This window comes from Apteryx mantelli, chromosome 1, assembly GCF_036417845.1.
Source record: "Apteryx mantelli isolate bAptMan1 chromosome 1, bAptMan1.hap1, whole genome shotgun sequence".
Taxonomy (NCBI): Eukaryota; Metazoa; Chordata; class Aves; order Apterygiformes; family Apterygidae; genus Apteryx; species Apteryx mantelli.
Genome location: NC_089978.1, coordinates 150,966,498 through 151,444,461, shown reverse-complemented (window position 1 = coordinate 151,444,461; position 477,964 = coordinate 150,966,498). Strand labels below are relative to the sequence as shown.

The following is a 477,964-nucleotide window of genomic DNA, read 5'->3' as shown; positions in this document are numbered from 1 at the left end:
CCAGCTGTCCTGACCTTGGCACTTCTGCCCCAGCCTATGGGGCTAAGCGGCTCTGGGCTCCCTGGGTGGGGAGCAGGGGATATGGTGTGGCTCTGTCACATTGGCGCATTGTTGATACTAGGTTTGCTCCTCTGAATGGCATGATTATATAGAAGGGGCTAAACCAGAGGCAGCTAAACCAGGTTCAGCAGTAGGCTGTGAGTTGATCATGAGGTCTGGAGGGATGTAGTATCCATCAGCTGCGCATCTGTGGAGAAAGAACATGGAGGAGTTATGAATATAATCTCTTCTTTGTAGGAGTACTTTAAGTATCCAGGCTTCTGGAATAAACCCTTGGCCTGAAGGAGTCTTGAACATAGTGGACCTGGAGTGATACTTTTACATCTCTTTTGAGCCTACCAAGGTCTACCAAGTAAATACAAAAGAAAACAGCAAGAAGCAAATATCTTGAAATCTAACTCTTTCATCCTCCAAAAACTTTAGCACTCCAGAAACATGTTCAGCAAAGCTCATAATGAGGGAAAAAGAGTTAAGAAAGGCACATGTATTAGCAAATGGGAGGTGAACTCAACACTAGAACGTATTTTACACTTGGTGCCCAGCATAAGACAAAAATAATCAAAAAGTGATCTAAGAAATGGAAAGTCTGAACAATGAGAAGGCAATCATATTACATCTTCAGGCCACAATGTAAAACAAAATCCTTAAAAACTGATCCAACATTGCCACCTATGGGTTGCTTAGTTCTGAAGCACAGAAACTCCTGGGAAGCTGCAGGACATTTGTAGTAGTAGCCATAGAAGTGCTAGTAGCCATCGTGGTAGTAGTAGCTCGCCATGTCCAGCCTGGACAGGCGATAAGCAGTTGGGCAGAGTCACAATTGCATAATTCTATTCACTAGACATAAAATTTAAGTAATTTCTCTTTGTGTATTCATTAATCTTATTAGATATTCTGATTATAGTACATATATGAATTCTACAGCTTAATTCTTATGACTGAAGGATAAGAATAAACAGTGAAATAAAATAATGATAAAATTAAAAAAAATCCTCCACCAGCATGCATGTACCATATGTATATATTAGACCAATGTGCACATGTTCATACCTACAAGAAAGCCAAAGTAACAGAATAATGATGCTTGTGAACACTCCAAATTCAAGAAATGGGCAGCACTGAATTAGCCTGTGCTCCTTTGGTACATGTGCCCTGCATATGGCAAAGGTGCTTCATAGAGTTCCTGTAGAGGATACCATGTACAACAGCCTGCTTCTGCCCAGGAGGCTATCTTCCCTCCATGGGGTGTGCAGAGTGGGAGGACACAGCCATCTTTAAGCTATTAATAAATATGTATAATGCACTGATTTCACTGGATCTGTGCTGGCTTTTTTCAGCTGAGGCTCTGGAATCCCTCATAAAAAGTCCATATTGCTTGGCAAGTCTTTTATTGAGCAGGTTTTTCTTCTAGAAAGAACAAAGGAGGCAGATGGAAAGTTTGCAGAGCGCGTTGCCTGGATACAGGATGACGAGTGGTCAGCTACAGCAGAAGAGCTGCTGGTGCAAGAAAAGGTGAGGTGGAAAGGCAGCTGGTACAGTCCCTGCCAGTGAGTACTATGGAAACAGCCTGAAAAAAATCTTCCAGTATTACACATAACTATTCTTGGAAAAATTAGGTTGACATTTCTCCTTTTCTCCCCTGTGGGTGCTCAGATACCCGCTGTGTCGTCCAAGGAGGGCTGGAATGGAGGTTGGTCTCATGCTTCTCCTTGAACTCCTCCAGGTCTCTATCCCCAGCTCATTTGTCTGGACGCTGTCTCCCTTTCTGGGCCAATTGTACCTGTGACCCTCCTGGCTAGAGGGAACCAGAGAGCTGAGAGGTTGAAGTAGCATTGGTTACATCAGCATTATCTTCCACTGCTTTGGGGAGCACCATTTTTGCCTCTCATACAGAAGAACATACTTTATAGGCTACATGTCACATAGTTCTTCTGTTCCTTTATCTGCCTTCTCGTCTCCATTTAAAGAGACTTTGCTTCTTGAGATGATGGTGAAGTGACAATGATTGGAAGACAGTATCATCTGATCCACCCCCTGATGACCAGCTTTTATCTCCTGCTTCGTGGACAATAAAGTCTTTTATAATTTATGAATGAAACAGCAAAACACATGGGCAAATTATTATTACTCTTGCTATTGTTATTATTAGACTATATTGTCTCTCATTGTGCTGTACTCTGACTTATAAAGTAACACAAAGCTGATGTGTAAAATAATTATTTCATTAATAGAATAATGTGCATGGGAAGGTACTGAGGATATATAATTATGGTCATAGGACAGATAAGCTATTCCTGCCAGGTACTGCAAATGGTTTCTGGCATGTAACAGGTTACATGCAGCTCATAATGTAATCAAGAACCAACCTCAAAAAAATGTATTTTTTATGCCTTGAAAATTAGCAGAAAGAATTCTTCTTCTGTGGGCCTTTTAAGAGCTTATTTGTTGCGCCTCTCCCAGGTGTAAAAAATATTTTTGAAGCAAATGGAGAATTGTTTGGGATGTTCGCTGTGGATTTGAGAAGTAATAAATGGGAATGGACTTATTTTTTGTATACATTTGGAGGCAGATGGAGGTGGGAAAGGAGGGTCTGATATGCAGAAAGAGGTGAATTATACTTCCAACACTATTTTAATTCAAATTTAATACTGGATTTCTTAATGTTCAGAAGTTCAAAGTTTTCTTTGAACTCATCATTGCTTATCAAGCATAGTCACTGTAGATTTTGCTAATTGAAATTATTACTGTTTTAACTATCCATTGCAATCTACTGTGAAAAACATGTATTCTATGTATTCCTTCTGGAATGTAAATATGTGAGGCAAAATAAGAATGAACCTTCTGAAATATTTGAGGTCCTCAGAATTATTTGATAGATATTCCTTTTTATATGTTGTCTGGTTTGCTTCACAGTCATGAAGTTTGTATGCTTGAGCTTCTCTGTGGGACTTAAAATATTTCCTGCCCAATTTCAGAACAAAGAAATTAGACTGACGTAGGCTATGTCTAAACAAAGATGCAAAGCCTGGTTATAATACCATAGGCCTATGAGAAGCAAGTGGGACCATGCTGTTGCTTCAACCTCTCTTTTAGAGTTTTACTTCTGCTGCATCCTGCAGATCGTGATATGTAAGCCTCTGTGGCCATAAATCCCCAGCCTTGTCAGACTGAATGCAGATCATAAAAGAGAAAGGGAGGGTAGGATGCATTTTAATGTTTTTAAGCTTTGCTGAGGACATCTGGCCTGCGGTGATTTGCTTAAAAGAGGATTAATTGTAATGCAAACTCAGGAAGAATGGGGATTCTTTAGTGACAAGTGTCAAGTATACAGGAAATGTATTGTTTACATGAGCCAGTGGAATCAAAACAGAATTATAAAACCTTTCCAAGAGCTCCCTGATGTTTCAAAATGCTTCAGAGAAATCCATTATATTCTGAAAATTTTCCCAGCAGGATTTCTTCGTGTAATAGAGTTTTGTCCGCAATGTCTTCCATTTTAATAAAGGACTTCTTTGCAATCCAAAGTTATATCAAATGAAGTGAGGCTAAACTGTGCTTACCTTAAGCACATATGTTTTTTGCACAAAAGCAGTTTTGTCAGCAAATAGGTGGTTATGCGTTAAGTGAGAGCATTTGCGCCATGTAATTAAAGCTCCATGTTCTGTAAGATTTGGTAGAGATATAAATCAGTATGTCTCTATAACTGTATTCCTGTGGATGAACATCTGTAACAGTGCCTTACTGAGGGAAGACTTATTAACCCAGGGTGCGTTTATATGGTGAGCTGGAGGCTGGTATAGTGATGTCCATGCTGGCAGAGGTCCCAGCCAATAAGTTCATATACCACTAAATAGCGACTGAAAAGATTTCCTGCATGGATCTGAATGCAGTCCAGGCATTTTTTTGTGAAGCACTGTGCTCAAACTAATAAGACTGCCCTTGGAGAGTCTTTTTGGCTGTGGTCCAACAGATACGTGTGGGCACAGATTTAGGAGCTGAACCACATCCATGAAACAAATTGTTTTTTTGAGGGTGACATTGCAACAATCAAATTCTCTAGCACCAACAGCACTCGTTAGTTTTGGGACTGACATGTTAAGACAAATACTGATTTCTGCATTAGGTTGATTCTGAATTAGATTTCTGAATAATGCTGATGTAGGCTATTAATATCTTTGCATGAAATCAATATTGGATACTGATAAATAAGTGGTGTCAATTCTCAAAATGTTTGGCTCTTTCTTCTGAGGAAGTGCATTTGTAGAGCATCAGATAAGAAGGCTGCAGTATATGTTTTAAAATCAGTCTTTATTTTTTTCCTCATCCCATTTAGAAATTTTCTGAGAATATGAGGTGAAATGTCAAGGTTGTTAGAAAAGTGGTTGTTTGGTCAGGGATGCCATGGAGTTAATCCTGTCTGGCAGCAGGAGTTGATGGAGGTTATCTCTCAGGATCTCTTCCAGCTGTATTTTCTAGAAGTCTATATAAAGGAGATTCAAGACAGCTGTCTTTTTTTTTTTTTTTTTTTCCCTACAACTAAGCATTTGCGTGACCTAGAGCTATGCGAAAACAGAATGTTCTGCTCTGTAAAACAAAACCTCCCAAAATGGCAGGAGAGAGGGTTTTTTTCTGCTTTATTCAAAAAGAAAAATATTGTTCTATTCCCCAAATACAGGATAATAGTAATAATAATTTCTAAAAAAGAAACCTTAGAAACAAACCTTCAAACCTACCATATTGGCCTGAAAGAAACAAAACACTCATACAGCACCAAAATGTTCCACCTTGTTAGTAATCCTTGTAGGATTCCTTGTTGTTTTAGGTTTAGGCTTGCTGCCAAACAAAACAACAATTTAGGAAGAAAAACTTAAAAAGAATAATCAAAGTTTTCAATTGCTTGAGATTTTTTTCAGCAAAATAACTGCATGAACTTAGTACAAATTTGTGAATCCTAAAAGCCAATAAAAATGTGTACTGTCAGCAAAATATTTAAACCGAATCTACTGTGACCTTTCCAAGACACTTCGCTTTTCCCTGTCTCCTTTTAAATGTGTACAGAAAGAGTACCTCTGTATGTCCCAGCTAAGAAGAGGGAAGTATATAAGAATATGTGTGTGGTGAAAGCATTTCATGCTTTGACTGCTGCTCTGGCACCTGGCAGCCCTGTGTTTTTTGGGGGCAGCGGGGCAGTCCCTCGCTGTGGACGGGACTTGGTCCTGGGCAGAGTCGGGACCGTGCCTGCTCCCGCCTAGGGCAAGTCTTTACAACAGTGGTGTGTGGCTGCCCAGCCCTGGTCTCCTGGCACTTCCCCGGAGTGCTTCATCTGGCTCCGAAATCCCAGCTTCTGCTGCCCCATGGAAGCTCCAGGAACATTCACTGACAGCAGAGGATACATCGTCTGTATTTAAGGAATTGATTGTTTTTAATGGCATACAAAGATATTTCATTAGAAATTGATTAGCTGGGCTTTAAGGCTCCAAACGGGAAGCAGACGATACGGATGCTGAGTAAGCGGCAGCAATGGTTCTGCTTGGGCAGCGGAGGCCTGTGGCCCCTGTTTCTCGCAGCTCTGCACAATGCATTTCCCCAGCCTCCCAGCAGCCCCCCCGCCCCATGTAAGCCCTCCTTCCTGCTGCCCAGTTTTCAGAGATTTTTGTCTCTGAGGTGTGAGTGGCACTACCAAAGGACGGTAATCAATGATTACTTCTCACATCTGTTTCTCATCACCGTATCTGTTTCAGGGGTGGAAAACCAGATCATTCCCAAGAGCAGTACAGGCTGGTCAACAGAAATAATAACCTCTTCCCTCAAAGCAAACATCTCCCTCACCCTTTGTTTTGATTGTATATAAAATTGGGTTCAGTAAAATGATCTGTCTCTCACATTTTAAGGCCCATTTTATATCGTGTCTCTTTAAAGCCTTCCTTTTCCCTTCTGCTTCCTCAATCAGCTAATTACAATTAAAAGTAATGGACAGGGTCACTCACAGCAGTGGATAATAGCAGCTGATTCATTATAGGATGGGAAGTAAAGAAGTAGCTCATTCAACTGAAAAAGGAACAAGCTTCTGAAGAGTCAGACTGTAATTGTCCATGCTAGAATTTGGCCAGGATGGTGCATTTAGCACCCAGAATCTTAGAAGAAGAGCCAGGGGAGCCTTCATGACCATGTGAGTAGCAAGGAATTTGATTTTATGTCTCATCCAAAAGAAGTTTTTTTTAAAAAAAAAAAAAAAGGAAAAAGAAAGCAAGATTTGGAGACTTGCCAGAGCATGACTAAATCAGTTGCATTCACTGCACGTTTTCTCACTTTCTTGCAAGCACCTGCTTCAAAATCTTTTTCATTATCACAATTTTTCTGCTGACCAGACTGGAGAGTTATTATCACCATGTTTATGGGTGGACTACTTAAATGTGGCTTGTAAACCCTGAGCAGAGATTTAATTAGATAGTTAAATAACACAGCCTTTATGCAGATGACTAGTATTTATTACCTAGGTTGCGGCTGGGCTGGCAGGCTGGGTCCTGACAAGGTTCTTGGGTGCAAAGGGATTTTCTGGATCTGGCCCCCTGTGGAAGAGGATCTGAGTGGGCATTAGGGTGCACTGCATTTTGTGGTGTTTGGGAGTGGCTGTGGGACCTGTGTGTCCTCCTGGTCCCTGGAGGAGCTTGGGCTGGCCTGAGCCATCCTGGCTGGGTTGAGGCTCCTGTGCACCCTGAGGAGCCCTAAAGCCCTGCGCTGTGCAAACACCTCACACAAGGGCAGCTCCTACCCAAGATGTCAGGAGCCTTGGTGAAACAGGAGGGACAACAGATGAACTGAAAAGGATAGTGAAGGAAGAGGAAAAGAAACAGTAAGCAGCTCTATTGCCAAGAGCAGCTGTAGCAATGCACCTAAGTTCCCACTGTAGCATTTGCAAAAGCAACCTGCCTCAGGCATCCCTGCATTTGGTCCCAATCATGGGTACCAGATTGCTTCACTTTCTGTGGGTTTCCCCTAAGCTGCTTAACATTCACCTGGCAATATTTCTGAAGCATGGAAAAGCATTGCTGTTTGCTGGGGAGGGCTGATAGAGGATCTTGCCACCCCCCCACTTGTAATCGCATAGGGTCCCCTTCCGTAGCCATGGCTTCTTTCCTGTATCCCATAGAAAGCATTACATTATGATAGTAATACATGTAATAATATGATAACTCTTGTCAGTCAGCTCTCTACCACCTTTAATAATTGCAATTAATGGTTTCAGACCCCCCAGGAGGGAGCGGGGGAGAGATTTCCCCTGTGCTGTATGAGAGGATGCAGCTGATGCTTCACCTCCTTCACCCAGCATGTAGCCAAATGGCACTTGAGCCAAAACACCATTTGGAGACCTGGCCTTTCTTCTCCTTTGCTTTCTGAGACTGGGCCAACAGGAAAAGCAATACCGCTTCCCTCAAGCCAGCTCCGATGGGTGCCCTCCTGGCACCTCCCTGGTTTCCTCCCCGGCTGCAGGGGGGAGCAGAGATGCGAGCATCCCTGGGTGCTTGGCGCTCCTGGGGCAGGGAGCTCCCCCGGGGCTGGGGGCCAAGAGGCTTCGTGCTGCTGCACGGACATGAGCAAACGAGTCTGACCCAGGTTGGTGATACACTAGTTTGTGTGTTTATTCTACAGAAATGCACATTAACAACCGTTTTAGCCATGCTGTTAAAAAGCAAGTCAAAGTCTTATGGGTTATCTAGAATTATAACTGTTTTGTAGCTTCCATGTGACTGAATGACTGATCCAGGAAATATCTTTTTTTTTTATTATTATACTCAGACAATATCTTGAAGGATGAGAACTTGGGCTGACACAGTATCACAGAGGATTGGTACTGAACTTATTTTCTTTCACATTTTATAGTTTTTTTGAATTAACTAATTAATGGACTAAATAGCCCAGTCCAGCTGTGTGCTCTAACAGAGAGCACATGTCTCTTGTGGGACATGAATTACTCTTATGCTCAGATTTAAGCAGATCAAATACTAGCTTTGGTTAAAAATGTCAGCTGTTCTCCAGAGAAAATTCCTCTACACACACAGAAAAAATATCTATATTATATATATATTTTTTAATTCCAACATGAGAGATGAGAACATCTTGATTCGGTGATTTATGTTTAGGCAAATGCCCCTCCTCTTTTTTTGTCTGAAAAAATGTGACCAGTTCTTCTATGTGCTTTACCAAAATACATAATATGAAAGCAACTAAGCAGTCTGCAAGCATTCCTGTCTTTACTTATAATAGCAAGGTATTTTCAAAAGCTATATAATGGGTTTATTTCTCCTATTTCCAAATTTTCAATATTGATAAAATTAATGTCACACTACTACATCTTTTCCTGTGTACTTTGATATCTGTCATGTCAAACAGCATGAAATCCACTGCTTGCGTGCCATATATGGGATAGGACTTCACACATTTGTGAAGAAGAGGAACGTGATTTCTTTAATACTTCATAAAATAAAATATCTCTCACTCCTGTGAAATCAACAAAATATTTCTCTGAATAAATGATATGTTTGCAATCTTAAATGTATGAATACTCTGGAGTTTGCCCCAGGATGGAATGTGTTTATATTCTTCACACATGCAAAGATTTACCATGTTTACCATGGGAAATGACATTTTTTACCCTTGGTCACCTTAATGGAGATAAGGGTCTCTGTTTGATGTACAAGTAGTCTCAGAAGAAAAATTGTGTGTTTTACAATCACCAAAGCATTGCAACTATCAGACCTTGAAAAGGGATTTTAAATTTTGATTTACCAACTCCTGAAAAAAGCTAAATAAATAGACTTGTATGCGTTCATAAAGCATGCTATTGGGATCAGAAATAGTTAATCAGCGTTCCTCTTTAACTGATCTGACCCTGGCCTCAGGTGTAAATCAGGAGCAAGTCCATCAGCACCCCTACTTGAACTCAAAAGGAATAAAAATAGTACTTAAAAAAAAAAAAAAGTTGTTGATTTTTAGTGTGATTTAAGTTAAAAATCCCATAGGTTCTTTGGAAACTGGTGAGTCTTGCAGTCTCCTAAGTGTTTACCTGTGTTTTTTCCTATAATAATGGTACTGATAGGAGGAGTTGCTAGAAACTTTATGAAATTTGACATTTTTACTAAAATTTTTCATCAATACTTCCATGGGCAACAAATCTAAATAAAATATTTAAAATGTTTTCTTTCTCTTTCTCTCTCTGTCACTTACCAAAAAATTAGTGAGCCTCTGATCAATAAACAAAAATAAAAAGTAAGGGTAAATGGGCCTGCCTGATGCTCTGGCAATGAGGCATGTGGTAACTCTAATGCCCAAATGGGGTGTTCGTAAGCTCCATTTGCTTGGTTTGCCTTTGAACGTACTCTGGAGAAAGTCACATGAATAATACTTTAAAACCTGCCTTGCTTGCCCTCATGCAACAGAGAAAAATGGTCATTTCATCTTTTGGGACTTAGACTTAATGACTTGTTTGGAAATGGTAGTAAACAATAAATTCTAATAATGTCATATTGGTGTGATACACATTTGTGTAAAGTTTCATTTTAAAATTTCACAGTAGTTTGTGAAGTTAGGTTGATCACCAAAAGATCACAAAGATCACTGTGATTTTTATTATTATTAATGACTATCTTCATTATGGCTATTTCTTTGCCAGAAATTCCTGTCTTTCTATGTCATGGGCCATGAAAGTTAAAAGGTACTAGTAGCTGCTTTTACTGCTAAAGAAAATTATGCATGTTATACTTTCAATTGCCACAGAGTGGCAATGTTTCAGAAAATTTTATTCAAGTCTGCTGACAATACAGCTGAACTCCATCAGCTGGCTGACTGCGGAGGGTTGCCCAGCTCTGTCTCTGTCCCCTGCATAATTCAGTGTGGCAGAGACAGGCAGCTGTGCCAAGTAGTAGGAGGAATCTACTAAAATGTTGGAGCAGAGAACAGCAGTGGTGGTGGTGGGGAGACGTTAATTACGTTATTAAAAATTCTCCTTCTCATTTTTTTTTTTTTTTCAATCAGGAACCAGCATTGCCATTCTCTGAGCTGTTCATGTTCTTCCAATTTAGGATTTAGTGGATCCCATTTGTTCCTGTGTCCTACTCAATAGATTTATTTAATGCAGGGAAGATTAGAGCTGTGGTTTCTAAAATCGAGCAACTGGCAAGATTGCATACTTGCCTGTTACTCTTGCATTTACATCCAAATATTCTGTAATGCAAAAATATCATACAAAGATACTGAATCACAGTAGGCTGTTTAGCATCTTCCAACATCATGTCTATGCTTACAAAAAAGTAATAGTCTTGCTTCACACAGATAGTTGTCTTAGCTTCTCAATGAATGCCTGTGAAGGAATATATATATCATTTCTTAAGTTGGCAGGGTCTGCCAAACACCAAAGATAGGATACAGCCAAAGATTTCCTCCACTTCCGGATCTCCTTACGGGATTATTCTGTATTTAAATGTTAAGGTGAAAAATAAGCTTAATGAGCTGGATTTTGGCTCAGCCTTGGGATTAAGTTTTGACATTGTACCCTGTAACTGATGAATGTCAGTTGTATACCAGCTCCTTGATTGCAGGTATAAATGAACTGGAATTCAGGTTTACAGAAGATACAATATTTAGGAAAATATTAGCACCAATTAGCATGCACTGCAGCCCCACATAATGAAGTCTGGTTGTGGAAGGTAGTGGTACTTGAGAGCATGAATAAAATCAAAAGTAGCCTTGTCCTTTTCCCTGCATCTGGTCTCTTTTTTCTTAGCTTGCTTTCCTCTTTTATCTAATCTTGCGGTATAACCCTCAGGCCTTGCAAACATTCCTCCTCTGTTCCAATCATCTCCGTCAGGTGAAGATATTCATTACATACTGGCTAGGACCCCAGGATGAATAAGTGATTTGTCAGGTATAAAATGGAGTCCTAAAGGGAGACTAATAAAGCATGAAGATGCTGAGGATATCTGCATTTACAGCAGTAGTCACTTATGCATTTTGTCCGCTGCAGGATGGATGCGGAGTAGCACAGGCAAAGAAAGCAGAGGACAAGGCGTAGCATTAGCAAGTGCTGCTGTGAAGCTGCTGCAGTACTTTTGCCTACAAAAGAAGTAAAAACAAAGCAAATTACAGCTAGGTAACTTTCTTTGTAGCAGGCCAACTGGGCTTCAGTTCAGGAGTATTTCTTTTTCAGCCATATTCCCCCACTTCTTTATCTGATACCATAACAAACAAAGGAACAGATGATTAGAGGACTTTAAATGTGCTTTCAGTAGTGTGGAAGACTTATGCTCAATGCCTAGCTTTATTTTCACCCGTATACAAGGTCCAGTGGGGCAACAGCTTTGTGAAGATTTATACCATCAGTGTCAACTTTCTTAACACTTGGTGAGAGGACTGGGCATCCAAGCATTTGTATGGGTGTTTTTTTTTTTTTTTTTTTTGTCATTTGTGTCAATTAGTCCAGTGTGTTTTCTTGTCCCAGCCCTCTAATTTCACAGAGGCACATCTCTGAATGTCCCTCTTGGCCTGGGGACTAACCTGAGTAATGAGACTTAATAGAGATATCCCACCAACTCGATGATATTCTTTCAAATGTCACCAAGTTTGGGCAGGCGTACTTCAGCTGCTGTTAGTTTCCAATGACATCCATATTCCTAAGGGGATGTTAAATTCATTGAAGGGTTTTCCTTACTCGCTGTAGAATATTAAGCAATAGAGATATCTTTGATACCAATTTAATTAATTCTGCAGCAAGGCGTTAATTTATTCAGAACGCTACTGCTGATGTCCTGGATATTACACATATACTTACCATACAACTCATAGCTAGTCTGATTTAATGTGCTGCATTTGTATTGATTTTTACTTTTGCAAGATACAGTCAAACAATAATGCATGGATTTGGAAAAGCTTTACAGTTCATAAACATCGGCACATTCATATTTGACTTTGTCAGCAAAGGAAAATTAGATCAAACAAGGTGCAATGATGTATTTGTTGCTTTGGGAGCCTATATTTCAGAACTTGACATTGATAAACTGTTATAATTAATTCTCTGGCTTTAATGAGGTTGGGATACACTATCAGTAAAAGTGAGATTTGATATCTATATATTATATTGACCATCTTCATATATTAATTAGACATGCCTTGATGTAGCTTATATATGACCAAGTAGCTTTTACCAAATATGTAGCTTTATATATGACCAAGAGGAAAGGAACATAGAGTAAATTTTGTGTATCTGCCTAAGCAACAACACTGAGACTGTTCATGCATGTTTACCCAGAGCAATACTTACCCAAAGTCAGCGAGAATGTTTTTCAGTGATAAAGCGGGAGGAATTGGGAAAGTGAACTTCTTGGCTCTGTTCCTGGATTTGTCATTGAGTCAGGCAAGTCATTAAACACAGTTTGACTCCAGCTTACCTATCTGTTTAATGGAGATAGTAATATTTTCCTGTTATAGAGAGATATTGTAAGGCTTAATTAATTAATATTGTGGGGCTCTTTGCCATACTCAAATGACAGTCAAAATATTGCTTGGCACAGGTTAAAGTGTATGAAAACAAAGTGTAATCTGATATTGCTTTGATTGTATGCGTTTTTACTAACAATTAAAATTAATTTGATTGCGCTGATGCTAACATTCAACTACTTCAGTGGTACTGGAGAGCTTGTACTAAAAATGAGTGCTGTGATAGTTTACAGACTTGCCTGTAAAACACTAATAATAGATAGTTCCCAATACAGTACTCAGTTGACAGTTTTATTCTGCTTTATAAGTGCAGAGAAAGTGCCAGAAAATGAAAAATTACAGGATGTTTTGACATTAACAGACACTAATAAGTGGTACTCATTGGTACTGCAGAATCGAGTGATTAAGTAGGTCAGCTTACTTAGGGGAAAAGTAGGAAAAAAATAGGGTAAAACCAAAGTGCAGATGGGTAGAAAGCACCAAATCCACAAAAGACAGCAATATTTAGTTGTACAGTGTTGCCCAGATAATGCATTCATAACCACAGAAGAGAAAGACAGTTAACCACAAGCAGGCAGTTCTGGCAAAGGAATCATCTAAGGTATGTATTTTGGAGTCCTGTAGTGTTGCATATGGGGAGAAGGGGGAAAAAAAACTAAAGTATTCATTCAGCTGAGCTCCTGCACGCTGCCAGGTGCCACGTCAGGCTGTTGCAAGGCTGTGTCTAATCTGAAATCTGTAGCACTGAACGTTGTGGCACCAGTCAAGGGGGTTGCTTGCTCTTCAGGCTACCCACCAGTGTCTCACTTGACCATGCTTTTGGATGAGGACTCTGTAATAGTAAGCACCAACTTAAACATCCATCTGGGTGTATTCAGCATGAATCCTAGCAGTAAGTCTTCTATTAATTTCTCCTTCCATTACAATTTCACTTTTTCTTTTTTTTTTTAAGGATATTTTTTCAACATTATTAATTCAATTACAGTCAAAAAAAAAAAAAAATCTCGTTTTTCTTCAGTGTCCACTCTGCTTGCAAGACTTTCAGAAGAAAACAGGAATTTTCCAGCTAAGCTAAGCCTTTTCAGCTACACAGTTCAGCATTTTCTCCCATCATTGCAACAATAAGATGGTGCCACCATGGTAATAAGCCTGTGCTTTTTGATTTCTGTCCTGCTGACGACTTGAATCAATATTGCTCCTTAAAAAATGATATGATACCTTGATTCAAGTTGGAAGGATCAGTGCCATGAGGATGATAGACAGGAATCTGGCTGATGTCTCTGAGTCTTAGAATTCCCTACAAATTATCCCCCAAATCTGCATTTTCTGTCTTTTCACCTGTGTATTGTCTATCTTTAGTTTCATCCTCTTTTCCACAGGAATTTCAGTCGACCTCATTATAGTTCTTCTGGCATATTCAGATTTTTGTAATGAAGTGTGTTGCCATATATAACAGGATCCCATTTCTCATCTCTGTCAAATGTAATTACTTGGATGGCAATGCATTCAAATCCACCTTCGTATTAGAACACTACTTGTTTTACTCAGTGATGGGGGCAGAGACTGAAGATCTCTGAATATGCCTTCTTTTGCAAGGACTTTCATGATCAAACATTTGCAACAAGGCTTACATCAATTTGTGCGTCACTATCCTGAATTACAGCATGTTTCTCTGTCTTTCTACTAACCATTTCTGTGTTCCACTAAAATCATGAAGTCCTTCTAATTTCAAGCTGTCCAAAGTTGTCAACAAGTTCGCCACATTAGAAGCAGGCCTGAATGAAATTCCTGTGAGCAAATGTCTGGGGAGCCTTTGAGAGGGGCCATGTGTGACTGTCCTCGCTGCTTTCACAGGTTGGAAGCAGATGCGAACCTCAGAACTGAAGTGCTCTTAGCACATACGTGAATTATTTTCAGCCTGACTTTGAATGCCATGGGATGAATTCTGAAGTCCTTTGCTCTGAATAAAAGGTATCTCTATCTATAAACTACTCCACTGACTCGAGGAAATGTTTGTTATAGGAGCGTGATGATGAAATAGAGTAAGCCATAGTCAGTATGTTGTCACACCACTTCTCCCAGCTTTTCATACTGGGAATTCTGTATTTTCACTCTCTCTGATGATTAGAGGAGGCTAGTTGTATCAAATTTCATGAGTTTCACCCTTCATTAGTTGCTTACACTTAGGTTCTTAGAATAACTGTAGAGAGATGCCTTTATTTCAGTGTTTTCTAGCCCCATGCAAAATTTGGGTTGTGTCAGCTAGGAATGTACTTGAGGGACTGTTTCCATGCACAATCTGCACAAAGGCCTGCATTTAATTATTGCAGATCAAACTATTATGCTTACAAACACATTACGTCTGTCAAAGTCCTCTTAAGGTCATTTTGATGTTTTCTATGCTATTGATCCACCTCCTGCTTTGTGCAGATTTCCTAAGCTGACGAAAATGTCAGAGCTGTCTTTTCCAACAGCATCGGACCACTCCAGCCATTTCTTAGCTGCCTGCGATTTTACAAGGCATTCAGGATGTACACGAACAGTTCTGTAGATGCCTGTTTGATGTGTAATGTGCAGCCTCCAGGGTCTCCAGATTTTTAGCCCAAGCTGATGCCAAGGTTCTACTGTATGATATGGAAATACTGAGGTAATTTCATGCTTTGTAAAGCTCTATGAATATTTTTAATTATGACAAAAATGCCATGGAAATGAAGATTGTTCTGGGTTTTATTGTTGCAGTTCGTTTTGTATGACTAATTTCATAGCAATTTAGTTCATTTGGCACTTTGAGTTTTGCGGGTTGTCTGGAAGCATAAGAAAGTGAACCCTGTATTTGTCATGGATTTGATAACCTTGGCAAAACTGATACAGGGACTCTTCTGCAGAGCACTGGCAGTTGTGGAATGTTTTTCTGCCACTGACTTCTCTAGGTTCTGAAATGCCTCTGAAGCACAAGCTTTTCCCACACTACTTCAGTGTACTTCAACCCTACCCTGAAGGACCCTGTGGGCTGAGGCAGAGGACGTATGTTAGCCTCTATGTCAGCATCATCCTTGGTTTCTATTCAGAGCCTGTGGGAGACTTTTTAAAATCCTCTTGGCCTTGTATCAGAATCATAATATCAGCTAGTTTCCTTTAGGACATAGAAACCCCATAAGCAATTAAAAAATTAGCTCCTTGGGTTGATAGCTACACTTGGTTTGGGTAATCTGTGTTCACACATCTATGACCCTAGCTTGAGCTTAGGACTTCAAGTGGGCATCACTTCTGGTGCATCACCACTGAGCCTGGGTTAGGACTTGGGCAGGAATGTGCTTCATGGGGAAAGGGCAAATGCTTGACTTGTCCCTCAGCTGGTACCACCCAACCAAGGCCAATGTCACTGTTAGGAGCTCTCACCCCCCTGCTCTCTTCCAGCATTCAGTCAAAGAAACACAAGTTTTGGCCATGGTGAAGCAATGAACAGCCCAGACTGAGCTGGCACCTGTGGTCTCATCCCCATGGCATCGCTTGATCACCCGTGGGGTAATCGAAGATGTTTGGCAACCATCTGGCAGGGACGGGTGGAGAGCAAACATCGGTACACCAGGCACTGTCAGCCTGAGCTGCGAGGAGGTCGCGGACGTGTGCTGGATTCTCTCTCCTGTCCCTTCTGTGACTTCGGCTGCTCTGTCTGAGAAAGAGGAGTTGGCACTGATTTCAGATGGAAGCAGCAGCTAAGGGCTCTGCTCCTCCTAATTCACTCAGGCCATGTATACCTGACTGACTTGCGTGGGCCTGCTTGCTTTCTTCTGATTTAAAGGGTCGTGGAAGATATCAGGGTAGGGACACCATACCGTAGTCTTAGAAAGAGATGGTTATGAAAATATGCTATATATGCTGTGTAGGAGTATTCCTAGAGGTGCAAGTTATATTAGAAAAATTTGCTGACTCATCATATCAATTTCCATTAAATTACTTTCCAAAAAAGAAAATAAATGAGGCATCCTATGTCTGCTGAAGTCAATAATGCAAGTTCCATTAGTCTGAGAGTGTGTTAAGTTCATAACTGATGTATGTGGCATATTAAAGTCCTAATTTATGTAAACTGGATAGACCACATGCATTTCCTGAGATGATCAAGACAAAAGAAAACATTTTTTTTAAGACCTCCTAAGTAGGTGTGTAGTGGGTCTGAAATTAGAAGGGAAGCTCTGTAGAGATGATCTGACACTTTTATGTTTGAAAAAGCTTGTTTCCCTTCCTGCTGTTGAACATTTTCCCAAATAGCCTGAAATGAGCCCACATATCATGTACAAAAAGGCAAAAATGAAAAAAAAAAAAAAATCCTGCATGATGTCCTTTGTGCTTAACATTCTTTCTGACCCCTGAGATTTAAAAATGTTAAAGATAGAATTTAAATAAAAAAACATCGTTGCCTTTCCTGGTAAATCTACAAATTTTCCTCCTGTTTCCATATAGTATATCAACTCCTCTTTCCTGTGTTCTGCTAACCTGCTTTCCTCGCTGATTTTCTGCAGCTGGAGTTAGACTACCTGACTGTGCCAATAATATACTTGCTGAATCTTGTCTTTTCTCTCTTTGTTGAATGGATTCACCCCCTAGGAAGTAAATTGTGAATGAAATTAGATTTTTATGAATATATTTGTGATTTCAAATGATTTGACCCATCCATACATAGCTGCAGGCCCATTTTCTGTACCAGGCTGCTCTGGAAATTGTTCTGAGTTCCTGGTAATTGGCATGATTAATCAAACCGTGTGACCGATTGCTTTAGTTGCATGTTGTTGCTTATGTTGCCTGATTGATTGGCTGGGATTTTCATGAAGCAGAGGGAAGATGCTGAGAGATCTTTCTTTCTGCAGAGTACCTCGCCACAAAGTGAGGAACAGCAAGCCAGGAAGCCGGCCAGTGCTGCCTGCTGTGTCTCATCAGGCTCGCGGCTGGGCCAGGTCAGGGCTACTTAACCCCACCTGCGTGGGAGCCCATGTGGGAGGCCAGCAGCACATCTGCTGTGGGGATGCAGATGGGAAGCTGATACTGTACCATGGCACTGCAATCTTATGCCCAAAACAGTTCCTTTGTCTTGACGTGGATTTCACACTACAGTCTGTCCATGAGCAAGTTCAGCAGAGTAGAAATAGCAAATTTACCTGCAGATCTCATGAGGGCTTTCATGTTTGGGGCAAAACTTTGATTTTTGAGGTGCCTCTGTTGGAGACCTTCTGACACTAGAGCATGTGATCTATATGCTTCCCACATGTGCAGGATGAGGGGGATAGCTATTTTTGTGCCATTGCAAAATGTTTTGGTACTTAGTGGCATGCAGAAGCTAATGTTATTATCTTTGGGTAGGAAAGGAACATTACGAATACAAAAAGGCTGCTTACTGAGGCTGGTTGGGAGTGAATAGGCACTGATTTAAGGCATGCACATATATTGGTATATGCCAACCCCATACTATGAAAGCAGAGGAAAAAAAAACTTAGCATAGGTGCCAGGGAGGAAAGGAAGTATATTATCTGTGCAGGATTGCAGCTCCTATTGTAAATTTCTGGAGAGAGGAATGTTTCCCGTAAGAACGACTCAGATGTCTGTGAATCAACAGAGCCTCTGAGTGTCAGGGGAAGTCAGTGTATTCTAAAGGTGAAAGGGGCTAAAGCCTGGGGCTGACAGGAGTGAGCCAGAACCCAGCCTTTCTTTTGAGCATTTTTCCTTTCATTTTTTTTAGCATGAGGGGGCCTGGATGGTTCTGGAATGTAATGTACAGGTGAATTACTGAGGATTGCCCCCAGAAAGATGTGCTCATCTTAAGCATAATAGATCAAATGATCTTTCTTCTTATGTGGCTGGGGAAGGGACTAAAGACAGCCAGAAATTCCCAATCTCCTTCTTTCTGCAGTGTGAGTGTGCCTTTGTCCTGCTCAGATCATAGACAAAAATGTATGCACTATATGCGGAAGGAAATATATAGGCTACAACACAAATTAGGCACAACCACTAATTGTAGCAATGTAGCAGTGTGTGGGGGGGGTTATGCTTTTTTTTTTTATTATTATTTTTTTTATCAGCCCTATGTACTGAGACTTGATGGAGAACTATGAGAGAAAAAGCCAGTTCCTGAGAACAGTGATGGCAGAACAAAGATTTAATCGCTCACAAGAATGATAACCATATGAGTGTTTTTCATTATATAAAACCGCATTCACAGAAGTTGCTTTGTTTCTGGGGCATTCTGTATCATCCAGATGCTCCAGGACTGATAAATAAAAGTTGTATAAACATTTAAAATATTTAACAACCTCACTGGCCTTTATGTATGTGTTTACTCCTTGCATTCTGCAAAAACAGGTCCTCTGCATACGCTGTTTCCGTGAACACTGGACAGCATTAAAGGAAAGAAAGAAAGAAATATCAGGAAAAAATCTTTCATAGACTTATTTATGAAGGAAGAGATTCGACACCAAGGACAGATTTCTGACTTATTTATTTATTTTTTTAAAGTGAAATGACCTTTTGTGTTATAGTTCAGTGCTTCTCTAGAGTTGAAAGATTAATAAGCATCTGCAAGTTGGTTAGGTTGACACTTGAAGAGTGTCAATCATTCTTGTTATGAAAAGACAGATCTTAAAAAACAAAACTGTCAACTTGTTTGTTAGGGGGACTGTGGGACATACTTTGAAAAGTTGAAGGGCCTGTATTTATCAAAAAGAAGGCTAAAATAAATTTACACTTGAACTCGTAAATGGCACCCTGTGTGCATTATTCTAGTAACCTTTGTGCTTGTTTATTTTAGTGTTTTATCTATTGCTGTCATTGAAGTGAAAAGACTTTAGGTGGGAATCTATTTTTAAGGAGGATACACACTTTTTTTCATAAAAAGATTTGTCATTGAAAAATAGCTTTGCTTCAAAAACTTCATAGACTAGGATTTCTTCTACTTACAGGTTTTGTTGCAAACCTCATTTCATGCCTTATTTATCCAGACTTGCTGAGACCTGTAAAGCTTCATATGAATCTGGACTTATACTAAAGCTAAGAATAAATGGTAATTCACAGCTTTTAACTTTAAGCCAGCCAAACTTGATGGATCTGAGTTTTACTTTGGGGCAAGGGGGAAATTTATTGCAAATCTGAAATTAAGCCCACATAAACTATGAGCAGGATACTTTGTATAAGTGCATGAAAACCAAAAGCACCTTAATTCTCTTTTCCTCTAATAATCCAAGGTGATTTAGGACATTAGGTTCAAGGTTCAGTTAGGATGTTACATTTGCTAAATCATTGATTACAAGCAACTGCAATTTAGTTTTAATCCATCAGGTCATTAAAGGTAGAGCTCAAGGATTGTCACTAGCATGACCTTCAGGTAGTTAGTGAGCGCTATCTGAGAAGCTCTTGGCAAAGCATGTTTGATGTGGGGTCCCGCTTGTTGGTAGCGCTCTTAAAATGCGAGAGGATTGTCTTTTAATGATTTTGTCTTTAGTGACCTGCGTCCTATAATACCTCGAAACATCTTTATCATGTTCATGCATACCACACATCAAAAAATAACTCATATCCCCAGACTTTACGCTGAATCCAGTGAGTGCAGACAGGACTCTAGGAATTTCATGACGCACCTCACTGTCAGGTCCCTCTGCTCCAAATTCTCTGCTTCATTGTAATTCTGTCAGGTGGCTTTAAAGAGAAATCAAAGTCCCTTAAACCAGCACTACTGCAGCCCAGAGTACATTATAGCCTCAGGGAATGAGAATGGCTTCTGAGTAGTTGCACTTTATTTGCTTATAGCAAACTCCTAGGGAAATGAGAAACACTCATAATGCAACACACTCTAGCCTGCCTTTTGCTGTCCCCATCATGGCATATATCACCTTTGAAATCCTGGGATGGATGGCAGGGATTTGCAAGTCTTGTGTGACTGAGTTGAGGGAACTTGCCGGTGGAGTCAAGGACTCCCTGTTCAGTTAGTTGCTTTGCAGAAGCTATACAAATACAGCGGTCAGGGTATTGGCTTTGTCCTTGCTATATGGCCTTCTTAGGAACTGAAAAGGCATTTCAGCTAGTATTGTGCCAAGAAGAGATTTTTCTGATTTCTGGAAGGTAAAGAGGGAAAAAAAAATTAGGTCAAATGGCTAAAGTCACAGTACTTGACTTAATAAAACAAAAAAGCAATGTTTGACTCCAAATTAAGTTTCCAAATTGAGCATTTTTTGCTGATTTGTTTGTTTTGATTTTCTCACATGTTGGCATTTTTCACTCAAATCAGCAAAAAATAGATTAATTTTCAAAATATTCTGCTGTTGCTGAGTCTTTCCTTCCTTCCCTTTAAAAAAATTTCTTTGCACAAATAACTTTTTCCCACTTCTGAGTGCACCTATCTCTCTAGGCCTCTTGCTATTTATTTCTGGAATGATGTAAGGTTACTGAGCCCTGAGGAAGTCTTTTGTATTGTCAGCATGCTTTTGGCTGGTGGATAGGGGCATGAAGGACTTCTGGAGCTTTTGGAATAACCTTGTATGCAGATCAGTATCTTTCACTTACTGACCACTTACAAACACTCGCAAATTGCCCTTTTCTTATTCCATGAGAAAATGGAAGATATCTCGCACTCTTATTATTTTTAAAGCTCTATTGTTCTATTAACAAAATAGCCTTGTCATTTTTATTGTTTAGATGCTTAAAAAAAAGCTCATCCTTCTTTTCATAGTTCCTTTTCTATGTGTGATTACTTTTCACACTTTCCATTCCAAAAGAAGAATTTCTTTTGCTCCTGCCTCAGATCCTACATTCTCGCATTTCTAAAAAATGCTTTGTGTGACTTCCCAGGTTTCATCCATCAGAAAAGTCTGGAGCCAGCCTCGCGAGCATGCCAATCTTTGCTTGTCAGCTTTGCTCACATGTTATATACTTCCTTTCTCTAGTGTGTGTGAGTTTTCCTTGGCGGGGACTATGTGCTGCCTGTGTCTAACACAAACCTGATCTTAGTCACTAGAAAACACTTCAAGTTTTTTTTTTTTTATTGTTATTTTATGAAGGATTCAGTTCCATCAGCAGCACAACCAGAGTCTTTGAAAGAATTGGCACTTTTTTTTAAAGGTTGGGTTCCTCTGTGCCACCATAATTTAAAAAAGGTGTAATGTTTGCATTCTGTTAGCAGCCATGCCACTGCAACAGCCAGACCTGGGTGTTTTTAGTATCTCAGCCCTTTACCTAAAGTTTCATTCTAGAAACATTTCTCACTTCTTTCAGCTAGCATTCACTTTAACTCTTTGATTCAGACAGTGCTGTTCTGAGACTCAAATACTACTAGAATTTTATATTAAAGTCTTTCAGTTTAAGTTTCTTCATCTTTAAGACTGTTCTGCCATTTTCATTTTAACATCTGAATGTTTTCCATGGGTGAAGGAAATGTGGTGGGTGTTCTACACTGGAGAACACGGTACAATCTTTACCTCAAATATCAGTGGTTATTATAATTTAATTTATTTAGTAAACAAAAAATTCTTAGCCTAAAATTCAATCCACGGTGCTCAATTACTGATGAGAAGTCTTACCTTCCTAAAGATATTCCCTGCTCTGTCTTTCAGGTAGCCACTCTTCTCATCCAGAATCTGTGTGGTGAAGGGAAACTTAGTGATGGTTAACTCCTTGCAAAACAATTTTGGATAATGCCCCAAACACCAACAGAGTGATAGGTACCCAAGAGGGGCCTGTGTCCTTCACTGGTAGCATTGAGTAGGTCTCTTCTGTCCCTAGCTTCTTATAAATGAAGATGTGAATAGTGCTTTCCTTCTGAAGCTGTGAATTTGGGCTTTGTGCCAGTATCTACCCAGGACCTGAATTTCTCCTTCATTTCTGGATTAATCCCCATCAAGTGTGGTAAATCAGTGCTCAAGGGTCCATTTCAGTGGAAAATAAACAGATCCTCTCTGGCTTTGGCCACTTGAAATTGAGCTTTTATTGACTCAAGACCCAAATTACACGAAAATCTAAAATATGTCACATATAAGACAGGCAGAGCTATAAACCCACATTCATTATCATCTAATTTAGTACCACTGCTAGAAAACAAATTTGTAACTGATCAGTTTTAAGGGCATTCCTACAAGAATGTAATAACTCGCATCTTGCTGAACTGACTCAGAAAATTAGAAGATGAACCCTGAAAATGCTTTCATTTAGCCAGTACTTTTGCTTTTCAAGTAAAAGTGATATGGTGGATCATTACCAGAAATAATGGAGCCACACCTATATCCAAAGCTGGTCTGAAGTTTAATGCTCTTGACACAGCTTTGTTACATCTGTGACCCTATTTTGCTCACACTCATATTGGTTATAGCTCTGATAGCTGCACTGAAGATGCACCCTGATTTATATCGGTGGGATTGAGAGAGTAATTGGAGTGATAAACTGGATGCTGATGTAGGCTCCTAGTTTAGGAAAGACATTTTTCATGATATAGTTTTGTTTTTTTTCCTTCCTCAAGAGATCAGATTAAGGTGGACTCCTACAAAGAGAAAAATCTCTTGCCCATCCTTGCCTTTTAAGAGGATCTTGATCAACAAATTGCAGGATAGAGGGGGACCCAGCCTCAGCTTTCTTCATGTGCCCCATAATCCCTGGGAACCCACTGACCTTTTGCTTCTCAACCCCTTGCGGGCTTAGACCTATTCCTTGACCTTCTGAAGACTTATCCACACGGTTTATTTTACCTCCTGCGAACAGCCCTAAGGAAGTGGGAGCTGTTTTCAAGACATTTACTGTCCGCTGCGGGAGCCGGGGGTGCCGGTACCGAGACATGGGCTGTCGGCGCTGAACAACCTCCCCGCGCAGCGACAGCTGGGTCGGTTTTTGTCAGCGGAGACGTGTCGCCCTGGTTAATGGGCACGGGGGCAGGAAAGATGAGATTTATGGCGGGGAGGGATGCGTTTTGCCTTGCTTTGCCGCCCGGAGAGAGGAGCTGCCGGTGGAGGAGGGCGGGACGCGCCGGGGCAGAGGAGGGGAGCGAGGGGCGGCGGCTCCCAGCCCCTGCGGGCGCTCCGCCGGGGAGGGACGGAGGGAGGCGGCCGGGGCCCCGCCGCCCCCCTCCCCGGCCGCCGAGACCCCGCTCCCGGCGCGGGCGAGCGGCTCTGCCTCCCCCTCCGCCCGGAGCCGCGCGATCGCCAAAACTCCTGGGAGCGGAGACACCCCCTGCCGCCGCCGCTGCCACCGCCCCCTCCCCTGCCTCCTCCTCCTCTTCCCCCTCCTCCCCGCCGCAAATCCCAAATAAAAGAGGCGGGGGGCGGCAGGTTGTGCCGCGCGGCGGGGAGGTCGGCGCCGCCGCCGCCGGCCGTCTGAGCCTGCCGTGCTTCGCCATTGCCGGGCACGGCTCGGAGCCGAGCGAGAGGCGGCACCGAGGAGAGGCGGGGGGCAGCGAGGAGAACCCCCCTTTCCCCCCCCCAGGCCGCCGCCGCCGCCCAGCCCGCGGCGCCCCCCGCCCCGCCGCCGCCGCCCCCGAGGCCGCCGCCGTCCCCCCCGATGCCCGGCCACCGGCGGCGGGGGGCCGCGGGGGCCCGCTCCTGCCTCCTCTGGCTCTTTGTGCTGCTGAAGGTAAGGGCCGGCGCCGCCCCGCGGGGGGGGCAGGGGATGGGGAAGGGCCCCCGGAGGGCGCCGGCCGCCCCGCGCCCGCCTTTGTGCGCTCCCTGCCGCGGAGGGGGGCGCGGGCGGCGGCGGGGGCTGGGGCTGCGGCAGGGTCGACCCCCCCTCCCCCCCCCGGGCCGCCGGCTTTCCGCGCTTTGTTGCTGCCGGCGGCTGCTTTTCCTGCCCTTCTGTGCCCAGCGCGGAGCTGCGCGGGGACCAGCGGATGCGCGGACGGACGGACGGGCGAGGGGTCCGCTGCGCCCGGCGGCGTTGCGCGGCGCTGCCCCCCGCCGCAGCCCCCTGCGGCCCCCCCCGGCGCCTGCCCCGCTGTAACTCCCCCAAACCCCCGCCGTTGAATGTCTCTTCTCTCTCGTGCGTTGTTCCCCCGAGAGAACCGTGATGAAAATGCAGCTAACAAAGAAGGGGGCGGCGGGGGGGGGGGGGAAATCATGTCTGTTTTGCCACTGCGGAATTGAACATTACTTTCTGATTAGTGCCGTGCTGTGTTCGGGCTCAGCCTATCTTCTTTGACAGGTTAATTTTTCAAAGTTCTGCTTAATGCCTCAAGCTTGGATTCACACGGCATTTTTTATCTTTATGCTTTTGATCCTTTAATGGTTCCTCGGGCATGTTTAATATGCCTCATGTAACTTTTCTAAAAGAAAATGTATATACCATCTGGGCCAATACCACTGACTATAAAGATCATTCATTGTCGTAAAGTATAGTATTCTGCACTGTTAAAACTTCGTTGTATATTTGTCAGTCACTGTTAAAGAGAGCGCCACAACTAAGGACCTGACCCTTCAGAGTCTGATAAACGTAAATGTTCTATGGCAATCAGCAAGACTCCCTGTGCGAATAGGAGTTTGCAGGATCATGTCCTAGAACGGCAGCGATGTCACTTCTAAAATTGACATTGCATTGACAGAACTATTTAAAGGGAAGCTTTCATAGCATCTGTTCACATATAGTAGTCAACTGTCAGCTGTCTCATTTTCATAACTGCTGAAACATACATTTATGCAAGATAAAATGTTAATATACGGACAAAATTTTCTTCTGTGGAATTTGATGAGTTGGATTTTTGGTTTTTTTTTGTTTGCTTTTTGCATTTAAAAAGGTAAGACTGTGGACATTATGGCTCAGCAGAAAGCTGAAAGATCTGCAGTTGATTTCAGTTCTAACTTAGTCTGATATAGTAAGTGCACATACAGTTTTAAGTAGATGTTTTAATCCCACAGTCATAGAATTAATATTATTTCTGAATCCAGGTTTCTTTCAAAAATCATGATTTTTTTTTCATCAGCATTACTGTGACAAAGATTATTGTGGCAAAACAAGAAAGGAAATAGGTAGTTTTAATCTGTAAAATACTATACTTGCAAAATACATCTCAAGAAATCTGGTACAGGTTTGAAGGCAGCCAAGGCCTTAGGTTTTCATTCTATTAGAAAGTAACCACCACTTCTGAGCCAGATAAAACTCAAACATATACTTTGGTCCATCACTCAAGAAAACCCAGGCCTGAAATAACAAAGCAAGCTGAAGAAAAACAGTGATGAGTATTAGAATTTTGTAATGGAGGAGAAGGTAAAGCTGTAGCTCAAGTCTGAGATGCATTTGTAATGCCACATGTGACTGGGATTATGATTTCAGTTGGATAGCAAGTCTGCTGTCATCAGTTATCTTGTACGTGATCATTAGACACTGCAATAAGAGGAGAACTGAGATTTCAGAGGAAGCTTGAAGTAAACATGCAGTTACAGGAAAGAAGTTGGGGAAGCAAGAGCAGTGCTTGTTTCAGGTTGCTAGAATAAATCCATTTTCATGAGCCTAAAATTCACAGAGTTTTCTTTAATGCCTACACAGTAGTTTGCAATGAAAATTAGTTGTAAACAAGGCATTTCCCTAATTCTGTGCTGTTCAGATATGCCAACTTGCTGAAGACAGACTACTACTGCTTCTTTAGAAATACCGAAGTTTTCCAGCCTCATGTTATTAAACTGATGTTTCACCTGGAAGTTAATCTCATTGAGAAAACTGCTGCATTGAATAGATGATTCTGAAGAAGGGCAAAACTAGTGTCTGCATGCTTGCTGTTTCAGCACGAGCAGCCCAGATGTCTCTTGCTAAGCTGTAACTGCTCGATGTGGCCTTGATGCCCATCTGACAATTTGTAAAGCCATCAGCAGACTTCGCACAGTGATAAAACTGTTTAATGTGTGTTCTTCTCTTCCCTTCCAGTTGTTGTATTTTGTGGTATAGAGCTATAGTTCCAGCTTCTGGCATTGTAGTTGCTGATATGGTCAGTAGCAAAGGGAGATCAAACAATGTTGCCCAGTGTGTCATATCCCATAGGCAACAATATCAGGCATAGTGATATTTTAGTTCCCTCATTCACAGTGAGATGTGAATGCTGTTCTGTGTGCCAGGGCAGTACTTATTTGGAAATACAGCAATGTGAACTTGAGCCTTTATCTTTCTTCGGTGGTTTTCTTATGTGATGGCTTGTTTAGAAACCAGCAGAAGAAAAGCATTGTGTGTGAGCTCAGAGATTAGTGTGGATTCACTGTACTTGGGAGAGGAGTGGGGTTGTGTCTTGCTTCAGAGAAAAGCTTCCAACCATTCTGCTGTAGAAGTCTCCTACTGACTTAATATATTGCCTTTTGCAATGGTTCTGCTTTCTCCACTGTTTCAGTCTCTGGATGGCTGGAAGGCACAGTCCTTAGCAGCTTGCTTTGTAATTGTCTCATTTTGGTGTGACAAAGGCATGGATAAGAGTGGCTGATCACATCTGAAAGGAAAAACCGTACTTCAGCTAAATGAATGCAGGAAAAGACTAATGCGGTCACTGGTGCTGTATGGTCATTGCGCAGCAGCAAGGTTCTCTAACGACACAGGCTGTGACTGCTCTTAACTAAAAGCAGACATGCTCCCTAGTCCAAGGGACCGACATTATCTTTACCATCTTTTCCAGCTGCAATCCAGAAATCTTCCTTTAGTCGTGTCTACACTCAGCTTCAACCAGTTAAGTTCTGCCCTGGATTATATGGCTGATCTGTCAGATGTCACATGCTGGCAATAGCATATGCACCTGGGTGATTTTACTTTTCCCTGCTGTATTATTTCTGTAGGACAAGGTAGAATTAAGTGAGTGACAGAAGCATCTTAAAAATGCCAAACCATTGGCATGGGACAGAATAATGCTGGGACAGACTTATTTTACAATCTGCTACACCTTCAGAAAGATCTGACCAACAGTCCCAATGGGAAAACAATGAGAAAACTAGTTGTCTCAGCAGATCCATATATGCACTGAATAGAAGGGATGACACTCTTCAGGAAGATTGTCTACAAATACCGACCTCCCCTCCCTTTTTTCCCCCAAAAGAGGAGATTGAGGTCTTTGTATAACAGTCCTTTGTATGTTCATCAGGCTCTGATTATAAATCAGAAATACCCTCTGATTTTTTACTACCAAGGACGACTATTGTGTCTAATATTAGGGTAGATGTTGTCCACTATTACATGGATATCAGTTTATGGAGTTTGGATGCCATAGTCAAGTCTAATTTCAAGGAGATCTAGGTACTGCAAGATTTTACTCAATGCAACCTTATCCAAGAAAGGAAGTGTGTTCTATATGTGTAATTTTCAAGAATATCTGCATCTAACATTAATAATCTGGAGCAAAAGCCGTACTGTCAGGGCACTGACTATTTCTCTAGAAGAACCCTTTCTAACAGAAAGGCTGATTTCATGGCTGGGAGTCCCAGTGCTTCACCACTGTTTCTTCCTGGCCAGAAAAGAAATGGATACTGAACAGAGTTTTGTGACAGAGTCCTTTTAGCATCTCTTATACTTCTGAGAGAACCCCACTGAAGCTCTTACTGAGAAAAGAAGTCCATTTCTTCATCGTGACTTTGTCTTACCAGTGTCAAAGTAAATAACTATCTCATATCTGTTCAGTTTGGTCAGCAAAGCTAATGTACAACTTCCTCACAATGGGATGGACTCAGGAGCTACTGAGACAAGACAGTCTGGATTTTGCTGTCTACCACCAGTCTGAGATTACCCCAATTCAATGGAAAGGAAAAGCATCCTTTCAGCAAAAGCATGCACGTTCCTTTTTTTTTTTTTTTAATTTCTTTATCTGGATAGTCAGCATTAGCACATAACTTCCACAAGTCATGTTCTCTCTCATTTCATTATTTATGTAGATCATTTCTAGACCAGGGTGACTTTAGAGGGTGGAGCTAATGAAGAGGGTGCTTGGTTGCCAGCTTGTGTTGGCTGAGGTACTTGGGAAGCCCTCTGCCAGTGGAACGAGTCTGCCATTGCTCTTTGGTAACTTCCTGATTTCATTGTGCTGGCAGTGGTCTGTCAAGAAAAGATTTTTCATCCCAGCAGGAGTTATGAGCCCCAGACTCTAACTGCAAGAGGTCATTGAGACAATTTCTAGGTTGTATCACCTCAGTCAGAAGCCACATTGCAGGGTGATCTCTCATTCGGGTTAAGACAGTAATCACGATGAATAAAGACTTACTTGTGGTGATCCTATGGCCATTCTATAAAGGGCTCACTGACTGAACTTGTGAAGCCCAATTGATCTCTGTATTTCTGATGTCATCATATTGAACAATCTAGTCAGACCGTGAAAGGATCTTGCAGAGCTTCAGAAAGAGTGTTAAACTGAAAATAACATCCTGTCTAAATACATCTTGAGACTCATTTTACTAAATGGTCTGAGTTCTGAAGAAGGGAGTCCTTACCACTTAGAAATATGGGTCAGGACCATAAATGTTTAAAAAATAAAGCTTTGAAAACTGGCCCTTTTGCTGAAAAATTTAAAAGGCTCATAGTTAATGTTGTTTTTAAATTTTTTTATAGTTTTTTTTTTCCACTGGAGAAGCATATAATATCTTTATCATCCTAAATGCTCTTATCCTATAGTGGATTAGTGATAACACTTTGATTACTCAGGTTTTAAATATTCTAGTCTCGCAATAAAATGTAATTGGTTGCAATGTAAAGAAAAAAACAAACTGTGATAAATGTTAAAATGTATTAAAATGAAACTCTTTATTCAGAGTTTAGTACATGGGAGTCTACTGCTTTTGGATAACAAACTCTTCAGTAAATATTGAAAGACTGAGGAAGAATTGGGCAGTCATCTGGGAAAGCAAGCTCGTGGCACATGAGCACATGCATGGTGGTAAAAAGGAATTGTGGTGCCTTTCCATTCCTGTCCGTTCTTCTGTTTTCAAACATGGGTTAGTTATCTGCTGGAGGAGTTTTTCAGGAGAAAATTTCCAGTACAGGGGGACTCTGGTTGCAAGAGCGTGGAATGGGATTCAAGAGATTTAGATTACAATCTCATCTGAGATTTACCTGAAGTCAGTGAATTGCCACCAGTCTAGGCAAACTTCTGAGCTTTGTCTTTTACTGGATCACAGCTCTTCATACTCCGGAAGAGCTTTGGCACTGCAGAACAAAAAATTAGGAGCATTAAGTGAGGCTAATTATTAATCTTGCACAAGTAGGTGCAATTCTGGATGCTGCATGCCTTCCTTTGAAGTGTTCAGCAATGTCACTGTTGGAGACAGGACTTGGCTGGACATTTTGCCTTTGCCATTGGAGGCTCCTAAATTCTGAAAAACATGATGATTTAGGGAAAAAACAAAATGAAGAGAATGTTTTGTTAAGTATGTTCTGCACACAAAAGCTCTTCTAATTTTTCTATTAGGCTTCCATCAATATATATTTGAAAAGAAAAAAATCATTTTGAAAGAAATACAGCAATTCATATAGTTGCCACATAAGCAATGTATAGAAGATGAATAGGGAATGGGATATACTTGAAAGAGAAAGGTTGCCTTGTTTTTCATAGCACTGTGTTTGATCTTGAATTAATACAGCCAGAGAAGGGAACAAATCATAAAGAAGTGTGCTATCTTTATGGTAAGCTGAGTGCGATGTGCAGTGTTTCATTTCTGGAACTCTTTCATTCTTATGCTGGGAAATTACAGTGGCTTTTAAATGAAGGAGTTCCAGAAATAAAATGATAAGCATCACGTTTGGCTCGCCATAAAGGTAGCACATTGTACCACGGCAAATATAGTATGTGCTGTGCTCAAATTACTATGGTTATGCCTGCATTTTCTATTCAGTTAGATGCATGTATTTAGAGTAGAAATATTTTACAGTAAGCATGAGTGATGGGAAAGTTAGTGACACAGCCAATAATAACAGGAAAGAGAGTAAGTAGGAGATGTGTTTTTTAAGGGAATTAATACACTCAGCTTTCAGCATGATGATCTTGAGGTGGCGACATGGAGATGAGAAAAAAAATAAGCAGGATGGGTGCTGTGACAGGGGAGAAAATGTAATGTATGGAGATGGAAAGGTCAGGGTGGGACATTTAAACAGGGATTGAGCACTTGAGAGCAACTGAATGGAGTTTCAGTAGCAGAAAGGGTAGAAGTTTAGGCTTGGGGCAAGAGATGGGGAAAAGGGAGGTGGGGATGTGTGGTGGGGGGGCTTCACCTGTGCTACAGCACAGTGTGGGAGAGCAAAAGAAAGCAAGGCACAGAGCTAGGTGGCGAGTTGTTGCAGTAATGAAGGGCACAAGGGAAGGGAAGGCAACAGCTCTGTGCTAGTTTAGGCAGAAGTCAACAGCTCTATACTATTTTATGTCAGCCAGAGATCTAACACACAATGTAGCTGTTTGGTAGATGTCAAGCTCTTGGAGGAAATAAATAAATAAATCCCATTTTAAGTACTTCAGGGAAAAAACAGATGACATTGCCTATTGATCTAACAGCTATGATTTTGAAGTGATTGGGCCTCAGTGCTTTTTAGGATTTTGAGACATGGGTCCTCTAGTAGTATCAGGAGGATTTGAACTGCTATAGCTGTTCTGTGCACTGTAAAACTGCAGGTCCCTGATTTAGTTATGTTGACTTCTGACGACATAATATGAAGGACAAGCCTTCGGAATAGAAGAGGTAGGTCCTGGTCACTAAGTTGCCAGTCATATCAAGGACCTCCCTGAATATCAAGAGTTTTCAGTCATTTCCTTCTGGGTAAGACACATCTCCGGCATCAACCCAGAAGTGGCTGCTCTTCAAGGCTGAGTGGAGGTCCCAGGGCACACAACAGACTGTCCTAATTATCTTCTTACCTGTATGTAACCTGCTGTTTGGCACCTGCATGTTACCCACACAGCAGCTATTCAGGATCATTTCCTCTTTGTTCATATGGAAGTCATCTTAGTATGGAAAATCTTTATTGCTTGTTGACCTATCAAACCAGGAGGAAGAGTCCAATTTCCCATTCCATTTGCAAACAGTGAAGAAATTTTAAACTCAAGTAAGAAAAAATAAACTGAAAGTAAAAGCCCTTTTAAAATGTGTTGGGGAAGGATAGTAGAGAGAATTGTTGGGAAAAAAATCCACAGAAAGAATGCTAATTAGTATTTTCCCAAAGTACTGAAAAGGCAGATTTAAGAAAAATGAACATTTGCTAACAGCAATGAAATTAACTTATTTATTATTCGCCTAGGACTCCTCTGCCTAGCTTTGTTCTGTATGCAAAATATCTACAAACTCTGCCTGAAGTCTGGAAGATAGACACATCAAAATAAGGATGCTCTACATAACCTAGAAATGATTATCACGTATACCGTTTGCTGGTATTCTCCAAGGGGTGGTATACTTTCCAAACAGAAATAAGTCACAATTCCTTCCCCCAGGAGCTGAGAAGAGATTTTTGTTGTTGTAGGTTTCTTTTGTTTTTATTCAGTATTGATTTCTACAAATGTTGCTCATCAAAGCTTCTGGACATTTACATCAGTTTAAAACATTAAAAAATAATTAATAATCAATGTGACTTCAATACCTTCAAAGAGAACCCATTAACCTACAAAAAATGCTCTAGCTCACAATAGCTTCATGAAAGTAACTGGAAGCAGGGCAAAAGATGAAAGAGAGAAGCATCACTCGGAGACTTTTTTTTATGAGAACTTTTATTCAAAAGAGAGAACATAGCTAATATTTTATTGCAGCCTGCTTACTGTAAATCAGGAGGTTTGTCTTTTAATAATTTTTTTTCTCTAACTTGGCTGCCTCTGCCTAATCATCCACTGATATTATCTTGAGTCATCAGTGTCTGCTTCTGAGGAGAAGATTATGATGTCACAAAATCAATATCAGAGGATCCTATATTGTAATCCCTTTCCATGGAAGTCCATTAAATCAATGCTTCTCCTTCTCTGAGTAATGGCTGTAGACTCAAGCTCTCTAACTTTGCTGTATGAAGGAATAAGAGCAGATGGGGTAGGATTTTACATAATTAATTAGTAGTTATTAAATACAACAAGGAAAATTATGACATTTTCTGAAAGATAAATAGATACACAGTGAATACTTCAGTGTATTTCAAAATGATAATTGGTATAAAATTCCTTCCTAGTGGGTTAATAACTAATGTGTTAAACTTTTTTTTTTTTTTTTTTTTTTTTTTTTTTTTGGAAACTAAGTCAAGATTCCATAGGCTCATAAACCACGTGAGGGTTCCTCAGCAGCACTGTTGGAAAGTATGAAAACTACAGAATGGTGACAACTAATGTCATGGACCATATAGTGTTACCAACGTTTAAGAGAAATGGAGACACTCCATGAATAAGAAGAGTAACATGATTTTGCATAGGGTTTACATGCAACATTGACCTCTGTTAGCTGGGGCCAGAACTGTCGGGTTATCTTTAATATTTACAATGCTGAAAGCTATCAGAGAGTCTACTGTGCTTCTGGGAAAAGATCCAAAGTCCAAATGAAGTCAATAGAAGTCTTTTTGTTGCCTTAAATGGGCTTGGGATCAAGCCGTAGTAGGAAGATCTGCAATTTCTGCTGGGTGATATTGTGAAGTTTAAAGTACAGCACAGCGCTAACCATAAAGTCCAAGTGACCGTGGACTTGTTACAATGTCAATAGTGCTAACTGGATGCCATGGGATGATTTTGATTTTTAGAATCTGAAAATCAGATAGCTAAAATAGACCTCCAGATCAGATAAATCTTCAGCAGTCATGTTTTTTAGGGAGTAGCTGTATTGACAAGAATTTTTGTATTGTAACAAGGCTGCTGGAGCCAGTAAAAGAGGAGCACACTTGAATACTTCCATTCTTAAAGAGGAAACTTAAGTTATGTAACTAGCACTGGGCAAAAATAGTGTGTTTTTGTTTTTTTTTTTTTTCCTCCAGGCTGACACATCAGTCTCTCTCTTCTTTATGGCCTCACTGGAAGAACTATAATAGTTGCAGGTGACATAATTCATACTCAATTTAAATATGTTTGTGAACATTATGAGGTTAAGAGAGAAAATGGAAAAGAAACAGAGGCATTTGGGAAAATGCCAGAGTATACTGTCAGGGCTTCATTTGTCCCAGTTGGGTACACATTTACTTCTGCATCCGTTTTCCTTATATATGTTGAATAAAGACTTGGCCTTTTTGTGGACTGGCCTTTAGTAATGATACCTTGCAGTGGTTGTGTAGGATTAAGTGTTAAATGTCACTATGTACCATGGGTGAAAGTGACCTGCTGATCAAGATACTTTTATTTTTATCAGAATGATTGTTTCTTTGGTTTTCTGGAGGTAGGGAATTATTACCCTTATGAGTACTGGTTATGTGATTAGCTAATGGATAAGCTAATGGATACCTGAATTAGCATCAATTGTAACTGGACTGATCAATCTTGCTATTGAAATGTCTAGAATAAGGTGATCCGGTTTTCTAAGCTACCGTTTTAACATCTCTGCATTCGTATTATTTGGCAGCCTGTGCTGTTCTGTATGGTGTATGGGTCTCACCTGGTGCTTAGCAGGGAAGGGCTTAATTTCCTCATGCTCAGCCCCAGTGCTACAGCTTTCTGTGCTGAGAGTCTCTTGGTGACGTAGCACAACTAGGCTTGCAGCAAGCTGCCTTGTCTAGCGCAAGGAAAGTCAAGGGCTGCCCTGTGGGACTGGCTGTAGATGCAGGGGATAAGGCTGCAAGTCAAAAGTAGGCTATGATTCTCTTCAAAAATGGTAAGGTGCAAGTCACAATTATTTTAGGCTTTCATACTGATTTTCAACACATTACAAGCTGGATATGGTCTGGTTAATACCATTGGACAGCTCCGTTTTTTGCTGCCCACCTCTTGATCCATCATTGGTACCTTCTTGTTTCTAGCTGACTTCTAGGCTGGCAGTAGTGCTGCTGTTGCTATTTCCACTATGCATAGGAGAGGGCATGCATGCACACTGCCTAACCGCTGCACATGGGCAAAGCAGGGGGCAAAGGAGGTCGTGGGCCAGGAGAGAAAACGGGCAAGTCAAAGTTGCCCCCAGGTGGTCAGCAAAATGCCAAATGCTGTCGTATAGAGAGGGAACTCCGTGAACAGGGGAACATGATGCTCTTTAGAGTCATAGAATAATTTTGGCTGGAAGGGGCCTGTGGAGATCCTCTGATCTGAGCCTTCGTTCAAAGCAGCGCCAGGTAGGTCAGGTTGTTCAAGGCTGCGTATGACTGAGTTCTGAATCTCTCTGATGTGGAGATTTGACAGCCAATTTGACAGGCAACCTTTTAGGACCCCGAATGAAAGGAAAGACAGTCAGCTGAAACCCATTTAAAAATAATGCTTCAAAAGAGCATGACACTGGCTTGTTAATCTGTGTTTTGTTTTTTTTTAATTTGTTTAAAAGATTAATTTCAAGCTATCTCTGTTTCTAGAGTTTAAACCTCTGGGTTAGTCTCAAACTTTTTGCTGAAGTTTGCTGCTTTTCTTTCACCTGTGCCTTGGATCTTGAGCTTTAAATGTGTCATCAAGGCTGAAATTCTTAGAGCTGGCATCATTAGAAAGTGCCTTAATTATCATTTAAATTTTCTGCAGAGTCAGGCTGGTATCTGCCATCACTACACATTCATTTCACAGGTTCACATTTCTCAAGAGGCTTTTTGATTGAGACTTTTTTTTCCTGACTTACACTTCTGGGAGGAAAATCACCTCTTTGTACGTTTTACAGGTTTGGAACTTAGGCACACAGGAAACCATTAAAGCTTTGCTGCAGGAGTACTTTTGAGTGATGTGAATTAAAGGCTATTAGGGCAGCGGTGGCCTCCCTGTCCTGACTGGTTAAGTGCTGAACTAAACAAATCGGTCATCACTGCATCCAGTTAAAGAAACTTGTAAAAATCAAGATGGAAAAATACATATCTCAAGGGAGTAAGTGGAATCCTTTCTGGAAATTTCCCTTATGCTTTTTGTATTGCTAACTGGACCACTACTCCTAAAATCAATAGAACATTAAAGGTACTCAGTACAGTTAATGAGCTCCAAAGAAACTGTTACTTTGGATGGTGATTACAGCTTCTGCTGTCTGACTCTGCATCATACTAGCATTTTATTACTCATGATTTATAATGTTGAAGGGGAGGATGAGTTTGGTGGTTCATTAGTGTTTTCAGATTTTTTCCTTGAAATTATGTTAGCTCATACTTTCAAATGTTTAACTGTCTAAGATAAAATACAGATTTCCTTATTCTGTATTCATAAGGCTACAGGAGTTTTCTGTTAATGTATTAATATAATCAACGGTTAAATGAAAGGTGTTTTAAAGAAGAAAAAACAAACAAACAAAAAAACAAACAAACCACCCACTAAGATAATAAAGTCCCTGAGATGGTTGCAGTTCTGTGGTCCTTACTTGCTCCATTTGGTCTCTTCAGTGAGTCCTGATTTCTAAACAATATCATCACAAAAATATCAAAAGGCTTCTGATTACAGCTTTAAAAATGCAGATCTTCAAGTGAATCAGACAAGAGTGAATCTTCCAGTTCTCAAAAAAAAATTTCATAATGGTCATCTCTTAGATAAACAAAATTATGCTTTTTCCCTGAAGGCCCTGCAATGCCAGATTTGATTTCTTTTGGGAAGAAAGAGAGAGTATTCTGTGGAACGTACTTACCACTTGTGAAGTGGAAGGTGTCAGCAGAAAGTGTGAAGATGTCCTGGAGAACAGAACTTGCACAGAATGAGTTTTATAGTTTACAGAAAGAGGAAAAACCTCTGCACTTCTTATTTAGCATAAAAGAAGTGGATAGAAGGGATTTCAAGATGTTGTGCATGGCCCAGACTGGATCAGCTGTGCTGAAAATGTGGGTTCAGAAAGTTACATTCTTTAATCCCAACTCTCTTCCAGACTAGATTTAGCCACCCTGATCTCTCCGGCCTCTGCTGCACTGGGCAGGTGTAGTGGAAGGAAGGGACCCTAAGGGCTGCTTCATGTGCTGCCCAGCAGAGCCGACTGGGCGTGCAGGGAAGGGGGTGCCCGACCGAAGTGGCTCCTCTGTAGGGCCCCTCACATGCCACTCAACCTAATGGCATGATTGCAGTGGGTATTCATAAGTCAGGAGGTTTATAGATTATTAAAGCAGTGACAGTGAGACAGGTGAATGTCGTGTGGGTACAGGACTTCCACATGTATTCTGTTTTTCCAAAGTGCTATATTTTTGTGTGTCTTTTTACATGTTAAAATAACAAAAGTCTGGGGGTACTGGGTTATGCTTGGGATTGATACTCTGTGGTTTTGCCCAAAAAAGCTATCCCCTCTTTCTGTGGTACTATGTGATTAGTAAGTGCCGGATGCCTGCTGTGAATTTTTGCCATGATACCAAAAAGCCTTTTGCATTAGGAGATTAGCCCCAATCTGAATGAGGGGAAGCAAATGGATTGCAGAGATGTGCCCGCATCCTGCATCCGGGAATGTGTGTGCTGCATTAAGAATGCTAATAGAGGGGAAGGAGCGTGTCCCTCTGCCCTGTGCTAAATCCATCTCTGGGCTGTCAGAAATGGTTGTAGATTGTGAACTCTGGGTTTCTCCTCTATTGAAATAGTCTATTCTCATTTATCTCTTTTCCTCTTTGCATTCTGGCATACTCCTTCTCTGCAAGTATTTATTCAAATTCTTTACTTGGAGTGTTGGACTAAAGGCCATATTCATTTTTCTTCCTCTCTCTCTCTCTTCTTTTTTTCCTCTAGTCTCTCCATTTCTGAAGATGTCAGATTAGATAACTGATGATTTCTTCTGATGCCAGGAGGCCTTCACAATATGCATATTAAGGCTTAGTGTTTTTTTTTCTGGATCTCTGTGCTTCCATTTTGTATGCAGAGCCATCCTCTTACCACGAACTCCTATGCCCAGAGCTGAGGATTATGTTCTTATCCAGCATATGTACGTAGCCTGAAATGCTAAATCTCTGCTACTAGAGGAATAGAAAGACATTATGGCTAAAGGAGCTATGTCAAAGTAACCAGACAGATCAAACTATAAATTGTTTGTGGTGAGAGGCAAGATAAAGGTACTCCCTGAATGTTTGCATCCCCTGAGCAGCACTAACTCATAAATTTAAATATTGCTATTCTGAGTGTGAGGGATGAAGTAAAAAAGGTTTTAATTCAAGAAAACAATTTTGCAGCAGTGACAGAGGAGCCTCTGTGGATGACATTTTTTAAGGTTTGGAGAGGTTAGGAGTGGTCAAAAGACTTCAGGAGTCTGCAGCATGGGGACTGTGGAAATTGAGGGTGCCCTGAGCAGTTCTCCCACCCCTTCAGCCAGCCTGGTCTCACCAGGAGGCCAGAGTGGTTCCTGCAGCGCTCAACCTGCTGCATACCCATCCTGTCCTCTCCCCATTGCAGCAGCCATGGTCAAGCAGGAGAAGGAGAGAGGGCAGAAAACTCACCAGGCTTGGTAGCTTTCCCCACAGTATGCCAGGACCCGATGCTGGCTGTTAGTGCATAGGGCCACAGCGCGAGGTGGCTTTGTGGCAGAGCATAGGGGGCCACAGGGACCTGTCCTGGTGCTGGGAGGGTCCAGCCACACTTCCACCCTGGCTGTGCCTGCCTGTGCGGCACCGTGGGGTGCTCCCCGGGTGCGTGGTCCACCAGTTACAATGGTCCTGCTGGTGATGGTCCAGCATCCCCGAAGCTCTCTGCTGGAGGAGGATGCTGAGTCTTCCTGTTTTCAGAGAAAGCCAGCTTTGTCAGCTGGAAGACAAGAAGAACAAGAAGACAGCACCATACTTTCAGCTGATCCTCTCTCTTGGAGGTAGTTTGTGTCCTGAATGGCACAGAGAGGTGGTAAACAGGATGTCCTCCTCAGCACTGCCCTGTGTTAATGCATCCTCCTCTGGTAGACAGCAGGTGCCAGCCACAGGCAGATCACTGTGGTAGCTCCATTCAGAAGTTTTCTCCAGGCTTATGTTTCCATTCATATTATCACATCATCAGGATGGAGAGCTGACTGGTACCTAAACTGCTGGTGGGGAGCTTACCCATGGACAAGCTGCAGTCTAAGCTGGTTTTCAGTTTGTGAGACTAGGGCTCTGTGCTTGAGGAGAGGAGGGGTGAGGGCCCCTTGGGAAATGTTTTGTTGGAAATTTAAGAGAAGCTCCTAGGAAAATGGGAAGACAAAGAATCTTCTCCTTTTTCTTTTCTTTCATGAATTAAATACTAGACTTTTTACAGCCATAGGCAGAGTATGTGGATGCTATATTTATTATTGCCATGCAAACAGTATTGTAGAGTTTTGGCCTTCTGAAGGTTTGAGAGGCAAAATAATCTTCTGGATTGATAAATAAAAATTATTTTGTAGTTCTTGCTAAGAGAAAATCCTAAAAATCTTCCCATCAAATATTTCATTTCTCCAAAAAGAACATTTTAATTCTAAGCTTTCAGCCCTCTTTAAATAAAAGTAAAAGGGAGAGAGGGACAGTTAGTCAAGGAAAACTCAGCAACTTTAACAAATATTTGGAGGTATTTGCAAATAGTTGCAGTTGCCCAAGTTCTATACTTTTCAAAGAACAAAATACTGGCCTATTTCTCGTATTTATCTTTTCTAGCATTTGTCCCTTCTCTATTCTGTTCTAGGCTTCTTTTTTTCTCCAGTCCACTTCTTACCGTCCCTTTTACTTGTTATCTTCTCCTGTGCTGTTCAGCGTTAATTCTGTTCCACCTGCACTTAACCCTGTTCAAATCTGTTTAGGCTCAAACTCACCTTTCTAACACATTCTCCTCAACTAACTGTGTAACCTCATTGCAGAAGTATTTTGCTTTTCACTGTAAGTATCTGAAGTTGTATTTCTCCAATAAACATTTTGGATTGCGTTGTATAACCCTCAGAGAAAAGGCTACTTTGCACCATTTGCAGCCATTTAGTGTAATTCAATAGTTAAATTCCAGTGGAATTCTAAATAGTCACAAAAAGACTGTGATTGCATGAAAAGACTATTCTAGTGAAAATAGCTGCTATTCAAACAGACATCATATTTTGCAGAAAAAAAAAATGGGCCTATTGCTGAGCTTAGTTGCCTATGCTGTGAATTCAAATGAACTTCATCTAAAGCAATGGCGTTACACTGATTTTACCAAATGTAACTAAAATCAACATTAAATCCCAGTGACTTTCAGCCCAACTGGTTATCACTATGCCAGAGCTGTTTCTCTTAAAATTATTGTACTATAATCTTAAAAAAATGTGGGTTCCAAAATCCTTTTGAAGAGCTTTAGATTGATTTCTTTTGTTTTTGTTTTTTTGTCCTCCTTCATCTTTTCTTGGAAAGCATTTAACGCAAGTTTGTTTGGGTCCTTTTGTCTGTCTGAATTGCATATATCCCTTCCATTAATCATACTCCAAGCTTTCTGATAGATAAATTGGTCCTCCTCTACCCCAGGACAAGTTGATGGCCCATAAAATAGATTTCCCAGGATTGTTGCTATGGTTAGAAGATTTGCATCAAGGCCCCCAGTACATTCTAAACCCATAATAACTGACAATAGTCGTGCTTTCACACAACATACTGGGATTTAATCTGTCACATTATTAGCGAATAGCAATACTTTCTGTGGAAGATATATGCCCTTGCTTTTGACTATCATTGGTTTTAGTTCTTATCGTTTTGCTAGAAATCTGGTCACTCCCCAGATTTATTTGCTTTAAAAACTAAAAAGACAAAAACATATTTTCTGTGGGATATTGTCAAATCATTTCATTGGAGGTCTTCAATCTGGGGATGGAGAGTTGGTGGTTGGGTACAGGCTACCATATAAAAGGAACCAAGCCACAACTGTAGTTGGGGTTGGTGCGAGGCTCCTCTGAAAGAGGTGTCCTGCTAATGGCAAAACAGCTGGCCTCACTCGTGGAGTCACCAAGGACTGAATAGCTGAATTTGTGGCTCCGGCACAGTGTTGTCTGGCTGGTTGGTTGGCTGTGGGTCAAGGAGCAGGAGAGACCTTCTGAGCTGCATGGGCAACAGAGGAACACAAAGCTGGAGACAAATGCACAAGCCTCAGTTAAAGCTACCACGAGTCATGAGGCTTTGCAGATATTTCCACTGTTGCCTTTCAGAAACTTTGTCCAGGCACATTTACATGACTTTACAAATCTTCCTGAGTTTCTGAGTATCTGATAGCTAGAAGAGGTTGAGTGTCTTCAGATTGGACACTGCCTGTAGGAGCTGCTGTGCTGTGGTGCTTTACTGGGGTGTCTGTACATGGGCAGTAGGTCTGACTTCGCTGAGTGAGTGGTGAGATTACTGTGCATGTGCAGGATGACTTTACAGCATTAGGGAAAGTGCTGGCTTCATGCTTTTGAGTGTGTCAGGAAGCACTGCAGATGCACTCTACAGTATCTGCACGTGTGTTTCTGTACAAGGCCAGCAGTGTGATTTCCTTACTCCTGTGCTCTGACATGACTGCAGGTGGTGGCCCAGCAAGTAACTAGCTTGCTTCCTCTGAAATCGATGCCAGTATCTCCACTATATTTCTACCTATAAAAGCAGGGGGACTAGGCCACAAATTATTAGGGCCTCTTCTCCCCAGTGCTTACTTACAAGTATAGACCTGTGCTGAGCAAAGCACGTAAGGTTGTACCTAACTTGGAATATGTGGCTTCAACACAGTGATCCCCAGCCCCAGGTCTCTAGCCATGTTTAGCTACCTGGCTGACCAGGGGCTGGACAATTTACTTTCTTGATTGATCACATTGACTTTAGATGGTTTTGCAGGCCTCGACCAATTAAGTACTTGGGTAGAGACTGCAAGATCAGGCTACAGGCATACCTTATTTTATTGCATTTCACTTTTTTGCGCTTCGCAGATATTGTGGGTTTTTTTGTTTTGTTTTTTTTTTTTACAAATTGAAGGTTTGTGGCAACCCTGTGTCAAACAAGTCTATCAGCGCCATTTTTCCAGGAGCATGTGCTCACTTCATGTCTCTGATACATTTTGTACATTGTTTTTTTTAGACATAATGCTATTGCACACTTAATAGGCTACAGTATAGTGTAAACATAACTTTTATATGCACTGGGAAATCAAAAAATTCATGTGACTCTCTTTATTGCGATATTTGCTTTATGGCAGTGGTCTGGAACCAAACCCGCAATATCTCTGAGGTATGCCTGTACATAGTGAGGAAAGACAGTATAGAGTATAATCTCTGTGATAACATTACCTTGTGTTTGGTGGCAGCACTTGATACATTGGTGTTGCATCTTAGGTTCACCTGTCTCATGTTGTTTCATCCTAACAGTATGCTGATACCAAAAGGGAGAAGTTTCACTCCCTTTGGTTCCACTCTTTCCCAGTGCAAACTCACCCAGCCCCTCTCTTGCACCACCTCTGGTACTCATTGTACCCTTTTTTTGGAGAGGGCTGTGCTCACCAGTTCACTAGGGTAGTTTTGTGCAGGGTTGGCAGGTTGAATCTTCTCACTGAGTGGTTCAGCAAGCACCAGAGGAGGTAGGAGTGGGCAGCTGGGAGGAGAAGGGGGGGGAACAAGAAGCAGGTTCTCCTTCCTCCAGCAACAGCAGGCTGTTGGGTAAGTACAAACCATCTTACTTCACTTTTAGAAATGAGAGCAGACTTAAGTGGGAATCCATTTGCAGCTGGTAGTTCACTAGGGTGGAAATTTTCTTGAGTTTCTCTTTGTGAAAGGATAGGAACCATTCTTGGAGTCTTTATTAAATTCTGACTTCATTATTCAAAGTCTGGTTGCTTACATTTTGTTTGTTTTTTTCAGCTATGCACAAAATCCCTTGCCAGTAGACCTGAAGCGAGCTAGGGTCACTGCAGGCTCTAAGCAGGCCCCAGGTTGTTCTGTCCCAGATGACTGCTGTGAGTCTTGTGTACATCATTATCAGAGTTTTTTTTTTTTTTTTTAATCTTGGTTTCCTTTTTTTTTTTTTTTCCCCCCTCCTCTCTTTCCTCCCTCCAAAAGAGCAAGAGGTGGGGTGGAAACATCCTTTTTTAATGTAAATTGAAGTTTCAGACAGGTTTTGACTTTCAAATATTTCAACGCATCTTACATAGTTGTTTTATAGTAAGTTTTAGGAACACTATTGGGAAAAATGGGTTCTGTGTCTGTGTAAGGTATTAGAGTTGAGTCCTGAAATTTGTAAAGGGATTGTATGCTGGGACTTCTGCCTTTCACATTCTGTAATAGATTTCTTATATGGGCTTTGTGAATGGGTAGTGAGGACAACCAGTAAAGGATGGTTGAAATTTTGCTGAAGACCAATTTTACCTGTGGGAGTTCTTTCACTTTCCAATCATTTCTAGATATGATTTATCCTTAAGTAAGATTGATATAGATGTACATAGATTGTCAATTGAAAAAGAGTCTGGAGATGAAATATGTTCAAAATATCTGCCATTATTAAGTAAATAAAACGAATTCAGTAACAAGCATTTGTTTGGTCAGCAAACTGATTCTTGTTAAAGTATGCTCTTGCATTTAAACGGCCTGTGCACCCAGAATATGACAGCTGAAGAATGAAAATCTATTGGACACTGAAATAGGTTGATAAAAATGCTACTTTAAAACCTTGCTTGGCTACAGTTTGGTAAACTATAGTTCTGCACTGAAAGTGGTTATTTCTAGGTTTGTACTTCAACAAAGACAGAAGGGAAATTCTGCTGAAGTGGGAGCATCTCTGCAGATTAACATGGGACAATGGGTCCCTACGTCTCGGTCTTAAAGATGCTGAGAGGGGTACAGAGTATTAGTGCTGGTGTTTGTGTACTTGCCCATGTCTTTCTCTTCTCCATATGAAAATGAAAATTAATGACACAGTATGTTAGATTTTAATGGTTCAGTACCTGTGTTTCATTGAAGCTGATAAACCAGAAATCTTATCTTCTTGTAATTAATATAGCAATGAAGATACTGAATTTTATTTTCTAGCTATTTTTTGTTATAAATTAACATGTCCTTTAGAGACAGCTTATTGGTAATTGCTCAGAATCGTTCTCAGATTAATATACCAATTTTATGGATAGGTAAGTGAGCACATAAGAAGAATGTGTTCGCTGAGAGTTTGGGATCTGGTTGCTCTTTGTGCCTTTAAAAATATGCCCTGGGCAAGTTGGGTAACCTGCCAGTGTTACATATAATGCACTTGCAGAAAGGGGAAGAGAATCCAGGAAAGAGATCACAGAAAAGAGTAAATTACTGAATCCAGACCGAATTTCAGTCACAAGTAATGCATTAACATTGACATTATACCATCAGCATTGCCCTTCTGCAATAAAACTAAATAAAGTTCATATTTTTAATTTTATTCAGTTGTATAATTGAGCATTTTTGAGTGATGGCTTCATCTATTGCAAGCAAAGGGAAGTGATTTACAATGTGTGTCAGTAGAATGTTGTTATGAGGAAAGATTAACATTCATAATTTCAGACTCAACAGTATTTATAATTCTGAATTGTCTGTTTTAATGCAAATGTTCTGTCTTAAATACTGTGCTCTGTCTTAATTAGATAAAATAATTCTTCCTTGCTTGGGTAGTTCAGTAAATTAGTCACTGGCCTAACATCCACAGGATCATGCTTGTGCATTGTTTAATCTTCATTGACTGTTAAAAGTGAGAGAAAAAGGAAAGAAATGTATTTTACAGATGCATCATGAGAGGCATATTTTCAGACTGAAATTTCTCTGTCTGGATTCACGTCTGATTGCTCGTTTTGGGAGGAGGCTCCTGTAGGTACCAGTGGGCTTGGGTCAGACTTCCCCAGTTTGAGGTGATGGCCAATGGGCCTCTCAGACTAGCTGAAACTGAGCAGCTGCTGCACTGCACTTTTCTGGAGTTTCTGCCAGGTAGAAATAGTGTCAGTAGCGAATCAACCCAGGAAGCGTTGGCCTGACCCAACACGCCAGTGACAAAATGAACGGCAAGCACTGAAGCAAGGAGACGAGATGGGGAAGCCGCCCCTTGCGCTGGTGGCAATTCCTCCTCTGCCCTTTGGCCAGGTGGGTCTGCAGCGCAATCGGGATATGTGATTGCATCTCGGGTACCTATTCCTAAGCTTTTTTTAAACTAATCGGGTCAGCTACCACTAGCCGTGGAGCTGCCGTGATGCAGGCTTCAGTCGCTGAGTACATATCCAAGGTGCAGCTGGCGTAGAAACCTGTGTTTCCATGGCTACTTAGCTCGCAGGCGTGGGGCCAAACTCCCCTGCACATGTGTAATCCTGTTAAACCCAGTGGGGCTGCTTCCATGAAGACGGAGCAGCAGAACTGGTCTGTGCAGCGTAACCGCATTAAAATTGTTTGCCAGTGAAGTGCAGCTGCATTTGGTACAGGAAAGCCTGGGAGCGACGGACAGCCGGCACGTTCTGGCATCGGGTCCTCTCGTCACGGGTGGCGGAGCTGTTGTCTCATACCTCTCCATTGCAGTTGAGGCCCCTGTCTGTGGCTGAGACTTGTTTTGCTTCGCATTAGTCATCTAACAGATATAGGTATAGCCTGGACCCAAGGTGTAGGTTTCACTGTACCCTCAGTGGAGGGGAATAGGCTATTCATCCCCTACTTAATGCAGGTGTTCAGGTGTGATAACTTACCCTCTGGACCCGATCATTGCTGTCCAGACTATGGGCATCCACCTTGCTTAGCCTAGCTGTCCGAATTTTGGGTAGTTATAGCTGGGGGTGAGACGAGTCCAGCGCCAAAAGTAAAAGCTGCCTGGCAGCAGCCCCTTGCAGCATTGGGGTCCGGCCAGCCCTTGGCATCCCCGAGTTGCTGCCTGTATGGTCTGGTTTCCTTTTGGTGCTGGCTTTTTTGACTCACATGACAGCACAAGCAGAGGGAATTTGGGGCCACAGATAACAAGTAAAACACAGGGCTGGAAGTTCCCTGGCACCCTTGAATAGCGAGATTCAAATGAAATTTAAAACTTCCTCTAAATTAAGTGAAATTATGGACTACAGGTTTTCTGACAATGCATGACAAGATCCTTGGGTGGTTCTGTGCTTAAAAAACCGTCATGGCATTTTGGTAAATGACAGCAACTTTAAACCTTATTAATACCACAATTGCTCCTAGGTGGTTGGTCTGTGGTGCTGACTGGATGGATGTCTGGAAATACTGTAATAATAATTTTCCATTATTCAAGAAAAGAACTTTAAGCTCCTGGGGAGAAGTGTTGTTAGCATTTTCTCAAAGCCAGTTGACTTTTGTTATCATTATTGCATTTGCCTCCTTTAATATATGGGGAAAAATAGGATTGTAATGTATACAAGTCTACAGGGTTGCCAAAATCTGGCATAGGATGTGCACCAAGTTCAGAGCTGATGTTAGAAGCTTTATCTGTAATATTTATTAAACATCACAGTGAAACTTGCCTATCGTGGCCTCTGGGTCCACTATAATCTTGAAATTCCTATTAGACTTGTTGAATGTTTTAACTGAAGTTCATATCTCTTAAATGCACCTTTCAAACTGCATGTGATTTTATACTGCAAAAGGCAGAAGAATTTCAGTATCTCTTGGTCATGAAAGCTTTGGGTAATTTCAGCTGTTTTGAATGAAGTCATTTGGGCTAAGGTTTTCAAAGCTCTGAAGGAGATTTAGAGGAACATCAATGGGAGGTGAATATTAAAGCATCAACCCTATTTTCAAAACTCAGAATTGAATCCTGCAGCCCTTTGTAGAGTCAGGATTTCACCCTGAAGTCTTAGTGTAGATGCCTGAAACCTAGTCAGTCCTTCTACATATTCTGAGCTGAGCCAAAAAGCCTGCATGAAATAAAAACATACGTACTAGTGACCTTCCATTTCAACTTTCTGGAAACAGAAAAAGAGTCTGGCCAACGTTTTAGGTGTATTTCCATTTTGGTGAGCGCTTCCTTTCCAAATAGATGGAGAAATGCTGAAAGAGCATAAGCAAAGCAGTTCTCTGGCTAGCAGTAGAAACTGTCTAGAACTGCATAAAACTGCATGTCCAATTTATTGGTCCAAAAAGTCTGAATAGGCATGCAGACTTTGATTTGCTTTGTTAAAAGGATTATCCATTTTAGATCATTAGCTTTAAATTGCATACATCCAAAATCAAGGCTTTCTTATGCACGAAAAACAAGGCTGACAACCTGTGACTAGGATATGTTGTAACATACCTGTTCAAACTGTGTTTGAACATTGGAGTCTCAGTATCACAAGACAAATACAATGTGGCTTGGAATACAATAATAAGGTAATTTACCACATGAGCCTCCAGCTTTTGGATCTCAACAAAATGTAGAGGTTTCTCAACTTATTTGTATTGATGTAGTGTCTGTAGAATTCTGCTTGTTGTATTAGATCCCATACAACTAGCTAAGAAAATTTCAGTTATTGTGGCAAGTGATTGATTAAATTTTTCTGAGATCTTTTAATTAGTGTTATCCAATCCATGAAACACACTCTAGGAAGTGCCACAGAAATGTCTTGCTAAGCTGAAGTAGAAACAATAGCATCAGTTCCTTCAGTGCTTAATCTGCTTATTAAAAATTACTCTAACTTGTATAAAAATACATTTGTAAAAACATCCTCCTGGCTCCTAATGATCAAATATTAACACGAGAAGTAAAATCGCCTTTTAAAGGGCTTCCTTTTTCATTCACATTTTTACTTTGGTGCTTCTTAACTACATTGTTTCACTACATATTTCTTGCTTTGTTCTATTTAATAATTTTAATTTAATCTTTTACTTTTCATAATTCTCATGATCTAACATGGTGTTGCGATGGTTCCTTTGTACAGAAGAAGAAAGGGTTTTTTTTCATTATTCATGTGTTTATTTTGTGTTCTTTAAATGTAACAAGCATGCCAAAAATATTTGTGTTCAGATCAGGCTGCGTGAAACTTTTCCTATTCTCTGGTTTTGTTAGTGTTGCTATTGTTTTACAAAATACAGTTTTGAGGCTTAAACAAATTCGTACTCACCCTTTGAAAGGCTGAAGTTAGTCTTTGAAGTGCAGTGTGATGTGGGTTTGACAGATCTTTGAAACAAGCAAGGTTGGAGATCCAGCTTTCAAAAATCCTACTTGATACAATACATTTCTTGTGGCTCTGTTTCAAGGAAGTAGGTCAGAACACTGGATAAAATACGTGTGTAAGGTTGGTTTCTTTATTTTGGGGAATGGGACAGATTTGTTTTCTGCTATCTCTTTTGCAATAGGCAATTTTATTTTCTAGAATATTGGCTCCGGCTTCTTTCCTATCCCTTTTCAGATCAAAATGTTGCTTTTCCTACAAGTTGTGTTTACTATATGTATTTATATTATTCATAACATTTGTGAGAGAGATACATGCAGTAGTACGGGTAGAAAAATAAATACTCGAGCATTGCCTGATAACTAAACAAATGTCTAGACCCATAAGCTGTGAAATTTTGTAAAGTAATGCCTGAATTGTATGGTAATATGATTTTAAACAAATATTTCTTGAATAAACTGAGTGGCTAAGAAAGATTTTTCTCTCCAAAACTGAATAATAGCAGCAGTAAATGAATAATAGTTAATACCCATGTGAATATTTCTATTTCAGCTGCCAATCTTGCACTGCTTTATAGAAAAGGATAAGTAGCATTTATTTCTAGGTTTATAGGAGGGAGTTCGGTGTACCATATACCTACCTTGCAGATGGTTATAACTTCTAGGGCTGTCACTCAGTTCAGCTTGATAGTAATTTAGCCTGTGGGAATCCTTCTCATTTTTGTTGCTCTTCCCTTTGTTAACATCAGAAATAAAGAACTGTGTAACTGACACCAAAGAGTCATTTATATGGAAAAGGTAGAATTTCCCTCCTGTCTTGTGCTTCCACCCTGGACCATAATTATACTTCCATGCAGACATAGCTTGAGTTAGTTACCAGACTAGTGAAAGCTGGACATTTCCTTAGGATTTGCAGGTGAATCACTTCCAACATCAGCCCAACCTTGGCTTCCACTGAGACTGCTGCTTATGTTGCAAACCCCCCAATATCTTAGCGATGAGCCTAATGCCCGCAGTTCATAGACAGGCCTACCTACTACCATAAGAAGGCAAAATTACTGGTCTCTAATGACCTTGGAGCTGGATTAAGTAGTGACCTATAAGTAAAAGGCTGTATATCTGGTTTCCAGACCCCTGAAGCCATTTATTTCTATTATTCTAACTTTTTTGGCATCAATTAATTTTTATGCGATGAGTTAAGATAATTTTCCAAATTCAGTGAAATCAATTCATAAAAGAATATGCAAAGGAAATAAAATATGCTAATCCCCTGGAATTACTTTTTCATGGTTCAAATGAAAGCAGCCACCTTTTTTTTTTTTTTTTTCTCTTCCTGCTCTTCTGCTTTTTATTTTACTTTTATGACTGCAATTTGAAATCTTAGGCCCTAATTTTTACTTAGAGTAGGAAGAGCTTACGTGTTTCTTTGGCAAGTTCAGAGGCCTTAGTGTGACTGTATCTTCACCTTGTCAGAGTGGTGTTAAGAGACCGGTGACAGATGTTCTGGTTGTACCAGAATGAAATTTTAAATATGGTGCAAGTGAATGTGGCATGAATATTATAGCTGTTTATGCCCCCTCTTTTTTTTATTTTTTAGTAAGGTTCCTTTCTTGCTTGCTTTGCAGAAATCAGTAGTTTTATAATTAGTAAGACAAGTTAGTGTCTGAATGCCCTGATTTACTCCTGAGATAGCTGGTGAGGTTTGTAAATAAAAGTGGAGCCAGGGAGCAGTAAAACTAGCTGACTTGAGAAAATTCGGAAGAATGAAGGATGCACATCACACCAAAAGCTGTTTAACGTATGGGGCCCTGTAGGAACTCAGGATAGATAATCAGATTTTAATTACTTTTAAGACAGTTGTTGTATTTGGAACGTTATGTTGCCTTGTGGACTACCAAAAATGTTTGATTTCAGCTGCAGGACAGAAGCATCTGTGATTCCTATTTACAAAAATATCCCATCACAGTGAGAGGCCATAGTGTGAGTGCCAAATCCTTTGCATCTTCCTTTACAAACACACTTGTGTTTACATATTGAGTGAGTGAGAGTAAACATTTCAGTACCTCAGAATTCTTCTGGTTACTTGCTGTTTAATGCTCTTATCAGACAAACTGTAAATAGTGTAATTAATTATTCTCTACTTAATGGCAAGTTGCATCTAAGTTCCATCCCGCAGACAGTCTGTTATTTACCTGATTGTGAGGGGAAATTATTTCAGGGCTATCTGGAGAATACCTGGAAGATAAAATTGGGTTTTGCATTCAGTTATTTGTACATCTTTTCATACCTAGTAGCTAGACTTGGCTGGAGTCCACGCAAAGAAGGAATTAGGAGACATCAGCTCTTATAATTGCAGCTGGCTCATTTTCACTTGCCTGGAGGAATCAGCATATGGCAAATTCTTTCTTCCTAACTAAACTTAGGGCATAAGAAAGCTGTCAGATTCCTAGCTCTGGAGACAAAATCTCTGTGCCTATCCATGCCGATTCCACATGCTGGAGGTCTGTCCCGGAGGGCACTTTCTTGGGATGAATCAAGTACTTGGTGTCCTTTGCAAGGTCTTCTGCTTACTCCTGCTATTACTATCGGGAAATGAGTGCTCTTATATAACTAAGGTTCAGGGGCTGCGTCATGTTATTGCATGGGTCATTCCACAGCAAATTTGATTTTGGTATCTACCAGTAGCAGCAATGCAACCTGTCTTTTCAGTTCCCAGGTCTTGGCTCCTCTCTGCTTTCTGAAGTTCTAGAAGAAATATTTTAGGAATAAAATTGTAAGTGACAGAAGTGTAGCCAGTGAGAAAATTCCTCCAAAAAGTGAGACAAGAGAGAAATTAAGATGTTGGAAAAAGAGGAAAGAAAAGGAAGAGAGGGACTAATTAACCTTTTGTTTTCTCATTTTCATGGCATTGCCTTGAAATTTCATGTCTGGAATTTCAAAACAAAGTTCTAATGCATGAATACATATAAAAGTGGTTGTTTCTTTCCCCCCCCCCCACTAGGACTTTAATGTTTGAAAAATGATCATGATTTTGACTTCATTTCTCCTAAAGCACTGTAAATTAGAAGCGATTATATACAGACCATAGAAACCTTAATTAGACTCCTCATTAAGACTGTAACCTTTATCAGTGTTCTAGGATGACCCAAGCTTTCACTAAATAAATCTTTGTATAAAAGCTTTTCAAGTGAAGTTGGTGGGAGCTTTACTGTTGACTTCACTAGAACTAAGATTTTTACACTAGCTTTTTAATATTCCATCAGCCTAATTCAACGGTTGTGTGACATAATGATTTTTCTTATCTTCCTCCAGCTATTCTGTCTGTTTCGTAATTACCTACTGCATCTCCAGGCACTGGAAACAAGATCGCACCTCTAATAAATATTGGGAGGTTTGGGGTTTTTCTGAACAGACTACAGAAAGATGTGTAACATGTTAATAGTACTCTGTGATCTCAAAATGCTCTTTTTTAGAAACTGAGTTCACAATTTCCTAAACAGGCTCCACTTAGATCAGTTGGCCTGATCTACTAATCTTGCAAAGAGTGAGTGAGATTGTCTCTATACTGAAGTTTTCATTTTGGTTTTAGTTCGTGCAGGAAGGAAGTTCACTGACCATCTTACTGATGTCAGATATACATTTCCTGCCATCCAAACACAATCATCTTCAAATATTGGATGACAGAAAGACTCATTGACGTCTCATCTTTGTTTCCTTTGCATCCTCTTAACACCTCATTACAGAGGAGCACAACTTCAGTATTTTACCCACCTGCGTCACTCAGATAATCCAATTGTGGGATTTCCTTTCCTCTTTCCACTTAATTTTTTGGAGGTGAGCAACCTATTGCAGGGAAGTTGGGTAGCTCTGGTCTTCTATTAGACCTAGTAAAGAGTCTGTTAGTCTCTTTACCAGACAACAGGGCGGCTTGTCTCTTTCAAAGCTGATAGAAATAGGAATGGTTTGGAGCTAAAAATGCTTTGGGAGATTCCCACCAGCAGCTGGCATGTGGGAAGGCAGTGCGGGGAGTGGGGGGCAGAGGGGAGGATTGCGCCTGGAGCTCTGCTCTTGTAAGAATGCCTGGTAGATAATATAAAATAGGCTAAGGCCATCCAGATGGGAACTGCATGCTACCTGATACCTTTGTCAACAGCTTTCCCATTTCCCTGGCTGTGATATTTCCTTGATATTTCAGCTATACAACAGAAGGTTAAACCCTAATGGAGATGGTCTCCAAGACTGAAAGAAGGATGGTGTGTATCCTTCTGATCTGCCTGATCATCCATCTCTGCAGCTCAAGTACTGGCTATGCAGAGAAGGCTCTACTAGCACCAACTGGTATGGTAAACCCAGCTTCTGCACTCCACCTTTACCAGTTTTCCTGCTATTTCTCCACATGGAAACTGGGTATTCACATATCTGTATAGAAACTATGGAGTTTTCTCTGACTTCCTGTATGGAGAAATTTTTTCCTGGCTGATTATCTCGGGATTATTGCAAATACTACACATGTGCAAAAAAACCCAAAACTGAATGCTGCTCAAAAGGGAAGAGGTTAATGAAGTAGAAGAAACGTTTTAAAGAATAGAAATCAGCTAAAGAAGAGTAACTTAATTCAGTAACCAATTGCGCAAAGCCAGTTTTAGCCATGAAGAGGTTTGTCAGTTCAGCTTAGAATAAAATTGGGTGAAAGAAACCCCAGCAGTCAAATGGTTTAGGCTTCCAGGGTAAGGAGAGAACTGAGAGACTGAAAGAAAGCAGCACATCTACACACTCCTGGATAGCAGGAAGTAGTCAGAATAGCATTTCTTATTTATCTGCATGCCAGGGCATGATCCTGACTATGGTTTTCAAGGTTTGTGGGAAACAGGTCCTCAGAACTCATTGAAATTAAATTCAAGCTGGCTGTCTAATTTCCTCCCCTGCAAATCTCATTTTATATGAAGCATACAACCACAAAGGGCCAAAAGCAACATCCCTCAGGTAACAGCACTGCATTCAGCATGCTGCATTCTGGGCTCAGAAGTTCACCCGAAGAGTAATTGTGGTTTAAATTGGTAGTACCAACAGGGATCTGACAACAGGCTTTATTATTATTTAAGGCTGTCATTTTAATAGCAATTTCCATAAAACAAAATTTTGTGAGGGGGAAAGTAATGTTTTACATAGGAAAGGGAAACCACTGAATGAAAAGGCTCACTTCCAGTCAACCCTTTCAACTGTAAAAGGACGTCTTAGAAGCTTCAAAGTTCTCTGTTACTGTATATGAATTGGCATAAATCTCTCATCCCAGAAATGAAAATACCAAATGCCACAAGCCACAGAATACTTCCAGTGCATTTCTGATTCCACTGTGACAAAGAAGGACTGGAAATCTCAGGGAGATGAGGGCAGTCTCCTGAGACCCTACTCTGATTTCCCGTAGAAGTTGGAACAGCACAGGTGTAAAATGGCTTCAAAGGAAATGTTTTGTGCAGTAACTCAAAAACTGGTGACTGAAGTATCTCTAAACTGTAGTCCTGTGATGTAGATCAGAATTTACCCAAAGTTCAGAACCAAATTTTATGACTTGTCTTTTTCTATGGACCATCTCATATACACCTTGGCATTCTCTTTCACACTTCAGGGACTGAATACTGCTTTTCTCTTTACACTGCAGTTGGGAATTCTGTTGAGTTAAACGTATTTGTCCTATTTCAGTCTGCTAAATGGCCTTCATCTTCTTATGAAGGTCAGGAAGAGGCTTGTTAATAAAATTGCATTTTTCAAAATATGCTTTTTTATTAGCATTAAATCTTGGAGCAGCTGCTAAGAGGAGACAATCATAAACATTACTGGGCACTTTTAATTATGGTTAAGGACAGTTCCAGGTTATATTATCCTGTCCTTCTCTATATTCAGCACAAGCCTTTCTGGAATAAAACTATAACACTGAGCCCTGTCAATATAGTCTTATCTGAACTTATATGCCAATTGAAGCCAAATCCTGTTTGCTTTCAAAGCCAGGTAGACCTATCAAACTCAATAGAAATATCAAGTAAGTTAAGTGAAGGGAATGTGACACTCACTTTTTCTGGCTTGAAGTGAACAATGCAAAAGACTATAATTTACAGTTTATAAATATTCATGAGGAAAAGCTTAGCTTCTGTGATACTAAAACTTTTTTTTGTTGAATTTTTGCACCAAACTCTGGGGGATTCAGGTAAAGTAAGATTAAAAAACAAAACAAAACAAAAAAACAGCTAAAATGGTGTTATCCGAGATTTATCTATGAGGCAGTATGGGTTATGTTCATGTTCCTTGGGTTTAAAATCTGGTTTGATTTGTGTTTGGACTGCCGAAATGGCAAGCTTGGACTTCAGTTCTACTGACCCAGTTCTCTCATCTGAAAAGCTCCTGCTCCTGTGGAGTGAGAAATATGTGGCAGCGCCAGCCTGTGCTCAGCTCCTTACATGGTTCAAGTCGGCTAGTAATTTTTGTATGCCTTCATTTTCAAGTCGCTTTTGATGTGAATTTTTTTCTGCTTCTCCACCATGTACGTTTATCATGAGACTGAACTAACTTCTCAACACCACCAGTACTTACCTACCACTTCGCAGGCTGTGATTTCTCAAGCACAAAAAACAAACAAAGCTTGGTAGAGTTTTGAAAGTGTGAGCCAGCAGCTAAAAATTAGCAGTTATGCGCCTACCCTGGGCTATGTGAAAGATGAGGAGAGTTAGCTCCTCAGTGGTGGCTCAAATGGATTGCAGGAGGGTGCTCGTGGCCCTGCACCAGCCGTGGGGGCAAGTGCACCATCTGCGGTGGCACCTCATGTCCCATAAGACCCGCCAGCAAGCAAGCGGCTGGACTTTGGCTCTTGGTGCTTCCCACATAGCCAAAATGAGTCCCAGCTCCAGACAGGCCAATGCGCAGCGATTCAGACAGAAAGCTTCAAGCAGCAGGAATTTTAATACGTTAAACATTGCTGGCTGTCTCCCATGCCCTCGAGGATCAGCGTTGTGACTTTAAAGATGCCCTATTAATTCTTGTCCCTACTGACAAAAGCTAACGAGGGGGTTTCTTAGGGGAAAGGATGCAAGAAGGATGGGTCAAAAATGATGCTGAATCATCATGTTGGCCCTATTGCAAAACTCACTGAAGTCAATGGGATCTGTGTACAGCCTTCAGTGTGTGTTCAGTCAGGAAGTGTAAGCATATTTGTGTGCAAGCAGAAGCACAAAAAGATGTGAATAGTCTGCTTGTGTCAGCTTTGCTCTTCCTGAAGATATGTGCATGGGTTTTGCTTTGCCTTTTTTTTTTTTCCTCTTTTCTTTGAGCAAGGATATATGCCCTAGGGATGTTTAAAAAGAAAAAGAAAAAAGTTTTCTTTTCTGGAATTTTTTGTTATGGTTCATCCTTTTGCTTGTTAGAAAAACCAGTGAAATGTGAAAATTTTCAGCACTCTCATTTCATTTATCTGTGAGCATCCGGACTGCATGCTGAGGTCATTGCTATCTCAGGTGTATTACCTCACCTCAGCCCGTTGCTATGGAGATAGCTCCACGCATGTTCAGCACCTTATCTGGGCTGTACATGCATCTTGGAAATTAAGGCTGGATACAAGGGAGCAAACTTTTATTTTAAAAGACACTGATTCCAATTTAAATATTTACAGATATTTCAGATTCTGTACTGGCATCTCAGTCCACCAATACTTGGTGATTTTATGAAAGCACATTTCCTATTTACTTGCTTGATTTTTGTCCCTTCCATCTGTGTGAAAGTGATTTCTGAAGAAAAGGAATGGACAGAATATATCAAAAGTGTAGAGAAAAGAAAGAAACTTTTCTTCTCACCTGTGTCTTTCAGTCTCCTAGGTGTTCTTATGGGTAACTCACAGCTATATACCTATATAAGCACTCTGTCTAATGCACTACTATATGTAATAATAGATCAAGCCATAGATAGTGTCATGCTCTGCCTTATTTATTTTTTTTTTTAATTGACTTATTCTCTTAATACTGCATTGGTAATTATCAAATGGCTCTGGCATAGTTCAGATTCATTCAAATTGCATTGCGTCTTTCATTTAAGGTTTTCCAAGACTTTTATACAAGTTAAGACTGAATTAAACTGCTCTTATCTCTCTGAGGGAGTGTACAAGAATTATCACAATGTTCTCTTTCTTCCAGCTGTAGGCTGTAATTGCAGACCCTGTGGTCTAAAACAAATACCATTGGCTTGAAGAAGAATGGAGCATTTTATCTGCATCTGTGCTGTGCTTCAGTCGTAGATAGCAAAGGTGACAGACTAGAGCATCCAGTGATCCTTGGCTGCCAAATGTCTCCTGGACAGTTATTTGCAGCTGAATTCAAATTAAAGGCAGCTATGAGGGCTGATCTTAAATATCTTGAAGACTGAAGAAAGTCTCACCTCCCTTTCACAAACTTCAAGACTGGGAAAGCCCAAAGGTGGTAAAAAACAGATTTTTTTTTTTCTTTTTTTCCCTGCTCCTTACTTTTTCCATGAGGTAGTACTCCTCCAATCTGGGGATTTAGTGTGGTGGTAAATGTTTTTACTAGAGAAGGACAGGCAAACCATGTCCATAGGAAGGAAACTAAGGGCTTGGCAGAAGCACTTCTGCTGTGGGAGATGTGTGATACTTGTCCGTTACTTACATGCTGTCTCGGTTCTTCTGTTCCCACCCTGTTGCCTGTTGCCACTAAAGTTTTATGCTCTTTATTTTTTCCCTAGAATGGGTTTCAGGAAACCTCAAGCAATGCAGTGAGCAAGACTTACATTTTTAATCTACCTGGTTTTGGATGCACAGTGTGGTAGAAGTGAGAGCAGTCCCCCTGTCATTACCTGCTCTTTTGATTGTGCTGTAAGCTTATAAACTTCTGTTTGGTACGGTGCTCCAGAGGCTTTCTAGCAGCCAACTAATAATTTCTATAATCCTATCTCCCAGACTCAAGAATGTGAGCTATATTCTGCTTCCACACTTTCCTCAGAACATAATTATTTCCAGTGAGGCTGGGCAGGTGTAATAGAGAGGCGAATTTCATCCACACAGCTCAACAGACCTTGCGAGATTTGCTTCTGAAGCCTGCATATTGGTGATTGATTATCGGTGGATTTAATAAGTGCAACGAATAGTTTCCTAGTACACCTGCCTGGCCATTCATATAAATAATTGGTCCATTCATATAAGTAATTGGTCCATCCAGATTGGCGGGCTGGCTCAAGCCATGAGCCTGAGATGTTATAAAACCCCATGTAAGGTCGGACTCTTTGATACCATAGCGGGTATAATGGGAGAGTTCTCAGGATTTCTTTCTAACCCTTGCTAGTGATAGACTTATGCTTTGAAGCTGTAGGTTTGATTACCTCCCCCCTCCCCCCCCATTCATGTACCTAACGCACACATGCTTTTTGCCTGATTCTTTTAGGTGTAATTGGATAGGAGGGGGGCGTTAAGGATGAAGGGCTAGCAATAACACGGCTTATCTTTGCTTCCTAACATCGGAATCCCAATCTTGCTGTTATTCAAGCATATATTTTATGTTTGCATTTAAAGAACATTATTTTTTTGTCAAGCATTAAAATCCCTTAGAGAAGGAAATGCTGGGTTTTTTTTATTGTTTTCTCTTTAATTTATCTCTTTTAAGATGTGCAGAAACAGAACTCGTGGTGAGATCCTCACCTGATAGCAACTGACAGTGCTCCATTGGCTTTGAAGAATCTGTGCCAAGTTACACTCAATACGATCAGGTTATCAGGCTCAGTTTGGAAAGAATACCACAAACAAATGATCAGGGAGTGAGTGAGATGTTGGAGTTTGTGATGAGACATAGTGTTGCACCTAATATTTGGCAATGGAATTTGGCTTGGTATTTGGTGTTCTTGCTGAGCATGACATCTGGTATGATGAAAGCTTATACCCACTTTAGAAAGTTTAAGAAATATGTTATCAGATTAATTCTGGGATGCAGAGTTTTGACTGTGATCATAGATGGAAGGCATTGGGACCATGGTTATTGTGGTTATCGTGCTATATGTGACGCCGAAGGTCAATCATCAGCCCCTTCTCCTGCCCCCCCCCCCCAAAAAAAAAGAGAGAGAAAGAGAAGTCCCTACTCCCAAAATGCTGTTTGTAAAGCTCTTATCTGCAAACATTTGCTATAGACTAAAGTGTCTATTACCAGCACTGTGCATTGATAAGAATTTCTTCTATCAGGAGGCATACTGTTCCTGTAGCGTGTCTCTCACTGCACATATCTTGCAATGAACGAAAATGACAGGCAGCGATGGAGGAGAGAAGCACAGGGACGGAATGGCAGGGGTCTTAGCTATTCAGCTTTTGTTTGGTGACAAAATCCTGCTTGGGAGAAGTCCTCAGGAGTTTGGTCCTAGACCTTGTGGGGACCAGGATGTGATGACTTCTTCCACTGACTTTTGTGTTTGGTAGAATTACATATTCATATATAAATATAGGTGTTTTTTTGTTGAGGATAGGAGTGGGGGGAAGGGGTATGCCCACTATTGCAAGTATTACTGGTGTTACTAGCAGCAGTGATAGAGACATGGAGCACAAGCAAAAGATGCAATCATCTTTCAACACCTTTGCCCATACAGTTACTTCATAGAACTTTAAGTGATTATATTAAATACCCATTGGAGACTGTCAGGCTAAGCTCCTGCTGATGTTATTGCCAGTGGAACTATATTGTCTTAGGAAATAGTGCAAGTCTCCTTTTCTGTGAAAAGTTCTTGCATACACATACACTACTTGCAGAGATCATAGAAAAAAAGTCACATTCGGAACAGACTGGAATGAGAAAGGTACTGAGTTTGCCAGCAGGGATTCGTGAAGCCAATGTATTACTGATTTTTACTGACAAAGACCTTAAAAAGTGACTACTGACCTTGGGAAAATTCACTTTGGATCCCCAAATAGAGCTGAATTCAAAGCTAGTGACTTAGAAGGATTAGGTACTCAACACATTATAATGGTGTGGATGGACATCTGTTATTCTGGTTATGCTGCTTTATAGCTCACTATGTGCTGGCCACTTTCCAGTCATACTAATCTTTCCCCACACAAACTTGTACCTGAAAAAGCTACGTGTAAGAGACAAAATAGCAGAATGAATATGCTGCTCAAATGTCAAATGTCTTGGAAATGGATCCATCTGATTCAATTTTTATTTCTATGCTTAAAATGTGTCTTATTTACTTATAGAACTATACTGTATTTTTCTTCATTTTTGGCACAGAAAGGAAAATCAAGATCTAAACAAGAGTTTAAGGAAGGAAAAAAAAGCCAACCCTCCCTTCTTTTCCAACACTGTAAATTCCAATTACAGAAGTGTAGGCAGGTCAAGTGCTAGGCCATTTTTTTCCTTCAGCTGTCAGTTTTGCAGTTCTTTGTTTATGCTTATGAGAGATGAAGAATGCATCCATTTTTAAAGATCTTGGTATAAAATACTGGTGTATCAGTTCTGATCCTGTGTTCTTTGCACATCAGAATTTTCAGTGAAGGCATGAGGACAAAGAAGAATTCAAGATCAGGCCCATAGCCAGAAATATGTGAAAACTTAAAAGCCAAGCAGAATAATTGGATCTTTGCTAACAAACTGACAGTAACTGTCATAGATAATCAGATTAACATGGCAGAAAGCCCTGAAAACAGTGACAAAGTAATATTCATTTCTTACCCACAGGAAGCCTAGAATTTAACAAGCCAAAGAACAGGGTAGCTGTGCATAATGTCATTATCAAAGCCAACGAGATGTTCGCTGTCACACCTCTATCTGTTTTTTATACGTTTTGAAGAAATTGAGCATCTAAAAGTGCTTTCCAGAAGAACCTAATTATTTATCCGCAGCACCCATGCACCCAAGGTATATGCTTCGTGTAATTCTGGTTTCCACCCTTTAAGTCCACTTCTGTTGGCTCAGTCACTCCTCTCATTTTGCAAAGGAGCTTGTGCGCTCTGGTCACAACCAAAGCTAGACCATAATGAAAGGTGATATCTGAACCTGTTCTCGGAGTTACAAATTCCAAAATAATATTTGAAAAAGCAGCAAGTGTTTGTTCATTATTTTTAGCAGGGCAGAATGTGTAGGAAAGGTGTTCTCCCAGAGCTGCTGCCTGCTGATAAGATATATATGCAAAAGACACGCACGACTCATTTGATTGGGCCTTGCACAGTCAAAATTAAGATATGCCAGGAAAGAAGAAAAGGATGAAAAGGTGGCAAAAAGACAAATGTAAGCCTATTTTCAAATCTTTCCCCTTTAGATATTATATATAGTGATAACCAAATCCTAATTTTCAAAATATGTATTTGGGGGCTATTAATGTGTGAAGAGGCTTCTTTTTAAGCCTGGGCTCTGTTGGAACCTGCGTTCAATTTCTTCAAACTGCCGTTGTTGTCTTAGGCAAATCACTTTAATCTTGCCCTGCCTCAAATCTCTATGGTGTAGCACAGATTAAGTTTACTGCAGATATCAAAATTATCAGTGGTACAAACCCTCCAGGAAAAGTTTCCTTTGATCTTGCAGTAAGACAAGCCATACTGAAGCTAATGAGACTGAACAAGCAGGATAAGTGCTGCTGTGGGTATAAAAAGCTACCAGAGAGGTTGGAAGGAGACTCATTTTTTTTGTGTGCATGTAGATTGCATTTTTGCGGGGAGGGAAGATGGAATTCCAAGTGGATCCAGCTTTGGGTCTTTATGAAATTTCAGTACATTTTTGTCAGGCTGCTTACATATGCATCATTCTTCCTCTGCGTTCCTTGAGAGTATATAAGCCATCCTCCTCCAGTGACCCAGCAACGAGTAATTACCTCTCCTACACACTGTTTAATCATGATGGTATTTTACATGGCACAGCTGTGTTGCACTTGCTGCTGCTGAAATTAAATATGCCTTATGGCTTTCACCTTAAAAAAGGGCTGATCCTGCAAGGTGCAGCATGCCCTCCCCACTGAGAAGTGCCGGCTGGCATGCTGAAAGATGCTTCCTATTTCAGCTGTGTGTTATTGGGCCAGATCCAAAAATTCATGGTTGAAGCCTGTGGCCTGTGCCAGGCAGGAGGTCAGAGAAGGGGATCAGAATGCCTCTAAGATGATAAATCTGCACAGTCCAAGCGCGGAGATGTTCAGCATTGTACAGACTGAATCAGGACTCCCTTTTAGCAAAGCATTTATTTTGCTAACTCTCTATTGTTGATCTGTCTCCATGATTTTGATAGAGGTTTGTTAAGTACTGCTTCTCTTCCTTTTGCCATGCTTTATTTGTATTTTGTGTGAGCGCTGTAGGAAAGACACTAAGCGTATGACCATATACATTCATGCAGGTTTAGCAAACTGTTCAAACACAATCCCTGAGACAAGCGACCTTGTGATATAATTTTTTGTTTTCTCGTATGCAGTTACCTTAATTCATTGGGAGATCCTTTGCTAGTCATCAATAGAATCACAGAACCATGGAATAACCAAGGCTGGAAGGGACCTCTGCAGGTCATTTGGTCCAACCGTCCACTCAAAGCAGGAAATAATGACCTTTTGTAGAAGTAATGAGCTTTTGGTTAAACAACAGAAATGGGACTATGAAGATCTACATTAACTTTTCTACTCTGCCTTAGACTTCTTTGAATAGTCTTGGTCATAATGTTTATAGTAAAACGTTTAAAGATACTTTGTTGTCTAGGTCCTTTTGAAAGCAACTGAGCTAGAAAATGGTCTTTATTTGTATGTGTACTGCTTTCTTCATCTAACTCTTCCTTTTGCCACCCTTAGTCTTACTAGTTTTTTTGATAAGCAGATTCCTTTAGGGAAAGGACTACTTTTTGCTCTGTACAACATCTAGTGCAATGGAATCCTGATCTTGGTTATACTATAATAACAATATTTGTCAAAGAAGATGACACCACCACCTGTGAACAGGTGTTTCACAGGGATGCTAGATACTAATTTTCTACAACAGGACTGTAGTACAGGATGTCCAATCTCAAACAGGAAATGTTCTTTCTTGAAGCAATGGACTTTGATAAATGAGTTAAAACCATCTTTTGCAAAAGAAAGAAAATGAATATTAACCATTGGAGTTACTACTGACCCTGGAGTGCATCTTGTAGAAAGAAGTGTATGTATTTTGTTTGCTTCAATAATAGTCATATTTGCCTCAATCCTAGATTTTTGTATACTACAAAAGTGGTCTGCTCTTAGCTGCTAGTTTGCTACCTGTCAGTAATTCATTACTGTGTCATGGTTGTGTTATGTACAAAAGCATTGTACATGTATATACCATATTAGATACTATCCATGTTGAATACTTAAGTGAAAAATATGCAGCAAGGCAACTACAGACATATTGTCAGGGTGAGTTATAGCTACCTTTAAACTTGTGTAGTTTCAAACAAACTCTTTTAATAAGCAAGCTCCTGTAATTGCAGTTTTTGTCAGCTACTGATCTTGTTCCTTTGCAAATCAGAGATCCTCTAGGAATCGCTCTTTGGACCACAGGTCTTTTGTTCTAGGCTTGTCTTTTCTGCTGGAGAGTAGAGAGAGTAGAGTTTGTGTATGATGGTCCCAAACTACAGTCAAGAAGTCATAGGATTGGTGCTGATTGATGCCCTATGTACTGTGAAGTACATTCCAAACTCAGCAGAAATGGAGATATCTGGGAGAGGTGGGGTCGCCCTCATATCCAGAAGTTCAGCTGGACCACTTCTTATGTTTATATGTCTTATATATTAACATAAAGGTTTACAGAATAGATTGTTAATGCCAAAGGGTTTGAGGATGACCTTTTAAGCAACCCTAGTCATCAGTGCAGGATGAAGACCTACAATCAAGGACTATGAATTATTTTGGCTATTTTAACTAGTGTGGATTGTTGGTATAATATGCCAAGAGTTGTATGTGGGCTTTCATTTTGGTATAGTTTTATTTCTGCTCTCTGAAAATTACTTCTCTTTGGACTAGTGTGTAGCACACAGGTCACTATGTGAACTAGCTAGGGTTAGACCTTTTAAGGCCATGCCTACAGCAGGAAAAAAATATATTTTTAACTTCCTAATTAAAAAAACCCACACATGATAAATTCCTAGGGAGAATAGGATAAGCTGGAATATCATCTCACGGTGGATGTCAAAGATGAATGATGAGGGAAGGTTTATGATCTCACACACAGGTAAATCCTTGCCTAAATTACATTCAAACTAGGGGCATTATACTTGCTGACAAATTCATATGGAATCTACTCCTGAGGTTCACATTTTCAGTTTTGGGGAGATTTTAACATGCATGCAGTTTGAGGACTTAAACGGATGAACTCGTAATGGGTGCTGTTCAAACACAAATACTGAGAGGGGTTCTGCCTTGGAGATCTGCCTGGGCAAAGATAAAGCCAGGCTGCCTCATCAGCAGGATTCCAGCTGTGTGTGGCTGAAGACGGAGTGATGCAGTGATATGAGCTGACAGGATTGAGCAGATATGCAGCATAGCTAAACTACTGGATGCAGTGGGAGAGTAGTATATGCTCCCAACACAAACATCTATTTCCAGAAAATCTTATTGGCAGCAGGGGAGGCTACCAAAATATAAAAAAATGCAGAAGTAAGGAATACAAAGAGCCAGTATGTGAGTGTGATTTTTTTTATTATTATTATTATTTTTAATTTTAGATTCAAAGTCTTAGCACAATGCTTCATCTGCCTGCTTACATACACAGCTGTGTGCGTGTGCCTCAAATTTGGCATCATCTCTTGGTACACTCCTATGTATAGTTCTAATGAAGGAGCAAAAGGCTAGCTCAATTCCAATGAGACTTTCAGTGAAAAAGTTTGATGGGTGCAAAATGGAATTCCCAGTTGTCGAGGAGGGGAATGCTGGAAGAGTGGGTATCCTAAGGACCTGAGCATTCAGCTGGGATATACAAACCTTAGGTCCCTTGCTTGTTTCAGGAGGCTGCCGCCTTCCAAGCAAATGCCCTAAATTATTGATGGTTTCAGGATGGCACTCTCTTAGTCTTTCAGGTTGGAGCTGCCACAATCCATATACATAATATGCCTTGCATCAAAGCAAGAGGGACTGATTTTGTAGCCAGGCCTTGTAGTGAAGGCACTCGACTGGGATATTGTGAACAGAGGAACCTGAACCCTAATTTCCCACCACTCATCCCTATTCTTTTGACTATAAGCTCAGTTTCTCTTACGCCCAGTCAGTACTTACATACACAAAAAATGATTCCAGCAGATGAAACAGAGAGAACTATACCAAAATACCACGTTTATCTGCAGTTAAAGCTAGGCAGAGCAGGAACCTGTCAAGCAGGAATGTCTTACCTCTCCATCTCCTTCCTTTTCTTTTATTCTGACTTTCTCTTCTCTCCCTGCTCCCCTTTTCTGCCCTTCCTCTCACCCTGCGTTTGTGTCTTCCATGGAAGACGTTGCAAGTTCTGCTTAATTTCAGTGAGGAACAGGGAAAAAATTATAATCCCAATTCCTTTCTTTGACATGAAAAAACCATTTCCTATCACTTCTATTCATATTCAGGTTAGACAGGCAAAAAATAAACAACCTCCATTTTTAGAAGGCAAAATAGATTGTAATTGGTACTCCCACAAGATGCAGTAGTCTTTAAATGCTGCCATCAGTACTGAGAAGGGTGAGAAATTCTTTCCCAAAATTTGTGGGGGAAAGAATCTAAAGAAATAATTCTTGGTGTGATTCTTATGAAAATATTCACCAATTTCACTAAGTGGAGAAAAAACATCATAGGAAAAAAGAAAGCACAGGAGAAAGAAAAACCTTTTAGAAAGGAAGACATTATTATGCCTTTTAGCAGTGTCAGTACTGCCATAATTAAGCTAGTTTAGGGCCTGGTGTTTAGTATGGAGGCAGTGTTTTCTTCATACCCCATCTGATTCTTTATTGATGACTTATTAATGCTTCCACTCACTTTGCAGAGGCAGAAGCAGCCGCACAAAGCCTCAACCAGCAGAGCCTGGGTGAAAAACATGAAACAGGTACTGGGGAACCGTGGACAGAATTGAAGAAATAGTGAATTATTAAATCAGCAAACTTCTAATGCCTTATTTGAAATTGGCTGGCAAGGTTTTGAGAGTTCAGGGATGAAAAATCTGATGGATCATGTTTCTGCAAAGCAGGGGCTTTGGTCACCGTGCTGGCTTTGGATTTGCTCTGCTTCTTCATTCCCACCCTTGTGCTGTAGCCAGGGCTGACCCAGCTGCTTGCCAGGCTTTGCTGTGAACTGGGTCATTTTGCTGGTCTGGGTTACATTTCCCTTTCCTCCCATGGCTTTTCCCTCTCTATGTATCAGGCTGTATTTTCCCAGCTTTTCCTTGGGACAGAGCCGTGCTAGAAAAGCAGCCTTTATTTGCCCTCTTACCAGACTCCCTACCTGTTTTTTCCTGCCCGCAGTCCCACCCTGTGTTGTGCCAGGACCCTCATTTGTGCAGCTGCGCAGAGAACTGAGTGGGAGAAGACTCTGAAGTTAGAAATAACTTTTCTGAGTGATGATGCAATGTGATGTGCGAGTGTTGTGCCTACAGGTTGTGGCCAGGTTTCATCTTCTTATCTGGATGTTTATCACTATTACTGCTGTGGTGCTAATCTATGCTGCAAGAGAAAAGGTCTCCTTATATCCAGTCTCTGCCCTCCCCCAGCTGCCTGACTAATATATTCCTAGAGCTGCCACCCAACTCAAACTACAGAAGCCTTATTCTAAGCTGGTGGAGCCCTTTGCTTGAACTTTACTTTGCAGAAGAATATTAGGGGTGTTTCCAGGTGTGTCTGACTTTACTTTAGGTTTCCCTTACACTGAAACCTCAGGTACATCCAGTAACTGATTATGCAGAGAAGCAACTCATCATTTTTCCCACTACTATGTGACTTAAAGTTTCTCCTCACTGTGGGGAAAGTTTGGTTGCACGAGGGGGTGCCACATGGGGAGGGGAAAGATTAAGAGGGGCCCTTTGGATCTGAGGACTGCAAAAGCAGGAGAAAGGATTGGCAGAGGGCAGCAGAGTCATGGCAGGGTCTTTCTCCATCACATCTTCATCTTAAGGTCTGGGGCCCTACAGATGGTCTCTCCATCCTTGCAGCATTCTCCACCCTGCAAAAAAAAAACCCACCTCTGACAGCTCCATCTCACCAGCTTACAGAGGAAGGAGCTAGAGACCAGGAAGGAAAGGGGGAAGAATAACATGGGACAGAATCAAAGGCTGTTTGTTTGTTGTACTAACAGTGCTGAAAGACGTGGGATGCCTTCCTCCAAAACCCTGCTGCTCTTTACTCATAGCAGCAATGTTCAAGACCCAGTGACAGATGCTTGTCTCTTCAGCAAAGTAGAAACTGCTCCTCTAGGCAGCCTCCTGCCTCTCCTACCAGGGCTGGCTACCTGTTTTTGAAGCTGATGCCAGAGATTTCTGCACAGTGGATTCTGAGGAGCTTCTGTCTGGAGTAGGTAGACACAAAAGAGTAACAGAGAGAGCCCCTGAAACTGCGGGAGGCAACAAGATCGTGTCTCTCTCCAGGCAACCATGGATGACTAAAGTCCACAGCCCCTTCCTGTCTTGCAGCATGTTCTTAGAAATCCCTCTCCTTCCTCCTGCCTCGCAGTATTGTGGCACAGAGGTTGTGAGAACTACCAATGTTGTCTGTTTTACTGGGGCATAAAATGCAGCAGCCTAGAACACAAGACAATCAGGGCTCCTATAGAAACATCAAAATTAGTTTGCAGATGTGTCAGTTCATGCATTTTTTTAACAGGTGTCAGAAAGGGTGACTGCTGTTTCAAAAGGAGTTTAATTGGAATTCCAGTTTGTCTTTTTTTTAATTGTGCAAAAATGCAGCGAGAAGGAAAACTGTGAGTGGGAGATTAAATAGGACAGTCTGTCTGTAATAAAATGGAGTTTCCTTAATTAAATCTGTTCAGAAGTTGCTAAAATTTTGTCATTCACTCTTATCTCACCTTTTAGTTTATGGAAAAAGGGAAGAAAGTATGTATGTTCATGTAAAATTTATTAATATCATCTTCTGTACATTTATGACAGGTGGATCCTATAGTCGAATTCCTGGAAGAGAAATGATTGAATCATAAGGCATTAAATTAGAACTTTTGCAAGGTTAATTCAAGAATTCTTTGAACACTTAACATATGCATATATATATATATATATATATAAAATCTGAATCCCATTACTAACTTGGGAAATATGCTTGATATTTAACGGCACAAAGCAAGACCAAAAATCAAAGAACATGAACCTAATCCTCTTCTATTATAGCAATATATTCCCTACTGCTTGCGAGGGGAATCCATAGATTTGATTCACCAATTCATCAAGCCCACATGGACTTTAAGGAGACAAATCTGTGATAGTATCCAAATAAATATAGCTAGCCATGGGAATGATGCCTACAATCCACAGTGTGTCTTATTACTTTATCCTTAATGAACAAAGATGTTCTACTTAGTGATATTACAACTTCCTGCCGAAATATGTCTCTACACAGCTTTTAGATGAACCTTCTGATTCAGATGCTTTCCTTCAAAATTTGCTTTCTGCAAAATATTGTCTTGCACTGACTAAAAAAATCATTATTTTGCAGGCCACTTTTTCAGAAACCTGAGATATTTGCTTGAAAGTAAATACAAAATGAGTGCAATTACATTTAAGGAAATTTTATTCTTATTTATCTAAATACCTTCTGGGAAAAATTGTAGGATATTTGTCCCTTTATAATTTACCCACTAGTTTGGCGGGCCATCATCTCAATTTTATTTTTCTGTTGTGACATTAACTACAGCAAGATATTCATTAATGACTCATTTGTAGTATGGGAGTATCCATCATGCAGGGTCCTGTGCAAATACGTTCTGAAAACAGTCCTTTTCTTAGGAAGTATAAATAGAGAAGATAAGCATAGAGAAGTACAAAGAAACACATCTCCTTGCAGATATCAATGAGCTAGTTTTAAACCTTTGCTTCTAATCCCGTTTTTCTAGCACCTAGTTTGTATAGCATGTATTTGCTCTCCTCAGCTTCTCACAGAGGGTGTTTGTCAGACAGAATATAAATACATCTGCTAAAATCTGCCAAGATTTCACTCTGAGCACCTGGTTGGCTATGAGAAGTTCCATGCGTTTTGATCTCTGCTCCAAAGATCAGTCACCTGCTCAGGGCACTCTGGTACCTCACAGGAGCTGCTTCTGAAATGCATAACGTTTTGCCACGATTTGGGTCAAAGCCCAAATTACACCACAGATGGGACTGGCCCTTTGGGTTCCCCATCTGATAAGTGCAGTGTTCCAAATGCTAACCATCGCTGATAAATAAGGTGGCACTTCTTTGAATTATTTAGGGGCAAACCCTGAAATCCATCCACAATTCTTTCATGCACAGTTTGACTTTGATGCGATCCTTGCCTGAGTCGGGTTACCAGGTTTTGCTCTTGGGCAGTGGGAGTCTTGCAGATCACTCCTCATGGTTTTATCTGGGCTGTTGTGTACACTCTTCTGTAGAAAGGAACCCCTGAATGCAGGTGAAATTTCCATAGCTCTCACCTGATAAACAGCATGTAATGAGTTGGGTTAATGATACTGCTTTCTTGGGAGCAAATTGGAGGCTTTTGCTGCTGCAGTTGGTAATTAGGGATTTCAGCTGTTCTGTATGGAATGAAGTTGAGCTGACAAAAAGGTAATTACACTACAGTACATTTAAAAAGCAGGTACTGTGTGTATAATTACTGGAGACTTCGTGTGTGCGCTTGTGTATGTGTGTGTGTTTTCTTAACTTTATAGTCATCCCCTAACAACAGAACCAGGGACGGCTGGTGCAGGATGCTTGCCAAGAAAAGCAAATTAGAATGGTTATTACAAACTGATGTTTTCCTGTGTTCAAAGCCAAACTTAACATAATGCTAGCTCACTCCTGAGAGAGAGGCAGAGGGAGTGAGGAGCAGAAAGAGAATGGGAGAGCTGAATTTCTGAAAGAAATTAAAGTAGTTTGCCTGTCTCTGCTCCATTATGTTCTGCAACTGTTTTAGCCATTAGTAATAATACAGCAAAACAGTAATACATGAAGAAATCTCAGAAGGTCTTCAATATTTATTTACAGGCGCAGTGGTGTGCTGTGCAGTGGCAGTCTCTATGGAGCAAGGCTAAGCACCAGTAGTCATTATGTTAGTGCTTCATACTGCAAATTCAAATTGTGCAGGCTTGGGTGTCCCCTGCCTGGCATCTATGTCACCTCTTCACGCTGTGCCTCTGCTGCAGGCTTGTTCTGTGGAGGGGACTGGGAAACACCAGCATTTTAGTGATGGATTTTGTTAGTTACAGGAAGCATTCTTGTCTCTATTGTGGCCTTTTGTTTTTGATATTTAACCTATTCCAGTTTTAAGTTTTTGCTGGATCTTGCTTTATCATTTGGTATGTGCTATATGATTTCATCATCTCTGTCACGTCCCTGGCTTCTGCCTAACAGCAACCAGCTTCCCGGCCCTTCCCAGTCTTTCTTTACCTGGACATCCCTGCTCCCGCGGCTGAGAGGGGAAATTCCCACTTCCCTGCTCCTTGTTTCCATCCCTTTCTCTTTAAAGGATCATTAAAGGAGCAGGATCATGACAGGAGCTCCTTGCACCTCTCAGGTTACTTACACATAGAGCATTCTCGCCCGTGCAGAGCGGCTGGCACAGCTAAGAGAAAAGGCCATCTGTGTCAGCAAAGACAGTCATTTTGTGTGAAGATTAATTTGAAAGTTCCCCTTGATGGGATTCCTTTGCCGTGGCCCACAGCAATGCAGCGGCAGCCTGACGGTCACCTCCTGGCTCCTGAGACCTCAGGGCAGTGCAGGAAGAGCTAGCGCATCTGACTGCCAGCCAGGCCGGCATGCCGCTTCTCTCCCACTCAGCAGCCAGCATATAGCCTACCTCTTAGCATCAAAATTCCTGGAACAATCAAGTTAGAGACTGGTGTGATAGAGAAATTCATGGCATTTATAAGCAGGGCTTTATATTCATTTTCATGCAGAAGCAGAGCAGGGCCACGTGACCTATGAGATCATGCAAAAAGGTGAGGAGCTCTGGGCCAGGTTTCTTTGCCAAGTGAGATCTTGGACCTGAAGCCACCTCCATGAAGTTTTATATTAGAAAGTTATAAGTTCAGCAAGCTAAACACTGTTGAAGGAGACCAGCCACTGGTAGCAGAGTGTGCCAAGACATTATTCCAGTATTATTGGCTGGACCCCAGACACTGAAAGGCTTGGGGACAGCACCATCTCCCCAGCCAGGAGATCAGGTGCCTTAACTCTGAGCAGCAAGTGGGAATGGAGAAACGCACCCTGCACTGCCACAGACTCTCAGTGCACACACAGAAATGATCACTGAGTGACTTCATCTCGATTAAAGAGAAAAGTGGCGATAATGCCCTGAGATCGTAATGGGTGCTTCATCCGTACCTGGACAGCGCAGATCAGCCTTACAAGACAGCACACAGCAGAACACTTTAGCTTGCAGTGCATAGGAAATGAAATTGTGGTTACCTTTTTCTGTAGATGAGTTGAGGGCATTAGACCTTGGGGATTCCAATTTGTATTGTTCATCCTCTTTTATCTTATAGGTAGTTTTTTAGACGTAAAGGTGAAATAGAGGTGTCTTCAAAGACACCTCACCTGACCAAATGTGAAGAAATTCCAAGAGGAATTAAACTTCTCAAGTGTGTGTTTAGGATGAAATTTTCATTTCAAATATGAGCACAGAATGGAGATGTCAACATTCCACTTTTGTATCTGAAAAGCTATTAAAGATTTTTTCCCATGTATGCAGAGAGGACAAATACTAGTATGAGTTTCTGTATGGCCTTTTAAGGGAATTTCTTTCCATGTACAGTACACACTTACTGATAAAATAATGGATTAATGAAATGCTTACTTGGCAATATTCATCAACATTCCCAAAGAAGTTAAAAGGCAGCATTGAAATTTTATAGCATCAAAGAAAATAATAGTGAGTGGGCATACTGCAACCTAAAAATATGAAAAATGTTTTTATGATTTAAATACAAAGGTAAAATAAAATCCTTTTGCATTTAGCCCAGTACACCATGAAGAGGTGAATATAATAAGCTGTTGTTGATACATAAACCTCTCTCAGGGAGAGTAATTTCCAACTAAGGAAAAATGCTGCTCTATCACTAGCAAAAACAAGAGGAACAGTGAATGTAAATGAGGTCATCTTTTTACTGAAGGTCCCAGTTGTCAGATCCTGTAGTCGTAGCTGAGACTCGGACTGAGAATATTTTGCCTGGGCAAGGACCACAGACCTGCTTTCCGAGAAGGTGGGGAAGTCTGCTCATGCTTTATGTCCTAAATTAGTAGGCTAGCTCCTCCTGCCATTATAAAATGATTTTTAAACTAATTTCTAAGGTTTGGGGGCAGGCAGGTTTGCACCACCACTTGAAAAGCCTCAGTTTCTGTCATCATCTTCTCTCTAACCCCCTTAGTAACAAAAAAAGAAACTGGAGGTTTTTATAACTGGCACTAATAACCTACTCTCAGTTATATTTCCTTGGTTACAAAGCAGTTACATAGTAACATGGCTTTTTTGACATAGAAAGTCCTTTGTGTACTAGTCTGCATTGTCTCTAATGTTGAATCCAATTTGCATGTGCTCAGATACAAAATTGTCCAAAAGCGAGACAACTGAAAATTGGATTCTTAGTGGAGCAAAATGCTTGCACCAGGATAACTAAGATTATATCAGCAGTTATCACTGTATATTTTACATCTCAGAAATGGAGGCACCAGTAATGGTAAAACAGGAATGCAGTTCTGCATTACACAGTGTAGGGTTCATGAAGATGCAGTTTTCTCTATCAGGCACAATTATCTGAAAACCATCCAAAATCTTAAGTGCACTATAACACGATGCTTCCTATGGCATCCTGACAGTCCTGTTGTTGTCTGCTCAGAGTAGCATTGTTGAGAGGATAGGGAACTCTTTAATTAGACAGGAGGAAACAAGGCGGTGCTGAAGAAATTCCTCGAAATCAATAGGTTCTGGGAAAAATATTGCCATGAGATCTGTCATTTCAGGGTCTCTGCAGACTCGGGTAGCTGCCACTGCATTGATTATTCTCTAGTTATGTTCTCAACTGTTTCCTGTTCATGAAGGATTACAAAGCATTTTTTTTCTCTTTTTAGCAAAAGCCTAGCTTCTAATGCATGTATATAACTGTAGCTGTCAGTGTGATATGTCCAGAGCCATAATGCCTTGCCAGAGTCCTTCAGCAGATTCAGTTTCAAAGTATTTAGGGAAATAGAGGCACAGAATTCAAAACAGTTGTCGTAATGAACACTAACCAAGATCCCCTTGGTTTTATGCTTTGCCTTCTTGTTTGCTACCACAATGTAACCGGAGCCTCTGAGCCCCTAGTGTTTTAGCTCCTGCTTGAAGCCTCTTTGTAAAAGTACAGCTAATTGCACGGTATTCAGGGACCTGGAGAAACCTGCCCAGATCTGGCCATTACAGCAGAGGCGCGAGGGATGGGGCTCCCTTTGGGCCATTTCCCCCTGCTGGTGACAACTCAGTGTGGGAAGGATGGTGGCCTTGCCAATGAGCGGTGTGAAGGGCAGTGGCTGCCGTGACGCATGGCAAAGTTGCCCTGTGCCTAGGAACGGGGCATCTCCAGGCTCTGCCTCCACATTAAGTGGATGGGCCTGGGGAAAAGCTAAAACTGAAACATCTGCTTGATCATGCTTGCATCAGTGTGCCAGCCCCTTCCTTGCACTGAGACCGCTGAAGTAGCAGGGCTCGGTGCAGCTTTGCAGATCCTGACCTTGTGGAAAGTGTGAGGAGATGCTTCGGGCTGCCCCAGGCTCACATCATGCACTGGCCACATCTGTGATGTTCCTGTTGCTACTTGTGCCTGAATGCAAAGGTTTCACTTTCCCGTAAGCAAGTGCTGATTTTCTCCAGTGAAGCTGATTCCAGTAACTTTCCCATGGCTTGTTCTATGTGGACACTCGCGCAGTCTGAGGAAGTCACGAGACGATCAAATTAGCTTTTCCTGCTCCTTATTATAGAAGTACCTCCAGCCAAGCAGCCTCAAATCTCTCCTGTGAGTAAGACAGCATTTATTTTTAACATTTGTATAAAGGAATAAGGATTCCTTACCAAAGGCAGTGTAGAAAGAGGCAACTTCCACTCCCCAGTAAGAGTTGGTGTGTGGTTTAATCAAACTGGTCCTTGCTAATTCTGAATTTCTCCAGGGAGGGATTTTCACCCTTCAGCAAGGTGTAATAAGAGAACATTGCACAAAAGAAACTTTCTTTTCTTAGTATCTGTAGCTCTACCTGTGCTTCTTTCTGCTCTCTGTGGGTGATTTTAGGTTCATTTCTATCAGATGTCCCCTTTAAGGTTATATGGTTCCTTTGCTATAAACAAATGCAATTTTGCCAATAATTTTACTTCTGGACTAACAAAACCCAGCTTCTGTTGGATCCTATAATGACATCCAGCTGCCTGGTCTTATGACTCTTCAGGCTGTTTCCCAGCTGTGGTTTTTATATCTCTTCAAAATAGCTGCTACAGATTTGGAAAAGACTCAGAAAAAAGGTATGAGAATGATACAAGGCTTGGAGAACATGCCTTGCACTGGGAGATTAAAGAAGCTCAGTCTACTTAGTTTATCCATGGGAAGGCGAGGAGTCAGTTTGATTACAGTCTAGAAGTAACCAACATGGGAAAGAGATTTCTGATACATACATAGTATTTTGATCTCCATAGTTTTTGTTCTGTTAGATCAGAGGATTTGATACTGAATTTAATATGAAAAAAGAATTTACAGTATAGGTAATTAATCTTTACAGCAACTTACTCAGGGAAGTGGTGGATTCTTCATTATTTGTAAGTCTTTAATTCAATAATACCTATCTCTTTTATGCACTCTTTTTCTTTAATAAATTATAAGGCAAAGAAAGGCTAATGCAGGTGATACCAAGACTGGGAATCTGTGTTAAAGATGTTGTAGGCTTGACATAGAGAAACTGGTTGATGTTCTTTAAGCTGAGTTACATGAAAAGTCAGAATAGATGATCATAATGATGCCTTTTGTGTTAAAACAAGGAATCTGAAAATATCTTGGGATGATCAGCTACTAAAATGGGCTGTTATGAATAAAGGGATGCTACTAAGCAAAGAAATGTGTGGTCAACATGAACAGTAGGAGAGGAACAACCAAATCAAGGATTTTCCTCAGGAGATTTATCTCAGTCTGGCTTCCTTTAGTCTTAGCAAATCTTGTCAATTTGAATTGCTGGTAGTATTGAACTGATAATGGACAATTATGTTTTATTGGCTCAGTTAACATATGATAGTTCTGCAGAACTGAAACTCAAAGGCTGATGCTGGATATCCTGACAGTGAGTGGTAGGTTAGCCTGGTGATTCTGCAGAGATTGATTAAGCAATGAGTCTTGACAAGGCTTGCAACATTGCTGCTAAATAATCGGACCTCTGGGAACTTTTAAGATTACCAGCACAAGCCTTTGATTCCGTTGGGTGTATTTATCATATGGGATCCTCACCGTAGAGTGGCTATTAATACACGGTTGTTTGTGTTAGAAATATTTTGCTATTACTGATCAGGTTCCTTGAAAGATTCATGCGGTCTGTTTGACTTGCTATGAGAAAAACCAGTAAAGCCACACTGCTGCCTTTAAGCGTGTGCTCATTGTACTGTATTATTGCTCCTTGTCTGCTTCCAGATACACATAAAGGTACCTGGGCTGCAAATCTCCTCAGTTTTACACTGGTAAGGGTAGGACAGAAAATCTGGATCCCCCAGGAGAGCTCTTAGGGATCAGTAGCCTGGCACTGGTAAATCATCTCCCTATAAACTGGTTAGCAGGTGGGAGAAGCTCTCCTGCAAACAAACTCAATGAATGGATATGCCCAATCAGAGGCAGCTGGTTTTCCTTGCTCTGCCAGAGACAAGAGGTTTCTAGGACTTCATCATGCAAGTCGTTTTTACAAATTCACTCTGTTTCTTGCATGGCAGAAAAATAAGAAAACAGTCTTCTCTAAGGACATCAGGAGGCTGAGGCTTTCCAGCAACACACTGCAGCCTCTACTCATGAGAGTGGGACAGAAATGGCGCCATGCTATATGAGCTGGTGCTCATATATTTGTCACCCACGTGGCAGCTTTACCACTCATGGCATCCCTGCCTGTCTCTGCCTGTGTATCATCTGGTCTATCTTATGATTGTCTGAAGGAAGATCAAGCCCAACAGCATTCCTGAAAAGTTCATGTACTGCTAGGATACAGTTTCTCTGCTTATTTTTAAACCTTTCTAGAAGATAAGAAAATAGTTGATTTAAAACTGCCAGCCCTCATATAGGAAGTGGGGTTGATTCCACATGGCGTGAGGAAAGTTCCTGGCAGGGATTTATTAGCTGAAGCACAGGATCGAGTTCACAGTGGCTTTGTGGCTCTTGGATCAAGCTAGCAACACCCAGGCAGACCTGGACAAATCAGTTTCCCATCTGTCTGCAAAAGCTCTGTGGGGGTACCCTGAGGGACTCGAGCTCTTTCAATTAAAAAATAATAATAATTGTGATTAGCAATTAGCCCTTTATTTTAGTAGGCTTCAGCTTCAGTTAAAGGCACTAAAGGCATGCTTGCGTGCGGTACCTGGGAGATACCTGAGATAGCTGTGAATAAACTGCTTCTCGGCAGCACTAATCAGGCTCAGCAAAGTGCTGCTCTGACCTGGCTGTACGGCTTTGTTCCCCAAGGCCATTTGGTCAGAGCAAGTGTAGGCAGGCATTACATGGCCCTGCTTTGCACTGTATTGTGTAGATAGTCCCTGGATTACAGGGCAGGAGGTAAAAAGCCCTATATAAGTACTCCTCATTCATACAAATAATGCTATTGTCATCACTGAAATAATTTGTGTGGAGTAAGACTAGACTTTTTTTCCTAATTTAGGTTTTTTGTTTAGCTCCTGTAGGACAGTTTCTGGAGTATACGTTGAGGGGAGTGAACAGGACAGCAGACAGAGGTCTGAATTTTCTAAAAGCTTGAATGTATTCTGAGCCTGACATATGTCAACTTTGCATACTTGGTCTGCCTGGACCCTCCCTGAGTGGATCAGGCACTACATGAAGGCTCAAACCTTTTGCTTGTGTAAACACAGCTTTTTGCACATGAAAGGGTAAATCTAGGAGTCAACATTGAAAATATTGCTCGTGTTATACACAGACTTTTTAGAGAAAATGTCCACAGGCAAGAAACTGAGAAGAGAACTGAGAAGAATGATTGTAGAATATGGACTCTATTGGAGCAAGACGACTAGCTTAAATCTTACCCAAAAGATTGGAATTTAGCAACTTTTCAGTCACCGCTGCTTTGACTGAGTTCAAGGTGGTTTTACTAGGAGGAGGTAAGGGGATGTTAAAGGTGGATTATGTACACCTGAAAGCATAATAGACCACTAGTTCAGTAGCTTCAGTTTTTATAGTACCTTCTTTATGAGAGCAGTCTTTCCTAAGCCAGTTAAGTGTATCTACTGAATAATGATGCAGTGAGCAACTATTGCTTTCTTGCTCTAGCATCTGTCAGATTAAATAACTTCTGCATCAGTCATTCTGCATAGTGCAAAATGTCGTTTTAATAGAGCAGTGACATGGGATCAATAGTGCCTGCTTTGAAAATTAACTATATTTTTCTTGTACTGCTTGCTGGATCTTGAGGAGATGACAAAGAAAGCAGAGAATATTCAGAAGAATAAAAAATATGAATCACAATGTATTTCAGCAGTAGTATCGAAGCATTCAGTGTTAAGGTTTTGCTGTCCTGAGACAGTATCCTAGTCCTCTGGACTGTCTTAAGCCTCTCTAAATGAAGCATTTAAATGTTTGTTAGACAAAAACACGCACACGCACGCATAGACACACTCACACAGAGGTTTCCATGAAGCCACGTAGTGATGTGAAACTGTCTCAAGTAACTGTCCAACAAAGGTAATCAAAAGTATAGACCTTGGTCATGGCGGAGCCTAATTGTATTCTGTATTTTTAAGGACACTGTGGAGTTGTCTTCTAAGGAGATGATGTTCAATAAAGTTGGTATCTTATATAAACATAAGGTGTGGGACATTGTCCAAATGTACTCAGACTTTCAGAGAATTAAGCTCAAAAAGTCCTATGTGAATCCAAATTTAGATAGTGATATGAATTTTGCAATGCGTGCCCTCTTGTTTTCCTTGGTCACTCCAACCCATGTCATCAACGTTTTGGCCTTTCAGCTAATATTATATTAGGTCGTAAGGGCTGTGCTGGGACCATTTATTTAAATTATATAGAAAACTGAGAAATAATTGTTGCTGGTCAACAGAACAGGCATTATTCTGACATAGCATCACATGCTGAATCTAATTTCAATTAGGAGGCACTCAAAAATCGTATTTATGCATCTCAGTGAAATAGGTCCAGTGAGTTCACAAATCAACTGGTTGTTACACAAACAGTAAAAAGATTTTTAGATATCTACCCCATTGCCACCATCACCGCAGAAATAGTGAGTACTTATGGTCTCCCATCTTTTCATAATTTGATTCCACAACTCTGTATCTCACCTACCTTAAGCTAGAACTAACAATAAGATTAATTTCTGGGCTGAATGACTTAATGAGGAAAATGTGGGGGAGGATAACTTAGAAACTGTACAGAGGTTATAGAAATATGGTGCTTAAAAAAACATATACTTCCCCTAAATTGCTCTAAATTTGTAGCTCTGAAGGTTAAAGAGAACTGAAAGAAGACCTGAAGCTCAGGGGAAGGGAGATGCAAGAAGCAGACAAGTGGCACAGGTACAGAGAAAAGAACTTGCAGGAGAAAGGAGTGAATTACTATTATTAAAGCAAAGCATGTCTTATTTTTCCTTAATTTTGTACTTTACACAAGGTATGCTGCAGATTTTTTTATTGATCTGACAATATATCCTTAAAACCCTTTAAATTTCAGTAGTCTTTATCTTTTTGTTGCTGACAATGAGCATTGTTCAGTTTCAGATACGACAGTGTGTGTGTGCGTTTCAACCTATGATACTATTTCAAAATGATGCTTCTTCCTGTCATGTCGTTCTCATCAGAGCCCCTAGCCTCCATTTGCAGCAGCAGCAAATCATGAAAAAAAGGCATTAGCGGTTTATGCCTACAAACACAATAGTAAAGTCTAGAGCAATGTTACCATTTGTTTGTGAAAATTACTAAATACTTCTGGTTGTAGCAACAACTATACGTAGAATTTCAGGAAGGCAAATCATTAACAGCTATATACATCTGATCATCTGAGAAGTGGTACTAATTACTGGAAAGTTAAGAGAGAACTTGTGCTCAAATTTAGTCCGTTTAAAATACCCTACTGTTCTGAGGCCATACTTTGCATTTCCTTTGTGAGTATTATTTAGAAGGAATAAGATATTCCTGTTCAAACCAATGCCATGAAAGTGAAAAAAATTTCCCAATACTTATCAGCCTCACTATTACATCTTGTTACTAATCTCCACTACTGACACCCCTCACAAAGACTCTGTGAGTACTTATTAGCAATGGTTAATGACCTTTGCTGCCACTTATATATAAATATGTATATTTACAGTAATCTATCCATGATGCATGTTAGGAAACTGAGTTGTGTCACTAAGGTACTTATGAACTTAACAGGTGTAGGACCTCAGTTTTGTTTCTGAGGACATTTGCATGTCCTCAGTTGATTTCTGGTTTCATCTCCCTACGTGAGCACACCAAAAGTCAGACTAGGTAAGTTAATACATTTCCCGTTTGAAGAAGTAGGACTCCCTTTCAATCCTGTATGTCACTTTACAAAGGCATTGCATTGTTTTGGTGTCAGGTTTGTTGCTTCAGTTTGGCTAAGGGACTGAAAATATGGATATTCCTCTGAAATCAATTGAGAGTCCGAGATCTTGAAGTGCTGATTCTGAGTAAAAACACTTTCGGGTATGCCTTTCTTTCACTGAAGATGTCTATCATTCTGGCACTGTATTTATGTAGGCTTTGCATTCAAAATAGGACTGAACTGCAATTGAGCACAGTATCAGAACTTTTTTGAACTTTGTATTTGTTGTGAGAGCCTTAGCGGAAGGTTTGTTTTGGTTGTTTGGATTTTCTGTGTGGATTTTCTCTCCTCTGCAGAGGAATGAAAGTAGAATTAATGGCTGAAAAATACCTGAGCAAACAGAGAGAAGGGAATACACACAGCCTTCAAACTAAGCCCTTCCCTCAATCAGAAACCCAATTCTAATTCCAGAAAAGGATGTCTGAAAAGCTTCTTATGTTATTTCTGTGCTCATCATTGCTCTCAACATGTCAGTGGAATGAAAGCCTCTATAGAAATGTAAGATCATTATATCACTCTTGTTTTCCTCTGTACAGAGTGAAAAAGGGGTCATGGGGAATGATGCTAAAGAAAATGACTGGAGAAAGGTGACTAAAGCATAGATATGTGACTTCTAATGAACATTTTGACAGATCAGATTGGAAACAAGATATCAAATATTTCTTTGCTCTGACTGAAATCACTGCTGCTTGCAGCATCACAATTAGGAACATAGAAATGGCAGACTAGTGGACCACGTGGCCTTGTTTTCCTTGATCTTGTTTAGCAATGCAGTAATAAAACATATTTAAAACAAAAATCAAGAGTAGGGCAGATGCTGTTTTTTTTTTTTCTTTTTTTCCCCCCAATTTTCAGTGGTTTTATATGGCTTTGACTTCACTGAGATCCCTGGAGTCACATCTGTGTCTTGCTAACATCAGCTCCGAGTGCGGCTGGGTGAGCTGACAGCAGGGGCTGCCAGTGCGAGACGTTGCCCCCTTGTCAGCAGCTCACTGGAGCTGTGACCTTGGACTAGCTCCTCACTCTCCCTATGCCAGTTTTCCCAGTTGTAAAAACGAGAGCAGAGTAATGCAGAATTACCTTACAAGGCTATTGGGGGTCCTAATGAATATTCACAGAACACTTTGAGACCCTTGAATGAAAGAAGCTATAAAAATGCAAGATGTTATTATTTATTTATTAAGGTCCTCTGGGTTTGGGCCAACAGCATGAATTGTTGACATTTAATTATTGAAACAGTATGCCTATCAGACCCCTTATGGTAGGAAGAGATAAATAATGCAGAAGACTTCAGAAAACCTGGTCAATGCCCTCTCGAGATCTGAAGCAAATATACCAGACACGTAGCTCAAGCCTAAAAAGACCTGAATAATTAAACCAAGGAATGAGATCAGTTGTTCTGAATGCTCTTTATAGCTCTTGCACAATGTTCTACAAGTTATTTATTATTAGTTCATTGCTTACAAGAAACCTTTTCTAAACAAATACCCTTGACTTGCCTATAATGGCCTCCTTATTGTGTGAGTGTATTAAGGACTGGTGAAAATGTATGAGCATTTTAAGTGATTTGAGCACTTACAATGTTTCTTCTCAATATCTTGAAGCTTTAAGGGTTTTTAAAAAATCTTATCGTAGAACCAATTAATATTTTTAAATATGCAATCAATCATCTTGATATGAAAAGAAAAAAGGATTTAGATGCTCAGAATGCTTTTGAAGAAGCTGCTTAAAAAGAAGAAAAAGTCCATGCAGTCACATTAATTATACAGTGTACTTTAGATAATGTTTTTCATCCAAGCATCTCAAAGTTTTTACAGCTGTTGAGGCTTAATGTCAGTGCAAGGCAGAGTACATAATTTACAGTGCTGATGGATAAACTGAGTCAATGATGTGTTAAAAGATAGCTTGTGGCAAGGTCTTGGGTGCCCAGCCAGGAACACAACAAAGAAATTCTGTTCCTCCTCTGCAGGGCACACCTCTTCCTCTCCAAACTGTAGCTAGGTAGTAACAGTGACGTTATCATTCACAAGAGGGCTACTAGAGGGGGGGACCTACTTCAGGAAACCAGCAAATACGACACCTTTTGCGCCGTGTTCTCATTTGCTCACTCAGTTTAACATCTAAATTTTGGTGGTAGAAAAGTTAATAAATAGGTGTTAATTGGCTGATTTAGTCGGTCACTATTTATCTGATTCCGTGCTGCAGTCCAAATAAATTTTGGACTAGAACTTCTCAATTTCCTTGATAATGCGGTGATGCGTGGGCATGGTGCTCAATGAAGCCACTGACTCTATAGAACACAATAGGGTTTTAGCACCGATTTGAACAGAGATGAGGTTTTGCCAGCTGTCTGTCAAGACATTAATCCAGGAATTTGGTCACTGGAAGAGATTAAAGAAAGAGATTAAATTGTTATATTCTACCTGTCTTTTCAAGCAGAAATAGTATTTCTCTTCATTTTCCAGGTCTGTGTCAATTATATTGCAGCTGACCATACCGAAGGAACAATGCTCCCCGCAGAATCGTGCAAAGTGCAATTCCCCATCCACTGATTAACCAGCATCGTCTCCATAGCACCTCACCTCCTTCAGGCTGTCTCTTGTTAAAGTACTGCCTGTGTCTGACCCTGCCTCACTTATCAGATATGACAAGCTCACAGCCTTAGGTGGTGTGACTCAGACGTGGTTGGGGAGAGGCAGAATAGCATTTCAGGCCAGTTTCTATGATGGCTGTAGAAGAGGATTAGTAAATTCTGCAGATGCAAACGATTCCTTCGAGCAATGTAGCTACTGGTAGTGAGCTAGCAAATACTGACAAAAACTAAAAATTCAAGCCCCAACCATATCTGACTGGCTAGAGCAAACAGTGCTGCTGGATGCTGCTGCTCATCTGAATGTGGGCTGAAAGGGTGAAAAACCATTTTCTCCTTCACTTATCCACTTTTCTTTCTTTTGTTCCCTCTCCTTAAAGTGCCCAGATTCTTACCTCATGTATTCCGGGTGAGATTTGGTACATTTATATTTGATGGTACTTCCAGTGTATTTGTAATGTTTTGAAAACGGGACTGAATGGTAATATTTCATCTGACACCACCAAAAGAAACTGTGGATGATTGTCCTCAAGCAGTTATTCTGAATTTACCCTGGAATAAGTGAAATTGATTTCCTTCACTTCATATTCTACTATACAAAAAGCTGCAAATGGATGAACAGATTTTTAAGTGCTTACTGATGTGTTTGGCTCAACTGTTGCAATTAAGCTTTCAAAACATTTGTTGTGATATTTAAATTATAGGCATTTCGCACACTGCAAGTGTATGGCATTTTGGAAGACTCCAGCTATAGCATTGTTAAGCATGGCTTCCATTTGATTACATCGCCAATAAGCACTATGGTTAGTCTGAACTCCAGGAATTAAGTTGTCTGTAGAAGGGTAGTAGAATATTGAAAACAGAAGCTATATCCAAAAATATACCCTGTGCTTAAAAATCCAGTGCCTTCTGGGATCCTTGACAAAATGGAAAAATGTTCACATGATCAACACCTTTCTCTAGAGATTCTGGTTAATTGCCTTAAAAGTTAAAGGGAATCCGAGGGGGGGGGGGGGAAAGTTGTTTAGAGCTTAAAAGAATGGACTGGAAGATCTGGAGTCCATCTGTGGTTCAGGCATTGACATCCTTAGTGATGTTAAATAAATCAGTTTCTCTTCCTTTGCCTTGATTTATTCATTGGGAAGGAGGAATAAGAATTTCTGTACTTGTCTAGTTAGATGGTAGGCAGTTTGGGACAGGGAGTATGAAACTGTACAGTGCCTAATAAATCCTGTAGCTTTCATAACAATGCGAATTCAACACAAGTTTTAGGACTGTGGTATGGGTTATGGCAGAAGTGGAAAGAGAAGGATTGGGATATTAAAAATACTGCAGGTTTTAGGGTCTTGTATTAATTTCTGCCTGTCATTAACTTTCCTTGTCTTACTAATATTTTCTGTAGAACATGAAGTTGTATCTGATATTGATTGCTGTGTAGTTTGAAGTACATATAAGTGTCAGCTTGCATTAAGCTGTAGTTAGACCTCTTCCCCCCCCCCCCCCCCCAGTGCTTTAATGCTGTAAGTAGGTCATTGCAGAACTGGAAGCTGTATTTTTTTCGTTCTCCCCCATGTGGCTGTTGGAATATATTTAATTGCAAAGCAGAGCATCAAAGCTGAAGTAGCCAAGCTCACCTCCAAAAGATAATTAGTGAATCTCTGTTTTTGTACTGCGTGCTGGAGGGTGAGCTACAATTAGAGATGGATAAATACTCTGGCATTTGGAGTCCTCACATTCTTTAAAACAATTCCTGTTTGAAACATCAAAGGATCAGTGTTTTATTGGGCCGAACCAATACTCAGATTCCCAGTTCAATTGCAGTGATGAGTATAGAGTCAGGTAACAGGGACACTGAGCGGGCTTGACAGCTGTATTTTGGGAACTTAGGAAAAAAATAAAAGCAAAATAACAAAATGAAACTGGGAACAGGGAGAGAACTGAGGTTTTAGTCGTAGCTATGGCAGGTGAACTACAAAGGGCTGACTTCCAGGACTCGCATAGTAAGTTGTTACCCAGCCAGTGATGGTTGGCATGCTTTTGAGTGCTTTGGTGTCAGTGCCATTACCTTGAATATATGTTGACAGCTATTTGAAAACACACAGTTTCTGAATGGTTTCAACATACAGGCTATCTAAGCATTCAGAATATGAGACTGGAGAATGGATTGGAGTAGGGATTGTTTATAAAATTTAGACAAACTACTAGATTAAAGCACAGGATAAGAAATAAGGATATCTAGATTCTCTTCCTGACTCTGCTATGAACTTCCTAAATGAACTCTCTGTATGACCTTGGGCAGGAATTTCGCCTCCAAAATAAGGATTATGGTATTATCTAAAAGGATATTGTAAACCATTCTTCTCTAGGGACTGTGAGATAAACTGATGAGCAGTGTCTCAAATATCTTTACTCACAAACTAAATAGAGGTTCCCTCATTGCCATTTTGAGCATTATAGCAATACTTTTTTTTAAGCAGTATAAGCTCCCCAGTCTTAATCATGTAGGTTGTATTTAAAACTGGATGGTTCAATGGTGAAAGTTCCATCCAGAATCCTCTCGTGGCCGTAAATACACATATTATCCTTCATCACTGGAAAGGACTAAATCTGCAGGGACTACCTGTCACACTTAAATAACACTAATTACTTTTCAGTGGCAGCTACAGCCAGAAGATTTTAATCCAGATGGCTTCCTTTCAGTTTAGAAAAAAGTATACAAAGTCCTAAAATTCAGAAAGCTAACTCTCCTCTATAGAAAATATGATGGGACATCCTGTGATTATTAAATGAGAAATTACTGCAGGCTTTTCTGGAGATACCTGGGAAATTCTGAATGGGCCTTTACTTGTCTCAGGATGGGATTTTCAGAGGAGCTGAGGACCCATAGCTCAGCAAACCAAGGGGAGCTGCAGCCACCTGAGACCTCTGCAGCCCGGGTCCTCATTGGCACTCTGCATCTTACTGCATGGACCAGAGCAGAGAGGTTGGCAATGCACTTCAGACACCAGATTTAAAACAGTGGGTCAAGTTCAGAGCTGAGGTAAGTCTCCTCTGAAGTTGTGCCAAGTTTGAATTTGGCCCACCTATTTTAACTTTTTGTAGCAATTACATTATGGGTCTTTTTATGGCTCTTTATCCAGCTGTGGAATGAATGTACATGCTGGCACTGCACTGCTGGCTCTTGGCTGCTGCCCATTACTTACTGTCTAAAATAGTGCAGTAGAGCTAATTTCATATGTAATTTTTTTCCTGAACTACCTCCAAAGGAAGGCCATCTTTTCTGGTCTCAGTGGAATCCAGATTGACAAATGCAGAGAAGATGTTAGCTCACAGTAAAAGTCACTCCTGCTCCTGTGGAAGATGTTAAGGATAGAAATGTTTGAACTCGTCTCTCCTTCTGTCACCAGCCCATTCTGATCACTCTGCTTTTATTTGGACGTAGGCTTTTAAGGCCTCCAGTTCCTGAGTGTTCTGTACCATTTTTCTGTAGGTTTCTAATCTGTGCTGAGCCCTTGCAGATTTTTTTTGCCATTTATATGAGTTCTGTTCCTGGATCTGCCACTAGCCCTGCGGGTTACATGTCCCTTTTTGCACCTTAGTTTGTGGAACAGGATAATGCTACTTTCTTCCTTTGTAAAACCCTTGGAAAGTTACAGATGAAAAGAAAGCTTGACATCATCTTTCTTTTTTTTTTTTTCTGTATGGGAAGTGGCTTTTCTGTGGCAGAAGTAATAACATTCACTCTTCATTAATTTAAATTACAAATTGAAAATCGGTAGCTTCTCTGCAGAGCCAGTGACAACACCACAGCCCTGAAGTGCAGCGTGCCAAGTCAGACCCTTGGCTGACACAGCTCAGCATATTCCACTGAAAGCAATGAAGCTGTGATTTACAGCAGATAAGCATCTACAATATTTCTAAAAGCTCTCTCCGCAATCTGTCACTTCTATTGTAGGCTCAGCAGCAGGATGAGATAATAGTAAAGATAAGGAGTTATAGAAAGACTCCTTTTCTTCTAACACAGGAAGAAGAACTTAATCAGAAAAACAGGGCACGGATTTGTCCATCTGTTCACCAAGGAACACTTAGTCCAAACCTTGTCCAACACCTGTCTTGTTTGGCCTCTTACAGTTTGCCAAAGCTACAGGGCCAAACTTGCAAGTGAGCATTTCAGACACTGGTCAGTGAGAAGAGGGCATGTGACTAAAATCAGATCCTGGAGTCGCTGGCGGCCACAGCGCAGCCGTAACTAACTGCAGGGTTAGGGTGGCTCCAGCCTACATTTTCCACCTGTGGTGTTCAAATCTGGCCACCCCTGGGTCTGGCGCCAAAGCGAGACCCGCTTGGCCATGCCCCTGGGTCCCACTCTGTACAGGCATGCTGGCAGCTGCGGCGAGGACAGGATCTGGCTGTGCTGGCTCTGCGTTAGCTAGGAAAATCCTGCAACTCTTTGCTCTTTGCCCAGTTGGAGTGATGCAAACTGAGCAGATGGCATTAAATATTTTGGCCCATGCTATTTTTATTATTCATTCCATTGTGGAGCTTTTGCATAAAATCTGTTCTGTTTGGCAGTTGCTGTAGTTTTTAAAAGGACTTGCATGCACTTACAAAAACAAAATATTAAAGAAATGGCTTTTCTATGTCCCTTGTGCCTCTTGGAGTTGAGGTGTACCTGTTACTTTTAGCAGGAATTTTCAAGCTATTTTTTGTGTTTATTTTTAAATTTACTATGTATATTTTTATGACAAAATAAGTTCAACAATTGGTAGCTTCTCAGTTTTCACCAACTACCTTTAATTAAATAGCCTTAGAATCCCTCAAGTTTTTGTATTTTTAAAGAGCTTTCTTTGAATGAAAATATTCATCAAGAAAATGTCACAAACAAATGATATATTTTGATGCTGTGTTTCTTTTTTTCTTTTTTTTTCTTGCTGAGTGACCATGGAAAGCTAATGAATTTTTGGCTATATTGGCTGAAATTTGTAAGATAAAGCTGACAAGAAAGTGGCATTCCCTTTTCAGTTGGCTTCAAACAGACACTTTGTGACTGTAATCTAACACCTCATCTAGCTAATTTCCATCAAGATATTTTATTTCTTTAATTCAAGCTGCAAAAATACCAGTTTTTCTGTGTGCCTGTTCCTTCGGATATCTCTTGCTCAGGTGACAGATCTCAATTTTATATAATTAGAGATGAAATAAAAAGCTGTGGATTTCAGATCTTTCTCTTTAGGGAACTATCTCCTGGGCTATGAAGAAAGAACTGAAGATGATGTATTGCCTGTAAAGGCTAATTAGACCACTTTAAAGAAATTATATAATGAAATAGAATTTTGAGTTAGTGTACAAAAATGCATTAGCTATTTCCTTGGACCTGCTTTGTTTTGTCTTTATATCCTTTAAAGCATAGAGACATCTTTTTCACAGCATTTTCTGAATTATTATTATGTGGAAACTGATATTATAGTGCTGTCCTGTTGTTATCTTCTTTCTGAAGTCCCATAGCTAGGACTGAGCCAAGCAGTTCGAAAAAATAAGGAATTTCCTCTTTAATCCTCCAAATAAACCTTTGTCCAATTGTAAACGTGAACTTTTTCAATCCATTGATTTTTTTCTGAATACATTGTTTTCCGTGTCTGGTATCCATTCAAGACAGGAAGGGGAAGAAATATAACAGGAAATCTGGATAAAGATCCATAATTGCAGAAAAAGTATCTCAGTATAGCAGCTGAAGGTTCATTTTTCACCACCTTAAATTCAAGATGGCATAAATTTGAACATGGATTTTGATTCTTAGCTTACTTCAGATGTGCAGAAATGTGTTTGAATAGACAGAATCTTTAAGTACATATGTATGACCTCACTTAAGTGAAATTTATGCATTTCTTTTCCTGAGTTGGGAGAGAGATTGGCTATAAGTCTTTTTTCTGATCTTGACACAAAAAAATTAGATGTTTTTACTATTACATCAACTTGAGGCTATGTATTTAAGAAAACCATGTGGATGTTAGAACTGTTAACAGATTCACAGAATCACAGAATGGTTGAGGTGGGAAGGGACCTCTGGAGATCATCTAGTCCAACCCCCCCTGCTCAAGCAGGGTCACCTAGAGCACATCGCACAGGATCGTGTCCAGGCGGCTTTTGAATATCTCCAGAGAAGGAGACTCCACAACCTCTCGGGGCAACCTGTTCCAGTGCTCTGTCACCCTCACAGTGAAGAAGTTTTTCCTCATGTTCAGATGGAACTGTCTGTGTTTCAGTTTGTGCCCGTTGCTTCGCGTCCTGTCACTGGGCACCACTGAAAAGAGTCTGGCTCCATCCTCTTGACACCCTGCCTTCAGATACTTGTACACATTGATAAGATCTCCTCTCAGCCTTCTCTTCTCCAGGCTGAACAGGCCCAGCTCTCTCAGCCTTTCCCCATAAGAGAGATGCTCCAGTCCCTTAATCATCTTTGTAGCCCTTCGCTGGACTTGCTCCAGTAGTGCCACATCCCTCTTGTACTGGGGAGCCCAGAACTGGACACAGTACTCCAGATGGGGCCTCACCAGGTCTGAGGAGAGGGGGAGAATCACCTCCCTCGACCTGCTGGCAACACTCTTCCTGATGCACCCCAGGATGCCATTGGCCTTCTTGGCCACAAGGGCACATTGCTGCCTCATGCTTAACTTGGTGTCCACCAGCACTCCCAGGTCCTTCTCCGCAGAGCTGCTTTCCAGCAGGTCAACCCCCAACCTGTACTGGTGCATGGGGTTATTTCTCCCTAGGTGCAGGACCCTGCACTTGCCTTTGTTGAACTTCATGAGGTTCCTCTCCACCCACCTCTCCAGCCTGTCCAGGTCTCTCTGAATGGCAGCACAGCCCTCTGGCATATCGGCCACTCCTCCCAGTTTTGTATCATCGGCAAACTTGCTGAGGGTGCACTCTGTCCCTTCATCCAGGTCACTGATGAACAAGCTGAACAGGATTGGCCCCAGCATTGTCCCCTGGGGGACACTGCTAGCTACAGACCTCCAACCAGACTTTGCACCACTGAGTACAACCCTCTGAGCTCTGCCATTCAGCCAGTTCTCAGTCCACCTCACTGTCTGCTTATCTAGCCCACGCTTCTTGAGTTTGCCTATGAGGATGTTATGGTAGACAGTGTCAAAGACCTTGCTGAAGTCAAGGTAGACAACATCCACTGCTCTCTCCTCATCTACTGAGCCAGTCATTCCATCATAGAAGGCCATCAGGTTGGTTAGGCATGATTTCCCCTAGCAAATTCTAAAGAAGGCAGCTCCATTTCCGAGCTTAGCTTACAGAACAGTCCTGCCTTAATGTATCTCCTAGGAAAACAGCAGGACCTTTAAGTATCACCTTTGACACTTCCAGGTGTCTGAGACACACAGAGCTACATGTGCCAAAACTGAATGGAAAATTCTGCCTGGTTTGCATATGCGGTCAGACATTCCCACCAAAATGAACTTAGTCTATTGAGGTAATGTATACAATGTAGACACATGGACAAGGATTTGAAATAGCAGTTTTATGATTGTTTAGGGAAAATTCCTTCGAAGTTTCCTACCTTTGGAGCATAAAACTCTTCAGTTCTGTCTTCATGCTGTAAACTTCTTTTTGCTGTTTATTGACTCAGTGTCTTGATAGGAAGATGGGTTGGTGAGAGGAAATGTTTTCCAATTATATACTATGGAAATGCATATAAAACGGAAACCCACATCCCTCCCTTCTCCTGTGGAAGGACTGGTAAGTGGCCAGAGGGTCTGCTGTTTAATTTTTGGAGATTTATCAATTTCTCCTTATTAACTTTACACCTTTGAGACTTACTATTGTAATTTACTGACTCCCTATGAGAGTGGAACAGGATTTTGAGGAGTCAGTTAACGTTGATCTCTAATTGACCAGTGGGGCACTACAGACCTTTGAGACTGAGTCGCTTTATTTGGCACCGAGTGCTTGGCTTTCCTATCATGCAAATTCAATTTTAATTGCTGTATTTGTCTTCTCCAATAAAAAGAGAAATATTGGACTACATTCACTGCAACCTGGTGCTATCTGTCCTCCGTAATGGTTTCAGAAACACTGTATCTATCCAAGCGAAGGTGAAATTGGTAGTGAAGTGCTCCTTTTAATCCTCTGAGGAGTATGACAAGAATGCAGTAGTCCCTGGAAGAAGTGATTTATGCTAACTTCAATACAATCACTTTGTTTAGATATTCCTGTTTAGTAACTGTCCAGAGGATAAAATGCTGTAGGCCCTGCAATCAGATTCATTTCAGTTATGGCTTTAATCTGTATAATACACCAGTGTTGAAATCACTTCATACTGTATACCTTTTATGGATGCCCTCATGGTCATATAGGGCCTGACTGGGTTGGGTCTGTACTCTGGGGATTTATGTTCCCTTCTGAATACAGATTTCACTGCAAGTATTAGTAGCCATTTTCCTCTATAAGTACTTAATAACAATCTAATTCAATAAAGCCCTGGATGATAAAGCTTCTTATTTAGTTAAACAAGAGGTATGGGATCTAGAATCACATTGCCTTTTTTTGAGGTTGTAACATTGGGAAGTTTAGTAATTGGTCAGGAAAACAAAGGTTCAGAAAGGCTAAGTGCAGTCACGAATGGTTAGCAAAACCTGACCTAGATCATCAGTTTTCAATGTTCTGGGGTCAGAACTTACATTTTTAGCTAGAAGTACCCTCTTCTGTTAGCTTTTGGGGGTTCTGGACTTGCATTTATTTTGAACTAGCAATTTGAATACTCTTTGTGGGTTTTTTTGGATACACACACACACACACACACACACACACACGTATATATATATGATGTTCTTGACAGATTTGCTAGGTCACGTTATGTACTCTGTTTTATGCTTTTCATTTTCTTTTGTGGTACATGTTGTTTTGTGCAGTGTCACATAGGATAATTTGGAGATGACAGTAAACATCATGCCTGATGTAGTATCTTGTACCTGATCTGAGGGCAATGCAGCTTGCACCCTTCAAGGAGATCCCTCAAGATCTGTGCCTCAACCTCAGAAGTGACAGTGGCAGAAAATGCTGCCTGTCAGGATTTAATCCCTTTGTGCAATAAAACTCAACAGTACAGTGAAACATACTTGTGGCAAACTCTGTTAGGAATGAAAGTCCATTCCCAGTGAAAGTAGAATGAATTTGATCAGTTTAGTGCAAAACAGAAAATGCTCTTCCAGTTACAGAAGCACTTCCTCCCATCCCTCCCACAAAGGGACTCTCCCCTTGCAGGAATGAATGTTGCTGTCCCAATTGACCACTACCTTTCAGCTTGTGTAATGATCGTGTGTGAGCCAAAGGCACGTGATTGTGGCTTTTCTGTTGTAGCAGCGTACACCTGTTTTCCACTCATTCTGCATGGTACAGTGCCTCAGTGAGATGGAAAATAAAGAAATAGGCACAAGGAACAGCAAAAGACTGAGACTTTTGTTGATCTTATGAGGCCTCACGTTATGTCTCAAGAATTACTCAGAAACTGTGGGTCTTTGCAGAACTGTAGAAGGACTGTTGCATCTTTAATGTGCAGGGCATTAAGGAACCGCAGGGCTCAAACATCATATTTTTATTACCATGATGTCTACAGCCCTTGGTCAGGAGTCATTTTGAAATATGTATACATGACTACATCCACAGGTAAGGTAAAGTTCTCAGGGTTTCTGAAATAACAGACTATACATACACTGCAGTCACCTATGAACAGTTAATTCAGGTCCTGCAAACAGCATTTAGCATGCTAAAAACCACCTGGGAAGCGGTGGAGACAGTCGGGCACTTAGCACTGTCTTAAGCCAGTGATTTTAAAACTATTTGGGGCATATCTGCCCAGGGAGAGTGAGGGGAGCAGCCAAAATCTGAGCCAATTTCCACAGGACTTGTTGGGTGCCACGTGTCCCCTCGAGGCCAACATGTGCCCAGGCTTTCCTGGGAGGGGAAGCTTGGGACCGCGCAGTGCCCAAGGGAAGCTGCGGGCCTCTTCACAGGGAGCTGGGACCTCAGGGGCTCCTGCTCCAGCCTCAGGTCCTGAGGTCTGATCACCTGCTGTGGTAGTGCTTCATGCGCTGGTCCGAGCCTGTAGTTTGATTGTAAAAACTACATCATTGTAGTTTTTATTAAAGGGCGCTCACCTTACTATGAATTGAGCCCAGCTGCAATACAGCCTTGTACATGCAGTAACATGAATGAATGAATATTGACTGAGACTGAGGCAAAATAATTATGTGAGGCTGACAGATAATTTTCCATCCAGGAGCGGGACCATATGCAATTAACTTGCTGAAGGAATTACATGGATGATTATCTTATATTTTGGGTAATGAAGAAATGCCAACTCACTAAAGGGATGTCTTCTGAGTAAACAGTTATGTTCAGTTCAAACCTCATTTATATAGTGAATGATGTTCAAACTGCATTTGGACTATAATAGATATAGCTTAGGTCACCAGCTAATTTAAAATACATATAAATAATACAACTCCCTTGCAGAAGTCATTAGTGGAAAAGGATTGAATTTGAAGCCTCTGGTCCTGAAAATGTGAGCATTAAGTTCAGAAACAGTAGCAGACCCATTCAGCAAACTACTGTCCAGTTTCATACCACCTGGTGCTTGCAAGACCAAAGGAATAAGTTATTGTTTTCACCACATAAGATTTTTCCAACCTCCTTTCCCGAGCTTCTTAACCCAGAACTGTCTTTTTCTTTCCTCCTCTGAAATACAGTAGGGTCCCAAAGTAATTTCTTTCTCCCGGAAAGTCAGTAACTCTTGAGAATGGGGGCCATTTCAATTTTGATTCCATCAAGTGTATCACAAGAACAGTGCATTTTCCAAATGGTACCCTACTACAAATAGAGATAAATCCTTTCAGGAACCCTTTTAGCCTATCAGTGTGGCCATGTCTTGACAGTCCATGACTGACTGACTTCTTGTGCACAGCAGTTAGTCTCAGGTGATAGCAAATGCTCTGCCGTGGCTTTGCTTTTGGCTTTTCATTGAGTAACCATTCTTAGCAAGTGAATGACTAATAGGGGGAGGGCTGTACTGTTTTGCTGCAAGATGCAAACAGAAGCACTAGCATTTCCTGATGTTTTTGCCAGAAGCTCTGCTGTGAATCATCTGTAATTTTTAGAGTTGTCAGAACATTATTGTATTGCAAAAGAAACAGAATGCATCCATGCAGAGCATTTACAGCACAGCAAACCAGACTAGGACAGAAACATTTTAAAAGGCCAAATGTTTAATTCAGTCTTTGATTTGAAGTACAACAAAGGCTTAAATGCACTAAGGCATTACTCCATTTGGTTTCAGCTTCAGTGTATTTTTTGGATTGTTAAAGACAGAGAACAGATTTTATTCCACTTAAGTCAGAATTCGCAGACTTAAATTCATAGGAATCCTAGCAAGTTACAGAAAAAACTTGCAGTGATTATGGATAATTTAGAGTTGATAGTTAGATTCTAGCCACAGAATCTGCTCTAGGTTTTGAGCATTCAGAAGTTTGAAGTTGCTTAGATTCAGGATTTAAGTATCTCATGTCAAAAGAGGAGCCATTCACAAGAGCTAGAGAGAAATATGGGTTTCAGTCTTGTATTGGAAAAAGTGACATTCTCACCCATCTTTATTACCTGCTAACTTCTTAGGTTAGGAAGCTTTAATTAGTATGAACTGCATTGAGCTGCCAAAATGTGAGATACGGTGTGTGATATTTGTAGTCTCATATCATCAGCTAAGGGAGGAACAGTCACATCAAAAGCCCATTCAGGCAATTCTTTCAGAGAGTCAGTTTTGCTATAAATGAGTCTTCAGCAAGCTCCCAAAATAAAGTAGCTCCTCTGGCTCCTTAACTGCAAGTCTTACGGTCAGAGTTGCCCTGCTCCTGGGAGGGCTCCTTGCTGCATTGCCACCTGCCAGGAAATTCCCCGGCTCAAATACACGGCCTCTTTCATACCACGTTCTTGAGGCAGGCTGTTTCAGTCTTTTGGGAAATTGGGTGTTCCTCAGTCAAAAACTTGATCCAGACGAAGCCAAGACCTCTCACTCCCTCTCTATTACGCATAAAGTTCTTGTCTTAAAGTGGCTCTGCATCATTACTGGCTTCCAAAGAAGTAGCCTGTCCCGTATTATTCTGGAAGTCTTAGGTCACATCAAATGAGGAAGATCAAGAAAGAAATGCAAATTGCATAAGATCTAATATCTGCAAGAAAAAGGTGGAGGAGTAAGAGGACAATATTAAATTAACAAAACATCGCATGTGAATTATGCACAGATCTTAAAGGGAAACAATTTATTTACAGTTTAATTTTCTTAAGTACTACTGACATCCAGTTAGGAGCTGAAACTCCTGGGGTTCAAGTGAAGCCCAGACAGCTGCTCTCTCCTTCCTTCCTCCCATTTTGATGTTGGGAAGCATACTCCCCTCCTCATCCTCTCTTTGCTTTGGAACAGTAGTGCAGTTACTAGCAGTTTCTCTTTTCCTTCCATCTTCTTTCAGTGCTCTCACCTCTGTGGGTGCTGCAACCAAAGTTGCCCTCCCCATTTTGGCCACTTTGCACCATGTCAGTCATTCTGGAAATGGAGCAAGAAAGAGCTGACTACTGAAGGGGTGACTTGATCCAGTATTCTTGCTTCCGCTGAGACTGAGCAAAAGACATTTAGTGACTCTAGTTCCAGCTTTATTATTTGCCCTTTAGGGGACCTTTAACTGTTTATTTTGCTTATGATATTTTATAGGCAGACATGAGCCTACCTGTGCTCTAAGCTAGCAGGAAGCTACGCTAGCATGTGCTAATATACTTGGCCTCTCATCAGCGTGTATGACCTTAACATCTTATTTATCTTGACTACGTGGCATCTGTCTGGCTCACATTTTCTGTAAAATGCCATGTAAACAAACACTTGGTGTATCTTGATTATCACTCTGCCTCTAGAACCTGCTTAACAAGTAATTGCCACAGGAGTATAGTGAAAACTAAAGGCTTTTCAGGAACCCAGTACTAGTAGTTAATTAAGCTGAGTAAAAATTCCTTGCAGTTAAGGATATAGGTAAGATGAAGAGATTATATACGGCTTTTTCTCCTGCTTCATAATTAAGATCCAGACCCCAGAGAATCCATACCTTTGGGATGCCCCAGCAAAGTTCCTCCTCTTCCTTACACCCTGCTGTAGACCATGGGTCTAGTATGGAAAAGTTAGTATACAAGATGCTATACATTGTTTTAGAGGTAGTTTTCTTACTAAATGGACACTGTACATTTTGGCAAGAGAACTGTATTGTTGTTACTTTGTGCAGTAGTCACATAATGGGAGAGTTGTGGTAGGCAGGGAAGGTCTCTCTCTGCCTGAATCTCTTTAAATTAGCATCAGCTCTTGAGGAAGATTGACCCCTGAAGAAATAAGTTTTGCTATTTTGGCTAAGTTCTCTACAGAGTAATTTGCCTGCCTGCTGCTCTGTCACTCCTGTTCAAACAGTGGTGTAGGTGATGTAAAATTAATAAGCTGCATGAGTCATATACACATGATATTGTATTTATAGCATTCTTGTGAGGTCTCATTAACATGCATTAGAAAAGCGCTTTGAAATTCTCCAGTGAAAGATACCATATCATAGAAATACAGAGTATTTTCCAATCTAGACGTGGGCTTTAATCAGCTCTTCAATTTAAATTGTCTAGATCTGAACTTCAGTTTTGCATCCCCTCCCTGAGGGTGCCAAACAAGAGTACAGGACTGAAGTGCTCCCAAACTTCTGGAAATTTTGAATAAAGATCCAAGAACTCTGCGGCTTGAGCACTTCTCACATTACATTTGTACCATAAACCATGCAAATTTTCTCTGGTCTTCTCCATTCAGCTGCAATATCAACAGTAGAGCCACATAATTAACCAAGAAATTGTCTTTCACTACTGTTCATCAGCATAATAGCTGGGAATTAAGACTCACAGAGCCAAACAAAACACACACTTTTGCTACTAAATTTGTGGTGGGAGGAAGCATAGTGGGAGAGAGATCATGAGTGCAAATTGCCTTTTCTCCTTCGCTCTCAGTACTGGGCAGGCTTGCTGCCTTCTGAAAGGGAGGGAGACAGAAGCAGGGAGTTAAAGGCATCAAATTGGGATTAGTTACCGCGACACTCACACATAGAAGAATATGTGATTATTTCAGGCTGACTTTTCTTTGTCTCTTGTCAATAGCACAGGGTTTCTGTGCACAGAGTAAACGGTGACTGAGCAGAGGGATTTTCTGTACTGCCATTGCTGCCATTAGAAAATACTCAGTTTCACAAACTGAAGGCTTTTCAAACAAAATTGTTTGTGAGCTTGTAGTATTACTTCAGGCCAGGGGCTTGCATGTTAAGGTTGACATCCTTCTGCAGGGAACAGACCAGATGATACAAAACCCTTATCCTCTGGAGAGCAAAGCAATGAGGATTAAAATAGGTTCATTATCCCAAACGCCTACTCGTGCTCAGCCTGCTGCTACAGGGCTTGAGGAGGATTCAGGATGGCCCTGCTGTCCTCCCCACATCCCAACCGCTGAGAAAGTCCATCCATGTGATGGACATGCCTACTGAGCGATTTACATCTCACTGAGCTGTGCCGGATGTGCGGCAGCCTTTTGGCTTGTTTACACCACAAGCGCAGAGACACAAGAGCTGGCTATGTGCAAGTCAGCTGGCCTCAGGACGCAGGACCCTTTCCCAGTTTTGCTGCTTCAATTAGAGGTGTAGGTCCCAACCTGCAGTGGTGCCTCTGTATAGCATTACCCTAAACTGCAAGGACCTGCTTTCTCAGGTCAATACTACTTGGGAGTTGGTGCCTGTGACTCAGACTGAGGAGCAGCGAGAGCTCCCACGAGGGCTGGAGTCCCATTAGGCTGGCTGCTGGCTGCGCTGGTTCAGGCTCCTGGCTTGGGGCTCATCAGCTTGGTCTCCAAAGGAGCAGCAGCAATCCCCATCAGTTGGGATTAAGAAAAAAAAAAGACATCATAGAAAAAAAGAGAGAGACAGCAAAATACAACGCAGACAAATCAGTCAGAGATACCAAACACTTGTTTCTGATCTGCTAATTTTTTTTTTAAGTTATAAAAATGAGGAATGTGGGAGCAAACCACATGCAAGTTAAGATGAAATTTGTTGCATATTTATATAATTTCTAAATATATACATAAAGCAAATGAACAGAAACTGTTGAGATTTCATTAAAACCTCTATATAAAGGAGACATTCTGGCTTATTTAGGGCAAGACAATGTCATGTACAGGGAGCAATAAGGAAAGAAGCAGAAATAGGTCCTTTTGTCTTCTGTTACTAACAGAACAGAGGGCATGTAACAATATGAAAAGTCTAGAATCAAATAATGGTTGCAAATGTCTTTGGGAAGAAAGGACAAAAGAAAAGTCTATGTGGGATAACCAGTGAAGGGATTCAATAAGTAAGCTGACATCATCAAAACACACAGGAAACATATTTTAAATATTAAATGCTCAAGTCTACTCTCAATTGTCAAGGATAACAGGAGCTGAGACAAACCAAAGACGTGAGTAATAAAATATTTATAAATGAGGCTGTAAGAATATGTGCAAGACATTTACCTTGAAAACTTATAAACAAATTTCTGTAGTGAAAGAAATAGTTTGAAACTGGAGCCAGCAGAGTGGGAAATAGCTTGAATGACTTGAGCTATACATCTGCCTGTCTGTCCCACTGCAGCCAGCCTAACTAGGGAAAAGCAAAGCCAAGATAACCAGAGCTTCATCTCTGCCCATCCTGAGAGCTGTGTGAATGGATCCCCAGAATTTGGTCATCTAGCATGTAGTAACAGTTCTGACTAGCGTTGGCTCCAAGGGGGTTGTTATTCAGAGCAAATAACAGTGTGTCAAGTCCCTTATGTTTCCCAGTTTCTGACATGACACGCAGTCGCTAAAAGACTCTTTGCTCTTATGAACCATGCCCAGCTCCCACAGCAGAACAACCCCTCAGTCTGTTAATTGAGACGCAGAGAGAAATGTGTTTAACTTCTCAAATTACTGAGTCAATGTCTTCCTCCTTCCCCAGCTTCCTTGCTTCCTGCTTCTGCTAGAGTTTACTGTAGCAGGAAAGAAGTCAAACATCACATTTACTGCAGATAATTACTTCCTGGATGGTATCATTTTTCTTTTGGATATGCTGCCTAACAGTTAAAATCTCAAAGAAAAAAAAATAAAAAAAAGATCTGAGATGTATTTAATTAAATCCCTCTTTAACAAATTCTGTCTTACCAGGACAAATTCCTTTTTATCATTTTTTTGTGTATGTAGAATCAATTAGTTATCACAGTTGTAACTTCTTCTGCCCTTTGAGAAGTTTTGTTTGAATTATAATCATTATTCTATCTACAGTCTTGATCTTTCTCCCCAGATCCTCATTCTGAGCTGCTTTGGCAAAAGCATGCTGTAATTTTTTGGAATAACTAACATAAAAAGACTTAAAATGGATTGAAACAAAAAAAACACTATGTAAGATATGTGTATCAAATATGTTCTTGATGATTTTTTTTTAAAAAACGTAAGTTTTAATAAAGTAGTGTGTGAATTTTTCAGCTTTAAGTAAAATATTTGAGTTCTCTTAACAGATATAAATGACCTGTTAGCTTCAATGAGTTAGCTTAGTTCTGCAGTAAGTATGAATTAGCTCCCAGTATTAAAGTCATACAGGCCAGATTTTTAGGTCTGTGAAGATACAGTTCTGTGCCAGTGGGATTTTCAAAAGAAAAAATTTATCTCCTTCTCTGGGTCTGTAAAAACTTTAAAAATCTCATACAAAGTGCTTTTCACCTAGTACAATAAACTCTGCCTAGACATGAGGCTAAATCAGATGTAATGTGAGGATTAGCCATAGCGAGGGAAGGCATATTTCCAAGAGTACATGTCGAGATCACAGTTTCCCTGGAGTGAAACAAGGAAGGATGATCTTGCTGTTATGGTCCCAAGAGAAACAGAGTGGATTCATATTCGACTTTGCCTTCCTCAGTTTCATATCTACGTTATTAAAATAAAGTTGAAAATAATACTTTCTACATGTAGGAGATGTTGTTGAGGGTGAAAGGGTGATAAAAAAACCATGGAAACCCTTGGTAAGCAGTAACGTAATAAAGTCTTGCACCAAATCAACTCTCTTGAGGGGGAAAGGGTTAGATTTACCTGCTACCTTAACAAACTAATTGCACAAACAAATCTAGAAATCCTCAGGCAGTGTGAGCCCAACCCTTTCTCACTTCACATGATTGCTTATACCTGGGTTGAACAAAGCCTGGCTGGTTTAGAAACTCCTTTCCAGACTTCATACAAGCAGTAGAAAACTTGGCCTATCGTAAATATATTGGTTCTCTACCTTTTGTCAGTGATTATGAACAGAGAAAAAAATGGGAGATTAGAGTAACAGAAGAATAAAATGTTGGGTGAACTATATTAACAGCCTGATATCAAAATAGTTCCATTTATCCATACAACTTTTTCAATAAAAGAAGCTGAAAAGCACTTTTTCCCTTCCATACCTTCCTGTGGCCAAAGGTGCTTGCATAAAAAAGATAACAAGGTATTTCAGCTTCCGGCTCTGCCAATGCACAGCCTCCCCTGGCTGCTCCTCCTGGATGAACAGGTCAGCTTTTTAGGAAGCCTGACGGGGACTGGAGCCTTTCAGCCAAGGACCTGAATATAGTCAAAAAAGAGGCTTACATTTCAAGGTAACTCCTGCAGACAGTGCAAAGGAGCCTTGCCTGTTTTAGCATTACAGATCACTTTATTATCTGTATTGCAGAAGATCACTTTCATTCCCTATTCATTGTCCAGGACTGTCTTAGTGCTAGACATCATGTGAATGCAAAAGGAGATATAACTGCTGCATGGAAACAGTCCTGCCCTTCTCTTCCCCCAGTGGTTGTTTCCAACCCTTCTTGACCTAAGGTTCTGATTTTTGAAAGTGTTGCCTCAAAATAGTTGAGTGAGTTAGTACTTGCTCCCCCTGAGAAGATTAAAACTTATGGCTATGGAGGCTATTGCTGTTAAAACTGACTTTGGAGGATTTGGTTGAGGAAACGTTTACAGATACTCACTGAGTAGAAATGATGACTCGTGTTATCTACAGGTCATATGTAAAAGGTAATATAGACAACCCTTCACTAGGTTTTTTGGGTTTGGGTTTTTTTTTTAATAACTTTTCATAAAAGTTCAAATCTGGATTTAGGTGAAAACTGTAAAAAAGTTGGCTTTGTTTCCTTCTGTGCAATCCTTCAACTAAAGCTAGCTAACTGTGCTGTAGCAGCTGATGGTGAGAATTGTGTGCATTTGATTTCAGGCTACATTCATGCCAGACTGCATAACCTTTTTCTTGACCTGCAGGTGAATGATAGCTACTGGCTTTTCTAGGACAGGTTACTATGTAAGGCATGGTCTTTACTTTCCAGTTTTAGTCTTAGCATGCATAGATTCAGGCTGCTTTTTGCTGGCAGAGACATGGTTTTTGTTACTTGGAGTTATTTATAATGTGATTGTAGCAGGAGATTCCAACAAAGAAAGGGGCCTCATTGTTCTAGGAAGTATATATATCTTTTAAGTATTATTTAATTTTATATGGAAGAAGGAATTGCTCTGTTAGCACTTAAAACTTACAGGTAACACAGTGGCTCAGCTGAATGGGCTCCAGTACACTCCCTGCATCAGGCTCAACACTGAGTCTGGTTTTATTTCTCAGAACGGCAAAAGGTAAAAAGTGGTTTGATTATTAAGTGAAAGAGAAGAATGACCCAGAATGTCATTTTAGATCTCAAAAATCTCTTCCTGCACAAACTTATTGTCAGGTTAGGGAACAAGCAATGGGCAGAGAGTTTGGGCCGATAGTACCCTGTATCTCACAGGAGTGCGAAGAGGCCAACTGTACTGAAAATTATGAGGACCTCTCATGTGTCAGTATGAGGGACAGAGACCTCATCTTAGAGAATGAAATTATGTTGTTTGTTCATAAAGATCATTGTGAACTGCAAAGCTGTCCAGGGCTATAAAGCTGTAGCTCTTTCATTTTTTTTTTTTTTTTGCTTCTGTGTGCCTAGGCAAGAATGGGTGCGGAGTGATTTTTGATTTCACACTTGTTAATTGCTCCGTGTTTCAGGAGCATGTGTCAGTTGTGTTTCACAGCGGGAGCCCTAATCATGACTGACTCCTTGTCACCGCTGTGCACTTTCAAATCTATTCTAGGTTAGTTGAAAAAGTCACACATTATGACAGTAAGAAGCACTCAGAAAGAAGCCTGTCTTTATGACAGAGGTGAAGAAGCATTGCACCAAGGCTGTGTGTATTGAGAGAATAATAGACCACACAAATCTGTATTCATCTGCACATTACTTCGTACATAATGGGACTTTCATCTGGCTCAAGTAATATAGGGCAAATCATTTCACAAGGATGATATGTCCTTGTACTGTTTCTCCAGTGAATTCAATACAAATAGGTCTTCCATTAACATCAGTCATACATGTCTTTTTTTCCCCCTTTTTCGTAGATACAAACAGGAAAAACTGTCCAACATTTCTTCAGCCTCTATTTTTGCTGTGGCCAATAATAAGACATTCCTGCTCTTCAAGAGTGTTTGGCTCTCGTCTTTCCTATTTATGCAGACTTTTTGCACTTGTGTGTACCTTTATAAGGACATTGAACAGTGTTTTTCTCTTGTTGTCTTCTCTGTATGCAAAGTGCGAGAACTGAATCAAGAGCTTACAGGGTTACCAAGAGGAGAAAGAATAGCTCCAAACAGATGATATTTTATTCATACACATGTGAATATTTAAGGCAACTATGAGTGTGCACTCTCTCACACACATACTGGATGTATTTGCAACTGCAGGAAAAACAGAGCACAGGCAATTCAGTTACCATAGATTAATAAATTGTTGTGTATCAGCTGAGCTATAGTATCTGATTGTGTTTATGGCCCAAACTTTGGGGGTAACTTAAGCCAGCCAGTTTTACCTGGTGTTTAAAATAAACTAAGAGCATGCACCCAGTCTGTTATTGCTGATGATTTATTAAAATATGGAGAAGCTGCTGCTTGCAAATGACATTCTATGCTGTGAGATGGAGGGAATTTAGGGTACTGTTGGGGTTATGAGCTTCTCTGAAGTCAGAGGGTCTGACGGAAAACACAAGGAGACTACTGAGCCATAAGTTTCTTCTGCGTGCCTCAGCACTCTTGGTGTAACTTCAGAAACATGCCTGGTGCTGCAATACTTAATATAACCTATTGTCGTTAAGCCAGAAAACAAAACCACCTACTCGGTTCTCTGCTACTTGAAATTTCTACAGGGCGACAGGAGACAGCTTGGTCAGAAGCCTATTTCTGTCCATTGACTGTCCTGGCACCTAAGTTAGGCTGCTAAAATTACAGCGGGAATAAACCTGAGCTGGGGGACAAGAAACAAAAATGTAGTCCGATTAAAAGGAAACATTTCATTGCTGCATAGGCATAGTGGAGCAGAAGTGGGGGAAAAACTGAGAGAAAGATATCAGTAAGGATCTGGTGGGGAAAAAGTTAAGAATTAAAAATTTTAAAAGCCATTAAATAAATAAGAGAAACTATTCATTTGGCTTGGTTACCGAGCAGCTCCCATTGCCACTGGGACTGAGCACTGCCAGCATCTTTCTGATGGGTAGGGTATGTGTGTACGTGTACACAGAGGACCAGGCTTTGCACGTGGAGAGACCTAAAGGTGCACACTTCACTATTTTTCCAAAAATATCTTGATGCCTAAGTCTGAATTTTTTACAGATCTTGTAGGTACTTATCTGCATCAGAAGGCACCCAGATACGCTTACAAAGCTGATATTAGTGACTTTTCATGGCCATGTATGTAGAAGAACAAGAACCTGAATTTTGGTATTCCGAAGTACAGGCAGATATGCTCACAGGAGGGTCATGAAAAAATGTCCTGGTTCAAAGTAAGAGTCGGGGAGGAGCTGAGGCAATATATTTATGGCTTGAATGTTGAGTCTAGAAATTCATCACATAAGAGAGATCTGTATATTTGCATTACGGTTATTGAGAAATGACCATACTGAGAGTGACAAATGGCAGCCAGCCAACAAGACTAATACATTTTTTCACCTGGATTAGTGTAATGCAAAATGACCAGTGATTATGTATAGAAGCACCACCTGCTGTGAATTAAAGAAATGTCAAAAAATTCCATGTAATCATCTCCATCCATGCCTTTCACTGCAGATAAGCAAATGTCACACAAATAGCACATAAAATATAAGAAGCAAAGAGCGACACAGAGCAACACATCCAGTAGATAACTAGAAAAGAAAATCATTATTGCTTTTAAATTATGCATATTTTTCTATGTTACTATAATATTTTATATTGTATTGTGCAGTAATCTGAAAGCTTTTTACATTGTCAGTGAGTTAATGCCTATGAAATAAAGATCAGTAGGTATTTACTGTGAGGGACTTCTGGGAAAGGTTATGTGACTTGTTTAAGGTCATGCTGTTTGTAAAATCATCCTAGTCAGAAGAGACATATATAAATAAATATATAAATATTTTCTATATATAATATAGAAAGCATTAGCATCCTGAGTTAAAATCAGCCAGCAGTTTTTAAAATTTATATATTTTGTTTTATAAGACGTTCTATTTTAGTGAACAGATTTCCCATTGAACATTTCCACACGTCCTTTCTCAGTTGCCTTTCATCTCTGATTGTATTAAGCCTTATCTTGCCTGGCTAGCCATTGTCATGTCTAGAGAAAAGCTCAGTCAGGTATTAAAAGAGAAATGTATAAAAGAAAGGAAATGACCAAAGTTTAATTCTCTAAATTCCACCTTCAAAGGATTTGTATCTGCCAAACCATGCAGAAATTAATCCATATGCTCTCCGCACTGTTACTGCATAGCTACCTCAGCCTAAGGTATCACACCAGTGAATATGTTTATAAATGTTTGCCTGCATCCCTTTTGGTCACTGGGTAAATTCCAAGTGTAAAAAACATCTGACAATAACAAGGAATAATAATTTGCATGAAGAGAATACAGAACGTGCAGAATAGGGTTCTTAGCATCACTAATGAGCCAGTCCTTATACTACCTTGTGGATGACTTTTTAGCAACCTCACTTCATAAAAGACAAAACAAAATTAGAAGAAAGTTTCAGGGGTTTATCACTCTTTGACAGTGCAGGAAGAGAGACCTTGATCCCCTGATTGATTCTTGCACACGGGGCCCTCCTTTGTCACATAGGCAAAGGATTTATGAACATGCTTGCATCTTTTGCTGAATACAAACTTTTGTACACTTAAAGTTATTTGCCTTGCTCAATCAGGGCCATCATGTCTTTTTCTGCTGTTGCAAAAGAAAACAGCTAAACAAAATTAAAACCTTTTAGCATCAATTGAGACACAAAAGATTAACAGCCATAATACATAAAAATGGCAATACAAATATAAATTGCAGCTGCAATTACACCATATGCAGGATGCGTCTGGTCTCATCTGGCTTTTGATATCTACAAGGAAGGTTTCCAGATAGAGAAAAGCAGCGGCAGAAGGCAGTTTGTTTAATCGTAAGTGGATAAATCAACTTCTAGAGAGCCATCTCTCCCTACAGAGGGAGGCTAGAGCGCTAGATTAAACTGGACGCCCAATTTTTAGGTTGATAAAATTGAGCCTGATGAATCCTACAACAAATACAGAAGTCTCAGCATAAAAGTTCTGACAAACATATCATTAAGGTCTCCTCACTTTGAAGATAACAGGAAACTCAGTGCTTGAATTATACAGATAGGCGTGTGGAATATTTAAACAAGTTCATGTGATAGCACATAACTGGATCTCGATATATTAAGGATTAAATTGGTGGTTGTATATTAGAAGTAGAAGGAATTATTATTTTCCTGACCTAGCACATGACTGCAGATTTTTTCTTTGCAAGTTGAAACCCTTTACCTCAATTGCATTTGCTATTAACTTGTTAGGAAAGGACACTGTAGCAGAATTAAATCTTTCCTGAAAGCTGTTTGATGCTCAGTAACCTGCATTGTCACCACTCTGATACGTAACCCCAGTCATTCTCCCCCACAGTCCCTTCCTCTGAGTAGGTGGAACAGCATGTGCTACGTCAGAGAGAGCTTTACCCGGTGGCCTCCCATGCAGCCAGGAGTCCCTACTCTGTGGCCACAGCTGTTTGGATTAGCTCCTCAGTCAGTGCCTTCAAGTTAGCCTGTGGCAGCTGTGCTAGATCCCTGATGCATGAAGGCCAAATAAACCCTGTTGGAGTTATTTCTGTGGGGGAAGGTAGTGTGTGTTTATGCAGCATGGGCAGGTTTGGTGTTTTCCTGGCTACTAAGCAGCATGCTACCAGCAGTGGTGGAATGCAGAGCTCTTCAGTGGATAAGAATTTATCAAATGAGTACAAATGGCTGAGCTGAGCCTAAAGCTGCACTAGAAATGAATTTAAAATGAGGGTGTAGCAGCAACTGGAACGTGCTGTGTAGATTTACAATTGATCCTGTGTGATACAGAGAATTTTGGAGCTCATCTCTTGTTAGTAATCAGGGAAATGGCACTGGGTGCTTGTCTTGCTTTGAGCACAGATTGGGGAAAAGCAAAAGAAAACTGTACAGCAAATGCTTCAGCAAAATACAATATTTAACCACAGGAACTATGTATAAATAACGTGAAAAATCTGAGCAGGTTCTCTCAGATTAACTCTTGCCAATTTAGAGAACATATGAGTACAACAGTGCAATCAAAGGGCAGACTATCAGGTTCCACTTGGATTTGAAAACAAAATAAACCCATGTTTGAACCTGAATAAACTGTCTTTTAAGGGAGGGAGCTCACACCACAATTATGGCTATGGGCAGAAAGATAGTAAGTATTAGAGTGCAAAATAGGAAGACAGGTGATCTGGGTTTAGGTTTTTCTTCCTGACTATGCCATTGCTTTTGTGACCTTTGAAAACATTATCTTGCTGGGTTTTTAGATGAGGACAAAATTTACCCAATATCTGCTTCAGAATTCCTTGTGTCCCTTCTGATGACATAGGAAGAGAATGAGCGCATGCTTCCCACTGCGAATGAGGAAGAGTGGAGTTCAGCTGCATAACTGTGGCTGGATAATTGACATTGCTTAATGTATTTAACCTAAACCAGGAGCTGCTGTTCCCAGCCTACACGGCAGTGTAAACAGTTTTATAGATTTATCATGCCGTATCAATGCTATACAAGGTTAATAAGAGAGCCTGCAGTGTCAGTGAAGTTAGCTCTCCTATATTAGAATAAAGTGCAGTGCCAGAAGAATTGATTTAAAACAGAAAATGTTTCTATTTCTGTAAATGCCTTGTTATTTCAAATTTCCAAATCTCTCTGGAAGTCTCAGAACATATTTGAAACGGTGAAGTTTTAAAAAATCTTTAAGAGCAGCTTAGTTCCTAATTCCCATTAAAGTCACTTGACATTAAGGAACAAGGAGTTAGACTCTTGGAGCAGCCTGTGGGGAGCCTACCTGTAAGTTTATTCATCTGAGTCTAGTCTTTCATTATAGACTAACATGGGGTGGAGGTGGGGGGTGGGACAGGAAGTCTTGTTCTTTTCCACTATTTCCAACTGAGTTGCTTTGTGTTTTCAAATGAATTATATAACCACTTTGGTCTCCAGTTTTTCGGAAAAAAGAAGGCTATAACTGCCTCCCAGATGTGCTCTTTGTAGGTGTTGAAAATAACAAAGCATTACATTCTGTCTTTAAGTAGTAGTTCACTTGTGCACACACAAAGGAGATGTATGTGTATATATATGTGTGTGTGTATATATATATATACACACATATATATGCCCAATTAGTTCAAAATGAAAACATTTCACTTTTATAGTATCCATAAGAGTGCACTTGCTCTCTACCCCTCCCTCATGCTCTCTGCCAGAGAATAAGATAAAATGCAGCTGGCATCAGTTGATGGAGCACTTCGTGGTCAGAGTTTTCTCATGGTGTAACATCAGTCTTCAAATTCTGTTGAACATCAGGAATTTTCTGTGTGACTTTCTAATCTCACATTTCAACATCAGTAGCTGTTCTGAAGCTTATATTCCAGACTGTGGTCATTTGAATGGGTGAATCCACTGTTTTTCAATCTGAAGGACTGAACAGCAGAGATTAATATGTCCTTCATCACCTAAAAAACACATCTCCTCCAATATTCCTTTTCATCTCCTGTAGGGCACTTTGAAATGTAGGACACCCCTGAAAGACCATTTGATGACATGGAAAGAAAGATTTCTTTCTAGTAGTCCAAGCTTTTCAAAATCCGCCTATAAATTAATTTCTCACTCACTCTGTATTCTCCTTCAGCAATTTCCCAAGGTAACCTATTCCTTGAATTCTGTGAATGAGAGGAACTGAAGTAGTTGGATATGTGTGGGCCTATAATGGTGTACTGTGAAAGGACTTAATCTCAAATGATAGGGAATATGTACATCCTTAGGGTAATGTATATGTGGATCATGCCTCTCAATAAACTCCAGTTCCTAGGAACTGGAGAGATTACTTCTCTCTTCTCCTTTCTGCATTGAGGTGCCTACTCCTTCTTTTCAGAACTTAACAGAAAAGCCACCTAACATGACTTCTTCATCTTCTGATCTGGCCTAAGCAAAACTCTGATCATTTTACATTTCGGCGAGTGGAAATTTGCTTTAACTGATCCCCCAAAAGACTGAGGGAAAAAGTGTTGACTGGAGAACTGCACGACAGAGGTCAGTTGGACAGAGTCAAGGGAATTGATGAGGCGATATGTTTCCTTTGCCCTTTCTTATTTTCTATTATTCACATACAGGCTCAAGAGGGAAGAGGCATTTTAATTAAAGCTCATGGTTCATCTGGCATACTTACATGTTTGGATCTGTTCACAAGGGAAGGCTAAACTTTAATTGCAGAAGCTCCATAAATGTCTGAATGGATGTACGAGTGTGTTATTGGTTGGGTAAGGGGACCAAATTCATTTTTTCTTTCAGGATAATTGCCCTTTTTGACTAAATTTTAGTTTTAGAGAGAAGCTAAAAGTCTAGAGTAGAGAGAGACCAAACTATAATATCTGCCTGAATGTGAATTCCTGTCAAATTTCAGGTCTATGTGTGTAGTCAGGACCTAGACTAGGGAGAGGTGCCATCTGTGAAGTTCTAGCCTAGTTTTAAACTTTGTCGACATCAGGGGTCCCTGGATCACTGGGCTTAGGTTTTGCCCTCTCCAGTTTGCAGTAGAAAGATGGGATAGAAATAAATATTTAACTACAACTTATTAAATATTTGATATTTTTACAAAGTGTTACATAAAACAGTATTAGCCTTAATGAATGCAAACATTGCTTTTTCACATACTTAGCATTTTGGCATTTACTTAATGCTATAGCAATAGCAGTTGATAGTGTCAAGAAAGATTTCCTTACAGTGGTTCTAAAGTAGATTATTAATTTCAGAATGGTAGCAAAACAGGATGGACTGTATGTATAATATTGACATTTGCTTTAAAAAGGCCCTTGTATTCTTCACTGGTGTACTCAGAAGGGAAAAGCATACTTTTCCTTTAAAGCTGTCTCCTAGAACAAAGGAATGGTGAAGCTCATTTATAAAATATGACTAGTAGATTGTTATTACTGGCTTTTTAAGGCTGAGGATAGAAGCAGTGCTGAGGACACTATTCATAGAGCAGAATGCCAGAAATGCTTTGTTAACCTGAATCAGATATCATAAATTATTGAGAACTGCTACTTTTGCTGTCTTTTCACTCCTTAAAATATTCTTTTTTGCATGAAAAATCTTGACAATAAGGGTTTCCATTTTTCCCGTGGAGTATTTAGTCTAAAGAGTGTGTATGAAGGGGAGTTCTCTGCACAGCCTGTGGAAAACAGTAGATAAGAACAAAAGTCCCAGGGTTAAATTGCCTTATTTTTACTAACTCTTATCCTAACATTTCCATTAACATTCTTGAAGACCATTTCAAACAATCTTTTCCTCTTACAGTTGACACTCCTCAAATCTGTGTCTGCCCCAGAATTCACTGGACCTTAACAAAGCTTAGCATTCTTGCCCAAATTCTGTAAGGGTGACTTTGCCTTTTTCTTTAAAACTATGGCATCTAGTAATGACAGCTAACAATTTCAAAGAAGCCTCAATGTGGTGTAATTTCCACATTTCCTATCTGTGCTCAGAGAGGATCCTTCCCAGGTCATGGCTGGGGGAACTGCTTGCATCTTTGTGTGAAACCATATTGATTCCAGTCATATGCAGCATTCTTACTGAGAGCCTTTGAAACAAGAATAAGGAGACTGGATGTGGAGCATAGACAGTGTAAGGTTTGATATCACACAATTTTGCAGAAAATACAAATTTTGTCCTGCTTTACCCTGTGAAGAGCGTAGACAGGGAGATGTGAAAGTGAAAAAGGTATGGTATTAGGCTGAGCCAGTTAAATGGTACAGTTAGATATTACAGTGCTGACAGAAGCAAGGTGGGAACCTGAAAGGTCATCTAAAGTAAAGACAGTCATCTAAAAAGTCATCTAAAGTATTATTTCATACTTCAAAATACAAGTAAATTGTTTGAAATCGGAGCCTGTTCTGGACAACGACTCCACATTGCAACAGAAGAGAGTTTCAGGGAGCCCTCTTTTTTTTCTAGCCATAAAAGATCAGAACATGACTGGGATCCTCCCAGACCAGGGTATTCTCTAGCCTGCAGAGACAGTCAAATTTTACCAAATAAAGTACATGACTAGACCAGTTTATAAACAGATCAGATTTTAGCTTTTGACTCTCTCTTGGTTCCCTTCCCAGTAACTGAAATGAAACAATAACTTGGTTAGTGCATAGTGGAAGTATTGGTATAAAAGACTTCAATTTCTCAATAAAATGAATGTTTGCCAATTCCATTGTAAGTGCTATTCAGTATCATTTGTCATCATCACAGGGAAATGGCATTTATGCACCATACATTAGGAAGCTGGTGCAAAAATAATATAACGTGACTTTTACATATGTTTTGCAATGCTATTTATTTTATGAAATTTCTTATGCGCTGCCTGAGGAGGTACCCCTGCAAGACTATAGCAGAGGACAGAAATCCTGAAATTCCAATCCTGATTCCAGTCCTACCCTTGTTATGAGGGTTGGACTCAACATACCTAGCTTCAGATGACTGAAGAAATTTTGCCGAGCTAGGAGCACAGACTCTTTGGCTGTTCATTGCACTTTCAAAAGTAATTCAGATCCAAGATGAATCCACAGGTAGCTCTGTCTGAAAAGGTCATCTTGGCTCTCAGTCTCGTTTAAGTACCTAAAATTAGGAAAGATGAATCTAGGCTAGAATGAGTCATCATGTGACTTAGAAGAAAATTAGCCTCATTGGCCATTGGGACAAAATATATCTGGATATAGCAGAGTCGCTCACAAAAATAGCCAGTAATTTAGCCAGCAGGTCTGCATATAGTGCGAGTGTTATCTTGTAATACTTGCATTGATGTTATTTTTGACGAGCATTATACAGTGGATGATCTTAATGGTACCTTTGGCCTAAGAAGTTGATGCTTGTAGCTTCAAAATTGACTACTGATTTGAGATTTCAGATGCCTGCTTTGGAAACTATGTGATACTTGGGAACAACTCTATGTGAGCGGACAGGAGTTAGATTTGTTCAGAGCTTTAGTTCCACTTGTCTGGTGGAAGGTAACATGATGCAGTTACCGGTACCTGAAGTCCAGTTTTTCAGAGCTGATGAGCATCCACTGCTGCTCCTGAAGTCAATAGAACATTTAGCTACTTGCACTTTCGATAATCAGGTTGAGGCCCTATATGTTGCAGAGTGAGCTATTCAAAAACTCAACTACAGAAAATTAGTAGCTGTTTTGAAACTGATCTCTTCCTCATGTGTAAAACCCATACTATTACAAGGAAACAAACTGAGGATATAGACTTCTGAAAAAGAGAACTCTGAGCTCTGCATTTCTTTCCTATTACCGTTTGATTATTGTTTTTTTGACATCACATATTTTCTTGCCTCCCCCTCCTTTTTATTTTAATTGGGACCTTGTTATTGGCTGGAAATTCCACTGGCATGACTCATCCCTGCACTGAAAATGACTGAACAGGCATCACATTGTGGGATTTACTCCCCCTGCTTTTTTTTCTAAGTGCTTTAGTGTGGCACGAGCTTGTAATAATAAACTAGGAAGGAAGTTGGAGCCAATCATTTGGTTCTGAATGCACAAACTCTGCCAAATTTCCCCACAGGCATGAAACAGCCGCTCAGGCTGTGACACCAGCAAATTAAATCCTGGAGGTAGCTGACCAGAAGTAATGAAATGTGTATTTACCGTACTGATGCTGTCAGTCCTAAGACACACTGGCTTTACAATCTAGTTAAGTGGGGCATGTTTGTCACTTCCAGTGGTGCTTAGAAAAAATACTGGGTTTGTCCTAGCCTTCTTCCCAAAATCTCAAGCCCAGTGCTGGCTGATAAGCATCACCTCATATAGTGTGAAAAAGAGGATGCATGGAACGGTCTGTTCTTTAAAACACTGCCAAGGTGAAATACATATCCCCAAGGGAGATAAATGATCTAGTCCTATGACATGATGAATAAAAGGCTTGACAATCAATCCTTTTGTCACTTCATTTTACAAGCCAAACCTTTGTGCTAAAATGGAAAGATAGAAATTATTTCAAGAGACAACAGATGCCTCACAAAAACCATGTGTCCTATGCATGCAGCAGCTTAAAAGCCTAGGCATACAGGTGTGTGGGAGAGGACCATGTAATCATATCAGAATAGATATCATTCAAAGGAGATGTGCATTGTGCAGGTGGGTGCAGGTGTGGGATGGATGAGCCACACAACTAATAATGAGATGCCACTCAAGAAATGCATGTGCATCATACATGCAGTGGTTTAAAAGCATCTGGGCACTGGCACATGAAGGAGGGAGGCTACCATTTTACATACTTAGGTGATAACTTAGAGTTATTTTCCCCCATCAGGTCTCATCCTAGGTAACAACAGCAGATGTATGTGATGTTTCTATGTATTTAGCTAGTACCAACATATTATGCTAATTGTCTGAGAACTGTTGCAGCAGATTAGCAGATCATCTGCTGACTAGTACTTACTATGAACTCCAGAAAACATTGTGAGGGGGGAAAATAAGAGTATACAGTCTTTGATGTGCTGAATACAATACCCATGGAAGAATCAAAGAATAAAATCACACCCTATATGAGCAGTCTGAAAGCACCTAATTATATCCTAGGAATGTCTGTAACTCTGCAATTATATGCTTAATTTCCAGCTGTACTTGATTAACATCACAAATGATTTATAATACCACCAAACACACGGAACTTGCTTTGAACTGTGTTTGTTGGCACGTATAAATTTGTTGGGCTCTTTTGTGTGCTTCTTCGTAGCAAGGTAGGCAAATGGGGTTAGTATCACACAGTTCAGCAGCAGAGCTGAGAGAAGACTAGAATAGTTTTAGAGATAACACAGTTAACTTTGTTCTAGTGAAACATTTAAATGCAAGTCTATGGAAGGTCGAAACCCACTGATGTCTGTGGGATTACACATGTACTTCAAGGTTATTATGTTGTAACAACCTTGCTGAATCAGGGCTGTCTTTCCTTGCTTGGTCCTGGAAGAAAACCTTGCTTTCTGTGACTGAGTAGCACGCATGCCTCTGAAAGCAAGTCTGTGGATGCACCCTTACCTCTGTTTTCCCATGTCAGGAGAGCTGAAGTAGAAATAGTTCCAAATTTTGTTAGTGAGAGGAGAATGGGGAGGAAGAAGGATAACAGGACTCAATTTTTTTTGAGCAGCTCTAAATATAATACTCCGTTAAAGGTTTGAATCTTTTGGCCTGTCATACTGTGTGGATCCAAATGCTGCATCAGGATTTAAGGCAAAATACAAACACTTGAAATGTGGTATTTTGATCTACTCAAAGGGTAAGCATGTTGAATTTAATTGGTATTAAGGTAAACACATGTAAGCTTTTGCATAACTGTGATCTTATATTGTAAACCTTTTTGAGCAATTGCTGTGCCATCTGTGAAATATTACCAAAACCTTCACAATAAAATATTCATCCATTGATAAATATTCATCCATTGATAACTCTGGCTGGTATCATTTTAGCAACTCTAAGTCATTTTTTTAGAGACTAATCAAAGCGTGCCTCAAATCAACAGCCGAAGCTGAATTCCCTCTATTTTTGATCTTAGGTTTGAGGTATTTAGATTTGGGGGTCCTACTTGGTCTGGACTTACTATGCACTAGCTACCTTGTTCTCATGTTGAGTCAGAACAGTGGTTTTGCTTTGGTCCCTTCTTCTGAAGCCTAGTATTTCAGTATCTCTGGTGGCAGACATCACTGCATCAATTAAACTTAGGGAATATTTTCAAACTTTTATAACTATGAGTGACTCCTGAAGTGGGTTATAGGGCTAAATATTAGGTGTCCTGAGTGGACAGTCCAGGAGTCTTGCTTTATGGTGTCACTTATGAGTTCTGCACTCTGCATCATCTAGCCAGCTCTTGATGTTTTATCATCAGTATTAAAATGTTTACATGTTTTTACCATAGAATCTCAGTTTCTGGAGTCATTTCATTTTAAGGTAATTTCAGGTTTCATTAAATAACAAAATCAGTCTCTGATTCTAATGACAGCTGTGGAAATTTAGAGAATATGACCCTACATACACTGTGAAATCTCAAAGCCCAATAATAAAGGTGTGAACATATGTAAAGGCAAATGATTGTTGTTTAAAACCTCCCAGTTTTAAACCTGACTTTGTTTTTGAATGCCAGGAGTTGGCAATAATGTATGTGTGAATCCCAAATAGGAAACCCTGCTTCTGGAGCATTATTTTGCATTATTTTTATGGTAGAATCCCCACTAGACAAAGCTGCAGGAAGACAGGAGGTAGCCAAGCTGCTAGAATTAATCTCTGAAGGAAGTGTCCAGCTCTTTGGTATGGGAACAACTTGACTGGATGAATATACCACAAACTAGCCATGGCTGCACACCCTGCCTTCCAGTAGGGCTCTCAGCCTGTGAAGTATGAAGGAGAAAGAGGGTACTGTGGAGTTGGGAATAGAAAATATTGTATATCATGGTTTTCCCTGGGGGTAAAAAAATTTCTAAGCATCAGTGTGGCCTCATAAACAGAAAAGGCAGTGGTTGATGTAAGCTTGAACTTTTCCTTCTCATTAATTACCATGAATCTGTTTTGAAATTCCTGTAGAGAACAAGTGCTTCTTGCTGACAGCTGGTTTGCAATTAATAAAAAGGAAAGTGTTTTCAGCTGGCAATGACTTATCATGCTTATGATATATGAAAACAAGGTTAAATTGCTTCATTTTCTCTCTACTAATAATAAAAGAAATATTGAAAATGCAATGATGTAGCTTAGGAAATGTAAAGTGCCAACCAAAGCCTTGGACATAGTGCCTAATCCTAAGAGCTGCTGATCACCTGACACTTGCTGGAACAGGCATATTTGGAAATGCTTAGTCAGTGCCAAAAATTATTCTTCAGCTGCAGCCTCTTAGAAAGTACTGGGTTCAAGAATATATGATCCTGTGTCTGCAAGGCAATGGAGGCTTGATTTAGTTAGCTTTCTTTTTTTGTATTTAATGACTTACTATTACACTTTGTGGTTTTACTGGAAATCCTTTTGCCACTGATACTGTTTTTTCACCTCGTTCTTCTGCTCTTCTCCACCCCTCGTCAGGAAACCATGGTGGAGGCTTTGTTCCTTGGTTTATAAAAGATGGTGTGGCCAGAGCATCAGAAGGCACATAGTAGGAACCAGGCAGAGGGAATGGCCTAATAGTCAGATGCCCATGGACTTCAGCTGACTGTGATTTTTATTCTAAAGAAATTGCTAGGATTTGATGTTAGCTCCCTTGTGGAATATGAGATGTAACTTTATCGCAAAGGTAACATGAGCATCCTATGAGTATCAAAGGAAATGGGCAAAAAGTAAATAATGGATTTTACTTCAGTAAAATCTTTTTATTCTTGCTTTGTAGAATGCAGAACCTTTTCAAGTTACTGTCCGAGAAGACAATTGTATCATTGTCTCCCTGGAAGCATCTGATGTGGTGAGCTCATCCTCTGTATATGTTGTGAAGATAGCTGGAGAATCCAAGAACTACTTTTTCCAGTTCGAAGAATTCAATAGCACTTTACCTGCCCCTGTGGTTTTTAATGCCAAATACCATGGCCTATATTACATAGTAACTCTGTTGGTAGTGAACTCAAATATGGTTTCCAAGTCAGCAAGATCAATCACTGTGTTAACCAGTAAGTAACACCTTATTCTTTTTTTCTTCTGTTTCTTCTCTTTGTGTGTGGAATTTTTTTTCTCAGAAGTTCTCCTAGTGGAGAAGTTTTGTTTTTTGTCTTTTTTTTTTTAATAGGTCCTCCTTGTGTGTAGATTGAATTCCTGTGCGAGAACAGTAGGGAAGATGTACTAAGAAGGTTTATAAGTGTAAATTTGCAAGGTCTGGGCAAGAGGAAGGGGGCAAGTAGGTTTCCTTTGGGTGACTCTTCCTAAATGCAAACTGGAGAGGTTTATTGCACTGGAATAGGAGGGATGGATGAACCTCTTCTCCAGATGTTCATCCTAAACACTGTGAACCAGAGGTTCCCAAAATCTAGTAAAAGGCTCAAAAAGTATTGATTGACATTTCAGTGTAAGCATTCTTGTTACGTGTTGAGGTACATTCTGTTTTAGATGTCATAACAATGTTCTTTGTTTGCTAATACGTTGAAGTAATATGGAAAGCAGACAGTAGTCACCAAGACCATGTGTTTCTGGCAGTACAGCTGAAGATTTTTGTGACGGAGTAGTCTGTCTCTTACTACCTCCAGGTGCTTTGATCCTGGGGGAGAGGTGTGATTTCGCTTACTCTGTCATCATGAGAAGCACCACAGATTCCTGTTGGATTTCTAGTTCTGCTGTTGTTCCAGCACTGCTTATGCATGCCAAACTGAAAACAATTTATAGAGAATAAAATGATTTTTTCATCTGAAAGACAGATTCAAAAGAAACAAGACAAACAAAAAATAATTCAAGAGGGGTAAAATCAATTCCCAGATCTTGTTCTGTTATAAACCTAGGCTTAATCTAATTCACAATCAGGTTTCTGTGGTGAATCATTGCCATATACACACATGCACACCCTTTTTCAACAGGACGTTGATTAATAACTCCTCTAACCAAATGTAAAGGTCCTGGAGGGAACTTTTTGATAATGGGTATATTTTTTGGTCAAATGGCACCTTGGAGTCTATGGACAGTTGTATTTGTCTTGCAGATAGGAAATGGCTATGATTTTGTGTACTTAAATTATTCTATGAACAAATATCATCCACTGTAATAAGAGTCTTAAGGAATATTACAATAGGCTTATTCGTTACCGAGTGAAGTGCTTGCAACTTAGGAGATACCAGATTTTTGCATCATCCATGCAAATCTTCCCTTGTGTGTTCAGGCTGTGCACCAACAAGGACAACCAAGATGAGTGCCAGTGAAAAAATATCATGTGACTGAGTAATGGCAGTCTGTCATTAGACGTATGTATAAGAACGTATATGTGCAGTGGGCAACTTAAGACTTCATAGGCAGCCTAAATTTCCTTTTCTTTGACTACTTTAACCCCACAGCTGATGTAATAATTCTAATCTAATTTCCTATTTTATGGAGGGGGGGAAGGGGGTTGTTTAAAGAAAATAGTGGAAGCATCAGCTGTCACATACAACTGAATGAATGCCTCATCATGCATTTTCAGCAGCTTTTGAATCCTGTCCTGGTGATTGTGCAGCAGGGCTCTTTATAATTTGATTTCCAGAACTCACTAGGGTCACTGCAGCAGTGGAAGGTATGATCCAGGATGACAGATGGACCACAGAGCTCCTGTTCAGGCAATCACTGAAGGAAGAAAGGAACCAGTGTCACCCAGCCCATCAAAGCCAGCCCCAGACGTCCCATTTCCAGCTCTGGGGGGTTTCCTTAAGGTGTTCCCAAAAGAGTGTGAAGCTGTGGCTCCAAGGAGCATAGCCCATAATGCTCTCACTCCTCCAAGTAAGACTTAACTGTGTCCAAAACCAGGCTGTGCACTGCATTTCAGATAGGAAATGAGCCTGCTTCTTTTCACCACCTGTCTCATGTGAGTGCTCTGGCAGCTTTTCAGGGTTTGCTGCTGTGGCCTCTGCTGCTTACCCAGACCTTGGAAAGATCTTAGCAGTTGGCCAGTGCTGCTTGAAGAACTCATATAAGAAAAAAGAAATAGTGAATTTCATACCTTATGCCTCAACAGAAAGACAATCGGTTTTATGGAAAAGAAAAAGCGTTTCTGTATGTAGCATTGAAGGTATGCTGTCCTAAGTATTAAAGATATGCAGTAAATTCTGAGCTTCTTAAGGTAAAAGGCCCAATAATCCTTCCTAATATTTTCTTTTAGGCAAAGTAATGAGTGCTAGCTCTCCTGTAGCAAGCTTGGCTACTAACATAGTTCATTTTTGAGTAGAAGGGTGTAGGAATGAAAGTAAATTTGGAATAAAAAGACAGTGTAGCAGGCTGGGCTTTTTAATGATATTTCAATATGATGCTTTTGAGAAGAATCCTTCAAACTGATGTATTGACCCCTGGTTTCTACTGCAAAACTGCATCAGATGATATTTGGTTTCCATGTTTTTTCTTTTTTTCTATTATTGCTGTGGTCCACTTGCCTGTTCCACATGATTTTTCTGACTATTAAATAACTTGAATGTTGGCAGATAATACAGTATTTAGGGTAGATTCGTATTTTTCTTCATGCCATGTGCTCTTTCTGCCTGTTAAACATCATTAGTTTATTTTGACCATGCAAAAACATATAACTGTCTCATTTCTTCTGTCTCTATCTTACTCATGGAAAAAATGACACATTGCAACTAACATCCAGGACTAAATTAATTCCTGTTATAATTTCATTGGTATCAGGAGAGCTTTACCAGTTATAGATTGGCCCCATTCATTAGGCTGCCACAAGATAAATCAAGCAAAATAGCCAGTGATGCCAATGTGGTTTTTCCCAAAGCTATACTTTACATTTTACAGTACTTTTCTGGGATCTCCTGACATCTGCAAGGGAGCCAGGGCAGGGAGATGGAGTCTTTCAGCTTGGGCATATGTTAGAGATCTCAGGGTCAGGAATAACAGCGTGTATCCAAATTATGCACATCAAAATGAGAGCAAGGTGCCTCAAAGAGATTGTCTACTCAGAAATTCAGTAAGAGTCATGGAAGAAATCTGCTTTCCAATGGTATATTTTGTTGAAGTTTCCTTTTCCTTTTCACATCTCTGTGTTGTGCGTGTGTGTCTCTTCACAAGTTAAAACTACATCCCGCTCAAGCCAGAGGAGACTTTTGTCTTGTCTCTCAAAGGCTTCTGTCTAGGAAAAAAATGATTGCTCAAGATAAAGATGAGTTAAAAGCTCTCAGAATGTGTGTGTATAAATATACATATTTCATGTATACATGTGTATGGGTATTTATATATACATGCACACACACACATGTATGTATGCATACTATAATTTGAGGTTTTAATTGCTAACTTGGGCCTTCTATGCAAGACTGAACACTTTATTTCCAAAGAAAAAAAGTAATTTCAACCTCAGCTTGCAACAGTGGATAATACTGCAATGACAAAAGTTATGGTGATTCCAGAGCATCTGAAGTTAGGAAAAAGATAATAGTGTGCAGGTGTCAGTTACTGTGAAAATGTCATCTTTTCTCTGTTTGGGGCTTTCTCACTGTTAATCAAAATTGCATAAACTATAGAGTTCCCTTGTCTGGGTTCTGTAGTCCAGATCATTGTAATGCAAAGTATGACCTATTTATTGCAATATTTCTTCTCAGTGCCTAAGGGGTTTGTCAGCTTGAGCACAGCCCACATGCTCACATCGCCTCCTGAGCTGGGATTTTATAAGCATGAGAAGAAGAGGGCGCATTCAACTCTTAAAGAAGAAACCTGTAAAATAGCATTTGATCACAAAATAGCACTCTTTTTTCTGATTCTATAGCAAAGCTATGTTCAGCAAATTGGACTTGGTACTTCACTGAAGGAGAAAACATTAAACTGAGACCTTGACCACCTATCGTTAAAGATCTCTATGATGGTTTTCGCAAGAATAGGTGTGTTAATCTTGCCATCCTGGCCAGACAGATTCCTGTGTGCACAGTCGTGTTGTGCATATCAAAATGACCTTCCTTCTAATTTTCAATCTGGACAAGGTTAGATGTAGTTCTGATAACACTGAGTTATTTCAAGGCTGCTTTCTTCTGCTCTCAAAGTTTTAGCTTTTCAATGGGAATGAAGTGACTCCAGAATTTATATCATGAATTCAGGGTTTTGCAATATTTGAAAGAAAGTTTCAGCTTAGTTTTAATAGGTTTTAAAGTAGTTTATGAGAGCAATAAAGCGCATGGCTCTAAAATCAGTGACTGAAATTCTCACCCTCAATCCTACTCTTTCCCAGCTTGAAGGCTTGTTTTATTCATTTCCAGGGTGACTCATACCTGCATTGTCTTTTTCTTTTTTTCTTTTTTTTTTAATTCACTCAATATTTCTTCTTGTTGGGGAGGAAAAAATGTTTGTACATTTGAAGGAGCGGGGAAAGCAGTACATTGCAAAGCTATTGTGTGCTGTAGGAAAAATATATTTCTGCTGGGAATTGGAGAACTCAGGATATGTGAGGGGAAATAAGAAGAGCTCTTACTTTTATTTTAGCTTCTGATTAGGAGTTCTGAGTGGTAAATGTCTCATTGTTTCAAAGGCCAGTGACTCCTTACCTAAATCACCATAAAATACATTCCCTTTAGGGAGAATTCTGCCTCTGTGTCTTCTACAGAAAATATTCTCCCTTAGAGACCAACAGGCCTGCCACCTGGGACTGTGATCTTTTCAGCTCTTAGACCTACTTAATGCTTGGCTGTCATAGTGCCAGACGCTGCAGGAAGTGATTCAGCAGGTCAAATCCATTCCTCCAAGTCGTTAATGGATCAAAGTTGCTGAAGTAGGAGCTTCAGAGTTGTTTCCGATGAAATGTAAACTTAAGCCCTTTGTGTTTTTCTTTCTTAAAGGATGATGTGGCACATCTTTAAAAAGGCTGGCTATTCATGGGAGCCCTAATTTTGAAACATATCTCAGAAGAACATCTTAGGTCCCTTCGTGCAATCTTCTGCTCTCCTCAGCAAACAAATCATGTAATCCCTTTTTTTAAGGGGGAAAACCCTGTCATAATCAAACAAACAAAAAACCCTCCACAGCAGATGGGTATTTTCCTGACATTATTTCCATTAGAAGGCTAATCTAAAGTCTTAGCCTAAATCTGTTCAAAACCAATAGACACATCTTTGTTCTTGTGCCAATATTATTTTTTAGTTGCTGTGGTCTTGTCATCTCAGACGGACATCTAGAAACTGCAGTATCCAAGACCATTGCTCCGTGGTACCTCCTCTTATATTCTCCTTTCATAAGCACATGGTATCCTCCATTACCTATCGTAAACTTGAACATTATGTTTCTACAATATTAAAAAGCAGCTGTTTCACCTCAAAATTGGCTGCTTTTTAGCAAGAGATAAAATGATCCCTAAAGTTCATAGCATAATGGAAGTTTGATCCTGGCTGTGATTTACTCCCAGTAACAGAATACAGATAAGTAAATAGTCTCATCCTGGGGAAAATGCTATGTAGTTCACAACTTCTTCATGTGAGTAATGGGATTACCCATTGGAGTTAGGTCCCTCCACTAACTGGGCTTTCTTTTACAAAAGTCAGAATATGAAGGTAAGTCATGGTTAACCTGGGTTTGGGTGTGAGAAGCCTGACGGCTGATCTCAGTCCCATTTTATCCAGCCATGTGTAATACTACATCTATCCTACCACAGTAATCAATAATTAATTCAGTTTGTAGAGTGACCATATTTATGAATATTAAAAAGGAATTGATCTGGACTAGAATATGGTAGTTTTTTTCAAAGTACTTTCTCTTTTCTTGGATTGCAACAGCCACCTAAAACATTAATGCGTCTGGCACAGATTGAATGCTTTTATGGAGGATTAAGCATCCAGAATTTGCCAGGGCGTTTGAGGAGGAGGTTAGCAACATTCGTTATGCTATCTTGATGTTTGTATAATGCAAATTATGTACTAAATACAAAACACCAAAGAGTCCAGGAGAAATGCAGAAGTTAAATTTCCTGTAAACAGTTATAATGGGAAAGCAGTTGCTAAGGAAGCAACAGACTGAGACAAAAAAAAAAAGAAAAAAAGGCAAGTTTAGGTCTTGATTCTGCAAGCCTGTCTATGTGAGTTTAATATAGTATAAGAGTCTAAAAATGAAGACATGAAAAAGTGCCTTAAACATGTTATTAGAGGGACATTGAAATCCTGTAAGTCCCTTTTGTAGCGTGTCTTTAAACATCAATGTAGTGCTGAGGGTTTATACAGCTTTAAGTTTTTAGGTGTTATATTATGTCTCTTTTGGGCTATTTCTTGAGAAATACTGAAATCTGTAAAAACCTGGATCCTAAATGCTGCAAACTGAAAAATGAAAATGACCAGTTATTAATGCTCTGAATTGTAAATACAGATAGTGAAGAGTGACATTTTACATATTCTTTAAGCTTTAATAACCCTAGAAACAGTTAGTCAGTGAAAAACAGAACATGATTTTTATCTGCTGAGTGTTCTTTTAATTTCACAGTGGTGCAAATAGCTTTTGATGTGAAGATTTGGTGCCGAAGGAAGTAAGATAATGGAAGAATCTTTAAATTGCATTATGTCACTCATGTTACTCTGCTAACATCAGCCATGATCAAGGAGAGGATAGTAAGCAGAAAATAACAGCAAGAAAGTCTATGGCGATTACTGCTTAATTCAATTATTGGTTAATTAAATCAAAACATCAGGAGCAAAAATAATTTGGATTAAAAATGAATGTAACTTCCATCCCTTATTTGATTTGTTGTAGGAAGGAATAAATGGAGTAATTTAATCACTGACATAAGAAAGTTTCAGTAATTCTTACAGTAATAAGGAAAGCCCAGATCTGAATGAGACAGCAGAAGAAAGCCCAAGGCACACCTGCTAACATGAAAGATGACTACATCTAAGAGTTGTGCTATTTAGAGAAAGCTATTGACATTTTAAGTACTATCATGTGCTGTGTGAGCTATGATATGCACCCTCTGGTCATGTGGATAGCCAGATCAACTATTTATTTCAGAATAAGTGATGGGAAAAGACTCAAAGCGTAGGCTTTGTTTTCTGTGACCCACTTTATTGCCATTCATTTCTAGGCTGTCACAAATTGTCAGCAAAATTTTCACAGATTCTGTCACTACGATGCTTCTTAGTATTTGTCGGGTTCAGAGTTTCTATTTGTGGATGGTTAACATACAAATATACAGATATTTGCCTGTGACTAAGCCAAACTTCTTTGCCATGAGAAACAGAGTAAGAATTCCCACAACATCAGACCATCTTGGAAGATTTCCCAGATTCCCGACTGCTGACAAGGTTAGAAATGACACAGTAGGTTCTTCTTAAGACTTGGGCGACATTCTTTTAGTATCAGTGGCTTTTGTCCATAGCTGATTTTTCTTGTCCGCTTCTCATTACATACGGAAACTTATTACTGTGGTGAAACTACTGTGCTGGTAACTGGGAATTAATTTCCACTTCCACTGCCAACTTGCTTTTCCATCTTTGGTTAGCCTATTGCAGCTTCTCTGGGATGATCCCATTTATGAAATCGATATTGCATTGCCTTTCATCTACCTTTTCTCTTGCCCATTGTGACTGTATGCTCTTTGGAGGAAAAAATGTTTTACTAGTTTTTCTCCAGGGCCTACTGCAACAGGGCTTTGAACTCAAATAGATCCTCTAAGTGTATAGTAAGACTGTGCTGATGAACAGCCCATATTTTTCAATCCATTCCCTACAGTGTGCAAGAACTAAATCAACAAGATTATTCTTATGACAATGTAAATGTAATTACTGAGAGTGTTGTGTATTAACTACCTCTATTAATATACGTTAGTATGACAAATTCCAGCTAAAACTATAATCCTGTTTTGAATATCTGCTTGGTCCTCTTACCTAATATAAAGGTGGTCTGGTATCACTTCCTTCCTTCCTGAGGAAAGCATCAAACAAAAGCCTAATTCTTCTGATTTTTTTTTCATGGATAAAGAAGACTAAATAAAGCCACGACTCTGTTACTGTGAGCAATGGTCTAGGTTCTCAAGCGCTGTGCAATGACATGGCTTTCCTTAGTCAACGGAGCTATACGAGATGTGGGCTAGGTGCCACATCGAAGGATACGGGCTGTTATTCTTACTTCTTATAGCCTGTCTGAATCAAGGCTTAGGGCACTAGCTTGGAAGTCCCACACTTACCACCCTTCTGTGCACAGGCTTCCCTGTGTCCTTTACTAAATCATTTTACCTTTGTGTGTCTCAGTTCTCCATCTGTAAGGTAATGATGACGGTGCTGTCATATTTTGTAGAAGTTTGGTGTGGATAAGTACCTTGGAGACAGTGGCCCTCTCTGATGTGATAGGAAGGGGAAAGTGTAATCACCCATGAAATACAGAAATGAGTGTGTATAAAAATGGAAAATCTTCATTCAAGTAGTTTCCTTTGGCCATTACGCTGATGGACTTCTCAGCTAATTTTAGAAGTTCAGACATATGATAAAGTTATGAGCAATTTCAAGTGTTTTGTTATTTTTGTCTGGGGCCACTTTCACTTGATTGGCAAGTATTAAAGGTGAAAAATCTTGCTGGTGTGATTAGTGTGAATACTTAAATAATAACTGCTATTTCAACCTTGTTTTTTATGGCTATTCTTTAAGTAAGGGATTTTTTTCTGTTAAAGTGTAAGCATCAATAACATGAATTGTTTTGAAGGGGCACACATAAATCTTGGCTTCCTCAAAATACTAAGTAGCTTTGCCCCAGACCTCTGTGAAGCCCAGAATATCGCCTGGTAGATTTAAGAGTGCCTGTGCCTTACCTAGGAAAATCATTTGTTTTGTTTCTTCAATGTTATAAATGTGTGAAGAACTCTGTCTAATAATCTGTTCCTTTCTTCCTTTTTTTCCTTTTATTTGTATATCCTTTAGAACCCCTTCCTGTGAGCAGTGTTTCTATTTATGATTATAAACCATCTCCAGAAACAGGAGTGTTGTTTGAAATTCAGTATCCAGAGAAGTACAATGTTTTTACCAGGGTAAATATAAGCTATTGGGAAGGAAAAGACTACCGAACAATGCTATACAAAGGTAGGAAGAAACTATTCCACTAATACTCAATGCTAACTCTACTGGAAACATTTTAAACAATGGTATTAGGTGTGCCTTTGGTGTGTATTGGTTATGATGATTTATATTTCTGGTAATGTGCCTGTTTATATAATAACTTTTACATCATGGAATAAAGGATGGGTCTTCATAGTTGAGCTGAGGGTTCACTTAGGATTTTATACCTGCTTCCTGTCCCAGGTCTAGTAATACGTCCTTTCTTTTGGATTTTAGAAGAGGACTGGGAGGTACGGAATGTTTTTCATCAGTTCTGAAGTCAGCCTGAGAAAGGATTCCCAATTTCTGTTGCTCCCAAATAAGCATGACCACTAAAATCATCAAAACTTTCCACTTTTTTTTTTTTTCTGCTGCTGCTTTATAATCCAAAGAACAGAAGAAGGGGAGGGGAAAATAAAAGCCAAAACTCAGCAGGAAGGACAGCGATACATTTTGGCTTTCTAGCTATGCTTGTTGAATTCCCTGGATAACATTCTTTCTCAACTGAAATTCTTAATAAAGTTCCCACTCACTTCCCTCAGGCCAAGATTTCCTTTTATTAAACTGTTCAGCAATTTCTCAGCTACAAAAGATGGAAGAGCCCTGGAATGCCCCAGATCTGGGAACCACTTCAATATGCCTATTTCCTGGTGCAGGTGTTTGAAGGTGGTACTTCTGTATCATCATATAGTGATACAGTACTAATAGTACTGTACTGCGTAGTACTGTATCATTCAGAATTGCCTCAGAGCTAATAAATCCTGCTGCGTGTTATCAATTTCATTTTTCCTGATACAACCCAAGCAATCAGTCTAACAATATAACCAGAGCAAACTCTGCCTTCTTTTTTATCTGTTTAAATCTGAACTCCCCTTTGCGTTCTGCTATAGCTTAAGTGTAGCATTTATCTCAAAGCTGTAAATGGGACTGCACTATGGAAGCATCTTAAGTGGTGCGAAAGGCACCTGCACGCTCCGCAGGCCCTAACACCCAGCTGGTTTGATATTCCACACGGGCAATAAAATGCTTTTGTGAGCAACCCAGTAGATGCTGGGTTGAACATCATGCACTGAACTGAGGTTCCTAATTTGAAAGTCCAGTCATTGTAAGCTCTATTTAGAGTCAGCAGAGGGAGATAGACACCTTCTGAAGGAGGGCTAAAAATTTTGGTGTCCCTTTCCTTCAGTACGAAGGGGGATTAGAATAATGCTTTCAACGCTGTAAAGTGCCTAAAGTTAGGAAGGGTGATTCTGGATTTTAGCACTAAACACAGCCTCTTTCCAGAGAACAAAAGTGATACTAGCAGCAATTTTTGCCTGCTAAAGCTAATATATGGTGTCAGGGTTTGTAACGCTGCTGCTGATGATAAATGAAAAAAAATCAGCCTGAATTAAGAGATTCACTAGTCAGTGAGCAAACTCTTCCCCATAGCCAAATAGCCCTAAGTAACTTCCCTTCAGCCCATGCATGCACTGATGTTAGAGATGAGCTCAGTACTGGGCCCAGTTGTCTTGTGGATTGCCCTTTCAGCATCTATCCTGAACGTAACACATCAGTCGGAGAATGACCAAGGAGGCTTTTGCATGCAACAGTTAAAGGTCTACAGAACCTGTCAGATGCTCTTTGATATGTTTGGTGTCACGTGGCAGCCAGATGCAGTTCCTTTCCTGTGAAAAATAGTTCACATTTCTTTTGCTGGGCTTTTTTTGCAGCAAAGTGCCTTTACAAGGCAGGAAAAATGTTGGCAAACTGAATTGTTAGAATTCCATTTCTCAGACAAGGTTGAGCAGTGTTTAAGCATCAAAAACACTGTCAGGTCAGCATGTTCAGTTTGCATTATAAGAAAGTGGACATCTGATGTGTTTTTCTCTTTTTTCCTTTCCTTTTTTCCCCCTCTTTTTAAACCTCCTGCAGACTTCTTTAAAGGTAAAACAGTTTTCAATCACTGGCTGCCGGGTATATGCTACAGTAACATCACATTTCAGTTGGTATCAGAAGCAACCTTCAACAAAAGCACACTGGTGGAATACAGCGGGGTCAGGCATGAGCCCAAACAGCACAGAACAGGTGAAGAAAATGTTTATGTACCATTTGCTCCAAGTCTGTACATCTGTCTGCACTCCTTTCTGCCATGGGAGGGGATTGACCCTGCAGAGAGAGGAAGGTCTGCATGGGGGCAGCCTGAGACCTGCTCCTGGCTAGGAGCGTGGGAGGACGATGCTTGCGCTAGTACTGGGTAGGCAGGGCATACATTTGTGTGTGCAATCCTGTGCAAAGGGCAATTTGCATGAGTGTTTCTGTTATAAAGCCTGCTTCCCAGAAAATAAATCCTGCTTCACAGGAGACATCCTAGGCTTTATTAGGCTCCCTGCCTCCCCCCCCCACACACACACACTGGATTAGCCACTGAGCTACTATTGATCTGTTTGTTCTGTCTCCTCTTGCAGTGAATCATAGCTAAACTGCTGGAGAAGCCCTTCCTCATTGTGCAATCCTTTATCATAGAGAAGAAGAATGTCTTAGTTACCTCACTTGGTGGTCAGTTTATGCCCTGAAGCATGAACTTTTAATTTTCAAGACAGCAATGTTGCAAAGACTGAAAATTGCATTTGTTCAGGGTCCAGAACTAATTTAATTTGGTCCTGGGATGGTGCCCAAAACATTCCTGTTAATCTGTTGAACCGCAGACAATTTCCAGGGTCCAACGTGAAATGAACCAGTGCTAAAATCAAAAGGCCAAATCTTCAGATGAATACACTGATATTGGGTCATTGCCTTGGAGGGAGCAAAGCCAACTGATGCCAGCTGAGTTCTTTTATGATCCTAAATATAGCTGTTGAGAGACTGAATCGTAAGGATGTAACCAATAGGATGACCTTCTTCCTTCTTGCTGCCCTCCCATCCCTCACTCTTCCCATCAACTGCAACAAGAACGTAGTGTCTGTTTTTCTATAAATGGCTGTGGCTGGGACAGGAGGGGGACGGGGCAGGTGAACAAATTAGTGTGATGGAAGCTAAGGTGCCAGATTAAAATGTACCAGTCAAAGCTGTTTGCACCAGCTCCTTATATGTATCAGGGGTAAGAGCATACAGGCAAGCAATTACAGTGAGGCAGACAAAATGCTGTGTATTCACATCCTAGCATGAGTCAAAGTAACTTCCTCGTGTACCAGAATCTTATCTTCTGGAGACCCCAAATTTGAGATCAAGCTTTCACAAATACTAAAATTTAAACTAATTATGAGTACTTGTGAAAAGGTGCCTGCTAAAAGCACGTGAAAAGCCATACAGAAATCTGGAGTGCATGCCTTTGAGCATGAGTTATGCCATATGTTACTTTTGTATATGTTTTTCAGCTCATTTCTACGGAAATATTTTTCCGTGATCAAAAGATTCTAGAGATTCTAGAAGGCACAATAAAATAAATGAAGTTCCAGTTTTACAAATTCACACTTAGGTAACCTTGCTGCTGTATTAGCAAAGAAATATGATTTATTCATACACTTCACATCTACGTTACATCGTGTTATTCTTCAGTCCTGATTCTTCTGTGAATTGACATTAATCTTGATCCTACTAGAATCGCTTGTGCTATAAATATATGTAAGACAAAGGAGAGTCTTAATAAGAACAAGTTATTTCAAAATAACGCTAGATACTTTGTTTTGCTGCAAACAATATGTGTTGTTTTTCTGGGGAACTGACACATCACAAAGTACATTGATCATACCTATTAAGACTAACCCTTGCTTCTCTTTTAGTTCCTTACCCACCTCGAAACATTTCTGTCCAGATTGTACCAATCAACAGAAACAACTGGGAAGAGCACAGCGGAAATTTTCCAGAAGAATCATTCATGGGACCACAGGATATAATAGGGAAGGAGAAATTTAGCCATTTTTCTGATGAGCCACCTGAAATGCCAACAGCAAACACATCTTACGCCTGGCCAGATTACCGCTATAACAGCACCGAGGATGAAGTCACATCACAGCCATATTGGTGGTCTAACGAAGCTGAATCGTCAGAGGGCCAAGAGGAGTTTGTCAGTGCTGTTCCCAGGGATTATCAGAGCAATGAAGGGAATTCATCGGCAAAGCTTACGCCAGAGCCCCCCTCTTTCCTTCCTGTACAAATGGTGCTCACTTGGTTACCACCAAAGCCACCAACTGCGTTCGATGGTTTCCATATCAATATTGAAAGGGAAGGTAAAGACCCTTTTCATGCCCCTTTTTAGAACTCCACTGGTGGATTTGTCTCCTCTTCAAATTATTAATTACCTTGTACTGTGCTTCAGAGGGCTTTGTTAGATCTCCTGCATTTCCTAAGAAATTTTGTGCATTGGATAGTGTTTATTTCTGGCTGGGCTTCATAAAAACAAGGGGTGAGGGGTAAATTATTGCATGTGATTCTCCTTTGTTAAACGAGATTTATATTAGTATACGTATTGCTGCACTGTTTTCACTGCAGTTATTGTAAATCCGTTCCAGTATCGGAGAAAGGAGAAACTAGCTAATAGAAATTTGAGATGAAGAAGGTATATAATATGCAGCTTCATCTGCTGCTGAAAAAGATTCTCGGGAGACCTAGATGAAAAGGGGACTGTAGAAAAGACTTTCTATATTCAGATTAACAGTTGTCTCAGAGGGCAGCTACAGAACATATCCCTTAGACTACAGAACGGTTGTGGTGGAGAATGGAGAGACTTTTCAAGGTACAGAGCTATAACAAAATAACCATGTCGCTTAGAGATTTTCTGTTTTAAAATCTTTTCTCTCCAAATGAATTTTACTTCCTGACAAGCAGTTTCTCACACTTAGGGCAAATATGTTTTTGCAGAATAGTAAAACAATAGATAGAAAACTGGAAGCTCCTTTTCCTCCATGCTGTGCTGTTTTTCACTTGTGCAGTCATGGCAATCCCTTTTATCATTCCTGTTACTAAATGAAATTTTGGCCAGGGTTTATTGTTCCTTTACAGCTATCCTGCAACCTTGGTCGTTAATTACTCTTGTGTTGATGGCAAGGAATAAAACTACCTGCATAAATCCAGTCTGTTTGGATACCTTCTAACCCCAGAGCAGAAACAGTATTAGCGTTTCTGATATAAATCTTTTTCTCGGTAGTTGGGGCCTTTGAAATTTCAATTAATCCACACTGCTTCTTTCTCCTGATTTAGAGGACTCCACAGAATTTCTGACAGTAAGCGAGGACACTCACAAATTTGTTGCTGAACTGAAAGAACCGGGGAAATACAAGTTATCTGTAACAACATTTAGCTCCTCTGGCTCTTGTGAAGTTCGGGGAAGTCAATCAGCAAAAACACTTAGTTTTTACATCAGTAAGTATCTCAGCAAATCTGTTTCACCCAGACCAGTGTAACTTTAAAGTACGGAGGTTTCGATGAGTAAAACACTGTGGCATCTGTGGCGTCTGCTGCAGTATCGGCAGAGTCTGGTTTTCGAGAATTTCCCTGTGCCAGAGAAGGAAATATAGTGGAAATATGTAAGTGCAGCTGCCTGGATGGGCCTCGATCATGCCATCTTGACAGAGCTAAGAACTGAAAGCAGGTGAGGCTTCCGATAGAGCTGTTGCCACAGCTCAGAAGTGGCTCAGTGAAATGGGACCCCTTTTTGCATCTTTCAAAGAAAGGATCAGAGAATTAAAGTGGTGGTTGTAGAGAATCTTGAAAATATTTAACTTTCTTATTCCTAGAAACTGTGTGTATTGGGGCAGGAACAAAGTGTGAGGCAGTCAAAGGGCATCTCAGGCTTAGAGTATGGGAACTGCAGAAGCATTCAAATCAGATGGCCTCTGAGAGAACGTATGGCAAATTTTGGTAGATGAACCAGTCCAGCCTGCTAACACTCAGAGGAGAAAAATGAATTTGTTATTTACCTGTAGAATCCTAGGGTTTCTTAACTGAAGGTTTAGTAAAAGACAGAATAATAATACAGTACTATGTAAACTAAGACCATAACTGACAATTAGATCAGCAAATGAGGCAGGTGTAGGTGAATTCAGACTATTATCCTTCTGAGGACTGTGTTCACCTGTGCAGAAAAAAGAGAATGAGATGCCTGAGTAAGTATATCAGGCAACACACACAGAGAATATCTTTTTGTACGAAAGGTAATAAATACATCCTACAGAATGCGCATACGAAGCAAGCAGCACTTGCATCACTGTACAACTTTACATCTGGGAGGATAGTGTTTCCCCCAGATCATGAATGCTGCAGCAAGATATGATAGCTAAGTCTGGTGGAAATACCTATACTTAAGCTAGTCTTATAAGGAAATGTATTTAAGTATATTACTAATAAAAAATATGTCTTTAGTAGCTCATAACACTTAAAAATATTTACTGTTTGGGCTTAAATTCCTCATAATGGCTAACTGCACTTAACTGAATTCCCCTATCTCTTCTTTATTTTTAACAACTTCACAGCTGAAAGAAGTCTTTGGAAAATAAAGAGAGAAGTGTAGGATTTATGGATTCCTAGGTCAAGGATGAACTTGAATCTTATTGGGTGTAAAGTATTAAGATGTTACAGGAATATAATGAATATTTTCATGTTACCTGTAATATATGAGGGGGGATCATTTGTTTTGATTTTTTTTTTTTTCAGTGAAGTCTACACTAGTTTTGCAGGCTTTTAGAACTGCATGTAGGCAGTTATCCTATTTATCCTGATAAATTCAAGATCCTGATTATTTTAGGTGGATTTAATAAGTATTTCTGAAAATATACCAAATGTGAGATGTGAACAAGTACAGTTCAGGTGAAATGACTTTTCCATTCCTCTTAGTCTGCTCAGGTAGGCTTTGTGTGGGGACCACAGTTTTGATCTGAGACATGAAGGTAGGGTAGCTAAGTTCTCTTGATGACAATGTTGAAAGAATTTAAGAATAATAAGAACTATACATACATCCAGTGGCTTCAGAGACCACCTGTTGATTACATTCCTCTTTTTACCAGAGTAGGCTCTACTGTCCTGAATAAATTTTGCTCACAGCTTCACCGTTATTTTATCTTTTTAGCTTTCAGTCAGTGAATCATCCTGTCAAATTACTGGCTTGTATTATTGAACATTTTTGTTGCACCCAAATGCTATCTGGATTGTCAGACATTATAGGCTGATCTTACACCAAACTCATGTTTTGGTGGTTGTTTTATTTTCGTAATAAACTAAAAGAACCAATAGAATTTTATGCAGCAAAGAAAGGTCAAGGAGACAGCTGTCAAGAGCATTACTTAAAACTGGTAAGAAAAGTTGGTAATTTTCATGAAATCTGAAATTTTGACCAAGTTTGAAGTTATTTTCCAAATTGTTATTTTATCTCTATTTAACCTTTTGTTCTCTACAAAGAGCTTCAGAAAGTCTGATGGAGAATGAGATTCTTCAGTGTGGCAACATCTGTGAATCAATTTTCACACTTCAGTGCCATAGTACACTTGGAGGGTATTTTAGTGTGTAGAGAAGGGAAATGTTTTGTGTGCTTATCCTCTAATAATTGTTAAGAATCTGTACATTAATGGATATCACTGGTTTTAAAATGCTTCTGTGGAGCAAACCTGATATTTCTAGGAGGTTTCTGGTAAGCAGTAGAGAATACTGCATTCTGAATTTTTGGAACAGTAACATTTCTCTTGTCATCTCCCGCTTTGCTGCAAGTGAAATAGCACTGGCTACAGGCTGTATCCCTGGGGTTGCTCTTTGCTGCCTGCAGGCTAAGCCACTGGGCAGCTGTCAGTCTGACCTCTTTCACTCGTAGTGAAAATCTCATGAAAGAAGGGTGTTTTAGCACAAGTGCCCTAAATGCAGGAGTCACGTGGCTTACTGATGCGTGCTTTTGTGGCGTGTCGCAGGCCCCACGGGTGAATGGATAGAAGAGCTGACAGAAAAGCCCCAGCACGTGACCGTGACGGTGTTGAGCTCCACGACTGCCCTCACATCCTGGACAGCCTCACAAGAGAGCAGTGGCAATGGCACCATCATCTCCGTCATCTCCCTAACCTGTCAGAAGCAAAAGGAGAGCCAAAGGCTTGAAAAACATTATTGCACTGAGGTAGGGGGAAGAACCAAAGCTTCTTCAAATACCAGGAAAAATATTCTTGTTGCTAATCATCCTGCTGCTTGTTATCTTAGTGCCCAAGGGCCCTGTCATGCTAAGGACTGGAAAAGCACAGTGGTTGGCCCTGTCTTTTACAATCTACAGAGATAAGGCTGGTACAGGGTGGAGGGGAGAGTGCAGCATGCAAGAATGGGTCAGTGTGCAGTAAACCGTACCAGTGCTAGCATTGCATTTCTGCTGGACTGAGTGTGGCCGATCCTTTGTTCAAGCTTGTGAGTTATGTTGCACCCTTAAAGGCATTTCTGTGGCAGTAAGCAAAATAGTGCCACATCATGTTATAACACTAAGGCACGTGCTCTAATCCATTGTATTAAGAAAAGTGTTCTCATGCACGGTTATCATTGAACTTGCTTAAATTTATTCTTAGATTTCCTACATATGAGTACAGAAACTGACTCTAAACTTTCTGAAAGTTTCGGGATGATCAGAAGTCAGCTTTTCTTTTCATCTGTAATGTCAGCACTAGGAAGGTGAAAACACTAATCATCCAAACTACCTGTGATCTGAATGGACAGCAGTACTTTAGGGCTGCCGTTTGGGTCATGTCTCTGATGATAAAGAATCCTGAACCTCAAAACATGCCAATTTTCAGTTACTTGAAACCAGTAGTGTATGTGACCCCATGTCAGATCCTATGGCTATGGTGGCTCAGTGGGATGTGGCTTCAATTAGAAAAAGGTTTTAGCCCACATCTCCGCTTCCTTGTTTGAATGCTTGCAATTCTGTTTTTCTGGGCAGTGCCACAGCTTGTCTGGCTCCCTAAATGTGTGGAACTGAGGAGTTTGAAATGCCTGCAATGATGCCCTTAGCACACCCATGGGAATGGGAGAAGAGAGCTATCACTCCCTGTAAATCTTCACCTCCTTTAACTTGGGATTAGCCCTTCAAGTTGAACTAGAAATGAATTATTAATGGGAGTTTGCATACTTTAAAAGCCTCCTTTAACATAAATCTTTGTTTTGGGTTATATTTCAAGAGTGGTCATGAACTTGCACATTTGGAGGTCTTTACATGAAGAATTGAGAAGTGTCTCTTCAGAACCATTTTGTAATTTCCTTGAGTTCTTTTCCTTCCATTTATTAAAAAAAATGCAGTCATTTAATCAGGAAGTAAACCAATACAGTAGACAATTATAAACCAGACGTAGCAGGTATATAAATATATGATTAAAGGAAGTATTATGGGAATCATCTATAAATTCAAATACAAGTAATTACCTAAAGCCTATCCATGAATAATCAAGATATCTGTAAAAGTAAATGCGTGTTTATTGCAATAAGTAGAAAGGTCTAAATACACTTATTTGTTTCTTTTTTTCATTACAGATATTCTTACCATCACTAATCAGATTTTACCAGATTATTATACCTGAAATTGTTAATGGCTCCCTGACAAGCTGAAAAGAGGAAAATTCAGTGCAAAGTTCAATCTATTTATGCCATTGTTCATGAATCAAAAGTGATTAATCTTTCCAAAGTAGCTGTTAAATTGTATTCCTCACCTGACCAGACATCTGCCTCCAGCTCTGAGCAACACCTGGCACTTCAGAGCAAAAGTTTTAATGCTGATGTTTCAAACTGAAAAAAATGCCACAAAGTCCCTTAGTCAGTATTTGCCATGCTGGGCAGGAAAAGTGAAAGCAAGTAATTCCTCTCTGATTCCAGCATGCAGTTGTTTAACACTTGCATTCAGAAGACAGGATACCCGTAACCCTGCCTTTAGCTCACACAGCTGCTTGTGAATCAGATGGCCAGTGAGAAAACTCAGGCCTTTTTTGAAAACGCTCTGTCTAAACACTCCAGCCTGAATTTCAGCCTGAATATCACCTGAATATAAATAACATAGCCTGAATATTTCAATGAACTTTGATACTAAGAAAAAATTTGGTGCTCTGCTGTCACTGAGATGTAATGTATGACATTTAAGTGGCTCCTCACCACTTTCACAGTTTTGTCATTTTGGGCCTAATGGATGGAGGTGTAGACACTGAGATTAGTATGTTCAGAATGATGAGTTTTGTAACTGAAGTAATTTGAGTATAATCTCAATCGTCTTTTAATTCGCAAAGTAAATGCTTTATAACTGATGTGTTCCCCTCCTACTAGGTGAATTCAAGCAGCAGCCTCATTGAAAATCTTGTTCCTGGTGCCCAGTACCAGGTTGTGGTTTACTTACGGAAAGGACCATTGGTTGGACCGCCTTCCGATCCTGTTACTTTTTCCATTGGTAACCCCCGCATCTACTGTTTGAACTTTTTTTTTTTTTTAATAGCATATACATTATGGCTTAGAAGCCATTAAAGAGTGCAGACAGAGCTGTCATGTTGGTTATTTCAGATGTAACGAATGTTTACAGAGACTATTTTCTTCCACTGTCTAGCTGACTACTGAGGGCTTCCTTCAGTGGAAGATGGGCATTTCCTGTTTAGACATTAGGTGTTTAAAATAACTAAGGAGGAATTATGGCCAGGGTTCATGCACATAGTGGCCCTGTGGAAAGGCCCATCTCCATCTTTGGACACTTAAATATGTGTTGGTCTCTAGCTTGCTCATGGCCTATATCACTTAGGGTGGGAGTCACTGCACTTACGTGTAGCCAGCCTGACTTGCAGGTAGTCTGTGGTCAATGGCACCTCCAATAGGCCATTCATTGCCCTTTCTCATGAAATGTATGGGAGTGTGTTAGGACATTGGTTGCAAATGTACTTTTTGACGGATGTAATGTGGCCCAGCCTGAAGGCCTCTGTGCTAAGAGTCAGGAGAGCTGTCTTGTCTTCCGTGGTACCACATGACCATGACCAGCTCTCTTTGGTTGTGTGTACCTACTTTTTCTTGAATTTAAAAATGGATCTCAATATTCTCTGCTTTGAGGTCTGGAGATGAAAAGAATGCTGTAAGAGTAGTAAACTGCACAACAGTTCTGTGAATTTATCGGTGGTGTCTAATGATGAATGAAGCTGAAAAAAAAGAAAAATTACACTTTAAAAAGAATACAGTTCTCCCTATGTTTACCCTAAGGCTCCCTTTCACTGGGTAGATATGAACGCTTTAGAGAAAGGTCAGAAAATACATGTAAATGGGGACTGATTTATGAAGGGAAAGGCAGTCATCTGTGCTCACATGGGCTGAAGTAATCTGGGTGTTGTTCTTGGCTCTAACCCTACATGCAGTAGTTGGAGTTCTGCAGTCCTTGCAAATGTTAGCTAAGTACGTATTTAAGTAGCCTCACTGAAGTCAAGAAGAATAATTGCTTTCCAGACAAGTAAGGGTTGCAGAATTTGACCCTTCAGTGACATTTTTCAAATCACTTGACTTCTCACTTTCTCAGTTTCCTCATCTGTGAGGCAAATACAGCAATACACAACAGCATCCTTAGAGTCCCCAGGGAAGACAAGGTAGACATAAAAAGTGTTTGTTCTTGTGGCATTTATCTTCCGAAGTTTCATGACTTTTGATGCTTTTGGTTTGAGCACATGACTTGAAATAGCTCCTAAACAGCCTAATTTTTGAAGTAGAACGGAACACTCCATTTATGAAAAAATCAATCCCTTCACTTTATCTCAAGCGAAGCAGCCAACACCAAGTGGTCTTCAGTCATTTCTGAAATATTAGACCTTAAACTAGAGAACAAATACTGAAAAATTGTTATACCGTTGCTTGTGACAAGGAGGTAGGACAGGAATTAAACAGTTGGGAACAAACCCCAAATAGGTTGAACTTGGTTAAAAAAAGGTATAGCATAGCCATTTGGTTAAAAAAAAAAGTAATTGATTAAAATATATATATATTAACCACTGTTTCTGGTCTATAGTGCCCACTGGAATAAAGGATTTGACGCTTTACCCTTTGGGACCTACTGCTGTGGTTTTGAGCTGGAACAGACCTTTTCTTGGGGTGTTCAGGAAATATGTTGTAGAAATGTTTTACTTCAACCCATTGACGATGACCTCTGAGTGGACAACCTACTACGAAATAGCAGCAACCATCTCCTTAACTGCCTCAGTGGTAAAGTGACCATTACTGACTATTGCTTTTCCATGTGTGTATAGCTCTGACACTCTGTGATGTTTCTTTGTCCAGCTTTTCCCTCATGCATATGTATATACACATTTAAACCCTGAACATTTTTCCAAGCAAAGTAAAGAAAATGACTAGGATGCTACAGACATTTTCTCTTCTCAGGTAAGGGAAGGGCAGCTGAACCATGGTAAAGCTCATGGATGTAACAGCTCTTAAGCAGAGCTATAAGACAGGAGACGGGCCTCTTTTTTGTTGACAAATTGGCATGTTCAGCAAGTCCAGAGGCAGCTTCAGATTGGAGGTGCATTGTCAAGGCTTTAACCAACTCCAGCATCTCCTCAGGGGAGTAGTCTAAAGCCTTATCTGCATAATTGGTATTGATAGTATGGATTTGGGGCCTGCAGGCTAGTCTTGGAGCAAACCATCTGGAATGCTTAACTGTAGAGATGTTCTTGCTAAAATAGCCTTTGTGCTTCTGAAGTTGCAGAGACTTATGCCAGGATTTCACCTAGGCTGAAATCGCTCTCTGAAAGAAAACACGCAAATGCACACCAAAACATCTTTGCAGCACTGGGCATTCAGCAGAAATAAAGTGAATTTTTACCCTTCCTTTCCACGTCTTTCTAGAGAAGGTGAATAGATTTCATTCAGACTTTGCCCTTGCACAAAACCACGAGCAATTTAGCTGAAAGTAGTTGTTCAGAAAGTTATGAGTATGCAAAAAGGATAGTAATAACTTTTGCTGCTTGTGAAAGCTGTAGTGATTTATGGTAATTCATTTGCATAATACCATTTGTGTAGTCATTTTAGCTACAGAGGCTTAACTATAATTGGTACAAGACTATAAATTTAGCACATAAATCTCCAAGGAAATTAAAAACAAAAATAACTTACCAAATGAGTAATTAATATCTTATAATCATGACTCAGCACAATTAGATTAATACCTGACTGATCCAAGTCATCTTAGAAATAATACCGTGTTCAGGAGTTAATGATGTCGTTCATTAGAAAATGAGATCATTATTGTTGCAAATCCTGCCCATGGAAACCAAGGGAAGTTGGAACTCCTTTGTCTGAATTTCAGTCTCAAATGCAACAGTGCTATATTGCAGCTAAAGTGAATATTTCTTAAAGAATAATTTTATAGATTAAGTCTAAATTAGAAATGGATTTCTTTTTTTCCTGTTTCTCTATTATGGCATTTAGTAAACAAGTATGTTCTGGTGAACCTTTCTTTGGGTTCCCTAGTAGTACTCCAAATAGATTGTGTCAAAATGCCACTGGGTCCCACAGATTTCCCTATAATCAGTACATCATTTGGCCTCTCTGAGTGATATATTCTGGAGCAACAGTATCAAGAGGTGGGGAACTCAAAAATCAAGCTACCTGACTTTGACCAGAAATTATTTCCTGAAGGGTTATCAGTTGGCCAGGAGTCTTGGGTCTGAATTGCCCTTTCACTCTGTTTAGTTGTTTAGTTCATTTTGTGCTTTGCAGCGTATTTTAAAATAGTCAAAGCAACCCTGGTATTGTCAAAAAAACCCTTAGGGGCATGCCAGAAGAACTCTAGGCAGCTTCCTGGTTTCAGTGTTAATTAGATACCACTTTTTTAAAAACCATAAAGAGAATATTCTACAAACTCTGTATTTGGGTTGCCTTGTAGAATCTGAAAAAAGGGCCACTGCAGTCAGCAAAGCTCTTTGAAAATGGCATTTTCTAATTTCTTAGAAATTTTCATTATTTCCAATTTGCTTTTAATTTGAATTATAAAAATATCATTAGGATTTTCATTTAAACATGAAATTAAATATTTGAAGTGTTTTGTGCTGCCATTGAAAGTATTTGATTTTTAACTTGAATATTACAAATGACATTGCAATATAAAATACATTGTATTTTATACTTCATTTATATCATTTATATTTATATATATAATTTATATCTCATTTATAACTCATATTTCATTCATGTATCATTCATAATAAATGATAACACAATATGATATACACTTTGAAAATGGAAAAAAAAAGAAGTTTTTTGAAATGATGGTATCTGAGTGAGAAAAAAATTTTCTAGTGTATCCTTTAAACACATTTAATTAAAAAAGAAAAGCCCACATACTTCTGTTAAATATGTTGCTTCCATCAAATCTGATTTTTTTGACAGAAAAATGTTTTGTGGGATTTGTTCTGCCTGCCCTGGAAATCAGTGAAAGGTTCCAATGTATAGGGAACTGGACCATGTGTATGCGGATAAGCAGCAGAGCTGTCACAACCATGTTTGGTCTCTCTGCACAGATTTTTGAATAAATTCAAGCCCCAGATTTCACGGGTTCACTGGACTTGATAGCAAATTACATGAGTGATGCTTAAAAGGGCCATAGGATCATAATTTCCTGAAAATACAGTGTTCATGGGCGTCTGGCTTGAGTTAGGCAAGACATAGGTGCAGGCTGATGCAGCTTTGCTAGTGTGTTTTCTAGCTGTCTTTTCAGGCAGAGAGAAGCATGAAGAGTGACCTCTCTTTGCAACATCCGCCTGCACACTTTACTCCTGTTTCTCTCTTAGTCATGTAGAGCTTACGATTCCCCAAAATTCAAGATGGGGCGAGTGCACCACTGGAGTACGGAGGGGGAGCTCAGTAAAGCTGTGCCCACCTGTGGGCACGAGGTGTATAAATACTGTCATATTTTATCCGTCATGCCTTGCGGTGGTGAGTTTTCTCCTGAGCCGCTCTTTGTCTTTGTCACTTTATAGAGAATAGCCAACCTGTTGCCTGCTTGGTATTACAATTTCCGGGTTACCATGGTGACTTGGGGGGATCCCGAGCTGAGCTGCTGTGACAGCTCCACCATCAGCTTCATCACAGGTAAGCGGCAGTGCCATAGCTGGTCCGTGGAGATGCTCCTGGGAGCAGAAGTGCTGAGAGAGCCTGGCTTCACCTGCAGATATTTGCAAGTTAGGGTATTTAACAGCTAAACTTTTGGGTTTTTTAAGGAAAGCTTTGAGGACCGCTTTAGTTCCTTATATATCATTTTCCAATGCAAAGTGTAGTGTTTTTTACTCTGTTTTCTTCCATCAGCTGTACACATGCCTCCAGAGACAGTCAGTGATCCTGCTCGCCTTTACAGCATTGTATGTTTTACCCATTGAGGAAGAAATGAGTAATTTAATAGTATGAATTATTAAGTTTGCTAATATTATGAAAAATTTTTCTGTATATTTGCAATGTTTCCAAGTGCTTTTTCCCACCTCTTTCCCCCTCACAGTAGTGAGCTTGTAATCCATAGGTCAGACGGTGACTTCTGTGGTATCTTAGTTAACATACAGTAAAATTAAATATTCTTATAATATGTTGTGTAGCATGTTACTCTTGTGCTCCAACCTTGTATTATCTGCTGAATATTCTTGTTTGTGCACAGTCAGGAAATAAGGGTGCTCCTTTGATCAAAACATTGCACCTGCCCTGGGTAAACTAGACTTGAGAAACTGTGATGCTGGCAAGTCATTCATAATCCAGATTCTCAGCTACAGTAAACTGATAGATCCGCATTGATTATTGTCTTCCAGTGGAAAAAGCTTTGTGTTTAACGCACTCCATTGTCCCTCATCAGATACTTTGAGTTCAAGTCTTCAATACGTCAAATAGATATGGACTAGATATGGACAGATACAGACTAGAATACAATAGCTCCTGTTAGCTCCTTGCAGTGTATTTCTAGGATCGAGGCTGTATAATTTGAAGTTCCCTACTGAATCGTTTTGCTTTTATGCACCACCGTTTAGTTCACCTTGCAGAAGTATGGCTGATTGAAAGCAGTAAATAATTCATATGCACCATGAGAGGAAATAGAGTGTGAAGCATTCTTATTTTCCAGCTGTAGAAATCACATTATGAGGAAAATCAGCCTATCTAGGCCCCAGTCGCTCCCTCCAGAACAAATACTAGCCTAGCCCCAGATTTTCTGTTTGGCAAAAGCCTAAGAGGATGTAATTGAGGGAGGAGCTGAAGAAGACCCATTTGCAATGATGATTAATATAGTGCCTGTGCTTGATTGAGCCGTGAGAGCAGAATTATCACTGAGTTAAATCCTAGCTCCACTAAAGTTGGTAGAAACCCTCCCATCCTGAGATATCTGATCCCAAGCTGGACTGTCCAAGAATTCTGGCACTTGTCCAGCACCTAAGAAATTCACAGCGCCCCCCTGGAGCCCCATGAATATCTCCAATGACATTTCTTATCCTTTGGCTTCAGTAATCTTTTCTGTATCACTATAATGAAGTCATTTTCTGACTAGTTGGTTGCTGCGTGAGGGGAGAAATGTGTCTTTTCACAGCTGGTCTGGGCACCAGGTTGAGCATTTTACCATGGAAATGTTCCAGTTGGGCCTGCACATTTTAATATTGTGTCTTCAAAAAGCTGCAGCAGAACTCAGTGAGGTTAAGCTTATTATAAAATATAAACTTTCATTAAGATCAGTCTGGATCTCTGTACAGGGAAGGTAAAGACTATTACAGCTATTAGATGAAAAATTGAGCAACTCCTTATCTAGTACATGTAGACAAAATCAGAAATGGATGAACATCTTAGATAAGGTCATCCATTTGTGACTGGCAAAACCTATCTTCAGAGAAGGTATTTGGTCTTAGAGTGAAAATATCCAAAAAAGGAGTCTCCCACCTTCCCAGGTGAGATGTACCACTGCTTAGTTATTCCTATTATTAAGGGTTTATCCTTCATTTCTGATCTAAATTTTTCTGGCTTTAATATCCAGTCCATGATTCTCATTACACTTTTCTCTTATTGACTGAAGAACCTCAAATGTGTTTTTTTTTTCTACACAGAATTTAGTTTCAATCTTTTCTGTTGATAAATTGCATCCATTGAACTCTTCAAGTCCTCTCATAGTCAGGCATTTTTCTGTTATGTTTTTCCCTCCTTTCCCTCTCTAATTTTTATTGTCTTTTCCAAAGTATGTGAACACTGAAATTGTAGTACCAGCCTGCTGCATACTCACTACAGAGGCAAGATCAGCACCTTATTCAATGCTCTCCTGTTTGCGCATCTAGATGATTACATTTGCTATAGCATCGCACTGGATATCTATGTTGATTTGCTTCAAAATCTAAATCCTTCTTAGAGTAGTTACTTTCCAGAATACACCATTCAGGAAGGCTTGCTTGCCTTCCTTTTTTCCCTAAATATTCAACTTCGCACATGGAACTTTGAAATACATTGTGTTTGAGCAGGCCCAGCTTAGCAGCAATTCAAATCACAGCACTATCCAAATCCTCTGCTCCTCTGCCAGTTGCCGTGCTATTTGCATGGTTTATCGGCAGTGGTTTTCCTTTCAGTTTATTGATGAAAGCGTGGAACAGCAGTGAGCCAGATCACAACATTTTAAGGGAACAGTCCTAACAAACAAATCTGATTTGATCAAATTACAAGTGCTTATCACTAGAGTCATCACTTCTTATTGGTGTTAAATACATTCCTGTCTTCTGATTACCTTATTAATTGAACCCTTTTCAGTTTTGTCTTGAGACTGTTGGGCTCGCTGGCTATCGTTACAGAGGCCATGCCACAACTGAAATATTGGCATATTGTTAATACTTCTCCCCTCTTGAACTCTTTCTGGTGAATAAAGACTTCTTAGAAGCTCCCCTCGGGAGCACGAAGTTGTCTTAGATGTTTCTTGCAGGAAAGGGGCATGCCAGTTTTCCATATCTGCAAGTTTAAAATCTTTGTCCCCAGCTGGTCTGCTTTTCACTGTGTAAGTTTAGCAGGAGACTGCAAAGGTCTTTATCACCCTCAGCCTCATTCTTTCCAAAGAGGTAACAGATGTTTTTATGGAGCACTCTGCCCCTTTCTGCCTTGTTCTGAATAACACTACCTACCCTGCACAGCCTGAGTATGTGGCCAAGATTAATAATAATAATAATAATTAAAAAAAACACACAGGAAACCCTCTAGATTTTGACACAATAAATAAAAGGTTTTGTGGTCTTTTTGACAGTACCATCTGTCAATTTTTCTGCATATAACTGGAAAGCTAACCTTTGTACATAGAACATAAGCATGTTTTTAAACCAAAGTAGAAGGATTATCTGGGAGCTTGGGACAGCACCTCGCAGCGAGCTCAGGGCAAACAAACCATTTCCCTAATGCAGGATCCCATTGCTCATCTAGAGACTATAGCTAGGTTGGGGCCTTAGTGAACTAAACTAGAGCACCTGGAATGAAAAGGCTATCAGAAGAGACTAGATGATAGATAACTCTCTCCCACAACATCTGTTCAGATGTCTCCAGGTGGCTGGGTGGGATTTCCCATAAGTAAATACTTCATGAGAAACAGCCAGGCTCCTGAAGCAACTGTTGCCCACTGCCGTAGTGACATACGGAGAGTGCCAAACCACCAGTGTTGCTGTGGTGACTAATGAGTTTTTAATGGCACCTGCTGTAAACAGCTGGATTTAAAACAATTGTAAGCAAGGGCTTTTTAGACCACCAACATTTTTTTTCACAATGAGAGTGCTTTTAGTTTTGGAAAAACAAAAAGTGTAGGAAAGGTAGACCATCAGTGCTGATGAGTATCATCACATCTGTCCTTACTGTGGAGCTGTTGTCTGTCTTTCCAGTGGATGCTTTCAGATGTCACTTCAGACCAGGTCAGCAAAGGGATTTAAGTTCCTACAGCCTCTTTGTGCACCTGGGCTTCCAATGGGATATGATGTTAGGGAAGTCAGGCACAGAAATCCCTTCCTAGGTTTGGGTCTTGTCTCTTCTTTACATATCATGGTTGTTCATTGCCACATATCTAAAGTTAACACCTGTGTGAACATTAACAGGGGAAGTATGTCATCAATATCTAGGTATATGAGGAAATTAGTAAGAGTATATAAGATTCATGTGACATTAGATTGTAATGAATACACAGTCCTTGCCTGGAGATGGGCTGGGAACTCCAAAAACTAAGAGAAACATTTATTTAAAGGTTTTGTGCTAATAAGCTTGCTTCTGTTCAACAGCATAGAAAGACATTTTAAAGATGAATTTGAGAGAAGAATCTTACAGATGTTTCTGAATGGCTCTAAATAGTCCGTGGCATCATATTTGTTGCCTTCCTCAATGATCACTTCAGTGAATCTCTGTTCTCTAACAAATGTCTAACTGCAAGATCAGAGTCCTAAAAGTCTTTCTGAAGGCAGCAGTGACACCTTGTGGTCCCTTCAGGCAGTCCCACATGCCGAGGCAGCCCTGTGTCTCTTTGCCTGCGCTGAGGACGTGTGTGGAGGGAAGCAGCCCTCCCTGAGCAGCGGTGTCTGAACTGCCTTCACACAAACACAGATGACTCAACCGGGTTAATGTAGATGAGGATCAATCTGTAGAGTTTTTCAGAAGAAGCTGCCAAGCATGTGGATTCATTTTTTCCCATTTTATCCAGGCTGTCCCACTGATGTCATCTTGAGGGGCATCATCATCTTAAGCCAGGCCTTTGCCAGTTGCTGAAATTCACTTTTGGGGCTCCATTCTATTTTGAGTTAAATCCAGATGGGGGACCTGCACCTCCCCAGTTAGGCGATCAGGGCGAGCTAATCAGTTATACTCCCTCTGCAATTAAGAGAGAAAGAGAGAGAGGGGCACCTCCAGGAGGTAGTTCTCTTACTTGTCTTAAGTACCTGTTTAGGAGGAAATGAGTTGCTCTGGAGATTCATTTCTTTCTTCTTTGACTGTATTGGGGAGCCAAGGGCTTGCCGGCCTGACACTGCAGCGAGGCAGCGGTGGGCTCGCAGGGCTGCTGCGGGGAAGTCTGAGCTGGGCAGTGCAGGGGACTGTGCCGGGGGGAAAGTGGCTGGGTGTGAGGAGGACCCTACTGTATTCCTGTAGACTAGATGCTTGATGCTTAGATGGCTATCATCAGCTAACTGCTAACTTCTGTGATGGTGGACCTTTCACTCTGGGAATAAAAGTGGCTGAAAGTTTTCATACAAAAAGATTTCTTTGGAAAAATGAAGGTCTGGGGCTTTTCCTCATAACAAGATGCCAGCTCAGTGAAGAGAAGGTATTTTTCCTATGGAAGAGCTATTCAAATTATTGAGTGTACAATTTATATTTATTTCTCACTGAATGGCACTTCTTTTCAGGGCTTTAACACAGTGAAGCAATATCTGAGGCTTCTAACTTGATTTTGGGTTCCATTTATAAATGTTGAATCAAAAAATGATTTGTGTCAGACAGTAACTTCATGCTTTTTTTTTTAACTGAAAGATTGCAAACAAAATATATTTCTGTTCCAAATGTCTTCCAGGGAAAATGCCTTTTTTATCTATTTCAACTAGTACTCAGGAGTCAGTATAAATGCAGGTGCTTTTCTTATTAATACCTTTCTGGTATTTTTGCGATTCTCTCTTCCCAATGGTATCCTTTGGCAGAAGTTTATTATTGTGCTTGGTAATACATTGTGTTAGATCCTTCTGTAATACGTTTGTCTTATTCCCTCAGCACCAGTGGCACCTGAGATTACCTCCGTCGAGTATTACAACCACCTTCTGTACGTCAGCTGGACCTATGGAGGAGATGGTACTGACCTTTCTCATTCCAGGATGCTGCATTGGATGGTCATTGCGGAAGGAAAGAAAAAAATCAAAAAGAGTGTAAGCATTATTGGGGAAGGTGTAGCTCTTTCCTGTGTATTTTTGTGTTCAATTGAAAATTTTTTTATTACAAAGTTTTGGCAAGCTGACTGAGATTGGTAGAAGCCTCATCAGCTGAAGTATGTGCTTCTGAGGACTCACTCTCAAAATAGTCAGTGAACAAAATGACTGTATTTGTGATCTGACACAAGTGGTGATAATTTAAGTGAAAATTTAAAAATAGCCTCATGGTATTAAAACTATTAATTGCAGACAGTAAAACATAAGAGTATTTTTTAGTAAACTGATATTGTCCCTTCAGTTTCTAGTTAATGATAACCTAGGCTAGACATACTGGCCGAGTTTCTTAGTTCATTCAGTGCAGGTAGTGTAACTTCCCTTTTTCTGACTTTATCAGGCAGACATCCTTATCTATGATGTTTGATTTCCATTTTCTATTTGAATACAAGTTCCACTAACTGATGGGATGAGGATTTCATCCAGAGCATATGCACTTGCTCAGAAAACTTGGCAGACGTACAGAAGCATTCTCGGCACATTCTCTTAAACTCCCTGGCCCAATTTAAAAATCGCTTATAAACAGAAATCCGTGTTTTGTCCCATTATGCATTAACTATTGATTCTGCAAGGTACTGAGATACACATCTAACTTGAAGAAAAACAGCAGCCCCTGGACATACAGCATCGAGTATGAAGCAGCAGTGGAGCACTGCAGCACAGGAACTCCTAATACCTGCAGTGTAGCTTCATAAAGTCTGAGGCCATGGAATTTTATTTTTCTACACCATTATTGATATTTCAGTCATTGATGTGCTGAAAGCGTTTGGTCTTTTTCAAGGGAAAGGTTTCATTTCTACAGCTGAAGGCTAAGTATATGCTGAATTAGAACTGGATTTTCAGTGTAAGCCCAAATTCATCAGCAATTTTTATTTGGATTTATATGGAGGCCTCTAGCTTTTATAGGATTCTTAGTGGCTGCAAGAGCGCATCCATCTGGAGCTTGTGCAGTGTGAGAGTCGAATTATATGATTAGCAGAACTGATCAAAAACATGAGATTTCCAAACAGCAGAAGTTTCCAATATTTGGATCTTTGTTTCAAATGTGGAAGAAAACTCAATGTTTTATTTTTTTTTCTCATAAGTAAACTATTTTAAGAATTGAAGTGTAAAAAAAAAAAAAAAAAAAAGAAAGTGTGATTTCGCTCCTTTCCCTCCCTTCCAAAAATCATGTTTCCTTCAAGATTATTATTTTTCCAGGAAAAAATCTGATTTTTGTCAAAACAATGATTTTCAGTAAAACTTATTTTAATATTAAATTTTTTAAATAAATAAAAGATTAAAATCAGAGGATAACTAAAAAAAAAAATCCAAAACTTCAAAACTGTCTTTAGGAATATTTATCTTCTTATTATTTTAATGGCAATAGAACCAGCAAGTATTATTTAGGAAACTCCTGTAACAACCTATTTTTAGCTAATTTCTGTGCTACAACTCATATGTGTAAATACTGGTGCATGTTTCCAGGCTAAAGGGTGTATCTGTTCTCCTAAGCTCTGTTGGTTAGGCACTGTCAGAAAAGGTTTCCTTTAAAAATTAGAGTGTACTAATATGTCTTTATCAGATTTATTATGTTATGTTTGCTTTCCTTGTGAGATTATTTGAAAGAACAGGTAACACAATCAAGTAATGATGACTTATTATTCCTGCTATTTGTATACTTCCCATTAGCAGAGAGACTCTGAAAAAGTTGGTCCATTTTGTTTTAAACAAGTGACCAAAATAATATGAATAGCCCTGTTAGTCTTAATACAGAACTGTCACTCCCTCTCAGGACTGAAAAATTCAGTCTGAAAATTAAGTGACTATAAATACCACCATAAGATTTTCTGCATGCTCTCTTTATATTTAGTCTAAAAGTGCTCTGAAAACAGTCTGCTGTGGTATCTGAGCTCTGCTTCCTTTTTCTGGATAAGTGAGGATCTTAGTCAACAGCAAAGTAATGGGCAGAAGTTTTTGACAAATCTTTTGAATTTCAGCACAGTTTCAGATCGTGTCTGGTTTCAAATGTGTAAATGACTCAAGTCAGTTCTTTCTATGGCTTATTTTATAATCCAGTCTGTGTCAATTGGCCCTGAGATCTGTGTCAAGCCAATAGATCTGCAGATAGATGTTAGACTTGCCCAGCCAGATCTAATTTGCAAGCTCTTAGGATATATATGTGTTCTGGCTTGCCTGTATGTAACTTGTATGTTCTTCTTAGAGATATCTGACTGGATTTAAAGTCTCCTAGAGTTGCAGTGGAGTCAAGTCTATGGTTTGGTTAAACTTAGTTTGATATTTTGTAGAACTTGAAAAATCCAGATGCAAGAGTATTCTCAGTGATGTTGTAAGGAAGTTTTTCTTTCCTCTTTACATTTTCACTGGTTGTACGGAAAATGCGGTCTGAGATTGTCTTCTCTCTGCATTGTGATATTTTATTGAGCATTATGATTTTCTTCTGTTGATGTCAGTGGGAACCGGTTTGTATAGCAAGTTCAGAGTATGCAGAAAATATCTGCTGTGATGCATAGAATTTTGTCTGTACTGCATTAAGTGATCAGATTAATTTTACAAGAAAGATATCTGCTTTGGGTAATATTTAATGCTTAGTGTCTACAATTATTGCAGGTAACACGCAGTGTGATGACTGCAGTGTTGAGCTTGCCTCCGGGGGACATTTACAACCTTTCAGTGACTGCTTGTACTGAAAGAGGCAGCAATACTTCCTTGCCCCAACTTGTGAAATTGGGTAAGAATACGCTTGCATGTTTGTTAAACTCACTTCAGTGTAAAAGTAGCTCTGTCAGCAGGTTTAGCATCTTCCTCATTTCAGAGTTATGTACCTGTGACTGCATTTTTTGGAAGTTATAATTTTCACCTCATCTTTCTGTGAAGATAATCTCATTCACCTATGTGAAACTACGAAGAGTGGCAGAATCTGCCTGTAAGTGGAAACAGGAGAGTGGAAATGCCTCCCTGGGAGAACAATCCTGCTCCATAATTATTTCTCTAAGAAGGTTTCAGGAACTGGGATTCGGACTTCGCAGCTGAACTTTTCAATACAAAGCAGACCCCTTCTTGGGTTTGATAAGCCTATTTCTGGATTTCAACTCTGTCTTCGGTCTGATTTCCTGTCTCCTCTTCTCTCCCTCTGGACAACTCCGTGGTCCTCCATCACTGAAAATGTATCCTTAAGTAAAAATCAGTGACAGTATTCTTTATAAAAAGCAGTCAAATTCATGGCTGTGGAACCCAGCATCGTTCTTACAGAAATATGTATACTGTATTCAAAGAAACAAAAAAGACTGAAGAATTTGATCCTTTAGGTGAGAAGGACTTTCAGATATAACTTTCTCCCCAGCATCTCCCTTTACCTCTAAAGAAGACGGCACAGCACACCACTGTATCTCCACAGCTTTTACATTACTTTTACATGCACATAGAATCCTTGAGCCCTAGGTACCCGAAGCTGTGAAATTATGAAGTGTGCTTAACTGCTTTCACAGGCATTAACTCCACTGTGAAGACAGGTCAGGAAGAGTTAGTAACTTCAAACTAGATTATGTTCTCTACCCACATAAACCTTTCCTGAGTGACAGTGAAAGGAGTAAACTTAAAGAACTCCGCAATTTCTGATTGAATTAGAGGTCTTGAAGCAATTATCTATTCTTCTTTCCTCATAGTTCCCTTTTACTCAAACCTCTTGAACAGTGTTGGGGCAAGCAGTGCAGTCACAAGAATCTGTGGTTCTTTGAAGTATTTTCACCGAAGGAAAGGACGGAAATTTGAAGGATGTAGAAAAATTCCATGGATCTTTTTCTTCCCTGTGCAAGTCCTGTCCACTGCTTGCCCCATGTGTGCATACAGTTAAGTGTGTGTGTTTGTTCCCAGGACCGAGTGGGTGGATGTGTGTGGGTAAATATATCCCCCAACCACCATTATGAAAATGTTTTAGGGGGAGTACTTGGAACATCAGTTAGCTTTATCTTTCAGGCAGGTCCATGAGTATCGTGTATTATTCATGTTGCACACTGAGCAACCTAGTTATATCTTCCAGTTCTTTGTTATGGACAGGAAAAACAGCAAGTGGTGAGTACAGGCAGACTCTTATTGAACTGTTATGGTTATTTTGCTCTTGTTTTTTTATTGACCCCCCCCAAAAAAGTGGAATGGATTCAGTTTTGATAAATCACTTCTAGACGGTGCTTTTGTTTTTTTATTTCCTTTATGCTGTTTGCATTTTGAATAGACAAAAGTAGGGATATTTTACCAGAGGTTTTCCTTCTCTGCGTTTCTGAGGGAGCAGTGAGAGTTGTAATTAGAAGTAGTGGGAACTGATTCTAAGTGATAGACGACTCAGCACTTGGCAGTCACTTAAGGGCTCCTGCCAAATGTTCTTTCCTCCATGATGTTTGCTTCATCCTGGCAAATTTCCACTTACAGACAAATCAAGCCATTTGCTGCAGGCAAAAGGAGGATGTGCTTGGAATGATGCCCAAATATAAAACTCATATTTTAATTGAGACCATTTTTTATCTTGAGTCAGGAATGGAATGTGTTTCTGAATCTAGGAGCAGATATACTGGGGAGAATTAAGGGGAAGGGAAGCCTTCCCATGTAATTCTGGGCAACATGTACCCTGCAGTCCATGTGACAAGGAAGAAGCCATGTAACTGTGCCTCAGTCCCTACCCCTCTCTCCTTAACTTGCTCCCTGTTGCCAGTATAATCTTGGCAGCCTCCAACCCTAAAACACTGGTCTGATTGTCTGAGGATCAGATGCTTCTGCAAAATGTCTATAACCTCTTGAGCAAGTCATTTATGCATTTATGCCAGGTTTTTGGTGGCAAATCTTACACACCACATCCAAGCTCCTCTGACAGTATCTCAAGAAATTATTTGTGAAGGAAGAAAAGAAGAGCAAAATGTTGTTGTATGTGTTACTAAAAACTTCCAGACAGCAAAACATTTAACATGCTTAGAGACTGGGAATGAGATTTTGTGTTCACCTACGCAGTGATGACAGGAGAATAACTCTGTGCTGATCAAGGAAGTTCAGTGAGCTGCTACTTCTTACATTGTCTGATGCTTTTCTTAGTGCCTCAGTCTCCTGGAATAAGCTCATTGCTTCAGAATGCCAAATTTCATTAAATATCAATAGATTACTAAATCTGCAAACTCTGGAGAACAGCTTGGAAATGCACATCCCAAACTTCGCACCCTCTAAAGGCAAACAAAAGGAGCCCAGGATGCCTGAGGCTTTGAAGGCTTGAGATTGAGATTGAGGGATTGAGTATCCCTGATGTGAAGCCATCAGGATCAAAATCAGGAGCCAGCCTTGGTCTTTAAATGATCTTAGAAAAAAGTATATCTTAACATCACTCAAAAAAATGTCTAAGCTGTTCTCTTTCTATGCTCCTTAGGTTTTCCTTTCCTGTTCCCCTATGCTTTCGGTATTCCGCTTTAATTTGAGCAGACATTGCAGTGATAAGTGACCGCCACTAGAGGTCAGATGTTGCCTCTCAATGACAGTTAGCAAGGCCACCGCTGTAAATGAAGATGAAGGATGGGCCTGCAAAGAGAGAACCAAGGCTATCTTTCCACGCATTGTGGGGGCTTTGGGTTGCAGATTCAGATCCTTGTTTCATGGCTTGGTCTCACTCCTCAATGGAAATGAACGGGGGTGTCTTGCCTGAGGGTATCTCTCACCGTCATTCCTAGGAGGGCCCCCAGGATTGCGCTCTCCCAAGCCTTTCCCAGTGCCAGGTACAGAGCTGAGTGGAAAAGGCTAGAGCTGGCACTGTTTGATCATTTGAAAGCTCATGTTTACAAATCTGAGGTGGGCCAGACTAGCAGATTTCTACTTCCATATCCCTAGCCCCTTAGGCTTTCCAGGACTTAGGATTTGAAGCAGAATTTTCCCCTTTTGTCATTTTATTTTCTTCCCTCTACTTGTTCCTTATCCACCCATTTCTAAAGCAGCCTTTGTTTTTCAGTTGCTTTATTCCTCCCCCCTGCCCACTCTGCCCAGAGCTGCAAGATATGTGAAGTAATACTTCAAGAACTGAAAAATGAGTGCTTGGAGGCCTTGGAGAATCAGTGTATGGCTGAGCAAATACTCACTTTCAATAGGCACTGTTCACACCATGCTCCCATACCACCCAACAGTCTGCTGTTTTCAATCTCTTGCCCAGGGGATGGCAATAACCTTCCTATGAAAGAATTCACCTCCCCATGGAGGAACCCCAGTCCTTTGAATACGTTAGCTGATTGACAACTGATCCAGCACAACAGCAACAAAAGTAAAGTACTAAATTAGAGAACTCGGAGGTCTGGACCTTAGGATTCAGTGAGGATGAGATCTCCTTATGCAGCTAACTAAAATGGGTGCAGATCTAATGGCCGTGAAATGATAACCTGCAAAGTACCAGACTGGAAGATTTTTTTTTTAACTGCTAATTGACTAAACATTTTCTCTGATAAAATCAAATGAACCTAGTCAGTGTTCACTTGTGGGAAGCTGCTTCTTGATTGCCTTCTGGGGCAGGACTTGTGAAGCAGAACTTTCTTGCCCAGAATGTGTTGCTATGTGGACTGTCTTCTTCTCCTGGAAGAGTTTCTGCAAACATCTTTCTATTAATAGAATATGCTGATCATCCCCAAGCAAAGACTCTACTGAAAAGGGAAGTGAGGTAATTATCCAACTGTCCAAACAGAGAACAGTTTAAATAGAGAAGAAAAACCAAGACACGTCACGGTCTTCCTGTTTTACATTGGTAACTTATCATCATGTGAACCAAAGTTTTACATCGGCAGACTTTATCTGAAGGAAATGAAAGACAGAAGGCATCATGCATTACCTTTATTTTTGTTTGATGCTTTCCCTTCTTGGTTGTCCAGAGACTTAAAGATAAACTTAACAAAACGAGATTTTCTTTTCACCAGAACCAGCCCCTCCAAAATCACTGTTTGCTGTCAACAAGACTCAGACTTCAGTGACTCTGCTGTGGGTGGAGGAAGGAGTGGCTGATTTCTTTGAAGTCTACTGCCAGCAGACTGGATCTGGTCAAGAAACAAAAGTCCAGGTATGTAGGTGCCTCTTCTTTGGCTTCTGTTCTTCATTTCTGAAAAGACCTGGACCTTGCATCTTTCTCTTTTGTTCTCTGTTGCTTAGCATTTGTATATAAAGCCTGATTCAATTAGATGGTCAGTACACGTTTGGTCATTAAACCAAAGTTAGCCATGCAGTTAGGAATTAAACCTATAAGACCTAAGCTACTAAAGCATTTGAAATGCTGAAGTATTGAGATCCTTCAAAATATTTAGATTGGCTTCTGTCTTGTAGACCAACATTAAAAAAAAAGAAGAAGAAGGAAAAAAAACAAGCAAACCCAAGTAAGAGATTGTAACCGGTTGGACAGAAGCTATATGCATCTAACACATGCAACAGAGCGTCAATTAATAGCTCTAATATACTCTGCAAAACCTAAAAGGCCACAAAACTAAGGGCATTTCAATGAGCAGGAAAGGAAAAGTGGCCAGATAGCTTGACAAGGAATGGAAAAAATAGAGATATTTTGGCACTATGGAGCTGGGATCTTTTATGCAGAATCTAATTGTCTCTGATTTACTTTTCATCTGTTCTTGACGGTTGTTAACTGCAGTTGGGTAGGATCCTTACTGTTATTCAAGGAGTACCTTTATGTTGCAAATGTGGCTGCTCCTCAGACATTTGGTGCCTCTTATGGTATTTCCTTCCACACTCACCTACTGAGCTTTGCTAATGAGCCTCCTTTTTCTCTGTCCATTTAGATACCTGTGCTCTGAGGCCACATGAATATCTGAGTGTTCAGACTGATAATGCTAGCTCTGTGAGATGTAGGAGCTGTAGTAATTTTGAATCCATGAGACTCAATGCTGTGCAACATCTGAGGCTTATTTTGAGGTTTAGCTGATGGTCTAGTGATTACATGATTACGTGCCATGAAACATCATTCTCTTATAGGGTTACTCATACATAATGAGAAATCATTTCAGGAAAAAATAGAAAATAACCCACTCATCTTATCCCAAAGGAGACATACATACTCTTTAACCCAGTGTAAGACTAGCCTGTGAATTATTTAATATTTTGTTTAAATTGAAAAATGCACTGACTAAAGAAAAAATCATTTTAATCTTTTGAATAGTTCAAATTCCACATCTGGATTCCTGCTTTTTCACAGTGAATAACGAAAGACCACAAAATTGTTATCCACTTAGCAGAGATTCAGAATAATGATGCGATTAGGCAAGGAAGGTACACAGGATTTGCAGCTGCAGTATGGGGCAGATAAGTTTTAAGAACATCAGGAAAAGACTGCTCCATTTTAGCAGGAACTTCAGGGGGTTTCCCATTTGTTGAAGTGAACATCTAGCACTGGGAAATACATAGAGATTATCAGCTTACTTCTCACTACATTCAGCACACTCTCTTCTGTCTTCATGAAAAAAGGGGAAGGGCTCAGTAATCCTCTTTGAAGCATTAGGAAGGGATGCTTTTCCACTAGACTGGTGAAAATTCTTCTTCCAAGATTTTCCATGCTAATTAAATTAACATTTTCATCCCTTTCCTCCATTTTTAAATCAGCAAAAGAAAAAGCAACAGCTTTCCAGGTTCAAATGTCCTGGGCTTTGGATGAATAATTTAAATTTCTCAGAGGAGAAAATGGAAAAAAATCCAACCAACTCCAGTTGCCAAACTTTGGCCTCCTTTCAGCTGAGGGAATCAAATTCTCTTCCATTATACTCAAGTACATATGATTTTTGTCTGTGTAACTGACCTCAGAATTGCACTGCAACAGGAACCCTTGTAAGTCTAGAAGTTGCTCATGACTGAAAACAGGCCATTGCAAAAATCCTGAGCTCTGGGCTTGCTACAGGATCTCGCACTCCACAGCTGGAGTGAGTTTGTTCATAAAACCTCTCCTTGTTCTCCTTCTGAACCACTAGCTCAGTGTCCCTGCTTTCACATCTGCAACCCACCTTTGATTCTACTGGAGAGTATAGAAAAACTTTTGCAGACCTTACGGACTTATGTCCTTAACTCAGTGCAATTTTTTTTGTAGTTGTATTCTTTTGCCATATCAGCATTTATAAAATTTCTTTGTACCTGCCTGGCTACCTGCCTCTTTTTGGGGGGGTACCTTCTGGAGGTTTCCAAGAGTTGACTTCTTTCACCAGATCTAACTTTATCTGGACAAATGCATGGGTGGAGAGAGAAGCACTGATTTGTGGTGTTACATTTATGGGAGACAAACTCCTGTGTATTTTTCCCTTGTCTGTAGGAACCTGTCACTGTCTCGTCACACGTAGTGACAATCTCCAGCCTAACCCCTGCCACTTCCTACAACTGCAGCGTGACCGCCTTCAGCCACAATAGTCCCAGTGTCCCCACTTTCATTGCCATCTCCACCATGGGTAAGCAGCACTTCCTTGTTTGCTTCTTCCTTCTCCAGTTGCAACATCTGTGTCTCCCTGATTTCTAAAACTGCTCTCGGTTACGCTGGCAGCACAGGTTGCATGTCAGTGAAGGGCTGCCAGCTGTGGATGGGATGGGGAAGCAACTTGAAAAACAGTTTTAGAAAAGTCCCTGTTGGGGGACTGACTTGGAAAAATATAATCTAGTGGTTCAATGCTCAATTGGACTTTAGAAGTCAGAGTTCTAATTTGTGGTTTCAAAACTGAATATCAGGGTACCGTCTGATGACAGTTATAGAGAAAAATTTTTCCTCAGCCAAGCCCAAACAAAATAAGGGGAAAGTTGCATTTACAAGCTGCTAAGGAGAAAACTTGCTTTCTGCTTTCAGCAAGGAAGTGGGGACAGGGTGGGAAAGAAGAAGGGCAACTGAGGGATCTTGCACAGTCACAACCTGAAGGAAGAGCTCCCAATGGAGGTTCCTCCAGCATGTCATGAAGTCTGGCTCTGTGCTGACACTGAAGAAAGAATATCACCGTTGTGCTACCCAGAACACTGAACTTTTCTTTAGAATCTCCCCTTCAAAATAATCAGTCGTCTCTGCTTAGTTAGAGTCATGTAGCTTTAGTCACTGGTCCGACGTTACATATACCTGACGTCCGAGTTCAGTGCCCAGTACTTAGCTTAAAATTCTCCTTGATTTTTAGATTGAAAAATGCTTCTGTAAACTACTGTGGATGTAAAATTATTCCAAGAAAGTTAAGCAGGGAGGGTTCGTTCTTATAAAATGAGCAAAATAGGGTATCTGGTCTCAGGATAGTACAATTAATAAGCATGATAATGTGGAACAAAAATAAATCACAGTTTTGTTATTGAGAACTGATTCCAGCTCTTATTTAAAACAGAATATTTTGTTAAAATTTATTTACCCATGCCATTCAATCATTTTCAGCCCATATATCAGAACAGAATCTCTGACACTTTATTTCACTTTGGGGTTAGAGAAGGTATACATTATTGCTGAAGAACAATTTAGCAGGAGTTGAAATGTGTTTTGGAGACATAGATGATGATGAATATCTGTATTTTATATTTCATTCTCCCTCTTCTCTTGTTTTACAAATGTCAGTCCAAAGGAAAAAAATCAGAACATGCCAGAGCTTAAAAAAATGCCACAGTGAAGTCATTTCCCCAGGAAAATTTTATAAGGGCAGTAACTGGTCAAAAACTCCCTTTAGCTCTAGTGGTAGATTTTTATCTCTGTAACACTCCAGGGTGAATGAGAGCAGTTCAAAAAAATAACAGTATCAATATTCAGGAAAATAATACCTGTCAGCTCTTCTGAATTGAATAACCAAGAGCCATTGTTTGTATGTACAGTCACTGAGATGAATCCCAACGTAGTGGTAATCTCTGTGTTAGCCATCCTAAGTATCCTTCTGATTGGACTGCTGCTGGTGACTCTTGTTGTGCTCAGAAGAAAACATCTGCAAATGGCCAGGTAAGTCCAGATTTATGCTCATTCCAAAATGTTCAGGCAATAATAAACATGTCACAATGATGGTTGCAACTGAGGATGCCTGTGTACATGGGTGATGCTCAAGATGTTTGTGAAAAGGATACCTTAAAAAAAGTTGTCTTGCTGCCATTTGGGGCTCCCTCTATCTACTTTAATTCTTGGCTTGAGTTATAAGCCTCAGCTTTGGCTCCTTTTGAATTTTGCTGGATTGGGTCAATAAGAAGTGCACTCACTTATTATAAAGTGAACCTCAGGTCAGGAACCTAAAGGACAATTGGGGTCTTAGGCAGCAGGTTTTGAGCAGGATATCAAGATGCTTTTGCAAATCTGTCATAATGGCTTGGAACAGGAGATTTTTCCAAACATCAGATAAGATCATTAGTTCATCAGGTCCCAGATGCTGCATTTCGGAGGCTGTGGAAGGCCCTGAGCCTTACATATCCTCCAAATCTCCATATGTGGTTCAGCTACTGAGTAAAAACATCTTGAAGTCTTCATTCTTTTATAATCTATGAATATATTTTAACTTTCCCCACCATGTCAGGGGAAAAAAAAATGATTTCATTTCAAAAATTTATGTTAAGAATCTTCTACTTGGCTACCTAGCAGACACTGCATTTTGTGTGTTGTGTCTTGGCTGTGTATTCAATGCAACAGATTACCACATCACAGATTTTTCAGGCCATCTATTTCAGTGAACATTATGCTGTTTGCTCCTTTTACACACAACTGGTTCTGGGAAACTGGGAAACCCAACTAAATTGGTTCTCTTTCCTATCTAAGTACTGTGCATGCAGCCCAAAGCTTTTTCTTTCTCACTTCCTCACTGCTTCTGCTACAGAAGATAAAGACCTCAGGAGGAAACTAAAAAAATAAATTCACTGAGGAGCTGCAAGCAATTGTTTATTTAAATCGAGGAAGCAAAACAGTCAAGTCAGTTTATCATGTATGGCTGAAAATAATGGACTTCTCATAAACTGATTGGAACAAAACTCAGGAAATTCAGCTTTTACATAATTGCTTTGTGAACTTTGAATTTCCATGCTGCTGTTGTAAAATGGAGACAATTATATATGTTCTCCTTACAGGAGTTGGAACAGTTAATATTTAGTATAGAAAGGTGAATATTTAGTATATGTACCAAGACAGGCAACTGGTGCTATAAAAATCACAAATCTGGATGAGAAAGTGAGAACTATTTAATGTCTTTAGTAGCACCTTTTCCTTGTTTCCTTCTTTTTACAGATTATTAGGAAACTTGATCTCAGGTGGTGTTGAGTGTTTACTGGTTTTGGAGGGCTATGTTAAGGATGAAATTATTTCAGTTACGTTTATCGCACATTATCTCGTAGACCTACTCACAAATGTGAGTGATCAGCAGTTCTGAGAAAGGTCTCCAAGAGATCTCTGTTAAATCAACATCACTGCAAGCACTGTGAATCCAAAAATGCTAACTTTGTACCCCATGGTCTTCCTGAAACAGGGAGTGCGGGGCTGGAACCTTTGTCAATTTTGCATCATTAGAGAGAGATGGAAAGCTTCCTTATAATTGGTGAGTGTTTTGAAACAAAGCTTTTAATTGTTTCCCCATCTCTGCTTTTTAGCAAGTATGATCTTTAAATTTTAAGTGCTTAATTTTTATGTGATCACTGTCACTGTTTAAGATAAAGCTACTTTACCTGTTATTTTAGTATTTTATTTCTTTGAATGGTGACTCAAGACTATATATTCTGTCTCCTGCTATTTTTAGAAGGGAATGATGTATAACATATGTCAACCAAGTTTGTTTTTGGAGGATTTTTCTTCCTTTTTCTTAGGCACATATTTCCTAAAATAACACAAGGATAGAAACTTGATCTATAAATCCATTAGCAGGTCCGTAGAGATATATTTACATCTAGGAGTAAGCTTGCCTATAGATGACCAATTAGCAACTGTCTTTCCTCAGTGCCTTTAGTTCATTTTTCCTTGTATTGAAAGACCAGGGCAAGCCAACTCAAACATTTACTGTAACTTCACATTCAGTGCTGCTGAAATGACTGGAAGAACAACATATTCTTGCTAGTCTGGAAAACCACCTACAAGAGTTGCAGGCACTAACTATGGACTCCAAGCCATCACTAACACCATCAGTTTAAGAGAAGTATTTGAACTAAGAAAGTCTGTGGGATTAGCTTTTACAGAAGAAAAAGGGCCTTAAGCACTCCTTGACTGGCTGCCAGCGTGGTCATTCTCATTCATGTTCTTGTTAAATGAATGGAGGCTAATGACTGACCTGGTGTTTAGTCTTCCGTGAGGCAGCTGTTAGCAATCAATGCAAAAAGACCAACATCTTTCAAGGCAAGTCTAAACACAGATATTTAAAAACATACTGTGGCCATCTGAAACACTGCTCAAGTGTGTAGGAAGAAGGAAATATGAGCCTTGCTTTTACACCCGTGGTCAGCTATGTTGACAGCCAAGAAGTTGGTGCACTTGGAACTGCTTCCCTGACCTCGTGGGACACAGCCTGCCAACAAGGACAGGATTAAATGGATTGATACTGCACCAAAACAAGCCTTTTGCTAATAAGCATGCAAACTGAACTAACAAGCCTGGCAAATCCTGTCAATACCTCACAGTGCTGCTAATTAACTGGATATTAAACAAGCTTCACTTGCTTGGTCTAGCTTTAATAGTGGCCAGCTGTATGCAGTAGAAACTAATCTCTTTTTCAGCTTCTCCTACTTGGACTGTGTTAATAGCAATGAAGGCAGAAGATCAAACGCTCTTGTTAGTTAAAGATCCAAGCTTGAATCAAATGATTAAACTAGTAACAGATGTTATTAAAACCAGAAAAGACTTTTTTATGGGAAGGGGAATTAATTAATAGTTTTGGATTTGTAAGTGAAGATTCTTTTTGCTTAATTTAGTGTATGTATATGTATATATATACATGTATATACATACATATATAAATACATATAATGTTATAAAAAAGTATTTGAAAAATATTCCTGTTGAATATCTCCATAGATTTCAGTAACTCAAACCAGTGTGGCTAGATTTATGGTCCTGACTTTTCTGAGTTAGTAAAGACATCCCCTTTTCTGTGCCTCCATTGCCTTCTGAGGGAAAAGCCCAGGCTTACCTCAAGACCAGATGCACTGTCCATTCAGACAGCAGAGGGGGAAGTGTGGCCCCAAAGACAGGCAGAAGGATTAAGAAACCTGTTTTGCTTGGGGCCATTCCAGGGACATAATAAGAGTGGCACAGGATAATAAGAGCAGGCGAAAGAGTTTGTAATTCCAGGTAGACAATGGAATTTTATTTTTTGAGTGCATATTTTTCAGTTACTGAGTAAAATCAATTGTTTTAGATGCTGGGAGTTCCTAAATGTGCACTGTGAACTCCAAACATACTAGCCTGTGATTTGGTATAGCATGGATACTTCTCTTGATGCAATGATGAAAGAAAACATGGGCTTAAATAATTCCTTCTGCCTGTGTAGGCAAGATGAAGTAAAAGCTCTGGAAAACCTCACTTGGGATATCCTGAATGAAAGGGTATTATCTTGGCAATACAATCACTTCTTTCTTCTAAGCCTAATGGAAACCCCTCTGTGGCACCAGAGCTCTGCTTACGCAAGGCCAGATTTCATCTTCAGTCCAGTCCCGCAGAAACTCTCAGTGATTAAACCCTAAGGCCCTGTTCCTGCAATCACTTTGGCAGATGCTTAGCTAGGAAGCTGAACTGCTGTGCTGGCCGCACTGATGCTGTCCTCAGAGCACAGAAGAGTTGCCCATGTCGCTCATAACCTTACTGGTTTTGTTGCTCATTTTTAGAGGGAGATGCTGGCCTGCTCTCCAACAGAGGTGCTGGCAGAGCAGGACTGTTTGGAAGCGCGCCCTTTGCAGGGCCACATGTAGGGCTTTTGCTGCTGCCTGACCCACCAAAGCTGTACCGATGTTGAGGGAAGGTGCACCTTGCAAATTGCCCCATTTTCTGTTCAGCAACAAAGTGCATTGAAGTATTACCTGCAGTTTCCACTGGGTGGGCAGAAGTTTTCCACCACTGGTTGGAGATTAAGAGACAACTACAGCAGAGGTGACTTGCTTTCCAGGGAAAACACAGTGTCTAATAACTTCTTATTAAGCAAGGCTACTAAAAAAGGAAATTTCACCTCCTGATTCCTCTTTAGAGCAGTTCTGTGAAGGTCAGTATTACTTTTAAGGCATTAAATTTTCTGACGGGATGGGAGGAAGGAGTCTGTATTTAGCCAAAAATCCTACTACTGGGGCAGTTTCTATTTAAATTTCATGACTTTTTCATGTTTGCAAAGTCCTTGTAGCCCACTCAACCAATACAGGTAGAACAGGCCTCAGTATGTTTCCTTGATTAAGGCATAGCCGAATCTGGTAAACAGTCTGCAAATACAGAATCTTACAACTATTTTTTTACTCAAATAAACTTCATTTAGCAACAATGAAACCTGCTGTGAATAATTATTCATAGAAAACAAGGAAAGAAGTTCAAATACTGTTTTAGTGAAAACCTAGGAGAGAATTTAAAGCACTTAAAGACGGAACTCTCTGCAAAAGCTCTGTGGCCTTTTTCAGAAATCTGATACAATAGGAATTAAGAGATATTGGCATGATACTAATCTAACTCTGATACAGATGTTCCTGCTGACATCCACAGGATTACTTTCAGGAACAAGCGTGGTAGATTATAATAGTTATATGTGGTGAAAATAAAATGTATCTGTCCTGAAATAGCTCAAAACATCAGGAAAATAGGTTTTGTACCACTTTAGTAGTGAACACAGGCCTGTGGATGAAATTTTCAATACATTTCAGTCTCTGAAAATCTGCCATTGTGTAAATTAACATTGCTTTAAAATAGTAGGCCTGAATCAATACCATAAAACACATTTATTCTGATCATATAGAATTTTATTGTGGATGGCTGAAAATGCTACACAGGGTGTCAGCTTGAGGAGTAAAAATTCTGTGGCTGCTAATAATATTCTTATAAAGAAAGTAAGAGGAAGGCTATATGGGTTTAGCTTGTTTTTGAAATAGAATTTGCTGATCTCCTGACTTCTGTTTGTCTTACTAACTCTGCTCACTTTTTCATCTTTATGTATGTTATTTATTAATGCTCACAGGCGTAGAAGTGTCTTTGCTTTCCTAACTCTGCTACCCTCATGCCTTTGGACTGATTATCTTTTGGCATTTTATATTAATCCTTGGTAAGTGATTTACTTGTTTTTTTCCATATGCAATGTCTAAACAATGTTAATTTCTATTACATGAAAAATGTGTGGTACCTTTGTTTTCAAATGGGTCAAAGCTCTTTAAGTTATAATTTACTTGTTCTAGAACATGAATTGGAGAGGATGTGGGTATCAAAGTATTTGCTACCCTGCTTCATCTATTGTGTGTCTGTTTATGCTCCAACCCATTTTGGTATTAAAAAGCTGATTTTATGATGGTCATCTTATTCATTTCATTGCTCTCTCTTTGTAATTTTTGCCACTTCATTACAAACCCTGGCTTCTTCTGCCCCAGTTATTCACCTGTTCATTGCTTGGCGTGCTGCTGCTGCTTTTCTCATACTAAAATTGCTTGATATTGCCCCACCTGTTTGGTGTGTGATGTCTTTAAAGGTGCAGTTAGTCTCCTGATATCAGTGAAGTTTTGCTTTTGGAAACATCAATTTCCTGAGAATCCGTATAGACTAGCATTCCCCAAGTGCAAAAATTGGGTCATTATGTGTGTGTGTGTTTAATAGTTTCATCTATAAATAGTTTATAAAGGCTTAGTAAATAACTGATTGGTGTTTTGAAAATAGGTAGCCAATGAAGTCCCAGGGTCTATTTAGAACCAGAACTGTTTCATGAACCCTTTACAAATGCAGTTATAATTGACCATGATCCGAAAATGCTTCATTTGTATAAAAGAAACTTTTATAGAGTTATGGAATTTATAGAAACTGTTCCTGATGATCTGGAGTCCAATAGATAGTAATGTACAGAAATGTTTTTGGTACCAAAATGAAGATTTACTTTTGACCAAACCCCCTCCCTGGTATTATCATACAGCAATGATGCCCTGGTAGGTAGTCACAGAAATCTTCTGTGTAGGGATTCTTGAGACTGGTTTTCCTTGGGTCACATTGGCTCTGTAGAAGAAGCCATCTAAATTTGGAGTTGGCCCAGACGTAAGAGTGATTTTTTTTTTTATATATATAACTAAAGAAAGGGTATATTTCTTTTCTCCTGAAAGTCAAAGCATGTTCTCCGCACAAACCCAAGTGAAGACCAGAAACAAGTCTTGCAAATATCTCCAAGCCTAATGTTATATTGACTTGTAACTTGCCTGAAATTAACCCAACATAGCTACCCACCCGTGTTGCACAGTGATGGAGGATTAGGCAAACAGTTTATTGTTGTGCAGATCAAACTCATCTCATTTAACTCTGACTGTCAAGAATTCCAAGATGGCCATTTTCAATGGCACTGCTGCAGAAAGAGTCATCCCCCTCTTTTGCCTCTTAATATGCATTAACTCACCTTTGGAGACGTGCATCTACCTTCGGAGGCTGCCTCTACAATCAAGCTACCTAGTTTAGACTAGACAAGTTTCAAGCAGCTGAAGCTGAATGACATGAGATGAATCCTTCTCTTTGTATTTGAATCTGTAGGATAAATGGAAGAATAGGTGAAACACCAGCTAGTATCTTTTGTGCACAAGTTGGTTTAAAACATTTATGAACATTCAGGAAACAATTGCAATGCTAAGAAACAAAGGCCTCTTGAGACTCTCAAAGCACAAGAAATTGTTTCTGAGAAATGGATGTCAATCATTTGTTTTATTTCCTCTTGAAGTGTTCCTTGGAGAAGAGTTGTTAGAAACGTTCCCATGATAAGCAGCACTTAAATATTTTTTTTCTTTTGAAATGAATTCCAATATGCCCAGCATTAAAAGATTTACCACAGTCACAGGAGATAAAAGAGAATTGCATTGAATAATCTAGATGAATTAATTTTAAGGTTTCTTTGGAAAAACTGCTTTGAAGATGTAGAATAAATATTACCAGGGTATGCATATAGTACACATGAATGTGTGACTGTAGCTGTATAGATAGCATTATAGGCTAAAGAGGTGTATAATACTATAATGCTTTGCAAAGTAAATCTCCGCATTAGTGTAAAATTGGTATTGCTATAGCTCTTGCTCACTCTGCAGGCAAATATCTGGATCTAAACTGAAAGGTACCTTGACCAGATAACGAAATTACCCCAGGTTGCAGCTGCTCTGATAACTGAATATTTTGGAAAATTTCATTTTGGAAATTTTGGAAATGAATCAGTTGTTTCTCTTCTAAGCTTGAAAGGGTACAAAAATAAAATACTCCACTTTTTAATATTTATATCTTTACTCTCTCTTTTCACTGCTTTGAAATTAAAAGTCTTTCAATTTACAAATTGAAGCTGTAACCCAAAGTATCTAGAAATCATTCAACTATCGTCATGAAATTAAAAATAGCATCAGTATAATGTGATTAATGAACAGATGTTATTTAGTACTCAGAAAAAAGAAGTATGACACCACTAGGTTTCCTTCTGGGGAAGCAAGAATCTATTTGTGTTCTGTCATTGCTCTGTCACTGTCTGGCTGTGCACTTGTCATTGGTGCTCTGTCATCCCCTTAAGAGGGGGGATCAGTATTTTCAAACCTATAGCCAAAGTATCCCAGGGTGCTTGTTTTGTGCATTTAATCTGAGTGATCAGTTAACGTTTTTGTGACAACGACTAAGTGAACACACATGCTCGCTCACTCACTCACTCACTCACTCACACATACTCCCCCCTCCAAAAAAACACATGAAGGTAGTTAGTGTAGTGCAGTTCTTATGTCCATTTCTTAAGGTTTATACTGTTTAATTCATTCATAATCTTGCTCACAACTGTCTCTAGTGAATTATATCACTTATAAATCATGTGGAGACAGTGCATTACATGACTAGCATAATTATCTCTACCTGTCAGAAGTCAATTAAAATTTCCTAAGGTTTAAGCCTTAGTCCTTGAAATCAGTAGGATATTCGCCATTGTCTTCATTGGTCATCACGTAAGCAGGCTATGCAATGGGTGAGAAATATTGTTTGGGCCCTTTCTTTTTTCCACTACTCTTACTTGAATTTGCAAGTGGTTTTTTTACTCCCTTTACCCAACAGACGTACACTCGTTCCCAGTAATGCTTCAGCACTGGCGTCTACTTTTCCAGCCTACAGGAGCTGGAGCGGGGCTGCCTGCAGCCCTACAGCCTCCTGTCTGGCTTGGCCAGGGTTGGGCCCCTGGGACTGAACCCAGGCCCACATGCAGCCACTGGCGCCGGTGGGTCAGGATTTGCAGAGGACCCATTTGCTTGTGTGTACAGGTTTTCCCTTTTACAAGCAGGCAGTTCTTAGAGTCACAGAATGGAAAACTCATCCCATTAACGTCAATGGAAATTTCACTATTAGCTTAAAAATATCCACGATATTATCACCAACCTTATCCTGAGTAATATGGTGACCATAAAACATACGTTCTTAAATCAGTACTAACTTTAAACCAAGAGCATACAACAGCTTAACGAATGAAAAACTTTTTTTTTTTTTTTTACAGGAGTAAAAATGGGTTAAAGAAGAGAAAGCTGACCAAGTATGTGACTTCTTGAATATTTAAAGAAATTTAAAAAAAAAGTCACCTTAGACTGAATATGCATGATGGAGTGCATTGGCATAGTGATACTGCAGTTACAGATATAGAAAACTTCTTAGTAAACACATCCTGAGAGATGTCAGAAAGCCAAAAACAAACAATAATTGCACAAAAGTAACTCTCCTGAGCAGATAAGCTGTGGTAAAACAGCTCCTGACTGATATAAAATTAGTCATGAGGGAAAAGATCAATTATCCAAGTTAGTGATGCCAGCGGAGCTTTTCCTTAGTTAAAAATGACAAATGGTGAAAAACTGGAATGCGTTTATTTCCCTCTTGACATGGGGCTCTCATTACGGTTGTTCCTAGAACATTAGATTATTAATGCTAAGGGGTAAAGAGGAGTAATTAAGTGGTGATAAGACAAGTTCCTTTGGGCATATTGCCTCAAAGTAAATGAAAAGATTGCTGTGTACATGCTTCAGTAGCTTGTAAATTAGAACATGATAATTAGGTGAGGGAAGCTGTTTACCTGTGGGTCATTATTCAGAGCGTTAGCCTAATTATTCCTCCTTTATGTTCAGAGGCTGTGCCTGTACTAAGAGATAGACCCTTACCTGGCGCACAAGTGTGTAAAGCAATGGGAGTCACTAAAGCAAGGCCAGTTTATACCTGCTGAAGATCTGCATAGCTTTGTATAGTTATATTTCACTATTTTTAGTGTCCATTTCTCCAGGAGAATTCAGCCTCTAATGAGAAATGCCTATAGTTCTCAAAGCCAGTGGAGAAAACAGTTACTACAGCAGCATCCAAAACTATTTTAATTTTTTTCACAGACCTTCTCCAAAATCAGGCCCTAAATATGAAATCTATTAAGGGTCTGAATGAGCAAAGCTCAGATGAGTTTTAAAAGTGTCTCTTTACCAGATGGTTTCTGTATGTAAAAGCAACCTTTTACATGGTGTTGAGGCAACTTAAATGAGCTGTCACTGCTCTGCTATAAGAAGCATGCTGACAGCACAGTAATTCAAGTGGGTCTGCACCAAGGTGCAGAATCACCCTCTCATTGTGGTGCCACTTGTGCCTTGGGGATATATTCCCTTTAGAGACCTTCAGAGGTGGTTGAGGGGCCAGGAAGTCTAGGTAAGATGCGTGGGCCTCTCCCCTCGCCTCAGGTCAGTGGTTTCCCTCCAGCAGGACAACTCCTACCTGCTAACCCAGGTCAAACCCTTAACATCGTCCTCACTAAGAGCTTCAGAGCTCAGCTCACTGCAGGGATCAGCTCCTCTCCCTGAGCTGTGCTTGCTTGTGATGTTACGGTATGGTGCAGGTAACCAGCAATATGTTCAGTGCCATTTGTTAGCACAGATTCAGGAGATTTTTTTCCTCCCTTTTTTTACTTTCTAGCATTAATAATTGCAAATATGTATTCATGACTTGATAGTGTTCTGTGGGGCCATAGAAATGAAACCTATTTAAAAAGTTTTTTTTCCTAAATGTTTGTGTGTTTGTTTGTTTGTTTGTTTGTTTTTTAAAGCCCTGTCCAGTTGGATGATTTTGATGGCTACATCAAGGATATGGCCAAAGATTCAGATTATAAATTTTCTCTGCAATTTGAGGTAAATCCGTGGGGACTCCTTCCTCTCCTACCTGCCATGCCTAAATCAGTTTTTTCCAGATGTTAGGTTTTTGTGGTGTGTTCCTATGCTCTGTTGTGCTTAATATGTGTTGTTGCTAGGTTGATGAGCTTCACTTGAAGTTCTGCAGAGCTTAAACACAGTCCTTGGTATTATTAAAGACCATATTTAGTAAGCTGATTTCTATGGCTCATCACATTTAGATCTAGATAATTGTCAGACATGTATTCTTTAGTTTAGGGTCTGTTGGCAGCCTAAGTTGAATTCAGGATTTTTATAATTTCTTTAATTTGGGTGGCAGCACTGGAATGAGAAGGTGACATCAAAAAATCTCTTCAAGAGCACATTATTGAGGTACATTGCCTGAATTACCCAGCATTTAAAGTCAGTTTAGTCATATAAAACTAAAAAGCTCCAGTCCTAGGGCTGCTGAAGTGAGACCAATGCTCCCAATGACTTAAAAGAGGAGGAGGAGGACTGTCAGGATGTTACCCACTGTAGTGTGTGGCTGACATGTGCCCTTCCTCTCAGTGAAAAGTGCTTTGATGCATCATATATTAGATGTGACTACTTACAGTAATAACTAGAAACATCTTTAAAGCATTCCCCAGTATCAAGATCGAAAGCCACTTGAGGAACTGAAGAAAGCTCTTAAAGTGGTGTGAATGACCACCACAGAAATAACTTATCAACCCCCAAGTGTCAAGTCTGACACTATTTTAGCTAATTAAGTGCCACTGGAGAGGAGCATCCCTTAGTCATGACCTTGACTGGCAGCAGTGCACTGATAGCATCAGCAGAAGAGACTACATCATTGGTCTGAAGTTGTTTTGAGCCAAACTCATGGGCAGCAGATAAGGAAGCTCAGTGTATCTCTACTGTCAGTTTATAAAGAGCTTTATGAACATTTTCAGCTTGGTACATGCCGCAGGCACTCATTTCACAAAGAATTATTTTTTGAGTGTTAGTGAATTTGACCTTGACATTTTTCCTTCTGTTACCCCAGGAGCTAAAACTGATTGGGCTTGACATACCCCACTTTGCTGCTGACCTTCCCATGAATCGCTGTAAAAATCGCTACACAAATATCCTACCATGTGAGTACAACACATGCAGGCTCCTGCTGAAGTGCCTCTAGAGGGAAAGAAGAGTTTTAATAAGAGAACTGTGAAATCAGCACAGACTTTTTGACCGATAAAAGCCTGTTCTAAAACCTGCTCCTAAAGAGAATCAGGTGATAGAGGTTTTGTGTTAGCCTAAGACTGGTGATTGGAGTTGAGAAACGCAAGGTCATTTCTACTACTGAGCAGTGTTATTTTTTTCTTACAATTTTAATGAAATCTAAGGGAGCCCAAAAGGACAGCAGTTGGAGGGTGCATTTTGCACATTAATTGAGTTGCAACCCTGTAATGCTTACTGAAGCAAGCATTGCTCTCTCTTGGCGAATATGAGCATTCTTTATTTTTTAATAGATTTTTCAGTTTTTAGAGGATTACTTTTAATTTTGCTTAGTTTGAGAGGAGTGCCATGTTTGAAAGCCAAGTCATATATGTACATTTTTTTCCTTTTACAGATGATTTTAGCCGTGTCCGGTTAGTTTCAATGAATGAAGAAGAGGGTTCTGACTACATTAATGCCAACTATATTCCCGTGAGTAAAGAGACTCCAAACAATGTAAAGGATAATGCCCTGTGCAGCAGTTAGAGCATGTCAGCAGCAAATGGTGCAAAACTTCCTGGTGGCTCAGTCACGTTTTCCACTTCAGCTTCCAGTACTCCGCCTGCAGGGAACTGTGCTTTTCACTAGCCTCTGCAGTCCCCCACGCTTGTTCTCATCACTGCCGCGAAGGTCTGCCCCTGTTTCCCCCTCCACCCTGGCCGCAGCTCCGTGCATGCCGTGTTCGCCCTGTGGAGGGAAAGCAGGACACGAAGGCATCTGCTTAGAAAAAGCCCCTATACTTGGGGGGATGTTCTCAGGGGAGCATTTCTGCCTCCCTTCTGTGACCAGGAGACAGCGTTGGCCCTGGCCTGGCTGGAGGGAGATGAGTCAGGATTACGCAAAAGGGAGGCACCTTTGGATGAATCAGTGAAGCCGCTTTGCCACTGTGGAGTCTCCCAACCAGGTGCTGCTGAACATGTTGCCTGTATTTGGTTTCTGTGTAGCAAGGGGATGAACAGAGACAGTAAAGCTGCAAGTGTCTGAGCTCATACTGAATCAGGAAATAAAAATGTACAAATACCCAAAAGCACCACTGGCAAATGAGAAAACTTCTATGAAGTGTTTATAGCATCCAGACTTATATGCAGTGATCTCCTTTTTGGATTGCTCAGTTTAGATTTTATATTTTACATCTATTCAGTTTTGCTTGTAGCATAATACTAGCCATAGGAATTGCCTTCCCAACAGGGACAGACAGAACATCCTAATGTTTGGCTTTTCTGATAATTGCTTCTTCACTAAATACCTCCTTCCAGACGCTGTTATTAGTGGTGATCTGAATAGCTGTGATATTAGAGATTTGCCACTTAGGTTGGCCCTAGCCCGTGCAGACAAACAAAGAGCTTTCCATATAGTACAAACACTGAGGTTGAACTGACTCTTAGAAATGTCTGGAGGAAGTAATTTGTGGAAGGGGCTCCCAAATCTTCAGTATTTCAACAAACCGCATACTATGGTGGCACAGAAATAGCCCAATTATTTACATGGACTCATGCTGTGCCTTAACTGTACCTTTTGTTCTTACTAGGAATATCAAATAACTTTCCAAATGAAGTTTTGCTGATACAGTCTCATCAAATATGATTATAGTAGGTGTTAAAACTGCCCTTCTGTGGATATTTTATTATTTACAGTGGTCTTTTGAGGGGGGGAGGGAGGAGAGAAGAAGGACTCTACATCTAAAAGCACATTGATAGTGACAGGAGCAGGAATGCATGGATATAAAGCATCTGAGCTTCAATAAAACATAGCAATGATAATCTGTTAAGGGTGTTGACTCAGCATAATCTGTATTGTTTTAAGCAGAATTCTAATTAGCTTCTTACCAGTTTAAGTCCTTATAAAGTAAACACATGCAAATACTCCTGTTTATTGCTACCTTCCATTTACATCAGTTCTTGAAAATCACCACAGGCACTGCCTGGGATGAGCAAGCTAAGGGTGTATAATTGTTTTTACTTCTATAATGAAACAAACCTTTAAATTATGAGATCTGAAAGAAGTTGGAACTTTGATATAAGATTCTTATTACCTGTTTGTCTGATGTTGCCTTTCCAGCTCTCACAGCAAAGAATTTGTAAAATATCAGCTTCACCGTCTGTTTTTCATTCTGAATTGATTATACTTTGGAAGCATCAAAAACTGGCAAAAGTTGTAATCTCAAAATAAATTTAAAAAATCATGAAGTAGTTTCTTTAAAATGCACAAATTGAGCTTGGGAAGCTAAAAAAAAATACATATACCAGAGAAAAATACATGTTCTGAAGCATTAAGCCTGTTGGTAAATAGCATCTCTCTCTGTTTCTTAGGGTTACAATTCACCCCAGGAATACATTGCAACACAAGGACCATTGCCAGAAACTAGGAATGATTTTTGGAAGATGGTTCTTCAACAAAAATCTCAAATTATTGTTATGCTCACTCAGTGTAATGAGAAAAGAAGGGTATGTAGCAAAATATTAAGCATAGTATAAAAGAAATTATTCTGAAAACATATATATTTTCTGGTGGGTTTCTTTGCATCGTTTTCTAATGATGAAGCAGCATCATAGCAAGACCTGGAATTCCACTTATGGAAGGCATTTCAGGATTGGGTGACTTTTTTCTGGTTATAACTGGACCTGTAAGTATGGGTTAAGGGTAATTAATGAGCCTCTAAAGGTCTGCTGCAAAGGTTTGAGGGTGGAGAGTACACAGCAAACCATAAAAATTAAATCTTGATGTGATTTCCTTCACTTCTGGTTTGTTTAGGGCTGAAGCTAAAACACGGGTCTGAAATGGTGAAAGCCGTAGGTAGTTCTTGTATAGTAGACATGAATATTTTGTCAGGGGCAGGGTGGGTTGATGTACTTTTTCCTATCTCAGCAGTCATCTCAGAGTGCCTAGAATGTAGATTTTTATATATTTCTAGATTTTAAGTTTAAAACAATATCTTATGCTTTACAGGTTCCTTGACATTATAATAGGACCATTTGGAAATACATTTTTGTGGGTTTTTTTTCCGTATATTCTTGTTTCCTGTATTTTGTAAAACGAATACTTTTAGACCTACTCTATTAGGAAAAGTAACAATCTAGAAATAATATATGTATTTCCATTCTTTGCTGTAGTAATGTTCCCCTTCAAAAAAACAATATATAACCATGTCCATAGTTGCACAAGCAAGAATGATGAGGCTGAAAAAGTCATTGCAGTAAATGTTACCACTTACTAAAGTGTCCAGTAAATAATGCTGTAAGCATTTCTAAAATTGAGATTTGGTATACTTTTGATTGTGATTCCTTGTTTTATATATATATGTGTATATATATATATATATTTTTTTTCCCCCTTTCAGGTGAAATGTGACCATTATTGGCCTTTTACAGAAGATCCTATTGCATATGGGGACATCACAGTGGAGATGCTGTCTGAGGAGGAGCACACAGACTGGGTTTATAGGAACTTCCGAATCAGCTATGTAAGTGAAATGTATTGCATTGCTCTACTAAAGCAGTGGGACCAGTTTTGGTCCAGACTTTTCTTTAACTTTTATCCATCTCTGGCATTCAGTGGAAAACACCTAAGGGAAAGATTTTGGCCCTGCTCTTGTTCCACACAGGCAAACATCAAAATTGTTTGACACGTTTGCCCATAAGATTGTCATCTCTATGAGCTTCTCAGTAACAGGCAAGAAGAGGTTAATGGTACCCTGGCTAAGCACATGGTGGTTGAAACACCGGCACTCCTGGGGTTCTGGACATTTCTGTGGTGCAGATAATTAGTGACAATGAACATGTCAACTTTTTCTTTTTTTTTTTTAATCTAGGCATTGGTGATTGTCCCCGTGTTATAAACCGTTCAAAACTTGAAAATATCAATACAGAAATTGAAAATATTTTTCAAAAGGGCAATTGTGCAATATCCGTAGCATAGGCTTGGTGTATGTCTCAGACAGGACATTGAGTAAAACAGTTGTCCACACAGCTAGTTCTGCATGCCCTATTGCTACTGCAATAGAACATTTTTCTGCTTTCACTTATTAAAGAAGAGGAAATGGGAGAGGCGCACAGTCCATCACAACCTGCTAAGCTTCCTGTGCAGCTTCTTCTGTAAAGCATGTGAAAACACAGTAGGAACTGGCAGGCCAGTTTAGAGAACTTGCATACAGGACCAAATAAAATGACACATAGTCATATGTGAAAGCAAGTCTTTGACCTCATCTCTGCATTCTGTTATCCTCTGATATCAGCAAGTTCACTCTTAAGACATTTCAAGCTCAACCAAACTTATAAAATACTGAAATTCATGTAAGCGAATGAGATGTCCAAATTGAAGCTGTTCAGATTTTCAGGCATTTCTTTTCAGCTTTATTTCCTGCATCAGCTAGTTGTAGGCTTCAGCACTTGTAGCAAAGGGGAGAAATATGGAGGAAACATGACAAAAGCAATGCCCTGACACTTTGACATTGGCCCAGGTTCTCAGTCCTACTCCCACAGGCCAAAGTGTGCCCAGGGTGTACGAATGCAGAAAACGTGATGAAATCAACTCAGAGGTTGAGCTGCTGGTATCTGTTAAAAACAATGTCCAAATGCAGTTTGCAGTTCAGATAAACTGCCCATTGCCAAAGTCAGGGAGACAACTTTAGGGTCTTTTATACTGGTCTCACTTTTTATACCCTTAGTTATAATTGACTTAGCATCTGCTGTTGTCAGTGACCAGAGACAGGTTACTGGAATAGAGGGATTTAGCCTCACCCCGAATGGCAAAATTAAAAGCAATGATTGTTTGCCATAAGCTGTGGTGATGAGGCATCCCTGCCACACCCCAAGTTTTGAGTTCTTGTAAGTCTTAAAGCCAAAATGAGTTTTGTTGAGGATCTTATTTCAGCTACAGCCAGCAGAGGTCTTAGCATGATAAATGCTTTTGTCAATAATGGGTATTTTTTGAGAAAGTTCCTTCTCCCTCTGGAAATGGTGGTGTTGGGAGACAATTTTTTTCTTCCCTTTTGCTTTTTTCTTTTTCATTGAAACTTGAAAAGGAAAATTCTCATGAGACCAGTCTTGCTTGTTTGCCAACAGTGTTGCTCTTTGTCAGTGGCAAATGGAAAAAGAAAAAGAGAGGGAATGGAATAGAAAGAGGAAGAAAGCCCAAACCTGAAAATTACAGCAGTTTTTAATCAAACGCCATGTAAGATCTGTGCCACTTTTTGACCAGTTTTACTTCCTTAGGCTGTATTTGGAAAAAGATCTCAGTTGGACTGCGTGTGACTGCACTGTCCAAACTCCTGTGAACATGCTGCCATTCTGCTTTTCCCATTAGGCTGATGAGGTGCAAGATGTGATGCATTTTAACTACACTGCCTGGCCTGACCATGGTGTGCCCACAACCAACGCTGCTGAAAGCATCCTGCAGTTTGTACAGGTGGTCAGACAGAAGTCAGCAAAGAGTAAAGGCCCCATAATTATACACTGCAGGTAAATGCTTCAAGGAAATGGTGAATTAAAGGGCATAACTTGTCAAAGACCTTGTAAAACCATTGGAAGAAGAGATTCTGGGATTCACCTGTTAGCTAGAGATTATCCTCTTTGCTTTTAAGGGAAAAGGACTAATGCCTTTGACTAGAGTGGGGCTGGGATTTCAGCCTGCATCCATAGATGCATCCGTAAGCATTTCTTTATCCAGTAGTGTCAGCTCTTTGGCTGGTGTAAGTCCATCAGCAGGCTGGACTGATTTACACCAGCTAAAAGTCTGCCCTTGCTTTCTTTACCACTCCTTTGCAGCCTGGAGAGTACAACCCAGATAGCAGCCTGCTGCAGCATGTTGTTTTCCTGCAGAAGCATCTGCAGAGAGCATCCTCCGCTCGCTTGACACTTAGCACATTCAGATGGGACATATTAACAGTGCTACCCTGTGCGAGCAGTAATCCCAGTATCCCATGATAACGATTACATGCATGTTTTTTTTTTTCTTTTCTTGAAGGAAGCTTGTTTTATATACAGACAGATTTGTCTCTTGTGCGTCATATGGCCTTTTATTAGCACACTTGCCTACTCGGCCGCTCTGGGGGCAGCTGCGGTGTTGGTGATGACAACATACCAGCTTGTTTCCTGATGCAGCTCTCTCAATTGACTTCAAATCTCTTTGTGGTTCTGACTGCTAGAGCTACTCAGAATAGATTTTTCAGAGATACGTAAATAGCAGGGTTGCAATGGATGAATATGTGTATATTAGGATGACACACGCCCACTGGAGGTCTAGGCTTGAGGAGATTAACGTCAGCCTATCCCACATCACCCATCTCAGAGGCAATAAACAGTTATGTTGCTGCACAGCACATCAGCACCCTCCAGTGATGTCTTTCCTGTTGCTGATGTGATGGTTGGCACTTTCTGTCTCTTGCAGCCACTTTGCACGCTTTCGGGAGCTATTTCTCAGAAAACAGTTTTTTATAGCAATATAATTTCTGGTTCCAGATATGACATTAAGTGTTCTACTAGGAAGCAAAGCAAAAGCAGCATTTGTAAAAGCAGCAAGTCATGCAGCCCTCCCCTTTAACTTATTGGAGGAATTCTTAAGGAATGTAGTTTTGGGTCTGAGTCCTAATATCAAGAAAAGTGCTAGTAAGTCAGAGAAGGGATTTATATGCAGGTCTGTGAAATCAAATCCTTTATATAACTCTGCTGGCCTTAATTGCTATGGGAAGGAACAGGAGCAAGCATGAGAGAGCTGGAAAACAAATGTAGTATCTTCTTTTTAATTGGGATACTCCTACCTGCAAAGAAATATGTTTTCAGATGGTATTTTTAGAGTTTATTGTACATCTTAGACCAAGCTACAGCATCATGGGGCAGGGACTGATGGCCCTGGGCTGGGCTGAAATGGGGACTTGGGCTGGGCAGGGTGGGGGAGGCCAGTGGTTGTAGGGACAGGCAGGGCTTCGGATGCCTGCAGGGCCGCCAGTGTTGAGCTGAGCTGCTGCAACTTTGTCACAAATTCTTTCATGGCTTTCCTGAAAAAAGCAAGAAGGCAGCAGAAGCAACTGCCACTAAGACGCACACTTCTACCCACAGGTAAATACTGTGTTGGCATTTCGTATAAGGGCAGCATTTTAGAGATTCAAAAACACATCTAAAAACACATCCAAAATGAAATCGTAGAATTCAACATTACTTGTGAAATCACAAGGTAAAGAATTATTTGCATACTAGAAACTCTAAATCAAACCAGTGTGGTTTTTTTCTAATCACTAAGCTTCCCTTTGCAGGGATGAAGATTTGTCAGCTGAGTTCTTGCTGCCTATTTCTATCTGGTACTCCCAGGGCAGAAGTACTAGAGCATAGCCTCTTCTGGCTGCCAAACCCCAAGAGGCCATCTGCTGAGGATGAGCTCCACTAGTGCCATGTCCTTGCCAAGCCATTAATTCCCCTTGTAGAGAGCTATGGAGCTAAATCCTTGCAGGTTCAGTCACAAACACCTGGGTACAATAATCGCTGCAGAGCGTGTCTTTTTGCAGTTACAGCTACAGCTCTTGTAGTTTGTGATTTCTCCCCACTTTGAAGGGAAGAGGGAAGTATGAGGGTGCATGGGAGCTGGCAGTGAACCTGGGATGAGCAGACTCCTAAAGGTGAATGAGCGGGTGCATACACACTCTGCATGTGAGTGCACGTACGAGATGAAGAGGAATATAGGAAGGTGAAATAATTGCAGAGCCATCCATTCCATTCATTTTGTCTAAGCAAAAAATGAAGGCTTGCACAGCATTATATCCTCAATTAAACAGCCCCTTGTCTGCCCTTAAGTTAGATACATCAGACTATCTATCTCAGCTGCCAGACACCTGCTCTTTGCAGCACCACCAATCTTCCTCTGCGTCCCCACCGGGAAAGCCTGAAATGATGGTCATGTCTGTGTGTGTTGCAGTGCTGGAGTGGGACGAACAGGCACCTTCATAGCCCTGGATCGACTCTTACAGCACATTCGTGATCACGAGTTTGTAGATGTATTAGGTCTGGTGTCTGACATGCGGTCCTACAGGATGTCCATGGTACAGACAGAGGTAAGGTGCCCCTTTCAGCTCGTTTCAACATTAAGAACATACCATATCTATTTCATGCTTCTCTGTAGCATGTTCACGTCCAACAGCATGTTGTTCCCATTGACCACCTGACAAAATAGCTATGAATAGATACAATTAAATTTTCTTCTTCATTGTAATAGTGTCACATTATTAGTCTGCTGCATAAGTAATCATATGTCAGAGCCTGACAGTGTATCTACAAACTCATTGATGTCTTTCAGTGGGGATGAGTTGTTGTCACCTTATAGGAAATGAAAGTGTAAAAATACATTAGAGGAGATTAGCAGTTGCAGTTTTCAGACCATTTTGAAAAGAATTGTACTTGCTGAAGGAATTAATGACTCATGGACCGATATCAGGGTTAGACAGCCATTCACACTTGTTCAAGAGGTGATCATCTGGCCTAGCACATGAACTAAGTTACATGATGGCAGTATAAATATCCAAAGCAAAACAAAAAAATAATGGTGTTTGAGTCTGCCAGACACCCTCCTTCCACCTCTCCCTAGCCACACATCTATGGGATATGTTTTTTTCTTTTTTTAAGGAAAATATCAGGAGAATATTCATATCATCAGAATATTTGTATAGAAAAAAATGCACAAACTCTTTTTTCCAAAGCAGAAACTTTTATGCATCTGAAGCATTCCCAGTGCCTCTGCTAACGACTGAATGGTTTCACGCCCATTATACTGGTAGCTGGTTAGACACAGAAGTAGTAATCACCATACAGCTGCAAGTGCCACCATCACTGTCTGCCGGCTGGGTCTGGCAGATAATCTGTTGCCAAGGATTACTTAATCCAGACCAAAGTAGCACGCATGGGACAGGAGAAGGAAAATCTGCAGCAACACTTATTAGCGCCTGTGAATGAAAAAGGCCTTTCTCAGACGCCATCACTCTACCACTTTTCTTCCCAGTTTACTAACTTAATCCAAAGGCAGATCCTTATGTGAACATAAGAGAAACAAATACCCATGGCCTGGGTTATTTCAGCTACAACTGCATTACCACTCTAGAGGTGCTGAGGTTCATTTTTAAGATGTGCACACTCCTTGCCCGCCTGGGACTGGTGTCAGGGGCCAGTGTTTGGTGGTCTCTGGTCCAGCTGCCCGGGACATGGTCATCCTACAGCTGCAGCAAGGCCACTGTAGCTCTCCCACCCCTGCCCTTGGCCAGCTGGGGTCTCCCCACTGCCGTGGCAGCATTTCATCACATCAGCCTCTTTTCTCTGCCAAATAAATATGCAAACCCACAAATGCAGACTCATTCCTCTTTTTCTCCCCTGCACAGCCATGCCACAGGGGTCATTAGGTGGCAGTGACACTCAGGCGCAGAAGCCGCCAGCACTTGGGGCTTCCATTACAATATGAATGATGATAACAACTATTGTTTCTAAATGCAAGCAAGGTTACTAGCAAGTCAACTTATAAATATGGATACAGCACTTTTCTCGCTGCATAGTTGTGATTTAAGAGTATATCTAGTTATGAATTTAAATTTGCCACTAACAGGAGAAGCTATGAATAGAGAGACTGTTTTGTTGGTTAGTCATAATTATTGGTAATACTCTTCATGCTAATCTCAAGTAGTCTAGCTTCAACTTCCAGTCAGATGGTATCAATTCAGCCTACACTGCAACTGCAGTGTTGATTCATCACTCATCATCATTCAGGTTATTAATAACTTATTACAATGCCAGGCTAGTTCAGGTGAATTTAATGGTTCCACAGCTCTCTGTAATAATTAAGTGCTATTACTTTGGGAGTAGACATTTCACTATGTGTTGCAGGGGGCTGAGGAGAGAAGTACAGAGAAATTATGCAGACCGTTACTATGAACTAGCAAACTGTTTCACTGTTTGGATTTTTGTCATGCTTTCTGAGGTGCAAAAACCCCTTTTGTGTGGTCCTTTCTTCCAGGAACAATACATTTTTATTCACCATTGTGTGCAATTGATGTGGCAAAAGAAGAAGCAGCAATTCTGTATCAGCGATGTCATATATGAGAACGTCAGCAAGTCCTAGTTCAGAATGACAGGCGGTAAGTCAAGCAAACCTGTCCTTGCATAGTCCTTACAGTTTATCAGCTTGGCTGCTTTGTAGCAAGGTAGCAAACAATGTAACTGATGTTTGTTCCTCATGCTCCAGGAGCTCTGCTTGGGGTTTGGAGCTTTTTCTGTACCTCATTCCCCTCTGAGGTCATTTTCACGGGGGGGGGGGGGGGGGGGGGGGAGAGAGAGAGAGAGAGAGAGAGAGCGCGCACAAGCGAGCGGGATTGAGATTTTGTGTGTGTGTGTGTGTATATATAAATATATATATAAATATATATATAAATCCCTTTAGCTTCTTGCATTAAATAATCCATCATACATCCTGTGGTAACTTTATTAGCTCACTAATTGTTCAGAGAAAAAAAGAATCCTGAAAGAAGCCATCAACAATTCCTATCAATTGTTCTAATGCACTTTGCAGAGTTTAAAGGGATCGGGAAGAGGGCTTGATATGTTCAGTCATTGTCAAGTTGCCTGCCAACTGCCAAGTTAGCAAGGCCAACAGAGATTTCTAGGAGGGGCTCCCAACACTGCTTTCATGTCAAGAGAGCCTGCTGAAGAGCCAGATAGCAACCAAAAAGCTCTGACATAAAACACTAGGGAATAAATATATATATATATATATATAATTTTTTAGGCTAAAACCAGGGAACAGGCTAGGTCTCAAATTGGTATTAGTGTTAGCAATTAAAAAAAAAAAAAAAAAGTGCTTAACTGCTGAGCTTCAGTGACTGACACGTGCACATGCAACTAGCCTGGCCCAGTCCCCAACTGCAAAGTCAAACACACTGCTCTAAACCACCAGGAAAGCGGGTTGCAGTCTCCTGTCTAGCTCATGTAAGCAAACACTTTTCCTTACCCAGCGAGGATAAACTGTGCGTGCACAAGCAGCCAGTTACTGCTGCTTGAGCGATAAGCTTTAGTTCGTTAGGTGGCAGTAACAAGCCACAAGCCTAACATTGACTGTGGGGTGAAGCAGGCACCAGCACACTTCTAAGGCCAACTGGCTTCTCAGATAGCTTGTAGAGAGCCAGGCTCTGGGTACGTGCAGCTGCCCCTGCGCTGTTAATATGGTGTTATGCACCTTTGCTAGCCTCTGTGGACTTCATTTCCCTGCCCAGAAAATGACCCACAACTTTGCACATGCCTCAGTTTTCCCGACGTCTAGGTAGTTTACTGTCTAACCCGAATCCCAGAGCCTGATTGCACTGATGGGCTGTAGTCCCATCCTGTGTGCATGTCTGGTAAAAATAAATGCTAAAGACTTTGTTTATTTCCTTATTTATCATCTCCATGCTGTTTGTTCTGTTCCAGGTGAGACCATGAAGCACACCCATCTTCCCTTGCTTCTGAAATTTTTTTCTTTTGATGGTTTGAACTGCCACTTGTTCTGCCATGAGAGACCACTGCTTTGCAGTACGCGGACAATGAAAGAAAGAAACTTTAACTTTTAGAAGCACTGGGGAGACAAAGCCTTAAAGAGCCTGCGGTGTCTTTTGAACTGTTTAATTTCTGAACATTTTTTTTAACTACTGGACCAAATTCGACTAAATAACATGAAGGAAAAGACACTATACTACATGCATAAAATAGATTGCTCCAGAGTGTGTTTTTTTTTTTTTTTTTTTTTGTCTGGTACTTTTGGTTGATCTTTTTTTCTGTGCAGGTTGGGCTTAAGGTTAAAGCAAGTGCAATATTTTTTTAATGGCTGAATGAAGAGCTTTGAAGAGCTTTCTTCCTGTGTCACCAGTCTGTGCTAAAGAAGTCCATAGGAGAGCAGGCATTGTTAGTATCTAATAATACCTCATTAGTGAATAGCGAGGCATGAATATACATGAAGAAATCTGGAGATTGTGAAGAGAAAATGGGGGGGAGGGTGCTAGATACACTGATTTTTACTGTTTCCTGCAGCACTGACATTCTGTACTTGGGGGAGTGGGGGAAAATGCAGGACCCCAGGAACTGATTAATGGTCAGAAATCCAAACCATGAAGCCTAAAGCTAGAGTGGGCAGCCTATGTTGAGAAATGCGGTTGTTTTGGTTCTGGACTGTGCTACTACTATTTAAGCAGTGGGATGGTTCTTTTCTCCAGCTTTTTCAGTAATGCCATTGATCAGGTTAATTTTTTTTAGATAAAGCTAATCAAAGTGCAGATGAGTCTGAAGCTGAAATATCTTTGACTCCATTACTATAGCATTTAACTGTCTGAGCAGTCTATGGTGCCTATACCCCTCAATGGTTATTATTTTTAATATGTATTAACCCTGTGTAAAAAAATGTGAAGCTGATTCAGGTTGGGGAAACAAAAATATGTGCTTTAACGGTTGCAACTATTTCTGCAAGCCAGGAATTCTTGATGTTCTGGAGACCAGGTTTTTGGCATGTGAAGGGAGGGTTATCGCTTTATTGCTACAAGGCTGCCAAAGCGTCGGTCTGGATTCCTGCAGGGACTTTGGGGTCAGGGCAGGGGGCTCTTTCCTTTTTTGCTGTCGGTTTCCGTTCTAGTCAGAATAACTAGCTATATATATATTTTTTGGTCTTTGTATAATTCTGGTACATCATTGTGTATTGTGACCTGGATGCTATCAGAATGGATGTTGATGGCATTTTGTAACCTGTTGCTTTGTGTCACCTCCTTGGAAGTTAGCGGCAATGGTACTCAATGTAAACAAAGCAAACTTGAACTGAAAGTAAACACACTGGATTGCTTACCTGTGAAGCTGTCACTGTCAGCCCAGCAGCAATGCCCCCCCGCGCATGCTCTCCGTCCACTCCCGGGGCCTGCTGTCAGCTGGCCAGCTGCCAGGGCAGAGCTCAGCAGCTCAGCTACTTCCATGGAGCCCGATCACCTCCTTCAGATGGTGTTCAATATCTTTTTTTCAAAAAATTATTCCACCATCAGGTGCATATTTAATAGCTACTTCATCACAGAATCAGTTACAATGAAAAAAACCTCCTTTAAACTGTTCCCTGTATGCTATGCAAAACTGCGTAGGTTCAGCCTAGCCTTGCCCCCCTGCCCCCTGCCAAAAAAACCCAAAACAGGTCCTTGTGACGGTATTAAAAAACCAAGACTCTACCTCTTCTTAAGCAGGTATGATATGAATTTTCCCCCCAACTCCTGCTCAGTGCATACCACCGGCCAAGCTCTCATCTCCTGGCTTCACCCACTCCTCACACTTTCCATAAATCTAATATTACTTCCACTTTGCCTAGACTTAAAGCATAGCTACCATTCCTCTAAATAAGATTCATAGAGCTGATACAAATGGGCAGATAGCCCTGTCTTTAGTGGGTAGATTACTAACAAGAAAGGCCTCAATAGCACATGGTTTGCCGCTATTTCACCTGTGTGCCCAGGCTGGAGTGCTTGCCATTGCAGTAGAAATGAGAAAGGTTTGCCTGGTCTAATTTGAACAGAAGCCAGAAGTGCATAAGTACAGTTGACCGTTCAGCCCTTGTGTTTGTCCTTTTTTTGTTTGTATTTCAGAGTGTTGTTATATGTTTACTGAGAAAAGGTGTCCACCCCCTCTAGAGAACTTCTAGCAGAAAAAAACAAAATTTCTTGATTTCTCGTCCACTGCCTCCTCCAACTGCTGTCCATTGCCCATTGCTAGCATAGAACAGAGTAACCAGGTTACTTGTAAAACATTCATACGCACGCAAAACATCACAGTGTGAGCTGGCTGTAACAAATCATTGCCTGGTCGTGACATGCTACTAGATTACTGCAAAGATGCTAAAATGGTACTGTTGCAAATGATACTGCCTTGATAGCCTGAACATACTAGGCAGCTTTTGAATACAGGACAAAAAATTATTCAACTAGTAGGTTAACAGCAGGTTTTTCCTTTAATAGTTACTTCATCACAAAATTAGTAATAATGAAAAAATTCAAAAAAATTCTTTTCCTCCCGCATATGTGAAACTGCATAACTGTGTGTTGAGGTGGCAATGGAAATCTTTCCTAGAGGGCTTTAAAGATGTATCTAAAGCAATAAAAGATTCTGGGAGACACGGTGCTTCAGCAGTATCATGCAGACCCTTTTAGCATGAACTGGCATGTCATACCTTCAGTTTTACTTTGTTACATATATTGAAAGCCAATCCAAAAAACCCTGCACTTTGGATTCATGCTGCATGTTGATATGCTTTCTAGGATCCATCAAAGCAGACCTCTCAAGTCATCGCAAATCTGTAAAGCTGCCTCAGCTTTCAGTTTCTGTAATGAATTGTTTGAAGGATGAGTTTCATTCCTACTGCTGTGCTGATACCACAGGCGCTCTATATTGAGGTGCTGCGCTTACAGCACCTACAGAGCCAGCTGTGTGTAAAAGCAGCTCTGCGCACTGAGGGACCATTTATCTAAACTAGAGAAGGTTTTTCTCATTATTGCCTGACACTGTGCGTGTTTACAGAGGAGGAACAAACAGGTAAACTTAAGGACACGTCTTAGAAGAGTGAAGTTGTCAGATCTGTATGTAAAAGTGTTGTCTCTTCTAACGTGCCCTGTGCAGTGACCCCGGCACAACTGGCATTTCAGACCTATTTTCTTGCATCCCCCCACAAGGATTAAGAACAGTTTGAAAAGAAGTAATTGTGCTTTATTTCATTTTTACAGCTTTTTCTGTGCTCCCTTTTTCAGTGCAAAGTCACCCCTTGTCAAATATTCAGCACACAATCCTGTGCATCAGAATGGCCCTTCCCTCCCCATTAAGTTCGTCAACCACATACTCACACCACCCTCTGCCCGCATCTAACTGTTTAAAGGGCTCGTATGAAAACACAGGTTTCACACAGCCAGGCAAAACCTGTTGCTTTTGGCCACTTCTTGTGAGAAGATAACATTGTTAGCGCTGTTGAAATGGATGGGATCAGCGGGTTTTGAGCTTTCATGGTGACAGACATCAGTGGCAAGTGGGAAGGGTCTAGGAAGTCTCTCTGTTTTCTTTGATCTCCTCCTTTCTTAATTTACAAATGTTATCAAGAAGTAGAAGCACAAACATTAATATCCCACTACTAGTTTTGATCAGAATACTAGTGTAGTAGAAGGCCAAAGTTGCAACCTTTACCCAAACATGTAACTACAGAGAAGCTGAAGACAGACACTGAAGAGCCAAAGGCACGCAGGCAAGCAGGCATGCATTAGCTGCAATGCAACATAATAGCAATAAAGATTCAACCTGTTTGTGCAGTAACAATGCACACTTACAAATTTCCTCATGGATGCATCCCACATAGATAACTCCACTGTTTCGACAGTGGTGGGAGGCCGAGCACAGAAACGTGGTGTCTCAGATACTGTCTTGATGCTTCAGGCTCAATCCTCAGACCAGTCTGCTTGTTTCTTGTTTTTAACATTACACCAACTTCACAGATGAGGAAAATATCCTGGAAAAATGAGGCTGCTATAAAATGGTAAGTTGGCCAGAAGCATGGGTCTCTGTTAACAGTCACATTCCCCTTATTCTTGAGAAGCAGCCCAGAAAAATTAGTGGAGACACTTGCTTGAACATAGGTGCAGGTATACAGACTGCCTCTTGCTTCTGCACATCCTGAAAACTGCAAAGTCAAAATGCCTTCACTCTCAACAACAACAACAACAACAACAACGAGAAAAAAAGAAATGCTTAATCCACATCATATTAGTTTTTATTGGGTTTCTATTTGTTCCCTTAGCTAAATTAGTGAAGTACTAAAGTTACTGTCCAGCAAAGCATTTCTAAGGACAGTGTAATAGTTTCACAAACACCGATGAATATGCTTAAGAGTCACTGGCAGCTCAACACATTTCAGAATATCACATCTTTTCAGATGCTTCCAAATCAACCATTGATGCCTGCACACAAGAATACTGTGCTGCTCTGCACTTATTTTCTGGGCCCAAAGTAGCACCTATTGTGTTTTATATAACACAATAAAGCAATAATGATTTTGGAGCAATAAAAGTACATTAAAAAAATCTCACAAATCACAGTTTGTCTGAGCCAAGCACTGTTTAACATTTGACTTGATAGATGGTATCTAACCTTTTCCATGCATCAATACTGGAAATGTAGGCTAGACATGTTTTTTATGAACTAAGCATGACGTTTCATAGTGGTTTTCTTTCCCCCTAATGTCCCTAGGGAAGCAGCAGACTAAAGGAGTGGAAAGAAGTGACACGCTAATGTTAAAATATATGTGCTTAGAAAGCCCAAAACTGCTGAGTGAACATATGCTGCTAAGACTTGCCTCCACCCCCAGCTAAAAATGCAGACTCAATGACAGCAAAATAGTAAAGTAGTTATTATGTTATCAAACACCACCTTTTTTCCCACATTTGAAAAGGCACTTTTATTGACATTTCAATAACTGTTTTGCTTCTTTTTCAAAGACACTCCTCATGTATTGCATTTTCCTAAAATATTAGTGTAAAAAAACCCCAAAAACCTCTCTCTGCTCAAATCCTAAAGAAAATATTTTGAATGAAATATTGCATTTGACCATTGTTGTTTTCATCTAAGACACTGAAAAACAAAAACATTTTATTTTCACTTAGTTAACCCAAAATTAAATTTCCTTTTGATTTCTGGTAATTGCCAGCAAGCTGAAAACTCAAAGACTTTTCAGGTGGAGGGAAGAAGCTCTCCAGTGTGCCTTAAATCACCAAGGTAATTTGTACACAAAAGGGAAAATGAGTGCCTTAATAACACTTAGATTTCACAGACTGTTACACAGAAATCATGCTGTCTAATTTAGCACAGTTAAAGGGTAAAGTGCAACTTCTGGCTACACTGCAATAATAAGTCATTACTAGTTAAAAAAAAAAACCCACAAAAAACAACAAAAATAGACCGGTTATTCTGCTTATCATTAAAGTACATGGAAGGGATGGCCTATTTCCCTCCCAGGTATCTCCAAAGATGCCTCTGACCATGCTGACCCCATTCAAACTTGTCTGGTTCTTCCCACACCAGTTAACAGTAATAGAGGAGCGCAGCTTCAAAACAAGTTGTGAAGCTGCCTCTTCCCTCTCAGGGACAAAATATGGTGCTTCTGGCAAGAGCAGCAAACAGAAAGAGTCTCAGAGCCAATTCCTCCTTCTGGGCAAAAGCAAATGTATGTTGAATGCCAGGATAAACCTGCAGAGAATATGAAAATAGGGTTTATTTTGACCATTATCAAGGGAACAGAGGTGCAAGTAACCACCACAACGCCTTTTCCGGTATCAGACACACTTTCCACCTGAAAATGTGGATTAAAAATTTTTAAATGTTAGTCTCAAAGACCTTTTAAGAGGTTTACTCCTCCTGTATTTACAAGTAAAGTAGCATCTGTGTAGAAACAGCTTCAGATCTTGCTTTATTTTGTTAGTCATTCATCACCAAGCATAGGGCACCTTGCTGTACAGCGAACACTTTTGGGGCTAAGTACAGACACTTATTAAAGAGGATGAGGAAGAGAAAATTTTAAATTTGAATCACAGAATAGTTCAAGTCTTTGGAGGACTGGACTTGACCTTTGATGATAGGACACCCGGGGAGATTGACAATTTTATCCCATAAAGCTATGTATATAGGTTGACCAGATGCAGTTATCATAAAGATGTTCTGGTTAAAATGTTTCATATAGGGAGAAGGCAATCAAGAATAATTGTTTCTTCAACTGGGTAAGACAAAAATCCATTTCTTGGTCATTGCTATGGTGCTTGCAGACTTCAGTTTGGGGGTTCTTCGCTTCCTGATCCAATTCTGGAAAGACTACATTTAAATGACAGATGTAGTACCTATGTACTTTTAACAGGCATAAAGAAGATATATTAAATGTAAAAATATACATATGTATATATATATATATAGACACATAACCAACACACAGCAGTATTTGTAAGGACATTTACAATGAATGGCACTAAACACCTTTATTAAGATTGGAATTTTTCTTTTATGAAAAATGAATATGATTTTTTTTCCCTTGTACGCAGAGGAAGAGCAAACTAATGGCAAAAATCAAGAACACTTTCTTATTTCAATACCATCTTTGTAGTCACAAAGATACAACAATTTAACAGACATGAAATACTGTTTATTGCAGACTTTAAGCTGATTCATGTGAAAAAGGCACTATGAAACTTAATCAAACTAGATGATTAAATGTCTAAATTAAGTGATATTATATATTATATATAATACATATATTATATATAAAATCACAAGACCGTGTGAAACAACAAACATTTTTGTGACAAAAAAAATCACTGTATCTTCAAAGATAATATCTGCTGGAAGGGATGTTCCTTTTCTCCCCCTTTTGCTTCCAGGAATCCACTTTTTCAAAACATTAAGTCTGTAAGGAACAATAATAACTTTTTACATACAGAAAAATTGACATGTGGGATCAACACAGGAAGAAGTCTAGATTATACACTGTTCTTTTGACAGGTTAAGTTACAAACAAAAAATGCAAGTCTATAGATTAAAAAAAAAAAAAGTACTGCAAATTCTTTCATGGCTACCTACAGCATATCTGATCACCTCTTTCAGCTGACTTGTGTTACTATTTTCTATTTATTCCTTGCTGTGTAATATTATGGTTCATCATGAGTGAAGCATTGATAAAATAAAAGTATAGAGTATTATTTTGCCATAAACAGCATCATTAGTAATAAAATATGTCAAGAGCGGTGCAAGAAAGATTCAGTCTACACTGGGGCTGCTGTTCATTCCCTAAACTTTTCCTCTTTGATTGCTGGCACCGACGACTTAACTAAACATCCTGTAGATGAACGCAAGATAACAAAGCCTGAGCCAAAAAGACAGAATTGCAAACTACAGCAGGAGATGGAATTCAAAATCTTATCATTACTGAAGAGTTCAAATGCTTTTTATTGCTGGCTCAGCTTCACTAGGATGAATCCAAAACAAAGACATGTTTCAGTTTATCTATCATGGAATGGTTACTTCCATAAAGCCAAGACTTTTCTTTAGGTGTAAGCGATTCAAGTGCCAATATTTTCAGCTGTCAGAAACTTTCACTGCATTTCTCATCTACTCATTTTGAATCATGAGAAGTCAACAACACCTGTTTCTGTGAAAACTAACTGTAAATTTTCTTTATAGTGATTAGTCATGTTTACAAGGTAATAAGACTCCTTCACTGCTTCCTAAAGCAAAGCATGATGGTATAATGTTAGGAACAATGGACCTAAAGAAAAGAGGAAAGACATTTAGTGGCTGCTTGCTTCATCAAAGGACTCCACTCCTGAATCTGTGGCAGCTGCACTGATTTTTTCTTGTCGTCTTCGCATAATTTCTTGCAGTTCTGAACTACCACTGTTAGCCTATAAATGAATAAAACAGAACAGGAGTTATCTTGTGGTTGTGACACAAGATGAAGATTCTCTAACAACATTTTATTAAAAGAGATGCTTGAACAAGTTTAATCACTTTGAGGCACCACAACTGAAAATGCATTAACAACAACATGTTAAATAACATTTGGAATAGGAAAGGTTTACACTATTTTTGACCACTGACCAGAAAAGAGTCTGCAGACTATTAAAAATGTCATCTTGGCTTTTAACACTACTGAGGATCTTTACTTCTTGCACACGTCCCTAGAAATGCTGGATTTTTATGGAGTGAAATGTTGCCTCAGTAAATACAGGGTTAAAATCCACCAAGTTTGTTAGGATTCCACCCTTGAATACTTTAAAATCAGGGCAATTGTAGTTAGAAGTTGAAGCACATAAAGCCTTGGTGGTTTCAGATTTACAGAGACACAAATTTAATGTCTGCTTGAGGGTCTGCAGAGCCAAGGCCTAGGTAAGGATTCAGACACCTAACATTGGTATTCTGCATTACAGAAGATGTCGTCATGCATTGGCTGCCCAGACACAGGGATTTCAAACTTAGAACACAGCAATATGAATTGAATCATTTTAGCACTGACCCAATGGTGTTGCCTGAGAAACAGTATTGTAACAATAAAGTTTTATTTTACATTTTAGGATGAAAAGCTATAGTAAAGGTCTGCTGAGCTAGCTGCAAACAGAGTGCTCTGGCAGCCTAAACGAAGGCCAGGACACATACCCACCCACTAGAGCAGATCTTGCCAAAGCATGCATGCCTTTGAATGAGACAAGAAGATTATAAACCAAGATCCATAGCCACTGTCTTGTTATTTGGCTGGGACATAACTTTACAAGCTTCAAAACTATCTACTTTAGTATCCTTTGAATAAAGCAGCAGCAACTATTTTTGAAATTTGCAAAACAAACTTCAGGTCAGTTATAGAGAGAATGCCTCAAATGATTCTTAATTCTTAAAATTTATCTCATTACATAAAATTTAATTTAGATTTATCCTATTATATCCATTACAACACATTATCTGATGCCACTGCCTGGCAGACACATTGGAGATTTACAGGGAAAGAAGATAGGATGATTGTCCTAAGTAAATTACTACTGCTCTCTCTCCTCCTCCCCGAGTGGAAAGGCTAAGCGAGGTTGATTATGAATACGACTGAGCAGGATATGAGTGACTCACTGAAGGCAAGAGAGTGCTTTTATTTGTCTTAATTCATCTTGTCCTTGCCCATTTGGTTTCAGATACAGAGCAAGAGCAGCAGTCACCCGATTACTGAAGTCATACATAAGAAACATTACTAGATACCCAACAACTTGCTTTATCAGAGGTCATGTAGAAATATTTTCCTGCAAAGGACTGAGCAGCTGAGGCTGAAACAATTTACCTTTCTGCTAATATCAATAACAACATGACTGATGAGTTTGAAGTGCAGGTCAACTAAACCAACTGCAATACATCATGCAGCACAGCACAACAGACACATCCTACTCAGAGACGGTGCAGGGTAGCCAAGTAGCCTAGGGCTGTTCTTGGGAATAACATTTTTGGAACAGACTGCTAGACTTTGGACTTATTTATTTACCAAACTTTATCTCTTTCCAGATGATGAGGTATCAGTAACCCATAGCTGCAGGTGCAGGAGGAAGCCAGCGCTGACACAATCGCACAGTTGATACCTAGAGTCACACAAGAGCTCTAAATATAGCCATGGCCCATTATGGCCACTTCTGCACCTGTGTCCTTACATTCACTTAGATGTCAAAGAGAATAAGCTATCCTTCCAGGCAATTGGATGCATATATGAGATAAGAACCATTCTCAGCCTTAGACGGATGTATGCTCATGCTTCCCACTGATGGAGCAGGAAGATGAGAGGAACGTGGACCTGAAGTGCTCCATCCTGGAGATGAAGAAGTTATTCAGAATATTGCATCTCTACACTTGCACCTCTGTAGTACTTTCCAACACCAGAGCTTGAAATGACCAGCAAAAGTTGAGGACATGGGTACACAAAACTCACAATCATGGAGATTTTTATTAATTTCACTTTGCAATGAGGAAAAAAAAAATCTATATAGGCCAAGTTGCTCTAATGCACTGCACTCAGCATACAAGGTGAACTTCAACTCTCAGAAAATCTCAGAAAACAGTTCCATGGGGGGATACTCTGATTGGTACCAAGTATGTGCATCTTGCCTCCTCCTGAGACACTGCTGCGCACCACCACCATTTCCTCTGACAGAAGAAGCGGTGTTTGGCCCCAGCTATGCCCAGCTCTTTGCTCTCTTTGACACTATTTTCCTCAGTTATCTTTTTGCTTGGCCAGGCCCAGAGAGCTGCAAATCCCAAACACCTTCCTGTATTTACAGTGTGTTACTAGGTTGTGTTTATACAGTGGCCATTAGGAGTTTTGCTTCCTCTGATGTTTTATATTCTGGTTTGATTCAAGGTTGAATGGAGTTGCCATTAAAATAAAGCAAAACAATTGAAATTACTGTAACGTACTCATTTTTTCCTTAAAAAGGTAAAATTACTGAATTCCAGCTGTCTGAGGTAGGAAAAAAAAAAAAGCAGCTGCATAAAAGACGATGAAGATCTGGTTTGTCAGTATTTGGGAATACAGTGCCAAATCAGAGATAGGTAGGGCCTTCACTGGCTTGCAAAAGTGAAATGAGTCAAGAAATACTGTGGAAAATCCTGAATAGAAACAGCAAATAAAGACCAGGCAAGGAGTTCTGTAATATTAGATAGCAAAGGGGTTTATTCTATCTCTGACCATTGTTGCTATTTTACTTTAACGCCTGAGTCATTTACTGAAATATGGCACCACAAGTATTACATAAAGGATGCCAGGACTACAGAACTTCATGAAACTTTGTCACCTATTAATCATATACAACAACTACTGTGGGCAAATCCCAAAACTTTTTTATATATAAAAGTATTCAATTATGTTCGATTGTACAATAGGCCTGACGCTGATACAACAAGTACGAGTGTGTATAAAAGCTTCTGTTGGAAATGTTTCTAGTCTGAGCAGTAAAAATGCCTCCTTATTTGGAACAAGCAAGCTCATGTTTGCTAGGTAACATGTAAATAAATCACTGTTATCAGTGAACTGTACTCACTCTTTTAGATACTCTTGAATAAGGACACTCATTCTAAAACCCTGTGACTCGAAATACTACGTACACAGAAAGGAAGGTGCTTCTTCATGTTCATGGTAACGCAGCAGACTGGGGGCTAATGCAATCGGGAACTGTTCACATTTTAAATTTAATCAGTTAAAACTCAGATAATCGAAGCAGAAAAAAATATTCCAGTTACCATTTCACTAACAAAATCCAGTGACCTTCTTGTTAAACTCTCAGTACCTGTTTATTAACACTGGCAGAGCATTTATTACACAAGTTTTGACTGCTCAGTTTCCTGCAGAGTGGAGACCTACCTGAGGCAAGCACAGAGGGGAAAAAGGACAGACTTCTGCAAATCTGGTGCATTTCTGGTTTTCAAACCAACTTTCACCATGAAGATCAAGAGTGCTTTCTTAGATATGTAAGCAGGGACCCACATATATGCACAGAACAACCACAGAGTTAATTTAACACCCTATGAGACACTGGGTCCTTTGGCAGGACAGAGAACTCTTAAAAGGAAATGTTCTTCTCAGTGCAGTGTTAAAATTTTCATTTCCTTGACCTCCTTCACTAAGTCAGCATTCCAGAGGTATAAAGATCACAGTTCTTTTAATCACATCCTGAAACACTCTGGTAAAAAAAATATTCTATTTAAGAAAGAGAAAAAAATTAAATACTTTAAAGTTCTAAACCATAGAACACATACTACTTAATAATGATATGGAAGTAAACGTGTGTTTAAGCTATTTTAATGCTCTTTTTCTTTTTCACACTTGCATCTCAGTAGGCAGAGGTCTTTTTTTAATGGAACTTAAATGAGAGCATTGACATTTTAGAAAATTTGAAGAACGCACATTTATCTTCACTAGAAAATGATGAATTGCACTGGACCATTCTATAATGGCATATAGTCCTAAGAATAAAACATTTCTCCCCTCCTTTCACTTCCTCCTTTCAATGGGGCTTGAAGAAAGGAATAATACAAGTTTTAAGTAGGGATAGAAAGAAATGCTCTCTGATCCACACTGATCAGAAATATTGTAAAATACACGTCATTCTAAGCTCCTCTTTAAAAATATGCCTGGCAGTAGAAGCTTAAAAACATTTAAGCAAGATAGTCCCAGCTTTGTGGGGGGAGAGAGAGATTTTTATATTTTTTCAAGGTTTTTTTTAAAGCAGAATGTGAAGACTATAGCTTCTTGTTTGGGCTAGTCTCATCTGTAGACAATACCTAGGTTCGTTTCTGCACTTGCTGCATCAAGTTAAAAAAAAAAAGTCAGTTTAACTGCAATTTTCCTCATTTAAAATTGGTAAATATTTTCCCTACAACAACTCTGCATACAAGTTTAAGGTGTTTAAAGAGCAATAATATTGTAGTTAAAGTAAACTGCTTCAGACCAGTGAATATGGGAACACACTACTTTTAGCCATGGCTAAAAGATCCCAGATCCCAGCCACGTCATCGTGTCACAGCAGGAAGCATGTCTCCACGCAGGCCAATAAAAGTGCCTCAGCTTTAAACCCAAAACACCACAAAATTCAACAGCTCGCTCACTCCACCATTTTCAGAGGCCTAAGAAATCTGACCTCCTCTACACAAATAGAGCAAAACTATTGTGGTAGCATTGCTACCAAAAGCACCAGGACTACTTCTCCATCCAAGCACCAGGCAGGGCACAAAGCAAGAGAAAGGGCATTTCGCTCTCTCCTGTAGTTTCTCCCCAAAGGCCCTTTTTGGCTTCCTGCAACCTCACGAGCCTGATTACGGGACACAACGTTGTAAGCTTAAGTACTTAAGTACTACCAGACCCTTTTGCTAAAGCTTTATGGAACTCCCTTAGAAGCAGGAGCAGACCACACCGTGTTTTAGGATTGCTGCTTTAACGGCTTAATACCAAATACTGGGGGTATAGACATGATGGGCACCGAGAGAAAAACTGTTCCACGGAAAGGCCTATTCATTTCTATGGGTTCAAAAGCAGTGATTCAAACAAAACTTATTTCACAGCTACCAGCAAGCAGGCATTAAATTAGCAAGAAGGGTTATACCTACCTCTAGGGCAGATTTCTGTACCGTAATTTGGCTGTAGACTCGAGACCCTTCCGGGCAGACAGTCCTCAGTTCCTCCTTATTGAGGGAGAAAAGCTGTGCTCCCGTCAGCACGCCGAGGCTGTTAACGGTCCTAGGGAGCCACAACAATGATAGAAGAGACCAGGAGTAAGTAAAAATGCACCGGCCAAGTGAGAGAACATTGTTATCCCACATTGCCTCAGGTAGGGCCACTAAATCAAGACAAAACTTCATGCAACAGGACTCTTGAAGGCAATTCAGTATGCATCATAACCAGTACCTTTTAATGGAGGCTTTTATATAAAATTTAAAGAATATATATATATATATATATATATATATATATATATATATAGAGAGAGAGAGAGAGAGAGAGAGAGAGAGATAATGGAATTATATATATAATTGTTTGATTTCAAAAAGTGGACAGACAGCATCCAAATACAGGAGACTCATTTTAGTAAGTTTTCTTACATCTGCTCTCAAACTTACACAGGGTTGAATCCTTTGGACTGCAACCACGCTTTGACGTCCTCAGGCGACGAGTCATAAGTGATATTAACTACGGGGATGTTTGGTCGTGGCACGTGGAACTTCCTCTGGGCAGCGCTCCGGCCGATGGTGAGCCGGTGAATGAGTTCGTCCTGCACCTCCTCCATCTGGGATTTCCTGCCTGCAGAGAGAGGGGGGACACATGCACCACAGCAGTTATTCTCAAGGGGGCTTCAAAACAAAGAAAAGCCAGGTTGTTTCTTTTACCCTGCTGTAAACCTTAATCTATGTTTTTTTCTTCTTCTTCTTCTTCTTCTTTTTTTTTTTTTAAGATTCATTCACTAAGTCTGATTGAAATTTTTATGTTATTTTTATTTTCCTTTTTCCTCAGGAAATACTCCCTCTCCTCCCATTACAAAACAATAATTAATTTCACAAAAGCAGGCAGGATCCAAAAGGGTGTAAATATCTTTTCAGGCACAGAAAAGAGATTAATTTAGCACAGTTAAACTCTGCCCACAATAACTCTGGTATTACTATAAAAATACTTTGACACAGAACTTTAAGTGACCTCAAAAAGTCTCAGGATTTCCTTAGGATGGTATTTTTAGTCAGCTTTATTTAATATTCTCACTTGATACACAAGCAGTAACTACACCAATTTCTCTGATGGACTCTGATGTCAAAAGTCATTTCTTTTCTCCAGTTACACAGATGACAACAAAGGAAAATGACAACCTCACAAGAAAAAAAACATAAGATGGCAAAAATGTTTAATTCTCTAGTTTCCTTTTATACTCTCCCAAAATCTCTACAAGGACCTACATCTCTAGCCACTTAGACCAAAATAAATAAATAAAAAACAAGCTTTGCATAGGCTTTTTTTTTTTTTTTTTGTAAATCACCACCAGAAAAAAAGAAAAATACTTGTTTTAGCTATTTTCTCTTTTACAAAATAGTCCCAGGTTGAAAAGTATCTCTAATAAAATGTTTTTGAGGCATTCAGACTATTGGTATTTTTTTCCTCAGAGTCTGAATCAGATATCAAAACAACACGTGCTCAGTGATATGTGAAGGTCTGAGGATGGAATATACACGAGTAAAGCCTTTAGGCAGTTATCAAAGCATGAACCAGTTAATTTCCCAAACAGGAAGAGAGCAAGAAAATTGCTATCTCCCTTCTATTTACACAGATTTGAAAAGACTTATGTTTTAGCTAGACCATGACTATATCAGGAGATAAACATTTAGCTGCTAGATACGAGATTCTTACTCTTTTTAGACATGCTATCGTAAATATGTAAAATGCATGCTCAGCTTGAAGCAGTTTCTCTGTTTCATACTCTCAGCAGGGTTCAGGTGGGTCTTTGGGCAGCTATTTGGTGATAACTGTGAGGTACCTAAAGACCATTAACTCTTCAGCGACGGCTCGCGGTGAAGGTGCGTGGGCCCCCACACGGGCCCTGGGATGCCAGCGGCAACTGAGGGACGCAGCCAACCTGCTGCAACCTGCTAGTCTGCAGCAACCCTGCACACCCTGACCTGAATCTTGGTTGGTCCCCAAATTTTCTATCCCTACCAGATGGAAAGAAGGCAGTCTTGGGTTTAGGTGAACACATCTGCTACAGCACGCGATGTCCATTTTAAATGGAACTAAAATGATCATTTCTTTGGGGGAAAAAAGAAGTTCATTCTTGCTTTCTACAACTTTTTAAACTGTTTGGGTTTCTGCTTTCATTTAAGTAACAAACCACCTAAAACAGGACAAAGGTAGAAGCCAGCCCTACTGTTTCTTACAAGAAACAGCAGTGATGCATGTTCCTCCTGGGAAGCTTTCTCCATTTATAATTTCCAGCCAAATAATTTGTTAGTTGAGGAAACAAAAATGATCCCGGTGCAAAAGGGTCCCAGCCCACCTGAATTCAGAGCTTAGGAGAGAGCTTGTCTAACACCAGGCAATGTGAAAACAGCCTCAACTGGCTGCATTTTGCACCCCGAAGTGTGCTTATTCCAGAAGGCATGCAGGGGGAAGAAAGCCTTTCTGCAGAAAGGAATATGCTCGGTCCCATTTCGTACCTCAAATGGAACTGGGATGTTTTGATAAGACGGAGGTGCTGGGGATGGGAAAAGCTGCCAACTCTTGAACTGCAAAAAGCTCATTATTTTATATTGATAGCTATTGCTTTAATAGCTATAGCAAATGCTGGCCTATGAGTTTAAGCCAGTTGTAAGGTAAGCAATTACACTACTTAAAGAACATTTAGGGCAAAAATTATTGATTTATAGAGTAAGTTCTTTTAAGCCAACTCTTGCCTTTCAATTGATACAGAGTAGGAGCCTCAGCAGTCAGGTTTCATAATGCTTTTTACAAACTGCCGTAAGCAATGTTTCCCATGACCTCCACACTGCTGGGTACAGATTGTCATGTTTTGCCAGTCAGAGGGCTATGCAGTGCGTCCTTGTGTCCTCCTCAGGCGAGGACATGGGAGTTTGCTCAATGGCCTGTCACCTGCTGTTGCTTTGATCAAGTTAAGGAGATCTGATTATAAAATAATTCTCCTAAGAGACTATTTTTACAGTATGGTTCCTATGCATCAGCTAGACCTGTAAATCTTGTTATGGCCTTGAATACATATTTCAAAATGGTGTAAATGCCCTCAAAAGAAGGATAACCATTGATGAAAGTGTAAAAATTTATTTTAAAAGTGATTTAGACGGTAATGCAATAGTGAGCCCAGGAGGAAAATGTACATTAGCCTACCAGCATGGGCATTTGCCACATTGGATATCACTGATTAAAGATCCTAAACAGTCATGAAGGGAGAGGATGAACTTCTGTTTTGGAACTGGGACAAGTACTTGTAGGAGCCTTTTGCCCTCACTCACCACAATGATTAGAGAGGGTCAGAACACTTTATACACAGAAACTGCATAATTTAGACTCAGGCTGAAAGCCAAATGTTTCATAAACATTTATCTGAAACATATGATTTTAAAGATTAAGCAAAACACACAGGAACAGGACAAATATTTTTTCTTGTGTCTTGGACAAACTTACGATCCACAGGAAGTTGCTTGTGCCTCTGGCTGTCGCGCGCCACGCTGCCACCACCGCTGTCGCTCGACGTGCTGCTCTGGCGGCTGATGGTTGCTGGCGCTTTGGGCACAGGAACGGGTATCGGCGCTGGTGTGCTGGGAGGGAGTGGGACAGCCACGGGGACAGGAGCGGGTGTTGGAGGCGGCGAAGGAGTTACGGGAACCGGGTCAGGTTGTTTTGCAACATGGTCTATCCTTTGTTTCTGAAAACGCGCAGAGAGACTTGGTTCGACAGAGCTTGGACAAGAAGTCAGAGGAATTCAGGTTTTTGCAGAAAACACTCGGACGCTTGGCACCAACTCATCTCATTTATTCCAGAAAGACACCTTTCTTGCCAGATAGAGTTTTAAAATTTGCCAAAACTTGACCTCTCAGAATTTACCATAATCACATTACCTGCAACTCATTTCTTTCTTCCGGACAATGATTTCTATAAATGAAAGCATTTTTAAATTCAGAACTTCTGTTAGTTGGCACTTTTGAACAGCTTCCAGAATTTTTGAATTGTTGGAGTTTATCAGTATAAAAACATATGTTTTAGAGATGTTAAATAAAAAATAGTGAAAAACAAACATATCCAGCCACACCTAAGCCTGACTAATGCTTTAACTTATGAACATCACTGAGATTGGGGTTACTCATTATTTCTTGAGCTGCAGACATTGTGTAAGAAGTTCCTGCTCCTCCTACCAATTCAGTTGTGACATTTCAGCTACTTGTGTGACCATTATAAGCCACAGCAATGTAACAATCCGAAAAACAAAACAAAACACAAAACTCCACAATACTTGGGATAGTTTTTTCCCCCCTCTTTATGAAATCTGTTAAAAAATGTGGAAATTATCTTGCTATTAATAACTAACTGTGGCAGAAGTCACATATCAGGTGACTCAAGAGTAATTTTTAGGAATGTTTTCTTCTCCCCTTATTTGCCTTTACAGTGGTGCAAAATACAGCAAAAGGCACACATTTTCCCAAAAGGATCCCAGTGACGGACAAGCCCAGAAGTTCATAAACAATCTATACCACCCTTTTCTTTCAAACAGTTCAAAGTCTACATCTCACTATTTTAACAGTGCTCCCTCCCTGCAGTTTTGGACTAACGTAGCTCAAAAGTTTAATATTAAAGTTTGTTTGCTCAGTAGTGATACCTCATTTCTTGCTTATGAGAAGTTTGCTTACTTTTGGTAAGAAAATAGATGAGTTCATTCCCTAGACTCATTCCTCCTTCCTGAAATACACTTCCCTATTTCCTTGGAGGTATAAGGTTTATGACAGATTAAGTAGGAAAATATTTGTAGGAGCCATATGTTAGAATCTGAGCAGCACATCACTGCCCTGACAACAATCAAGTTTCATTAAACGCCAGCAACTGCCCTGACACAGAAATCTCCAAACTGCCAAGTCTAACTGGTAGGAGGAGAAGGAACACAAGGCATTTTGCAGTTAATGTAAACTGGGAACATGACAGCCACGCTGCACTGAGTTACACCAATGGAAAATTTATCTGATCAGCTTTTGTGGCCAGGCAATTAAGCCTAAGACAAACATCCTTTGTTTCCATGAAATAATTTTTTTATTTAAATTGTAGTGATTGGCTATTCAAGCATATATATAGTCCTACAATATTTTTCCTTGTTAAACCTCTATTTCTTCTCTTTTGTTCCTAGAGTTGAGTTGTTTAAGCACATTAATCTCAATTATTTTGTGTTCAGCTTCTGCAATACATTGTGGAGAGATATAAAAAAGTCATATGATTTACTACTACTTTGATGACAAGACAATAATTGCTTTTTAAAGTGTCAAATGCCAAAAAAGTGATATGCAGAATATAAAAGAGAAGAGACAGAATAATGTATACTCAAGAAATCTGTTCTTTGGTGGAAACCCGAGTGCCCTAGTAGGTATATAGTAATTATACCATAATTTATAATGTATAGATGTACTATGGTATATCCAAAATCAGGCTAGTGAATTTAGGTCCTTCACAGGTATTAAAATGTCATACTGATACTCGGAAATAACTTTATCTTGTTCACAGATTCAAAAATTCTGGACCATTATCCCCACAATGTACTTTCATGTGTGCCCCTGGCCCTGACTTTCTCAAACAACATGCAAGGAAAAAGCACTGCTCTTTTTATGGTAGAGATGATCCATTACAAAGCAAGGCATCCACTGCATATCACCGCAATCACAATTCAGAAAAAGAGTCAGCTAAACACTACATGTAGCTCTCAATTGATGCTACTAATGCAATTGCTGAACTGTTGTACTGCAACCACAAGCCTCATCGAAATGACCTGCTGTAAGCCGCAGTGAAAAGAAAAAAGGAAGCCTCACTCAAATTCTACATTTACAGATGAAACCAAATTGAAACATGCTTCAAATTTTGTAGAATTTTTTTGCACAAAAGCCAATTAGACATTAGAAGCAATTTAACTTTTTTTTTTTTTTTTTTTTAATTCCAGATCTTTTGAGGACATCCACACCTTTTTCCGGGCGCTTCTACTGATTTCCGCAAACAAAGCAAACATGCACTTTGGCATTTTGTAACTGCATAGCCCAAAAGACTCATTTTTGAGGTTCAATATCAGAAGAGCAATTTTTTTTTTTACCTCTGAAAGCTCTCCCAGCAATTGCTGTGAGGAAAACAAAGTAAACACATCAAATAGTATTGTTAAAAAGTTAAAAATAACCGCCCCGCATATCACTCCTGAAATTTCATACGCATTAGCAATTTAAAAAAAAAAGAACATCAGTACTAGTAATTACCTCTTCTTACTCACTAAGCAACTCACATAATGAGTTATTTCCATTTTCTTCTTTTGAATAATGGGCGAAACACTGGTTACCCCAACATACATAAGTGATATCATATAAGCAATGAGCTCTTTTCAAAGCACCTATCCAAACAGACTGAAAACTTAGAAATAAGTGTAAAAAACAAAAAAAAAAAGAAAAAAAACGCACCTGAGAAAGGATATAAATCATAAGATAAATGTAGGCAACACTTGAAACTGTACAATATTAAGAAACAAATCACAGCAAGTATTTTTTTAAAAAGCACTTATTTAAGCTAAAAAATGTTGGCTAACTTACAAAATGATGTAATGGGGGCACTGCTGACAGACATGTAGCCAGTGTTTTGCTGACTGCTACCAGAATGATGAACACTCCTTGTTTATTTCCTCCCCCTCTTATTTATTTATTTTTTTTAATAATGGGCCAAATTGTAACTCATGGAAATCAGAAGAAATCCATTAAATCATTTGGAACAGTGATGATATACACTTATTAAAAATCTGGATATACCAGAAAAGCTTTCTATTATTAGTATTATTGAATTTTTTTTTTTTTGACAGAAACATCTCTGTATTCCACATAAAAAAATGTAGGTTTTGATTATCTTTTTCAATATGCTTCATGTTATATCTTGTCAAAAATCAAGATATTGCATGATTTGAGCTACTTTTATGGAAGTAAGATCATGAGTCTCAACAAAAGTGATGAGTATCAACCTCAACTCTTGATCATCACAGAAAAATTGAAAACAATACATTTTCAAATATAACAGAAACAAGATATATATGCTTTCAAACTATGGAAAATACAGACTTAACATTAAAGAGTCATCAGATATTAACCATAACTAGAATTAGTGCTAGGAAATGCTCTCATTAAGTTAACACAGACACAGACCTTCCTATTTATTCTCTTGCTGAATATTTTAATGTCACATTCTTGTTTGCATAGCGACAGAATTCACCAAGAGGGCTGAAGCACATTCAGCCTTGGTTTTGTCAACAGCGTTGTGCTTTGGGTGTTTTCTTGAGACTCATGCCAGGCTCTCCCATTTGGAACATGAGCCTCCTACCTTTGGCTATTTTTTAAGAGATAAGAGTGAACCAATTGTTCATCTATAACCAAAAGGGACAAGGAAGCACCCAAGACTGGGAGAGAAAATTTCAAGGGAGGTCTCTCACCAGAATTTCCTTTGGTGGGCTCGATTATTACCCACAGCCAGCCAGCTGCCTATTAAAATCCCATCGCAAGGCACCTAACTCATACTTTGCAGAGTGTTAAGGAATGTATCTTTTAATCAGATTTACAAATTCCAATCCCACAGCACCAGGCACACAAAAGTTGTGTGTGATGATGATTAGTGTCATCAAACCTAACCCTTTTGATATATACGGGTCTTTCTACCCCACAGGCAGCCAGTTGCTTCTGAAATGAAAAAAGCGATATCACAACAGCAGGCTAGAAAGCAAGAAGCACCTTAGAATAGAAGAAACAGACAAGAAATTTAAACAGAATTTAATTATTCAAATTGGTATTAGACAGCATTTGTCCCCATTTCTTATAAAATACATTTTTTAGTGGGTGAACTGGGAACATTTAATTCCTATCATTAATCAAGTCCTTTTCACAGACACTCAATGGCCCTTCTGTATAATAAATGCCATCCCATAATTTGGGACTGGATCAATGTTGAATTGGACAGAAAAATCACTATTTTTTAAATCAGAAAGTTTTGGTTCAATGGCAACTTTAAAAAGCATTTAATATGAAAGGAGGTAAAACAGATACTGGCTCATGGTCAAGAATTATGACATCTCTTTGGCCACTACAAACTGAGCACCTGGCAACTATATCTCTTCATTACCAGACACTTTGTGATCAGCAGGAAAGACACCAGCTGGCAAAAGATGAGTATGACACTAAGAACTAAGTTTGGGCACAAATGCTCTGCTTGAGGGGAAACCACTTCCCACAGAGGGATATTTTAAGAGAATAGCTAAACAAAGAGACTTGACAGAAAGGTTTTGATGGTAAGATTGCCAAGGAAGGCAAAGGATGCTTGTTCAAAATGAGGTAGAGAATTTTTTCTTGGCGCTTGCCTATCATAAAAAAAGACTCTATAGAAAACATATGTTCTGTTGCAACAACTTTAGAAGTGAGTAATAAGAATTTGAAATGCTATAATGAAGGAAAAAGATTTAAAAATATTTAAGCAATTAGATGAATTAAGATAGACCTATGAAGGAATACTAGTGATTTCCACACAAACATCCACAGTTATACTGTTGATGACTGACAGCTGCTCAGCACTGAGCAATGCCATGCCAAAACCCCACAGTCACTGCGGGGGCACAAGTCTCAGACTTCGGGAGAGACCTCGGGCATTGACACGGACCACGCTCACCCTGACACCAAAGGCAGCACAGACTGACTTTCCACCTGAGACTACATCATGCCCCTTACATGTATTGTCACACTGCTGTGGACAGTCACATTTTTCATGCTTTTTTAAAATAAGACTAATGGACTGCATTTGGCTTCACTCTCCATGCCTCAGTATTCCATACATATCATGGATAAAATACCTGCCTCACCTCACAAAGGGTGTCATGAGACTAATTATCATGTCCATAAAGATACACATCTCTATCCTAACTATATTTCTCAGTTTTCCTTTTAAAAGAGTAGAAAAAGTTAATAAAATGCACAGTGAACAGGAAATATATTTATGAATTATTCTCTAGGTCCACCAGAAATATTGTACATAAGAAGATGTTAAAGTGCTTGGGAAACTGTTTATATTCATATATAATGGGTGGTGAAGTTCCACTGTTATTTCATGATAAAAGGCAGACCAAAAAGGCCAACACCACAGGAAACTTTGATAACCAGTAATTAACATTAGTTGAAGATATAAGCAAGCATCAAAATGCTCTACTATATGTACAGAAGTACTAAACGAGTAAGAATATTGTTTTACTGGAACTAATTCAAGAGTCTCTTTCCTGACCAGCAGAAAGGCAATGTTACAGCCTTGGACTCACAAAAACGATGAAATAACTACCATATTGCTTGTAATATTCCTGCAAGTATCATCTCAGACAACTCAATGCTTTGAAGCAACTGTTAGGACCTGGATCCTGAATGGGATTGAGAGGGGGGAAAAAAAAAAAAAAAAAATCAAAATTTAATCCAGTCTGCGGACTCAGAGGTCACTAGCAAAAGGCACAGAGCCAGACTAAAATGAACTTTGCTTTTCTGAGAATAATCGTGATAACTAGACATCCATCTATCAGAGCAAGGTTGTCAGTCTGTAGAATAATTGAATGAAAAAATAATGTTTCAATGCAATCCTTAATCCTCCATAGCCTGAAAACACATTTTTGTCACCTATGCTTTGAAGGCCAGTAGTCTGTAAAGAAATACATTAACTTTGTATATAAATATAAATCTGCAGCATAAAGAGGACCAGGGTGCTCACCACAACTGACATACTACTTTGAAAGGCCTCAAATGCTTCACAGCTATAACAAAAGCCAATTTAAGAGACTGGCAGAAACCCATGCAGCGGAGAACCTGCTCGTGCTCAGTGTTTCCCAAAGGCGCTGATGGGAATTAGCTTCCCTTTCCTACTCTACCCACAAGTTCTCCTGTTTGACCTTGAGCAAGGCAGTGATCACTTCAGTGTCTCAAGTCTCACCGAAATAGCAGCACTAATAACACTGTGATCAAAATAAAGACCGTTAGGCAAACAGGGCCCAAACGAACGACATGTCTATCGCAGAGAAAGAGACAGAAGAGCACACTCAGGAGTCCTAAATTTATGACAAGTCACCATAAAGTTAAGAACAGCATTACTGACGCATGTCTTGGTAAGACTCCCTTTATCCTGCGCAATTCATTATGTTCCTAAATAGTTTCACAGTATTTCAAGCTCATATTTAAATAAGTTAAAACTACAAAGGAAATAAACAATGGACTGCAGGGAACAACCTGCCAGAGGGGAAAAAAACAGATTATCTTAAATGCCATTCTCTGCCCCTAATTTTCATAGGTCTGTGGAGAACGCTTTGTGAAAATGAGGATTTTATTATTTCCTATGTCATGTAATTATTTTGTACAGAAGACTTCAAAACCTGCAGTACATTACAAAAAACCTCTACTCAAAGCTATACGCACTTAGTCTGCTCAATATTTCTTGGCAAATTTCAAACACACAAAATTACATGCACTTAAAGAAAAAAAGAAGTCAGATCTTTAAACGAGGATTTGAAAAGCACTCTAGATACATGTTTCATTTCACGCACAGATAAAAACCAGAATCAATTTAGAAAGAGAGCAAATGGTATTTGGCAAACATTTAGGGACAGGAAAAACTCAGAAACAGCCTGATTCAAAGCCCACCAAGCTCAAGAGACGTCTACCAAAGTACTGGGCCAGAAATACCCTAAGACCTGTTTCTTGAGAGATTTTCCATATCCCTGGAAAGGTTGGAAATACTGCAAAGGCTCTATCTTTCATGTTAGCTATACATACAGCATCTGGCACAGTGACACTTTCAATTGGGACTTTTAGATGACTCTGCAATAGAGACAGTTAACAACAACATTATGGTATTTCTAGTTTTTCAGTCATCAGCTGATGACACAGCTGATGACACAAGGAATGAATATTAGGTTAAATTAAATGAAATTAAATTTCAAGTTTCAACACAAGTTTGGCTTGCATTTGGGCTGAAAGGCTGATGCGGAGGAAGGCCTGAAACTTCTGCTTAATCCAAATGTGTTTGCCTTGTGTGTTTACGAGCCTCCAGCCCACTCAAACTTAGTGCAAAAACGCGCACTACAACTGTATCATGCAAATCCTTACTCAGGTTGATAGTCACACTGAGGTAAGGTTTTTTGTCTGTTCTTTCTTGTTTGTTTGCTTTTAGTACTTTACCCTATAATTCTATGTATACAAGAAATAACAAAAATAATTAATTCTATACCACAACATGAAAATTAGGCCAGAAGCCTAGATTGCAGTTGATGCACAGGGACAGTAATTGAAAAATACCTACTTTGTGAACTTAATAGCAAAGGCACATATTTTATTATAACTCCAAAATTTTAGTAATTAAATAAATTCAAGTCTAAGATAGAGACACACACAAAGGCAGAAACAGAAAAGAAAAGCTAATGTTCACTCTCCTAGAAGAAACAAAGATGACCCTACCTTAAATAATTCAAACTCCTTCTTTGGCATCAACAGCTATCAATCCACATAGGATATTTGCAATTGAAATAAATGCATAAACTTCCATTAGGATGGAAATTACCACCTCTCAGCAAACAAGCAGAAAAAAAACCTTAAAGGAAAAGATTTTGCTACGTTTCTGTCAACTTTATTCTCACGTTAGACTCTATGCAATACAGAAATCAACCTCAGCCTTTAAAAAAAAAAATAAAAATCTTTGATACATCAGTGGAACATGCAGGTTTTTTTAAGCTTTGCTGTGGAACGCTTTCCTTCTTCAAAACACATGCACATGCGCTTCAAAAGAAAGTTTTGCTCCTAAGGAGCGGACGTACCTGGATGGTGCGGGTATATGCAGGTTCTGACCATCCTGGACCACCTTCTTGATTTCTCAGTGGGTCCAAAATGTTGTTTGGCACGAAGCCTGCACTGCCGCTTTTATTCTGAACCTTCCACCACTGCTTCCTGTCATCCAGAATCTGAAATAGTTTGGCAAGTTAATTGTGTATTTTTTTCCTACTTTTCTCCTGTCAGCACTTACACTGTACATAATAAAAACAAAACTGTTATTTTGCCAGGTTTCATGTTTGTTGACAGATCTTACATAGATGCCTCTAAAGAACCACTGTAGGCTTCCTGGATTATCCCCATAACTAATTGTACACTGTAGTGCTGCACTTTTCAAAACATGGCTCTGAAGAAAGGATTTGAAAGAAAAGCATGTAATGACCTCATGTGAACTCAGACAAGTCAGCTCACGTGTGAAGGACAACAGTGGATACAAGAACAGAAACACTTGTGCAAAGATGATGGATGGCATCTCGACTATCTACTGCCGACAATCAGAAAACCTAACTACAAATATGGAGAAATGCATCATTCTAGGAAGGCACAAATTTGGAGACGAAGCGCTTCTGAGTGAATGAGGGGTTGGTACAGGTTGGCTAGCAGAAATCTGATTTCTGACTACCTGCAGTGCAATCTTACATAAAACATTTTCTCTCTTTGCTGCTCCCTCCCTCCCACACTTCTCCAACTCTCAAGTTACCAACCCTTCCAGGAAAGGACAGCCTTTCATTATGCCCTGCACACACACAGGCAGTACACAGAGCTAGTTATTTAAATACTATCAAATTATGCTTTGAAAAGCAACACTGGAGAAGACGGAAGAACACCACACAAATATATTTATAATGTGGACCTCTACAGCAACAAGTCGTAAATCAGCACAGAATCTCTCTTTATCTTGCCTATAACTCGACACAAATTAATTGAGCTTTCCATATTAATGGAGATAAACTGGAACAACACATTGAAGTCATCATTTGGGACAGCCACACTGCCTACAGGGAAGATATCCTCAGCTTTGAGAGGCACTAGAAATTGTTTTCTCTTTGCAAAAAAATTACCTCCACAATCTCATCCTTCATGACAGAAAGCTCACTGTTGTTTCTTGCCATAAACTCATACTTGCATTTGGCATATTTCTTGGGCTGTGCTCTACTGTGTGCTTCATAGTTTCTGTAAAGCAAAAATCAGACTATTTTTCAGTGAGGCATTCAAGCAAATAAAAAACAAAGACAAAATGCCCTCTTTTAACAATCTGCAAAACACTTAAACAAAAAAGCCACCATAACATCATGTTGCTATAAAACTGGCCTATTCACAATACACTGATTAAGTTTCAAAGAAAAGAAAAAAAGATAAAAAAGCAGTTGAGTTACATTTACCTCAAAAACTGAGTGATCTTTATTGGCTCACTGCTTGCAATATGTATAACAACAACTTGGATTAGCAGATGCCATTGCATAAAGATAAATACATACACTAGATTTAGTGTGTTTTCCGATACGAAACTACGTTAGCTTGACATAAAAGCAAATGAATACACTGAGATTGGATTTTTTTTTTTTTTACAAACCATTTTGTACAAACTATCTTGTGCTTTGAATTAAATTATATTTCTAGGCTCCATCATAAAATAAATTTCAGATCACATAATAAATGAATAACTTTTTGGTATTGATTCTAATGGACTTAAACTGCTAATTAAAAAAAAAAAAAAATTGTCTGGTATAGGTCAGCTCTCCTAATTGACCATAAGATACCATAAACACTAACAACCCCGAACTGTTACATCAGCTAAAAATGAAAAATAACTTCAAGGTAGTTAAGAACAGGGTTCATTGTAGAATAAAGTATATCACAGAAAACTACTGAGGTATACTGTTTCTTTGAGGAAAAATCTGTTCAGATTTGATCAAACCCACACTGTCTTTGGGTGAAAAGCTATTATTTTCTTTGATGTACTACTATTTCAAGGTCAGAAGCCCCCCTCCCCCCTCAAAAAGCATCTAAAAGAAAGAGGTCCATTATTCACCTATTGCAAGTGACAACCTAAATCCATATCATATAGTAAAGTTTAAAAAAAAAAAAAAAGGATAATGAAAAGATTAAACAAGCAACGGCATGAAAAGCTGCATACAACATCACAGCACAGAGGTACAAATGCATCCGACTGCTGATGTTCACAGGGTGACTGTGGCTCCCCGGCACGCCCGGCTTTCCAGTGGTTACCTAGCTATTACGTGGCTGTGGAGAACTGTCTCACTTAACTTGGAGAGCAGAACAAAGGAACAGTCATATTCAGATTGAAAATGTATCATTTTGAAAGAAAGATGAAACACTAAAAGCATTTAAAGAGAGAATGAAAAATATGGGTTGAACTGCTGCCTGCAGAATAGCTGTTGTGAGGTTGAAAGGTGAGTAATCTCAATTTTTCAGCCACCCACTCAAAATTTATACAATTTTGAAGTGCTTTCTCACCATTTTAGGCATATGACTACTAATGTACCTCTGAAGCTACTTTTACTGTTAAGCTGCCTTTCCAAACTCTGTGCTGGGAAACAGACTGACTACATCTTCCTGCCTTGCCTACAGCTAACCATCCTGTTCCCTCCAAGAACTATAACTCAGGCAGAATTTACAAAGAAATGCTTACGCTTCAGTTTTACCTAACTCTGTTGCAATCAACAGTAACATCCCTAGAACATAGGCAGGCCGGTGACTGCATGTTGTGAAGGGACCATAATTCTTCAAGTCTAGCTTAATGAGCCAAACAGTTTTCTTGTGGCAGAAATATTCTCAATGCTTCCATCCATTCATCCTCCACTGTGTTTCCTTATTGCCTATCGGATATATTGTAATTGCAACTCTTTGCTCTCCTGTGCACGTCAAATGGGAGCCTAGTGGATTATAGGGCCTTCCAGGGTCCTCCTCCACAAATGACGGCACAAAAATAAACCACACAGCATATTTTGACACAGCACGACTTGCTGAAGAATTGCATTCAGACTATGTTGCTTGGCATCAGAGGGAGCCTTGAACACAGGAGCCCCAGGTGGACCCTAATAATACACTGGAAGTTTAAGATCCTGATAGTTCAAGCTGCCCAAGGAAAGCACCTCTTACTCTAGGTCCTGACATGTTAGAACTTGGCTCATTGAAGTTGCCAGTGATTAAATAAAAAGTCAAAAAACAGCTGAAATGGCTGAAATGGTCAGTTTGTATTCCTCCCTCCCCCACCACCTGTTTCTTCACAGTTGCTTTAACACTTATCTTTAAATTGAAGTTACTTATGGTGATACATATTAATAGCTTCCCCCACACACAATGAGCGCATATTATATGTCTCAAGAGCCAATTAGCAAATGAGAATGTTTGTGTAGCATCGAACAGGCTGGGAAATAATGATACGCTGCAGATGTTTGCATCAGCACTAGCCATCTCGACTCCCTCCTGCAGTCAATGGTGAGAAATCAGCACCGCTATAGCACCTCTCGTTTCACGTCGTTCAAAAGACTAACTTCACCTTACATGAACTGCTTCTTAGAAACACCCATTCTCTTTACCCACTACAAAGGAGGCTTCAATGACTAATTCAGATGCAGCCGGATACACTGATACCATCTGCAGCTCAGTGCAGCGAGTCTCATTCTCGAAACCTGAAATGGAGGCAAGAGCACTTGCATGGAATACTCTTACTCTGAGAGGACAAAACAGGCCTTATCATGTTACAGATAAAAGAGAAAGGAAGTTCTAGTAGAGATCATCCAGATTGCAAGCTGAGTGGTACTGAGAGAAGAACCCAAAGAGTAAACAAGTTTGAGAAAAAGATTAGATATCACTACTACTGCTGTTGTTGTTATTAAGAATAAAACCAAACTTCAGGAAAAGAGTCAAGTCTTTGTCCTGCACAACATGGAGGAGCTTGTTTGCATGCAGATTAGCAGAAGAATCTTTTGGCACATAGCTCAAACCTAGGAGATGTGCAAAGGTTTTCATCAATAGTGTCACAGCAGTGCTTTATTGTTTGTTTTTGTTTTTTTAAGCCAACGATCTTATCCCCAAAACTTAGCTTAAACATCTTCCATGACACTTATACTAAACGTACAGTTCATACGGTGTATAAGGAATACCGTTTGCATGGGGGAGTAATGCCAGCCCTGCTTTACTGATTTACTCCCACAGCTTGCCCTGATACAAATTCTCCATACACACAAGGCTGAGACTGCAAGGATCAGTGCATTCAATCTTCCTAAGCTATTTGGATTTAGGCTAAAATGGAGGGGATGAAAAAGGATGTGCAAAAAGACTCTGGTTGCTAAGCAAACATTTCAGAGCATTTTGTGTAACTAAACATTTGGAAAAGAGCAGAAGGAATGATTAGTTACTACTCTGAAAGTGAATGTTTACGCACCAGTCCAGAAAGCAAAAAGCAGAACACCAAGGAGCAGTAAGTGAGCAGCTACACAAATCAAACAATTGTTCAAAACAATGACAGATGAATCTCAGTAGATTTGTAATTCTTTGTAGTTCCATAAAGAGCAAAGCATACCTTTTAAAAACTATGAAAAAGTAGAAATATAATTTAAATGCAAACAAGAGGATCCAGTGTTCTGATTCAGGTTGATAGGTGATTCCACTACATCATTTTTGACAAAAGCATCAATTTACAGGGCACATAAACAGGGTACTACCTAGAGAATATACTAAAAGAGTCTTAAAGATGTGCTTTAGAGAAGCAAAAGCAAGATACCCACTGCTAACCAGAATTGCTTCCTTACAGAAATAACGACACAACCAGAGGTAATTACAGACACCACCACCCCAACAGCAGCAAGTCGGGACAGTTATCCACAGCACTACATACGACGTTGACTCCGTGTTACCTATCTACATGCCGGCTAACAGTTTGCTTAAAGGCAGCAACAGCGGCCCCTTGGTCCAGCAGAGGCCCTCTTTTGTAAACGGTGTTACTGAATGCATACCCATCAGCCGGAGGGTAGTCGGGAACACCGGGAGGCTGCAAGACAAAAACACAAAGCCACAAAGTGGATTAGTGTCACCTGCGCGCCGAGGACAGCACTGGCTTAGCGCACCTAATCCAGAAGCCCCAGGGTCCCTGCCAGCATCTGCATGTCCCTGTTCTCAGGTGCTCGCGGTTCTGCCATGAAAAGTTAATAACCTCTGCATTTCAAACACACAAACAGCGAGATCAAAAGGAAGAGAATAAAAGGATTTCTACCCTAAGTCATCCCGCTGCATTAATATTGCAGGGCATGTTCTTTAGAAAAACAGTTCTCTGGGGCAAGATCCATGTCAGCTTTTAGATATCCCTACAGCAACAGAACTTGCAAACAACGATTGAAGGGCTTTAAAATAAACTGAATAGAGAAACTGCTTTGAGCTTTTGTTCTAAACACACGCTTTAAGGCAGAAAACTCTAGCAAGCTAAAGCTAAGTCTCGGTAAGAAATAAAGCCTCCACAATAAAATTGTGGCTCATTTCTGTCACCTTCCTATTGAATATGACTGAAGTCAGTGAAAAAATACAAAAAGGAAAGTGATTCTCAGTGTAATTAAGGATTTTAATTAAAGAAAATCATCACAGTTTATGACAGGCGCCTATATAAGCATATCTGACCCTTTGCAAAACTCTTTTTAAGAAGCAGCTCTTCACAAAAGCCCAACCTGAAATCCAGCAATGATACTCTGCTTCTAGTAAGAATTATTTTAAAATCCATTGCCCCAAATAAATTATTTTAATAATTAATCTCCACTTAATTTCTGAAGATATAAGTTGCTCATTCTAGACCTCTTTTTCTCATAACATCATCCCGTTGCACAAGTTAGAACAACTGAGCTTCATCGGAAATTCTCAAATCTCGCAGTCTGGTTTCTGATTTTTCTTGCTGTGTGGCTACAGAAAAGTTACCCACCTCATTTATGTCTCAGAGTATCAGACCTGGTGCCCAGCGGCATTTATTTGTGGTGCTGAGGCTTTGTGAAGTGAAAAGCACAAAGAAACCCATATATGCAGAATATTCTTAAAAAATACATTAGGAAAACCTCTTTGAAAAAATCTCAAGTGTCAGCTAGTTTACACATTACACCAAAAGATACCCAGGGAGCAGGAATTTGTTTTATTTCACACAGAAATTATTTGCGCAGCCTCAGCCTCACAGGACTGCAATCACTGGTTCCCCGTTGTTTCGCTGCCATTTGAAGTCACCATCACAGAGGTGACTGTACCCTGAGCACCCTGTGGAGCAAACTGCGCGTGCAACTGCATCATCAGGTTCAGGAATGGCAAGAAAAAAAAAAACAAAAAAAAAAACTCAGGAACCAGAATATCTGATGCATTTTACTAGGTGCCAGATCAATCTCCAGAAATAAGGGCCGGGCACCATAACTACTGGAGCAGCACGCATGGTGTTATCCCACCCGGCACTGCTCCCTGCAAGGGGCGTCCCGCAGGAAGGGGGTCCAGGACACCCCACACCCAGCGCTAAGGCAAAAGGAGGGAGGCTCACGAAGGCGCCTCAGTCCAACATCACACCAAGGCATGAGGCAAATTAGAGACAAGAAGCGAACACTTAAACTCTCATTTTCCCTTTGCTTTTCACTGAACAAGCTGTTACAACAGACTTACGAACGAATAATTAAGGCGGCCACTCTGGCGTAGCTCGCTATAGGGCAGTCCAGTCGCTGCAGGCAAATAGCATTTGGCACTCACATTGCTCTTTCCAGCTGAGCACTTAAAGCACTTTGCAGCTATTAAGCAGCTTGGCGCTTTTTGCCCTGGAGTTGCTGCTGAGGAGGGAGCTCACGTGGAAGGCCAAGGTGCCAGGGTTAAGCGACTTGGCCAAGACCACATGGGAATCAGTGACAGAGTCAAGAACCACAGCCTGAAATCTCACCTTTGATTTTTTTATTTTATTTATTTTTATTTATTTTTTAAAGACCAATCAAAAGAGTCTAGGCTGTCACAAACAATTACCAATCCAAAGAGCATTACTATATAGACACCAAACCCTCTCCCCTATCTTTTTCCCCACCACCAAGATTTTGTTTTAACTTATTACACATAAAAACATTACATGAAATATTTACAATCATCAGAACACAAAACCTAACGCTCTAGTTTTTTTTAATGCTATTTTGTATATTTCACACAGCACTCAAAGTGGATAAAGGGGTTTTTTTGATTTCAAAGAAGCACGACTGAGGAAATCAAGAAACCTGCATAGGAAATGTAGGGCAGTAGTGAGACTCTGAGACGATGTTTGATGTGTTTTTTTGGGGAAATGAGTGGGGAAGGGGGTGACAGCAATGGCAACAGCCAGATTTTACATTATTGTGCCCATTAACTTTACTAAATGCTTTTTTGCTCAAAATAAATCATAGACAATAACTTTTTCTTCAGTTCATTAGTTCTTGTATATTTTATCAGGCTTAAAGCCAAACAGTGTTTTAAGCAATCAAATGTGAACCACGTTAGCCTCCTTTGCTTGGGAGAAGTTTTACCCAGCTTTTTCATCTCTATAGCCGAGTAGGATTTTTTTTCTTTTTAACCAAATTAAGATTTTCGTCAAAACAGAGTTTTATTGTGACAAGTTTTCCATGGGCAGTTTTGATAAACTTTCTGGGGGAAGCTTTGTTATCTCCATTGCAGAGAATTGCCCTGCAAGAGCAAGCCAGCCCACAGTAGCCAGTAATACAGTATATTATGAATTCAGGTCAATCTGCCTACAACTGAACATTGGTCTCTTATATTTGAGACAAATACCCTAACCACAAAAATGCTCTGATTTTTTTATTTTTTTATTTTTTAATAATGAAAGTTGCATGAGACAGAAATGGCTTTTCCTCCCTAGCTTTAGACATCTCTGGGCCACATCCCTGTATATACACACACGATCTCCTAACACACCTATGAAATGGCAGGCTCCTCTCTAGGGTTATGTGCTACCGAATGGCAAAGGGCAGTCACTCCTACACAGAGAAATGCTCACTGCAGTAACTCAACATTAGAAAGCTGAACCCTGCTCAGAGCCAAAAATGGCAACTATGAGGAATATTTTTCAAAAGCACAAATGGCAATCAGGTTGTCCTTCTGAAACCCTTCCTTTGAATCTTCTTCTACACATGCATTTCTGTCACTAAAATGTTTGTCAAGCTCACCATTATACCATTAAGACAAAATCCAGTATCATACTATTAAGATGTACTCTGAATGCAGTACTGGTGTAGATTGCTTGAGGAAGACATGAAAGTCTATGGACTGAACCTAGAAAATTTTTTCATGCATAGTTACCAAATACTCTTAGTAACTCAAGTACAGCTGTTAGAGACTTGGACTAGTTAAGCCTTCATTTAAACTAAAGCTAGTACAGGAAAAATAAATACATGAATAACGTTTATATCCTCCCCAACAACAAAAAACACCCCAAACATTTATGTATTTAAAAAAGTAATAGCTTTTCTTGTGGGGGGAGGGGGGGAAAGCATCAAGATCTGCTTTTATTCTTTAATTTTCACATAAACTGAAGTACATTTTCTGACCAGCTCTGAGAAGAGAGAGGACAGAATCTTCATAGTCAGCCCTCTAGCTCCTCAGTGGAGTTGGTCAGAAAATGTACTTCAGTTTGTGCAAAGGCTTTAAGCTAGTGGAGCATGTTTCCATTCTCCAAACAGAAGGAGAAGGGGATGGAAAAATGCTCCTTTGCAACAGTTCTAATTGGCAGCTGTTTTTCAAAAGCAAGCCTAAATTACTTGACATGGCATCACTCTGATAGCATCTGTGAGTATTTTACTGAAATACAGTGGAAGTCTCAAGAAATTATGAAAAGAACATTAAATTCCACATTTCTGAACAAGCAGCTTAAATCCAGCATTCCCCTGAAAGTGTTTTTTTGCATGTGTATGTGCACAGATGCACATTTGAGAACAAGAAAGATGCAGACACACTTTGGTCCAAATTCTGCCTAAAGTATATGGAAACAAAAACCAATGGGATCTGAAAGTGCAGGAGAGGAATCAAACTGAATCTTAGGAGCTTGAATTCTCCTCCCGGCTGAGGTAGGAAAACCCACTGAGGTTTTATGAAGGAAGGAGTTTCATTTAACTAATTAAGAAAACGAATAATTTAAAAAACACTATATTGCTTAACCTACCTCAGTTGACAATCTTCTCATTTCTTGTTTCCGCTGCTGCTCTGCAACGTTTGCCACAGACTCAGCCAAATGATTGAGTTCTTGTTCCTTTGGAGCTCCTACGAAGTTCAGCAAAGGAGGCTCCCAACCATTTCGGAAACGAGGGACATAGGGTGGAATAAAGTGGTCTTTGGGCCAGTCCGCTCTGCATGAAAAGTAAATTAGAGATCTGTATCAAGAGGCATACAAATATTTTTAATAGTTTTCCTAAGAATTGAAATGCTTTATAATTTTTAGGAATAAAGAGAGGAGACTGGAATTACAGTACAAAAATAATTATGCTAGACTGCAGAAAATTGGCAGAAAGCATTATTCATTGACCACAATTATGCTCTTTGCTGTGCTTAGCAGAAAAACTGCTCCTGCCCTAAGGACCAGTTAGAGTTAAGACGCAACAAATTTCTGTCTCATAGCAAAGGATGAGTAATAGAAAAATCAATCACAAAAAACCCTGTGATTTATTTTAATTGCTAGATGGGAAGAAGTATTGTAATGCTGTATTTATGTTAAAGCATAGACAAAAGACTTCAAAGAAACAGTCTGCTTTAAAAGATTTGAAAGTAGACATGAAGCATGGATTGCTAGGGGACCTAGCAATACCTACATAAAAAAAATTAGAGGATAAATAGCTTTTCCTACAAAACAAAACTCCACACACTCTACAAAACAAGAATTATCATCACATTTGCTGCTTTATAGACCAGATTTTTTTAAACTGTACTACTTCTTAGAGCTCCTTTAGCATTCCTTATTCTCATACACAATACCTAAATTAATGCTTTCATGCTCTGCCTTTGCAATATACATAACACACTATCCTGCAGCATAAATTACTGTCTCTTCACAGTAGTAGCAGAAGGGGGAATGTACCTTACAGTCTTTTAATGTTCTCATTATTGACACTGTTGAAAATGAATCAAGTGACAAGTGCTGTCAGTTAAACGAGTTACAGGACCAGTTAGCATTTATTAGCCCATCAGCAAGCCAATGCTAGATCTGTTGAGTTTTATCATTCACTTCTTGCTAAACTGCACCACAGTATACCTCTGTACACTGAGGCCAAACAGACCGTCATTTCTAATGCCCGTAGCTCATCCATTTATATGTCAAGTGCTTTTTTCTTCCTAGCCCAACAGGAGCTACTTCTCTTTGGACTAAGCTGTTTTTTTCAGAAGGTACTAAGGGAATGATGATGGTAATGCCCAAGACGAGGAGCCCATTATTTCATTCAGTGATCATATACCCTGCAAAGGGTACACAGGGCTCCAGCACTGCAAGGGAATTTCCATAGCCAGACTCACCACAAGCTGCAGCAAAGCCAGTGGAGCTCTGGGCAGGTGAAGGTAAGCAGATGATGCTTTGCCTGGATAAACACTTTGGCAATCACAAGGAGCTGCAACTGATGTTTCCAGCTCATTTCACAATGGCAAGCTAAACAACGGCCCAAAGAAGGACAAGCTTGGAGATTTCCTGAAACAAAGTGAGATCAAGAAGGAGGAGGACCTATACCTTGCTCTCCCTACTCTGAGGACCTTCATCACTTCACATTTTAGGGTTTTTCGTTCAGCCTCTTCCACCAGTAAAGCACTCAACTACTTTTTCACTGTATTTTTTTCTTCTAGAAATCCAATTGAAAGATGTTTATTTCCTGATTTGGACTCTAAGAACAAGGATGAGTACACTCAAATACATGACGCACTTCCAACCCAAGCCATTACATGTTTAACTATTATCACATGTCCTAATCTACCACAGATGTCAGAGTTAAGGCACACTGTTAATTAAGAATGTTCTACTTACCTAAGTAATTTCAGACTATATACTCGGCTCAAAACCATTATGTACAAAGTAGCTAGTTTTTAGCTAAGCCAAACCATAATAGTGAAACCATTAGATGCAATGTGCAGGGTAAGTACGTGTAACGTGATTCAGCCAACAACCACTGTTCAGAAGTTATAAACATTTTCCTTATAGCTTATTGTGATGCTTTTGAAGGAGAAAAGATATTGTAAATTTCTAGCTTTTAATAATCATTGGCAGTTAAAAATTAAAATCAGCTTGTATCTTCTTTTTCAATATTTCATCACTTCTTATTGCACTTTCTTAAAATAGATTTTTCATCAAGTCCAAATGGTTGGTTGCCAAAACAACGGTGAAAAACAACTGGAAACATGTAAAGGACAGTTCAGAAAAATAATGCAAGAGGTTATGTAATCAAGTCTCACCTCCTTGATACCATGGACAGAAAGAAAATTACTGTCTGAAATTTCCCACTCCATGCAACCCCTAAAACCAAAACTCTCCAAAATCCCACTGAATCAAAGGGTTCCTTTCCAAAAACTTCAAAGAAGAATTCCAAGGAGCACACCAAACTAATATGAAGTTTGCTGATAGTAGATAATCTGGTTAAGACCACACTAATAAACTTGAGTTGAGATCATCTCTAAAATATGCGAAGACTTTTTCTCACCTAGCTTTAGTCCATGTGTCACCCAACGACATCCACAACTGCCCTTCTTCACTGGTGACGGTAAATCGCAGGAAGTCTATAGTATCCTTCGTTAGGAGGGGGCTGAGTACTGTACTAGCAAGCTCTGGACCTCCTGTTGTCTGCACCACCTAAGTCCCGATATTAAAATAATAGAAAGATCATCCATATCATCAGTCATAAAGTTCATCTGAATATAAAGCATCTATAGTGATGCTAGGAAACATTTATTACCAAAATGGGGGGAAGGCAACCTCTGAGAAGCTAACAGTGTGTCCTAATGTCCTAAGGATGAACTAAAACCATTCACTGCAGAACTGCTGTTCTAGTCACCTACGATCTTACATTTAGACCCACTTTTGACAACGCTATTCAACTTACTCTACTGATCATAAAACACTTACTTTCATTAAATAAACAAATGGCTATGCTTCCAATGCTCCTTATGCACTATGTAAACTAAGCAATTATTTCCATTTTTTATTGTTAATTAGAAATGATAATGACAAACCTTAACACACACAAAGCTAAGGATGATTTAAATAAATATATTTAATAGATGGGAATACATGCAGAAAAGGATATATTTATTTTCTAAAAAGTTCATCATCCTCTGATACACACATTTCTCCTTAGTTATTGTCCAGGGACACATCATTTCAAACTTGTTATCCTTGCAAAGGTTATAGAGCATATAAATACAAGAGTTCTGAAGGAAAACATTGAAAAGAGTTATAAAACCTTACCATATGTAGTGGTGTAAAGAGAAAATGAACCAATTCAGCTGCACTAGGATTCTGGATATGCAACTTCAATTTGGCCTGAGGGAACGTGAAAACATATTTTAAGAAGTAGTTAACTTTTATAACAATAAATACTTAACATAAGAATGGCCATGCCAGGTCAGACCACATGTCTGTCTAAGCTGAATGGTTTGTCTCTGACATTAGTTCAGACCAAGTACGAAGGAAAGAGTGTAAGAGAACAGAGCAAGCATACAGCGATCTTTCCCCAACTACTGTATCCTCTGGTAGTTTGTAGCTCAGGGGCTGTTTGAACTAGAAGTAGTATTTTGTATTAATAGCCACCAGTGGATTCTTCTGCTCCATAAATTCATCCACTTACTTTGAATCTGTATAAATTTTGCATCTTGTTGTGCAAAACAAGGAGTTCCACAACTTAATTATATGTTTTGTAAATAAGTATCTCCTTTGGAAGATTGTCACCTTTTAGTTTTATGAGTACTTTATAGTTCTTGGGTTAAAAGAAAACTGAGCAATCATACCCTACTCACTTTTTCCAGTGTTGCTCATAATTATTTAGAGCTTTATTACAGTCTCCCTTTTTGTAGAATTTTTCAAGTTAAAGAGAAGTCTATCCAGTCATTCCTCGGAGCATTCTTGTCCTTCTCTGTACCTTCTTCAGTTCTGCTACATTCCCATACAGAGCAAAATGAAACTGGTGTACATAATGGCACAGTGATGTTCCTTATTTGTTCATTTTTTCCTTTCTTTCCTAATGGTTCTTAACATTTGTTTGGTTGATCACTATTGAGCACAGATGATGTTCTCACAAAAATCTGTATTACAACACCAACATTTTGTTCCTGTCTAGCAGAAGTTAGCTTGAAGTCTATTGTTCTAAATGTAACATTAGATCCATTTTCCCACCTGTACATGACACTACTATATCCATCAATACTGAATTTCATCTGTCACTTTACTGTTTGCTATCATGAAGTATTTCTATATTTCTCAGATATACAGAGCTGTCTGGAAATTCTATCCTGTGGGATTTTTTTTTTTCTTTTAATAGACCAACTATCTAGGTACAGACCTCAGGGGTACCGGCCCATAGTCCCTCAGATCTCCCTGGAAGCATTTAAAGATAACTGGCATTTCCTTAACCACTTCCCTTCCTCTGGAATCAAGGCAGTTTTGAGAGAGGTCGCACACCCCAATGTATACTTCGGTGATTTAATCCACAAGCTTTTGGAAGAAATGGATGAAGTTCCCAAGGCTTCTGTCGATCTGTTTCTTGTCATTTTGATTAGTTGTTCTCTAACCCTCCATTACTTGAAACAGATATTCTTTCATGCCACCATTGTTTACATGGAACATACTGCCCACTGCCAAGCTCCTCCAAGAAAATATATGCACAAAAAATTCATATACTTTCTCTGCTACAGCTTCTCTGAGGTTTCCTTTTATTCACTGATCACTCACTAGCCTGACAGACTCCAGAAGCATGAAGCACACCAGAATGTGTTTTAAGAAATATTATTAGCTTTCATTGCATTTTGCAGACTGTTCCTTGCACTCCTTTCAGCCTTAGTCTATTTTTACATTTAGCTTTCCAGGGTGTGTCTTCAAATGAAGAAATAAGAAGGATGTACTTTTACTTCTAATAACTTCCTATACATTGTTCTTCAGTCATACCAACTTTCTTTTGGTCTTTCTAAGTTTTTTTTGACAGATGGCAGGCATTTTCTGTGAGTCTCCAGTATGGTGTTTTTAAATAGTTTCCATTCAACTGGCAAGGATCTTATTCTTTCAGCTGCCTCTTTTATTTTTAAACTAGATTCTTCATTTTACTTAGTTATTTATATTATTTAGTTTATTTAAAATAAAGCACCAGGAAGTGAAATTTCAGGATTTTGTGACTCCTGCAATGATGCTGAAGCAAAGCACTGTTACAGTGCACCTCTTCAAGAATAACATTAGAAAACAGGTCCTGAATTCTACTTAGCACCAAAACAAGAAATGCTTCTTCTCTTTAAGGTCCACAAAGCAGATAACAGCAGCATGTTTAAAACCAGGGCAGGGGGAACAGGGGGAAAAAAAAAAAAAAAAAAAAAACCCACACCTCAGCTTGATATTTGCTGGATAAATGTCAACTGTCCTATTACTGTTGTGCCTCTTGTATTGCAACTTATTTGGTCTCTGTAAACATTTAGTACAATACACTTGCACAGTGCACAGGAGATAAAGACTCAAAGGTACACAGGTTAGTCTTAGGTGAAAAACTAAATTAAATGCAGAATGCAGTAAGAAGTAATAATGAAGACATTTTAAGATTGCAAGCACTATTACCAAGATAACCAATTTCCCTGTTGGCCTAGCTCCCACAGCAACTGGAAGGGCCAGTCAGTATCCGGCAGGAAGTGCACTGAAGATGTCCCTCTGCTTGTTGAGGGCACATAACATGGCAGCAATGCGGACAGAGCCTTCTGGGGCCAGAGAGGTCCTGATTAATGAGAGCAACAAGCACCGAGAACCTGATGGGTGCAGCTGAATGAAACTAATTTAAGGCCACAGCTTGTGAAGCTGGCAAACATGCAAGAGAGCTGCCTGTGGTCCCAACAGACTTTCCTAGAAGTCTTTTTATATTTTAAACTCACATTTTGCAAGTAGAAAGATTTTAAAGAACAAGGATGCTGAAAGAGGGAGAAATATGATCCCCTAGTCACTAGCACCGTGCAGAGCCTTTAAGGAGCAGTCCCCCAAGAGCTGACCCGAAGGCCACCCTAGGCCAGAGGTCATCACTGCTGCTCTTGGTTCAGCTCCAAACAGACAGGAAAAAGGGAAAGGCCAAGACCAGTCACCTATCAGCTCAGCCATCTTCCTATTCGCTGGCCAAGGACCAAATGAGATTATATGTCCAAGTCCATCCACATTATTAAGAAGATATTTGTGGGTCTGCTTCTTTTTAAAGGGCAGCAGAGACCAAGACAACACAGGCCCTGGCTCCCAGTTCCCCGAAGGGTGTGAACACCTCTGCGCAGTTGGTAGCAGCAGGCCCACCAGATTTCTCTACACAGACAAGGCACCAGGAAAATTAGACAGAAGACATAGTTTGATAACTGCATTCCCAAAGACCAGATGAACTTCTGAAGTTCCCTCAGGGGAGTCAAAAACAAGACATTCCCACCACCTGGAGTATCAGGAATCTCCAAAGAAACCCAACTTAAAAATAACTACAAAGCAAATCTGTTGCATTATTCGTTCTCATTCTTCCTCCTCCTCTTCATCTTTCACTTTAGTTCCTCACTTCATACCAATGGGATGGACAGGGCTCTTAAAACACAGGAAAACTAAGGCAGCAAAACTGACACACAAATGAATTTGTAGCAGCAGGGAAAACAAAGATTATCTTATACCAACATCATTTACCCCAGGAAAAAATGTTGTAGCATGCCTCACAAAACCATATAGGTTAGCAGTTACTTACCACAAGATTGAAGCCATGCTTGAATTTTTGGAAGCAGTCAACAAACTCATCTGTAGGTGGTGGCTTTGCACGGAGAGTAAGAACTCCCTCTGGTGAACAAAATGAGAAAAATCATACATACATATGTAAAATTTAATTTCTATAAATATTGCAGATATATTAAACACAAAAATATTTATATTTTAGTTTTATATTTACTTCATTAAATATAAATTATGGATTTATGATTATTCTTTATATTTTATATAAACAAAATTAAATATTTAAGTATTTTGTATTTATATTAATTGTTGCAACTACTTAATACATTTACTGACTTACAGAATTTTGTAAATATAGAGCCATTACAACGAGCCATATTCTGGAGTCACATTTCTAATCAGTCACTCCCCACTGATTTCAGACAAATGTTTTTCATCAAGTTCTCTCTAAGAATATACTGCCTTGGATGTTTTTTGCTCAAAGTGAAACAAAATCGCTACCTCAATAAAAAAACACCACCACACAAAAAAAATCACATTTACTAGCTACTTCAATGATTCTTAAAGAAACAGAATCTAGTGCAGTAAGAACTCCTACCGCCAGGTCCTTTCTTTTTACTTTTCTTAGTTTTCTTTCTCTTTGAAAGTTCCGCAAATGCTTCAGCAGCTTTTTGAAGTTTTGTAACAAAATACTCAATGTCATCCAAAATATGGTTCAGAATTTGCTATGAGAGAAAAGAAAAGTAGCAGTTTCTTTACTGAAACTGTAGCAGAAATACTCTAGGAATCAAAACGACTCTCAGACACCAGCAGCTTCTGTACAAAGTTAGTGCTAGAATATTGCATATTTAGATTCATTATGTGAACAAAACATTATGTAACTTTACACATTTGTAACATTTTAAAGCTTAGATTTTTCAAAACTCAGGACCACTAAGTTTTTAAAAGCACTGAGATTACTAAATTCAGATTTCAGTTACATTCATTTGCACACTACACATTCTCTACATATTACATTCATTCTACACATACACGCTACACATTACATTCATTCTCTCAAAGCACACGAAAAAAATCTGTTCTAGTAAATTGTCTGTGTAGGACAGCATTTTCCTAAATGGTACAACTTGATAATCTCTTTTAGTAGAAAGTATTAAGGTATTTGTTGAAATTCAGAATGTGATTTTGCAGGAGAAGTGCTCTTTGAAGAATTGTTTTCAAAGAGTAAGTGGAGGAGAAAAGGTGGCACCCTTAGGGAAAACACACACACATATCACTTCAGCAGGTTTCAGCATGCTTCCCTCAAGACCCTTTGATGTTGGTTATGGCAACATCAGAGTAGAAAAGGAGAAAGTTACAACTGATGACCAGGGCAGTATTCGACAGCGCGTACATCATGGGACCTGCTCAATATTGTTGTTCACAGGTCAGAGAAGGTTATGTTATGCATGTGCATGGCTACATTGGTCTTCGGAAATGACCATGTATTTATACTCCAGGTAAGTCTGACTAACTTGATGGAATTTAAGTTTATACGTGCATAGCTTGATGAATTTGGTCTTCACAAAATTACTATTTATATTTCTAGTTCTTCACAACAGAAAACTTGACTAATGTCAATATTTTGTACTTATCTTAAAAACAAAACAAAACACACACCACACACTTTCTATTCATTTTTAGGTCTACCACACAAAACACAGTCTGCCTGGAAAGCTTTGATCTGGAACTGAATTTCATATGTGGAAAAGTCTTCCCATGAGGTAAAACTGCAATGTTTCACAGACATTAAGCAATAGCACTCGTAGCTGCTCACTTACAACATCTCTGTCAATCCTGGCTGCTATCATTTCTGCTGTTTCTTCATGGTCGTGGTACTGTCTTTGTTTTTCAACTGTGGAAAAAGGGGAGAAGGGAAAAAGACATCCATATAGGAAGAAATAGAAACCATGACTTTCTACACCGCTTATGCTTGAAACCATACTATCATACCACAGATGAAACTGTTTGCACCATTGCCTCTGAAAGGACCCTGCACAACCTGAAGAACTTGCACAGTAGTGCCTGATCCTGCCAAGCCTTACAAGTATGCTTAGGTATATGCATAAGTCAACTTATCTGCATAAATGAAGTTAACCACATGCATAAATGTGATACCAGGATCTCTATCAAAAGATTACAGCAGAAAGTGGCTGATTCTAAACACAAAGTAAGGAGAAATTATCCCATTTTGCAAAATATGCTAAAAGCAACTCCAGCAGAAGTAGGCAAGACAGAAACGCGTAGCTCTGACTTTAGACGGTGTTCAAAGAGGACAGTTTATAATTAAAAGGTAATAAGCAAAAAGAGTTGTAGGAATTGGTGCAGATTGACCAACTCTGGCACATCAACATAAGAGGTAACAATGTAATAAAACAGGTATTTCCAAATAACAATGGACAGAGTCAGTATCTTTTTATTTGAAAACACAAACGGTTAACGTCTTGAGAAATTGAGTTTTGCATTTTTAAGTCACCCTAAATGCTACTGTTGTTAATAGGAGCAATTTTTGTAAATATATCGTAGGAAAGATCCACATGAATGGAATAAAAGGAACTGTAGGAACTCAGGTCACCAACAGACCACTGATAAATAAAATCTTTCTAAAGCGAGCAAAAATCAAACAAAAGAAAAAAAAACAGCCTTTACTCAAGGTAGATGTAAAGCTGTAGGTTAGCAGATGAAAACATTCTGAATGTTACTGGTTTCTCTGAATATTTTTAATTGTTTTTTCTGCATAGTTTTGGACCTTGCTGAGTCATATTATAGCTTAATAAACCAAAAACAATTAAAACTTCATGATTAATGACATCTAATTCTAAAATTTTAGTATCTGTTATATAAAAAGAGGAAAGAAAAGGCCTCACCTGAACCAAGATTACTCCTTTAATACAGTCTGTTATACTGAAAGGAGCTTTATTGTTTCTAAAGAACATTAATCTATTTTTTCAAAAAGAAAAGAAAAGAAATGAAAAAGGTTTCCATTACAGATTAAAAAAAAATCAAAATGCTACCACATTCCTTGGTCGAGACTTTAAAAAACCAATGACCTAGTTTAGCCACACAGACCACTAAGAAGATAAATTAAAAAAATAAATAGTGCTGATCTCTAGTCAGCTTTTAATCCAGGTGATTATATTTTTTAGTTGTCTGAAATATCTGGCCTGCATTTGCCTAATTACTAAACACAGCATCATCAAATTCCTGGAGTTATGCTCAGTACAGAATTCTATGCACATTAGTATGTTTATGTAAAAGCCTGAGTTGAAATCCATAGCCCACCCCCCTATCCACCTAAACACAACTAAATGAAGCTCTGAAAAGAAATTCAGAAAACTGATAGCATGAGTAAATGACAAGACAGATTATGACAGAGAGGTCTTATTCCAGAGATCTGTTTCTCTAAGGCAATGGGGGCCCGGGGTACTTAAAACTAGACTGGGAGAATAATCCTGTCTCCTCTCAACAAGGATAGAGGGGCGACCGAGTAAAACCATTTCTGTATCTGGATTCAGTTACTGTAGTCTTTTTGAAAGTGTTTTTCCAAATCATTTTTATTATTATCTGGCATCACAGAAACCTACTTCCCAGAACAACCGTTTACCAGCGTGCGGCGCAAGAGCTGGCTCTCAGAAATACTCACACTCCCCCTGCTCGGCCGCCCATGCGGACCACGCCGCCACCCGGCTTCGCACGTCCACCTGGGTGACGGTCCCTGGTGGGACAGGGGCAGGTGCCCGTGGGGGTGGAGGGATGGTGCTGTCAGCTTTGGATATCATCCTAAGGGAAGAGAAGAAAGCCCAGAAGTGACACTTGAAGCAAAAACGCTCTATTTTCTAGTGCTTAATCAGAGAAGACAAGAAGGCTTTACAGGGACCTTTTCTACTAACCCATGCTATTGAGCATCCTATGGACTTTCACAGCCAGCAATACTTGAGTCCGTGGCATGTAAATATATTTGGCATAATGGGAAATCCACTTTGAGGAGGGAACAGCAAAATACACATCAATAAACCAAAACCTCCACCACTTAGCCAACTGGAAATCCCCAAGTAGTGCAACACGATGTCTAGAGAACTGGTAGACAGGTAAATTCAGTGACTCAAATTTAGTAGGTGCTGTTTTTAACCACCACATGCAGTTTAATGGCTGGACTTCTGTACTGTCTGGAAGTCTTCATTAGAAGTTACCATTTCACCATCACAAACTGATTATCTATTTCCTAAGACTGACAGATCGTCAACCAACTTTTTCTTAAAACTCAGCCAACACAAATGACTAAATTTACAGGCTGATTCTCCCTTTTAAATCAGCAGTCTGTTCATCCCATCTTGATGCAAATGTATGACTGTTCCCACCTGCTATTTTCCAGTATTTTTGCCCTATCTAGTTTTAAATACCATAATCAAAGAGGTCTTTGGAGTCATTCTGCAGCTTGATATCAACAGAGGGGGAAAAAAACCCTACAACTACCCCCCACCACACATCCACACACCCATCCCTTCCCCATGTCCCTATTTAACAGCAAGATCTTCAGCTTAAATTCTTCCCTTTACAACCCCATCTCAATTCATGGCATTCCACAACAACAAAAATACCAGATGCTATTTTGTCTTCGGACACTGAACAAGAAAATATCTCCTTCGGTTCCTTCCTCCAGTCTCCTGGGCAGCCTTCTTGGTATTTCCACATTTCCTACAACTTGTCAATAACCTTGCAGTAACTTGGTAATTCAATGTCAGGCTTATTGCCACATCTCCAAACCAGTTATGCCGGACTCATCTGGAAGGGAGTCCTTCCCTGTGACCTGATGCCCGCACATACACAATACTACAGTGAGTAACCAGCACTAAGTGGTCATGTACTATTGAGCTCTTGGCCTCAGAGTCCTCTGGGATGGATAGCTCAGATTAGTTCTCCCCAGATGTACCGACCTACATTCTTCCCCCAATTAAACTTCATTAGTTTCCTCGCACATCCGATGTGCTTGAGTACTTCTGGATTACCCCTTTGTGCTTATGCTTGATTTTTTTACAGCTCCACAAACAGTAAAGCGTACCTATTTAATTTCAAACTCATAGGTAAACTTAAGCTTGTGGTTGTTTATAGGAGTGTCTATCAGTATAAGAAAACTTAATGAGCTGTGCAGCGGAATTTAACAGGTAACTAGAAACATTTTTAAAACAATGATATTTTTACTTAATGATTTTTGTACAACAGAGGATTTTCCATATAGACCACAAAACTAAGCATTACAGAGATACTTTCAAGACACAGCTGCATACTAACCTTTCAACAAATTACCATTAACATTCAGTATCTAAAATACTTGTGCCCTTGTCTCTATGCCTCTCATTTCTTGAGGTTTTAAATTTTTTTGTTGGAGTTTTAAATTTTTATTTACCCATATGCAGAACTGAGACATACAACACTATTCTCTGGCAACTGGTATGTGTCAATTGCTCCAGTCACTAAGGAGGAATTAGAAAAGTTAAGAGTGGAAGTTATAAACTGAGAAAGCATGAGATAATTAAGTCAAGGCTGCTATAGCTGTTTTTGGAAGTATGTTGCTAATTACCAAAAAGAGCAAAAAACAGCAGACAGACTTGGAAAGCTTCTGACCACTGTAACAATATTTGGCAATCTTGCATACTGACAGGAAGTTAAGTTTTTACCTCAGTGTTTCAAGCCTTTTCTTCTGTTTTCCACTTTTGCTGTCACTGATTGCACTTTCAATATCTTCATGAATAAAGCTAGCCTAAAGAGAGAGAGGCAGATACTATCAGTTATCAGCTAAGCTAACCAGATATGTGAAATAAATATCTCTTCAGGCACCTTTTTTAAAGTATCCTTAGATTCCAGAATCTCTTACCAAACCCACGTATCTAAACCTCTGGGATACATTATTTTATGCTGAACAGAACACAGAGGCACACAATGCTACTGTCTGGGAGTTGGTAATTTTGTCACTGTTCCAATCTAAAATGCCATCCTCAGATGAGTATGTCATCTGCATAGAAAGTTTGCCTGAAGAGTTGTAATTATCTCAAGTCAAAAACTATTGCATAAGCTGTTTTTCCCATCCACATACACCATTTTTGTTTTTGTCAAGCATGTCAGTGAAAGGCATAACTGAAACTACTACAGATAGTAGCAGTATTACAGATAAGCAAAATAAAGGATACTTTCTTCTACTACGAGTTAAGAAATAAAGATGAACCCTAATTTATCTTTGATTTTGTGGAAGACTAATTTTTCAAAGAGTTTCCTAATCTGTAGGTTCCTGCCTCTCAGTAACTGCAGTCTACCTCCTCCAGTGATCCACAAGTAAGATTCTGATACATGTCTAACATTATTTTAATAGAACTTGCATTAAACAGGTCACAGCTTCTTGTGGGATTGAGAATGCTCTGTTACATGTCTTCAGCTGTCAGAGTAATTTCCTACGCAAGTTGTCAAAGCCCAAATCTGTCAGTGTCCAGGCTCACTCTACAAGGCCCACCTCTATCCAGGTCTCCTCATGGTGGAGGAGGAATACGTAACTTGTTGGGAGGACTATACAACTTCTGCTGGGACCAGAAGACTTTGTTGATTTTAGGATCTAAAGGGATTAAGGAACTTCTCAGGCTATAATGTATTATACCCCAGAATGTGGACCAGGAATATATTAGGTTTATAGAATTAATAAATAGATAAACTTCAGGGTATTTGAGGAATTTAAAAACAGAAGACCATGAATCATGCTCTTAATATTTATTGTTTAACAAAGTTTTAATTAGAAAATATTGATTTGTCAAAATATTATTGATTTTGACTAAATTTTTGTTGCAAAGGCTCCTGAGGTTCAATATAATTTCTGATCAAAAGCTGGAAGAAGTTAAGAAAGAAAGACCTAACATCTCAAGAACAGCTAAGCCCAATGAGTAGGCACAAAGCCTAGGGTATGGTCACAGGCTCAAAAAACAGCCCAGAAGAAATGGGGGATCCTGGACTTCAAGCTAGAGAGTTAGAATTATGTGCTCCATATTTTTATTTGTATACAGAGGAATAATTTCAAAAGAGGAGAGCCTGAAAACAGACAACCTTGGGAGACTGGTTCCAATCTGCCTTCAACCAGGATCCCTGCATTATTTAACATGCAGCAACCTGAATTCCCCCAGATCCCAATTTCCAGTGCAACAGCAAATTCAGTGCAGCTAGTCTCACAGTTAACCAGTCATCTTCACATCACTATCACTGAACCAATTTCAAAACAGTCATACAACATCATTAGCAATTTGTTGTTTTAAGTTAATAACTACAAAGAAGGAATTTAAAAACCCCATGAAATTATTGATCAGAATTTCAAGAAGTACCAATTATACAGTGTCATTAACAGAAATTAAGATTTGCAATCACAGAAATAGAGAAGTATTGCAAAACACATTCAAAAATTGTGTTTACTCTAGAAGTTTGAAGGAAATATTTTAATCGGAGACAAATAATCCCTTTCCTTGTCTCGCCCTTCTTACAAATAGTATTTTCCTTTCAATTTTCTCTCCTGCAGGTCAGAGATACAGTGAGGTGGGCCTGAAGAGGAGGTTTAATAGCTCAGGCACACAAAGAACAGATAAAAGGGAAGGACTAGATAAGAGCTCAAGACTCAGGTGAGTGTTTTCCAGGTACTAAAATAAATTTCAGGTAATTCGAACTATTTTACAGCACTTTCTTCAGAAGTGTGAGTGCATAGCATATACATATTCCAGAGCTTTACTCATTTGCAAACCCAAATGAACCGCTAAAGAGCCCAAGAATCAATATTTACAGTAATGACATATTTGCACATGCACTAAGGATTCAGCTTAGTTAGATGACTCCTATCTTACAAGACATACTACACTACATTTACTAATATACTATAAGTGTTGGTATCATAAATACATTAAACAAAGCATATTTATCAGCACAAAAGAATAGAATTATCTTCTATGAATCAGTTTATTTGATTTTATCCATTTTACTTGCCAATTCATAAAATTTCCCCAATTCAAATAAGTCATAGCAGATCTCCATTACTATCTTACCTTAATCTCATCACACTGGAAAAGATGCAAATCTGGCTTGTTTTGGGTTGGTTCTTTACATACTAATGCAAGAATAGAATTGTAATTGCATGCATTCATCACAGCTTGGCAATGCTGAATTGTGCTTAAAGGAAAATTCTCCAGTTCATTCTGCAGGAAGAGAGAGAGGAAAAAAACCCTTAATATTCAGTATCCTGATCTCAGAAAAGCTGCATCAGTTAAAAACGGGAAAGTGATAATAAGCTAATTAAAATACCAAATCTCACATACATCATTTTTCTGCCTGTTCCCTTTTTCTCTCTCTCTGGAAATGAGACTGCCACTCACAGATCTTACCTTTGATTCCAAGTCCACCAAGCTGACAGCTTTGTCATCCACTTGAAGAATCATATCTTGAGTCCACACTTTGCCTTTAGCATCCAGCAATTTCAGCTTCCTTATTCCATCGTCTACTGTAATCATTGCCTCTTTTCGGTCCAAAACAAAGGTGGTCAAGTGCTAGTGAATGAGGGACACAAAAAATAAGTTTAATTTTTCCTTATCACTAGGCAGTATCAGCATTCAAATTGCCAGGAAACAGAATACAAATAATTCAATAATACAAATGAATAAAAGCACCTTTGTATATGACAAATATGTATATGACAGATCCTACCTGTCCCTATCCAACCCTATCAGTAAGCCATGGGGGAGGTTGTTTAGTCCATAATGTCATTTCAAGTCAACTGAGTTTTGTAACTCACTGTTTGTCATCCTCTATCATTTTCTCACTACAGTAAGTAGTTAGGCTTCTAGGCATATTCTGTCATGTTTCAGGTATCACAACTAGAATTAAATCCTGAATATTAATTATCTTTCTTGAGGAGTGAAAACCTGTCTCATTTGGCAAGCTGAATGCAGGAAGCAGCAACAGAAGCTTCCCAGCAACACCCTGCCAATGTACCTCCACCTCCGCCTGACCTGGAGCATAGCCATCTCTGTAGAGCCGCCAGCTGGCACGCTGATGGCAACCACGATAGGTTTGCATTTGACTGGGATACCTTATGGACAGGCCAGTTACTTGTTTCACACAGAGCACAGCAGAAATGTAGCATATTACCTACTTTTGCTCACTATCAACCTGGAATGGTCTCCAGAGGCAATTAATGGTCTAGAAGTTAAAGACCACCTCACAGGCATCACTTGAACTAGTCTCCCTACCATTATGATTTTGATCATTTCTCCTTCAAACATGTCAACCATGCAAGACAACCCATAAACTACTTCACTTTTATCCAGGCAAAAAATCCAGCTTCACATTTTTATTTAAGACCTAGATACACTTTTCCAAGCTGAAACAATTTTAATATATGCCTGCACACCTATCTTCTAAATAACTTGAAATAGAAAGAATTGAGTGTGCTTTCTTCTATTAGAGGATAACAGCACACTTCAGTAATGATGGACAAGAGAGTAGACACAAGCTGCATATGATCAAAGTATATAAAATAGTAAAGAGAAGCAAACTATACTGACTGTTCACACAGGAATGCTTACACTTCAAATACAAGTACTAATTTTTATGCTAGCAGAGTACCAAAACCATTATGTAGAAATGAAAGATAGGTAAAGACACAGACAATCAAAAGCAACACAAGTAATTCATTTGCAAGCTGATCATAGGACATAAGCAGCTTAAGTTAAGACTCTTCTGCACATGATTTAACAATTTATATCTAAATTTAAAACTCAGCAAAAAGGACCTGTGAATCTATGGCACTTGCAAGAGTCAGCTTAACCCATGATAGTGGTACTTAGTTTGACAGCAGCAAGAGAAAGCCTATCTCAAAGTAAGAATGCCTCAGCATTGCATTCAAAAGTGCATAACAGACTACATTCAGGCACCCAGGCTTACTTTGCTGGATAGTTTAAATATACCTACTTCTAGATAGAATGTGACAGCAATATACAGTAATTCTGCAAAGCAGCTTAAGACAGAAAATCATATATTTTGCATTTCACATGGGGGAAGAATCTGTGCAGGCAGGATACATTTAACTGCTACCTAGTAGACTCTAACTGAGGTTTTAGGGGGTTAACACTCAGCTCTTTCTAAGCATTCTGGCATCTCTGATGATTATAACTGGCCAAAATATTCATTTTAAATATCATCCAGTGTGTCTCACCAACAGCACAGAGCTTTTCAGCTCTATCTCAGCCTTAGAACAAGACTGCTTCAAAGACTGGGCAGCATAACATGCTGAACTGTGATCCCATTGAGAAGTTCTGTCTGTTTGCCAAACTACGCACATCTCTGCTTATTTTCTACTACACGAAAATTTCAGCTCATTATGGCATAGCTATAGAATTTGATACATTTCAGTGTAATCTGTTCTGAAGTGACCTCAGGCTGGCAGGATGTTTTGGAAGAATATGCCTTCAAGCCTATGCAGCCTCAAAAATCACATTGGCAAAAAATCAGTGCATATAACTGAAAGGTCTAATCGGTATATTGCTCCTCCTCTCACCTCCACATGGTAGTGCGATGTTTCAGATACGCTGCTGGCACTGTCCCGTGCATAATTCTTTCTTTGTTCTAAAGAGGGGGCGAGAAAAGAAAGAATAATTATTCATCAAACTTTCTATCATGTTGCATTTTGGGTATTTCTCCAAGACACTTAAGACCAGTTGTATATATATGAAAGCAGAAGATGAGCGGTTGTTAATTTCTGTATTCCAAAAGAAAAACCTTCACCCCCACCACAGTCCTGCACAAGGATAATACTTACAGCAACAACAATAGAAGAGAGCCAGTAGGTGCAAACAACAGCTAGTATCTCTTCAGTAAGTCAGGACACAGGAGGGGAGCAGCACACCGATTGAAAATACTTCATTGTGAAGCCTGATTATTAAAATCACTGGCTTGCCACTTTGGCAGGAGTATGAAAACTAGTATCAGGCTTATTGTGTTTGTATGAATGCACTTTAAAATCAAAAGTATTCAGTTATACATACAATTCTCCTGTTAAACGTCAAAAACAACAAAACCACATACAAAACAAACCTGATGCATCCTTTATTTCCTCCTAATGTATTCAATTTAATGAATTACTGATATATAAATATGCAGGGAAAGAACGAAGGGGAAAGAAACCAAAAGCTGCAGTAGAGAAATACATGCTCAATATCTCTAAACGGAAATACTTTTCAGCTGAACAATACACAATGCTGCAAAATCAGAAACATCATTTGCCTTTTACTTTATACAATAGATTAATATCAAACCAGGAGGAAGGGAGGAAAGGGAAAATGCAAGCTGAGAACACAAAACCTCTACACCATAAAATAATGATTTTAGATGGATACTGAAGTAAGATTTTCAACTTCAGTTGAGACATATTTGAATGTGACATTTGGAGCCCCTCCCCTCCTCCCCATAATCACTGAAGTGCCCAATCTGAAAACACCAGGAATTTTGCCTTAGTAAGGAAGCAACTAGGAGATTTGGCTGAGAAAAGTCCAAGGGAATTCTGCAGTAGGTAAATTTTTCTCTTCTCAATTTCATGAAATATCTTCATTTCTGATTTTCAAGTAAAACGGGCTTTTTGATTTTATTTGGAAGGAAAGTATTGATATACATACAATATACATTAATTTCATCATACCCAGTTGGACTGCTCGGAAGAAAGCTACTTTTTGCAGGATTAAAAAATGCTAAATACTACCAAACACATGTTCTGTGATCTACAGAGGTCTCCAGTGAGGACACTAAAATCAACAGAAGTGTCCGCTGATCTCTGATAAAGGAAAAACAGAGGATCTTTTGTAATCAGAGTTCCTTTATACAAGAATTATACAGGTGCAGTAGCACCTCAATGCTTCACAAGCACAGGCTCCTGGCAAAGAAAGGAAGGCCCTCACTTAGAGATGTCACTTGTAGAAGTATTTGACACCTCTTAGAATCACACCCCACATTTCCTTACTTCTTGGTGCACTTCATAAAAGACGATACAGTTCCTGAAATCCCTTCATGGCTTGAAGCCCACCACCAAGATGACAAGCGCCGCTCACAGAAGAGAGCCGTCCTGCTACCTTGCAGCAGCTACTCAGCTTGCTCTAGCGAGATATGTCTGCAGTACCCTCAGCCAATAGGAAAACACCATGAATTATCAGAATTTTGAACTAGGTACATGAACATATTAAAACAGATGCCTTAATTTTATTATCCATTATTTAGAAATCCCAGGGAAGAGGATCTGCATTATTTCCAGCTGTAACTAATATTTCTGCTTTTGCAGCATATTACTTACAATATTTTATTTGGTTTGTTTTTTTAAAAAACAATAGACACACACACATGCACACCCCCAACAAAATAGTCAATGAAGTAGTACTATTTGACTTGCTACCTTTCTTTTTTTGTTTGGATGATGATCTGAAGAAATAAACTCCATCTGTTCCTAACAAAACAAGGGAATTAAAAAGCAATATCTAGTTTAACCAAATACAATTATTTGCATCTCCAAGGGGACCAGTTAACGGACTTCTGGTATGGACTGTAAATGAACTATTAAATGCTGTCCAATAAGAAAGAAAACATGCTTTAAAAAAAGAAAGCCACATTTCCATTAACTGAATACATGACATATTGAGTTTTGATTATCTTTTTTGTATTTTTAAGTGAACAAGAGTAGTGTTTTTATGACACCAAAGTAAACCAGGATAAGATATTTTACATCCATTGTAAGGCTTATAAATCCCACAAATAATAACAGTTGGAGCTGTTTTTTAATAAAACAAGAAATACTGGCATATTTAGAGGCTACCAAAGAATTAAAAAGCAGAAAGTAACTTTTGCAAGAGATTCCATGCTCATATTCACAGAAATTCTGTCCCAGGTTAGGACAGAATATCCAAAAACATTTGTTGCACTGATTTACACGTCCTCTTCCACAGAACAGCACAGCACTCACAACAGACAAGACAACAGTTTTCAACAGACTATGTCTTGGAGGGAATGACAGTGTTTATATAAGAAATAGAGCTTTATGAATAATAATAAAAGTTGTGGTTGCCTAGACTTGACAGTCAAGGAGACTCCCTCAAGTTCTGCATCCTTAACAACAGAAAAGTAACAAGAACTTCATAAAAGCTGACAATGAGCAAAAATCCACAAGTGTCTATATTTATCAGCAAACAAGTATGATCACCACTCCAACAGCTGATGGTCCATATTGACTTTGGTGGCAATTCCCATTTACCTTTTTTTTTTTTTTTGGACAGATTTATGCAGGTGGAATATTTATTAGAACATGTCAGAAATCTGAGTTACCATTTGTTATCCTACAGGCTCTTCTACTAAAAACACTGTGTAATATATGTCACTCCTGGAGAATCCTATTTCTTGGAGTCCAAGAAAGTGATGCAACCTAAACTCTACAGTGAGGCATGGAAGCTAAAATGGGGAGAGTTCAAAGGCTTGTGGCAGCACTCCTTATCCCACTGGGTATTCTATCACTAAATAGAGATTAGAATTCTGAGATTTTACATGGATTTGTATAGTATTTGTTCTGATTATTACCATTAACAGAAAACATTGGTTGTGCTAAAAGTTTTCCATCCTTGGGGAAAAAAGTATTTTACAGAGAATCTCTAGCACGCCAGTTTCAGGGGTCAGATGCATCCCCAGTGTAAAGAAATGTGGTGGTGGGGAAAACAAGGAATGGAAAGGAAGAATATGGTACTGTTGGTAACAAAAAAGGAGGGAGGTGGAGAGGGCAGACCTCACACACTTAATTACTGCTCAGTGCTGCAATTTTCATGTGGTTTTGGACATGCGCCAGAAAGTACCTATAGCAGCTGTGAATGTTACCAACACCACTATAAAGGAGGGGAAGGCAGATACGGGTAACCTCTCTGTCTTGAAATTATTCACCCTTCAAAATTACCACATCTAGTAAATATATACAAGGATCATGGCAGAAGACACTAAAGTTAAATTCTGAATCACAATCTACAGGAAATGTGACCCAGAGAAATTTGTGCAGAATAAAATGTCAAGTAAACTCACAAGGCAGGGGACTATGGTTAAAAGAAGCACAGCATTTCACTCATTGCTACTCAACTTTCCAAATGAACACAAACATTGACTGACAGAAATTACTACCTCTTTCTGATGTGAACTGATGCTACTACTATGCACGTCTTTGTGAACTTATTCAACTTACCAGTCCTCAGGAATGGACCATGTTTCCAATTTCAAAAGGCTGTGAAAAGGTATTGATTTTATACCAATTTTGGAAGCAGCCAAACATCAGAGAAAACAGAAAACAAACAAAAAAAAGTTTTAACCAAACACTTCTAGACAAGCAAAAATTACATGAGATCACAAATGGAAGGACTCAGCATTTTATCCTTGCCTCACTCCATTAAAAATTTGGTGCTCTTCCAATTATTTCTGTGGGGGAGCATTTCTTGCATTGGAAAGGCAAATTTGGAAATGTAACTATTCCACAGTTTCACAAAAAACATCAGGCTTGCATAAGGTCCCTTGAATTAGAGCTATGACCAGAACCCAACATAGCTAAAGGTACAGAGTCCTGTCTTGTCCATTTTGCCATGGGAAGAGGCTGTGGCTATAAGGCATATTAGAAAGCTGCTTAATAAACTCTACCATAGCATGATCTGTGCCACTGCCCAGTAGGAAGACCACACAGAAGAGCACCATAGCAAGACAAATTTAATTCTTTAGCTCAGGTAGAAAAAATTGTTACCAATAGCAAAAGATCTCAGGTTGGGTCTTCACAGATGACCTGAAGCACAGGTGGTGCTGGTTTGGGCTATGCTACCTTTATGTATAAATAAATTTTCAGTTCCAAGAGCCTAAAATAGAAATGAGGAATCCCAATGCCTGAACTTCCCCAATGTCTTACAAGTAACTGTATAGGCAAGTAACTGTATAGGCCAGATGTAATAAATATATCAGCACTCTGGTTATAATAGCATAAAGGATAATGGTGGATCCCACCTTCCCCTTTCAGCTAAATTGGAAACTCTCTGTACAATGACAAAAGGACTGAAAATCTGAAATCTGATGACAACCCATGCAGAGATGGATTAAAAGGCTTGCTTACAAGCTTTTTTTTTTTTTTTTTTTTTTTTTTTTTTTTTTAAGAGTCCTAGAGTAATGGTATAAATTATAACCACACATCACTAAGCAGAAAAGCAAAATATTTTGTTTACTACTGAATATTTATGGTTTGCTTTGGAGGGATGGCTGATACCCCTTTAAGAACATACTGCAGCAGGCAGAGAAGCTGAACCTGAGATTGAGAGCAAAGTGCAGATGTTACCAGCACATCCAGGGAGAAAGGTCAAAACTTGATTTAAAAGCAAATCTCATTATCAGAGGAGCAAACACTATCACTTACAGAGCATCTTGCCATCAATCTTTTCCCTGATAGCTATGTGGAATCAGCTAGCAGAGAAGGTGTCATGTTTGGGAGTCTATTGCCAGTTTAATTCATTTGTGTATCAAATAATACAAAAATGTTATATGGATGGCTTCTTTCAATGAACTTGTTTATCTAGTCTATGATCTGCTTGTGATTTCTTGGAATTTATTACACTACAGTTCTTGCTCTGAATGAAGTATTTGAGCAACACAAAAATGCACATGCAATTTCACTGTTAGCACCTCATCACAACCAAGAGAGTTTAAAAACACAATTCATAAAACACCTGGTCTTCTCTGATGTGGTCTGGGGACAACTTTGGTAACACCTTTCAATTCTGTGCCTAATAATAATCTAAAAATTTAGCACACACCACCAGCTCGCTATGCCAAGAGATTCGAGCTGCTCCAGCATGTGTCACTCCCTGGCAAAGGCCCAGCGCAGCCCCGGTTCCCAGCACCAGCCGGTGCCACGTGTCTCCCTGGAAGCAGTGCCGCAGAAGACAGATGGAGAAGCTAGCACTAGAACAACAGGTGAGAGTATGAGCCAAAACCCATTTCAGACACAAAGATGAGGAATTAAATAGTGAAATAAACCCCACAAGAATATGGACAGGGCATCTCTCCCTTCAAGTTCAGGGAGAGATTTATCATGCAAGTTGAAAACATTTCATTTCAGGCAGGAAAGGAGTGAAAACAAAGAGATGGTTTGAGACAGGAAAAAAGGCAGTTGCAAGCAAGTTTTTGCGGCTCAGATAACCGCATCAGAGACAGTGACGGCTCCAGTCTAGTTTTTAATAAAAAACTGTCCATAACACCAAAAAAACTCCCACCTCCTTTCCCAATGGCACTGTGGTCAACCTTCTATCCGAAGACCAAAGGACCGAACACTCATGAATCATCATGAACTGGGACTCAACAGTTAAACTTCATGACATGACATATATTTTTTAAAAAATCTTCACTATGCTTGGAAAAAAATACATTCAAGATTGATTTGGTGACTTAGGAACCCAAATCCCATTTCCACTTGTTGATGTGGGTGGATAGGTGCTTTAATTCAATTGACGTTCAAAAGTCTTCCAGAAAAGGAGGCCTGTCATGGACAAAGTTTGCTGCTATCATTACACAGAGAGTCTTGACACAATTTATCAAAGCCAACAGCATAGTCATTTTACTTTTACTGTAAAATTTTATATAGGTATAAATAAAAAATATATAATCCAATACATAATCAGTGTATAATCAAATACACAAGTTTGCTATTACTAATATAAAATATTTATTGTTTTTAATGCGTTTTAAAAATTCCAATATCATTCAATGCTTCCCACTCCTCTTCTGACAGCACAAACAAAAATTCCAAAACATCACAAAAGAAGAAACATTGCAGACAGATGCAGCAGAATGGTAACAAGGCTGCTGAAAATAAAATATAACTGCCTTGCCTTTGAGAAAGGTTTCAAGTTTTTGTTGTTGTTGTTGTTGGTTTTTTTTTTTTTTTTTTTTAACTTTTCTCCAGTTCATACATTTGGTGACACTGATGGCCTACTTCTTTATGCATACAAACCACAGCAGAAGCAGGAAAATGTGAAAACTCCACTCAAAAAGCTGTGCCAATATATCCTTACTCCAAGCTCCAGCATAATTGAGTCTTCTACTTCATTCAGTTCTTGGCAATTGCAATTACAGTTTTGTGACGTATCTACTAGCACTGGAAGTGAACCAAGATCAACAACTTATTTCACAGGAGCCACCATACAGTAGTTACATGGCAAGTAGTTTCAGTTAGTACCTGAATTCAATTAAGCAGTTCAGAAGTAAAAGGCTGTTTACCATCACATACTTCAAATTTAGCCACTTGTCCCCACCTTCTACTGACAGATGAATATTCCATAGCATGTTTGATATGAAAATGCTCTGATGTACCATTTTAGAAGTCTCTAAAGAACACGGTTAAGGCATTTTTACTGATACTACCACACTGTTCAAAACATATGCTTTTGAAGAATTATTATTAGCATGATACAAAATGAAAAAAGTTAGAAAAGTGAAATGTATGTCATTCTCATGAACAAGTAATCTGCTAAAAAGACTTTTTAGCAAGATGCTTCTTGCTGGTTTCTGTTACCACCTACTATTTCTGTCAACACATGTAATCAGCTTGTCAAGTGAACCTGTACAGGATGCAGAAATTGCTGTTAAAAACTATCACTTCAGAATTTTGCTCAGTTACGGTTTCTGCCTTTAATACTATGTTAAGTGACTTCTATTTTTTTTAGCATACTGCTAAAACAAGGTAAGTCTAAACTTAGAATGGCTCATTTTCAACATCAGTTTTAAAAGACAAATGTTTGGAATAGTTTTTACTTCTGTCTTTGCAGAAATTTCTAAAAGTGAACCTTTACACTACTCTAGCATGGTGACTTCAGCCACCAAACCACATCAGCCTTCTCATACCACTCCACTTCTGAGAGGATACAAAGCCAGGAGACCTCCAATCTGCTTCATAGACTTTCAGCCTCATGGACCTCAAAGAAGTTCAAAAGCCAATAATACACACAAACAATACAGCAAAGTTCTCATATGCTAACAGGGGAGATGACCAATACCACCAAACCCAGAGCCTATATGGTATCCCTGCAAGAGCAAACTGTTGCAAAACAGCAAAACCTCTTGCTATGACTGCCCTAGCCCAATGAGATCACAAAAACAGCTATTACAGTAGAACCACTCAAAATAGGAGAGGACACTAGTTATTCCTAACAGTGTTGCAATTACTAGCCACTGCTATTTGTCAGTTTTCTGGTTTATTAACCTGCAGAAGAGAGGGTAGATGCCAAAAGGGTGAGCAGGCTGGACTGAGGCATGAGGGCTTCTGCAGAGAACAGATGTTTTTACTGCAAACCTCATTCTTCCATTCCTATCAGTTTCATTGACTTTCAAAAGAGCTTTTGCAACATGCACAGATTTACACCACAGAACATCTCTCTGTCTTATCTCTGCTTAAATTTCCATTTACCAGCATGGCAGTCTGCAATGTGTATTCACAGTGGAGGTGGATGACCAGGGAACAGTGCAATTTGGCTGTCAAGGAACATAACTACATTGTGCCCCCACTGTGATATGGCCATAAGCTAGAGAATACAGTATATAGCCAAGACAAACAGTAGCATCTATAGTTGGCTAGTACAACAAAGTTTAGGCATTTTAAAGTAATATTACATCTGACAGAGACAGAAAAAGCCTGTTCAAAATGGTAGGCCAAACAGGGCTCCAAATAAGTTACGTCAAATCTAACTTCCTTGAAAACCACATGCCAAGCATCAATAATATTGCTGTAAATTCCTTTTCTGCTAACAGAGGATCAAGCTGAGAGTCAGGCAGGGGGAGACACAGGTCATGACCAGGGTTTCTCCTTCTATTCATTAAGCTGTTACTATTAATAGAATCAATCTATTATTATTAATAGCAGATAACTATTCACACAACACATTCACTTATTTACTCACACATCCACTCAGTTACCAGCCTGGAGCAACAGTTGGTAGGACAACACAAGACAAATTAAGGTGAAAATGGTCTCCCATAGCATTTACTAAACTTGATTTGGAAACAGAATTTAAATTCAAGAAGGTTCTTCTGAAGGGAAAACTATTCCCATGGGGAACTAAAGAACACAACTAGGTGCCTGTCACCAGGTTGCACGGCAATGAACCAACAGACACAGAGAGGGCGGTCTTCTCAGTTACATTTAAACCTCTAAATCATTAGCTGAGCAAAACAAAAGAAAGAGGGTTCCTTCCTTCAGTTACATCAATATTGCGTGGATAATATTACAACATTGCAAAGGAACTAGTGTTCTTTAATGATTCATGTAGAACATGTTTACACTTCTTGTCCTATACTGTTAACGATGGAAGAATTTTTAGATTTAGGAGAAAACTAAAAATTCCTGCATCATTAACAGTATAGGATTGTATTTTAGTAATAAGGAGCACTGCAAACAACATAATGAATTACACCTCTAAACAGTTTCCAAAGTGATTTTTTTCCAAAACTATACAGTTTCCCAAACTTCTTCTGTAGAAGCTGGAATGCTCTGATTTTACACCTACAGAGAAATAGTAAAGAATTCAGAGTGGTTGGTAGGGGCTTCATATCTTTAAGGTCAAACAGCAAAATTGATCTCAGAACATCCATACACTAACATTAACACGTTATCCATATGATTAATAGGATTGGGTCCTTAAACACATCTTAACTCGGTGTTCAATACTTTACTTAACATGTAAGAAACAAAGGTGTATCCTCAAAGGGGCTTACCCTCACCGTTAATGCTGGCCAGAATGGCCCATGCTCCCACATCAGCATGGGTGGGCATTTAGATCCACACACAATCCAGAAATACCCAGCAGTCACAATGGCGAACGACTGCCCTTGACATCAAAACTCACTCATTGCTTGCTTGACACTTTTTACTCATAGTAAATGTCAAACAGGGGAAAAATACATTGGCTTGCTTTAAAAAATTTTTTACATATGCGATTTTTTTTTCCTGTTCTGACATACGTTGACCGTATATAAGCATAATAGAGAATGTGGGACATATGTGAGAATACCAGTAGATAGCACTGAGACATGAGGAGAGCGCTCAAATCAAGTGCTTCACTTGCAGTGAAACTGAGGTTTCCTCCCTCTCCAGGTCTAGCAGCAAATATAGAAGCTTGCACTCAATACAGCACAAACACATAATTTCATACTTTCAGAAAGTGCAGTAATGATCTACAGTTGGCAATTAACAGCTGTAAAATCCATTTCCTTTTTCTGGAAGGCACATATTTAGTCACAACCAACTATCAGAGTATTGAAATGTAATATTACTTTAGAAATCAGGCAGTATACAGCTTATTCTGCCTTATTTTAATATTTATAAACTGAAAACAGTTCTTGGAAAAGATTTTCTTCTACACTGTTTACAGAAGGAAGAACCCAGGACACAGAAAGTTGAAATGACTTAAAGTTGTTGAACATCAGCACAGAACTACACCACAGGCCCGTGTCCTACTCACTAACCCATAATATGAGGGAGACTAAATATTGACCCTTTGGAACAAATTTCTTTACTGAATCTGTAGACCTTAAGTCCAATAAATAGTAATAACATCTTTTTTCTTCCTCTTAAGCCCTCTGTATTAAGCAGTAATTTTCTAAGCAATAAATAAGTGCAAAATTAAATTTGTGACACTAATACAAGATATTATTGTCACTTTGGATATCTGTTGCAAGGAACATTTAAACAATGTCACGAAACCCGCAGCAGAGCTAAGGACAGATCCCCTGACTGCCTTGTTCCCTAACCTAGCTGTCCCTTAGTGACTCTTGGCTATGGGATCACTCTCAGTTTTCTGATAAATACTTCATACATTGCTGCCTTAAAAATTAGCAGGTGGGAACTCTGTACTTAGTACATGGTCAAAACGTTTTCTAGGTCAGTTATAGCTTTAGTACAAATAAAATCATTTTGTTCTTTATTTGCACATATAAATATATATACATACACACACAAACACACATTTTTAGATTTGTATGTGACATATTTGTACATAAAGTATTTCCACCATGACTTCATAACCAATACTTAAACAACAATTTTAACATAAAAGTTTAGAGACTTTATGTCACCTTACCGTAAAGAGCTTTTGCATTTGTTCTTGAACTCTGCTCCCTCTCTGCCTGAGCAAATGTTGGTGAGCCATAGCCACTGTAAGAAAACATTTCTGGTTAACTTGTCAATAGATGTATTTGCTACACAGATGCAGGCATTGAAAAAAACTTGCCATTATGTAGGCCTACATACACCTACAATATTACTAACAGAGATAATAATACTGAATATTTGTTCCACATCATGAATATAATGAAGCATGTTTCGCTTAGGCTGGAGGCCCTTCTGAGCGACTCTTTTGTTACATTAATAGAGCGCCATGCACAACGGGGGTGTGGTACACAAATAAATGCTACCATAATATCAATAATCAAAATCATTATCAAGTAATAACAATAAAGACTACGCCAAAGACTCCAGTTATGGTAGGATTTTGTCTTTTTCCTACATACACAGGCTTTATTTGCCTTAAAAGTTTAAATTGCTTTTCATAAAAGACCTAAAAGGAGTACCATTGCCTACAACTAAACAAAAAGGCAATCCAACTTCCTTCTAGCACAACAACAAGAACGAGCCCCATCTTTGACAGAAAAAAATGCATTCTCTCAGTGCTAACCTTAAATATCTGAGGCATAAGACGACCTCTGTGAGTAATGTAGTAAGTATGCTATCGCTACAGCAGTATATTTTTTGTATGCCAGGTAATTCCATTCAGCAACATAGCTCAACACATTAATACAAAAATCAGTCAGATGATAGCTGACAGTTTGGTTACGTAGTTTGGAAACCGCACATTCTTTTACAGCAACTGCCTTCGTATTAGTCCAGTGATCTCTACTAATTATAGCTCGATCTGAAATGAAACCATAAAGAAGAAAATACAGAACTGTTTTGTCCTTAAAAGGAAAATTCAAGGCATAGCCTTACTTGATCTGAGGAAAATAACTTCCATATCCACCAGGAGGGGTGTTTGATATATGTCCATTCATTCTTATTGTCACTTACTGAAGGAAATGATCTGGGAAAAGAAACAGCAGCATATGAAATGAAATCTCTTAAGACAGAGGTTTAACACAGATGTAATACAAATCTAATCAGAAAATTATGGTTCATATGGGAAAGGAATTGCATCGACAAGCCCAATTGTTATTTGCATCATGGTAATGCCTTGAAGTCCTGTTATGGAACTGCCCCCAATTGCGATTTGATAGTTATTGCTTCAAATAATTTATAATTTAGTGAATTAAGTCATTATTATTGATGGAATGATCTTTAGGAACAGCTTTTCAAATGAAAGGCTGACTAGACAAAGAACATCTACTGCCCAAGTGAACAAGATGTTCCAAATGCCAACTTTAATAAACAAGCACGCTTGATTTTAATCCTCAATCAATTTAACTGAGACAAAACTTTTGAAAAGAATTTTTGACACCTTTCTTCTATAAAACATACCAGCTGAATTGCTAGAAAAACGTATTGTAACTAAACACAACTATTAGCACAAAGGGAAACTTGTTCAGCTACCGTGGGACAACAACCTATGTTGAAACAGTTAAAAGAGAGCATTGCCCCCTTAATATGTTAAAATTGATCCTGGAAAATGACTTTCATAAGCCTATAAACAATAACAAATCACCATCCAAAATTACCACAGATAAACAGTCTTTCATATATACACATACGAATAATAATAATTTGAATAATTATCTATATTTTAGAGAGTCATGAAATAGAAAAGAGATTTAGCTCTGCAAAACAGCCAAAAGTACATTAGATATTTTATACCTAACAAAAGGTCCATTTCCAAAGTAAGCACAACCTGCCTTGTTGTACTAAAGCCATCTTACCATCAGCTTATTCTCTGAATCACTAAGTTGATCTCCTGTCTTAACTGTTCTCTTCCTCTTGCTTTACAAAGAAGCAGCAGCTGATTGACCTACAGTACATATTACTTTTTTTTGATCTACGTACATTCTGCTGGTTTCCTCTTTTACACAAAAACACAATCACAATCAAATGCTGTTCTCATCTCTAAAGTTTCTGGTCATTTCAAGAGATTTATGAGCTGGCTTTGGTCTTCTGCACTGAGTATGGAGTTAGTTTTATACCTTTCTCAGGAACTTCTGACATCTCCTATCTGAGAAGAGGTAAGAAAAGCTAACTAAAACTGAGCTGTATTGATTATATGCCAAATGTAATCATGTGGAAAAGTGGTATTTCCTTTAGTAAGCCCATATTTTGTAATTTAATTTAGACTCTCCCCCCCTAACCTCCTTTTAAAACTCTGATTGCTCCTTGCAGAAAATCTTTACTGACATACCTGTACTTCACTTCCATTTCTCCTGCACATTCCCAAGAACATATCACATATCCAACTTTGGAGTGTGTTTGATTGCTCTAAGCCGCTTTTTATATAGCACAGTTCTCAGCAGTTGTCTACAATAAATCACAATCTGTGTTGAGTGCTGCTCAATTCACTAGCATTTACAACCTTTGGGAAGCATCCTGAAATCTTCCTGTGACTTGAATGAACAAACGCGTTTGTTTTCTCAGCAGAACTTGCCAGGTTACTGTGCACTCCCTGTTCCATTTCAGCAAACACACGGATCAGAACCACACTGGCTGCTATTCGCTAGGTCATGCTGCTATTAAGCTCTTCAACATTTCATATTGGCTATTAATTCTTATAATCTGCAAACACTGCTTGGTTTTGCTATACTACTTAACCATTTGCCTGGTAATTAGCTTCCTAAGAGAGATCAGATTCAAAAACTTATCCAAATTATGCCTACTGCTTTTCAGTATCTCCCATTTTGTATACTTTCCACATATACTTTTATTAAAATAGCATCTATTTAATAATTCCATTGGTCAGAGTCTTTTATCATCTACATATAAATATGACTATGGAAAAAAAAAACACATAACAAATTCCTCAATTATCAGCTTTAAAGCTAGAGCTGGAAAAAAAAATCTCATTTTCCAGATTTTTAGACTCAAAATGACTTTACTCCTCTGACATTAGTTTTTATTCTTAATCTGATGTACACTTGGTTTGTTATTTGTACTCTACTTAATTTTATGAAAATGGTGAAATAGATATTTTAAGGGGAAGCAATGTAACATATTAGAACTGAAAGCTTAAGTCTGACATTAGCATAACAGATTGTGAGTTTTAATGCAATAACATTGAATTTATACAGCAGATTTTCACATATGGGGAAGAAAAAATGTCTTTGCTAAATAGTTGTCGACTGTACGGCGTCACACCATTTAGAGTTTATACCAAAAACTTTAAAATCCCATTTAGAATCAAGTGACAGGAAAAATTTGAAGTCAGAAATTTTGGGTTTTTTTAATCTTTCAGAAAAGACAAAAAAGCTTGTTTTCAACTTGTTCTTGTCTGAACAATCACAAAAAAGTTTTGAGTTTTAGCTGTTTTGCAAACCAACCACCACATTCTATTTGACAATTTTGAGGAAAGCCAACAATATTTACTCTCCTTTATGAACTTTCCATTATTAAAAAAAAAAAAAAAATCACATCCTTTTGAAATCCCAAGACGACTATTTTGAAATCACCATTACAAGAGCCTACGGAATGCTCCTCACTTCTTGCTTTGAGAAAGCTGCTGAATGTGAATAAAAACAAACCCCTTACAGTCATTATTTATAGCTAATACTTATAAACACATCAAAAAGCTATTCCTAATTCCCCCCAGAAATGATCGGGCAATTTCAACTCTTTCAGCCTAAGTGTTTCTGAAAAACAGTTTTAGGAAACACTTCAAAATTTTTACCAGGTGTGTAATGGACAGAATGGAAAAACCTAAAGGGATAACAGAATGTGTAGTGCTTAGATTATTATTCATTTGTACAGTTTTCGTTGCTGTATTTTTCATCTCAAATGCTCTTTCATCTCTTACAACTTGTCCCATAGCAAAAGTCACCTCGTGCACACTGCTAAACCATTGTGATTCAAGAGTCTATTAATAAACTCCACTTCCTCTTTAATCTTCCCTTTCACCTTAGCACAGCAGTTCACAATAAAATAAGCTAGTGTTATAGACTAAGATAAACATCCTTCAAAAATTAACTGTATGATCCCTCTTTAAGTTGACCTAAAATATCAACAGTTTACTTGTGAACATATCCAAGAATGGTCATGTCTTCCTCGGAATCTTAAAACAAAGTACAGCCTACACTGAATGATAAATATTTAAAAATAAGAAAACTAGATAAGGATTATAGTTAAAATAGGAAATGCCTAAAAAAAAAAAAAAAAAAGTAAATACTAAATCCTCTCCCAGCATTTCTGCACCCCCAAAGTATCAGAGACTGGGGGCGAATCCACCCATGACTTCCCTGTTGCCATCAGCTTTATTTCTGATGAGGCTCTAATATATTGGTAGGAAGCAGCAATATAAATGGCAAAGGAACAGCTTTGCAAGAGATTTCGCGTTTCTGAGAAAGACGTACTGTGTTTTTTTACTCGTTGACAGTTACAGATGGTATAATCCCAAATATGGAGAGCATTAGACTGGTATACAATACAATTATGCAAAATACAAAAAAATTCATTAGAAATATGCCCAAATGCTAAAATGCTGGTAGTCTTTTCCACCTTATAGCACAGTGGCCTAATGAAAGCAATACAATGTGTGCAAGAACAAGCTGAGAATTAGACAACTCAAATGCACTTCTATTCAACTTGCTAGATGGCTATTTGACTACAAATTTGAAGATAAAGTCCCTCAATTAAAAAAAAAATCCTTTTTATAGACAGGCAGAATTCTCTCATTAGAGAAAAATGAGAGATTCCAGAAATTTCCATTCTTTTCCACTGATCCTGAATCAATCAGTCCCAGCCGACAACAGAACACAATACCATACAGGGAAAAAAAGAAAACAAAAAAAGATACAGCTTAATGGTGTGAGCATTTCAGAAGTAATGCTGGGGGAGGGAGGGAGAAGGGGAAGGGTTAAGGAGGGGAGGCTATAGGGGAAGGAAAAGGAAAGCCAAGAATGGCTGGAACAATAAATACCTACCAATTAAGAAAATGGTATTAGTAGCAAGTCATTTTTATCACATGCCCCCAAAAATACAAGAATTCTTCCTCAGCCAGATAGCAGGCACAGACTGTAATTCCAGCCTAAATAAAAACAAGTGGACTATTACAAGGTAACGCTTATCCCTAGCAGATCTGACTTTGTATCAATTGCAGAAAAGGATACTCTTTCTCCACCCCTTCCCTTCTAAAAACATATTTATGGAACAACAACAAAATGTATCCATGTTGCACTGTAACTCACTATGGATTCAATAAAACAGTGTCTAGTATTGCTATTCCTCAGTATTTAGAAAAAAAATAAACTTGCTGTGTTACTTTTTTTTCACTTGTTTCTTCTCATACCTCTCACTGGATTTACCCATATGCACCTCCCCTCAAACCCATTTAACTCCCTCGTGCTGAGTTTTTGCTTAGTTAGTACTTTTAACCCCCTTACTTCTCCACACAGTTCATTTCTTTAGTTATTCCTTAAGATATTGTATTTTTCTCCATCTTCTTGTGTCTATGTTGTTGTTCTGACCAACATGCTCATATTTGTACCTTCACTCCAACCACAGGTTTTACAAATGGGAAATCCTGATGGAAATGTGTCCCACAGAGTCAAGTGAATGTTGCCTCTGCCCTCTTCTTCACAACCTGCTTCAGTCCACAACCAAGAGCAAACATTGTTTCTGCAATCAAGTAAGTATACACCAAATTACTTAAAATTGCAGCTCTCCCATCAGCACCGACCGGTGCCGGTTCCCATATGGCCCGACGCGGACCAGATCACACATTCCCATTCCCCAAAACGGGAACGCGGTGCTCACTTGCTACTCTCAGCAGTTCAGCTCGAACCCCTTGCTTTATTTTAAACACATCGTAAGCATCACACACAGAAGTGTGGGAGAAGCAGAAAGGCTATCCTACTTGCAAAGAGGAAAATTTGTAGACTAAGAGGGAGCCCATCTTCCACCTGCCTCCAGACAACCTTTTAATTGGGACAGTCACTGCAGAGCCATAGTGTTTTAAGTCTTCTAGTAAACTGCTTCTGGTACTAGTAACCAAGTAGTTTTTAAGTTTTTAGGCACCGTTGTTCAACATCATGCCTGAAATTAAACATCAAGATGCACATGCATGCATTTAAATAAGCATCATTTCCAAAAAAGATCACCAGCAATAATCCACTACACTGAGGAAGACTCATCCTCTGCACATTGATATCCTTTGGTATTTCTCTCAAAATATGATATTTTCCATTTTATTAAGGGGTTTAGAGTGTCCAAAGCTTGGTCAATAAGTAAATAAATAATAATAAAAAAAGGATGGCAAAATCACATACAGAATTGAAAGTCAGACCCTGTAAGTCATGCAGTTTTAAGACAAAACACTAGGATTTCTTTTTTTTCACCACTCTGGCTTTGGTCCCCTTAGGTCTCCTTTGCCTCTTTCAAGCCACTCTTTATTAATGATGAGGGGTCTGAAGCTTTCTGAGAAAAGAGGAGGTGCTCTGGTATACCTACCTGTCTCCAGGTTTTAGACGTCAAGCAAATATGTCAAGTACAATAGTCACAGCAAAAACATTTTGAAAGTGCTGTTAACTTTCAGGTCTCATCTGAATTTAGACCAGTTGTGCAGTAGGGCCATTAGTGCCACTTACACCTCATCTTAGTTTATATAAACAAACATGGGGGGAGGAAGGGGAGAATACATACAGAATTTCTCTCCTCATAGAAAGCTGAATTCAAAGTCAAAACATTATTTGCCTGTCTCTATAAGGGGCCAGAGGGGAAGGAGCATTTCAAGGAACTGGAATGATCATGACGGATGAAACAGGTAGGGCCAGAGGGGAGACAACAGCATCGTAGGATAGGGGACACAGGACTGCCAGGGAGGAGGTATTTTCAAGACTTTTAACCTACACCTCCACAAAACAGAGCAGCAGATAAGCTCAATCAACACTGTTTTCTCAATTTGAAAAAGTGTTTTGATTTTCATTGACAGTTTCTGAAATGCAATACTTCTCCTCAGCCCTTCAGTAGAAGGAGAAGGCTAAACGCAACAGAAGTATCCATTTCAGTAGAAGGAACAGAACAAATCTATCAGGAGAATTTTCTGACATAATTATCAATCATAGGAGGAGACTGGATATGCTAAAGCAAGACCATCCTTCAGTGAAAGAATTGTTAGCTGAGAGAGTCTTCCGTTTGAAAAATTAACAAGATAAAGTGTCCCTTAAATTTTCTTTTTGCTAGTATCATATTTTCCAGTGATTCATTCTTAAGGAAATATTCCAACAATTGAATTAAGGTAGGAGCCTTTTATTTTGAGAAAGGGGTGAAATAGGAAGCCAGAAAGGAAGAACTGAATGAATGAACTTCAGATAGATCCTCTTCTTAAGTTTAGTTCTTTTTATTGCCACAGTAATAGAGAACCTGTTGAAAACAGGGTCCCATTCAGGCATAGTAACTATTCCCCATTCATTTCACCCAGGTCTGGGGCCATGATTTATAATTAATTGTATTGAAAGCAAATAAAACAGCTTTACAACTACAAAACCTTCAAAGACTTAAAATCCCCACTGTTACAAAGGAACATTAATAAATATGTCAGCATTAAAACCACCACTCACTGCTGTTTTTTAATTAGAGAAATAACTGACTCCTCTAAAGCAAGATGAGTATTAACACTGAGATCAGGATAACTCTGCAGACCCAGCAGAAAGTATTGCATAGGTGTAAGACCAGTATTCTGCATCAAAAAAAAAGGGGAAAAAAAAAACAGACTAAAGAGGAAGGTGACTATGGAACATGGAAGAGTTGGTAGGAGGAGGAAGAAGAAAGGGATTATACCATACCATAAAAATCAGTGTGTCTGCTAAGTCCAACTCAACTATTTAAAGAGGACCAAAGAAGAAACAACTCCAGGGAAACAGGTCACAGTTTTTAAAGAGCCACTGGCACACTGCATCAGAGCTTACTTTGGTATCTCATCTAGAGCACCCCAGGGTCCTCTGCACACCTCCATGGACTCATAGAAATACAATGGAAAAAATAGTTGCCACAGGAAAACCCTCAACTCCATTACTAGCTTCTCCCTTCCAGTGCTCAAGGAAGAGCTATAAAATAGTTCCATGAGAGAAAGCTAAGAGCTACAATTCTTTACTTCATTATACAGTTTAATCTATATAATATATAAATTACATCTACTTAAATCTAATATCTATTAGCATCCAGAGCAGTGGTTCTCAATTTGTACTTAGCTTTGGAGGTTCGTTCTGTTCTTTTGGTTGTTTTGTTTTAACCTGATTTGGAACCACTGACTAGTGAATACAACTGACCTAGCACAGACACCATTGTTTTATTTCTCTTTTCACCCCCTCTAATTTTTTCATTCTTTCCTTCTATTCCTTGCTATGTCATACTTGAAACTAGATTATCAGATTTCAAAAGAGGGCACTCCAGACATTTATTTGAAAATCAGCTTGCAGTGTACAAGTGACAAATGATTGATTTGACTTTAGAAATGAGAACTCATAGAAGATATTAACACCAGTGTGCATGTTTAGATGGGTCAAGAGAAAATTCAGCAAGAAAGCATGCAAAGAATACCTCTTTCCAGACGCCTTATGAGCATGGGCTCCCAGTACCCAGAACACACCACTTGTCAAAAAGATTAAGAAATTCAGACATACTTTCTTCTTTTATGTTGAAAGCTGACAGTGAGTATAGCTGGTGAAGTATTTCTGAGCAGTTTCTTTCACTGAAGTGCTTGTAAAACATTAAGGAATGATAAAAACTAAACAATTTCAAAATGAAGACACTGTAAAGGTAGCAGAAGTATATAAACATTAACAAGACAATGTCTTTAGGTGTTACTTATTGTTACTTCAGATACAATTTTCCTCTTAGTCTGGCCAAAAATGAATGGCCTCCCAACAGAGTTAAAATACTGCTTGCTGCTGCAAGCTGACAAAATGAAATGGGCTTAACCACCTATCCATATCTTACTTGCAAACTTAACGGCTGTGTCACAACATACAGACATTATGAAAATTGGCTTGGTTGAGTCCATTAAAAAAGCTGAACTGAAACTGTCTAATGACATACTCCAACAAGACCATTAAAGTTAACATGGAGGAGAAGGAACAAATGTATATTCTCCAACTCCTGTCTATTTTAGCTTTATATGATTGCGGTTAGATCTAGTTCTTGCCTTCACAGGTTTATTACCTACAACAATTTCAACAAAACTGAATTAGCTTTTGTCCTCTAGGCTGTGTAGCCAACCACTGACACAGAGACACTGCAGTTATCGTGGTCTCAGGCATGGCAGTAGATGACTCCCATCACAAGATTTTCTCATTGGTCCCTATGTAGACTCTCATTCCAGCCAAAACAAACAAAAAAAAAACCCAAACAACCACACACACACACAAAAAAAAAACAGGTGATATAATAAACCAGAAGGACAAAAACTAGTTTCCACTGAAACCATCATCTAGTTATTTAGAAGAACCAATTTCTAGGCTAGTAATAGGTTACAATCTTGTATTAAATATGGCAACACAGATAAAAAAAGTTGAGTAGGAGCCACATCTACTGGTTTCCCAGCTATCTTAAACCTTCAAGCTCAAATCAGTACTCATCATCCACAGGTATCCTTTGATGATATGGATCCAGCATTATTTAGGAAATCTTGATCTCTTCTACCAAAGTGCTCTGACTGCCAAGTCACGTAAGTCTGAAAAGCCTCAAAGCTTACTAAGAAAGGGGTGGGTACTCCATATATTATTGTAAGATTTACAGTCTCTATAAAGTGCAAAAAAGCTTTTTCGACTCAGTTCAGTTAAACAGAAAATGCTATGTTTAACTAGAGTGAATGAATAGGAAAGATCCAAGTTATTGGTCAGACCACACCAAATTATCAATGCTGAGCCAACAAGGCAAGTTTGCAGCGAGACTCAACAGTAATGTTATCTTTTCTTTTAAAACTTAATAAATGAGCACATGCTATACCAAAAACACTGTTTAACTCTTAAAACTTCCCAATTAAGACAGGCCCTCTGTTTTACCTAGCTCAAATAACAGGCAAATAAGGCAGTAAACAAAGCTTCCCAAGGCCGATATGCATAAATTCATGACTTTAAGTAAGAAGATTTAAAACAACCACCCTCACCACAATTTTTGGGGATTAAACAAGTTTAACACTAGAAGAGTTAGTATACTGTTCAAATTTTCAGAAGTAATTTAAAATATTCCTTTAATATTTTTCAATATACTTGCAATGTCATGTATAAATGACTACTTAATTAACACAAGCTACCTGGAAAGTATTTCAATTCATTCCAAATATAATTAGCAAGTCTCCTGGAAGGGACCAGATTTTTTTCTGGTCACATACACACAAAACACACAAGAAGTAATATTTGCCCACAAAGCTATGTGGTTACGTAGCTGTACTGTACAGCAACAATGCTGCCAAGACCTGTGACTCCAGCCTCTGTGCCCTACCCTACAGCACAACGCATTCACCATTTAGCTTTGAAGATGGTTCATAAACTTTAACAACTGAACACGGTATGTAACCTTTAAAACTTACCCTATGTTACAGGAATCCCATTTCATTCAAACCCAGGGACACAAGAAAAAAAAAAAAAAACTTTGTTTTTAATCCACCAGGAAAAACACTGCTTCTGTAAAGTTTGCATCTAAGTCGCCATCAATTGATAATCATCTCTTGTATTTTTCATTAATAATATGAGACCATGATAAAGGGGCTACTGCCCATATAGTAAGGTAACAACAGAAACAAAACTATAAGGACTCTGAAAACAAGGCAGAAGACAGAAAAGGCAGAAGAAAACAAAATTAATTTTTAAAGAGAGATGGAGAATAAGTTACACTGGAAGCTATTTTAAGACCTAAGGCCAGCAGTCAGAGACTTTTAGGAACCCTCTTCAGTTTTCCCATATGGAAAGCAGAGAGAGAATCTACACTGTCCTCACTCAGGGGTGCTAACCGAATCAACAGAGGTACTCATTTGTATTACTGTCAAAATATACAAATGACTGTTGAGCAAAACTTGCACTGGAAAAAAATATATTTTCCAAGGGAACATCACTTGGTCTTTTTTCCCTTCTAACTGAAATATCCCCTAGACGCCTATCAGGTAACCTAAAATCATTTCCCACCCCACAGCAGAGTGGAGATGTAAAGACAGGAGAAGAACAGTGCAACTTGTTCACCTGCACAGTACAGTGAAGTCAAACGGCCAGTTCCCCTGTGGCATACAGCCTTTCCCTGCTGCTTTTCATTCTAAACCAGGAATCTAAAACAACAAACTTCAAGGACAACTTCACCTCACCTAGGGTTAAAAACAGGCATATGACTACATGCAGTAAGATGCCTGACCTTGATCACAGCCTACGCAGTTCTCAGTAGTTTCAGAAATGCAGTAACTCACCTGCATCCAAATATCAGCTTGGGATGCTTATTTGGGTCACCTAAAATCTTGAACATCAATTTTCATTTGCATTCAATGAGTATACAAAAAGCACTATCGTAAAAGCTAAGCGTAACTGATTAGTCTATACTGGGACTACAATTATTCAGTACAAAGTGACTCAAGTGTAAAAGTACTGAACTGAATCACTGCTGAATCCTGAATGAAGTCACACCCCACTACTGAATTAACAGTATACTCCTGTAGCTCAGCATTTGTATCCCGGAAGAAGATAGACTGAGCAATAATAGATTCCACAATTTGAGGAGAGAAAAAAATAATTTAAACCTTTGGCATTTCATGTCTCTGATTTTCCTAATTTCACATATGTGTCTCTCTGTACAGAAATAATTTTCTTCTCCACAAATCCAGACTAAGCTCTTCCTGTATGTGCATTATAGAAATGAAAGCATATATTCAATCGATGTCACATTTTTGAGTTTTTTTCCTTTAATCACCCGATCAAACATGGAATGTTGTGAAATTTTTCCAAATCAATTCCAAATCAATTAGCAAATTCACATTTCCAAAACCAGTCTCTGATCTGAATGGCCAGAGTTACAGGACTGATTTTTAGATGCATATCCTTTTTTATTCCATTGCCCTTATAATCACACACTAGGTTTCCAAGAAACATTCAGTGATTAAAGATGACAAAATTAGAAACCGTTTTAAAAGACAAATCATGATCAGTGTAAAGTGTGTTTGGCTCCAATTCTAATTCCTCAATTCTGCTTCTAATTGTGGACTTTGAATTTTCATGCCTCATGAGAAAGTTTTGCCCAGGAATCCATCATTGCTGGTTATCATGGCAAATTTAACAAGGTATCATTAGAAAGGGATTGTGAGTACAAGTAGAATTTACAGGGAAAGGCTGCAACCAGATTTTTTATTCCAATTTGCTGATTCACTGAATTGAAAACATTTTGCTGAGGCATTTCAATGTCAAAAAACATTTTACTGAAGTCAGAGAGGTTCCAGTGGAAACCTCAGTCTGGGACTGGGGCTCAACCTACCCTGCTCTGAAAAAATTGTAGAAGAGCTTTATTTTTCAGACAGTTCCCAAAGTTTGTGAAGGAAGCTAACTTTCAAAATCTTCCAGAAGATGGAATTACTGTTCTCCATTCAGATCTTTTATTAGAAACAAGTGTGTGTGAAATAAGTGTGTGGGAAGGCAGAGAGGAGAAAGAGAAGGAGCTAAAAAAAGCCATATGTGGTAATGCTTTTTGATCTTTACCTACTTGGAGGGGCAGGGGAGAGCGGTGCGGGGGGGGGGGGGGGCGGAAATCAGAGTAGAAATCAGAGTAGAGCATTTGCTTTCATGCTTTCATTTCCTAGAACTGTTCTAGCACTGATTCTAGTGATCTTAACATGACATAAGAAATACCCATCTGAAATCTTTTTTTTTTTTAAATATACAGTCAATCTCCTAAAAAAAGCTAAAAAAGAGAATTAAATAAACTCTTTACATTTCAAGACAAGTCACTACTGTATTTTGTTAAGATGACAACCATTGGGGATTCTCTAGGTTGGCTGTTTGGGGATCTCCCCCACCCCAGAAAAGCATACTTTGACCATCCTCTGTCTCTCACTGTACTCCTAGCGCATGTTATTGAACAGATCTGTCAAACTCTGTAGACTATTTTAATAGTGATGATATTACTGCAAAGTTAGTTACAACATCCTTCAGAATAAGAAGGATTAGCTGTTTTAATAGCCCTTAAAGCAATGAATGTTATCTTAAGAACTATTTTCTCTAAGGTCCTTATCCTCTTGTCACACCCACATGGGTAGAAAACATACAGAGCTCTACGGAAGATACCAGATAGAGGGCATCCACAGAAAGTTTCTTTTTTCTTTTTTCTTTCTTTTTTTTTTTTTTGTTAAAGGACAAAGGCCTATACAAATAGAACACAGGGCACACAGTGACCAAGAAAACCTATTTATTACAAAACTTCACCAGCTCCTCACTAATGCTTAAATCTTGTTTATAGAGTTCTGAGGTGCCTTACTGTTATGTATTTTCTATTTGATGAGATTGAGAAGGATAATTTTTCCTTTTCCAGAAGGCACATTAGATAAACTTTAAACTCTTACCCAGTTTCAAAGGAAGAAAATATTTCTCCTACACAAAGCCTCCATTCAGGGTTCCTGTTTTCACTACAGTAAGAAAAATAGCTGTGCCCTGGATAATTTGTTCATGTATGCCAATAAAAGCACACTGGATTTTAGCCAGTGTTCGCCTCACAGCACTTCTACTAAGCACCTAAAGAGTTCTGAAATTCAATGAAAAGCAGAACTTTATTTTTCCTCTATTTTTAATCCTTGTTATAAGGACCATTCTTAATGCTTATTACTTGTTTTCATTACATATGCCTCTATACTGCTGTGAGAAGCAACTAAAAGAAAAATATGAGACTGAAAATAAAGCAAAACCTTCAAAAAAGCTCTTTTATGGTAACAGTTTTCAGATATCTTTATACAATGCTTAAAATATGTTAAGCATGTACCCTTTGGAACTCCACTCTAATTAAAAATGACAAAAGATACTAACATATATTCATGTTCTAGAGACAAGGAATAGAGGTACAAAGAATTAAGAATCAAGTTGACAAAAGTATTTTGGTACTTACACTTTCATGCAGGACTTTGATCTAGGTGATTGCTTCGACCTAGGGCAGGTCTGTGGCAGAGCCAGAGACTTAACACAAAGCATTAAAGAACCCAGAGAAAATTCTTTGAAAGTTAATCAGACTCTAGTGGGGATCTAACATGCATATGTGCTTTCTCCCACAGCCAAAACTTTTCTAAACAGTTTCACAATCAGAGAAAATGGGGCTGAAAGGGAAATAAATCACCAAGGCAGTAGCAACTGTGCCTATATACTTCTCGAAAGGTATTTGCCCAACCTGCTATTTGGGACCGTCAGTGAGAGACGCTGAAAACCAACCCTTGGGAATCCCAGCCCAATAAATAATATAAATCTTTGTTGTAGTTTAAACTTATTGCCCCTTCCAGTAATAAGCCCAAGAAACAGATTAAGTTATTAATAAAGAAAAGGTAACAGCAACATGCATTCAATCAGTGCTAAAATGGGCTTATAAAATACCCTGTTTCTCAGTCTTGTTTGATAAAGAACAGTTGACTTATTAATAGAGCAAAACTGCAAACTCCTCCCTCTTTTATAACTTATCACTCATATCAGCACTGCAATAGGCCTACAAGGATGATGTCTCATGTGCACCATCTCATATATTTTTCCAACTAAGCAATCCAAAGTAAGCAGACGTCGACCTTCTATTTTCCCACAGGAGCAGGCAAGGCAAGTTTCAGGGGGAAAAAAATATTACAGTTACTTCATCTATATATTATCTTTCATTATCTCAATGTTTTTCTAAACTGTATCCCCTTGCTTTGTCAACTTTGTATAACCTCTTCTCTTTCCTCATATTGCTTAATTCAGCCTTATGCTTTTTTCCTCCTTTCCCTTTCATATGCAGCAGACTTTTTGAAACAAAGTTTTCCAAGAAAAGAATAACCCAACTGCCGCCCCCACAATACTTCCCCATGATGTCCAAGGTCTTTCAGGGAGTGACTCAGCTTGCTGTCAGCATCGTAACTGTCCTCCACCTCCTTTCTGACTGGGTTGGGTGACCACGGAGCTAGCTAACATTAGCAGTTATAAATACTGTATTTCCCAACAGATGTAGCAAGCGAGCGAGAGAGGCAGTTTTTTCATTTGTTTATTTTGTGAATGGATGCGGTAGTTGATGTTTCCAAGCTATTTCCTTTAGGCTTTCTGACAGCTCCCAGACCTGACAGGCAGGCTGGCATTCAACAGGCAGGTTTAGATGAAACAGCAGAAGCAATTTCCTACCCTAATTGTCTAGGTTCTCTTTCTGCCCAAGATTACCTTTTTACAAGGATGCGAAAATGGGAGCTATAACTTCTCTTGGTCCAGCAGAGCTTGAAGTCTAGCACAAAGGAGTGAGCTGAAAATCGGAGACTGAAGTTACACAGCACTAAACTTTTTGCGCAGGGATACTGCTGCCCCAGTAAACTGCCTTAATGTGGCCCAATGTCCTATCTCTGTTCACCTATGAGCAGTTTTGAGAGTCCCCAATTTACCCATGCTTGGGTGATATTTTAAAACTTTTCTCCACAAACAAAACACATAGCTATTAAGAGACTCCCTACCCCAAACTGCTATTTTGCAAAAGGCTGCAAAACAGGGGCCTGTGCTTACTCTCTCAGCTAGTTTCTTACACTCTAACAAAGAGATCTAAAAGATATTTTAAAATTTCTGTTCTATCCAAACTTGCCTTACTGCAACACTAACTCAAATTCATATCCATACATTATTTCACTGATGCTAATCCAACTCTGTTGCAAAGAGAGGACCCCACAAAATGGAAAAACACCCGGAGTCCCATCAGCAGTACAGCCCAATGAGGATTTTGCATTGGAGGTACCATGCCTCCTGGTGTTACAGCCTACAGCTGGATATCGCCTGTCAGATGGTAACACAGCAACAACACTTGGTTTCTAATTCATATCCTCCGGCGGCACTCAAGTCTGGTCTATAAGACCAAGTTTTGTCCTGTTATCACAAGCAGGACAGAGACATGCAGCCTATTACTTGAATAAAATGACTGCCCCCAGCAACCCAAAGTTCCCAGCCAAACAACTGCTGCCAGCCAAACACTACCCCGCAGGTCCTTGTCCTTGCCCATATGCACCGCTGCTGCTGAGACAGTCCCTGACGGGGAGAAAGGGCGGCCAGCGCTGAGGCAGTGCAGTTGCCCGCGGCCGGCGGCACAAGGGGGGGCAGCAGCCCCAGCCCAGGAGAAAGCCTGGCACAAGCCACCCTCACTGGGGCACAGGTGGCCTGGCCCATGACGGAAAGACCCGTTTGGCTTTACGCCTGCCCTGGCCTGAACAGTAAGGAGGACTGACATTACGGTGACCCTTCGGTTACAGCTTGAGCTGATTTTTCAGCAGAAACTCCCCCATATTGCATTCACCACACCATTAAGGACTCTTGAGCTATTTCTACTGGCCTCAAGGTACCTTTTGTTTGCTGGTTTGCAAATACCAAATATCACTGATAGTTATCAGTGATAGCCCAATGCCTAGTCTGTAATAACCCCTCCCTAAACAGAGATGACTCACTGCTCAGTTTTATACCTTTTTTCCTCTGCTGCCATGGTGACCTCCTTCACGATGGCCACAAGACCCCTGGACCCAAGTGGCACCAGTCATCTCTTACCTCAGTACAGGTCTCTGGACAAGGTGTCCACCTTGTCCAGCAACACTCCTGCCAGCTCTGCCCATTCGATCAGCACCAAGAGCTCTTTGAAGTGCTCCAGGAGGCACCAAGCCTTTTGCGTGCCCCCTGAACAACAGCCTTAGTGCACCAAATACCTCCCCTCTCATCACCACCTGTCTATGCAGACCCAGGGGGACAACGTAGCAGCCGACACCCTTCACTGCATAAGAGGCCAGTGGGAGAGAAGCAATTAATTGGGATGTTGCACTGGACAGGATGAATGGAGAGGTTACACAATCATTTGCTGCCCATGACTAACAAGGTCAACAGTCACTGCCAAAGGCGTTGGCACAATTAATATCTGACCAAGCTAATTATCTTCATACCCTTTACTGAAGGGAAAGCAACATGGCTGGAGTCCAGAACACTGAAGGTGACATTTAGGCAAAATGCATATCCAATGGTTTCGTTTCCTTTGCTGTTATTCAGATTTGTGACTCAGTTCTTCCAAGTGTATTTAAATCTCCGCTGTTGCCAGTCTCAGGTGACATTAACAGGAGCTGTAACATACCCATTTCCTCTAGAAGAAGTTTAGCAAATAAAAAAGGAATCAAATTGCGATGCTAATCAGATCAGGGAGGCCAAGGATTACAGAAATCAGAAAGGGAGATGTCCATTGAATTCACCCCTTTTCCTGCTGCAAGATTGTTCTCCTGGGCATGAGCCTTGGCTGCTCTCCAATTTTACTGCTAGAGCAGCACATCTTGAAAATCCTACACCCCAAAAAATGTGCAGATGAGACATGAGAGAGTCTTCTGCCTCTGCTAGCAGAAACATACTGCTGAGAGCACAACTATGCTCCCCTTCCGTTTCTAATCATATTTCCCTGTAACTCTTGCACGGTTTTGCTGTCACTAATTATTTCCTCTTGTACCCTTCCAAAACTGCAATACTTGATTCCTGTAGAGGAAGGCGTAGAGATTCACACTTGATTCTGCAAGGCCTTTGGAGAGGCATTCTGTTTGGATACTTACATCTGACTGAAGAAGAGGGTACACCAGAGTTCAGTTAATAGCCTTGAGACATGCTAAAACCAGCAAACATTTGTAGACAATACTGAATACCTGCTCTCTAGGGACGGGGAAAAAATTACACTGTTATAAGATCAAATAGAGGCATTTGCAACCAATAGTCTCAAAACCCCTTGTTGCTTCTGAAAGATTGAGCCCTACCTCTCCATCCCCTTCTCCCAGTGAAAAAATAACTTACAGCTCAGACTAGAAAAAATCCCTGGTGTATTTGTGCACACTTCTGTAAGGAATCTATTGCAAAGTTATACATTGAGGGTAGAGAGGGGAACTGTTAGCCTACAAACAGGGAAAACCCAACAGATGCCCAAGAGCTTTGCCATCCTAATTTCTCCTAATATCTTTTCCTGCTGCCAGAATTGATTGGTGAGCACCAAGGGCTCGCGTTCAGTCCACCCTTGCCAGGCTTTAGCACTGCTTAGCTGACAGATGTTTCTCCATGCGCACAGGGCTTTCCCTTCCCTGGCACCAAGCACTTTCACTTCATCCAGAAGTGGAGGCGGCCGTTTGCCAGCCTTTGCCACTGGCTCCCTTCGTACCTGCACCGCCAATGGCTCAGCCCCGCACTCCCTTTCTTAGTCCTGGTGTAACCCGGAAGCTCAAGCGATACTAAACATAGGCTTTCCTTTAATCATTAGCAGAAATTGCAGCGCAGCCCCTCACACACACGATCAGGCGGCTCTGGCCCATGACCAGGAGGCCAAAGTGCTCCTGTAATACCAAGCCAGCAGCAGCGATGGCTCGCCGTAGACATTTCAGGTGCACATTGCAGAGCCTTTTCATTCTCTGCAGTGATATCTAATACAATAAACTGTGGCAGATTACATGTCCTTTGAATGGTTAAGAAACAAGCTTTTAATCATTGTAAATTGCCCCTCGTGTATATGACAGAAAGACTGCTCTAGTGAGGGCTTTTTAGTGAGGAGATTATATGCTTTCAGACTTGCTCTTGAAATGGAAATATGTAAAATGTAATGTCATGCAATCTGCATTTCCCTAATATTAGGCTGTTCTTATTCAGTGTTCCTCTCCTTGTCATGTTTTAGTGCACTCCAAGGGAGGATAATATACATGATGCATAAAACTAGCCACAAGCCATATAAAAGCCAATGCCAAACTGACCACAAATAGTTTTCCAGAGATTATTTCCAAAACTGTTCAAGCACAGGCAAGGAATGGAAGAAATCTCTCGCTCTTGACTCACACTACTGGCCTGAACACAGGGTCACTCACAGTCAAAAAATGGTATTTAGACTCCCCTCTCTGCAGGGGCAGAGGGCTACAAAGAGCGGAGGAAACAACCACAGTTCAAGATTTGTACATTTTCACTGATCTGTGAAACAGAAAAGACCATACAGGACTTGAGGACTGTGGGATGTTTTGAAGGCAAAAGAATAACAAAACAAGTTATAGGCAGCATAATGGATTTCAGAGTATTTCTGAATTAGCTAGAGAGAACTTTACCTCTACACTATACTATATTTTGCCTACTATCCACATCCTATAGAGTTCAATTCAGCTGTGCTGTTCCCCCCAACCCTACAGCCAAGGCCAGTGAAAAAAACTAGCTTACACTTTTTTTTTTTCATTCTTTTTCTAAATCCTCATCTCTGGCTTGTTGCATAAACAAAACCGATACCTGGAAGGCTATTGCTAGTATAAGAAATATTATGATCTTACAGTTCAATATTCAAAAACAAATTATAAAAGCAAAAGAAATCCACAAGGATTACCAAAATTCTTGAAAGACCTGTCAGAAGACAGTGATAAAGTTTCAGAAGAACCTACAAGCAGGATGCAATGGGTAAGGTCATGACATTATATTGGGTTTGGGACTGCCTGGAAGCTGAAATAATTTTTTAGCCCAAATAATCATTATAAATCAACTATTCGATAGGCTTAAAGATGGTATGAAGCAGAAGTAAAAGAATACCGTAAAAGAAAAAGTGCCCCATAGGATGCAAACGAGCCTCTCCCCAAATGAAAGCTACAGTTATCCATGTTTTTTTCCCTTCCAGAAAGTTTTAGGGGAAGGGAGGAAGCAACCATAGATCAATCAATTGGCCAGCTTTCAACAGTCATTTTTTATACTGATTTTGGAAAAGAATCTAGTTTCATGAGAATCAAGACACTTGCATATACCAAGATAATTCTCAGGAAAAAAAAACCAAACAACCATGGCATGAGTATTAATTGTGCGTGCAGTAGCGTAATTAGCTGGCCATTTTTGTAATTTTTAGTAGGCCCTTCCAAACACCTAAGAAAAAGATTTATTTCACCATAATATGCTTCTGGTATTAAATCACATACTGTGCAACTTGGGTGTTACTGTTCATAGACATTCTGCTCAGAACCCCCAAAATATTAGTCTGGCCTGATCCGAAACCTGAATCAGGAAACATGATTGGCACTCTTTGAATATTGCAAACTAACAGAAAAGTTCTAGAAAGGAAATTTACTCTTCCCAAATTTGAAGTCTTCATCAACTCATTGAAAAATTGCACACTCCCATGCCCCCCTCCCTTCTTTTGGATATGAAGGAATAAATACCTCAGTTGCCAGTATCAAGTTGGTCAAAGACAAAAATCAGATGCCTAAACTTCATAATTTTGATAAATTTTGAGAAGAAAAAAGGGAAACAATGAGCTGGAGAAGCTGTTCCTATTTTAAATTCTAACTTGGAACTCAAGCTTGTCTGTTCTGCAGTTATGTTTGTGATTTTTTTTTTAACTATACACAGCGCATACTGTGTTGTATACACTAAAAGGCGTGCATATCATTTTTTCAAATTATTTTTAATAAACCACCACACATAACCATGGTCTCTGGAAATGAATTGGTTAGAAGTTAGCTGTTAAAAAAAGTACAACTTGAGACTGCCTGGGTTCAATGAGGGTTCCTCAGAGGTAAAGCTTAATTATTTACAAATTTTTCCATGAGAGTAGATTCCAAGGTCATTTATCACCAAGTGTGAATATAAACCACTGGTTTTTGTTTTTACAGTGCAATCACCAGCACTTAATAAATAGCTGTAAGGTGAGTAGGGGGAGATGTCCACCCTTAAACAAAATGGAGAGATGGAGTTTATGAGTCAGAAGCACAACAGAGGATAAATGTATTTGCTTAAAAAAAGGGAGAAGGGTTCCAAAATAAGAAGGATTGACATAAATTGTTGGCCTCTATACTGAATCTCAGAAAAGGAAGAGTTATCCAGAACATGCCAACAGATCTTTGAGCGAATCACCAGTATGAAACCTCCCCCATCAAGCAGGGGCTGAAGCTCAAGCCCATGCTGAGGAAGTAAGAGCCACCCTATTACCCTCCTGTATCCATGGGGTATGTCACACACTGGCATTGGAAAGGCTGCTCATCACCTGTGGATCACATCCTTCAGAGGTGCAGCCCAACACCATCCACATGGTCCTCTCCGCTGCAGGACCCCTTCACGAAGTGCCATGCTGGACCCATTTTGTGGGTGCGGGAGCTGGAAGACGACGGTAGGCAGGAGTAGCGGGACCAAAGCGCATCAGCTCCTGGGGCTGAGCAGCCGCAGGTGGGGAGGAACAGGAAAAGCACACACCTCCTGAGCCAAGCAAGTACAAAGGTTTCAAAAACAATACGCCTGGGAACAGAGGCAGAAATATCAGCTGGCCTCAGCTTTTCACATGGTGAAACAACCCACAAATCCAGCAGGGATTTCTGCAGCTGCTTCCACCAGACCGAACCCTTGCAGCACAGAACTACCTACTCGCCACAATCCCCCCATGACCAGAGAATTCAAACTGATATGAAGTTCTTCCTCTAAGGCTTAGACTAGATGTCATTGCAGGTGCCTGTGTATTTGCATCTTTATTCCAGTGACCATCACGGTCCTAAAGACATCATCTCCCACTACATGTAGAAACAGACTATTTCTCATTCTACTGTGGTCAGTCAAAAACAAAAGGTTCAAGCAGGAGAAAAAAAGGAGGATTTTCAAGAGAATAATGATAGTAAGCATTAAGGCATAGTTCAGGGCAGCATTTGAGCTCCATATGGCATGGCTTGCCTGGATGGCCTGCATCACTGGAGGCAGTTTCCTCGCAAACTCCCCGGGGTCGTGGCTCAGATCACTTGCAAAGAGGATCCAGAAAAAGTCCATGTGGCTTGTGATTTGGGAGGAGCTCTCAATCTGAGAAGCATGTAACTTAATACAAGTGAAAAAAGCCCAATTTTCAGTACCTGCCTTCTGAAAACAAAGGTATTTTCAGGTAGCTAAGACCATATATCCCAGAACTAAGGCATAAAACATAATATAGACACTTGGTTGGTTTGACTTCCAGTCTGTATTTGTACTAGTTCAGATTTGAATTTATGGTTCAAGTTCCCAAAGCACATGATTCTTCTTCTATCTCAAGGGGGAAAAAAAAAAGTCATGTTATGCACTAGTAGTTAGCGTACACTGGACCACAAAACACCATTTGTAGGACAAAAATTTTGGTAGAATACACATCATTCTAGGCAAACAATGGTGCATTTATGCTATGTGACAACAGCAGTAGCAAAAATGAACTCTTGGTCACATGAAGAATGAAAGCAACATAACCAGTCAACTGCAAAATGAATATATACAAACATATCACTGTGATTAATGTAGATAAGTTTTATTTTAGTGAACAAATGGAATCTCTGTGTTGCCACTGAATTGCTTTTAAGTAGGCATAAAGGAGTACCAGTAAGTTAAAGTATTAGAGGTGACTAGAATGTTACAAGTTAACTTTTTTTATACCTTGATTTTCTTCCCAGGTATTACTTGCGTAGCCTTAGTGGTAAATATTTTGCTGATAGCTTGTGTCAGAGGGAGGGTCGCAGCATGCTGTTCAATGTTTTAAAGACAGTTGAGAATAAGAATTTTTAATAAAATTCATTCCAAATATATACGGGCCTTTATTTCTAATGCCTTAAAAATTTACAGTGATTTATCAACGCCCTTTGAATACCAACACATGTAAGTATCACAAATACATTGAGCTGCAAAAAGAGGTGCATGCTTAACTCCTGTCTACCTCCTAGTCTGCAAACCACCTATGTTTATTGATTCTGTGCTATGTTCAACAGTTCTTTGGCCTGTAGCATCTGCTCTTTAACTTTCTTATTTTATAGGCTTAATATAAATCATAAAATAATTTAGGCTGGGAGGGACCTCTGGAGGTCATCTAGTCCAATCTGCTGCTCAAAACCAGGCTAACTTTGAAGTTATATCAGGATATGATCTCTGAGTTGTATGATATAAGCACAACAACTCCTTAAGCCAGATGATACTCAGCAAGTGACCTACAAAGAGTTCCTGACCACCAATAATAAACAAATTCTCCCATCTTTGTTCCATCCTTACGTCCCATTATATCTGAATGAGGTATCTGTCAAGAGCACTGCTGCCAACCTGGGAATCAAATGCTGTTCAATGCCATTTTGGTAAACCTATGGTTGGGAGGGACAGACTGAGAAGAGAAAGGTGGAGCAGGGACAGAAAAATGCAGAAGCACAGAACAAGAAGGCAGACGGCATGGCGTGGGATGGACCAGGAGCAGAAATCAGGAGTGTCTCTCTGGAGGACAGCAGCATGGATAACACATGGAAAGGTTCCCGCAAACCAGTCTAGTAGGGCTTGCAGGGTCCCTGGTGACCCAGAGATCCCAGTTCAGAAAGACATCTGTATTTGGAACAGCCTTGCTGCAGCTGTCTATACAGTCCCCTTTACTGAAGCCACAGGGGGAATGCAATTGAATTACAACGAGCTCTGTTCTCCAGTGTAGGCCGGAGAATGAACATTTAATATCTAGCACAGACAACCTGTCAGGCTGTAAACTGATATCGATATTCAGGATTAGCACAATTCATACTTTTTTTTTTTAAACATAAAAATTATAGCACCGTAGTGTGCCCAAATATGTTTGGCTTTGCATCTTTGGATCTAGCATATACACCGGGGCCACAAAAAGAAGCTGTGCCAAGTGCAACAGGCTGTACACTGTTTAATGTTTTGACCACCCTACACTACAGTTTGCCATGACTCCCACAGACAAGAACAAGCTGTGTTAAGCTAATATGCTTGAAAACAGTCACTCAGGACAGTGTTGAAAGTACGCTGCACTAGAAGTTATGTCCGAAAGATAGGAACAAGTTTTGCTGTTCACACTTTGCCCATACTGAGAAATTAAATAACCGCTTCTCTTCCACCAACAGTAAGAGTGGAAGCAATGTTCTGAGCAAATTCCAGGTACTTGAACAAATTACAGTACTTAAAATGACATGCTGCTTAAAACCCCTGGTGGTTTTAGTAGTTGCTGGCAAATTGAAAACCTGCTTTCTTCCACCCTTCTTCTCTGCAGTACAGCTGAATGACCTCAGTGGTGGGAGAAGGTCACTGTAGATCTGAGAAGAGCCATTTTCACTATTTGATTTCAATAACTAAATTCACACTTTGGAGACAAAGACAACTTTATTAAAAATGTTTAATTCCTGCAACTTAAAAGAAAATGCAGAAGTTGCAACAAGCATCTGAGCCTCCAAAGACAATCCCCTCCCTGCAAGTCAAGCAAACACCAGCATGAACAATCTCAAAAACACACACAAAAAAAAGGGGGGGGGGATCTCAACCCTTACATACCCCTCAGGCTGCTGTTATACATTGCAAACTAACATAAATCACTCTTTTGCAGGTTACACTTAAGGGCTGGTTTGTTTGGGGTTTTTTGCCCTTTCTCAGCCTCTTAGGATCTCCTCTGCCTTCCATGAGCAAGCACAAACTCAGTGGTCCAGAAGTGGCTTCAGACAGCTTCTTAATGCTCTAGAAAAGTGATTTCTAAACTTTCAGATAATCAAGCCTCAGCATTTTTCCCACAGACAGACATCCTTAACTGTATATTGATTGCTTTCCACTAAAAGAAAATAATCTCAAATTAATTTTAAGCAGAAAAGCTACTGTGTGCCACATGCGTCCTAATATGGTTTGGCTTTGACTTTCTGGTCTCAAGGTATGTACTAAAGTCATGACAAGAAGCTGTGCCAAGAGTCGCAGAGCATACACCAAATAATGTAAATGAAAAGTTGTCCTGGAGACCACAAGCCCAACTCCTCAGCACTGCAAGCTGCAGCAGGGGAACCTCTGCTCACGTAAATGCCATCAGCTCACACCAAGCTGAGCTCACCTCATTATCCTTGAACCTATTTCTCCCTCTCTATGCCCCCATAATGGCCAGCTGGTAGCAGTTTTTCTTTTCACCAATTAGCACTGAATTCCCAACCTCTTACAACACCCAGACAAAATATTACTATAATATAATTAATTCCGTGTAGCTCCTCTTTCGCTCATAACTCACTGCCCATTTACAGCAGGGTTGCACCTTCTTGCACGCTTGCTAACGCACTACCAGCAGACTTGTTCTGGCCACAGACAAAAAATGATTAAAAATAGTCATTAAATTTTTCAGGTACAAAGGAGAAATTGTAAAGCTAGAAATAAATGAAGCATCTGAAAACCCTACACTGGTCTTGCGATAAAATCTAGCTTCTTTCATTTCTGTGGGGCTGACTGGTATTTCACCAACAGTTCCAGGGTGGTGTACAGACAGGTTCAACTAATAGAAAGTTGTCTTTGAACCTATTTGATAAATATTGAAGTAATGGGAAAAATAAGGGAAATAAGTTGTAAAAGCAGTCTTGAAGTACTTTCCTGAATGTCCTTTCTCCTCAAATAGGTTTGCATTTCTCTTGTTCTTTAGGAGTACTATCTCCAAAAAAAAAAAAAAAAAGCTTTAAGAGTAAAGGCAGCAGTTCTGGTCTGATAAATAACAACATAAAAATGGCACCTTTGCACTCAGCAGATCTGCCTCCAGTGTGCAGTCAAGAGTGATCGCTGCTGACTAGTGAGATAATTAAGGCTCTACCACTTTCATGCTTGTTTGAAATATATCAGTGCTATTGTAGCGAAGCAAACTGAATTCTAATGTATCTTTTCTATATAGCTTAGTTCTTCATTAATTTCAGTTACATATCTGGACAGTTCCTGCTGCACCACTCAATAACAGGCAATGGGATAAAGAGACAGTGTCAGAACATGCTTTGGTCTGCAGAAACTTTATGATGTGAAAACACTCAGGAAAGGAGACTGGTCTACAGGATTGGCAAATGTTTAATCCAGAGCCAAAAAGGAAACTCCAGCCTCATAAAGCTACTTTTAAACAGTCACTTTCCAGACTTGAAGGCTGCAGGTTTTTCTCATAAGATGTTACAGAGGCAAGCAATCTTAAAGGGGGAAAAAGTAGAGCAACAAATCAGTAAGCAACTATGTTGGTATAAAAGATTTGCCAAGCAGTTTTCACTGCCAAAGTTTTATGTTATATGGGTATCTTGCATATGTATCATACAGAATAAAAATACAGAATAAAAATACACTATACACATAGTATGTATAAATACCAACTCATTTCAGTGAAGAATAAAGGCCAGGGGAAAAAAAAAAAACAGTATTCTGGTAGTATTGTAAGGTATAACACTAAAATATATTTTACAGGACTGGTTAGCAAATGACTGAAAAAGAACAGGCCATGCAAGTTCTCAGCATTTAAAATTGGCAAGCTACAATTGTTAGGAGCCATCAGAAACATTTGGAAAAGAAACATATGCCTGAAAATGAGGGTTTAAAATATTTTGGAATAGATTTTGACAATATTTAGAATAAATAATTAATAACAGTGCACGTTCTTTGGAGCCTAGAAGTCAGACAGATAAGAAAGCCTCTAAAATAAGAAGCATATAGGAAAACAGGAAGCCCTGCTTCCTGGGACTTCCAGGACGCACACCCAGATACATCATTGGTATTTTCATACTACTAGAAATGTATGACTCTAATTTGAAACTCCTGAAAACCAACTACTTCTTTTTAATTAAGCATCACATACACCATATTTCTTTCTGGAATTGCCTGCATCTTTCTTGCCACCTCAGTAAAAAGTCAGTGTTGCTATTCTGTGCCACTCAGCGACTTTCTCAGAAAGCACACCCAAAAATTATGATATCAAGGCCGAAACTTCTTATGAAGAAGTCAAGCAATATTCTACTCTTTAAGCTGAGCAGCTTTCCCCCTCCCTATTTTTTTTAAATAAAAACTTAATGAAGTAGCAGTAAAAACTTTAATAAACTCCACTGTTCATCTTAATGAAGAGACATGGAGACTGAATCAGTAAGCAATCTCTCTTCCAAAAAACATTGCTAAGAGCACTCAGTAATGATGTACATTCTTATGATACGACAGAGCCATTTCATTTCATGCCACCAAGCAACATACCAAAGATTTAGGGCAAAGAAGAGAAACAGAGCCACTAAAAGTTTCATGTTGTTACTTGTACTCAGAGCTTGCCATTCCTTCTGTATTTCAGATTTAAGAGGATGGCTGACATCAAATCAACAAAGTATTTTACTTATACTGAAAGTGTCTTAAAATGTTGCCAAAGAAGATCAGAAGAATTTGCTCTTCTTTGTTGAAACTTTAGGTCAAATATTTTAAATAAACTTTTTGACACACAATAAAATAAGTTAAATTAACTTCTCTCAAATTTGTGGCTTTTTACAACTTATGCAGCCAAGCCTTTTAGTTATGTCAAGCTCCTACAAGAATTAAATATTGTTCTAGTTAACCTGGCATAAAAGGCTGGATCGTTATCTGGTGAACATCAGCACAGCTATCCCGTATGCAATTAACTTGGTAGCCATTGTATCTTTATGTTCAGAAGAGTTGTCTCTAGCTCAGGTTTGAACCCTGCCTGTTCTAGTCTGTGAGCCAAGGTAATTTTGGGGAGATCACCACTCCCAAGGGAAGGAGGAAATACTTCTAACACAGGCTGACCCTCTTGCATTTATTTATTACTATTACTACTTCCTCCTCTCTGCTTTTATAAAAAGGTAGCTGTTTGAGCTGCTCAGAGATTTGGGATATGACGATGAGTCCCAGAAAAGGTATTAACAGGCAGGTGATGCAACTGCAGGCCTGTGATGTATCTTGATGCAATTGAAGGCCTTGGATGAATCATTTTGGTTTGGGAGAAATTCTATTTTTAAACATCTCTGTTAATATATAGGGGTACCACCTATGTAACATACATATGGTCACATCAGTATATATTCCAAACATCTGCATATAAGGAATGGTTATAGCAGCTTATTTTCACAGTATTCAGATTATGACATTTATTTCAAAATAAATGGATATTTCAGTGAGAAATTACAATGGAAGCAAAGTGTATCACCATTCCACTATTTCAACATAAGAGAGAATCGACTACCTCTCTCTCCCACCTGACAACTTCAGGGTGGATTTAGGATTACCTGTCCCTGTGCTCTGAGGGCTCACACCAACCAGAGCTTTGCTAGTCAGGGCTGCTACATCCCACCTTTCTGAAACATTCTGCACATGTTGTAAACAACATGTTTCCTGCACATGTTGTAAATCATGAAGTGTAGCTCATCCTTGACCACAGGAGGTAGATGATTTTGCTATATACTTTACTTTCACATGAAACCTCATAAGCATGTGTTCTCAGTCAGCAGGCAAGCATTAGCTAGTTATGGGAAAAATGTATGGTTTTACTCCTGATAATCTAGCGGTCCATTTTCATTTCACACAGAATTACTGAGAAGTATTTTTTGCCGGTTCTTACAACTCAAGCGGAAAACAGAGAGGTAAACTTTCAATGCGTATCAGTAAGTGTTCCTGTAAATTCATTGTTTGTTTCCTTGTCTAAGGTTGACGAGTTTAACCTGATAAGTAAAGGTATTTCCCTATCTCCAGTCTCCTGTACAATTAACTTTTGTAGCTGTATGTTGCCTTAGTTTTGATCATGTCTGTATGGTACAATGAAGAAATATATTGACTATCTCTTCCAGAGCAGACAGATCTGTACTGGGCACGCACTTATTAAAAGGCAAGTGCATTACTTGCACCACTGCAAAAAAGCTTACGCAAAAAGCATGGATCACAAAACTAAGAACAAAACACCTTATAAACATAACACACAGCTGACCTATCATGTTAGGAAACATTAAGGACTTCACTTCTGTTTCCATACCACACCTTACATCTTGGCCATCATCTTCCTCATCACCTCCCAAAGCAGCTCCCTTTACCCTCACCTTTTTCTCCCTTTATTGAAGCACATTAGTCACAGAAAAGAAGGTAAGAAGGAAGGTGTTTACAAACGTAGCAAGAATCCACCTACATTTCATATTTCCAGCCAACAGTCAATTTTTGCTTTCTGAAGTAGCAGCAAGTAAAGCCTTGTAGAGCATGGTGTTGTTTAACAGACTTGGGAACACCCTAGCTCTTCACTACTCAATCCAGTTATTCAGCAAGAATTTGGGTACTTTCCTACCCTTCCCTAGGGAAGTAAAGAAAAAGAAGTTGCTGAGAAACAGGTTTCTTCCTGAAAGTTCCTCCAAACCATCCTCACGTGGCAGCACTACACTGAGCGGTCGCTCAAATGCCTCCGCGAGAGCTGCCCGGGCGCTGCGGCAAGGGGAGAGGGAGGATGCACCCATGCATCACACGAGAGCTGCTGCTGACAGGCTTGAAAGCTAAAGCTCCCCTGGTCCCCCTGGAAAAGACATGCGCCTGGCTGTTTAAAAGTGTATTTCAATCATTCAAGGGCATTTTCAGTCATGAAATAGGCAAACTTTTCCGCTAAAAGCATACATTTTGGCAAAACAAGTGGGTCGGAGAAGTGAACACTGTATGTGCACAGGTTTCCCATTGCTTCTAAGGGTTTGGGAAGGGCTCTGGTTCCCTATGCGGGGCTTCTTCATTGCACACATCCACAGGTTTGCTGCTATGTTCTCATTTTGCACTTCCATTTAAAAAGATAAAAATGATACAAAAATATTAGCAGGTCTCCTAATATATAAGCAGTATGATACTTCTGGAATTATTCAAGCACTTGTTAATACAAACAGAATTAAAATACATTTAAGCCTAGCTGCAAACATGGATTTTAGTAGATACTGACAAGTCAGGTGGCAGAATAAATAATAATATTTTTATCAGAACAGGTGTCTGGCATTTATATGACACGATGGCTACTAAAGTATTCACATCTGTGCATTAAAGCTGTCACCAACTTGTAACAGTTTTCCCTCTCTCCTCATCTGGGGAAAACAAAACCAAAATACCCACACTCAGTTCTCAGATTTAGCTCCTGGATTGATCATAGAAGGGAATAACCTGATTTTTTTTCTTCCAACTCCAAATGCATAAATGATTAACAACATACTGCACTTTGATACAGTGCTGAAAGGAGGTTTGTCATTTTAAAGAGAAGACAGATCCTTCTGTTTCTTTTTATAAGCAAGAAAAAAAAGGATGGGGGAAAAAAAAGGAAGTTCTCTGAGGAGAAAGGGTGCTTTTAATTTTGTTTCTCCATGATTCTTGAATTACGATTTAAATTTGCATACCCTGTTTTCCGTAAGAGAACAGGTGACTAGAAAACCAGTAGGCCAATACATGAAAAACACATTTAAAACAAAAAATCCTTAAGGTTTAAGCCTTATTGATAAAATGCTCTGCTTGACTACATACTCCTAAAGAGACTGTTCCAACCGCAATTTCTTTGATTCCCTTCACTTTATCTTTAGCTCTGCACTTTTGTTTATAGGGTTTCTGCTAGTCTTGCCTTTAAATTATGAGTAGACTTCACATGTTGAAGGACAAAGATGAGGTTTGCATGCATTAAAGGAAGAAGCCCTCCTTGGCCCCAACCAGAAGTGACAGAGTTGAGCCGAGTGGAAAAGCCAGAGCACCGCAGCAGTGCCCAAGGGGAGCGCAAGGCTGACTGCAGCTCTGCAGGGACCCTGTTTTGCTCCCTAGTGGAGAGAGGCTTTTCATGTTACTATTTATCACGGACTCATGACACAGCCATAAACAGCAGCGCAATGCTTTTTAAACAAAGGTAATTCCCAGCAAAGACATTTTTTCCCAAGTGTCTTGTTTCCACCCACGGTAGTAACTCCAGATCTCAAAGAAAACCAGTTAAAGGACAGCTAATTTCCTAAAAGCAACAATTCTCATGGTTTGCAATTTAAGGCGTCCAAAAATGCAGGGTTTTCTTGTTGTTTACGATTTTACATCCCTTATTCATACCTCCTCTATTTTACTATAAGCCAACTATGCTGACTAAGTCAGGACATGACCACAGCCCATAATGAAGGATTTGTCACTAAGCTTGATTAATTGGTCGGTATAATCTCCAAACGTCTCTCTTACCAGTGATTTTATCTTTTTATATTAATCAGCATTAAGATTCCAGCCAGTTCTATGCACTTTCGATACTTTAAATGTTGTGAGTCTCTAACTACATAGATTTAGATGCATGCAAGCCACCTAAAAATCAGGGAGGAGGAAGTTGGTGATGGTTAAGCTGAAACTGCTGATATCTTTGAAAGGGCAGAATCTAAGAACTAAATAGGAGCATATGGATGGCTTAAATGTACTATAAATATTCAGTTTTAGACTACTTCTAAACCAATGAATCTCTACAAAATCCATGAAGTATACCATAAAATAATCAGTGTGCATTATACCATGTTACTTTTTTTTTTTTTTTTTTAAATTCAGAAAGCACAGTACAGTGGGATGGCTTGGAATAAATGTAAATAAATGCCTAGCACAGCCCTTAAAGAAAGCAAGGGTTTAACTAGTAGTGACAAAAGCTACAGGTAACTGCAAGACAGAATAAGATGCTAAAATGGTATGTGATTTGTCCTTTTGCCACTATCTAACCACCGACACTCATTCTGGTGAATCCTAGCGCTTTGTGCATTTCAATTCTGTTCTATACTTTAGGAACGCAGTCATAATCCTTATAAACAAAACTGCTTTGAAGCAAAAATGCCTACAATGAGGAAGCAAAATATGGACTGGCATCCCTACTGTACACCCGCTCCAAAGAGACAAAAAGTATCTTCAGGAGCAGACTAGACTCTTCCAGACTTACAGCTGCTATTATCCAAAGCCTTTTCTTCCTAAGTGTTTTGTGATAAAAAACAAAAACAAACCACCATCCAGATCAGTCATTAAATCTAGGTTTTTTTGCTTGCCTCTTTTGACCACTTATTCTAAGGAATTCAAACTTCATGAGTTTGAAGCAAGCATTCAAGACACACCTATATAAATCTCACAACAGAACACACAGCATGGTAACAAGAAAAATTCAGCTTTCAGAAACTGCAAATAGCAGAAAAGCTAAAAATGGGGATTTTTTTTCACATGCTCAGCTGCCTATCTACTATTCAGCCATGTGAAAAATCTCCCCTTAGGTCATCTCCACAAATTTGCTCCACAAATTCATGTTAAAAGGCACTCATACACACGGGAGCTGCAACGAGGAATCCGTTAACATGGGTCAATATGCACAGCACACTGCTGTACAGATTTAGGGCACTTTAGAAATATACACTAAAATTTGCAAAAATTCTCTCAAAAAGATCAAGTAGGGTTGTTTGCAATTTAATAACATTTACTGATATGTTAAAATATTCAAATTAATTTAAATTATTTAACACAAATATTGTAAGATAAAGCACTACAGCACCAAAATTAAACATATTGAGCTGTGCAAAACAGAACTGGAAGTACTGATACCAGGGTAAGTTGACTAAGCACAGTTATCCCCTCTAATTTTGGAGAATATTCATGCCAATATACAAGTATTGAGGGAAAAAAAAAAAGTAAGCTACAGCACGTTTTAACTTGAAGCAAAAACCGTAAATTGTATCTTTAAAACATTTATTAGTATCAACTTCACTTCTTAAAGAAAAAACTCAAATTTTAGTATCACTGAGGTTTTAATTCAGAATTCAAACTTTAAAAGCTTTCTCCAAATGCCAAAATAGGTCTCCTAAAGATGCATCATCCTACAGTATTTTTTTAATATCAAATGAACTATTAAAAACAACAAGTCACATAAAGCAGACTGAAACAAATGTGGATTTTTTTTTATTTCTCTCCCTTGTAGTTTGAACCAGGTTTTCAGTATAAACAGTTTAAGCAAAAAAAAAAATCCTTATGTTGAATCACAGCATTCATTGCTGGGGCTGGCTGAACACTGGAGGAAAACATGATGTAGCTGCTCCTGCAAGCACGAGGACTTCAGACCAAGCGGTCTGCATCTAACACCATCAGTGTTCACAAAGTTATTTCTCAACAATTTGGTCAAGAATTGACCACGCAGAATACGTGGACAAGGTCTAACAACACAGAATATGTGGTCAATCCACTCCTTAACTAGTTCTGAAGGACACTAATATCGAACAGCACACTGACATCTGAAGGCTAAAAGGACTGCATCTCACAAATAACTGAAAAGCCAAAATGCACTATCTTTTATTTGGAGGTGGGGCAGGGGGAAGCCTAGTGCAATTACTTTAAAAGGGCCAATGCCGTAACAGCTGAGTAATAATTCAGTTCTGCGTGGCTCCACTAATTCCTCACAGGCTAATTCCAGATTGCAAGTGGTTTCTGCTCCGTTTGCCACCTTTCTGCCCTAGCACAAGCGGAGTGGGTGCTTGGGAGCATCCCTCAGTCGTACATCCAGACACCCCCCCCCCACACACACACCCTTCACTAGTCCCTAGCCTGACACCAAACCACGGCACATTACCGTGTGCATCAAGAGGGGGGGCAAGGCAGGGGACAGCCCAGGCAGGTCCCTGCATGGAGACCTGTGAGTCACCACTGTGTGACCGCAACCACAGAGCAGAAAGGGAGTCTCAAAAACAGAATCTATTTCTGCAGCTAGTAAGACCAAACTGCCCAATCATATAGTTTTCTAATGCAACCCACTATTTCCCAAAGTCCAAATATGATTTTCTCTGATCCTCTAACAACCTTTTTATTTATTTATTCATTTTAAAACCCTCTTGCAGTGGCTGTCTTCTTCAGACATTCAGTTGTGTGTGAAGAAAGCCAGCATTTCCTCCTCTGCAAATAGCAAGGCAATAGTACCTGAAACAGTCCTCAAAGCTCAGTTCAACAGGCAATCTTAAAAAAATTATAATTATGAGAAAGTTGGAAAATTATGTGAACTGAAAATGCCCGAGGCAAACACGAGAAGATTGTGAATAGGTGAACGCAGCTGTAACCCTCTCTCTCTACAGTGCAGCAGATCAGAGTACAAAGTGTTTTGCACGTTCTGGAAAGAGATTCTATTCCTGGACTGTAGTAAAATTTAGACTGAACAAGGTGTCATAAGCTACCTTGGACTTAGGCCTTTTGCATTCCTCAAGTATGCACTGATAAGTCAAAGTTTTCCAATTAGAAGAAAAAAAAACATACTGGAGAAACACAGATAACAGGTAATTTAAGAGCATACATACCTGGATTCAATGCAATTTATTTCCTGCTCTGGGACCAGAAACCCCGTCTTTGTCCCTAGGGGATGGGCAGCTGTTTTCTTCCTACTTTTAAGTCCTTGATCTTCTTCCTAAATGACGTAGTTAAGAGCGGGGAACAGGCAGCTTGCCAGGCAGAAACAATCAGCTGAGGCCAGAGCTGCTGCCGCCGCCGGCCGGCCTGACTTGCTGCTCGTGCCTGTGCCCTCTGACAAGAGGGTCTCGCTCACAAGGCATGCGCTATGCCGTTTCTGCCAGTCCTATCAGCCCTTACTCATGCATCCGTGTGAGATTTAGCCAGCCTTTCAGCCAATAAACTCTTTGTGTTGCCAGTGTTGCACCATTTAAATCAGAGCACTGGAGAAAAGTTTTTTTCTCAGCTCAAATTGAAAATGCAGATAGCAGCTGACAAAGGGCTTTTTCCGAGTACTGCCAAAGGGATGGGTAAAAGGCAGCAGGAGAAAGTTGACAGGACCCTTAATTAAAATGCCAAGAGATTCTTGACTTCCAAGTCATCTTTGTCACTGTCACAGACACAGTGAAATGAAAATGAACAAGCAGCTCTCCAGGCATTATCCAGATGGGTCACAGCTATTTATCAATATCCACAGAAGAAGAAAAAAAGAAGATGAAAGATGCTTGAGGGTCTTCGGCTGAGACACTGGACTGGACACCATCTTAAGCACACTACTAGTGTCCCACCTGCTTCTCCTTCACTCTCTATTCTGGGGAGGGGATGGGTATTTTTTTTTCCCTTTCCTTCTTCTACAGCCAACATAAAGCTGGTCCAGACCCTCACGCTTCACTTCCCAACTCCTTATTTCCATTTTTCATTCTGCAGTGAGTGGTGTAACCTCCACAGAAACTTAATGGGAGGGAAGCAAGTGTTGTGGACACAGAGCCACTGCAAGGACTTTGCGGGCACTGTACAAGGGCCAGAGCCCGAACCAGGTCCCACACTCATCCACACCAGCAGCAGGGGACACTATGCTCCTTTTTGAAGGGCACATCTTCCTCGCCTCCCTCCCTCCCCAGTTGCAGGACATGGCTATGGCTACATGTAACCCCTTAAAAAGCACTCCTCTTCCCTTCTCCCAAACTCAGCGGGTGCCTTCAGTATCTACTGACAGACAAAGTCCTAAGTAAAGGTTACACCTGAAACCAATGACTGCACTAAGTCAATGGGAGAACAACACTTGAATGATCTGTTTGGCTAACAGAAAAGCACAAAGAGAAAAGGCTCCGCATGTCCACTTCCCACTCAGTACCACAGACATTTAACTTGCTCCGAGCTCAAACAGAAGTTGCTCCTACAGTAGCCGAGGACAGAGCAAAACAAAAGTGCAGAAATAACTTCAAGACTTCTCCTAGATCAGCATTAATACTGCTCTGTACCAGCTTAGAGATGTCTGAGTGCAGAATCACTTCTACAGATGATCTTTACAACACTAATCTTGGTTCCTATTTAAAAGTTCATTTTACATAAGGAAAACAATGACTCAAGAAAGATGTGTCTCCTTCTCCCTTTCAACCGGATTCACTGTGATTCACTAATTCATATCTCAGTGTTTCATTTTTCCAGCCTGCACAAACTGGAATGGTCCCTGCTTGTTCTCAATACAGGCATGGCATGGAGCTTGTCCTTCACTGGTTATGGCATTTCTGGGTGCAATTTAGTACAGAAACATTATTTTAGTACAGCACGCAGAACAAGTAATTCTTCATTATTCAAAATAAAATTCAGTTTAATACATATACCAGTAAAAAACAATTTTCTCAGATCAGATTTAAGTCAATTTCTTTCATTCATACAAAACTCAAAAAAGTTATCCACCATAGCATATACTTGAGAGACTACACATTGCTTCTAATATCTTTCAGCATATAACAAGGCTTAGAGGCGATGTGTTTCATTACTTTTGGGACAAAATCCAAATGCTTAGACAGGATATCCTCAGGATTAAGGTTGTGGACTCACAGCTAAGATCAGCCTGAGCTGGACAGTATTTTGTCAACAAACAGAAGCGTGTAGACCTTGTAGTTTAGTGTCAGAAAGGTAACTCCAAACAAAGCCTGAGATTGCTGATTATTACATTTTCAGCATCTCAGAGTAATCAGAGTCTGAAGTTTTAAAAAGTATTGGTCATACCTTAAGTCACCCTGAAAGTCTTCTTTCACAACACACTTTACTGCTAATTAGCTTGAAGTGGTTAAAGGGCCAACAGTCTAATATTCATCAACGTTGTTTGCCACATAATAATTTTTTCTTACATACTTTGACAAATGACGATCAAAATACTCTGTTAAAACCTTCAAATAGCAAATAATACATTCTTTCAAAGCTCCACCTTAGGTAAAAATATTTTAACCACCGAGCAGGCATGACTGACACTTACAATGTTGCTTTACCTCTCCCCTAGATGACAAATAACTTTGCATATCAGCAAAGAGGTGCCATTTTCTCTGTGAGTTTAGGTATTTTATGAAGTTCCTCACTGAGTTTTTCCAGGGCGTTAACCAAGATTTCCTTCATTTAATAAGTAAAGGTTTACCTTGTTTCTGTGCAACACCTATCCACTTACATTATAATTTTACAATGGTGAATACTGCTGTAATAGGAGAGAGGAAGCGTGGCTACGCCCAGTATCAGCGTTAGTTTATTTGAAGCAGTCAGGAACTTAGTATTAAAAAATTAGATCACAGAGTATTTTGACGGAAAGAGCTTAACTTTACAAGGCAAATATCTAGACAATAAATGCAGTCTTTTCAAAAGTTGTATGACCAAGGTCAATTTTCTTATGCTGTGATAGCATGAGCAATAAATACTTAAAATGCCTATGTGCATACTAACTTACAGCCATTTTTAAGCATGCAACTCAAGAATAAAGACCAAAAAGATGATAACCGAGATTTTCAAAGCAGAAGAGAGAACATACAAAATTCCTAGTGAAAGTAATAGGAATTTCAGGGTTATATTTTCCAGTCTGCTTTGAAGAAAGTGGGGGGAGGGGGAAGCAATGCATATATTTTGGAGCACTGTAAGATAATGAAAACTGAGCACATAAAAATCACTGATGTGTATCATACCAAAATGCATAGCATTTCAACTGCACCTATTAAATCCCTACCAAACTTCTGTTAAACCTCAAACCCATTTTCCACAGAGATTTTTGCAAGTGTCAGGAGCATTATGTAATTTGATATCATACATACAGCTTTCTAGGTACAACACAAAGTTGATCTCACATTTTCTGTCAATGACACACAGTCAGGCTCTGCTATTTCAACAGCAAATGTAGCACATAACACCTGAGTACAGAGCAATTTAGAGTAAGAAGTGACGGGTTGTGCATACACTAGAAGCAACAGAAAGTCAGACAGGACGCACATGCCTTAAGTTTATTTTTTCCAGGCCACACAGGTTTCAGGCACAAAAGCCAAAGGACTAAAGGGCTGATTAAAAAGAGCTGTAACCACTGACCTCACCTGAGTATTACTGAGGCAAAGCCTCACAGATCACACAGCAATGGTTCAAATAAAAGGTGAAATGTCACAATAGCAATAGACCTTACAAACGCTTCCCACTTACTTACAATAACCCAAAGGATCAAACACGAGCTTCAAAAATAGTCTTTAAGAAAAAGTTATAAACAGCGCCTGAAAGGTTTTGCTGATTTCGCTTGTTCACTAATCAGAGTTTCTCTGCCAGCAAAGGAGGGAATCGAACCTAGCAGACGATCACACGTGCATGGATACATGGAGCACCTAAAAAGAAAAAACTAATAAGAGAGTGGGGACAGGGAAAGAGGACTGTGCCTTAAAGTACAGCCTCTTAAGTAATTGTACTTTCCATATTAATAATAAATAAAACATTTTCAGATAAATATGTTTTTTAAAGTGATGGGGAAAAGACATCTTTATGAGTGAGGATGAGCAAAGTGTCATTCAAAATGCCTTTACTGGTAACACTGGAAAATTTTCCTAATTTTTCAATTAATATTATCCAGGAAACAATGAACTACTTCAAAATGAAATACTGCTTTTCACCTAAAAGATAATAATAAATAAATAAAAAGAGTTCTGGTTTGGATTTCCTTTGGCTTCCTCTTCTCCCAACAAAAGTAAGAATGAGAAACAATTTAACACCTATAGAAGAAATATTCTAAGTTTCTTAAAAGGGATACAAAAAAGATTAGTGAGAACTGTAATAAAAATGCTTTCCTGCAGGAAAGTCAACAATTAATTTAAATGAGAGAATCGATGGACAAGAAATAAGAAAGAACAAGCTCATCCACACAATACACAATTAACCATAATGACTCAAGTATTTGATTCATTTACTTTAGTATTTTGCATTTGTTAGCAGCCAATACTTCATACTTGGCCACATCATAAAGCAGACGATCTTTGTGACCTTTACTAAGAGTTTCAGAAAGAAAAAAATCCTTTCCTAACCCTGCAGGGGGAATCAGTATGAAAACTGAAGCAGGAATGATACCCAAAACTGAACTGATACCCTTTCTCATCATAAACTGAAACCTAATCACATTGTTACAGACAAATGCTATAGAACTGTATGACTGTATCAATGCTGTGCCAGTATCCTGAACTTTATCCTTTCTTTTCTTAGAAAGAATTCACATTTCCTCATTTTCTCTTAGGAACGTACCTATGATGCAAAGTTTTCTGGATTTCGACTCATTATGTGAGCCAGCTGCAACATCCCTCAACCAGCTGCACATCCCTCCAAAGAGAGCTAACAGATTCCTGAAGCTTCTCAAAAACATGTTGTAATCCTGCTCAGCACAATTTGATAGGAATATACAGTTAACATGCAAGTTGTTAGGTAGATCAGACCCCAGTTCACCACCAACAAAGTCTACAACAGCATTCTCCTCTTTGCCCTAAATGCTATTCAGCTATAGAAGACAAAATATAGACAGCACTGTTACGCAGTGCAAATGTTGCATAACTTGTGTAAGACCCATACTGTAATATCAAGGGCTTTTGCTAAAAATGACAGAGAGAGGACACGAACAGGGATGAAATCGGATGGATATCAGGAGCTTGGTACTAAACAAGACACCTTGCCACACGTCCAGCTTCAAAACAGAGCAGCACTGGCCACAAAACTCAGTTTTGCAGGTTTGCCTTGGCCTATCTGTAGAGCAACTGGGGAGTGAAATTTAAATTACACCAGCAGGAAAGTGGCTATTCTTTTAAATCAGAGTATGACTCAGTCACCCATGCCCTGTCCTACTGAACAGCCCATGTGTTTGGATGAGCAACCGCAATGAGAACAGCGGCAGGAAACAGCCCAACACCAGCGATGACAAGTGCGTGCGCTCTTAATGTTTCCTCTCCTACAAAGGAAACACCAGATACTTCCTCAGGCAGCTACTTAGTGACTTAACATGTATTGCCCATGCAATAAAAGAAAAGAGAGGGTGGGATACAGGAAACAGTCACGTGCCTTTCTTCTCTTTAAAACACATACACCATCACAAGAGCATACAGCTAGCTGTTGAGGATTTCAAAGCAGCAACATGCAGTGGCTTCTCTGCAACTCCAAAACACTCATTCCACCAAAAAAGTAGAACACTCTGTCTTAATATCATACTGCCTAGTGCAATTTCACATAGTACAATTTAATCACCATATGGTTTGACTATGAAAACGATGAAAGTATATTGGCTAAATGCAAGTTTGATAATTAAGTATGCAAAATGAAGGACAAATGAATGTTATCTTTAGCTCACCTTTACCTTACCTTACTGCTTGTAATACTATATTTGATATTACATAACAGAACGCTACTTGGTTACACAGCACACTTGCACATCTTTGGGGAATACAAGATATGAATAAATATCAAAGACTTTTACCTCTAAACAAATCTTCCTAGATCCAGAAGAGAATACTAAAAAATGCTACATGGCTTATGATGGTCTGCATTTCACCTTACTCATTGAAAGGATTTCAAAAAAAGTAAATTGACCTAAACAACTCATTTATAGCCCATACTGCATTAAGAAGAAATCCTGTAGGTTAAGACTAGGGCCTAAACATTATGATAGTCTTATTTTGTCTGTATGTCAGCAGATTTTCCATATACAATTTCAAAATAAACACAACATGGAAGAAATTTCCACCTCCGAAGGACAGAAAAGAGTATTTCAGATTCTGCTGTAACAGCTACAACATACACTAAGGAGCCATTATAACACCTCCATCAGATTACCTATTAAGATTGTACTACATGAAAATTGGGTTACTAGTAATTTCAAAATGTCTCGCTGTCTATTACATCTTTACTGGATCAACCATTACATTCAACCCTTCACCAGGCATTGCAGCGATTCACAGAGATTACAGAGCTCTTCAGTCAGCACTGCCTGTACCTTATGGGTTCACAGCTCTGTATTTCCAGGAACAAGCTATGACTGCAGGCCAGATAAAGAACATTTTTACAGTCATTTATTAAAATGCAATCCATAATCCCTGTCTTTCATACCTCATGCAACCAAAGGGTTTTTAACAGAAGGAGGTTTCTGAGCACGTACTACCTGGAGTTTAGATGCAGGATAACCTTTGACTAAGAGCTGGAGGCAAGGAAGAGACAGCAGTTAGAACTTTCTTCTTCAGCTAATTTAGATTTAACATTGTCGCTTTTTTCTAATCCAGCTGAAGGAAACAAAAAATTCAACCAGCTACTAAAATGTTACTGACAACAACTAATGAAAACATGAAGCAGGAGAAACTTAAAGTTTTATACAGTACTAATGATGCTCATGCTCAGAGATCTGGAAACTAAACATTCAGCCACCGATTTTGACAGAAATACATTTTATGTCCAGTTTTCAGCAAGAAACTAAGAATGAAGATACAGAATACTAGTCAGCATCTCTGCTTAAAGCATATCGCAGTGATGAAAAACTGGATTTTAAAAACAGTTCTTAAAAGTTAAGGAAAAGAACCTGTTTTTAAAGAATTAGTAGCATCCTCCTCCTCAGCAGTACAGTCTAGACAAGATATTGAGAATTTCATTGATAATCCTCTTACAGTTAGGCAGATAGGCTCTCTCTTCAAATCAATGTTGGGACGACACATCCGCTCGGTGAGCTTGGCGTACTCTGCCTATTCGTGCCCATCACGGAGAAGGATGTTGGAGCTGCGTGGGCTGGTCACACACTCACACACAGAATTTCTTCCCACAGACATTGTACCACACAAACACAAGTTTCTTCACAGAGGCATGGCACCATAAGCCGTCTGGGCTTTGGGAAGCCAGTGCCTTCACCATGGTGCGAGAGTGCTCTCCACATTCATCTCCACTTTGTAAGTGGGAAAGGTAAGAAAAGTTTTCCTGCCTCCTCTCCTGCCAAATCCCCCAGTTCAGGCCAAACCTGTGAATTTTGAAAAGTTTCAAACAGAAACCAGCCCTTCCCAGAGGCCTGGGCATGCACAGCAAGCAAGCCACACCAGAACACTGCTGTCCTCCTTTGCCAGCTACAGCAGTTTGCTCAAGAAGGTTTTTCTTACCTACTCCTGTTTACTAGCTGCAGAGGGACACACCACCTATGGGTCTGCACAACAAGGTTTTTCACTTGCTGGCTGTGCACAACTTTCACCCCTTCATAGGTTAAATGGTGATGAACCGAATACTTAACTCGGTGCCTGCAGCTAATTTACAGATTCTGCGTGTTTATAATCCAAAGCCCCAAGTGGGTGTTCATATGAGTACCAAATCTTAATAACTGTATTTTAATTTTATTAAGCATTTCAAAAAGAGATAACAAGATACTGTCAGCTCTAAAGCAATTCCATTCCTCCACTAAGTTCCCTGACTAAACACATGCAGGGAAAACAATGTGCTTTCAGGGAAAAAAAGAGCATGTATTGACTCCTTCTGCCAGCCATGTTTTCTTGACACAAACCAACATCAATCAATCTCTTCACTCAAAGTGCAATTTTCACCGTCTCCATGTAGAACACATTAATGAGCCTCCATTAAAAAAAAAAAAGTATTTTATCAGGTACAGAGCAATAACAGACTCCAGGATACACAATGCTGCTTTTTAAATATTAAAAGAAAAAGCTAAGACATTTGTGTCTTGCTGTAAGACAAAAGAAGCTTCTTTTCAAAGATACTGTAGTGGCTTCAGCTGACATAAGACAAGTTTATAAAGCCAGAGGTTTTTTGTTTTTTTTTTTTTCCCCCCGTTCTTTATGCTTCTGCCAACACTGAATTTAGTGTTAATTAAACAGCTGATCTGGCACATACAGTAGCAACGCAGCAGTGCTGTAGCTGCACTGGTGACTGGCAACGTCCAGAGACCACAGGGGAGAAAAGGAAAACGAGACGCCTCCGCCACAGCCTCCCACACGGCCGAAGGAGCGAGAACAGCCCCTGCCTCCGTGCGGGGGCTCCTGTAATCAAGGGGCTGCCGTGGCCATGCCAGTTACTGAGACAGCATCTCTCCAGCTGCCTCCGTGCCAAGCACCCACCAAGGCTGGAGACCGTGGCTGAGCCCTGAACCCAGAAATAAAGCGTGGCCCTCCTTTGATAAAATAAGAGAGTTTTGCAGTGGCAGAAGAGGTCTGAAGCATCATTCTGCTCCTCCAAGTTGCCTTTTCTAAAGGAAATTATATTTGAAAATGACCACACAGATGTATGGTATTTTGGTCAATAAGCTTCTATTAGCAGCAGACATTTATCATATAAATATGTACAAACCAAAGCACAAGCCCACTGCTCCCACTAACACCTTGGTGGCTAACAAATTGGGGAAGAGGCAGGCACTAGAAGTTACTTGAAGACAAGACCAAGGGACAGCAGGCCAAGAATCAGCCGGGTTTCCTATGCCCCCTGTAACCTCCAGAGACCATTACTAGGAACTCCAAGCTTTTACATAAAATTATGAGAACAATTAATGCCATCAGGTGATGAAGGTTCATTGAATGGTCAGGATTAAAACAAAACACCAAAAAAAACCCCAACCCAAAACAATCCCCAACACACAAGCAGCAAGCACTGGTTTCTAGAAAGCCTACTTCCATTCCTCTCCCAACTTGTTTATACAGCCTACATCTGAACACCTATCTGTATGTCAATTTAAAAATCCTGGGCTAACTGCTCACAGTCACATAGCTTGCCTCTCATCATGTTAAGCCATAGGGAACTCCCAGGGTATCCCAGAGCCCATCCAAGCTCACTTTCTTTTGATTTTTTACTTTCTTGGCAAACAGCACCCAGATAATCCTCTGGTGTGAGGTCCTCTGACAACGTGAGACTTGCGCTTTAAAGAGCCCACTGACAGATGGATTCAATTTAAAGAACGACTACAAACAGCTGCTGCTAATCACACACTTGTAAATCCAGCTCATTCATCACAAAATATTTCAAAAGAACCAACTGAAACAGAACAAATGAATTTGAAGAAGTATGGTAGGTGTAATGTTAGCCTTGGAGAATGTGCCAGTAAGTAAGAAATAGAAAAATACAAATAGCAGTATAAATACTGCCACTTTTGTAAATGCTGGCTCTTCTCTATTAACTGCAGCTCCAGATTCTCAAAAATCCAGGATGGGTGCTTGAATAGGGTGTTAGAAGATATAATTAAATATCTCCTTAGTGAAGGTGATTTTAACTAAGTGAGCCACTAAAGGGAGCTGACAACTGTTTTGATCATGCTGGTGAAAACTTCAAGATGACATGCTTCACAAAACTGCTGGGAGGAGAGGAGGGTATTTCTCCAACTGCTCCAACTCAGTAAGAAGTCCTGTCAATTCTGCAAGGGTGCCACGTGCTCTGCCACGACCCACTCCACTTCCAAACGCTGCAAGTGGCCCTAGTGCTATTAGCAAATTTCCATCTTCCTCTTTGATCCTTCACTATTGCTGCAGTCAAGAGCAATACAACCTTAGAAGTGTTTAGCCTCACATATGCAACCACTAGGAATTATTATTCCCATTTAGGAGATGGAGAGCTGGCACAGAACTGAGTAACTCAGGCTTTTTTTTTTTTTTTTTTTTTTAAACGGGAATTGTGTAGCAAAAACAGACATTTCAGTTTCACTGTATTTGTCATGGTTGGTGCATCATCTCCGAGAGACACAATTTTTCCTAGAATACTTCCTACAAGTTGTATGTATGATGCAACTTCACAGGCATTAGGAACAAGGGTAATACACAGGGAAGAAAGTGCTCCAAGAGCTGCCTCAGGTGGTAATTCATTCCTATTAGTTTCACTGGGTTTTCTAGCGGCAGGGGGGGGAGTACAGATCAGAAAAGTAGGATTTATGTTTTGCTGAAAAGCATAACATTTCACTAGTGTCTTGCTTGCTAGTCTTTGCTTCTCACCCTAGGAGAAATATTAGAAATTGAAAATGAATAAAATTTCCAAGACTTTCTTGAAGGCAATTCCACTATGTAGAAGTGGTGTTTATAATGTCACCTTCAGACAACTGTACCCTCAAACTATACTTGTACCAGTAAGACTTTGCTAATACTTTAAAGCACATCTCAAAAATGCAAAATATTCATATATATTTAAGCTTATTTTTGCATCAGTATGCAGTCGCTACACCAGATTTTCATATCTCAACATGAAAAAAAAATAGTCTTATCTATTTTCAGCTGTAGTATGCTTGTATTTTATTGTAATATTTATAGATAAATGGAGGTTAGGAAGGAACAATACTAACCCACTGACAGGTTTTTTTTGGTCTCTCAATATGTGTGTGTATATATATATATATATATATATATATATATATATAAAAAAGTATTATTTGCAATACTATTTGTACGGGTGGGTGGGGGAATCCCATTCAACTAGGACTTCCCTTTTCCCTTTTACAGGGTGCCTTTGTCAGTATATTTCCCTATCTACTACCCTTGCTCAGGTCCAGGTAGCGCACCAAAGCTCGGGGCCACAAGCTTGCGCCAGCACGGCAGCAGCTCCCGCTCCAACGCGATGGGAAAAAAAAGGCTCCCGCGCTGTGATCACCCGGTCTCCGGCTGGCTGGTATCAAAGTCGTGCGACCAAGCGCTCACCAGATTAAGATTGTGTCGAGAACCAACTCTAAGACAGCGGTTCTGCTGTTTAGCCCCTTTTTGGGGAACAGGTGACCGCTGCCAGAATGCACGCTCTGCGGCAGGGGCGAAAAGCCTTGTGATCAGCGCTATTGTTTTATACGTAAGAAATAAGGCCGGCGCGCGCACCCGGGCTCGCACACCCTCTGCCAAGGCTATTCATCACCACAGCAACCTCTCCAAACAGAGGTGGAGGCCAACGCAAACAGTCCCCGTCTTCCGAGGAGAGCAGATGAAGGGCGCTCCCCGCCCGCACCCGGCAGGGGGTTTGTTGGCTTGTTTCTATGTAATCGGATCTCATGTGCTAATTTAATTTTCATCAGCCCAGCACGCACGCCCAGAGCAGAGAATGGCCACGCTTCTGCATTCAGTGAAAAAATTCTCCTATGCCTCGAGTTAAAAGGACACTAGAAGTGACTAATTTAGAAATCTTTCTAGCTAAGGGCTGGGCAAATGCTGTATTTCATTACATATACATACCATCGCTTGCCCCACCTTCCCTGGATCCTTCCCTATATACTAGGAATGCAATCTGCGTTTTATTTGCAATCTGCAAAACAAACACCTCACCTACAAACAAGAAACAAGCCTGTTCAGCGACTGCAGACAGCAGACCATTTCCTGTGCAGAGGTCTGTCCCATTCCTTCCCTCCTCTTTCCCTCCCACCACTCCTTTTCTTCACCTCCTCTTTCAATCCACAAGAGCTTAATGATTTTGGATAGGCTAAGAAAACCTTGCTGAGACAGTAAAATAACTGTGAATTCAGTGTAAATCAAAAGAATGGTGTCTCTTCGCTCCCCGAATCTGGACAGAACAGACTAAAATTATTCCCTGAGTCACTTGAGAGAAGAGATTATGATCATTTCTAAACCTCCGTAACTACAAGCCAGAAGGAAAACCACCGTCCACAGTGATGAGCTGTTGGCACTCTGCTAGCAACGTTGCTCTCACTTGCGGCACTGCTCCGCAGCCCACAGGGCCGGGCACGCGGGCACCAGCACCCACACCGCATGTAATGACAGTACGCCCGACACCCAGGCCTCGGTGCTGTCCCAAAGGCAAATCCCCCAGGCAAGCAGCTAGGTCTCAGATATCTTGGTGGGAGAATGCCCTCTCTATCTTTTGGGTTTAAAAGATAGAGCAATCGAGCATTTTGAAACACCAAATTAGAAAACAATGGCTTTCAGGAATTTTATTTTTTAAACACAAAACGAAGGTGATAGGAGCAGATAACAGTAATTTTGTCAGAGGTTAAATCCATTCACTCCCATCAAGAAAAAAAAAGTTAGATTTCACTCCAATGAAACCACCAGAAATACTCATCTAGCTCTAGTAACTCCATGGATCTAAGAAAAATTTATGCAAACAAGAGCATGTCTTGGTTTTGTTTTCTGTTTGTTTAAATCCACAGTTTAAGCTAATCTTAAGTTTCAAAATATTCACTGATAGCTGATCATTAGCCACTTGCAGGCTTATGATGGTTTGCAATTTCATGGGGTGACATAGGGAAAGAAGTTCATTTACCTGATTCTAAAATATTTGCACCAGCCGATCACTTCAATATAACACTGCCCTGATACCAAGGGATGCCTGTAATTAAGGAAAAGCACTATGTAACTACAAAACCCAGCAAACAATTTTGTATGTGAGAACTCAGGTTACAGATAGAGTTTAAAACTGCAATTTCAGAAGAATACACTGCATTTGCTAGTAGCGAACAGGAACACAGCAGGATTTAAAGCAAAGTGCAAAACGCTGTCTCACTCCAGCTGCAGGGCAATCTCTAGGTACAGTGCACTTGAAGGTCATGCCCATGGTATTACTACAGCTCTTTCAGAAACAGAAAAACTGCATTTGAACCCACGCACATTCGTAAGTGGGGCAATAAGGATGGGACAATGGGGGAGACAAACCTATCAAAACAGACATATTCATCACACAAGGCGATTTAAGTCACGGCACAATTACTACTTGACATGATAAACAAGATTTGGCTGACTCAATCTTTATTTGTACAATGAATTTTTGGTGCACCTTCCTGATGCTCTTGGTTTTCGAAAGAAGCCTCTGCATACAATCAGAGATATTTCCCCACTCGCTAAAGGTAAGCGAAGGTTTTTTTCCTGCTCCCCCCATGCTGGCATTCAAAGTTGTGAGACAGCCTGCGACCACAAGTATGACAGGCAGCAAGTAGTCTTGAACCTGGGACCTTCCTGACCAAGGCACAGACATATTTCCATTGAGCTGTAAGAGAATAAGTTTTATCTACACAAGATGAGGAGGCTTTTGTAAAAGTCTGCGGTCTCTAATTTCTACTAACTGAAAATACTGGTGAGAAAACACTCATCTACCCAAGAGATAACAGTTTTGAATAAAAACACATTGCTTAATTACCACCTTGCTTTCTCTATTTCTATCCACCCAGAAAAATTAATTGCATCAATTCTAACAACTTTTTCCTCAAAAGCTGCCAGAGTTAGCACTGAAGCTGTTACATTATTCAAGCTCTGGAGTTCAGGATTCCCAGGTGGTGTAAAGTGACTGCATACACCTTCAAGCGATCCCCAAGAGAGCAGCTGCTGTGCTTGAACTGAAGCAGGAAGAACAGTGGTAAATGAATAATGTGAACTTAAGGGCAGGTATCTTGCAACTTGCAAAAATACAATGGATACTTTGCCATAGTGCAAAATCGGGTATTCCAAACTTTCCATTATTTAAAACATACCGGTTTTAGCCAGTCTATTAAACTATTGAACCTTGAAATACGTCATCAAGTTCCTTGTATGGTCTTTGCTTCCTCCAGCATAAAGCTAGAATTACACTGAAAATTACACTGGCTCAAAAAATTATCAACCTGTGCTGCCAATCAGGCTAGCAGGTACAGCTCCGTGCTGTACCGACCTCCAAGCTTTTGTCTAAATGTGCTAACGAACACTGTTAACAATGGGTTAAAAATCCGAGGAACTCGGACAAGAGCCCTGGGCTTATCTTTCTCTTTTCATACCCACCCTTACATGGTGCTCCTTATATCATCTCAAGAAGACAACTTTAAGTGGTTTTGCTTAAAGTCCCAATTGTGAAATCCAATATTTGTAGAAAGATCCAGTATCTGATGCTAAGTTGTATCGTACTGATGTTTTAGGGGGACTCCATCCACCTCCACAGGGTCTACTTCACCCCAACTAAGCTGCACAGAGGTGTCTGAATGATTAGCTACAGCTAAGGGCACATACTTCTGTATTTAATAGTGCGTGTGTGTTTTGCAGACCAGGCTGCATCTCATCAATAATAATTCCTTAGTGCAACACTACTGGGTCAACAGTGGTCAGCCCTGCATGGTAGCGTCTTAAGCAAAGCAGGGTGTTACGAGGTGCAAGGCAGCGCTCCACACATTTGCTCGCACAGAATCGCAGCATCTCAGCTGCAGGAAGAAGCAGATTGCTATTGTTTTGTCAGGAAAAAAAAAAATCACAGATGAGAGAAACTGACTGCTGACTGGAAATCACCTCCCCCGCCCCCCCCCCCCAAAAAAAGTGCTAGCCATTATCTTTTGCAGAGGGGATGTAACTATTATTGAACTGAAGACAGACATCAGAGGTCAAAACATGCATACTCTTTTCCTTACAAAGCATCTTCAAAAGGCAGCTGGGCATGAAGTTTGTCTGTGCACACCTACATGGAGATAAAAAAGATTAAAAAAAAAAAAAAAGAGAGACACACACAGCTACCTAAAAGGCTTTGGAGAGTTTCATTCTCTGTTCAGCTGGAGAGAGGGTGTACAAGTGCACGCACACACACAGTGTCATTTTTAATCATCCCCATGCTGCCAAAGGCCAGTCACTGCTGCTGTTATCAGAGCCCCACAGCTTGTATTTTCAGACTACGCAGCGTTAAGGCACAGGGTATGAAACCTCCTCTGATTAAAAAAAAAGCTCTCTGATACTGTCTAGTGCAACATACCTGCTGCTCCAGATTGAAAGTCTGGCCTCACCAGGAAGTTACTCATTTGTGGGAGGGAGGGGAAAGAAAAATCTATAAACATACAAACAAATAGGAAGGATTTCCTAAGATCAGCTGGCAACCTGGACCAGCCCCCTTCTCTCTAAGCTCATCAGTCACCCTTCTGGAAAAACAAGAAAGGCAATCAAATCTTTGCACCCTGAAACTCGCAGTTTGCTAGAAGTCGTCAGTTATTAAAGGCCGAGCGAGGGAGAAAGGGAGTGGCAGCGTTCACATGCCACTCACCAGTGACCACTTATGCAGATGCCATGTGCCTGGGATGGGAGCCGCAGCCTAGGTAGATACCGTCCCTTCCACTGCTTGATCCGACTCAAGTGGCTGACATCTCCTCTCCAGAGGCGCTTTGAAGGGGGTTGCCCAAAAGGAAATTTTTCACTGGAAAAAACAGAAAAGAAGCAGGTTCAGCTTTGCAATTCCACTGAACGCTGCCAGTTAGACTTGCAAAGGACTGACATTTAAAATCCGATTTCCCCTTACTGTAAGGGGGAAGGATATTTCTGGTTAGAGATCATCTGCCGCTTCCAGACGTGAACTTCCTAAAAATACCAATAGCATCAAAAAGAATTCATTTGTACAGCTGACAGGAGCCTCACAGTCTGGATACCTGCACAATACCCATCCTAAACCCTGCTTGCAAAGACAGCTTTGGCTGGATCTCCCCTCAAGGGTGCAGTGGTAAGGTTATAAAGCGGTGGAGCTGACGCGCTCAGCAGAGGTGAGAAGGCAGCAAACCTGACGGGAACAAGCTCCTTATGGCCAAGCCTGCCCAAGGCAGATTTAGTGGAAATATGCAGAGAGACCATAATCCCTTCAACCGGAATGAACAGCTGTTGCTCACCAAGCTGCCTGCCAACACATGTTTCCTCCAGCAGTTTTGGGCTATACATAGAGGACTGCATTGTGGGGAAAAAAACGCATTTTGTGATCGCGCGGGCAGTGTGGTGGGCACCACCACAGAGGTATGCGGGGCAGAGCAGGCGTCCGTGAGCCGTGACCCCATGCAGGGCCACAAGCAGCCACCCAACCCCAACAGGAGACGGCACTACACATGATCATCGTGGGAGAAACCAGGGGTGGCTGAAGACACTCTCCACACACCAGCGGGACTGGAGCTTATGGGGAGTATGGGGAGGGAGAACATGGGAAAGGGAGACTAATATGAAAAACAAGCCAAGAGGCAGAGGAAGGAGAGAGCAAATTTTGAAAGGGACAATTACAGGATTCTCCCACTTTCTCCACAAACACTTGCTACCCCTCAACTTTGAATCTGACATGAAAGATTTCAGACAAGCTTAGTCCATCAAATTTTACTAAACCTGTCCTAATTACGATTGTATGCTCTTATTATTTACACTCTTTGGGAGATCATCTTGATATTATCCCAATTCTGTGACTTCTATAAAGGTTCCATCCACCACCACCCCTTACAGAGCCAACCCTGCAGTGATGTCTTCCATTTAAAGATAAGTCCAATTAAAAATAATTTAAAAGTACAGATCAATTTGATATAACAGAGAGCAGAGAACTGGGAAGAAGCAGTAACAGGTCAATACAGTAAAAGGGCAAGCAGCAATAGACCAATTCAGTCTATCTGAATTGATCTGATAGTTGCATTTTCATATATGAAGTGGTATATCAAGCTACTATGTATAGTGAACCTTATCAAGTTGCTTACTAACATGACCAGATTACAGAGGCAGTTTATCTGGTGACCAACTAATTTTGTCAAAAACTTGAAATTCCAATATATCAAGAGAAAGTAGGCAATTAATGGTTTATTCACTAGGAAACCTTAGCTGAGGAAATTCCAACACATACTGAGGCAGCATGGACTACCTCCCATTGAAATATCATTTCCTAGCCACTAGCGTGTGTTCACTGCCCTTGGGCAAGACACTTCACCTCTCCATGCCTGTTTTCTCCCTTGAAAAACACGGATAATGGTATCAACCTTCTTAATAAAATACTATGAGTGCAAATGGTGAAAAACACCGGTGAGAGCCAGGTACTGTTACTAGCACATTCAGTGCCTGCCAGTAGAGTGGGTCAGTAAAAGAGGGTTGCTGTTGATTTCAGAAGAACCAAGACCAAACCAAAAAAGCAACATACCAAAAAAGCCTCCAGAGAAATCATGGGGAGACCTTTGTGTGTATGTGTCTCTCAAACAAAAAAGCAAGAGGGCAGACTCAGCCACCTGAGGGTATGGCAGAGAAGAAAAAGGGATACAGTAGAAAGTTACCTCTAAACCAAACAGGCTAATCTATGAAGCTCTGAGACAGGGGAATAGGCTCAGCTATAATACTTATGTATGCACCCACACACGTGCGCATGCATGTATTAAAAAGACAAAAAAAAAAGACTACACCTCTTTTCCAATAGTAATTTGTGGTCTCTGTAGCTTCTTATGCAGCATTTAATTTTATTGAGCAATGTGGAGGAGTTAAAGAATTCTGCTAAGAAAAGAAAGCACCAAATACTAGCGTATTCATTGTTTTAAATCTCCTTAGCTCCAATATTTGTGACAGATGTTGAGATTCTGCTTTGAAAGCCAACGAAAAACAGAAGAAAAACCTCACAGATTTAACTGCTGAGTCTCAGAGCTCCTCCTTGCTAATGCGATTTCACTGTTTGCAGCCCTGGACATGAACACAGTTAATGAATAATGACTGTGCAAACAAAATATCAGATAGTGATGGGAAGTGGAGGGAAGGGTGAAATAATTGTGTGGGTGGCTCAGATTGGATTTGGCATCAATTAGAAAAATTGATGCCTTCTTAATTATAGGAAAAAGGCTTTGCTAGAAAGATAAGAAACATGGTGATCAGTATTTTACTCTTTGCATTTAAATGTATGGAAGTGAAAAGCTGAAGAGTTGTTTTTACTATAGTTTTTTCTCACAAATTACTTCCTAATCTGTGTGTAAACCTTCACCTCACTTCAAAGTTGTTACAGCAGAGATTTATTCAGATAGCATAAATGTCTGCTTTTATGGCCCTCTGGGAATATTACAAGTAGAACTGCCTCCTACAAGGTACAAGATAACTTTCATTTCCCTTCTGGTTAAGAGCTCAAGTCAATAGGCGTTAAGGCTACTCAGGGAATCAGTCCAATAACCTATCAACATCATTCAAGATCCCCTCTAATTGGTCCCACTGAATATGTTATCAAAAGAGGGCACTAGAGATTTCTCCCTGTTTGATTAAAGTTGCACAGCACACGTTTCATTCCCTGCTCTTATTCATAATTCCAGAAGCTCACGCCAAATTCTCACGTGCGAGAAATGGCTAATACACCCACATGAAATGTATTGCCCTCACTACTCCTTTAGCTAGAAAGCCAAAGTAGCTTAATAATATCCCTAAAAATTTTAAAACAAAAATGAAAAGAACATCTTGCCACAAAGCTCACATGCCATTCTCGAGCTACCAGATAAAGAAATATTCCTTATAATCATGGACGTTTTACTGCTACTCTCTACTTCTATAGCTCTTCTTCAGTAATATCAACAAGCATACAAGCCATATTTACATGATCATTTCTACAATGAGATATAACCACTTCTGAATAAGTACTATTTTATAAATATTGCTTACTATCCTACAATTTACACACACCATTTATCTTGGTCAGTATTTTCACCAGCAGATCTCAAATAGTGTTTAGAACATTTAATTAGATTACCCATCTAAATTTGCAGATGTGACTTACAAAGGGAAAGCACAAGTATACAAGACAGAATTTATCCAGGAAATAGAAACTGTGATACTTAATCTTGCAAAATGACCAAGAGATAATTTAAAGTAAGGTATCTACAAAGAACAGTATCTGTGCCAAAAGACTGTTTGTATGGGTTTTGTAAAGAGGGGACAGAATGTTCTTTTCCAAAGAACTACAAAACAAACTTCCTGAACCAATGCAAGTTTTATTTTTGCTTGTATTTAATCCAAGTAAGTGCAGCCTAGCCAGACTTGCTTCATAAGAGAGGAAAAAAAAATCCAATTAATGTGCCATTGCCTTGTCTTGAAAAAGCACACACACACACCAATAGTGAGTAAAAGAACTGGCTACCTGAACAGATCTAGAACCACTGCTGCTCTGTGAAATTAGTAATAGTCTGGGAGGTTTTTTATTTTTAAACCATTATTTTTTAATCATTTATCCATAACATTCTGAACAGTGGTAATCAACTCCTTTCTTCTCTATGCCAGCCCACTGACGCACCCTAGGAGATTTGCAAAGTGAGAACATGGAGGTAAGAAACGCAGCATGCTCACAAGGTAAGGAAGCACAAGAAAGAACTTGAAGTCAGACATTGATTTACCTCACATAATATTTGCTCCTAACCATTTACATATGTCCTCTAGCAAACAAAATTAACTTCAGCTCAGCTTTTACTTCTTTTTACCTCACAGAAGCTGATGAGTATGTCCATAGGGAAAAGTGTCTTTAAAAGGCAAAGAGGAAAGCATTACTGCTAAGGTCAAAAAAGACAACAGAGAGTTTAGTCTGATGTTTTTGTCAAGCCTGTTTAGCAATAGTAATGGATAAAAAAAAATTTCTGATATACACTCTCTCTCCACTAAGTGAAAATGCCAAGCCTCAGACAAATTAAAAAGAACAAAACAAAACAAAAAACAAAAAAACACAACACCCTGATGTCTAATTCTACAATAGTTCTGTTTATATGTGGCATTTGTGAAGGTTTCTTGACTAATAGAGAAATCTGCATTTTGCAGAATATTCAATGGATAGCTACTTCCAAAAACACTACAAATACCATTGTTCCCACTGATACAACACAAGCATATTTACCATACACATACAAATATCCATCTCTTTTCAGAGTCTCATGAGCTAAGATGCTTGATCATTTTGCTAGGAATGGGCAGAATGCCAGAAGAGCTGGAACCTCCACAAAAATCATATATTAGAAAAAGACACTTGCTAAAATATTCAGCAAAAGTATCATTTCAAAGTGCTGCACTACAATCCCACTGTAGAAAAGTCATCCTAAGTAGACCAATAAAACACCTCCCAGAACAAGGAAGGAGATATGGTGGGGAAGCTTTCAAAAGAAGAGTAAAAAGCCTGATGAAAGGGCAATAGAGGAACTTTAATAATTCAAGCCCCTACCACAAAAATATTTCATGTTACTTATACTGGTAACAAAGTTTCTTAAATCTGAGTCAAATTTCTAAAAATTATCCATCCTGAGTGCTGCAGAAGTTCAAAATTGCTATCCTTTCTAATTATTTTTATTTCTACTGCCCTTTGAATTCTTTTATCTTCCTTGGTCTGCCTGCACTTTCATGCCAGACTTAGTTTACGAATAGCTCACTGTTAGATGATTTTAGAGCCTGTTTACTTGTCAGTATTTCCTTATTTATTTTCTCCTTTTTGCCAGCTTCAGCTTCTTGCAGGGTGAACAATGAAGTCTGTTTTATTTTCAGATTCCTCCTGCCACAATGTTTGCATTGCAAGCTCTGCAAGGAGCAGGTTTATTCATCTGAAAGCAAATTTTGCCATTTTTTATTTTGTTTCATTTGAAAACAAGAAATAAATTATGGTAGGCTTAGGTTTAATATAAGTTGTTTTCAATAATCAAACTAGGTCTACTTCTGAAGTTCAGTGTGCAAAAACCGTCAAATATTTTCATATACAAACTCTTAAGTCTCCCTAACAGCAAGGCAAACCTTGGTAATATTCCTAAACTTATCCCTTCTAAATTTAAATAAAGGTAAACTAATATTAAGAGTCTTAGGCAGTTAAGTCTCAGCCCTTCTGAAATGAGTGGGCACTTGGTCTTATATTTCAATGGAGCCAGGATTTCTTGTCAGTACTTCAAAAGACAAATCTCTCTTTTCACATACATGTATACAGCAAACAAACAAAACTCACAGCAGCATATTTTTCAGGAAGATTAGATTATTTTCTTCAAATACCATTGCAGACTTTAAAAGGAGGCACACGCAGAGTATCGCAACGGGGAACATACACATGAATGTTCGTATCTGGAGCATAAATTCCCTCCCCACTCCTGGTAGGATTGTGAAATGCTCTTAAAAGGTCCTGTCGACTCTCAGACCTTCAACAAGGACTGATGCGGCTTAAAAGATGCGTGGGAAGCATCACACGGGGGATTGGAAAAGGCGTCTTACGTTACAACTGCCCCTTGTTTTTTGGAAGAGAGCAGGGGGCACAAGAAAGGAAAGTGTCTTTCCAGGTGATCTGAACGTGTTCAGCGCACAGCTGCTCAAGCCTTGATTCCCAGATTTACTGTGTTTGATGCGACTGGGAGAGCATTTTAAATACTGATCCATGGCAGAGAGATTTTCCTTATGGCAAAAGCGCCTCTCAGATCCCTGTTTCACCATGCAGAGAGTTTGCATTTCATCTGCACCATCCCAACACATTTCATCATCTTTTATCCTACTATTGGCTTACAATGGGATACTGTTCACCACAGGCTTAAGAGCAGCAGACAGGTAGCTGTGCTAATTCTTCAAGCTGACCTTTTTGCTTAATTTTCAGTTCAGCAAAGAAAAAAAAAACAGATTATTATCCTTAGAAGCAGAGAAACCACATGGATGTGCAAGACTGACAAAACAAATCATCCATCCTTTTCATATCTCACCAGTAGAGCCTAGGAAGAGCAAGACCTACCAAAATAACTGAAGGCCTCAGTAGCAAGGAAAGTGAACTTTCCAGGCTGCCTCCTGTCAAGTCTTTCCTTTCCCAGCCCTCTCGTAAATGAGAGCCAAACCAATCCAGGCAACTGCCCCACTGTACCCTGAAGAGTGATGTTCCTTTAGATTATTTTAGAAAGGCAAAGTGTGCTATACAAGTGACCAACATTCATACTTAAACTTAACAAATAAGGCAATTCACTTAGAAAATCTGCTAATCTTGCCTTGTATAAATGGATTATATTGTGCTTGCTTTGTGAGCCCTCTAGGGACTTGGAGGAAGGAAGCCCGAAAGACGAAAAGGGAATCCCTTCAGAAAGAGAGGGATGGGGAAGCAGCATGAAGGAGCACTGGGTAACTAGACACTTAAGAAAACTCTCAGCCAAAAGGTGAATTATTGAACATTTATTTCAAAAGACTACATAAATTCAGAACTATCTAATTACTGGCCCTTCCTGAACCTGAGCCTTCCTAATTTTGCCACCACACTGTGAAACTGCATCATCAGGAAGGTCTTGAATCTTTTCTGTATATCAAGCAAAGCGCAAACAAAGTTCAAGCAGCCTTTTGAAATTACCTCTTTGAATGAAAGCACACAGGCTTCCACACTGATATATCCACAGAGTTCCACCCTATGGCCATGACACTAATAAGAGTTATTTTAAGCATGTATTGTAATAAATCAGTTTTAGTGCCGGTTATTTAATCTTGGTAGCTGAGAAGCAGAGGGTTTTTCTCCATCATGACATAATCAAAAGTTGGTTCCAAGCTATACTGAGACTTGGATACGGAAAACATTTATCTCAAGCACAGTTATAGCACATCATATCAATGACCTTTGAAACATCTAAAACTTTTTATCAAGCTCCTATCAGTCTTTTCACACACAAGCACATCAATTCACATTGCTTATACTTAATAATAGAAGCAGATACTCTTCCTCAGTATGTGCTAACCTTTCTCTGAGAATCACAACCAGGTACAGTATCCAGGTGTTGGGATGTCAAGATTTTTGATTCATCTCCCTATTTTCTCAAACACTATTTCTTACCAAAGTCTGTAAACTTATCCCTCATTAGAATCATTATGTTAGGGCTAATCTAGTCCACTGGGGTCACAGCATTGCTGCTTACAAGTGATGTTTTCCAGTCCTTTCTGATATTGCCCATCAATGTAATAAAGCTTCTGCTCTCAGTCAAAGCAACCTGCTAAGCAGCTCAACAGCTAACGATTCTTTTTAATCCATCATTAGTACTGACCACAGTTTTTGAACTCATTATCATCTTCCATATGACTTCCACTTTATGAATTAATGGCTTATCAGAATTTGATGTTCTTCATTGTATCCTGTTGCAAGTTAAATCACCCTAAAATCAATAAAACTAGGAAAAGCAAGATATGTAACAGCTTTTATTAGACAGTAATGCTGTTGGGGGTAGGGGAAAAATAAAAAAAGCACAAAGCAGCTTTCAAGCCAGCTATCAGGTCTAACAAAAAAAAGCAGCAAATTCTTTCATCAAACCTGAAGGAAGAACTGGGCATCTAAAAGTCTGCCTACCATGCAACAAGGACAGGGTGGAAAGTTTCTTGGGGACCACTCTACTGCTTCAGAAGAAAATGTAATGTTTCCAATAGAATATAACTACTAATCCCTATTAAAAAAAAAAAAAGAACACAGCAAACATTGTTATTGTATTTATCACTACCACTTCACTTCCTCTATTGCTAGTTCTCATCGCACTAATACACATCAGCAGGAGCAATGCAATCCAGAGCAGGACTCTGGCCGTACTAGAGCTCTCAGTACTTTGGAGGGCAGGAGCTTCAGGAGTCCCTGGGCTAGATATTCTCCTCAGAGCCTACAAAGGAGAAATAAATAGGACAATTCCTTTGTTGCAAGACAAGGTCCCTAGCTCTGTTTCCTGTATGTAATAGCTGGTACCAAATGATGTCCAGGAACCTGTAAGAAGCCTTATAAGGGACAATTATAAAGTAATATTGCTTTAATAAATTTCTCTCCAATGGCTCTCCAGCCTGAGCTAAAAATCAGCTAGGAATCAGGTCCCACTTCCAGAAACAAACAAGAACCCAACCACTATTTACCTCTGTAAAGGTTTTCTTGCTAGTGTTTCTTTTATTGAAGCCTACTGAAGGTCCTGGTTTCAGTAATGCCTTGAAGTAATGCCCTTCTACAAGCTAACATACTGTACAAAGAGGAAATCCTTATGTTTAAACATTTAAAGTGTCACCTTCCAACTTTTCTAAGCATCTCCCTTCCTCTGTTTTACAATTCAGGAACAAAAGGGTTTGTCCTTGATCTTATCCCTGTGGTTTTTTTTACTTCCTTGTATCATTTAATCTGTGTTATTATTTGTCCCCCTACTAAGGGGCTGGTCCTGCAACATAGCATGTAAGTACAGAGGACTAACTAATATTCAAGAGCAGGGTTTACACTGAAAAAACAAACACCCGCCATCCCCCCATCCCCCCCCCCCAACACACACTCCACATCTAAAAACCTTACTTATATGGACACTTTTCCCTGGCTCTAATAAGCCATTTGCATATCCCTTCTATTTCCACATTGTTTTTGCCTGGAGATTACAACTAAAACACAATAACCTAAAGCAACACTGCTAGATATAGTCATAGCCACATAGAATAAGGGCACAATCAGAAGTGGTGTGTACCCCATCCAGAAACTAAAAACTTGAACGTTAGGCAATAGCTAGCTAACCCATAAAGTTCCCTTACAATGTCTAAAAGTTTGTCTTGCCAATATCAACAAGGTATTTTAATTTTGTTTATTTTTGTTCAGTGCATAAAGTCATGTATTATCCTTACCAATGCTTAATGCACTCAAACATAAAATCCCTCTGAACAAACAATTCTTAATCCAATGTTTCACCATTTTAAATCTTACTGCCTGAATTCTACTGGGGAAAAATAGATAAATAAAAAGCAGAAAACCAATTTTAAACCTTTTAAAATAATGTTCATTACCTTGTTACTTTATGAATTCAGAGCTACTTTTTTGACCTGTAATTGTGGCCATAAAATCTTGCTCACACTGCTGGATCAAAAAACAAACAAACAAACAGGCAACCAAAACCTCCACCCAAATTGGTAAATAAACTCAAGAAAAATGCAGTTAAAAATTGTGTTCACTGCAAGTCAGAAAAGGTTATACCAAAACTTTACGTGGAGCAATAAACTCAGGGCCAAAATACAAAACTAGAAAAAGGAAGTTGTAATGGAAGGGCTGATGATATGGGGTACCACAAAATGCATCTCATGCACATATACTACCAGAATCCAAACAAAAGCAGTAAGTTTTTGCTGTGTTCAGAGCAGATTTAGTTCAAACCCATGAAGCTCCTAGGTGCAACTTTTTAATTTCTTCTTCTCTTCCTCACAGTCCTGCTTCCCTTTCACAGAACAGAAGTTTTGCCTTATACCATGGATAGGATAATTCTACGATAATATACCTAGAGTAGAGGATAATATACCTGGAATACTATATATAGGATAATATACCTGGAGTAGGACAATTCTGCATCCTCATGATCTGCAGAGGACAGTAAATGTGTCCCAAACTGAAGCTGCCCGATTGGCAGTAAGGTAAGAAGATTTTCCGTTTGTAGAAGGGAAAAACAGCTCAGCTGAACTGGGTGAAGCTGTGATCATGCCAGCAAGGGCCGAACTTTAAATTCTTACTAAATCTGCAAGTTTACCTCTAAAAACAGGGGAAAAAAATGCACATGTGGGAATTTTAATTAAATGTTAACAACGTGTATCATTGCAATCTATTAAACAGCCTAACAAACCACTGCATAATTTATTCATAGAATTGTGCTCAGCAACCTATTCAGAAGCCTTTCCAGAGGCAGAGAGCGAACGGTTGCTTAGCAAACTTCTGAACCTCTGTTAAGACAAAGCACATTAAAGCAGAAAAAGGGGAAAATTTCTCCTCAGAAGTTTCATTTCTTTGGGACATTTAAAAAAATAAAATAAAAAACAAGAGAGAGGAAAGAGACACCTTTTTTAAGCCTAGTGAGCAAAGTAATATTTACCAGTCTAACTGGAAATTGACCTTTATCAGTTCTTTGCAGGAGAGCCGATGAGGTGAGAAACTCGAGAAGTCTCTCCAGTATGTCAGGTAAGGTACTGCATTATTTACATAGCCCAAGAAGTGTTGATTGTCTGTAACTTAAAAACAATTTGTGCACTGTTATTAGAGTTTAATAATAAATCCTCAGTGTGACCACAGTATCCCTCCACTTGCCAGGAAGAAATAAAGACTGCTAAAATAAAAGAAGAGATGTTGGAGGAAGAGAGGCTCAGGGAAAGGATGAAAAAAGGATGGATTGAGAGGAAGCAGTTTCATTTTACAGGAGGCTCAAAACACTGTTGTCAGTATAGTGTCATACCACAAAAAAACTGAAACATGAACCAGCTACTTCAGGTTACACATCCGGGACACAGAACGATGAAATACATAAGTTATGTCAGTGGAGTACACCCAGCACACACCATGTAAAATCTTCTTGTAAGCTCCCATGCGCTGTTTTAATCAGGGGTTGAATGAAGAAATAAATGATGACCTGTAAAACCAGGGTGTTCAGAAGAAGGACCAAAGCTAATGCTGTCTTTCACAGCTCTGGAGCGTTAAAATCTAATTTAATGCAAAAGAATGTACTGGGGTTGTCTATTTGTGCATGAATTTTATTCTGAGACATCAGTATGGACGAACACCAATATGTCCTTCAGAAGCAGCAATAGAGAGACACCTTGTTATTGTTAGAAAGGCCAATATTGGCTTGACAAAGACAGCTTTGTTCCACAGTGTCTGGCCCCAAGACAAACAGAGTACCAGAACCTCTTAGCACAAGAGTAACTAATATTAGCTCCAAGTAAAAAAAATATATATATATATATGTGTGTGTATATATATATGTATATATGTAAATCCATCAGATGTAAATCAAAACCATTTTCCTCAGAAACAAGCAGCAGACCTTAAGATGCAAAACTAACATCTGTTTTATTAAAATACAGAGTTCCTCAGAAGATTAAGTATGCAGAAGATTAAGTATAAGATTCTGCATGGTCTCCAACCTAAGGGTTCCTAGTGGAGGATTAAAATCAACTAAAGAGTACATCAAAAAAACATTTAAACAGCTACCCTATTTTCTTGTTCTTTACCTCTTATTTTTGTCCTCTCCTAGCATATGGAAAGACACATTATGGCAATTTTGTTTTTAATATTAGTATTACTATTAAAATTGCAAATACCACCATTTGATCAAAACAATTGATTCTTCTTGTGCTAAGATAGGCTATCAGATGAGCATTCAACCTACTGGTACTTGAAGAAAATAAACAGTATTCAATGAATTACTGAAAGTCTAGCTCCAGTCTAAAAATGATTAAGTTCAAATGCATTTACAGAAACATGAATGCAAAATCTATTTAAATTCTAAGAGGAAAAAAGTAATGGTCTGCTAGAAAAAGATCTAATGATCCTTCCTAGCTTTAAACTCCACAGTACTATGATTTCTGCCCCCCCCAAGGGATTAAATTTAATTAAGATTAACTTGATTTACTGGTCCTCTAGGAATTGGACAAACATAACTAATATATTAGGCTGAAAATTTGATCTTTGATTAAAGGGACTGGGCAACTCTATGGGGACCTTCAAATCTTTAAAAAAGTTAATCATCATGGTAAGTGTTGTGGATTTGGACTCTCGGCTCTTTAACGTGAACATGCTAACCTTTTTTCCCACCTAAAAGAAAGCAAAAATGTGGCAGTCTCCAAGTTTCTGCAAAGAATTAGCAGAATAATAGCTAAATGTACAGTGAAAAGACTCTTTGTCTTGAAAGCCATAAATGCATCTTTCTGCATAAAAGATGATTGTGTTAACTGGAGCACTGCTTATTCTATTAAACTAAATATTGCCTCAGGACCTCAACCAACCATGAGATGGCAAGGCTACATGCCAATTTATTAAGTTATTTCAGAAAAATGGCACTCAGGCCAGGATTTCCAAGTTCTAAATCTTTCTTCTTAAGAAGCGAATGTAGATGCAGGCTGACTTCAAGTGCAGTGCCAGAATGAAGATAAAGCACTCTGTCTGTATACATATCTTCTTCTGTTCAAGATTAAGGTAGCTATTCCTCTGCTACATTCCCTCTACAATGTAAAACACCTCAATATTTGTCTGTGACATCTTTAAGTTTTATCATGCATGGCATTCATAAAACAACCCGGCAAATATTTGCTTAGTAGAAATGCTGGGCAAGTGACTTCACAAATCCCAGTGATTTACTGTTGGGAAAGCAGTGAGATTAATATACTCCACAGCCTGCAGAGCAAATATTAGAACAAATTCTCTTAGGAAAATGAGGCAAGAAGAAGCTATATTAACAGAAATAGGGATTTAAGTCACTTGGCCCATTTTTTAACCACTCTGTTTACAACAATACTGGCAATGGTGGGATGGCTGCTGAAGAGGAGACCAAGAAAAAAAAAAAGAAGAAAAAAAAATTGACCACAGTGTTGTCAAAATGCAGCTGGAAATTTTAATATGTACCTTCTCTCTGTTTCTACAATGAATATCAGTAGCGTGATGAAGCTTCCCCCAAAGTCTACAGATTTAAATGAAACCCCCAGAAATGATGCCTGCTTTCAGAATCCAGGGTGCAAAATCAAATACGATGGGCACAGCTAACATGCATCTTGCATTTTTTAACCTATCTGCAAAAATACTGCAACAAGAAAATGAGAATATTATGTTTAATCACCTGTCTTCCTGAGGGGAGTAAAAATGTTTTGCATACAAGACTTACTCAGAGACATAACAATTCACAGCATTAAAAACACGGCACATTTTTTTAGTCTCATGCTTTTCTAGGTACTTACATTTTGTTTGCCCTACAAGCACACAGTGCTGATACAAAAAGCCTGTCAACCCTATAAATCCCATTTAAAAGTTCCGGTGAAAGACAATTATATGTTACTCAGGTTATATGTGGATTCTTCCTGACAGTGTGAAAGATAACAGTTCTACGGCCTGGCAAGAAAATAAGAGTTTTCAGCATGTATCAATGCTTAGATAGCTCCTAAAACATAGAGAACTTTAGCTTGGCCTATTGTTTTAACCCTTTGTGATTGCATAGTATTTTCAGTATTATTTTCAGTACAAATCTCCTTGCAAAAACAGGGATCAAAAAAAAAAAATCACATCCTTCTGTCACAACCTGCCCAGCCCACTGGAGAATGTGGCCGAGCCGTTTGCAGCCGAGCAGCTCCCAGCACATCCAGTGGATTAGAGAAGCACATGCATGAGCTCTCCACTTAGTTTGCAGGCAAAAAGCAATGAAAGGTTAATATTAAAGTGTCTGTATTTTTTGTATTTTCCTCCCCTTTGTAAGCTGTTACAAAACCCATGTTTTACTCCATTATGTTCCGAGTTAAGCAAGACCGCAGAACAAGGAGGGGGTTGGGTAAATGTTTCCAGCTAATTTGCATGAGGGAAGGAAAACATCTATCATCTTACATAGTTATTCTTAATCAGTGTCCTGGGGGTATAAACTATACCTGTTCTACCTAACTAAAGGGTTATTTGCATTCAAGTCAGGGCTGAGATGCAAAGCACCAACAACAGATTTCTAATTATAACCATGTAAAACATTACCCCACTCCCAAACATCAAAGAACATTAAAAAAACAAAACAAAAAAACCTATGTACATGCACAGTTTCTCCATCCTCCCCACCTCCAGGAAAGGCAGAAAAGTGACTAGTAGTATTGTTTTTTTTGGAATACTTTGTTTGCCTCCCTCTTCAGAGACACTTACAGAGAAAACAAATTACCTATGCCTTCCAAGCTGGTACCAACGTGGGTTTGCAACCATGCCTTGAAATAAAGCCTCAGGTCACCATCCTAAATTTCTTTGTATCCCTAAGCTTCCGTAAGTTCAAGCTGTTTACTAGAACAGGTCCGCCCCCTGCCCCCCCCAGCCAAAAAAAAAAAAGCCTGTAGGGGGGAAACTCTCCAAGGGCAAAGAAGAACTTGCAGTGCTAATTGAGAACTAAATTGCCCTCTGTGTTTCAGGCTCAAGAAGGGAGGAAAAAAATCACCTTAAGACAGCATGGCAAATGGAAGCTATGGAATTTTCTTCTCCATGAATTCTCTTACTTATCACAAAGTCATGGAAACACCCACCATGTGCAGAGCCCCAGATAGCCTTAGAAGATGTTTGTTCTCAAGAAAGTACTGTCTGCTATCTACTGCTTATTCCATGGGTCCCGCAGCCATCACTCAATGCTGCAAATAAACTGATGATGAGTAGTAGGCAAGAGGAAGCTACCAGCTGGAACTGAATATTTACAGATGTCCCAACTTACCTAGCAAAAATAATTATACCCTGCAAAAACTGAACATAGCAAGTTAGCAGGAACTGACTACAGTAAGAAAGACTCCTACAAAGAATTTTTGGTTTTGTCACTTAGTCTGTGTGCATCTCACTGGGATTTGCATGCCAGTGCACCTCCAAGCAGCAACCAAGATGTTGTCCCTCCCAGCTCCTCTTCAGGATCACTCAGATGCACTCCAGAGTGTCTGACCCACTGCTGTCTGCAAATTGCTTACAGATGGTGCTAAACCCCTCAGCTACATTGTAAAAAACAATGATTCAATACAGCTGCAAACTCGGAGAGGCACCAAGCCCATAATCTGTGAATTGGCCTCTGCTCTGCTCTGTTGAGTGCTTGGGGGCACCAACATGGTTGGCCCACTGCCCTATCACAAAATGAATGTTAAAACATCACCCCAAATACGAGAACATCTTACACAGAACAAGAAAGTGAGTAGCCATCACATTCTTGCATATGGAAGAAGCCTGCAACTGAAAAATGAAGCCTCATATAGATTAAAGTGTTGAAGGGAAAAAAAAAAAAGTATGAAAATGGAAGAGGAGGGAATTATTCATACTAGATAATGTAAAAGTACTTACAAAGTGGCTCCTAACAGTTCACCCCCATCAAGATTTCCTCCTTTCCTTTAAGTATATGTATTGTCCCTTTTACTCCTGTTATTTCTATAGGAAAGGGGTGGTGAGAAGGAATTGCTGTAACTACTTCGTACTCCAGGACACTAGCTGACAAGGGCGCCCTTACCTGCCAGGCGCTCCAGAAGGACACGACGCCTCAGCACGGCATCAGACTTCAGCTGGGAGTCAGGGGGATTTTGTTTGTTTTTAAAGCACGGGGAAGAGGAAGTGCCTTTCTTTCCTGCAACCAGCTCATTCTGAGTTATTAACATGTTAAGCAGAAATTTGCTGTGGCTCCGTTTCCCTGCTCCCAGGCTGTCCGTGGTTCTGCCTGGCTCTGCTCCTGCAAGTGCAGCTGGTGCAGAAAGAAACAGGAGCAACCAAGAACTGCCTAGCTCTTCTACTGCAAAAAAGGAAGAGCCAAGCAAGACCCTACTGCTAAAAGCTACGGTCAGCAGGGCACAAAAAGGATTAAAAAAAGAGAAGGAGCTCCCATGTGCTGGATTTCTTGACTGCCCTGTTCCCATAGAGACTTTCAGAGGCAGGAATGCAGAGGTGCAAAATGTCCACATCCAACACCTGCTTCCCAGCTGCTGGGTGTCCCCCCTCCATGCTCCACTTTCAGGACGTCACCTTCCAGAAGCTGCCATGCAGAAGGAGGGAGACATGCATGGCCCAGGTCCTCAGCCGCATTCCTCCTCCGAGCCTGGAAAACGTTGGAGAGGGATCCCTCAGCAAGGATATCTGCAAAGGCAGACACACAAGGGCTGCAACAAAGGCGGGCACAGCAAGGAAATACTTTTTCTTAATACACCAAAGACATTGTTTTACCGGAGTTGAGAGACTTGCCTCTTACATTTCAAGAGAACTAGAAAATTAAATGAAATAGGCACACCTAACTCAAGTCCCAAATGGGAGATATACTGCCCAGTTACCATGGCAACTTTCCTTTCAAAGACCAGGACAAATCAGATTTCTGATGTTCTGTACTACTAAAATTGTGAAAACAAAATGGACAAGATAATTATGAATACACCATTACTCCAAGTGCCTGAAAAACAAAGTAAAATAAATAAAATTATTCCATTTAAGATCAGATAAATACTGGTTTTCCAGGAGTCAAGTGAAAACCCTATGCATGACAGATATTCAAAAGTGAGACCCCAAAGAGTTGGGAAAAAAATACCATGGAGAACAGGATGGTCCCCATGAGCTAAGAGTTACACACATAGCACATATCCATCAGATGAAAGCACATCTTCTTAAAATGCTATTTAGTGTAAGAGTTGTAAAATGTCTTTCTTCATAAGCATTTCTGCAGAAGTCCAGCTTGGTTATTTATATTGTATCTTTTAGAAATTGCTCCTACATTTTCCAACTGATTCACCATTTCCTATTATTTACTGTTCAGATCTGATGCAGAGGGATTCTAATTACTGTTCAGAAGCTTCTTTTTACTAATGGATGAAATTTTATACTATTTCTTTAAATATGGTTGCAACTCTTAAGTGTAGCACTGGTAAAAAAAGATGGCAAAGTTCACCCATCTTTGGGATAAATGGAAAAAAAACCCAAAAACTTATCTCCAGTTATCATCACAGAGCAAAAAAGTTGATGTTCCTGTAAATTATGACTCAGAGTTTTCTGATTTTGTTTTAAATTTATTTTAAAAGGAATCTTAACAGTCTTTTTTTTCTTCAGGAAGTTTAAGGGTTGCAAAACTTCCTTTTCCTCCCAATATTATCATCTGTCAAGAGAGGAAAGAGCCTCCAAGCTGATGCATTACAGGTTAGCAGAACTGTAAGTCTACTTTAAAAAGGCTTATAGTTAGACAGATTTTCACAATTCTTGAGTTTGTTACAGAGAAATAAGTGGGATATTGAGAGGCAGTGCGGAAGTCTCAAGTAAATCCATCAGTAACATCTAATTTGTCCTAACAGTTACCATCACCTTGAAAGTCACCTTTGGATTCTCTACTAGCCATGAGTTTCAAACAAGATCACTGTATTATTGCTGCATTGAGTTTAGGGAAAAAGAAAAAGTTTAAAACAAGATTGAGCTTATAACTGTATCACTTACGCTCCACTTATTAACTGACCAAGCAAATATTTTGGAGTGTATGGTCTCCCTAGGTTGTAGAGGTGCTATCCAGCATGGGCTATATGACAACATCATGACCAAGACTTGTCTACAACTTGGCAGGTGGAGAGGGGGTAGTTTAAAATAAATCATATTTTGTTGGGTCAGTTTTCCAGTTTCAGAAACACCAGTTGTTCATTTTAACACACCAGCAGTCTCAAATGGTGAAGGTACTGGTCAACCGAAGTACTTCCATTACAGAGGTGCTTTGGGCTTGCCATTAGGCATGTGCGTGAAGAAAGAGATGGGGGCAAGCGATCTCTGTTCAAAGAATATATTTAGACATAATAGAGTGGCAGAATAACCAACAAAGAAAAATATCTGGTTTTGCATGCTAGAACCTGGCAAGAGCAGCAGCGGCACTGTTACGTTAAGGGTCGGTTACCGTCCAAGTGGGCCATGGACTCCTTTTGTTTCTTTCTGTTCTTCTGTCTCAGAGCCCTTTTAGATGGGAAAAGTCACTATGTGACAGCAGCGCTGACATGTCTAAGTGCTTTACCAATGTACAGGGGGACACAGCCCTCATTCCCAAGGTATGCATTTTCAAGAATCATTCTGTGTATGCATTCAGTGTATGCACAGACTATTGAGAGCCATTACAGAGGCTCAGCTTTCAGAAAGAGCTTTGCATCTGCGCTCTTAAGTCTGAATTTCTCAAATGCTCCATTTTCTTCCCCCAACATGAGTATTCCCAACTTAAGATCCCCTTGAAAACACGGCTTAACATCTTCCATGGAATAATCTTCAGCTGAAGCACTGTATCCTTCCTTTTATTAATCTTTTCTATTCAAACCTAGTATTTTCCTGAATTGTCCAAAATGCCGCTACCTTCTTTTAGCAACTTGTTGACAAAGCACCAAACACCTCTGAGATGCAATGCAGCTTTATTCCCTAATTGTGCAAGCTCTCAAGACTAGAATCACTACTTCCGTTACGCTTGGGACCAACATTTGGAATCCTAGTGCTTTAGATGAAGCAGCATATCCATTTCCAACACTAATAAGTTCATATGAGTAGTGACAGTTTCCAGTCATGCAGAAACATAGGCAGACTCAGATATAATTCTCCAAACAGTAACTGATTTTAGAGAGAGCATCACAGTCAAATTGCCAAAATACAGATCTGTTTTTAAATTACTCCATTAAAATCCAGGGTAGATCAAAGAACCTGATAGTAAAAGGACTATTAGAGGAAAAAAAAGTATTTTTAACATGTTAGCTAAAGAGTTACAACCTCCAAGAAGATAAAGCAACTTTAGCTTTAAACAAAGGGGCTTATCTTCGTGAGAAAAGACAACTTATTATTAATTCAAGACAAAATCATGTTACTGGAGGCAAGCCAGTTTATTGTTTTCACAAGACTTAGCAGATTGAACTCAAGATGACAGAAGAATCCCAGGGCTTTTCAGAAGAGGAACAAGAGCTACAAGCTCCGGTTTCCCCAGCAGCAGGAGCAGTGGCAGCACTGGCTTCCCCACTCCAGAACAGCTACTGCGGTCATAGCCCCACCTGATATCTCTGCTGGGAATTTATTTTCCTAGGGTCACTGGGAGAGTCATTTAGTTTTTCACTGTATGATAGCTAACATTATTGGTCTTCAGCCAGCGCAGAAGATCCAGACACTGAAAATAAACCAAAACAAGGAGGGTTTCTTTTGCTCCAATCATATGCTATGAAAAACACGTTTCATAATTAGTGATGAACCTTCCATTTAACTATTGGCTTTCATTGGGGAAAAAGTCTAGAAAGAGAAAGAATTAAGGGAAACTGCATTAGAGGGCCCCATGACAGGGGATCCTGGAAGGTCTCCCAGCTCACAGGTAAAATACTTAAGTGATTCTCAATACATTACTACTAGCCCATTTTGCTCATTTCCCATGCAACAGTTCCCATTTTCGATCTTCACATCACGCACCACAGCTAATACACCGCCACTGACACTGACAGTATAAAATCACAACAGCTGATTCTTCAGCCTAGCAAGCAACTGGAATTTTGTGACTGACTAACGGCTAAGAGCTTAGCTCAATTTTACAGCAAAAATTGCTTAATTCTGTTTGGGACAATACTGAATAATAGCATTGAAGATGACCTGCCATATATCATTCATTAGCTTCAGAAACGCTGAATAACCAGCTTTACATGCAAGTGATCTCAGCTATTTATAAATGAACAGCCCCAAAATGAAGCGGTTAGTCCTCGTGTTTGTTTCACCAGGCTATACTAAGTGTCCAAAAATGTGTTACCCCTCAATAAGCGCACAAATCAATTTCTGAATTCCCACCTCTCATCTGAAACCTACAGCTGAGCACAGTAAAACCATTATCAACCTACATGAACCAGCAACAGAGTACAGCACTTCCAACCTTTCTGTACTCTGAAATCTGAAGGAGATGGCAAGCATTTTAAGAATTCTTTGTAATATGTACCCTGAGGACTGCAAAGAAACACTAAGGAATATTAAAGACAGACATGGGAGACTACACAGTAGTTTTAGATACTCCCTTTTTTTTTTCATGCTCATCTCAGACAAACAGAGATTATTTTTTCTTGGTTTGTTTTTTTTAATGTCTGGAGTTCAACATTGCCCAGCACAGAGTTTGTGAAATCAGAATGCTTGTTTAAAATAGCATGCACTTCAAACAGAAGTCACTACTCCCACAAAGATGAGGACAAAAAAAAAAAAAAAAAAAAACCAGTGACAAATAACTTTAAGTTGTTTCCATATGATCTAAAATTCTATTAATAAAGCAAAAATCAGAATTTTCTTGGGTTTTGCTTTTTTAAGCACAAGATTTTGAAATTTAATCTCACAAGTGTTTAAAATTAAACAATAGACAAAGACAAGTTGTCCCATTATCATCAGTGGAACAAATGAGTATTTAAAGGATCAAGATTTTAATCCCGAATTAACCCTGTCCCCCTTCATTGAGTAAAACTGCTTTAAAAACACCACCACTGAGCTTTGTCAGTGATCACTTCCAACCAGACCGAAGAGTACATCCAACTGGCCAAGGCAGGTCTTAGGCAATTATTGGCAAGCCAGATTTGAAACCAAAGATTTCTGTTCCCTGTACCCAAAAAATGAGGGGGAGAAGATGCTCCCCTAAGCAGCAGACATCTGAATACTACTGTACAGCAGAACCTATGCTCTGTCAGATTCACATTACATGAATTGTATCATTGCCTGGAACATATTAACTGCCAAAGACATATGTATATAACCACATATGTTATTCCTAGGAAAGACGCTAGCTCTAGATGAAAATAAACAGCTGTTGTAAAACTGGAAAGAAATTGAAAAACCTGTCTATGCAGAATTTATATACTTACTTTCTTAGAGACATAGAAGAGAAAATGCAGGAAAGGGCAAAAGCCTTGCAATTTATTTATTTATTTATTTGCCAGAGCAATGATTCAGCATGTCTGTAAAAGCTCTAGGGGGAAATGTGTTCATACAGAAGAGCACAGATTTACACTGAGAATATTAGTCAAATATGGTTTCTAATTGGCGAGTGCAACATCACCATCCCAAAGCCTATGAGAACAGCTTCTGTACCACAAGCGACCCCAAGCTCCAAATCTGCATCATTATTATGGTCATTTGATTCCTGAAGGCACATGCTTATCATAGGGGAAGAACAGAGAAATATACAGAAAGCTCCATAATTTGGAAATAATTATGGCAATGACACTGCCTCAGAACATCTCCTCTTTGCTGGAAGCAAGATTCCCATGCAGGAGAGCCATACAGTGAGCATATAAAGAGCAGGGTCATCTGTCAAACTACTAGGGTATAGAGAAAAATGCATAAAGAAGTCCTTGCACTAAAACTCTGTGAAGGAGGTTTTAAAACCAAGCAGGATTTGCCTCATTTGTGTGCACGTGGGCACATTTGCACACAGTCCTTGTGGATTCAATTTACTAAACTGCATGAAGTAAAAAAAATTAAATAAATAAATAAATCAGCGACTCTTGCTGTGAACAAGATATGACCACAGAGCAAAAACCACTATCGCTGTTATTACTGGGAGTACTAGCAGAGCACACGTCTGGATATCTGAGTGGCTGTACTACACCATCTCCCGGTCTAGGAGGTGTAAAAGGTCTTGACCCTCTCACATGTGCTAAGGTTGTAGGTATCCAGGAACCTCAAACACTTCCATGGATTTTTCTCACGGAAAGATATGTAGCCCTTAACTCTTAGAGATTGCTTTCCAACCAAGTATCTCAAAGTCCGCCATGTGAGCCAAAAATGTGAGCCACTATATACTTCTCTTATGCAGAGTGTGATCTGAGTTTATACAGCAAAGCATAATGAGAGAGAACAGATCCCAGGACTTCTCTTATCATCTGCTTTTACCCTATGCAGTCTCGGGGAAAGGTCTACATACAGAAGAGGAAATCTGTGCCACGTGTCCGTTGTGTTGAATAAAGTATAAATACAAAAAACAATATTTAGAGGGTAGGACCACCATCTGACATTCCCACAATTCAAACGCAGAACCACTAAAAATTCACTAGTATATTTGGTATAAAAATGCTAATTTTTGCTAGAGGCAGACAGTTTAAACTATTATGTCTACTGTGGACAGAGAGGAAGGATGAGAAAAAAAGGGTGCCTCTGAACCATGCTTATCTTGTTTTATATTTTTTCTATCAGAAATTGAAGGGCAGAAACTCTCGTCCTTCATATATCCTGGAGGCCGAACTAGATGATGTAATGATCTCTTGTGGCTTTAGGAACATTTTACAGATCATCTGACTTAAAAATAGACACTGTGTTTAAAACACAAAACTCTCACGAAACCGTGTGCCTAGCACAGCAATCCTCCAGCCACTAAGATCTGGAGGAGTTATCACAATACAAATGTTTATAATAAGCCAAAGGAAAGCCCTAGGTAGATATTGTGAAACCGAAATCTTCTCCCACTGAGTCCACATGCCTGAAAAAGGAAATAATATATACTGTCCTTTATATGGTCTGCATTAGCCAGATGCAGGACTCCAGGAAAGGATGGAGACAGAAGATATGCCTGCGGTGTGGACACCACATCCAAGCTGGGTGCTGGAGGCAATCGAGCCACGGCAGCAAGGACCACTGTCCTCAGGCAGCGTATGCCGAGACCGCACCACTGTGCCCGAGTGTTTGCAGCACTGGGATTGTACAATTAAAATCAGCTTGGGCATGCCTGCACTGTCCTGACATCTCTGCTGCAGGCACTCCTCTGAATAACTTAATTCCAAGCCCGCTACCTTTTAATAATTGCCAGAGGTCATACCGTCACATTTCAGACAGGGACCTGAATTCATTAAGTCACCCAATATATGCATTACCTTTTTGCTCCATTTCCAAGCATAAGGCCAGAGGAGGAAGCATAATAAAAAAAGTCATCATCTCGTGCATACAGCTGCTTCTCGTCAGCTACACGGTTGCTTAACTTGTCACAAGCACAGACAACACAAGGCAACCCAGCAAACCTCACCAGTTTGTATGAATGACCTGGAAGTCCAAGGGAAATCACTTAATTTTGAAAGTGAGTGAGTACACAAACAACAGGAATCAGATCACTTTGCTCATACATTTTGACAATGGCAATTTCATTTTATTTTATGATAATTCCTAAAGCACCAAATACAGTGTAGAATCTCTTATAGAAATAATTACAGTCCAGCAATGCAAGATCTCACTGAAGCACTCCATTAATTCTTTGACAGTTAGGGAAAGAGCCAAATACTTTGTGCAAATGAAGGATTAGCAAGGTTTTGACACACACATTTCCTTGCACTTAAAATGTGCAAGGAGAGAATCTTATTAAAACAGCATTTCATATTATACTTTAAAATGATGGCCCCATAGGCAGATCTTCTGTACTTCAAAAGATAGCTATTGTACTTCTATCTGTTACAGTCTATGATAACAGGAAAAAAAATTCCTATCAAATTGCTGTACTGCTGTATGCAGGGAGCATAGAATAGTCGCTCTCTTCTACAGACTTCAAAAAAAATTTTTTTTTTAAACTTTTATTCCAAATAAGATGCCACCAGTTTCACACAATAAAAAGAAAACAGCTTCATCGCAACAGCATAAATTCTTCCACTTTGCTACTGAAAATATTTTGAGTAGTTAAAGCAATATGCAAGTTCTGTTTCAAAATTCTCTGAATCTACCACCCAGCTGCTGGGACAACTCCCTGTGGGCCTAAGGGTTACACTGCCTGCCTTTGTATGTTTAAGCTGCTCCTGTTTCTATGTAAAAGGACTTCACAGTTGTATACTTTAAGGTTGTTTTCAAAATAGGATTTCCTAAAAAAAAAAAAAAAGAAAAGAAAAAAAAAAGGCTGCTGCCTTTTCTTCTTGCTGTTTAATGATGTTCAAAGTTGCCTGAAAATCTGCTTACACATAATCATAAAGTGCTGAATCAATTCCCTGGCTTGCATCATTTCTGTTTTTGAGGTCCTTTTAGCACAGCCACTATGACATCATGCTGCCCATGATCCAGATTCATACCATCTCTCTGACATATTAAATGATTAATTATTCATTTGAGTCTTTCAACAACACATCATTAGAACTGATCCAAAAGCTACTAGGATACATCCCTAGCAACTTAAATAAGCATTGTATGTTGTATTAGATATTAAGATAGGATTAGTAATTGATCACTTGTTATAGGCAGTTTGATGGCTCAACTTAGCAAGCAAGAACTGACTAAGAAAACACCAGAAATATCTAACAACAATATTAAAATCATGATCTCATAATGAGCAATTAAGAATGCAGGAAGAACTCACAGAAAGTGTTCTGTTCTTCCAAATGTTTCCATCTTATCTGCAATGTTTAGAGGAAAAAGAACAGACAAGTTTTCTTCAAAGCACAATTATTATCAAGTCCTATCCAACATTCCAACAGCATAATATTCTTCTTATAATGTGACCAAGTAACCCCCTCAGATCCTCAGGATATCATTGTAAAATAATTGCTCCGCCTCAGTGTTGCTCTGTTATTATTTCATTTTTTCTTGCCCTTATTACTTCAGGCAGAAATGACTTGGAGATATAATCATCAATTCACCAAAACAGAATTCCCCTGTATTTATATTCTTTTTGGTTAAAGTCTTACAATTACATCATACACTAGAGCTAAATCTAATGATTTAGAGAGTACCTGGCAAAAACTGATTGGCCCACCAGTACTTCAATTTAATTTCTCCCTCCCTCATTTTACTAGCTAAAGGAAAAATGAATCTACCTTCAAGCCTTTTGGAATCAATCTTCTTTTCTCCTTCTCACAATTTATAAGTCGGAGGCTTAAAACGTGTTCATATCCTCTTTTAACAAGCTGGTTATGTGAGATAAGCACAAGAACATTAATAAAAATAGCTCAGCCTTAAGTCATGGATGTTCTACAAAAGTAGACCTAAAAAAACCCTAAGGGCTAATTGTGATTTATATATCTCTTTCCCTATACAACCAATCATCAATCACCTCCAAAAGATAACCGAAAATCCTTCTTTTACATACAAACACTATGAATGCAACTGCTGCTGGCTCATTTCTAATCAGTGTAGACACTACGTAGCAGCGACCTCCCCCAGTTTGCTCTGTGACTTGTAAATACTGTCCTACTCTAGAAGAGGTTTTATTCTTTCCCAGTTGTGGAGTTTAACCATTCTTAAGAGTCCTTCACGAAGATCTCGCAGCTGCAAGCACAGCTTCCCTCACCTCGGCTCTCCCACACGTTGGACCTTGCGGGCTACGCCGCTGGTTTTACCATTGCCCTCAATGTCCCCATTGTTCAACTCGCTCCCCTGCGACTGCAGCACTAGACGCAGCGTGAACAGATGAGGTCAGGCCACGGGGAAAGCTTGCGAAACATCATGGAAAAAAAAAAAAAAGTACATTCTGGAATGCAAGCGTGCTTGAAAAAGGAAATATGCAGAGTGGCACCCCGTAGGCAAACTTCAGGGTGGTCTACCTCGGTAAGTGCTCTGAACGTCTCGTTTCCTGTGCGAGACAATGGCGACGAAAGGACTCTCACCATCCCAACAATCATGAAAACCAGCCTGTATCTAGAACAAGGGTAATACAACCATTAGCACTGAAACTTTTATTACTGCAATTACAATGAAGCAGCTGGTGGTAATAATAATAATACTTAGCATTTATATGGGGCTTTACATCTTCAAAAGGCTGTATAAACATTTGCTAATTAAGCTTCGCAGAACTCCTGAGAGGCAGATAGTTTTATAAATAGGAAAAACTGAGGCAAAGAGACAAAACAGCTGTCTCTGAAATCAAGATCTTGAGATTATTAAAAGGGGAATGGACATTTCTTTGGACAGTAAGAGCTTTCAGAGTTATAAAAGCACAGCTTAAAATACTCAGAGAATCTGATGGGACATAAACTCTCATTCTCTGTGCATCAGCCTCCTCCAAAAAAGTAAACACACACTTTCCCCGGGAGACACAGTTCACCTCTGCCAGCTGCTCTAAGCTACCAGCCGCTGTGGAACACAGCGCACTGGACTAGGCAGATGAGCACTGCTGCCTCATCTGCCAAATCCTCAACTTGGAAGTCCAACCACCTCCAAAAGAGCCAAACCGTAGCTAACCTGCACTAGACTGCAACATCAGTCAGTCACCACCAAGACTGGGCCTCCAAAGCAGCTTGCTTCCAGGGCTATATTCTGCACTCTCAGTTTTTAAGAAACATATGAACACATCGTTTTCTTGAATGTCAACACTTAGCTTTAATATAAAAAGTGAGAAAAAAAATGCAAATTTTAAATAGAAATAAAAACTACAAATGCCACTGCTTAAAGACACTTATGAATATGTCTTACAATCATGTTCAGTAAAAGCCATTGATTGAACAGATTTGTGTGCATCAGACACTTCTTTCACATACAAAAAAAAACAAACAGACACACTAACACCTCCTGTTCAGGTCTTGAGCTCTATAACAGCGTGAAGTCAGCTTAAATTATTACCTAGATAAAATACATAGTGTTAAATCTTGAGAGAAGATATTACCGTCTAAAGTCATATTCCTACAAAGACTTGAATACCCATTTAATTTCACATACAGACTGTCCCACTGAAGTCAATGGAACTACATTTCAGAAGACACTGGAATAAAGGCTGAGGACACAAATGGACAAGTGAAGGAAGTCAGCCTGTGAGAAGGGAAAAGCTTTCCTGGAAGAACTGGTGGGAAGTGAATTTCACAAGGGTGGGAAGCGGAGCTCTCCTGAGTACCAAAGAGCAAAGTAAAACAAAAAGGGCTGGGAAAACTTAGGAAATAAATAAAAAAAAACAGGGAGAAATAGGAGATTAAAGTGGGAACATAGTTATAGCAAGACTCGAGAGCAGGATGGACCAGAAAATGGAAAACAGTGGACAACCATGGCTTGAGCTAGCAAAGAAAGGAAAACACTGTAAGAATGAACCTAGGGCCCACGTAGAGAAGGGAAAGAACAGAGCCCAAAGCTGAAGGCAAGGCTCAAAATGTGTCTGTGCTCTAGCACTGAAGCAGCAATGAGAGCACATACTGGGGAACACGAAAAAGAAAGCCATGACTGAGAGAGAAGTTACATTTGTTCCTCAGCAGTGGTATGACACTCGTCACGCAGTGACTATTTACATAAAGGACACTAAGGTAACAAAGTACAGATCCTTCACTCTGTCCTGTCCCCTGTAAGTGAGAAGGTACTAAGAGGCTAATTACCAGTTAACACTGATTTATTTAGCCATAAAGAAGTTTGTAGATGAAGTAGGAACAGACTTCAGTCTCCTACCTCCCAGCCCTCGGTCCTAACCCTGAGACAATTCTTTATTCCTGAATACAGGAAGAGAAGGAAATAGAAGAGATGAAACATTACACTAAGGTTGTGAGAGCATGGGAAGGATTGCAAAGCAATAAATAATGATAGATGTTAAGCAGAGAATAAGAAATTCCACTCTGGGAAGAGCAAGCCTGCGATGACACTGAAATGAAAGAGGAAGAAAAAAAAAGTGCATTTAAATATACCATCAGCCACCAAATTCTGAATATGAAATATATATGTATTTATATCATCAACTGAATGCAACACAATGCACTTACTAGCTTCCCAAGACATGTTGTGCAAAGCTGTAAATTACTTTAGAGGCACCTCTATAAATGGCTGACTTTTCCATTTTTAAAATGGCAAGGAAGATAATCAATCTGTATTTTATTACAACTTGATATTATAAACTCATGATGTAACTCAATTTCATAGCAACAACTCCGTTTATTGTTGTCATTTGTACTCTGAGTTACTCCCAAGAGCTAAACAGAGGAGAGATGAATGTCTCAACTCTTTGTACAAAGGTCTCACATTCATATGTTACGTGCAACAGAACTATATACACAAAAATATTTTTATGATGTACACTGGAATTCCTGAAGGCACTGAACTTTTATTGAATACCTGTATGAATCAGGTATCGCACTGAAACACTAAATGTGAAATTGCTTATGAATTAGATGAAAACACAGCAGAAAAAAAGAATGCTTTCCTCAAGACCAAATTATATTTTGGAGATAGTATACTGGAAATCAAGAGATCTTTGACTCAGGAAATAGAGAAGACGACACCTCAGACACATTCTGGAAGGAAGCTAAAAGAGAAGCTGCGCTGGAAGAAGGAAGAGGACATGAGACATGAGAAAAGGGTTTGGGATCTTAGTGAGAGAGCATTCAGAGGTTTGAACTAACATTAAGACCTCTCATCCTCCCCAGAATGACTGAAACTACTCCTCAATAGGAGTTCAAATGTTTTAGGCAGAAGACAATAAACCACTAGGAGCACCAGACAAACAAATCACGGCAATGTCAAATTTTACCTGAAGTGAAAACATTGATGAGACTAGGACAAGCTTATATCCCACCATATATCCGTAAATATTAAAGGACAAGTGAACTTCTTTGATCTCATGTATTTCTCATGTTTTTTAGAACAAGTTTTATGAGCCAAACTGGGAGGTACGTTAAATACTGTTTCATTTTCCTAATGGCTCTGGACCTGTATTAACGAACAGTGAAAAGATGCTGCTAACATCTGGCCTGGAGTCTCTCCTTGCACTTGAGCCAGTTCCTAGAAGGCGGGGGGGAGGCGAAGGGCGCTCTGATGGGGGTAGCAGCAAGCCTTGGGCCTGCTTTTCCACTTGCTCAAATCTTTAAAAACGCTTTTACATGCAGGAGCAGAAATCAGAAAGTAATATCCACAAATTCCCATGAGTCATCCCTTTATTCTCCTATTAAAACATTCCTGAGCTACAGACATTAAGGCTCACAGTGATACTCTTGCAGTAGGTTAAGTCTGAAGCATTTGAGAGCTACAGTAAATTTTTCTCCCTTCCTCCCCCCCCTGCCCAACAGGCAACCAGCTATGCAAGCTTCGCAATTAAGTCAGCTGCATACAGCTCCTCTACGCTCACGGAATGCTTGAAAAAGAAATATATTTGCTTACCTGCAGTGCTAGCCTAAAATCCATGAATGCTAACACTTTGGATTTTTAAAAGATAAATTCTGTCTTATGTAAAACCAGTACATTAAATAGAAAGCCTTGGGGAAAAAAAATAAATAAAGACAAGTTATCTGCACAAAGTCTACTTTAAAGTTGCTGAGTTTCCATCTGGATTTAGAAGAGCCACCTTTTTCCACTGTAGAGACAAACTCTTTAACATCTGTAACACCTACTCTCACTCAACAGATCTCATTGTTAAAAATGTATTTTTTTTCTAAATAGTCTGTTGAAATACTCAAAGGTTTCACCGTATCCCAAGAAAACAGGTTCAGCATTTCACAACCCAAGCTTTATTAGACAACATAGGAATTTCCCCAGTTGGTCAAAAAGTTAACCTGAGTGAAGCTCTAAGAACAAATGCAACTAGAATTCCCTGTCATACCATTAGTGATGAAGATGCCTGTTAAATATCAGAAAGCTACATAACACAAAACCCCACAGAAATGGATAACTTAAGGCGAGATGTACAAATCCCATGTAAAATACTAATCAGGCACCTTTGAAGCTAGAGATGTCTGCTAACTTCATCTATTCGGAGTGCATAAGGTTGCTGGAGTCTATTCAGAAAACAAGAGAGGTAATAAATGCAAACAAAGCAATTTGTAATACACTATTTCCACTTTAGATCTCAATCCTGCAGAGATTCACAGCATGAGTAACTTTAATTATACAGACAGCGGCATTGGGGGGGGGGGAGCTGGGGAAGGGCTGAAAGTGTTCAACTGGCAGCATTCAAGGCCCTTAGTTGGCTAATATTTTAAAATTTTAGCAAAAAATGAGATTAATTTCCAAATAAAATCAAAGGCACATGATTAGTGATTGTGGGCTCATGGGCACCGCTCAATAAAAACAGATCCTCAAAAACTAATGCTAACAACGTTTTCATTTTTAGCTGACTAATTTTTGACCCCTCAGAGGCCACAACATACTATTACAAAAACAAAACAAAACCCACAATACAGATGTGAAGGTTGCTTCTTCCCCCATCATCCTGGTCTTTCCAAGAAAACTGCGACTAACCTTGCAAGGGAACAGGGGAAAATGTACAGAATCTCTAAAATATCAAAGACCGTCTTTTCCAATCTTCCAGTTACAGCAAGTCAAGACCTCTACTTTGCAAACAGTTGGACAAATACTTAGCCACATGCATCCCGAGTAGTCTCACTGATGTAGAAGAAACTTTAAATGACCAAATGCTTCAGTTCATGTATGTGTGTGACAGTGAGAAACCCAGCAGTGACTCATGACTATAGTAAAAGCTGAAGTTCCTGGCAAGATGTAAAATTCAAATGACAGCAACCATCTAACTTGAGACCCAAGGTGGGAAAATGAAATTTCTAGGTGTCAGGGTTAAATCGATATAGGTACCAAACAATGAGAAAATCAGTGTGTTGGATGAAAGAATCAGTCTGATTCTGGAGCTGAGATAAAATGACAGCAGTTACAGTCCTCAATGAAAGCAGAACTTCTAATTCTGGGCCTCAACAAAATAATTACTAGTAATGCACAGCATTTAATACTTGTAAAAAATAAAGACTTAGCACCGAAAACAACAAATTAGCCTCATAGTGAATCCTTACAGTGCAAAAAAGAAATATATAACCACACGGTTAGTTTAGCCACCAATGGTATTTTTAGTGACTTACAGTTTTAGCAGGTATTGATAAAGTACTGTCTTACCCTCAGCCCAAGGGGTATTTCAGGCATCTCCTGATGCCTGCACCACAAAACAAACACAGTGGCTTCAAAAACAGTTGAAAGCAATCTAGTCATAAGCTGCTGATTAGCTTCCTTGGGAACCCAGCTCAGAATGAGAATGATGAAAACGCTAAATCCCTGTGGACAAATCAGACACAGAACCAGATGCTTTTAAATGAAGAGGCAAGAAGAAATCCTGGTGTCAAAGGAAATATGAAAACCAAACCTATCTACCTACAGAGAGAACGCACACACAGACACAGCACCTTTGCAATTCTCTCTGAACTGACATATCAGGATACAGTCCCACACGCTGTTTGTACTGTAAGCAACACACTTCCTAGCTGTTGTATTTTTTCTGTATTGCTACCAGCCACGCAGAGTACAGAGAAGAGGTTCTGCAGCACTCCAAAGTTTGGAGGGATCGCAGACCAAGAGCCGCCGTGTTTGTCTGGCATGACTGAAAGCTGCTTCTTTTAGGAAATCTTGTATATTTGACCAGTCCTTCACTCTTCTATAACACGGGGTGACACAAGATTATTATAAGGCGTATACGAGAAGGAAGTGCTAGGCACTGAAATTGCAGTTAGCAAGCACTTTATTAGGGCAGTCTTTATTGTGCAGACTTCAAGTCTTCTGTTATTCCACTGCAGTAGCTGAAGAGAAAAGTTTTTGTATATGTATTCTATTTTGACCCTCAGGGCACCAATTATGCAACTTCAGATGTTTAGGTTTTAACAAGCTTTCACCAGCAGGGGAAAAACACAGTACTTAACACGAGTGATTTGCCATCTACAGCTGGACTGTGGAGAGAATGAAAGTCAAGTATATTTCATGAATTAAGCTGTCATCCAAACATAAGACTTCTATGGTGAAGCACATAGATTGAAAAAATACAGAAGTTAAGTATCTTTAGATGAACCTTGGACTCCTTATCATCGTAATACATAGCCTGACACCTAATCATTATGAGGTGTTCTTACTCACGGGGCCTTAGCTCTCTCCACTTAAATCTCATGGGATTCTCTGGATGGCTTCAAAATTACATGCAATCAAAAACATTTATTCTGAATTATGAGAATGTGTAACTACAATCATTACGAGTTATGTGACAAGTATTGTCCAAAGCCAGTTTTATTTCCATAGCTTCCACCAGTAAAAACAAGAAGAAGTTTGCTTACATAGAGCTTTGAGCACATTATTTCTTTACCTGAAGATACAGATATGCTAATAATGCTACACTCAGTGACCTGAGAGAGTCTGGTAACTGCTCCAAAACAATGGCAACCACATTTAATGTAAACACTGAGGTCTTTACCAACATTAAAAGAAAAAAAAAAAATCTAACACCACAGACACCAGGATGAGACAAACTGCATCTCCCTTACATCTTGCAAGCCCTTGCAGTCCCCATCAAACCACTCCCAGCATGGCCCAGCAGAGGACCACTTCTCACTGCACCCTGCTTGCAGCATTTCACTGGTATTCTATGGAAGGCAGACTGGTCACACAGTGCTGATTCTGTATTTCCAGTTGCTAACTACAAAAATGGTCATTTTTATATTTTTCTATGTAAGCAGTTTTTGTAGCTGACAGATAGACATTGCACAATCACAAACGAGAAGAAGGATGGTCAATAGGAAAGGGAGGAGAACCACATTTTTGATGACAAAAGGAAGGAGAGGCGCAATTAAAAGATGCCCTGTGCTGCAAAGAAACCCAAGATCCATCATTTCGTTAATATTTCGGCAGAAAACATAGAGAAGTAGTATTTTTATCTTCAATATTTCACTTTATGGTAAACAAAACAGACTGCACTACAGGTCATCTTGCTGCATCTCTAAGACTCTGAGGGTTCCAAAAGCCACAAGCCAAGGCAAAGCAGGGTTTTGGGGTGGGAGGGTTGATTCGCAAACAACATGCTTGAGGCAAAACTTGTTCCATTCTTCTTCTATGCCTGCTACTAACTGCCTTGAAGCTAGGGTTTAAGGGAAGCTGCTGCATGCTGCTTTTTCACAGCTACAACCCAATCCCATACAGGTTACAGGGGGCCAGGCGCACCCTTAGATCACTCAGCCAAAGGCCGCAAACCTATTTGCCACTGCGCGCCTGGGTCACTTTGGGCGCACCAGTGCCGACGTGTAAAGGAGTGTGTTGTGGCCGTGAGCGGGGGGAAGAGGAAGAATGCCAGGGAAAGTTATCAGAAGAAGTGGGAAAGGACTGAACAGAGCAGGAGGAGGAAGACAACTGGGCAGAGCACTGAGGAAGCATAGGCACACGAGGGGATTAGCCCACCCTGAAAGCTGCCTTTCACCCACTACGAACGATTCGTGCCGCCTTTGCGGAAAACAACAACAACAAAAAGAAAACAATAAGAAGAGAAAGCCAAGTCACCTGGCAGAAGGTGAGGAAGGAGGAGAAGGGCTCAGCCACGGACGTAGCCCTCCGCGGGCACCGGCGGCGACCCTCGCCCGGCGCTCGAGCCGCCCCGGGGCCGCGGCCGGCAGCGCTGCCGCGGGGAGCCCGGCGGGCAAGGTGCGAGCAGGTGTGGCGGCCGCGGCTCCGCTTACCGCAGGGGGAGGGGGGGAAAACACATATACACACATATATACATATATATACACGTATATAAAGGCACCGCGGCGGGGAAAGGCTCCGGCAGAGGCTGCCGCCAGTCCCACCGCGCGCACCGGCGCGGAGTTTCCCCGCAGCCCCTGCCCGAGTTGCGAGCCGCGGAGGCGCCCAGCCCTCGCCGCGCACCAGCTGAGCCTGGCGGAGGCCGGGGGCAAACGCTCCGCAAGTGGCCAGAGCACTTAAGGAGGCGGTGGGTTGTTGGGTGTTTTTAGGGAGGCAGAACGGGAGGGGGGGGGAGGGGGGGGCTCGCCGCCTTTGTGCGCCCCTTACCTTCGCGATGCGCCGCGCAGTTGGGGGGTGGGGGTGCCCGGGCACCGCCGGGCTCCGCGGGGGCTCCGCCGCCGCCGCAGGGCACGGGCCAGCGGAGAGCGCGGCGGCTCCGCGCCGGGAACAAAGTGCCGGGGCGGCGCGGGGAGGGCGCCGCCGCGGGTCACCGGGAGCCGCCGCGGAGCGGAGCGGAGCTCCCCCTGCCGGCCCGCCGCCCGGCCCGGGCCCCGGCCCGGGCCCCGCGCAGCCCTGCGCGCCCGCGGTCCCCGCCCGCGCTGCGCCCGGCGGTGCCGCCTCGCCTCCTTCTGTCTGCGGGGGTTTGCAGGGCATCGCTCAGTACCGAGGGGCTGAGCGCAGCTCCCGGAGCTGGGTTGAAATAGGTGACTTCTTTTTTTTTTAAGTGATCTTCAGCGTTTAACACCCCCTCCCCGCCCCCCACACACACCTCACACAAAGCCTGCCACGACTCCAAAGCAAAATCCTTCCTCGAAGGAGCAGATGCATCTAAACCGCCTTGAGAACGAGCCCGCTACGAGAGCAGGAATCTCCCTTCCCCGCTTGAAATCCCCGATGAAACCTCTCCGCTGTGGCTGCTGGGCCCGTCCGGACCCACCTTGCTGCGGAGCCGCGCGCGTTACACATGCCTGTCACCCCGCACGCGGGACCAGCGCCGTGCAGGGGCACCCGCGGCATGCTGGCAGGGAGCCCAAGCCCTCGCTCTGCGCTCTTCCCACGGTCGTGATTTTTATCGCGAGCCTTACGATGCGGGTGTTAGTAAGCCACTTCCACTCCTGGAATCAGGCTGTTCCCTGCAAATCTCAAGTTGTTGCTTACTTAATTTTCAAAGACATTCCTGTCCCTTGTGACTCAGGAGAAAAGCTAGAAAACATTAATCTTACAACATCAGACGGATGAAGAGAATCCCCCTTCAGGTAATGCATGAGATAGCTAATCTGATTTCCGAGGCTCGGTTCCAGATTTTTGATACTGGCAACTGGCAGTTCTGAAAGACTCACACACCTGCTTAATCACGTTCCTTGAGTCGCCTTCCCGGTTTCCCCGAGATCCTCACGAAGCTCAAAATTAAGAAGCGCATAAATCTTTGCAGATCTAAACCAAACAAATAACCATTTGCAGGGTTGAGCCACAGTTATCCAAATGCAGCAACAGGTCCTTTATGCTATAAAGTTTCTGTGATTCCAGGCCCTCTTCAAGGAACCCACACAGGAAAAAGTGTAAACTAATGAAACAGCAGCTGCTTTCTGAAATTTCCACTCAGTTCCAAGAAATGAAACTTGACAGGTCCTGGCTTTTTATAACACTCAGTGACTCATTTGCAGGGGCAGGTGAAGTCAGAGCTATCACTGCCAGAGCTGTGCCCCTGACTGCTTCTCCAGGAAGGACACCAATTTTCCCAAACACTTTTTAGAAAAGGAGAAAGAAAGGAATTTTGCAGTTACTGTTTGCAGTGGTAAAGTTGCTGAATCTCACACAACGCCTCTCTTCCAGCTCCCCCTTCTTCCCTGGAGAGCAGCCCAAGACCACCCCCTGTTCCAGTTCCCTTTAACAAGGGACACAAGACACGTGCCGAAAACCACGTGGGCTGGCAATTTTTTTTTTTTTTTTTTTTTTTTTTTTTTCCATCTGGGAAGAAAATATTTAAAAGGAGCAGAGGAAACAGAGCAAAATGGAAAGAAAATGGGACGTGAGGCTGAGAAAAGGGAAGTCAGATGAATAAAAGAGAGAGGGAAAGATTTGTAAAAGAATGAATTGTACTTACTTCTGTACATACATAGAACCTGTGTATTAGCAGCTTTTCTTCAGGATGTGTACAGTAGGTATGGATATTTATAAAATTATCTTTATATGTTTATGAAGCTAATAATGCTGCTAATAGGAGATCAGAACATCGTAACACAGGAGATGAAGTTGTTTCATGAGCATTCTCCTGTTTAGGAAAAAGAAAAAATTATCCCAAGGATTTTGCCCATGTTGTAGAATAGCCTAAAGATATTTTCTATACTGCTGGGAACCTGCAGAATGACTTATAGACAATGAATGACTTACACAACTGTCTGGCAAACCCAGCAGAGAAACTTTTCGCTAACTCCCCCTTCCTCCATGGAGCTCTGCCAAGCACGAGTTACCTTGGCCCAAGCCAGCTGCAACCTCGTTTTCAGGTGCACGTGCAATGCAAGGCATGTGGATAACAAATCTGCAAATTCGCAGGGAGTGCCATTATTCAGATTGTAGTGAAAATAGATGGGCAAGTATTCAAATTGTACAGTATTGGCTGCAACAATCCTGGAGATTTAAGATTAACCTCTTGATACTGGAATTTCCACTTTTGTTAAAAACAGACACTAATGTATCCCTAGAGTTTTGTAGAGAAAAATATACAAAATGGGCACAATTATTCTCTTGCTTTTAAGGCATATGTAGCTTCACTAAGAAGAAGCCAATTTGTTCCTAATTTAGGACCATAAAAATTTGAGGCTAATCCTGTGTAATACATATCAAGGAAGAGAAACAAAAGGGGTTATTGGTCCAGGTTCCTTTATTCTTTATGCTTCTAAAAAAGACAGTAAGAAAAACAAAAAAAGAAATCCAAATAGGGAAGCAGTTTATTTGCTGCTTAGGTAAAATCATAGGAAAACTTTTGCTGAAAGGTTAAACATGGTCTCATCTACAAAACAGTGCAGGCCAGAGGATTTGAAGAATAAGCACAGAGATTCTTCTAGTCCCAAAGCTGGCTGTAGTCTGATTGGGATTTTGTTTGGGTTGCATCTGTTTTTAGAATATGCTGCTTAAAAGCATCTTTCTTTGTTTCATAAAAATATTTTTTTTATTTTTATACCACTTTCAGTAGAATCTAAGAAGTCAATGTAACTGTTATAAATTCAGATTTACTATTTGAATAGTAAAACTATGAATAACATAATAGACTCAAAACTAGTGAGATAGATTTGGTTTGGACATGTTGGGGATTTCTGTAAGCATCTAAATGTATTAGATAGGCACCTCAGTTCTGCTCTCCAAAGACTAGTTTTTGGCAAACATTGCAAAGTGTTTTTTTGCCAACAAAATAGAATATAAAATGAAATTGTAAAACAACTCCTCCCTCCCCATGGCCTTTGGAATATTAATAACTAGTCAGTAGGTTCCTTTACTGGAGAGCTCATACTCGGTTGATTAATATTAAATTACAGAAGTTACTTAATTTTTCTTTAATGACCTTTCTTGGTCATGGTTCAGGCAAATTAAGTAAAGTAGAACAAAGATCTAAACCTGAAAATGAAAACAAATGAAGAATCTAGTGAGTTTGTAACTGTTTCCTTACAGATACAGAACTCCAAACATAGTTTTGAACCACAGGGAAAACGTCTGTATTGTTCCTGAGTGAGTCACACCCTTCATCCCAGGTAAGGAGCCAAAGCGGTGCAAAGGATTCCCAGAAGTCTCATTTCCATCCAAGAAATGATTCTTCTGAAGAGCTTGAGGATATGGCAGAGAACTTATCAGAGCAGAACAGGGTGGAGTTGCTTCATCCGAGCGGAGTCACGATGCTGAACCCCACGGAGATTGCACACAACTGTGATAGATCACAGCATCTCAAAGAGCTGCCATCATTTGTCTAAGTTATATCAGGGATTACTCCAAACTGCAGAAAAGTGTGGAACCTGAAAAAAGAAAAGGGACAATCATTTGCCCTTCTGGTGCCTGCATCCCTAGGTCAGAGAATTTGGCGTTACACCTCTTGGAGGTTCTGTTTTGTATTATGCTTAATTTGGAACTCGCAGCAATAAATATAAGCTTTCCCTATTTGTTCTAGCCACCAAGGGTTATCAGATTTGTATTCCTTGGGCCGGAATATTATTACATACATGAGAGAGATTATTTGAGTGAGCTGGCTAGGATAAATGAACCAGCTGCTTGTTGTCCCACCTGAGCCCAAAACTCTTCAGCCAGAAGCCAGACCATAGCCTATGACCTATAAACTTGCCGTGCAGTCATTTCAGTTATTAATGCATCAGTAACAGACTATGTAAATTTATGGCTAGGATTAAAGATAAACGTGTGATGATAAAAAGCCTGCCAGTAAGACAAGGGTTCTGTGACATTATGAATTGGCAGTCATTTCAGCACAGTCCTTTGTGGACGATAATCAGCTAATGAAATAACATAAAGGACCATCTTCCACTGAAGTCATGGGGAGTGTTGCCATTAACTTCAGAAGGAATAGAAGCAGGCCCAAATCCTTAATTTCTGCATTACTCAATCTCTGCTCCAAGAGCTAGTTGGCTGACACTTGGATTTAGAAATCAGGGACTCAGTCCAGAAATAAACCCGAGGCACAAGAAAAGGCATACAGGAATGACTGACATCATGTGAGTAAAGCTCAGCACGTTCATAAGCGATTACTAGATTTTGATCTGTGCCCTCTCAAGAGCTACACTGTGCTTGATGGATGAGACTCTAATTGAATTTAAGCAAATAAATTGCAGGTTACAAAGCAAACTTGAACAATGTTATGCATTCTGATGCCTCCATATTCTTATCTTAGGGAGAAAAAATGAAATAAGATGCAGACAATCAATCTTTTTATATCTGTGCTGTGCTCTTTATAGGGAAGTATGACAGATGCTTTTTATTACAGTTGTATATTTATTGGTAGAGAGGTAGAGCATTAAACCTCAGATCTATCTTTTTCCTTATATCTTGTATTCAGGAAAAAGAGGCTAGGCAGAAAGAAGAACATATAACTGAAAACATTTATTTGATCTGTTTTGCCAGAATGTATAGAAGTTTCTGGATTTTGTTTTTCCTTCTGTCTAAGGCTTTGAAGATACATTTCGCCAGTGGAGGAGGGAGAATAATCCTAACTATTGCTCATCCCAAGCCTTCAGAATTCTTGAGTCAAGTGTATAAAATCAAGAGGTCTTTTTTAATAAACACAAAGTGTTGATAAAAAGGATGCTGACATTTTTATTTGGGCTTGAGGCCTGTAGATTTCATATTTTCTAGGAGAAATGTCAGAAGGAGAGAGCTAACTTTTTTCTTCTGATGAAAGACAAGGTGTTGGTGCATTCACAGGACAATAGCCAATTAAGCTTTTAAGAAACATATCAGATATCATTACCATAATACTAAAATCACTAGATTGGCCAGCATTACTTTGTAAAGTGTATTGTTGTTGTTAATTAAATCTTCCTCTACTTGTACTGTTTTTTAACTTTGAAAATAGTGCAAGTCCCAGTTCATTTTTTTAAGGATGGAGAAGCCAACATGTTCAATTGTCCGATACATTTAGAGAATGTGCAGAAATTCCCAAATTCTGCATTTGTGCATGCATGGAAAAATCCCTATGGTTCAGAACACACTTGTTTAGCTCTGATTGCATAATTTCTTTCATGAGCTGAGGGAAGTAGTTAATAATGCTGATGACAATTTTTGGTTATATAGCTCTTGCCACAGACCACAAAATTGTCTACCAACAGCAATGAATCTGGAGAGACAAGCCTCATTGTACAGAAGAATTAGGCAAGGCTTAGCTAATACTGAAAAAACCTCAGTTATATCCTGAAACTTGGATAAATTGTGTTTCTATTAAAGCCTAAAGTCATAGAATTTAAAGGTGGTACCATCTAACCCTGGGAACTCAGATGTGAGAAAAAAAATAAGTGCATACAAAATATCTCCGTGTGTGTGTATACTTGTATAGTTTTAAGTACATTTTAGGTTGATCTTATGAGTTTTGGGTGGAAGAACATAACTCGTTATTTCCGGTTGCTTACTTTTGGCAAAGCTGAAGAGGTTACGTCACACTAGGAAGGTGCATCCAGCACACGTGAGAGCACAGCTATGGCAGGACCCAGGAGCCCATGATGCCAGTGCAGTGCTCTGAACATTACAGTTCCTTGTACAAGAATGAGACAATGTCAAACATAATTTCACATTGATTCACAGGTGCAGTGCTGAGAGTTATGACTGAGAAGGTTATGACATAGATTGAGAGGCTGTGTATATAGTTACAGATGCTACCAGACTCAAGCTTTTTCTTTCCTCAGGAAGGTGCCATGAGGTAGTTTCATTTCCATATGGTTTTCAGATAAACATGTGTAATGTCCAAATTCATAATTGCTTAAGTCCATGAGAGATGTGCCAAGTCTACAGCTGCATTACTTCAAGCTGTGATTTTGCCTTAAGGCACCCCAAACCCTCTGGTAATAACAGCAACATACTACCAAAGCAATGAGGACCTTCCCTGAGTTTATGACAAGTGAAGTCAGGGAAAACTAATAATTAGAGAGGAGACTAAATCCTTCCCTGGGTGTGATAATTAGTCAGCCTGTGGTGGGTTTCTTACTGAGGCTTGGATCACCACTGTTTGTTCAGATACTCTGGGGCAATGAGAAGCCACCAACCTACGGGAACCTTACGGACACCCTTGGAGCACAGAAACATGCTTGAAGGTCCCCCGAGCCAGTCTAACACTGAGCAAGCAGTTTGACTGCTGCTGAATAAAGATTTGCCTAGAGAAAGCAATTAACCCCAGCAAAGCTCATGAGGTGAACTGTAAAAGCTTTTTAAGTTTACTAGCACACTACACAGTAGTATAAGACAAAGTGAGAAAATAAATACAACCTATCAAAAACATGCTTTAGAAAGACAGGATGTAATTACTTGTGTTGAATTTTGCCCAAGCTCCATGCATGCTGCAGAAAGCACTGCACAGCAATAGATGAAATATTGAGAGAAATAGCATATAAATGATGTGTCAGTCAATCCACATTTGGAAAGCAATTTTAGAATCTATATTGTGAAAGCATGGGATAATTTTCTATGTTAATCGCCTCATTTATCCCATGGCCTGCTCCTGATTTCATCATCACTGTTTAGGATCTTGTCTCAAAGACTTATGAAGCTCTTGTGAAATGTTTCTTCTTCTCAGACAGCTTTAAGTAAATGGAAGGAGCTGAGGACAGTAACTCCACACTCTAACTCACTAAAATATCCCCAATGCTACTGGAAATATTGCATATATTTCTACTAAGTAGGAAGCATCATTCTTTTTCAGCCCCTTGCCTTATTGCTGCTCTCGTGTGCCCATTCTCCTTTCTCCTCCATATGAACAGCTTTTAATTTTAAATTAATTCTTCTAATTGCTATTTTTCACCACTAGCTTGCTAAAATCTCTTTGGCTGCATGTTTGAAGTCGGCTGCAGATGTATGTATTCAGAAGCAAACATTTTCCCCTTTTACTAAAGAAATAAGCAAAGATTAGCAAAACACACTAGTGTGTTTCAGGCAGTACTCAGAAATGTCCTTCCAGAGGTCTGAAAAGCCGTTTGCACTCCAAAGTACTCCTGTCTAGTAAGGAGAGGATAAAAGATTTCAGAAGGCATACAGAATAGGGATATTTTTCCAGGGAGATCAGTGCAAAGATGAGTTTTTAATACACAGGTTTAAGAAAGTTCACAGGGTTTGGCACACGGTCTCCTACTCATGTAGCAATCAGGAGTGAGTATCGCTGGCTGTGTAACACATACATCAGGAAGGACTGAAGAGGAATGCAAAAAGCATACAGGAAAGCTCCCAGCTGGTGGTCACTGTCTCTTGCCAGACCCGGATCGTACTGGGGCCTTTTACAGCACTTTCCGCTGTAAGTGCCATCATATCATTCCAGACTTTCTCAGCTGTAACTAGAGAAGCAGCACCAGGGCAGAGAAGATCCCAGCACATGCTCCATGCCTGTGTCCCTTGGGCATCAGGTTGCCTCCAGGCAATGGATATTTTGCTTTCCTTTGGTGGCTATTTTCCAGATCGCAGTTCTCCCTTCTCTCCCCCAGAACTGTCCCTCCTCCCCAGTAGCCTCCTCGCCCAGGAAATACAGGATTGCCATTGCTAGTAATGGGCCACAGACTTTGTACTAACTCTGTAAGGCCTCAGGACATGTCAGACTTGTTTTGGGCCACCTGGAACTTTGCTTTAGCTTGTTTTGCTGTAACAGCAATTTTCTAATGACCAGCTGGCTGTTGCCAAATTTGCTTAAGTTTTGTTTAGCTCTGTATAAGCATGTGGCATAATCATAATTTTTATATACACAATAGTAACAAGCTGATATTCTGCATAGGATGAAATATTTATAACCTGAGTATAATGATGTAACACGGCAGCAGAAGTCTTAAAAGTAGGGACACGGGATGCAGTCCAGAGAAGTGCAGACATAGGACTGGAACAGAAGATACTACTGATCATCTACTGAGGATAATACTGGAGACTTCAGGGCAGGGTCAGCGATGGCTGGGGGGTGCCCATGGGGCCCTGACATGTGGGACTGCGATGACTTGCTGCAAACCCTCTACTCCCTTGTTTTTAAGGAAGACTGGTGCCAGACTGGCTCAGAAAGGCAGTGTCAAGGGGAGCATAATACCAGAGAATAAGGAGTAGATTTTTTGAGGTTGGGGATTTTTTAGTATAATATTTTTAAACTGTATTATTAATGAAATTTATTTTATATTAGTTTATAAAAAATTATATTAATTAGATCATTTGGACTGTGAATATTTGTGTAACTGAACTAAAAATAATAACTGTTTGTTGTCTTAGCTAGACTGTTAAGATTTTAATCTTAATCTTTTTAAGATGTATTAATCTGTATGGTATAGTCACACAGAGATATGAGTAAGAATAAGTATATCTCAGATTTATTTTCTTTTTACATCAACAGAGAGTATTATAGTCCTAAAAAGTTCTTGGCTTGTGTGTTCCCCTCTTTGCCAAGATTTTGCATAAAACATGACTTTAGAGATCAGTCCTTCTCCCCTTTCCCGCTCTTCTTTTCCTTTCTTCTGTGACTTCCCATCACTTTACCCACCCCTTTATAAGTAAGTACACAAAACCCCTCATCAACATTAAGTGACAAAGTGATGCATGGGCCAAAAGCATTTCGGTCCTTTCTTGTGGCAATAATGCGCTAGAAGTTTGAACCCTCTGGCACTGGATGTCCCAAAACCAGAGGTTTGTTCTCCAAGATACAAAACTCCTGACCCCAACAGACATGGCGGTGACATGCCATGAACACAAGACTTGCTGAGCTGACTCCCTCCCCAGGATGAAGCCCATATCTCACACCCCTCCGGGCAGCACCAAGGCCTCTCCCTGGCTCCACAACCCTCTGTAGGCACTGTGGGATGCAGGGGACTGCAGGGAAGGGGCTGGGGCTGGGGAAAAGCCAGAGTACCTGGCTGCGGTCAACAGGTACGTCAGCCGAATGGCACCCCTGGGGCAGCTCAGCATCACCACCCGTCCCCTCCTCCTCACCTGGCCAACAACATCCAAAGCAAGAAAAGCTTCCATGGGGACCCTTCACAGGAGTGCTTTGCATTGGACTGAAGGAAGAAATAGAGGTGACACCCAAGGATAATTACCCTGTTTGTTTACATAACTATTTTCTCACATCTTCTGTGGTTCTGGTTTTTGAAAGGGTGAGATTTTCAAGGCAGGGACTTCTCCTCAGATGTATATGTATACAGTGCCTAGCACAGCCAGGGCTTCATGCTGAGAAGAGAGTCTGTATGCTACCAAAATAGATACAGTAATAATAAAAATACATGTCAGTCCTGCCTTTTTACATTATCCTATGTTGAAAGAATAAGCAATCGTTTGGCCGAAAGAAGAATTTCTTCTTCCTCTGGAGCGTTGTCAGCCACCAGAATTCACTCTTCCGAAAGGGCAGAGACACCCAGACTGTTGATGAATTTAAAAAAGGGGGGTTGAATGGTCGTGATCAGGCAGCACTTGTGGCTGGTGCAGCTGGATGGAAACAAAAGGAAAAACTGAGAATGACTGAAACTCTTATAACATGATGCAGATGACTTAACCCCTAAAATGAACAAACCAAGAACTGGGAACACATTCGTGATATGAATATTTCTGGACTATAAGAAAAATAGGAAGAGGAGGAATTGAGTTAATCCTAGAGTAAAACAAACAAACAAACAAATGAAGATTTATTGGAAATAACTGACTATATAATTTGGAAGACTCCCTGGAGGGACTGAAAGAGCTTTCAGATTTACAACCACGAGATAGTGATACATGCCAGAAATGAACAAAACGTGTTGCTAGCCTACCTGATCTAACCGAAACCTATTTCAAGGATTCATAACCCACAAATTATTTGTGGATTTACAGGATCTGAAAAAACACTGTAGGTTTGTGACTTTTTTTTCCTTGCATTTAAAATCTTTTTTTTTTTTTTTTTTAATGGAGATAAAGAAAGTGAACCTAGTATGTCTGGAATATCCCTCCTTTTCAGCCTGCAAACAAAAGCGAGGCAGACACAAATGAAATAGTCAGTGGGATTTCCCCCCTAAGAGCCCAAATCTCTTTTGAAAATAGAAATATTAACGTATTTAGTTCTCTTTAAATTTCTAATCCTTTTCTCTGTGTCTTTATTGCAAAGTGAAAGTTATTCCTAAATTGTTTTGGTAACAGTTGTATGATTTCTCTTGCTACCTTCTTCTTCCCTTTATGCATATGCACAGGTTATATAGCCTGTAGGAAATGGCAATAATTTTGTTGCAACACTACTCCTAATGTTCCCTCAAGACAGAGGCTCCAGTATCTGCGTTAAAAAAGAAACTTTCTGTTTAAGACGTGTTAATGTGCATGCTATAGTCAAACAGAGATAAGGGTAAGAATAAGCATATCTCAGACTTCTTTTCTTGTTACATCAACAGGGAGTTTTATAGTCCTAAAGGAAAGTGCAGGTCCCTGCCACAGGGCAGAGCACAAAGGCTCTGATTTTGTACATGCACCCATGTGAGAGGCAGGTCTCACACACCGAGGCAGTATAACCAGCTTTGCATTTCTGTATTGCTCTTCCTCAGAATTCAGCTCTACCTTCCAGAGAAGGTGAGTCTTTACACCACCATGGGACACCATGAAGATTTAATCAGCAGTAATTACAAAACCCTCTGAAATCCTCCAGATCAGAACTGTGACTGAATCCAACATCCACTGAAGGCAACAGAACATTGTGAATTTATGGGGTGTGGCAGCCAGCCCATATATAATGCAAAATTACTACCGAACTTTACAGAGTAAATGACTGGTGCAACAGATAAATCAGGATGCACAGCGCACTGTGAAAGCAGAATTAATTATCCTTCCATGTGCCTTTGCTCTGTGTTATTCCAAAGAGATATTCTTGTTATCCTCGTCTAAGTTACAGGCTGTTAAATTATCAGCATGAAGACTGCAACAATTAAAAACAAATCAGGAACAATGGATCGAGCTTCCCTGTCTGTGAGAACAGGGCAAATGGCAAAGTCTGTTTTTCAGCACTGAGTTGAATATAACATATATAACATTTGACAGCAGCCCCAATCAAATCACTATAGCACAGAGAGGCAATACTCCCCCAGTGTCAGGCTGTGTATGCTGAGAGCAATTTTCAATTAACTTTCCTCATTTATGAGGTAGATGCTGTAGCAGTTTTGAAGGAATCCGAAAGCTTAGTGATAAATGAAAAATTCTCTTGTGTGCATCATTCAAGATGATTCTCTCTCAGGAAGAGCAGGGAGAGACAGTTTGACAGTTTATTTCTTTGGCAGAGAGAGACAGATATGTTATATTAACCGATCGTGTAAGCACTCTCCATTCACTTGCAATTGAAAACACACAATGGGTACGGTTGTTGTAATGAACACACAGGATTTTTCATGCAACCCTCGGTGCTGTTTCCCTGAGGATTAAATGGCCAAGAAAGCTGAAGTATTAAAGAAAATCTTGTGTTTACAGTGAATCTTCTCAATATGGGGCTAACTCCAGCTGAACACTCGGTGACAAGCGCTAGCATACACCCCAGGATGCGGATGAATTTTCCCATTTCAAGCAGATCACGAACTTCTCCAGTTCAAACTCGGGCTTGTTTTGTCCGCACAGCAGTTTGCCCAACGGAGTGACTCAAGCTGAAGGCCTCTCATGGCTGAATCAGATTTTGTGGACTTGATTCTTGTTTGCGCTGCCACAGCAGTGTAGTTTAACCATTCTGTTTACTTATATACACATTTTATTTATTTAAACTTACTTGAAAGCCTTGTAGACCAGCAAGAATTTGGGTAAAAGAGGCTTTAATATAAATGAGTCTTAGATTTTGTGTTTAAAATTATAAATTCACAGAATAATTCAGTTTGGAAGTGACCCCTAGAGATCATCTAGTCCAAGCTCCTGCTTAAAACAAGGCTAACTTCTAAATTAGATCAGGTTGTTCAGGGACTTGCACAGGTCAGGTTTTGAGTGTCTCCAAGAATGGAAATTTCACAGCCTCTCTGGGCACCTGTTCCAGTGTTTCACTACCCTTGTGGTGAATGCTTTTTCCTTACATCCCATGCCTATTGCTTCTCATCCTTCCACTGTGCATCTCTGAGAAAAGTATGGCCCTGTCTCCTACACACGCTTTTATTAGGTAGTTATAGACAGCAATAAGATTTCCCCACAGTTTTCCCTACTTAAGGCAGAACAAACCCAGTTCTCTCAGACTCTCCTTGCACATCATATGCTCTGGCCCTCTGACCATCTTAGTGGCCTTTCACTGGACTCACTTCAGTTTGTCCTTATTTCTCTTGTATTGAGGGGCTCAAAACTGGACACAGCTCTCAACACGGCTTCATAAGCACTGTTAGAGAAAAATCACTTTCCTTGGTCTGTGACTATGTTCTTGTTAGCACAGCCTAGTATGTGCTTAGCCTTGATCCCCCCCCCACAGGGCACACTACTGATGCATGCTCAAACCTGGTTGTCTACCAGGGCTCTCAAGTCGTTTTTTACAAAGCTGCTCCCTAGCCTAATCAGTCCTCAGCTTTGCCGCCAGGTCTAGTCCCCTAGAGCTATCTCATGTTTTGTCATATTTTGCAAGCATTTGTACATTAAACTCAGTTGTTGTCTCTCATTTTGTATTTTATTTTAAGCTCCCTGGAGTAGGGACAATGTGTGCCCATGGTTTCAGTCTATCTGTTGTGTAACCCTGGTGCTAACGCTTTCAAGCATTTCTGTGCTATAAAATAATAATAACAACAACAACAATATGGTAATGTTTCCAAAATCTGGAAGAGAGTAAGAAAAATAGCACTTAAAAGACAATACGTGAAACATTCTTTGTTAATAATACATTATTATTATTGCTTGCATGGTTTATTATTACTAGAGTAACCCTATAATCCCAATAAAGAACCCAGCAGTGCAAGGAAGAACTTCATAAAAAGACTGTGTGTGAGTCACTGGGAGCTAAAGAGATTCATACCAATGCAAGCTGGGCTACAGGCCTGGGTTACACTGACCATTGAGTCCATTTAACTGTAACTCTTCCAGCTCTTCTGTCTCCTTTCCTCTACTTCAAATACCCATCCAAGACATGGTTAATATGCCAACGTAAAGCACAAATACGGTGAATTCACTTCCACACCCAAACTTTCTCTCCCTCATGCGTAAACTGCTTTTTAAGACCACCAGCACTGATATGAGTGGCCTTCTCCCTGATCATTGCCACTAGACTTCTCTCTCCATTTATTGCAACAGCTTATGACCCAAAGCTTTCTTTTTTGCAGTTCATAAATAAAGCCTTAGGTTTGAAATCTCTTTTCTTATTCAAATCACCATATTTCTGAACTCTACTGGCTATGAAATCCAGCTCACCATACATCCTCATTCAAGTATAAAAGCTTATGTTCACAAGTCAGGGTATGTTGCAGGACTGCGTAATTGTAACGCAGGACCGTGCAGAGGCATGGTACTGTTACTGCCTTTTTATGGAGAATCAAAGAATTAATCGCATGGTTAAGAATGGACTTTATTTTCTCAGTATGAATAAAACTTTTTTTGCCAGACAGAAGAACAGAATGTTGTTCAAAGCATTTTGTCCTACTTAAAAAAAAGAAACATTAATTTTTCTTACTAACAGCTATAACAGAATCAATGTCCCTTTAACAGTAAACCTGTTTTTAAACAGGAATTCTTTCCCCATCAACACCTTTTCATAAAGTTTTATTTTCATATTAGGAAGATTTTATTTCTGCTATTAGACAAGACCTTATGGACTAAGGGTTGGAGTAAAATGAGAGAACTTGACCAGTTCATGTCAAGACTGAAATTTCTGACTGTGGATCTCCCATTCCTGTGGAAATAAACAGCTCACAACCCCCATCATCATCTGTCAGCAAGTGATTTGCTGTGGTTTTCATCCTCATTGATATATTTCAATGAGTCTAACAATGTTATATTGACCTTATCCTTGTTCTAGTCATCAATTTCTATCCTTAAGATATTTAAGGATACTAAATCTTCGGAGTTATTGCAGCAGACCTTTCTCTTCAGAGGATTTATTATTTTCTACTAGAGGAATGCAATTTTTAATGACCTGCATTTTAAATTCTTTCACACTTGGAGGCAGTTTGACCATATTGCAATAAAAATGAGGTATAGGTCCCCTCCTGGGTCCCAGTGGAGAGCAATAAACTCTTCCTATAGGAATCACAGCTTGTAACATACTTATAACACAATATTATTCTTTACATTAAACTTAAATTGTGGGAATATGACAAAGAAATTGCACTTGACTTCTCATTAAGTTGCCTAAGTTACAGAAAGTTTTATTTCATCTCTTTGGTGTTTATTCTTGTTCTTTTGTTTTGTTTTGTTTTGTTTGGAGCCCCGTACTGATACCTGGAAATAGAAAAAGTTGTCTCTCAAGTATGCTTTTACAGGTCACGGCAGGGGGTAATTTAGAATTGCCTTTTTTTACCAGTTAGCCATCTTTTGGACTCATATGAATCCTGTGGATTCCAGGCCTGTGTTGTCACAGCTGCACTTATTACAATAGGAAGTTTGTCATTAAGTTAGAGATATAAAACAGAAAAGAAATTATACAGCTTACAGAGTTATAAAGCCAGAAAGTATCAAGCTTCTAAACTGAAATATCATCTGCACTTCTGGGGCATTAAAAGCACACAAAAGTGCAGTCCAGAGGATGCTCTCATACACAGAAGCTGAGCTGTTTTATGTCTTTCAAAGTTACCTTATTCATTTGCAGTTCTGTATAGACAGTATAGAGGCATGTATGGCTACTACACTGAGGCTTGTGAGGTTGCCTGTCATATCTACATTAGCACTACAGCTTCTGGACAAGGAGATTTCAGTGGTTTCAATTTATTGTAGCCTAGCCCCTCTCTCCCTGGAAAGACCTTCAGCTCTTGCTCAGTACAGCCATTAGGTAACTGGAGAAAAGGCAGCCTAAGAAGGGCACCTTCTTAGGGCTTAAACAGTTGTAAGGGTTAAAAAGGAGGCAGAAAAATAAAGAGAAGACATGCACATTTGATGTTGGAGAAGAGCCTGTTTGTTTTTAATACACTAGAGAAATTGCTGAAACACAGAACAGCCATGTGAAAAATATGAAGTTAGCTTGCAGAGCTGACCTTGGCAGCGAAGCAACAGATGCCTGAGAGAAGATACCATTTTTGCATCCAGTTTTGTGAGACTGAAAACAAAAACAAAACAATGTTAGAAGAGATCCTGTCTTGTTTGTAAGAATTTGGAATAGACCCCTTCTGTAATAAATGTACAAAATACATATCGTCATCAATATTAGAATTTGCACATATTTTTACAACAAGATTTATTACCCTGAACCATCTGGGGTGTGACCCCTAACAGTCTCCAAAATAAAATCATGAATCCAACCTAGAGATACCTTACATCATATTATTTAAATTGAATTCTTCCAAGACTAGAAAGTTTCTGAAAAATAAGGATTGCATCAAGTAGAACTTCATCTGGACACATTTTGAAAACAAGAAAAAATATTTCAAAATAATAAAAATAGCCTATATAGCTAAGCTAGGGCTGTCCTCCTTTGGTCCCATTTCATAGGAGGAAATAGCAAGACACAGAGATTATATATCCCTTAAATTTTTACTCCTACTATAAAAATAAATAAGAGGACCATATGCAAAATTCCTATCTGGGCTGGTGTCTGCATTTCAGGTACTTACTATGACAAATTTTTGGTTTAAGTTCTATTATTAATTCATAATATCCTTTGCCAAAGCATAATATGAATTTCAGTATATATCACCACATTTTCCTAGGTGTTCTTCCTTCAAAATAAGATGGCCATTTATCCTTAACATTGGAGATATAATAAGAACTTAACCTGATGTAGCAAAAGCCAGTGGTTTCAGAATACGATATATGATCTTTCTTGAACAGACAAAGGCATTTATACTGAATTCCAAAGCGATAATGTTGAAACACAGGCTTGTACACAACAGTAGTATTTTTAGTTTCAGAATAAGAAGTTGGAAGCTTAAAGTGACCTTATGGAATACAGCAATGTTGTGGCACGATCCAGATGTTTCATCAGAACTTTTTTCTACAACAGTCTTTGCATTATGGAGGATATTGAGCCCAGAGTTTAGGTTATCAGTGCAAAACCACAGTATAGGAGAATAAAAATTTGTAGGGTATTGTCTTTGTTTTCCTTTTAAAATGTATTTATTTTACTGTATCAACTTAGTACGAGATGTTCCAAGAAACTGATGTCCTTAATTTAACCACAAAACAGAAACAGAATGGAAACAATCTTCCTGAAGTGAGGGAAATGGGTCGAAGGGATGAGGAATTTCCTTCCTATGTGAACTGAACAGTTGAGAAACTACCAGCAAGTACGCTGATAAAACTGTCCAACATTGTCTAGAATTTGAACACCACATAAGCCCCCACACCATCTCAAAGTTTTATCACTTAATTATTTTATTCATGGTATGCAGAGAAATGAATAGATGTACAGGCCTCAAAATCAGGCCACCCTTTTGATAAACCCTCAGTACGTATTCTTCTTCATATTATCTTCCTTTGCAAGCTGTTCTATTATGAGAGCAAGAATGACAGAATCTGTCCCACTCTAACAATCTGTTTAAAAGAAGAAACAAACTAAAGAATCACATTTTACAGATTCCATATGAGGCAGAAAGAGCATATGATTTGATGGAAATTACAAGGCAAACACAGGGAAAAGGTGAAAATAAACTACGGTTTTGCTGAGAACTAGTTCATTCCATCCAGCCTTTCACAACTATTGACAATTGGGTTTGTGTTGGTACCAGGTTACAAAAGCTGTAGTCCACTAACAAATTATCAGAATTAGTCAGTTCCTTCCTTACCATAAATTCAAAATGGATAATACATTTGTTATTGTTAATTTTTATTTATATCATCATGACTCCAAGAGAATAAAAATCCCATGACACTGAGATCATGGGAAAGGTTGAAAGTAATTTGCTTCACAAGTGAATCACAAAACTGGAATCTCTGAACTGTGTTTGAGGATAGACCATCTTATATTTTTTAATATAAAAATCATCACAGAAATATTTGATATTTAGAACAGAATCTTCAGCAAAATTGCTAGTTGCAAACATCCCAAATTTTGGAGTCTAGCTGTGAAATGTTAAATAAAAATATTAAATAAAAATACTTTTAGTTTCTGTTTAACTTTGAGCCTTTAAGGTGCATTTGGGTTCATAATTAATTGTTTTTTTCTCCCTGTGAGATCTAGTAACTTTATAAAAGCAAAATCTGAGTTTCCCCAACAACTGAAGTATCGAGTGAAAACATGAAATACTAAAAGTTTGAAAACTAAGCTGCAACAATCAGTAGTGTTTCTTCACTGTTCACTAGCCAAATTTTTTTTGCTTAATACCTCCCTTTTTTTCTTCCTACTCGCTAATAACTGAGCTAATTGCAGGGTGTCATAGAGATCAGGTGATCTTCAAGCTGTTACATGATTCCCAGCATTACCTCACCACCTGGAACACAGCTGATTAGTTATAAATGAAAGATAAATCTAGTTTTTTGCAGGAGCCACTTCACACAATGATAGGCACTCTGTTGCAAATGTAAATCTTGCACAAAACTGCTGCTTGAGCAATCTCACCATGAATCAGTAGCTGCGGAAGATTAGCTCCATCAGGATACGTGCAAGGCAGAAGATGCTATTTCTGAAGGGAGCTGACTACGTAATATAAATCTTTCTTTGTTGGAAAACATTTAGTTTTTAATTTAAATCAGTTCATTTCTAGTGGAAAAATCTTCCTCAAGAAAGGTCTGGAAATATATCTAAAATTGCTCAAATCTGGGGACTAACAGCATTTCTTTCCAATTGGCAAACTCCAAAATTGGAGCCCAGCATGTTATAAGATCCCAAAAGGAGCTGCACATTTTTTTTTTGAGCAAATAACTTTTAAATGATTGTAGATCTCTTCTCTCTGGATAGTAAAGAAATCTCAGTTTTACAATTCCATATTTCTGATGTAAAATAAATAATTTCATATTGTAAAGATGGGGGGGAATTGTGCATGGAATACAGGTAACTTTGGAATGGATATGAGGAGTGTTTCTGTGGTTCAGGAGAGCTGATCTCCTTGCAGAGGTTGTTCTGTAGTGAAGACCCAGTGCCAAAAATATTTGTCTTTAGCTTTAGTGCCCTTTGTCCTGTGCTCTGTGAACGGCTTTTCTGAGAAGGCTGCAGCTCTGATACTGCATTGTGGATAGGAATGTCCTGCCAATATGAATAGATTAAAACTTGGTGATGACTTTGAAGATTAGGATCTGACACTCAAACTGGCAGCCAGAGCAGACCAAAAGCTGACAGAGCAGTGCAGAGGAATGATGTAGAATAGCTGCAGCTCTCAATGCCTCTGAAAATCAGACAGCTGCTTCTTCAGCAGTGAAGCCCCGTGTTGTCTCTACCTTCGGACAACATCTGTAACTGATGGGCTACTGTGGTCAGGGCCTCTTCTAAGAGGCCAGAGAGAAAAGGGATCAAATTTAAGGAGTTTTTGGCCATCCTGCCTATGAGCTCATGAGCAGGCTGATGTTTCCGATCACATTAACATCTGGATGGAAGAAGAAAATATATTCTAGCTACTTAGTTCAGCTCTGTGAGGCAGCTACTATTTCTCTGGCCTGGTACTCCTTTAATCTGAATAACTGTTCCTCATACATACATTAATTCTTCTTTATATACCGCAGAATTTTTGATGACAAATACTTCTGTGGAAAACAGTATATCCAGACAACTATAACTAATGCATGGCTGATATGACTCCATTTTCCCAAATGGAATTATGCTTCTGTTGAAGCAAGATTTCTGTCCAGGATAACTTAGCAGAACAGGACATGTTGCTCCTTATTGATCTCACAGCCCTGCTGGTAAGGAATGACTAGCTCCCTTGCAGCACTGAGTGGCCAAATTGCACACTGTTCCTGTTTCACTTGCTAATGTAAACAGGTTTGCTGCATCTGATGGTCAGCACCATTGAATGCCATAAAAAGACTGAATATTCAGGTACAATTTCTACCCAGTGCCATGACAAAGACGAAGCCTTTCTTTGCACAACTACTATTCTCTCTCTGTCTTGCTGAAATCCAGCTAATCCAGCAACATGAGTATCTTCAAGCATTATTACTTTTTGATGATTATTTTGGTCTAAAAAATAGAAGGATAATAGGAGTGTGATAAATGGGGAGGTTTCCCATATCCCTTGTTATCCTCTGGTTCCTACTGCTTTCACCAGATCTATCGGGGTCTTATTTCTCTGAAGCTCATCATTTCCATTAATAAACAAATGCTTCTTCAACTTCTACTAGTCAGATGACATGCCAGTCTAGTTTTGCAGGTTGCCAGGTTTTGCAACTCAGATGTTGTGAGAGGCTCATGTATGCCTAAAATGAACTCACGGAGGTGGGAACCCTCTGTCCCCTGGGAGTTCCCCTCCTACTTGGCTGATACCGCCTGTCAAACAGAATTGAAATTCAGCCCAGAAATCAATACTGTGGTTGGATTATGCAGTTAGTACAATAGGATAAAAAGCTAAGAGATCTGCTTAAACGAGAAGTGGCACTAGGTGGCCTAGTTTTCTAAAAAAAAAAAAAAAGTTATTTGAAATAGAGATGCTGTATGTCTTCCATTTCTTCTAACAAAGAGAAGGAGCAGAGCTGGACACAAACTGAAAATGCACTTCCTGGATATACAAATGCATTAAGATATCTTTAGTTGTCTTATGCTCTTTGTATCAGCAACAGATTCAACTACCATACATCCTCTCCCTAGTGTGCTATTGTGTTGCCTTTTAATTATTTCCGTAAGTATACATTCACAAAATGAATTTCTCAGTTAGACTTCTGGAAGAAAAGTTTTCTAATTTCTGCAAGAAAAAAAAAATCTCTAGAGAGGAGATGGTGTGTACTCTGACAGTGGCTTTTTGCAGCTGCAAAAAAAAGAAAGCTTCAGGTGTATTTAGGCAGGTAATCCTCTTACATCTTTAAAGCAAAATAGTAAATCAGTAAGTTTGTTGTCTGCTTTTTAATGCACTATTTTTTCTTCAATTAACTAAGTCTTACATAGTGTTCAAGTCTACCTAATAAAGATTGTGGAAAAAAATTAAGGTCCACTTTCATCCAGATCATTGTACAAACTGTCACTGGCTTGATTGGAAACAAGTCTGAACATGTATTTCAGTTATCACTAGTAATACAACGGCTTGATTTTTTTGTCATCAGATATAAGTTCCATAAACATGTCCTGCAGATATATCCATACTTGTTGGAATATATTCGTATTTCTTAAGTTGTTTAAAAATCTGAATATCACAAATTTTCTAAATTATTTTGAGTTATTTTAACTCGGGGCTAGAAAACACTCAACTGCCAGGACCTGCTACATGCTTTTCAGGAGGTAGCTAATGCACATGAAGTATCTGTAGACAGGGTAACATTGGAGAAAATTCCTTCAGTTCTGAGCTCAGTATAATATAATATAAGCTGCTCTTTATTTTGCTCAGTGAATGTATTTCTGATGAAACACGTGTCTGACAATAACAAACATTACAGTCCTGTCTTATATGGAAGAAGTATGAGAGCAAGCATAAGCAGCGCTGGGCAAGATTCGGCATTCCCTACAGCACCCTCACAGTGCCTTGCGTTCCCTTCCTTTACCTGTATGTCTCAAACTCTCAACCAAGACTGCCTGCAAAGCACCTATCTAAAATTGTTTTTCTTACTCAGCAGACATGTTAGGAAATTGGACAAAATCATCCCGACTCACTAACCCCAAACATCAAATGGGAATGCTGTGTAGGCACTCCAAATTGCCCTTTCTTCTCAGTCCTCCTCAGCCATCATGTACCTTAGGTTCACAACAAATTATGAGTTTAATAGCACACTTGTTTACTACTGGAAGTTGATATAACAAGTTTCTGACAGGTTTTTGGAGGATTCTTTAGAACCCCCAGCTTACAGATGCCTGAATATGTTTATTATTTACCCCCCAACTAAAACTGCTATGTTTTATAAATAACAGAGTAAGTGGTAATAAACACACCACTGGCAGAAACATTGCACGAGCTATGGATAATGCAGTAATGATGCAGAAAAGCAGACAAACATGCCATTTGTATTAGACAGCATTTTGAGACTACCTTCTGTATGAAAGTATCAAAGGAACATCATAAATGTGAATGAAGACAAACCATTAGATTGCATGAGTGGGTAATATGAAACATAGAAGCAGACCCCATTTTTCAAAGGAGCTTCCTTCTCCTGACTACAGTAACATTTGGACACTCAGTGGCAGTGCAAATCACTCTAAATCTGACCTACCTCAGAGTGTATGGTAAAAGCAGGAAAACTGTCATTCACCCCCTGGTTCTCAGGCTTAACTACATGGTTGCTCTTCTTGCAGAGTATTAAATGAGGGCAAGCTTTTCTTCGTCAGCTCCTAGCTCTCATTACATTTTGCATTCATATACCAATATGCACCTACTACAGTTTGGGAACTTCTGCACTAGATTTTTAGCAAAACACAGGTTGAAAATCCCATTTGTTGTCTTGCCCCATAATACTGCTGGAAAAACCCGCTGTTTGACCATAGAAAAATTCCCACTGCTGATTGATTCCTAGGTCTGCTTGGCTGATTATGATTCCCCAACCTACCCTTATATGATTCACACCCATACATCTGCTCTAGCTTCAGCAGGTAATTGTTATTCCATACAGACAGCCCAGTATTTATTCAAACAAGGGTGCTCTTGTGTATTTCTCTGATTTTAGCTTCTCTGAAATAAAGTAAATCAGTCATAATACATTACATTGTATGTTTGTATTTGTATGTGGGAATAAAAACTAATTTTATTATCCTCTGAAAGGCAGCAGCTGATTACTAAGACAAAATAAATAAGAGAAGTATGTTAAACAGAGTACTGTACATTTACATTAGCTAGAGACGAGGCATTCCAGGCTTCTCTAAAATACTGTGGCTAATTAGAAAAGATGAGGATTTCAATTATTTTCCAACATCCTTTTTCATATTAGAAAAAAATATTTGCTGTCCTGTGACTCTGTGGGCACACTAAAAAAAAATTCTAGGTCATGACTCTCTGATCCTGCAAGTCTTGGACTCCTATGCTATCATTTTGTCCTGGGAGAAGCAGAAAAGATGTCTGCAGAATGAGCAAGTTGGTACTGCTTGGATTATCTTCATAAAAGAAGCTGAAGTGAATTTAAAAAACATTGTGCTCTGCCAGAGTCAGCTGATTTGGTTCTCAGGAGTTTGTATGAACAGTTGTTTTATGGGTTCTTGGCTCAGGCATATGTTAGGACTTTGGGAGGGTTGAATGAACCCAAAATCTCAAAGCAAAAAAAAAAAACAAAAAACCCAAACATATCATTTTTGCATGAAGATGGTTTTAAACAGCTAAATTTAGTTTTCTGGAAAATATTTTAAAAGTATTTTTAGACTCATTTTAGCTTGTTTTATGAAAACAATCCAGATATACACTTCAAAGTCTAGAGGTAGCAATTTGGATCTGAGGCTTTTGGTTTAAGGCATTATACAGCAGGGACTGATTTGTAACTCAGTTTTTTAACTACAAGCTTAAAGCCATCAAAGGTATGTGGTATCTGGATATGGAATTCAAGCTATTTTCAGTAACATTTGTTGAGATAAAAGTAGAGCATAGTTATTTCCCTAAAATATCAGTTCAGATTCCCACCAAAAGGAATACAGATTTTATTCCTGAAACCTTTGTGCTTCCTATTACTGTCTTCCACAGTACTTGCAATCAGATCCATAGCATATGAGGATGATATATTTGCTTGTATTTACTCATTCACATTATAGCTCTGAATAAACATCCAGTAACTATATTTCCTCTCAAACTCACATCCCTTCATTTATTTCAGCTCTGATTTTCTCAAATGGGGTCAAACCAGCAGTTGGCACTCCTGAGACCAAGAGTCTCAGGTATGCAGTGAATTGAAAGCTTGCATATAAAACCACAAAAGGAAGTTTTATCTGGAATCTTCTGTATTGTCATCAAGTTCTGTGGTGGAAAATCAGTGAGGGGAATGAATACATTTAGTTAGCAATCCATTTGTAAAGCAGTAAGGATAAAAATGTCCAGCAAATTAACTTTGACTGGAGGAGCTGATGAGATGGCAGAAGAGACAAGTAACAGAAAAAGCAAATTTAGGTATCAAAGCCTGGTTAGAAGCCACAGGACAGAAACCTGAAGGCCTTCAGGAAGTTAAGGGTTACTTCAGTTATCATAGTGAACAAAATATTTCATTTTCAAGCAACCAACTCACACTTAGCTACAGTCAGCAGTGCCTGTAAGTTATCAACCAACAGTTGTTTAATGGAATATATGAAATAAGTCCATTTTCCAGTAGAATGAAATGAATGTACTAATGCATAACATTACTTTTCCACCAGTGTATTTTAACTCTCACAGGAGAAAAGTTGTTCAGCTGATAGGATTCATCTGTCTTTGGTCTCTCAAGTGAAGCTGTCAACAAGAGGGCTTTCTGATACTTTTGATTTTTTTTTTTTAATTTGACAAGTTAAATGATGGCACATTTTGGTCTTTCAAGATTTGATTAATGATCCACAGATAGAAATCTCTGTAGCTCTTGCCAACTGTAGTAGCCAGCCCATTCCTGGGTGCAGGGTGTCTTTTTAATGGAATCATTTTTTTGATAGGCTTTATACTACAATGTAAAAGATAATTACTCACAGTATTCCTGCAGGTTGCTTGTTATTAGCTTCCAAATTCTACTCCCATTTCTTACCTCACAGATGTGTTCTTGGTTATTTGTTCAGTGCTTCGAATAGGTAAGATACTAGATGTATATTATTGGTTATAATACTATACTCATGAAATATTTTTAGTATTGTTTTATTATTCATTCAAACAGACTAGCTGAAGTCTTCAGATTTGCTAGTGTGATCCGGGGTTTTGTCTGTAATGTGTTTGTATCTATCGACTGTTAAGTAGTCAGAATATTCAAGGGTTTTGCAGGAGCTGTGAAGTGTCGCTAGTTCTGCTTTCTCTAAGGAAAATGATGTTTTCTGTTTGCCAGAAAAATTCCATTCCAAACTTTGCATTTGATGGTATTCCCACACAGGTCCTTTACACCTCAGCAGACCAAGAGTGCCCTATTTCAGGCAATTGCTCTGAGATGCCTGATGCTTTCTTTGGATTTACTGCCTCCACAAGGTGAAGCAACCTAAGTCTGTAAAACATAAGCACTACTTAACATTTTTTTTTTAGAAAAGATTAAGGTCAAGTTTTTTGGAAGGAAAAAAATCACAAGTAGGAACATCTACAGAATACAATTCTAGTCTAAACATAACAACTGAGCACCTCTACTTGCTCAGATGCTCTTACCATGAGTTCCTAAGGCATGCTCTCACATTCAGAGCCAAGTATTCAGTTTCCATGGAGATAGAGTACTTTCCAGATAAGGAAGGGAGATTAACTACTTTGTGACTTCTCCTTCTATCATCTCATACTTATTTCCTTGGAGTTAGACTTTGGCATTAAACTTTAAAGGACCTTGATGGAGCTGAAGGGGTCTAGCTATCTTGGGAACTTGTGACTTCTTCCTGGTTCACGCTCATTCAGCTAATGAGCTTGTAATTGTGTAAGCAAAGATGACAACTTTACCTGGAATCAAGTCATACAGGTGTCTCAAGATTATTTCTACCTCTATTTTTATCCAGTCTGACAGCCAACCACTTCGAGCCTAAATCTAAACTTCTTCTTTCATACAAAGCTATTAATACACTCATACTAAATGTTATGCAAAACCTGGGTCACACAGGCATTCACATACAAATAAAATTTTGGTTTTAGCATTCTGTAGCGATCACAGAAGATGCACTACTAGTACAGACTAGCTTGGAAAAGTACAGACATGTCTACAAGACGAACTAAGCCTCCTTCCAACTCGTCAACCTGTTCCTGTGTCACCATCAAGAAATAAAGAAAAGAAATAATTATACTCCAAGAAAAGAAATAATTATAGTCCTCTTGGAATCCAAATCTGTATTTTGGATGACATGATCATATGACATGCAACTCCAGACCTAAACATCTCCTGGAAACACAACTCACAAGTATCTTCATTTCACTAAAAAGTTTCCATATATTTGTATAAACCTTATGAAAGTTCTATTCAAGAATAATCAATATACTTGTTATCATTTTGACTTCTCTGCTGTTGCATACTTTAGAACATCTTATTTATATATTTTTTTCAGTTATTTAGAGTTGTATAATCATTGTGCATCTTGGGGCAATAATCTTTGTTCCCCCAAATTTCAATAAAATGAAAACTTTTGCAGCTCTCCCTGGCATGCCTCATACTTGTAAAAGCAGTGTCAGTTTCTTCTATCACCAATGCTATTAATTTCTTTCAAAGCTTGATTCTGGCAAAAAAAACCCAACCTACTACTGAAGTTACTCCAAGCATAATACAATGAGCCAAATTAATCCATGATCTAATACTGATGACATTAGTGGATTCAGTCCAGAGACAAATGTAGCCTTATTTTGTTTTGAAATGGAACATATTTTCAAATCCCAGAATAATATTTGTTTAAAAGTTCTTTATGCCCTTAGGGCAGAGATAATTGTATGAATTTGTTGTCTATGCAAAGAAATTTTATCTAGTGTTTTTCTAAATAACACAAGAATTTGCTGTGTATGAGCGCTCTCTCTTAATCATCTGTTTCTTAAAAAAGAGAAAGATGGTCTAATACATTATACTTTCAATTAAAAAAAATTGTTCTACTCTTTCAAATTTAATTTATTGTACAAATAGTAGTAGAAAAACATTGTTATGCTCTAGGTCTCTACGATGCACCGCTTGCTCTGATAAACCAGCAAACGGTGTGTTGCATGGTGAAGAGAGAAGTTTACAGTCAAGTTACAAACTAAGCTTAATTTTTCAGAGATTTTAGTATCTTACATCCTGGCTCAGTACTGCTAACAGTGAAGGGCTCATAAAATTTAACAGTGGAGCATTAAGTGCTTCTGAGGAATGAGGTCAGTGCTAGATTATAAAATATATATAGATAACTGCTCTCAGTCCTCTGACATGCAATGATTTGCCTTAGAAAAGAAGACAATTTTGGAACCTGCTCTTACTCTAAAAGGCTGAGAGCATATATGTACGGTGCACGCATAGGAAACCATCATTCAAAGGAAATAGACTCATAAAATCATGTAGGTTGGAAGGAAACTCCAGAAGTAACTGTGTCCAACGTCCTGCTCAAAGGAGGGCTAACTTAGACCAGGTTGCTCAGGGACTTGTACAGGCTAGGTTTTGACTCTCTCCAAGAATGGGGATTTCACAACCTCTCTGGGCACCTGTTTTAGCATTTCCTTATCCTTGTGGTGAATTTTTTTTCCTTGCATCTGCTTGTAATTTCACATGCCTGTTGCTTCTCATCCTTCCACACTGCACCACTGAGAAGAGTCTGGCTCTGTCTTCTCTACACTCTTTTATAGGTAGTTATAGACTACCCCCTTTGCTTTCTTTTCTTAAGGCCGAATGAACCCAGCTCTCTCAGACACTCCTTGTACAGTTGTATGTCTAATCACCTGACTAATCATAGGACCAATCATCTCAGTGGCCTTCCACTGGACTCACTCCAGTATGTCAATGTCTTTCTTATACTGGAAGCCCAAAACTGGACACAGTAGTCCAGTTGTGGTCTCACAAGTGCCAAATAGTGTGTGACCTCCTGGCTATGTTCTTGCTAATATAGCCCAGGTTGTGCTTGGCCTCCTTCACAGCAAGGGTATATTGCTGGTTCATGGTCCTTGTTGTCCACCTAGATTCCCAGATCATCTTCTGCCAAGCTGCTTTCTAGACAGTTGGTGCCCAGCATGTCCTGTTGCAATGAGGTTATTCCATCCTAGATGCAAGACTATACTTGCCTTTGTGGAACTTCACGAGGTTCCCTTCAGCTCATTTCTCCAATCTGTCAATGTCCTTCTGAATAGCAGCCTTGTCCTTCAGTGTATTGACTGCCTTCCCCCTGCCACGTATGGGATCATTCGAAAACTTGCTGAAAGTGCACTCTATCCCATTCTCCAGGTTGTTAATAAAGACATTATGCGGTATTGGCCCCAACGCTGATTCCTGAGGGATGCCCCTGGTAACCAGCTGCCAGTTGGACCTTGTACCACCAATCACAACCCCATTGGCCCAGAGATCCAGCCAATTTTCCACTCACCTATCCACTTATCCAGTTCATATCTCACTATTTTGGCTCTAAGGATACTATGGGAGACTGTATCAAAGGCTTTGCTGAAGTCAAAGTATATAACATCCACTGCTCTCCCCTCGTCCACACAGTCAATCATCTCATCACAGGTTGGTCAGGCATAATTTGTCCTTGATAAATGCATGCTGACTGTTCCCAATCACCCTCTTGTCCTTCACTGTCTGGAAATGGCTCTATAAGCTTCACAGGAACATAGGTGAGGCTGACTGGCCTGCAGTTCCCTGGATCCTTCTCTTGTCCTTCTTGAAGATGGGTGTGATGTTTACCTTTTTCCAGTCATCAAGAACCTCTCCTGATCCCCACAACCTTTAAAAGTGACAGAGAGCAGCCTTGCAATGATATTGATCTGCTCCCTTGACATCCTCAGATGCCTCCTGTCTGGTCCCATGGACTTGTGTACATCCAATTCACTTACTCCTGGGATGACTGGACTAAGGCTGTCTATTATTGTTGATTTTCAGAGGCTGTCTGAATTACTTTAGCCTTTTAGAACAATAAGTATAAATATCTTGCACTGTGAGAATACCTTCCAAGTGAAAACATCAAAGCAGCTTACAACTAAGAATTAACTCTGCTGAAGCTCATTCCTAAAATTTGTATTACACAGTTGGGTAATCTCAGAGACAGATATTTACAGAACAAGAATTTTGCTAAACTCAGCTTCCTAGAAAGTAAATGAACTGCCAGGTGATTTTAATTCTCCTCTAGCAAATCTTTTATAATCTAATTCACTTTAATTATGAGTCAAAATGATTTTTGCAGGGGTAAATGCTTATTTAGCTAGCCTGAATTATTAAGTGGTTTGGATTTGAGGCTTGAAAAGAGGTAGGAAAAGAATATTATATTATTCCCAGCTGTTCCTCCTCCTTTACAGCGCAGTCATACTTTAAACAGTCTAGAGGATGAAGCTGTTGGTTGAGAAAGAAAATACAGAAATGGCTTACTTAACCCGTAAGTTGGCACCCACAGCTTGGCAGTTTCCCTTCATCTTGGTTACAATAACTTCAAGAATGTGAACAGAATTGTGTATCTCTCTTCCTCTCCATTTCTCCTTCCCCTGTCTCCCCTATTAACACTGTAGGATAGTCCATTCCTTTCCATCCCACCAAGTCTTGTTTAAGCTGCTATGATGCTTCTCACTGATCTTTGCTTCTTTGGTAAATGCATAACATAGATACTGGCTTAACTGAACACAGTCAATCCCAGTACAGGACTTTGAAACACACAGGCTCTGTCCTCTCTAGATGAGTTCCCTATATTCACTCTGTCAAGATTTCCCCAATTGTGTCTTTACTCTACATCTTCCAGCCTATTCCCCAAACATGGATATACTTACTTTGCCTTCCTTTATTTTCTGAGGGTTAACTTCAGCAACTCTCTGCATTCTGAGAAGTAGTGGGGAACAGCTGGTACTAAAACTGGGAAAGCATTTCATTTTCTTGGTTTGTTTTTGTTTCAATCACTTCTTCAATTGTTGCTCCCTTGGTTTTGCAGTGGTTCAACTTTTCAGTGAAACCACTTGCTCCTTTATCGGTCTCCTTCCTATCTGCCCAGCACTGACTTTTTCCTTTCAAAAGAAGGAATGGGACCAGAAGACTGAGTATCAGAAAAGATGCTACAGCAAAGATAAAACCATTTTTCATTTCCCTCATTGGTTTTGTCCCTCTGTGCTTGGTGCATGCTCTGAACATGCCTGATCCCTGCCCTCCAGTCAGAGGGAAAGGCTCCTAAGGGTCTAACTTGCATGTAGACATGCAAGGGTTAGGGACAAAATTCTTCCCAGAAGAGTAAACCCTCTTGGGATGCTGACACTCAGGTGGTAACTGAAGTGATCTTATATCTGACCTCACCTGTAAAGGAAAGTAAAAAGGGTACAAATCCCACCATGAGGCACATAACCGGACTCAGAGCTAAACCTCCTATTCCCCCTCCTATCCAGCTTCCCTGTGCTACATCTTTCCTGCTAAACCTCTATCATTTAACTTCTCTTGCTGCTGCTTCAAATTCCTCTTCACACTCTTCTTCACTGCTCTACAGCCCGTTTCTGGGTCTAATCCCATTTCCCTCTCTTCACACACACAAAGTATACTATCATGCGCACCTAACAGAAAAGTTTCTGTGGCCAGACCCTCACCTTCCCTAGACCTATGTTAAAAGAAGTTATATGAAACTACAAAAAGTATGGTCACCTGCTGTGAAAGACTGATGTAGATAGGACTACATGACTTGAAGCACACACTTTTCCATTATTTGCAAAATATGATTACACTGCTCTTTATCTTTCATCTAGTTACTCAGTGATAATTGACTGCTCAAGGCTGGCACTCAATTTTAATTATCCCCCCAGTGAAAACACAGCAACATGCTCTGCAATTGTTCTCATATCTGCACACAGCATCTGTAATGCAGCATCCTTCCACAAAGAGCAAATCCTTTTTTTTCTCCATAAATTAGCTGTACAAATTACCAAAGCATATTTCTCCAAAGAAAAACTTAACAGAGGTAAAGATGCCTACAGATCCAAATGAATGTTTCAAATCTGCAATACATTAGAATAGCTCAGATTCAAGGTCCTCTAACAAATGACTGCCCTGCTGTCTTCTCTTGAGGCACAGGTAGATTTCTGTTTCCCTGTTCAGCACAATTCACTTCAGAGAACTAAGCATCTAGTAACTTCCTTAGTACTGTGTCCACAAAGTGGCCATGTAGAAGCTGAAATAAGCATCAAGATGTCATCTCACTACCAGTCAGTATTGCTAATGTACTAATAGATATGTAAAGAGCTCCACTTAGTGGCAAGAGAAGACATTTCCAACAATGGCATCTAACATGAGAGGAAGAGACCTCTGAAAATGTAAATATGTATACTAAACACTCTCTACTTAATTCAAGCTCTGCCTGATTAATTTTAATCAAAGAACTAGAATCATGACCTTCCACTAGGATAGCTTTATTCACGTTCAGCAAAAATTTCTGAGAAAATTCAATCACTGGCTATGGAAGGATGTTGTTTAATCAAGCAGACACTCTGAATCATAAATGATAAGTGAAAGAGAGTCTTGCCCAGGTGCTTTATAATCTATGATTGGCATATTTGTTATTCTGTGCAGTAATGGGGAGAATTAATCTGTATGATTACAAGACCCTGATTACTTCCTGACTGAAGTTGGGTTTGATGAATATTTACTTTAGTTAACTCTCTAAGACAGTTATTTGGATGATAAATAGATAAACACGAAACTGTGCATAAATAAGTTTGTCATTTTTTTTGTTTTGTAACATTATTGGAGACTGATATATAATCACCTTGGCTAAAAAAAAAGTCAAAACTCCTCAATATTTTTATTTTCTGTCTGCTAGGCTTTCGAAGTAACTACTTCTCCCACCTTTGCTTCTTTTTCTCTATTCTCTATTATTTTCTGAAAAAATGAATGACTGTTTCACAGTCCCCAGCTTCTCTAACAATCTCTTTAGTAAAAGTAGTCTAGCCTGGGTGCACAGAATTAGCATATCTCTAAATCAAAGATTTTCAAACTGAGGGGAATAAATATATTTAAATGGGGATGTTACTAGGTAGCTAACAGGAGGGTAACGGTGGGGGTAAAGCCAGAGGAGGTACAGCTAGGGCCAAAGGCTGTCAGGTCCCGTCAGAGGGAAAATGGCTGCTCTAAGCACAAGCAGAGGAAGCACAGCTGATAGGAATGACTAAATTAAGATGTTGTTCCTCAGCAAGAACCTCCAACAGTGTCCAACAATCTCCTCTTGCTCCTGCTCAGTGCGTATTCCGCCTCTTCCCTTCTCACCTTGCTCTTGGTCCTGCTTGAAACACTTCCTCCTGGACACATCTCTCATTCCAGTTGCAGTGTCACCATGGCAGTGTGTTTCTCCTTCCTCAAACCCAGACATGATCCATGGTAGTATTTCCCTTCCCCATGGTCCGTTTGAGAAATGTGGTATAAAAAATTCTCCTTTGGAATTGGGATAGAGATGCACAATGTACTCTGGAAAACAGGAAGAAAAGAGTGCAAGATCACCGCTAAACAAACTGGCTTACTGAAGTATGCCATGAAAGATATACACTGAGTTAGGCCTAGGATAAACTTGGGAGACTTTTAATTATTATGTTCTCTCTAGCTATTAATAAAGCCTTGATTTGAGAAAACATGTAGATACCCTTATTTTCAGTATTATTTCTGTATATCCTTAACCATGTGTCCCAGAGATAACAAAAGTACTTCCCACTTCCCAGAATTATAACTTTAAAAGTCATATCCTTCTGTATCACTATTAAATTTAAACTCTAAAGGTTAAGAGACAAGGAAATTCCCATACCTGAGATATTTAAAGTATAGATCTTGTCCAGCTATGTGGCCATCTGTCGCGGTCCGCGGGAGTGACGGGAATGAATCATACGCATTCACAGAATGCAGGTTCAATTCCATCTTTATTCAGCAATTTGCCTATTTTATAAGTACAAGTATTCGGCGCTCTGGCCCTTGATTTGTGGTTCATACAGATTATGTCACAGGTAGCCAATCATTGCACCGATCACGCACACAGCGGTCATGCCTCGTACCTTGCTACTTGTTTGGCAAAGCTGTCTAGCCCTTAACCTTGGTTCCCACTGGCTTCTGCTAGTTTATCTGTACTTTCTCAGGATGTATCATTCCCAGCTGCACCAGTGTCCTTGGTAAACTACTTCAAAGCACATAGCAGCAGCTACAGTCTGAGGCCTAAGGCTTCAGCAAATTTAGCTACTTATGCTAAGCAAGTTGTGCTAAGCAACTAATCCTAAACAGTGTTAGTTCCATACTCTATATTTCATATAGATTATTGTTCTGAAGTACCGCAAGGGCCCCAACACTTCCCCCTCTTCTTTCAAATAATAGATCAACCATTTTCTGTACCCGAGCTAGGATACATTGTAGTATACAAGGCCCACAAATCAATAGGAACATACCCACAATGCCTATGGTAATCAGTTGTTTTAATCCTGCTGCCAACCAGGGCCCGATCCCCAGCCCCCGAAGCCACCCGTCAATCCCAAGGCCATTCTCCTGCTTCAGCTTATATAGCCCATTCTGAATGTTTCGTATACGCGCGTGGATTGATTGTGAATGGTCGGTAAGATTGAGACAACACATCCCCTCAAACTCGTCACACCCATGTCCATGAGCTAAGAGCAAGAAATCTATAGCGGCCCTATTTTGTAACACAGCGTGGTTTATGCTCAGTGCATCCTGAGACATCTCATCTAGTACTCGTGATGTAATAGTTAACTCATTTTTGGTCCAACAAGCCAATTGCTCTGCCAATTTCATCGCCTTAAGCCCAGCGGCTCCCGGCAGTAGCGTAGCAGTCGCCAGCTGCCGGAAGCCTGACCAAAATACGGGATCGCCAATGTCCTTGCACTCTAGCTCATGCACACTCCTTCTGCCCCGCCCGCGCTTCATCAAGACCAAGTTCTGCAGTTGGGTGAGATTGGGGTGGAACAGACTCAATCTCCCCAGGCAGCACAGGCCTCCACGCAGGATGCGTGGCACACCGTTCCAGGCCCTATCCCCGCATATCAGAAATATACCAGGCGGCAGTGCTTTCGCTGTTATGTGGCTTGTTGCGTTGCAGTTCGTATACACCTGGCCATGCACGTCACCGCTGCTTAAGGCGGAATTCAAGGTTACCCATTTTGATGACCGCTCTTCCACCAACCCCCCCAACACTCTTTTGTTCGTGCCCAGTCATTGCAGCACGCTCACAATCACAATCCCGTTCGTTCCGGGTGAGGCTGGTGCTTTGTTTTCGTCCTCTGTCAAGAGCTTCCAGTTCCTGCCGCTGGTCTTCAAGCGCAGGTAGTAGCTGACTCACGGGCTGTTTCCAGTGGGCAGTCGTCCGCAGGTCCAACGTTACTCTTCTTCAACCACGGTCGAACCCACTTCGCGGGTATCCACTCCGTACCAGTACCTGCAATGACACAAGCATACCCTCGGCCCCAAGTGAGTAATTCCACAGGCCCCTGCCATGAATGTGTTTGTGGTACCCATCGGGACACGAGCGTCTTAATAGGTCTCGTAGTCTGTGCATGGCGTGCCCCTGGGCTGATCAACTCGCCTTGGTCTATTTCAATGAGGTTGCGCCAATTTAACACATAACAGCTTTTTGCTACGATGTCATGGACGGGGAGAGATACCTCCCCCTCCTTTTTCAAAATAGCAAAAAGGCGTTTTAAATCCTGATGACGGCGCTCCACTATGGCCTGGCCAGTGGAATTATAGGGGACCCCCGTGGAATGTGTAATGTCCCAAGCTCTCATAAACTCAGCGCACGCGGCGCTCGTATAGGCAGGTCCATTGTCGGTTTTTATCTGAGCCGGCTTCCCCAGCGCGGCAAAGGCTTGCAGCCAATGCAGGCGGCAGGCAGTAAAGCGTGTGGAGGTTGCGGCAGTGGCCCAGGTCATTTTACTGAATGTATCGACTGATACATGGACAAAGCGCAGTCGCCCAAAGGCAGGGACTTCTGTGACATTGGTCTGCCATAACTGGCGAGGTTCTAACCCGCGTGGGTTTGTCCCTGTATCCTGCAGCGGGGGAATGTGTGCACAATCAGGGCACGCGGCCACTATGGCCCTGCTTTCTGCCCGGGATAAGTTGAACTCCTTTTGCAAAGATCTAGCTGACTGGTGAAAAAACGCATGAGATCGTTGTGCCAGCTGTAACCTAGTTTTTTCTTCACCGGCGGCTGAGACTTGGGCATCTATGCGCTGGTTGCCCTCCGCCAATATTCCCGGCAGTCCCGAATGACTACGGACGTGTGTGCACCAGAATGGCTGAACGCGAGAATTTAAATGGCCGCTTGCTTGTATCAACAACGCCTGAATCTTGGGGTTAGCGGTCTGCCCAATAAGAGCAGAGTGTAGTCGTTGTAACACACCCGCCACATATAGTGAATCAACTATAAGATTAAGAGGTTCTTCTGCAAAGTCCTTCAACGCGAGTACAGCTGCCATGAGTTCTAAAATTTGCACGGAGTGCTCGGGGGCACCTTGCATGATCTTTCGAGCCCATTCTCCTCGTACATTCACGTATTCGTATCCGTACTTCTTTGTTTTGCCGCTAGCGTCCGTAAAGACGGACTTCGCGTTGTGGATGGGGCCATCTGCCATTACCTTCCTTTCTTCAAGCATCAATTGCGTGTGCAGTAGTGGGTGCTTTGGATAATGATTGTCGAGGGGAACCCCACACGTCGCCAGGGCGAATGAAATGCTCTGTTGGGTCCATTCGGATACGAGATCCAAAGAAACCAGGGGCAGAATGATGCGTGAGGGCTCCTTCCCTGATATGATGCGGACGCGCTGTCTTGTTTTTAGTAACAGTTCTCCCACAGCATCTTTCCTGGGCATAATCACTGTGCGTGGCCGGACTGGCGAAAACACCCACTCCAGGATCGTGAGCTGATTTGTCTCGTTTGTTTGACCAATTATGCCAACCACCTCCTGTTGTTTATTGTAGCACACTATGTCAATGGGTTTCATGGGGTCATAGCGATAGGCTTGTACATTTCCAAGCTTCCTCTCTATGTTAGCCATGACTTCCTGCTCTGGAGGAGACAACGTTCTTGCTTCTCTGGGGTTCTTGCTATTCTTAAGTAAATTCACCAGCGGTTGAATTTCCTCATTGGTAATGCCGCAGTAAGTACGGATCCATTGAATGTCCCCAAGAAGTTTCTGTACATCGTTCACTGTTGCGATCTTCCGCGTGATCGAGGTTTTCATTGGGTAGACTCGGGTCTCGGTTATGACCATACCAAGATAGTTCCACGGTGCGTGTTGCTGGATCTTCTCAGGGGCGATGGTAAGACCCCAGGCCTGGAGTTGTTGACTCAATTCCCGTTGACTCTCTTCTAGCAGCGGGGTTTCTGTTGCGACTAATATGTCGTCCATGTAGTGGTATACTATAGCCTCGGGATGTCTCTGCCTCCAGGGTTCTAAGGCTCGGTCTACATACCATTGACATATCGTGGGGGAGTTTTTCATACCTTGGGGTAGAACGACCCACTGATAGCGTCTCGAAGGACCAGATCGATTTATCGTTGGCACTGAGAATGCAAAGCGTTTGGAGTCCTCCAGATGTAAGGGGATACTAAAGAAACAGTCTTTCAGATCAATTACTAGCAGACTCCATTCCCGCGGGAGCATGGTAGGTGATGGCAGTCCTGGTTGTAACGCTCCCATATCTTCCATTGTTGCGTTCACAGCTCGCAGATCGTGTAGCAGTCTCCATTTTCCTGACCTTTTCTGTATGGTAAAGATAGGTGTGTTCCATGGGCTGGTTGAAGGTTGAATATGTCCCAATTGTAGCTGTTCTTCTACCAATTTGTGAAGTTCCCTTAGCTTCTCCTTTTGCAGCGGCCACTGCTCGACCCACACTGGTTCGTCAGTCTTCCATGTAATTTTCAGCGTGGGCGGAGAAGTGTCAGCAGCGGCCATTACTAAAAAGGGCACGAGAGAACTAGGCCCCACTGAGACAGAAGGTCCCGGCCTAAGATCCAGAGAGGGGTATTCATTACGTATGGTGTTACCACGCCCAAATGACCTTCTTCGTCGCAGATCTTCACGGGTCTCGCACTTCTCCAGGTGGGGGCTGAACCACCAATCCCCTGTACTGCAGTGGTGCTATCCACTAGCGCCCAAGCGGCAGGCCAGGAGTCGCGAGGTACTATGGTGACGTCGGAACCGGTATCCATCATCATCTCGGCTTTTAGGTGATTCATTCCGTCTGGAGAGGTAATGATGACCTTTCGAATGGGTCTAGTCGAGGACACAGCAGTCGAGAACAAGGCCAGGGGCGTCCCCGTAGAGCCGAAACCTCCTCTTCTATCATCTCCGCTGGCCAGGGGGACCGCAGACTTGAAAGGGATCAATTGGGCAATTTTGCTTTTTGCTGGTATTGTAACTGGGGGACAGAAGACCTTCAGCATGATTTTTATAGGTCCACGGTAGTCGGCGTCGATGCACCCAGGGAGAACAAAAATTCCCTGTCTAAAGGCAGATGATCGTCCTATCAGTAAGGCTGACAGCCCCCCCCCCAAGGGGCCACAAACGTCTGAATTTACCAAGTGGACCTGCTCAGTGGCAATGCTTACTGATTCTGCCAGGGCCAGATCGATTCCGGCGCTCCCTCTTGTGGCTGCATGGTGTTCGAAGAGGCAACCATGGGATATTTCTTCGCCGCGTCCCAGGCGCGGCTGTTCCAGTTTCCCGACAACGGGGTGCCGCTTTTCTTGCATTTTGAACGGCACTCACTTGTCCGATGCCCAAACTTGTCACAACGCTGGCAGATACGGTTGTCTTTAGCCAGTCGTCTGAGGGGGCAATGTTTCTTCCAGTGCCCAGGTTGTCCGCAGATGTAGCAGTTCTCTGTTTTGCGGCCGCCCCCTCCTTGTGTAGGGCCCTGTTTCATAGCTACAGCTAATGCAGTAGCATGGATCTTCGCTTTTTGTTTTTCTAGCTCCATGGGTGCTCGGGAGCAAATTTCCACCATTTGGAGCAAAGTCGCTCCTGGAGGCAAGGTGGCGAGCAGTTTTGTGCAGGTTGGATTGGCGTTCTGCGTAGCGATCTCCTTAACCATGATTGTTTTCATATCCTGTGGCACGTTCGGGGCCGCATCAACGGCTTCCTTAAGTTTGTCCACGAACTGCAGGAACGGTTGGTCTTCCGCCTGCCTTATTGACAGGTAAGGCGGATTAGCTTTCCCTATTTGGGGCAGTGCAGCGAATGCCTCTAAGGCAGCGTTTTTTGACTGCATCAGGACTCGGGGATGCAGTGCCGCCTGTCGAGCGGGGTCTCTAAAAGCTCCGTTGCCCATCAGCATGTCCAAAGATGTCATACGTAACGGGTCATCTGCCGGTAAGTCCAAATTAGATAATTGGCATTGACCAAGCAGTTCCTGCCACTTATTCAGAAACACCAGCAAAGAGGTGGGCCCCAAAATCAGTTCGGCAAGGGCGCGGATGTCGCTCGGCACCAGGTTCTGATATTTTACCAGTGCTCTCAGCTGCGCTTGCACTTGATGGTTATTTATCCCGTACTGCATTACCAGCTGTTGCAGCTTTGTTACCACTTGCCAATCCAGAGGCTCCCACCTCGTCTGTCCCTGACCCGTGGTCACGACCGGGGCTACTATAGGGAAAAACTGCATGTCCCCAGCCAGTTCAGCATTCTGAATGATCCCGCGCCACCTTTTTGCCATATCAAAGTCAGGGTCCCTAGGTGGTAGGGCTTTCTCCGGTGCTCTCGGTAAACGGTCCAAAATCATTCGATACTCTTTCTGTGTTAAAGGGGTTTTTTTCCAGGCTTGCAGATGTTGCTCCGCCTCCTCAAGGGACCACGTCCCTTTGAGTACGTTGGTAATCACCCAGTCTCTGGGGGCGATCTCTTGGTTCTCCTGGGATCCGCCGGTAGGATCCCCGGAGAACCGTTCCTCAACCGCCTTCAGGCCGTCCACAATAGCCTGATGTGCCTTGTTATACGCCTCCCTCACATGCGCCTTTTTCGACCCCCTATCCAACCTCCTCATTTCCTCCAACAATTCCTCCATTTTCTTTGAATATTCAGTCAGATCAACGCTTTTCTCCTCAGGTAAAGGCACAGTGGCTGGATCCACTTCCATAGGGGGAGCGGACGGCTGCGGGGGGGCGGCAAAGGCATCAGCAACGTCCCCTTTCTTGTACGGTGGCAAGTCCTCATATCCTGTGCCAGTCCCCCAAGCCTCCCGCTCTAGCTTAGTGAGAGGTGCCGCACACGGCAGGGAGGGCTCATCTGTCACCGAGGGCCCCCCCGCGGATGGTGTATCAAAGACAGGCACCGCGCACTCCGCTCCGGGCACCGCGCACTCCGCTCCTTCCGCGCACTCACTCCCCGGCGAAAGTGCCGCTGCAGAGGGCTCCACTTGCAGCGGCCTCCGTATGGCAGCGGTCGCCTGTGCCTCCCCGTGCAGCTGTTCGATCATGAGCCGCACGTCTCGATATATTTTGGCCAGACGCCTGGCCTCTTTTTCTCCGTTCTGGATGGATTCCCACAGTTCCTTCCCGACCTTCTTCCAGGTTACCGCGCTAAAGACCTGGCTGGACTCCCGTAACAAACCGCGCCGCCTTCTCCACCACAGCAAGTCCACCAGCGCCTGGCGCTCCACCTGGCGCTCTGTTTGTGCTGCCACTTGTAACAATTTTTCTAACGTGGCCTTTTCTACCGCTGATACAGCGTTTCCCATACCGCCCGCCGCCTCACAAGGGCGCCTGACTCACCGGTCAGAAGAGTTGCGTAGCTACGACTTTTCTTTTCCCGTCTTCTTTCAGACGGCCAGGCTCGTTTTCCCCGGGCACGAGCCTCCCGGGCGGTATCCACTCCCGTTACTCGAACTCTTAGCAAAGCCAGCTTCTCCTCCGCAGTATCACGTCGGGGTCGCCAGATGTCGCGGTCCGCGGGAGTGACGGGAATGAATCATACGCATTCACAGAATGCAGGTTCAATTCCATCTTTATTCAGCAATTTGCCTATTTTATAAGTACAAGTATTCGGCGCTCTGGCCCTTGATTTGTGGTTCATACAGATTATGTCACAGGTAGCCAATCATTGCACCGATCACGCACACAGCGGTCATGCCTCGTACCTTGCTACTTGTTTGGCAAAGCTGTCTAGCCCTTAACCTTGGTTCCCACTGGCTTCTGCTAGTTTATCTGTACTTTCTCAGGATGTATCATTCCCAGCTGCACCAGTGTCCTTGGTAAACTACTTCAAAGCACATAGCAGCAGCTACAGTCTGAGGCCTAAGGCTTCAGCAAATTTAGCTACTTATGCTAAGCAAGTTGTGCTAAGCAACTAATCCTAAACAGTGTTAGTTCCATACTCTATATTTCATATAGATTATTGTTCTGAAGTACCGCAAGGGCCCCAACAGCCATCTTTTGTGTTTTTGATAGTTTTCTCAGTGTTGATGTCTCTCCCACTCTAATCATATTGGTAATTTATTTTCTGCTAAACAATGTCACTATAATATCTAATAGTGGCTGTACAGCACTCTGAGGTTTGTATATGACTCCCTAGCTTTTAATTACTTAAAAATTTGAAATCCCTAGAAGGAAATGAAGCTATAAAATGCAAGCTGTATTTTTAATGTAGTAGTAAAGGAAACATCTTCAGCGTGGAAGGCAAAAGCTAGTTACTTTCTGGAAGCTACCATCTGGTATAGTACAGAGCACCCAGTGGGGTGGGAAAGGAGGCAAGAGAGGGTATGGCTGGGACCTATGGGGAAGCATCAGGCTCTCATCTACCTGGGAATCAGTCAAGTCCCTAATGCTGTAATTAAATACAGGCACTATGTGGGACCAGTGCTTTTGTGATCATCTACCTGTTTATACTAAGTCCATGGACCAACTGATTTATAACTTTTATAAAACTGAGCAGTAGCTGATAATATACAATTTATAAACAGGTTTCTATGAGGAAAGGCTGAGAGAGCTGGGCCTGTTCAGCCTGGAGAAGAGAAGACTGAGAGGGGAGCTCATCAATGTATACAAATATCTTAAGGCAGGGTGTAAAGAGGATGGGACCAGACTCTTCTCAGTGGTGCCCAGCAACAGGACGCGAGGCAACGGGCACAAACTGAAACACAGACAGTTCCATCTGAACATGAGGAAAAACTTCTTCACTATGAGGGTGACAGAGCACTGGAACAGGTTGCCCAGAGAGGTTGTGGAGTCTCCTTCTCTGGAGATATTCAAAACCCGCCTGGACACGATCCTGGGCAACGTGCTCTAGGTGACCCTGCTTGAGCAGGGGGGTTGGACTAGCTGATCTCCAGAGGTCCCTTCCAACCTCAACCATTCTGTGATTCTGTGATACTATTCAATAAATTAAAATTTTGCCCATTAAAAATGCAGAATATAGAAAAATTTGTTCACAGTATTAACCAATTTTCTGTTTTTAGGATTTTAGGAATGCAATTACAGTTCTGTTGGGCCTAGTGAGATTTTTAGTTCAGCATGGATATTATAAGTTTCATGTCTCCATAGTTTATTTCCTTTTCTGATTTTCATCTACCTTCCAACAAACTGCAAATATTTTTGCCTTTGTCTGTCTGTTACAAATTTTGTATCTCCCTAATTGGATATCATACTATTGCTTTGTGCAGGATGAAAACCACACCAATTTTACAGAAGACTAAATACAGAATTTTCCTCAGACAGTCACAAGCAGTTTTATCAAGGGAAACACATATTTGGGGATTATATTTAAATACAACTTTTAATTTTACTTTAAAGGCTTTTAAAGATGCATTTGAACTCTCTATGAATATAACCTGTCGGCTGGGATGTCCTAGATTGAGCTATAGGTGTGTGACAAAGCACAGTGAGATAGTGACATCAGTGTTAAGAAAAAAATCCAGAAAATTTCAAAAATATTGAAAAACCATATGTGGTAATCTGTGGCTGCATGTGGAAAAACTCAGATTGCCAGTTACAGTGAGAGCACACATGGGTCATGAAATTACAAAATCATCAGCAATTATGTGTGAGAACTCAGGAAAGCTGGAACATGAGAAGGTCAGAAAGTGAAATATGCTACCTATCCTTTACAGAGAAATAGCGGAAAACTTAAGTTGCCTTCAGCTTCAATTATCTGTTGACAACATAAATGTTTCTCCTAGTTTTAACACTTAAAAAAGGGAGTGAGTGACAGCCTATGGGCTCCTGTGAGGAATGGGTACAGTGCTGTACCAGCCTAACTTTTCAGTCTGTAGACAGAAGAGAAACACCCCTTCCCCTGTTTTTAGATAGGGCTGTCAGGCTCCTCCAGCTTCAGATACCATCTCTGGATGCCTCCTAGGGAAACAATCCCATCAGCGTGGCTGCCTTGTATTTTACGTGAAACCAGACGGGCACTGCTATGTATCCTGGGCTCCTCGCTTTCAGCGTCTCCCCACCTCCTCCTTTGCAGGCAAGGCCTACGTGGCCCTGCCGCCGGCCATGTTGGGATTGAGCCCAACCGCAAAAAAAAAACGCGTTTCTTTTTGGCAGGGTTGATTTGCTATTGCTGTAGAAATCCGAGCAGAGCAGAGGAGCAGCGGTGGGGGTACAAAGGACTAACTGTAACAGGATAAAGGCCACAAGCAGTCCCCTATCAGCCCGCTGCCCCCCGGGCCTCCACTCGGGGCTCGTCGCGCCACCCCTCCGCAAAGGCCGCCACGCCGCAGCCAACCGCCCACCCCCCGCAGCGGCGCTTCCGGCCCCACACCCGCCGGGCTACGTAGCTTCCGCTCCGAAGCGCTCCCGCGGCGTCATTTCCCCTGCCGCCTCGGTCGCCGTTTCCTGCCCGGCCGGAGGGGGCTTGTGTCCCTGCCCCGCGTCCCTGCGCGCGCGCGCCCCGCCGCCCGCCCAACCGCCGCCGCCATGGCGATGAGACAGACCCCGCTGACGTGCTCGGGGCACACGCGGCCCGTGGTGGACCTGGCCTTCAGCGGCATCACCCCTTACGGCTACTTCCTCATCAGCGCCTGCAAGGGTGAGGTCCCGCCGGCCGCGGCGGGCTCCGCGGGGCGGGGGGGGGAGGGGGAAGCGCCCCGCGGGGGGCGCCCCGCGGGGCGGTGGCGGCGGCGGCCCCTTTGTTCAGCCTCGCCGGCGCCGGGCGGGCAGGTGAGGCGGGGGTGGCCCCGGCCCAAGGCCCGCCCTCGCCCCCGGTGTCCGTGTGTGTGGGGGGGGGCGGCAGTGCTGCTTCCCAGCGGCTGCTTCCCGGGCGCCTTCGTGTGGGGGCCGCTACTTGGGAGCGTGGGGAAGAAGCCGCGTTAGGTGGGCCGAGCGGCCAGTGTTAGCGGCGATAGTCGGGCTGGGATGGCTTGTTCACCCAGCGAGACGCTGACGCTCTGACAGTGATACCCAGTTTCAGCCTGATCAAATGAGAAAGAGTCCTGACAGCTGGCTGTGGTGTTTAATTACCAATTTAACCCCTGCAGCTTGACAGTTCATTCAGCTCGGGTCCAAATAAATAAAGCTTTGTAAAAAGACTTGTTCCTAAACCAGCCCTTTTTTACCCTCTGCCCGCATGTACTGTACATCTTAAATTGGGTTCTTTTTTTAATCAAGGTGACTGTCATGGTGGATGTAGAATGGTGATGTCACTTTCCTTTTGCATGAGAACTTTCTTCTGCTCATTATGAGAATAGCATTTTGACTTCATACATGCATATATTAATCTTATGTATGTATTCATGAACTTAAAAGGATCTCCCTCCCTGCCTTGGAGTGCTTCATATTCAGCTTTCCTTCTTCTCATGGGAGCAACTTCTTTTATAGCTTTCCAAAAGAAAATAATCCTAGGAAGGGCTTTCTAATTCCATTTCATTTTTACAACTCTTCTCTGTATATTTTGAACATATAGATATAAGACTCCTTTTTCAGCAATATTAGTCTGAAAATTTTATTCTAAAAACAAAAGAGCTCTTCTGCCTGTAGAGGAAGACTGGAGTAAAACCAAAGCTAAATGTTCCTTTCTCCTTCTCTATCCCTCTTCTCCCTTAAAAACAAACCCAAAGAAAATTTGTATTTACTTTGCAATAGTATTTTAAGGTCTATATAGAATTTTAGATGTTCACAGCAAGTGCAGCTGCATAGCTAAGCTCTTTAGCTAAACTCTTTTTCAAAAAATAGCATCATAAAATATGTGATGTTTCCCCAAAGGAAGGTGTCTGGTGACAATTTCTTTTTTGTTCCATGTTTGTATAAAAGAATCTTCTTAAAATAGTTTCATTTTATTTGATAACATTATCTGAACATTGGTTTTCTTTTTGTGAAGATGGTAAGCCTATGCTACGTCAGGGTGACACGGGAGACTGGATTGGAACATTTCTAGGTCATAAAGGTGCTGTTTGGGGTGCTACTTTGAACAAGGATGCCACTAAAGCAGCTACAGCAGCAGCTGATTTTACAGCGTAAGTGATTACCTGCTTTTGAAGTCTCACTGTGTTTTGATTTTAGTCAATGATATTTTTATATAAGTTACTGATTTTATGCAGCTCTAATCTTTAGCACTGTAGAATGCTAAAATCAGAGTTGAAGGGGGGGGGGTGGTTTTTTTTGGTTTTTTTGCTCCTTCTGGTTAGCCATGATTTATTGCTTATTTTCTGTTGCTCATAGCTGGGGCAAATAAGCTTGTAACACCAAAATTTTCATAGCATCATAGAATTCATAATAGCTACCATTTTGTGGTTTTTGAAACATATAGAGTATTCCAGAAAACTCTTGCAAAAAAAAAATCATTTTTTTCTTTTTATTTACTGTCTGTAGTGTATATTAATATTTAGCACTTTGACTCTTGTTATTAGATGGCATTTTATAGTAAGCTGCAGAGGACAGCTGCACTTATCTGTCTTTAAAATAGTAATAATTCTGCATTATCCTGAAGAAGAGGGGCAAAGAAAATGGCAGGATAGTACAAAAAAACTTTAATAAGAGCATATAAATTATTCTTATTGACTAACTGGGTTATTACTTATCAGAATGTAGTACTTATGACAAAATGTTACGAGGGTGTCAGGAAATATTGTTTACAAGCTGATCTGACTTCCAAGTTGGTTTGTCTCAGTGCTACTAAAATTTAAATGTTTTCTCTTGTCATTTAGCAAAGTGTGGGATGCTGTGTCAGGGGATGAGCTAATCACATTGGCTCACAAGCACATTGTCAAAAGTGTGGATTTTACACAGGTATGAAAAAACTTTGTATCTTACTTTCCAGAGAAGTAAGCACTTAAATGTATTTTGGTATTTGCTGTTTTTCTTTTTTTTATGTGTGTAACAGGCAAATATTCTAGCATACCACTTCTAGCTTTTTAAGGTCATAATTTAAATAAGTGTGTTAGTAGACTGAGAGAAAGAACTGTTATTTTAAGACTCATGGATGAAGGCTGATGTTTCAATTCAAAATAGAGCTGACTCTTTGTAACTTCTGTTTCAGGATAGTGATTATCTGTTAACAGGTGGACAAGATAAATTGTTGCGTATCTATGATTTGAGTAAGCCAGAAGCAGGTGAGTCTGCTTTTATAACTGATTTTTGTTTTTGAGAATTAAATAAAAGTTCTGAAAATTTTCAGAACTTTCAGATCTGCTTTCCATTATGAATTACAAAAGAAAAATTCAGGATTGTTTTGCACAAATGGTGTATATAACCTTTTACTATAGTAAGATAATCTGAAGTCTGTAACATTTTAAGCTTATCCTTCCACAAGCGAGTTAGAGCTTATAAAAGGTTAAGCAGTTTGAGGCATAAGATCTCAAAGATCTTCAACGATAGCGTTTCAGTGCAACACAAATCTATTAGGAGTGGGTCCACTTAAAATTAAGCCACCTGACAATAGAGACAAGTTTCTGCATATTTAAGTGTGTTTAAATTCATATTCATATTAATATTGATACTGAACTAGTGAAGATTGCTATTGAGCTAGAGAAGACTGTTCAACTAGTGAAACTTTTTGTGTGTCTGATTCTCTGAATTTAATCTGCATTTATCCTGTTCCTGGAATAAGATCCATGAATAGAGCTGTAAGTGCTTGAAGTAATCTTACAGTTTTTGGCAAATGGAAATCCATGTAGAATAATAGTGCTCTTCAACTGCTGTATGGCATTATTTTCTTTTCTTATATGTACTAAAATACTTGCTTTAATTTTAAGAACCTCAAGTTATCAGCGGGCATACTTCTGGCATTAAAAAGGCTTTATGGAGCAGTGATGACAAACAGATTCTTTCAGCTGATGATAAAACTGTCCGGTAAGAAAAAGTAACTTTTAGTTTTCTGAAGAAGCTCACTGTTGTTTGTTTTTTTTATAATCTATTTCAGAATATCATTATCTCTTTCTGTAAAAGAAACAAGTAATGTCAGTTATTTGGTTCTAGATTATTGTAGTTCTCTATGCTTTTGGACATTTTAATCTTGTAACAATTTTAATCTACCCTATAATATTGTAGCAACAGAGTAACTTCCTACAATAATTTGCCTCTATCTAATAGTTTGTGCTAAATGCCTTAACCTTGGGCAACCTCAGAAGAGTAGATCTTTTTGTGAACTTAATAGTTATAACGAATGAATGCCTTTTGTAAACCTAGAGAAGATGAATTTATAGATGAGGTCTTGTGAGTATGCTTTGTGCAGAGGTATTGCTGCCTTTGTCTTCCACAAGCAAGCCTTCAAAAATGCACAAGGCAAGGACTAGCCAGAAGCTGAGGTGAAAGACTAGGGAGGGTATCTGGAAACAGTGCATTGTTGACAAATTTAACCCTTATTCTATGCTGTGCTGATAAATTGAGTAGACTTTAGTGTTTGTATAAGAGGGCTAATCCATTCATAGTGTTTTGTTTACTTTGTGCCCAACTGGTAGGAGATGAGCTGAAACCTAGACAAACCTGGATGCTGGGGAGGTGGATCAACAAAGACCATTCCTCAGACTAAGCTGCCCAGAAAAGATGGGAGAAGTACCTTTCTGCTTCCTCAGCTTTCTGGCCAGTATGATCTGATGCCTAGCTGTCTCATCATTCTTTTATTTATGCACAGAGGAGACAAATAGTGTGGCTTTCTGATTTGTAGAAGGGGGGATTGAAGACACTGGTGCCATATCCATGCAGTCTCTACAGCTCCAGTTCTTTCCAGTTTCCCAGTACTCAAGAGGGGCAAGAGCCTTGTGTTATGTTTTTTGTGTTTTTTTTTGTTTGTTTTGTTTTTTTTCCTCGCTGAGTCTTAGAGATAGAAATGTAGCTGTCGTCTAATGAATGAAACTTCTTATTTGTCATAGCAAAACAACTTCCTTTCCTTTCTTTTTAGATAGCCGTTGCATCCCTAGATAGGAAACTAAATTGCATTAAATGAAACTGTATTCTGTGTATAAATTGGCATTAGTACCTCTTTTACTTTTGAGGTTAAGAGGCAGATTGGGACTTTCAAGCCTTGGTTTTAGAAAGTTGTATTGCTCAGGAGGCTTGAAACAAGTTTTTTAATCTCTAAGGAAATCCTTGAATAGTTTAAAGGTGTGTGTGCCATTTAAAGTTGTTGCAATAAGTTTCAAAAGTAGTGGTATTTTAATGTAAGCCTGTTTTAATTTTCTGCTGGGCAAAACTTTAAGATAAGAATGCCACTGAATATCCAACATACCTATGGAGTCAAATGAAGTTCTTTACTGGGTGGCTTTTTTTTTAAACCCAAAGCTTTTTTTTAAACCCAAAATGCATGGGGGTGAGAACTGCTTGATTTGCTGAAGTAATCTGAGTCTCGTTTCTTTGTAGCCTCTGGGACCGGAATACCATGACTGAAGTAAAGGCATTAAATGTTGCAATGTCAGTGAGCAGCATGGAGTATGTTCCAGAAGGACAGATACTTGTGATAACCTATGGGAAGACCATTGCTTTTCATAGTGCAGAAACGTGAGTCTAAAACAGAACAATTTCCTAGGCTGATTAATAGGTTTGGTTATGTTGGTAAAGTTGGCTGTACAAAACCAAGTTACTGAGTCACCAGAATTGGCTTCGGTGGATATCTTTGCCATCCAATCAGTTGCAAAGTGCAATGCATTTACCCTTTTCTAAAAATAATGATTTCTAACTGTCTGTAAAATGCTAGACTGTAAATATTCACTGCTGTTGTTATAGTTGATACTAATTGTCGTTATGGTTAAATAAGTGTTTTGTCCAGGGTTCAGTTTAGTGCTTTTCAGAGAACTAGTTATTAATACATCTGTATGATGTCTTAAGGAAGCAAGTTACATACTTAAGCAGATTCCAGAAAGTATTACTAAATGTGTGAGACTTCTGTTTTGCTTAATCTTAACTTTTTGTTTCTAACTTGATAAGCTCCACTTGCAAGTATTAAAACTTGTTTCAAAAACTGTAGGTGGGTGTGTTTTGTTTTTCTTAAAGGCAGTTGTGATTTGTAGAATCAAAGTTTCTTTGCTTTCAGGATATATATATATATATATATATATATATATATATTTTAACTCTTATTAACAAACTTCTCCCTCAGTCTAGAGCAGATTAAATCATTTGAAGCTCCTGCTACAATCAATTCTGCATCACTTCACCCTGAGAAAGAATGTCTGGTTGCAGGCGGTGAAGATTTTAAACTCTATAAATATGACTATAATACAGGAGAAGAATTAGGTATGTTTGTCTTCTGTAATCAAAAATGAGTTCTGAAATTAGTTTGATGAGATTCTAGTAGATGAAACTGTTACACTTAAATCGAATAAGGTCTTAGCATAGCATACTGTGTAAGCAGATAAAGAGTTTTGCTGTCAGTTAAGTGTTTGTATTATCTCACTACACCTAACGTTCTTTAGAACCAATTAAAGCCTGCTTTAAACAACAGCTATCAAAACACAAAAAAGTTGAACCATTCAGTATTGATGTAGTGGCAAGCTATATGCTAACTTAAATGTTGTAGTATAGCATTCATCAGATATGTCTAATGAGTCAGAACCACTTGCTTTCATAAATAGTGTAACTTTTTTGAGGGGAGGGTGATATAAGTTTGTTAGTTGATTCTATCCTCATTTAGAATTTTGTGCGCAGTGAGTGGTTGGAGAACCAGAATATGTGCACTCTGTGCTACTGGCTTGCTTTTTAGTTTTGCCTAGAATAAATAAGCACCTGTTTCTTGCCATTAATAAATTACTATTATGTTACCTAAATTAGAGATCACTGAGATACCAATTAGTAGAAGCTTTATTTTATATCAGAAGTAAAATATTGGAAAAGTGCCTCCCATCAATTTTTTTTCCTCTTCTGATTAATTTCTACATACTAATTTCACTTGTAGAAGACAATTTGAAAATCATATCAATATATTCTCTTCTAGAATCCTACAAAGGACACTTTGGTCCCATTCACTGTGTGAGATTTAGCCCTGATGGAGAGTTATATGCCAGTGGCTCTGAGGATGGCACACTAAGGCTGTGGCAGACAACAGTAGGGAAAACCTATGGTCTTTGGAAATGTGTAGTTCCTGGTAAGTGTGCGCACATTTTCCTGGTGAAACTTGGCTGCTTCATGTGCACTTTTGAAAGTTGTTAAACAAATACAATTTTCTACATGAGAATAATGTCTGGCAGTAATAGCATAAATTATGAACATCTGAATTTCCTACAGCATCCCTACTATCTTAACACACTCTTGTGTGATGGATATAAGGATTTGCTGTTATGGCTGTCAGTTAATCAATTAATTTCAAACCTATAAGCTTATTGAATATAGACATGTTGCAGATATTTAAGCAAGTAGTCTGTTACATTTTGATGTTATAGAGCAAGAAATATGAAATCCATTTTTATAAATACTTAAGGATATAAGAGCCTCTAGAAAAAAGTGCAGATACGTGTTTTTTTCTATGCACTTTGGTTCTCTACCCTTTGGGGGGGGCGGAAATAAAAACCAGTGTCTAGAAAACTGCAGGCAGATATCCATTAATGGAATTTCTTACCCAACTCTTCTCTCTTCAACCTTAAATGAATAAGTGAAAGCTTTATTTTCTGATTTAGGCGCATGGATGGGTGTGGGGGAGTCAACTGAAGATACTAACTGTTTTTTCTTCCTACAGAAGAGGAGAATGCAGAAGCAGCAAAAGCAAGGACCACCCTTCCAGGAACTGCAGAGGAGGAATTAGGTAATGCACTGAACTGCCAACTTCAAATCAGCTAACTGTTAAAAGATCAGTAAAGGCAGTAGCATTCCTTAGTATGGAAGAGCTAGCTTTTTCCCAAGTACCTTCTGGCACTTTTTGCTCTTCTCACATCTTTGACTGCATTTTCGTGAAAGAAACTGTGGGAAGTGTCAGACTAGTGATGAGCTGTGTGATCTTGCAGGCTGTCCAAACAGACTTGGTAGAATAACTGAATTGAATTAAATGAAAAACAGTCTGAATTGATCTTTACTGTGAAAGAATCCTTTCAACTTTCCTTTTGTTTATATATCTAAGGTGAAGTAATGCCCTTTTTATTTAATTGCAGAAGATCTTGCCTCTGAAAACTCAGATTCAGTGTACAGCTCAACTCCTGAAGTTAAGGCCTGAGTATCACAACTGTTATACAACATATGGACATATGAGACTAAATCAAGTGAACAGTGCAGCAGCAGCCTTCCAGAGTGCACTCTCTACATAAGGCAAAGATGGGCAGTAATTGATGAGAATGCGGTGGAACTGGCTAGGTGTTGTCTGTAAGAGAACTGAGTATCCAAAAAAAGAAAAAAAAGACAAGTAGTAGAGTTTTGCTATCTTCTTAGCATAGCTGCCTACTGTCTTTTGAATGAAGCGTGCAAGCCAAGATCCAGTCTCTCCAATTTCAATTAGACTCATTGTAGTGTGTTTTCTTTATTATGGAGAAGAGATATAATGGCTTTTACCCTTTTTTTTTTTTTTTCTTGAAAGTTGGAAGATTTGGCTTTAGTTGTAAAGAAGGGATTATGTACTAAAGTATTTGATTCGGGTTTTGTTTCATTGTACACTGCTTATGAACATTTAACTATTTTCAGTTGTCTAAATAAAATGCCTCTCAAAACTCATATCTTACTGTTTAGCATTGGGCTCATGGAATGGAAAAGCAACCAAGTTACTGCATAATCCTTTCTAGCATCTATTGGGTTGGTTTTTTTGTGTGTACTAAACAAAGAGGGAAAGCAATAAGAATGTTTTAGTGTTGGGACAGCGAGTGGCAGGTTCCTTGATTTCTAAGCCTTGTCTTTTTATTCTTTAAAGTTTGAATGTAAAAGTGAGTCTCTAAAATCAAAAACTTTGAAAATTCCTAAAGGTACTGCCTGAAACACTTGGTTGTACATGAAAATACCAGAGGTTGGCTATGAATCTGTACAAAGCTTGGGTTTAGTCCTCTAGACTGGCTAAAAAGTTACTCTTTCAAGATTATACATCATATTTTCTTCATTAAAGAAAATATTGCCATTCTTCCACTTGTCACTTCCTTTAATATTACACTGAAAAGTGTATTAAATGCACTGAATATAGAAAGGAGAAGAACTGGCTAAACAAAATTCAAGAAGAATGTTGCGAAGGAGTGATATTGAAACCCTAATTTATAGGAATAGCTTTGTGTCCTGAATGTTACCTAGTTTTGTCATGTAAATCCTTAAGTTATTCGTGTACCCTTTTATTTTTTCATATTCAGATTTGTCCTTAATATTCTCTTTGGATTTTTCCCCAAAGGAGTTAAATAATACTATCTTATCAGCTTAGAAGAAAAGTGAAACTTAAAGTTTGAAAACAAAAGAAATAGAGTAACATAAAGGAAAATAAAGAATGATGCAATGAGTCTTGATTTTTGCAAGTCCAGTGTTAGTATTAAGAATGTTATTTCACTGACTGAACTCCAAAACTCAGTTTGGAAATACCTGTTTGAATTTTATCACAAAAGTAAATGGGGGGTTGTGAGTTGCTTGCAGCTGATTGGTTGTTTCAGTGTTTTCATTAATTTTATTAAGGCTCAAGAGAATTCCAAATCTAGTACTTCACACTAAACTTTTTACTTTGCAAGCTGAGGGCTGTGTTTAAAAAAATACAACAACAAAAAAAGAACACCACCCCTGGTGGAACTTATTTGCTCCTCATTTTGGGTAGGTTCTCTTTAGCTTTTTGTAGGGAAGTCTGGAATAACCTCCTCAAATTTAAGAGCTGTGATCCTTATGCTGCTTTACATGATGCTGTCACAAGCTTGTAAAGTGCCTTTGCTAGCCCTGAAGGAGTGGGCATAAGGTTACAAGACGTTTGTTTCATTTAGGTAAGAATGTTAGCAACACTTAATACTTGATGCAAGTTTGTGTTACTGCATGCTTGAAAAAAGGTGAAGGCTGTGAAGCTGTCAGTATCTTTGTTGTTAAATTTGCATTTTGCAAGTATTACGAGCTCTGCAGGCATGATGTTAAGTTTTCACAGAGCTGGTTCTGTAAGTGTTAGAGCTTGGATCTAAAGCTTCCTTTCAATTCCAAAGCAGTTCAGAGGAAAAAAAAGCTGGACTCTGTTTTATTACCATTGCCATAACGATAACCGCTGGGCCGGAGGGCCGGGCCGGGCGCGGGGGCGGAGCCGTCCCGCCCCGCGGGGGCGGAGAGCGGGCGGCTCGGCGGGGCGATGGCGGCCAGAAACCCGGGCACCGGGCTGGGTAAGCGGCGCGGCCGGGCCCGGCTCCGGCTCCGGGGGCGCTGCTGCTGCTGCGGAGCGGCAGCAGGAGGGTTTGCGGGGGGCAGCCCGGGGGCCGCCGCCAGCCGAGGCGCCGCTCACCGAGGGCGGCTGCAGCGTCCGGGCGGAGCCTCGGCGGGTTTGAAATCTGGTTTCCGCCGCCTGCGCGGATCCTTCCTGCGCGGGGGGACGGGGAACCTTTGCGCCTGATCGCCTGCCTGGGTATTTTCTTTCTCCGTGACTGACCCCGCCTTTATGTGCTTTCTCAGTGGTGCAGATTTTTCCCTTGCTCCCTCAGTGAAATGCAGCTGGAAAGTACAATATGGCACAGGCAGGCAAATCAAAGCAGTTTTTAAGCCTGCTTTCTAATCATGTTCTCTGAACGCATTTGGTAAATTATCAGTATTTAAAAGTATGAGTCAAGTTTCTGCAAAATCTTGAAAGTACTGCTTGTTTTTCTTAAAAGCCAACTTACAAATAGACTTAGAATTACTTTAGGCCCTTTAAAATATACTCGTGATGCATTTTCCAGACTTTTCAACCAGAAGGCCTACAGAAGGCTTATTTTCCTTTTGATTCTTTAGGTTAAATAGAAGTTGGGATTTTCTCATATATAATGCCTTGACTCTAGAGGCTGAGGCTTTGAATGGATTATCAACCTTGCAAAATAATGGTACAAGCTCACAAGACTGGCAGTGCTGCAATACTCAAGCAGCTGTAGCCACAGCAATAGTACCACAAAATTGCATCTGGTCCTCTCTTGCATCTCAGATTTGGACTGTATAAACCTTTTTTTCCCCCCATCTCTCTTCCTCTTTCCCAAGGGGTGCAAAACATTTTTTATCATTAATTGGATTATGACTTGCAAACTCGGGGCATTACCTTTCCTCATCATTCTCTTCTGCTACTTCCTCTCTGAAGACTGATTAGGGTTTTCCAGAGTCTTACAGGTGTTCTCCAGGCCTGAAAGGACACTGTGCCTCAGATAAGGTGGATATCCAGCCAATACAAGTTTTCTTTGCTGTTTCCTGTTTGGAGCTTGTATTGTACTAATTGCTAGAGCTTTCAGACCTTGCCACACAATAAAATCCCATTGCAGTGGTGAATTGAACTAAGGTGATTGGCTTTTTTACAGTCAGCTCTTGATTATTTGGTCTTTAGGGGTATGATAATCTGGATAAATACAAGCAGATGTAAATTAAGTAGAGGAGATACAGGGACAGTGTTAGGGAAAGCAGGAGGCTGCTGACAGCTGGCTGGGAAACGTGAAGGTCTCTGAGGCTGCACTAGCAGAGTTTGGGAGGCCACATAGCGCAGCATCATGTGGTTATACGCCTTTCTCTGGCACGAGCTCAGGGATTTTTACAGAGTTAATATGCAGTTTAGGTAGACGATAGGGCTGTGGACAACTAAAAGTTGACTCTGTTTCTCTTCTCAAAAATGGCTGACATGTAACTCCTAAAAGCGAGCTGTTGAGTTACTCTGCTGTGCTTATCCTAGGGCTGTTTGCAGAGACAGGGGAGTTTCTTTCAACTATAACCGTCTGAACAGCATCTTTTAACTGACACAGACATGTTAATAACGTAGTGGCGAAACTGCAGTGTCTGTTATGAAAAAAGCCAGTATGCGAGTTTGCATATGCAACACCTGTGTATGTATGGGCACTCCAGAAACTCAAATGAGCCTGCAGTAGTTCAGCTCCTTTCAAAAGATTTTCCTACAGTAGATGGGCATACATGTAAGGAAGGCCATGCTGCCAAGCCTGTAAGTATTGGAAGAGGCAATCTGAATAACGTTTGGCTGGATTTTGCTGTACAACCGTAGTCAAGGGGAAAGAAAAACTATTCAATGTGCAGCTGATCAGCACAATATAATTATTGTTATTTCCACCTACTAAAACAATCTTTGAGCATGTCCCAAATATTTCCTACATGTTACTCTTTCTCCTCTCATAAATAGCCTTCTCCTGCCCAAGAGATGGCATTAACCTGTGGGCAAGACTATTAACAGAGAAGGCATTTCTTAAGGGCTGGACCAAGTGACCTCTTCTAGCTGCAGCTGTGTCACCTGGAAAGGCCACTGCCCTCAGCTTATTCACAGATATTTGTTACCATCCCCTCCCAGTGATCTTTTGTAATTTGGTTGCAGTCAAAATGAACAGTGTGGGATGTGCGTGGCAGACATATCCCCACGCTGTGCAGGGAAACTGTGTGGCCAAGACGGTATTTGTCTGAAGCGGCAGTGTGCCCTGCTATGGCTGTTTCTAACAGCTGGCTTTCGCTGGCTGGTTTAAAGGGAGAACTGATCTGCCTGCCATTAAACACACATCTAAAATACTTTTAAGTGCTATATCTTGTTTAAATTGAGTTTCTGTATCTTATTTTAAGTGTTGTATCTTAGCTGGTAGCAGTAGTCAAAAAAGACATTACACACTTTATCTTCTGTGGTAGCTAGCAATACATGCTGCTGCTGTGACTTTAGCTTTTGAAGGTTTTGCTGGCTTGTGCCAATACACTTAACAGTAGTTCAGAGGATTTGTCCCACACCTCACAGTGCTATCGGTAGGATAACAGGAGTTTTCAAACAGGGACACCTAGTGGTAAAATATCTTTTATTTAAATATGCATTATTTCATATGAATCCTTTTTTCTGTATCCATTATATTTCTGTGTTTGCTACCTAATGTCATTATTTATGACATAAATTTCTGATACCACAGTTAACATCTATTTGTTCATGAATGCCAAGACAGCTGTCCTCAAATCATGGCACATAATGTGTAATGTGCCATGTGATTTTTTTTCAGTAAAATAAACACATTATTGTAAAAGTCCCTTAATTCATCCTTTCTTTTTTCTCATCACTGTTCCTCAGTAGAAGAACAAGGAGTTTGCTTGGAATAAAGAACAGGTACATCTAAAGGAGATACATAAAAAGACACTGGTTTGTATGAACGAGTCAGAGGCCGACTAATCTAAGATATTGGCAGTTCTAATATATTTGCCATAAGAGAATCCTGTAAAGAAAGCGGATGAAAAATTTTACAAGTTTGTCATTGCACAGGGAAAGTTTGGGGAATCATTCTCATATACTCAGGTATAGCAGCATGACTACAGGGGCTAAAAGGAGTCTGCCTCTCCTGTTCTGCTCCCAAGAATGCTTGAATATAATGGACCAGGTGTTTCATATGTTTTATCACTTTTCAGTGAAGCATCAGATGCAACTTTTTAATGCCACTTCACAAGGAAATAGTAAAACACACAAATGAGTATCTGTTTTGTAGTGTAAGCTAGTGGCATACCCCTCTGGTTTAACTGCAGGGATGCAGATGTTTGCCACATGGCTTTTCCCTTCCCTGCAGATGGAATTTTGAGGCAACAGCTTCAGGAGTCATGGAGAAAGACAGGTACTCAGTAACCTTGGGGAAAGGAGGAAAATCCAGCAGATAACACAGCTTGTTTGTATGGAGCCTGAACTTGTGCCTAGGTATAAATCTTTCTTTAGGCAACTCGGTGGGGAGGAGAGGAAGAGGGAATGGTCTGAAGAATAACTCAAGGTTACATGGCAAATCAACAGCGGAGTTGACTGCCAGTCACGTAGTTTTACCGTTTATCCTATTACCAAGTGTAAATCATGCCTGACCAAGCTGATTGCTTTCTGTAGTAGAATGACTGGATTTGTTGACAAGGGGAGAGCAGTGGTGTCATTTACCTTGACTTTAGCAAGACTTTTGATACTGTCTCTTGCAATATCTTGTATCCAAGTTGGGATGTTACAGTCTGGATGAATGGACAGCTAAATGGATAAAAATGATCCTAGTTGGATCATTGGGCTGAGAAGGTAATGGTTGACAGGTCTTACCCTTCCCAGAGGCTGCTGCCAGGTGGAGTAACACAGGGTCTAGCCTGAGACCTGCCCTGTTCAACTTTTTTTCAGTGAGCTGGAGGAGGCAATGGTGCTTGTTGGTAGAGTTTGCTGATGACACTAAATTAGCTGCACCAGTCTCTACGCTTGAGGGCAGGGGCTGCCATTTGAGAGGGACCCAGACAGGCCAGAGAAATGGGCCAGCAGGAACCCAATGAACTTCAGCAAGGCGGAAGGCAGAGCCCTGCCCCGGGAAGGAAGATTTCTGCAACTACTCAGGCTGGGGCCTGACTGCCAGGGAGCAGCTCTGTGGGAAAGGCCCTGGGGGCTGTGACAGGCAGCGAGCTGAGCACCAGCCAGCAGCGGCCCTGGCAGCAGACATGGCCAACAGCCTCCTGGGCTGTGCGAACAGGGGCACAGGCGGTAGATTGCGGGAAGGGGTCATCCCCCTCTACTCAGCACTCATTAGAGTGCAGCTGGAATACCGTGTCTGGTTTTGGGCCTCCCAGTGCAAGAAAGATGGACAGACTGGTGTGAGTTTGGCAGAAGGCCAGCAGGATGGTTGGGGCTGGAGCAGCTGCCCTGTGAGGAGAGTCTGCAGGAGCTGGGCTGGTTCAGCTTGGAGAACAGATAGTTTCAGGAGACCTAACAGCAGCCTTCCCATGTCTACAGGGAGGTTATCAAGAAAACAGAGTCAGGTTCTTCACAGCAGTGCGTGACAGGATGAAGGGAGACAACAGACTTGAATCGAAACAGAGAGGTTCAGACTGGCTGTTAGGAAAAACGTCTTCCTCATGGGGACGGTAAGGTTGCCCACAGAGGCTGTGCAGTCTCCATCTTTGGAGATTTTCAAGACACGACTGGATAAAGCCCTGAGCAACCTGGTCTGACCTCATGACTGACCCTGCTTTGAGAAGGAGGTTGGACTAGTGACCTACTGTAGCCCCTTCCAAGCCAAATTGTTCCATGAGTATATGATATTTTATATATATATATATATATATTCTTTGAGCAGTGAATAATTAGTTACTGTTGTTTTGCAAAGTATGTTCATGAATGCTAAAAATAAAAAAATCCATCCATGTTGCTCAGCCCCTCTAGTTGAAGGGCCAGAAATATATTCATTATGTTTCAATTGATATTTTTAATTATAGTTGATATTTCTGAGCCATTTACATATGAGAGCTAGCCTGTTGGTAAGTGGCATTTAGATAATGAAGTGTTGCATCCCTGTTCAAGACAGCATAATCCTGTTCTAATATATTAATAGCCGGTTTTAGCCATTCTCCTAAGGAAGTGATGCCTGTACGTTGGCTGTATTTCTTCACTGTTTCCTCTCTAATACCTTTTGAATCTGTTGGGGCTAACTTTAATCAAATTTGAAAGAAAGACAGATATATCAGAGGTGAGTTCCTACAAATTGTAAGAAATTGGTCACTAGATTGAGCGACCAAATTAGTCCCTCCATTGAGGTAAAGGCAGGCACAGTTCAGCAATTACATGTTTTTTTCTTTACGCATGTTTTTTTGGCTTCATGCAAATAAGTGTCCTGTCTTACTCTATGGTCATGAGGACCATGATGGGCAGGTGGGTTATTGGAGTAAGGAAAGGTTTCTGGAGCAAGGGGAAAAGATGGAACAGGCAAATGACACAGATCTACAGGAAACCAAGCTCCCGTGCTCTACAGCTCATGGAACAACCTACTTCCTAAAAAAATAGCTTGTCAGTGGCTTTGAAAGCTCTTTAAGAGATACCATCACAGTCTGTGCTTTCAAGGGTAGTTTGATCTGGATGCAGGCTTGCCTGCTTTGCAGTATCTGCTGAGGTTCTGACCATGGCCAGCTCCCCAGGCAGTAGCAGTGTGGTGCCTGGCTTCTGTTTTAAGGTAAAAAGGTAACGGTGTGGCATACAGGCTGCGTATGGCCCGCCTTGAGCGCCAAGTGGGTGTGATCCATTCCATGTGATTCATGGTCAACGTTGTGCGGTTTCTCTAATGTTACAAGACACTGTGAGCTGATTTCTAGTTCAGGGCTCGTGCCTTTTTCCGTCTTGGAGGATCTGAATGGTGATGACTTGGAGACTCAACTTCTGTCATACAAGAAGGACACATCTGAAAATAAAATAGGTCTATAGCAAGAGTCACTATGGGAAAATAATTACGGCTTCTATCTCAACCCCCCCCCCCAACCCCCAAACCTTAATCAGCTTATTTGGTGACTAGTTTTATACAACTCTTTAACAAGATCTGATTTTGAAGCCTTTTCTCTTGTCTTCTGTGCTATCGTTCAGCTGTGTGTGGCCAGCTGGATTCAGCCTGTCTTCAGCCTTATACCTTATTTCTCCGCTAAAGATTCAGGACACAGTTTCGTATTAGCTTCTCCAGGAAATAATAGCTTTCATCGCTTCCCTTACCCAGTTTATCATGTGTTCATGGTAAGCACAGGAGCCCACATGCTGTTTCTGGCACAGAGGAGGAAATAAACAGTTGGGGGACAGCTTCTTTTGGGGAGAGTGGTGGCTTATACAGCCTTAAAATGCTTGTGAAACTACAGCCTCAGGCATTCTTCAGCTCTCCATTTCACCATCTGAAGGGATACCATCGATACTCTTTTTTTTAAAGCTTCTGAAAAACTTAGTCTGCTTTATGAGGAAGGTATTAGGTACCTGAGATATTTATGTAATTGTAGCAGTGAAGCAGTTCTATTTTTTGTTTTCTGAGGAAATGCTTAGTGGTTTTGGATTCCTGCCCCTCAAGGGGAGAAGAATTTCCTGGTAAGATTTTGAATATGATTTTTAAAGGTTTTCAAATGTCTTCAGAGGAAAAAGTAAACTTCAAGAGTGATTACAGAATATTGGCTAATTAGACATAGTGTAACTGCTTTAATTACTTTTATCCCTGAAGCCACGTGACTGTGCAGATGACTAGCAGATGACTTATTAAAAAAAAAAAAAAGACATGTTCACACTGCAAGGTTAATGAGCCTAATTAAATATAGTTTTCCTTAGCCAGCTACTAAATCATGAAGCTGGGGGCATGGGGGAGGGGAAGAATCCAAAGGCAATCAATCAGTTCTATCTCAAATAATGGTTTTGTTCTGATTTTTAATGCAAGAAAAGCTGGAATTGTGACTGATTTTTCTGAACAAAGACCCGTACATGTAAACGTCTGCTGAGACCTCACATGACAAACTTTGAAAGTCTATTTAGAGACAATTATGCTGAGACATATTTGTTTTCACTTGCCCACTGCTTTAATTAATGGAGAGTGGGCTTTCATAAAAGATTTGTGTTGTACAGAAGTCTCCATCTGCTGCTGCTTATTACCAGAACCTTTGTCCTTCCTTGCCATGCGCTCTTTTTATTACACCATTTTTATTTTTCTTCATAAGTTACAGTTACATAATGTCTCACATTAAATTTTATGGCAAGGATAAAGTCCTGATTTTTTTTTTTTTTTTTAAGTTTTCTGACAGTTCTGTGCAGGGCATTTCAGTGTCCTGCATTCAAAAACAACTCAGGGATCCAAATTCTGTTGTCTTTCAATGAAACTTAGGTCTCAGGCACAGAAATGAGCTACTAAACCTTAATGAGTTGCCGTGTGTTGGCAATTACAATGGTATGTTTCTTGCAAAGTCCAGCACAAGGTGAATCAGAGTGAATCCTCTCCGAATCATGTAGGATTAACCTATTTGTGGGTGAAGTTGCTTTTCCTTTCATTTGAATTCAGGTTTATGCCCCAAGAATCAAGAAGATGTAAATTTTCCCTATCTAACAAACTGGAGGCTGTGTTTCTTCCAAACTCTTCCACAGAAGGCATTAGCTCTTATAGATTAATTATTTAGTCAGATTTCTTGGTTGTCTTTCATAATGTAGAAAGAGTAGGTTAGAGTAGAGTAACTGAAGCCTCTGGCTCCTTATTAGAGAGCTAGAAGATGAGTTCCTCATCTCAAGTGCTTTCTTTGATTTTATCACATTTTCCGAAAGGGCTGGAAGGTTGCCATGTGCTCAGTAGCATTCTAAAGTTATCTTGATAAATTTTATTATGATCAAATGATTCCACCTGAACACTTGGCACGTAGTAGGAGAATCACAGCACAGGGTTTGTGTTTCTTTTTTTTTTTTTTTTTTAATTTTTTCTTTATTCTCTTCCTCCATGGGCTTTGTCAACAATTGCTTGTAATGGCCCCTTGGAAAGTGACATGTACTCTGTGCTGATCATTTAGGAGGCTCTACCTTAAAGAGACTGCAGAGGATGCAGAGGTTTCACTAGCTTGTACTTAAACTGTGTTTATATGGTTTCCATTTACTGAAATTAAAAAGACAAAGGAAGTTCTTGCCATAGGTTTTGTAGCAACAGCTTTTCTCAGTTGCTTTCTACATGTCAGATGAGCTTCTCGCATTTGAGACAGAATGAATAAGCCTGTGGCTTATCAAGTGAAGAGAATTAATAAGGGTTTGCTGTTAGGCTGGTTTGCAACTTTGCAAGCTCCTCCTTTTCTTTTTTACTGTACAGTGAGACTGATACTAAGTCCTAATGGAAATCCTAAAAATTCCTAATGCCCTTTTCTTTATTTGGTTTACTTTTGCTGCTTTTGGCCAACATTTTGTCCCTGCAGGTGCTGATTATTTACTTATATGTGGTAGTAAGAAAGTAGTAACAAAGTAGTTTACTATGCTGATAACAAGATTTAGTTTAGCTGTGTTTCATGCCCATGTCCTGCATTTCCACCACGTCATTTTTAGCCTATCTTGGTTTTGCCAGAGCTTTTAAAAGTCTTATTAGGAAAACAAGCTTGTGTTTAGACATACTTTAGCTAGTGTATTAGGTCTGGACTTCTATGTATTGTTAAAACAAAAAAGTGGGAAGAAATAATGGGGGAACAAGATTTCCCTAAGAAACTGGGAATCACTAAGATTTTGGCTGCCCACTCTTTAAGTATCAAACCTATTTTAATCAATGCGCTTGAAGGAACTGCAAGTTTAATACGGTAAGGAAGAAGACTCCCAGAGATGAGATGCTCTTAACAAATTATGTCACCCAGAATTATTATCTCTTAGCATGTGAATCTATGTCCTTATACTGTCCTTAATTGGTAATTGATGATTGATATTGAGGGTGGTGATTGGTTGATGATTGGTGGTTGATGATCATTGAAGTTGTCTTCACAGTGTTTTCATGGCTTAGTTATATAATTAGTATTTAGAAGAGCTAGTTATGTTTTGGGATCAGAGGTGTTAAAGACGTTCTCTTTTTCTTTTATCTTTTATGTTCTGTGAGCAGGAGGACTTGAGTTTGAGTTCATTCACATGCAAAATTATACCTTTGATTTCTCCTACTGAGCAGAAATTTCAAGATTCAAGGCCTGTGCCCTCAGTTCTCCTTTGTCACTCAGTTACCCTTCTTTCAGAGGTGTTCAGTTTTGGTGCTTCTCTTTTTGGACAGTTTCAAAAGTAGTCTTCTAGAAAATGTTGAGTACCCATTTCTCTTTGACTCTGATTATTGCTTGCGGATAATGAAACTCACTGAAAGTGAGAGCCAGGCTGTCCACAGTGGGCATCTGATGAATTCACGCATCAAGTGTGTTACCCCGAGTCCTCTAGAGCGCTCAGAAAGGTAAGTGCTCTAAGGAAGGCACGTGTCTTGCGTGGTCTCCAGGCAGATATGATGTCCAGGAATTAAATGCTTTTGTGAACTTGCAGCTAATCGGGCCCTACTAGCAAATTCAGTAAAATTAGCTCTAGATAATAACAACCCAGATGCTTTATTGCACGAGGGTCTCTGCAGAGGTTTTGGTGACCGTGTGGGATACAATTCCTGTAGACAAAAGTTCGCACACGCACACAAAATGCTGTTGTATGCTGGGTGCAAGCAGAACTGCCAAGGACTGAAAAAATGTTATCTTGCCCTGGAGTCAAGAAGTACATCAGTGGGCAATGACAGAAGGCTGTTTTGTGTGTTTTAGCTACTACCTGTGTAATAGACTTTATAGTCCAGGAGTGGCAATATAGCATCTCTCACCAGCAGTAAGGTGATTCAATTCTGATGGCAAACAAAATGTGCTGTGTGAAACACCCAGTTCACAGACCATCCCTGACAGAAGTTAAGGCTATTATGATATTTTGGACTGATATTTTGTCCTTAAAAGGACATGAAAGCACAACACTGTCTTCAGAGGACCCAAACTGAGCTCCAACTTTCTTCTGAAGTCCCACACAGTATAGTAAAAGAACACAAAAATAGCTGCGAATTCTGTTTTTTTTCCCCCACCCCAGAACTTGGCTGGATCTCAAAAGTGCATGTGAATCAACCTGCAGTTCTAAGGCATGCAGAACGAATTCGAACGCGGAGAACTGTGAAAAGTAATTGGCAAGTAAGTGCTCTTTTTATGCATTCTGTTCCTGTATTTTTAAAGCAGTCACTCTCCCTCTCTAGGCTGCAGTATTGAATTTTGTTCAAGATGCATGTACACTTAAAAGATTGTGCTTGTCCATGTCTTATTTTAATAATTTGTATTTGATGATGATGGGATGGAATAAGGTGACGCATTTATCTAAACAAGTTAAAAACCTTATAACTCATGAGTGGCAAAACCACAAATGAATTTAAGTCATCTTTATTCATGAGTGGATTAAATTGTATATTACTATCCTACCACATTTATTCTGTTTCCCAGACAGATTTCTCTGCACCCAGCCTTCTTATTTTTTAATTCTGAAGTTGTAAGATATGATCGTGGTCCCTGTCAAGTTTGACCTAAACCTTGATAATTGTTCTTTACTTAACGATCCCCAGCGTGTGTGATTCCTTGCTTAACCATTTCTTACCTAAAACTCAAAATACTTATCTGGGTATGGGCCTGGGGGAGGAAATTAATGTTAAGGGGGCTGACTTTTCAGCTGCTGAGATACAGTAAGTGATTGGTTGTTGTCCATCTTAGTGTAAAGTGGGTTCGTGTAAGCCACTGGTCAAACCAGTGGTCCAAATAAATAAACTTTTCTTTGAGGTTCTGTCTTGCATTTGTTGAATACTCGTGTTCAGTGTCTTAAAAGTTACTGTCAGCCTCTGCTAACTGTTAACTGCCCTCCTGACCCAAGTCCCAGCTGACCTAAGGTCCACTGCAGTTTCTCCAGTTCATAGATTGGGATCTTGTTGCAAACCCATAAGGTCAGCTAATAAGTTAATCCTCTGGGCTGTGAAATGAAGCAGGAAGGGCATGGCCACGTGCTGGGTTTGGCCACCTCAGCTGCAGGAAAGGGAAACTGAGAAACTGAGGGCAGAGCTGGACGCAGGGGTGAATGCCATGCTTCGGCAGCCTTCAGCAGGACTGCAAGGGCCAGGTCTGGGAAGTGCCCTGGGACAGAGCCAGAGTTCCCAGTTACCGCGCCTCAGCCGCAGGTTGCAATTGGTGTCTAAAGGAGAGCCGGTTCAACGTTCACCGAGCAGCTCTTCTGCAAGCAAATGTGTGATTCCTCCCCAGTGCACAGTGACCAAGGATAAATACTTCATGCTTGTTTACTTGCAATGGTAACTGATAAGCTGGGAGTGGGAGGAAGGAGAGGAGGGAGGCTCAGATGTAACAGTGTAACATAATAGGGCACAGAAGTATTTGTTTAATTGTATTGAATTCTTCAAATACTTGTTCAAAGTAGCTGGCCTCCTGAGCTTAGCATAGTTCTGGGGTGGCCAAAGCTACATTTGTAATGAGCAGAAATGCTGTGGGCTGCAGTTCAGGAATAATTTGGTACAACTGTGTCTTACTGTGTAAGATCCTACTGGAAGGTGATAGAAAACAACTTCCCGCCTGCTACATCAACCTGAGAGTCTGTGCTGTGAATGTTATGATTAAATAAGAAATGGATCCAAACTGAGTTCAGCATTTCCCAAGACTTTCTTATACATATAAGGTCACTTGATACCAAGTTTAACAGTGCTATGGCTCTAGGTTGGGAAATAGTGTCAGTGAGAAAATCCCGAGGGTATTTCCTAACCTTGACTATCTTCAGATACTTCAGGTGCAGCATATGTAAAAAACAGGTCTTTTGATTTGACAGAAATGACTATATAAAAAACAAAGGAATAGAGAACCCCAGTCTTTGATTACAAAGAGGGAATCATTTGCAAGAAAGGGATTTGCTGTCACTCGCTCAACATGGCCGTAGGTCAAATGTTTAATCATTACAAACACATCTCCGCTTTCCCATGTGGTAACGCCAGTATTGAGCTATGCAAGTGTGGATTTACTTTGAAGAATACCAAGAGATTATTTTCAGAAGCCTCTCTACCGTATTTGAACACTGTCATTGCAGGATAGTCATGTGCTGTTTATCTCACAGAGATGAGCTTGAATCTTTACATATTTGATTGTAAGTAACACTACAGATTCAAAATTTCAAGCCTGTATCTCAAAACATTTTTTACAGGGTTTTTAAAATGTATAAAGTTCATACCAGTTCTTGGAGCTCTCTTCCTACATCTGTCTTGATGACTTTATGATTCATGTCTTAAGAGATGAGACAAAAATTCCCTCGAATGGAGGATAAAAAAAATCCAGCAGAAGAAACTGAAAATCATTTGCAGTGAAAAACCTTTTAAAGTGTTACAGGGTAAAAGTAGAAGTCAGAAACAAGCAGTCAAACTTATCAGACTAGCAGAGGCCAGTAACAGTCATTCATTTAACATTACTGAAGTTCAGTAACCCCAAAACAGATTTCAGTGTAATTTACTAATATAAACAAGTTCAGAAGGAAGAGTCCCATCAGCCAAGTGTGAAAGATTTGTAGACTGGACAGCCTGTTAAGATTTGCAGAGCGATACCTCCATGCAGGAACAAGAAGTTTGGCTGCATGTACTGAGAAGTCATGCCACAGAGTGGAATGGCTGGGGAGGCGTTGCCACATGATGCCGCTTTACAGACCCCCCTAGCTGTTGCAAGCTCTTCCCTTGTTGAACAAATGCCCTCTAAGGGAGGTCAGCTTTTAGTGAAACTGTCCCTGTAAATGAAAACTCACTGGAAACACTTTGATAAATATTTCAAATCTTTGGGGTTTGCACCAAATAATTACAGATGTTTTTATCCCAGTTTCACACAAAAGGAAGTGGAAATATCTGGAGATTCGACCCCAAGTTTTACGAAGCGCATGTTCTTACCTCCCACTGACTCCAAGTTTCACTCTCACAGGAGGACAAGCCTCCAAATGGATGCAAGTGTGCAATTGCTGACGTGCACATTCATCTGGTTATTCACAGTCACAAACCTGTGTTCCTTTGGAAGCCTATGTAGATGTTCACAGGCATACGAGCTTTGAAAGAGACACACCGTATGGAAGGGAGCATATTATAATAATGGGGTTGCTCAGATAGATGGTGGTTTTATCTTTGTTTTGTAGAAGAAGTAAATGTGGCACAAGTTGCTCTTTGTCCAGCTAAAAACATCTATCTGGTTCTTATGAAGAGTCCTGTTTGGTACCTAGCTTTTGCACCAAAAACCATGTGCCAAAGATTGGAATTGATCCTTTAGTTATGAGACAATGGACTTTTGATTCCAAATCCTTTCTCCACCATTAGATATTGCTTCAGACATGAACAAATTTCTACCATCCCCATAAACCCTTCTTTGCATATCTTCCATGTTATATCCCATATGTTTCCTGATTCTTAGAGATCAATTATTTTCTAAAAAAATGCAATTGATTCTCAGTGATATCCAAGCTTCTGATTCCTAGAACTTCTAAATAGCTTTGGTTTTGGAAAAATAAGCTAAAATACTGTTTTCCTTTCTTCACTCTCTATGTAGGCTGCTTGGCTGCTCAAAGCTGTCACCTGCATGGACCTTACCACTCTTTCAGGTGATGATACTCCGTCAAATGTTCACAGAATGTGTTACAAAGCTAAGCATCCCATCAGAGAGGATCTGCTGAAAGCCATGGACATGCATGATAAAGGTATGTTGGTTTTAGTTCTCTTTACTGTGTAGAGAAAATGCCCACATTTCCTCAGTATTTTGCAGTCTTCAGGTGTAAAAATGGCCTCTTTCTACCATGGAAGCAGTTGTGGTAGGCAGCGCTGCACAACTAATAATTCTGAGGGAACAAACTAGGTCCTATGTGGTCTTCTTCAAAGGTCTAACTGCAAAATATCTATTCCTTTGAGGTGATATGAGAATACAAGGAGAAAAAATTCATTCTTGTGGGGAACCAAAATGAAGCATGGACTCAGGGAGACACTCTAATTTATGATACATAATGAGCAAATTTGATGTGGAAGCCATAAGCGCGTAACCTCAGTGTATGTCTTTTAATAACAGTGCACTAGGGTGAAACTAATTGTTCAAGTATTCTGTTAATCTGCTGATGTCCTTACTAAATTGGAGAAGGGAGAGGGATGTTCATGTGACTACTTTAGATTTCATGCTCAGCTGCTCTTTCTCCATGTAACTACAGAGCCTGCCACTTTGCCTTGGAAAAGATGCATTCCACCATTCTAAGCATGTTATATTTTTCCTTCAGAAAACATTATCTGTCATCTGCTTGTTTCAGTAATTAAGATAGGAGACATCTTTGCAGCCCAGTCTACTCTAAGGAATTGATCCTATAGTGAGTGTATGTATAAATGTGTGTGTATATGTGGTGCACACACAATCAGAGCTCTTAGCAAAGTTAACAGGACTGAATGGGCAGAGGACAGCTCTTAAAAATTAGTAGTAAAACTTTCATTGACATTACTAAACATGTTGCTCAAATAGGCCCTATCTGAAGTCTAAATGTTACACCAAGACTGAACCAGATGCAACTTCACAGCAAATTAGGACTGTCAGGAAAACAGTTATACTCCTCTGCAATCAGTTAAACCCTCTTCGTATCTGAGCAGCCCTTTTGAATTTTTCCAGGTGTACTAAATCACTGATGTGTCAGTGAATATCATTTGACTTTTGTCCTGTCATGTTAGCCTTATGAGGATCTAGCAAAAAGGAACTCAGTGACATTTGGGGTATGCTCTTGCTATTGAAATAGTTCAGTTTTACACAGGCATTGGTCCACTGATTGAAGTCATATGATGTAAAACCAAAGGGGAATCTGGTTTCTAGCCATACATGTAAAATAACAGAGATTAGTCTTTTTTTAAACTTGAATTTATGGACACTAAAGATGGTTGAAGTATTAAATATGAGGCTAATTATCTGAGACTTTGAGAGAATAGCTTTTTAACTAGAAATGCAGTAGAACTGCATTAGCACAAAGAGAGCTCGGTTGCTGCTGGGTTCGGGCTGGCCAGCAAGTATGGACAGAGTTTGGCAGCACAGTCTCTCTCATGGTAAATAGCTGACTAAACACATCCTGACTGTATGTGTTACCATTAAGCAATGAATTTGTCAATTAAAAATCTTGGTGTTTTAACTCCTGCTAATGCAAACTTGTTCTCAGGGTCAGGTGAAAGAACATGAGAGAGGTACCAATATGCAGAATCACCTGAACTGCTTGAGCAATAAAACAGATATCCCTAGTAGAGGTGTTGAAGATCCTTGCGAGAATACAAAAGTGGGAGGTGCAAACACTGCATGTGTGCTCATGATATGGATAGTGACAGTGAAATATATATATGTATATTTTTATATAAAAGTGAACTCTGACTCTTGTAGGTATTACTGTTGCAGCCGTCTGTGTATATCCTACTAGAGTCACTGATGCCGTTAACGCCCTAAAGGCTGCTGGATGTAACATACCAGTAGCTTCAGGTAAGAGTTTTATTTTAAAATAAGAGGCTTATACCCAGTTAAATCTTTTGATGCTATAAACTATGTAGTAAAATGTGGAAGTTGGGACTTGTTTTGGAGCATAAGGTGGAATGGTAGCAGACAGAAGGAAGGGAATGGAGGGGAGGATTTGCTTTTGCTATATTCTTTTGTTTCGTTTAGACTTCAAGCTTATGCCAAGTCTGTTTTGCTGGAAGCTCTTCATACAGGTCTTTAAGACATATCAGTGTCTCCCTCACCTGAATTGAAGAGATTGAGATAGAGTGCTGGACAAAGTATCATTAGACAACAAGGAGCTGTTAATAATAACAAAACTGAAATATGAGATTTAAATAGTTCTGATACAGCTTTTTCCCTTATCAGTTGTTTGGCTTTTCAGTATAATCCTACAAGCTGAATTCAGTGACACTGTGTGCAGAGGCAAGGGTTACTGTCTGCTGAGCACCTGCAACATCAGGACTTGTACTCTCACTTCTAATAGTCTCCATTCACCGCACAGGAGAGACAAGTCCTGAATCTACAATAAGCAAGAAATAGAATCACAGAATTATGCAGGTTGCAAGGGAGCTCTGGAGGTCATCTTGTCCAACCTCCTGCTCAAAGCAGGGGATAACTTTGAAGTTAGATCAGGTGATTCGTGGTGATATCCATGTCTTCTGGATTTTTTTTGTGTTTATTTCACTGTTGTGTGGGGGGAAAAAAAATACTAAATGCATTTGTCTGTCAGAGAGAAAGAGAATTTCCAGCAAAGCCATTATTTCTTCCACTTCCAAAGTTACTTTTGGGTTTTGTACTGAAACATTATAAAGGTAATTTTAAGTAGACCTCATTGCAAACAGTTTTTACTATATTGTGATTTAGCTGTTAAAAATATTACTGGAATTTAACTTGAAATACTACTTAAAAGAATTGGACAGAATTAAGAAAGCATATATTGCTCCATGTATGAGTTCAATCCTTGTTTGTTCAGTTCTGCTGGAGGGAATAGATACAGTGCTTCCTTACTTCGGCTGCTTTGGGAAAATTTAAGGCGTGTGAAAGAGACTACTTTGCAAGATACAGTTAGCATCACATAAAATACTGGACAAAGTACTGGTTCTTGAGGGAAGAGCTAATGCTTCTTGTCGATGAAGAAAGGGAAGGGTGAGGTGCCTTTAGATTTTTGAATCTATGGTAGGGATAAAAAAAAAGAATACATTACAAACTTTTTGATGTATTAGAGGCATATGCAATTTTATGGTCTGTCTATAAAACAACTTTTCTCTCCCTCCACCCACATTCTTCCTAGTGGCTGCTGGTTTTCCCTCTGGGCAGATGCCTCTGCAAACCAGACTGGATGAAATAAAGCTAGCTGTGGGATACGGTGCCAGAGAGATTGATATTGTCATTAACAGGGCTCTGGTGCTGACTGGCCAGTGGGAAGGTATGTACCCTTAGGCAAGGGACCTAAACCTGTGTGTATGCTCATGGAAGCTCCATCTTTGTCTCTTCCCCCACTCCCCATTTCAGTCCTTGAAGAATTTGGTCCCTCTCCAAAGAGTGATTGATAATCTGAGGCGTTGCACTAAATAAAAACTGTTTAATTAATTTATGACAAACAGATTTTTTTTGGAAAGAATGCTGTTACGAGTTGCATCAGGTAGAGCATTCAGAGTGACTTGGTTTTGAAAAACTGTGTCCATTACTTCTATGCCTCTGAGGATTTTGTGTACAGTATTAAGAAATAGTAAGTGAAATGGAAGAAAAGTGAATGCCTGTGGTCTAATTATTTGAACAGTTTTGTTAAAACCCCCAAGGGGCTGCTAATGTAGATGATATCTTGTTAAATATACATGTTTCAATTCTTGACAAAAATATGTATTTTATTTGTTTTCTTTTCCCTGGAAGTTGAGGGTACAGATTCACTGCTCATATTATTATTGATGTTCTTGTGTCTCTAGACTACTACTAATTAGTAAGAACAATAATGCTGAAGATGGTTTTTGCTCTAATTGCCTCCCTTAATGTACTGTGAATGGTTTGCCTTAAGTGCTGACAGTGCTTCTCTAACTAATCTCCATGTAAAGGTAAACACATCATTGTCTTGGAATGAATTTTCCATTTAGTTGCATAATGCAGTACTGTAATAGCCTGGTTGATTGGAACACTTCATGAAGGACACCTGGCACCTGAGTTTGGTTAAGGAAATTTAATCATCGTAGTAACAGATCATATTTTCTGATCTTGGGCTTCCTTCCATTAGCAATTAGAACCGAACAAAAAAAATTTCTGCATTTGTGCCTTCAAGACTGTGATCCTGGCTCCACTTGCTCTTGCATCTTAACCTCTTTTGTAGCATCTACCATCTCCATCCCCCTGGCCCTTAAATATATGCAGCTTTACAGATGTGTGCCTTCTTGATGATGGGCATTGTCCCAGGCATTTGCTTCTTTCAGTGTGATTAAGTTCGTATCCAGCCTCAGAAAATGCTGGAAGACAGAGACTGGCTGACTGAGGGCTTTTAAATAGGGCAGAATAGTGATGCAAATTCTGTACCAGCTGGCAGCAAGACTTCCCCTGACACACACACACATGCACACGCTGGGGACACATACAGGTTTTGGATACAAAATGAGCTGAGTCAGTGATCTGGCACCACGACCGGAAAAAGACCACCAAACTGGCCTTGAGCAGCAGCTTGAACTTGTGTCTGAAAAAGTCTGTCACTGCCTTAGGGCAAGTTTTGGACATAATTATAGTTACCGTGCTTCAGACCTCATGGTACAAGCAGCCCTTAAGTACAACAGAAGTCAGGAAGTTATTGCGTGCAGCCAGTTGCAAATACAGTCTCTAGATTATGTTGACCAGGATTACGACGAGGAAAGTCGGAGAAAAAATCCAGAGATAGATCCAGAGAGAAACTTGACATCAGTGATTGAAATGAAACTGGAATTAAAATGACCTGGACGTATGTTGCTAGGTTTTTATGTATGGGAAACTAGTTGTTTTCTGTGATCATAAATTGTGGGGCAGGAGTATGCGGACGTAGTAATGATGGATGTAGTATAAAGCTGTCAGTTTATTAAATAAGTAAATTATAGCTGACTTTTGATTTGGTATGCATATTCTTTTATCCACAAGCTGAAGTCATGACAAGCTTGAGAGACATCCTTTTCTGGCAGTGGTTAGCTTACATTTCTTTTACCAAGGGCAGAATTGAAGTTATTTCCAAATGTTTTCTCAGAGTTTGTTTATGAATGTGAATCTGTGTGTATGGCACGTATTTACATTGTCACGGAAGAAAAACAACCTCAGGAACAGAATCTACTTGCCATCTGATAATGATGATGATGCTGTGGGGGGGAAATACTAATATTTAACTTGCCCATCCCCGAAAAATTACTTCAGTAGGCTGTCTGGATTTTTTTGTTTTTGAAAATCTAGTGTTGTGATTCCCTGTTTAGCTTGCAATAGATGTATGCTACCTGTGTGAACCTGTAGTTTTCTAGGTGTGCCTAATGGTTATATGTGATACACTACAGTGTATAAAGCGTGTTTGAGGGAGCTAGAAGAAGAGATGAAAAACTCTCTAAGCAGGATCCATATGTTATGTAAAATTGAAAAAAGCGTCTAGGGCGGTGACTATGTCTGCATTCAAGGTACTTCATAAACTTTATCTGCCTTGCAGTTATGACAGAACCTCTGCTAATACTTATAACACTAGTATATTTTTATGGTTATTTTCTCATGCTGTCATTCTTCAAAACTGCAGGTATTATTGACAAAACTATGGTTGTGGTAGAGTGTTTCATTTTATTGTTCATATATTTTTTAGCTTTTTTTCCTAGACTGTGCAATAATTGGGGTCACCATGTTGGAGAAGTGTTGCATATCTTGCGAGTTTTGTGATTTGTTTCAAAAGCTTGCTGTATGATTACTTTAGTGTATATCCAATTATGTCAAGTTATTTTAACGCTGTTCTTAAATATTATTGGAACTCCTTATGACAGTCACAATATATTTTCTAGATCTGTTCTATATGAGATAATTGCTAAGAGCTTTTTAGTAATGCTGAGCATGAAAGCAAATTTATTGGACAGCTAATTGAGGCTGGAAAATAACCTTAAATGAGATTTAAGTTTATGAACTTACACATATATACCTTTTAAAACTATTATCTTTTAAAGCAATAATACTTTACAGTAGTTTTCTCAGGTATTGCCTTGTATCACTTTACAAAGTATGAATTAAGGTTAAAAAGCAGGATTTAAATAATGTCTATAAAAATAGAATTTTGGAGGCTGTATGTAAAGAGTTATGGAGTTGACTAGCAAATTATTGAAAGAACCTGAATTTTTTTTGCTGTTATCAGTAAGTACGTTGGAGTTACAGTAAAGCTGGCTGAGATGCTGTAATGTTACCACTGGTTACACAGCTTTCAGCAAACAACTCTGCATGCCGTAACATTGGCTGCTTCTGAGTTCTCCATAACCTCTCATTTGCACTGTGTCAGTTGCTGTTTCCTCTAAAAAAAGGAAGAAAACCCCATACACTGTAGGAAGTTTTAACATGGCTACATCCATGAAATATGTTAGGTATATCCTCATTTTGAAAGCTACCCTTCAATTCTTGTTAATTATTCAATTAATTTTAGAGGCTCTGTTCAGGGATTGGAGCACTCTTCTGTGCAACATAGTCTATAAACAATGCAAAGAAAATACAGCCCCTGCTGCAGACACTAAAAAGACTTCACATGTTGTTCAAAAATGTTGTCGCTGAGTTTACCATTTTCTAGGTCTGCAGCCTGACTTGGGACCTCGAAGTCCAGTTGTGCTGTTTCTATCTTACATTGTCAGCAGCAGCACAGGTTCATGACGCCAAATGCTGTTTTTGGTTTTGTGCAAATCCCTGCAGCCGGGAGTTGCGCATATGTGACTGCGAGCAGAGCTGGTGGAGCCGTGTTGCGCCGATAACCTCGTGCTTGTTATTTTGTTAACAAACCTGCCATTGATGTGCCAGACAGAAGGGATTCCAGCTCATTCTCCACTTTCCCATCATGATTACCTTGATCTTTGGGTCTAACAAAAATTGAAACATCTTCCCTCCTCATCACAATCTCTGCCATTAACATCAGTCAGTGTGACTGGCTAGATAAAAACCGCAAGTAAGCTGAACTTTTTTTTTTTTTTTTTTTAAGTGTTTTATCACCACATTTTTGGAGAAGAGCTGATTCATAAAAAAAATTAAGCTGTGATTTTTTTTCTGTAGTATTTTCATGTCTTCTGTAGAAGATATGGATTATCTGCATTTATTATGTGATTTTTAGGAACAGGTGTATCACAACAGCAGACCATCTAGACTATAAGGGCAAATTACAGCCATCTGTAAGGGGATAGTGATAGGGATGTTTGCCTGAGAAATGTATAAGGCATGTTTTCTCTGATGTATTTAATAACGGCTAAAAATCAATGGAATGTTTGTACTAGATAGTTGGAAATTTAGGGAAAAAAAAAACCAGCCTTCCGACACATATTTTTTAAAACAGTGGAATTAAAACAGCAGTAATGAAAGTGCGTTGATCTTTCCTATTTGGTAATGTTAAATCGATTTTTTTCTGACTTCTAGAAATGCATCCAATAAAAGCAGATTTGAAGTTCATAAAAGTAACAAGATACCATAAAGGGGTGTAAAGTAGAAGAGTTCTTATGTCCCTCCCATTTTAACAGCTGAGTCAGTGGAGGTACTACAGGCTACATCAGTGAGCACCTATCCCTAAATATAATGTATACAGGTTGGCTTGTTTTCTTTTTTTTTTCCTTGGCTTAAGTCTTAGATGACTTCTACTATGGCTGGTGCTCTGTTTTCAAGATGCTACAGCATCTTTCAGTGCTACAGCAGTATTGGCAATTTGCTTTGAGAGCTCTTGTTCCCCGCCTCATCTTTAGCAGTCAGAACTGAGACTCTCTTGCAACCTCTTCATGATGGTTTTAGCTCACAGCTGAAAATATGTCGATAGGGTTTTCTGTGATAAAGGGTTTGCTCAAAAGCTTTCTGCCACTACTGCTAACCAGAGAAGCTCTACCTGCTGTATCAACTGTTGGGGTGCTATGTAAGTCACAGTCATTTCAGGAACCACATCCTCCAACTCTGCTTGAGCGGGCCTTAATAGTACAGAGATCCCATCCTGCTGAGACTCCTGCTGCTGGTGGGCTTGACAGAACTAAGTAATTAAGTGAGTGACTTTTTGGCAAGCACAGCCCATCCTAGAAGAAGCTCAAGACTCTTTGAAACACTGAGTGCGTGCCTAAGTGTGGTTAACTCCAGCTGTATTTTAGACATTTCATGAGAAGTTTCAAGATATTCAGGTTTATCATTTGACTTAAATCTGAGTGAGTACTGAAACCTCTTATTTCTTAAAGAAGTAGGAATTTTTGCACTTGTTTTTTATCAAAGCAGTCCCTGTTTGATGTTTTTCAGGCTGGGTTGCTCTGCTTAATTTTCTCTGTCCCACAGGTAGTTGCATTTCTATTTGCGCTTTTACTGCAGGGCTGAGGATGTTCTGTGAATGCCAGATACTGTCTGTGATAATTGTTCTCTGAAGAGGGAACAGTATTTATTACCTACACGCATGCCCCCTTAAAGTATGCCCACTATGCCGTCACTTGGGATAACCTGATAGACACAGATGATTGAAGATCCTCGGTTTTTCCTGCCCATAGGTTGAGGCACACTGTCAGACAGTGAGACTGTTCAAATGATCTTAGCACTAATTGCATATAAGAGCAACTTCCAACAATAGGGAGGATGCTGTAGCTGTGGTACTAACTTCAGTGAACAACAGTTATGAAGATATAATTTCCTTTCATGGCATCCAACCTAAGTGCACGGTCTGTTGATTTTGTTTTGACATTTTTGGCGGCATATCTTAAAGTTAGATAAAACTTGAGTCTTTTCTTGTTGTTACCGAAACTAGAACAGGAAAGCTGCTTTCTCTGGCTTTCCAAAGGCTTCAGGAAAGAATCACTCCACAAAAAGAGACTGCATTTGGGTTTAACATGAGCATCGTTATCAATGCACAAGAAAATAGCACAAGTTCTTTGCATTTCTTTTCTGAGTCTTGATTTGATGTAGAAGGTTTCTGGAGTATCATCAGTTGATCAGTAAAACATGTTAGACTGCATGCTAGTACTGATTAATTCACACCTTTGGTACACGGTGAGAAACAAGGTGAAGACCAGAGTCTATAAAGGGACTTGCTAAGTGCATTAGCCCGTTGTCTACTAATGGGCATAGTATGTCTCAGAGGACCACCGCAGTGATCCCAGCCCCAGCTGCTTGATTGCCAGTGGTATCAACAGGATTCGGCGGTACTGTGAGTGGAGGGGAGGTCCAGCCGTACAGCAGCCTGGCCAGTCCTCCTGGCTGTTTCCAAGTCTCATTTGAGGGCTGAGGGGAAAAGAAAGCTGGCTGTACTTCTGAATAAATTTAGTCTCACATAGCTGTATCCTGGACATTTCTGGCAAGAAAGGCGTGTTAAAAGCTGTATTTTAGCCTTCTGTAAATTAACTTTTCAATTAAGTATTTAAAGAGTGAGTACAATTTATGAAAAGGACCCTCTTATAAGGGATTCCATTTGTTTATTTTGTGTCTTTTTTATTTGCACTCCAGAAATGGTGACAGTAAGCTGTAAGATCTGCTACTTTTCTCCACACCATTAACACTGGATGAATTTAAGTCATCTCTAAGTGGCCAGCTTCTGGCAAATACATTAATTTCTAGCTTTTCGTTGGAAAACCAATGAATTTTGGTAAAGAGGGTGGGAAGGTTTTCCTGTGCTCCTCATGTTTCATTACCTGACCAGGCCCACAGGTTCTAGCATTTTTAAAGAAATCCTATCAGTTAGATCCAAATTTATTCTAGTTCCTACTGAAATGAGTCTGTGAAAATACAAAACTGTTGGAAAGTTAGAGTACCTTTTGCCATGATGCTTTGTAGACTCAAAAGCAGAAGTTTGTGATGGTTTGATTTGAGTAAACTCTCAATAAGCAGTCAAATATTGGCCTGGCCTAACTGTTCTTGCTTCTCTGTGGCTTAGCCTGGTGCCAAAAGGTTGAGTAGTGGTTTTTAAGAAGCAATAGCTAGGGGGGATGTGTGATGATTAGCCTCAGAGACAAGCTCACTGCTTGGAGGTGAGAGGTAAGGAAAGTTAGAAGTCAGAAGAAAGACTGTCAGAGCCCCCCCCAAAGTGAGTGGTGCTCTCTGTGAGGAAGAAGTGACAACTCTGGGACAGGTTTTGCTTTTCATTTCACGGTTGAATTAAGATACATAGATAATAGCCTACTTTCAATCTACAAGTGTGCTTTAAATAAGTCAGTCCCATTGTCTGTGTCAGTGTGAATGGCAATGCTTGCATATATGATGGGTCATGACAAATCTCCTTCCTAAATTGCAGCCAGTTTTCTTGGTGAGCGTGTGGATCAAAAGTGAGGGTCCAGTTCTGCCCTTGGATGCCTGTGATTCCCAACAACTTTACTGAGAAATAGATTTGTCAGCTAAGGACAAATTTAGACTATAATGCAACAGAATGAGAAAAGCAACCCAAAAGTCTGGCAGACCTAGGGCCTGAGTTCAGGTTTGGGAGCTGTAGTCCCACAGCAAGATGAGCTGAGATGACCTAACTTTTGGCTGCTGTTTTCTCTCTGGCCCTCCACTGAGTGGTCCTGGCGTGATGTTTGCTTCTCTGAGCCGTTTCAGGGCACTATGTGCTGATCTACATCCTAGGTAACCCCACAAGCTCTGCAACAGCCTGAGCTGGTTTGTAAATGCAGATCCATGGGGAGGAGTCTCTGGCTGATAAGGTGCGATCTCAGGTTTCAGTCTCCCCTTGTGGGGATATTAGTAGCCCACGTCGATCAGGCTGCATGTTTTCAGGAAATTCTTATTTTCAGGAAACAGAAAACCATGGGATTCAGGTGCCTAAGTGCAAGCATCTAGTTCAGACTTCCCAAGATAGCCCTGTGGTACTAGGAGTTTTGGCAGAAGACCTGAGGGGGACGTGGACCCTTCTCAGTGGCAGCTGGAAGCCGTGTGGGTTATGCCTGGGCATCTCCAGTGGCACTGAATGGATCCCACCTTTGTTGTTTTTTAGACTTAGCCTTTGATAAATATGGTTGAAGGGGACAGAGAGATTGGTGACATGATGTATACAGGAAAATGTAACCGTCCCTGAGTACTGATTCAAATTGCTAATGTATTTATTGCAGGAAAAGCTGCTTCAAAATCAATATTGAAAATATACTGCAAAAGCTTAAATATCGTAGTATTTTTACTCCTGACATATTCATGAGTGTTCGGCATACTGTGCACATTCTTAGTTTTGAGAGAAATGACATTAATAGCTATTAAGTTAAGTCTGAAACTGTGTGGCATTGTTAATTACCTCCAGTCATGCAATTTATTGAACTTGGAAAACTTAAGTTCTTGAGTGTTATGACTAATTATAAGAGTGGAAATTAATCCAGAAGTGGAAATTACAGCCACACTTGAAAATGTTTCTCAGCCAACTTTGATCATTTTCAAATGCTTTTATCCACAGATCTGTACGAGGAGATCCGTCAGTGTCATGAGGCCTGTGGGGATGCTCATATGAAAACAATCCTATCAACGGGTGAACTAGGGTCGCTTGCTAATGTCTACAAAGCCAGTATGGTAGCTATGATGGCAGGTAAATATATGCTTGGGTTTTTTTAAGCTAAGAAATTTCTTGGCTATATTATTTATGGACCTTAAAAATTCTAGTCACAAAAGTTTAGTTTTGCGTATAGTAGGCAAAAACCATTATGCAGCAATTACTGAAGTTGCAGGTGTAGTACTAAAGTGTCACTTGTTTTGTATAACCTAGAAGAACTGCACGAAATGTTAAATAACACTTAAAACTGCTAAATGATAAAAATTGTGGGAACAAATAATGTTTGTTGTCAAACATCTGATCTTTGGTATATTTAATTAGGGACACACACATTTGGGGCAGATGCATATATTATCCAGGCAGTTCTGGAAAGCATACAGATGTGATTTAGGTGGATGGCTCGCAAACCTATTTTAAATACAGGGAGAACTTCCCTGTGAAGATTCATCCTGACAACTCTCATTTGTGTTTTATGATCTCTAACCATATCTGTGAGATGTGATTTGGGAAACCAACTCTACTGGAAAGGCAGCAAGAGGAAGAGCACCACCCATTGAGTAGGTGCTAAAATGACCTGGATTATAACTGGCTCTAACTGATGCACTCAAGAGCAGTGACATTCAGTACCAGCTGTCAGTGGGTGTGTCAAAAAGTGTTCAATCTTTCCTAGTTTTGAAAACTAAGTTACTTCTAACTTGATGTTTAGGAGTTTGTCTTTTATTCTGAATCTTTTAGCTAAAGAAACACGTTCCCATGAGCAGGGTAGGATTTTTCCGAGCTGCCTGTAGTTTGTAGGTATTACTTCTTTGTATAGCTGTAGCCATTGCAGACTCCGAATGTGACGAAGCACCCACTTGAGGTTGGATATATAGCAATATATTCTCGCTGCAGCTTGGGACCTACACTGGTACAAGTTTCCCTAGTTTCACCAAGATATTAGGGTTGCAGTTTAATACCATCTCTAAGGTGCAGAACTAGGAATCAGCTGAAAAAGGTTCTGTTCTTTGAAACCCCTTCTATACATCTGCTTCATCCACAGTGCCTAAAAGAGGAGACTTCAAGTGTATTAACAGAGGGAAATGTAATTATATGCTGAGAACCACTGGGTTGGTCTGACTTCTAAATGTTCCATCTTTTTCATGTTCATTTTTTTTCCATTGTAATGTCCTCTAACCTGGAAATGCTTTTACTTTAGTGCAAGAAAAAGCCACCCAAGTCTCAGTTGTCTGTATTAAAACAAATATTCAACTTGCTGCTGACCTCATTGTCTCCCTACACAACACTATGCTTATCTACTTCAAATGGAATGGGAGGCATTTCATGTTTTTTACATGCTCAGCTACTAAGCCAGTTAGTATCATTAGATACAAAGGATAATTATTATGCCAGCAAACATTGCTTTTAATTAAAAGAGGTGTAGGAAAGTTATCCTGTCTTTTAAACTGATACACTAATCATTATGATCACATTCTGTAATACAAAGTAGTGAAAAATTCAACTTGTAATGCATTACAACATTTTCAGATTTCTTACTGGTGTAGTTTTATTGAAATACAGCAGATGGCTCTATTGTTAATGATTTTCATTGCAGAGTTATTCATTTTATAAGATAGTTATTCATATGAGTATGTGCAGTAATTTCCTTATTTCAGTCTCTTGCTTTTTCTTTGTGGGTAGGTGTAAAAAAACCAGAATTTATTGGTGCCTTACATACATGTACTGAGTGGCCATATTTGCAGGCTCTGACTTCTCAGGACTGCTGAGAACCCCAAATTCCAGCTGAAGTTTGTTTTATCTGCATATTTGTAGCATTTTGGAGAGAAAGTAATTTGGCATTATGGGTTTAAATACTAGCTTTAGCATACATATTTTTTTTTCAGTTGGTGCCATGATTTGAAAGAAGGAAGGCAGGCAGCTGACTTTGTGAATATGGCAGGCCCCAGGAGCTTTATCTGAAGACAAAAGAGCAACACCTGAGATAAACTTGACTCTAGTGATTGGGTTTACATGGGGAAATTAGTCACACAGTATATTGGCTTCAATTGCAAAATTAGCTTTAGAATTTTTGCTGCCTCTAGCCGCTTGTTCCTGTCCTTGCATCAAAATTTGCTGCTCCTTCAGTTGTGCTCTTACAAGTGCTTATGATACTGCAATGTAAAGTGAATTTTCAAAGTAATGCAGTTGAAAATCACTCCAGAAAAGGGGTAAGTGGTTTGTTGGGGTTTTCTTTGGTTGCTTGGTTATGTTTATTAAATGTTCATCACCTCAGCAATCTGGTTTACAGCCTTATCTTGCATGCAGTTGTATCAGTGTAATTGAGGAAATGGTGTGCACTCCTTAAACTGATTTTATTTCCCAGTGCATGATATAAGCCTATGATATAGGGATCACAAAATCCTAGCTGAGGACACAGCAGAATCCAGATGTTTCCTCTCCCAAGTAACTTTCCAAAATTTGTGTGCAGTCTTTCTTGTGCTGGCCTAAGGAATTACTGGTATCTGCTGGGAACACCAGCATGCTACACTTAGTCTGATTCAGCTAGCAAGTTGGGGATTAAGCTGTGGGAAGGGAGGCCAGCTGCTGATTACTGACTTGAAAGGGTACAGTAAAAGGCGAAGAAATGTGCACCTCCGCATTGGCTGGGATATTCAAAGAATGCAAAGAACCATGCTCAAGGTGAGGTGGAGTGCCCACACACTTTTATGTTCAGAACAGATTGTGCAGGCCACTTGTGTGGGCAAGTGGCTGTATTTTGAATCACAGGGTGTGCAGGGCTCAGCAGCAGCCGTTGAGTAGGCAACAGTAAGTAAGACTGAGCCCAGTGAGACCTGCAGATCTCAGCAGTGCACTGGAGGAGGAGGCCAGTTGCAGGAACGCTGCTGTGGACCCCTGCCTTTGTACAACATGCCTGTGTGCGAGATGTTAATGCTTGCTCCTGCAAGAACTGGGGAAAAAGCGTTGCTTCACAGGGAAGTAAGATAATAATTTGCTTCTGTTTGAAGCAGTGGCTCTTAGCTCCTCCTGTGTCTGAAACAGTATCTCCAAAGTACATGCATGCTTTTTCCTCCTTCTCTAGCTCAGTACAGAGAGAGGTAGGCATCGCAACAGGGACAGGCATCCACTTCTCTTAAACTCTTTTAACCACACCTTTACAGACTTGACTGACACGCTAAAAATTCCTGTGGAATAATTCAGAACCCGTTTTCCAAGCCCTGCACGAAAAGAGGCTGACAGCCCTTGAAGGGCAGTGAGTCAGCTGGCAGGAGCAATTCTTGCAGCGTTAAGGAGGAAATAATGTCAGGTGGGAGGGCACCTAAGTGGCTCTGTGTTGCTGCCAAAGCAGCACGTTGCCTTTGGAAAGCTGACTGCGAGAAGGTCTGTGTAAGGAGTCAGGAATTTTTGCTTGTTGTCTGTTTATCTTGTCCACTGCCATTTCTTGAGCTTCTTGAAGTTTTCAAGGGGGGTTGAGTAGATGAGCTTCTCAAGGGAAACTGTCTGCATCTTTGACTCTCCCAGGCAGCTTCCAGATGCTGAGCAGAGCAAACTAATGAGTGGTTTTCCACATCTGATGGGTACTTGTGTGAGTCAGGTCCATTTCTGCAAGAGAGACTCAAATCTATATCTTTTCATCCTCCTGCAAGACACAGTCCGAAAGAACACAAGTGGGGGAGTGCCTGACTCTCCCTACCATTGGGAACTGTACTGTTTCTTCATCCTGGTGTCTTTAAAAGATAGATCTTGTACACAGTTTTCTTGTGACAGGGAGGCCCATTTTGTGTGTATGTGTATATATATATGTGTGTGTGTGTGTGTGTATGTGTATATATATAGTCACAAACATCAGAAACTGCAAGGAAGCCAGATGAGGAATGGGAAGATAATAAACTTTTAAGTGGGAGAGAAAAGTTTCAGAAGAGGCGTGGATGACTGTTATTTGCATATTTCAGTCATATAAGGATTTTATTTTGGAAAATCATATTTCAGCCATATTACCTTATTATAAAAACTTTATTGTTATGTATAAGAATTCATATTAATTCTAATATGCAAACTGGAGGGAAAGATGGAGGAAGTGATTAAGTAAATTACTTTAAAAGTGAAAACTTTCTCTATGTCATTTAAACTCTGAAAGCTGGTCTCCACAGTAGAATTCTTTTACCTCATCTTTGGGAAGCTAAGGAAAACACAGCAGTGAAATGAAGGAGTGATGTATATTCTACTGCAACTTTACTAAACATACAGGATTAAACAATTTTATCATAGGTCATTAAGCAGTGAGTCAAATAAATTGTAATTTGAGATACAGGCCCCTGTAAAAACTGAGTTTAGAAAGGGGATGAGTTAATGATAAAAGATCATAATATCTAGAATCTGTAGCGCACAAAAAAAAAAACCCTCTGTGAAAAGCAGCAAAAGATGGCTGAGGCAACAAGGTCTCTGATGCTGATAGGCTAGAAGGATAAAATTAAAACACATGAAATGTGCAAGCAGGCATTTTTTTTTGGATGCTTTGATACTGTTCATTCCAAAGTGAACAGAAATAATCTAGCCAAATGGGGAAGAAAAACTTTATCTCACAGTTCTCAGGAGAGCTCACTATCAGTCTTTCAAGGCTTCATCATGGCTTATGAGAACAGTTCCAGTTAATATACACTTACCATTTTCACAGAAAGCCTTTCCAAAACCTGAAATCATGAGTAGGTTGGCCTTGTCCTGAATCCAGAGAGAGGCTGGCTGAGGACTGTAGTATTCAGTCTTTGCATTTGAAAGCAGAAGGTGGATTGGGGCTCCTGGTCATTCTATTTATGAACCCTATCTTTGGTTTATAAAACGAGCTGGACTTTTTTTGCTTTTCTTTATTTGTTTTTTTTTGCAAATAATGTACCTGTAGCTGTTGTTGTTTTGAGCATTGTCTTGCAAAGATGTATTTTGAACAGGGTTAGATGGTATAGCTGTAAATATGCCAGCAGCTGCCTAAGTGTTAGGAATACATTATCTACTGTTGGATGTGGACTGCTATGATCCAAAGCAGAAGTTCTACCAAGAAACCGTTTTATGAAAAATTTAAAAGAGGAAAGGAGACCAAACTAGCAAAATTTGACTGAAAATCTAGGGCATGCTTTGTGTAGATGCTACTAATGTAGGAAACAAGACTACTAAATAAATAATAATTCTTGGCACTTAGATAGCACTTTACATATTCAAAGTGTATACGGACAGTAGCAGAATAAATCTCGCAATACTCCTGTGAAGTACAAGGCAAAGATCATAACAGGCAAGTCAAACTGAGATCAGAGGTTTTGGGTTCCTGACTTACTGCCTGTCTATAATTTCAGCTGTAATTTGACACTAATAAGTCATTAGAGTCCAGAGGATTTCCAAATGAAAGGGAAACCAAAGCAGGGAAGAGGCTTGGTAACAGCTATAAAACAGTGATTCTAATTTGTGTCTTGTTTTACACATATGAAATACAACCAATTGTATTGAGTTTTGAGTGTATCTGTAAAGGGTACCCTCTACCCTGTAAACGAACAGTCAGAAATTAGGGGCAGGGTATGGTTGTCATGTTTCATAAGCAGAGCAAGTTAAAATTGTCGGTTCCTTTACACAATGAAAGGGCTGTGAAGTGGCTTTGACTGCTTTCCAAGATGACAGGTGATGTTGATTTCTGGTCTGGAGGTGATTTTAGACTTATTAGTACAGGGCTTGCCACCAACCAATAAGTCCATATTCTTCTGAATGTACAGGAAGAGGACTTGCTCTCTGGCAGGTAACTGAGGCCTTCTCAGGCCCAGCCTGGTGGCCATCTCCTCTCTCCTTCCAACACAGAAGGAATCGGTGTGAGTCCAAGGAATGATATGGACGGCTTGCTGTCCCACCTTGGCTGAGCTGTGCTCGCCAACGGGAAAAGGTAGATTTTAAGATGCAGTGTATTCTTGCCTGTTGCTTCCTGTCTGCACAGAGCAAAGCACAGGGCAGGGCAGAGTTCTCCCACCAATGTTAGCAGATGGTAAAGATTAATCCCAGATTTTCCTAGGCTGTGATTGTCTGGTAGTACAGTTTAGATCTAGTGTGGGCATCAGCACATTTCTGAATTTCTATCAGTTCACTGAGAGCACATAATATGATGTTTATGTCAGCTTTCTTCTGCCTGTTGGTAGACAGACAATACCTCATTTGTCCTAAGATCTGCCCATTCCTTCAAAAATTTAAGATGCATTTGAACTTGCAGAATTTTTACTACTTCAGCACTTTGCATCAGGCAGATGTAGCGTTGTATGTAGTTTTAGGAATATAGCTGTGGTTGCTTTCTTGGACATGTAGAAGTGGTTACAGTGTGGCAGCTATAAAAGGCTCATCAGGACAGTAATTCTATGGAATTATATTAGTAGTTGATAACTTTCTGCTGCAGCAGATGTCTTGCATTCTGCATAGTCTGCACTTGTTCTGCACGCGCAGAACTCGAATTAAGATCACTGAAAGTTCAGTGCAAGGAATGAACACAAAACACAAGCTGAAGATGTGTGCTGTGGAAAAGCAAGATACGGGGCAGGTCAGAACAACATGTTCTATCTCAAAATATTGAATGATATTATGGAATAAAAATGCTTTTGGATTAGCAATTAGATCAAAAAATGTTCTTGGTAAAATGGAAAGTCTTTAAATGTAATCAGTCTGTACAGGAACAAGTGACTTCATTTATTCTTGTACAGAGTGAAAAAAATAAAAAGAACCCAGTAGTATAAAAATGCACATAGCTGCATGTTCAGTAAGGCAGTACAAGGCTGCTTCCGTAAATGATGTAATTGCCTACAAGCTTAACAGTGATACTGAAGCTAATCACTAGAAATAATGTAGGCATGATAGATAAGGTTGGCGTTGAAAAATTCTAATGATCCAATCACACCATCCTCAGGTTTAAATTACTGATGAAGGTCCATACAAAGAGCAGTAACACAAAAAAATATTGGGCTTGAATAAAGCAGACCTTGAAGGAATGCAAAATGAGACTTAACAATCTGTCTGGAATTCAATAATGTATGTACAGGGAATCAGAAGCGAAGGAATGGAAAGTGGTTAAGAAACACTAGGGCAGGGTCTAATTGAAAAGTCTTCTCGGTAAAGTCAAAAGAGCAACAGAAGCCTGTATGGGTAGGTAGAGGACCGAAGTAATACAGAAGAGAAACAGAAATGTTGAAAAATGCAGAGAATCTGTGAGGGGAAAACAGAGTTAGAGGGTATACAGTAAAACCTCATTTGCTTGCACTTTGTTAAGCTAGAAACCCAGACATGCATGCGATGCCATGTTTTGTTATGCATTTATTTATGTGTTTACTGAACTGTGCGCTAGCTAGCCTGTACAGTCATATCTGAGGGGAGACAGTTATCGGGGTAGTTCATATTTGTCATACCAGGATGCTTGGTGACTCATTAAGTTTGCTAATTTTGTGGAAAGTCTATTCTATTAATGGTGTTCTACTGTAATTAGAAAATAGCAATGTAGAGCCTCTACTCAAGTCACAGAAGAAATACGGATGTAAAACAGATGACATCTGTCTGGTTTTTACCTGTTTATTTGATTTTGCTGCGTCCAAAACATTTCTTGACACCCCCACCCCTCGTCCTGACTTGCAAACAGAAACAGTGCTGTTTTCAAGCAGCTCTCAAGTAACAGAAGAATACCAAGTTAGGCCAGGAAAGAAGAAGATGGGTAGGATTGACTGAGATAGCAGAGCAGCTCCTGACTTATAATCACCTTTGACAACTCAGTTACCTTCCCTATTTTTCCATGTATAAAATTGACACTGCACATTTTATAGGACCTTTATGAGGTCTGGTAAATTAAGATGTAAGCAGAAATGTAGTCCACCGCTTAGAAGGCATTTTCCTTGTTTGTGCACAAGGATGGGATACGCTCAGTCACAATTAAAATCAGCAAATTGAGTAAGAGAAGGCCTGGAAATTTGCTGGTGGGAGCTGCTGAGTCTGACTTACTAGCGCAGCCAGCCCTGGGGAGCAGCAGTGAAGGCAGGACGGGCCATAGCTTGCAGTGAGATATACAACAGGATAAGTAAGGATCATACAACATGTTACACTTTCCTCTACACTGATATTCAAAGAGTTGAGAAGTACTTTAGGCTCCGCAGGGTTGCGGTTTATCATGAGGGTTTAAACCCTGACTTGCACAGATTTCTGCTACTTGATCTGTGAGAAAGTGGCCATTCTTTACACTTCAACCTTTGAAACTGGTTGTAAATTAGTCGGTTTCAGTGATTAGCCTTGTACTGACAGTATGGCATACTGTTGGGAGGGGTCAGCCTTCTCTTAACAAACTCTACTAAATGCCTGAATAGCATTTTTCTTTTGCTGATTTTCAGGGTCTTTACAAAGCATGTTAATTAAGGAATATCTAAATGGTATACTTTCAATTTATGACAACTGATGCAGAGAGCTGAGAAAGCACCCCTGTTGCGTTAATTTTCCTCATGAATGAAACCTTGTTTCTATGTTAAATAATTTGTTGGAATTTGAGTTAAAACTTTTGAAGTTTCATATCGCCTCAGACTCAGAAATCATTGCACAGTGAATAGTTCTAGTCAAACATGCCATCAAAATAACATGGCTTCATAGCAAGAAACTTAGTATCTGTGAAGCTCCTGTATTGAAGGTAATGGTTTGAGAGAATGTAATTTTAAAACATGGAAATATTATGTAAAATCAATAGATGTACAGGGTACTATTTATTTCTCTGATATTTCAGGTTGTTTTTTATTATGTTAGCAGCAGGTGTTAAATTCTACTAAACAAGTGAAAAATAGAAATAAATATTTAATTTATTGTATCTATCAATTATACAAAATTGACTCATGAAATATTAAAGTATCTTTTAAGAGATTGCAAGTAGGAGCAGTAGCTGGAAATACAGTCCCTTAACAGAAACTTGATATAGATGTGAAAATAAACTAAGCGTGATTTAGGGTTGTAGGTCCTGGGATTTTTTTTGTTGCTTTTTAAGGTGGCAAGGCCTAGTGATCATGCTTATCTGATCTGAAATTATTTTGAAGATATATGCGCAAGATAGCAGAACATAGACTTCTAAAGAGAAAGATGTTGAATGGAAAAATACATTTGGAACGTGTGATCTTGAACATGAATGGGCAGTTTTGAAACACTATGGACACTCATTCAAATAAACCTATTTACTCATAAGGAACAGAAGAAGTGCCGTGAAAAACAAAGAAACATAACAGGAGATGGATGCACGCATAAAGGAATGCCAAGCCGAGACATAAAAGTGGGGCAAAATTTGCAGTCAGATGAAACAAGAAGTTATAAGGAGATTTTGAATAATCTCCTTATCCAAGAAGCTTGATCTTAAAACACACCAAGATCAGACTCTAACTTTTAACAGATCGCATTCTAATTGTGCTGACACTATATCTCGAAGTGTTACTTCATCAAGTGCAGAAACATGGGCTGAATACCCAAGCTAACTGTTGAGTTGCATGATATGGCAAACACATTCCCAGGATCCGCTTTATGCGTGTGTGTAGTCTCACTGAGCTGAACAGGACTATTCAGATGCAAACATTTAAGCTCGTGTTTACCATTTTCCCTTCCTTAAAAATGTAAGGTTTTAACTGGAATTTAAAAGGTCTTCTTAGTAGAGTTAGTCAAACATTTCTCAGAGGAAAATACTTCTGTCAGGATATGGCCATAGAAAATAGGAATATTCTTCAGGAATGTGTTTGTTTCAGTATTGCTCCAAAGGAGGCCTCCATGGCGTTTTCCAGCTTGCCTCTGTGGTTGCTTGGAGTACATTTGGTGGGTTGCAAAGGGACCTTGGTAGGTACCTGAGTTACTTAGAGCCTATCTGCCAGGCTTTCTCAGTTCCTGAAGTTCCATGTTGCCAAAGTGCAAGCCAGGCTGGGAAGATGTTGAAAAGAAAGCGAAGTGTTCCCTTCTTTGAAGCTATATTTTGGAATTTCAGTCCCTGGGAAACATTCCTGGTTTTTATATTTATTTATTTATTTATTTATTTATTCCATTTCTGAAATGATTGTTTTTAATTTCAGCATCAGTCAAATTCTAATTTCTAACTATGCCTACTTTATAGCTACCAACCCATAATACCTTTCCCGGAGTTGCCTGTAATAGTCTTCCTTTTGAGGAGATTTTTCAAAGACAAAGATGACAGCAAAGTCCGCAGTCTTCCTGCAAGTCAACAGGGATCTGACATCTGATTGTATCTGCCCCTTTGATGTTTCTTCCCCTCTAGCATTTGTGCTATAAAGTGACTTTCCCTGCAGTGTACAGCTGCTACGGGTTTCTCAGGCTGAGTTCTCAGTAAATCTAAGATGTAGAAAAATATCCTCCTTGATGATGCCAGGACTTTTTCATAAGAAAAAGTCTTCATTCTGTCATCTTTGTAATTACACCACCAATCCCATGTCCAACTTATCAGCCTATCCCAAACATCACAGAGGTAAAGTTTTGTAGTTTATCAAGAAGATTTGTTAATTGTTCTCTAACGGACCAAAAGGGAAACAAATGACAGCATTCTATATTCTGTGCAGCACATTAGGTTTAAATTATGCAACACAAAATGGTGAATCTTGTATCTTCAAAAGCCTCCTTCCCACTGGTCCTGGAAAATGAACATGTAGAGAGCTCAAAGGAAACACAAAGCTTTACACAAAAAATGTAGCTTTGAAACCGAATCCAGGCCCTCAGACGAGAAAGCAGCCTGGTGGGGTGTCATGCCAGGGAGGGCTGCGTTCCTCCTGACCTTTAGTCCCCAGTGAGAGGAGGAGGAGTATTTTCATGTGGAGCTCTGGTAACAAGATGCCATATATGTGCAGCTGATAGCTAGCTGCTTATGGTCATATCGCGATCAAGTACGAGGTTTGCAGCTTCTGTGGATGTAACCAAATTTAGCTTCAGAGTAATATGCTTGGTTACCAGTTGCAGTTTTGTTGTAGCTTCAGGGCAGACTCTTCATGAATGGACTCTGTGTTATTGCAGCTATGCCATTTCCATCACCCGTGTTAAAGTTACAGCTCATGTAGGTTTAAACTATCTATCTCTGGCATGAACAGCAGAAACGCTATTTTGTTTCTTAAAAGTAAAACCAAAAAGCCCTAGTAAAATAAATAGAACTGCACAGTACTTTTGAACTTCTTTTTGATAAGTTCATTTGCAGAAACTTGCTTATATTAGGAAATAGAAGTGAATGCATGAGAGAAACTTAGGAAGAAAGGAATACCTTTTTCTGCTGGAATGTTCAAGGAATTAAGTAAAAATATGTAACTGAGGAGTAAAGAGAAGCATTGTAGGGTTGAAGGGGTTCCTGTGCTTTTCACACCATTTAAGAATGCTAATGCTATAGTGGAACATGCAGAGCACTTTGCAATCTCCGTTTGGAAATGCTATAGATGAGAACAAAGAATTATTAATTAGTATCAGTGCTCCATGTCACTAATTAGAAATAATTCAGAGGAGAGTTCCGCAGTTGAGGTTATTGTCTAATATCTGGTACATGGAAGACCAAAGCAAGAGAGGAGCTGAGATTATTTGAGGGGAATGTTTAAATGGTGGCAGGCAAAGGGAAGTTAAGAATAGAAACGGTTCAAGTTGGAAGGAGGTAACTAATATGGCATTGGAGGCATCAGTGATGCATTTAGTATTATTCATGGCCATGACTCTGATATGGCATGTAGGTTTTCTACGTTTTCATTTGCTAAATTAGGTGGGACAACACATAAAGAGTAAAGTAGTCAGTGAAATGTAGAAAGGATTTAGATCATCATAATGATACAAAGCTTGCAAACGCCTTTCCACAAAATGTGGGTTGCTGCAGCACCGATTTTATGTTAATTTACTAGTGAATAATTTAAAAAGACCTGTTTACTTTTTAATAAAAAGGAGAGATATAAATTGGCTGAGTGTTCCTAATGTTACTTACAGCTGCCATTGAGCAGATGTTAGGGATTCTTAGCGGTATGCTAGACCAAAGTAAGTTTTATGAATAAACAAACAATCTCTTTTTACTACCAACTCTTTCAGACCTTTTCTCTCTCAAATTCACAATAAATGGCTTTTTAAAAACTCCTCATAAATAATTACCTTTCTTGCGCCACTTTTTTGTAGGCACTTGGATTTTAATTATGATGATGAACTGTTTTAATCAAGTTGTTAAATAATTTTATCTTTTTAGGGCCAAGTCCAGTTTCCATTTCAAGTCAGTGGGAATTTTTTCTTTGACTGCATTGGTTCCTGGGAATTTAATCATTTTAATTCTTGCTAATTCACCTGATACTGCACTGCACGCTGCTTTATAAAGTCACACTGGGAGAAGCAAACAGCTTGTAACATCTTTTACTTCTGAACTCTGCATGCACACACTCATCTTAGCTTGCTGGCTAAAAACTGTCTCCTGTTACTAGTAACCATTTTGTTTAACTCTGTCATTTTGATTGCAGCAAGTTTTAAAAGGTAGGTAGTTAAATGGAGACGATCTAATTTTTGCTTTGGGCTAATGTCTGGGGCCCTTAAAGCACTTTACAGAAGATGGCTAGCAAAGTGGATATTATGCTTACTTATAGACAAGGTATATGCAACACTGATGCACCCCACTTCAGACCAATGTTTTCCAATGTAAATACTTACTAGAGAACTATGTATGTGGTTTGATATAGAGACATGTTGAGTGCACATAATTCTTCGTGACTTTGGTTGTGGTTCAGCATCTCTGAAAAGTAGTTGGTTTATTGAAATGCACAAATATCTCTCTGTTGAGGTGCGGGGAGGAGGCTAGTTACAGGTTTTTAAACTTCCTGAGTTTTAGTCTCATGGCATGGTCAAAGTTTACTTAATTAAGATTAACTATTATTTGAAAAAAGTACAGATCATGCTTAAACTTTTATAAGGACTTCTTTCAGATCATGTATGAGGAAAGCACAAAACACAATAGTATGTCTCATAATCCCACTCCTGACACTAAATATCATGGATCGCCACAGAAACTATTAATACCAATTTAGATATTGCAGGAAGCCACAGTTGAAGGTGTGGAGCCTGCGAGGCTTTAGGGATTAGGTCTGTCCGTGCACACTGAGTACCCATTTCTTTGGGATGCAGCTTGGGCAGCTTTGTTGTGTGTGAGCTGAACAGAGTGGGCGTAGGACCAAGCCTAAGTGGAGAGACAGTATTGCAACTTTTTGCCATTTCTGTCAGAAGCTGGGGACCACGGAAAGACAGACAGACCAAGGGATGGTGCTTCCTGGTGTGACGCTGAGATCATCACCGAGATCAGCTGCAGGTTTGCCAAGTGACAGCTCAGTAAAAGCAGCGTAATGTTTTGCTCGGCCACTTCTATTTCTGAACACACAAATGTGGATGAAGGAAGCCGTTGTTATCAAAGTGAGGCTCTTAAATATTTCTATGCAAAGCTACAAACTTTAGATAGATTTTTTTTCTGTAAGAAAGACATTAAATGTACTGTCTCAATGAATAGTGACATTTAATAACTCTCCACTAAATACCTGTGAGGATTTATACACCTAACACAGAGAGTTTGATATTCTAATGCTTTCATTCACAGTATTTCAATAAAAAGAATGAAATGCCAAAATACAAAATGGTAATATATATTTAGTGTAGGTTTTTAAAATATAAAATCTATATATAAAATGTGGATTTAAAGATTATAAATGTTGTCTTCATTTTACCGGTGGACTAACCAGAAGTGCATTTCTGTATGGGTTTTAATTATTTTTCACCCAGACCCAGGCAGTTGTTTAATCAGATTGTTGGTACATCTGGTTTGAGATGCTCACCATGATTGCAGTCTGTCATCAGATCAGGATGTAGGCTGTTGGCAAATGCAGATGGAGAAACAATGCCCCAGCATATTAAGTACCTTTATATGGGTCGCTCTCGATTTCTGATGGTGCTTAAGGTCCTTTTGATTTTCTTCATTTTTTACAGTAGTTTTCAATAGATTGTTGTGCCACAAAAGTCTGGCTGAATTTATCAGCAACAGGTCTCAATAAAGCATCCCTTTGGAATAAAGTTATTAGTTTTGCCATGTAAGCAACATTAAAAATATAGCTGGGGGGGGAAGGTTTCTTTAAAAAAAAAAAAAAAGCCTGTCTTTCCCTGACCCCCAGCAGAGACTTGCTTCCTACAGAGTGTGGTTGCAGAGGCAGAGTTTTTGGTTTTGTTTTTTGTTGTTTGCTTTGGGAAGGCGGGGGTAGGTTGGTATTCAGGCCATCCGATGAGCTAGAAACCTCCTAAAACAACCCTACAGGTAGTGGTGGGAGCATCTGTTACCAGCTGAGAGTTCTTGGATCCTCTCCCACACATTGCAGCCCCCACGCGTGGGTTTCGGTTGTTCTGCCAGATGCTGCAGTATCAAGGTAGGGAAGGAGGAAGGAAGTGCTCTGACGGGGGCTCCTGGGAAGGAGAAGCTGCCAGGGAGGAAGGTGCATTTTAAAAATAATCATAACTGGAAAGAAAAGAATAGCTTGTGAAATGCTTGCCATTTTAACAACCCTGCCTCACAATATGCTACTGTATGTGTTACTGAAGCCTTCCAGGGTGTTACCCTTTTGGTAGTTGTAGCACCAGGAGAGTGCACAGCACGTGCATCCAGGTGATCCACAGCAGAATCTCTTTGTTCCAAAGTTGACTGTATTGAAGGCTTTTAAGTATCATAAAAATTAAACTAAATACCTAACATTTTCCTAGTAATCACATGATTGCTAGAACCGGAGTATTCAGCGTTCTGTGCAAGCCCGTAGGGAACCTATTCTACCTCATTTATGAAAGCAAGGAGGCAACAAAGACAATTACAAGCTGCAGTCCGGTGAGATCTGGCACTTCACTGTTTTTCGGGCAAAGCCAAAGGCAAGACGTTGGCCACAATGTGCTCTTGGGAAACTCCTTTGATATTGGAAATCTCCCCAGCGCTGAAAAACTGTAGAAGCTGCTTCTGTGCCAGCTGCCTTTTTGCATGTAGGGAGCAGCGGGCAAGCGTGGCTGGTGCTGGCTGTTTGTCTTGTGCACAACGAGGAGGCTGGATGCTGGACGGATTCTGGCTGTGGCCTTAAGACATGACTTTTAAATCTCAAAAATCAATCCTGACTTCCTCTGCATTAGAGTCAGAGCAGGATCTTAAACTGCTTTTATCATGAAAGGTTGAAAACCACTCAAAGTGACATTGAAGTGTCATGATTTTGGCTGTATTATGTATCTTTTTAAAAAATGTTTAAAATTCATAGCACCTTCTAATCTTGATAAAGTAGACTAATTTTCTAGTTGCTTTGTTCAGTATGGAGTATCTCCAAGTGCATTTTAAGGAGCTGTTTCTTCAATTTGAATAATTTTGTCACAAGTTAATAGACAATACATAAGCATACCTGAGTTTTAGTGTTAACGTATTAGTTTCAAAGTTGCCATCAACATTAAAAAGGACAAAGCTAAATCTGTTTGCTAAAACACGGTATGCAATATACCATGTGGTGCTGTGATTCTAAGCTAGTTATACATATTTATTATTTTCTTCCAAATCATAGTGCTATTACTGGTAAATATATCAGGGCTTTAGCCTCAGTTTGTAATATATCATGTACTGGACAAAATTTTGAGAGACTTGAGATGTATTGATCCAAAACCAGGAATGACAAAGGGAGAAGCCTGATGTGGTTCAGAGCTGTTTTAATTGTGTCACAGTTTATGATAGTTGATCATTGTTTAGATTATTTTAAATGTGAGCAAGCAAATGATGCATCGTTTGTAAAAGAAACTTAATAGGTAAGATTTTCAAATCAAATTTATTTTCTCCCACAATATTTTGTTTCTTCACCCAGCCCAGCACCAACATCTGGCTTGGTGCTGAGAACCTGAGTGCCTGCATCTAATCTGGAAGGAGAGGACAACCTTTATGTTGCTCCAAGATCTTTTTGGCAGCAACCTGTGCTGTCACTGGTCGTGTGATGAGAATGAAAGCCATGTTTCCCTTATCTTCACTGGACACAACATGTCCAGCATGAGCTCCGTGCTCAGCCTCCACTGCTCTCCTGCCTGGTGTCTGCTACATACTGCCTGTGCTCAAAAACAGAGGGGAGCCATGCAGAATAGTCTGTAAAGGAAAAAGCATTTTGACTGGATAAGGTGAGGGGAAATGTGTATTTTTTTTCCCAGTGATTGTAGTAAGGTTAGGAGTAGGTGTTGGGATACATGGATTTATTTCTTCCTCTCTCCCTTTGGCTCATTGTGTGTCATTAGGCAAACTGCTTAACCGGTTTACAGTAATACCATCTGCAAAATGAAATAAGGTTAATATAGGTAATGCACTGTAAAGCCCTTGGGTGTAATACATGGTACACAGTTTGAAATAAGAAAAATTAGAATCTCAGTAAAAAAACATGAGATTTAACAAGGGCATAACAATGCAGGAATTCCTTAAGGTTCACTGTGGTCCTGCTGGTAGCTCTTGGGAAGGTATCCTGCTGCTCCTGCTTTGGAGAGGACAAGGCCTGGCTTTTCCAGCATCGCATAACTGTCTAAACCACTCCTGCGCTTGTGCATGTCCCAATGCTGCTTGGGCCTGGGAATTTGAGCGGAGCCTGGAAACATGTTTCCTCCTGGCCTTGAGTGTGGTTTGAAGCCTAAAGCCAAGAGCCACCACTGACTGGGATTCCAGCCTGGGCCTCTGAGACTGGACCACACGTCAATTATTTGCTCATCTCTTTCACCATACACAATATGCATTGGGTTGGAAGAAATGCTCTAAAAATAAAAAGAGCTGATGCTGTATAGCACAGCAACAGAAGGTGGTATAGATCTTTCTTTTGAACCTCTAAAGGAGCCTTTTAAATGAACACCCAAGAAACTACTACTAATTAAGTAATAGTATCCTATGGAGACCTGTGGTAGGCACTATAATAGTGCATTTGCAAGCTATGCATAATTCAGCAATGATGAATTCTTTCAGACATCATCTGCAAGGAATTTTGCATAAGTATGGACTTAATAATTTGTCCCTTCGTGTGTATGCATAAATGCTCCTAAGGGCATCATTTGGCCTGCAGAATGCCTATTACTGGAGATGGTGTACAAGAAAGGAAGCATCCCTTCTGAGTCCTGAAACCCAGGCGAAGATGATAGGATGGGTCATTAGAAGGGTCTTATTTGTAAGCAGACATTAAACATGGAGCCCCACAATGTGATTTTTTTATTTATTCATGCAGTCACTTTTCAAAAAAAATACAAAGTATCCAGTTCACAAAAGACCAAGTTATAAGCCAGTATTTTCAAGAATGGAAGCTTAGACACGGGCACATGAAAACACGCACAGGCAGCTAAGCAAGTGGTCTGGCAGCGTAGCCATGTGTGATGGAGTTAAAGCTACTTGGTGAGTTACTGCTTAACTGACTCGTCACAGCTGTGTATTCTCTTGTCCTTCTCAATGGCAAAGTTAGGCTAGCAGGAAATATATTTTACCTTGCAACTGGAATAGGATAAGAGTATGTAAGTGGACAATTACGATGACTCAACTGACAGGAATTAGCCTTTTATATGTTTTATGTCTTGCTCTGCCTTTCATTTTTAGAGGGCTGATAACCTAGTAGCTCCTAGTCAGGCTAATTGTGTGTGAATCTTAAGACCCTAATTTTAGGTACTCTTAAAATAAAAAGATGACTTGCTCTTGGAACTGTATATATTTTTTGTCATTGCTGCAATGTCAGCAGAAACAGTAGGGGGTTAGGAAGATCCCTTCGGCAGCATGTCTTTTTCCTACTGGTCCTAGAAGGTCTTTTAAAGGCATATATTCACACTGTATGGCCAAATACTTTTATCTGACTTACAGCAACCAAGATACATCTGTGTTTGTTGCAAGTACTTACAAAGTAGTATAGAATAATTGTCCCTCTGCAAGTGTCTCTCTCTGAACTATTGTTTAAAATTGCTAAATGCATCTTTGTTCTTTATTAAGAGTAAGGCAAAAGCACAGAGTCTGCAGTTATCGGGAGATAATCATTCCCCAAGGGCATCTGAGGCACTTCACAACCAAAAGGTTGTGATTACTTTACAATTGCTGTGCTGCTTATTATTCCTTATTGCGTAATTATGGAACCATAATATGTTTCCTGAATGCTGTCATCTAACTAACGTTCTCCAGTTCTCGTGCTCTGACTGATTCCGTTTTACGTGGACTGGGAACATTGGTGGTGTTTTGAAATGACGTGGGGGATAGCAGTGGGATGGGCCAGTCGCGGCAGCTGCATTCTGGCCCTCGGGTGACCAGGACATTCATTTTCCTGCTTTGCCAAATGCTTGTGGAGAGGCCTTGGGCAAGTCACTGGCTTCTGTATACCTCACTTCTACACATCTGCTCAGGTGCCATGGTAACTAATGCTGTATAAATACCTAAACCAGACATAATATAGCGGAGTTCATCTTAACCTCTAGGTACTGACTCAGAGAACAAGCTAGGAAGACATTGCTTTCATTTTTAGCATGTGCAAGTTCAGCTGGCTTAGTTTAAACAGCCTTTGCTGGAGTACAGTGGCGTAGGGTGTAGGAAAGCAAGCGAAGAGGGAATTTATGTCTTAAAATATTCTACCTAATTTCACAAGACATGTGACTGCAGCCCAAGTGGCCTGGCTGTCACCAGGGCTGGGAGCTCAGTTGCTTTTGATGGCCTGTGGTGCTGTTCAAATATCTTAAGGCTTATTCAGATTTCCATCTCTGATTAAATCAGGCTGATGCATTTGTGCTTCATGGGCCTCGGTGCTGTAATGTGTCACATGCAGGTGGTTTAGTACATTTGCAAAAAGCCCACTGAAACAGGTGGCTGGTGCTGCTGTGTTTCAGAAAGGCTTTGATGTCTGCATTCGTTACTGATTCAGTGAATCATACTAAATTCACTGGAAAAACAATGGATTATTGTGGTTTCACACTGGGAGAGTCTTGCATTTTTCTTTGGCCTTTTCCAGGCTTACTGGTCCTAGAAATCTACCTTGACAGACTTTTTTAAAAAAAAAAAACAAAACTCTGTGACTTAATATTTCATTGAATCATGTAACCTATCCTAAGGAAGGAAAAATCCATGCAGGATATATTTCAACATTAGCCTTGTTTTATGTATGTATACATTTATAAGAAGATGATGGGAGGATGGGTGATAAATTTCAGGTTCTAAACGATCACCTAAATTTCCAGATGAAACTCTTGCTGAATTTCTTTCCTTAGGTTTTTGTTTAAACAAACAAGAATAAGAAATAGAATTGATGAAACTCTGTTATTATTATGAGGTTGGCATAAATTCTTCTTAATGATGTACTTTTTAAAGCAGCGGTTGATTTTTTTTAAATCCCTCTTTTCATCAGTGAGGCACAAACGTTTATAATACCTTACATCGTAGTGCTTTCTGCTAGCATACGTCCTCCGTGCTCTGCAAGGCTCTGTATGGATTCCTGCTAGCCGGCTTGTGTATCATAAATAGAGTTTGTTCAGGAAATAAAAATGCATTGTTTCCATTGTTAGAGGATGCTACTAAATTGGCTGTATGTTTGTCTAATAATCACATCTAAAGCTGATTATTCTGGTAATAGCCTTAAGATATTATTTAAAAATAAATATATAAATGCAGTACTTTTCTACTAATACTAGTTTTTAATCTCTTCTTGTTTCTATGAAGTCTGAATGAGATTTTCAAAATTGAATAATAATTTGATCCGTTAATCTTTTGAAGCTAGTAATTTTATTTTCCCCTCTTTGCAGTCTCTGAGGCTCGCAAATGAATAGAGCTTCATTACTGGAGTCTGCATTTAATAACCATTATCCATTATCTTGTAATTAAGACTCCCTGTAACGAATCATGAGGACAATGCAAAAATACATAGTACATTTCTTTAATGAACTGGAAAATGTTCATCTTGTTCTATTTAGTAATGAGTTGCTGAATAGTCGTTAAATCCACTGGAGAATAGAGCTAGATGGATTTTGAAGACTATCTTGAGTTTGTGGCTAATCTATTAGAATTAAAATTTCATCTTCTATTTTTATCAACAGCTGATTAGAAGTCATTCTGTTTGACCAAATTGATTAGAAGACCATATACAAGGGCAGCTGTTGTTTAATGAAAGTTTTTAATGAAACTGTACCATAGAGACTTGTAATTATAAGACTTATAAAAGCTTTGACTTACCTTATACTAGAAAAAAATGAAAAGTATTGCACTGAAGGACTTTAAGCACTACATTTCAAAAGGGAAATTAAAAATACCATTTGGCAATGTTAAAGTTTCACTTCCACTATTATTTGTTTTAGCATGACTATTGGATGTCCATAGTGCATCTCTGACAGGGAGTAGCTCCAAAGTCGTAACTCAGCTGTCTTTCATATGTGCACAGTTCTTTGCAAAGCTCAATGACTATTAATTGCCTCTTTTTCATATTGCACCTTCTCTGGCATTAGATCTTCGTTCCTGAGTAGGCATTTCTATTTAGGAAGGGAATTGTCGTAGGCTGGTGCAATTTAAACATCAATGGGCTGAGTTAGTACCTAGACTGGAAACCTTCAGAGAAAACCTGGGTGTTACAAGGCACAATGCTAGTGATACAGTTGGATTACACATAAATTACAGGACCCGGAAACTTGCCTGGCTTTGTCCCAACTTCCCATCAGGCTGAGACCTAGCTGTGTGCCAGGCTTCATCAGAAAGATGGGGCTCCGGAGTGTGCCGCAGCACATGGTCTAGATGTGGTCAGGCAACTCTTTGCCTTTGAGCCAGGACTGAAACTTCTCTTTCTTACTCTAGAGGATGTTGTAGAGGCATCATCATTCAAAGAAGAGAAAAAACAGACCTTACGCCAGATTTGAAGTGGAAGCAGATGCAGTTCCAATTGACTTAAGTGGATGATGCACTATTGCACTGTGTTTGAATTATCCCTCTTCTCCTCCCGATTAATTTTGATAATTAATGATCCCACAGTACACCTTTTCCAAGAAGTAGGTTCCCAGGGATGAAGGATGCCCTAATGCAATTAAAGAAGTTTTGTGATTGTATTGTGTCAATGCAGGATCAGACACTGCAGACCGTTTTGCAGGGGGAGTTTGTTAGCTTTTTATAAACAGAATATAGTGTTGCAGGATTCATTTTAAGCCAACCCAGAACAGCAAGTGTATATAAAACCACTATACATGAATTCAGGACATACAGTAGGACAGGACAGTAGTGTACACAAATGAGAAAGCAGAAAAAAAAAAAAAAAGCCAACACTAACTCTGCTTCTTTAAATAGCACAGATGCTTTTGACCTTGTTTTTGCATTGTATCAGTCCATGGCTTTAAATAGAGTAAACTGCAATATTACAATTGCAAAATACATAAGAAAGGAGTTTTTCTTCTGTTTACAGTATCATACAGCTGATTTCATAAATACACGTGGGATTTCTTTCTTTTCACCTTAAAGAGCTGTGGGAGATAGGTTACCTGACTGTCAAATGTGAGACTAAATGGATGCAAAGTTAAATTAAAAACCTGATGAAAATTTGTTTTTATTCAAAAAGTCCTTGTGGTAATATAAAAATGTTGATTCATATGCAAACATTTTTCAGAGAAAATCATCTGCCTTATTGTGATTAATTCCTATTACATGTGTATGTTTGCATATATATATATACACATATGTATATATAGATATACATATATACACACACACACATATATATGAGTGTCCATACACGAACATACAATATACAGGAATGTCTTGAAGAGATTGTTGGTCTGATAGCTGGAGCAAAGAATTAAGTGCTGAGGTGCTCATTTGGCCCCCAGGACATCTTAATTGCTCTGAAATGTAGCGGGTACCTTAGTCTCCTGTTTTAGCCTCAGCCACAGTAGAGTTAATACCAGCACCGCAGGGGCAGGTAAAGGAAAACTTCGGAATTATTGTAAGATGTGAGGACATACTTGGCATGAACTGTATATGCACAGCATTGTTGTTATTCTGAAACTACAGTAAAGCTTTTTACTTCCTTTAAGGTTCTGATTTCATAAAGACGTCTACAGGAAAAGAAGTTGAAAATGCTACCCTTCCAGTCGGAGTAATCATGATGCGAGCCATTAGGGATTTCTACTGGCAAACTGGCAACAAGGTAATTCTTGCTACCTTTCTAAAGATCAACGAAACAGATTTATTCAGAAGGAAACAAGACTAATAGTAGTTTCAAAATACAGAGCATATAAATCCACATGTGTTAGCTTCTGTGATAATATGAGCAATAGGTAGTGGGACTTCTCTCTCACATTCCTCTTTTCACTTGCTAACAATTATATAGTTTTCAAAAAAACCCACCAAGAAACCTTTTTGCCCTCCCTCCTGTGACTAGCTGTGACTTCATTCCCTAAAAGCACATGCAATCTTAATTCATCCCCTGCTGCACTTGTTTTTGAAATTTGTTTCACCATTTAAGGTGTTTAAATGGTCACCTCAATTAATGGTAATTTCCGACCTGAAGTTGACAGTGTTTGGCACAGCTCCATAAACTTCCGTGGAGCTGTACAAATTTAGAGCCATTGTCCAGTGTATGTGGCTGTATTTTCTGACTTTACCCCAGGGATAAATTCTGCTTTTTTTTTCTTCCTGACTCCCTGGTCGGGAGTAAAGCAGAACCGGTGGGATTCAGCTGCCTGGGAGCAGGGACAGGGCAGGGGGAGTGTTACATCCTGGGACACCCCATGTGTCCCTCAGGTCACGGTCATGCCATGTCAGTGGAGGTGGGCAGTAGTGAGGAGCTTAGGGCAGACCCTGTGATGGGCTGCCTGTGTGTCCATCTGTGCACCAGAGAAGAAAGAAGTTATCAGAGGAAGCCTTAAGCCCCTTTTGCATCTCCTGTATCCTTGGACAACTGGGAACCTGCCATTTAGACCCAGTGCAGGTGTTTGGCAGTGGTCTCTCTCCGTGCCTATGCCCTGGGGGAAGGACAGCATGTCGATAACTAAGATGCTCTTCCCGTTTCTGGGGACCTCTCCAGCTGGTCCTTCTGCAGGCAGCTGTTGGCGGTGTGATGTTAGGGCATGGTATAAGCAGTGGGATGGAGTCTGAGCTGGCTTTGGTGGGTGCTGAAGCTCATGGAGCATGTGACAGCAGGTGAGATGCGCCTCCATCTGCTTTCCATGGTAGTCTAGACGAGGCCAGTGTGGACCCCTGGGCCATTTCCCACTCCTCCGTTCCCCAGCCTGCATCTGCCTGTAACGCACAGCAGCTCCAGAAGCTCCCATAGACTTGCTTGTGTGGGAACAGCATTGCTGCCAGCCTCAGGAAGGTCCCTCAGACCAGGTGCCTCCCCTCAGCACATGTGCGGGCTATACAAGCTATGTGCCAAAGGTGAGGCTTTGCTACATTAACACAAGCTTTGTAGATATAATTGGTAATAAATGTTGAATTTACCTTTTGCTTTAAAAGAACGCATTCATGGTATAAATGTATTATTGAGTCCTTATGTCTGTGTGCACACGTGTGAGTGAATTAGATGTAAACTGACTTTATATGCTTTTATTAACTGAAGACAATATTATCAGTGATGAGATTTCTAAACGGTTTCTTTAACAATCTAATTTTGCTGCTGTAGAGATGCTTTCTAGCAAGGCGTTGCCTGGGAAAAACAGGTTAATGCAGAAATTAAACTTCTTCAAGAAAAGGAACAAGTTGCAGAGTAACATTTATTGAATGATAAGCTGTGGTGGTGATATGAAAAGTGTGCAATATAATGGGAAATAATCTTTTCCTGTCATTATTGAAGGGCATACATAAATTGGTTTTTCTGTTGGGAAAACCCCCAATCCAGAAAAACTTATTACTTTTAATAATATAAGGTGAAGAGAAAATTCTTGAGGAAATGAACTTATTAAGCAAAATAATGAAATGCTGTGAAACAGCAGGAAGGTGGTAGCTGGACTTCATACTGCTCTTGAATTAAATGACACCCCCTCCTCGCCTTTTTGCATTTTTATGGTAGTCAGATGTGCCATTTGGAAAGCTGGTAAATCAAAGAGAGGAGAAGCTTGTCTTTGTCAGCTTTTTTGCAAAGAAAAGAGCTTTCAGCATTTGCTTAAAGGGGAAGATGGTGTTTTTTATTATTTTATTAACTGAGTTTTACTTGGTTTTGCTACAAATTATCTGAAAGAGCTGTAATATTTGCAGGAAGAAATATAAATGTGAATTTGATTAGAATTTCTCTTCCTGAGGGAAAACACATTCATACTATTTTCATTTATTGTCTAGAAGATGCTTTTCCAGTTGCTGTGGTTTAAATTCCTTTTGGAAATCTAATGTTAACAGATGCATGCATACACTCACACATCCATCCATCCATCCGCATAAACACAGTCTTTGTGTTTTGAATTTATCAAGCTCTTCCTGTTATTATTCTTTATAATTTTATTGGAAATATACTGTTATCAGAATGCTTCAGTGTGAGAGAAGGATTTATTCTATGTTTGTTTTTCCTGAAATCACTATAAAAATTACCAAACATATTTAAATGACAGATGATACTTTTTGATTCTACTAAAATATCTAGAAGATACAAAGAAGTCTTTAAGGCAGTGAGGTTTCAGGAGTGTATGCACAGAAATCAGAATGATAATTCTCGCAGAAGGAGGCTAAAGGGAAAGGACTACCCAAGATAAAGATTTATGGTGGAGGGAAATATAAAAAGAATCATTATGTGCTGCTACACAGATGGTTCAGATTTTCCTGATATATGATGCAGCAACACTTGTTGCCAATTCTCCTTGTTTTCCAAGGATTTATTAAACTGCTGCACGCAATTTTTAAACAGGCATTTGATAGCTTTGTGTCACAAGCTCTGTCTCAGAATGAGATGTGTTTAAATGGCATGTGACCAAAAGACTGGCATTAGGGGGTACCTGTTGAGTCACCTCGTTGCTGGTTCTGCACGGGAGGTTGGATCATAGACTCCAGAATGTGTTTCCCTAAAGACAGGTATTTCCTGGCATGTGTGTCCTGAGGCACACGGCAGTTCATCTGACCAAATATGACACCCATCTCTTATCAAGGGACTGAAAGTATATCCAGCATGTGGTGGGAGAGAAGTTTTACGGTTCCTGGGAAGCACAAAACTTTCCATTTTTGGTGAAGTCAGATCCAATTCAATTCCCACCTGGAAAATAGTTCACAAAGTCAGCAAATGTACCATTTGGGTGTATTAATTTTAGTGAAAAAGCACTAAATAGATTTGCATTTACAGCCCCAATCATGTATAACTATTATGCACAGGCTTTTTATAAAGTACAATCATCTCTCGCTGCTTGCTACATGAGTCCAGTCACATCCCATGTTTTATTTCAGCATCTTTGATGTTATATAATTGCATGCATGTTTGTTGTTGTAAGTTTGGAACTAGATTGCAACACAAGCAGTAGGTTATACTCAGATATCCCAGGTTCTGCCTAAATCCCTTGGCCTCATATTTGCTATTGGCAAAGTCTTCTCTTGGACCTTGAAACCAGCTCCCAACGTTTAGTGAAGTGGGGTCTAAAGTGTTACTTCCCCACTTGCTGTTGCTCACGACAGCAAGGAGCTGGGGATTGGAGAGAGAATGGGTAATTCAGAACAGCGCAGGATGAAAATTTTATCTTTCGCAGCGCTGACTGAGTCTTGATGGCTCTTAGTGCTAGTCCAGACTTTATAGTGTTTACAGTCAGATACTCACTCAGAATAGAGTTTGTTATATACATCTCAGAGATTTTTAGGCTGCAGGTGCACAAATGTTAGTTGCTCTTCTAGGGACAATAATCACTGAAAATAAATGTATTCCACTTTTTTCTTTATAAAGGTTGGATTTAAACCAGCTGGGGGCATTCGGACAGCAAAAGAAGCTATTACTTGGCTTATGCTAGTAAAGGAGGAGCTAGGAGTGGAGTGGCTAAAACCAGAGCTCTTTCGCCTGGGTGCCAGTAGTTTGTTGGAAGATATTGAGAAACAGGTCAGTTATTAACAGTTTTCATCTTGGTGGAGAGAAAAAGTTATCTTTCTGCATGTGCTGACTTACTGTTTTTGCAGAATATATTTTTTGTCCTGTTTGAAAGATAATGAAACATACATCTAATTTGTTATTTATGACAAGTTCACTTCCAGCCCAGTGTTTCTTTAAATTTGGCCTGTCGTTACGGGGAGGCATCCAGGACTCCGGTGTTGCAGACAGCTTGCAATTGCCCGGGCCAGGCTCACAAATGCAGTGAGCAAAGAGGCTCGACTGGTACATATACAGGGTCTTTTGCAAAGGGATGGTAGTGTGCTCACCTGCACTCCTAGCTGTTGGCACTTCAGCTGATCCTCAGAGTACCTTGCAGACCCTCCACATCACTGTGCTGCAACTGTTCCCCTTGTATGTCCATGCTATGGAGAAAATCATGTCTCACTCTACATATAATACTGCTGATTGATAGAAAAGTTTCACATACTGACTGTTTCCTGGGGAAAGAAAAGCAATTGCATCCCTCAAAGCCTCATTTTTCTAATTGCTTTTGTTTTTGTGCAGTCTCGTCACAGTGTTACCTGGCAGACAAACAGTGTATGAGTTGCAATTGCAGTGGCAACGTGTAGTTCCCAATAGGAAGAATGGTTCTGACCTGTCTACCTGTGACCTACCTCACCAGAATCTATCCCTGAAGGATACAGCAGAGATGAACAAATTGTAGTGTCCTAAGAAGTACTAAACCATTAGGGCTGCTGAACTTCACTTCAATGTTCATTAAGCCCAGGAGATTAGATGGTATTAGCTCCAAGCAAGAAAAAAGTATGCGAGTCCTTGTACTGTTGCTGCTGGTGGGAGGACACAAGATGTAAAGGGTTTGGGTGGAAAGAAAGCATCAGTCTGTTCCCTTTCCCCACCTTCCCTAGCATCTGAAAGACTGACACATCTTAAGAAATACAGAACAGCTGAAAGATGTCAGGTGAATATTCATGACTGTTGAAAACGCGGGTTTCCCTCTTGCAACGAGAATAATAACTGGCTTGGTTCACTACTGGACTGTCTCTGCCTCGCTCTTGACCTAAAATCATGTCCCTGGTCTTGACAAGGCAGCTTGAGATTTCCTGTCGCCACTGCCATCGCTGCTGAGTCTCACAAGACAGCCAGTGAGTGTGGCACTACTTGTTCTGGTTTCTGAGGGGTGTGATGCTTTCACCTCCTGAGGATTGCACCAAACTCCCAGTCATGATCAAAACTCTGCTGTAATGGGGCATCTGAAAACATAGAAGATAAAATGCCCCAGTCAAGCAGGTTTATACCAAAACAGAGAAAATGGGGAGATCCCCCAAGTCAGTAGAGTTAAAAGAAATGTTTTGAAAGGAACCATATAAAAGCATAAACCGTATTGGATACTTTGAATATTAGAAGTAAGACTGAAATCATCAAAATCAAATTACAATGAGAGTACAGCGCTGTCTTCTACCTGGCTCTTTTTGAAAGCTTAGTTAAAAGCAACAAGAATCTTGTTGCTTCAAGCAAACCAACAAGACCCCTCAGTTCAGATCCTATGAACAAGAATAAAAAGGTAATATTGCATTATTTTTATATGTACACATACACAAACAGATATCCATCATCTTCATCTGATGCACCTTTAAGTTGTTACTTTCTTAACACTTCTAAATTTATAGTCATATATAAGTCCATCATAATTTTTCTTTTTTCTTGCAGATTTTCCACCATGTGACTGGCAATTACCCAGTGTACCATGACCTACCAATGGCTTAAGCACAAAATCAACTCAAGATTACTTTTTATAAAAGAGATCTTTAAGAAAATAACACTCACATCTTCTGACAAGCAAGTGCATATGATAGAATTAAAGGGCTAATTCTCCCTTCTTCATATTTTATAGTATTTAAAAATATGCTCAAGTCTGCCAGTTGTGCTTGATCCAAAAGTAGAAAAAATGATAATTCTGAAATAGTTAAATAGTTAATACATACAGATTTGCAAAGTTAATCTTGCAAAGTCTTTCTCAGACCAGCATGAAAAGCTTATTAATGGCAACACTGAAATACTATGAAAAATATTTAAGTGGCCTGGTAACACTTTGCAGTTGCAGAATATGAAATATCTCTGCAATGTTTCAGATGGCTAATTAAGAGCTACAGCTCTTGGAACAGCTTTCCGTTCACCTCAGACTAAATCTTCTGCCACAGATATGTTGCACTATTAATTGTTATGTTGATTCAGTTTCAAGCATTGTAACCTGAAAAAATGAAACTTGGCTCTTACTTTCTTTTATAAAATGCCTTTGTAGCAAAACCCTTTTTTTTGTATTTCTTTTTCCCAAACTTGGGCACAGACATCCATATTTAGACCCTTGAATAAAGGTGGCTTGATTTCTAGAACAGCTGAGTACCCACAGTTGCTCCTGAAGTTAATGGGAGCTCTGGGTGATCAGAACAACTGAAAATCAAGCAACCTCTATATAGGTGCTTAACTATGCATTCAGGGCCCTATTTTTAAGCATTTCACTCTTAAAATTTTAGTCTAACTTGCTTGGAAGCTCCCATTCCTGTCTCCACTCATTTTTAAACACATTCATGTAAATCTTTCCATTTTAATATAGGGGTTTTTGACTGTCAGTTTGCAGGTGTCACTGCTATACTGGCTGAACTTCAACTTTGCCATCTAAAAACAACTCTAATTTAAAAGGTGATCTGAATTGTGTCCTACACAGAGTTCTCCCTGTTCTTTTACATCCTTAATGTAAGAAGTACTTTCTTCAGAGCACATTAATAATACCTAAATCATCAACACCTTTTGATTATCAGACTGCAGCTAGTAGATTCGTTATTTCAGAACTGCATTCTACTCACTAATCAGAGTTGTACTAAAAACTTAATTATCTTATCATCATGACTAGTCTCACTGACTTAAGTAGGTCTCATTAGGGAAGTAAGAGAAGGAGGATTTTGCTGTAGATCAAGCTACAAGGTACATTTATTACAAAGTGATACTTGCTTCATAAAGATAATAATTCAGTTAGTTATTTATCTGGTTAAACCATCTGAATTGCTAGTGCTCTGCAAAACATATTGGAAAGATAGGAAAGCTGAAATGGGAAAAGAAATTAGAGAATACAGCATATACAGAAAACATAATCCTATATGCAATGCTTGGTACTAAAAATGTGCTTTAATTTCCTGGGAAGTAGTTCATACAAGGCTTTCTGGCTTTTTCTGGTTTAGGTCTCAATATACAAAATTAGGGCTCAGTAGACAAAGCTGTGACAATATTTTCACACATTTGTTTTTATGGAAAGTGGCCCTTTTTGCCACAGATTTTCTTTCTGATCTCACTGCAAGTTTCTTGAAGGAAAAATCCAGTGCGTGCTTGCCTATTTAGGCTAAAATTCTACTTCTGAAATTTCAGAAATAGAGAACCTATTATATGAAGTCATCTCACGTTTTGCCTGTCAAGTTGACCCTCTGCCATACCATCTCAGCAAGTTCCCACTGGATTTTGCTCCTGTTTAGTTCTAGCCACATAAATGTTTAGAGTGCCTTTAATACTTTGCTGTAAGAGATTCACCTCACTTGCAAAGTTGTTGTTTTTTTTTTTTTTTTTCCAGTTTCCAGGCTATCTAGGCAATGTGTCTGGGAGAGATTTTTCTTTCGTTGGTTCTCTTTTGGACATTTTGTGAGAATCTAGAAGCTATTTTAGAGATGCTTCAGTCTCTTGATGAAAGGTTATATTTAGGTTCTTAAAATTAACGAAGGTCCAGCTTTGCCACCTTAACTATTTAACATGAATACCTTTACTTGAGAACCAGCTTCACCGACTTCCTGGGAGCTATGTGTGGATTGATGAATTGTGTACATTTCTGGTGATGCCCCCTCATCTTGATGGGCACCTGTGCTGTTGCTGGTTGGTTTGCTTCAGTAGGAAGCAGAGTGAGAGATTAAGCTAGGTTTAAAAGATGCGCAGCCCTTCCAAAAAGTCTAAGATATCCACTTCCCTTTTTAGTGAACGGTACAAACATACCAATTTTAAATACTGTGCAACTCCAAGACAACCAGTGCATTGGAAGAAGCTGGACTCCTAGGAAAGCAGTCTCCCCACATTTTAAGCACTGATGTGTTGAAACCTGTGATTTTTTTGAAAAAAGTGTCAAAGTAAAGCTGATTCAAAAGATGACTCTGAGGGGTTTTTTTGGTTTGGTTTGGTTTTGGGTCTTTTTTTTTTTTTTTTTTTGAGGAATAAGCAGACTGCTCAGTGTTATGTTGTGACCAGTTTTCCTTGGCTGTTGACTCCTCTGTGGCTCAGGTAGGTTGTATCCATACAGTCTGTGGACGTGAACCCCGAATTTGATCCAGCTGCTCATTCCTCACTTCTCCTACGGAAGATAACATGGGGGAGCAGCAAGGGCGGGCACCAGCAGCGGGGTCCAGCGGTCATCCCAGGAACAGCCAGGGAATGAACCAGGGGTTGTCCAGGGAGCCCAGTCAGGGCAGTGGGAGATGGAGCCAGACGTGGGGCTAGGGACAAGTTCCAGCACACCTCCCAGGGGTCCATCCAGGGGATGAGGTGCCCCAGCAGAAGTCCAGCGTCCATCTGGGAAGTAGAGCCAGACACGGGCTGGAGCCCAGCACCGCTGGGGCATTGTGGGGCCAGGACTGATGACCCCGTGCTGGGCTGAAATGGGGAAGAGAATCAAGTAAGAAACTGCAAATCTAGAAGATTCTGTATCAACATATTTAGAAGAGGAGGGAATTGTGAAAAAGAGGTTCAGCTTCTATTTTCATGGCTTGTAGGAAACAAAAAGATAAATAGTAATTATATGTGAAGTGTACATATGAGCTGGAGCAAGTAATACTTTGATATCTTTATTTCATCAGTATTACAAGTTTGTTCATTCATTCCCTTTCTGAATCAGAGAACACACATTATATACCATAGCACATGCTACTGAGACAGAAGAAATGATCTTTTAATTTTATTTTGCTCAGTTAGAACTTTGGCTCTTTGCCTCCCCTGGGAAAAATGCAGCAAGTTGTATCCAAATCTTGGTGAGCTTTTGCTGAAATTACCAGTGCTGACATCTGGATGATATATAGAGTGTGTAGTAGGAGTAGAAGGAGGGAATTACTTTTAATTAGATTCAACCTGCCCAGGAGAGAAAGACAGAGAAATGTCCATCTGGTCAGTTCTTATTTACTAGGGCAGCCAAGGATAAGAATATTCTTACTATGCAAAGACACAGTAGGTAAAATTACCAATTGGACATTTTTATTAAACTCCTTGAGAGTCTGAACTATGCTAATTTAAACAGTGGTGAGACTTAGAAAAAAGTTTCAAAAAAGTTGCAGACTGCACTCCCTAAAGGCAAGTGTAAGGAAGCAAGTGATGGGTGACCATCAAATCCAAACCAGTTGTGTTGCGGAGACCCTATCTCTGTTCTAGACAATTTACAGATCCTTCCCTTTCTGGGAAGACCTACAGTAACTGCTTACTGAGGAAAAAGTGTGACAAAGTTGTTTTAATATCCTTTAATGAAGTTTGACACTGATGCAAGAAGGAGTGCCAACAAGATGCTCCAACCATTCCTAATGAGTCTAGTGATTTTAAGGGGCTCTGTTTTGAGCACTGGGGACATCTTGTGGATTTTTAATTCTCAGAAATTGCAGAAAAAGCTCATATTCTGGAAGCAAAGCTTTCCTGAGGCATAACAGTTTCAGATCTCCAAGATTACAAGGGGCATTTGAAAACACTGAATTGTAAGAGCATCAATTTAAAGTTGCTTCCTTAGTTGAGATGAAAACAAAGGATTTTCTAAAAAAGAGAAGGGAGCTTTGTAGGCCCAGCTGGAGAGATTAATGTAGTTTTCATATGGTACAATGTTGTATAAAATGAAAACCAAAATGCATGATGGCTTCCCTAAGAAAAAAAAAAGTGAAACCTCTATAAACTCTTTTTTTCCACTTCATTAATGGCATGAGATCTGTTTTTATTCAAAGACTTAAAAAATTATCACCTGCTTACTATTTGTATCCAACAAACAAGCAAAGCAACCAACCAGTTTACTCTCCATGGCTCAGCCAAGGTCAGTTCCCATGCAGTGACAAAGATGGTTTGGTTAAGGGTTCCCATCACTGCCACAGCTGGAGATCCAGTGCCCTAGAGGGGGTGCCAGCAAGGCACCATGCCTGCTCATGCCTACAGGCACTGAGCTAGCTGGTTCAGTAGGGAAGGCGTCACTCCAGTAAGGGTGTAAACCTGCATTGCTGGCAAAATACAGAGTTGTCCCCCAAAGAGTAGCACTGCTCTAGTAGGAGCCACACCAGATGTAGTTTTTCTGCTCAGAAGCAGCAGGAAAGCGAGTGGGAAGGTACGGCACAGGGCCTGCAGCCCTGCGGGGGGGGGGGGGATGTACAGAGGGGCTGTGGTTGCATCCGAATCCCAGCATTCCTCAAGGGCCGCTGCGTTGTCTGTTCCCAGTGCAATAGAACAGGTGTGACGTCGGGACTTTAGTTATGACTAGTGTGCAGATCAGGCCTGCAGTCTTATGGATTGATAAGTTGCCCCATGGTTGTCAGGGCAGCTGCATAAGTGGAAGGTGCAAAAACTGTCTTTAGCAATTACTGGTCCATCGAGAATAATTTTTTTTCTCTAACACTCAGAATTTAGCAACCAGCTTCCGAGGAGAAGCTGGAGAATGTATGTTCTCCATGATTTAATTTAATTACGTATAAGTTGATTAAGGATGTTATCTTCATTTCCAGAGGAGCAGAAACCTTCAGTCGGCATCATGTCAGGGCCCTGACTGAAGGCTGGCATGTCTCACCATTGGCTGGTTTCTGCAGTGTTCGACAGAGTCTTGGGCTTTCATCAAAGCACAGGCACCATCTGACCAGGATATGATTTCTTGTTCTGACTTATTTAAGGGCCTGAACTGAACTAGAACAAAGAATGAATATTCAGGCTCGGAGCAATAAATGCTTTGTATTTGGGCTGGCACAAATCTGTCCAGCTCCAAACATGTAAATGCGATCATCCCATCTGATAGCGGTTGTAACAAGGCATCTGGAAGGTTAGTGACAGGGCGACATAGGTAAAACCAGAGGGGTAAAAAGAGAAGTTGCGAGGCATGAGAAAGATGATTGCCGCCACTGTTATTGCTTCACAGAAATATAATCTTTTGTGATCTCTTTGGAACAGGAGGTAAATAATAAAACACAAGGGAGGGAAAAAATTAAAATAAATGTAGTGTATGAGTGCATGTTAAAACAGATGTCAGATTAAAAATGACTGAAAAGGAAATTCTACTGTAGGGGAAAACTGCTTTTTCCTTCAACATTTTATATTCCACCTTCATTAGGCAGAAAGTAAAAGAGCTGCAAAGGAAAAGGGGAACTTTTGTTGTTTCCCTCTGAACGTTAAGAGAAGCCTAATGTGAGTGCAGGGGGGATGTGCTGCGGAGCACGGTGCTGGAGCAAGTCTCAGGGTGAATCCCAGAAGTGGCAGGGATGTTAAACAGATGCACTGTGTGTGCCGAGCTCTGGGACCTGGAGCTTTAAACCTGCAGCACAGCGTATCCAGGTAGTTTCATCTTCTCCATCCTCCCTTCAGTCCCTTCAGGGTTGATCGGTCTTCTAATGTTTTAAAAAAATAAACCCTGCAATCTGGTAGGATCACATTATCCTGTAATTCCCCTCTAACTACAGATCTAAGCACCAGGGACTTCATTCTAGTTTCTTCAATACTTTTAAATGGACTATTTCAGCGTTTGATGACAGCAGAAGCAGGGAACATCTACACAAACAGGTATTTTTTCCCCCTCATGGCAGTCAGGCCACACTGATCTTTGGAGATGACAAGTATCCACAAAAATACTGCTTCTAGTCTGTAAAACAGTGTCACCTGGGGCTCTTCTGCTAATTGTGGCTCATAATGATTGTTCGAAATTCATAGTCTGAAAAATAACCAGGCCGGCACCTGCTTAAAAGTCAAGAAGCTTTAGATAAATGCCCTGAAGACGTGCCGAAGCTGGACCGTGAACTACTACGTTTTTTGGAGTGCTAGCATGGGTATAGCGTGGCTTGTTCAGATTAGTTGATGAAATAAAGGTAATCTTTATATGGTTTCCTCCTTTAATCCTGAGTGTGGGATGGAGTTTTTTTTTTTTTTAAAAAAAAGCACATTTCTTTATGACTAATGCCTCAGCTTACAGGACGAGTCTCCTGACTACTTAAAAATGAGAGACATCTTTGGCTAATGTTACAATGTGAATGTCCAATGGGATCTAGAGAGGACATATTCCTACAGTGTTTGAGAAATACCATTACTTTTCCCTACTGTTATCTTGAATGCATTCCCACAATTCCTACTTCTTTCAGGCACTTAAGCTAACTAGGAGACAGTGGAGACAAAAGTAAAAGGCATCCTAAAGAGGTATCTCCAGCAGCTTGAAGGCCAAGTTGTTTCACAGTCCCCTAAACTTTTCTTGGACTTGTCCTGAAAATGCCAAACCCAAAACAGAGTGCCTCTAATGAGAAACTGATGAGCCGGAGCAGCTTGACATTAATGCTGTTTTAGGCTTTGCCAGAGAGAAAGGAGCAGAAGTAACCTGAAGTAGATCCACCTAGCCAGGCAGGGTTTAATAAATGTTTGCGATGTATGAGACTACTGTATTTGTTATGGGTATTGTATTAGAATATAATCGAATAAGACTGTATAAGTGAAGTGATGTTTTCAGAGAAGAGCGCTAAGTATCAAGGGCCATTAACTGGCCCCATACCACCTCTGCCCACAGCCATAATGAGCCTGGCTCTCAGTGACCCCAGGAAAAAAGCACTGAAGGCCACAGTAGTGGTTGCTGCCCTGAGCATGCAGGGATTGGAGGTGCTGAGCCCAAAGCCTCCAGGAGGTTTCACCTGCATTCGTTCTCCTAATCTGATTCACATAATCCCCCACCCCACCCCCTGATTCTCACTGAAAAGAAAACTCACGACCTTCTGCTCAAAATAAACAAATAAATGAATAAATCAAAGTCTCTTCACCTACAGGAAAATATCTGTCTGCTCTTAATTAAATATATGCTTTCAGAACTGCCTCCTCCAGGGCAAATTTCTTTGTTAAGTGTTAATTCCATTTCATTTTCTTGATCATTTCTGACATTTTCTCCATTAGAGGGCTGTAGAGCAGTATGTTACAGTATTTTTGAACACAACAGGATTTAAACTTGTATATGTACTTTGGGCCTAATTTCCTGCCATATAGCTCTCCTGAACTCAATGGGGTGTAAAACTGGCGCAACACACTGAGAAAAAAAATGTACAGCACCTTAGAATATATCAGTGCTTAGGGTTTTGCTGACAACATTAAGAAACTGAGAGATCCTAAGACAGAATTTTAAATACACGTGTGACAGGTAAGGCAGATGAGTAAGTTATTGCTACTTGTATGTTTGAACACACTGTAATTGGTCAGTAGGGTATGTTTTCAGGAAAGAGTAGTGAAGTGCATGAGCAAAGCACAAGTAAAGCTTTAAATCCTTCCTTAGAAACCGCATTTATTATAGGCAGAGGCTAGGCTCTCTAACACTTACAAGAATCGTAACTGTTATATTCTTCATTATGCCCCATTTTCATTAATTTGTGGCTTTGGCAAGCTAATTGCTTGGGCTGAAATTGTTTAGGTGTATGTCTTCTTAGCTGAACTTTTTTTCTAACTGAAAAAAAAATCAGAAAATAAAGCTGAACAAAAATATGGAGTGGGTTGGGGTTTTTCAGCCAACAGTGGAAAATATTGATGATTGCACTCCATTAAATTCCTGCACTGCAGAGCGTGGACCTGAAACATGGCAAGGGGGAGAATGGCCCCTATGCTCGACACCTGCCTTCAGGTGTGTCCAGATAATGTGACCCTGAGGGTGGAGAGAAAAAAAGATCAGTTTATAGGTGCTCACCAGACTTTAGCTTAGCACTAAACAAGACTTTAGCAACTCTGCAGAGACTCTTTAGAGTGTGCTCAACCTTTCAAGATGCCACAGAAAACCAGAAACTGGACCTGGCGGCCCAACAAGAAGTAGGTGAGCTGGACAAGGAGAGGAGAGTGTGATCCCATGAGAGAAATGGTGCCTGGTCAGGAAGACGGGATACTGAGACCAAAAGAAAATGGTTCACAGACCTGATCTCCCGTCTAAGAATTTCATCTCGGGAAGGGCCAGAAGGGAGACAGACAGTCCAGAGGACAACATTAGCACTGAAAAAACTGCATTTACGGACTTTGAGCTATGGTGGCATGGGCAAACCTCAGTGTTTCCTCCTTGTTGTGCGTTATGTGAATTAAATTCACCTGAGTAATTAACCTACTGAGGAAGGGATTGGGTTTTGTTCTGCTTTGGCACAGCACTTGCCGCAATCATGTCATGGTTCATGAGTAGCGCTCTTACCTGTCACAGTAATGCAAACATGAACTAGTACATGCAAGGGAGTCTATAACAGAACAGAAGTGGGAATTCTAACAACAGAGGAGAACTGTTTAACACAAAAATGCTAGGATACTATCGGGTGCACCAGCAAAAATAAAAAAGGCAATATTTAGGATGAGTGCTAACAAGTCTTCCCATAAGCAGTTACGCTAGGCTGTTTGGCAGCCTGCTGGGGCAGCAACAGAAGCCCCTCAGCTGGGACCCGACTGAACACTAGGCAGATTTGCTGTGTGGTCTGATGGGTCTGCTCTGGCCCTAGCTTCTGTGATTCTTCACAGCCTTCCCCAAAAGCCAGCACAAAGGAGTTTCTCAAAAGGCGCCATACATATTCATGCACATTTCTTGAGCCGAGAACTATGAAAAGAAATCAAGTAGTTCTCATCCATGAACTAAAATTGAGAGTACGCTCTAATCCAAAAGGATACCAGCTTGCAGAGTGGTGTATGAAAATCTTATAAAGCTCTGCAACACTCCATAAATAATTTTCAAACAAGAAGCTTTTTGTTTCAGTGATGGCAATACTAGAAAGGAAAAATGGCAAATACGAGTCAAAAAAAGTCTGAAACAGTCTTTGCTCTATACTGATGGTAACTTTAATCAGTGTAAGCATTACACATACAGTTATCAGTCATTTATTAGAAAATGCAAATGATCATTGCAGAGGTTTAGATTAATGCATACTAAAATCTGGTATCTTGCCAACGGTACACCATGTGATGGGCAAACCATGGAATAAACACTCTAGCATGTCAGTGTGTTATAAATCCTACAAATGAAAGAAATTAAAAAGCCAGGAAAAAATTTGAAAATGATTTATGATTGGGGATGCACTTAGGTTTTATTGTCATAAGAATGTCTCCTTTCACATCCTTACAGTGAGAGAACCACTCAACTTTGTGCTGAATTCCTCAGGATACCCCTGACTACATGAGGTGTGGAGGTGAGAGCAACAGAAAGATGCTGACTGCTTTTTGGGGTATGTGCATCTTAGCAGGACTCGGCTGGCTCTGAGGGTTAGCTTTGCACAGCCCGAGGGTGAGAGAACTGCAAATCGATTCTGACATTTTAAGTATGTGAAAAGACACTATTTTTTTTTCTTTTACAGCTATACCATAACCAGCTCCTAAGTGCACATATAAACATTTTATAACATGGATTTGGAATAACACTTGAAAAATAACTGTATGAATAGTTCTTAAGCAGAAGGTATTCTTATCAAAATAGCAGTCTGTTGCAAGTCAGCCCTTTGCTCTGTATGTAAAAGATAAAACAGTATCTGTCAGTGCACTTCTAGTGCAAATTTTGCTAAGCATTTTACTAAAATACAATCTTAGTACTAATATAAATATTTTCCTTAAACAAAAAGTGAATTCACTAGAATTGAAAGGCAAAAGATTTTGGATTCCAGGCACAACAGTCTGCTGTCTATCTAAAAAACAGCAGCGACAACGTGAGTGAAGGCTTGGATAGCTTGGATATGGGCAAGACACTTTATTCTGCTCCAAGCCAGTGATACCACAGGCTGTGGATACAGACCTAGCTGCAGCGCTGCTGCCTTCCTAGTTCCTCCTTGGCTATGCTGTCAGGTGCTTGGCCTTGTGCCTCTCCTTCTGGGATGGCATTGCCATTCCCACCCCAGTGTCCCGCAAAGCATTGCGTGTGTCATGTGCAGGTACCCAGCAGGTCTAGCTGGTTTCAACATCTGCAGATCTTCACACTAGCAGTGGATACCACTCAGATTAGTAAAGGCTCGCTGATCGTTACTGTTTATGGCCACAGCTGGAACAAAACTTTAAAAACGTAGTGTACATGGGTGATTACTTTACTAAAAGGCTTACACATCTCCCACTGTTGCCTGTCTTCTTTAGCTGATTGTGGATACCTGTATCGATCTAAAATAGTGCCTCTACAGCAAATGTTTCCACAGCTAATGCTTTCTTAGGAAGGGTTAATTTTGAATCTAGCTATTGATCCTTCTGCAGTTCCCAGTCCTGGGGCAGCATAGCAGAACAACTTTAATAACTTGGTTGGAGGCAGGCTCTTCAAAGCCAGCAATTCAGGAGCTGGCTTATAATATCCTGCAAGTGTTTGCTGAAAGTGACTTTTCTTTTGCTGTCCTTTAAACTCCTGCAAGCTTCTTTCACCCTTTTTGAGGGATCCACACAGCCCCACCTGGGCAAAATGGCCAGGAGAGCAACAACTGATAAGATAAAAGTGTGAGTGTAGTGCATGTGAACAGGGCAACCCAAAACATTTGTTTGCCTAAAATCCAATAACGCTAAAGAGAAAGTTGCCCATCATCAGCTGGATTCACTAGTAACTAGGGAATTACCAAGGGACGTGTGAAGAAAAGAAGGTGTCAGCTTGAAAGGATGCATAAATGATGCATGAAAATTTGTAACAGCAGGAGAGAGAGGAGGTTAACAAAGCGGCCATCAAAACCTGGGCTGACACTGCCAGCCGTTGCCTTCGTGGTGCACCACAACTCGGCCTGGGGCCGACTGAGGGTCTCCCCTGAGGTCGCCCCCATAGCTGGCACTCTGGCTAGTGGCCCCGCAGCCCAGGGTGCTGCACGGGGGGGACCCACACCTTGGAGTGCTTTTCGACCGTGTGTGGAGTGTCCTCACCCTCCTGGGGGGGCAGGTAAGTCTGTGAATATGTGTGTGGGGAAGGCATGGGATTAAAACTCTGGGGAATTAGTTATAGAAGCCATTTCTTAAATTTATATGTGTTTATTGGCATTTTGTAAGTGTCCAGTATTGTGGTTTATCTGGTGTATTGCTGATATTGACCCTGAATGTATTGTTCACTGATTGGCAGTTAATTACATGTCGTTAATAAATCAATAAGCTGCTTTAATCCTGATTTGCTTTAAACCATGGGACCTGAGCAGTTTTTCCCTGCAACAGCACCAATTTTTTCAGTCAAGTTCTTAGAAACAAACCAACAAAGCTGTAAAGTAGATATACCCAACGTTAGTACAAATCCTGCCCGTTCCAACACATGCAATAAAAGGCGTTAAGGGAGTGGTTTCCCATGGCCCCAGAAATGAGGCACACGGCTCAGTGTCCTCCAGGATAGGAACGACTCCGGATGGGAGAGGAGACCGCTGAGCTCCTCGCAGCACAGGGCGAGCGCTGTGGTTTGCCCAAGTTGTGCTGAAGGAAACCGTGGGGACTGGTGCTGGCTGGACTCAAGTGAGCACAAAGAGGGCTGAACCGCTGCAGGACTGTAGCTCAGTAACATCCACACCTCTGTACAGCTCAGGTTTTAGTTTGTTCTGTGCATTCAGTCTGTTCTCGGTAGCTCTCCCAGTTTCTCTGACAAGGCTGCCAGGCACTGGCTGTTATGACAGTGATGGGCACCTGTGGATCCCTGTTTAATAAGAACAAACCTGAGGGAGATTCTCCACCTGCAAAACAGGGCTATTCTTCATCTTTTATCATTTGGGTTGATTTAGAAATGCTAGATCACAATTTAAGCAAGGCAGATGCTGCTAGAAAGCCAAGAGGCAACAAAAAGCAATTTGATCATTAAGTTCTATTTCAGACAAGTAAAACCACTGAAGAACATTTTGGGATGGATCAGCTTCATCACAAGTTCTTTATCCTAAGGGTAGAGGAAATATTTGAAATGGTGGCCTGTGAGCCAGTTGTATGTACCACAGCAAATTGGACTGTAATCCATTAGTTCCCCCTGCTACAAGCCTAAGCGCCCCTTTTTTGACACTAGAATTTTAACTGTTAGTGTACAGAGTATCTGCGTGTGATCTCCCCACCTGAAGTCAGTATCAAAACTCCCAGGGGACCAATCTCCATTCTCCGAGAGAGATCGCACTTTCTCAGGCTGAAGGGATATACGCTTCATCTCATGGGGCCTTTTCCCCCTCTCTCTCTGTTACCCACCCATCAACACTCCCACATGAAAAAGGGATGCCATCAGGCACAGTTATTAATACATAATAGACGTGCCATGTGTGATCGGCTGTGAATGTTCCAGTGTTTTATGTAATGCAGATTTAGAGATTTCATTGTAAAGCCATTTTAAACTCTGAACTAATGGGTAGTTTGGCAACAGCTTCTAAGTATGAAATCATTATTAATTCCTTTAGTACCATAATAACATTGATTTAGATGAACTCTTATAACATAGAAATTGTATAGTATTTAGCTGTAATTAACGTCCCCTAATTAGGAAGTGTTGCCAAGTAGTTTTCTCTGCTGGCTCTGTTGTACTTAAGTGCAGCTGGATGAAAATTAACCACAAAGGGAACAGCTTGTGTTTTATGTGAAGTTTGCCTTTGATTGATTAAAAAAATATTCCTTGGTACTTTATTTTATTGTCAAAAAGCATACATTGGATTATCAATGTTATAGAAAGCCTCATAGTCCACATGCCATAAACTACACACACTCATGCACGCACACATACACATTTGTATAGTATATAAATCCAATGACCTAGATATATATTTGGAAAATTCATGGATGTATTCTGTATCAGTACCACAAGTTACTGCAATAAAATGAGTTGATTTTAATGTGGCTGTCTTTAATAAAGTCTCTAGAAATTTAAGTGGAAATTAACATTATTTAAGGTCCACTTAGAGGAAAGAGTCATGCACTGCAAACTGAGAAGCATTTGTTGATGTGAAAAATGCTGACATTTTTGGAAATTCAAATTATAAATGAAATACTGCTGTCAGTTTATTGTGCAACTTCGTAGCATATGGTGCTTCTGCTGGTGGGTGTTATTTCAAAGTTTGCAAATCACACTATGAGAGTGTCCCTCTGGTGAGCTTTTGCAACGCTTAGCAACTGTGAATCAAAAGTGACAGTACAGAGGAAGAGGGACTAAAAAAAAAATTTCTGTCTCCAAGTCGGTAGGACAAAAAGTACATGATAAGTTAATACATTTTTACTGGGGGGGGGGGGTGGGGAGAAGAGGCCAACACACTAAAGCTAAAAGAGATCTAATGACTTCATTCTTGCAGAATAGTGTACAAAGTCTTCTAAAATGTTAAAAAATAAAAATACAGTTTCTCTCTCCCAGTCTCTTTAACTTTGGTATGACAAGAGAATTAAAACAACTGGCAGTTTGAACATACAATGGTTCATTTTCAAAATTAGTAACTTTGCTTCCAGACATAATGCAGCCATCTCTGAAGGTCCAGATGTTTCTTTTACCCACCTCACTTTGAAAACTGTCCATACCACTCCAAAATAGCATTTGGCATTTAAAAAGCATTGTCTATACAAGGATGTCAACACTGAGGAAAAAAGTCAGAAAAATATGTAACAGCCCAGCGGAGTGGGTTATATGAGAGGATTCCAAGTAGCCAGATACAAACCATACACCGATTAGGTAAATTTAAATAACCAAAATACTACACAACGCAACACCATGCTTTTCAAGCATCTGTCACCCTGTGACAAGTTGCATTAAGTATACACTACAGAGAAGGAAATTAAAATTTGGATTCCTTGTGATTTGATCTGACCACAACAGATATTCTTTGTTCTGCTCTAGGTGGTGATTTTTGGTACCAGTATGGAACCATGGATGTGAGCTACAGGCCTCATCAATTTGCCAATCAGGCTTGCTAAGAATAGAAAGTGATGGAACTGTCAGTAGCTGTTCAACCACAAGCAATTCTAAACTAAGCAATTTGGAAATTTAAATAGTTATAATGACCAAGATTTTCTAAGTTGGCCCTTAATTACTGAAATGTCAATTCAGCTCAAAATTGCCTTTCCCAGGTAATGATAATTCTTAGAAAAGTCTTTGCTTATACACCCACCCAAAGAACTCATTAAGTCAAGCTTCTTCCTTTTGTCTGAGGAGCTGTCAATTTTATGTGACATCACCAATCATCTGCCATCTAAAACATCTCAAGGCTGTCTTGCCGAAGGCAGGCTCATTCTCTTTTAGCTGTAGTTCACTGCGTGGCAACACAGCCTGCTCTTACAGGCAACATTGGACCAAATGAACTTAAGGAGCTGCCCACTCTTGGCACCACTAAATGACTCAGACTGGGTTCTTGGCACCAAGGGTGAAAGCTGGGGTCAGTGAAATAGTACTACATGTTTTACGCTTTGAAGGGATTCTCCGCAATGCATCCCTCAGCTGCACTCCACACTGGAGTGGATGACCTACATCCATCTTGTAACTTCTTTTGAAAGGGAAAGAGCTATATTAGAGGGTTCCTCTGTGATGGGCACAATGTATAAAGGTGGATAGAATGAATTTGTGATGTATGAACATATTCCTATGCGGTCTTTATATTTTATATACATTAATGTAGTATTGCCAATTAAGAATGACTGTGTTGCAACTATTCATGTCAATCTATGTTGGTGAACATAGTTGGTTATTCTCTTTTTAACAGAAAACATGAAAATGAAGCAAAACCATCTCCTTAATCAGAATCCATATGTCAACAATCTACTGTTATTATAACCCATGTTAATAGTAGTATTTCCTGCAGAACACTGACAGCAATTTGCAATTGCAGATACGGAGCAGCTAGGCTTCATACCCCTCTTGCAGTCATACCAGAGCAGATTTTGCCATCTGCCCTCATGAGAAATACAGAACTCCTGGAAATCAAGAAAAAGAAAGAGTAGCTCAGTCACACCCTCTAAAGAAAGTCTGTCGCAGAGAGATGGAATTCAAATACCACGTATCTAAATTCAGAGTAGTTCAAATAATTTACTGCCTCATCTGGACAATGTGTCACATGCCCTAAGGCGGTATTGCACCTCTCTGGACACCATGATCAATACGTGGGGTTGTTTTCATGCACACAAGGGGGAAAAAAAAGGAAAGGGACTTTATTATTGCTTTGGAAAGTTTTTAATTTCTTCCCCCTTTTTAAACTGGGAACAGGTTGGGGGGTTGCTTCCACGCTGTGTTCTAGAGCACAACTCTGTCCCTCGCAGGCTCCACACGCTGACCCCACCATTTGCCCACATCTGGAAGAGCTGCAGGAGGGCTGCAATCATATTGCTGCAGTCAGAAGTGTTTCTTACTAGTTTGGATACAACTTGCTCACTCTCTCCCCACTCTTGATTCTTGGCATGCACACAATGAAATAGTAGGGGCCTTAGGCACTTAAAAAAAAAAAAACCACAACCCTCAATAAATCCCCTTAAGGGCCCATTTTAATTCTGCTTATGCTCTTGATGTGCAAGTTCTTACCCTGCTATCCCCCTAGAAGCAGTTTATTTCTGTCTGTCAGCACTGCCAAAGTGACAAAATCCCCTTTCCCACCCACTATGTAATTGCTCTGTTGTTGCCCTTCCCACACATGTCTGTAGAAAGAAAGCTCTTGCTTTATTTGTACCGCTGAAGTGAATAGCATCTCTTTCCTCCCTCCCTCCGTGTGGCTTTCAAGTAGTCACACTATCATTAGTTATTTCTATTCTGGAGGTGCTCCCCATCTGAGAAGTGAGCACATTCGATATGGAACAGAACGAAGGCCTAATCCTACAGTTCTCAAGAGCCCCCAAATCCCAAATCAACGTCCTGAGGAATGTTGGGTTTGTAAGGAATGCAGAATGAAGCATCAGAAATAAAGATAAAATTAAAGGAAGTTCAGAAAAGGGCAATAAAAATGAAGAAAATCAAAGGACCTGGCTTCATTTTTATTGCATTTCTCTTATTGTAAACTCTTTGGGGCAGAGACGCTCCCTTTGTTCTGTGCTTGCACAGTGCCATGTTGCTAATTTTAGTCTATAACAGAAAAACAATCAATTACAATAGGATTATTTTTCCTCTTCTTGTGGCTCTCTCATTTTCCTTTAACTTCTATTGTTCACAGAAAGAAAAAGGTTTTGGATTCAGCCTAAATTTGTTTTTCATTTAATTTGGGCTTATTTGTCCATTTATTTTAAAGGTGCACAAGACATTAATTTCAACACCTCATTCTAGGTGCTAGGCATACGGTTACATGAAGACCACACCATCACTACTAATTAAATCATCAGAAAGCATTTGTTCAGCTTGCCTAAGGAAACTGACACCTAGCTCTTGTTAAAACTTCAAAATTCACTCAAACATTGTTACATGAAAACAAAAAATACAGTTTCAGAAACAGTCAGATCTCAGCCAAAGAATACACAATAAATTTCTTATTTCTCACTACAGTTTTACATATAATAACATTGACTCATATAGGACTAGTTTTCGCTACAGATATGCTCAGTTCTTTGTGTAGTTTTGCCTTCCTCCATGATTTGGCAATCTAAGATTGATAAATACACAGCCACAGTTACATAGAGAAACCATAGGAGAGTATGGCTCTGATATACTTTGCTGTCAGCATCCTGTTGCATGCAGCTTCCCATTTTTGCAATTTGACAATTCTCTTTGCAAAAAAAGTCCACAACAACAGTCCAAATAGCACATTTGTTCTTCCTTCGTGTGCCAGTGGTTGTGCAAACCTGTTGCACAGCAGTAGGGAGGCCTTTTAGACGTATTCCAATGCTGGCTCCATGCAGACAAAATGCATTAGAAGCCACTCAAATAACACATCTAAACAATCACACAAACCTGCTTATGCCCACTTCATCTGCGAGCAGTCCTGTAAATCATACCCAGAGGTCGGCTATCCTCCTCTTCAGAGGCATGGAGTACTATTAGACACACAAAATATCAAGGACCTATAGGAATTAATATACATTACTTCCCAAGCATGCATTTAGAATATCTGAGGAGGTGTTATAAAAAACAGTGCAAAAGCTCAGGTTAGGAAAAAACAGGAAGAATCTAATTTGGCAAGAACATAATGAATGAACCTTAAATCTATCCTCTCTGTATTTCCAGACTTCTCAGTGCTACTGTTTCTCCCTAGCACTCCTCCTCAGTCCTAGTTACTTCATCTTAAAACAGTCTATTTTTATTTAAACTTCTGTTTATTTAGAATTATTAAATTACATTTTGGAGCAGCCAAAACATCTCTGTGAAGGAGCTGCATCTCAGCTCCATTCGCTTCCTGGACCAACCTAAAGAAATGTATACCCTGAGAGAGCCTTATTACACGACCAAGAGTGACATTCTTCTCATGATGACTCCATGCTGGACACTAGCTGTGCACTTTGTATTTTGTTTCCAATCTCCCAGTCTGCCTTTTGATCCCTGACAGGACTTTCTCCCTAGCTCGGGTATTATCAACTTTTCATAGCTGTGTCTGATTTTGAAATTTTATAATCAGCTCTAAAATTTTCCATTTAAACCACAGCAGCACTTCTTTGTTAATGGAAATAACAGCCTTTGTCATAAAGCTTTACATTAAAATTTTATCTTTATGGAAATATTTATATTTGGTTTTGGATAAATAGAATCCAGCTACTCATACAGAGAGTACGGATCAGCACTCACGCTGTAAAAATCAAGGGGATGAAAAACTTTAACAAAGAGGGGACTCTGGAGTATACTCCCCAATGATTTGCAGACCCCTCATCTCAACCCCTTCTATTTATTTCTAGCTAGTGATTCCAAAGCAGAAATACAAAATTGTTCCTCAAAGTAATTTTTGATTGGTTCAGGTGTGATGTTTTCTGTCAGTGATGATTTAGCATTATCCAAAGACGAACTAATTCCATTAAGTGGGGGATTGTCCCAGCTCAGCCTTTATAGTTGATGAGGGAATTTGAATCTTGCAGAAACTTCTGCAAATCAGTTATGCAGAGACTGATTCAAAGACCATGAAGTTACACTGAAAGGATCCCATCATCTTCAACAGGCTTTGAATCCAGTCCTCAGAGGGTTACAATTTCACATTACAAAATCCATGCTGTCGCGCCCCTATCTTAAAAAAAAATCACTGAAGTTTTTTGTCTTCACATCTATTTTTTGCTCAGTGTTAAAAGTAAAGCTTACCACACTATCATGCTCATAATCAACCTTGGTATCTTTGCAAAAAAGTGGAACACAACTCACCTGAGCAGAAGAGCAACTGTTGGCTATATAACATCACTTTAAAAAGCGAAGAACGTGCTCATCTAGGCAGACAACTCTAGCTGCAGCCATCCGTGTATCCCCAGCATGCAGCCAACAGAAGGAGCGCGCGAGCGCCTACCTGCGACCCTCTTTGGCCTTGCATTGCTGAGAGGGCAGTTTAAGTCCTAGGGTTACAGTTTCCAAGAAGAGGCACCTAATCAAGGTGTTATAATCCTAGTGACAAGGGTTAGGGCCCAAAAAGTTTGCATCTCAGGACTGATTCACGAGACGGCTGATCACCTCAGAGCAGGAGGTGAGCTGGCCTCGGCCACGACAGCAGCAGGGAGAGGGTCCCCTTGTCCTTCACAGGTTGCTGGGCCATGCATGGACCCTGCCTTGGGGACAAGGACCAGGGCAGCAGGCACATGAGCTGGAGCAGGCCCTGTGAGCACAGTGCCAGCAGAGAATGTACCTGACTGCATTTTTTTATTGCATTTATCTTATTGTAAAGTTGCTGGCAGTGAGACTGCCTGCTGGGACAAGGCTGCTGCCTTAGCAGCCACTGCTGGGAGATTATTTCAGCTGCTCTCCTTGTCTGCTGGCAGGCTTAGCATGGCCCTTAGTGGTCTCACTGAATACGGAGTGATGTCTATGAGCTTTCTTGCCTGCAGCTCCAGGGTCGCCTCCTCTGCTCCACGATGCTGCTGAGGAGAGACAACCAGTGCAGAAGGCAGCGGCACACAGTGGCAACAGTCACTGCCCTGGTGCACTGTGTGAAGATCTACGCATTCTGCTGCATGCCTGCAGTAAGGAAGGGAGAAACCCACAAAGACAGGTGGGTTAAGCCTCCCACAGTTACATTTTGTTTTCCCTCTTTGGGAAACCTGGAGGGAGCTGGTTTAATAGGGCTGTTACTTTTACAATAGCACATTACTGGAGCACCAGAACTTCTTCAGTCGATCATTAGACTTCAGAGATGCATGCAGTGACTTCGGAGCTGCATGTTAGACCCTGTGTGTCCAGTTTAGCAGTGAAGCATCAATAGCAGATTGCTGGTCAATCACCAGTCCCACTGATTCAGCCTCTCTGAGAAATCAGACCTCTTGTCTGAATACCCCAAACCTATGGAGTTTGAGAAGAGACTCAGACAGCTTTGTGAAACTGCGTAGACTGGCCTCTGTATTTAGTCTGTTTCCTGCTAATACTACCAAAAAGGTAGTAAATGATATGAATAATTTCTGTGATGTGAGCCAGAGCCCACTGGGCACAGTATGGAAATCAATAAGTATCCCCTTGTTTATAACAATTCATCACTTGGCTTGGACTGACAGTTGATCTATGCCTTTCCAATCCTAGGCATTACTGTAACAAGAGGAATTTTGCTGGCCAACCTGGCTCTCAGCAATAGTTGGTCAATCCCGTTGTCCAAATGCAGTGGATTCAGAGCATCACAAATAGCTCCGTGAATGACACATGTGGGTGAACTGAATGATGTCCACACTCTTTGAATTGTGTTGGTACTGTAGTACTAGGTGGAGCACAAACAAGACCTTACTTATAAACACAAAGTAAATCAGCTGTGTAAGGCAGAGCAAGTCCACCTGTACTAACTTAAGGTTCTTATGCAGAAAGGGATTTAAGTGAAACAGTACAATTGTCCAGGCTTGTTTGGCTACTGTGGGAGCAAGAAACTGCACTTAGCATCTAGCACTCTGTGCAACTCAGATCCTCACCTGCCTGACGCTGACGTGCCTGGCCTCCCCATAAAATGACCAGAAAGTGCCCAGAAAAATGACAGGTATCAGACTGCCATCCATAAAAAAACAGCAGCACACTCAGCGAGAAGCTAACCAAGAGCTAGGTGGCGGAGGGCCAGCAGTATGGGGAAGCACTACTCTGCACGCAATTCACAGCTGTTAGCTTCACTTCACGCCTCTAGGAGAGGAGCAGGGCTCATCCTTATTTGCTACCACTCTGTACAGTTTTCAGTGTTACAGCCCTTAACTGAGATTCAGTAGATGCAGGCATGAGTCCTTCTTCACTCTAAGGGGACTCAAATCCACACGTCCTACCCTAATCACCAGGCTACAGTTTGGTATTGAGGACGTGTATACGTGTGTGCGTGTGCACGCCTGGGTGCCATAGCATACCTGCAAGTGAAGGAGGGGGAGCCTCCCACTCAAGCTCTCCTCTAAAAAGCACAAGAGCTTCAATACTAATTGGGCCGGGGAGAGAGGAAAAAGAGTGTGCATAAGCAAGAGGGAACATGACTCTTCAGATTATTATTTAGAGCATTCCTCTGAGAGGGAAAGTCTCTGGTCCCAGTGCATGCTCCTGGAACTTGATGTATTTTACATTACATGGATTTTACATGGATAAAATACAGAAAGAGCTGGGGCGGGAACTCAGGACTCCCTCTTTAAAACTAAACGCCCTAACCAGAAGGCTAGTTATGCTCTCCCTCCCCCTCTCTGGCCCGGTTCACTGCTGATTCTCTTCAATGCTGTGGCACAGCCTCCACAGGAATGCCAACAAATGCAAGCCACATCCTGGCAATGCAGGCACGCATATGGCAATGAGAGGAAGGGGTTCAAGTGTCTTCAGGCAGGGGAGGTGACTGAACTCAGGACGCCTGTTTTCTGGCCAAATGGTCTAACACTGAGCTACTATACAGTATCAGAAAAACTCCAATTTAAGACAATTTAAGGGAAAGCAGAGGCTTCCACTATATTTTATCCAATCTGGTAGACACTTTCAAAATTTTCAGGAGAAGCAAGTGTACAAATACATAGTTTGCAAACCTTGATCAGGCTTAGGCATAAAGACATACAACAAGCTGTTCAGCCGTTTCAAGACTAGGAAGCTTCTTTGAGTGCAAAAGTAGAACTTGAGGCTTTTGGAAAGCTTATAAGGAGAAAACAGCCTATCAAAGAATATGAGTGACAAGCTGGGGTCCAAATAAATGGGGTTTTGTAGGACTTCAATTTAGGATATACGTGACTACATTTCACAGAAGCACCACTTAGGCATCCCAGTCTTTTTTGGACCTTCCTTTTTAGAGGCTGATACACCTCCACAACCATTCCTGAAATCAAATGACAGGGTCACTAACTTTTAGCACTGTAACTCCACTGGCTTTGATTCCCTCCTATTTTAAGCAACTGTACATGAAATGGAAGACAAGCACACATTTCTTAGGCAATGACAGGCATTTAACTTTTGGCTTTGTGACACAAAATCAGAGATGTACCCAACCTACAAACTTCCCATCTGAACTTGGAACTCACTCTTTCTTCACAGCTGACATTTATCCTTATGCCATGTCAAATCAAAGCCTATCCCATAAATATCCTCAAAACTGGATTTAGAACCAGGCCAAGGCTTTCTAGTCAATGCTAACTCTTCATACAAGTTGAAGAGTTTGGTAGAAAGGAGAGTGCCCTTATTAACCACACCTGCTTTCGTTAACTGGACAAGAGCCTATTCTCACTTAAAAGTCAGGCATAACACTTGTGAAGATAGATGATTTATTTCTTTATTCACTAACTCCAAGAGCAAAATCCATCCTCCCCTACTTCTGTAAAATATAAACCTTTTTTTTCAGCTTTAAAAATCTACTGCCAGCTCCAAACTTGCACCTTCCATTAATTTAAATGAGAGCTCTGTAGGGTAAAATTTGGCTCATGATATGCTGTACTATTATAAGAGGAAAAGAGGGGCCTTGTTCATGAAATATTTCAGGTATAATCAGGAAATGGTGGTTACAGATGCAATCCAGGAGCATTTTGGGTTGGTAACCAAGGCAACACTTCTTGCTTCAAGACACATTTTTTCTGTTGATAATCTAATGTAATACCAGTAATTGCAGCTGACAAGGCTCTGTTTGTTGTGAGAGATAATTAGCACTTGAAATAAAGTAACAGATTTAAATAAATTGGGGGGAACCAAGTGGTGTGACCTGATCGCTTTAGAAACAAACGAGAGCTTTGGGGGCCTACACACTGTGCGATGTTAGTGGTGGCCTCCACAGTGACTGAACAATACCAACATTTATTAGACATTGTTTAATTGGGAATTACAGTCCCTTTCATGATGAAAACATTTTTTCTTTTTCTCACCCAGGTTATATTTACATTATAAAACACATTTTAAAAAATGCAAAAAAAACCCCCTACCTACTTTATCAAACAAACCCTCTAAGATTTACTTGTGCTTGTTTTCTAACTAGAATTTGATTTGTTTAAAAGCTAATGTTTTAAAATAAGTAAGTGTTTTGGACAATTTCATGGTTAAAGAATCCTGGATTACTCTGCATAAGAACGTAAAAGGAGTGCTGTACATTCAGCACATACCAGCTATGTCCCCACAGTCAGTAGACACACAAAGTGCTTCAGTTCAGTGTCAGTTTACTCCAGCCTTGGTTTCACTGCTTGGGTTGTTAACACAGCTCCTTAGCTGATGTCTGTGTTTGTATTAGTTGTTGTTATATCTAGGGCTAGACAGGCAAACGCAGGCTCCTGCCAGATGTAACATAGGATCACATATCCAGCAGTGGGAGTATTAACTGGAGAGGTAAGGTAGGGGTCAGAAGCCTCAAGAATCTCCTCAGGCTCCAATAATAAAGGCACACTTGATATCTTTTTTTGTTTTTTTACTTGTGAGATGCAACTCCTTGGCTCAGTGGATAGCAAGAAGAATACAATCCTGCTGAAACTCAGGCCACAGGGAATGAAAATAGTTAACAACTAACATACATAAACATATAGCTGTGGAAATGGGGGTACTTCTGGGGTGGAATGACACACCTGTGTGGCTGCAAGCAGCCAAACCAACCTGCTGAAGCGTCCGTGTGATCCCCTTTCCCACAGCACCCGAGCATCACTCTCACAGTTAGAGCAAATGAAATAACGAGATCTGCTCTTTTACAAGAGAGGAACTGAGGCTCAGGCTAAACAGCGTTGTCCAGGCTTTGGCCACAAACCCACACACAGCAGATCAGTGAACCGAGCCCACATCACCCAAGGTCTACAACAGCAGCTCAAACCACAGGCCACTTTTTCCCCACCAAAAGCCAAGCTGTTTTGGTAACGGATGATATAACCTCCTTACAGAATCTTACAAAACCTGTAAAAATTCTTGCCCAGGAAATGATACTATATCCAGTGTGAAAACAGAGACTGTCATGTAAATGCATTCATCCTCAAGCTGCCCAGAAGGCAAAATCAGTATCCTCTCAAGATTTGCTTGTAAGACATTAAATGACTAACTATGGCCAGAAATTTTCTTTCTTTCTTTAATATTTCATCAAGAAGACAGCATTTCTGTTATTCTTAAGATAACACCCATTAATAATAATGCAAACTTCAATCAACAATTCACATAAGACTCATACAATCATTAAATTTTACTATTTACAGCCCTTGTAAGACAGGCTAGTAACATTCTCCTGAGTCCAAAATTACCTTATTATTTACTTTCTTCAAATGAGGTGAGTGGTTAAAGATACCAGAATTGACCATCCATTTGCTAAACTCTGCTGAAGTTACAGAAGTGACTGGCAGAAGAGACCAGATTGAATCTTAAGGGGTTTGATGCTTCCAAAACCAGTGGTCAGGCTCTCCTCTACCAGTTCTCACATTCTCTATTTTCCAAACAAGTTCTCCAGGAACAATCCACGATCCTGTATTAAAACCACAGACTCAGAGTATGGATTATAATCCTTTTCTTTCTTTAGTAATCAGCAATTTACTTCCTCTAAGCAACGTTTCAGCTTTCTAAATGCTTTGAAACACACACAAAAATGTTGCATCTGTATGTTATTTAAAAAACAACAGCAAATAATGATCTGCAGTGAGTTCCCTAGGAATTAAAAATTGCTTACAATTTATAGTGTATGCAGGATCTTACTGCAAATCCCATCCCAGCCCCAGTTCTAAGTAGCTCATAAAAATGGCCTGTTTATTTTCTAAAATGATCTGCATAAAAGGATTAAGCTTATTTATTGTAAAAATTAACGTCTTTCTGAAACAGTAATGACTATATCATCGAGGAATGTTCTTTCCCTGAATGCCTCCCTCGGCAGTGCTGTGCAAGGAGACCTGCATTTATAGTCTCCTAGAATAGAGTTAATGCTCATAAGACTCTGCTCTTGTACGCCTACAGCTAAATCATGGTATCTAGCAGATGGTGTATGTGTGTTTCCTAATGCAATGTCTTGTATGTGTGTAGTTGTCATAATTAAATAATAACTCCCTACACCATCTCATGTAACAGGAGAGCCACAGCCATATTTCCCATTAGAGTGAAGCAGTCAGACCCGACTTGTGGGTAGATAAAGTAGGCTGTAAGGAAACTAATATACAAAGCATCCCATCACCTCCTCCCTGGAATGAAATGAGTTCTTCTGTGTGTAGCTGGTCCTTTTTAAAAATTAAACAAAACCAGCTCAGTCCAAAAACTGTTTGATACTGTGGTCCAACATATCTCTAATGTTAAGCAATCTGTTCTTGTGAAGAAAGGTGTCTGACCTTATATTTTTGGGATTTTCCCTATTTTTTTCATGGTCATCACTGTAACAAAGGAGATATGGACATCTGCAGGAGAAATGCCTGTGAGACAAGGCAATTTATGGCTATCATCTTCTTAAGATAAATGCAACAGCTGCTTTTTATGTTCTTTTATGGATGCAAGACAGAATGATAGGTCTCTGCAGATATTCATTCTTTCCTTGGCTTAGAGAGAGAATTAAGCTGTTGATTATGCCCAGCAAGAAACATCTCTGATCAAACTGAGGACCAATGTAACTTATGTTAAGTGATATGAGTTGAACAGTTCTGGTCTTATCCTTCACTTTACTGTAAAAAATCTTTTTGTTAAGGATACTATAAATGCCTTGAACAGATGAAAGGCATTGAGCCTTTATTTCATAGGAAAAATTAGAATGTGAACTCAAGAAAAGCATCGTTCAAAATTGAGAGCACAAGTTAAACAGGAGGAATTGGGAGCTATTTATCCCTTTTGTGTAAAAAAAAAGAAAAATACAGGGAGGCTTTCCCTCTTGCTCTCATTTGGCCAGGCAGTGCCCTGCTCTCAGATCTTTCTCCTCTTCCTGCCCATGTGGGTTGCACCTCACAGTTAACTATTTACTTCTTGGTAGCCTGGGTAAGCAGTAAGCAATGGCTCCCTGTGGCTCCCTCTTCTCTAAGACTTTCAGCAAAACTTTATCATCTTTTTCCCAACCTCCTTCAGCTTCAGAGAACTGAAAACTAAAACCAGGATTCAATTCTAAACTTTGCAAACACAAATGGCTCCATACTTTTAACAAACAAAACACTCCTCCTCTATGCTTGGGATTCTAATATCCCTTTTTTGGCTTAAAAAAGAGAAGACATCATTGACTGGAATATATGGAAGACTATCTTGATATTTTTATTTCATACTATGATCATTTTACTTCATATGTGTACTCAAGAGAAAAAAAAGACAAATTCCACCCTTAAATTTCACATCAAATACTCTAATTAAAACTCTAGGCAAGCTATTGCCACAGGAAGCTCATAAAGACAACAAGCTCACTTTTTTATTTTTTTCTGAAGTTTACCTTATAATAAATATTCATGCCATACTCCCCTTCACAGTGTAACTGGTAGAGAACACGCAGTAATCTGTTTAAGAAGAACATGAATTGGACTGATAAAAATAATTGGTTGGATTTTTCTTGTAATTTTTTTTAATGTTTTAAATAAAGCTGTCAAAGGTTCCTGTGGTAATGAAGAGCTTTGTTGTTATGACAACTGCTTATTCCTTTTCCTTTGAAGAAGTGTGCAATTTGATAGGCAAAACATCAGGAATAATTAAAACAAATGGTAAGTGAAGAAAAACATCTGCTATGAAAAATCCCCACCCGAAATCTTAACAATCATCTCACTTGTGAAGTGACAAACTTCAGATGGAGTGTATACATGTCAGCTAGCACAGACATACTCAGCAGCTGCCAGGGGCTAGGGTAACCACACATCAGAAATCCCATCTCTTTGTAAGGGGCAGATATATCTTATTCATGTGGTTATTCCTCTTCCTTTTGAAAGCATATCATTATCAAAGAAAGGTCCTTTCAGAAATTAATTCTTCTTGTAATAATTTATTCTACTCTTCCCTCTTAAAGCAGAGATCATTTAAAATATGTCCTCTGAACAGTGCTAGTTTCCTCCATGACGCATTCCCCCCCTTCTCTGCAGGGCAGGGAATGGGGATGGCAAGCTCTGGGCGAAGTGATGTGAATTAATAGATTTTGGCAACCAGCAGGGTTTCCCTTTAGAAGTTAAGGTGGACGTTGCCAGAGACCTCGCTTGTCAAGCAAGATGAAGCAATCCTTAGAGCATTGATTCTGGACTTACTGAGAGTCTACATGGTTTTAATAAACCTTCATCGCCAAACCACTAGGCCTGTCCACAGGTGATAGCGTAAGCAGACAGCTTTGGTGTTGAGAGCCATATGCTCACAAGGGATCCTGAGTTGCATATATCAAAGTGAGTGAAAGACTGTTTCTGCTGTCTGGGACTACGATCAGACATGAGGGGGAGGCACACCATAGCAAAACCACGGAAAATTTGGTAAAATTGTCCCCAGAGAAATGCTTTTCTCATTGTTATCTTATTATCATGGGCTGTCCTTCCCAGGACACATGTGACTGTCAGATTTTAGTCATTTCTCATGTATGGTAATTAATCTGCTCCACGGAGTTTTACTTTACAAACTGCAAGACTTAACCCTGTAGATGTAATATAACAGAAGGGATATAAATGCATGCTCCTGTCTCTACAATGCTAATCAGCTTGGTGTTTGGCAATAAACTGTGATGATAGGCGCTGCTTGGAGACTGGATCAGAAGTGCCAACATTCTTGCTGTGCTTCTGACTTCACAAGAAGTAGGACATTTTGCAATAATTTCTCTTGCTTTACATGCCAACTAGTACTGCCAGGTTCACTGTGGTCTAATTTTACAGTTCTTTGCAGCACACACTTCTCTCCATTACTCCAGCCTCTCGGAAATAATCCGGTGCTCTTAAGCAGCAGAATTTTAAACACTGTATTTCCTTGCCACCTACATTTAAGAACCTGCATTTTTCATGAAATCTTTTCTTGATACCTCTGTGGTTCCTCATTCATTCAGCCAAGATACTTCGACTGAAAGAGAAAATTTCAACTTTATTGCCTACTGAGGGAGTGTGGTCCCTGCTACCCAGTTTTTCATGGAGAGACTTCAGAAATCTGAGAAAGACTATCTCTCTGAGAAGATGGCAGGATCTGGAAATCAAAGCAGTCCTTTGGTAGTTACAACTTCAGTTTGTTTGAAACTGCTGTAGGAGTCTTATGTCAGCTTAGAAAAACGAAAACAAATCCCTATATTTTACTTTTGTTCCTTCCCCAACTCGCTCACGTTCCCAATTAATGACATCTGAATTGCCAGGTTGGACACTAGGTGGTGCTAGGGCAATGGTTTGTCAGGAAATTCAGTAGCAAAATACTGGGTGGAAGAGCACAGTAGGTTGTAAATGGTTACTTGCCAATAAAGCATTTGCTCTAGTACAGCTAATCCATTACTATCTGTCTTTGTTAGACTAACCCACATGACTGGACACCATTAGCTGGCAGCAAGAACATCTAATGCTGCCTTTTGCCAACGCTGTTCCCCATACATCCGTCGGCTGTCAGAGTTACAATACTCCTTTTGCCAATCTGTCATTCTTTCCCTCCCTCTGCTGTCCCCTCCCTGGAGGATACCGGCCTGACTGCCTCTTGAATACAGAGAGAAAGACGTTTGAGAAGTTTTTCTGAGCTAACGAAACCACTTGAGAGGGAGGGGGAGAAGTTGCAGAGGCCGCTCCATGCAAGCATTACCTCCCCTCAGCACGGTGATAAACGAAGCAGGGTACCACGCATGGAGCATCTGTCACCAAGTGTGACGCTGAAGCAGCCTTCAGGTTGCAGGGTTACACCAGTTCACTGCACCGCTGAAACATGAGAGCCAACAAACTCTGCCTTCCCACTCCCCTCTCTCCTGCAAGGACTGGCTAGCGCTCCTTAAAAGCACGAGGCAGGCCTAGAGTCAGAAATCCTCTGCTCAGTCAAGGACAGGACAAGCATCATCAGCAGCACCATAACTTCCTCTGTCTGCTGAGCTAAGCGGCTCCCCAGCTAATTCAGGGTGGTGGTACTTTCAGCAAGCTCAAGCCCACATTTCTGCTGCAATCGCGTGGGTTCGTTCAGCCCTCACACTACTGCCTTGCCCACACCCGGCCGATTGCTCTGCACCTCCTCCCTTGTGCCGTGCTGGTAATATCTGTTTGCATGGCTGCACAGCCAGCCGCATCAAGCAGCCGATTTGGCTTGAAAGCAATCATTGCCAACCCAGGCCCTGCCCAGGGTTATTTTTCAGCTGGATCAGTTCCCTCATCCTCTTCATTGCTGGCCAGAGACACCCCTGTGCCAGTGCAACACAAGGGGCAGAAGTGAGCAGCCAGGGTCAGGTCTGTTCACCCGGACTGAAGCAGCACTCTTGCTGAATGAGAAATCACTGCCTGAGTCTCCATTACCCGCTCTCCTGCAAGGCTCATCTCTGGCTGCTAATACAGGTACCAGAAACAGCAAACTTTGATACAGGGCTGCCTGCTGGGAACCAGACAGGAGCCCCCAGCTCAGCTCACATCCATCAGCTCCCTACTCCCTGCCGCAGAGGTGAAAGGCTTGCTTTCCCCACACTCAGCGTCCCCCGAGCCATCTGCTCCCCCAGGAACAGCAGTTTGATCCTCACATATGTGGTACATATCCTAGGAGTTCTCCTGCAACTGCATTAAAGGTATATTATGCTCCGAAGGTTAACACAGTCACTGAACAGCACAGACGCTGACAGTATGCTAAGAAACCTGACGAAACCATATTCAGGCGCGCTGCAGCTCTTTGTGCTCCCAGAGGTGCGAGTGAATTTGGTGACAAGAGGAATGAATAACGCTTAGAAACCAATTAGTGGGAAAGGCTTTCTTTCTCTAATCTGGTTTTGACACCCAGCTAAAGTGTTTCTCCTTCCTTACTTGGTGTTACACAAGTGAGAGCCCTCTCATCACACCTTCCTCTCTCCCCTGTCCTCCAGGCAAATTCCACCCCCATATTTACAAAGAGCAAATTAGATGACTTCCCTGGGGCTGTTCAGGTGCAAATTGGACATAGTTTGGCCTTTTTATAAATATATTTACAGAAAAAGAATAGCTTGAACAAAAGAAACCCTGCAGTCTGGTGATGTGGTATACCTATGGATTGGTTGAAACTGAAAAATTCAAGGGTCAACTTGTTTTTCACGTGTGGAATTCACTTTCCAACTAAAACAATTAAGTAGCCTCTGCTCCAAACTAAATCCTTTTACCCAAAACACTATGAATAACAAAGTTAAGAGGGCCCAGAGGTTCTGTGGTTGGTGTTTTCCATTTTCAGAGAGCACTATTCAGAAAAGAAAGTCAGGAACACTTTTAGGAAAAAAAAAAAGAAAAAAAAAAACACACCAAAGGAACAAAATGCAATTTCAGAATTAACAGCATATGATAAGTAAACACATATTTCTGTGAGAGTTGCCTTGAACCTATGGATGCTATCTAGCTTAACTGAACACAAGACCTGTTCCCAGACACAAGAAATTATTCATTGCAATATATGACACAAGGAGGCTTTTTCTATTTTTGACAAAGCAATGATTCGTGGCAACCAGAAGAGTTCATGCAAGAACACTGCAGTTCTGATATTTATCTGGGATGAAATATCTAGTCTGGAGCAGGCAAACAAAGATCTGAAACTAGATTTCTAGGTCCAACACGTGTAAACATAAGACTATTCTGGATGCAATTTTGAGCTTTCCTGAAAACATTTCCTAAATTGCTGGCAGATGTCTTGTCATGGAGTGGAAAGATATCTGAAATCTAAAAATTGAGCAGAAGTATAAACCTGCTCTCACCCAGGATAGGTACATAATAAATTCAGGGCTTTGACCTTTCAGTGTTTGTTTTGTTTTGTACAACTGCACACCCATCACATCCTCATTCATCAGTTACCTTAGGCAAGACAAACATCCTGGCCCCAGCAGGGCAGTCCAGTGTTCATCAGATAGGACAGGAATTGGGATTTATAAGCAGACTGTATTCATCCTGTTTCAGTTAACCAATAACTAAGAAAATGGTAGATATTTGTAATGGCTCCCTCAAAGGCAAATACTGTTGAGGTCTAGGTGTGATGTCCTCCAACCAACACACTGTATGCATACAGATGTTAACAGCCTGGAAGTGAAACCTGGGGAGCTGTGAAGAAACAGGCAGACAGTTTAGCTGGCAAAAATCTCCCTTCCTAATTGTACTGTCCCCTCTGCATGTATGCTTGTGTTGGGAAAGAGGTTCTTCACTTTTCTTATTTTCTAGATTAAACGAAGTAGAAATATATTCTTAGTACAGAAGAAGGCCATTTGCACATAGAAGAATTCTAACCAGTTATTGTGATTTATATCTGTGCCTTCATCAATCAAATCAGCTTTCATGGACAGACAAACCTGCAATGGAGCCAAGGAAAATATCACATTGAAAAGTCTCACAAAGTCTTTAAATACTAAATGCCGGAAAAACATCACATAAATCTTAAAATATCCTTAAACAGAATATCCTCTGGTTTGGCTGTTATGGCCTGATTGCGAGCAGCTCTTTGTGGATTTCTTGCTTTTCCCTACTCCACTCTTGCTATGTATGCAGGGACCTTTTAAGATACTAGTCCCTACACATTGAATAAGTATATAAAAAAAAGCAATAGTGACTTGGTGGCTATTTTGCTATCTAAATGAGTAGTCTCAGATGACCATCTTGTTAACACTCACTATAAAATATACTACTTTTGCTTTGTGAATGTAAAACAAACACAGAGATTTCTGGTGTTTACAGTTACTGCTTAATCAGTAATGCTCATGTGTCTTGTCACAAATAGAAAACCTAGACTTTTTATATATAAATACTTCCAGCTTAGCAAGTGATTAAAGAGAGAGAGAATATCCATCTTCAACTATCCAAAAGTTAAAAAAATGAAAGAGGGAAAATATTAGCAATATTTCATGAGGGAACAGGTCAGAAGACCTAGATAGGACTTTGTTAGCCTTTGATGGCCTTGTCTTGCTCTTCAGTTGGCCGAGAGAGGAGGTTCATACTGTGGTCCAGCAAGCCCATTTGCTTTATCAGGAAGGACCACTACTTTCCATGTAGCTATACAGATTCAAAGAGATACTAAAAAACACAAAGTGCAGCAGAAGTTGCAAGAAATGACTTCCCATTGCATGTCAGGACTTACCAATTCAATGGCACCTCACTTAGGAAAGTGAGCACAAGTGCACACTGGGGAAAAAAGAAATGTACACCAAGGAGGTGGTTGCAAAATGCTGCTAGGAGTTGTACCTCTGTATACCCTCTTACCTTAGTGCCAGAGAGAGAATGAAGGTGATTATGCAAAGCATTGATAAAATTTCAACTTCTTTCAGCAATAATTAGTGAAATCTCTGCAATCAAAGATGACACGAGCATCAGTGCAGAGCTAGTGAGGAGAACTTCAGGGCATGAGGCTTGGATCCTCAGACACAAAATATGGCAGTGAAAACTAAGTGCCTGACTTGCTGACAACACCAGCCTCCTGCGTGCATGTTTACTGGAATGTGTTTGCTTACAGCAGTTGACTCTGGTGTTACTAAGGGTGGAAACAGTATCCATGGGCTACTCCTTTTGGAGCTGCTTAAATGTCTACAATCTCCACTTGTTTTATTGCTTCTTTTTCAGTGAATGAGCGCAACTGTGCTGCTCACTGACCCCTAGGGACAGTCATGAGACAAAAGCCAGCAAATGATCTCCATTACAGTAAACAAAAGCAAGGGCTGAAATGATGCAAAGACCTTTTGAATTTAAGAGCATCAGTTCCAGAAAAAGAGAAAGTGAGCGTGAATTTAGTTTTGTTCTTTGTATACTGTTATCCCTCAACATCTAAGGGTTTCAGCTTGCTGGAACCGGACTGCCGAGGACCCCCACGGATTCACAAGCAGACAGAAGACAGGAGATAGTAAGAGATGATCAGACAGTAATCACAGAAACAGCTGCTTAAAGGATCTTTTCATTTTACCAGGTGATGGACCTGATATGCTAATTGAAACAATATCTGTGTCTACTCATTCAATTTCAAACCACTAAAGCTCTGTTTTGACACAGGCACGATAAAAATAAAGTCCTCTTCAAAAGAGTAGTAGTGACCTCATTCAGGCATGTTCATTTTCAGGGAGGGTAAATATGGCAGACAAAGTAGTGATGTTAGCAGTTTGTTCTTGTGAAGTAAGACAGGAGGGAGAAAAAAAAAAATCATCACACAGTTTGTCTTTCCACCAGGCTGATTTCCTTTAGCAGCCTGAATAAGCAATTGGCTACTAGCCAGCTGTGGTGGATTTGTCCCATGTTTGCAAGATCAGTCAGTGAGCAAAGCTGTTTTCAGTTAATAAATATTTGATTTACAAGGTACAGTAAGTAATAAAAAGGGAAGGGAGTTTAGCTGCTGGGAGATTTGTTTAGCACTTTAGTGGGGATAACTAACAACCAGCTTTGGTTGTTTTTCTCCTTCGCATGACCAGTGGGCAACCAACTTTATCAATCTTGCTGCATTACACCTTGTAGTGAGCAGAACTAACACACTGAGCAAAACAGAAGTGGACTGGGACATACACTGTGCCTTGACAGAAACACAGCTGAAGGGAACATTCTTAGATTCTCCTTTCTTCTTCTCTGTGAGTAACCTGTGATAAATACTGCATTTCTCAGTATCATTGGGAAAATCGAAACTGTTTGATCCTTTCTATATGATATAGGTAGCTATATATGAGAGGGGGGAAGGATATAAAGTAGCAGATACAGAACAGCTGGCAGCATTTTATCAAAGGAGAAAAGACCCCAGAAGACACCAATCTGCCAACTACATAGTCCCAGGTATTTTGGTTAGAGCTGGAAAACAAAAAGTAGGCATGCAAAAAAGTAAAATAAAGGCCTGCTTAAAAAAAAAGAAAGAAAAAAGCAGCTATAATGTAAAAGGTAGCAATTTTTTACATTTTAATTTATTCCTGGAGCATTTAGCCCCTAGGTGGGGAATAGTAGTAATGTGGGCAAGGCAGGGAACAGAGCATCAGGAGATGCACTGTCCTGCAAGGTGCCAAGGGTAGACAAACATGCTTGGCATGCTGGAGGAGCAGACACTCCTGCTCTCAGTCCCTGGTGGGCAAGAAACATCCCACCTGACCATGGGAGGATCACCTAGTCTTTCAGATCTCTGGTTCCCCCATCTGTAAAAAGAAAGACACATCTGAACTGTGGATAGGTTTATCAGGTTGCTTAATTCAGTTTCCATAAAGCAGTTTGGAGTTCTCTATGTAGCAGGTACGATAAAAGCGCAGAATATTATTGTTAATGTTGTGGCTGTTCATTGCAGATCAAAGCCTCCAATAGAAGAGTAATAGCCTGTTTCTAGAAGCTCTGAACAGCAGTAGGGATGTTCATACAACTTCACCAAAAATACCATGCATACACAGAGTTATTGATTTCTAAGATGTGTTGTCAGTAGTTGCTTCCCAGTAACTACAAGTAGGACAGAACTAGAACAAAGTGTTTTCCCTGTCAAGTGTGAATTAATATATCTGAGTTCTAACTCTTCAGTCTACACAGCTTTAGATTATTTTACGCTGCTTTACATTTTTCCCAGAAGAAATTCCCAAGAATTTGATTAGCGAGAGTGTGAAGAGAGCCCTGTACAGCCTACAGTTAAGGAATGGACTACAGGTCTTACAAAGCAGACTCTGGAAAATTGATCCCACTCTCCATCTTTGGAGAGGATTCAAATCACCGGATCTGGAGAGGACAGCAAACACTGCACCTTGATCTGTGATCTCTGTGCATTTACAGAGCAGCCGAAATCATATGCAGCAGAATTGCAGTCTCTTTCAAGCTGCCCTACAGGTCTGCTCTGAAGGACCATATTGAGGCTCATTCATTGTTTGGTCTCCCCGCTGGAATTAAAGCAAGCCGTAGGAAGAGGGGCTTTTGCAGCTCTGGGGTTTAATAGGTCATTCTGCAGTTACCAGGCAGCCTTGTTCCATGATTCAGTGCACTGCAATGGCACTCTCTTCTCAGCTCTGATGCTGATGCCATACCAAAGGCTTAAGAAAAATAAACAAACTCTTAGGGGGTAGTGGGGGGGGCTTAGGGGGACAGGCTGGGTTCTTAACAAAAAGAAAACTTAAAAAATTTATAGGGTAAAAGGTGCAACATGCCAAAGGCTTAGAGTTTAGGATGTTCACATGGGCAACTAGAGACCCAAGTTTAAGTTCATATATTGCCAGAATCAAAGTAGAGACAATATCACCACTGGGCTACACAGTTTCCACTTGTCATGGGCAGTAACTTATACAGCGTGTAACAGCTCTGACTGATAGGAGATGGACTGGCTAACTTGGTGACTTGGGCTCTTGCATAGTGACGGAGGGATGGATCCACGCTCATATTTCTGCTTGCACAGAAATCCTGCCTTTAAATTCTATTCCAGACTTAAGAAAAACTCTATGCCAGAAGTTTCAAAGCATATGCTATTGCAAGAGAGCTTTAATGAATCAATGTTTTCTGAAAAGAAATAATTTTTGCCAAAAATCCTGTCCAGCTCTACCACTCAGTTATCTCTAAAGACTGCCGTCCTCCATCTGCAAAACAAGGATAATAAATTTTACATTCTTTACATGAAGCACATTAAGATCTATAGATGAACAGCTCACAAAGTAAGAGTTATTAGAAAGTGGTGCTTTCACAAACTGATCTGACAGCTGCCACACTATTATTGGACAATAAGTTTGAAATGGGCCAGACAAAGTGGTAATTTTGGCATGAATGGTCCTGCTTCATATTATTTTAAGATATCCATTCATTCCCACAAATTGGAGTCCAATGGTGATATTAAGTGCTTTGGAGAAAGGTGGGAATTGAAGGAGGGGGCATTTCTTTCAAATTTACTTTAATTTTAATAGTGATTGAGATATTTGTTAAAATAAAATGCAATAGTTGGGCCACAAATGTTTATTGTAATAACAGCAACATTATAAAACTGATCAGCTCTGTCCTTCAGAAACAGGCTGTGTCTCTGTTTGTTTTTCTGTCGAGGAGGGAAATGTCCCAGAGGATCTCCCTTTGGGAACCTCTGTCTCAGCATGAAATGAGTAACACGATTTATGTAGACACTGCCAGCTTCTTTCCCTTCTCAGACAGAAAATGGCTTTATCTAGTCAGGTAATGTCACAATAAAGTAGTACAGTAGAAATTTCATCACTGAATGGTCTAAAAGAGACAGATCACCCAATCTATATTTTCACAGGCTTTCTAAACAGTGTGCTGTGCTCAAATGACAGCAAGCAGTAACAAGGGGAAAAAGATTGAGGCTAGAGACACCACAGATTTTAAGCAAAAGATTTTCATGAAGGACTGATGATAGCTTTACCAAAGCTGGATAAACAGGGAGGGGACAATGCAGTGTGTTTAGCAGATTTAGTGAATGAAACCTATTATACTGGCTTTTTGGTGAGCTTTTCAAAACAACTCCTGATTTATCATCTGTTTAACTAGGCAGCAGTTGGGGGAAGGGGATAGGCTCTAACAGGGCTGACAACCCCCTTTAACAACATTCGATAGGATGCTTACACCTTCACATCACATCCTGCCTCCATACTACCTTCCCTCTTCCTCACTGGCCCCCATTCCCTGGCTCAGATCGGGGCTGTGTCTGACTCTGTGCATGCATAGATGGAGATTTTTAATAGTTAATTTTTAAAGAAAGGGGGAAATGCAGCAAGCTGAAGGCAGTTGCAACCCTTTAGAATGAATTCTTATTTTTTTCCTGCAGCATTATCTCAGCTTCTAACTGTAATCAGAATTGTCCCTAACCACAGGTGCAAAGCTCTCTCCCAGGTAAGCTGGTATGTTGCAGCAGGGCTAGCTATGGTAACGCTTAATTGCTGCTTGCAAACGTGGCCTCGCATAGCTAGTGTGAACACAGGCAAAACTGTATTTCCAATAGAACCTTCATGCTTCTGTTTCCATTAAAAAAAAAAAAAAAAGAGAGAGAGAGAGAAAGAAAGAAAGAGCAGGGCTTTAAGAAATACTACAAGAAGTTTCATAGAGAGATTTGGGGTGCAAGTGAAAGGGGTTTGGAGGATGTTTTTATTTTCTAACTCAGAATGACCTATAATGCCTAATGTTTGCCATTTGCACGTAGTTTGCTGCCACTCTTAGCTGCACAATTAAATATAATACTACTCTGTCATTTTGATGTTTTCTTGTTTTTGAATACTTATATACTCAGCCTTAAAAACTGTCAACAATTGTATTAAGTACATAATGCTACTGTCACATTAGTGTCCAGAAGCACCAGTCATGGTTTCAGTGTAGCAAGGTTTTTCAGTCTACAAAAAGCACAGGTTGGTTAAAAAACAAAAGCACCCCCCAAAAACCCCAGCACATATTCTGTTAGTTTCAGCCACTTTTGCTCTGTCAAGGTAAGACCAATTAGTGTCTCAAAAAAAAGTTCCTTTAAAAAAATCCATACTTTCCTTGCAAATCATACTGATAACATTATACCGTATTGTCAGTGCCAACCAGGGATGTGAACACAGACATCAGTGACAGGGTTTAGTAAACTAAGAGAAAAAGGTGTGTCACCACCTCCAGAGATTTTTACTTATTTTCAAAAGGAGAATGTTTACAAGCTCTCTTCCCACAAAAATAAAAGCAGATCTAAAGCAAAACTATGTAAGTCACTACTGTCTCAACTGATTTAGCAGCTGTTGTTGCTGATGGTATCTTTGCTTCTCAACATTCATGAATAAATTCCTTCATCTTAAAACTTATAAACATATAAGTTCGTAAAAGAACCCACATGATTCCTTTTATTTTTTAGGAGATTGAATAAAATATTTATATCCCTCTGTGTCCCAAATATCAATTACTTCCTTCACCGAAGAAGTATATGAGCAATGTGATTAAAAATTTACCTTACTACAAAACAATATACGATTAACACATGCATTTCCAACTGTCCTTGGCAGACATATGCTCTATCCATCTATTCCTTTTAAACCATACTCACCATGAATACATCCTTTCAAATTTGACAGGTAAGTCAAAAATACAGCTATTATCAGACAACATATCCACATGCTCCCATGACAACTACAGGTAAACACAGCATTTACCACTAAAAGAAGTCAGCATTTACTAATATGTCAGTTAACCATCTGATTTTCCTACTCTATATTCTAAATTACTTTGGCTTCAGAACTAAATTTTAGAGGAATTTAGACAAACACAGATTCTGACCACTTTCATCATAACTTACAAAATCTCACTTTAACAAAGTTTTTAAATCTAAGCAATTACACTAATGTCTATTTCCTTCTTTCTCATGACAGCTTTCCCCTCCCCAAAATAATATCAAGCAAAAAGCTTTATTACAGTAAAGTTTTCAAGTTTCTCTCTCTTTCTGGAATACAGAACATGAAATCCAATAGCAACCTTCACTTTTATCATTGTATTTTATATGTGAGATATGAAGAATTTAAAATTTTACTTAGAATTAAGCAATAGTTTTCCAAAGCCTAGAAAAAGGCATTCTACTGAATAGTCTCACAATAATATGATCATGAAAATCAATGGCATTAAAAAAATGCATGATAGATTCCCCCAGTACTTTAAAAATAAAATAAAAATAATAAAAAAATCAACAAATCCAGCCAAGAAATCAATGCTCAAACAGCAGAAGCAGCAACACAGAGCTTTTTTATTATTATCATTTTTTAAACTCCACATCATCTTCAAAACCTTTGTTTTTTTAAAAAAATCTCCTGAATGTCTCTAAAATGCAACTTTTGTGAGGTGTTAATATTCAGGCCACAGGAGTAGAGAAAGACTGAGAAAAAAGAAAAAAACTAAAACATGTACTGAAATTCTATTTAGGTATATGTAATCCTACAGCCAGATGCAAAAGTTGACTTTCTGTACTAGCAAATAAATTTTGGTTAAGAGGTGCTTTTTCATTATTAAAAAAAAATAAAATAAAATAGTTATGCCACAACCAACCATCAACTGGTCACAAATAAAATGGCATAAAGATGCCTTATAGTGAAGTAGATTCTCCTCCAACATGCAAATACCCATACTTGGAGAATTAATCTTGATACCTGTGGGGAGAGGGATTCTACTGCTTTAGTAACAGCCATTGAAAGTCCTACACATTTTGTACCCAAAAAAGCTCCAAGTGCCATCACAATGGTAATAAGTGACTTTAGGAAATTTTCCGTATTTCTTCAGTTGCTTCCGCTACCCTTTCAGATTTAGTGTTTGCAATTAGTAAGCACTCAGATCAGTCTAACAGGAAACACATGGTTCTTATGCAAAGGGAACCTGAAAGAATGAGGAGAAAGGAAAAAGTCCTTTCGAAAAAGATACTGCCCCAAATTTGGTAACATGTCTGTCTGTGTGCATTTTTGTAACCACACATACAAACATTTTGTGTCATTTCTCTGTTGCGGATCTGAAGTGGCCCAAGGCAGAAGTAAAGCTGCTCCTTACGTTTGTGCAAGACTGATCACATGCCTCTTGTATCGACTTTTGGGATATCTCAAGGTTGTCCCCATTTCCCTATTTCTAGCTTCCTACAGCCTCTGCTAATATGGATAGAAGGACTTCCCACCTGGACGGGTCTTCTGGCAAGTAATAACACCATATGACTCAATGATTTCCAGAAGGAATACAGAAGAATACACAGTGGAAAACTGTCTTTGAATTCATAATTTTTTAAACTTATTTTCATTCTCATTCTATGAAAAATTCATCTGTACTATTAAAAATTCTGGTGGCTGAAACCCAAAAACCCAAGCCAATTTCATAATCGAAGGCAATTAAACTGATTGCTAAATGATAAATACTGCATCTTTCTTCAATGGGGGTACTGTTCTTGAATAAGCAAACTGTTTTTCTGTTCATGAATTTAAAAAAATGCACCATATATCTCAAATATTCAGAGAAAAGCAAACATTTATTAACAAGGTCTTTTTAAAAGTCTCAGACATTTAAATAGTTCATATACTAATAACAGGAAATGTAGAGTGACTTCTTAGGCAAGAATATTGATCATTATTATCTATTACAGATAGAAAAACTGCCTCTGCAATTCCAAATAACCTAAATCTTTGCTTTCAAACTGTCATCTTCAGGAATGAATATCTTCCTCAGGAATCTGTAGGTTGATTTAAGACTTGAATGAAAAAGTTACCGTGGAAAAAAAAGTAGTTATTGCTTTGCATATAGTTAAATGACAATGTTTATTTCTCAAGTACAGCAAGAAAAAAATATGCAACAGAAGCCAATTGATTTATTCCCTTGGTCTATGCTGTGTGAACTATATAGGTTAAGATTGATCCTTTATTCTGAGAGAGAGAAAAAAAAAGGAAATAAAAAAATATTCACTCTACCAGTCTAGGAATTTATATTGAAAATAGATAAGGATTTTAATGATAGACAAACCTTGAAAAGGCATGATGTAGGAGAAAAAAATACATACTTAAATCTGCACCAGAGCGCAGCTTTGGAATTAAAGTCAGGTAAGAGTCTGGGGCTGTAATTTTAATTTGCTGATCCGTGGACTTAAGTATTCTGCAGCAGTAAAGTCCTGAATGACTAAATGTCACACCTTACTATGGTTTGATCATCAAAAACTAAATGTAGATCTTACCTTTCAAAAACCATATACATTTAAAAGGCAACATAGGAAATGTAATTACAGTAATAAAATTCCTTCATGGCACTTTTAGTGCCATAGTTCTATGGCTGAAAAACCATATTGGTCACTCCACACACTTAGTCATGCAAGCTGGGCACGTCTGAAATCCTCGCTAAACGCTTTGCCAAGTCAGGCAGCAAAACGAACCCAGCTTAAATCCTGAACAAGAGTACACTCAGTCATGACTTTCATGGTTTAGAAATAACTGAGATTATGTAGGAGCAGCTGAGATGAAACCTCAAACCACAGGAAATGATGTTATCAAAATTCATTAACTGACTAACAATTTGAATTGGTTGGAATATGTGATCTTTCTCTTGCATTTCTCAGTATTCTTTAATTTATTATTGTTTCGAAATACAACAACAAGTCTTGGGGGTCAGAGAAACTTCATCTGTCGTACTTGAACAACATATGCAGAAATGAATCCCAAACATAATTAGAATCTTTGGACACAGAAAGGAAATTCTAACAGTGACACTTAAAAAAAGTGGGTTTTTTGTTTTTTTGTTTGTTATTTTTTTAGCAAGCTGCCCCTCCCTTCAAAACTCTTTTGTGCTGGTCAGGCCAAGCTTTGACTGAAGATAATATAATATTATAAAGAAAAAAAATCATAAGAATGTTATCTTTATAACAGGAAATCCCTTTTTCTCCTCCCCATGCTTTTTTGTCTCAAGAGGCAGAACTATATCTGTAGAAAGAGATTAAATAAATATTTTGGAAAGCCATAAATGTGGAATGGAATGGTTACGTGGAAAGTAGTAAACAATGCAAGCTACAGTGGTTACTATTAGAAAGGTGGTTATGTGCAGAAATATTGGATGAGCAGGTACAGCAGAATACTAGACATATACTCCAACTCAGGAACATACTGATCCCATAAGCCAACATGACAATATGATCACCTTTCATGCCAAACAGTCTCAAAATTTTCTGCAGGAAATCCTGGCTTGTAGTTTGTTGCCAAATGGGCTGAGTGCTCAATATGATGTTTCACCCAGACTTGATTTTCACAGTGTGCTTCTGCCTTACGCAGATCACCCCTCTTTGAGGGCAACCCAAATGGCAACTCTAACTGGAACATACAGCCCCAACCACAGAAGTGACTCTATGCCTGTCCCTCTCTCTGCTTCTTTAGCCAGCTTACTGCAGTGATTTTGGGGGAGATGAGCACCATTAGCACTTCTCACATACAACTCGGTCTTTCTTTGAGATCTCCCATGCGAGATACAATTGCTTTGATTGTATTTATTATAACCAGTGACAATCCTTTACAAGATGCAGCCCCCTCACCAGGTTTCTATTTCAGCAGAGACTAGGTTAAGCTCTTGGAGAAATACTTAAAAGACATTTGCACTGCTGGATAATTAAAAAAAAAAAGTCCCTGCTTGATATGACTCAGCAGTCAGATATTTTCATTCACAGACATTTGGCATTAAAATTCAAATAAACTCAGGTATCATTAGCTATTTATGAGGGAAAGATTCTACAATTAAATATTCTTGATTTGTTAACAATTCATGTTACAATGGGACTTTTATTTCCTTTAAATTGTAAGCAAACAATATTATTAGTACTTGAGGCAGACAAAACAACAGTATTATCACAATTCATTTGCCTTTATTACAAAAAAAGTGAAAAAAAAAAACACAACCCCCCCACCCCCACCTTAATCTCTTCCTCCACCCCTCAAGATATCCTTTCTAATCCTATAAAAGCATCTGTCTTTGATTTCAAGTGGAGTACCTGCTGTGCAGGATGCAATGCCAATCCAATTTGCGTGCAACAAAACCAAATGGGTTGAAATGAACTCTGCATTTTAAAGATGTTTTTGTTTAATCATTACCGTTACTCCTCTTTAATGAATGCATTAATCAAGCAAAACTTCAAGCAAAAACGGAAAGGCTCATCTCAAGAAATGAAAAAACAAACCACTCCCCCCCATTTCACAATATCCGCTACTGTCAAATACTGTTACACTTTCCTTTGGCAGAACTTCAAATGCATACTATTGTAGGTTGTTTGGAGATGCTAAGTATAAGCAGCAGCTCCCTCAAGAAAAAAGTGAAGGAGGAAACAGGTGAGCTGGCTTGTAGTCTTAGTTCTGCTACTGAACTGATTTATGATCCGGTACAGAGAATGTATAGCCCTGAGTTTTCCTAAGCAGCCCTTCAGATACTCTAGAATTTTATTCTATTTTAAAGGAATAATGAAAACAGTCAATACTGCTTTGTCAGCAACATGTAAAACCTGTGTACATAAAATTTTTTCAGCCTTTAGAAATTAGTTTATTTCAAGGGTGGTTGTCAGTAAGAACAATCCAATATTCAGATGATTTCTATAGGACAACAATAAGCATATGGCTGGCCTAAAGAGAATGGTGTTTTTAGAAATTAAGGTAGGTATGTATGTGCTCATTCCTTACATAAATTCAGCCACTTCCATTATTTATCTTACTATGTTTATCCAACTTTTTGAGACAGGGATTGAGATGAATTTGCATGGGAAAACATGGACAAAGAACAAAAAAAAAGGGGGGGGGGGAGAACACCACAATTTTTTCAACCTTGCATTCCCATCTTCTCCATCACCCAGGCAGAATTAAGGATTTGCTGAAGCTTGACCATCACGATACACTGGCACAAGGCAAATACCACTTCACAAATAAACTGGAGATAATTCAATGCAACTCATTCACATGACAAATACATTTTATATAAATGCTTTTCCTTTATATGGATTTTCCCTGCTTGTCATCCTAATCTCTCATCAATCTCATGTTTAAATTCACTATTGCCTTCTTGCTTCAGTTGTGCATTATATTTCTTTCACACATTTAAGGTATTAATACTGGTCCCTGCCACCAAGGTGCAACATGCAAGCCTGATGAAAAGTTGTCGAGAGATGCACCAGAACTCCCTTTTAAAGTGTTCATTACAGAATTAGATCCTTTCTGAAGAAATTATCCAAAAGCACTCCACTTAAAGGATCATAAAATTTTAAAATAAATTTTATAATTTTTTAAAAATATTTATTTTATTTAAAAAAAATTAAGATAAGTTTTATGATTAGGTCAGAAGCCTATGCACAAATTTCTTCCATTGCTTCCATCAATTTTATCTCAACATGGAAACAAAAAACTGCAGAGGAACAATCAGATTTTATTTCACTTAATTTGCAGTTTGGCAATGAAAAACATCACATTCTCCAGTACCAAATGGAGTAAGTGGAATATAGGAATATTACTGCAAATTATTATAAATTAATCTTTGCTTTTTCTAAAAGAAAAAAAAAAGCAGATTTTCATGTATTCTCTTGATTCCAAGGTGTTCCTATTCTTTTTTCATATTTCTGAACAAAGCCAGGAAGTAAAGTTGGCAATACTGTTGCACAGCAGATAGTAGCATCAGCGCAACAAAATGTCTAACTACAAGATCAGTCAGTGCCATTTCTGGAATTGAGTGGGTGAAGGACTCATCTGCACAATCATACAACATGCAGCCATTAAACAGAACTGGGCAGGAAACTTCTTCCATCCTATGAAGTAAATGCCTGAAATTCATTGGTGTTCTTATTCTATCTTATGACAACTACATAACAGCTCAAAGAATTATTATTTTTTATCTAACCTGTTGAAAATTATTCCAGAAGAGCCCACTCAGTCAGTAAAATGGAAGATTCAGATCCCCTAATGAGCAGGGCCTGAGTTTGATCACCACCAGAATCAGAGAGAAAAGGGAATGACACAACTTGTTTCAGTCTCACTACAGACTCCAGATGAACCAACGTATGTGAGTCTTGCACAAGATAATTTGAAAGAGTTGTATAAAAAGTTTCAGTTGTGATTATTTCCCAACAATTTTTTTTTCTGAAAAACCCCTTATTACCCCTAACAATAACATTTATTCACAAATTATTCCAGTGTTATGCATTCAAAATGATGGCTAATATTTTCCTTACTCTTTCTCCCACCTTCTCCTTTTGAAATGTAACTAAAAGATATTCCCATTTTCTTCTGAGAAAGACCCATTTTCCTGATTTCAGCTGTTGATAGGTATGAAACAACATGACATGGGGGGGGAAAGGGGGGGAGAAAAGGAAAAGAGAGAAAAGTCATCCCAACCTTCTGTCAGGCACTTTACAGCATAATGAGCTATGATGAAAAACAAGTCAAACACTGAGAAAAAAGAAAGCTTGGAAATCTGATCTTACTGACGGGATCCGGAGTAATTAATTATAACCCATGTGACCACTGGATGTCCCCACCGTTCCTCAAATGCAGCAGCGACATCATCTAACTGGCAGTTGCAAAAACAGAGAATTTGACAAAGAGCAGTGAGCATGCAAGGACACAGGTAGTGATGATTCCCACAGAAATATGTAATCAAATCCCCACTGAATGCAAGCATGCACACCTGCATGTGCAGAAGCAAACTGGAGAGTAGTTCACAAATATTGAAAAGAAACACTCTTTGAAAACAGTTTCCACCAAGTTCTTAGTTTCTAGACAATGCTTAATAATGCAACAGTGAGCAAGGCTGGGTGACAGCTCCTCTCAGGGAGCCGGGAAAGCAGAAGTGCTTTTGATGAGATGTGCAGGAAGCCTCTGTTGGAGAGCAGAGTACAACAGAGCAAATGGAAAAAACTCTTGTGCCATAAAAGGTGAGGGGAAAGGGGAGCAAGAACTGGGATGCTGACAAAAGACTGCCGAGCGCCAATCAAAAGGATGCAAAAGAGCTGAACTAACAACAGAACAACTGAAATGCCATGGGGTGTTCTTCAAAACAAAGGTTTGAAGGCATTAGTGAGGTGGAAGCTGGAGGAGGCAAGGAGAAAAAAAAAGGAGGGGGGAAGACTACTTCACATACCCTTTTCAAGGTTAGGTCAGATGAGAGTTTTAAGTTTGTGTGAAGGTATAGGAAATTGAGGTGTTAGCATCAACTCATCTTTATTTATTGCTTTGTCATGTGACAAAAGGTCAGTCCCAATTTCTGCTCAGAAAAACAGCAAGTGCCTTGCTTTACTGAAATAAGGAGGAACAAGATTGTACTATTTGTTAGGGAAAGAATTTCCTACTAATAGATTCAAAAGCAAATTTCAAGTCAACTAGGTGACTTTTCTGCAGACTTAGGAAAACTCAAGCTCTGAAAGCATGTGACTTACCCCACACTTGTACTGAGAGGCTGCATCTTGAAAAGCTCTGAATACCTCCTCTGTCCCCACCTCCTTTTGTTAGCACAGCTCACTGATGTTAATTGTTAAACTACAAACCTATGGGAAAGGCAGCAGTTGCTCATGAAAAATAATATATGAAGAGTTTTCACCCTGTGAAGTTAAGTGTTTTGTTACTCCTTCCTCTTCATCCTTTCTGCCCTTCCTCCTATTTCTAGAAGTCTGATCAGTGAAAGTCTAGGCCACAGCTGACTTCATCTTAGACGACAAAGGAAGGCATAAAAACCTGCAAGAGCACAAGTACTAGCAGAGATATGCTGAACACAAATACAAACAGAATACAAATATCTAAACTGCACATTTAACTGTAACATGCTAAACTGGCTAAACTTCTGTAATATTTAGTTACAAAAGCTATTCAGACAAACAGAAACACAGAACTCAAGATAAATTCTAACGCCTAAATGTCTGGAAGGGTTTACCAGAAGGATATAGTGTTCTGTTCTATATTTTTCCCTTACATACTGTAAAAAGGATTACTGGTCTGTCTACAGCATGGCTATTCTTTTGTTCAGATTTCAGATGTTCACAAAACAGAGCCGCACTGAAAAGGCAGATTTTTAGGGGGAAAGCCCTGGGGGAGAGAAATGCATGAATATATTTGAATAATAAATTAATTTGAGAATTTCATGGTTTGCAATTAAATTAATTAGGTACTCTGAATTATTGGCCAGCGACTCTTCAAGCTTGTTCTACTCTGTTTGAAGCAATGTATATATATATGTGTGCCAGAAAACCTAGATAGCTTTCGGTCCCTCCGCTAGATCTCTTCTATGCTTTTAAATCAGCAACTGACCCTAATGCATATGCTTTGTATGAAGAATAAAATGGCTAAAGTGATTTGCTGAGATTTAATGATAATAATAAAAATCAATACCTGTTAGGCTGACTTCTCATAGTTAATATTCTTTTTTTAGGCACATTATCTGACAGAGAGAATTCATTGTGTATATTTCAGTGTTCCAAAAATTAGAGTTACTATCATGACTCTTCATCCAAAGATCTGAGATTGCTTAAAAATGTCAGGCCTGCTTTATGACAGCTGTTCAAATTCTGAGCAGTTTCTTTACAGCTTCTGGCTCTCAAGGAGGATAAGTAAAATTTCTATTCCCAAGACCTGATTACTTTCCCAGTTTTAAATGGAGACTGTGTACTCTCATTTTTAGACTCTTTGTTGGAAAGCTAGTTCTCTGGCTCCTCCTATACTTGCAAGATGTTACATTTCCACTTAACTCCAAACTGAAGTCAAGTAAGAGTGCTCTGCACTCTCCAGTGCAGAGTTTTTGCATTTTATTATCAGATTTTACAATTGGAAGTTAGCCAAAATTAAGACCTATGTAAGTTTAAATAAATCCCAACAAACAATTGAAGTCCATTAGGTCAGACACTTTGGAGCCCAAAAGTTCAAGCTGTCTTCAAAGTTCATGATCCCATTCACTCTGTTTGCCCAAGAACCCAGAGGAGAAAGAGTTTAGCTATTAGTCTTAAGGCTGTGAAACTAAGACAGACCCTTCATATCCTGCCTGATTTCTCCAATTTTAATATTATCATAGTCTGAAAATTCTAAGGCCCACCCTAAATTAAATCTTTTGCCACTGAAGATACAACTAAACCCTGTTAGTGTTTACAGAGAATTACCAGAATCATGCCTTAAGTCTACTTATGAAAATATAACAAAGAAAAAATCAGAACTTTGCTAAGTTCCTCCCTAGTGCCTCCACAGAAAAGATTTTTCCCCGCAATCTGAAAGACAACTGATTGCAAAAGTATTCAGGTGTCCACAGAAGTAAAAATGTCTTAGGCCAAGTTCGCTCATACCTTATTTCTACGGCATTTGTTCCATATTTACGGTTAGCTTGGAAGAGAAGAATTTGGCCCATAGTTGCTCCAGTTAGCTCTGATTAAGGCAGTTTTGGCTAGATTTATGTGATAAAAATGCATCCTGAAATCACTGTGTAGTCCAGCCTGAAACATTTGCAATGCCTTGATAGAGCCCTTTAAGCATGATAAACTAGAAGAAGACTACAGAGTAAATCCTGTATTGCACTAAAGAGTCTCACAAATTCAGTTTTAATTTTTATAAACAGATTGCTTCTTGGGTTGTTATTATTAGTGTGAGCTGGACAGCTTGAATTAGAGAATAATTTATTCCCTGTGCATTTCTAATTACAGAAAAGAGGTTCACTCATTGACACACTTGTCCGTCTTGTTCTTTCCTGTCTTTCAGGCATGGCTGATTGCAGTTAAATAGACAGACCAGCACAAACTGCATAAGAAACACAACTCTGTCAAAAAAGGACTGAAGTGTTACCATTAATTATTCTGGACCATGTGCTCATTTACAACAGATCTAACATGAGAAATATTCTCAGAGGTGTCAAACAGCCTCAGTTTCATAGGTGCATGGGGGTAGCACTGACTAAATGTTTGAGTGACTGGTAGGACGTGACCTGCCAGAGACCCTAGAAGCTTGGGGATTTCATGTGCAATTTGTGTTTCAGCATTCAATAGATAATTTAAATTGGGCCACTCTCTCTGAGCATTTCTGAAGGATCTACATGCCTGAGTCTGCATTGGAACGGTGTGAGGATCTCTAAAAAAAAAAAAAAAAAAAAAAAAAAAAAAGGCGCATTTATAAGCATCTGCCCAACTGATTATTTGGGACTCACTGCTTCTTACAAACACTTAAAGAAAATGAAAACATTGTTTTGTAAAGAATGTCAAAAGGTAGGCGTAGCAATTGCTGAATACATAGGAAGATGTCTTGAAAATACTATCGGGACTGGGGGAAAGAGCCAAAACAATACTACCATGATTTAGTTAACTACCTCTGCAACATGAGTTGTTATTTTAAATAACAGGGCAGAAAATAGTCCATTAATCGAAAGAACAAATTTTGCAAAGGCAAGGATCAGTTGACAGTTAATTCAGACTGGAGCTGAAAAGAGAGCACTGGAATTGTTATATAGGTTTTACCCTACAAATATTTCAGCCTGAAATTTCCCCCGCAAAGTCATAGACATTCCCTGGTCCTTTTTCACAGGATACACATGC

At 39.9% G+C, this 477,964-nt stretch overlaps 4 protein-coding genes across 21 annotated transcripts; 3 read left to right on the top strand and 1 right to left on the bottom strand.

Moving 5' to 3' along the window:
- The first annotated feature begins 24,068 nt into the window (after window positions 1-24,068).
- PTPRO (protein tyrosine phosphatase receptor type O) lies at window positions 24,069-179,704 on the top strand. 6 transcript variants are annotated; one of them, XM_067306632.1, is made up of 27 exons: window positions 24,069-24,141; window positions 114,183-114,456; window positions 123,334-123,492; window positions 125,422-125,574; window positions 127,269-127,715; window positions 128,686-128,847; window positions 131,379-131,578; window positions 133,750-133,870; window positions 135,455-135,648; window positions 138,423-138,534; window positions 144,169-144,320; window positions 146,988-147,108; window positions 151,304-151,443; window positions 153,685-153,817; window positions 155,196-155,316; window positions 156,818-156,886; window positions 160,484-160,567; window positions 163,991-164,026; window positions 165,563-165,644; window positions 166,669-166,759; window positions 167,236-167,312; window positions 169,190-169,324; window positions 170,218-170,340; window positions 172,182-172,336; window positions 174,783-174,918; window positions 176,862-176,982; window positions 178,307-179,704. In XM_067306632.1, the coding sequence occupies exons 1-26, from the start codon at window positions 24,070-24,072 to the stop codon at window positions 176,964-176,966; spliced, it is 3,654 nt and encodes a 1,217-aa protein (XP_067162733.1). In that variant the 5' UTR covers window position 24,069; the 3' UTR covers window positions 176,967-176,982; window positions 178,307-179,704. The 6 variants fall into 6 exon arrangements, with proteins under 6 accessions (XP_067162733.1, XP_067162761.1, XP_067162741.1 ...); XM_067306660.1 differs by lacking the exon at window positions 128,686-128,847; XM_067306640.1 differs by lacking the exon at window positions 156,818-156,886.
- A 4,608-nt stretch (window positions 179,705-184,312) lies between these two features.
- Window positions 184,313-325,161, bottom strand: EPS8 (EGFR pathway substrate 8, signaling adaptor). 10 transcript variants are annotated; one of them, XM_067306561.1, is made up of 25 exons: window positions 324,123-324,247; window positions 306,462-306,572; window positions 290,313-290,462; window positions 289,681-289,739; window positions 287,592-287,657; window positions 241,570-241,660; window positions 240,665-240,738; window positions 230,050-230,117; window positions 227,879-228,040; window positions 227,543-227,692; window positions 225,155-225,237; window positions 223,123-223,259; window positions 221,261-221,334; window positions 220,039-220,165; window positions 219,460-219,548; window positions 215,976-216,050; window positions 215,212-215,360; window positions 212,703-212,886; window positions 208,417-208,550; window positions 204,595-204,706; window positions 203,521-203,664; window positions 195,105-195,345; window positions 192,047-192,227; window positions 191,537-191,666; window positions 184,313-186,315 (listed from the first exon to the last, which is right to left on the bottom strand). In XM_067306561.1, exons 6-25 carry the CDS (start codon window positions 241,629-241,631, stop codon window positions 186,202-186,204), a joined length of 2,490 nt encoding a protein of 829 aa, XP_067162662.1. In that variant the 5' UTR covers window positions 241,632-241,660; window positions 287,592-287,657; window positions 289,681-289,739; window positions 290,313-290,462; window positions 306,462-306,572; window positions 324,123-324,247; the 3' UTR covers window positions 184,313-186,201. The 10 variants fall into 10 exon arrangements, with proteins under 10 accessions (XP_067162662.1, XP_067162670.1, XP_067162652.1 ...); XM_067306569.1 differs by lacking the exon at window positions 289,681-289,739; XM_067306551.1 differs by lacking the exons at window positions 287,592-287,657; window positions 289,681-289,739.
- A 40,989-nt stretch (window positions 325,162-366,150) lies between these two features.
- Window positions 366,151-374,403, top strand: STRAP (serine/threonine kinase receptor associated protein). 2 transcript variants are annotated; one of them, XM_067306538.1, is made up of 10 exons: window positions 366,152-366,370; window positions 367,658-367,793; window positions 368,484-368,565; window positions 368,816-368,888; window positions 369,531-369,627; window positions 371,134-371,271; window positions 371,870-372,006; window positions 372,704-372,853; window positions 373,442-373,507; window positions 373,851-374,403. In XM_067306538.1, exons 1-10 carry the CDS (start codon window positions 366,259-366,261, stop codon window positions 373,910-373,912), a joined length of 1,053 nt encoding a protein of 350 aa, XP_067162639.1. In that variant the 5' UTR covers window positions 366,152-366,258; the 3' UTR covers window positions 373,913-374,403. The 2 variants fall into 2 exon arrangements, with proteins under 2 accessions (XP_067162642.1, XP_067162639.1); XM_067306541.1 differs by lacking the exon at window positions 372,704-372,853 and having other exon boundaries at window positions 366,151-366,370.
- Window positions 374,404-375,927: 1,524 nt separating this feature from the next.
- On the top strand, window positions 375,928-431,526 carry DERA (deoxyribose-phosphate aldolase). 3 transcript variants are annotated; one of them, XR_010885849.1, is made up of 10 exons: window positions 375,928-376,010; window positions 386,165-386,262; window positions 389,686-389,833; window positions 391,528-391,623; window positions 392,930-393,064; window positions 401,216-401,344; window positions 423,365-423,477; window positions 427,183-427,332; window positions 427,888-428,302; window positions 429,052-431,526. XR_010885849.1 is itself a non-coding variant. In XM_067306526.1 (9 exons), exons 1-9 carry the CDS (start codon window positions 375,980-375,982, stop codon window positions 429,106-429,108), a joined length of 942 nt encoding a protein of 313 aa, XP_067162627.1. In that variant the 5' UTR covers window positions 375,928-375,979; the 3' UTR covers window positions 429,109-431,526. The 3 variants fall into 3 exon arrangements, 2 of the variants coding, with proteins under 2 accessions (XP_067162627.1, XP_067162621.1); XM_067306526.1 differs by lacking the exon at window positions 427,888-428,302 and having other exon boundaries at window positions 391,543-391,623; XM_067306520.1 differs by lacking the exon at window positions 427,888-428,302.
- Window positions 431,527-477,964: the final 46,438 nt, after the last annotated feature.

What these genes read in the sequence shown, in the direction of transcription:
- EPS8 (XM_067306577.1), bottom strand. Translation starts at nt 241,631, where the DNA reads ATGAATGGACATATATCAAACACCCCTCCTGGTGGATATGGAAGTTAT. An exon ending in TGGTGGACTTGGAATCAAAG is followed by an intron (nt 227,693 to 227,878) that starts GTAAGATCTGTG and finishes CTCTTCCTGCAG; the next exon opens with AATGAACTGGAGAATTTTCC. An exon ending in TGAGAAGATTGTCAACTGAG is followed by an intron (nt 208,551 to 212,702) that starts GTAGGTTAAGCA and finishes TTTGTCTTGCAG; the next exon opens with CCTCCCGGTGTTCCCGACTA.
- STRAP (XM_067306538.1), top strand. Translation starts at nt 366,259, where the DNA reads ATGGCGATGAGACAGACCCCGCTGACGTGCTCGGGGCACACGCGGCCC. An exon ending in GCAGCAGCTGATTTTACAGC is followed by an intron (nt 367,794 to 368,483) that starts GTAAGTGATTAC and finishes CTTGTCATTTAG; the next exon opens with CAAAGTGTGGGATGCTGTGT. An exon ending in AACTGCAGAGGAGGAATTAG is followed by an intron (nt 373,508 to 373,850) that starts GTAATGCACTGA and finishes ATTTAATTGCAG; the next exon opens with AAGATCTTGCCTCTGAAAAC.
- PTPRO (XM_067306632.1), top strand. Translation starts at nt 24,070, where the DNA reads ATGCCCGGCCACCGGCGGCGGGGGGCCGCGGGGGCCCGCTCCTGCCTC. An exon ending in GGCTCTTTGTGCTGCTGAAG is followed by an intron (nt 24,142 to 114,182) that starts GTAAGGGCCGGC and finishes CTTGCTTTGTAG; the next exon opens with AATGCAGAACCTTTTCAAGT. An exon ending in AAGAAGAGAAAGCTGACCAA is followed by an intron (nt 164,027 to 165,562) that starts GTATGTGACTTC and finishes TGTTTTTTAAAG; the next exon opens with CCCTGTCCAGTTGGATGATT.
- DERA (XM_067306520.1), top strand. Translation starts at nt 375,980, where the DNA reads ATGGCGGCCAGAAACCCGGGCACCGGGCTGG. An exon ending in AAACCCGGGCACCGGGCTGG is followed by an intron (nt 376,011 to 386,164) that starts GTAAGCGGCGCG and finishes CCCCCACCCCAG; the next exon opens with AACTTGGCTGGATCTCAAAA. An exon ending in ACTGGCAAACTGGCAACAAG is followed by an intron (nt 423,478 to 427,182) that starts GTAATTCTTGCT and finishes TTCTTTATAAAG; the next exon opens with GTTGGATTTAAACCAGCTGG.